Source organism: Ips typographus, linkage group LG5 (genome assembly GCF_016097725.1).
Source record: "Ips typographus isolate SLU linkage group LG5, UJ_Ityp_2.0, whole genome shotgun sequence".
In the NCBI taxonomy this organism is placed as follows: domain Eukaryota; kingdom Metazoa; phylum Arthropoda; class Insecta; order Coleoptera; family Curculionidae; genus Ips; species Ips typographus.
This window is the reverse complement of record NC_138426.1, coordinates 14,017,853-14,452,831: the sequence shown is the minus strand read 5'-3', so window position 1 is coordinate 14,452,831 and position 434,979 is coordinate 14,017,853. Positions and strand designations below refer to the sequence as shown.

The 434,979-nt window shown below is 37.6% G+C and overlaps 77 protein-coding genes, 6 long non-coding RNA genes and 1 pseudogene across 141 annotated transcripts; 45 read left to right on the top strand and 39 right to left on the bottom strand.

Moving 5' to 3' along the window:
* Positions 1 to 9,123: 9,123 nt before the first annotated feature.
* LOC145730045 (large subunit ribosomal RNA) lies at positions 9,124 to 10,327 on the top strand (annotated as a pseudogene).
* A 13,010-nt stretch (positions 10,328 to 23,337) lies between these two features.
* Positions 23,338 to 24,261, bottom strand: LOC145729907 (uncharacterized). The gene is made up of 3 exons (XR_014178479.1): positions 23,823 to 24,261; positions 23,549 to 23,733; positions 23,338 to 23,486 (listed from the first exon to the last, which is right to left on the bottom strand). It is a non-coding gene; the product is annotated as an uncharacterized LOC145729907 (long non-coding RNA).
* Positions 24,262 to 25,061: 800 nt separating this feature from the next.
* LOC145729908 (uncharacterized) lies at positions 25,062 to 26,397 on the top strand. The gene is made up of 3 exons (XR_014178480.1): positions 25,062 to 25,186; positions 25,239 to 25,391; positions 26,024 to 26,397. It is a non-coding gene; the product is annotated as an uncharacterized LOC145729908 (long non-coding RNA).
* A 568-nt stretch (positions 26,398 to 26,965) lies between these two features.
* LOC145729893 (terminal nucleotidyltransferase 4B-like) lies at positions 26,966 to 38,860 on the bottom strand. 2 transcript variants are annotated; one of them, XM_081980845.1, is made up of 8 exons: positions 38,715 to 38,860; positions 38,277 to 38,658; positions 36,189 to 36,382; positions 35,006 to 35,145; positions 34,755 to 34,949; positions 32,635 to 32,778; positions 32,447 to 32,557; positions 26,966 to 32,014 (listed from the first exon to the last, which is right to left on the bottom strand). In XM_081980845.1, the coding sequence occupies exons 2-8, from the start codon at positions 38,612 to 38,614 to the stop codon at positions 31,445 to 31,447; spliced, it is 1,692 nt and encodes a 563-aa protein (XP_081836971.1). In that variant the 5' UTR covers positions 38,615 to 38,658; positions 38,715 to 38,860; the 3' UTR covers positions 26,966 to 31,444. The 2 variants fall into 2 exon arrangements, with proteins under 2 accessions (XP_081836971.1, XP_081836972.1); XM_081980846.1 differs by lacking the exons at positions 38,277 to 38,658; positions 38,715 to 38,860 and adding an exon at positions 36,989 to 37,167.
* Positions 38,861 to 39,171: 311 nt separating this feature from the next.
* Positions 39,172 to 40,374, top strand: l(1)G0004 (RNA-binding protein pno1). Of its 2 annotated transcripts, XM_081980861.1 has the most exons (2): positions 39,172 to 39,548; positions 39,610 to 40,374. In XM_081980861.1, exon 2 carries the CDS (start codon positions 39,639 to 39,641, stop codon positions 40,293 to 40,295), a length of 657 nt encoding a protein of 218 aa, XP_081836987.1. In that variant the 5' UTR covers positions 39,172 to 39,548; positions 39,610 to 39,638; the 3' UTR covers positions 40,296 to 40,374. The 2 variants fall into 2 exon arrangements, with proteins under 2 accessions (XP_081836987.1, XP_081836986.1); XM_081980860.1 differs by having other exon boundaries at positions 39,180 to 40,374.
* Positions 40,310 to 41,076, bottom strand: Vti1b (Vesicle transport through interaction with t-SNAREs 1b). The gene has a single exon (XM_081980863.1). The coding sequence runs from the start codon at positions 40,790 to 40,792 to the stop codon at positions 40,463 to 40,465; it is 330 nt and encodes a 109-aa protein (XP_081836989.1). The 5' UTR covers positions 40,793 to 41,076; the 3' UTR covers positions 40,310 to 40,462.
* A 241-nt stretch (positions 41,077 to 41,317) lies between these two features.
* On the top strand, positions 41,318 to 46,179 carry LOC145729896 (cytokine-like nuclear factor N-PAC). Its single transcript, XM_081980851.1, has 7 exons — positions 41,318 to 41,458; positions 42,340 to 42,497; positions 42,580 to 43,133; positions 43,189 to 43,314; positions 44,370 to 44,573; positions 45,045 to 45,152; positions 45,206 to 46,179. Exons 2-7 carry the CDS (start codon positions 42,455 to 42,457, stop codon positions 45,608 to 45,610), a joined length of 1,440 nt encoding a protein of 479 aa, XP_081836977.1. The 5' UTR covers positions 41,318 to 41,458; positions 42,340 to 42,454; the 3' UTR covers positions 45,611 to 46,179.
* A 358-nt stretch (positions 46,180 to 46,537) lies between these two features.
* On the bottom strand, positions 46,538 to 48,887 carry Fntb (Farnesyl transferase beta subunit). 3 transcript variants are annotated; one of them, XM_081980852.1, is made up of 9 exons: positions 48,640 to 48,881; positions 48,435 to 48,578; positions 48,274 to 48,386; positions 48,087 to 48,212; positions 47,859 to 48,029; positions 47,674 to 47,803; positions 47,120 to 47,249; positions 46,851 to 47,059; positions 46,538 to 46,794 (listed from the first exon to the last, which is right to left on the bottom strand). In XM_081980852.1, the coding sequence occupies exons 1-9, from the start codon at positions 48,730 to 48,732 to the stop codon at positions 46,693 to 46,695; spliced, it is 1,218 nt and encodes a 405-aa protein (XP_081836978.1). In that variant the 5' UTR covers positions 48,733 to 48,881; the 3' UTR covers positions 46,538 to 46,692. The 3 variants fall into 3 exon arrangements, with proteins under 3 accessions (XP_081836978.1, XP_081836979.1, XP_081836980.1); XM_081980853.1 differs by lacking the exon at positions 48,435 to 48,578 and having other exon boundaries at positions 48,640 to 48,883; XM_081980854.1 differs by lacking the exon at positions 46,538 to 46,794 and having other exon boundaries at positions 47,112 to 47,249; positions 48,640 to 48,887.
* A 680-nt stretch (positions 48,888 to 49,567) lies between these two features.
* ergic53 (lectin, mannose binding protein ergic53) lies at positions 49,568 to 56,306 on the bottom strand. 3 transcript variants are annotated; one of them, XM_081980849.1, is made up of 9 exons: positions 55,926 to 56,306; positions 55,238 to 55,392; positions 54,659 to 54,831; positions 54,305 to 54,600; positions 54,141 to 54,241; positions 51,792 to 52,096; positions 51,027 to 51,183; positions 50,401 to 50,519; positions 49,568 to 50,361 (listed from the first exon to the last, which is right to left on the bottom strand). In XM_081980849.1, the coding sequence occupies exons 1-9, from the start codon at positions 56,089 to 56,091 to the stop codon at positions 50,343 to 50,345; spliced, it is 1,491 nt and encodes a 496-aa protein (XP_081836975.1). In that variant the 5' UTR covers positions 56,092 to 56,306; the 3' UTR covers positions 49,568 to 50,342. The 3 variants fall into 3 exon arrangements, with proteins under 3 accessions (XP_081836975.1, XP_081836974.1, XP_081836973.1); XM_081980848.1 differs by having other exon boundaries at positions 49,568 to 50,345; positions 55,926 to 56,304; XM_081980847.1 differs by having other exon boundaries at positions 49,568 to 50,345; positions 54,141 to 54,600.
* A 306-nt stretch (positions 56,307 to 56,612) lies between these two features.
* Positions 56,613 to 59,102, top strand: Non1 (nucleolar GTP-binding protein 1). The gene is made up of 5 exons (XM_081980840.1): positions 56,613 to 56,823; positions 56,883 to 58,101; positions 58,252 to 58,447; positions 58,507 to 58,816; positions 58,874 to 59,102. Exons 1-5 carry the CDS (start codon positions 56,776 to 56,778, stop codon positions 59,027 to 59,029), a joined length of 1,929 nt encoding a protein of 642 aa, XP_081836966.1. The 5' UTR covers positions 56,613 to 56,775; the 3' UTR covers positions 59,030 to 59,102.
* Positions 59,103 to 60,050: 948 nt separating this feature from the next.
* On the top strand, positions 60,051 to 62,321 carry Nup62 (nucleoporin 62). The gene is made up of 6 exons (XM_081980850.1): positions 60,051 to 60,273; positions 60,336 to 60,875; positions 61,019 to 61,223; positions 61,487 to 61,840; positions 61,901 to 62,012; positions 62,068 to 62,321. The coding sequence occupies exons 1-6, from the start codon at positions 60,189 to 60,191 to the stop codon at positions 62,227 to 62,229; spliced, it is 1,458 nt and encodes a 485-aa protein (XP_081836976.1). The 5' UTR covers positions 60,051 to 60,188; the 3' UTR covers positions 62,230 to 62,321.
* An 871-nt stretch (positions 62,322 to 63,192) lies between these two features.
* On the top strand, positions 63,193 to 64,967 carry LOC145729903 (cytochrome c oxidase subunit 4 isoform 1, mitochondrial-like). The gene is made up of 4 exons (XM_081980862.1): positions 63,193 to 63,351; positions 63,531 to 63,770; positions 63,830 to 64,022; positions 64,579 to 64,967. The coding sequence occupies exons 2-4, from the start codon at positions 63,540 to 63,542 to the stop codon at positions 64,713 to 64,715; spliced, it is 561 nt and encodes a 186-aa protein (XP_081836988.1). The 5' UTR covers positions 63,193 to 63,351; positions 63,531 to 63,539; the 3' UTR covers positions 64,716 to 64,967.
* A 698-nt stretch (positions 64,968 to 65,665) lies between these two features.
* Positions 65,666 to 67,871, top strand: Spec2 (CDC42 small effector protein Spec2). Of its 2 annotated transcripts, none has more exons than XM_081980865.1 (5): positions 65,666 to 65,870; positions 65,923 to 66,199; positions 66,253 to 66,345; positions 66,398 to 66,533; positions 66,607 to 67,871. In XM_081980865.1, the coding sequence occupies exons 3-5, from the start codon at positions 66,257 to 66,259 to the stop codon at positions 66,631 to 66,633; spliced, it is 252 nt and encodes an 83-aa protein (XP_081836991.1). In that variant the 5' UTR covers positions 65,666 to 65,870; positions 65,923 to 66,199; positions 66,253 to 66,256; the 3' UTR covers positions 66,634 to 67,871. The 2 variants fall into 2 exon arrangements, with proteins under 2 accessions (XP_081836991.1, XP_081836990.1); XM_081980864.1 differs by having other exon boundaries at positions 65,688 to 65,870; positions 65,923 to 66,194.
* Positions 67,872 to 68,077: 206 nt separating this feature from the next.
* LOC145729892 (BTB/POZ domain-containing protein 9-like) lies at positions 68,078 to 71,030 on the bottom strand. Its single transcript, XM_081980843.1, has 6 exons — positions 70,879 to 71,030; positions 70,258 to 70,821; positions 70,095 to 70,187; positions 69,262 to 69,938; positions 68,770 to 69,088; positions 68,078 to 68,721 (listed from the first exon to the last, which is right to left on the bottom strand). Exons 2-6 carry the CDS (start codon positions 70,819 to 70,821, stop codon positions 68,530 to 68,532), a joined length of 1,845 nt encoding a protein of 614 aa, XP_081836969.1. The 5' UTR covers positions 70,879 to 71,030; the 3' UTR covers positions 68,078 to 68,529.
* Positions 71,031 to 71,130: 100 nt separating this feature from the next.
* On the top strand, positions 71,131 to 81,571 carry LOC145729889 (unc-112-related protein-like). Of its 2 annotated transcripts, none has more exons than XM_081980838.1 (9): positions 71,131 to 71,456; positions 73,964 to 74,126; positions 74,203 to 74,408; positions 74,471 to 74,589; positions 74,659 to 74,870; positions 74,928 to 75,138; positions 78,819 to 79,027; positions 80,035 to 80,642; positions 80,757 to 81,571. In XM_081980838.1, exons 1-9 carry the CDS (start codon positions 71,315 to 71,317, stop codon positions 81,035 to 81,037), a joined length of 2,151 nt encoding a protein of 716 aa, XP_081836964.1. In that variant the 5' UTR covers positions 71,131 to 71,314; the 3' UTR covers positions 81,038 to 81,571. The 2 variants fall into 2 exon arrangements, with proteins under 2 accessions (XP_081836964.1, XP_081836965.1); XM_081980839.1 differs by lacking the exon at positions 71,131 to 71,456 and adding an exon at positions 72,062 to 72,104.
* On the bottom strand, positions 76,228 to 77,943 carry LOC145729899 (protein mono-ADP-ribosyltransferase PARP12-like). The gene is made up of 3 exons (XM_081980855.1): positions 77,678 to 77,943; positions 77,457 to 77,619; positions 76,228 to 77,402 (listed from the first exon to the last, which is right to left on the bottom strand). Exons 1-3 carry the CDS (start codon positions 77,685 to 77,687, stop codon positions 76,535 to 76,537), a joined length of 1,041 nt encoding a protein of 346 aa, XP_081836981.1. The 5' UTR covers positions 77,688 to 77,943; the 3' UTR covers positions 76,228 to 76,534.
* A 623-nt stretch (positions 81,572 to 82,194) lies between the features above and the next one.
* Positions 82,195 to 88,811, top strand: LOC145729884 (piwi-like protein Siwi). 2 transcript variants are annotated; one of them, XM_081980832.1, is made up of 10 exons: positions 82,195 to 82,358; positions 84,997 to 85,237; positions 85,291 to 85,360; positions 85,417 to 85,961; positions 86,017 to 86,118; positions 86,180 to 86,597; positions 86,653 to 86,820; positions 87,158 to 87,629; positions 87,687 to 88,346; positions 88,407 to 88,811. In XM_081980832.1, exons 2-10 carry the CDS (start codon positions 85,007 to 85,009, stop codon positions 88,447 to 88,449), a joined length of 2,709 nt encoding a protein of 902 aa, XP_081836958.1. In that variant the 5' UTR covers positions 82,195 to 82,358; positions 84,997 to 85,006; the 3' UTR covers positions 88,450 to 88,811. The 2 variants fall into 2 exon arrangements, with proteins under 2 accessions (XP_081836958.1, XP_081836959.1); XM_081980833.1 differs by lacking the exon at positions 82,195 to 82,358 and adding an exon at positions 84,405 to 84,809.
* On the bottom strand, positions 88,731 to 90,058 carry TfIIEbeta (transcription factor IIEbeta). The gene is made up of 5 exons (XM_081980856.1): positions 89,837 to 90,058; positions 89,676 to 89,783; positions 89,459 to 89,621; positions 89,204 to 89,404; positions 88,731 to 89,154 (listed from the first exon to the last, which is right to left on the bottom strand). Exons 1-5 carry the CDS (start codon positions 89,896 to 89,898, stop codon positions 88,807 to 88,809), a joined length of 882 nt encoding a protein of 293 aa, XP_081836982.1. The 5' UTR covers positions 89,899 to 90,058; the 3' UTR covers positions 88,731 to 88,806.
* A 1,419-nt stretch (positions 90,059 to 91,477) lies between these two features.
* LOC145729891 (uncharacterized) lies at positions 91,478 to 95,281 on the top strand. 2 transcript variants are annotated; one of them, XM_081980842.1, is made up of 11 exons: positions 91,478 to 91,668; positions 92,498 to 92,666; positions 92,828 to 92,978; positions 93,146 to 93,301; positions 93,357 to 93,556; positions 93,614 to 93,694; positions 93,744 to 93,871; positions 93,921 to 94,193; positions 94,252 to 94,679; positions 94,732 to 94,917; positions 94,972 to 95,281. In XM_081980842.1, exons 2-11 carry the CDS (start codon positions 92,517 to 92,519, stop codon positions 95,073 to 95,075), a joined length of 1,857 nt encoding a protein of 618 aa, XP_081836968.1. In that variant the 5' UTR covers positions 91,478 to 91,668; positions 92,498 to 92,516; the 3' UTR covers positions 95,076 to 95,281. The 2 variants fall into 2 exon arrangements, with proteins under 2 accessions (XP_081836968.1, XP_081836967.1); XM_081980841.1 differs by lacking the exon at positions 91,478 to 91,668 and adding an exon at positions 91,740 to 91,898.
* Positions 95,282 to 95,534: 253 nt separating this feature from the next.
* Positions 95,535 to 99,541, bottom strand: beta-Man (beta-mannosidase). Its single transcript, XM_081980834.1, has 11 exons — positions 99,362 to 99,541; positions 99,159 to 99,305; positions 98,950 to 99,098; positions 97,792 to 98,416; positions 97,511 to 97,684; positions 97,014 to 97,427; positions 96,679 to 96,956; positions 96,468 to 96,615; positions 96,193 to 96,410; positions 95,872 to 96,072; positions 95,535 to 95,814 (listed from the first exon to the last, which is right to left on the bottom strand). Exons 1-11 carry the CDS (start codon positions 99,474 to 99,476, stop codon positions 95,578 to 95,580), a joined length of 2,706 nt encoding a protein of 901 aa, XP_081836960.1. The 5' UTR covers positions 99,477 to 99,541; the 3' UTR covers positions 95,535 to 95,577.
* A 400-nt stretch (positions 99,542 to 99,941) lies between these two features.
* LOC145729888 (tyrosyl-DNA phosphodiesterase 1-like) lies at positions 99,942 to 104,078 on the top strand. The gene is made up of 9 exons (XM_081980837.1): positions 99,942 to 101,060; positions 101,116 to 101,218; positions 101,274 to 101,411; positions 101,464 to 101,559; positions 101,621 to 101,806; positions 102,440 to 102,835; positions 102,892 to 103,062; positions 103,116 to 103,354; positions 103,444 to 104,078. The coding sequence occupies exons 1-9, from the start codon at positions 100,559 to 100,561 to the stop codon at positions 104,013 to 104,015; spliced, it is 2,403 nt and encodes an 800-aa protein (XP_081836963.1). The 5' UTR covers positions 99,942 to 100,558; the 3' UTR covers positions 104,016 to 104,078.
* A 64-nt stretch (positions 104,079 to 104,142) lies between these two features.
* Positions 104,143 to 113,251, top strand: Rbcn-3B (WD repeat-containing protein Rbcn-3B). 5 transcript variants are annotated; one of them, XM_081980826.1, is made up of 23 exons: positions 104,143 to 104,265; positions 104,328 to 104,415; positions 104,468 to 104,629; positions 104,686 to 104,896; positions 105,117 to 105,489; positions 105,553 to 105,685; positions 106,055 to 106,084; positions 106,555 to 106,645; positions 106,698 to 106,843; positions 106,895 to 107,022; positions 107,072 to 107,212; positions 107,632 to 107,710; positions 107,770 to 107,911; positions 107,963 to 108,446; positions 108,612 to 108,794; positions 108,854 to 108,922; positions 109,035 to 109,130; positions 109,943 to 110,112; positions 110,167 to 110,339; positions 110,393 to 111,318; positions 111,372 to 111,498; positions 111,706 to 112,019; positions 112,118 to 113,251. In XM_081980826.1, the coding sequence occupies exons 3-23, from the start codon at positions 104,493 to 104,495 to the stop codon at positions 112,459 to 112,461; spliced, it is 4,497 nt and encodes a 1,498-aa protein (XP_081836952.1). In that variant the 5' UTR covers positions 104,143 to 104,265; positions 104,328 to 104,415; positions 104,468 to 104,492; the 3' UTR covers positions 112,462 to 113,251. The 5 variants fall into 5 exon arrangements, with proteins under 5 accessions (XP_081836952.1, XP_081836951.1, XP_081836953.1 ...); XM_081980825.1 differs by having other exon boundaries at positions 104,199 to 104,415; XM_081980827.1 differs by lacking the exon at positions 106,055 to 106,084 and having other exon boundaries at positions 104,199 to 104,415.
* LOC145729906 (uncharacterized) lies at positions 109,126 to 109,584 on the bottom strand. The gene is made up of 3 exons (XR_014178478.1): positions 109,446 to 109,584; positions 109,317 to 109,384; positions 109,126 to 109,265 (listed from the first exon to the last, which is right to left on the bottom strand). It is a non-coding gene; the product is annotated as an uncharacterized LOC145729906 (long non-coding RNA).
* A 184-nt stretch (positions 113,252 to 113,435) lies between the features above and the next one.
* Positions 113,436 to 118,568, bottom strand: PKD (serine/threonine-protein kinase D3). Its single transcript, XM_081980835.1, has 13 exons — positions 118,411 to 118,568; positions 118,044 to 118,198; positions 117,844 to 117,988; positions 117,467 to 117,795; positions 116,360 to 116,621; positions 116,107 to 116,305; positions 115,887 to 116,016; positions 115,498 to 115,831; positions 115,278 to 115,432; positions 114,986 to 115,216; positions 114,750 to 114,933; positions 114,330 to 114,690; positions 113,436 to 114,230 (listed from the first exon to the last, which is right to left on the bottom strand). Exons 2-13 carry the CDS (start codon positions 118,173 to 118,175, stop codon positions 114,212 to 114,214), a joined length of 2,481 nt encoding a protein of 826 aa, XP_081836961.1. The 5' UTR covers positions 118,176 to 118,198; positions 118,411 to 118,568; the 3' UTR covers positions 113,436 to 114,211.
* Positions 118,569 to 118,602: 34 nt separating this feature from the next.
* LRP1 (LDL receptor protein 1) lies at positions 118,603 to 140,112 on the top strand. Of its 3 annotated transcripts, XM_081980818.1 has the most exons (47): positions 118,615 to 118,733; positions 118,787 to 118,861; positions 119,480 to 119,666; positions 120,653 to 120,861; positions 121,055 to 121,472; positions 121,612 to 121,747; positions 121,803 to 122,491; positions 122,626 to 122,826; positions 122,883 to 123,010; positions 123,063 to 123,264; positions 123,322 to 123,543; positions 123,617 to 123,948; positions 123,998 to 124,399; positions 124,672 to 124,817; positions 124,873 to 125,247; positions 125,306 to 125,498; positions 125,553 to 125,990; positions 126,115 to 126,230; positions 126,281 to 126,430; positions 126,481 to 126,688; positions 126,745 to 127,231; positions 127,443 to 127,662; positions 127,719 to 128,074; positions 128,130 to 128,363; positions 128,430 to 128,842; positions 128,899 to 129,091; positions 129,181 to 129,432; positions 129,754 to 130,114; positions 130,168 to 130,458; positions 130,510 to 130,713; positions 130,845 to 131,412; positions 131,470 to 131,624; positions 131,681 to 131,999; positions 132,565 to 133,121; positions 133,182 to 133,442; positions 133,505 to 134,244; positions 134,299 to 134,968; positions 135,278 to 135,433; positions 135,489 to 135,782; positions 136,100 to 136,262; positions 136,319 to 136,680; positions 137,049 to 137,549; positions 137,610 to 137,829; positions 138,073 to 138,229; positions 138,285 to 138,972; positions 139,044 to 139,449; positions 139,508 to 140,112. In XM_081980818.1, the coding sequence occupies exons 3-47, from the start codon at positions 119,579 to 119,581 to the stop codon at positions 139,634 to 139,636; spliced, it is 14,010 nt and encodes a 4,669-aa protein (XP_081836944.1). In that variant the 5' UTR covers positions 118,615 to 118,733; positions 118,787 to 118,861; positions 119,480 to 119,578; the 3' UTR covers positions 139,637 to 140,112. The 3 variants fall into 3 exon arrangements, with proteins under 3 accessions (XP_081836945.1, XP_081836944.1, XP_081836946.1); XM_081980819.1 differs by lacking the exon at positions 118,787 to 118,861 and having other exon boundaries at positions 118,603 to 118,733; XM_081980820.1 differs by lacking the exons at positions 118,615 to 118,733; positions 118,787 to 118,861 and having other exon boundaries at positions 119,221 to 119,666; positions 124,001 to 124,399.
* Positions 140,105 to 144,078, bottom strand: LOC145729883 (VPS35 endosomal protein-sorting factor-like). 2 transcript variants are annotated; one of them, XM_081980830.1, is made up of 15 exons: positions 143,927 to 144,078; positions 143,789 to 143,870; positions 143,409 to 143,736; positions 143,017 to 143,347; positions 142,790 to 142,963; positions 142,442 to 142,613; positions 142,211 to 142,380; positions 141,868 to 142,150; positions 141,594 to 141,737; positions 141,357 to 141,538; positions 141,160 to 141,295; positions 140,914 to 141,106; positions 140,573 to 140,857; positions 140,354 to 140,524; positions 140,105 to 140,302 (listed from the first exon to the last, which is right to left on the bottom strand). In XM_081980830.1, exons 1-15 carry the CDS (start codon positions 143,947 to 143,949, stop codon positions 140,130 to 140,132), a joined length of 2,847 nt encoding a protein of 948 aa, XP_081836956.1. In that variant the 5' UTR covers positions 143,950 to 144,078; the 3' UTR covers positions 140,105 to 140,129. The 2 variants fall into 2 exon arrangements, with proteins under 2 accessions (XP_081836956.1, XP_081836957.1); XM_081980831.1 differs by having other exon boundaries at positions 143,796 to 143,870; positions 143,927 to 144,063.
* A 150-nt stretch (positions 144,079 to 144,228) lies between these two features.
* On the top strand, positions 144,229 to 156,012 carry LOC145729881 (uncharacterized). Of its 3 annotated transcripts, none has more exons than XM_081980822.1 (28): positions 144,229 to 144,744; positions 144,796 to 144,918; positions 144,973 to 145,274; positions 145,982 to 146,168; positions 146,227 to 146,547; positions 146,607 to 146,711; positions 146,768 to 146,944; positions 148,008 to 148,163; positions 148,217 to 148,362; positions 149,097 to 149,292; positions 149,398 to 149,471; positions 149,522 to 149,696; positions 149,816 to 150,000; positions 150,055 to 150,279; positions 150,330 to 150,582; positions 150,642 to 150,741; positions 151,046 to 151,223; positions 151,274 to 151,366; positions 151,422 to 151,509; positions 152,954 to 153,030; positions 153,081 to 153,215; positions 153,268 to 153,414; positions 153,471 to 153,598; positions 153,657 to 154,048; positions 154,104 to 154,318; positions 155,353 to 155,627; positions 155,684 to 155,819; positions 155,873 to 156,012. In XM_081980822.1, the coding sequence occupies exons 1-28, from the start codon at positions 144,582 to 144,584 to the stop codon at positions 155,948 to 155,950; spliced, it is 4,830 nt and encodes a 1,609-aa protein (XP_081836948.1). In that variant the 5' UTR covers positions 144,229 to 144,581; the 3' UTR covers positions 155,951 to 156,012. The 3 variants fall into 3 exon arrangements, with proteins under 3 accessions (XP_081836948.1, XP_081836947.1, XP_081836950.1); XM_081980821.1 differs by having other exon boundaries at positions 151,031 to 151,223; XM_081980824.1 differs by lacking the exon at positions 151,422 to 151,509 and having other exon boundaries at positions 151,031 to 151,223; positions 151,274 to 151,314; positions 152,949 to 153,030.
* A 203-nt stretch (positions 156,013 to 156,215) lies between these two features.
* On the top strand, positions 156,216 to 157,460 carry LOC145729901 (androgen-dependent TFPI-regulating protein-like). 2 transcript variants are annotated; one of them, XM_081980859.1, is made up of 5 exons: positions 156,216 to 156,345; positions 156,480 to 156,729; positions 156,785 to 156,946; positions 156,994 to 157,166; positions 157,223 to 157,460. In XM_081980859.1, the coding sequence occupies exons 2-5, from the start codon at positions 156,523 to 156,525 to the stop codon at positions 157,425 to 157,427; spliced, it is 747 nt and encodes a 248-aa protein (XP_081836985.1). In that variant the 5' UTR covers positions 156,216 to 156,345; positions 156,480 to 156,522; the 3' UTR covers positions 157,428 to 157,460. The 2 variants fall into 2 exon arrangements, with proteins under 2 accessions (XP_081836985.1, XP_081836984.1); XM_081980858.1 differs by having other exon boundaries at positions 156,220 to 156,345; positions 156,472 to 156,729.
* Positions 157,461 to 159,794: 2,334 nt separating this feature from the next.
* LOC145728980 (putative chitinase 2) lies at positions 159,795 to 163,544 on the top strand. Its single transcript, XM_081979564.1, has 6 exons — positions 159,795 to 159,952; positions 161,603 to 161,767; positions 161,817 to 162,012; positions 162,070 to 162,373; positions 162,430 to 162,633; positions 162,690 to 163,544. The coding sequence occupies exons 1-6, from the start codon at positions 159,817 to 159,819 to the stop codon at positions 163,092 to 163,094; spliced, it is 1,410 nt and encodes a 469-aa protein (XP_081835690.1). The 5' UTR covers positions 159,795 to 159,816; the 3' UTR covers positions 163,095 to 163,544.
* Positions 163,545 to 169,119: 5,575 nt separating this feature from the next.
* On the top strand, positions 169,120 to 171,720 carry PIG-G (phosphatidylinositol glycan anchor biosynthesis class G). Its single transcript, XM_081979549.1, has 3 exons — positions 169,120 to 169,941; positions 169,990 to 170,151; positions 170,207 to 171,720. Exons 1-3 carry the CDS (start codon positions 169,347 to 169,349, stop codon positions 171,697 to 171,699), a joined length of 2,250 nt encoding a protein of 749 aa, XP_081835675.1. The 5' UTR covers positions 169,120 to 169,346; the 3' UTR covers positions 171,700 to 171,720.
* Sf3b5 (splicing factor 3b subunit 5) lies at positions 171,709 to 172,020 on the bottom strand. The gene has a single exon (XM_081979594.1). The coding sequence runs from the start codon at positions 172,018 to 172,020 to the stop codon at positions 171,763 to 171,765; it is 258 nt and encodes an 85-aa protein (XP_081835720.1). The 3' UTR covers positions 171,709 to 171,762.
* A 227-nt stretch (positions 172,021 to 172,247) lies between these two features.
* Positions 172,248 to 174,052, top strand: LOC145728978 (dnaJ homolog subfamily C member 21). Its single transcript, XM_081979561.1, has one exon. It carries the CDS (start codon positions 172,340 to 172,342, stop codon positions 173,870 to 173,872), a length of 1,533 nt encoding a protein of 510 aa, XP_081835687.1. The 5' UTR covers positions 172,248 to 172,339; the 3' UTR covers positions 173,873 to 174,052.
* Positions 174,053 to 174,085: 33 nt separating this feature from the next.
* On the bottom strand, positions 174,086 to 176,545 carry LOC145728985 (LHFPL tetraspan subfamily member 2a protein). 4 transcript variants are annotated; one of them, XM_081979578.1, is made up of 7 exons: positions 176,395 to 176,545; positions 176,289 to 176,335; positions 175,962 to 176,236; positions 175,797 to 175,907; positions 175,638 to 175,736; positions 175,280 to 175,463; positions 174,086 to 174,266 (listed from the first exon to the last, which is right to left on the bottom strand). In XM_081979578.1, exons 2-6 carry the CDS (start codon positions 176,312 to 176,314, stop codon positions 175,306 to 175,308), a joined length of 669 nt encoding a protein of 222 aa, XP_081835704.1. In that variant the 5' UTR covers positions 176,315 to 176,335; positions 176,395 to 176,545; the 3' UTR covers positions 174,086 to 174,266; positions 175,280 to 175,305. The 4 variants fall into 4 exon arrangements, with proteins under 4 accessions (XP_081835704.1, XP_081835705.1, XP_081835706.1 ...); XM_081979579.1 differs by having other exon boundaries at positions 174,086 to 174,263; XM_081979580.1 differs by lacking the exon at positions 175,797 to 175,907.
* LOC145728986 (methyltransferase-like 26) lies at positions 174,218 to 175,259 on the top strand. Its single transcript, XM_081979582.1, has 3 exons — positions 174,218 to 174,463; positions 174,730 to 174,885; positions 175,010 to 175,259. The coding sequence occupies exons 1-3, from the start codon at positions 174,218 to 174,220 to the stop codon at positions 175,241 to 175,243; spliced, it is 636 nt and encodes a 211-aa protein (XP_081835708.1). The 3' UTR covers positions 175,244 to 175,259.
* Positions 176,546 to 176,576: 31 nt separating the features above from the next.
* LOC145728987 (putative gamma-glutamylcyclotransferase CG2811) lies at positions 176,577 to 177,440 on the top strand. 2 transcript variants are annotated; one of them, XM_081979583.1, is made up of 3 exons: positions 176,577 to 176,919; positions 177,047 to 177,296; positions 177,354 to 177,440. In XM_081979583.1, the coding sequence occupies exons 1-3, from the start codon at positions 176,577 to 176,579 to the stop codon at positions 177,391 to 177,393; spliced, it is 633 nt and encodes a 210-aa protein (XP_081835709.1). In that variant the 3' UTR covers positions 177,394 to 177,440. The 2 variants fall into 2 exon arrangements, with proteins under 2 accessions (XP_081835709.1, XP_081835710.1); XM_081979584.1 differs by having other exon boundaries at positions 176,739 to 176,919; positions 177,047 to 177,400.
* On the bottom strand, positions 177,395 to 180,963 carry LOC145728975 (uncharacterized). The gene is made up of 3 exons (XM_081979557.1): positions 179,200 to 180,963; positions 177,866 to 179,144; positions 177,395 to 177,561 (listed from the first exon to the last, which is right to left on the bottom strand). The coding sequence occupies exons 1-2, from the start codon at positions 180,844 to 180,846 to the stop codon at positions 179,076 to 179,078; spliced, it is 1,716 nt and encodes a 571-aa protein (XP_081835683.1). The 5' UTR covers positions 180,847 to 180,963; the 3' UTR covers positions 177,395 to 177,561; positions 177,866 to 179,075.
* A 140-nt stretch (positions 180,964 to 181,103) lies between these two features.
* Positions 181,104 to 182,653, top strand: Fen1 (Flap structure-specific endonuclease 1). The gene is made up of 5 exons (XM_081979567.1): positions 181,104 to 181,302; positions 181,357 to 181,601; positions 181,653 to 181,991; positions 182,044 to 182,262; positions 182,317 to 182,653. The coding sequence occupies exons 1-5, from the start codon at positions 181,221 to 181,223 to the stop codon at positions 182,566 to 182,568; spliced, it is 1,137 nt and encodes a 378-aa protein (XP_081835693.1). The 5' UTR covers positions 181,104 to 181,220; the 3' UTR covers positions 182,569 to 182,653.
* A 28-nt stretch (positions 182,654 to 182,681) lies between these two features.
* LOC145728981 (zinc finger MYND domain-containing protein 10-like) lies at positions 182,682 to 184,422 on the top strand. The gene is made up of 6 exons (XM_081979566.1): positions 182,682 to 182,911; positions 182,966 to 183,255; positions 183,311 to 183,675; positions 183,727 to 183,876; positions 183,956 to 184,146; positions 184,197 to 184,422. Exons 1-6 carry the CDS (start codon positions 182,826 to 182,828, stop codon positions 184,378 to 184,380), a joined length of 1,266 nt encoding a protein of 421 aa, XP_081835692.1. The 5' UTR covers positions 182,682 to 182,825; the 3' UTR covers positions 184,381 to 184,422.
* LOC145728972 (DNA helicase MCM8-like) lies at positions 184,367 to 187,394 on the bottom strand. Its single transcript, XM_081979550.1, has 8 exons — positions 186,938 to 187,394; positions 186,539 to 186,880; positions 186,245 to 186,486; positions 185,937 to 186,185; positions 185,654 to 185,870; positions 185,117 to 185,600; positions 184,674 to 185,055; positions 184,367 to 184,616 (listed from the first exon to the last, which is right to left on the bottom strand). Exons 1-8 carry the CDS (start codon positions 186,984 to 186,986, stop codon positions 184,413 to 184,415), a joined length of 2,169 nt encoding a protein of 722 aa, XP_081835676.1. The 5' UTR covers positions 186,987 to 187,394; the 3' UTR covers positions 184,367 to 184,412.
* Positions 187,395 to 187,416: 22 nt separating this feature from the next.
* Positions 187,417 to 193,758, top strand: Cul1 (cullin 1). The gene is made up of 14 exons (XM_081979548.1): positions 187,417 to 187,786; positions 187,959 to 188,125; positions 189,020 to 189,284; positions 189,376 to 189,771; positions 190,403 to 190,696; positions 190,755 to 191,018; positions 191,859 to 191,915; positions 191,976 to 192,168; positions 192,226 to 192,305; positions 192,365 to 192,483; positions 192,610 to 192,730; positions 192,796 to 192,896; positions 192,961 to 193,180; positions 193,248 to 193,758. The coding sequence occupies exons 2-14, from the start codon at positions 187,989 to 187,991 to the stop codon at positions 193,326 to 193,328; spliced, it is 2,328 nt and encodes a 775-aa protein (XP_081835674.1). The 5' UTR covers positions 187,417 to 187,786; positions 187,959 to 187,988; the 3' UTR covers positions 193,329 to 193,758.
* Positions 193,759 to 193,797: 39 nt separating this feature from the next.
* LOC145728974 (carboxylesterase 1E) lies at positions 193,798 to 196,725 on the bottom strand. Its single transcript, XM_081979556.1, has 7 exons — positions 196,359 to 196,725; positions 196,084 to 196,302; positions 195,604 to 196,026; positions 195,330 to 195,552; positions 194,633 to 194,905; positions 194,427 to 194,579; positions 193,798 to 194,377 (listed from the first exon to the last, which is right to left on the bottom strand). The coding sequence occupies exons 1-7, from the start codon at positions 196,617 to 196,619 to the stop codon at positions 193,884 to 193,886; spliced, it is 2,046 nt and encodes a 681-aa protein (XP_081835682.1). The 5' UTR covers positions 196,620 to 196,725; the 3' UTR covers positions 193,798 to 193,883.
* A 414-nt stretch (positions 196,726 to 197,139) lies between these two features.
* Positions 197,140 to 199,391, bottom strand: CSN1b (COP9 signalosome subunit 1b). 2 transcript variants are annotated; one of them, XM_081979562.1, is made up of 5 exons: positions 199,232 to 199,391; positions 198,562 to 198,801; positions 198,112 to 198,511; positions 197,485 to 198,056; positions 197,140 to 197,433 (listed from the first exon to the last, which is right to left on the bottom strand). In XM_081979562.1, exons 1-5 carry the CDS (start codon positions 199,295 to 199,297, stop codon positions 197,218 to 197,220), a joined length of 1,494 nt encoding a protein of 497 aa, XP_081835688.1. In that variant the 5' UTR covers positions 199,298 to 199,391; the 3' UTR covers positions 197,140 to 197,217. The 2 variants fall into 2 exon arrangements, with proteins under 2 accessions (XP_081835688.1, XP_081835689.1); XM_081979563.1 differs by lacking the exon at positions 199,232 to 199,391 and adding an exon at positions 198,895 to 199,053.
* Positions 199,392 to 199,519: 128 nt separating this feature from the next.
* On the top strand, positions 199,520 to 202,307 carry LOC145728976 (potassium/sodium hyperpolarization-activated cyclic nucleotide-gated channel 4-like). Of its 3 annotated transcripts, none has more exons than XM_081979559.1 (9): positions 199,520 to 199,958; positions 200,021 to 200,259; positions 200,316 to 200,546; positions 200,623 to 200,764; positions 200,849 to 201,012; positions 201,120 to 201,295; positions 201,360 to 201,565; positions 201,622 to 201,831; positions 201,881 to 202,307. In XM_081979559.1, the coding sequence occupies exons 1-9, from the start codon at positions 199,920 to 199,922 to the stop codon at positions 202,136 to 202,138; spliced, it is 1,665 nt and encodes a 554-aa protein (XP_081835685.1). In that variant the 5' UTR covers positions 199,520 to 199,919; the 3' UTR covers positions 202,139 to 202,307. The 3 variants fall into 3 exon arrangements, with proteins under 3 accessions (XP_081835685.1, XP_081835686.1, XP_081835684.1); XM_081979560.1 differs by having other exon boundaries at positions 200,596 to 200,764; positions 201,204 to 201,295; XM_081979558.1 differs by having other exon boundaries at positions 200,596 to 200,764.
* Positions 202,296 to 203,780, bottom strand: LOC145728990 (BAG family molecular chaperone regulator 2). Its single transcript, XM_081979586.1, has 3 exons — positions 203,542 to 203,780; positions 203,233 to 203,451; positions 202,296 to 203,175 (listed from the first exon to the last, which is right to left on the bottom strand). The coding sequence occupies exons 1-3, from the start codon at positions 203,573 to 203,575 to the stop codon at positions 202,826 to 202,828; spliced, it is 603 nt and encodes a 200-aa protein (XP_081835712.1). The 5' UTR covers positions 203,576 to 203,780; the 3' UTR covers positions 202,296 to 202,825.
* A 312-nt stretch (positions 203,781 to 204,092) lies between these two features.
* Positions 204,093 to 213,560, top strand: LOC145728965 (transcriptional regulator ATRX homolog). Its single transcript, XM_081979543.1, has 15 exons — positions 204,093 to 204,211; positions 204,370 to 205,857; positions 205,908 to 206,464; positions 206,522 to 206,665; positions 206,793 to 206,877; positions 206,933 to 207,025; positions 207,082 to 207,468; positions 209,620 to 210,011; positions 210,068 to 210,260; positions 210,310 to 210,474; positions 211,547 to 212,145; positions 212,210 to 212,381; positions 212,436 to 212,557; positions 212,611 to 212,852; positions 212,904 to 213,560. The coding sequence occupies exons 2-15, from the start codon at positions 204,385 to 204,387 to the stop codon at positions 213,278 to 213,280; spliced, it is 5,001 nt and encodes a 1,666-aa protein (XP_081835669.1). The 5' UTR covers positions 204,093 to 204,211; positions 204,370 to 204,384; the 3' UTR covers positions 213,281 to 213,560.
* A 28-nt stretch (positions 213,561 to 213,588) lies between these two features.
* On the top strand, positions 213,589 to 214,158 carry LOC145728995 (V-type proton ATPase subunit G-like). The gene is made up of 3 exons (XM_081979593.1): positions 213,589 to 213,714; positions 213,763 to 213,962; positions 214,011 to 214,158. The coding sequence occupies exons 1-3, from the start codon at positions 213,636 to 213,638 to the stop codon at positions 214,098 to 214,100; spliced, it is 369 nt and encodes a 122-aa protein (XP_081835719.1). The 5' UTR covers positions 213,589 to 213,635; the 3' UTR covers positions 214,101 to 214,158.
* On the bottom strand, positions 214,106 to 224,788 carry Polr2H (DNA-directed RNA polymerases I, II, and III subunit Rpb8). Its single transcript, XM_081979589.1, has 4 exons — positions 224,620 to 224,788; positions 219,031 to 219,114; positions 216,665 to 216,848; positions 214,106 to 214,303 (listed from the first exon to the last, which is right to left on the bottom strand). The coding sequence occupies exons 1-4, from the start codon at positions 224,690 to 224,692 to the stop codon at positions 214,186 to 214,188; spliced, it is 459 nt and encodes a 152-aa protein (XP_081835715.1). The 5' UTR covers positions 224,693 to 224,788; the 3' UTR covers positions 214,106 to 214,185.
* A 150-nt stretch (positions 224,789 to 224,938) lies between these two features.
* On the top strand, positions 224,939 to 237,307 carry LOC145728967 (tyrosine-protein kinase hopscotch-like). The gene is made up of 15 exons (XM_081979546.1): positions 224,939 to 225,690; positions 225,799 to 225,973; positions 226,063 to 226,316; positions 226,593 to 226,873; positions 226,931 to 227,059; positions 232,854 to 232,978; positions 233,027 to 233,242; positions 233,298 to 233,422; positions 233,479 to 233,623; positions 235,523 to 235,739; positions 235,794 to 236,093; positions 236,145 to 236,278; positions 236,332 to 236,499; positions 236,573 to 236,925; positions 236,977 to 237,307. Exons 1-15 carry the CDS (start codon positions 225,134 to 225,136, stop codon positions 237,110 to 237,112), a joined length of 3,315 nt encoding a protein of 1,104 aa, XP_081835672.1. The 5' UTR covers positions 224,939 to 225,133; the 3' UTR covers positions 237,113 to 237,307.
* Positions 227,176 to 232,749, bottom strand: LOC145728966 (uncharacterized). 2 transcript variants are annotated; one of them, XM_081979545.1, is made up of 17 exons: positions 232,462 to 232,749; positions 232,259 to 232,405; positions 231,921 to 232,211; positions 231,679 to 231,853; positions 230,765 to 231,087; positions 230,470 to 230,714; positions 230,213 to 230,422; positions 230,034 to 230,157; positions 229,847 to 229,979; positions 229,561 to 229,796; positions 229,350 to 229,520; positions 229,178 to 229,297; positions 228,987 to 229,126; positions 228,737 to 228,935; positions 228,443 to 228,657; positions 228,222 to 228,394; positions 227,176 to 228,169 (listed from the first exon to the last, which is right to left on the bottom strand). In XM_081979545.1, the coding sequence occupies exons 1-17, from the start codon at positions 232,715 to 232,717 to the stop codon at positions 227,326 to 227,328; spliced, it is 4,002 nt and encodes a 1,333-aa protein (XP_081835671.1). In that variant the 5' UTR covers positions 232,718 to 232,749; the 3' UTR covers positions 227,176 to 227,325. The 2 variants fall into 2 exon arrangements, with proteins under 2 accessions (XP_081835671.1, XP_081835670.1); XM_081979544.1 differs by having other exon boundaries at positions 228,443 to 228,681; positions 232,462 to 232,747.
* An 896-nt stretch (positions 237,308 to 238,203) lies between the features above and the next one.
* On the top strand, positions 238,204 to 239,792 carry LOC145728984 (uncharacterized). Of its 8 annotated transcripts, none has more exons than XM_081979577.1 (7): positions 238,204 to 238,378; positions 238,472 to 238,561; positions 238,629 to 238,734; positions 238,792 to 239,022; positions 239,080 to 239,236; positions 239,294 to 239,549; positions 239,603 to 239,792. In XM_081979577.1, exons 3-7 carry the CDS (start codon positions 238,718 to 238,720, stop codon positions 239,659 to 239,661), a joined length of 720 nt encoding a protein of 239 aa, XP_081835703.1. In that variant the 5' UTR covers positions 238,204 to 238,378; positions 238,472 to 238,561; positions 238,629 to 238,717; the 3' UTR covers positions 239,662 to 239,792. The 8 variants fall into 8 exon arrangements, with proteins under 8 accessions (XP_081835703.1, XP_081835702.1, XP_081835701.1 ...); XM_081979576.1 differs by having other exon boundaries at positions 238,623 to 238,734; XM_081979575.1 differs by having other exon boundaries at positions 238,204 to 238,399.
* Positions 239,793 to 241,384, bottom strand: LOC145728994 (V-type proton ATPase subunit G-like). Its single transcript, XM_081979592.1, has 3 exons — positions 241,217 to 241,384; positions 240,510 to 240,709; positions 239,793 to 240,388 (listed from the first exon to the last, which is right to left on the bottom strand). Exons 1-3 carry the CDS (start codon positions 241,299 to 241,301, stop codon positions 240,299 to 240,301), a joined length of 375 nt encoding a protein of 124 aa, XP_081835718.1. The 5' UTR covers positions 241,302 to 241,384; the 3' UTR covers positions 239,793 to 240,298.
* A 267-nt stretch (positions 241,385 to 241,651) lies between these two features.
* LOC145728968 (tyrosine-protein kinase hopscotch-like) lies at positions 241,652 to 247,777 on the bottom strand. Its single transcript, XM_081979547.1, has 15 exons — positions 247,019 to 247,777; positions 246,782 to 246,956; positions 246,469 to 246,722; positions 246,005 to 246,285; positions 245,815 to 245,949; positions 245,623 to 245,747; positions 245,357 to 245,572; positions 245,175 to 245,299; positions 244,975 to 245,119; positions 244,731 to 244,914; positions 244,454 to 244,678; positions 242,773 to 242,864; positions 242,551 to 242,718; positions 242,151 to 242,497; positions 241,652 to 242,088 (listed from the first exon to the last, which is right to left on the bottom strand). Exons 1-15 carry the CDS (start codon positions 247,585 to 247,587, stop codon positions 241,953 to 241,955), a joined length of 3,177 nt encoding a protein of 1,058 aa, XP_081835673.1. The 5' UTR covers positions 247,588 to 247,777; the 3' UTR covers positions 241,652 to 241,952.
* Positions 247,778 to 247,862: 85 nt separating this feature from the next.
* Positions 247,863 to 248,569, top strand: LOC145728993 (protein FAM136A-like). Its single transcript, XM_081979591.1, has 2 exons — positions 247,863 to 248,058; positions 248,118 to 248,569. The coding sequence occupies exons 1-2, from the start codon at positions 247,972 to 247,974 to the stop codon at positions 248,454 to 248,456; spliced, it is 426 nt and encodes a 141-aa protein (XP_081835717.1). The 5' UTR covers positions 247,863 to 247,971; the 3' UTR covers positions 248,457 to 248,569.
* On the bottom strand, positions 248,540 to 249,262 carry LOC145728989 (26S proteasome non-ATPase regulatory subunit 9). The gene is made up of 2 exons (XM_081979585.1): positions 249,126 to 249,262; positions 248,540 to 249,071 (listed from the first exon to the last, which is right to left on the bottom strand). The coding sequence occupies exons 1-2, from the start codon at positions 249,237 to 249,239 to the stop codon at positions 248,562 to 248,564; spliced, it is 624 nt and encodes a 207-aa protein (XP_081835711.1). The 5' UTR covers positions 249,240 to 249,262; the 3' UTR covers positions 248,540 to 248,561.
* Positions 249,263 to 249,291: 29 nt separating this feature from the next.
* On the top strand, positions 249,292 to 250,034 carry LOC145728992 (iron-sulfur cluster assembly 2 homolog, mitochondrial). The gene is made up of 2 exons (XM_081979590.1): positions 249,292 to 249,690; positions 249,748 to 250,034. The coding sequence occupies exons 1-2, from the start codon at positions 249,428 to 249,430 to the stop codon at positions 249,923 to 249,925; spliced, it is 441 nt and encodes a 146-aa protein (XP_081835716.1). The 5' UTR covers positions 249,292 to 249,427; the 3' UTR covers positions 249,926 to 250,034.
* Positions 249,957 to 251,506, bottom strand: LOC145728983 (uncharacterized). The gene is made up of 6 exons (XM_081979568.1): positions 251,297 to 251,506; positions 251,096 to 251,242; positions 250,885 to 251,046; positions 250,613 to 250,834; positions 250,370 to 250,557; positions 249,957 to 250,317 (listed from the first exon to the last, which is right to left on the bottom strand). Exons 1-6 carry the CDS (start codon positions 251,357 to 251,359, stop codon positions 250,113 to 250,115), a joined length of 987 nt encoding a protein of 328 aa, XP_081835694.1. The 5' UTR covers positions 251,360 to 251,506; the 3' UTR covers positions 249,957 to 250,112.
* Positions 251,507 to 251,598: 92 nt separating this feature from the next.
* Positions 251,599 to 255,366, top strand: Epp (Ecdysteroid phosphate phosphatase). 4 transcript variants are annotated; one of them, XM_081979553.1, is made up of 11 exons: positions 251,599 to 251,841; positions 251,898 to 252,334; positions 252,392 to 252,487; positions 252,732 to 252,910; positions 253,142 to 253,296; positions 253,702 to 253,814; positions 253,866 to 254,023; positions 254,067 to 254,226; positions 254,599 to 254,770; positions 254,822 to 255,039; positions 255,095 to 255,366. In XM_081979553.1, exons 1-11 carry the CDS (start codon positions 251,735 to 251,737, stop codon positions 255,346 to 255,348), a joined length of 2,049 nt encoding a protein of 682 aa, XP_081835679.1. In that variant the 5' UTR covers positions 251,599 to 251,734; the 3' UTR covers positions 255,349 to 255,366. The 4 variants fall into 4 exon arrangements, with proteins under 4 accessions (XP_081835679.1, XP_081835677.1, XP_081835681.1 ...); XM_081979551.1 differs by having other exon boundaries at positions 253,142 to 253,316; positions 253,677 to 253,814; XM_081979555.1 differs by lacking the exon at positions 252,392 to 252,487.
* Positions 255,367 to 256,694: 1,328 nt separating this feature from the next.
* LOC145729600 (F-box/LRR-repeat protein 2) lies at positions 256,695 to 260,799 on the bottom strand. The gene is made up of 8 exons (XM_081980428.1): positions 260,367 to 260,799; positions 259,213 to 259,326; positions 258,858 to 259,046; positions 258,339 to 258,803; positions 258,085 to 258,273; positions 257,933 to 258,034; positions 257,667 to 257,879; positions 256,695 to 257,613 (listed from the first exon to the last, which is right to left on the bottom strand). Exons 2-8 carry the CDS (start codon positions 259,246 to 259,248, stop codon positions 257,506 to 257,508), a joined length of 1,302 nt encoding a protein of 433 aa, XP_081836554.1. The 5' UTR covers positions 259,249 to 259,326; positions 260,367 to 260,799; the 3' UTR covers positions 256,695 to 257,505.
* A 425-nt stretch (positions 260,800 to 261,224) lies between these two features.
* LOC145729602 (uncharacterized) lies at positions 261,225 to 262,821 on the bottom strand. The gene is made up of 3 exons (XM_081980431.1): positions 262,200 to 262,821; positions 262,025 to 262,147; positions 261,225 to 261,961 (listed from the first exon to the last, which is right to left on the bottom strand). Exons 1-3 carry the CDS (start codon positions 262,676 to 262,678, stop codon positions 261,409 to 261,411), a joined length of 1,155 nt encoding a protein of 384 aa, XP_081836557.1. The 5' UTR covers positions 262,679 to 262,821; the 3' UTR covers positions 261,225 to 261,408.
* A 300-nt stretch (positions 262,822 to 263,121) lies between these two features.
* Positions 263,122 to 265,163, bottom strand: yip2 (yippee interacting protein 2). The gene is made up of 8 exons (XM_081980430.1): positions 264,883 to 265,163; positions 264,663 to 264,829; positions 264,472 to 264,603; positions 264,152 to 264,416; positions 263,918 to 264,093; positions 263,665 to 263,865; positions 263,456 to 263,610; positions 263,122 to 263,398 (listed from the first exon to the last, which is right to left on the bottom strand). The coding sequence occupies exons 1-8, from the start codon at positions 264,902 to 264,904 to the stop codon at positions 263,317 to 263,319; spliced, it is 1,200 nt and encodes a 399-aa protein (XP_081836556.1). The 5' UTR covers positions 264,905 to 265,163; the 3' UTR covers positions 263,122 to 263,316.
* A 626-nt stretch (positions 265,164 to 265,789) lies between these two features.
* On the top strand, positions 265,790 to 274,602 carry LOC145729591 (superkiller complex protein 3). 2 transcript variants are annotated; one of them, XM_081980413.1, is made up of 21 exons: positions 265,790 to 266,024; positions 266,516 to 266,748; positions 266,808 to 266,997; positions 267,050 to 267,395; positions 267,447 to 267,682; positions 267,735 to 268,013; positions 268,067 to 268,243; positions 268,297 to 268,457; positions 268,511 to 268,646; positions 268,697 to 268,881; positions 268,937 to 269,119; positions 269,170 to 269,384; positions 269,440 to 269,627; positions 269,678 to 269,891; positions 271,521 to 271,778; positions 272,429 to 272,582; positions 272,631 to 272,829; positions 272,880 to 273,213; positions 273,873 to 274,035; positions 274,091 to 274,148; positions 274,303 to 274,602. In XM_081980413.1, the coding sequence occupies exons 1-19, from the start codon at positions 265,944 to 265,946 to the stop codon at positions 273,899 to 273,901; spliced, it is 3,798 nt and encodes a 1,265-aa protein (XP_081836539.1). In that variant the 5' UTR covers positions 265,790 to 265,943; the 3' UTR covers positions 273,902 to 274,035; positions 274,091 to 274,148; positions 274,303 to 274,602. The 2 variants fall into 2 exon arrangements, with proteins under 2 accessions (XP_081836539.1, XP_081836538.1); XM_081980412.1 differs by lacking the exons at positions 273,873 to 274,035; positions 274,091 to 274,148; positions 274,303 to 274,602 and having other exon boundaries at positions 272,880 to 273,310.
* LOC145729605 (uncharacterized) lies at positions 269,952 to 271,434 on the bottom strand. Its single transcript, XM_081980434.1, has 6 exons — positions 271,103 to 271,434; positions 270,770 to 270,907; positions 270,573 to 270,719; positions 270,352 to 270,508; positions 270,168 to 270,299; positions 269,952 to 270,114 (listed from the first exon to the last, which is right to left on the bottom strand). The coding sequence occupies exons 1-6, from the start codon at positions 271,218 to 271,220 to the stop codon at positions 270,027 to 270,029; spliced, it is 780 nt and encodes a 259-aa protein (XP_081836560.1). The 5' UTR covers positions 271,221 to 271,434; the 3' UTR covers positions 269,952 to 270,026.
* LOC145729609 (pregnancy zone protein-like) lies at positions 274,171 to 282,353 on the bottom strand. The gene is given in 32 exon segments (XM_081980443.1): positions 274,171 to 274,442; positions 274,600 to 274,648; positions 274,699 to 274,827; positions 274,882 to 274,959; positions 275,010 to 275,111; positions 275,163 to 275,219; positions 275,274 to 275,504; positions 275,555 to 275,792; positions 275,845 to 276,057; positions 276,110 to 276,267; positions 276,338 to 276,605; positions 276,656 to 276,888; positions 276,946 to 277,096; positions 277,153 to 277,351; positions 277,404 to 277,606; positions 277,660 to 277,882; positions 277,941 to 278,046; positions 278,101 to 278,127; positions 278,177 to 278,234; positions 278,291 to 278,328; positions 278,331 to 278,399; positions 278,450 to 278,509; positions 278,512 to 278,683; positions 279,598 to 279,864; positions 279,914 to 280,108; positions 280,161 to 280,412; positions 280,475 to 280,636; positions 280,719 to 280,952; positions 281,003 to 281,119; positions 281,495 to 281,742; positions 281,794 to 281,978; positions 282,136 to 282,353. Coding segments are annotated over 32 exon segments (4,863 nt in total). The 5' UTR covers positions 282,216 to 282,353; the 3' UTR covers positions 274,171 to 274,381.
* Positions 282,354 to 282,478: 125 nt separating this feature from the next.
* On the bottom strand, positions 282,479 to 286,140 carry PIG-O (phosphatidylinositol glycan anchor biosynthesis class O). The gene is made up of 6 exons (XM_081980414.1): positions 285,463 to 286,140; positions 285,126 to 285,406; positions 285,001 to 285,071; positions 283,256 to 284,941; positions 282,809 to 283,203; positions 282,479 to 282,757 (listed from the first exon to the last, which is right to left on the bottom strand). The coding sequence occupies exons 1-6, from the start codon at positions 285,985 to 285,987 to the stop codon at positions 282,563 to 282,565; spliced, it is 3,153 nt and encodes a 1,050-aa protein (XP_081836540.1). The 5' UTR covers positions 285,988 to 286,140; the 3' UTR covers positions 282,479 to 282,562.
* A 135-nt stretch (positions 286,141 to 286,275) lies between these two features.
* Eps-15 (Epidermal growth factor receptor pathway substrate 15) lies at positions 286,276 to 297,214 on the top strand. Of its 6 annotated transcripts, XM_081980415.1 has the most exons (19): positions 286,276 to 286,390; positions 287,014 to 287,058; positions 287,126 to 287,359; positions 287,887 to 288,057; positions 288,113 to 288,223; positions 288,319 to 288,495; positions 288,554 to 288,747; positions 288,799 to 288,964; positions 290,968 to 291,120; positions 291,185 to 291,274; positions 291,410 to 291,472; positions 291,655 to 291,852; positions 291,910 to 292,092; positions 292,152 to 292,215; positions 292,320 to 292,393; positions 292,441 to 292,536; positions 294,276 to 294,554; positions 294,844 to 294,948; positions 295,199 to 297,214. In XM_081980415.1, the coding sequence occupies exons 1-19, from the start codon at positions 286,364 to 286,366 to the stop codon at positions 295,631 to 295,633; spliced, it is 2,865 nt and encodes a 954-aa protein (XP_081836541.1). In that variant the 5' UTR covers positions 286,276 to 286,363; the 3' UTR covers positions 295,634 to 297,214. The 6 variants fall into 6 exon arrangements, with proteins under 6 accessions (XP_081836541.1, XP_081836545.1, XP_081836543.1 ...); XM_081980419.1 differs by lacking the exon at positions 288,319 to 288,495; XM_081980417.1 differs by lacking the exon at positions 291,410 to 291,472.
* On the bottom strand, positions 286,399 to 289,799 carry LOC145729606 (uncharacterized). Of its 2 annotated transcripts, XM_081980436.1 has the most exons (4): positions 289,460 to 289,799; positions 289,249 to 289,404; positions 289,105 to 289,197; positions 286,399 to 286,568 (listed from the first exon to the last, which is right to left on the bottom strand). In XM_081980436.1, the coding sequence occupies exons 1-4, from the start codon at positions 289,657 to 289,659 to the stop codon at positions 286,502 to 286,504; spliced, it is 516 nt and encodes a 171-aa protein (XP_081836562.1). In that variant the 5' UTR covers positions 289,660 to 289,799; the 3' UTR covers positions 286,399 to 286,501. The 2 variants fall into 2 exon arrangements, with proteins under 2 accessions (XP_081836562.1, XP_081836561.1); XM_081980435.1 differs by lacking the exon at positions 286,399 to 286,568 and having other exon boundaries at positions 288,960 to 289,197.
* LOC145729604 (uncharacterized) lies at positions 289,674 to 290,943 on the bottom strand. Its single transcript, XM_081980433.1, has 4 exons — positions 290,650 to 290,943; positions 290,408 to 290,594; positions 290,097 to 290,358; positions 289,674 to 290,044 (listed from the first exon to the last, which is right to left on the bottom strand). The coding sequence occupies exons 1-4, from the start codon at positions 290,780 to 290,782 to the stop codon at positions 289,811 to 289,813; spliced, it is 816 nt and encodes a 271-aa protein (XP_081836559.1). The 5' UTR covers positions 290,783 to 290,943; the 3' UTR covers positions 289,674 to 289,810.
* A 387-nt stretch (positions 297,215 to 297,601) lies between the features above and the next one.
* LOC145729598 (O-acyltransferase like protein-like) lies at positions 297,602 to 300,481 on the top strand. Its single transcript, XM_081980426.1, has 12 exons — positions 297,602 to 297,956; positions 298,017 to 298,174; positions 298,228 to 298,466; positions 298,519 to 298,689; positions 298,837 to 298,924; positions 298,980 to 299,146; positions 299,199 to 299,364; positions 299,413 to 299,606; positions 299,658 to 299,811; positions 299,860 to 300,031; positions 300,083 to 300,225; positions 300,284 to 300,481. Exons 1-12 carry the CDS (start codon positions 297,905 to 297,907, stop codon positions 300,398 to 300,400), a joined length of 1,821 nt encoding a protein of 606 aa, XP_081836552.1. The 5' UTR covers positions 297,602 to 297,904; the 3' UTR covers positions 300,401 to 300,481.
* A 1,146-nt stretch (positions 300,482 to 301,627) lies between these two features.
* Positions 301,628 to 303,427, top strand: LOC145729599 (cytochrome P450 6a2-like). The gene is made up of 3 exons (XM_081980427.1): positions 301,628 to 302,720; positions 302,772 to 303,002; positions 303,060 to 303,427. The coding sequence occupies exons 1-3, from the start codon at positions 301,721 to 301,723 to the stop codon at positions 303,224 to 303,226; spliced, it is 1,398 nt and encodes a 465-aa protein (XP_081836553.1). The 5' UTR covers positions 301,628 to 301,720; the 3' UTR covers positions 303,227 to 303,427.
* A 1,287-nt stretch (positions 303,428 to 304,714) lies between these two features.
* LOC145729596 (O-acyltransferase like protein-like) lies at positions 304,715 to 312,532 on the top strand. The gene is made up of 12 exons (XM_081980425.1): positions 304,715 to 304,868; positions 305,285 to 305,436; positions 305,495 to 305,733; positions 308,402 to 308,614; positions 308,670 to 308,757; positions 308,815 to 308,981; positions 309,039 to 309,207; positions 309,261 to 309,454; positions 309,507 to 309,663; positions 311,870 to 312,062; positions 312,122 to 312,264; positions 312,320 to 312,532. Exons 1-12 carry the CDS (start codon positions 304,796 to 304,798, stop codon positions 312,464 to 312,466), a joined length of 1,935 nt encoding a protein of 644 aa, XP_081836551.1. The 5' UTR covers positions 304,715 to 304,795; the 3' UTR covers positions 312,467 to 312,532.
* Positions 306,212 to 308,160, bottom strand: LOC145729607 (uncharacterized). 5 transcript variants are annotated; one of them, XM_081980439.1, is made up of 7 exons: positions 307,788 to 308,160; positions 307,553 to 307,733; positions 307,344 to 307,491; positions 307,199 to 307,292; positions 306,728 to 307,147; positions 306,516 to 306,669; positions 306,212 to 306,462 (listed from the first exon to the last, which is right to left on the bottom strand). In XM_081980439.1, the coding sequence occupies exons 1-3, from the start codon at positions 307,884 to 307,886 to the stop codon at positions 307,373 to 307,375; spliced, it is 399 nt and encodes a 132-aa protein (XP_081836565.1). In that variant the 5' UTR covers positions 307,887 to 308,160; the 3' UTR covers positions 306,212 to 306,462; positions 306,516 to 306,669; positions 306,728 to 307,147; positions 307,199 to 307,292; positions 307,344 to 307,372. The 5 variants fall into 5 exon arrangements, with proteins under 5 accessions (XP_081836565.1, XP_081836568.1, XP_081836566.1 ...); XM_081980442.1 differs by having other exon boundaries at positions 306,516 to 306,558; positions 307,053 to 307,147; XM_081980440.1 differs by having other exon boundaries at positions 306,728 to 307,087.
* Positions 312,533 to 312,628: 96 nt separating the features above from the next.
* On the top strand, positions 312,629 to 317,117 carry LOC145729595 (nose resistant to fluoxetine protein 6-like). Of its 3 annotated transcripts, none has more exons than XM_081980424.1 (12): positions 312,629 to 312,918; positions 313,308 to 313,468; positions 313,523 to 313,752; positions 313,807 to 313,913; positions 314,438 to 314,631; positions 314,685 to 314,857; positions 314,910 to 315,078; positions 316,001 to 316,194; positions 316,248 to 316,395; positions 316,445 to 316,634; positions 316,691 to 316,833; positions 316,889 to 317,117. In XM_081980424.1, the coding sequence occupies exons 1-12, from the start codon at positions 312,849 to 312,851 to the stop codon at positions 317,000 to 317,002; spliced, it is 1,893 nt and encodes a 630-aa protein (XP_081836550.1). In that variant the 5' UTR covers positions 312,629 to 312,848; the 3' UTR covers positions 317,003 to 317,117. The 3 variants fall into 3 exon arrangements, with proteins under 3 accessions (XP_081836550.1, XP_081836548.1, XP_081836549.1); XM_081980422.1 differs by having other exon boundaries at positions 312,646 to 312,918; positions 316,881 to 317,117; XM_081980423.1 differs by having other exon boundaries at positions 312,648 to 312,918; positions 313,320 to 313,468; positions 316,881 to 317,117.
* A 1,041-nt stretch (positions 317,118 to 318,158) lies between these two features.
* On the top strand, positions 318,159 to 322,659 carry Tmhs (Tetraspan membrane protein in hair cell stereocilia). Its single transcript, XM_081980432.1, has 4 exons — positions 318,159 to 318,576; positions 321,731 to 321,897; positions 321,949 to 322,194; positions 322,248 to 322,659. The coding sequence occupies exons 1-4, from the start codon at positions 318,341 to 318,343 to the stop codon at positions 322,445 to 322,447; spliced, it is 849 nt and encodes a 282-aa protein (XP_081836558.1). The 5' UTR covers positions 318,159 to 318,340; the 3' UTR covers positions 322,448 to 322,659.
* A 2,021-nt stretch (positions 322,660 to 324,680) lies between these two features.
* On the bottom strand, positions 324,681 to 327,448 carry LOC145729178 (nose resistant to fluoxetine protein 6-like). Of its 3 annotated transcripts, none has more exons than XM_081979840.1 (12): positions 327,080 to 327,415; positions 326,889 to 327,013; positions 326,600 to 326,835; positions 326,473 to 326,549; positions 326,224 to 326,417; positions 325,994 to 326,166; positions 325,768 to 325,939; positions 325,518 to 325,711; positions 325,319 to 325,463; positions 325,092 to 325,260; positions 324,897 to 325,039; positions 324,681 to 324,843 (listed from the first exon to the last, which is right to left on the bottom strand). In XM_081979840.1, the coding sequence occupies exons 1-12, from the start codon at positions 327,156 to 327,158 to the stop codon at positions 324,691 to 324,693; spliced, it is 1,860 nt and encodes a 619-aa protein (XP_081835966.1). In that variant the 5' UTR covers positions 327,159 to 327,415; the 3' UTR covers positions 324,681 to 324,690. The 3 variants fall into 3 exon arrangements, with proteins under 3 accessions (XP_081835966.1, XP_081835965.1, XP_081835967.1); XM_081979839.1 differs by having other exon boundaries at positions 326,889 to 327,028; positions 327,080 to 327,405; XM_081979841.1 differs by lacking the exons at positions 324,681 to 324,843; positions 324,897 to 325,039 and having other exon boundaries at positions 325,129 to 325,266; positions 326,889 to 327,028; positions 327,080 to 327,448.
* Positions 327,449 to 327,760: 312 nt separating this feature from the next.
* Fem-1 (protein fem-1 homolog B) lies at positions 327,761 to 333,763 on the top strand. 2 transcript variants are annotated; one of them, XM_081979835.1, is made up of 9 exons: positions 327,761 to 328,024; positions 328,708 to 328,891; positions 329,118 to 329,329; positions 329,384 to 329,724; positions 329,780 to 330,016; positions 330,074 to 330,332; positions 332,168 to 332,385; positions 332,438 to 332,661; positions 332,716 to 333,763. In XM_081979835.1, exons 1-9 carry the CDS (start codon positions 327,899 to 327,901, stop codon positions 332,901 to 332,903), a joined length of 1,989 nt encoding a protein of 662 aa, XP_081835961.1. In that variant the 5' UTR covers positions 327,761 to 327,898; the 3' UTR covers positions 332,904 to 333,763. The 2 variants fall into 2 exon arrangements, with proteins under 2 accessions (XP_081835961.1, XP_081835962.1); XM_081979836.1 differs by having other exon boundaries at positions 327,762 to 328,024; positions 330,074 to 330,302.
* Positions 333,764 to 333,920: 157 nt separating this feature from the next.
* peng (Pumilio and CPL domain-containing protein penguin) lies at positions 333,921 to 336,348 on the top strand. Its single transcript, XM_081979838.1, has 6 exons — positions 333,921 to 334,667; positions 334,719 to 335,258; positions 335,318 to 335,494; positions 335,549 to 335,780; positions 335,843 to 336,060; positions 336,112 to 336,348. Exons 1-6 carry the CDS (start codon positions 334,104 to 334,106, stop codon positions 336,283 to 336,285), a joined length of 1,905 nt encoding a protein of 634 aa, XP_081835964.1. The 5' UTR covers positions 333,921 to 334,103; the 3' UTR covers positions 336,286 to 336,348.
* LOC145729183 (18 kDa learning-associated protein of slug) lies at positions 336,326 to 336,883 on the bottom strand. Its single transcript, XM_081979846.1, has one exon. It carries the CDS (start codon positions 336,743 to 336,745, stop codon positions 336,344 to 336,346), a length of 402 nt encoding a protein of 133 aa, XP_081835972.1. The 5' UTR covers positions 336,746 to 336,883; the 3' UTR covers positions 336,326 to 336,343.
* A 311-nt stretch (positions 336,884 to 337,194) lies between these two features.
* On the top strand, positions 337,195 to 339,423 carry LOC145729180 (inward rectifier potassium channel irk-1-like). Its single transcript, XM_081979844.1, has 5 exons — positions 337,195 to 337,521; positions 337,711 to 337,997; positions 338,050 to 338,303; positions 338,352 to 338,608; positions 338,668 to 339,423. Exons 1-5 carry the CDS (start codon positions 337,418 to 337,420, stop codon positions 338,957 to 338,959), a joined length of 1,194 nt encoding a protein of 397 aa, XP_081835970.1. The 5' UTR covers positions 337,195 to 337,417; the 3' UTR covers positions 338,960 to 339,423.
* Positions 339,424 to 345,136: 5,713 nt separating this feature from the next.
* Positions 345,137 to 348,879, bottom strand: LOC145729186 (uncharacterized). Of its 2 annotated transcripts, XR_014178293.1 has the most exons (4): positions 348,333 to 348,879; positions 345,964 to 347,325; positions 345,391 to 345,916; positions 345,137 to 345,327 (listed from the first exon to the last, which is right to left on the bottom strand). It is a non-coding gene; the product is annotated as an uncharacterized LOC145729186 (long non-coding RNA). The 2 variants fall into 2 exon arrangements; XR_014178292.1 differs by having other exon boundaries at positions 345,391 to 347,325.
* A 7,837-nt stretch (positions 348,880 to 356,716) lies between these two features.
* LOC145729187 (uncharacterized) lies at positions 356,717 to 359,194 on the top strand. Its single transcript, XR_014178294.1, has 3 exons — positions 356,717 to 358,683; positions 358,756 to 358,901; positions 358,965 to 359,194. It is a non-coding gene; the product is annotated as an uncharacterized LOC145729187 (long non-coding RNA).
* A 21,316-nt stretch (positions 359,195 to 380,510) lies between these two features.
* On the top strand, positions 380,511 to 412,763 carry blo (bloated). Of its 3 annotated transcripts, none has more exons than XM_081979822.1 (14): positions 380,511 to 380,685; positions 402,052 to 402,228; positions 403,315 to 403,772; positions 404,262 to 404,682; positions 404,987 to 405,223; positions 406,217 to 406,817; positions 406,876 to 407,351; positions 407,403 to 407,668; positions 407,716 to 407,820; positions 410,735 to 410,872; positions 410,922 to 411,211; positions 411,271 to 411,467; positions 411,523 to 411,906; positions 411,964 to 412,763. In XM_081979822.1, the coding sequence occupies exons 1-14, from the start codon at positions 380,586 to 380,588 to the stop codon at positions 412,176 to 412,178; spliced, it is 4,065 nt and encodes a 1,354-aa protein (XP_081835948.1). In that variant the 5' UTR covers positions 380,511 to 380,585; the 3' UTR covers positions 412,179 to 412,763. The 3 variants fall into 3 exon arrangements, with proteins under 3 accessions (XP_081835948.1, XP_081835949.1, XP_081835950.1); XM_081979823.1 differs by lacking the exon at positions 380,511 to 380,685 and adding an exon at positions 384,073 to 384,303; XM_081979824.1 differs by lacking the exon at positions 380,511 to 380,685 and adding an exon at positions 395,189 to 395,343.
* A 1,445-nt stretch (positions 412,764 to 414,208) lies between these two features.
* spd-2 (centrosome assembly protein spindle defective 2) lies at positions 414,209 to 420,350 on the bottom strand. 2 transcript variants are annotated; one of them, XM_081979830.1, is made up of 6 exons: positions 420,198 to 420,350; positions 419,537 to 420,082; positions 418,968 to 419,483; positions 415,850 to 416,081; positions 415,470 to 415,798; positions 414,209 to 415,415 (listed from the first exon to the last, which is right to left on the bottom strand). In XM_081979830.1, the coding sequence occupies exons 2-6, from the start codon at positions 420,075 to 420,077 to the stop codon at positions 414,493 to 414,495; spliced, it is 2,541 nt and encodes an 846-aa protein (XP_081835956.1). In that variant the 5' UTR covers positions 420,078 to 420,082; positions 420,198 to 420,350; the 3' UTR covers positions 414,209 to 414,492. The 2 variants fall into 2 exon arrangements, with proteins under 2 accessions (XP_081835956.1, XP_081835957.1); XM_081979831.1 differs by having other exon boundaries at positions 419,537 to 420,098; positions 420,198 to 420,297.
* A 232-nt stretch (positions 420,351 to 420,582) lies between these two features.
* LOC145729170 (presequence protease, mitochondrial) lies at positions 420,583 to 426,114 on the top strand. Its single transcript, XM_081979826.1, has 4 exons — positions 420,583 to 420,746; positions 421,644 to 423,746; positions 423,806 to 424,048; positions 425,318 to 426,114. Exons 2-4 carry the CDS (start codon positions 421,654 to 421,656, stop codon positions 426,060 to 426,062), a joined length of 3,081 nt encoding a protein of 1,026 aa, XP_081835952.1. The 5' UTR covers positions 420,583 to 420,746; positions 421,644 to 421,653; the 3' UTR covers positions 426,063 to 426,114.
* A 3,584-nt stretch (positions 426,115 to 429,698) lies between these two features.
* LOC145729189 (uncharacterized) lies at positions 429,699 to 431,093 on the bottom strand. The gene is made up of 2 exons (XR_014178296.1): positions 430,562 to 431,093; positions 429,699 to 430,502 (listed from the first exon to the last, which is right to left on the bottom strand). It is a non-coding gene; the product is annotated as an uncharacterized LOC145729189 (long non-coding RNA).
* Positions 431,094 to 434,979: the final 3,886 nt, after the last annotated feature.

Below are 434,979 nucleotides of genomic sequence, written 5' to 3'. Positions count from 1 at the left end.
ACACGTCCGCCGGCTTTTACAGTCGGGAGCGCCTAGCCTACCGATCACTCTCTCAATAAGGCGCGCGATAGCAGTACCGTGCCTCCGGGCGGTGTTCCGTTACAGTCAAGGACACATAGAGATGTAACAGAAGCTAAAATGTAATAGAAGCTGAAACATAACCGGTGATGAAAAAATTGAATTTTAGCAATACGTATGTAGGAAAGAAAACAAAAAACAACTCATAACATATTTTCTTTTTAAATTAATTTGTGGTTCTGATAAGAACCGTTTTGGTAAAAAATAAAATAAAATTACTTATAAGGTAACTGGAAAATCGCTGCTTGTAAGATCCCCTACTAACCTACGTACCAGAGCAATTTTTCTTTCTGCACTTTCTCGGTGCAAATCCATTTGGGGCACACTCGAAGCATAAGATTCTTCGGCATCTTGTGCTTCATTGTGTAAGAGACGCAGCCGATCCAGTAACTCCTGACAGCGACGTAATTTTTTTATACCTCGTCCATTATGTTGCAATCTAGCTCTTGATCTTGTTTGATCTATTTCTTCGTCGTCCGAACTTGAATTGGCAAACTCTACATCGACCGACTCATACCGCTCCCTCAGGGCTTCTTTCCCGGTCTTCTTGTCCAATGACATAACAGGAATGTTCAACGAACTTTTCGACAAAGATGCGCCGATATCTTCATCATCGGATAACGACACACACAAAAGAGAATCATCAGATTTAACCAGACAGATTTAACAGATTAACCTAACCTCCCGTTACCGAGATATTGAATTTCAAAAAGTACCTAAAAAACCTCTCTAATACCCCCCCAGTCTTTCAATTTTTTTGAAAAGTGAAAAATTTTAAAGTGCTTTTTTTGTGCTTATTTCACCTAATTTAATGTTCTTTTGTATAAATATGCCCTTTGCTGTGCATTGGAACCCTTATGGAACAAAAAAAAAAATTGAAAATTTTGACAAAAAATGGCATTTTTCGAATTTCTGAAAGGTTCAAAGTGGTTATTTCCCTTAATTTGAGGTAAGGGCACGTATATTGTTATCGTGTCCAATCTCCAAAAAAGCAGATAAGTAACGGATCGTAAAAAAAGGTAAGGGCACGTATATTGTTATCGTGTCCAATCTCCAAAAAAGCAGATAAGTAACGTATCGTCAAAAGGTAAGGGCACGTATATTGTTATCACGTCCAATCTCCAAAAAAGCAGATAAGTAATGGATCGTAAAAAGGTAAGGGCACGTATATTGTTATCGCGTCCAATCTCCAAAAAAGCAGATAAGTAACGGATCGTAAAAAAAGGTAAGGGCACGTATATTGTTATCGTGTCCAATCTCCAAAAAAGCAGATAAGTAACGTATCGTCAAAAGGTAAGGGCACGTATATTGTTATCACGTCCAATCTCCAAAAAAGCAGATAAGTAATGGATCGTAAAAAGGTAAGGGCACGTATATTGTTATCGCGTCCAATCTCCAAAAGAGCTGATAAGTAACGGATCGTAAAAAGGTGAGGGCACGTATATTGTTATCGTGTCCAATCCTCAAAAAAGCAAATAAGAAACGGATCGTAAAAAGGTAAGGGCACGTATATTGTTATCGTGTCCAATCTCCAAAAAAGCAGATAAGGATAGAATCGTAAAAAGGTAAAGGGCACGTATATTGTTATCACGTCCAATTACCACATAAACAGATAAGAAACGGATCGTAAAAAGGTGTGATACCGCGTCTCCGGCCGATAAAAAAACGAAGGGTTACGGAACGGAGAAGTGCACACGGAAGTGATACCGCGTCTCCGGCCGGTAATCAGTCGCCAAACTTTTACTAAAGGCAATTGTGATGGTAAACGGCGGGACTAGCTAACGTATAAAAATCTAACGTATTAATCTTTCGCTTTTTCAAACTTGTGGTTCTGAAAAGAACCGTTTGTTATATGAGTCGTAGGCTCCAGTAGCCGATATGTACCTGATAACATAGTATGTACGACGAGATCTGCGAAACGTATCGGACGTAGCAGTAATTTTGGCATTAGTGAGCTTTCGCACCAAAGTAGCATGCCACCTTTTTGGAATACTCATTCAATAACATAAAAAACCACTAGAAAATTTTGTACAGTCAGGGCGAAAAGCGGTATGAAGGTTTGAATAACTGTCAGGAACACAGTTTGAAAGGACAGTCAGCGAGAAAGTCCAAATTATCACCGCTACACGCAAAATGCCGTGTATGGTTCATTTTTTTTTTCCGTGGCGCTTACGTCATCAAGTGTTAGGTTGGGCCTTTCTCCAAATTGCTTTTACAATTTGGCAAACAACAAGTGTGACGGCATATTGTAGAGGCAATAGAATTTAAGTTAAAAAACCAACAACAAATTATAGAACAATGAAGGAACAATAACAATAGTGATAACACAATAAAATGAACACAAACTACACTTTCACTAGAACAACAAACATATAAACAACAATATATAATAGCAAACAAAAATTACTTTGGCAAGTAATCCCAAGTCTTGACTTTAAACTTTAAAAATTAATTTAATCATCCAAAAACTCAATTTCCACAATACAAACAAATGCAAACTGTCAATCCCATATTTCGGCCATATTGGAATTTTTGGCATGCACCTTCTTGGCTTTCTTGTACAGAGGGCGGTGCTTGACCCCGAATTAGTCGAAAACGAGTATCATCAACCCTAACCTATTTCAATCCAAAATGGCTGCCATTTTGATTTTTTCCTTAAAATGTAATTTCCGGCGTAGGTTTGATCGAATTTTTGGACGTGAACGAGGAAAACGATCGTTTCATCATTCAATTTTTTTGAAAAATTTTAAAGTGCTTTTTTTTGTGCTTATTTCACCTAATTTAAAGTTCTTTTGTATAAATATGCCCTTTGCTGTGCATTGGAACCCTTATGGAACAAAAAAAAAATTGAAAATTTTGACAAAAAATGGCATTTTTCGAATTTCTGAAAGGTTCAAAGTGGTTATTTCCCTTAATTTGAGGTAAGGGCACGTATATTGTTATCGTGTCCAATCTCCAAAAAAGCAGATAAGTAACGGATCGTAAAAAAAGGTAAGGGCACGTATATTGTTATCGTGTCCAATCTCCAAAAAAGCAGATAAGTAACGTATCGTCAAAAGGTAAGGGCACGTATATTGTTATCACGTCCAATCTCCAAAAAAGCAGATAAGTAATGGATCGTAAAAAGGTAAGGGCACGTATATTGTTATCGCGTCCAATCTCCAAAAAAGCAGATAAGTAACGGATCGTAAAAAAAGGTAAGGGCACGTATATTGTTATCGTGTCCAATCTCCAAAAAAGCAGATAAGTAACGTATCGTCAAAAGGTAAGGGCACGTATATTGTTATCACGTCCAATCTCCAAAAAAGCAGATAAGTAATGGATCGTAAAAAGGTAAGGGCACGTATATTGTTATCGCGTCCAATCTCCAAAAGAGCTGATAAGTAACGGATCGTAAAAAGGTGAGGGCACGTATATTGTTATCGTGTCCAATCCTCAAAAAAGCAAATAAGAAACGGATCGTAAAAAGGTAAGGGCACGTATATTGTTATCGTGTCCAATCTCCAAAAAAGCAGATAAGGATAGAATCGTAAAAAGGTAAAGGGCACGTATATTGTTATCACGTCCAATTACCACATAAACAGATAAGAAACGGATCGTAAAAAGGTGTGATACCGCGTCTCCGGCCGATAAAAAAACGAAGGGTTACGGAACGGAGAAGTGCACACGGAAGTGATACCGCGTCTCCGGCCGGTAATCAGTCGCCAAACTTTTACTAAAGGCAATTGTGATGGTAAACGGCGGGACTAGCTAACGTATAAAAATCTAACGTATTAATCTTTCGCTTTTTCAAACTTGTGGTTCTGAAAAGAACCGTTTGTTATATGAGTCGTAGGCTCCAGTAGCCGATATGTACCTGATAACATAGTATGTACGACGAGATCTGCGAAACGTATCGGACGTAGCAGTAATTTTGGCATTAGTGAGCTTTCGCACCAAAGTAGCATGCCACCTTTTTGGAATACTCATTCAATAACATAAAAAACCACTAGAAAATTTTGTACAGTCAGGGCGAAAAGCGGTATGAAGGTTTGAATAACTGTCAGGAACACAGTTTGAAAGGACAGTCAGCGAGAAAGTCCAAATTATCACCGCTACACGCAAAATGCCGTGTATGGTTCATTTTTTTTTTCCGTGGCGCTTACGTCATCAAGTGTTAGGTTGGGCCTTTCTCCAAATTGCTTTTACAATTTGGCAAACAACAAGTGTGACGGCATATTGTAGAGGCAATAGAATTTAAGTTAAAAAACCAACAACAAATTATAGAACAATGAAGGAACAATAACAATAGTGATAACACAATAAAATGAACACAAACTACACTTTCACTAGAACAACAAACATATAAACAACAATATATAATAGCAAACAAAAATTACTTTGGCAAGTAATCCCAAGTCTTGACTTTAAACTTTAAAAATTAATTTAATCATCCAAAAACTCAATTTCCACAATACAAACAAATGCAAACTGTCAATCCCATATTTCGGCCATATTGGAATTTTTGGCATGCACCTTCTTGGCTTTCTTGTACAGAGGGCGGTGCTTGACCCCGAATTAGTCGAAAACGAGTATCATCAACCCTAACCTATTTCAATCCAAAATGGCTGCCATTTTGATTTTTTCCTTAAAATGTAATTTCCGGCGTAGGTTTGATCGAATTTTTGGACGTGAACGAGGAAAACGATCGTTTCATCATTCAATTTTTTTGAAAAATTTTAAAGTGCTTTTTTTTGTGCTTATTTCACCTAATTTAAAGTTCTTTTTTATGAATATGCCCTTTGCTGTGCTTTAGAACCCTTGCAAGCAGCATGCTTTCTGCTCCCAGGTGGCATGCTACTTTGGTGCGAAAGCTCACTAATGCCAAAATTAGGCATTTTTTCACTTAAATAATTTTTTATTTGATAAAAACGGTACCATATTTTAATAAAACAATTTTATTGCGTAAAATTCTCAATACAGTCAAAAGCTTAACTATTTTATATACAAACTTTTTACGATACGTTACTTATCTGCTTTTTTGGAGATTGGACGTGATAACAATATACGTGCCCTTACCTTTTTACGATACGTTACTTATCTGCTTTTTTGGAGATTGGACACGATAACAATATACGTGCCCTTACCTTTTTACGTTCCGTTACTTATCTGCTTTTTTGGAGATAGGACAACTTTTAATATTTTGCATAGTTTTATTTTTTTGTTTTTTTTTATATTATTGTTTTTTTTTTCTTTTTTTTTTTTTTTTTTATTTTGGAATAATTTTATGATTAACTTTATATTTATTAATTAACTTTATGGAATTGCATTGAAAGCAATTTGTGCATATAAACGTCGTCAAAAAATATATACAAAAACGAATTTCTGTAATTAATCATGTGATGGTTCTGAAAAGAACCTTTGTTCAACGTCGTCGTCGTCATCAGCAGTATAAAGTTGAGCTGAAACTAACAAAAAAATGTCACTTTGACCTGTCCTTGCCTAAAAGAAAGGGTTACAGGTTACAGTTTTTTTTATTTTCAGAGGTTTTTTGGGGAGAAAATCTAAATTTTAGTGTTACTTTTTATACCTGAAACGTGATGAGAAAATTAAAGACAAACGAATTTCTGTAATTAATCATGTGATGGTTCTGAAAAGAACCTTTGTTCATTGTCGTCATCGTCGTCATCGTCGTCATCGTCGCTGTCGTCATCGTCGTCGACATCATAAAGTTGACCTGAAAGTAACAAAAAAATGTCAATAGTACTTTTAAAAATGTAAGAAAAACAATTTGAGCTGTCCTTGGCTTCGATCAATGTTGTTGCATGCAAAAAATATGCGCAAACAACACATTAATCTACTAAGCCCTTCCACCCACGTCAAGGTCACACAGCTCCATGGAAGGGTACCGTTTAGATTAGAAACAGGTAAAAAAAAAATTATTCACCTAAAACTTATCTATTTGTTGTTACCCCAGTGTAATTGTCATACTCGTACATAAGTACTTCAATTACACTAAAGTATTTGTCACAACATAAAGCATTTAAAGTTGTAAAAATTGAATGAATGAAATGAAAATTTGGGTACGTTGTTAGTTAAACTTTAAACACTTTATGTCGAAATGTGTGTTTTTGTTGTGTGTGTGTGTTAGTATTTAAAGTGATTACACTTAAATGTCCAGATTCAAGTGTTCCACTTTAAACACTTGTGTCGTTGGTGTAATTTTAGTTTTTTTGTTTTTTAATTTTTTTTGGGTTTTTGTTTATATACATTTTTTTGGGCAAATATACAATATGTATAGTTATATCGAAATGTCATATTATCGAACAAATTTCTAAGTAAACTTTACATTCTGTATATTAATTTTTTTTGGGGTTTTTTTTTATTACTAATCTATTAAACTATATCTACAACAGAGACCAGAGGGGAACTTAAAAACTATGCGCACCTAAAACTAACAATATTTTTTTTGGGTCAATTTTAAACACCTACAGACTGTACGTGCGACATCATCTGAAAAACGTACCCAATTTCATATTGACCACACCAATCTGTAAACATTTAAAAATTTGTTTTTAAATTTTTTTGGTAAATATAAAACATTTAAAATTGCCTAGCAAGAACAAATTCGTCTACACTTTTCAATCAATTTAAAATACTTTATATTAATTTTTTTTTATTTTTTTCCCTTCTTTGAAGGGGGCTGTCCATATCGGGTTATAGCTTCAATCGCTTTGCGCTGACGAATTCTCGCCTCGATTTCCGCTATTTGTCTTGCTTCATCCCTCTGATCCTCTGTCAGTTGGTCGTTAATCTTGTTCGAGGTGCCAGGCATATCAGCGACGGATTTGCGCATTTTCAACTCCACATCGGTGAGATCTGGACAAATGGGGTTGAAAATTTGCTCTTTTGCAATTTGCACCAGGTGCGCCTCGCTCACTTCTCCTCCGTCACTGTCCTCGATTTTTTCTGGCGTCACAGTCGGTTTCGGCCCATCTTTTTCGACCCATTGCTCCTCTGCTACTGATGATGATGGTGGATGTCGTGGTATAGCAGAGGACAATGATCGTGGCCCAGGTTGTGGCAAACCTCTTGGCGGCCGAATCTGCACGTCTGACAAAATTCGAATCTTCAACGACGATGATGATTTTTGCGTGCCGGCCTGTGATGATTGCGATGCTGGTGGTGCCAAGTAGGTTTTTTGTTCGTTTTTTCCTTTTTTTTCGTGGGCGCGCTCTAGGTGGTAGGGCGATGGGTGGTGGCATCAGCAGAGCGTCTCGGTCGTATGTGGTCGATTGTTGATCTCCAATCCGCCTGGTCCCATCAACACGTAATACCGCCGTGTCCAATGAGGGCAACAATAATTGTGGCAGCGACAATAATCGTGGTGGTCCACCATTATTACCGCCATCACCATCAATCACATTGCCACCATCAACGACTACAGCATTGACGTTTTGATGGGCCCGTTTCCGTATATTATATACGACTACAGGCGGATCCGGTCTTACCGTAAACACTTCGCGGTGTACCACATTCCGCGTTGTGAGCACAGTAGTAGGAAATGTAAAACGACCTTGCATCGGGTGTGGACCCACGAAAATTCGAACTTGTGCAGGATCGCCTACTCGCGACATGGCGACATATAACTGGCCGTGAGCAAAGCAGGGACTGGTGAGCGCAATCCCTACCCGCTTAAAAGTTTGTCCTTGCGACTTGTTGATAGTCATAGCAAATGCAAGGCGTACCGGGAATTGAGTTCGCTCTATGGGCGAAATCAATTCTGGAACGGTACTGCGCAATACCATACGTGGTAGCCAAACTATTTTCCCCTTAGACGGTCCAGTCAACGTTTCCAGTTCGAGTAATTGATCCTGCATTCTTCTTACCAACAACCTGCATCCGTTACACTGTCCATTACCCAGATCGATGTTGCGCAACAACATCACTACGGCTCCAACTTTTAACCGCAAATCGTGCGGCGGCAAATTGGACGTATTGATGCCATTGAGAACATCAACGGGCACGTACAGGTCATTGGGTTCTTCGTCGTCATTGTTTGTGGTGGTGGTGGGAGCTGCTGCTCCTCCGGGTACAATATTGGCGACGACATCTTCTGGGGCTGGTGGAATGGCTTGTACCACAGGTGGTGGTGGTGGTGGTGGTGTTCGCACAATCCCATCGTCGTCCATACAGATGTTGAGCATTAGTTGTTCGATTGCATCGTCGCCAATATCGTTATTGTCACGATCGGGGGGTGGTGGCATTCCAGTATTGGCTTGTGCTGCTGCTGGTTGTTGCGGCTGCTGCTGTTGCTCCTGTTGATGTCTTCCTCGTTGACGGGGCTCTGGCCGACTATCGCTCAGTTGTTCGTCAATGGAGAAGAAGGAGCAGACCTCACCGGGAAGCAATTCCAACACTTTGTCGTTAATTTCGCCAACTTCCGCGTTGGTCGGACATAAAATGACGCGTTCGTGTATAGTATCCCGTATTCAATAGTAGTAACAATATACGTACCCTTACCTTATTACGATCCGTTACTTATCTGCTTTTTTGGAGATTGGACACGATAACAATATACGTGCCCTTACCTTTTTACGATCCGTTACTTATCGGTTTTTTGGTAATTGGACGCGATAACAATATACGTGCCCTTACCTTTTTACGATCCGTTACTTATCTGCTTTTTTGGAGATTGGACACGATAACAATATACGTGCCCTTACCTTTTTACGATACGTTACTTATCTGCTTTTTTGGAGATTGGACGTGATAACAATATACGTGCCCTTACCTTTTTACGATACGTTACTTATCTGCTTTTTTGGAGATTGGACACGATAACAATATACGTGCCCTTACCTTTTTACGTTCCGTTACTTATCTGCTTTTTTGGAGATAGGACAACTTTTAATATTTTGCATAGTTTTATTTTTTTGTTTTTTTTTATATTATTGTGTTTTTTTTCTTTTTTTTTTTTTTTTTATTTTGGAATAATTTTATGATTAACTTTATATTTATTAATTAACTTTATGGAATTGCATTGAAAGCAATTTGTGCATATAAACCAAGAGCGTACACGCTGGGACCCGAAAGATGGTGAACTATGCCTGGTCAGGACGAAGTCAGGGGAAACCCTGATGGAGGTCCGTAGCGATTCTGACGTGCAAATCGATCGTCGGAACTGGGTATAGGGGCGAAAGACTAATCGAACCATCTAGTAGCTGGTTCCCTCCGAAGTTTCCCTCAGGATAGCTGGCGCTCGTCGCGCACGAGTCTCATCCGGTAAAGCGAATGATTAGAGGCATTGGGGTCGAAACGACCTCAACCTATTCTCAAACTTTAAATGGGTGAGATCTCCGGCTTGCTCGAATTGATGAAGCCGCGAGACACGGATCAGAGTGCCAAGTGGGCCATTTTTGGTAAGCAGAACTGGCGCTGTGGGATGAACCAAACGTCGAGTTAAAGCGCCTAAATCGACGCTTATGGGATACCATGAAAGGCGTTGGTAACTTAAGACAGCAGGACGGTGGCCATGGAAGTCGGAATCCGCCAAGGAGTGTGTAACAACTCACCTGCCGAAGTTACTAGCCCTGAAAATGGATGGCGCTGAAGCGTCGTGCTTATACTCGACCGTCAGCGGCATGTGCGATCGTCATTGACGATCATGAAGCCCTGACGAGTAGGAGGGTCGCGGCGGTGTGCGCAGAAGGGCTGGCCGTGAGGCCGTCTGGAGCCGCCGTCGGTGCAGATCTTGGTGGTAGTAGCAAATACTCCAGCGAGGCCCTGGAGGACTGACGTGGAGAAGGGTTTCGTGTGAACAGCCGTTGCACACGAGTCAGTCGATCCTAAGCCCTAGGCGAAAGCCGATGTTGATGCGGTGTAGTCGTTTTACGAAGAGTCTGTGTGCTTATCGCATATACGTGCTCACACCCATCGGGCGAAAGGGAATCCGGTTCCTATTCCGGAACCTGGCAGCGGAACCGTCAAAAAGTCGGGCCCTCGCAAGAGAGTTCGTCGGGGTAACCCAAAAGGACCCGGAGACGCCGTCGGGAGATCCGGGAAGAGTTTTCTTTTCTGCATGAGCGTTCGAGTTCCATGGAATCCTCTAGCAGGGAGATATGGTTTGGAACGCGAAGAGCACCGCAGTTGCCGCGGTGTCCGGATCTTCCCCTCGGACCTTGAAAATCCGGGAGAGGGCCACGTGGAGGCGTCGCGCCAGTTCGTACCCATATCCGCAGCAGGTCTCCAAGGTGAAGAGCCTCTAGTCGATAGAATAATGTAGGTAAGGGAAGTCGGCAAATTGGATCCGTAACTTCGGGATAAGGATTGGCTCTGAGGATCGGGGCGTGTCGGGCTTGGCGAGGAAGCAGGAACTATACCGAATAAAGAACGGACGTATCGGCAAAAGACGCATTCCGCAAGTCTCATTGTGGATACAAGTGTTTCCTGCTGGGGTGCCGGCAGGAGACCGGGTATCTGCGCTTTGCGCTAAATTGTGGAGCGACTGACGTCTAGTTGGCATCCCAACAGTGAGACGGAGTGAGTCAGATATGTCCGTTTAGGAATGGGTTTGCAGTAGTGTTCAATAAAGAACGGACGTATCGGCAAAAGACGCATTCCGCAAGTCTCATTGTGGATACAAGTGTTTCCTGCTGGGGTGCCGGCAGGAGACCGGGTATCTGCGCTTTGCGCTAAATTGTGGAGCGACTGACGTCTAGTTGGCATCCCAACAGTGAGACGGAGTGAGTCAGATATGTCCGTTTAGGAATGGGTTTGCAGTAGTGTTCAATAAAGAACGGACGTATCGGCAAAAGACGCATTCCGCAAGTCTCATTGTGGATACAAGTGTTTCCTGCTGGGGTGCCGGCAGGAGACCGGGTATCTGCGCTTTGCGCTAAATTGTGGAGCGACTGACGTCTAGTTGGAATCCCAACAGTGAGACGGAGTGAGTCAGATATGTCCGTTTAGGAATGGGTTTGCAGTTGTGTTCAATAAAGAACGGACGTATCGACAAAAGACACATTCCGCAAGTCTCATTGTGGATACAAGTGTTTCCTGCTGGGGTGGCGGCAGGAGACCGGGTATCTGCGCCTTGCGCTAAATTGTGGAGCGACTGACGTCTAGTTGGAATCCCAACAGTGAGACGGAGTGAGTCAGATATGTCCGTTTAGGAATGGGTTTGCAGTAGTGTTCAATAAAGAACGGACGTATCGGCAAAAGACGCATTCCGCAAGTCTCATTGTGGATACAAGTGTTTCCTGCTGGGGTGCCGGCAGGAGACCGGGTATCTGCGCTTTGCGCTAAATTGTGGAGCGACTGACGTCTAGTTGGAATCCCAACAGTGAGACGGAGTGAGTCAGATATGTCCGTTTAGGAATGGGTTTGCAGTTGTGTTCAATAAAGAACGGACGTATCGACAAAAGACACATTCCGCAAGTCTCATTGTGGATACAAGTGTTTCCTGCTGGGGTGGCGGCAGGAGACCGGGTATCTGCGCCTTGCGCTAAATTGTGGAGCGACTGACGTCTAGTTGGAATCCCAACAGTGAGACGGAGTGAGTCAGATATGTCCGTTTAGGAATGGGTTTGCAGTTGTGTTCAATAAAGAACGGACGTATCGACAAAAGACACATTCCGCAAGTCTCATTGTGGATACAAGTGTTTCCTGCTGGGGTGGCGGCAGGAGACCGGGTATCTGCGCTTTGCGCTAAATTGTGGAGCGACTGACGTCTAGTTGGAATCCCAACAGTGAGACGGAGTGAGTCAGATATGTCCGTTTAGGAATGGGTTTGCAGTTGTGTTCAATAAAGAACGGACGTATCGACAAAAGACACATTCCGCAAGTCTCATTGAGTATGAGTCTGTTGACGTGGAAATGTTACATACAATATGCTACGAATACAGTCGGTTTTAACTGTAGGGCGCTTATCGCTACGTTATATACGTTCCGAAATGAAAAGCGAACAGCAGTGGTTTAGAAAACGGTGTTTTGATACACAAAGGTCGATGATTTGGTGATATCACGTTCCCAAAGGCAATAGTAAATAGGCAAAAGATGGTAGTACCTTGTATATACGCACATATATGTTGAGTGGTGAAGTATGGTAGTGCAAAAATTGATAGGATGGTAGTGCATATATTAACAAAATGTTGGTGCGGGAACTGACCGATCAAATGAACAACTGATACACGTATCATGAGTAAAGCCGTTTTCTAAACCATGGAAGCGAATGAGTCTAGGCAGTTCGTTCAAGTTGCAAGTGTTGTAATAACATCGCTAACTGAGAAAGGACGAATTGGTAGGCACAAATCATTCGAACACTTTCCAGTCTAGTTCACCATATTTCTTGAAGTTTGGTTTATGGTGACAGGCAGTAATTACAGCAAGATCGCGGACACGGTTAACGTTCATTCGTTACGGTCCAAATGCGGTCGCAAAATGAAGCACTGATGTCTTACTTTCTGGCATAGTGCAGTTAAATTGCGATAACTCTCTGGGTTCCGAGCGATAAAAACATGTATCTTACGATTCCCGTGTCGATTTTTATCGAAGGGTCGTAAGAGTGCAGATGATAACAACGAGTGAATCTAATTCGTACGCCCTCTGAGCAAATATATACAGAGGTATGTAAAAGTTTGTTGGTTAACATGTTACGGATGGATAGAAAACACTTGTTGGAGTCGTTCTGTATTTGTATGTGACCTAACTACGTGGAGAGACATTTAGGCGAACTGTAGCTTGGTTATGTTGCAAATATTAGGAATGTTGCAGAACAGTCTATGCTTGGTAGTGGTCGTAACAAACGGGCTTTCAATGCTGTCAGTTATGTGATACGGTGTTTGGTCCATTTGTAAGATTTCCGCAAATTTAATAAAGTCGAAGTTGAAGGGGGCTGCCTTGGTGTTAGGGCGAATGACTAGGAAGCGAAACAGATGGATACTATTTGTAAGGTAATACACATTCTTCGGCATCTTGTGCTTCATTGTGTAAGAGACGCAGCCGATCCAGTAACTCCTGACAGCGACGTAATTTTTTTATACCTCGTCCATTATGTTGCAATCTAGCTTGATCTATTTCTTCGTCGTCCGAACTTGAATTGGCAAACTCTACATCGACCGACTCATACCGCTCCCTCAGGGCTTCTTTCCCGGTATTCTTGTCCAATGACATAACAGGAATGTTCAACGTTCTTTTGTATAAATACCAGGTGTCCAAGAGCACCCTGGACATAGGAGATTAACATGGGAAAACGGTTTTGACTTTTTTGCGCCTGTACGGCTGATTTGATTGAAAAATCGTATTAATGAAAGTTGTAGTACCTATCACGGACTAGTTTTCTGTATTTTTTTCGGATCTCTAACTTGAGCCCTTTCGTCGTAAAACACGAACAAAAATGCGAAAATTTAAACTTTTTACCGGCACTGTATAAGCGGTTGCCGAGCAACCGTACCCGCAACAATGACCTGTTTACCCGTTGCCCGACAACCGCCTATACAGTGCAGGCCAAAAGTTTAAATTTTCTCATTTTTGTTCGTGTTTTACGACGAAAGGGCTCAAGTTAGAGATCTGAAAAAAATACAGAAAACTAGTCCGTGATAGGTACTACAACTTTCATTAATACAATTTTCCAATCAAATCAACCGTACAGGCGCAAAAAAATCAAAACCGTTTTCCCATGTTAATCTCCTATGTCCAGGGTGCTCTTGGACACCTGGTATATCCTTTGCTGTGCATTAGAACCCTTATGGAGCAAAATAAAAATTTGCCAAAATTGCACTTTTGACAAAAATTGAATTTTCAGACTTTTTGAAAAATCGTAGCTCTTTTATTTAAATTCGCAGAAAATTCGTTCCAACGCCATTCGAAAAAGCATAAAAAATACTACAAAATGGGTTAAAAATGGCCTCTGTAGCTCCTCCCGTTACCGAGATATTGAATTTCAAAAAGTACCTAAAAAACCTCTCTAATACCCCCCCATTCTTTCAATTTTTTTGAAAAGTGAAAAATTTTAAAGTGCTTTTTTTGTGCTTATTTCACCTAATTTAAGGTCGTTTGGTATAAATATGCCCTTTGCTGATTCGATTGATTGCACCGTTTGGCCGCTAGAAGGCGTCAAAGTTCCTTCACCATAAAATCACATATTTTTTGACACACGTCGCTTTGACCCTGAATTACTCCCTTATTTGACAAGTTACGTCAAAATGTCATAGAAAACAAAAGATAGAGCAGATTTCAAGCTTCCCAAAAATATACCTACCGATCACTCTCTCAATAAGGCGCGCGATAGCAGTACCGTGCCTCCGGGCGGTGTTCCGTTAAGGTCAAACACGTCCGCCGGCTTTTACAGTCTGGAGCGCCTAACCTACCGATCACTCTCTCAATAAGGCGCGCGATAGCAGTACCGTGCCTCCGGGCGGTGTTCCGTTAAGGTCAAACACGTCCGCCGGCTTTTACAGTCGGGAGCGCCTAACCTACCGATCACTCTCTCAATAAGGCGCGCGATAGCAGTACCGTGCCTCCGGGCGGTGTTCCGTTAAGGTCAAACACGTCCGCCGGCTTTTACAGTCGGGAGCGCCTAACCTACCGATCACTCTCTCAATAAGGCGCGCGATAGCAGTACCGTGCCTCCGGGCGGTGTTCTGTTAAGGTCAAACACGTCCGCCGGCTTTTACAGTCGGGAGCGCCTAACCTACCGATCACTCTCTCAATAAGGCGCGCGATAGCAGTACCGTGCCTCCGGGCGGTGTTCTGTTAAGGTCAAGGACACATAGAGATGTAACAGAAGCTAAAATGTAATAGAAGCTGAAACATAACCGGTGATGAAAAAATTGAATTTTAGCAATACGTATGTAGGAAAGAAAACAAAAAACAACTCATAACATATTTTCTTTTTTAAATTAATTTGTGGTTCTGTTAAGAACCGTTTTGGTAAAAAATAAAATAAAATTACTTATAAGGTAACTGGAAAATCGCTGCTTGTAAGATCCCCTACTAACCTACGTACCAGAGCAATTTTTCTTTCGGCACTTTCTCGGTGCAAATCCATTTGGGGCACACTCGAAGCATAAGATTCTTCGGCATCTTGTGCTTCATTGTGTAAGAGACGCAGCCGATCCAGTAACTCCTGACAGCGACGTAATTTTTTTATACCTCGTCCATTATGTTGCAATCTAGCTTGATCTATTTCTTCGTCGTCCGAACTTGAATTGGCAAACTCTACATCGACCGACTCATACCGCTCCCTCAGGGCTTCTTTCCCGGTCTTCTTGTCCAATGACATAACAGGAATGTTCAACGAACTTTTCGACAAAGATGCGCCGATATCTTCATCATCGGATAACGACACACACAAAAGAGAATCATCAGATTTAACCAGACAGATTTAACAGATTAACCTAACCTAACCTAACCTCCCGTTACCGAGATATTGAATTTCAAAAAGTACCTAAAAAACCTCTCTAATACCCCCCCATTCTTTCAATTTTTTTGAAAAGTGAAAAATTTTAAAGTGCTTTTTTTGTGCTTATTTCACCTAATTTAATGTTCTTTTGTATAAATATGCCCTTTGCTGTGCATTGGAACCCTTATAGAGCAAAATAAAAATTTGCCAAAATTGCACTTTTGACAAAAATTGAATTTTCAGACTTTTTGAAAAATCGTAGCTCTTTTATTTAAATTCGCAGAAAATTCGTTCCAACGCCATTCGAAAAAGCATAAAAAATACTACAAAATGGGTTAAAAATGGCCTCTGTAGCTCCTCCCGTTACCGAGATATTGAATTTCAAAAAGTACCTAAAAAACCTCTCTAATACCCCCCCATTCTTTCAATTTTTTTGAAAAGTGAAAAATTTTAAAGTGCTTTTTTTGTGCTTATTTCACCTAATTTAAGGTCGTTTGGTATAAATATGCCCTTTGCTGATTCGATTGATTGCACCGTTTGGCCGCTAGAAGGCGTCAAAGTTCCTTCACCATAAAATCACATATTTTTTGACACACGTCGCTTTGACCCTGAATTACTCCCTTATTTGACAAGTTACGTCAAAATGTCATAGAAAACAAAAGATAGAGCAGATTTCAAGCTTCCCAAAAATATCCCCCCATGATTCGATTGATTGCACCGTTTGGCCGCTAGAGGGCGTCAAAGTTCCTTCACCATAAAATAACATATTTTGTGACACTCGTCGCTTTGACCCTGAATTACTCCCTTATTTGACAAGTTACGTCAAAATGTCATAGAAAACAAAAGATAGAGCGGATTTCAAGCTTCCCAAAAATATCCCCCCATGATTCGATTGATTACACCGTTTGGCCGCTAGAGGGCGTCAAAGTTCCTTCACCATAAAATCACATATTTTTTGACACACGTCGCTTTGACCCTGAATTACTCCCTTATTTGACAATTTACGTCAAAATGTCATAGAAAACAAAAGATAGAGCAGATTTCAAACTTTCTAAAAATGTCCCCCCATCAGCTGATTGATAACACCGTTTGGGCGCTAGAGGGCGTCAAAGTTGCTTTACCATAAAATCACTAATTTTTAGACACCCGCTGCTTTCACCCTAGTTTACTCCCTTATTTGACAAGTTACGTCAAAATGTCATAGAAAACAAAAGATAGAGCAGATTTCAAGGTTTCCAAAAATATCCCCACATGAGTTGATTGGTCATACCGTTTGGCCGCTAGAGGGCGTCAAAGTTGCTTCACCATAAAATCACTAATTTTTAGACACCCGCTGCTTTCACCCTAGTTCACTCCCTTATTTGACAAGTTACGTCAAAATGTCATAGAAAACAAAAGATAGAGCAGATTTCAAGCTTTCCAAAAATATCCCCACATGAGTTGATTGGTCATACCGTTTGGCCGCTAGAGGGCTTCAAAGTTCCTTCACCATAAAATCACATATTTTTTGACACACGTCGCTTTGACCCTGAATTACTCCCTTATTTGACAAGTTACGTCAAAATGTCATAGAAAACAAAAGATAGAGCAGATTTCAAGCTTCCCAAAAATATCCCCCCATGATTCGATTGATTGCACCGTTTGGCCGCTAGAGGGCGTCAAAGTTCCTTCACCATAAAATAACATATTTTGTGACACTCGTCATATTTTATGATATTGTTACGATTTTCCCGTGGGTTCACACAAAGTCAATTTAACTCAACGATTAATAAATTTATTACACTTCAAAACACTCCGTACAATAATTAACACAGCTACTAAAAACACTACTACAATTCCACAATTATTCCACTATTTAAACTTAACCGCGTTCCCAAATTCACTACTACTGCGGTCGAGACCGCGTCTTTTATATTCGCAAACCACGTTCTAGAATGACCGCGATACGCTTCGCGGGTTGCCTTGAGCATTCAAGAATATTCCAGGTAGCGCTTCCTAACTGTGGCCTACTTTAATACGCGCCCGGCCAGATATTACGGCGCATCGGTTTCATCCCGAAGCGAGCGCTTGTTAAGAAGTATCGAGCATAGTAGGCCCAGACCGTAACACTGCCCCCCTCTTAAAGCTGATCGTCCCGATCCGCTTCATCTAATCCGTGGTATTTCTTGAGTCTGTCCAGATGGACAATTTTTATCTTGCCTTTGGGGCTGCGTTGGACTCTGTACACGACGTCGTTTAACCTTTTTACCACATTGTAAGGTCCCTCCCAAACAGGTGTTAGTTTCGGTGATTTGCCTTTCTTCCTCTGAGGGTTAAACAACCAAACTTTATCATCCTTCTGGAACCCTCCCGAATTGGCCCTCAGATCATAACGAGCTTTCATCTTGTCGCTAGTTAGATTCAAACTTTCCCTGACCAGATCATGGATGTTCAGTAATCTGTTTTGCAACTCGTCAACGTAGTTCTCAATGTTCGTGCTTTGGCCTGTTGGAGATCCGAACACCACATCACATGGAAGTCGAAGTTCTCGACCAAACAGAACTTTAGATGGTGACTGTCCCGTTGAGTTGTGGACTGCTGCTCTATAAGCCATCAAGAAGAGCGGAATATGCTGGTCCCAATCTTTCTGATGCTGATCAACAACCTTTGAGAGATGTTGCTCTATGGTCTTATTAAATCTCTCGACCATTCCATCCGACTGAGGATGAAGCGGCGTTGTTCGGGTCTTCCTAATGCCTAGCAGGTCACAGAGCCTCTGAAAGAGCTTGGACTCAAAGTTTCGTCCCTGATCAGAGTGTAACTCCAACGGCACACCAAATCTACTGAAGACATTTTCGACGAGAATATCAGCGACTGTGCTGGCTTCTTGATTTGGAATCGCAAACACCTCAGGCCATTTGCTAAAGTAATCCATGGCAACAAGAATGTACTTGTTGCCTCTGTTGGTCTCAGGAAAAGGCCCAGCAACGTCTATGGCTAAACGTTCGAACGGCAATCCTACGTTGTACTGCTTCATAGGTCCCCGGGATCTCGTCTGTGGTCCGTGGCTAGCTGCACAAATGGAACATTGTCGACACCATGATTTCACGTCTTGGCAGTAGTTCACCCAGTAAAAGCGTTGCCGGATTTTGTCCAAAGTCTTATTTACTCCCAAATGAGCACCAGTCTTTCCATTGTGCATTTCCTCCAATACGTGGTCGACCCTTCCTCTGGGAACTACCAGCTGCTTCCTTATCTCTTTTCCATCGGCACTCTCCCAAGCTCTTTTTAGCAAGCCGCCTTCAACCACAAGCGAGTCCCACTGAGCCCAAAGTGCTTTGAAAGTCAGGCCTTTGCTAGAGATTTCTTGCCATGTTGGTCTTGGCTCGCTTTGTTCTTTTCTCAACAACAATGGGCCTATGTCGCTGTCTTCTAGTTGATCCTTCCTAATCTCATCGGTACTCCATTCATCTTCAGTCTTCAGCTGAACCATTCTGATGGACACAACTCCTTCACGTTGTTCCGCTTTCTGGCAATGTTTACAATCTTCGGCGCAAGGTCTTCTTGATAGAGCATCTGCGTTATTATGCAGCTTTCCGGGTCGATGCTTGATGTTGAAATTATACTGCTGGAGTTTTTCAAGCCATCTTGCTACTTGTCCTTCCGGTTGTTTCATTCCGAGGAGCCACTTGAGTGCCGCATGGTCAGTCCTTATCAAAAATTCCTGTCCGTACAAGTACTTGTGAAAGTGATCGACTGATTTTACTATTGCCAGTAGCTCTTTTCTCGTTACACAGTAGTTCCGTTCTGCTTTGGTAAGTTTCCTACTGAAGTATTCTATGACATGTTCTTCTCCGTTTTGGACTTGAGACAATACAGCTCCAATACCAGAATTACTGGCATCTGTGTCTAAAATGAACTTTCCTTTTGGTTGTGGATAACTGAGGATGGGACTGGAGCAAAGTGATGCCTTTAATCTTCTGAACGCCTGATCACATTGGGTATTCCAACAGTAGGGTGTTTTGTCCTCAGTAAGTTGATGTAGCGGAGCTGCGATGTTGGCAAATCCTTCCACAAACCGTCTGTAGTAGGTGGCAAGTCCTAGAAAGCTTCTGAGTTCGTGTTTATCCTTTGGTACTGGCCATTCTCTAATTGCTTGGATCTTCTTGTCGTCCGTCTGGATTCCGTCGACCGTCACCACATGCCCAAGGAATTCGACTTGCTTTTGGAAGAACCAACACTTTTTGGCGTTCAATCGAAGATGGGCACCACCTATTCTAGCAAATACTTCTTGCAAGTTGTCCAGATGTTCTTCAAAAGTTTTTCCCATCACCATGATATCGTCCAGATAAACCAAGCAAGTCTTCCAGTTAAGGCCACGAAGCACAATTTCCATTAGTCTTTCAAACGTAGCAGGAGCATTACAAAGTCCGAAGGGCATCACATTGAATTGGTACAGCCCATTTCCAGCAGAAAAAGCAGTCTTCTCCTTATCTTGCTCCTCAATGCCAACTTGCCAGTACCCACTCTTCAAATCTAAAGTAGAAAACCAACAGGATCCTGCCAAAGTCGTCAGTGTGTCGTCGATACGGGGAAGTGGATAGCTGTCCTTTTTGGTCACGTCATTCAGTTTTCGGTAATCTACACAAAATCTGCTTGATCCATCTTTCTTAGTGACCAGAACAACAGGTGATGACCAAGGGCTGCAGGATTCTTCTATAACTCCGTCGTCAAGCATCCTGTCCACTAATTCCTGCACTTCCTGTTGTTTGGCTATTGGTAGTCTCCTAGGTGGTTGTCGAATCGGTTGTGCATTGCCGGTGTTAATTCGGTGTTTTACAATGGTAGTTTTTCCCATATTGTTCGGTGTTCCAAATATGCTACCATGGTCCAAAATCAGTTTCCGAGCCTTCTTCAGTTGTGGTGTTGACAGATGTTTCCAGGTCTTTTCAAGTTCATTTAAGAGCTTGTTTTCCCTCAACTGCTCCTCCTGTTCTGGTAACCCATCGCAATTGGTTATTTTGACTACAGGCTCGAATACCGCAATAATTTCGCCTTTGTTGATTTTTACGTCGTCTGAAAAAATGTTTGCAACTCTTATTGGGACTTCACTTCCTCCATTTACAAGTGATTTCCCAATGAGGCATCTTCCTGGTCGGTCCGGGTTTCGTACAAGTCCAACACAGCTCCCAGAATTCTGCTCCAATTGTCCAATAATTATTTGCTCGGAATTGCCGCTTATTTTTACTGTCTGAGATGCCAAAACATTAATGGGTGACTCACAGCGGTGACTGGTTGACAGGATGAACTCTTCACTTCCAAACCTTAGGATATTTTGCTCGGGATCAAAAGAAAATCCATGTTGACGAATCAGGTCCATTCCCAGAATAAATTCATCTTCAATATCCGCTACTAACACAGTGTGGGAAAACGTAATCCTTCCAAGGCAAATCTTGACTGTTATTTCTCCTAAAACTTTAGCCGATTCTCAGTCTTGCCTTTAATTGTGTTTGGTACACTCCTTTCCTATGCTGATCCCCATAACGTCGTTCTAATGCAGCTACTAATGCGTCATAGTTGCTTTGTTGGGCGATAGGCAGAGTCTGTAACAGCTCCAATGCAGGTCCTCGTAATGCCACCACCAGTGCTACAGCCTTTTCCTCGTTACTCCATCTATTTGCATTTGCAGCGGCCTCAAATTGGAGTTGGTACGTTGCCCATGAAGTTTGACCGTCGTATGTGGGAGGCTTGATCTTGTTGAGCCCGTTTCCGGTGATCACTGTAGAGCTGGCTCCTCTGCTGTCAATTTTCTGCTCTAAGTCACGTAACTTTATCTCGACATCATTCTGGATTTTATTAATGTCCTCCCGAACATCGTTCTGAATTTTATTCATGTCCTCCCGAACATCGTCTAATTTTACCTGAACGTCATACTCCATCTTTTTGAGACTATGGGATACATACTCTTGGATTTCTGTTTTGGTCCCCGCTAGACCGTTCAATATTTCTATGTTACGTTTTTCTTGCCGCTCTCTATCTTCTTCTTTGTCTTTTTGTCGAATCCTTTCTTGTTCTTCCTTCTCTTGTTGTCGAATCCTTTCTTGTTCTTGTCGAATCCTTTCTTGTTCTTCCTTGTCTTGTTGTCGAATCCTTTCTTGTTCTTCCTTCTCTTGTTGTCGAATCCTTTCTTGTTCTTCCTTGTCTTGTTGTCGAATTCTTTCTTGTTCTTCCTTGTCTTGTTGTCGATTTTGTTTAAGCATTTCCATCATAGCTGCAAGTTGGGCCTCCATGTTTGCACTTTGACGTCTTGTTATTGGCATAAAATAAATTTAACACACCACTGTTTCGAAAATCTCTAGTCCGGTTCTGAACACTGTTTTTAACCCGAAGTTTAGTTCCAACTCACGTCGCACTAAAGTCCGATCCCACTTCTGACACCAATTGTTACGATTTTCCCGTGGGTTCACACAAAGTCAATTTAACTCAACAATTAATAACTTTATTAACACTTCAAAACACTCCGTACAATAATTAACTCGGCTATTAAAAACACTACTACAATTCCACAACTATTTCACTATTTAAACTTTACCGCGTTCTCAAATTCACTACTCCCGCGGTTTACACCGCGTCTTTTATATTCGCAAACCACGTTCTAGAATGACCGCGAAACGCTTCGCGATTTGCGTCGAATTTTAACGATTGTTCCAGGTCCGGCGCTTCCTAACTGTGGCCTACTTTAATACGCGCCCGGCCAGATATTACGGCGCATCGGTTTCATCCCGAAGCGAGCGCTTGTTAAGAAGTATCGAGCATAGTAGGCCCAGACCGTAACAATATAATAAATAGTGTTGTTTGAATTTGAATTGATTGTCACCTTTAATGAGATAAGTGATCTTAAAAATAGTCCTAGTAATTTCAATGTAAGGATCTTTAAATCGATGAGGGAGACAATTGTTTATCCGCTAACTAAGTTATTGAACCATTGTGTTAATGAGGGGGTTTTTCCTGCCTCTGTGGATGATGTATTGTTGGTAAGATCTTTGAATGTGCTTTAAAAAACCAGATTAGTAGTTTCTTGGAGAACTGTGGCTTTAGAAATAATATGTCAACTAGCACAGCAATAGGTCAGCTGCATGCATACAGGATTGCTTTGAGGCACAGGCAACTTTTTTCGATTTGACTAAAGCATTTGACTGTGTGTCCCATGATACGGAAGTTTTCGAGATCCTATCATCTTGGCCCTAGCAGCATTGCGTTGCTCACGTCTCTTTTGGTGACTGTGTCTTGTAGGATCTCTCCCTGTGGTGCATGGGGTCCGGTTCTCTTTTTACTTGACATAGGTAACTGTCTAACTAACACCAGTTCAACTGTACTACTGTTTGCTCAAAAGACCTTGAACAGCTAATCGTTTGAGCATCAATGCAGCTAAGACACAGACTCTGGTCTTTGGTCTTAGACCAACCACTGTGAATACGTTTCCCGACCCTGGACTCAAAACTGACCTGGAGGTGGCCAGTAAACTAAGTAGGAGCATATAGCTCTTCCAGACGAGTCGTCATTAACAGCCCAATCCATAAAATTTGCAAGAAACGAAAGGCAGGCAATGTGTGTCCAATCCTGGAGACTTGAGGAAGTTCTTGCAGTTTGGTGATGATGTAGCAGTGTTTTAACTTACAACAGAATTGTTGCTGTTTTAACAACTTGCTTTTGTGATTTAAATTGCTTATTTATTTTCTTTTGTAAATTTACTCAGCAGCATTAAATACATATCAGTTTCGTTTTGTTGTGTGATTTATTTAACATGTTCAGTTCAATTTATTGTACCAAAGAGCAGGTAGGTAAATTATCTATATTTATGAAGAAAACTAGGTAGACTTTTGATAAAAAATAAAATCTTAAAGATTTTATTTGTATATTTCATAATGAATACAATTAAAATAGTAATTTAACCTACTATCTGATGTAAAATACTGTATTTAACAGTAGCACCATCTGTTTCTAGCCTTATAGGTAGTCGGAGAAGTATAGGCAAGGGGGGCTAATTCTGTAAAATAATGGCATTTGATCAAAGTTACATATTAAGTAACATAGTTAGGTATGTCCTACCTATATCTTTCTAATGTTACCTGAAATATGTGAAATATTTCAACACTCTGCATATGGATTTTGACAACACCATTATAACCATTGCTTCAAACACCTTTTGTTCAGTCACCAGGAGTCTTTTACAGCAGCAGTTGATAATGGGACCCTTTCAAAGCATGATAAGCAAACTCCAGAAAGGTACCTACCTGAAACATAAGCTATTTAGTATTAGAAGCTCATTAAAAGGTACCTCTCCCCCAAGGGGCCTTCCTTTTTATAATATTAGGTAAATCACCTTGTCAGCATCCATGTTTCTTTGATTGAGAAGCAACCACTGGCTTGAATAAACTTGGTTCTTGGGACTAAGTAAATAAGTACCTATATGCATGGGCTGTTTCATTGTGTTTTTTATTAGAAAAGGCATCCTTTTCTGTTTTCCTTCAGAATGTTTCACTGGGCCCCTTGATAGTTGTAAAGTGTAGGTGGGTGGCATTTTCAAAACTCTCTTCCCGAAACATACACACACACACACACACACATTATCTAGGTATCTAGTATCGCAGTAGTTACATCGAAATACTTTACGTTAAAATATTGTAAAATTTACATCAAAAATAAAACATTTCGCTTTGTTTACTATTAATTTGCCAACAATGGCGGCCGATGACGTCAAAATTCTATCGCGCTCGGAACGCACGTAATAGACAAGAAAGGCAAATGATGACGTAACCGCGACGGGAAAAAAATGGACCATACGTCTAAATATCATAGAAAACAAAAAATATCCCCACATGAGTTGATTGATAACACCGTTTGGCCGATCTCGAACTAAGTGACAGCTACTGTCATTTTGACAGCTGGAATGGATTCCCCGTCCCCAAATTAGTCGAAAATGAGTACCATCAACCCTAGTGAAATCGGACTGGTTTTGACGTTATTGGCTGTCAAAGTGACAGATTAACAATAATGCATCTCAAGCGTTTTTTATCAAAACAAAACGAGTGAAGGGTGGTTTTTGACTAATTTTGGGGCGCCCAATCCATTGGTGAAATCACTTTTTTGATATCTCTACAAATCGCCAGTGTCTCGAATTGAGTGACAGTTACTGTCATTTTGACAGCTGGAATGGATTCCCCGTCCCCAAATTAGTCGAAAATGAGTACCATTAAGCCTAGTGAAATCGGACTGGTTTTGACGTTATTAGCTGTCAAAGTGACCGGAACAAAACGTGTGTGAAGTTTGTTCTCCTCGCGCCAGAATACAAAATTAAAAATAGGCGAGCGTCTTTGAAAACGGAGGCGCGTGGCCAGAATGCGATGATGGACGGAAGGACACGATGGTTACCTGGCGCGCGCGCTGACAGTAATAACCAAGATTAGAGCCAGCGAACGACAATTTGCGACGTTGCCAAGTCTCATCATATCACCCATGTTTTGAAGCAGTCTATGTTATGTTTTGAAATGTGATTAATAAAAATAAGTAGTTTTCACCAATATCATCGAATAATCTAATATAGAAGTGTGCAGCTATAAAAGGAATATGTTGATTTAAAATGGTACGAGCGGGTATGGCAACGCCGCGCTAATTAGTAATTTCTTGTCTTGTTTACGTTTTGTGGTGGATTGCGAAAGATGCGAGAGAGAAAAATATGGTGTTTGAGTGTGTAACTAAGCCGATTTCGTCCAGACTTATCATTTTCTGTAAATTTTAGATTTCCTGCAAATCCAGAAATTGGAAAGCTCTGGTTGGCACTTTTGGGTCTTGATGAAAATCCTGTAATAGGGAAAAGACTTTTACTATCGTAGTGATAATGCCCAAATGATCCAAAACCCTTGAATCCATTTTTATTTCAAGACAAATCCAAGTAATTTTTATTAATACGTTTTGCACATTGTGACAGTTCTACAATAATGGCCGCATTTATAAGTACAAATCTATTAGCTATTGAAAAATCGGATTTTGAATTTCATGGGCAAAATGACTTTTAAGTAATGTTTTTTTGAATCAGTAATCAATTTTCCATTCATCAGAAAATAGTTGCAGTGTTATAGGATTGTAGAACTAGGAGTAGACACTCTGGATTGTTGCCAAATTCTGGCATCATGAGCACTACCAGGGAATCGAGCATTTACATTCAAAATCTTCAATTGGTCATCACATACCTTTAATAACAGAGAAACAATGTTCTTACTTGTCAGTGTCTTTACAAGTTTTTTTAGCTTAAAAGTTGACTAAGAAGTGTCAGTTTAAATTAAAGGAATGTAAATAAATATTTAGGTAATAAAAAACTATGGCCGCATTCATTTTCAAGCACAATGGAGCGAGCACAGCGTTTTTGACGTCACAATGACGTAATTTGAGGGAATGGTTAAATTATGCTGTTGCTAAGTTACGTCATCGTGACGTCAAAAACGCGCTGCTCGCTCCATGGAGCTTGAAAACGAATGCGGCCTATGTATTATCAGCTGAACATTGATTGAGTGGTACATTTTTCAGTTTACAAACACATGTTCTTCTTCCATAGAAGGCCTAATAATAGCAACATGGGTGCAGTCTATATACATCCTATTATTCCAGGAAATCCATATAGCTGAGAAAATCTAAGTAAGATAAAACATAAGTCAAATATAATTTAAAGGTAATGCTAAATTTACATCTAAATCACCATAAAACAAAAGTTTCATTTATTCTAAGTTAATTTGTTAAGTTCAATCTAACACTGATAGATGAATTTAATTATTGTGAATTGATGAACATCCACCATAAAAAAATTAAGTTGAAAAAAAGTGAATATAATTAATTTAGAAATAAAAACCAAGTTTTAACAAATTATAAATATGGGTAATTGCTACATTATATTAATTATTCAACTTGCCTTTCTTTTATTGCATCCAATTCCTGTACATTTTTAGGAAAATGTACCCATCTATTAAAAACAGGTGGTTGGTTCAGTGCTGCTGACACTTCAAACATAGCTTGACTCACACAGAACTTGAACAATGAAGGATGCTTTCAAATAAAACTCACATACCGGCGCATGTAACAAGTATACTAGAAAGTACTTGTACTAACTATTGAGTATAGTGTTGGAGTAAAATCGTCCCACTTCAAAGTGTTCAACCACTGTTGAGTTAGATCCGGTTTTTCATAAAGTAAAAAACTGACACGCTTGGGCTTTTTCCTGAATTGCTGTTACAATATGACTTGAAAAACTTATGAACGGCAGCAAACAAAAATAACTTATGCAAATAACTTAAAGTTTTGATTTTAAACCGTAAAAATTCATCAGATCCTCAAAAAACTCAATTTCCACAATACGAACAAACGCAAATAACTGTCACCATTATTTCCGCCATATTGGAATTTTTGACAAACACCTTCTAGGCTTTCTAGTATAGTAGGCGGTGCTTAAAGGAAAAGAACAAACGTAATACTTAGTTGGCGCTGAAAACAATTGTATTTATTTTTTTTAAGACAAAATATTTGCAGAAAGTGAAAATCTGCGCGCCGTTTTTCGTATCATATTTTTTTTATAATTTTTTATTTTTTTGGTAGTTTGTACTTACAACTCAATTTAGGTCTATTACGCGGCGATATCTACTAAAATTGTGAAAATTTTATCCTTTCTTTACAAGATGTATAAACGGACAAAAAACCTAAATACTACATTAAATTTATACGGATGTATACAATAGGGCATTACAATATGCTAAATGTAGAGATATTAGACAGGCAGTTGCCGCAAACAATTTCCCTGACCCGTATAATATAATAACTATAATTAGCGATCGCCCAATTAATTATTTGTTAAAAATATTTACATAGAAACGCATTGAAAAATACTACAAATAAGTTATTTATCTGAGTGCGTTCAACAAAAAAAGATATAAAGAAAACTTAACCTGAAATTCCGAATTTAAGCCACATTTAAAAGTACTTAAAACAAATAGCTCTCTAGTCGTTTAGATTGACTAAAATAATACACAAAAAAACACAGCAGTCAATGTGAAAAGTTGCTTAGTACTACTCCTATTATAATTAATTATTATATCCGTTGCCGAACATGTATCACATTTTTTTACGACGGACCAGATTCCATTCAATGTTTTGAGTAAAGTTTAGGAATTGCTAGAACGGAAACGATCCGCGCCCTTATTTTAATATGCTCCCTTACATCCTAATTAAAAATATTTACAGTTAAATACGGTAACAATCGCAAAATAGACGGAATCGTTCGTCCATTTTAATTTGCCAATATTAAGTAGGTAAGTGGTTTTATTGTGTATTGCTACACAAATATTTAAATAGATATTCTTACAAATAATAATTAAAAATTTATATTGTTGCATGTATAGGGTGTCTGAATAAGTGGTCCGCGAGGCCGTTGCAAGGAATCTATTAATCATAGAATTAGGACAAATTCGAAGCAACTTATTGACCATTGACCATGTTTTAGTTTCGACTTTGGCAAGTATCGGGTTTCCTGGTTATGAGGTTGAGTTAATTAGATGAAGAAGATGCCACTTTTGTGGCACTCCAATTGAGGCAAATATCAATTTAATTTGGTCAAAAGTGTTACGGCCGTCAGAAGATGTTTTTTGTAATGGGCATTTACTGCTATTTTTGAAGAATAGCTGATAGTAATTAATCCACACTTACGCATAATAGACAAAAAAATTTTCATACAAATCAAAACAAAATTTTGGGCAGCCTGTAAAACCGGGAATGCTATATAAAATGTCGCAAAAATAAAGTTTCTATGATTTTTTTCAATATTTCCGCCACTTTATTTGGAGAGGTAAAGAAAAAAGTTTAATAGCAAAGTGGTTTGTAAAAAACTGAAAAAAAAAGGTTTGTTTCATTTTTGCTATACCTCTCCATTTAAAACTTCAGTTAACAAACATATCTACATAATTTTAGAAGTAGACGAACCTAGCGGCGGCTTTACGAAGCTAAAATACGATTTTTTTTCTCCAAGTCCATGGAATAATAGTTTTCGACGAACAGTCGAGTTCGCGGCTTATTGAGACACCCAGAATAAACCTAATTCCCCTGTATATACTATAACTTGGCAAATTAGACAAACCCGCAATATTCTATGATGCAATAATTCAAGTATAGGGTTGGTCCGTATGTTTAGACCGCTTGTGACGAGTTTATTTTTGTAGAAAATGAGATAAGAAAAAACTGTTAATACAAAAATTGTAGGACTTTTCCCAAATCACCAGAAAATGATTGTATTGGTTAAAATAATAGACCATAGCAAAGGTGAAAAAAATATATAGTTGAATTTTTAATGCAACACCCTGTGTGACCTTTAGTTTAGGCGTTTTTGAATTATTGGCATTTAAAGATTGTGATTTTATTGATTTTAAAATCACAGTTGCCTTAAATAGTAAGGAACCGAACGTCACGATAACACGTAATTTGACAGTTGCGTCAATATAATGTGTTATTAAGTTGCGTCATTTTGACGTCAAATTTTCTCTGCTCTCTGGATGGAGCATCAACTCGAGTAGTAGGTTCAGGCCGGGTTTACTCGGCTTCTTAGTTGTGGTCGTAATAAAAAAACCTATTTTTTTTCCGTAAGAACACATAGTAAACAAGTTAGTCCAGGTTATTTGTTTACTATGTGTTATTATGGACAAAAAAAAATAAGTATATGATTACGACTATAAGTTGGGTAAACCCGGCCTTAGTCTCTTTGATTATTCATGATTTTACAATACAATAAAATTATAATTAATCTTTAAATCCAATAATTCGAAAACGACTAAACCAAATGTCAACTTATTAAATATTTTTGGAATCAGACAAAAATAGTCTATCAACTCATCAGAACCTATACAGGGTGTTCCATTAAAACTTCATTAACTTTGTATTTTTTTGAACCTTTACCATGAACTTTTATTTTATTCAATAACATTCTTGGGTGATGTAGAAGAAGCCCTAAGACTTTTGTATTAACAATACACCTGTCTAAATATACGAACCAACCCTATACAGCGTGTTACATATTCGATGGTTTGATGGGACATCTCCAAAACTAGTAAAGATAAAACGATGCAGTTTTTGAGGACATGTGCTTGATTTTTGTGAAACAAATGATGATGCAGTCACACCTTCCACAGCTGCCCTCGTTTCTGAGCTGCAGGGTGATTTTGATAAATATGTTCCTTTAGAACCTCCCTCGCAGTTTCTTTATTATACAAATAATTTTCCATAGAAAATTTAACGTACAATCCAAATATCTAATCACTTTTTTTCTGACGCCCTCAATATAATTTTGCAGATTTGAAATAAGCAAAAAATTATCTTTTCAAAAATAATATGTACCGGGTGACCCAATAAGACTGTTCCTCGACCATATCTCGGGAACCGTTCGTAGTATGATTTTGGGGTAAATTTTTTTTAAGTAAATCGGCCATGAAGAATCGCTGGAAAATATTTTCAAGTTCTAAAAATAACCACCAGAGGCCGTAACTGCCAGCTTAAATTTTTAAATGGCATTTTCTATAAATTTTGCAAAACAAACTAGAATTTTTTCGTAGAACACAAATTTCTGTTATTTCAAAAACAAAGATGGCGTGGGGTGTTCAATTGTTTTTGCAATAACCTGCTTTAACTTCTTAACGGTTTGACCAATTTCAACAAGTTTGGTATTGTTGAAAAGAGCATTTCTTGGGCAATAAGAATCAACCAAAATATAGTTAATTTAGTTGAATCTTTCTGCGCCAGGGGGCTAGTTTTGACACCATGACTCAAATTCCAAAAAAAAACAAATGGTATGATATGACTTTTTCTTTATGAGAATGTAGCCAAATAACATTCTAATAGGCCAGTGAAAACCGTTTTTAAAATTCTCGTTCCTAACCTGAAATATTGAGAAACTGAGATTATGAGATATGGTCGAGGAACAGTCTTATTGGGTCACCCGGTACACTAAAGAGATAAATCAAAGATTAACGTAAAAATCGCTAATTTTTATCTGCATGCGACTAAGTTATCAATCAAACAGCATGGCGACTGAACAAATAAATGACGTTTTATGCAATATGCTTATCTGTCAAAAAAGTAAAATCGTGTTTAAATATTTTGGTACTTTTTCTGGCTATCATTATTTGGGTGATACAAAGAAAAAAACTTAAAATTATAGTAATTAGTGTCTAGTTTTAAAAATATGTCTCCTAAAAAAATGAGTTTTAAACAATAATAATTTCCCTAAATGTGTTTTGTTTTATTAGCTAATCTTTTCTTTTTTAATGTATTATTAAACTAGTAATAACTAAAATGTTTTATATATTACATAACTGGTTATAAGTTATAAGACTTTTTGTAGAACTTTTAAAATTAATTGAAATCATCTAAACCATTGATTCCCGGCTTTTTAGAATTTAAATATCGTAGAAATCGTTAATAAAAATTAACGATTTCTGCGTTGTTATACTATTTAACTGTACAGTGATATACATTTTTAAAAAAATAATTTTTTGCATATTTCAATTCTCACAAATATATATGGTGTTCCATTTAAAAAAAGTATATAGTATGGTTCATATCTTAAAAACGGGGTGGCCCAGAAAAAAAACTGATTAGATATTTGGATTCTGGAAAGCCATTTGTAACTTTTCTGCGTCGCTACTAATACGATGGGAATTCCAAACTGACATGTTTTCAAAATGAACTCAGCAGCTTAGAAACGGAGGCAGCTGTGGAAGGTACGACTGCTTCATCACTCCTTTCACAATAACCGAGAACAGGTTGGCGAAAACTGCATCGCTCTATCTTTGCTAGTTTTGGAGAAGCCCGTAAAACCATCGAATTTGAGACACCCTATACATACCTATATACATACATACATACATACATACAGACAAGGGTTACATACAATTGATAGGTCAAAATAGGCGCTTAGTGTTATTGTGACCGTTCTTGATGCTTTTTTCTTTTCGTCAACGACGATGTAGGATTTGCCGCTCGGCCGGCCGTTCCGTAACTCTGATGATGATGGTTGTTACTGTTCACGTTGTTATTATGATGAGCAACAAGTTGCGAGGTGGGCGCGTTGTCGTTGCGCCGATTGCCACGCCATCCTTTGCGATTGTGGTTGGCTGTGACCGAGAAGCCGTAATGATGCTGCCGTCCAGGAACGTAACTGGTGGTGGTGACGTTGGGCGAATGATCGCGTGAAGGTCGATCAGACCCCTCCGAACTGGCGCCGCTCTCTTCCGCGCTACTGGTACTGCCCGTGCTCGACGATCGCGGTGATTTCATCGTCGACGCGTTTTGCACTACGAGAGGTGAAACTGGCAACGTCGTCAAAGCGAGACGACATCCTTCTTCGATGCGCCGACGGTGCTGCACCACCTTATCGCTCACACGCACAATACGTCCTAGTATGCTTTGACGTAAACAATCGTTGAGCGGTGACAGTGGATGTACTACGTTGGTCAATATTGAATAGGCAAATTCGAAAGCTTTTTTAACCTGGAACACAAGGCAAGGGCAATATTAATTAATAATCGTCCCTTCAAGGACTCCTCAGAAAAGGAATCCTTGAGACTACCTTGGAATTTTTATATAATAGTGCATTTCTTATGGAAGTAATGGACAAGGAGAGAATTTGCTTTGGCATAGCATAAACAAACGAAAGAAGAAATACTGAGATTAGATCAAAACTAATCAATTGAACATTTCATATTTTCGGTACATGTTGGAGCCTGTAACAAACCGTCACCATCAGCTGTTTTATAGTAGACATAAGACAAAATTAGAATAATCGCTTGTTTGCTCATTTTCAGAGCTTTTTGACCTTTATTGTCTTTCGTTTGTAGTTGATTGTTTTAGTCGCAAGATGCAGTTTAAAATTGGGTTGACCTACGTAAACAACAAGTCAACGGTTTTCTTCGAGTCACTTACAAGTAAAATCCCGTAACTACTTCGACCGATATCGTTCGAAGGCTGCAGCGGATCCTCGATGCACAACATACTGGGTCGATGTCCGTCCACCATATCTTTTTGCATTTCTTCCTAAATAATAAATTACTATTATTAATTTCTTCCTAAAATAATAAATCGTACAATATAATCTCAAAATTCCTACTAACCTTATTGATGTATTTACCGCCGTCCCTTATCCGAATTCCGGTGTTAATAAAATTGAATTTCCGTCCGTACAATTCAAAAAACTCGATGAGTAAAACGCCTAAATTGGCGTTACTCTGTCTCACACCATCCTGTCTAGGATGTAGCTGCAACAATACGAATACAATTTTGAAGTAATAAAACTGATATTACTTTACTACTGGCGTTTCAAGTTAAAATCGCAGCGCCATTTCAAACTAAAATCGGGAAACCCGGGTTTATAACCTAACATTTTTTGTTTATATTGATCTGTAGTTGCGGCATTGTTTGCGGTAACTAGCCTAACCTAATCAAAATCCAAGGACGGTAAACAGTAAAGGATTGCTCGATTGGCCGATTTTGTTTCCCGGCGGCGAATGGATCCTGACGTCACAGTAAAGTCTCGGGCTCGTAGTGATGGGTAAATAACCGGTAAAGTAAACATTTTACATTATCAGGAAAATTTGACCGATAAATTACTGGTAAATTACAAACAATGTGTTTCTGGCAGGTAAAACTTTGACACCGCTTTTCTCCCTGACTGTACCAAATTTTGTAGTATTTTTTTTACGTTATTGAATAGGAAATTTAATGAGGATTCCAAAAATGTAGTTAAAACAGTCATTGTCTCACTCTAAGTGGGTTTTACAAGCGATTTTGTTCGTGACTGTTCATTCAAACGGTGTTACTAGCAGTTCAAGCTTTGATACCCATTTTTCCCGACGGTATTAAATTGTGTAATGTTGTTTTATGTTATCAGATAGGAAATTTAATGGGGATTTCAAACATTTGCTTAAAACAGTCATATTCTTACTTCAAGTGGGTGTTATGGACGATTTTGTCCCTGACTTTTCGTTCAAATTGTGTCCCTGGCATTTTATATTTTGACACCACTTTTCTCCCTAACTTTACTTGATTTTATAGTGATTTTTTACGTCATTAAACAGAAAATTTAAAGAGAATTAGAAAAATGTGCTTAAAAATATGATTCGGTCACTCCAAGTGGGTTTTACAGGCAATTTAGTCCTTTAAACCGTGTTCAAAATTTAGATCACAATTTTACTAACTTACCAAACCAGTTTTTCCTGAATAACTCGCAAACGGTGACTGTTAAAAATAATATATATAATAATAATAATAAAAATTGCAGGAGACCAAAAACGTTCACATTTTTTGAGATAGAATTTTTTGCTCAACACTACTGATGGAAAGAGCAGCTCAAGACGGCGAATTTAAGCGATACAACTTCCCTGAACTCCCAAAAAATAACCGAGTTACAGGCTGTTAAAATTTTAAACCAGAATTTCAACTGTTTGAAAATTGGTTGCACCAAACCAGTTTTCCCTAAATAACTCGAAAAATTTGAAAAAAAGCAGAAATTTTCGTAAAGAACTGCTAAACTCATCCCTTGAGTTTCACAGTCCGTCAGTACCACTACTATAAAGGGGGTGCATGAAAAGTACAGTGATTCAGATTTATGACTTTTCAAATTAATGACAGTCGCAGGACAGGAAAATGATATTTTTTAAGCAAATTTCAATTAGACCCATAAATTTACTGGTAAAATTGGCAAATTTTCCTGTCACATTGAATTTTACTTTACCTTACCGGTAAATAACCGATCATGATAAATTTACGCCCATCACTACAATACGCGCTAAATATGATCGACTACAATCGGTTAACAATCGCGCAAACGCGTAAAAATCGTCACCTTCCAGAGCCGATACGGGCAATATTGCGCTTATGGGATTAAGCAATCCTTTACTGTTTACCGTACTTGATCAAAATCAACATAAATAAATGACAGATAAGACTGACTGACTAAGTTTGAAACTTTTTCCGAAATTGACCACCAGAGGTCGTATTTCTTATCTTGAAACGACAATAAGGCTTTTCACAAAATAACTGTCAGTCTCTTTCTGTCAAATAACGTAATATTGTAGACACTGTATCCAAAATGGATTTATAATAGTGTCTATAATAATCAGTAGGTTATGTTGGTGATATAGCATGCATCTGTGTAAAATGCATTATTATAATTCCCTACTTCCAAGATTCCTTTGGACACACACATGATATTATAGTAGTAATTATTTTATACCTGCAAAAAACTAATACACATCAATATCAAGCTGTAACTGCTAATGCCACCAGTAAAAACTTCATTCAAGTCCCTCTCTAAAAGAAACTGCTTCAAGACGTAAACCAACTTTGGCAACACCGGAAACTGTTCGATGTACGTTTTTATCAATTCGGCACTCTTCACACCATTCGACATGTTGAATGATATGTCCACCTGCATCAACATTAATTTCACCATTGACTTGGGTTTATGTCTGTGTGACTACTTACTTTGATTTCAGTCTTTTTATCCACCAGTTTTACTATGGGTACCGACGCTTTGTCCAACACTTTTATACTATCTTCCTGGGCTACCCCCCGCTCTAGAAACTCCTGTTCCAACGTACGTAAGGGTAGATTGGTCCATTTACCTGTGTAACAAAGTACATTTTGTACATAGTTAAATTTAAGAAGAACTTTATCAAAGGGTGTTTTGTAAGAAAACAGAAAAATATATAACTTCCATATGAAAGCAAATGGCAGTGAGAATATAATGGTTGTCACTCCTTTTTTATTACTTGTACGGAGTGACCCAATAAGACTGTTCCTCGGCCATATCCCGGGAACCATTCTTCCTATGACTTTGGAGTAAAAAAGTTCATTAGGTTAAGCGGCCATGAAGAATCGCTGGAAAATATTTTTCTAAATATTTTCCAGCAATTCTTCATGGAAATAAGTTCTAAAAATTACCACCAAAGAGTGTAATCATAATTATTTATCTTAACTTTTAAAATTACATTTTCTATAAATTTACAATAATAAATTACTTTTTTTCACATTTTTAAAAAGGGATCCAGTGTTCAATGATTTACAGTTTCATTACCCAAAAAATGAAACATTTTGAAAGATACCAAATTTGTTAAAATCAGTGAAACCATTAGAAGTTAAAGCAGGTTATTGAAAAAACAATTAAACACCCCCCACTATCTTTCTTTCTGAAATAACTGATTTTTGTTTTTCTTGAAAATTACAGATTAACTGGTTTTCTTTTAAAATGTAAAAAAAATTATTTATTATGCAAAATAAAAAATACAATTTTCACAGCTCCCTGCTGGTCATTTTTAGAACTTGAAAATATTTTCCAGCGACTATGCATGACCGATTTACCCAATAATTTTTTCAAGTCATAAATCAAACCGTTTACTTGAGATATGGCCTTGCCTAGACAAAATAATGTGCGTTTCAACATATATTGGCGTTTTGTTTTTTCTTTTTAAATAACAATAATGAAGTGGTTTTGTTTAAATATAAATACTTAAATATCAACAATAGGTATCTGGTTCAACAAAAATCAAACTTTTTAAATCACACTGAAAAGATTTGCTCAACATTGAGACCCAAATACCTATACTTATGAAAGAAAATCTAAATAATGTCGTCACTACCCTTTGCTTTGGAATAAAGACTACCATACCTATGACTACCAAATCTATATCACTAGTTGGTAAATAAAGTCCAGTTCGGTAGGAGCCAAATACTTCAACTTGAGCCTCTGGCCATTTTGATTTAATGATTTCCTCAATTCGAGCCACAACTTCAGCTCGTACTTTGTGCTCTGCTTCCGTCGGACTCATATAATGGTAGAAGTGGTCGATTTCTTCGTGGAGTCTACAAGATAATTGTTCAAACTCTAAGCAGATTGAAAATAATATAGAAGTAGGTAATTTTTAAAGTAAAGTGGCCAATTTGACATAAAATATGTTTCAAAATCAAGGTACATCTTGATGTCAATGGCCGCATTAATAAGACCACATCGATTGGCAATTTTCTTCTGAATGCACTGAAATAAATCGATTACTAATCAAAAAAGCATTAATTAAACATCATTTTACCCCACGAATTAAAAATCCGATGTAACAATTGGTAATCGATTTGTTCTTATGAATGCGGCTATTAAAAGAGTTCTAGAATGCGAGAGTTTTGCATTTAAGCTTTGTTTGGTGGGTTGCCATGTTAATTTTGGGAAATGTAGCCTGTTTTTTAATTTATACACAATTTGGAAACTCAATTTCCTAAAAATAGATAATTTTGCATCCCCTTTGAGAAAACATAGAGCTACAGAATGACTATCTCAGTTTATGGCCCTAACATTTAAAAAATAATAATAATATTAATAAATAATAAAATATATATTACTTTGTGCTGTATAAAATATTTCTGGTTACAGAGCTTTTTAGAGAAATGAGAGACAAAAGTATAAAATTGTATACCTACTTTAGGCACTTCTTATATAATAAAAGTTCAGGTAAAGTATCTACATCAGCTTCAACAAAGTCTAGAACATGGTTTCCCATAGTCAACACTCACATAAGCTGCACCGAATAAAGGAAATAATAATACTAAACTGTTTTCATACACTGTGTGCAGTTTTGGAACCCATAAGAAAAGTATGTAGTTTTACTTATCACATTCTTAACTTACAAAAAATTGTAGTTAGATACCTCCTACAGGGCAAAATACCAATATGTAGGTACATAAACCCAACCAAACAAGTAGACAGAATACAGTAAAAACTTAATTAAGGTAACTCCTTACTTTACTGGGTTGGCTTTGATTGATTTTGAGTTTACTACATTTCTAACTGTTAAAGTTTCTTACATTATAATCTTGAACATGAAGTACAATTATTAATAGGTACCTAATTAGTACCACATACTAATGGGGGTATAGAAATGTTCATCATCAAGTCTAATTAGTGATTGCCAAACAGGACTTAATAAGTCCATATCATGGACAAAAAGTAAAAACAGCATTTGCTTATACCTATGTTCTTAAAAAAAGTATAATAAAAAAATGCAAATGCTTCAAATTTAAAATTGGTCAATGATAAGATAGTGGCAGTGATATTTTACAATACAACAATCAACAAATGTAACCATTTTGTCAAAATGAAACAATAAAAGTTTAAAAAAATGTTTTACATATTAAATTTCATCCAATTATTCAAGGCTTAACAAAGATTTAAACAATTTGTATTAACTAAAGATTTTAAAAAATTAAATCACTCACAAACATCAATGTCACATCTAGGGCTTGTGGGCCTTTAGAAAATTGAAAATGTTTCTAAAATGTTCTTTTCCTGAATATAAAATGAAAATGGTTTAAGTCACTTGTTGCATAAATAACTACTATTCAAATTCCAAACTTGATTTTGGGTAGACCTAAAAACAGAATTGATATCAAAATCAAAAAGAAAAATATCTATGTGGCCCTACTAGGGGGTGGTTTCCCTGGTGGTTTCACAACAAGTTCAAAGTTGAGATGAAATAATAACCTTTTGACAGCCAATTTTTGTTTCAACCCTCATTTCCATTTTAAATTTTTTTATATTATATTTTTTTTAAATGGCAACACTGCGTTTATGACAGCCACCAGCCAATGCTGATAAGTGATGATATTTCAGCCCTGGAGAGGGAGGAGCGAACCAAAAATGCACATATTGGTTAAAGGCAAACACGTTTTTCGTCTCCCCGTAAAAAGTGGAAGAAAAACCAATGCTTACCCGATAATTCCTCTGGCGTAGGGATGTCGTTCTTGACGCCAGGGACAACCCCCGAAATCAGTAACAAATTTTCTATGGGAGGGCCGTTGACTGGGCCGATTGTCGATGATTTGAATGCGCTGTTTGGCCCGGGCTCGTGCAAAATTACCACTTTTATCCGTTTTACCGCTGTCGCCGCCGATTACTGATTTGAAGCCGTTGGTCATATTGTCAGCGTCGTTGTCGCTATCCTTCAGGTTCATACCCTCGATCTCCTGTTGAGTTTGCCACACTCGCATCCACAGAACTTTGGCTGGTCCTTCTTGTTCCGGCATCAACCAAGAGAAATAGGAATCCATTAACCAAGCAGCAGTCACGTCACGACGCGACGGTCTATCATTCCCTAACCATCCGCCGTTTGCGTTTGCCCTTTACAAACTGCGATAAATTCAGACACACCTTACAAATTATCCCACGACTCTTTTTGAGGTCGATGAGAAACCTCACAGCTTTTCCAGGATTTTCTGGGGCCAGATAATCACACAATCCAAAAACTGGAAAATTAGAAATTTAATTTGACTTTGACAAGACAAGAAGCAGGAAAATTGACGTTGACAGACGACACACTGACAACCGTTTCTGAAGTGGCGCTGTTGCGAGTTGAATTTTTCCGACGCAAAAGTTCCATGGAACATAATACGTCAGTTACATTGTGACGTCATATGTTTAATTTTAATCACACAAGCAGATTGATCCTTTTCCGTCGACGTCAATAATTACATAATTATTTTTCATTATAACAATAAACAAAATAACAACCATTATTGTTTTTACCGACCTAGCCCTACTAGCTAATTCACCTATAAACTGAAAACTAAAGCAAAAAACCAATCTGAGATGACGGCTTTGAATAAACACAGCTTTTGAGCTGTGTTTCGCTTTCGTCAAACCGGGTGGAAAAATGTGACAACATGACGTCAGCGTTTGTTGGTGTATTCTATTCTATTCTATCAGCTTAAAAATAAAACTCGTGAAAAAATGCCTTTATCACGCAGTGTTGCCAGCGCTCAGCCGCCACCGCTTAGGTCGATTTGTTTGAATCGTTTGATTCGTTTGTGAGAATGTGAGGTTATGACGTTACATGTGTGCAATGTGCATGGACTGTTATGGTGTGAGCATTGAGCAGTCAGTTGTGAGATTTGAAATTTAAGGAGAATTTAGTTTAATTCGGGCTTTTCACTGTAAAATAGCTAAGTAATTATTTAGTAGTGCTAATACAAACAATAGTTGTGGGTAAGCATAAAGTTAAAAAGAAATATGTCTGATCTCAACATTGACCTGAGTGCATTCCAAGTGAGTAAATCTAATAAAAGGAGAAACAGGATGGACGTAGAAGATCAAATGGAAGTAGATCCTGCTACTGGTATACAAGGAAGAAGTCAAAATCAGCCATTAAAACCAAAAAGGTCAAAAACCAACACTGTATCTGAAACCAGCAGTGATATGCGCAAAATTCAAGTTCCAGCACATAGATACAGTCCACTAAAAGACAACTGGCTGAAAATCTTTACCCCTATTGTTGAACACCTCCAACTGCAAGTCAGGTTCAATTTGAAGACTAGAAATGTAGAAATTAAAACCTGTGAAGGTACTAAAGATATTGCTAACTTACAAAAAGCTGCAGACTTTGTTAAAGCCTTCATATATGGATTTGAAGTTGAAGATGCTCTGGCGTTATTGCGTTTGGATGATTTGTTTGTGGAAACATTTGAAGTGAAGGATGTAAAAACATTGAAAGGGGATCATCAATCAAGGGCTGTTGGTAGATTAGCTGGTAAGGGAGGCCGTACAAAGTTTACCATAGAGAATGCTACCAAAACTAGGATTGTTTTGGCTGATACTAAAATCCATATACTGGGAAGTTTTCAGAACATCCAGTTAGCCAGACGTGCAGTATGTAATCTGATTTTAGGATCTCCACCTTCAAAAGTGTATGGACAACTTAGAAGTGTTGCATCTCGTGTCTCAGAAAGAATGTAATTAAACCCTGTTACTATCTTCTAATTTTTATTTATTAACACATTATAATATTGAAATAAAAATGTTCACATAAAAAAAAGTCAGGTATCTTAGTTGTTATTATCCACTTACACATTTTTGTAAAAAAATATGTTATATAGGTATTATGTATGGTCCTTAGAACAATATTACTTTTTTTTAATAAATCTAAGGTATATCACCACTCCCAAAATGACAATTTCCAACAAAATAATCAAAACAAGTATAATCTTATTAAATAATAAGTTGTGTCCCATTTTCCTAATTAAACTTTTAGCGCTGTCCAATTGAGTGTTGGCATCATTTAAGCGGTCTCTAGTTCTTAGTAATGCTTCTCTTTGTTCTCCCAGTTCAGATATAACTTCAGTCCCAATGTTTTCTGTCTCAATTGCAATTTGATGAGATCGTGCTATACTTTCTGCGGTTCTTTCTAATGTTTGGGTACCTTCTAGAACGAGCTGTCGATTATAGTCATCCATTATGTATATGAGCAAATTATTAAAATTATAACAAACAAAAATATGGGCTTAACATAACCTGAAACGTGGTAAACATTTCAAAACGGAATAACACTAGAGAGAGATTTCTAAGGTCTGCTATGGTGATGGTTTATGGTCAAAAAAGTAAATCCGGCAATACCGTTACCGCCTTCACTAGTACAATCGGAATCTGCCAAACTAGTGTCGGGTCCCTCATTTATCAATTGTTTTCATTACTGGGCCGCATTCGTTTTCAAGCTCAATGGTGCGAGCATATCGTTATTGACGTAATTTGACAGTTGATTATATTATGGTTTTGCAAAATTACGTCATCGTGACGTCAAAAACGCGCTGGTCGCTCTATGGAGCTTGAAAATGAATGCGGTCACTGTTGTCAGTTGTCAGCTAGTGGTTAATGTCAATGTCAAGATTGTCAAGTTAATCCGCTAACGCTAGCCGCCATTCGCGGTTTCTGATCCAAATTTTGCCCAAGCCCAAACTCATTCAATGGTAAAAAAAAAGAACCAGGAAGGCAAAAACACGATCGAAACTAACCCCTGTTTTGAGGAACAGGAATTGAGCTATCGCTGCTTCAGTAAATACAATTACGACAAAGAAAAGTGCACTTTACAAATTGAAAATTACAAAGCCTGCAAGAATTTCTGGGTAAGTGTGAATAGTACATGAGCATTGCTAACCACTTTGTTTTGGTCTGCTTGCCTAATTTGTTGTTAATTTCATATATGTTAAATTGTGCCCTTTGATATCATTCAACTGGGTTTTTTGTTGTGTGTATGTGTAAAATGTTATGTAATTTTTTGTAAATTTAAGTTTAGATATTTTAATATAGTGAGGTTATGTGATAATGTGATTTATGTTTATTTGGAAGTTTGGCTGGTTTGGTGTGGAGTGTGGTGATGGTTTTGGTTGATTTGATGGGGATGATTTTATTCTTGATTGTTACTTAAAAGTTGTCATGTTAATTGCAACTGTAGGACTGCTGATTCTAACTTTGGTTGTTTAAAAATAATATTTTTTTTAATTTAGTAGGTAATAATTTGATCAGTTTCAGTTTATCACTTTATGTAAAAAAATTAGATTTTATTTCCAAGTTGATTTAGTTCTGTATGGACCCAGTCTTGTATTGTATTGTATTTATTATAATTATAAATATTAAATTTCCTTCTAATTATTATCAATTATTCAAGACTCAGCAAGGATCAGAACAGTTGTTTATTCTCTAGAGGTTTACAAAAAATGTCATTCAAATCACTCTAAATGACATTCTCTTATTTACAGATGTAAACAAACAAACATTAGTGTCACATCCAGGGAACTGTAATTTTAGTTTTTTTTAATATAAGAAGTCAAAATGTAATAAAATAATGTATAAAACAGGTGACTTAAACCAGTTTACTGGCTAGGCTGGTGGACCTCTAATTGTTCTTTTTGTGAATAAAAAATGGTTTAAGTCCCTTGCTGTATAAATAACTATTATTGGTGTTATATCAAAAATAAAAAGTAAAAATTGACTTGATTATTTGCAGGGTGAAATTCGTGCTTATAGACGTCGTCAAGGTCAGTACCCGTTACTGCCTCCATTAGAAGAACGCCAACGCATCAAACAGGAATATCTAGCATCAAAACGATAACCCTAAAACAATGTCATTCAAAGAAAATGACTTTGTTTGGGCTAAAATGGCAGGTTTGTTTTTATTTAATTGATACATACAGTATTATTAATTAGAGAGTTTAAGTATATTATGTATAGTAAAATGTTTGTTTAGGCTACAGTCATTGGCCAGCAATAGTGATGACCCCTGATCCAGAAGCCCCACCAAAAACTGTTAAAGACATGCAATGGATCTATTTCCTAGGCACACACAATTATGCCTGGATAGAAGATAAAAACATCAAACCTTATGAGGAGTTTAAAGACAAGTACAAGAAGAAAAGTACTGAGGCAGCAATGGATGAAATGGATGAAATAATCAATAGCTTGGCCAATGATCCAGACTATAAAATACCATTTGCCAAATATATATCAAAAAGACCCAGTCCTAAAAAAGTGGCAAGGAAAAGTAGCTCTGGTAATAAAGAGGATAAAAAGAGATCATTTCCACTAAAAGAGAAAAACATCGCAGTGCCAAAAAAGAAGGCCAGAACTTCCAGTATTCATGATAAGGATCAAGAGCACGTCCTGGAATTGTCACAAGATCTTTTAATGGAAAACTCAACTAGTGCTGAAAAAGATATCACTCTTAATACTGTTAATTTGGGTACATCTCAAAAGTTTTTTGGCTTTTTAGCTGGAAATGTGTATTCTGAAGGCCTTATTAAGGTGAGTACATTATATCTTGCTGTAAAATTTTTATTAATCTTTAAACTGGTATTAGAATTTAATTATATCTGGGCATCGACTGTATATATGGAGTAGAAGTTCCCAATTGTGCGCTTCCTTGCAAGCTTTTGCTGATTCGCAACAGAGTTTTTTCAAAGTGTGCACTTCACCTAGACAAGTGGTAAGTCAATAAATCATAAAACTATACAAATCTCCGTTTTCTATATTTGAGAATGTTTTAGCAAGTGTAAAATAGTTATTTACATTACTAGTGTGGTATGAGCATTTTTATTGTCATGAGTAAAGAGAACCCAAGGTAATTTTCTCCATCAAGAATTTACGCAATACGGAAAATTTGCGCTTCCACTCCTGGTTATAAAAATGCTCATACCAAACTAGTAATGTAAATAACTATTACCGCACTAGAGCGGAAAAGTGCTACTTCCGCCATGAAAAATCGTGCGGCAAAGTACACTTTTCCGCATGAATTTAATTTTATTTCAATTTCTTTTTTTCGCTATTAAACGGAACCAAGCATCTAAAAATAAGATATGAAAAGCATTATATCTGTTTTTAAGTCGTCTACGAGATTTGCTATACAGTGTGTCCCAAATTGCTTCTACATGTATTGAGTCGGTTAAATGGGAAAAGTTTTAGAGAATTTTATGTGAAACTTATTTCCGGTTTCCAAATTTAATTATCTTTCTCCGTTTTCCGGAAAATTGGGTAAACGTCAGAGGCTGCATTTTAACCACTCTTTAACAAAGCCAAAGAGAGTTTTGAAACTTAGACATTATTAAGGCACTTTTTTACACGTAGAACACGACGACGTAATTAGAAAAAATAATTTTGTAAATTCTTATGGCCGCCTTCAAGATGGCGTCCTCCATATCTCGGAAAGCAATAACGATAGATTTTTTCTAATTACGTCAACGTGTTCTACGTAAAAAAGTGCCTTAATAATGTCTTTAGTTTCAAAACTCTCTTTGGCTTTGTTAAAGAGTGTTTAAAATGCAGCCTCTGACGTTTTCCCAATTTTCCGGAAAACGGAGAAAGATTTAATTTAATTTGGAAACGCGGAAATAAGTTTCACATAAAATTCTCTAAAACTTTCCCCATTGTAGCTCTTACGGTTACAGAGATCCCGATACATGTAGAACCAATTTGAGACACACTGTAGTAACATCATAAATTTCCCACCTTGGACGTGAATTGAACAGTCATTATAATTTTAAGGTGAGAAATGCAAATATAACATTCAGTTGCCTTTCCGATCCGGATCAAGCCAAAACTGAAATCAGTCAGTTGGGAGTGGCGGACGATAAGGATGACCTTCTAAAAGGCAAAGGTTTCGTGGAAATGACCAGCATTGATCCGGAAACGTCGAAAGACTTCAACGAACTGATTTCGAGAAAAGGCGGAATATACTTGGAAGCTATGGTCAGTTGTCAGTACTACGAAATACAGCGATCACTATACGAAAAAATACTCGTCGGATATTTAAAAAAATTTGCAAACGTGATTTCACTAAAATATTTTCTACGATCATGGGGCTTCGAATTAACTGTTATGATTCAGAAGATAGTGGTCCATAGCAATTGAACCACACTAGATGTGTATATTATTTTATATTTTGATTCTACAGAGAACTTTGGTGGACAGGGTCCTATACCTATCTCTGGTTTGGTTTCAATAATTTTTGAATTTTTTAAATAAAAAAATTCGTATGCTAAAATCGTACGTTTGATAATTATTGTAAATGGCTAGATTGGATTGTCGATATCACGTTGCCAAGTTTTCAAAACGGTACTTCATAATATGAATACTTTTTCGCATATTGATTGATGTTTTTGGTCGTGGAATACTCTGTATACTTTGGTTTAACTTTCCTGATTTCACGACAAATTGCAGCTTCAAGCTAACACTCAAGAAGCCAACAGAGGTGAGGTAATCGTGCTAGCTGCGGGGCCTCAGTCCCTGTTTGTTGATTGTCAGTCTTGCTTTAAGGCTATGGGCAAGGTAAGTCTGAATTTGTGCTTAGAGTGTTATTGGTTAATTAACTTGTATTTCAGGCGTCTTTCCTCTTGGGAAAAATTGGATCGGCCACCAAAATCCACATGATTTTTCAAATGATGCGCGGCATTTTTCTCGCTTCGTTAGTCGAAGGTTTCGTGATGGCGGATAGGTGCAGTATCAAACTAGACGCGTTTAACAACATTTTCAAAATGACGCACATGGCCAGCGAATATTTACGCAACAAATCGGACGCTATTGCCAATAAACATTTTGGCACTTCGAAGGAAACGGAAGAACCGATCGAACAGTTGCAACGCGATGTCGCTTTGGGCTTGGAAATGTCGAACAAATTCCGACAACCGATGCCTTTGGCGTCCAACGCGAATGAAATATTGAAAAATGCCCGTCGTTTGGGTTGCGACACACAAGATTCAGCCTGCATTTATCGTACTAGATTTTAAGTTAATTCATTTTTTCAGATTTTTTTTTTATTCCGTCATTTTGACGGTTACTCTGAGTTTTAGTTCAAGAACGTGAATAGTTTGGTTTCATCCTTTTTTTCATATATATATATATATATATATATATACCAAGTGTCCAAGAGCACCCTGGACATAGGAGATTAACATGGGCAAACGGTTTTGATTTTTTTGCGCCTGTACGGTTGATTTGATTGAAAAATCGAATTAATGAAAGTTGTAGTACCTAATCACGGACTAGTTTTCTGTTTTTTTTTCAGATCTCTAAGTTGAGCCCTTTCGTCGTAAAACACAAACAAAAATGAGAAAATTGTTTGTGTTTTACGACGAAAGGGCTCAAGTTAGAGATCAGAAAACTAGTCCGTGATTAGGTATTACAACTTTCATTAATACGATTTTTCAACCAAATCAACCGTACAGGCGCAAAAAAATCAAAACCGTTTTCCCATGTTAATCTTGTATGTCCAGGGTGCTCTTGGACACCTGCTATAATTGTAACGCTTCAAATACTTGGCTTTTGAAGGTGTTAAAATAAAACTTTTGACTATTAAGGTGGTATTTTTTGCCTTTACATTTCAGCGTTTTTTTTTATAACTGACCCCTGTATGTTCTAAAAGTTTTTCTACTCCTGATTGGTTAATTCTTTAACAATTTTAAGGACGGATAAGTAGGCAATTTTGAGTAGATTTATTATAAACCTGGCTTGTTAAAAAAGCGTTAAGTTTTAAACCCTTTATCGGCGTTGTATCGTTAATTACTACTTCTTCAAACTTGGCCAGCTTTCAGTATAAATGCTAGCGCGCTCTTTTCATCATATTTTAAGGCGCCCTTGTTGTGGTAGTGGATGCTTGCCTTTGACTGACGGCCGAGAATGCCTAATTTATAGTAAATACCATTAAGTACAACAAATAAAACAAACGACTTTATTAAGCCATATTAAAATAACCAACAGGTAACTTAAAACCTACAAATACGAGAAAAAGAAAGAGTATCCTAAAAGTGTCGCAAACACTCCAGCCTTATCAAAGACGCGTATTTTAGCCAACTTGGCGGTAGATGTAGCGTCATGTGCATGAGGTGCCATTTTTCGAAGGCAAACTATGAAAGTACATCAACGCTTTTCTTACTAAATCCGGACGAATATTGTATAGTGGATGAGTACAGGCCTAAAATAGAATACGTTCCATTACAAGATAACTTTTTGGTAAAATTTTCTATTAACCAGTTCATTTTTGTAGTTGCCCAAAATAAGCTTTTTATTCGAAAAGTGTTGAGCCAAAGATAATCCGCTTAAAGAGTAACAAGTGTGATAGGCATCTCTTGGTTTGCCAGGTTTATCGACTAAGCCTCCTTGGCTGTTTTGACAACAAATCAAAATGTATTCTTGCAAGGCCCTCTCATCAAACAAATGATCTTTTGGAGTAAATCCTTCTGAAAATTCACTCTATCATTAATTAAATTACAAATAACCCACTATCCCTACAAAAACACCTTTAGCTAGTACAGTGTAAATGAGGGGAAATGCTCCCCCTTGCCAAAACGAATAACAACTGTCCACCAGTTTATTAGTTCGACCCTGGAACCCCCCTTCCAACTTCATTTGTTTCAGGACCAGCCACCTCTAAAATATCACATACAAAAAAATTATTTTTAACCTTGAGTGTTAGATCACCTATATGGATAAATCAAAGTAAGCTGGGATGGCATAACAGCAAAAACAAATTGTCCAGATGCAAAATAAAAATTGAAAAAAATATAAAAATTTGAGGTTTATTTTTGATTAAATAAACACTCCTTAAGTGCAAAATTGTTGAATAACAACCATCAGTTGGACTAAAAAGCAACATTCGACAACTGGATAATATGGTTGTGTTATAAAATTCTCTCAAACTTTCCTCATTTAACTGATATTGTATCTTTAAAGATAAATAACATCCTCATACATACATCATCATCAATCTGGTCTACCCTGTACAAATATGAATACTGTCAATTTGTCTGTGATAGTAGGTAGGTATTATGATTTAAGACTATACTTAACTTACCAGAAGAGCCTCAGTATCACATAAATGACTTTTATTTAAAATAACCAAAGCCGCCAGGCCACAGAAAGCATAACCTCCATGGGCTTCCAACCCTGGGCAGCCTGCAAATCCTCCCTCATAGGTTTGACAACTAAAGTTGTATTTAGTGGAAACTGTCAAAGTTAAGATTAACCAAATCATCTAACCTAACAATCCATTCAGCAGTGTTGTCAGTCAAATCTTTAGTTAAAATATCTGTCATGCTGGCCACTGATAAGGCACAATAAGCCCCACGAATATCAACTTCACCACCGGCATGCATGCAAAATGAACCATCTGGTTGTTTAACACTCTTCAGAAATTCATACAGCCGCTTCCTACAATGCCCTGAACTTGAGAATCCAAAACTTGCAACCAATAAAATAATAACTGACCTATCTATGACTTTATAGGCTTCCTCAGTGCCTAAAATTACTAGGGCATTTACTGCTGCATATGTGGGGGCTAAATGAGGAAATTGACCAGGGCCCCCACCAAAGCCTCCCACAGGGCTCTGACATCTGTTGCCAAATCACAGAAAGCAGTTTTATGCCAACTTTTATATGATCTTGTCTTACTTACTTGGCTAGAAACTGAGCAATTTTACTTTTGTAACCATCATCAAGCCTGACCCCCAACAAAGCTAAAGGATGCAGAATCCAGTAACAAATCCATGGTCTACTTGCATCTAAACTCTGAAATTTTAATATTAATTACCTGCAAGAGTTGAAAACAAAGTTTACCTCATAGCTTGATGATAAGTACACTAAAGAATCAGACAAGAACTTCTTATGTTGTTCTCTAAACAGTTCCGGCACTGATTTTTTCAATCTTAAGTTTATATTAATATCTTCATACTTCTTCAATACACTTTTCTCTACAGCTATCTGGAAAACACCTCTTCTCTAAGTATCTAATTGATGATTGGTACTAATCTAGATTACCTACTTGTTCTTGGGTGGTTTTAGTCGAATCCGCGTCTACAGGCGTCGCTTGGCGTTTAATCGAATCGAGAATTCGCAATTTTAAATTGGTTTCCATTATTTTTGACCCTTTTTTTTGCTTTAAATAGTTTTCCTTATCAAAATCAATGATTTTTTTTGTTCTTAACTTCTAACTTAAAAACTTAACCATACTTTTCATTTTCAGAAAATTCAAAAGTTTTGACTTGATGGTGTGACGTTTTACTGACAACTGACATTTGCTTTGTGTGTGTGTGTGTTGGGGTTACGATGGCCACTCGTCAGTGAGACGTTCAGACCGTTCAGCCAGATTAATAACGCGATTACGCGATACACGATTACTAAAGATCCGCGGAAGAGGCACTTGCGTGCGTCTGAGAAACTCTCATCTCTCCCGCTTGCATAAATAAGACTAAAAATCGCCTTAAGGGCACGATCCGAGTGAAAGATATAGTCATTCCTCGTGGAAACTATAACCGTCACTGTCACATCCACGTGATCTTGACCTAGGTTTTCACCCTTTCCGCCTCTTGGAAGTGCACCGCACAAGACAATTCCCCGTAGACCTTTAGGAATCGACGTTTCCACTTACGAGGCCCCACATTTCCACTCGACCGGCTGCGGAATTTGGTCGTCAACTTCAAATTTCTCTGAACACCGTTTCAAGAAACGTGGTTTCTTAGCGACAAAAAATGGCCCCCACGAAACAGACGTGCGATACGTTTCAAGTTAAAAATCGAAGTCCGACATTTGCTTTAAAGTAATTGTTCGCAGCGTTGCCAAAACTCCCGATTTATTAGTAGATCATGGTAGTTCTATCTTCTCCACTCAATTACATTGAGAAACATTTAGTTTAATGTGGAAAAAAAATGATTTTTAACTTAAAAACTATTTGTTTATTTCAAAACAGGCAATAAAAATAAAAAATAAATTTATTTCATAACCAAAAAAATTTCAATATATTTACAGAAATGCTAAATTTGGCCCTTATAGCACTAAATTGTCTGAGTCGTACGTATCATTCCATATTTTCGAATTCGTACACTCAGAATGTCACAGTAGTGTCAAATGACTTCTACTATTGTGAACATAATTCTTTTTACGATTTTGCTAATTTTTGTTTTAACTTGAACATCCTGTATCTGCCATTATTACATAACATTCTTTTAACACATGTAGCTTAAAATAAAACAGTTTATTATTAAAACTCAAAGATAGGTACCAAACTGCAAGGTAATAGGTATCATTTTACTTTGAGTTTTGCTATTACGAGTATTAAGGTATAAAAAGTTCAATCATAGTAACGAATAAAAAAAGTCTTATTTTAAAACAGTTACATTGATTTTTAGTATAATTACTGTCATTATATGAACTTATTGTATACATTACACCATCTCTCTTTGCTTAAGTTACAGGGTCAAACACACATGTTACTTATTGGTTCCCCAGAACTTGTCATAGGACACTTTGCTTGAATCACTCTATATAATTTACAAGTTTTAAGCAAGACTATGAGCACAACTTTTTTAAATACCATACCGTACTAGCTAATATTAACCCCATTTTTTACAAGTCTACAGAAAATGTCTTTTATTGTATGCCTATATGGATATAATTTCACTCTTCCAAAAGTTCCTTAAGCTCGTTATCATGCACTAATAGAACTTTTTTGCTTGACTGTCTTTGTTATCACTGAAAGCATGGCAAACTAAAAAAATTAAAACTTTCAAATGATTAATAAACTTACCGATAAATATTGTAGCCGAGAATTATTAGCAATTGAACCGTCACAATTACCAAAACACTTGTTACCGACACGCAATTCGCTTTAGGACAATTGCCCTGCTGCACAATTTGACTGGCCACCTAAGAAGAAACAAATATTCAATTTTTTATAAGTATAATAAATCAATCCTATTCTACACGGAGTACCGTTTTAAAAGTAAAAGCTAAATAAGTCGACTACAATGTTGGGTCGTTTTAACGGAAAAGTCCGCAATGAAAAAGAAGAAGCTAATATTACAGTCCCGCTGCTATACCGTGTTGGTATCTATATCTCAGACTAAAACTGCTGCTTTTAAAGTACTTCTGTAGAGCTTTAAAACTTCTGAGACTAAGTTGTAGCTTGTAGCAACAATCGCTTTACTTTCAGCCGAAACCCAAAACGAAAAAGAAAATAAAATCAAGTGGAAGCTATCATTTTTGTGATAATAGTCGTCTCTCAATGCTGGGTTACTTCTAGTACTAATATTAATACTATTACTAAATGGGGAATTTAAAGTAACATAGCCATATCAACACTTCCAGGGCACAATACATTTTGAGTGAATTGACACTTGATTTACAAAGTCAAACATAAATAAAATAACTGACCTGAGATACTCCAGACTTGATTTGATTGAGACCGTCGCGCATTTCGTTGACCAACGATTGAGTATCGTAGCCGACCGATTGAACTTGAGCGGTTGGCGCCCTGGCTTGATTATTGATCACAGTGTCGACTCTCTGTTTCACGTCCAATACAAACTGCCTACCAAAAAATAAATAAACAAAATCAACAACAACAAACACTGTTAACACAATAATGGAGTTTTTCCAAGCGTCATCTTATCGCTAGGGCAGTACCATAATACCATACCGACAAGGCTGAGTTAGGAGCCCCCCCAAACAATATTAAAAAATGTGATACTATGCAAGGTGTTCCATTTAAAATAAGCAAGTTGGTCCAACCTTCCAGAAACACTTCAAGATACTTAAACTTTAATCTTCTAAAAGTAAACCCATCACAAAGAATAAAAATGTATATAAAACATAAATAAAATATTTTAAATATTGTACGAGTTTAATGATATATTTTTCCTTAAATTTCTTCAAATTAGTTTTATTAATTCACATACATATTTTACAAAACATTCAGAAGACAAACGATACAGAACTCTAAGAAGGTTACTTTAAAATTCAACTGACTTCAGGCTACCTCACACCCTATATATTAATTTGGATCTTTTGCATTTAATTAGCTGCAGTAGTGTTGCCAAATGTGCTGCTTTACTCAGCTTTGAAGCTAATTGTAATCTGACAAGTCATAAAATAAGCAACTGTTACAAAACAAAAGCGCTCTCTCATTGCTCAACTCACCTGACTTCACTAACAATACTCTGCACTTGGTTCTGATGATTAAAGATGGCATCCACTTCGTGTCGTCGAATGGTATCGCCATTAGCCGGAGGAGGTTGTTGACCCGCTTGAGGTGGTACGTTTGCCGCCACGGCGCCCGCCTGGCGTGTTATCAAACTCAACGTTTGTTCCTGTTTTCCTACCATTTCGTCCAATTTTCTGTTTAGTTCTTTTATCACCTCATATATTTGGTTTTGGCCTTGAAAGATCTGCCGCAATTCTCGCTGACTGTCGGTCTCAAACCAGTCTTCTGGTTCTGCAGCTTTCTACAACAAAACGTCACTCTGATGAACTGAACCATAGACTAAATAATAAGTATACAGGTGTGGTAAATCCAAAAGCGACCATAGGAAAACCGTGTAACGGACAGAGAAACGTAGGTAATTGCATGCGCGGGAGGAAGACAGAAAACGAAAAAAATATCAAGTAGGCCATATTTTTAGCGCGCTGTTGCCAAACGCCGTAAGTATTCAATACCTTCGACAAACTCGACACGTTTTTTGTTTCTAGGCAAAAAATAACAGATTTTGTGTGTGTTTTCTTTAATTATATTGTTTCACTTCGGTGTATTTTTAATTTACATTAAGAAAGAGTCACGTGACCTTTAAAAATATATTTTATTTTTGAAAATCGTTACGTGCACCGCCCTCTGTACAAGAAAGCCAAGAAGGTGCATGCCAAAAATTCCAATATGGCCGAAATATGGGATTGACAGTTTGCATTTGTTTGTATTGTGGAAATTGAGTTTTTGGATGATTAAATTAATTTTTAAGGTTTAAAGTCAAGACTTGGGATTACTTGCCAAAGTAATTTTTGTTTGCTATTATATATTGTTGTTTATATGTTTATTGTTCTAGTGAAAGTGTAGTTTGTGTTCATTTTATTGTGTTATCACTATTGTTATTGTTCCTTCATTGTTCTATAATTTGTGGTTGGTTTTTTAACTTATAAATTCTATTGCCTCTACAATATGCCGTCCACTGATTGTTTGCCAAATTTCTAAAAGCAATTTGGTGAAAGGCCAAAAGTGTCAGTCTTTTACTTTCCAAAAGACCCTGCTCGAACCCAACAGTGGTTGAAAGCTTTGAACTGGAATGATTTTACTCCAACACAATACTCAGTGGTAAGTACAATATGCTTTCTCATTCAGTAAACTTATTGCCTCTTACATACATTGGTATGTGAGTTAAATTTTGAGGCCGCCTGCATTTTGAGAGCAACAAAGGTTTACTCTAAAGAAACAGGACAGCTTTTAGAAGTTTCATTGGCACATTTACATTTTAAAAGAAAGGTCTTGGTAATAATATAAAACCCATTTACCAGTTTTGCTTACCTAGATTCAAGGATTTCCAAATTTTCTTTGATTGAGCAGTTTTTACATTAGTTTGTTGTACTTTCCAAGACAAAGGGTTCTAACCAAACTTGCTTTGGCTGGACTTTATTGGATATAAAAAGCTATATCTATACATATCTGGATCAGGAATGAAGCGTTCTTTGATTTTTCACTCACAACTTCTAATCAACTACACGAAAAAATAAAAAAAAACATATTTTCTACTGCATCTCCATAGGTTTGTGTACAAAAAAAATCCGATAACGCCGCCATTAAAAGTAACATTCTAGGCTTTCTTGTAAAGAAGGCGGTGTTACGTGACCATTTGCACAATATAAGGAGTCAGGTGACTCTTCAAATAATACTTTGACATCTAAAACAGTCACGTGACCTTTAGGATTTCGTTTTGACATTAAAATAATTTAAATTTGTCACGTGGCCATTTGCACTGTAAACGGGTCACGTGTCTTTAAAAATATCAGTTTAAACTGAAAAAACGATTATGTGATCCTTCAAATGACATTTAAAACTGTCATGTGACATTATAAATTCCATTTTTAATCTTAAAAGAGTGACGTGACCTTCAGGATCTGTCTTGACGTTAAAAAAGTCACGCGATTTGAAAAAAAATAGTCAAAAATTACATTTTAATGTTACAAATAGATACGTGATTTAGACCCAGTTGTACAGCAGTAGTTCAACATTTGAACCTGGTTCAAGTTAGGTTAGGTTAGGTCAGGTCACAAACGTCACTTTGACAGCAATGCATTTCATATGGCAAAGTTCCATACCTTATCCGTACCATACCATATCTTTTGGTTTCAAGAAACTTTAGTTCAATCTAATTACTAGAAATAATGCAATACATTATACAAACTTTAGCACAACAGGTAGGATTAACAATTCTTGTGAAATATTTTAACATTACTACTCAAATGTATCAGAATTAAAAGTGAAACAGGTTAATTAAAACTTACATCATCGGGATGTTCTTTCCGATAATCATCTTTTTGCTGTTCCAGTTTTCTCTGATAGTCTAAATACTCTTGCTGCAGTTTCTGCTGGTCTTCTGTGAGAGCTAAAAACACAAATATTACAAAGCTATTCAAATTTACAAATTTTAGAGAATGAGTAAAATCACCTTGAGGATCAGGAGCGGTAGCACCGGGATCCGCAAAGCTGCTGGTTAAAAAGTGAATTACGTCGTGATCATCGGCTAAACCACCTGTAGCTGCGGACACTCCGAAATAACCATTTTTAGGTAAAACTACATTCTCCGCTCGGAAACACAACTCAAAGTCTTGCTCGTTACTGCTCATGCCATTGTGGTACATTAACGTTAAAATATTGTTGTGATAAGTGACTTTTGCCCGTGTAGGGAATGGTTTGTTCCTGAAGTCACGCAGACATCCTGCCAATTGTTGAGTTGTACCATCGCTACAAGGGTCAATGATTAAAGTACCCAATTCAAATGAACAATGGGAAATAAACCAACTTGTGATGATCAAACAGTTTGTTGCCATCGTTCAATACTGCGTAAATGTAGGGATTGTTGTGTTTGTTGTCATTATCAAAAGAATCAAAAAATATTCCCAATCCATTCCATTTATCTGAAGACCCAAACACATCACCATCATAGGCACCTTTGTTTTGGGTATACCAGAAAGCCTATAAACCCAAAAACCAATTAGAACACATCTATTCAGGTTCAGGCAGAATTTTCACTTTTACTAGTTCATATACAGGGTGTTTTAGGTGTTTTGGTCAGGACTTTATGAGAATAAATAATATTGAGTTACTAGATATCCTCATAAGTATTAATAAATCCTGAGAAAACAAATATGCATCAGTAAAAACAAGAATAAGCATCATCCTGAAGAGAGACAATTTGAGGGCTCAGAGTTAAAGTTTTTTGCCCATGGCCCATTTAGTTCTAGTAGTCTTACATGTATTTACCTAGAAAACCCACTTGTGATTTTGTATTATAAAATCAGTGATTTAGTGACCCATTAAGGTGGAAGATCACTTTTGTGAAAATTTGGTTATGTTCTTGTCTATACAAAAAATAACTCACCAAACCATCAGCCCCAATTCTACCTCTACCGCTCACTCGAAAGGCTATATCAACCTCCCAAAACTCAAAACTGAGGGGATTTTTGGTCCATATGGCCCCCTTTTGGCTTTTTAAAGATGGTGCCAATCGAACATTCTCTGAACTGGCTATAGCATCTGGAATAATCAAATTAATACAATTGAATAAAAAGCTAGTGTTGCTTCATACAACCTTCTAGTGATATAGGTATTCTGTATAGTATGTAAAGGTAAAATGTATATAGCTATACCTTTAAGCATTGATAGGCTGAAAAAGTCAAGTGGTTTTTGGCCAGTTTATTGTAAATATTCTGTATGTGGTGATGCCGTATTGGTATTCCTAACAAACAATTTCGGTTAAAAGCGACAGTAGATGAGTGTGAGCTAATTCCATTCATATAATTAAAGAAATTGTATTTTTCATCAAAAGCGCTTTTCCTTTTGAATAAAAAACGAAAAACCCAAATTTTAGGTTATATACGTGTCAAATTTCAGATCCTATCATCGACTATCAAACAGTAAGGTGTCTACTCAATTGACGTGCTTCAGACAGAGACGGAAAAAACATTATCGCATTTATCCAATTATATTTTTCGTCATGACGTGTACAGAAAATCTGTTACTTACAATTTACAATACGACAAACTACTGCTAGACTGCTATATACTTACTTCCTCCGTATTCCCAAAACGGTACAGAACCGTCCTTTTGCGCTAAATAGGGTGGTTTGAATGAATATTTGTACTCAAATTTTTTATGCACATAATATCCAATAACCCAGTTGGTTAAAAACGCTAAAACACAAATAGAAAATTTGGAAATTAGGCCGGACTTCATATTTATTTGGCAAAATACGGTCAAAATATAAGAATTTACGAACAACTAGAAGCAAGCAAGACGGCTTTTGCCCGTTGCCGACGCCGACCGGAATCACCAGAAGAACCGCAAAGAAATATATCTAGCCAGTAGCCACTCAACTACTCAGCTAAAATTTTTAAAGTTTACCATAACCACCACGGAATACTGAATCAGACCAATCAGTAATCAGACTGAATGAATACCGAAATAAGACAAGATCAGACAATTCCGACATCCGACATGTCACATCAGATGACATTGGACGGACCAATCAATGTCCTCATTCGTTTTGACGATCCATGAAGCGAGTGAGCAGCGAATTTTGACGTCACGATGGCGTAATGTGACAGTTGATTGAATCATGCTTTTGTTAAATTACGTCATCGTGATGTCAAATTCGTTCTGTTCGTTTCTTGGGGCGTCAAAACGAATGCGGCCAGTGGCTGTCAAGAGTGTCAAATCACTTTGGTTACTATAGCTACTTCTCTTCCTTCTATATTTTTTTATTCAGAGGGGTTGAGGTTAAGACAGATTGTGCCTTTATACCACGTTATTATATTCACATAATAGTTTTGATGTTTTTTTCCACCTTGGGTTTTTGCAAAGTTATAAACTAACGCCGTTTATCTGCTCGAATTTATCGCTGGTCGACAAACCGAAAAGATGTCGTCGTACAATTTTAAGAAAATTGCGGTGGTGCCTACTTCCAAGGTAAGATTTCAGCTCTTTTAGTCGTCTTAATTCTCAGTTTTAATTTTTTATACTCTCAGGACTTTATCGATATAATTCTATCGAAAACTCAACGGAAAACACCCACGGTAATCCACAAGCAATATAAAATAACCAGAATTCGGGCTTTTTATATGCGCAAAGTGAAGTTTGCCCAACAAAGTTTTCATGACCGATTAACTCAAATTTTAACTGAATTTCCCAAACTGGACGACGTCCACCCTTTTTATGCTGATTTGATGAATGTCTTGTATGATAAAGATCACTATAAGTTAGCATTAGGCCAACTAAATACTGCCCGTCATTTGATTGATAATGTAGCCAAGGATTATGTGAGGCTTCTCAAGTATGGGGACTCTCTTTATCGTTGCAAACAGCTGAAAAGAGCGGCTTTAGGTCGGATGGCCACTATCATGAAGCGTCAGGGCTCTAATTTAACTTATTTAGAGCAAGTTAGACAACACTTAGCTCGATTACCTTCTATAGACCCATATACTCGCACAATATTAATATGCGGTTTTCCCAATGTAGGAAAATCATCCTTTATCAATAAAATCACTAGAGCTGATGTAGAAGTTCAGCCTTATGCATTCACAACAAAAAGTTTGTATGTTGGCCATACAGATTACAAATACTTGAGATGGCAGGTGATTGACACTCCTGGAATATTGGATCATTCCTTGGAAGAACGCAATGTGATTGAAATGCAAGCTGTAACAGCATTGGCCCATTTACGCTCTTGTGTTCTATACTTTATGGACTTGTCTGAACAGTGTGGACACACTTTAGAGGAGCAAGTTCATTTGTTTGAATCAATAAGACCACTTTTTGCCAATAAACCTCTCATTATAGTAGCTAACAAAATTGACATAGTCAAGCTGGATGATTTGAGTGATCAGCGTCGTCAAGTTTTGAAAGATATTGAACAGGATTCTGAGTTGAATATTATGGAAATGTCTACTGTAACAGATGAAGGAGTTATGGAAGTTAAAATTGAGGCTTGTGAAAAACTGTTGAGTTTCAGAGTTGAACAAAAAATGAGGACCAAAAAAGTGGATGGGGTATTGAACAGATTGCATGTTGCTATTCCTAAGCCTAGAGACGACAAGGAAAGACCACCCTGTATTCCGGAAAATGTTTTAATTAAAAAACTGAGTGAAGCTGAGAGAAAAAAACGAAAATTGGCTCGAGATTTGGAACTGGAAGCTGGTGACGATTACATTGTTGATTTGGCTAAAGAATACACTGATATAGCTGAAGGTAGGTTGTTTTTCTTCTATGATTAATATGGTAATGACTTATAACATAATTCACTTTAAATCGCCATTTAAAAAGAAAAAAATCCTTGGAAATGGTACATCTTGTATACAATTGAGGTAAACTTTAATTTTAATTTTTTGCAACATCTAGAGGAGAGACACGACATTATACCAGAAATTTGGGAAGGGCACAACATTGCCGATTATATTGATCCGGAAATTTTCGATAAATTAGCGGAACTTGAAAAAGAGGAAGAGATTAGGGAGCAGACTGGCATGTACGTGGTGCCGAAAATCGAATTGGATGATACAATGCAGGAAATAAAAAAATTGGCGTTACAGATCAGGTTAGAAGTGACTGTCGAATTTTTCTAAGGTATTAACATTGTCGTTTTCTGCGGGTTAGACACAAAAAAGCCATACTTAAAGATGAGGCCAGGATTAACAAACAGAGTAGAAAACCGGTAATGCCGCGTACCGCAGGTGCAAAAGTGCGCGAACGCTCCGTCAGCAAGTTGCGTAAAAGTATGGAGAATTTGGGTGTTAGCATGGCCGGTACTAGTTCGGCCAACTTTACAAAAACGAAACAACGAGTTCGTTCAGTCGGTCCTGTTGCTAAACGAGCTCGAATGGACGTTGACCAGCCTGAGCAGTCGACCAAATCGCGCGGACTTACTGCACCACCTAGAAGCGAGCAAGGAGTCAAAGACGTAGCGGTAAGTACGTTTACTTAGTATACTTGTCATTTAAACTATTTTTTTTTACTCTTTTAGATGAGGAAAAAACTGGCTAAAATCGCTCACAGAGCCATCAGTAAAAAGGTGGCACGGATGGGTCTCAAAGGCGAAGCCGATCGGTTTATTGGTACGAAAATGCCGAAACATTTGTTTGCCGGTAAACGAGGTACCGGTAAAACTGACAGAAGATAAGCCAAAATTACATTTTATTTGGATATTGCATTGTTATTAAAAGCTAAATAAAATGATATGTCTTTACGTTCCAGAGTGTGTTTGTTGTACCAAAAGCAAAGTAGGTATTGGCATTTCAAGATAAGAGATACTCCCTCTGGTGATCAGTTTTGTAAACGGTTTCGGGCATTCCAGCTGTCATTTCTCCGTTTGTTTACATTGATTTTGGTTAGGAATTTAGCACTGGTTTCATAAATATGAAGTGATAGTGTCATATTATTTAAAATGTTAGGTTAGGAACGGGTTGGCCGATTTTAGTCAACTGGCGCTGCAATCTTAACTTGAAACGCCATCGCCAATACTACATAGAACAAGTAAAATCAAACAATTCGGTATGACAATAGACACGCCTTTTGTGATAGGCGGTCAAACAAAAATGTTGTTCCTATACTTCTTAGTATCGCGGTATTATTAACTTGCATTTACATTTGGACCCTTTGTATAATTATCGCAGGGGTAGAATTGCGAGTTATTGGTTATTGATTTTGAGTACTCATAAAGACCAATTCAACGATTTACAGAAAAACTACTTTTCAGTAGGTCTAAATCAGTATTTTTGCAATATTCCAGACTTTTGGACACCCTGTATATGTATATGGCTCAGTATCACCATTGTTGTATATATCAGTATCAAAAGACGTATTTTGGCGTGAGAGTTTACAGTGTCTAGGTATCTCAGTTTAACTCATTCTGACAAAACAACATGGCCTATGTAACTACAGCTTAAAACTCAGTTTATTCTCAGATTAAACACTTTCACCAAAACCCTATGTACCAAAAACAAAATACTTCTAAACTCATAGCAGAGACGTGGTAACGTTAAACTTAAAGGAGTGGTTGCTAAACGTACATCGTAGAAAACATCTCGCGTTTTAGACAACACGCAATACATACATGTCACACAACTTGCTCCCAACACATAAAGAATAAGGGTCCTAGTTTGGTTGGAGGTTAAGTTGGTTTTGATTGTTTTGATTTGACTTTTGTTGTCTGTCTTTCTAGGGGAGAGGAGTGTTTATGGTGCAGAGGGCTCGTTTTGTGTTTTTGCCCTTAGCTACAGCTACAGTTTAAACTTTTTGCAAAAAACAGCATATTTTACCTCTGATCACTCACGCTTACAATGTCATTTTCCTTTGGTATGGGGAGCAACGCTCAAAAAACTACAGGTACTGCAAGTATTCCAACAATGGGAGCCCCTACATCAAGTAAGTTCTTCAGCAAAAAAGTTGTGCTAATAAATAATATGCCGCTTTTGATACTATTTAAGCTTCAGCTCCAGTTGGCAGTCTCCAATACCATCTAACACAGCCAGCAGGTTCAGGTGACAAAGCAACAAGCTCTCTATTTGGTTCTGCAGCCAAACCACTTGGAACTCCAGCTACCACAGGATTTAGCCTTGGGCAACCTGCAAACAAGTCTACAGCACCCACATTGAGTTTTGGAACCCCAGCTGCATCACAATCATCTGGTGGAGGTCTAAGTTTTGGAACTCCAGCTTCTTCACAACCAACAACTGGAAGCTTAGGTTTTGGAGTGCCTGCTGCTTCCCAGCCTTTAACTGGAGGCCTATCTTTTGGGACCCCCTCTTCCCAGGCTTTAATTGGTGGAGGTTTAAATTTTGCAACTCCCACTACTTCTCAGCCATCAACTGGAGCTCTAACTTTTGGAACGCCAGCTATGTTACAGCCGTCAACAGGAGGTCTAAGTTTTGGCACCCCTGCTGTTTCACAACCATCAGCAGGAGGATTGAATTTTGGAACTCCTGCTGCTAAACAGCTGTCCTCAGGTGGTTTTGGTTTAGGATCAAGTAAGTACATCAATTGTACTCTATCAAAGTATCTAAAAAAGCATATTTTCATCAAAATATTAACCTGAATTTCATCTTGTTTTGTCAGAATGAGTTAAAAGTAAAAAATTAGAATAACTAGATATTTTAAAATGTTTTGTTAGGTTTAACTGGCTCAGAAACATCCACTGCAGCTTCCACTACTGCGCCAACTTTATCCTTTGGTTTTGGCCCTACTGCAGCACTGTCAGTTGCGCCTACAAGCAGTAGCGCCCCTAAATTGACTTTGGGTAGTTCTACAAGCAATTCAGCTACCACTACAGCATCTTCAGGGTTTTCATTTGGGGGAACTGCTACCACTTCAACTGGGTAAGTGCAACCATAGACTTAATAATAAGTAGAAAGAGTGTTTTAGTAAAGATTTTTGTGTATTTATCAAAATAGTTCTGAGTTAGACTGGCTGGGTTTACCTAAGTTCTTAGTCATAGTTGTAATCATAAATTAATTTTTGTCCATAACAACCTATAGTAAACAAGTACACTGTGTTGTTATAAAGAATGACATGACTAAGAAGTTGGGTTCCTCCAGCTTTACATTTTCCAATAATGCTAAGAAAACAAAGAAATGTATAGTGTTTCAACTCTGACAACTTCAACCACTGCATCATCACTATCAAATGTGCCATCTATAACTTTTGCTCAACTTGAAGACTTCATTAATAAATGGACTATAGACTTGGAAGAACAAGGCAAATTCTTTGTAAATCAGGCAAAACAGTTGAATGCTTGGGATTCTTTATTAATATCCAATGGAGAGAAAATTCTAAACTTAAATGGAAGCATTGAACGGGTCAAGCAGCAACAATCTCAACTGGACCAGGAGTTGGACTTTATTTTAGCTCAGCAAAAAGAGTTGGAGGAGTTGATTGTACCATTGGAGAAGGAATTAGTGGATATTCCTGTGACTGATATTGACCGAAATCAAATGTGAGGATTTTCATTATATTCAAATTGTGAGCAGATGCATGAACTGAAGTTGTGTTTTAGGTACCAATTTGCAGAAATAATTGACTCCCAATTGAAACAAATATCTGATGATTTGAAGGAAATTATTGAAAATATCAATGAGTCTAATAAAGATGAGGAGGCTTCCAATCCGGTTAGTTTTTTAAACTAACTCTACCATTTTTTAGTTGAAAATTGATGCTTTTCAGATAACACAGATAAGCAAAATTCTAAATGCCCACATGGATTCCTTACAATGGATAGACCGCAATACAGCCCAAATCAGTCGCAGACTTGAAGAAATTAGCAAAATTGAAGAGTCAAATAAAATTAATTTGAGCTTAAACAATTCTTTAACATCTATGTTTTAGTTCCTGTTCCATATTTATATTGAAACGTTTTGTCGTTTACAACTCGTATTAGTGTCAGTTAATAAATATTTGAAAATAAAAGCTGAGAGTTATTGAGTTATATTTTTAATTTTGGGTAGTTCCATCATACTTTGTATGATCGTATTAAAGTCAGTACAACACAGTTTACATCAACACCACAACTTTCAATCAAAGATTGAATTATTCTTGACCAGTGGATTTGTGAATAGTAATTCTGAATCTAGTCACGCAAGTCACCATGGATATTTCATTTGGAACAACTGCTGGGGGAATGGGAGGTAGGCGTAGATGTTAGATGTGAAACTATAATTTACTTAGTTTGTACCACTCAACTAGGTATTTACCATTCAAAATTAGAAAAAATCATGTATAAAACCCGTTTAGAAAATGTCTAATTGTGTAACTCATTCAAATTGCAGAAATTCGATTTGCTCCTCCTGCAAACATTCATTCGTTACACAAAATCGCACTTTTTGGCAAATTGCCTCATAAAGGGAGCAGAAGCCAACCTCCCCTCTGTTAGTTGGGGGGTTGATGATGATAGATGTTTAAAAAAAATTTAAATCACTCTGACGCCGCATTCGTTTTCGAGCTCCATGGAGCGAGCAGCGCGTTTTTGACGTCACGATGACGTAATTTAGCAAAAGCATAATTTAACCAACTGTCAAATTACGTCATTGTGACGTCAAAAACGCTCTGCTCGCTCCATGGAGCTTGAAAACGAATGCTTTATGACATTCGCCTATTTAGATGTAAACAAACAAACATCAATGTCACATCTACGGGGCGCAGTGCAAATTTAATAAAACTGTTTTTTTTTTATATAAACAGTCGAAATTTAATAAAATATTGTATAAAACAAAAACACGTGACTTAAACTGGTTTATTCACTCAAAGAACTTAGACCACTCGCTGATGCATTGCTTATTGTTTGAACTTGAAATTTCTCAGAACTACTAATTTTTTGAGGACAAATTTACAAAACTGGCAATACTGTATTCGTTTCAACCCAAGCAAGCGCATTCACCCACCACCTACCACCACTACCGACAGAACTTCCAAGTTCCAATAATTCGTCGCCATTTTTGTGGTTTCGTAAAGGTAAGTGAAATAAAAGCCCTTATTTTCACACAATTTTAGAACCGTGCATTTAACGCTTTTAATGTCCCTCAAACTTGGTTTTAGCTATACTATATAAATATGTATTTATTAGAGAACCATTCTAGGAAGAAGTGATTACGTAACCTAACCTAACCCAAGTTTTTGTTATCTTTGGATAGAAATTCACCATGGCCAATACGCTGTTAGCGCTGACCACCAAACAGTTAATCAAAAAAGCCCTGGTCAAGCCTGTCTTCATTCAGACTGCCGCAGCCAGTGACGGGGGCTCCTACGTTCGGAATTTGATTGGTAAAAGGGAAGTTGTAGGGTTTGGTTTCAATGGTGAACCCACCTATGTAGACCGAGTGGATTTCCCTTTGCCAGCTATCAGATGGAAGGAACCCACCGCTGATATTCAGGTATTTAAACCACCACTAATTTATCAAGTTAGCTTTTCTTGATCAGGTGAGTATTGTAGGCTTTGAGGGAAAAAGAAAAGGGTGACTGGAAACAACTGTCCATTGAGGAGAAAAAAGCTTTGTACAGGGCTTCATTCAGACAGACTTTTGCCGAATTTAAAGCGCCCAATGGTGAATGGAAGGGCACCATTGGAATAACTTTAGTGTTTATTTCTGTGGCTTTGTGGTGCTTTTATGGTTTGAAACTCTTTGGTAAGTATTTTGGAATATCAAGTTGACTAGGTTTTGATAGGGTCTGACTGCTGGCAAAAGTCAAAAAAGAAATGTATAGACTATAGAATTGCTTATCAGAATTGGCCTTTCAAGTTAAGATCCCCACCAGTGAACTAAAATCAGGCAACCCCTTCCTAATTTCCTAACCTAACATTATAAATAATATGACACTGTCACTGTCAAAATTAATGTAAACAAAGGAAGAAATGACAGCTTGAATGCCCCAAGCTGTTTTCAAAACTGATCACCAGAGGGCATATCTCTTACCTTGAAAACGCCAATAGAAAAGTCATTTTTAGGCCCAGTTTATTTTTTTAACTATTAATTTAACTTGAAGCTGTGGATGAACTGAACACATCTTTCTGGTTTTCTGATGATAACCTGTTGAGTGCAAAACCAGTGAATGGCCATACCGTTTCAATGACATTTGATAGAGCAGGATACATTTACATTAGTTTTTTACTTAACATGCCATGCCATGGAAAACACCAAACACAGTTTTTGGTTCAAATGAAATTTGAAATATTTTTTTCAGTTTATCCTACACTTCCGGAATCATTCCAACCGGAAAACCGTGCAGCCCAATTGCGCCGTATTATCGACTTGCAAGTCAATCCTATAGAAGGTATTTCTTCACAATGGGACTATGAGAAGGATGACTGGAAAAAGTAAACTACTCCTCACCCCAATACTAATTTCGTGTCCATTTTCTTAGTGGCTACAATTGAGTTTACATAGTGATTCAGGCTAAGATTAAACTCCAACTGTGGAGACAAAACATAAATGTAATAAAATGATTTTTATTATTTTGTTAAATGTATTTTTTTTTGTTTTAGTATTGTTAGAAATCTGGGGAAGAGTATCATGTTATTTACAAAGTCATAATGACAGTATTTAAGTACTTATAATAAATACCTAATTCTACTAGTGTTTTTTTAATGTGGGCTTAAAAAAATCAAGACATGACTAAAGTGGGAAAGAAAGGGTCAAAGTTAAAAAGGTGGCGCTTTAGTAGGCAGAGGCTTTTTGAATAACAAATATTGAAAAAGTAACATTTGTACAATAAAACTATTTTTCTACTCCTACATGGATATTATTGGTTAATTCCTTAGCAGTTTAGAGTTTTAAGAACGGATAAGTAGGCAATTACAACCGGTTGAACGAATATAGAATCCTAGACTTTCCGCAACTGTGCGATATGAAATATACCAATCACAGGCAATTTTCAGCGTGCGATATTAAATAGACCAATTACAGCTAATCTTGAACGTAAACAAAATAATACTTCTGATTGTCATCCTCACTGACAGTTGGCATCAAAACATTGCATTTTGGCTTATGTTTGGAGACAATGAAAAAGCCGTTCAAGTTTCAGTTAGTGATCAATTAAAGAATAAAAACTTCTACTTTATTTTATGATAAAGCAAATGATACAAAAGTGCGTGAAAAGTGATAATGTAAACACGGAAACGTTTCAAACATTGAGTGTTTATTTGTGTGAAATTAATTCCCTCGCGTAAAAAACAAAAAGTAATAAGTAGTACAAGTACAAGTACAGACATCTGTCATCATTCTACTTACAGTATGACCTGTGAGTATGACAACATTGACAACTGACAAAGGAAGTGTAGAAAATGGAAATTTTTTCTTGTACAGAGTACAGACAGCTGACAGATGTGTATTGTGTAGTGTGTACCGTGTACCTGAGTCAGAGACAAGCCTGAGTCTGCCTGAGTACCTGTACTGTACTGTCTGTCTACTGCGTTTTTAAGTACTGAGTACTATATCTATACCCTATTTTCTGTGAGCCACAAGATCAGGAAGGAGGTTGTACTTTGGATTTTGTTTTTACTTTTTTTAAGGTGATTTTTCATTTAAGTTTGAAACTGTCTTCTGTATTTGGTAAAAACTAAAGTGTTGCTTATGGACTGGTCCTTATCAGGAACAGGAACCCTGACATGACAGTGGTTTTCTGATTGTTTATTTTGTGACGGTACCTCAAGCCCAAAACACCGCCTTGAATATTAAATTACAATCTGAAGAAAACACCAGCATTTCCTTATTTGTAAGAAGACGGAAACAGGAATTGATGAGGGTGCTTTAAAACATTGAAGTCACAACGACTCTAAAGATACAGCAGAGAATCAGGCGGTAATGTATTTTTAGTAGCTGCTTTGTGTGAAACAGTTTTTGGGAAACTTCTTTGCAGAGTGATGGCAGCCACTACAGTAAATGAACTCTGGGTGTCTTGGTTTAGTTGTTGTGTTGCACAACCTCCCAAACGTAGACACAGAATTGATAGGTAACCTACAAGGATAGTCTTAAAAAATAACCCTAATAAGCTATGCTTGTAGATCAATGATTGGTAACCCTACCAACTTTGTCCACACAGCCCATATTGGCAGTAGGGATGTGGAGTTGCCTAGTGAACAACAAATGGCCTTACAGAACCAAATGAGGAGCAAAGGAGGATATGAACCTTCTTATAAGGTTAGTCACAGTTTAGTGTAGTGTGCAGTGACTCACACTGATTTAAATATGTGTTGCTGTGCCTGTTTTTCAGGAACCACAATGGTTACACTATGACTAAAAACAGCAAAAAGTTGTGTTTGGGTGTTGTTTTCTTATGAAGTTATTACAATGTATTATTCCTGGCTGCTATGAAAAATGCATTTTTGCAGAATGAGCATATTATGATTCCTATTAGTTTACCTTTTATTTTGTTGTTGTACTGGCTGTAAAATAGTCTGTAATATTCAAATTCATTCATTTACAATCTTTACACTATAAAATGAAATGCATGGTAATGTCAATTTATCTGGTTGTCAATTTGGCTTATTAGCTTTTTCCTTGTAATGAGATACTTGTGAGTGTAACTTGTGACACACCATTATGAGTCATATTGATTCCAAAAACCAAATGGCTGGCGTAGACAGAAACGTCAATTTGACAACTGTATAAACTGATTTTTATTAAACTTTGGATATTTCTTTTTTCTTTAACATCATTTCACTTGTTTTTTTTTGTATCCAAAGTGTTCGGACCATATATTTTTCTAAGCCTGTCACATTACTATTAAAATAAACTCTCTATATTGTTAATAGAGAAAGCTTGACAGTGGTGGATTAAGGAGGAGTACCCTCCCTGTTATACCAAATTTAATCTAATTTTATTTATTAGGTACATATTGAATACTTTAAGACCTTATTAGTGTTACATAATGTTGTTATTTTTGCAATTCTTTTGAGTAATCGAAGTAAGTAACTTTTAGCTGGAATCAAAAGCCTAAAATGCATTCTTATACAGAATACTTCCATTTAATCCACCACTGAAATGCAAGGGAATAAGAAACATGTTTTCGAATAAGTTTTTGCTTTATGTCTAGTGAGGGCAGTTGTTGCTAAATTTAGCTTTGTTTTTAGCTCTTGGTTATTTATTTTGCTGATGGTGATATACAGATATATTGTTTATTTTAATGTTTATATAATGGATTACGATTTAATTTTATATATAAACTATGGACTTGATCTACTACATTGTTATTGGACAATTTGTAGATAAATTGTTGCAATAATGAGGTGAATAAGTGCAATTTCGAAGACTTTTACTTAATTATGACCATGTAAAGTTATTACACTATTTTTTATAATTCTATAAAAACGTACCTACTCAGGTTTACATGTGTCATACACTGGTCAACTACTACTGTCTGCTCTGTTGTTGTCATACACTTGTATATATGTATACATAGCTACTATTTGGCGTCCCACCAATGTACTTATATTATAATACTCTATAAATTTGAAAATATATTGACAATGGTTAGCATTTGAATTTTAAATAATATTCTATCATTCCTTCACATTTGTGACAGCTGGTTTTACTCTTTGTTGTGTATAGATCAGTCAGAAGGTTGAACGTGATTTCATGATGACGTAATTTGATATAACCATATTTTGACCGACCAACTGTCAAATTACCTCATATGGAAGCCTGAAGGCGAATGCGGCCGCTAAATTTAATAACAAACATAATTTTATTTTCAACAAGTGTATTGCAAAAAAAAACAGAGTATTAAGCCTAGTTTTATTCGACTCACCAACTTATGTAATAAAGTATAACAATTTGCCTATATAAATATAATGAAATTGGTATACACTTAAATAATATAAAATGCCTAAGATTTTCACAAAAAGACAGATTTCATTATAAACCTAAGGTATGAAAAGTTCAAAGTGTGTATATAGGCTTTAACGGTAAAAAGAGTGAACAAAAATATTGAAAACTTCTATAACCAACACTTTGGCAAAGTGGCTGTAACATAAAATGTAACCATTTTATTATGTCCCATCTATGTTGAGAGTATTGGTTTGCAATAATTTTCCCTTCTTATCAATGGTTTCCTTTGCATAATTTTTAAAATGCCAAACTGTGTGTATATTTATGGATATATCAAGGAAGTGATATTAACTATCTCTTTCACCTACTATGATCGTGCAAATTGCACCATTTCAACCACTTCTTCCGCTTCTGTTGCCGTTTCTGCTTGTTCCTCAACATTTGCAACGTTCCCGCTATCACTGGCGTTTTTAGCTCCACCCGTTACTGTAATCGAAGCCGATTGGTTGCTGTTCGAATCATCACTTGCAGGACATTCAAAATGCACGCAATGGAATACCTACCAAGATAATTAAGAAAACGTCGCATTATAAAAAAGGTTACTTACCTCATTGGCAGTATTGTGAGTTCCAACTATACGAATAAAAACGACCGGTCTGGGCGGGAACCTAATAACCTGCCACGATTTGCAACTTTCTCTCGTATTATCAACGACCATTTCCCATTCCCAAATATTGACTGACGACTCGATGTAATAGCTGTAGCTTCGATCGTCGCAATCCCACAACAACAAACGCAAACTGGATATGACGTAGGGCTGGCTCAGTTGCACTAAAATGGCGCCCGAACCCAACTGATGACAGGTGTAACCCGAATCCCAGTCGTATTGTTTGGTGTCGCCGTTTAAGAGGGCGTTTCGTGCTCGGCTAAAACCCATATGATTGACACTTGACAGAATGCAATACATATTTGTAATTACAGGAAGGACAGTTATGTATTTTTATTTTATTGTCAAAGCCAATAGAAAACCTCATAAACTATCACTTGACCTGGTTTGTGACCACGCTACTATATTGGTAATAGGATATGTAACACTCACCTAACTCCTTCAATAACCACCGCGTTTTTATCCAGAGTGGCCACGTTATAGTCGGGACAAATGATGTCGCCCACCATTTTGGGTAATTTCTCCTTGTACATGCACTCCAAAGTAACCACATGGAACACCTTGTTAACTGTGTTCTGGGTACCAACTATGCGTATGAACTGAACGACTCGCGTCGGAAAGTACAAGTGCTGCCACGAACGACAACACGCCTGACTATAATCAACCACGCGCACCCAGTCCTTTTTCTCCATGGAAACTTCGATAAAGTAGGAGTAGGAACGAATGTCGCGGTCCCACAACAACAACCTGATGTGATTGACGATACAGGGTGCTCCCAGCTGAATAATGATGCCTTGATCAGTAGGGCCATTAATCGCGTGTCTTGTATAGCCCTTGTCCATATCATAACCGTAATCATTGCCATCCAGTAAGTACTCGGCCAAATCACCTTCAATAACGCGTGCCCCACGTCTGGAACTGGCCACGTTCTCGTTGATCAGCAATTGACCGCGATGGGGCAGGCTGGTTACGCAACAATTGGTGCGGTCCGCGATCGCATCCAAAAGAGCGTCCGGTTTCACTAAACCTGCTGGTCGTACAACCGAAAGCAATTCAGCAACGCTCATCAACGGAAGCCGTACGCAACGAATCACTTTGTCGTTGACATCCTGATGAACAATTAGAAAGGATTTACTATCAAGTTATATCTCAGAGTATTAAAAAAATATAAAAAAAAACATATTCTTTTTTCCAGTATTTTGCAGCATGGTAGATTTACAATATGGCAGCACAATATGCTAATTGACTAAAAAAAAGATACCAACCTCATTAGATTTGCACCACATGCACACACCCCGGAATATTTGAACTTCAGGAGCAAAAAATGAGTCTCTTTGCAGTAGTTCAATTAGAGAATCCTAGAAAAACCACAAAATACTCACTTTTTTATCTTCTTATAGAAATGTGTCTACTGTACAATGAACATACCTGAGATAACATAGCAAAACTCTCCTCATTCAGAATTTCCACAGCATGCTCATCCAGAAATGAGTGGCACACACTAACCAGCTTATCCAGCCTATACAAATGGGCTGTGTCCAAAATGGCACACACGTTCTTTAATGCCAACATTTGCTTCAGAATATCTGAAATTGCCATCTCCAAGTCCTCAAACCCATACTGATGGGCCAAACCCAGTGTGTCCAAGATCAATTCCTCTTTCAAAGTCATCATAAACATGTGCCCTGTATAAATGTATTTGAGAAGGATTTTAAAAGGTTTTGCTGGTGCATCTGGCAGACTAATTTCAGTCTGGTTGGATTCCCTCAAGCCGCCGTAGAGCAAGGCACGAAAGTAGTCACTGCGAGCGGCCAAAAGGATGCGATGGGCAGGCAGGCGTTCTCTCTCTACCACCAGGGTCACATCCGAGTACTCTGGATTTAGATATAAAGAGGAAAGGTTGTCTGAGAGTTGATGAAGGTGCTCAATGTCCCCTAAACGGGTTACCCCCTTAGAGGGGCTGGCTTTTAAATACTGCCGGCTGCTACTCATCTACAAAACGTTTCTTGTAGGTAGAGTGACCTTATACTCTTATAAATAGATACTTACACTACTAACACTTCCAAGTTCCAAGTAGTAAAACTTTGAAACATACACACTTTTCTCAAAATATACTTAACCCTGTTTACAAAACATTACATTTAAGTATTGACACTATTGACAATTTGACGGTTAGGACGACGTTGTCAAATGCCACAGTCACAGAACTTGACACTCTTGACAGTGCGCAAGTTTGAAGACTTTAAGTTAGCGAAGAGAGCAAGGGCGTGCGCGATATCAAAAAGTCTGAAAATCTAGTAGGACATGTAACAAATGAAAATCGAATGGTGATCGAAAACGAGAAACGACAAGCCAGAATTTTAGAACGACTGGACTGGAGTTTGGGTATGGTGGTGTCAGTGGATATTGGATTTTAGTGTCAAGTAAATTCCTTTACGTGTGATGTTAAAGCCCCGAGTGCAGTGTTGTATTAAGTTAAATTAACATGATCGCGAACGGGCACGTAGTAGGCGACGGCTCCTGGGATTTGAGGGTGTTTGTGACGGATTTACAGGCCGAAAGACAAATTCGAGTCAAGGGCGATGTGCACATTGGTGGCGTTATGCTTAGGCTGGTCGAAGACTTGGGTGAGTTGATTTTGTGCCCCCCTGCTAATTGTGTTTTCTCAATCTATTTCCAATTGTAGGAGGGAATTTCTAAACTTCAATTATTAAATAAACAATCCTGAAACACGCGTTTCCTAATTTGAAATCGCCTGGTTTCGTCACCGTTTAAAAATAAACAGCAGGCTGGGCTTTAAAATTTGTTTTAAAATACAATTTATCACTATGGTCATTGGAATGGGTCAATTACTTTGAACACCAAGACAACTTGACTAAAATAACTTTCACTTGCAAACTTATTGAATTCAATTATTATTTACATTTACTGACGACTTGTTTGGTTTCAATCATTTGAATTAAATAAGAACTGGAACCAAACCATCCTGTAGGGTTATGTGGTTTATATGTTTTTAACTTATGTTTACGGCAATTTTCCTGAAAGAAAGACCTGCCTATAGTATTGAATGTTCTGGCTGCCAAATCCTGGGAAGCACACACTAAATAGGGATCCTGATACAGGAATTTTGACTCATTGTGGGCTTAGGAGATCTTTCCAGTTTGACATTTAATTCAGTGGTTTCAATAATGATATTAATGGTAATCCTAACTTTATGGTGAGTGGGACTCCAACTCATGACTACTCCATGACTGACTGGGCATTTAACCCACCAGGTCAGTGTAAAGCTAATTATGTTTTAGTGTTCGAAAAAGCATAAAAAATACTACAAAATGAGTTAAAAATGGCCTCTCTAGCTCCTCATGTTCCCGAGATATTGAATTTCAAAAAGTACCTAAAAAACCTCTCTAGTCTCGAAAGGGTCACATGTTAAAATGTACTGACCACATTGAACACTGATCCAGGCATAAATTAGTAAATTACACAGTAGATTTTTTTGTGGGATTATAAAAAGCAATTAAACCACAAGAAAGTGATAAAACTGTGATAAAACTTATTTTGCATTTGGAATCTCAGACCTCTAACATTATACACAGGAAGGACAGAGAGAATAGGTTTTTACCAGAATTCTGTTGAAATGTTTTTTTTCTTTCTATAATAATTTGAAGGGTGCTAAACTGTTTGACATAGCTACTAACTTTTTTTTATCATTTGATATTTGATTTATGTAAAACTAAGATTAAATTGTCTGAGAACCAACCTAAACTAAATAAACTAGATAATCCAGGTGCTTTTAATTTTAGACCCCAGACTTAAAACTAAAAATAACCAACAACATGGTTTTGCTTACTTGATTATCCTTTATGTTTGAAATATCATACCTACAGGGTGATTTAATGTTATGTGGACATGTCTTTTTCAATCTTGTATTGAAGTAGTGTGGTTCAAATCGACAGCATAAGCAGGATAACAGACACTCGGAAAAATTACAATAATTTATACCATTTTGTTCACAGATTATTCATGTTGTGCAAGTTTAAATTATAAATTAACATTGAGTGGTCACCATGTTGACAGGTGGTAAAACGGAAAAGACAGTCGATGCAAATAATAGTCAACCTGCATCCGTTCTGATCAACAGTGTTGCTTAAATGTAGTTGGCCAATCCTACACTTTTTGCCTACGCAGTTCTCGTTTCAGTTCGACAATCTGCGATCAGGGTAAAAGTATAATAAAAACAAATTTTCCTTTGCAAACAAACTGCAATAACTAGTTTTTCATGTATCATAGTCGGCAAGTTAAGATCCATGGAGCAACAATTACTTATTAGCTTACTATCCTAACGTAAAACGTCATCATCAAACATCTGGTCTGTAAATATGTTGTTATAGGCTATTTCAAAACTGTGTTCATCTAGAGTCTAGACAAATACGTATCTCTCTCTTTCCGGCCATTGAAACAATATTAAGTAGAAAAAGTTTTCCAAACCTTCTAGATTTACAGTTTGATAGATGTGACTTGACTTGTCATATCTGATTGTCATGTGACCGGTGTGTAATATGGTATAAACAGAACTTCATGTTGAATTGGGTCAAGTAGGTCAAGATAGGAGCATATTTCTGGTCAGTTTATGGCTGCAATTTGACCATGCTAAACTAATTAAAAACCGACTGCTGTATAGTGTGGTATTTAGTTTTTTTCCCTCAAGATCTTCCTTCAGTCTGTCTTTATAAAGTTTTTCTCTTTAAAATCGAGTTGAAAATTTTGGATTTGAAAGTGGCATTGTACAAACCCACACCGAGGACAATATTGGTGTTTATCGTTCAGGCAAAGTCGCTATAAAAGGCGTGCACCTACGATTTCACTCACTTATTTATGTGGGGGATATGCGTTTTCTTATTATTCTTTGACCTTTGGTTTGTAGATTTACAGGAATCATATTATATCTCCTAAAAACAGTCAAAGAGACATATTTTGAATAAAATATCAAGAAGAAATTACAGTTTTTGTATTGTGTAGCAAAGCAGCAGTAAGCAAACACTAAATTGACATTGCTGTCTAAAATAACAGTGTTAGGCTAACGCCTATTTTTTGGTACAAAATACTCATCAAAATGCCGTTTGTTTGGTTACAGAAATTTCCATGGACTGGTCAGACCACGCTCTGTGGTGGCCTAAACAAAACAAATGGCTGACCAGGACTCGGTCGACGTTGGACCAGTGTGGAGTGCACGCTGACGCTCTACTATTTTTCACTCCTATGCATAAGATCCTTAAAGTGCAATTACCTGATCTTAGGTAAGTAAACAAATTTAAGAGATACGATGTCGTAATTTGACAGTAGGACTTACCGCTCATGTCACTGTTTTGACAGGTACATTGAAATGCTAGTTGACTTTTCCATTAACACGTTTTCGGCGGTGGTGCACGTGTGCAAACAGTTGGGAATCCGACATCCGGAAGAGTTATCATTCTGTAAACCATTGGAACCGAACCATCTTAAGTACAACTACAAGGACATGCCGAAAAAGAAATCGGAGCAAAACGGGCATTTACCCCCCGACACCAACACTTTTATCGGTTAGTATCTTCAAATTAAATCAAAATGGCGTTGACTGATTGTTTTTGGTGTAATTTTGTAGCTAATAGCAGTCCGGCGGGTAGCACTGGTAGTTTAGACAATTCACAGTTTTTATGCGCTCCTGTAACGCCGTCTCGGGCACCACCGTCATCCACTCCAGTTGGTACGCCTGGATACAACGTAAGTATTCTCTTCTGACATTCTCTATTTGTCTCTCAAATTATTGTTAAAAAACAAATTTCATTGTAGACGGGCACGTGGAAGAAAAACGGCTACGGGTCCGATTTGAACGGCTCAGCCAACTATTCTCCTAACGTAACTGCCAACAGTCTCAGTTTGGAACAGTTAAACGGCTCTTTAGACAGCAGTTTGGCTTCTAGTCCACCCGCGCCTTCTCCAGAAGCCAAACGTCACCTCGTTCGACCGAAATCGCTGATCGAAAAAGCCAGAATGAACGTCGGGTGAGTCGATTCATCAGTTTTCAATAATTTCAGTACAGATAATCATGCAAATTTTAGATGGTTGGACTCGTCATTGTCCATAATGGAACAGGGAGTACGGGAACACCACACGTTGTGCCTTAAATTCAAGTTTTACGTGTTCTACGATTTGAACCCCAAATATGACGCTGTCCGTATCAATCAAATCTACGAGCAGGCCAAGTGGCAACTTTTGAATGAGGAAATCGACTGTACTGAAGAGGAAATGTTAATGTTTGCCGCTTTGCAGGTACGTTTTTAGTGAAAAAACATATTATAAAATGATATAGATTGCGACTAACCTGAATTTACTAAAGGAAATTTAAAGGACTTAGTTTACAAACTGTAAACTTATAAGATAGATGGTTTAATGTTCTGAATTAGTAATAGAAAAACAAGTGTTCACTATGGCTGTGTACGAAGGCGTAGAAGGGCCACAGACGTTATTTTTCTTAAATTTTTACTTCAAACTCGGAATTTAGTTGCAATGTTGTCAAACTGACAAATTCTACTAATTAAGATCAAAGAGTGTTTGCAATGTTGCCAAACTGACTAATTTTACTAATTTGGTTTGAAGAGTGTTTCCAATCTGTCCAAACTGACAAGTTCAACTAATTTTTTTGAAGTGTGTTTGGTTGCAATGTTGCCTAACTGACAAAATTTGGTAATTTGGTTCAAAAGTATCCTTGCAATGTTATCAAACTAACAACAACAATTGTTGGAATGTCGTCAAAGTTAACAAATTTTACTAATTTGCTTCGATGAATGTTTGCAATGTTGCCAAACTGAAAATTTTTGTCTAATTTGGTTTGAAGAGCTTTTGCAATGTGACAATGTAAATTCTGAGTTCGAAGTCGGAATTTAACTAAATTAACCTTAAATTAACGGACCAAACAGTGGCCGCATTCGTTTTCAGGCTCCATGGAGCGAGCAGAGCTTTTTAGACGTCACAATGACGTAGTTTGACAATTGGTCAATTTATGGTTTTGCCAAATTACGTCATCGTGACGTCAAAAACGCTTTGCTCGCTCCATGGAGCTTGAAAACGAATTCGGCCAGTATCGTAATTTGTCAACTGGTAACTAAAACTACTCAAATTGCGTTCAATACCGATCTAAAACGCATTTGTTTTTATTATCCTAATTTACAGATAATATTTCTATGATTAATACAACACACAACAAAGTTGTATCGTATACTATAAGATATGTTTGGTATGTGGTGGCAGTCAAAATGCAATGTTGCAAAGTGAATAATATTTCACAGACAATATACATACATACCTATATCCTCAGAGCAGAATTGTCAAATAAACTAGTGGACAATTCAAACATTGTGGTTTAATTGTATATTAATTTATTTATTATTAATTAATATACGGATTTATTATAAACTGAGAAATACTTGAATGAGTACAGCTTAACCTAATTGTTATAACATAATAAAAAGTAGAAATAATAGTACAAAAAGATCGTATTCGTGATGTGTAGTAAGACGTCCGCAGAGTGTGAAGAAAGTAAAATGGGAGGACGTAACAATGTAATAGAAAGTTTTGAATGTGACAAAGAAAAATCTAACTTTACATTCAAGACACCTTTCTATTACATCATTATTACGTCGTTTGACTCTCAACTAATAATACTGACTTAATAAATTTTTTTACGATAACGAATCACGTAGGCGGGATAAAAACTGGAATCGTCATACTTAACGTACACGCGGCTTTGTGGGTCAGTAGTAGTGTCAAAGGGTGGTTTCGGTATATAAATACGATGGTACTCGTTTTCTTTGAGCGCATACTCGTAGTTGACGAGAACTTTGACCGCAAACATAACCCTATTTTGTTCGTACTCGTAGTAGCCGTTTTCAGTGCCGTAGTATGATGCGTAGAAAGGCTTTGTCGAGAACGACACACCCCGTCCATACTTGTCATTAACCACCATACGCCAGTCGAAATTGTTCGTGGAGATTGAGTCGACGTTCTGCAGCATCGTTCCGTGGAAAAGTAATTTTTCTCTGTAGAGCGGATTAAGCAGTTTTCGGGTTTGGTAGTGCAACAATTGAAAAGGGTTGACGACCTGTTCGATTGACGTCATTTCGTAGCTCAACATGGTACGTTCGAAGAGGGCCTTAATTTCGAGGACATCATTATATGTTATGTGATCATAATGGCTGTCACGAGTGTTAGGTGCTTTTGTTATGTAGCCAAAACTGTTGAAGTCTAGCAACTCGCTGGGATTCAAGAGGTCGTTCAATGAGTTCAGTAATGTATAGTTGCGTTGGATTCGCTGTAAAGGTAGTATCTCTGTCGATTGTCTCTTCGTTGGCTGCTTTTTTTTCTCAGTGGCAATGATGGTTTTCAAGTTGGTACTGGCTTGAGGAAATGGCATTACTGGACCCCACGCTGACTTAGCCGGAAAGAGAGTCTGTTGCCAGTTATCGTCTAAGTGGGTGTGGCTAAGTTTAAACTCAATTTCATTGTCTTTAGAAATCAAGCAGGGTGTTGAGCCACGCCTTTTGTACATGCAAAAATGTTTAGGTCTAGCAAACGATTTTTTGCGGACTCACCTGCAATAAGTTTTGGCTGGCTCGTTTTTTTCTACAACTTCAAGAACTTTTCCCTTTTTAGTTACCACAGTACCTACAACGTTCACGGTAAGCGTCGTTCTAGTCCTAGTGGAAGCTTGGGATTTCGAACGGTTTCTTCTGGATTTACTTTGTTGCTGTTTACCTGTCAAAACAAATCACGTTTCGATTGCGTTGAGCGTAAAAACACCAAAACAAAACACCTTTATCCATTTTAGAATCAGTTGCTCGCTGCACAAGTACCGAATAACAATAGGCTATGAAATAACACGTATATCAGTTGATTACTATTGTGACTAGTCAGCTCATTGGAAATAAAAAAAAAGTATAAATAAAGTCTGTCTGTGGGATTCCCCGACACTAAACGTTTATTGGCGTAGTTAAGATCGCAGCGCCATTTGAACTAAAATCGGGCAACCCGTTCCTAACCTAACATTATAAATAATATGACACTGTCATTTCATATTTATGAAACTGTGATTTTCATAACTAATCACCAGAGGGAGTATCTCTTATCTTGAAACGCCAATAGCTAGCGCAATCTTTTTTTAGGTTATAAACGAACGACGGTTTTTTTTATCGCATTTGTTTAGGCATAGACTATAAAACTAGGATATAGATTCGAAGTGCCAAACCATAGACTAAATGATTGATAAGCATAGACAAACAGTGGCAATGGAACTGAAAATTAATGTAAGTAAGCAGCGTGAGATGGCACCACTAAATGCATATTCGCGTAATTTTAAAGCCAGACGCAGCAATTCCGATCTTTTAACTGTTGGAAAACATCAGTCTTAATGCGGCGTTGTCTAGTTGACAAATCACATTTTTTGTTTTGTTTCTAGGCAAAAAAATAACAGATTTTGTGTGTATTTCACTTCGTTGTATTTTTAGTTTAGTTATTTGTTATTAGTTTATTTTTAATATTCATCAAAAGGGTTATTTTAGACTTATTACATTATGAATTTCATGTTTAATCTTAAAACAGTCACGTGACACTTTATCAATTGTGAAGAGTTTTAATCTGTGTTTTTAAAACGCGTTGTGGTGGTTACAATGGCTGTAATGCTTGTATCGCACTGTTGTGGTGTCGGAGGTCAACAATTGGCAACATCGCGACGAACAATTCTAATGATGCCATATAAAATAGTGTAAATAAAGGACTCGGACTCTACTGTGTGTTTAGGGTTTACAGAGAGATATTTGCGGATATAATCGGTTTTAGTTTTTAACAGGACTGAGAACATTTTTTTATTTTTTATGAAATATTTTTAAATAAATCAATCAGAGAATAGATTGTTTGGTCTTTTTGGGTAGAATTCAAAGTTTTTATGTTTGTTGCAGTTGCAAGTAAACTTGCAAGCCAACCAACCGCAACCGTATACGTCATCGTTGGATGGTTCTAACGGAGCTACCCCCACGTCTCCCGTAGATGACGACATCGATGCAGCCCTCAACAATTTGCAAACCACTCTTGAAGGATCCACCATCAACAGCTACTCAAGCGACATCACCTCGGTGCCCGAACTGAAAGATCAACTTAGATTTTTAAAGTAAGTTTCCGATTGGTATTCTTACTTTAAATTTTACTTTTTTTTTACAAATACATAGGTATGCACCGCCCTCTATACTAGAAAGCCTAAAATGTCACTTTTAATAGCGGCGTTAGCGGTTTTCGTTTTATACACAAACGTATGAAGATGTAGTAGTAAGAAATATGTTTTTTTTATTATTTCGTGTAGTTGATTGCAAGTTGTTGGTGAAAAATCAAAGAAAGGTTCATTCTTGATCCAGATATGTATAGATAGAGCTTTTTATACACAATCAAGTCCAGCCAAAACAAATTGGTTAGAACATTTGTCCCCTGGAAAGTACAACACACAGCAAACTAGTTTAAACACTGTTCAATACAAGAAAATCTGTACATTTTTGAAACTAGGTAAGCAAAACTGATAAATGGTTCTTATGTCATTACCAAGAACATTCATTCAAAATTATTTTTGTTGCTCTGACAATGAAGGATGCTTTAAAATAAAACTCACATACCTGCGCATGAAACAAGTACCTAATAAGTCTTCTGTACTAGAAAGCACTTGTACCTTCCGTTGTGCATAGTGTTGGAGTAAAATCATCCCACTTCAAAGTGTTCAACCACGGTTGAGTTAGATCTGGATTTTGTAAAGTAAAAAACTGACACGGTTGGGCTTTTTCCTGAATTGCTGTTACAATGTGGCTTGCAATTGGCTGGTAAAAATAACTTACGCAAATAACCTCATGATTTAATTTTAAACCGTAAAAATTCATCTAATCCTCAAAAAACTCAATTTCCACAATACGAACTGTCACCACTATTCCCGCCATATTGGAATTTTTAACAAGCACCTTCTAGGCTTTCTAGTATAGTAGGCGGGGAGATATGTCATTTTGCCAAAGAAGATGTGACGTCATTACATGACCACTTGATCAGAAATAGTTTTGTATAAATAAATTTTGTGTTTTTTAAACCTGTTTAATAATACATTTTTTTCCTAATTTTTGTCTATTCACCTTTGTTGAACAGACCGAAACGTTTTACCCTGAAGGCCTACAAGAAATACTGGTTCACGTGTCGCGACCTCCATTTGTACATGTACAAAACACGTGAAGACATGGTGCATCACGCCAACTGTGTGATGAAAGTGAGCTTGAAGGGGTGCGAGGTCACGCCCGACGTCAATTTGAGCCAACACAAGTACGTCATTAAACTGGAAGTAGCCGGAACGGAAGGAATGAGCGAAATGTACATTCGGTGCGATGACGAGACTCAATATTCGCGTTGGATGGCATGTTGTCGATTGGCGGCCAAAGGACGATCGCTGGCCGACAGTTCTTACGAAACGGAAAAACAAACGATTTTGGACTTTTTAAATTTGCAACGGCGCGCTGAAGAGCCGGCCATCAATCCCAGCTCGTTGGACATTCAAGTCGAAGATTTCATTTCGTCCAAATACTTAAAAAAATCCAGAGGCAAGCTAACGCAGCGCATCTTGGAAGCACACACCAACGTTAAAGACCTGTCACTGATCGATGCCAAGATGAACTACATTAAGGCATGGCAACTATTGCCCGATTATGGCATCACGTTGTTTGTTATCAAGTTTACAGACAGCAAAAAGGACGAATTACTAGGTAAGTTTCGCAACCATTTATGGCAAAAGCAATAAGACAACATTTTACTTAGCTTTGCAGTAAAAATTGCCAGTTACATAACTAAATACTATTTATTTTTATATTATTTTCTAGGGGTGGCTTATAATAGAATCATGAAAATGGACATTAATACGGGCGATCATCAAAAAACGTGGCGTTTTAATACGATGAAAGCGTGGAACATTAACTGGGAAAGTAAACACATGATGGTGCAAACTGAAGATGGCAATATTGTTTTCAGTTGTCTGTCAGCTGACTGTAAAGTGGTGCACGAGTTTATTGGAGGTTATATCTTTTTATCGACCAGATCTAAAGACGCTAGCCAGACTTTAAATGAGGAACTGTTTCATAAATTGACTGGAGGATGGTCGTAGGGTGTTCGCATGTCATCAATTTGGCCTTTTAGACTAACTTACGTAGCTGAGCTTCCGCCCACCTGTTTGGTGTGTTAATAATTATTGTTTTTAAATAATAACGTTATTGTAACTGTTTTTGTCGATGAATGATTAACGCACAAATACTGATGCATGTAGGTACTTTGTTTTTAAAATAACGAGCTTTATTTGCACGTTAATTTTGTTTCCGACTAATCAAGGTACATTTGTAATTTGTTTACAACCTTTTTTCTATTAATTTGGCAATAAAGCATGAAAATACTGCGCCATGTGATTTATGAAAGCATATAAGTTTCCCAATCTGTGTTGTAGCCATGGTCCGTTTGAATTTAAATTTTCCACACCTTATATTTATCCACTTGGTAACAATCACCAAAATGACCTTTATTTTCATTTAATATAGAATATACATATACCTATATATACATAAACATATTTTATATAGAATGATTTTATGCTACTTAAATATTATTGTATAGAAAAGTTTACTATTAATAAAGTATGTTATTAACAGGTTTTTTGCTTCATTTGACCTAACTAGGGTAAAGTAACATTCACATAACATGCAGTGTATTTGTCCTGTTAATGGCAAGTGCACTGCAAGAAGTAGACAAATGACATCATTCACAATAAACTTAAACCTAAAATTAAAAAATTGGAATCAGGTTAGGATTTCGAAAACACAGGACATAAACATTATACTTTGATTATACTAATAATAGTAACCATCCCCTAGACTTCGAGTATTTGTTTCAAAAAATATAATTAGGTACAAACTTAACAGACATTCATAAACAAATACAAAAATGCATTCTTTCAAATTTTCGAATTTTGAACAGTTAATTGACAACAAAAATACGCATGTGTCAAACGTCTGAAATGGCTCTCATTGGTTGCTTGTATTAAGGTGCTAAAACTTAAGAGTAAAAGCTACAAGCTAGATAGGTTTTGCACTACTATTAATGGTACAATGTTCGTCGTTCGAAATACTCCTTTAAATAAAGCCATTGTACCCTATAAAACTTTAAAACCGCCTTTAGGCAGGAATTTACTGAAACTTTAATTCAATTGGCATCGCCGCATTCTGTCGTGCTTCAAAGTGACACTGTGACCTGTGACAGTACTGACAGTTTTCATTTGACATTTCTGACGTAAAGTACCAGCAACAGGTACCTGCGTATCTGTGACACAATATACATGGACAGTACCTGTAACTGGAACAAACTGCACGCCACGCCATTTCGTGTTGTGTGTTGATTTGGTGCAATAAAGCTCGAGAAGGATTTTGGCCTTTTGTTTGGTAAGTTAAGCCTTATTTTTATTACTGTATATTTCATCTAGGCCACCCTGCGCTTTCTTTCTTCAGTTGTTTTTTCGATTTGACTCAATAAGGTCGAGTTTCTGAACAGCTAAGGAATGGAGAAGTGGTTCCTTCAGCTTTAAAACACGGGGTTCTAGTCAAGGCAGCTTTATAATGTGTGTAGTTAGCATATGTGACCTGGTTTTTACCTAGGACATTAAACGATTTTTGGGGCAGAGCTCAAGATGAAACAAAGAGATCACCTCTTGTTTGTTTGTCAGTGCCATGCCAAACATTTTTAGATTTATATTCTTATCTGTGATTAATCTTATTGACATGGTACCTGGACTCCCGTAGCACCCAAGCCTAACATTTTAGGTAGACAAGTAGTTTTGGGGGTTCAGGTCAATGTTTTTTATTTTTAATTTGTACTATTACATATAGAATGTCATAATATTATGACACCTACCTGCCAGAATTTTATAACAACAATGGCCGTATTTTTTTTAAGTCTGATAATAAAAGTGGGCTTTGAATAGCCTTGCATGTTGCTACTCTGGTATGACAGCAAACATTAATTTACATATGTTTTAAAATAAGTAGCATGCTTTCTGGTTCCAGACAGCATGTCGCACGTGGCATGCTACTTTGGTGTGAAAGCCCACTATAATAATTTTTCTCATTTTTGCATAACTTTCTATGTGCAACTTTGCCTCCCATGGGAAAAGCCTATTTTCAGTAGTGGTAATGAAATAAATAATACTATTTCACCAATTCTTAGAGTGGAGCTTTGAGATTCTTAATTTTTGTAACATTGCTGACTCTAATTGTTGAATCAGCAAACAATATCAAGTTACATTACTGTTTAAATTTTATCATGCAATGATATGCAAATTTGTTGCATGATAAAGTTTAGACTGTATAAATTTTAGTTGATAGAGTTTGTGTTGTGTACAATGTACAATACAATGTAGTGTTAAAGAAGTATTAAATAAGTTGTCAACAGGCAAGTGTAATATGGCAGTAGTCCCAGTTGTTATCTAGAGCCTTAAATATTATCAGAGGTTACTCCAAGCCTAAACTTAAGGGCCTCTAGTTTAGTAGGATGCCTTGAAAATGGTTTTGATTCCTAATGGGGCTGACATAACTCGACACACTCTGTTTTGACAGCATAACAGTTCAGTGAAGATATTGGCCGCATTAGTTTTCGAGCTCCATGGAGCGAGCAGAGCGTTTTTGACGTCACAATGACGTAATATGACAGTTTCAAATTATGGTTTTGCTAAATTAGGTCATCGTGACGTCAGAAACGCTCTGAACGCTCCATGTAGCTTGAAAACGAATGCGGCCATTGTATTGAACCTTATAATTTTCCTAAGTGTTATATTTTGCGTCGAAATAGACCAACTACCTATTGGCGTTTCAAGTTAAGATCGCAGCGCCAGTTGAACTAAAATCGGGCAACAAGTTCCTAACCTAACATTATAAATAATGTGACACTGTCACTTTCATATTTATGAAACTCGTGCTAAATTCCTAACGAAAATCAATGTAAACAAAGGGAGAAATGACAGCTAAAATGCCCAAACTGTTTTCAAAACTGATTACCAGAGCGAGTATCTCTTATCTTGAAACGCCAATAACTACATTAAATAAATTGAATATGCTATTCAATTCATCCAAGTAAATCTCAATAAAATCGTTGATGTAAACAACGCGGATTAACTCATTCGGATTGACTAGTCAATCCTCCTAAAAAATAACAGAATTAAAATGCTCTATAGTGTCCCATTGAAACGATGACATCCATGCCATATGGATTCGCCATAAGACCCAATAGGTTGTCATTTTTTATTTGAAGTGTGTCAAAATTTAAATAACCAAACTTTTTCAGTGTTGTTTTTGTTAATAGGAAACAGATTTGAAGCTTTGTTGATTTGCTGACAAGGTAGGTTTTCTATAGGTAAAATACATAGATTTCTGTAACATGGTTGACACTGCTGATAGATAATAATTAGGAATATGTTGGCGTAATTCTTTCTGCTTGAATAGTAATATTTTTTCGAGTCTTAAGCTGGATTCATAGTTCTAATTCCGCAAGAAGTAAGCGGCATGCAGCAAGCAGTAGTAGTAAGAAGTAGCCTTCCATAAATGTTTCAATTCATAGTTCGACGCTTTGACATTAGTAAACTGACAGACTACAGATTATTTGACAGTTTATTTTTTTGTTTACAATATAAATTTGGTTAGAATTTTTTATTCCTATTCTATTCCTTGAATGTTTGCTGAATTTTACGGAAAATCGATTTTGTCGATGACTATTCTATCATAGTAGCTGCAAGTAATTCAAGTGAAAACCAGAAAAGATCGGATACTTGACAAATTACAATTCGAAAACCCACGAATGGGTGAAATAGGCAGCCGACGATGCACGAAGCAGTAAGAAGCAAGGTAAGAAATAAGAAATGAAAATGATTCATTTCTTGGTGCTTATTGCTTGCGGTTCATGCGGCTTGCGCTTATTTGTCAAACTATGAATGAAAGTGTGCTACAAGTATATTGTTTATTTTTAATTCGGTTTACTGCTTACTTCTTGCGGATTTCAAACTATGAACATACCTATGCCATTGCTCAACAGAAATTAAAAAATGGCTGATCGTGGAAGAGGACGAGCATCCCGAGGAAGAGCTCGGGGCTCTAGCGCACAAGGTGGGGCGCCGCAACCACGTCCCGGTCCGCCGACAGGGCAAGCCCAGCAAGAACCGCAGGGTGGTAGGCCTGGGCCGCTTCAACCTCCGGGTGGTGTATGGGCTGGCAGAGCCACTGCCGTTCTCCAAGCGGCTCCGCCCAGTAGAGCACCCGCTCCTGAAGTTGTTCAGGTGAGTTGCGTCAATATTTGTTTGTTTGTGTTTATAAATTGAGTTCATGACAGTCGGTGGGACGGGGTAGCCGACCGAGGCCTGGAGAGGAGAGATCTGGAGTCACTGCAGAGCCCCAGCAAGGTCAGTTGACTATATAAAGTGTGGTCTGTTATTTAATTGATATAATACTGTTTCAGTGATTCAGGGTCAGGGTGATGGCCATCGTGATAAGGCCGGGAATGGGCATCGGGGAGGTCCTAGCGGAGCAGGAGTACGTGGACGAACTAATCGAAACGAAATTATAAATACACGTCCAGCTCACGTGGTCACCAAAAAGGGGACCGATGGAGTGCCCATTCGCCTCAAGGCAAACTACTTTCAGTTATTGTCTGCCACACAATGGGGACTCAACCAGTATAGAGTCGATTTTAGTGTAGATTTAGACGACACTAAAACTAGAAAAAGGCTTGTGGGTATTGGAATTCGTCAGTTTAACTTAACCGGCTATTTATTTGATGGTACCGTGCTGTATACTCCAAATCGACTTCATCCGGATCCTTGCGAATTTGTGGTACAGAACGAGACTACTGGGGAGAATGTTACCGTTAACATTCGTATGGTGGGAGAAGTGACTGCTGGCGATTATCACTACCTACAACTCTTCAACATTATCATTAAAAAGTGCTTCACATACATGAACTTTCAACTTATAGGACGTAACTACTTTGACCCTAAAATGAAGGTAGTTAGAACAATTTGAGGTTTGTTTGAAGATGAAAACATGTAATTGGTTTCAGATTGAGATACCCGAACATAATATTGAAATAATGCCTGGTGTATTGACCTCAATGAGGCAATTTGAGTCTAACATTATGTTAGTAGCTGATCTTTCATTTAAGGTGAGTCTAAAATAATTATTAGTGTTTTTTATGTTGTAATTCGTCTTTTATAATTTTATAGATGTTGAGGATTGACAGTGTTTACGACATACTGATGGAATGCGCTAACTCTAGAAATCCACGTCAGGAATTCCAGCAACGCGTCATTGGTTCTATTGTGATGACATCATACAATAACAAAACGTATCGCGTAGATGACGTCGATTTTACTCAAAAGCCGGACTCGAGCTTCACGCGTCGTGACGGTACCGAAGTGACTTATCGACGGTATTTTGAGGAACGCTACCACTTAAAAGTTACGCGGCCCGATCAGCCTCTCCTCGTTTCGCGCACTAAACCACGCGAAATTAGAGCGGGCATGCCCGAGATTGTCGTATTGGTACCTGAGCTGTGCATCATGACCGGTTTGACGGACCGACAAAGAGAGAATTTCCAATTAATGAAAGCTCTAGCCGAACATACCCGAATCAGTGCGGGAGGTAAGTTAAGGCATTAAATGCAAAATTGGGATGACTTTTGATGGTTTTGTGGTAGAACGGATACACAAATTGATGCAGTTTGCTAAAAGGTTACATGCTTGTCCTGAAGCAATTGAAGAAGTGCGTAGATGGGACCTGCAACTCGCCACCAATCTTGTGGAATTTTCTGGACGGGTTCTACCTCCAGAAAACTTGTATTTACGCCTTAACCAAGTAATAAATGGTAAGTAGTATAGTAGGCAGCACTATGGTCTGTTTATGAACTTTTTGGATCTAGTCTATTCATGGAATTATGACATTTTAGCTTTTAGCCGCCTCGCTAACTAATAATAAAAACCCTTTTTTTAAGGACGAATTAAATGTTGAAATTAGCAATCATTTCCCTTTACGTTTGCACATCTCTAATTAAGTTTAGAAGTAAAACTTACATAGGCTCCATTCGTTTTCACGCTCCATGGAACGAGCAGAGCGTTTTTGACGTCACGATAACGTAATTTGGCAAAATCATAATTTTACCAATTGTCTAATTACGTCATTACTAAAGGAATTTTGTATTGTAGGTGGTGAAGAAGCAGATTGGACGCGCAACTTGCGTGTCGCGCCCATGTTCAACACCGTCCACGTAGAAAAGTTAGCCGTGATCGTACCTAATCGGTTTGCTCAAAGCGCACGTGACTTTTCCGGCATGCTGACCAAAGTGGGTCGAGGAATGTCGATGACTATCAACTCGCGCGTTTTTGAGATCCCCGACGATAGAACGCAAACCTATCTTTCCCAGCTTGAACAGGTGATTACGAATATGTCGCCCAGCATGGTAATGGTGGTTTTACCTAACAATTCGGGCGACCGTTACAACACTGTCAAGAAAAAGTGTTACATTGACCGCGCCATGCCTTGTCAAGTTATGGTTGGCCGAAACTTGTCCTCAAAAGGTGCCATGTCCATTGCCACTAAAGTGGCTATTCAAATGAATTGCAAGATGGGTGGAGCTCCGTGGGGTACCAGCTTACCGAGAAATACAATGGTATGCGGGTAAGTCTAAACCCATTGTTGTTTTGACTAGTTAGTGAATGTCACTATAAAATTCAGATATGACGTGTGCCGTGACACTGCCAATAAAAGTAAAAGCTTTGCTGGTATGGTAGCCTCAATGGATGCCGCTTGCACCCGTTACTATAGCATGGCGGTAGAGCACGAACAAGAACAGGAGCTCAGCACCAACATAGCCGCGTTTATGATTATGGCCTGTCAAAAATACAAACAACTTAATAACACTCTACCAGAACGGATAATCGTGTACCGGGACGGAGTTGGGGACGGTCAAATACCGTACGTGCGTGAGCATGAAGTGGACCTTATCAAAGAGAAGCTTAAAAAGGAACTGTACAATGCTCCCATCAAAATGGCATTTATTATCGTGTCCAAACGAATAAATACAAAAATATTCCGATCGCAACCCAATCAGAGCAACGATTTTAATCCTCCACCTGGCACTGTAGTAGACGATGTTATCACTTGGCCAGAACGGTACGATTTTTATATCGTATCGCAATGCGTGCGACAGGGCACCGTGAGCCCCACCAGCTACAACGTAATAGAAGACACTTTGGGTATTGACGCCAACAAAATACAACGATTTACGTATAAGATGTGTCATATGTACTTCAACTGGTCGGGTACGGTGAGAGTACCGGCGCCTTGCCAGTACGCTCACAAGCTTGCCTTTTTGACGGCACAGTCCCTGCACAGGTATGTTATGTTCTTTTGACGGTTAAAGATTGCTTTCTATTTTACTATTTTCTGTTGCAGGCCTGCCAACCCGCAGATGGCCCACTCATTGTATTATTTGTAAACCGCCCAAAGAAACCAGAGTCAATATTTTTATTTTCAAGAATTAAGGCTCAAAGTGAATAAAACTGCCATAAACCTACAAAACCAACCGACCCAGGGCAATTTGTGTGTTTTCCATGTTTATGTTTAAATCCCTATGATTTGAATCTCGTTCCAAGAAGACTGACGGTACGTCTGAACTGGACTCAGTGGTTTATCATTCTATATGAATAAGTTATTTACTTGTATTCTGGAAAGTTTTATATTAGATACTTAATTTTTTTTAAATGTTAAATAAAATAGTTTTAAGTTGGGCTATTTTTAAATTGTATTTTCAATATTGAACGCAACTTTATTGATTTTTAAAACATATATACAACTAAACGTTATTTTTTTGTGTGAGAGTATTATCCTCGTAAGTTTCCAACACGTCGGCTAAATGTTCGTTGTCTCTCGGTTTTTTGAATGTTTTCTTTCTTTGTCCGGCCTTTTTCCGTTTAATAGCCACTGGTTTTTTAGGACCGTGATCCTGCATTGATCTAATCCCTTGCTTGTCCAGGTACTCCTCTATTTTTTGATCATCCATTGCGTCGACAGCGACAGATCGCCATAACTTCTGAAACTCTTCATCAATTGGTAGTTGAGCTGTTCTGTCGTTGTAAAAGAGTATTTTCTTTTTGTCAATTGGTTTGGTGATGAAAATCAAGTCATTTTGGTTGCTTAAAATCTGTCAAAACTTGATATTATTTCGCTATTTCTGGCTGATTTCGACATACCTTTAAGGCTTTCTCACAGTGTGGTAGGGACTCTTGCACCTCCTCCAGCAAAATTCCCCCTAAACCCTTCAGATCTTGCTGCTTCAGAAGCTTTAATAAACTTTTACGATCTTTTAGTTTGTAGGTTGGTTTAAACAAATACTTTCCGTCTGGTGTGACCTCAATTTTTGGATTGTTTCCCAACGCTTCAGTTTGTAACCACTGTGGGACAAAAATGACTTAATCTAAAACAAGTATTGTTTAAGCCAGACTTACCTGTTTCACTTTGCTACCCACATCCAATTGGTTGGTTTCATCTAAAATCTCTTCCAATGTTAAAGCATAAGTTTCACCTTCTTGATGGCGCTGTTTCATGTGTTTGACTATTTTTGCCAACACTCCGAATCGGTATTGTGAACTACCGCTAGCCGTTTTATAACTAAAAATCAAAGAAATTGGCACTAATCACTTTAGGATTGTGATTCAGACAAACCTGTTAATATCCAACTTAGGTCCACTGCTGTTGGCATTACTGGACTTGGACTTTTTCCTATCATCTTTAGGAGGCTCCGGTTTCGGTTCGACCTTTTTCTTTTCGACTCTAAAGTGTTATAATTGTCTGAAAAATGGAAATAACATGATCGGTTTACTTACGTGGGAGTGCTTAAGGCCTTTTTCTTAAATAGCTGACGTTCTTTTAATAGAGCAGGATCCATTTTAGTAGTGTTCTAAAGTCGTTAATGCTTTACACCATAATCAAAAAACATTTCAAGTAAAAACTGATTAATATTTTTATTAAAACTTTAAACTTTCTTTAATCTTTAAAATAAAAATCTAAATGTAAACAAACAACCACAATCACCATAGAGTATAAATACCTGTCTTGACAGCCTGTCACTGTCAGTAGTGTCAATGTGCCAAACTCCCAATAACATTTTTCAATGTGCAAGAAAAGAACAGACGTAGTTATTTTATTTGTCAAATTACTGTCATAAGTCAAACAAAGGCGTGGGTTGGTTAATGTTTCCGTTGTTCCCAGGTTTTCCCTAATTTTTGACTGGACGCCTAGAAATGTTTACTATTTCAAGCAATTTTTACCGTTTTTTTAACAACCGAGAGTATAAGTGTAAAACAACACGCTTTGTTTTGTTTCCAACCTTTGAAATGTCAATATGCAATATGCATCAGCATGTAAAAGTAAGGCCCGGATTACCCAACTTTATAGTCATAGTCGTAATATAGGTACCTAGTCATAATTATAAACTTAATTTGTTTTCATAACAACACATAGTATATTATAGTTCTATTAGTAAGGGCCGGTACTTTCACCTCTGAATACATTTATTTTTAGGATAATTTCTATAGAAATGACGGAATTGACCAATAGCAGCGTCTGATTTCACGGTTTTCATAGATAGGTATAATCCTTAGAATAAAGTTATTCTGAACTGAAAGTACTGGGCCTAAACAAAATCGTCCTGGTTACTTGTTTACTACGTGTTGTAATGAACAAAAATTAAGTTTATGATTACGACTATAACTAAGAAGTTGGGTAACCCCGGCATAAGGTTTTAATTTATTTATGTTTTAAAAACTGCTAAAAAGCCGTTTTTGGTTATTTGATGCTTTTAGGTTCAAGTTGTTATTTGGACCACTCATATTCATAAGAGGACCTGATAAAAAGAACTAAAATAATTCCCTGTTGTAAGTTTTCTTGAACATGTACGTTTTTACTTTTTACTGACCATTTCAATGATCTCCAGTATTACCACATACATTACTTAATGGCCGCATTCGTTTTCAAGCTCCGTGGAGCGAGCAGCGCGTTTTTGACGTCACGATGACGAAATTTAGCAAAAGCATAATTTAACCAACTGTCAAATTACGTCATTGTGACGTCATATTCCCTGATAAAACTGAACTAAACCTGCAAGTTTTTGATAAGTGGCATTATCTGGCAACGGTGCAAATAATAGTGAAAACGTCTAGTATTTTCTATACCAGAAACACAATATTAAAAATTAAAACTTAAATAGGGGTGGCGAGCGTTACATAACCGAAGGGCCTCGAACTCGACAAGTTCCGTTAACCTTCATTACAAAAGTGAAATTTGTTTGGCGTTGCAGTTTCCTAGCCAACGAGGTACGACCTTTAGACTAATTTAAACTCTATTTTCCACTGTTTTAATTATCAAAAGAATCGAAATCGTTCTAAGAATGTATACAGCATACAGCCAGCCTATGGCCATGGGTTGAACTGGCTACACTGTTTGCTACTAAATGGTCAAATGGTCGAGTCGGACCTGAATCAACGTCGTCACGAGGACGATCGTCCTCGAATAGTTTATTCCGCGTCCGTGGCAACGCAGTTTAATGAGTTTTTGCTTCGGTTTAGTTGCAGATAACAACAATAATACATTAGTATTATGTGGTAGTATGCGTTGCACAGTAGAATGGAAAAATAAAAGCATTAGGAATACTCAACAGGTGAGTGTATTCTAGCTGATTGTGTGTAGTAGATCGATGCTTTTGTTTACACATCGATAAAATTTAAGCAATCTATTTGTGTAGTCGATAAGATAAAAACGCACACCTTATTTAAAACTGTAGAAATGAAATCATTTAATTAGCGTTACTCGGTTCAGTTATTTTCATTAGCAGTTTACATTAAGCGTGCTTCAATGAGGTGATATACTTAGAAAAATAATTCTAAACAGGTAAATAATCAAATTTTTCTTTTTACTTCCGAATGCAAAGCGGTCACAATGGGTTTATTCAGAAAGCAGGGTGGTCACATGTCACAGAGGTTACACCCACTCAGCCATTTTGAACTAATAATAAGTATAATGCCACCACCAACCCCGGCGCAACGGATATGTCGCTTTTTCTCTGCCAATCAGAATAATGACTAACTCTGATACAGCATATCAGAAGAAGCCAAACACGCTGGGTGTTGTATACTAGGATAACTCAAAATAAATCATTTTTGAAATTACAACAAAAAATACATAGTTGCCAGGTTGTAAAACATAATTTTTTGATTCCGTCACACCGTTTGCTAATTACTTTACTTCGTTCTGTCAAGGTCGACAGAGTATAGTACATGGTTCAAAAGTTAGGTACCTATACAGAAAATGTAAAACTTTACTACTTACTTTTAATCGGGGTGTGTGGCCTGTAAGATTTGGAGAACCTCTGAAATTCTGAAACCGTATTATTTGAACCTAAAATTGTCTTATTTTAAAAGAGATTAATAAAAACCCTAACATTCAAGTTCTAAATATATTATAATTATATATTTTCTATGTATTTCAAGTTAAAAAAAACGCACCGCAATGGAGGTGCAAACAGAAGGTGAAGAACGTGACGCACAACCCAGAGATTTGGTAATAGACAATGTGTTGAGCACCCAGCCCGAATTGGGGCCCATCATACCTGACGGAGGCTACGGTTGGATCGTTTTCATTGTCACTTTGTTCTTTCAGGTGAGTTTACCATTTTCGTAGATTATGGTTTCAAACCTATGCTAATGCTGCCTAGTGCTAATTCCAGTAGAGCCAAGACCCTACTTTAAAATGAAACTCCTACTTGAATACCTACATTTTTCTAATAAATAAACAATTTACTCAATAAAAAAACATTTCAGCTTCTCATTCCGAGCCTGCTGGTCTCGTTCGGGGTATTTCTGGCATTTTCCCGCATCAAAACCGATTTTTTAGAGAGTCACGACCCCAAACTCTGGGGCCACCAGCTACTTTACGTTCCTTTGTTTTTCGTCGCTTCCTGGACTTTTGTAGGTGGGTTTCTCAGCACCGTCGTCATATCATTTTGATGGTTTAGGGAGCAGTAAAGTCTAAACCTTATAATATTCTTAGTCTAAATTTGACTTACGTATACTTAACACTATCAAAATGACATGCATACAACCAAAGTGCTATTACGAACAATGCTGCAAAAATTACAGATCCAACTAGCAGAAAATTAATAACGCAAAGTAGGTGGCCGAAACTGTTTGCAGTAGCGGGAATCTGTTTGACATGCGCCGGATTGCTGTTTCTTTGGATGGGAATGACAGGACAAGATGGCCCCTGGCGATTCATTTTGTCAGGCATAACTACTGGTTAGTATAAAGGTCATCTCGGTTAACTAATGGTGGTTTGGAACTTATCTGACAGGAATCGGTGCCTCAATCCAAATCGCCCAGTGTGAAATCCTATTGGCGCAGTACTTTAAGGCAAAACTGCCTGCCATTATTCACTTAAGCCACGCTGTCGCGGCGTTAGGTTTTATCTTAGCACCAGTGGTGTTAGGACGTCACCTTTTGGTCAACACTGAGACTCAAGTCCTGCTATGGTACCAGGCTATCATACTACAAGTACGTGGTATTGGTCTCCCATAGAGTGTTATTCTAACATAATGAAATGGTTTGTAGGGATTGGTATTAAACTTGTTTCTGCGCAAACCCATGTACTTAAAGTCAAAAAGTACTAACCGCTACGACTACGTAGCTACTGTAAGTTGGCAAAACTGCAACGACCAGCATTACCGGTGTGTTCTTACAGGACGCCCTGGAGGACGAAGAAGACATTTTTTCTAAAAACTCAAGAGAATTACAAATTAAAGTGCAGTCTGGCCACAATGTCAAAATTGAGACGCATCCGTTACCGCAAGCCGAATCGTCTAGCGACAGGTACATTTTGAAATATACAAATCTCTGACGTTTGATCATTTCTCTCTAGAATAGAGACGCCAACCAGCAGCCATCACAACGAGAGCAACAGGGACGAGGATTTATCCAAAGATTGGGTCACTTTTGAAGACGAAGACAAGGAATACAAAAAAGTGGACCAATGGGAGACGTTTTCAGAAGAGGAAATTCCACAATCCACCAAAAAGTGGGAGACCTTTGAGGACGAGCCTCAAAATCGCAACTCAAAGAATTTGCAGTTGGAAATGTCATTTGGAAAAGATCAAGACGCGGTGGACAAGCCTACGACCGCAGCAATCAGCGGGTATCAGTTCTTGAAACTTTTTTTGAAGCTCCACACTCAACTAATCGTTATTTTAAAGGGTGCCAATACCTTTGTTCAGTGATACACCAGTGAACAATAACACGAGTTACTCCTACGACGCTTTTGATGACCCTCCAGAAAGTTTACACTCCTCAGTGTTTGCACCGTCCAACGTCAATCAGACAGCGCGAGCACCATTGGTAATGCGTGACACCATGGAGTTGCTACGCACCCCCACCTTTTACAAATCCCTGCTGACCGTGATGACCACGAAATGGTCGTTGTTCACATTTTTTGCACTTTTCCCTAGTTTTCTAATGCAAGAAGTCAATTCCGTTAATTTGACGCAAATGTGCACTTTAATGGGAATCATGTCGTTAACCACGCTTTTGTTCGCTGGCGCCGCTTACTGGATTAACGTCGAGAAAAGATGGCGGGCCAAAATGGTGTGGTTCTTGAGTTGGTTTGGTGCCCTTGGGTATTTCAGTAAGTGCCTTTTACAATGTGTGTGCGATCGAGGGACTAAACCTGGCAACAGTGATTTCAGATTACTTCACCGAAGGGTTGATACTGTTCGGCGCTGTAATGATTGCGTTGAGTATTGCGGTCTTGCAACATGTCGGCGCCCCCCTCCTCGGTTTAACTATCAAAGGGGAACCTACCAAAGAGTACAATCTAATTAGCATCCTTACAGGACTTACATTCCTCTTTTTTGTACCCATTAGTATGTATTTTGTGTACGATTTCAGAACAAGATTGACAACGTTTCTTTTGACAGATGCAAGCTTTAAGCACGTGTTCCGTATGATGGCGCTGTTAAACTTATTGACGGGCGGTGTGTGGTTGAGTAACTACATCTACAAAAGAATGCGTGTCCGATGATATTGATCTATATGTGTCAATGTCACAAGTTATTCCATTTATGGGGTCATTAATAATTATTAATGTCCGTAAAATCAATTTGGAAATTATGACGTATATACCATCTCGGACCTCATAAAAATATAGTATTATACTTTTTTTATTATCAATTAATGACCTAGTTGTCAAATATTATGTTTGATATAAAATATATTTATAACTGAGAGTATTAGTTTATGAATTATTATTAAAAAGATAAAATGCGACATCAATCGTAGAAGCATCATCGAAACGAAGCTTTCAATATTGTTTCAAACATTATGCCACAAAAATCAAGAAGGAAATACCAAGAAACACCAGACCTACAAACAAATAGTTCATCGATTAATTATTATGACACTGAAAATAGTGCGAAATTATAATATTACACAGGGTGATTGATGGTCGTTGGTATAAACTGTTGTAAATAAAAGCTTTAAATCAACCAAAACAATACATTTTATTTAAGTAGGCGAATGATTGTCTAAACCCACTTGGTGTCCTTCAAATGAGTGACGCTCAAGTTGGTCACGATTTCATCGAGAGTGACGTCTGAATCGCCGTAGAACGTCACCGTTTTGGTGGGTTCGACCTGGAGGAAACCGTTATCGGAGAAGTGGCCAGCTACCTGGTGTGACTCAAGCCAAACGAAGAGCGCGATATTGTCAGTTGTCACTGTGACGTCGAACGTGTTCTTACCCGACTCTCTGACCTCAGTAATCTAAAATCAAAGTTGTCTTTAATGGCGCCAAAGTCATTGTGCGTTTGAAGAACTAACCTGAACGTTGGAGTTACCTAAGCTGGAATCCTTCAATTTACCAGGGAACGCATAATTCTCGGGCGTGATGATAACGCTGTCGCTAATGCTCGCGTTTTTCTGGGCGACAAAATAGAAAAAGCAGCTAGTTTTGTCGCATCCATTTTCTGCCAGCACCGTTTCAGTTTCAATAGTTTCGATCAGCTGAGAAGACGCACTCGCCTGTCAAAAATGTCTCAGTTACGGTCAGTTTTAGTTGAGGGTCAATCAGAATTAACATTTAACTAACAGGTATGACATTGAACCTAATTTGCGTTCTTAAACTGCTTCAAAGCAACGTACCACGTCTACTTGCAAACGAGTCTCACTTATGGGCTTAAAGTCAGGGCTGTCATACTTGTAGATGCGCACCAACACGCTGACGTCATCGATGTTTGACAGCTGATCGTTGACCGTGTACAGTTGTAAATCGCCGGCGGTATTGAAATGGCCCGTCACAATGACGTTGGCGAAAAAGTTACGAGCGAAGTAGTGAAGCATTTTCCAGCGACCGGTAAAGTCTAAAATGTAATATAAAATAAAATATTAAATCTAAAATCCGATCAAAAAAAAATCACCAATGCTGGACCAAGTAGGAGCCACCCATACGTCATTCAGTTGCCAGTAGAGAGCGCCCATGGTGTAACCCTTGTTGTCATCTGTCAAATAACTACGGTAGCGACGATAGTGCTCCGATTCCACTTTGATAGATTGAGCAACGTAAACCTGTAAACAACGAGCCATATTGAAGTTTTTGATATGTCACTTTAAACTACGGGCAAAACTGACTTGGGACAGATAGATAACGGCACTGGTGTAAGCTTCACTGTCGCTACTTGGCAAGTTTAGATTTTCGAGAATGAGCAGAGCCATTGCGGCATTTCCTTCGGGATGATGCTGCCGCCAGTCCATAAATTTCCCGGACAGGTCCAAATCGTTGGTGTCATTGGTAGCCGTTAGCCAAGCATCCTCGACTGGCATTGACTGATACCCGTATTCAGAACAGAACCTTGGAATCGGATATGTGTTGGAGTCCCACGGGTCCAAAATGTAGTTGTAGTAGTGTACTGCAAAACTAATTGGTGCAAAAACCGTAGAGGACGCTCCAGTAAACGTTCACTCACCGTCACCCCATAGAGCGTTGCTTGGACTAGACTTGACCCAACCTTCTTCTTCGGTCAATTTGCCATTGGTCGGACTCGAACTGACAAATACCGCCTGATCGGCCGTGATTCTGTTAAGTTCGGTACGTACGGTGTCAATGTAGAGGGCAACGTAGTCTTGTTGGTAGGTGTCAAACAGATCAGCCGTGCCATACCAGTTGTCGGCCAAAACGCCTTCGTTTTCATTATTTCCCGAGAACACCACAATGCTGGGATGGTAGTAAAGACGTTTCACGTTTTGAACCACCTCGGTACGCACGTTACTCAAATAAGTTTCAGTTGCGGGGTACAAGGAACACGCAAACATAAAGTCTTGCCAAATCATCAAACCTAGTTCATCGGCCACCTCGTAGAAATAATCAGATTCGTACACTCCTAGAATAACAAACTGTTACTTGTCAAATTAACATCATAATAATATGTACAGTACAGAGCTGTCTTAATCTGAAAATACTCACCACCTCCCCATACTCGGAGCATGTTCATGTTGACTTCCACGGCACTTTCGAGCAAGTAACGAATCTTTTGACGGTCCTGCCCGCGTTCCGGCAAAATGTCGATGGGAATCTCGTTCGAGCCTTTGGCAAAGATCGGAACATCGTTCACTTTGAAATAGTAAGTGGCACCTTCCTCTATTAAAAAAAAAAAAAAACTGTATAAGACTTTTTAACAAACTATGACCCGGCATGTTTATTGAAAAACTGTAAAATTTTGTCGTCATACTAAAAAAGTCACTTACCTAAAGGATCCTGAACTAACTCGACGAATCGCACTCCAATCTTGACTTTCTTACTGATTGTCGAATGGTCAACTGCGCTGGTAAACTCCACCACTAATTCGTATAATGGCTGAGATCCATACCCGTTAGGCCACCACAAATCTACCGAAGTCCTGTCAACGCTCAAAGTGACAGACTGGACTAGTTCGTTGTTGTCGTCGATTCTGGCGTCCACCTCAAAACTTTTTGACACTTGTTCGCCGTCATTGACGTAGATCGTGGCGGTTAGCGTGCCCGTAAGAACGCCGGCCTTGTTGGTTTCAAAGTATGTGTCCACGATCACATCGTACGTTTCGTCATTGTTTGGGGAGTATTCTACGCGCGGCACCACATATTCGATGGCGGCCTCGTCAAATGCTTGCAAGTAAACGGGTTTCCATATGCCCATCGAAGGAAACGACGGACCCCAGTCCCATGAAAAGGACGCCTGCATTTTTCTGAGCATGTTAATGTGGCATTGACCGTGATACGCGTCAGGAGGGCATTCCCACGGGATTCGATACTTTTTCAATTGTTCCGTGTTTAGATTCAGCCCCACTTCGGGAGCATTTCTGAACAGTAACCGTACAGTGTTGTTGCCTTCCGCCTGAAATACATTCCCTTATTTATAATGACTGACAATTTTTGTGAGGGCTGTTCACAGATGACAATAAATGATAGATGCTTGGTCACAGGAACTTACCATACCTCCAGTCCTTGATTGGTTATGATGATAAGTTGACTGGTAATAGGAGGTGACATTTTGTTGAGATGATTATTACTATATGGGGCGTTCTCTACCAGAATATGTTCTGACATTTTGGAGAGTCAATATAGCTAAATCAAAAATATCAACAGTTAGAACAACAGAAATGGAACTGACTAATGTCAAGTTTAGGCAACCTAATTTTTTTGTTGGATTGGATTGATAGTGATGTTGACATGGCCAGCATATTCTGTTGTATATGCATATTCATTTAAGTAGAAAATCAATAAGTTAACACCTCCACAAATCTGTACTAGAAAAAAATATTTTAATGGAATATTATAACCCAAAAAAATTCTATTAATAGTGGAGAGGTAATATGATTAATGCCACTTGATGATAAGGTAATTAAACATTTCTTAAACATCACTTACTTTAAGAATGTCCTTCACATCATAGATATAACGAACAAACATATTCTCAGTGGCTCCTATAATTACATCATTGAGTACAACATCAGCAAAAGTGTCGACGCCATCAAAAACCAAGTTGACGTGCTCAAAGTCTAATAGAGTAGGGTCAACTAGAATTTTAAGTCAATTAGTGTGATCAGGGTTCAGTTTAGACATATCCCTAAACTTACCAGTAAAATTTAGAGCATAAGTCCAGTTGATGGTTCCCACCCATACTGTGTCATTATCATTGTAAAAAGTGAAAATATCGTCAATTATATTAGTGTTCATCAAGTCACTGTACACTCCTCCAGGTACAGTAGTAGGGAATTCATAGTCTGAAAACCTCACTTAGTCACTAGTGTCTTCCAAAAATGAATTTGGAGCTACTTACAGTAATCAGTTTCTCTACCCACCCAAGTGCCATCCAGGCTTTGGGTCACACTGGATTTGGCCTGACTCAAGCCCAAGCACAAAGCTAGAACAGCCAAGAAAGTGTTGGTCTCCATATTCTGGTATCCAACTGACTGACTTAATTGGCTGGATTAATACATTGAATTTAAGAAAATTCAAATGCTCTTTAATGCTTGCTGTCACAATTAAATTATCTTAATACTTGATTTGATTAGATTTTGAGTGGTTCTTTGTCCCTATGAAAAAATATTGTTCTAGGGCTTTCACGTGACCTCAGCATGCTTGACACCACAATTTATAGATAAATAAGCAATAAACAAAACCCTTCATCACTATGTAAGAGTATAAGCAAACAAACTTTGATGTTAATAGCTTCTTATCTAATTAAATACCATAAATGTATCTTTCCTGAATTTCTATTTTAGGTTCTACATTATTGACTTAAGTGAGGACACACCATTAAAAGCCACCACTGCCACCAGACCTGATCAAGTAGCTTAAAAGGATGTAGACATCACTATAATTTCATATCTAAAAGTTCAGTTAATTCAAATTGCCACTGTTACAATCCTACGATTAATACCTAGAATTAATCAGAACAACAGCAAACTAAGAATTAGCAACAAATTAAGACACTCACGAATTCACTCAAAGTTTGTTTGGATTAAAGATTTTTCCTGTTTACAGTGTTTATTTACTTATCATATTAACCACTAACCAGGAACCAACCGGCAACCGATAGCAACCGGCTTTATTTGAGGTTGTGATTTACCTGGTTTTACCAGCCAGAGGGTTTACCAACTTTACTTTGACGATGTAGAACATATTAATTGACGAACCTTTTCCTTTTATGAAAGCATAAAGGAATAATTTACGTATTTGCGTCGTGTGTTGTTTTGCGCTTTGCAGTTGATGTTGAGAAATTGAGGTGTTATGCCAGTAGCCACGTGGCAACACTGCATTAAGGAAGTCCTGACATGACAAATTGACAAAGTGAGGTTATATTTGTGGGAAGTTGAATCAGGCGTATTCAGCTATGGTATACCCTGTGGGTATACCCTTTTATTTGTTAACTTTTGTATTGCTTGCTTACTAATCTTACTATACACGTTTACTTCTGAAAAAGTGTATAGCGTGTCCTGTCGTATAAAAAAGTGAATTCAGAGTGTGGTTAACCATGGAGTCCAACCCAAAATCTTTTCTTCCAGAAATTAATAATCTAGACCTGTCAGAGGCTCTGGTGGTACCCTATCATCCTGACGATCCCAAGTTTAGCAAGATAACTGCACAGCTGGAAGCTCCCAATCAAATAATGCAGTTGTACTTGTTGAAAAAACCAACCACTGTGGAATGTAATGGTCCCAAAGTGGAGCCCAATGACCATATGGAACATAAAGAAATTGATGAGTCTGAACAGCCTGAATTGCCCCCTCCTCAAGGCGTTGTGGTGGCCGAGGGGTTTGATGGCAGCCGGATAGCAGTAGCACTGTGGTTTGATGACTACTTTAGATTAGCCAGCACTGAGTTGTGGGATAACCCAAAATTTGCTGCAGTAGCTGACCCTGAATGTGTTCCTATGGATGTTAAATTAAAAAATGCTGCTCCTTACAACGTGTTTTTCAACAGCCTAAAGTTTAGTTCTAGAACTCACAAAGAATTAAACTCAATAAAGTTTACTGGTAAGAAGTAGCAAAGTTTTTTTGATTTTTTTAAAAAGTAATATTTATTTGGTAGATCTGCTCTGTCCAAGCTTGGGAAGATTGAAGGCCACTTTGCATGTAACCTATATGGTTAAAATTTGGTGGCTGTTATCAAACTATGCTGAGATGAAATTACAGTAAGACATATTTAATAGGTAGTTGACTAATGCACAACTAATATGATTGTGTCAGTAAACTGCCAATGACAATATTGCATGGCTACTGGGAGTTTGCCTGGCCTAAATCTGAAACAATGTTTGAGCTGTTTCCAAATATTGACTATCACTACATTGAAATCTACAAAAATGGACCCCTGGGACACCATCACAGGTGAGATCTATTTATATGCCCATCTATCAGGTTGACCCCACTTTAACTCCAGCAAACTGAGTATCTATATGTATGATGATGACTCATTGCGCGTTGTAGCAGGCACAGCCAATTTGTTTGGAGCTGACTGGGAATTGTACAACAACCAGTAAGTTTCCCCTAGACATCAATTACAGATTGTGATGAGATGAGATTGATGCCATTGGTAGGTTGTGGGTCAGTCCAAAGTGTCCAAAACTGCCATCAGGCAGCTGCCAGACTGATGGAGAGTCTCCCACTGGATTTAAGACTACTCTTCTTAAATATTTAAACAATTGCAAGGATGACAACCAGGAAATTCCCACATTGCAAGGTTGGATTGATGCTGTAGCTGGTACTGATTTCAGTGAGGTCAAGTTAGTATCTTTCACTTTGCAAAAGCTATTTTTTTGGTAGACTCATTTTCTAAAATCATTTATAAAATAATAAATATTATTTAATGTGCCAACACTGGTTCTCTGATCTTGTGCTATTGTCAGTTGTCAAACTGATGAGGGAATTTGGTTTTGAGTGTGACATTTTGCATTTTATGGCGGATTGCATCGATGGTCCGGCATCCTAGTGTCTGGTTAAGCTATGTTGTGATTTGACTGCGATAACTTAGCCTAGGTAGCACTTAAAGAGCTCTAAAAATATGAAATAATAATAAGGAAATAAATCATACAATAGTTATTTGCGCAACTAGGGAGGAAAGAATTCAAGGGTGCAAAAAGTAGTTTACTCCGGAGTTGCGCATCTAATTTTTTTTGACGACCAATGTTATGTTTTATGAAAAAAAGCAGCATACAACATAAATACTTGGCTGAAAGAAAGGTGTGGTTACTAAAAATATGTTTGTCAATTTGTCAAAAAGTAGCAAACTGTCTTTAGAAAGTGTGACTTTTACTGGTTGGGAGGAAAATACTATCAGTCTCTCTGGTGGCACTTTCACTCCCTTGGTAGTGAAAGTGACACTTTCATCTGTCAAATTATCCTGCATTTATGTATAGGGTGATGCTTCTTTACAATACACCTGGCGAACATTACCCACGATCGAACGGATGCATGTTGCACTACATCGGTGAAATGTTAACACAACACTGCACCATTGCCGGTCCTAAGGTGGAGCACAACAGCTGGAGAATCGTCGCTCAAACCTCGTCCATTGGTTTGGTGGGAGAAACACGGGAACAATGGCTCACCACTCAATTTCTCCGCACGTTAGCCAGTAACACAGAATCTCCCTACTATCCGACCATTCGGACGCCAACGCCGGTTAAATTCAGTTTGGTTTATCCCACAATTAACAACTGTCTGCAGGGCTATTTAGGACACCGCAGTGCCATTTGTGGCAAATATGACAGGGGTCTGAGGCAGTTGCAGTACTGGTTGCTTAGTTCTATGTGGTTTGTTTATTTTATTTTTCTTGTGTTGTTTTTTTTTTGTGAGCGTCTAACCACAGTCGGTGGAAAGCGGACGGAACTAATCGTACCAAGGCCATGCCGCATTCCAAGTGCTACTTTCGTCTTTCACCCTGTTGGCAAAAGATGGCGTTCTACTTTATGACCAGCGCCAACTTGTCCCGGTCGGGTTGGGGCAAACCACCGAACCGTAACGGCACAGTTTATGTCAGGTATTGATCATCCCCGGTTGTTGCTATATCTGAATCCACTAGGAAAATTGCAGGTCTTACGAAATAGGTCTGTTATTCTTACCTAAGTTTTTTGGAGAAGACTACTTTGAAACCACCAAGGTGTTTGTAAACCGGAAGAACCTCAGACCTTTTCCTTTGACCGTTGATTTGCCATTGACGCCCTATACTTCAGAAGACGAACCGTATTGTTGGGAGGACATGTTAATTCACCTAGGGATGCCCATTGAGGCGCCTCAAGAACCTTACGTTATGAGGAAACCACGAGTTAGAGGTAAGAAAATAGGTTTCTTTAATGCAAAAAAAAATAGAACTATTTTGACCATTTAGCTGGAACTATACAACGATTTGTATTTTTTGCAGGTCGATTTGGGTGCCTGACTAAAAAAACAAACGCCGCTTATAAATTGAGCAAACCCGTTCCCATATCCAGACGAGGACGAGTGCCAATTCCGTATAGGCCAGCGCCCAGAGGCAGACCGATGAGGGGCGGTCAACGAGGAGCCATCAGCCGGAGCACGTCATTAGGAAGTTTGGCGTGGGACGTCACCCGCACCAATTCCAGGGGCAATTTCGTCAACGAAATGCTTTACAGAAGCGGCTCAAATAGCAGTTTGCCGAGCGAAACTTTGTACAGGAGTGAGTCAAAAGAGAGTTTGCGAAGCGCGAGTCCTGTGACAGCTGGTAGTTCAAGAGGACGCGGAAGAGGTGCAATTCCTGGTGGGTCATGGCAACGTGGAACAAATAGGGGTGGTAATCGCGCGCGAAGTGGAAGACGCGGTAGAGGATGGAGCCAAGGGCGTGACACTCCGCCCATTGTTGAGAGCTCTAAAGAGGGTGATTTCTCCAGTGCTGCTCGGTACATATCTACCAGTAGAGAGACGCCCAAGTTTGAACCAAAATCAACTACTAATATATTTTTTCCTAAGTTTTAAATTGTTACAGTAAACTGTAATTATCTATTTAAGGTTATTTTAATAAAAATTTTTCAAGTGTTATTTGTAGTTGGGAGGTCCGATACTTCTGCGGTTAGTCTGTTAGTCAGCAGCACAAAATCACACCATTATCTATCTATTTTGACTGTATAATTCAGCTGGGAAGTAACAAATATGTCAAAAGTCAGTTATGTGTCAGTTGAAACAGAAAACAGCTGACTCCCTGTAATCTAATTCTAATAGGAAAATGGTAAAAGAATAATAAATTAAATGATCTTTAATCATTACTTTTAATGTAAATACATTATATAGTGTTTGTGTTATAACACCTGAGAGTTGTAGAATAAAAGTGGAACAGTCTTACCAAATCATGCCCAAAGATTACATCTAATAGTCAAGGGTAAGTTGTTTACCCAAGTTTGCTATGCTACAGTTGCTACTTTATTTGATAGCCTAGTAAAAAAACACTACATCAACATGCCTGGTACAAGTCTAGTGGTTCCAGTCGTGTTGTGGGGTAAACATGCCCCCACCCACTGTATTTCGTGCATCTATCTGTCCAAAGACCAAAAAACTTTAGCTACAGGCTGCTACGATGGACAGATATGTTTGTGGTACCATATCCATTGATTTTCTTACCTACTAAAACTATACTAGTTGAAATATGCAGGCAAGCAGATCCTGACACTTTGGAAATGACCCCCAGATGCCTTCTAGTTGGTCACACCGCCCCTGTACTGTGCATTTCCAAAGCTTCAATAATGCAGGACAACAATTACATTGTGTCTAGTTCAGAGGCTGGTGAAATGTGCACATGGGACATTACTGATGGTAAATGCAGAGAAGCAGTCAAATTACCCCAAGTTCATACAAATATGCAGGTTTGTGTTAATATGTAGGTGTATGTATGTATGTACTTAAATAATACAAAAGTAAAAATTTTATGTAACTACTAGTTGTACAAAAAGACAAACCTCAACTCAAGAACAGTATTGTTTGTTATAGGTAGTCTGTATCAAGTTATCTCCTTGAAAAATGACAATTGTGTTATCTTGTATATGTAGAATAATAAAATATAACAATTAGTTTGTCTTTACATAGGCCTATCACATGTCAAATTGTGAAGACGTTCGGCTGTTTTGTAATGGGTACTATCCCGAAATTCTTGTGATGGACCCATTCAGCCTGGAGATTCTGTTCACTTTGTCTTCCAAACAGAATCCGGACTGGATTAGTGCGTTGCACGTGTTACGTCCAGCAAAACGCAAAGACGACGTGGTGCTGGCCCTAACTACGACTGGGATGGTGAAAGTGTGGACCCTTTTGGGACACGAGAACAAACACTCGGAGCCGATTTACGAAAACGAAAGCAAACAGATTAGAACGCTGAACGCGGTCTGTTTGCAGTGTTGCGCATATAACCAGCGCACCGTTCTGGTGGTGTGCACGAAGTACTGGCAGATCTATGATGCCGGTTTGTTTTTGATGATGTCAGATGATTGCTCAATTTCAAAGGGTGTTTTTTTTCTTTTTATAGGGGATTTCAGTGTTTTGTGCTCTCACTTGACTCCAAGGGGGGAGCGCTGGATGTCGGGGGACTTTTTGGCCGTTGATCGGATTATTGTTTGGTCCGATGCTGGGAAAGGGTACATGTATAAGTTGCCGGCCAAGTAAGATTTGTTTATTTTTTTTTCTGGTTCTGGGATTATTGAAAAAGGTATGAAAGGCGGATTAATGATAGGGTAATTTTATGTTTAAATTTCAAAATCACTGATTGATTTTTAAATATGGGTTTATGTTTATTCCGCCTTAACATATCCTGGGTTTAGGCTCATACTGTATTAACTAATAAACCACTAATTAAGCGTTTCTTTTAGCCATTGAGTAAACTAATAAATCTCGCAAACTCATATCGTTTTCAGCTAGCTGATTGTTTTAATTATTTTTAAAAGCACCAGTTTGGCAGGCATAACTTTATTAACTATTTTATGTTTTTTTTTTGTTCTTTTTTTCTCATCTGCGTGGACTGACGAGTGAAGAAAGCTGCGCGGAAAGAATGTTAACAATAGGTTAGACTCACCTCTGATCATATCGTCTTTTCTATTCTCTGCTGTGTTGCTGTCTTTTTCTGATTTTATTGCTAGCTTCAACCAAACACCCTTGTAAAGCTTTTTTTTATTAGTTCTAAATTGCTTGTAAAGCTTTTTTTTATTAGTTCTAAAATGCTTGTTGAGACGCTATGTGCATTTGGTTTGTCTGAACTACTCGTAATCATGTGTTATTGGCCACATTCATAAGAACAAATCGATTAGCAATTGAAAAATTGGATTTTCAATTCGATGGGCAAAATGACGTTTAAGTAATGTTTTTTCGATCAATAATCGATAGAAAAGTGTCTAGCAATTGCTAATCGATGTGTTCTTATGAATGCGGCTATTGATAATTACCAATGAAAAATAAGAGGTTTGAGGGTGATTTACACCCTGAAACGTCTGTTTAGTTCGGACATTAATGACAGCTTTTTTGTGTCAAACTGTAGCAGCACCGCCGACCATAAGGATTTCCACACCAAAAGCATTGAAACTGACTCGCCCTTCTTATATTGTTTGCTCAGCCAACCCGATGGCAAGGTAACCGATCTTTCGTACTACTTACAACTTTTGTGACATTGTCTGTAATCAGCCCCTGTCCTGTCCTCCTGCCATGAGTTTGGTGACCACCTACAAGAACGGACAAGCGAAACGGTACTTGTTACGGGGAGATTCTGAGGGCTCAGTCCTACTTTGGAACATTCCAGACATTTCTGTGGCCCAATTGGAAGCGATAAGGTTTGTTCACAAACAAAAAATAGTCTGCTGCTATTACTAAAGAACTGACAGAACGCAAGCTCCTACACAACCTGTCACGGCCTCTGCCACCTTGACCACAAGTTTGACCAAAGCTTGGGGCTCGGTTCGGCCGGATCCTGTCGGCATTTTAGATCAAGTTGAGAGGCAAGAGGAGCAATGTAAGTAGTCAGGGCTGGTGGTTTTAGTGTTGATTTTTTTTTTATTTAGCCATTAAATTGACTGCCAGCATTTATTTGCCGCTACAGAGTAGGTTGGTAGTCGGGCGTGAGGACGGTACCATCATTATCGTGCCTGCCACGCAAACTGTCATGCTACAGTTACTACACGGCACTCATCAACAGTATAATAGTAAGTAAAGGCGTATTTTTAAAAAGTCGTTAAACTGACGTCGTGACGCTTCAATATACAGGTGTGGTAAATACAAAAGCGACCATAGGAAAACCGTATAACGGACAGAGAAACGTAGGTGATTGCATGCGCGGGAGAAAGACAGAAAACGAAAAAAATATCAAGTAGGCCATATTTTTAGCGCGCTGTTGCCAAACGCCGTAAGTAAGTTTGTCGAGGGTATTGAATACTTACGGCGTTTGGCAACAGCGCGCTAAAAATATGGCCTACTTGATATTTTTTTCGTTTTCTGTCTTTCTCCCGCGCATGCAATCACCTACGTTTCTCTGTCCGTTATACGGTTTTCCTATGGTCGCTTTTGGATTTACCACACCTGTATGTTTTTCTATCAATTTAGTATCTAAAGTGACTTTTTACAGACTGGCCGCCGCATCAAATTTTATCGGGACATCACGGCCGTGTCAATTGTTTATTACACCCGCATCGGGAGCATCCCAGGTGACTTTTGACACTTTTTCATATGCCACTGTTATTGTGACCAATTATCTCTTTATTAGGTACGATCGAAACTTTTTAGTGTCGGGAGGCGTGGACTTTGCGGTCTGCTTATGGGATTTGGTCACTGGCTCGTTGATTCATCGATTTTGCGTGCACGCCGGTGAAATCACACAACTGTTGGTCCCACCTGAGAATTGCAGCGTAAGCTCCGTCAAGCCTTTGCTCAATCTGCACCTGACTAAACTTATTTAGGCGAGAATTCAAAAATGCATTTGCTCGGTGGCTTCTGATCATTCGGTGACGTTGCTCAGCTTGGCGGAACGGAAATGCGTCTGCCTCGCTTCTAGACACTTGTTTCCGGTCACAACCATAAAATGGCGGCCGAAAGATGATTTTATGATCATCGGGTGTTCAGACGGCACCGTGTACGTTTGGCAAATGGAAACGGGGCATCTCGATCGGGTGCTCCAAGGTATCGCGGCTGAGGAAGTGTTGTACGCGTGCGAGGAAAATGACGAGAACAGTTCGAGCTCGGAAATGGGACTCGCCAATCCTGCGGTGCACTTCTTTAGGGGTCTACGTCATCGTAACTTGTCGGCGATCAGACACGCTACTCAACGTGGCTTACACCAATTACAGCAGCTACACGCTCATACCGAAGTTGGTGATCCGCATGCACGGAGAGCCCACGGACAGACCTCGTTGGGAGTTCAAGGGTTCCGGACTAATCCCAAAGGTAAGATTTTTGCAAATAATTTTTATTTATTTTAACACAATTACAACATAGTGAAATAGCTTAACTTTTATGTTGATGAAACACTTTATAAACATGAAAAACAACAATCTTTAAAAGTTGGACTTTACCGCAACAAAACTTGCAGTGTTCGGTTTTTTGTTACAGATCCAGAAAGTCACATCCTTTTTTTCGACATTGAGGCCTTGATAATCGAGCTATTAAGTGAGGAGTACTCCATGATGTCTCCGGGGAGTTTGGAAGCGGCCGGTCTGATCTCTCAGGCGGAATATTTAAAAGTGGCGGCCCTCACGCAAAGCGCTAGCCCTGACGCGCACAAAAAAATTGCCGGTAAGTGTTTTCCCAACTGTTCTTTACTTTACTTTGTAATCAATTTTATTGCGTACAAGACTTTTTCGGTAAAGTCAAAGACAAAGCTGAAAACATGGAGCGGATCATTAAAGAAAAGGACAAACACGGTAAACGCCAACGTTAATGTTTATTCTTTTTTATTGTAACATTAACTGTTTTCTGTTATTACTTTTACTGCTGCGTACGGTGGTTTTTGCTTGTGTTTTGACACGTCCAAAGGCATTTTGGCAAAAATGAAAGAGGGCGCTGAAAGTGTGCAAACCAAAATACAAGCAAAAGCCGAATCGATGTTGAAGGGCGCTGACTTGAACAAAGGTAAGCGTTTACCCGAATGGATTAGGTAGGACCGGTGCATAACTGTATACGATGGTGCCAGCCCTCCAAATAGCTCTTAGAAACCTATACAGCATTCCCCCCGCCACCATAGTGTTGTTAATCAGAACCTCAGTCCTAAAATGAAAATTTGCCACTCACACATTGTTTGATTTTGTTTTTGTATACCTTTGGGGTGTTTCGTAATGATTTGCAGCATGTAGTGGCAACCCTGTGACGTCCAACACTAACACCACCTGAAACAGTCACATGACAGTTAAAGTGCTATAATACTATTCCAGCTTTGAAATGCCCAACCGCGATATAGCAGTAGTACGTGACCAAGAACGGCCGCGATGTTAGCAAAGCCATTTTGTGCAATGATCTAGTAGCCTTCAGTCGAGGTCAATAACGCGTACGGTCTTCACTCCTACCATTTTCCGCTATGCAATTTAACTGTGACTCTGCTGGTTTATAATCTATTAAAAAACTACCATTATACTATATCGAACTGGAATTTAGTCGTAAATGAAATGGCATGGTTCAAGTGAAGAATAAAAAACCAACAAAATAATATGTTGCTCTTTACTTTTTTGAGTACCGATTAATGTTTGAGGTCAAAAGTACTATTTTTAAATTATTTTACTAGTCGAATGTACGAGTTTGCATTAAAAGGCGAAAAAGTCGTCATACTTCGACAACATTAGGACACTTTTCTAGATTTTTTTAAACATTAACATTCCCCACTTGTATTGCTTTTAGTTTAAAACTTTTTATTTGTTAAAACCTATTTTTAATTTTTTTTATTGGTCAAGAGCACGCTGATGCAACAAAAGACAAACTGAGACCTGGTGGTCTCGGCACGTTGGACACGTCACATGCTATGGAAATTGCACAGCTGTTGTTGTCTTTATTGCACTCGTGGGGATTGGACGACGACTTGGATCGTGTATGCCAGGTGAAACTGGGGCTGCTCCGGCCTATGGTAAGCGTGCTTATAACTCTTGAAAAAAAATATGTAGAACTGACAAATTGATAGGTGCCTTTGTCGTTTGGCGTCTTATCCAAAGCCAATCACATGTCCTTGTTTTTACCCACTTGGCACAACACAATTCTATTGGAGGACTCTGACCAGCAGCACCAGGACTTGGAGATTAGTTTGCCTGCAGATTTAGTGCGGCGCGAGAAACTTACACGTATTTTTACCAACAGGTTGGTTCTTAAACATTCAATTTTATGTTAGGCTTTAAAGTGTGTGATTTAAGGACTCACTGGGAGCTGAGTACAACTTTGACAAGTAATCATTTACTGGCTATAATAGCATTGAGCCACACCCTCATGAGCATGAGCAATGCAACGTTTGTGCCTGAGCAGGAGCGCAACAGAAAGTTGCATCGTCAATCAACACGCGTGAGCTGGAGCAAAACAGACGAAGAACAAGAGGAGATGTACACTCAACAGCAGGCGCAAATTAAACAAGGCTGGTCGCTATTGGCAACGTTACATTGCGTTCTTCTGCCGGATAAGGTGGTCGAGCACGGTGCCAAACAGTTTAAACGGCCCCAGGTCGAAATGATGGCCAAAAGGTGGCAGCACCATTGCGTTGAGGTGCGTGAAGCTGCTCAAACGCTTCTCCTGGCCGAGCTATCACGTATGGGGCCCAAAGGCCGGAAACAGTTAGTAGATGCCTGGGCCCAGTATCTTCCCCTTTATCCTCAAACTGAGACCATTAATCAGCAAGCGGTGTCTCCTCCTACAGCCAATCAGAATCATCACCATCACCATCACGCTCCGAACACCCCCGATCCAGTTGACGAGGAGTTCGAAGAGGAGGAGGAGGAGCAGGTGCGTAAACCTTCAAGTCTGACGGAAGTGAAGCGGAAACAATCGACCGCAGTCATTTTATTGGGGGTAATTGGGGCTGAGTTCGGCCAGGACATTACTGACGGAAACGTCAAGAAGGCCAAGACCAACGAGGACGTACGAAGGAAAAATTCAGTGGTAGAAGGTTTCGGGTCTGGTAACAATAACTTGGCGCGACTTACTGCGATGGCGTTGTCTCATTTGTTGTTGGCCCCGCCCTCGCCCCGTCTTCCTGCCCACATTCCTTTGCGCAGAGCCGCCATCGATTTGATTGGTCGCGGATTTACTGTATGGGAACCTTTTCTGGATATTAGTAAAGTATTGATAGGTATTGGATTGACGTGTTAACGTCATCTTGGATGCTAATTGACATATTATTAGGATTGTTGGAGCTTTGTTCCGAAGCAGATAAATTGGTTCCTAGTATGACATACGGGCTGCCGCTCACACCTCAAGCGGATTCGTGTCGTACGGCAAGACACGCTCTCACCCTCATAGCAACGGCTAGGTTAGTATCGACCCTTTGGCCACATTCGTTTTCACGCTCCATGGAGCTTTTTTGACGTCACAATGACGTAATTTGACAATTGAGCAAATTATGGTTTTGCCAAATTACGTCATTGTGACGTCAAAAACGCTCTGCTCGCTCCAATGTAGCTTGAAAACGAATCCGGCCTTTAACTGATATGTGCAAGCGATTACAAAATACTTACAGACCGGCTGCTTTCATCACGACAATGGCTAAAGAGGTAGCCAGGTACAACGCAATGCAACAGAATGCTCAGACGTTGAATATCAACATGAACAACAACGTGCTGAACAAGGCCAAACCGGAAATTTTGCGCGGTGTTGAGTTGCTGATTGAGAAAATGCAAACTGAGATGAGCGATTTGCTCGTGCAGTTGATGGATATTATCTTGCACTGTCTGGATCCTAACCAGTTGAAAAATCGCGGTTTGCAAGAGGTGTTCCCAGCTGTGTGCAAGTTTAATCAAGTGTCACATTGTTCAGCAACCAGACGGATTGCAGGTATATTGACTATAGTAATCACGAAATTTTGATGTTAATTTCAGCCAGTATCAATTTAACACAATACTGTCGAGTTCTCAGTCTCGTCGTCTTTTCAGTGGGAGCAAACAATGGCACACTGACAATTTACGAGCTGCGCCAGAGTAAAAATACAACGATCCAGGCTCACTCAGGGCCAGTGACGGCGTGCGCGTTTAGTCCAGACGGCAAGTTTCTGGTCAGTTACGCGTGTTCCGAGAACAAACTGAGTTTCTGGCAGACCAGTACCGGCATGTTTGGTCTGGGACAAGCGCAAACCAAAAACGTCAAGTCGTATAGCACGGCACCGATTGCGGACGTAGCGCGTCTGAACCCAATGCGGCTCGCCCGCTTGATTTGGATCAACAATCGTACCGTCACCCTGATGCTGGCAGACGGATCAGAAACGCGATTCAATGTTTAATGTAATCAAAATGTAATCCAATTATACGTTGAGTATTTGTAGTTCTATGCTAAATGATAAAGTCAGTATTGAATTGTTAATATTTCAAAGGAAGATGAACTGACATTAAAAGTTTCAGCTAAGCTTTCACTTATATTCTTAAGAAAAACATTTAAATATGTATACCCACTAAAAGTAATTAATGAAATACTTCTCTCCCTTATGTTACGTTGAGAGATACATTTTAATTTTAAAACCTCCCTGTACATAACTGTTGCAACGGTAATATTATCTGAAATTAAGTAAAATATTTATTTCTTGTTTTTGTTGTGATAGTCTATACCAGAGGTTCCCAAACTTTTTTCTCATAGATAACTTAAAACATAAAATTTACTAGTTTTGGTGGATCCCCTTAAGCTACATTTATACCATATTCCCAATAAGACTAAACTAAAAATGTGAAGATTAGAATTAACTATGGAATTTTTGTGTTGGGGCTGAGATCCAACCACAAATTAACAGTTTTCGAAAAAATTGATTGATTAATGGTTAATTAAGTAATTGATTGTTCTCTGAACGGATGTCAAAAAAGTAAAGTAGGTCAATCAAAAAAGTGATTCCATCCAACTTTACTTTTTTGACTTCTTCTCACAGCACAAGAAAACAACATTTACTTAGTGGACGCGATTGTTTAAATGCGGTACATAAAATTATGGATCTACTATAGATATACTGTAGACGCTAGTATAATCCCATATATTTTGATTTTAGTTGTTGATCAAACTGTAAAATAAACAAATATATACTTAAATTACTTGAAATTTTAGTTCAAATCCATTTGGTTCCTCCAACAGGTATAGAAATATCAAAGTTACCCATATGAAGTCATAACCTGTGGACACCATGTCTCAGTACTGCCAAGGATGTGCTGATCACTCAACTGTTTATCTAATTATTTTCATGTTGTCAAAGGTTTCATCAATAAATTTAACCCATTAACATTGTGTATATTTATTTACCTATTATCATTATGTACATCTCTATTAATAAAATATAGAATATTATTAATTCCCTGTACGAAGGATACACACAATTGAACAATAATTTAAGACTAAAAGGGAGATTCGCGTTACATCAATTATTCGAGAAAGACAACAAACCAGACTGCACTACCACCTACACGATTTAAACCCGGCAGTTTAAGCCGTCTACTTTTGGAGTTTCGTCGGAAGAGTATTAACTACGTTTAGGCCTTATTGATGTTTTTAAAACTATGGCAACGGCCATTTTTATCAACATACTTATATTACTCTTATAGATATACATAAACACAACCATTATATAGAGAAAGAGAGAGATAAATATTTAAGACTTAAGGCAATTAGTTAAAGAGTGTATTTTAGAATGTGTTACGCTTCCGAAGGCGGTCCTTAAACCCTTAACCTGTTAACGCACGTCATCTACCGACAATAATGAGTATTACAACTGTTTAAAAATAAAAAAACATATAAAAATAATTTTTTTTAAAACAATGTAAAAGTGTAAATATAAATAAAAATAAATTAGAGTCTTTAAAGCATTACAAAATAAGTACCCAACCATCCATCGCTAAATCACCTCTATTGCTTGTTTCGATGTACCATATAAAAACAGCATAATCAATAATGTCATTTATGACAGGGATTTTTGTTCGAAACATTTTTGGCCATCATCAGGAGGACTTGACGCCGATTAGACATCGCTTCACGTTGTGCAGCCAACTTTTGTCCCGTCATTGTTCCGAACGGTACCTGCAATCAATCATTGTACTACCAACAAATCATATCGTTTTGACAGTCTAATTGATTGATTTGAATTAATTAAACTATTATGCATCATGAGACACTTACTTTTCCCAGCGAGCATCGTCCGATTCGTGCGTCAAATAACGCTGATTGATTTGATTTTCCAAAGAGCGTAAATCGCACCAGGTCTGGTAGTCTTGCAGCCAAATGTGTTGCAGTGACTTATCGACCGTGTAACGTTTCCGTTGTTTGACCTGAAGCAAATTATTGATCAAATCAATGGCGTCTGACGAGATTTCTTTCCAAGGATTCGGGGGATACATGAAGGCGGCATTCTGGATTTGATCGTTAATGTCCTCGTCTTCATTGAAAGGAAAAGTGCCGCTCAGACTGACGTACACGATCACTCCAACGCTCCACATGTCTAGTGACCGGTTATAGCCTTTGTTCCGCAACACTTCCGGTGCTGTCCATGTTTAATCGTTTTATTGTTTATTTCTAGAGTCTTTCTATACAAGTGATTACCTAAGTAAGCAGGCGTCCCGACTACGGACCTCCTAAAGGATTTCTCCCCTATTATCCTGGCAAAACCAAAATCGCACAATTTCACCTGCGGAAACTCTGAATCGGAGTTCAGTAACACGTTCTCTGGCTTCAAATCGCAATGAACAATGTTCTTACTATGTAAATGCTTTAAGGCGATTAAAATCTACAATACTCAAAGTAGTGTCAACTCAACAGTAAATACAACAACTACTGACCTGAGTGATGAGGAATTTAGTGACTCGTTCCGTTAATCTACCGTTTTCATGCGACAAAATCATTTCGAGCATGTCGCCCTTTAGTTTCTCCATAACTACGAAAATCCGCTCGGGAGTTTCAAACATCCGTTCCAAGTTGACTACGCCCGAATGTGAAAGGTTTTGTAAGATGGCCACTTCGTTTTTCAGTTGCGCCTCTTGCTTAGTAGGAAATCTCAGCTTGTCAATTACCTAGAAATATAGTTTCTTTAATAATGAATTAGTCAAAACACATTTCTAATGGAATTTGCACCTTGATGGCAACAGCTCTCCCCGATCTACGATGTACACCACCATAAACAATCCCAAACTGTCCGGAACCCAAAACTTCGTCTGGATAAATTTGATATATCTGACTCATGTCAGTTACCTGCTCCTCACTTTCGTCCCCAGCCACTTCATCTGTCTCTACATCCACCACACAAGGAATTAAATTACAAAAAAAAAAACACAAAAACTGTTGAGATAATTACGATTTGAAATGTTGGAATTGGCGGTAACTGGCAACATCGCCTGCCTGATGGTGGTCTCCCAGCTTTTGGCCAGGTAAGCACCAATACCGCTGTCCGGTGGAGGTAAGTTTACATTGTTGCCGTCTTGCAGATCGTAGAGCGGATCCTGTCCAACGAAATAGTCAACATTTGCCGTGCGAATTTCGAAACAGTGCATCACATCGCCCTGTTTAGTTCGCGCCGTGTCTATCGCTAAAATTTCGGCCAGCGGAATATCTTTGTAGTATTTTGAAGTGTTGTCGCTTTGAAATAGAACCAGAGACTTAGTATCCAGTCTCCAAAAGTGCCTCCGAACCTTCAAAATGATGAATTAGCCGTGTTTTCGAGTCAACATATTCGTTCAGACTTACGGTACGGTCTTTATTGGTGAAATGCACCAACCAACCTTCTTTGATCACTTTGGAACCACGCCGTTTGGTGTGTTTGACTGACTGCACTATACGCTGAAGTGGAATGTTGGCACTGGGTGAGGATGAGGAACTGAAATGATTTATTAGACTACAACTGACACACAGTTCAAACTCAAATTTACATAGATTTGACAACGTAGCTACAATAGGATATACCTACCTGGAAGGTGAGTAGTCATTGTCATCGTCATGTACCGGAATTACCTCAATGTATTTGTTATTATTATTAGTAGCGTTATTTTCCTGATGGTTGTGGTTGTTATAGCAACCGGACTTGTCCAAATCGCTGAGTTCGTCGTCGACCAGGGCCAAATTAGTTTGACTGTCGCTGCCCGAGCTTTCCGCGTAGTCAAATTGACCTAGACAAACACTAGTTGTCACATAATTTAACAATTATATGTCATTTTTGTCACCTGAAGGATCACGCACCACTTCGCCAGTACAATCTTTGGGCACTTTGTCCATGCACTTTTTGTGCACATTGTAGTTACAGTCTTTGCACTGCAAACCCTGCTTGAACAAGCCCTTGAGCAGCTTCTTGCAGTGTTGACACACCGTCGGCCTAGTGTACGAATGGACTACAAAGGTGTGAGGAATGCGCACTGTTCGACAGGGCTCTCGGTCCAACCAATTGAACCGCGCTCCGAGTGAGGGAGACCGATTGTGAATGCCTTGCTGGGAATTTACAAATTGAGCGTTTTTATTCAATTAGAATCGGTCTATTTGTGGATGCTCCCCTATTGACCAGAACAACTTGTTCTTTTGATGTCATTTACAGTAGTTAAATTAGTTTAGAGGAGAATTTATCCGGCAGGTTCAATAATTTATTAGACAAGTATGACGCGCCTTTACTTCCTGAGAAATAGAAAGAGGAGACATATATCAGGTATCACAATATATGTCTGTTTAATTTTTCAACCTAATCTGGGGAAGTAACTATTCATTTTCAACAAACAACAACTTTATTACTGAACTTATTTTTTTTCAACGAGTGATAGTAGAGCAACTCACTCAACTGCTGCTAAATAAGTGTCACTTCTGACCTCTAACAAAACCTAATTTGAGGAGAATGAAATTGAAAACACATTTTCAACACTTACAGGCCCAATTTACTGATTAACACCATTGCAATAAAAATGTCTAATAATACCCCTTCAATGCACCTTTGCTGATAATATAAGTTGTGTGGCAACACTGCTATTAAACCACTTTATCCACCCTAACCAATGCTGCCAAGCCAGTTGAGAATACATTGTTTAATCACCCTCAAGTCCACCTCAGTTTAATAGAGAAATTTTGATGTTTCTATTTGTAACGAAAAAAGGAAAAAAAAAAAAAAAACTTCAATGTAATGTATACATAGACGTGCATATATTGCAAAATTCCTACAGATAAAAATATCAAAAAACCTCCACCAAATAAAACTGTGTAAACCGGGACGGACTAAGTATTATTATTATCACAATTGAGTTGCTTTATTCATCCAGCTTTACCCCCGTAAAAAAATTAGCGAGCCTTACCAAGCCGCTGTCTTCCGTTTGCGTAGAATTCCCTGACGCCAGTGAGGTATTACTGCCTCCTGAAGGACTTCTCGGTACTTGCAAATTAGTGGAACGTCGCCTTTCCGATTTGTTAGTTGCGTCATAGAGCATGAAGGAGCAGTTGTTTGGCACTTTAACCACGCATCGTTTGTGATAGTTTTGACCGCAACCGTCACATTTCAAGCCTTGTCGCACCAGTCCAAACAGCATTTCACCACAAAAGTCGCAAAAAGTCGGCGTTTTGTAGCTGTGCACTGACAGAGCGTGGGGCCTCACTACTGCCACATCTTGATGTTGTACTGTTGGTACTGTCATTTTATTAGTAAACACTCTGTATAAGGCATAACTTTAAGTACCTTTTGCAGTCAGTACTATTTCAATCAGAGTCTCATCCACTATATCAGAAGCTGAGTTTATGAACTGCAGAATGTTGCTAGAGTTGTACTCATGCTTGAACAACAACAGTCTGTCTTCAATCTGGTTGATACCATGGTCAGGAACCTACTCCCATAACAATGTTACAGCCACAAATACAAAAATTATTAAAGTGACAAACCTTGGAGTTGAGAAAATCACAAGCCAAATTCTTAATGGTTTTCAGGTTTAGTGTGGATTGGGGCACTGTTATCGCGTCTCGAACGAAACCAAATTGAAACATGAACGTCACCTCAGGTCCTGAATCATCCATGGTTGGTCCCTTTTTTCAGTCAACTAAAAATACAGGTTTCCATATCAATAACAATAACACAGGTACATTATTGATAAGACAATCAGTGTGTACTGATTGAGAAAGCTTATCTAGCCCGCCGAAAAATCCCAGATCAATTCAGTATGGTGATTAAACTTGGGTACCGTTACTTGAACCGCAAATGGTCCACTTTCAAATTCAAAAAAGTAGGATGGGGGGAGAAGAGGGTACTTACCGCATACGTGCCTCACAACTGGGACGCTTTGCATCGAAAAATAGGATTATCTTTATGGGTTTTACATAAAAAACAAGAACAACTTAATTTTTATTCACCCAAAACTGTTGTATGTTGTATTGACTATTGACCACATTTGACAAGGTCTAAATAAATTAATTGACAATAGTGTCATTTTGACAGTCGACGTTTGAAAGTGGTTGAAGCTCGGGCTGGGTCTTATGGAGAGAGTGGTTTTTCTGAGAATGTTTTTATTTTTTATTTATAGGAGTCTGTAGGAGTGTTAAATTAAGGAGGTTTATTTGTCTAGTTTAGAGTTTACAGTATGTATCAACATTTTATTTACTTATAAATTTAATAATTTGAAATTTAACAGTCAAAACAAGTTCAAGAAACAGACAATGTTGCCACAGTTTTTGGTGTTAATACGGTAACACGAAAGCGAAAGATCGTAAGTGCAAAAAAAAGAACTTTTTTGGTGGGGGTTGCATACAACATTTTTTTATAAAATCGACTTGTTTGATGACAAAAGCACAGCAAATATTACATATTGCAAAAAAGTAGAACTTTTTGCACTAAAAATCATTCAAAAAGTGTAATTTTTTGCACGGTTTTATAAAAAAAGTTTTCTGACCAGAAGCATTGCACTACTTTATTTTTTTTTTTAAGTTTTACCTTTTATCTTTTTAATTTTGAAATACAAATTGATTAAACGATTAAACAAAGCAATAGTAGGCAACATCGCAGACGAACAAATGGCTCAGCATCCATTCTTCAGTATTTAGCGCCTCCCATGTTTTGTGTCTCTGTTTGTTACCCTGTGGTTTACTTTAATCAGAAAAAGATAAAACACGCTACAGTATGCGGGACTTAGTTCGAGCGTCACCATTCGGTTTCGGTCTTCTCCCTCCGCCATTAAGTAACTAGACAAGACAAGGATAATAATACACAACAAGGGTCTTGCGGTCTTGTCGCGCTATTAACGTTTATTGTTTTCCTGCCAATTTTATTAAATTAATGTTATATTCAGTGGGCTAGACCGAGTTTAATTAATAGACAACTTGATTAGTTGCAGTTTACCCGGGGTGCGTTCCAACAACTTTCAGAAACACTGTCGAATCGTGAAGCACAATGTACGGTCGAGGATAGCCAAGGGGGTTGAAACAGTATGAGGGCGAAAGTCTTTTTGGTGTTGCTCTTTGAGCTGGGCCGCCTGGTTAAGACCCACGAATCTGCCCCCGAGTCATCATCAACAGGTAAACGACGTTTTTTGCATTTAAAACCGGAGTTCAATGAGGAAGGTTAATGGTCCTTGGTCAAGGCAACTGCTAATTTTTTGTTGTTTTGTTGCAATTTGCATGGCGGCTTGTTTACGTCATACCCCCTTTTTCCTTGTGTGGAGAAGGATGCAAGAACTTCTTGCAAGTTTTTTTGTGGTTTTTAATTTTAAACTCCTGTTTTTTAAAGGCTTTCCCAGTTATAGGCTGTTTACGATGTTTTTGGATATACCCTATCCATGAAATATTCTCCTTTGTAATGAAATGGCACTGAGGCCCAGTTGTAACAAAATTATCATTATTTTTTGGCTGATGTATAACAGTCACAGCCAACAGTTTTAAGAACAAATTTAGTCTTAGTTTACCCAAGTTGTTTGTCCTAGTTCTAATCATAGGCCGAGCTTTTTTGACGTCACCATGACGTAATTTGACAGTTGCTCAAATTATAGTTTTGCTAAATTACGTCATGGTGACGTCAAAAAAGCTCTGCTCGCTCCATGGAGCGTGAAAAGGAATGCGGCCATTAACTCAGTTTGACTCCTATGTCAGTTGTCATAAAATTTTGTATTCGTACATCCTAACTATCCTTAATATTCCCTTATTCCTTGCTAGATCAAGCAAACTTTAATTTTAATGACTGTCATATAACACTCTTTTGTGTACGATTAGCACCGTCACATGGGCCGCATTTGTTTTCAAGCTCAATAGAGCGATCAGAGCGTTTTGACGTCACAATGACGTAATTTGACAGTTGGTTAAATTATGCTTTTGCTAACTTACGTCATCGTGACGTCAAAAACGCACTGCTCGCTCTATGGACCTTGAAAACGAATGCGGCCATGATAATTGTTAGATTATCCTCTGAGTGGTGAAAACAGGTATAACCCAACTTAGTTAATGAAATTATCAGGGGGTCTGGGACAAAATGTTTGCTCTAGATTTTAAGGTCTCCTAATTAATTATAGGTATTTGCGCCCAAAATGAATTTCAATGCGCATCAGGTCAGTGCATTCCACTGGCCTGGCACTGCAACTCAAACCCGGACTGCGAGGACAATTCGGACGAATTGGACGACTGTTCTGGAGTTCAGTGCAAGCCTGAACAATTTCGATGTGCCATCACTGCAAAATGTCTACCCAATGGGTGGGTTTGTGATGGAGAACATGACTGTGGCGTAAGTTTTATTTGTGGTAATGGTAAATCCACTTGTGCAGAATTTACGAAAATCAAAGCAGTGTTTGCAGTTTGTGATAGCTGCTTTTAATTTAACAATCGCAAACTCGCCAAGAGTGCTGCGATTTACACAAATGTTGCACATGTGGACCAATGAACCAACTAGTAACCATAACTTTTTGACATTTAAATAGACACATCCGATTTTGGGTCCGGATCTAAGCGACGAAGATCCGAAGCACTGCAAACCGACAAAATGTCCTTGGAACAAGTGGGCGTGTCCCGATGCGCAAGTCTGCGCCCCACTGGACAAGTTTTGCGACGGACAGCTAGGAGATTGTCCTGGAAACAGTGACGAATGGGACTTTTGTCGAAATACGTCACTGAGTTGCGACCGGATGCAGTGCACGTACCGGTGCAAACCAACGCCTGAGGGCCCCAAATGTTACTGTGCGCCTGGTCAGCGTCCGGATGGTGTCAAATGCGTCGACGCTGACGAATGTCAGTTTGATGACAGTTGCGCACAGCTTTGCACCAACGCGATTGGTTCGTTTAAGTGCTCCTGCGTGTCTGGCTATCATCAGAACGGCACTGACTGTATTGCTGTTAATGGTGAGTAGTTTCATACGTTGTGAGAATAGTTTTTATAAAATGTAATATATAGATCTAAAATATTTGAAATTATCCATAGTAGATCAATTCTCGATAAAGATATGGCCACATAATTTATTAACTAATGTTTGATTTCTAGTACCGGAAACTGAGCCGCCCTCGTTGATTTTCTCCACGCAAACTGAGATCAGACGGGTGATGCTGGATGGTAAATCCTGGCCCGGTAATTCCACTTTAAGACTCCTAAACAGCAACGCTCTGGAGTTTATTCACAGGTTTGGTGTTTACAAGTATTTTGTTAGAATTGCGTTACAATTTCATTTCAAATAGGAATCATCAAGTATGCTACGTGCACCACAATGTGAGTCGCGCCTCTTTGGTTTGTTCAGACATCAACGATCTACAGCATCGTTGGATCTTAACGATGAAATCCCCATTGGTGCAAGTGGAAGCCATTCAACAGATTGCATTTGATTGGGTGGCGGAAAATTGGTACTTTTTAGAGGATCAGAAGGACGCGATCGTAGTCTGCAATAAAGGACTAGTGTGGTGTAATCTGTTGGTCGAAAAGAGTCTGACTTTTCCCCGATCTATAGCACTCGACCCTACTAGTGGGTTTGCTTTCTTCACCAAGTGGGGAAGATCGAATCCGATGCTCGAACGTTGCAATCTGGACGGAAGTGGACGAAAGTCGGTGGTCGACGTGAAAATTGTGTACCCGTATGGCGTCAGCGTGGACTTTCCCACGAAAACGGTCTACTGGTTGGATACTTATTTGGACTACGTAGAAAAGGTGGATTACGATGGGCAGAACCGTAGATCGGTAGCGAGGGGCGCTCACGTACGCAACGCGTACGGCATTAGCGTGTTCGAAAGCCGCATATTTGTGTCGTCGTGGTACAACAACAGTATCCTTGAGTTTGACAAGTTTGGTCATTCAGCTGAGGTGCGCAACGTAGTGGTGAATATCACAAGACCGTTTAATGTACACGTGTTTCACAGACAACGTCAACCGGATGGTAAGTACTCAATGACAGCAAATTTCATGTTTTAAATTAAGTTTTTGTCATTGTCAAGACAAGAATACGAAACAAAACTTGTAGTTTGTATTTATACTATTAGTTCAGTAATTTGTAACAAAATTTTTATATAGTGGCGCATCCATGTAAAACGAGCACATGTGACCACTTGTGCATTCCAACCTGGTCCACAACGGGAGTAGCTATGAAAAAGTGTATTTGCGCCTCCGGCTACGTCCTCTTTGGAGACAAATGCATCATCAAAACGCCTGACATGTTTTTAATGACGGCCCATTTACAACCGACCGGTATTCGCGGAATAGACTTAACCACAGGTTCATACTTGCTGTGTATTAGTAATCGTTCCGACTACAATGAATGTGTATTCTAGGCCGTGACGTAATGGTTCCCATGCTTAATGTCGGCAAGCCTGAAGCCGTCGAATTTGATGCCGCAACCAAGAGCGTGATTTACGTAGACGCTGAGCAGAGTTTATTAAATATGGCAGTCATAGACTCTGTAAGAATTTTGTGTGATTTTATACAGTTTAGGAATTGTTTATTTTTGTCAGATTAATAGCACCAAAGTCTTACTACGCGATGTGGAAAGTTTTTGTTTATGCCTGGACTGGACCACTGGAAACTTGTACCTTAACAATATGAAAAAGGGCTGGATTGGTGTGGTTCAGTTGGCCAACTCCACTCATTTTAAGACCCTATTTTGGGACGTGTTTAGAACCGAACAGTCCTATATGGCCTTGGACCCTGTTCGAGGTATTAACACTATTAACTAACTCTATTTTTTAGGCTAAAATTTATTTTGGGGTTAAGGTTTGTTGTTTTGGACCGATTGGGTGGCCGGACCGAGAAAAGGCAATATCAATGTAGCGTACATGGACGGCACTGAGCGGAGGTCCTTTCTGGATGAGGACGTGCACCAACCATCGGGATTGGCCGTGGACATAAAGCTCGGCAAACTTTATTGGACCGATCGAGCTTTACAGCGATTGGAAAGCATCAACATTGACGGAACAGGACGAAAAATCGAATTAGGTAACGAAATAATTCAATAATAATCATTGTTTGCTTTATTATGTGTTTTAATTGATATTTCTACTTTTTTTAGATAGAGGTTTAGGTCAACCAGTCAAGCTGGTACTGGGTCCTGATAAGACTTTCTACTTCCTCGATAAGTCCGGGGAAGTATTCAGTTATAAACCGGAAACGGGACGGAAAAGCGTCTACTACAGCGGTTCCAGTCAGCAGGATATCACTATCTTTGACACCAACAGAGTGAGTCATGTAATTCTGCCCGAGTGCACCCGTTGTCCAGGCCTGTGTCTGCGCACAGCAAACGGCAACTTGACGTGCGTTTGTCGGGATGGATACACCTTGTCTGAAGACAAATTCAGTTGCCTAAAAATTGTCAACTACACCAAACCATCAGCGTGTGCAAAGGTTCGATTTCTTGTTATTTGATTGGTTTAGTGCTTAAACGTCAATCAAGCAGGATATGTTCGAGTGCCACAAAACTTCCAAATGCATTCCAAAGTCGTACCTATGTGACGGCCTGGCCAATTGCGAAGATGGTTCAGATGAGAGCAACGCCGTTGGTGGACCCTGCGCGGACGTTAAATGCGGCGAGCACCAGTTTAAGTGTGACAATGTCACTTGTATAGCACGACACTGGGTTTGTGACGGCGGGAAAGATTGTCAGGACGGCAGTGATGAAGACGTGGCTGTATGCGTCAAAACCTGTCCAGTGAATCAGTTCAGGTGCAAACAGACTAATCGGTGCATTCCGTCGGTATGGCGGTGTGACAGCGTCCCCGATTGTGGTCCAAATGACTACAGTGACGAAGTGGATTGTAAAGTTAACTCTTGCGACATTAACGAATTTACCTGCAAAGTTAGTATCAAAATTTAAATCGCTATTAGGTCACAATAATGTATATTTAAGATTGTGGTAGTTATTTTTTTTAAGAAGATAAGAAATAATAATCATAAGTTTTAGAGCTTTTTGACGTCTAGGAAGCAGTCTAGGTTAAATTCCTTTAGTTACATTTGTATGTATATTATAACTTTTTTACAGTGTAGTAGAAAATATCTAATCTACTTCTTCTACAGTACCCAGTACAACTTTTCTAGATGACGTTTACATTTTCGCTTGTTTTATTTCAGGATGGACAATGTATATCTGCGCACTTTTACTGTGACTCGATCGCAGATTGCACTGACGGCTCGGATGAAGTCGGCTGCGTTCATTGCGATGCGGAAAAAGAAATCGTTTGTAAAGCGAGGGCCGAATGCATCCCATCCAGTTTGAGGTAGTTTCTCCTTAACTGGAATTATTTTCAGCGTTGGATTTACTTTTTTTTGTAGGTGTGACGGTAAAATCGACTGTCCCGATGGCACGGACGAACGCGATTGTGGTCAAAAAAAGGTCTGTGAACCGAACGAGTTTGCGTGCAACAACTTTGAGTGTCTCCCGAAAATGTTCAAGTGCGACTCGGACCTGGATTGCATTGATGGGTCGGACGAAGTTGCTTGTGTGCCTTCCAAAATGCACAACTCGACCGAATCGAAGGCAAAAGTAGAATGTGTTATGGGCCACGGCTATTTCTGTGACAATGGCACTAAATGCGTCTTGCCCGCGCAGTTGTGCGATGGAAAACGTGACTGTCTCGACGGTTCTGATGAAGAGGGGACACATTGTCAAACATCGACCGGTTTAATCGAATGTGAATATCCACAAATGTAAGTTTAGTCGTATTGTAGAAAATTTTATTATTTCTGAATGACAAATAAATGGCAGGTCATGTGACAACAACACGAAATGCTTAGAAGTAGAACAGTTGTGCGACAATAAACAGGATTGCGTGGACGGGAGCGACGAGGGCATGCGTTGTGACGACAAAATGTGTGACCACAGCTACATCTGCTCTCACGACTGTCACAACTCACCTGATGGTGTTGTGTGCACTTGTCCGCCTCATTTACACTTGCAGGTTTGAGTTATCAGCTTTAATCCCTATAACTTTTCTCACCTTGTCACTGTGTAGGCTGACCGGACTCATTGTCTAGAAACGCATCCGTGTGAAGCTTGGGGCGTTTGTTCGCAGAAATGCGTGCCGCGTGGATCACGATACAAGTGCGCGTGCGCTGACGGCTATCTTCTTCAGGACGACGGTTTCACGTGCAAAAGTTCGGAACCGGGCAGACCTGTTGTCGCTTTTTCCAATCGACACGAGCTGCGCGGTGTTGACTTGAACACTTTTGCGCAGAAGTCCTTCATTTCCAGCTTGAAGAACACAATTACGCTAGACTTTTACCACACGAACGGCACTGACGTTATTTTCTGGACGGACGTGATTGATGACAAAATTTATAGGGGAACGGTCAGCGGTGGCGCGTTGGGTAACATTGAAGTGGTGGTTAGCACGGGCCTGTCGACTGCTGAAGGTTTGGCAGTTGACTGGATTGGGGAGAACCTTTATTGGGTGAGTGGATACTGTATACTGCCAAACAGACAACAAAAACAAACAATTCAATGTGGTCACTTCAGAGTTGTTAAGATTAGGTACATTTTAATGGTTACATCAAAAACACCTTTTGTTGCGTTAGGTGGAGAGCAACTTGGATCAAATAGAAGTTGCCAAGTTGAATGGCAGTTTCCGACGTACTTTAGTTGCCGGTGATATGGAAAGTCCTCGCGCTATTGCTCTAGACCCCCGTGAAGGGTAATTTATTTGTTTTCCTAAGGGTGAAATTTACGTTCAATATTTTCTAGCTATTTATTTTGGACTGATTGGGACAACTCTGCCCCACGCATCGAGCGTTGCTCTCTAGCCGGTTTAGATCGGCAAGTGGTCGTTCGCGTTGACCAGTTTATTGGAGGCGGCTGGCCTAACGGACTCACATTAGACTACACCATGAGACGGTAATGACATTCATTAAAGTGTTGGCAAGTTTTGCATTTGAGTTTCGTAGTATTTATTGGGCGGACGCACGGTCCGACTCCATTCACACTTGCGACTACGACGGTAATCAGCATCACGAGGTGATCAGCAATCAGGAGTTTCTCTCTCATCCGTTCGCGATGTCGCTCTTTGAAAATTATGTTTACTGGACGGATTGGCGTACCAACAGTGTAGTGCGTGCAAACAAATGGACCGGTGGTGACCTTATGGTGATTCAGGTTGGTTTAATGCAATTGCTCACCAGTTTATTATTTTATGACAACCGATATTTCAGAGGACGTTAACGCAACCGTTTGACGTCAAAATCATGCATCCGAGTAGACAGCCCCGCGGCAAAAACCCATGCGGCACTAACAACGGCGGCTGTTCCCATCTTTGTCTGATTCACGTGAACGACACCTACAGATGCGATTGTCCACACATATCTCGACTGAGTTCAGACGAGAAAACATGCGTCAACAACGAGCGTGTGCTGTTGATTGCGCGGATGAACGAAATCCGCGGCGTCGACATTGACAAGCCATACTATCATACTATTCCGACGGTCAGTACACCGCAAGTGTTGAAACCCGCGCAGTTGGAGTTTTACGCGCAGAACAAAACGATTTATTGGGTAGATGCGCAGTCTAATGAACTGAAACGTTCCAATCTTACTCAAGGCCCGGTGGAAACTTTGATGGACACGGGACTGACTCAAGTAACCGGTTTGGCTCTTGATTGGTCATCAAGGTTGTTGTTTGTAGCTACAACTAATGGAATCCGTAAGTTTTTGTTGCGATCAAACTTGTTAAAAATATAGTCAGAAAATATCAATTCAATTCAAGTAATAAATCTTTTAGGGTCATATTAATAATCATTCCTTAAGGGTTCCTTGACACTTAAGGTAGCCATAATACTTGTTATTATTACTCCTTGAGGCTACCTTAAGTTTCAAGGAATTGTTATTAATATATAAGACGATTCTATTTACAGTCGTATCAAATCTAAACGGGGAATACGTCACCACACTTCTGAGAGGCGAAACCATTTTGTCGATAACGGTTAATCCACCAAATGAACTTTACTGGATTACGGGAGATAACGCGACTAGGGCGCACATAGAGCTCAGCCGGCCCGACTACCCAGGTCAAAAGTTAATCCACGATTTACCTTTTAATTCGACGGGTTTAGTTTTTGACAAGGAACGGAAAAGGTTGTACTCATGCCTGTGTTTACTTTTAAATTTTTAATGCTATTTTATCGATGCAGACTGTACTGGGTGAGTGACTCTAATGAAATAATGTTCTGCACTTTATCCGACTTGCGAGTGTCTAAACTGCCGTTGCCCGGCAATGCTACGCCCACTTCAATAGCCATCTACAACAAAGAGTTGTACTATTCTGACGATTCCGATCAATCAATTTATGTGACGGACGCGTTAAATGGTGCAAACGCCTCTCTTAAAGCGCTCAGAAATAATACTAGTGGCGTGGTGAGTCTGCGTATCTACGACGCCAAAGATCAGGTCATCAATCCGAATGATGTGTGCGTCGTAGACAATGGAGACTGTCAACACTTGTGCGTGCCTTATTTTGATCCCAAAGACATTTGTCGTTGCGCAATCGGTTATTATTGTTGCAATTTATTGAGTTACACTGTTTGACGGTTGTTGCTGTTTAGGGTACACCAAAGATCCGACGAATCCGAAACGATGCTTGGCTATTCCTGAATTCATCTTTTTCTCCCTGAATTGGGAGCTGCAAGGACGTCCTCTAAACGGTTCCAAGAGCGTTAAAGTGTTGGGACCCATATCAAGGGTTGCCAGCGCCACTTACATCGACTTTTTGGCGACCAAAGAATGGTTGTTTTGGGCCGACACCGAACACGGACAAGTCACCCGGATGAAGAGAGACGGTAAAATAATTTTGCGTATTTATTAGGATCAAATAATGGATGCTCTTTCATTGAATGTTTAAACAGGGACGGAAAGAGCGTTAGTTTTAGATCAAAACGAGGTGGTTGACAACGTACCAGTAGATTGGTTGAGTTGTATGGCCATCGATTGGGCGGCCGAGAACATATTTTGGTGCGATTCAAAAAGGGGAACGATTAGCGTAGCTCGTTTGGATGGCACCAACGAGCATGTACTGATATCGAATGACACTTTGAAAGCAAACGCGCTTGCCTTGGACCCGCTAGGGGGCGTGATGGTTTTTACAGACCAGTACCGGCTTGAAATTGCTACCATGGACGGTGGTAATCGTAAAGTTTTGCTGAACAAATCGAAAAAGTTTGGGGACGTTGCGCTTGATCCTCGTGGACAGTGGGTGTATTTTTGTGATCCAGCCGCGTCTACCATCGAACGGATCAAGTATGACGGCACAAATCATTCGGTAAGCGCTTCCGCTTGATTGTCGAATTTCTTGGATAACAAAAAAAAAAATTGTAGGTTGTTTTGACTAATAGCACTTTGAAGAAACCTGCTAGTTTGACGTTTTTCGGAGACACGTTGTATTGGTTAGATGCAGCCAAAGGCACGCTCCAAATGGTTCCGGTTTCAAATTGGTCAAATGTGGTCGTCCTTGACGACGAACTTTCAGACTCCTTACCCGACATACAAATTTACTCGGCGAAGAAACAAAGTGAGTGACGTAAAATATTTTATTAGGTTATGTTAATTGGAACGGATTAATTTATGGATGTTTAGTAAACGAAACTTTTATTTACACAGGTGGTAAAAACGCCTGCTCGAACAACAACGGCGGTTGCGAACAATTGTGCCTGTTCAATGGGACGCATGGTGTCTGCGTGTGTTCGCACGGCGCCCTGGCGTCTAATGGCAAAAGCTGCAAACCCCTAGAGAGTTTCGTAATGTTCTCGCGCGTTGTCAGCATTGACTCCGTGCACATGATGGGAGACAAGAACTTGATGAACTCGCCCTATCCCAGCATAAAAAATTCCACTTACCTGAAAAATGCCATTGGTAAGTCTTCTTTTAATTACTCTATTAGATAAAATTAATACTTGACAGCAGTTAATTTACCATCACTTGACAATGATTGTCTATTGAACACAGTACATACAAATAGGATAATGCTATTTTGTTACTGCAACTGTAACATATTGTATAGTTTGTTAAACATGAACTCAAATCTCCTAGTTATTAAAATTCATCAAATATCTTTTGGACCTAAAACAAGTCTTAACTACAATGAAAATACCTTAATAATTAATTATTAAAGTTGACTTATTACTTACTCTTAATTAATTAAATTTCGAATTGTTTTTTGAACCATTTTTTTAGGTCTGAGCTTCAGTTACAAAGATCAACGTCTCTTTTACTCGGACATTCAACGTGGATCGATCAACGCAGTCTTCTTCAATGGCACCGATCACAGAACAATTGTGGACAGACAGGGATCAGTTGAGGGTCTGGCCTATGAGCAGCTCGGTCACGCTCTCTACTGGACGTGCAACAACGACGCTACAATCAATCGTGTTAACCTGACCGAGTCTATGACGAACGCCTCGGCGGTGGAGACAGTAGTGCGCTTACGAGGACAAGACAAACCTCGGGGGATCGCGGTGGATTCGTGCGGACAGCGAGTATATTGGACGAATTGGAATGCACATCAACCCAGCGTGGAACGGGTTTTCTTTAGCGGGTAAGTTCAGCTTCAGGTGTTTATAGTTTTTTTTTACAAAAATTACTATTAAGGTATGATCGTGAAGCTATCATTACCACTGACATTCGGATGCCTAATGACGTGGCGTTGGATCATAAGGCTCAGAAGCTCTACTGGGGTGATGCACGTTTGGATAAAATTGAACGTTGCGAGTACGACGGTACGAGGCGGGTAGTTTTGGCAAAGTTACTACCACAACACCCGTTTGCCCTAGCAATTTATGGTGATTTTGTTTACTGGACCGACTGGATTTTGCACGAAGTGTTGCGTGCCGACAAATTTACCGGACAATATGTGGTGTCTCTGCGGAAAGACGTAGCTAGGTCAGTGGCTGATCTCTAAATTTCGGTTTACTCGATGATGGGGATTTTTAGACCAATGGGAATCGTGGCAGTAGCCAATGACACGGAAGATTGTTTTTCCAATCCTTGTCTGATCAATAATGGCGGCTGTGAGGAGTATTGCCAGCTGAACACGAGCGGTCACGTTGAGTGCGCATGTTACAAAGGACGAACGCTGAGTGGAGACGGACGTTGTTTTAGTGTCAGTGCCACAGAGTGTACTAACACCGAAGACAGGTAAGTGGTATTTTATGTGCACAAAAACAAAATGGATAGTAACTATATAAGCTTCTAGAATTATTTTTGGGTTATTGTTAACACTTTATATAGTAGTTCAAGTATACCATCGCTTCATAATGTGGTTGTAGTTTTCGTTGTTCGGATGGCGGTTGCGTTCCGTTCCACCTAACCTGTGATGGCCTGATGCACTGCGCAGATGGTTCGGACGAAGAGGCAGGCTACTGTAGCTTCCGAACTTGTCCGTTGCGTTGGTTCAAGTGTTTGAACAAGAAATGCGTGCCTCAGAATGCCACTTGTGATGGTGTTGATGATTGTGGCGACTCGACCGACGAGTTAAACTGTACTTGTTCGGAGGATCGATTTTTCCGATGCAAGAACGGTGAATGCGTGATGAAATTTTTGCGATGTGATTCCGATCCGGATTGCGCGGATAGTTCGGACGAAATGGATTGCAAGCCGACAGACTGTGTCGCGGTTCACAACGCTGACTTTCGCAAATGCAACTTTACTACTAATTGTATCCATACAGCTTGGATTTGTGATGGCGAGAATGACTGTTGGGACAATTCCGACGAGGTTGGATGCGACAATGTTACTATGGATAAGACATGCGATCCGTTGACTCAATGGCGTTGTAACGCAGATCAACGCTGTATTAAAGCAAGTCAAAGATGTGACGGAATCAAAGATTGCTCGGTAAGTAACTGTAGACATAGTCGATTAAAGATCAGAGATGATTTTGACAAAAAATAGGATGGTGCCGATGAAATAACGTGCACACACAAGTGCACCGCAGACCAGTTTCGGTGCGTTAGCGACAACGTTTGCATCCCAAAGTCGTGGTACTGTAACGAGGTCAAAGATTGTGCGGATGAAAGTGACGAGTTTGATTGTCGGCATTTATGCGGGTCAGTTGCATTATTAATTGTGGTAAACACAATCAGTTATAAATATTTTGTCTTAGAGCTGGCAAATTTCAATGCACCAACGGCGACTGCATTCCGAAATCGTGGCAATGCGATGGCACTCCCGACTGTGCTGATCTTTCCGACGAAACTGAGCACTGCAATCGCACTGAGTGCACGAAACAAGAGTTTCGGTGCACGGCCACTGGACGCTGTATACCGCGCAGCTGGCTATGCGACGGTGAGGATGACTGTCGTAACGGACAGGACGAAGGATCGGAAGCGGGCTGTAGTGGTGAAATTGCTTGTGACGAACATCAATTTCGGTGTGCACAAGGTCAATGTGTTCACAAGACGTTTTATTGTGATGGTGAACGGGTGAGTAGTCAAATGCCTTACCTCTTAAAATTGTGTGGCTTGTTTAAAAACAGTTCTAGAACCGTAGAACGTATTTTAGTGTGAATAGTTCAAATTGCCTATTCCCCAAATTTAAAAAATTTGTTTTTATCATTTGATATTGAAAGTCTGTGCAAAAATTTGGTTGGTATTTGAAAAATAGCGTCGTACAACCAAGGATAAAACTTGCTCACGTTTTTACGAAAATTTACGTTTTCTGGTTGCTTTTAGCAATTGGCAAATTGATTGTAGGCAATAGGTGTTTTACAACATTGCCATGAACATTCTATTCAATTTTCAATATGTTCATATAGTTATGCTTTAAGAAGGTAGCAATGCACAAAGTCACAACAGAATAAACTATTACTTGATCCTTCCTTACACTTACAAACTTGTTCATTGGTCAATAGTACGCCATACAGGCGGGTTTTTACTCTTTTTTCGGATTTAAAGTGAGTATTTTCTAAAATAAAAAACGGTTTTATATTTTTTTGGTTGTTATTCGTAAATATGAAATAAAAAAAATCATAGGAGACCCCCATTATAGGATTGTCGTGACGGTAGTGACGAACCGACTAACTGCAACCACACGTGTTCCCCCATCGAATTCCAGTGCCTTAATCGTCGTAAATGCGTGCTCCAACTGCACAAATGCGACGGTAAAGATGACTGTGGCGACAACAGCGACGAATACAACTGCCAAACGGCTGACTATTGCGACACTGAAGCAGGTTGGTTCCGATGCAAGAACGGTGTCTGCGTAAACAGCTCGTTGGTATGCAACGGCGAAAATGATTGCGGTGATTTCTCGGACGAGACCAGCTGTTTTGTGAACGAATGCTTGGCTCGTCCCTCACCTTGTCCGCAAGTATGCATCGATAAACCGGTTGGATACGAGTGTGCTTGTCGGCCCGGTTTCGTTCTGTCACCAACTAATCACCAACAGTGTCGCGATGTTGACGAATGCTTGGAAAGACCTTGCAGTCAACTATGTAAAAACACGTACGGCTCGTATCGTTGCTACTGTCACGCCGACTACGTGGCTGCAGGGACGTCATGCAAGGCCGTAACGTCAGTCAAACCTACACTGTTGCTGGCAAATAGGTAAGCGGTTTGTTAACAAAACTGTATCCATTTTGTCATTCGTGTTGTTTGTCATTTAAGGTATTATATTCGAGAAGTTGATTTGGACGGGCATTCGAGTTTGTTGGCGCACAATCTGACCAACGCAGTAGCGCTGGACTTTCACTGGGCCGATCAATGTATTTACTGGTCGGACGTGACGCAGCTGGGCAGCACTATAAAGCGTTTGTGCGACTATAGGAGAAACGATACCGTGGCCGAAACATTGCACTCGTCTACTTTGCAAAATCCAGATGGTTTGGCAGTTGACTGGATAGGTCGCAACTTGTACTGGTGTGACAAGTAAGTTTACTCTATTCAGAGAGTTTTTTGTTATTACGCCAATTTCTTATTGTACATTTTAGGGGTACGGATACTATTGAAGTGTCAACACTGAACGGAAAATACCGCAGGATTCTACACTCTAAAGATTTGGAAGAACCCAGGGCAATTGCCTTGGATCCGATCAATCGTCACATGTATTGGACTGACTGGGGTACCAGAGTGCACATTGGTAAATCAGGCATGGATGGTTCCAACCCTCGTGTCATCGTTAACAAAAACTTGGGTTGGCCCAACGCCCTCACCATTTCCTACGAAACGGGAGAGATTTTCTGGTCAGATGCTCGCGAAGACTACATCGCCACCGCTGACTTTGACGGTAACAATGTCCGACTCGTAACCAGTCGTGACAAAAACCCCGACCTTCATTTGCATCACGTGTTCTCCATCGACATCTGGGAGGATTACGTCTACTGGACCGATTGGGAGATCAAGTCGATCGAGCGATGCAACAAACGAACTGGTGACAATTGCTCCACGGTGGCAACAATGGTGCATCGACCGATGGACGTGCGTGTTGTACATCCATTTAGACAGCCTCAAGTGAGTCGCAACCCTTGCGATCAGGCCAACTGTTCGGCGTTGTGCTTGTTGACGCCTAAACCACCTTTCTATGTTTGCCAATGTCCTGAAAATTTCGTCATTGGTGAGGATGGACGTACCTGTAAAGCTAATTGCACTTCATCTCATTTCGAATGCAAATCTACTTTCAAGTGTATTCCATTTTGGTGGAAGTGTGATACACAGGATGATTGCGGTGATGGTAAGTTGTTAAATATTCTTTTCTATTGTATTTTAAGTGCCTGTCATTTATTAGGCAGCGATGAACCTGAAGATTGTCCAGAATTTAAGTGTTTACCCGGTCAATATCAATGCCAAAACGGGCAGTGCATTAATCCGGGCGATTTGTGCAATGGCGTTGACAATTGCGGTGACCATTCGGACGAAAAGGACTGCGATCAGTACACCTGCCTAAACACCCAATTTCGATGCGAAGGTAATGGAACCACACCTCCTCGTTGCATTCCAATAAGTTCGCGATGCAACAAAGTGCCCAACTGTCCCTTGGGTGACGATGAGCTGAACTGTCCGCCGGTCACTTGTCCGGCCGGGCAGTTCAAGTGCAACAACGACAAATGCATTCCGGCGGTGTGGGTGTGCGATAAGGACCACGACTGCGCGGACGGTTCGGATGAGATGCAGGAATGTAGTGCGCGCACTTGCGGTCCCGATTTGTTTCGATGTAATTCGGGACGGTGTATCCCGATGGCATGGAAGTGCGACGGCGACGTTGACTGTGCCGATAAGGAAGACGAACCGCTCACTTGCAGTTCGGTTGAATTTCACACATGCGATCCTACTTATTTCCGGTGCAATAACAATAAATGCATTCCCGGTAGATGGCATTGCGACTACGACAATGATTGTGGCGACCACTCTGATGAGGTTAATTGTGCACCTCGGAATTGTTCCGAGTCTGAGTTTAGGTAAGTTTTTTTTGACAACAAAACGTGTTTTGTCAACTTTTTAGTAGCAAGCACAATATAAAAATCGATGTGCTTGAAACAATTTTTACTCCATCTACCCATTCTGAAATTAGAAATTATGAGATTTTTGTGGTTTATATACAAATTTGTACTAACGGCTGTATTCACTGGAAGTCTTGAATTTTGAAGGTTTAAGCTCAGACTGTGATTTGCTTTGTAGTGCCAACTATAGAACATTCACATCCTAAACTTGAACGTTAAAAATTACTGGCGGTGGACCCATCAGTATCTATAAAAATAATTATTTAGGTGCGGTAGTGGAAAGTGCATTAGGGGCAGCATGAAATGCGACGGAGAGTACCAGTGCGATGATAAGTCAGACGAGGCGGACTGTGGTCTCCAAATATGCAAACAGAACGAATTTCAATGCGTGGATTCGAAAATTTGCATTTTTAAGGAATGGCGGTTAGTTTGTACAATTTTGAAATACAGTGGTTAGTCAATACACTACGTTCTTCAGGTGCGATGGAGAAATTGACTGTTCGGATGGTTCAGACGAAATAAAGTGCGCAAACGTATCAGTTTGTCCGATGGACGGGTACCGATGCGCAAACGGGTTCTGCGTCAATTCCGACTGGCGCTGCGACGGTCAAGACGACTGCGGGGATGCGTCCGACGAACTGAACTGTACTGCTCACGTGTGTCCTGCCTATCGGTTACGTTGCAACGACACGTGTGTACCTATCAGCGCCCTATGTGACGGTGTCAAACATTGCTCTGACGGCACTGACGAAAACAAACGTACGTGCGCACGGTAAGTTATCAAAGTGACTTACTTACCTAAACAAAAGCAAAGCAAACTCATCTGACCTTATAAGTTTAAATGCATGTCGTAGCCGTCTGATTAGTAATAATGTCACGTAAGTTTCAAACTTATTTAGTTGTAGTACTTTTCCTTTTAATTGAGTTTGTGAACAATGAAAACAATCAGATCTTCCGATAAAACAATTTATTGAATCGATATTCTTTTGTAAAAGATATCTATTGGTTTAGAAACCGGGCATAAGAATTAATGTAAAGTCATTATCACACTCTTGTGACATAATTTAGCAATTGTATACTTAAAACTAGGCACGCTGTCTGTCCTTACGGTCAATACAGATGTACAAATGGACGTTGCATAAGCGCATCGGAGCGTTGTGACAGATCGAACGATTGCGGAGACAACAGCGACGAGAACGATTGCGAAACGGACGCCTGCAAATGGAACACGTGCTCGCAGCTGTGTATCGAGGTGCGCTCGCTTATTCCATTCACCATGCGGTTACATCTCTAAAAACTGAGTTTTAGGCTAGAGTGAACGAAACTCATTGCAAATGCGCCGAAGGTTACAGATTGATCGGACGAGACGGTCAATGTCAAGCGGAAGGCGAGCTGGCCGAACTGGTGCTCGCTTCTGAAGCAGAGCTGCGGCTCATTTCGCCCTACAAACGCGGCTACGTGAGCAAAATGAAGAGAACAGAGGCTATCGCTCCCGGTTACAAAGTCGACTCTCTCGATATACTCTATGGCAGTAAACATGCCGAAGCATACTGGATCGGACATCAAAATAAGCGGTTACAGGCAACTGTTATCCAGATTGATGACGGCAAACGACCAAATAGAGACGCGGAAATTGCGAGGACTGTCCTGTCAAATTTACAAGATCCCAGGTAATGCTTTTGATATTCTTAAGCAGTGTGTGCAAAATACATGACTTTTGTTTTTTGTATCTTTAAACATAAGGTTTTCTTAAGCAGCAATATTTTAACCTTTTCATCTACTTTGGAAAATAACCTTAGTATTTTTATATAGGTTTATGGGTGAGAATAATTATTGGAAATCGCTGTTCTTCATAAAACTTCAAACGTAACATGTGACAATCAGCAAGTGGCAGATTTACACTGAAGTTTTGTCAAAGACATGGTTTACAATAATTCTCACTTTTTATTCTTATTTTTTTATGATTACTTAAGTAGAATTTTGCACATAATATAAAACACATTATCATAAAACACCATATTTGTTTTTTTTTACGTAGGGAATTGGCATTGGATTGGGTGGCTAGAAGGGTGTACGTCACCGTCTCGTCCCGTATTTTAGTGGCAGATCTGCGCGGTGAGTTCAATTACACGGTGGTAGACGGCAACTTAGAAAACCCGCGCGACATTGTGGTGGCGCCTATTGACGGTTTGATGTTCTGGGTGGATTGGGGGGCCGACTCGCGTATCGAAAGGGCCGACATGGACGGCTACCATCGTACCGTGCTGGTTCACAATTTACTGTGGCCTACAAGTTTGGCGATTGACTATCCGGCCAAACGATTGTACTGGGCGGACCCGAAAAGCGCCCGCATCGAATCCATTCGATTCGACGGTAAAGGTCGACATCTCGTGAGGCAATTCAATGATTCCATGAGGCCGTTCAAGCTCGAAGTGTTCGAAGATGACGTGTTTGTGGCCACGTACAGAAAACACGACGTGTTCAGAATGAATAAGTTCGGTAAAGGGGAAGTGACGTTTTTGGCGCACAATTTGGCTAGGTGAGTTACCGTCATGTCTAATTTTACAATTACGTTATTTGTTTTGGTTCGTTGCTGCAGGATATCGGACATGGTCATTTTGCAAGAAAACAAAAGATTGAAGACAAACAATTCTTGCATGGATTATTGTAGCGCTAACGAGTTTTGTTTGCTTACGCCAAAAGGGGCGCGCTGCGTCTGTGCCAATGGTTACGTCACTGGCAATAACAATGTCACTTGTCAACCAATCATCCCTCCTAGTCCGACATGTTCTTTAAACTGCAATTTAGGTGAATGCAAGGTTAGTTCACTAGCTACAAAATGTACCATAGTAATTCTTCTAAAAAGGTAGACATACAGGATAATTGAGAGGTGTAACACTTGAATAATCTTTGGGTCACTCACCAAATAATATTAATACATATTTAAGACAGTGTCACACCCCTCGAGGATAATTTAACCATGATTTTTAAAATCCCTGTTTGCTGATTGAACAGTTGGATACCTACTCCTAAAAAAAGCATTGACAAATGCAATTTTTCAGATGGAGACTGGAAAAGATCCATATTGCGAATGTCCACCTTTGTATGCTGGCGACAGGTGTCAGCACTACAGATGCTCGCAACATTGCAAAAACGGCGGTCGTTGTGTTATCGACCTCTTGTGGAACTCGAATATTAGCACAGCTGAGGGTGCTATAAGTAAGTTGCTACTGTGTTTCCATCGTAACAGTAATTATTATGATTTAAATTGCAGGTAACAACAAGGCGCCATTAGCATGTCTGTGTGCGCCACCGTGGTTCGGAAAACGGTGCGAAAAACAATTACCGGTGTGTGACAATTTTTGCGAGAATGGAGGCGTCTGTCAGCTGATCCTAAACCTGCCGCATTGCGAGTGTCGGGACGGTTATCTAGGCTACAGATGCCAACACTGCACGAACTTTGATTGCGGAAATGGGGGACGTTGCGTCGTCAAAAATGGCGTGCGCTCCTGCAACTGCTTGGCCGGTTACAGTGGAGCGCACTGTGAAGTGTCCCAGTGTGGTGTGCATGGTAAAGTAAAGACCGATTTGAACACCGGCAAAATCCGATGCGACTGTTTTTCGGGTTATTCGGGCGACCGCTGTAACGTTAATATGTGTGAAGGGCTCTGTCACAATGGTGGCACTTGTTTACGGACGACGTTAAAGTGCACGTGCCCGCCAGGTTTCACTGGAACGCGATGCGAAACGCCCGAATGTAATGACACGTGTTGCTGTCAAAATGGAGGCCAATGTGTTAGAACCAACAATAACTCTTTTTGTAAATGTGTGGACGGTTGGATTGGACAAAATTGTGAAATTGCCGCGACTAATGGCCGCGTTGATCGGTGCCGTGACTTTTGCAAAAATGGCGGAGTTTGTCAATTGTTGTATGTAACTGACTTTCCCCAACCCCAATGCAGGTAAGTTGTCTTAACCTCCATTTCATAATTTTTTTTTTGTTTGTTCGGTAATCTCAATCGTTATTTTTTAGATGTCTGGAAGGTTGGACCGGGACGCAATGCGAAAAACCATCATCAACTGAAACGGAACAGTGCCACAAATACTGCCACAATGGAGGCCGATGCTATTTCGATTCAAACAAAGAAATGTGTGCGTGTACGCCCGATTACCAAGGCGACACCTGTACAGAGCTACGCGATCCACAAGTGATAGTAGGACCGCAAGCAGGCGCCAAGGAAGGAGGCCGTAGTATTTGGATACCGATTGCTTGGGCCTTGGCCGTCATTCTGATCGTTTTGGCAATCGGATTGATTGCGTTCGAATACGTTTTTCGTCGACGGACTGTGTTTTCGCACGAACGACTGCAAGAGAACGACTTTAACAACCCAATATACCAAGACCGGGATGCCGAACCTTTTGCCCTAGATGCTGACAAGGTAACCAACTAAACGTTCCACTTTATATTATTACAATTGTTACTGTTTTTCGTGTTAGTCTGGCAATTTTGCCAATCCAGTATACGAGTCCATGTACAACGGCGCGGGCGGCGCCCGTGAAGAGAAAGCAGTGTTGCTTGAATGCTCTGCTGATGATACGCCTACGCCCCCTACCGAGGAGCTTTAAAGTTATTTGCTGCCAAAACGACTTGAAACGTGCCATGCTCAGTTTAATTTAACTGTCTTTCAAAACCTCTGTACATATTTCGATTGGTGTTTTTAGATTTAAGTGTCCCAGGCGGTGTTGCTTCTTACTATTTACAATGTAAACCGGATACGTCCATTTTTGTATATAGATGATAAATGTGATTTTATTAACATGTGACAGCTTTAATAATGACAGCTATATTAAAACATTTGTTAGTTATCTATGACCAACACAGAGATGAGTATCATTCTATAACTCAAAACTTTGAGTTGCATAATGAGAAATTTTACATCATTACTAGTAGAGGCGGGCAATCCGACTACGCACCAAAATTACGTTAAAAGTGGTGGTCTTAGATAAAACAAATAATTGTACAATCCAGGCTCTCTATTTTTCCTTGCATGTTTAAGACTGTTCTTTTTATTTAACTTACAAATAAAATAAATCTCAATTAACCAGAGTGTTTATTATATTAAAGTGACAGTTGGTCTAACAGCACCTTTAAATGGACGTTGCCAGTTCGAGTAGAATGGTAGATTAGATAATCTTTGATGCTGGCCATAAGCTTTAAATCAGCATAGTTGTGCTTCAGAGACAAATTCCACAAGTTGATGGCAAGGGTGCTCATTTGATTGGCCTTTAAATCTTCAAAAGAAAAAGTTACACTAAATTAAATTAAAAAAAATAGATGCTTACCTGCTCTGGTGGCCACGCGAAAAAATAAAGCCGAAGCTAACTGCGCCTGTTTGTGACACGGACCGAGTTCTTTAAGCAGGCTTAACACTTCTCCCACCACGATCGCCGTCATACTGTCAATCTCCTGCACAAATCTTGGATCGGCACCCCACAAAGCATCGTTAGACTCAACTAACAAAGTAGTAGATAAATTACCCTTTGTAAAACCAATCCACTAACCTTGGTCCACTCGATAAGGGTACGAATCCTGTGCCATAACGGCAAACAGGTCAACGACGTCGACGTAAATGAAACCCAAAGTGCACTTTGCGCGGTTCCACTCTACAGTGCGCAGTACGTTTAACAAACCGCGAACCAGGCTGAGTACGCCTCTTTCAGGGTTGTCGGGAACCACTAGAAGCGTTGACAATAGCTGGCGCACAAACGATATTAAGAAAGTTTCAGTATCGCACCCAGGCTCTAATTCTGCTATGACGGACAGAACCGCTTTGAAACAAGCGTCAGCTGTAAAAAATCTACAATAAAAAATCAAATTGACTTAGAAACATATAAAAACCTACCTTGTCCTAGACACTGATTGAACAACGCAACCTGACCACTCAACAAATAAAGCTGTAACCGAACTTTTGGTGACTCAATTGACGGAATAGTAATGAAACTGTAAGCGGAGCAGGCACGCACAAAGTCGGCGGTTTTACGCGTGTGCGTCCCCTTCACAGCTTCTCTGGTACTAACAGCCAATCGGTTAACGCACTGCATTCACACTGTATAACTATCGACTTCAAATTTGAATGTTTAGTGCTTACTTGTACTAATTGACTGAGAACCACGTCCAGATTTGCAAATGCTCCTCGGGCATCAACGTACCACTGCAACTGTTGCTCAAAGTCCCGGCCAAAGTCCACACAACGCACCACGTTGCACAAAATATCTCCAATTTGTCTGTGCGGAAAAGGCATTCTATTCAAGAGAGAGAGAGTGAAACTCAAATCTTAAGCCTCACCTTGTTTCATCTTCAGGCGTGAGGGCGCTAACCGAGTCGTGCAACACTCCTCCCAAAAACATGAGGGCGTTACTAATTACTGGATCACCAGTCGGTTGGGTCTTGGAGGACAACACTAATTTACACACTTCTACTTTAAGGGCCTCTTCATGAAACAGATCAATGACTGGGAGGAAGTTTTCCTGCACCAATTAAAATCCATTCTACACTCGAACGGTAGTTAAATAATTACGTTACCATGGCTAGTAAAGCCTCAAAGTCACTCGAGTGGTCTACGATTTTACGGATAATCAGTTTTAGCTCATTTTGGCAGTTTTCGTACGTTCTATTGGGCAGCATACGTTCGATTAAGTCGCCCAACACTGTATTGATTTCTCGAGTCTACCAATACAGTACCACCAAAAAAAAAAACCCAAATTAATAATACAATTGTAACAAAATTTCTCTAGTTCTAGTACGGGATCTTGGTGATGAACAATTTTGAATTTTCCACATCTGCAAATAAACTTACCGTAAAATGTTGAGCAATGAACTGAATCCAGGCTTCCATACAACCGACATACTCGTACGGGTCCGTCAACCGAGCCACGCTGCTCCACATGGCGTTCAGTACAGGTTTGCGTTGTTCAGATGGCGGTGCGCACACGGTCGCGCATAATCCCAGAGTACGGAGTAACGCGTGCAACGGGATTCCATCGTCCGTGCACTGTCCGATCATTGAAATGAATTGTAACGTGCGTTCGGCCACAAAAGTCGGCTTGAAGCTCGACATTATAGTGTTGAGAATCAATGAACTAAACAAAAAATAAAAATTACAGCTTGCCTACTTGGTACTACCTAAATTTGATTAAAACCTGTTGCTGTAGTCTTTGCATTTGGACAGGAGCTCTCCCAGGACACTTTCGGGAGAGTGAGTCACCACGTTTTCCATAATAAAATCCAAAGCAGGGGTATACAAAGTCATGTAGGTGGAGAGAGTAATTCTTTGACGATGAAGGTCGGCTTTAACGCCTCGACTAAACAACTATATCACGCGGAAACCAAATAAAAACTGGATTATACACGGTGACTAACATAACACTTACATGTTGATAAGTTTCCAGAAAGCATTCAAAATTCCTCAACAAAAATTTGGCGTCCACCGGCGATACGCTCAAACCTACGCGACACAAGTAGCATCGGGCGTAGACTGCTACCAGAGGATTTCCAATACCCTGGATCATTTCTGTTAGTCTGGATAATGCCTCATGACATTCACTGAAGATGACTTTAATTGTTATTTTTGATACAAAACACATTAACAATTGTGAACTGTCATTATAAAAATAATCGATCAGGATTAAAGGACAAATTATGGTTTTGTCAAATTAAGTCATGGTGAGGATCGTTATCTGCATGGAGGGGAAAAACAAATGCGGCAAACGTTAACTTACTTGGCGGAAACAAACCGGTATGATTTCAACAGAGCCATTTCGACATAGAGTCGCGGCACCAACTCCCTGATGGATGCAATTTTAAAGAACCAATTCAGGCATGTTTCTTTTGCGGAATCGGGCACCATATCTGGCGTAAAATTCTCCGGTAGAGTCGTGGCCACTTTGCTCCCACTACGGTTGGCACACTCAATGCTTTGAGAGCTTATTGGTTATCGGTAACTTACCGAAAATACACAGCTTTGGTGCGTAACCTGTCATACACCAGACGCCCAAAACAATCCAAAATGTCAGTGATCAGAACAAATTTGCTTGGATAAAAGGGTAAAACGTCAGTGTCTGCCAACATTTTCGCGCACTGGATGGCAATTTTAAGGGCTTTAACTCTTTGTTCTTGGTTCCAAGAAGTTTCCAACTCTCTGTTCAGTTCTTCAATCTTGAAAATGTATTCTGACTGTGACAGGTCCAATTTTCTGTGAAGGCCTTCTTCAAAACTGTCCAGCTGCTCCAGCCGGTGCTGTACCTTGTCAACTGCCACACTTTGAGCTTTCATTACCACTAATTTATTTAAAGGAGTTACTTGACTGAACTTTTACACATTATCTCGGATATTACCCACCTTTTTCCCCCTCAGAAAGAAAACTGGTGACCATACACAGTTTTTCTGATGTGGTGTACTTTTGAAGAATTGCTGCTTTACGTGATGACCAAGTGGTTGAAACAGTTGGTCTCTTAACAACATCCCTGTGATCTAACTTTACATATGTTTCTGTAGCCAGTCGGGACAAAGGATCCATTTCTTCAAACAACGCTAGTTCGGTTAACGGGTCCAAGCGTTTTAAGGCTTGCGCTAGAGGCTGGGAAATGCTGGCGGATGCTAAAACTGGAGTGGTGTTTCCAGTACTGGGGGTGGAACCAAAAATTTGCCGTGGAGTCCTTTCTGTAACCTTCACAAGCATTTTTAACTGCCAGAACCCTTTACAAACAATGTTAACGCACTACTAACGCTTTTAAGGGGTGTTCCGTTACAGTTTCGCGAAAAGAAGGCCATACTTTGATGTTTTTGCTGGATAGTGTTTTCCTATAGACAAAAAACAGTAAATAAATTAGACAGTTGAGGTACGAGAGGGTACTTGCCATGTCGATGGACTAGACGACATTTTGTATGTAAGACTTCACAGTCCAAAGAATACTTTTATTTACAAGTCGGTCAATAGGAAAAATCAAAACAAACACTTTAACCTAACCTAATTTAAAAGCAGCTAATGACAAGCAACAGTTTTGACGTAGACGCTGTTTTGATTTTTGATAATGTGATGAACCGTGAGAACTGAGATTTGAAAAGGATCGCATTGGAGTCGACACTCCATGGACAGGGAAAAACGATGGAAAGGGTAGCGCAGTTTTCTACAATACTAAAACTGCTAACGCCGCCATTAAAGATCACATTTCATAAAGCAATTCAAAAATGCCCTTTCTAAAACAAAGTATAGGCAAAACTGTCGCTTAATAATATTGTGATAATATTGATCTAAAACTGCAATTTAATATTCTGTTACACGGGTTTCTGACTCATCCGATTTTTTTACCATACTGATTAGTGGATAAAACTACCCCAAGACCGGATATTCAACCAAAAAATATGTATTCAACAAAGCAATCAGTTGACAACACTAACCATATGTATCTATAAAACCGCTACAAGAATAATTAAAAGTCCATATATATAACTAAAGTAGATTAGCTAAAATTAATAATAAGGTGGTGTTTCTTCGTTCAATTACATACAGATATGCTAGTTTTTATATTATTTTGGCTGATTTTTTCTAGATATTCGGTTATAGGACAAAAGGTTTTGATTACCGTATTGGAGAATGGCTGTTTTACCAACTCATCGTCTGCGATTGCACTGATTTACAATATTACCAACTGGAAAAAACCAAGCCCACAAAATGGTAAAAGTGTAATTTAACAAAAAGCTTGTTACGTTAAGACTTATTTTTCAGGTTATCGAAACTATCCACAAAACAATGTTAATTTTAAGAATAAGGACCAGGCATGGATTATCAGAAACTCCTTAAATTCTAATGGACCTATTGACGACTTGATAACAGACAAACGGTGGGAAGGTAGGCCGCCGGATATACTTAAATGTCAGTCAGTTTAATTTCAGCACCTTATAGATTTCGAAACGCATTTTACTCAACATCAAGACCACTTCGGACAATTATTGCACTTCCATGTACTTGCAGAATTGAATAGTAGGGATTTTCAGATTCCGTTCTCAATCTTTGCTGAACAGGAGGCCCACGTGTTTCTTTGTGAAACGCGTGAAGTTTCAAACTCTCGCTGTTACTGGTTTATGTTGGACGCATATGCGGGAACTAGGAGTGGATTCAAGGAATGCAATAAGAAAGAAATTAGTTCAATACACCTAAGTCCAATTAGTACTGGAGGTTGTAGCATTTTACGAATAACTTATGAAGTACGTTCACAATGGCCACATTTGTTTTTATGGTCCAGGGCACTAATGGGCGCGATGCACGTTATCAGTGAGTTTGACGTTTTGAAAATGCATTCGTATTGCTTAGGGATTAGTTGCGACCTGTAGCGCTCTCTTTCTAACACGCGCTTATTAACTGAACGCAATTCTGACACAAACGTGACCTCGATCTTGACGTTTAACGAGTTGTGTGCGTTGTTGCCAGATTGCTAGTTGACCGTTTCCTGTTTTTGTTTTTGTTGTTGATGACTTGACTAAAAACTGCTTACAGAGAGAGACAAAAAAAAACTCCATATTGACTAATATTGTTATTCAAAATTCTCTGTTAAAAAACTGCGTCTGTCAACTTCTATATAAGAAGTAAATAAAAACAAAATTTATGTAAAGTTCGTGTTTTAAGGAAAAAACTAAACATCTGGCAACGAGACGCGTTAAACGTCAATGACGTGCATCGGCCGATATATTGCCTTCTACTATACAATCAAATTTGCCATGCACGCTCAATCGAACGTATTGAACGACTTTTGTCAGCTGTCAGAATTAAGGCCTAGCAGCGGCATTTATAAAAACAAATAGACTAGTAATCATTTTTTAGACTTTAGAACATTCAAAAATTAGATAAACCACTGAAGTACATAATTACTAAACAAAGCTGCAGCTTACTAAATACGCACAATAATTTTTTTTAGGAAAAAAAGCTTCTAGAGTATAGGAAATGGAGCCACTACAAAATCATCAAGTCGAAATCAAAAATTTGCCTCCTCGACAAAAATGGCGACAAAGTGTTTCAAATAAACCGAACCAAGCTGTCTTTCCAACCGAGATTTGTTCTCGTGCACACTAAACGAGTGAACGGTCTATGGAAAGTACACAACTGTAAGCACTTTTTATAGTTTACATCGACAAAATGTCTAAAATAATTTTTTTAATTCAGTCGACTATTTGTATACTACACAGAGCGGCAAGAGCACTACCACATTCAGCACACCGAAATCACGTTTCGGGTGCTTATCAATGATGGTCGCGTTGTGCGTCAGTTGTCAAGTGAAACTAGAGATGAGTGACTATGAATCAGGCATACTTTTTAAAAGCGATACAATTCGTAGCAACTCTACCGACAACAAGTGGTTTCATTATAAAACTTGCTTTGACATTCCCTATAACAAAGTAGATTTGACATTTAACCGTCTAAATTACGAAAGAATTGAGGGATATTGGGCCTTAAACCAGATTGAGATACTGGACCAAGACAAAGGTAAAAAACAATAAAATCGAAAGTAAATTAGTTGAAATTATATGAGTTTTTTATTGTAGACTTGCGATTTGCGAAGCCGAAGCTAGAGTACTGGACAGACGAATGTCAGATTATGTCATCAAATGAATTAGTAACTCTACACAACCCGAATACAGTTGTTCTTGGTGACGTCAACCATAAAACGTTGGTTATAACGGCTTGCATAAACGTTAAATTACAGAAAATTGGAATAAATGCGCAGAAAACGAGTTGGGTGAGGAATGCGTGCCCTGTCGGGAGTTTAATGGAAACTACTGCCAAAAACCGACCAAGTACTGTCAATTGGTGAAGCTAGTGAACGGAACGATTACGAACAAATGTTATTGTCCGCCTGGATACGAAGGAGAATCCTGCGAAAGTATACTCTAGAATGTAGGACCGCATTGGTTTTCACACTCCGTGGAGCGTGAAAACGAATGCCGCCTCGACCGACCGAAATTTGACAGGTGCTCTACTAAAGTGAATAATACGATCATGTGATAAATGTCAAGCGTTGCATTGCTTCCCCTAACAAAACGCACTAAACCACCGCCCTCTATACTAGAAAGCCTAAAATGTCACTTACACAAACGTATGAAGATGTAGTAAGAAATATGTTTTTTTTTTATTATTTTGTGTAGTTGATTGCAAGTTGTTAGTGAAAAATCAAAGAAAGGTTCATTCCTGATCCAGATATGTAAGATATGTACAGATACAGCTTTTTTATACACAATCAAGTCCAGCCTAAACAAATTGGTTAGAACATTTGTCTTGGAAAGTACAACACACAGCAAACTAGTTTAAACACTGTTCAATGTAAGAAAATCTGTAAATCCTTGAAACTAGGTAAGAAAACTGGTAAATGGTCCTTATGTTATTACCAAGAACATTCATTCAAAATTTTTGTTGCTCACACAATGAGGGATGGTTTAAAATGTATCTCACATACCTGTGCATGTAACGAGTACCTAATAAGTTTACTGTACTAGAAAGCACTTGTACTTACCATTGAGTATAGTTTTGGAGTAAAAACATTCCACTTCACCACTGTTGAGTAAGATCCGGTTTTTTGTAAACTTATGAATGGCAGCAAACAAAAATAACTTACGCAAATAACCTCAAGTCCTGATTTTAAACCGTAAAAATGCATCTAATCCTCAAAAAACTCAATTTCCACAATACAAACAAACGCAAACTGTCACCACTATTTGCGCCATATTGGAATTTTTGACAAGCACCTTCTAGGCTTTCTAGTATAGTAGGCGGTGACTAAACTGCTACTTTAAATTGACATTTGATTTGATTTCTGAAATGCATTACAATTGACAATCATTGAAATTATAATAGTCACGTGCTCAGTGTCAAGTTTCGGTTCCTTCGCACGACACACTTTCGATAATTTATCATAATGACAGAGTTAAATTTCAATTTTTGTTATTTAGCGCGTTGTTCTAATGAATGTGGCTACGGGCACGGTTGCCGAAGCTGTTGCGACGGCTGCACTAATGGATGTTCTAACGATCCGGTGTCAGGCAAATGCAACAGTGCTGCCGGTGATAAGTGTAATAACAATCGTTTTGGAGAAAAATGTGATAAAAGTAAGTACAGTCTGCGAATCGGTTGAACAAACCTGTAAAAAAAAACATTTTAGTACTCGGTTATTATTGGTTCACAAAACCGCCAATATTGCAACCCGGTCGTACCAGTTGTAACGTAACCATGACTTTATCAGAAGGATCTGGCAACTTCGCTGATATGAAAATTTTCGTCGTTCAATACCGAAAAAAGTTGTTGCAGGTAAGCTTTTTAAACAAAACCTACTTTTAAGGACAGAAGCCTTTAAAACTAACCACAATGAAATTATCAAAAAATAAGTAATAAAGTTTTGCCTATTGACATATTAAAAGAATGGATCGGCCATTTTGAGTAACGAATATTGACGCCACCGTAAGATGGAGTTAGTACAGGCAACACACAAGTGTCCTGTCATTTGCCTACATAATTTCTATAACTACTTACTGCCTGCGTATTTTTGTGTTTTGAGTCCTGTCACAGACCTTTTTCGATTTCTAGACCTTGAGGCATTGTGTGACGTATTCGGACTGTTTACCACGCGATGACTGTACAGAAAATGTCAGTGACGGTCACGTGCCTGACTCATATAAATCTCTTCGCTTTACAAACCCGCACATTCTCAATTTAAGTCCAACAAACCCAGTTGACTAGATAAAAAATTCGGTTTGCCTGTTTTCAACCTCTCTCTCTTTCGGATCTCTTTGGCCGCATTCGTTTTCAAGCTCCATAGAGCGAGCAGAGCGTTTTTGACGTCATGATGACGTAATTTGGCAAAACCATAATTCGATCAATTGTCAAAGTACGTCATTGCGACGTCAAAAAAGCTTTATGTAGCGTAAAAACAAAAGCGGCCAATATGTCTTTGGTTGATGGTACATTTCTCCATTCTTTAAAATGTCAATGGTTTTCACACACACACAGACAGTTTACAAACCTTATGTACCTACGCATTTTAGAATTGGATTGCCCGCTCGGTTCCCTTTAAAATACCCACAACGGTCACTCTAACAGACCTTGATCGGAATACAGCCTACCAAATTCGAGTTTTAGGGTTAGAATTCGAGACGGATTTGGAGTACATAGAAATGGTAATGAAAACTCCTTACGTGAGGGCCAAATTGCAAGAGTACAATTTTATCACCACGTGCAAAGGTATTAAGCAAAGCAATTCCACATTGCAAAAAATGTTTTGCAAATCCCAGCTTTAGAGCGCCATCTGTAACGCTTCTGTTAACTGTAATATTTTTGTTGAAATAGACTTGAACGAGAGCGATTTGGTGGTCAAGGCGTCATCTCATTCGGCTACTATAGAAGTCAGTGATACGAGCGGAGTAAGTTAATGCCAATTTATCTAAATGTATGGCTAAATGTTAAGTTTAAGGTCGATTCTGAATATTGCACCTTGCAAGACTACGAAATTAGCTCCAACGGACTGAACCTGAAGCAAAATTATGGATATTGGCTGTTACAAAACCTTAAACCGCATACGCAGTATAAACTGACTTTACAGCGAAGTAACCACAAAATTTTATTGGATGTTTACACAACAGAAGATAGTAAGTGCACATAATATGCGTGACATAGACTTAAGAGGCGGTGGTTATAATCATTAATAAGTTGGCAACATTGTTTAAACATTATTAATTTTCACTACAAAGTTATTAACTTTGAACAGAACCGCAAAAACCCTACGACCTTAAGAGTAAATGGACTTTGGACAACCAGTTAACTCTGACTTGGCATCATCCAAAGGAAACAAACGGAATTCTACTGCAATTTATAATTCGCATCAACAATAAATGGATTTATGACGTCCTCCTCCATGGAAACGAGGACTACCAAACTTTCTACACCAAAGTGGTAAATTTGAAACGTCAAACCTTCTAAATGTCTATTGATTATTAAAGTAAATAGATTAATGATGAGCAACTGGAGTTGGCAAGCTGTTTGAAGGTGGCGGTAACCGCCAAAAACTCACACAGCGAATCCGAGTCTGCAGTGTTGTTGATTGACAGTCCTCCACCGATCCCTCGGGATGATGTTATCGTTACGACAGAGGGCGGTACCTTTGTGGCAGTATGGAAAAAAGAGATGTGGTCTGAGGATACTTTCAATCGCTATGTTTACGTTTTCACTACGGTAAAGTAACAACCACCTAATGACAACAAAATATTCATGATTACATACAGATATGCGCGGACTGCGACATTGATCTAACGACGCTGTTCGAATCCAACCAAATCATCCAATCAGTCTTAGATTCAGAACAAAACATACCGAATTGGAACCTCCTTTACAAGTCTAAAGTCGACCAAAATACGAAAAACCTGCAAACCGAACTAGCCCCCAGCACCGTTAAAGTGAGTTTCGTCTGGTTTAATCAGTACAAGAACCACACGCGCTACAAGCACTTTATACACTCTTATTGGCACAGTAGTGACAGTAAGTGTTATTGCCGAACAGCAATATTTTCCATATAACTGTTTTTTTTTTAATTATAGCAGAAATCAAAAATGTCTCTTCCGCCCTCACATGGTACGTGGGAGCTTTTGTACTGTTAGCGATGCTTCTTGTCATTTTAGGCTTTTGGTCTGCCAGCAGGTATAGCCCGGACGTTTTTTAAGTAAAAACACGTGACCAATTCTTTTCAAATGTCAGATTATCGCTGCTATATATAAATAGAACAAGGATAGACATAATTGTAGTGAGTATTGTCAAAAAAAACAGTACAAGAAAAGTGTTAATTAATACGCATATGTGGCAATGTCGCAGCTGTCACTGAATCGGCTACGTGTTTTCACTCATAAAACGTCCCGCGGTACAAATCTGGTTTATATCCCTAAGATACGGTGTGAATAAAGCTCACAAAAGATTTGTAAAAATGCAACAGAAAGAAAAACGGCAGGAGAAGCATGACAAAAGATATAATGGACTGGATGACACATCTTCGCAACGTTGGCAGCCAGCGTATTGGCAATGCCGTTAGAGTGTTAAGCTCAGAGGATGGATCGACTCGTGAAGACACCGACACTCTAAATATACCTTTAACGCCAGAACATGCAAGATCATTTTCGGAAATGGCGGTACGTATCTTTATACAAATGTGTCGAAAATAAAAATCAATTGGTTTTAGTTGAGGACGGGCCACACCCAAATGGTCAAGATTCAAGAATTCAACGATTATGTCAAATGTTCAATCGGGGAGGAGCTGCAACGACAATTTGAGGTAAGACAAAACGACAGACAAAAAACTTTTTTTCACCACTAGTTAATTCTTATAGACGTTCCCGTATGGCCTCAACCACTCTAGTCGCTACGGTTTGTTGCCACAAAACAAGAAGAAAAACCGTTATTCGGATATTGTGGCTTGTAAGTGTATGCGTTTTGTTTAACGTATCATGGAAGTAAATCTGGGGCCACTACTCTTTGTAATTTACATGAACGATCTGAATTCTATAGCAAAAGAAAATGAAAAAATCGTCAACTTTGCAGATGACACAAAATTACTTGTAGGTCAAGAGGAAATCAGCACTTTAAATCAGTCTGGAAAAGATCTGTTTATTGGGACCTCTGAGTGGTTTAAAAAAAATAAATTAGCTTTAAATATGGAAAAAACAAGTGTGATTATTTTTTCAACAAAACAAGGTACATTTGAGAAACCTAATGAAATACACCTTCTCACTGACAGGAGCCAATTACTAGCCAAGAACACAATATGTTTGGGAGTGCAGATTGATGAATTTCTAGATTGGTCTGATCACATAAATGTTCTGCTAGGCAGGTTAAACTCAATTTGCTATGGAATTCGAATTGTCTCCGGGTATCTGAACCTGGCGGCCCTTAAAATATTGTACTTTGCCAACTTTGAATCCATTATGAAGTATACAATTATGTTTTGGGGTAGAAATACTTCAATACAGGGCAATTAGATGAATGTTCAAAATGAAATACAAAGATTCATGTAGATCCATCTTTAAAAAAAAATAAAATAATGACAGTTTATGCAATTTATATATATGAGTGTCTCATCTTTCTTAAAAAGAACCAAAACCTATTTAACATCAAAGTCAATCATACATACAACACAAGACAAAAAGATGTAAACTGTCCAAAACATAGATTAACACTCACTGAGAAGAATGCAAAATATAGGTATGTGTATTCGCCTATTTAACAACCTACCAGACAGGCTGAAAACATTGACGGAGAAAAGTTTCAAAAAAGAAGTAAAAAATTTACTAATTGAATTAGAACCCTACACTATAGAGGATTATTTTGTTAAATAAATATTGCTTATTCTCTGAAATCTGTATTTAGGGAAAAATCGCAGAAAATTTATACAGGTGTGGTAAATCCAAAACCGACCATAGGAAAACCGCGTAACGGACAGAGAAACGTACATTATTGCATACGCGGGACTAAGACAGAAAACGAAAAAAATATCAAGTAGGCCATATTTTCAGCGCGCTGTTGCCAAACGCCAAGTATCACTCAAATACCGTCGACAAAATAACTTGGCGTTTGGCAACAGCGCGCTGAAAATATGGCCTACTTGATATTTTTTTCGTTTTCTGTCTTAGTCCCGCGCATGCAATAATGTACGTTTCTCTGTCCGTTACGCGGTTTTCCTATGGTCGCTTTTGGATTTACCACACCTGTATAAGTATCTTTAAGTACTACATAGTTCATAGTTTACCATGACGCTATTTCCTTTGTATTAGTTGATAATGTACATTGTACTCTATCCTAATCACAATTCGAAATAAAGACTGTTGTTATTATTATTATTATTATTAAATCGAATGATTTACAGATGATCACAGCAGGGTGATTTTGAAGAAAATTCCAGGAGACAATTATTCAGATTATATCAACGCCACATACATTGACGTAAGTGACTGTTGAAAAATGCCAAAGTTGGTTAAAAACGGATTTTAAAGGGGTACGCACAACCAAGAGCCTACATAGCCACCCAGGGCCCTAGTTCAAACACAGTAATGGATTTCTGGAGGATGGTGTGGCAGGAGGGCGCCACCCATATCGTTTCGTTAGCCAACTTGATAGAAGATAATAAGGTTGTTGTCAAATGTCATGTCAGTATTCCGTGAATTTATTAAGAATTTCCAGGAAAAGTTTACGCAATACTGGCCTGATCTAGACAAGGACGCAGTCTATGGGCCCTTTAGAGTAACACTGAAGAAATCGGAAGTACACTCAAATTATGTATCCAGGGTTTTTCACTTAGCTCATATTAATTCCGAAGAAATTCGACAAGTAAGTGGCTCTTTGGCAAACTTGGGTCTTAATCTCCACTGTCAATTTAATATCAGATATACCAATACCATTACACAGCGTGGCCCGATTATGGAGTGCCTGCCAATCCCCAAACGCTACTCCCACTGATGAAGCATCTGTTAAAGATGCATTCTCAAGACTTTCCTCTGATCGTCCACTGCAGGTTGGGGCAGACCTATCAAATGTCTTCAATCAATGAGAGTATAATGGCCTTGTTACAGCGCAGGTGTGGGACGCACTGGTACCGTGATCCTTTGTGACATTTGTTTGCGCATGGCGGCACACGAGGGGTACGTGGACGTCTACGCCGTTCTTGATTACTTGCGCAGTCGCCGTTGCAACATGGTGCACAATGTGGAGCAATACCGTCTCGCTCACTTGATCATCCTTAATTGTTTGGCAAACGATCAAATGCCTACCGTCGTGCCAGTCAGTCGCAACTTTAAAAGAGATCTTAAACAACTACTGCCTGGAATAGATGCTGAGTGGGATTACATCAATAAATGTGAATGGCAAGACGACGCCATGGTAGAGGCAAGATTTCTCAAAGGAATGGACGCGGACAATATAACACGAACAGATGGAAAAGACCGTTTCTCGCACATCAAGCCTGGTTTGTATGCTACCTTTTGAAGCTTGAACATGATTACTGAACTGACGTTTTTAAGAACTGTCAGTGAGGGTGTTTTTGGAGCCTATCGCTTCAACGGGTTACAAGTCGGGGTATATCAATGCCGTGCGAGTGGACGGATTTTGCACTCCCAAACGATTTATTACGACGCAGTACCCGCTACCAAACACGGTGGACGACTTATGGCGACTGGTGACCGAAAAGAGAATATCGCTACTCGTTTGTTTGAACGAAATTCCGCTAAACGACCCGGTTAGTTTTATCTACAGTGTAAGCGCGTATTTTTAAAGTCAACATTAAGTTGTGATGAATGACGTCAGAGAATGGTTTTGTTGAAGTAGTGTTGAGATTGTGTTGGAACTGTTAAGCTGGTTGGCAACATTTTTCTTGTTGACTTAAAAAAACGGGATTTTGTGATCGATGACACCACTGACAGAACTGACATTTAAAGAACCTTTGCTGAGTATTTTAGGCCTTTTCTATTTTCCTTAATCAACAAACACAACAAACAATAACAAATGCCGGAAAGGCTAATACATAACCTCAAAAATGCTTACATTGTCATTGGTCAAAATTGACTTCCAACATGAAATCAACAAATCCATCAGCTCTGAGGCTTGGTGGAAAGTTGAGGCTATGTTGTTTTCATCACAGATTTATGTTGACTTAAAAGACAGTGACAGTTGGATCCACCATTAATTCATCAGCACTTTAAGAACACTTTTTATAAAATTGTGGTGCTTGTGTTGGCAACAACACCTAAACTGTTGACTTTAAAAATACGCGTTGTTATACAGGTGTGGTAAATCTAAAACCGTGTAACGGACAGAGAAACGTAGATAATTGCATGCGCGGGACAAAGACAGAAAACGAAAAAAATATCAAGTAGGCCATATTTTCAGTGCGCTGTTGCCAAAATCCAATACCGTCGACAAAATTAATTTTTTTTGTTACTCTAATTGGAATTTTATTAAGTTTATTATTCAACAATAAAGTAGTGTGTTATGTTAGTGTACATTTGAGTAATCCCTGACACAACTCGCTTCAGAATAATCAAAGAACAAAATTAATTTTGTCGGCGGTATTGGATTTTGGCAACAGCGCACTGAAAATATGGCCTACTTGATATTTTTTTCGTTTTCTGTCTTTGTCCCGCGCATGCAATAATGTACGTTTCTCTGTTCGTTACACGGTCTCCTATGGTCGCTTTTGGATTTACCACACCTGTAGACACTTAAAATGTCTGCTAAGTTTGGTTTTGACAAACACCTCGTTGATTTGTTCAGTCATGCCTCGTTTTCTGGCCGTCGGCCAAAAACGTCACACTGAAACCAACCGAAACGATAAAAGTGACCCATCTGCTCACCGAGATCTTCTCCTGGTACACTAAAATCCAGTTGGAGCTGCGCGAATTCAACCGGGAACCTAGAATACTAACTTTACTGCAATTCCACGGTTGGACGTATCCGGCAACCACCACCGACTACGTTCTTTTTACAAATTTCATACGTGACACCAAATCCGTTTGCGACCAGTCCGATAAAACCCTAGTGACTTGCTAGTACGTCACAAAAAATACATTTTTGAATATAGTTTTATAGCGGTCTACAATTACAGTGATGGCGCCACCGCTTCAGGGGTGTTTATCGCCCTACGGAATATCATCGAGAAAATCGAGCAGGACCTAGAACTAGACGTTTGTCAGGTCGTTAGAACTATCAGGACTAGCAGAAAGCAGTTTATTAATTCCAAAGTAGGCTGTACTAATAAAAATTAAAAAAAAAACTGTAATTAACTTCGTTTCAGGAACAACTGAGTTTTCTATACAAAGTTGCCATACTGTATATCCAACAAGAATTCCTCAACACCTCCAACGGGCCATAATCGAATGTGCTATTAAATGTAACAAGTAATCAATAGGCCAATCAACACATGTTAATGTATGGTTTGTTGCATAACTGTAGTACACAAATTAATTAAATAGTCAAGAAAATTTGTACCATTCAAGGAAACAAAAAGTGAACCACCTTTTGTTGAAATTTGCTGTCTCTTAAGCTCCCGATTACAAGTAATAAAGGGTGTAATTAAGTAAATTTCTAGGTACAGAAAGTTTCAATAAGATCTCAGACTAAACAAAAGTGTATGCATCGTTTTACGGTTTTTTTAATATCATACATAACGCGATAACCTCCTCTCAACCCGGATTTGATCATTTGGAAGAATTTAGTTTTCAATTTGGCGGCATCTTAATCAAACCTCGTATGATATCCTAAAGCAAGGTAAGTACCGGAATAATTTATTTGGTTTATCCATCAAATTATTAAACAGTTTAATGGCTGGTTCAAGTTATTAAAAAGTGATCGATTGCTAGAAATTCAAATTCCTATAATACTCCACTGCTCTAGTTTTCTAGGGTTTTAAACTAAAACAGTATATACCTACTGCACCAAGTGAAAATGATTGAAAAAGCATTAGGCCAAACTTTACCAGGCGCTGGACTGGGGGGCGTAACGCATGTTTTTGCCCTCCTCCATCATTTAGGAGTGTTGGTGTACGCGCAGACAGTTCATAAAAAGGTGGAGAGTGTGCCAAAGCATGCCTTCGATCAACAGGTAGCCAATATAGTCGAATTTGCGCCAGTTTTCTTCACTAACTGGAATATGGTAAGATTCTCTTCTGCTCTCTCCTCCAGCACCACGTGTACTTAATCACTTTCAGGCCATCCAAACAGTGTACTTTGCCGTAGCTTTGGCTCATGACGTCACTGGCCACAAAACCATGGACCAGCTCAAAGGTTTGTTATTCGTTGGTTTGATGTTCCCTTGCACGGTGTTCGTATCGAGCATGTTCTGGGGGATTTACTCTATCAACCGAGAGTTGGTAAGTGGCTGCACACAATCAAGTTCGCTGGGTAAAATTGTGCGTAGGTGTTTCCCCAAGCTTTCGACGAGTACATCCCAAACTGGTTGAACCACTGCATCCATACTAATGTGTTGGTCTTTCTATTGCTGGAAGTGCTCTTGTCCAACCAGCATCAACTGCCTAAATTCGAGCGAGCGCTGGTTGCGCTCACCCTCTTGACGGCCGTCTATGACGTTGTGTCAGTTCACAGTCACGCAGTTGTCACTTTCAGTCACGTGACTTTTTCGGTTGCAGGTTCTTCGTGACGTATTATGTTTACGGTCGCTTCATTTACCCGCTGTTTCACGTACTTAATTGGTCGGAACGGATTATATTTGTTATCGCCACCTATTTGGTCACGGTACTGGTGCTGAAATTGGGTTTGGTTATAGAGAAGTACAAGTTGAGTGTCAGTAATAAGAGGGCGCCAGTCAAATCACGAAGAGTGGCCATCGATTAAGTTTTCTGTTTTTCAATAAATTTTTATGTAAAACCACTTTTTTCCTAGAAAACGTTTTCCCAATTTTTGTCTTACCCCATTTGAATTAGGTTAAATAGATCATAACTGATATAGCACCAAAAGCGTGTTTAAAACTAGCTTAAGAACAGCAGTCAGCTAGACAGTGTCACAGTTAAATGGCCATGGTGCAATAGGCCATGAGGAAGAGACGTCGCACTCATAAATTTGATATGTACTTTATTAAATTAGTAGGCCTATCCCACAATTTTTTTTTATTTCATAACTACAAAGACGGATTAAAAATATTATACCCGTATTTTTTTGTTTTCAAAAATATTAAGTCTAAATAGAAAAAAAATGATGATAAAAACTACATTAATCTCATGTTTAAAACGCCCGCCGCCGGTGACGTACTACACTATCAACCAATCAGCGACAAGAAGTGAAACAGATGGCGTGCAACATCCAATAAAATCGCCCAGAATTACGTACGTCACATGCGCGCCAAAACAGGTCTTTTAAATTTAATGGACAAATTCAAACTAATGTAGGAACATTTACGACCATAATTTTTTCTTTAAGAATATGAAAAATTAGTTTTTTGATCCTATTCTTTCGATTCCAATCATTAAAACAAAAATTTATGATATGTGGGATAGGCCCATTGTACAAAAGTGGTTTAAACGTCACTTTGACAGCAATGCACTGCATTGCAACTATCATTCGCAGTTCAACTGACCCCGCTTTTAAACTGTCATTGTACAGGGTGCTGCATTTTCGATGGTTTTACGGGATACAGAGAAAACGGTAATAGATAGAAAAAAAGTAGCATACGTGTTCTGATCCCTTTTTCTGCTCTCTTTTCTCTCTTTGAAACAAACTTATTTTGTTTCAAAGATACGGGGGATTTTCGAAAATTGGTCATTTTTGAACCTCTTCTGTATTTCAGTTTCTCTTAAAGTTATCAAAAAAGGAAGAACGGTTCCCGGTAGTAGTTTTTATGTAGAATCCAATGGCGTAGTCAGTTTTTTTCTATTCCGTTTAGTTTCTGACATATGACATTAAGTTACATTTTTTTAAATGGAACATCCTATATATTTTTACGTCATTTAATTCTGTTGATTTTTACCTTTTCAACGGTGTATTACAACATATGAGTTTGTAGAGGTTAATCCTGTTATTTTAAAAAAAGACCTTTGCTAAGCTAAAAAAGGCCAATATCTAAAATACCAAACAAAATCGGAAATAAAATAAACTAACAATAAATCTTATTAAAAATCTAAGTTACAAAGAGTTCTACCGACACTTTAATAAGAAAAGTCGCCATTTCTATTTTCTACTATTTTTAAGGTAAAAGTTGAAAAAACTGTTTATAAACGACATGTAACATGTTAGAACATAGCCAAATTTTGCTTCGACTGTGGGTATTTTTATACATATTATTTAGCACTTTTTTGTTAAGGAAACGCTTTTTTTCTAATTACCAAGATTAACGTTTACAAACTTATACAGGTGTGGTAAATCCAAAACCGACCATAGGAAAACCGCGTAACGGACAGAGAAACGTACATTATTGCATGCGCGGGACTAAGACAGAAAACGAAAAAAATATCAAGTAGGCCATATTTTCAGCGCGTTGTTGCCAAACGCCAAGTATCACTCAAATACCGTCGACAAAACAACTTGGCGTTTGACAACAGCGCGCTGAAAATATGGCCTACTTGATATTTTTTTCGTTTTCTGTCTTAGTCCCGCGCATGCAATAATGTACGTTTCTCTGTCCGTTACGCGGTTTTCCTATGGTCGGTTTTGGATTTACCACACCTGTATGTTTTAATACACCGAAACCGGAAACCGTCTTTCCTTTTTTGATAACTTTAATAGCAAATGAAATACAGAGGAGGTTCCAAAATGACCACAAAAATCAATATAAATTCAAGGACCGTACAAACGTAAAAGCGGTTCTAAGAATGTAATTTTTGGATTTCATGGGTGATCGGGCCCTCTTCAAACTGTACCAATAAATTACTAAATTACGGCCGCCTAATTGGTTCTGGTCGGGGGTTTTTGGACTCTTAGAGACAACATCATCATCGATGCCGATGACATAACCGTAACGGTTGCGCGATCGATTTCGACACAACCCCCTTTGCCGCGACTCTTCTCTGTTATCTAAAAATTTCGCTGATGGGTTGTTTGTTTACCACCCCACTAAAGTGGTTCAGTTGGGTTTGTACCGCACCTATTCTTATACTTATTAAAGGTTGTTAAGAAGACAAAGTGAAAGGCGTAAGAACCCGTTTAGCCACCACTTGGTCGAGTCGGTCTCGCTTTCACTTTACCCAGAAAACGATGAAGCGAACAAAGACAGAAACTTGCGACGATTCGCATGACGATTCAGTACGAAATTTGCGCTCGCCGACTAACAATGTCGCAAACGTGTATACTAGGCTTAAGCGGTCCCGTTATAAGGGGTGTCGCGATCGTCTTTTGTTTATTACTTCAAGTCCGCGCCCTAAACACAGGTAGGGTTTATTTTAATCTGTAGTAGTAATGTGCGTGTGCGTAAAGGGACGCCATATTGTTTCCTTTGTGAATGTGTCCAACAATGGGGCTTAATTATGTTGCGACCAGCGTGACAACCGCGCTGATTAAAGTGTTACTTAAGTCCAGCAAACCTCAATTTACATAATATGAGTTAAAGGCGCCATTTTGTGCTTCCTGTCAAAACAGAAAACACACTCCATCTCTAGTTTGCCAATTTACCTTGACAAATGTCACGTGACAACACTATAGAATTAATGTAATCATATGTGTGATAACAACTGTCAAAACTTGATTCGGCTTGTTATTTAGCCTCCATAAAATTTCGACGTTTTTCGTAAAGAGAAACTTTTCTCACATTCCACAACCATTTCCCAAAGTTGAATACTTTATAAGAAGAGTCTTCCAATAATATGAAGTGACGTTTTTGAGAATTAAATTCCTAAGAAATTTTGTTCTAATTGATAATTTTAAAGTTGTTATAACTGTAACTGTGTGTTGGCACTCACATTTCATCGTTGATAAAAACGTATGCATCACAGATCATTAATATAAATTGAACAAACCGAATGACAGTGACAGCTGACCAGCCAATATAGGGAACCGAAATGCCGTCACCCCGTGTGGAACCGACCGTATAATCGGGTTACGCCGAAGAGGAAATTCCTCGTTATTAGCCGTTTTTTTATCTCGATGAGAACCGATTTGTCGAAGCGGATCGATATTTCTAATTGTTTAGTTTATTGCCTCACCAATATTAACTACTTCAGGGCTTTCACTTTGTTTCTCAAAGTCAAAAAAATAATCCGGTTAAGGTCAGTGACAGTTCGCAAGGAGGGTGGGTTCCGTTTTTAGTTTTCTTTTTCTGAAATTTACCAGAGGCGATTTCAGAAATTTATTGTATCTAGTTCTTCTTATCAATTCCAACTTTCAACACTCTAACAAGTACACATTTAAAATGTATTAGCCCGAGAATGTTTCAGAAAACTCTATGCCACTATTTATTGGCGTTTCAAGATAAGAGATACTCCCTCTGGTGATCAGTTATTATGGTAAATCCAAAACCGACCATAGGAAAACCGCGTAACGGACAGAGAAACGTACATTATTGCATGCGCGGGACTAAGACAGAAAACGAAAAAAATATCAAGTAGGCCATATTTTCAGCGCGCTGTTGCCAAACGCCAAGTATCACTCAAATACCGTCGACAAAATAACTTGGCGTTTGGCAACAGCGCGCTGAAAATATGGCCTACTTGATATTTTTTTCGTTTTCTGTCTTAGTCCCGCGCATGCAATAATGTACGTTCCTCTGTCAGTTACACGGTTTTCCTATGGTCGGTTTTGGATTTACCACACCTGTATATTATTTATAATGTTAGGTTAGGAACGTGTTGCCCGATTTTAGTTCAAATGGTGCTGCGATCTTAACTTGAAACGCCAATAGAGAGAACAAAAAAATTCTTTGTTAACTCTTAGTAGTTCTTAATTGTCGTGTGATTGGAGGTTTAACCGTAGTAAATAAAAGGTGAAAGCAACTCTGATTGGGTTTTAATGGGGTTTTTGTCGACTTTTAAGTAATGAACGTTCTGGAAAAACCTCTAGAGTATTAACAAAAGTTTTCAAATCAGGTCCGAATCACGGCAAAGTGGTGGTATGCTATATCGGAACATGGGCGGTGTACAGGCCCGGTCGCGGAGCATTTACCATCGAAAACCTAGATCCGTCCCTGTGCACCCACGTGATTTATTCCTTTGCCGGTCTTAATCCGACTGAAGACGCCATCAAATCTTTGGGTAAGTTTGGACTCTTTTATGGGAAAAATCACGCTAATTCTGGATCCAGATCCTTGGCAAGACTTGACGGAAAACTACGGTAAGGGCGGTTACCAGCGCATCACTACTTTAAAATTGCGCTACCCTCACTTAAAAGTCTCTCTGGCCATTGGAGGATGGAATGAAGGGTCTCTCAACTACTCAAAAATGTCGGCGGACCCCGTCAAACGTAGTCGGTTTGTTTCGAACGCTGTAGACTTTATCAGGTATAAAAAACACCATCACACAAAATACAATTCTAAACCGCAAACATTTCTAAACAGGAAATACAACTTTGACGGTTTAGATTTGGACTGGGAATTCCCAGGTAAACGTGGAGGAGCCCCGGATGACAAACAAAACTTTCTTCTGCTGGTAAAAGAGCTTAAGGCCGCTTTCAGGAAACACAACCTCGTGTTAACTGCTGCTTTTGGGGCTGGCAAAGACACCATTGATATCGCCTATGACGTGGAAGGCCTTGGCGTCTACCTGGATTTCATCCACGTGATGTGCTACGACTATCACGGTGCTTGGGACCAGAAAACTGGAGCTAACGCTCCCTTGCGTAGCTCGGATGTACTGAATGTGGTACGTTAGTTTTGCCCCAGCATGTATAGTTTCACAAATCATAAAAATATCTGCAGGAGTACACAATTAGCTACATGATTAAACTGGGGGCTCCCCCTAACAAACTAGTGCTCGGAGTGCCCCTTTACGGACGTACCTTCATGCTACCAGAACCGTTCGAAGCGGGTTCGGCCCGCAAACCGAAACTGGGGATGGTGTCAACCAGCGTTGGGTTCCAAGGCCCCCTAACCAGAGAAAGCGGTTTCATGGGCTACAATGAGGTGCAACCTTTATACAGCATCCCTAAATTTTGCATTAACAACTTTTCTAACGGCAGATTTGCTTGGAAGTGAAAAACAAAACAGCTCCATGGAAAAAGTTCTGGGACAGCGAGAGCCGCACACCTTTTGCCGTTAGGGGCGCCCAGTTAATCACCTACGACGATGAGCGGTCCGTGTATGAAAAAGTCAAGTTCGCCATGGAGAAGAATCTGGCGGGTATCATGGTGTGGTCGGTGGACACGGACGATTTCCAAGGGGACTGCGCCATGACCGAGGACAACGCCCCCTTAACTTTTCCTTTGATGCGCGCTATCAACAAGAGTATCGTTCAGGCCCTGGAGGAAATCCAGAACAGTATTAGCAACGACAAAATGGGTCTGAGAGGTGGCGCTCCCTCTAAAACAGCCCTCACTTTTAATGTGATGTTAGGTATATTGATGTGTTTGGGTTACTTGTTTTAGGTTAGAATTTCGGTTTAAGTTGTAGTTCCTAAATAGTACATACAGGTGTGGTAAATCCAAAACCGACCATAGGAAAACCGTGTAACTGACAGAGAAACGTAGATAATTGCATGCGTGGGACAAAGACAGAAAACGAAAAAAATACCAAGTAGGCCATATTTTCAGTACGCTGTTGCCAAAATCCAATACCAATCCAATACATTTTGTCGACGGTATTGGATTTTGGCAACACCGTACTGAAAATATGGCCTACTTGGTATTTTTTTCGTTTTCTGTCTTTGTCCCACGCCTGCAATTATCTACGTTTCTCTGTCAGTTACATTATTTTCCTATGGTCGATTTTGGATTTACCACACCTGTATACATACAACACAACTCCAAGTACATTTCCAGATTTTGTTAATAAGAACTTTTAGAGAAAAATTATTTATTAAAAATAGAAAAACTTAATATAGTTGTTTTCAAACCACACCTACTTGTCACATAATAGATGAGATGACTGATGACAGAAGAGCATCGCGTCGTCTCATCGTAATTAACACAGCCATCCAGTAGTAAAGGGTTCTTCGCAGCTCACAACCATGAATTCACTTTCACCCATGTCACCCTCTAACCTAATTTATGGTACATCGCAGGCAATTAGAGCTCGAATCAGATGAGAAAAGGCCACCGCATCATCAATGACGCAGTTTTTAAAACTATTTCTTTCTCCTTCTACAGTTGCCGTCGCATTAGATATAATCAGAGGCGTCCTATTAAAATATTCCCGAAAATATATTGTTAAGCGGTCAAAAAGCCACTTGGCAACGTAGTACGGTTTTTACTTGGACACAATTAAAACAGATGCGGCAGCGGCCAGGGACATTTGGACTTTTTTATATGCTTTTACTAGCCGGCACTCTAAACGGTGTTGCCAAGTTTAAAAAAATGTAGTGGCGGACAGGGAGACTTAGGGGGTTAGGTTAGGTTCCGTTTTAGTCTGGTGTTTTGGTTGTATTGTTGATGGTCGCAGTTGAAGTTCACATAGTGTTATGAATAAAAAACGCTATTTTGTCAAAATGTCTTTCAAAAAGGTTGGAAAGAAAGGTGTTATCATATACAGCCAAGGCCGTGAAATCGTCAGTAACGTCTTACAATTTATGAAGAAAGAAGCAGAAGGAGTTTCCATTCCTTTGAAAAACTTGTTGTCTTTTATTTTCTTTATTAAAAACGACGAAAATGTTTCATTTTACTGATAAAATAATAGCACGCCACTGACTGGCTGCAACAACTTGGAAAGTAACGAGAGCAGCAATATTTAAAGCGAGACGTACAAAGATCGTGACATCATCGTTTGATGACGCCTGTGGCCTTTTCTTAGCTGATTCGAGCTCTACAATTGTTACGTCATCCTATTTTGGTTTGATTTTCAGCATAGTGTGGCGACACTGTCAGCAGTGTCAGCCGGCAAGAAGCAAAAAGAAGAATAGGACGCAAGGACCTGACTTCAGGGCGATGACGAGACACTTTAACTCAGGATTACAACACAAGATGGACGATTCTTGCTCAATGCTTACGTTTTTCGATCTCAATCATTTTCTAGTTAGTTCCTACAAAAATCTGTTATATTTGATTCTACATTGAATTCGAAGGGATTCAATAAAGTGGAGTGTTAAGTTGGTGAAGATTATTATTTTCCTTCTCCTTCTATGACACCCTTCATTGGTGACCCCGACACAAAAGAATCTACAAGCCAGAGTCAGACTTACTTTTTGGACGTTCTAGAACGCTGAACCATTCGAAAACTCACAACTCTCGCACCACAATGGCTACGGAACAACAAGGTACTTCATCATCTCTATCACCTTCAGTTGCAGCACCAGCTCCTACCCACATGGTAGAGAGAGTATCCTTAAAAGTACCACCTTTTTGGCCAAACGAACCGGCACTATGGTTTGCTCAGTTAGACAGTCAGTTTGCTATTAGTGGTATTGTGAATGACAACACCAAATATAATATTGTTGTGGCTAACCTAGACTTTAACCAAGTCCAACTCGTGCGTGACTTAATAGCACAACCTCCTACTGCCAATCAATATGGAACTATTAAGCAGGAACTCATACAGAGACTATCCGCTTCTCAACACCAAAAAATCCACCAGCTTCTTCAACAGGAAGAAATGGGTGATCGAAAGCCATCCGAGTACCTCAGGAAGCTGCAGAGTTTAGCACCAACTTCCCTTCCAGAGGACTTTCTCAGAACATTATGGACTGGAAGACTTCCCCAGCAGATTCAGACAATTCTAACCACTCAGGAAGGTATGTCACTAGACAACTTAGCCAAATTAGCTGACAAAATTCATGAGGTATGTACACCATCTTTAGCTTGTACAGTTTCTAGTGTAGATTCTGATATACACAAACAATTGGCTGAAATTGTTAAGCGTCTGGACAGATTGGAGACCAAAAGTTGTTGTCATAGACAACCACGCTCCAGATCTAGGACATCAGAGAGAACGACAACCAACAGGGCCTCGAACCAAAGTACTCTTTGCTATTATCATTCCAGATTCGGTGATAAAGCAAAAAAATGTAATAGCCCATGTTCTTTCACTATCTCGGAAAACTCAAGGGGGGAGAACCAGTAGCGGCGGGTTTTCTACCCTCCTCAAACCCGCGCCGCTTATTTGTGACTGACAATTCATCAAAAATTCGTTTTTTAGTGGACACCGGCGCCGAGGTTTCCATTTTTCCATACACTTTGCTTAAAGAAAGGCGTCCTCGCTCCAATTACCAGCTTTTGGCAGCCAACAACTCAGAAATTTCGACCTACGGACAGCGTACTTTCACCTTGGACTTTGGACTTCGCAGAAGCTTTCGTTGGACATTTCTTGTGGCCGATGTTTCACATCCAATTTTGGGAATCGACTTTTTATCTTTTTACAACATTATTGTAGATAGCAGAAAGCTCGCAATCTTTGACAGGACAACTGGCCTATCAACCATTGGAAATAATGCCAATTCTTACGGTCCTTTCATTCAAACTATGATTGTCCTTACAGAGTACCACAAACTTCTCAAAAATTTTCCATCACTTACCCAGCCACGCAACCAACACTCCAAAGCCAAACACAACACTGTTCATACCATTATAACTACCCCTGGCCCACCTGCATCAGCTCGCCCTAGACGTTTGGCACCTGACAGACTTGTCATCGCCAAAGAGGAGTTTCAATCCATGTTGGAACAAGGAATCATCCGCCCATCAAAAAGTAGCTGGTCCTCACCTTTGCATCTTGTTCCCAAAAAGGACACTTCTTGGAGACCGTGTGGAGACTATCGAGCTCTTAATGCTCGTACCGTTCACGATTCTTATCCGATCCCCAACATCAAGGACTTTACTCATGGATTGGCCAACAAGAAACTATTTTCCACCCTGGATTTGGTTCGCGCTTACAATCAAATACCGATTGCTGCTGATGATATACATAAGACTGCAGTGACAACACCGTTTGGTCTGTACGAATTTGTGTACATGTCCTTCGGGCTCAGAAACGCTGCTCAAACATTTCAGAGGTTTATGGATGAAATTTTCCGTGACTTGGATTTCTGTTTTGTCTACATTGACGACATCCTTGTTGCCTCTGAGTCAGCCGATCAACATTTAGAACATTTACGTATGGTATTCGAACGTTTATGCCAATATGGAATTTTAATAAATTCGTCAAAATGTGTTTTTGGCCAAAATAAAGTTCTTTTCTTAGGTCATGAAGTTTCGGCAGAGGGCATCAAACCAACAGACGAGAAGTTTTCTGCTATACGGAATTTTACCAAGCCCAACAACACTCAGCAACTTCGACGGTTTCTTGGGATGTTAAATTTCTACCGTTCATTCATTCCCAAGGCTGCTGAGCTTCAAGCACCATTACATGACTTACTTAAAGGTAAGCAGAAAAAACAGCAACCAATAACTTGGACTGATGTTGCAGTGAAGGCATTTGAGAGCTGTAAGGAAATCCTCGCTGAAGCCACCTTTTTGTCACATCCCTTACCTTCTGCTCAACTCATTCTGTCTACAGATGCGTCGGATTTTGCTGTAGGAGCCTCCTTACAACAAAAGAACAATGATCAACTTCAACCATTGGCTTTTTTCTCTCAGAAGTTAAATACTGCTCAGGCTAAGTATAGTGCTTATGACAGAGAACTGTTCGCCATTTATGCTGCTATTAAACACTTTCGATTCATGTTAGAAGGCCGCAGATTTACTGTTTTTACTGACCACAAACCAATCACTTTTGCTTTCTATCAAAAAAGTGACAAGTGCACTCCTAGACAGTTTCGATATTTAGATTTCATTGCACAATTTACCACTGACATTCGCCATGTTCAAGGTTCAGACAACATAGTAGCAGACTACCTTTCCAGACCTGAAATCTCGAGTATTGAAGATATTCAGATTAATTACCAAGCAATAGCTGCAGATCAGACTGACGACGCAGAACTAAACCAGCTGCTTACTGACTCCAGTTTAAATCTTCAACAGATTCAAATCCCAGGCACTGATGTTCAACTTTACTGTGATGTTTTTGAAAATAAATTTCGTCCTTATATCCCAGAAAAACATCGACTTAGTATTTTCAGAAAGCTTCATGGAATTTCTCACCCCGGTGTTAAGGCAACCATCAAGCTTCTGACCAGTCGTTTCGTATGGAGAAACATCAAGAAAGAAGTAGCCCTTTGGAGTAGGCAATGCCTCAACTGTCAACGCTCCAAAATCAACCGACATACTAAGACAGCTCACCAGAAAATTTCTATGCCTGACTACAGATTTGACCATGTCCACATCGACATAGTTGGACCATTGCCATCGTCCAGTGATTTTCGTTATGTGTTAACAATGATGGATCGTTTCACTAGATGGCCCGAAGCAGTTCCAATTAAAGACATGTCAGCAACCACCATTGCATCCACCTTTATTTCTACTTGGATATCGCGTTTTGGTGTACCCAGCAAGATTACTTCGGATAGAGGGAGACAATTTGAATCAAGCTTGTTCAAAGAACTTTCCAGATTCTTGGGTATTCTGCACATCAAAACAACATCATATCATCCTCAAGCAAATGGTTTTATTGAACGTTTTCATAGGACCCTTAAAGCAAGCCTCATTGCAGCCAAGTCGGATCGTTGGACTGAAGTTTTACCAATAACCTTATTGGGTCTTCGAAACATTTTCAAAGAGGACATTGATTGTTCACCAGCTGAGCTTGTTTATGGAACCACTCTTAAACTACCAGGAGAATTTCTAAATTCATCCACTGAACCAGCCAACGAAAATGAGTTGGTCAGCAAACTCAGAGCAACAATGTTAGAACTTCAACCTAGACCAGCATCTGATCATAGCAAGATTAAAACTTTTATCTCCAAGGACCTTTCAAGTTGTTCCCATGTTTTTGTGCGAAATAATGCAGTAAAACCACCTTTGACAGCGCCTTACTCTGGACCCCATCGTGTTATCTCCAGAAGTGACAAGTTCTTCAAGATTGACCTTGGCAATCGTAGTGACAACATCACAATAGACCGCCTAAAGCCCGCCTATCTGCCAGATGATTTCCAGATCCAGTCCGAACATTCGTATGCGCGCCTTGAAGAAGTTCGAAAATCTCCCGCAACGTTGCCAGCTAAGACAAGGAAAACAGTTCGTTTCGCGACTTTGTCGCTGGACGGGGGGTACTGTGGCGACACTGTCAGCAGTGTCAGCCGGCAAGAAGCAAAAAGAAGAATAGGACGCAAGGACCTGACTTCAGGGCGATGACGAGACACTTTAACTCAGGATTACAACACAAGATGGACGATTCTTGCTCAATGCTTACGTTTTTCGATCTCAATCATTTTCTAGTTAGTTCCTACAAAAATCTGTTATATTTGATTCTACATTGAATTCGAAGGGATTCAATAAAGTGGAGTGTTAAGTTGGTGAAGATTATTATTTTCCTTCTCCTTCTATGACACCCTTCAATAGCATCAAAATACCAAAATGACAGCTGATATTTGCTTGAATTTTGAACCTAACCTATCTTTTTGCAACAATGCAATCAAAACATAGTTTTAAAGCTTAAAGTAACCCTAACTAAATTTTTAGTAAAAACAATAAACCGCTAATAAAAGCTACTTACACAATTTTAAATTAAAACTGAGCAAACACTAAAATGACGACCACTTGACACCCTAACCTAACCTCAATAAACAATGGTATGAGTGGAGCTAAGCCCCAAGAATGTACTACCTAAATTTTCTTTTGCTTTGCGCTCTTGTTTGCTTCCTCTATGGCTTTTTTCCTCTCTCTCTTACCCCCACGGCATTTCCAAACCACCCTCCCAACCGCATAGGAAATCTAACCACAACCCCTGAACACCTGTACAAACCTCACTTTAACAAAACCATCCTGATAGTGATTGACGCCCTTCGTTGGGACTTTGTGACACCCCAGTTGATGCCCTTGACCACCAACTTAATGACCCAGAAAGGGTGCTTGAGCAAAGTGCTGGTGGAAAGTCCCACAGTAACTTTGCCAAGAATCAAAGCCATGACCACAGGTAGCGTGCCCCAATATGTGGACGTGGTGCGGAATTTGGCGGCGTCGGAAGTTTTGCAAGACTCCTGGCTGCACAGTGCCAAAAAACGGGGATTGAAATTGGTATTTTATGGGGATAACACATGGGAGAAACTTTTTCCTGGTTTATTTGTGCGCTCTGAAGGGACTACGTCGTTTTTTGTGTGGGATTTTAATGAAGTTGACTATAATGTTACTCGTAATGTTGATATGGAGTTGAAGGAATTTGATTGGGACATTATGGTGTTGCACTATTTAGGTGAGTTCAGTTTTACTAAATTGACTGGTTTAATATTGGATGTTTCAGGTTTGGATCATATAGGGCATGTTTTGGGACCTTTTTCTGATAAAATGCCCCTCAAACTACAGGAAATGGACCAAGTTGTTCACAAAATAGTCACAGAAACCAGCTCAAAGTTTGATGTTTTAGTTTTAGTAACTGGTGACCATGGTATGAGAGATGCAGGGGGTAACAAACCAAATCACAATAATGTGGTTGCATCTTGGTATATGGCATTTTTTAGGGCATGGGGGAACCTCACAGGCTGAGGTACAAGTACCTCTAGTAGCACTAGGGCTGGACTGTGACAACTCAACTTTTCTACAAACTGACATTCCTGTAAATCTTGCAGTGTTATTAGGGCTTAACATTCCTTCAAGTAGTATAGGAAATCTGCAACCAGCTTTACTTAAATCTTTAAACATGAGTGAGTACCTGTATGCTTTGAGGTACAACACTGAAACATTAATTAAGAAAAGTGACTTGAAAGAATGTGCAAATGATTTTGAGCAAGCAACTGTTCTACATCTAGAATACTTGTTAAGTGGAGCTGGGGCTACTGAAGTAATGCAGCTGTATAAAAACTGTTCCCAACTAATAACCACACATTTGTATGAGAGCACAACTAAGCAAAATATACCCTTGATGGTAATTTCTCTATTCTTCATGGGTTTCACCGTGTTTACCTTGGGTTTAACAGTTTGTCAGGAATTTGTGTACATCTTTAATGCTTCTACAATATTTGTGCTGATATCAAGTTTAATACAGCCCCTTACTTTTCTCTCTACAAGTTTCATTGAGGAGGAACACTACTTCTGGATGTACACCTGCATAACTTTAATAACAATTAAAGCTTTAGAGGGTCACCAAAGGCAAAATTACAAATCTGTGATATGGTTTAACTACCCAGTTAACTTAAACTTGGTTAGTAACCTATTAATTATGTGTGTTATGAGGTTTTCCATTGATTTAAACTCTACGGTGGAGAACTCAGTCCAGAATGACAATAATTGGGCTCACATATTGTCTTCTGATGACATGTACATTAAAGTTTTTTTTATTTTGGGGCTTTTAGCCACCTTCTTTACCTTGAACTCCTCAAATCTATTAACTCCCATCACCTTAATTCTAATATTAGTCCTCAAGTCCTTGCCATATCATAGTGCTGTGGTAGGTAAACTTCTATGGATTCTTATTGGTGCCCAATTATTTTTTAGCTCCCAGACAGCTTGGGTGCTTTCTAGTGTGCTTTTGATAAAGCCCCACAATGTTGTTTTAGTTCCTTTTGGACTGCATGTTGCATGTTCACTTCTGCCAAGTTTTAAAAGTGGATTTGGCAAGGCTACAGTTAGCCACATGATCTCTCTTGCCTTTTACTTCATGCAGGGACATAGGAATTCCCTAGCTAGTGTAGATGTTTCAATTGGTTATACAGGGTTAAATAGTTATCAGCCAGTCATTGTCATAGCTCAAGTATTAATGCATACTTACACTTTCCCAGTATTATTTCATTTCATTGCTTTAAAGGGTCAGAAAGATGTAACAGTTAGACACTATTGGCTTACTTTACTGGGTTTACGAGCCTGGACACTTTTGCTCACTTGTATAGTTACAGTGCTCTTTAAGTATCATTTGTTTGTGTGGTCAGTGTTTGCTCCCAAACTTTTAATTGAAACTGTTCACACATTTGTTTTATTTACTGAAATCACCTTATGGTTTCTTACTAGTTACAGATAATAAATACTATTTTTCGTTGAACCAGGAAATGTTTTATTCACTTAACTATAAAGCTATATTATTTTAATCTTCTGGCTTATCTGGAGGTGGTCCACAGGGCTGCAGCATCTTTTCCATTAGATTGAAGCGCACCCGCGCTTTGGCCTCATTTTCGGCAATGGCAAAATAGCTGAGCAGGTCCGGGTGCCCCAAATAGCTGCAATAGCTATCCCGGTGCTGATTTACCAACCATTCGAATTTGGTGGTGTCAGCGTGTCCCGTTCCAATATATTTTGATTGTAAATGTTCCAGTTGACTATGGATGTTATATCTGTCACCCATTTCAAATAATTTGGGCAAAAAACGTCGATTAGGATAGTTTAAAGGGTTTCAATTAATAACAAATGCTATACCGTCATTCAAAACAAACTTAGAAGTGAAGTGAGGTTAGGTTAGGTGTTCTATTACGCAAAATGCCTATAGAAGTCTGGCAACAGTGCCAACCTAGACCGTCATATGTCAACAGAGTCTCATCATCTGTCAACCTAAAAAATCATCCAGGTAAGTGAACAAAATATTTTTGTCGGAGTTTTGGCTTTGGTTGGTGTGATTTTGGAGTCTAATTTGAGAATTCGGCTCTGGTCATCCTTGAATCACTCCAATGAAGTGCCACTATGACGTGTTGGAAGTGCCAAAGGACGCGGCCGACTCCGAAATCAAGTCCGCGTACCGTAAACTGGCGCTGAAATGGCACCCGGACAAGAACCTGGACAATCCAATTTTTGCCAAGGAACAGTTCCAGATCGTGCAGCAGGCCTACGAAGTGTTGAGCGATCGTCAGGAACGCGCTTGGTACGATGCCCATCGCGCACGTATCTTGCAAGCTTCCGGTAGCGAGGACCCGGACAAAACCTTGGACGTGTTTCCATATTTTACCACAACTTGTTTTAAGGGGTACACAGACGACCCTGACGGGTTCTACTCAGTGTACCGCAAGGTGTTCGAACAAATCGCCCAGGAAGATATCAAATACATGGATGAGAAGGAGGAATTTGATGAAATTCCAAGTTTTGGACGTTCAGACAGTGATTCTGCTACTGTTAAAGCCTTCTATGATCATTGGATGAGTTACTGCACAAAAAAAAGTTACGTTTGGTTGGACCCCTATGACATACAAGAAGGACGGGGGGATCGACGTTTACTAAAAATCATTGAGAAGGAAAACAAAAAAGTGAGACAGAAAGCGAGAAAGGAGCGCAATGAGGAAGTTAGGAACCTGGTAGCCTTTGTTCGAAAACGTGACAGGCGAGTGCAAGCTTTAAGAAAAGAGCAGGAGGCTAAAACTTTACAGAACAGGAAAAAACAGGAGGAGTTAAGTAAACTCAAAAGGTTAGAACGTCAAAAGTTGCATACTAGTCAAACACAAGCTGATTGGTTAAAATTTGATAATGTCAAATCTGAACTAGAAGATATTGAAAGGCAACTAGCTGAAGAGTTTGGAGAGTCCAGCTCCAATTCAGAAGAAGAGGACCTAAACAACCTGTACTGTGTGGCTTGTAATAAAATTTTTAAAACACCCAAAGCTTTTGAGAACCATGAATTGAGCAAGAAACACCGGGAAAATGTAGAAAAGCTGAGGGTCACAATGATGGAAGAGGAGAACTCCAATTTGACTGATGATGAGCTGGATGACTGTGATAACAGTGAGAATGGGGAAGATTTAGAAAACTGTAAAAGTGAGGAGTCTGATGATGAAAGTATAGAACAGGAAATACCAGAGTTGGAAAGCCTTAATGAAAAGAAGAAAAAGTCAAAGAAAAGAACTGTTTTAACCACTTTGAATAGTGAGGACAGTGATGATGCAGAAGTAATCACAAAGGAGGAAGTTGACAGCACTTTTATGGAGACAAGTAGTCTTGCTAGTAGTAAAGCCCCTAAAAAGCACAGGCGCTCCAAAGCTGCATCCAAAAACACTGAACAAATGGCAGAATGTAAAAAACCTGTAAAGAAGAAGGGTCAGAAACAGAGTGACAAGGATGAAGGAGCTTTAGAAGACATAGACATTAGTCATTGTTGTATTACATGCAAAAATACATTCACTTCAAAAAACAAATTGTTTGAACATTTGAAAAAGAGTAACCATGGAGTGTACCTGCCTAAAACTAAACCAGGCAAGAGGAATGTCAAAAACTAGATAAAACTTTAGAATTTGACTAAACACCAGAATTAAATTGGCTAAAAATTGTACTAAACTTGAGACACTTTAAATATGGCAATGTTTTATTCTCTATAGGTATGAAAGACATTGACATATTATAGTTACACTTGTATAGAGCTGACTGTACATAGTTTGTAATATAATTTGTTATAGAAATTGTTTAGTGTTTTCTTTGGGGCAATAACACCATTCTTAATCGCTACAAACCCTATATTATTAATTCAAATTGCATATAAAAGTATAAAAATATTTTTAAAAAAGACACACAAACAATAATAATCTCAATACATTTTTTTGGTTTTGTAGAATTAAAGCTAAAGCATGGGGGATGTGATACGCAAGATCCACAGGACTATTAACTATCCGGCTGCTGAAAGAAACAAAACCTATATTTTAGAAACTTTACTCAAATACATAACTCCCAGCAAGCCTGCAAAAATGCTGGAAGTAGCTTCTGGCACTGGGCAACATGCCAAGCACTTTGCCCAACACCTTCCAGGGGTTACTGTGCAACCCAGTGAAGTGGATGAAAGTTTGTTTGACAGCATTAAGGGGTACGCCCAGCAAGTGAGTGTCACTACGTTTTTAATTGAAATGATCATTTTCACTTGTCTTGGGCCGCATTCGTTTTCAAGCTCAATGGAGCGAGCACAGCGTTTTTGACGTCACAATGACGTAATTTGACAGTTGGTTAAATTATGCTTTTGCTAAATTACGTCATCATGACGTGAAAAACGCGCTGCTCCCTGCATGGGGCTTGAAAACGAATGCGGCCTTGACTTATTCCGGAGAGTAGTCACCCAATGTTATAATAAAAACAGCTGTTGATTTAGGTTGATCAAGGTAATATGAGAGAGCCTATAAAAATTGATGTGGAACAAGGACCTTGGAATGTTCCAGACAGTTACTATGACTACATATTGAATGTGAACATGTTTCATGTGTCATCCTATTCTTGTTGTGTCAGCTTTTTCAAGTTTGCAAGTCAGGTAAAATCGTATATCATATTGTCTTTCATTACTTCATTATTAATGAGGACATTGTCAACATATTTAAAGTTTGGGAGGATTCTTTTAATATTATAAGTTTAATACCTACACACTACAATTTCAGGTGTTAAAACCTGGAGGGTTGATTTTTACTTATGGTCCCTACGCTCACAATGGGGTGATAGAGCCCCAATCAAATGTAAACTTCGATAGGAACCTGCGAAGTCAGAACCCTAAATACGGCCTGCGCGATATTAAAGATTTGAGCCAAACAGCGTTAAATTATGGTATGTCACTGCGCCACATCCACGACTTGCCAGCCAACAATAAATGTTTAGTATGGGAGAAAAACCAATAAACGGACGATTAAAGTATGCAAAGGCTTATTACTGACCTGGTGCTCCTATAAGGGGCCACCATCTAAGTGAGACAAATTAGCGTCTGTCCCTCGTAGATCTTGTCCTGGACTTTGTCACTGCTCGTCGATTTTTCGGCGGGCACGGACAGACACGCGCACACAAACGTTAACAATGTGCCTCCGATAGCGGAATAAGCTCCCGCTCCCAAAAAACATTTGCCTAAAACACCCCAAAAACTGTGACAAACAACCCGCCATTACACTACTCTATTTTTGAAATTCAATCTGACAGTTGACAGTCAAGTTTCTCTTCAACTTGGTTAGATGGCAGTGTGATAGACAAGTCACCTGACCATAATCAAATTTAAATAATTATTATCAAAATTAGGGCTACCTAGATAAAAAGGGGATGAGTCGCGGCCACACAATGTATGCACTCTGTCGATGCCCCAAGCCATAGGATGTAACATGGTTCCTAAAATAAAGCAAATACCTAAAACAGAACCGATATTAACACCCCATTTATACAAGTAGCAAAACCCATTAAATTTACCAGCAATACACTGCGCGGCCCCTGACAAGGTAAAAATACTTTTTTTGCACACGCTTTGGACGCAACAACTCAACAAACCCGCACACACCGTTAATGACATGACAACAAGCCCTGGAAGCCAATGTTGATAAAACATTTTCTTATTTACCTTGTCGCTGTACTTACCCATAGCCAGAAAAACAGTGGCAGTCTTCCATACAGTGGGGTACACGTCAGAGTCTCCTCGAAGTCCCTCCACTGACATTAAAGTGCAGGCAGGATGAGTGCTGGTGATAGGTCTGCCACATCGAGCATACACCCCTAAGCTTGGTGTAAAAGTTATGGTGATATTGTGATCAAAGGTGGCTGTTTGTGGGAATGCAGTAATCCAGTTGGGGCTCAACAGTGCACTTAGCATGGTTAGAGTGCACAGTAAGCTTAGGAGCATCCATGTTAAGCTTCTGGGTGTGTTTTGGGTGGTTATTTTGAGTGAATTTTGTATTTTATCCTTACCTGGCTGTTACTATTAAGAATTGCATTTTGCATTGGAGTGGGAAGAGCTGTAATCAAAACAGCTGACTGATAAGTGATTTATCGTTTTACAGAGGTTAAAGCTTACATTATGTAATGACTAAGGGCCGCTATTGAGGCTGGTGAGTACTTGCAAGCTCTTAAAACATTGACCCGAAAAACACACAAATACGATTCCTTGTGATTTTGTTTATATTCGCGGAAGGATGTGGGAGTGTTTCAAATTACGTCGAGTGGGCCGTGGCCCCGCATTTTAATCAGCTGTTTTCAATGTCAACAAACTGTGCCCTGTTTGTGTATTTATATAGGGGCGTCATGGCAACCGCGCAGAACCGTACTTTTATCACTTTTATTTACTGTCTTTTTGTTTTTTATTTAATTTGTCTTATGTCCACACTTACAGTTCAAAGTGAGGTTAATGTGACTGAAAAAATGAACGACGTGTACAAAGTGTTCGTGTACGGAACGCTGAAACGAGGAGAACCAAACCACCATTGGTTCTCCAACGTACCGGGGGGGAAGTCCCGGTTTCTTTACCAGGCGCGGACTACAGAGAAATACCCTCTGATTATTGCTACTGACTACAATATCCCCTTCCTCCTCTACGCTCCAGGTTTGTATTTTTTTATTATTTCGTCAGTGGTAACTTGACATTTATTAAATTATGCTTCTGTCAAATTACGTCATCATGACCTTACTAGCTGTGGAGTGTGAACATCATATTTTGACATTTAAAATAGGTAGGGGACATCAAGTGAAAGGGGAGGTGTACGAAGTAGACAAGAAGGTCTTGGAGAACTTAGACATTCTGGAGGAACACCCCAATTACTACGTGAGGGAGCAGTACGAAGTAGAACGGTTAGACGATCCGTCCAAAGTAGAGTCAGTTTGGATTTACATGATTAAAACGTTCAAAAAAACGTTGCTGGACTGCCCTTTTCTGGACAGTTACAGTAGTCAGGGTCCCCACGGATTGGTATACGTCGGCAGGTACTTGCGAAATGACACTTATGACTACAAAAAGGAGATTTTATGCTGATTTTACAGTGAGGAGTCCACGTTGGATGACTTGAATAAATCACCATAAGTGCTACTACAGGATTTTTATTTATGTAAATAAATCAATTACTTTTACTTTCGGTTACCACCAGCCTGTCTGGAGTGGTCGTACTCGGCATTGTTGGGGTTCAACTGGTTAGCATGATTATTCCTGTCTGACGGGGTTGACGGGTTCCCCGAGTAAGACTTGTTATCTCTAAAAGAGAAAGACAGGTGTATTCGTTTTCAAGCGCAATGGAGCGAGCAGGGCGTTATTGACGTCACAATGACGTAATTTGACAGTTGGTTAAATTAAGCTTTTGCTAAATTACGTCATCGTGACGTCAAAAACGCGCTGCTCGCTCCATGGAGCTTGAAATGCGACCTTTATAAACATCAGATTGATGTAGACTTCGAATCTAATAAACATAGGACAGTTGGTTAGGGAATCATCCTGCTGATGAATATAGCAGTCAGTTGATGTTGACCTTTTCTGGAGAATTAATTTAAAAAGTATTTACCAGTCGTTAGGGCGTCCACTCTCCCCTCGGCTTTGGTGAAAAGCATTATTATTGGGATTTAACTGATTGGCATGGTTGTCCCGGCCTGCTCGTTGATTTCCAGACATTGTTCAAGTCTCGTCTGATGGTTGATTTTTAATGTTAACACGTTCAAATTGAAGCACACTACATTTAATACTTTGCCGCACAAGCGCTTTTATACAATTATTTATCTAATTAGTAAATAGTAAATAAGGCAGAAATGTCTTTGCGGATAATTGATGGAATGTGGCTGGATTAGGATAGACAGCCCTCTCATAAATCTCTCTAATTCAACAAGTTTCGTTTTAGTAAATACCAATCATAAGACTACGCCCAATAACACACAAAAACCCTCTTATTGATTACCGGGAATTCAACTTATCTAAATAATAATTTCGGAGAATAAACTATCAAAGTGTATTAACTTAAGCCAAACACCGTAAATAACAATTTATAATGTCGCAACAATAAATCCTAAAGTAAACATCTGAATTGCACGGCTCCACCTATTCGGTATGAAATGGGATATGGGTGAACCACCGAACTCACACATAACAACTCTTGTACTTTACCCTAAACTCGAAAAGTAATGACGAAACCTCAGTCACTGATTGGAACAGTGCGAGACTGTGTGGAGTTGACCATCATTAGTGCGATATGGACAACAGGGCCAATCAGAAAAACCCCAACCATCAACCAAGCAAAGGAGGCGCCGCTGACGCCTCCAAAAACAAAAGCCGAGAAATGTCTAAGGCCGAGCAGGATTTTCGGTCGCAACAGAAAAACCCCAACAACGACCAGTACTACAAGGGCAGAAACAAATAGTTTCGCAAACATTTTTTCAGCAAAGAGGTAAGTTGGGTACTTGAAACTGTAGGTACATTTTAAAGTTTTTTTTCTTTGTTTGCACAGGGTATAACAACACAAATGCCACAGAGATTGCTTATTTATTATTTTAGTATAAGTAATTAAACTGATTTTCAAAAAATAAAATTTGTTACAAATTTTAGGAACAAAAATAAAAAATTGTTCTAGGTTTTACATTATTCCACCCAGAACTCAAAAGAAACAAAAAAATCAATAGTCACATGACACAATTATCTTCAGGATTTTGTCAACCGACCCCATTTTTTGGGGCTTCAATTAAAAAGTACTTTTACCTTAACCTAACTACTTTACTAATTTTTTCTCAACTGACTTTGGCCTGGCCTGCAGCCTGCAACTCTTCCACATTGTTGGGATCATAGTGGGGACAACCCTGATAACAAATACAAATACAGTTGAGTTAAAATTGTTACTAGCAATTAATTTACCCGGTGGATGGCGCTGTAATGATTCCGCATCGCCGGTATTGAACGTTGGATAAAATCACACTTTGGACACTTAAGCTTGTTTCTGTTTTTTGCTATTCTAATAAAAGCATGCCTCCACATGTGTTCGTCGACGGTGGTTTGACTATCCAGTCGTTTCCGGCATATTTTACAACAAAATCTTGCCGACGCTGCTTGGGCAAGTTGGCTATTATGATGAGTGTTTCGCCAATGATCTTTCAGATCAGCTAGGACAGAAGCGGAAAATGTACAGTGAAAATTAGGACAGTCAAATTCAAGTTTTTGTGGGGAATTTCGACATTTGACAGATTGGTGTATGGTCAGTTTGACTTTGCTAGAGGTACGGTATTTACACAAAGGGCAGGTATACACAGTTACGTGCACTTTCTGGTGGACCTCAAATTGATCTTGAAAATCACTTTCATAGGGGCAAATATCACACTGGAATTGAGCTTTCCTACTTTGACTAGTTAATTGTGTTCTTTCAGTTGTTTCAACTAATTCTTCAGGGTATTCTACTTTAATGTCTGCCTGCTCTAGTAGAATATTGTTGGTTGATGGTTCAATAAATAATGGCTTGGGTTCATCTAGTTTGATAGTTTGCTGCTTTGTGATGTCAATGCAGATACTTTGAGAATTTTGTTTCTCAAAAACTGAGTTTCCTGGGTCAATTTGCAACCTAGGCTCAATGTATGGACTCTGAGGTTTGGGCTCACTTAGATTGCTCATTTCATGCTCTGTGAAGTCAATTTGAGCCTCTGAGTCGCTGCAGTTACTTTGTGGATATTCAACTGAGTATCCTAAGTCAATTTGCAACCTAGGTTCACTGTATGGACTATCAGGCCTGCAAACTTCATCAGCTATTGGTTTAACCACTTCAGGCAAAGTATCAACCTCAGATTTCTTTCTATTTTTTCTAAAACATTTTTGGTGGATATTCAGCAAGTGACTCTTCAGGTTGCGTTCAGTACTAGTTGCAAAGTCACAATATAAACAAGTAATCATCAAATGACTAATTAAAGGTTTGTGCCTTTTGACTTGATGATTTTTCAGCTTAATTTTACTCTTTGTGATGTAATGGCACCAGTCACAGGCAAACACAGTTCGATGCACTTTTAAGTGCACCTCAAAGTTTTCCCTAATATCAGTCTCATAGGGACAAGTCTCACATTGAAATTCTGCCTTGTAGCTCTGACTAGTTAACTGATCTAAATCTTGTTCATTTAAAGACATGTGAACATCATGTTCACTGATGTCAATTTGTAATTCTGATTCACTGCAACTACTCCTTGGACTTTGAGCTGTTTCAGAGACAATTGTAAACTCTTCCTCAATGTTTTGAACTTCAGCACACTCATCTTCTGTCAAATCAATCTCCAAAACAGACTTTTTACTTTGAATTGAACTAATATGAGGCTGAGAATCAGCTGGCCCTCCCATAAATTCCAACATGCTTTCCTTTTGTTCTTTAGATGGTGGCGCATTGGGTTGCATCTGCGATCCTCCTTCCAGGATTTCTCCCAGTTCCTCTATAGTTATATATTCGGGCAGGAGATCTTCGGGGGGCGGGTCCACCGGCCGGCTACAATGCGTCATCTTTTGGAAATTTACAGTGTTTATGAAAACCATGTTGGGTAAAATAAAAAAATTTTAGTTTTTAGTTCTGTTTTGGTAAACATTTTTTAAGGTAAACAAACTCTGCTTATTCGGAGTAGCCATCTTCTGCTTTCCTTCAAACGATTCATTTATAATTGAATGACATACTGATCTCCATAATTTTGACAGTTACCACGTGAATTTCTTAATTATTCATTAAGAAAAGTCACGTGATTACTATTTTTGCATCCTAAAATAACATAACCTCAATATAATGTCATTGTCATGTGATGTAGTTGTATTTGGTTAGGTTATTGGCGGGAATTTTTCGTTTACCACTATAACAAAATAAATTCACTTTAGGCCATAAAAGGCCCCTCGAATCAGTCTCGAAGCTTATTCAAATAATGGGTATTCTAAATTTGGCTAAATTTTTGGCTGATGTGGCACCCCACTGCATTAAAGAAACCGAGATTAAAACCTACTTCGGTAAGTTGAACACCATTGTTTCTTCTGCATACCCCTAAATATCTATTGGTTAAGGTCGAAAAGTGGCGATAGACGCGTCCATGTCCCTATACCAGTTTTTAATCGCTGTGCGATCAGACGGGGCTCAATTGACCACAGCAGATGGGGAGACTACATCCCACTTGGTCGGCACCTTTTATCGGACAATACGATTGTTGGAGCATGGTATCAAGCCAGTTTATGTATTTGATGGCAAGCCCCCTGAGATGAAAGGCGGGGAGTTGAATAAAAGAATGGAGAAAAGGGCTGAGGCTCAAAAGGTATTTAGACATACTTAGAGGTTTTTTTTGAATACTCTAAGTAGATTTTAGGCTTTAGATAAAGCCATGGAGGCAGGTGATCAAGCTGAAGTGGACAAATTCAACAGGAGGCTAGTTAAAGTAACAAAACAGCATTCTGATGAGGCTAAAGAGTTGCTGAAACTGATGGGGGTACCCTACATAGAGGCTCCTTGTGAGGCTGAAGCTCAATGCGCCACCATGGTGAAAGCTGGCAAAATATTTGCTACTGCAACTGAGGATATGGATGCTCTAACTTTTGGTTCTGATATAGTTTTAAGGCATTTGACTTTCAGTGAAGCCCGTAAAATGCCCATACAAGAAATCCACTTAAAATTGGTGTTGGAGGCTTTGAATCTCACTCAAGAAGAGGTAGTTCTTTGTTATTTCTTACTCTAAAAGGTTGCAAACAACACATTTTCAGTTTATTGACTTTTGTATTTTAATGGGGTGTGACTACACTGATAGCATCAGAGGTATTGGACCAAAAAAGGCTATAGAACTGATAAAAAAACATAGAAATATTGAAACTATCTTGAGCAATATTGATCAGTCCAAGTATCCCCCGCCAGAAAACTGGAATTACAAAGGGGCTAGGGATTTGTTTGTCAGTCCAGAGGTTGCAGACCCTGAAGGCATTGAGGTAAACTTGTCTTACCCAGTCACGTGACCTGAACACTTAATAGCGGAATTTCAGTTGAAATGGACTGAGCCAGACGAAGAGGGCGTGGTCAAATTTTTGTGCGGACACAGGCAGTTTAGTGAAGACCGAGTCCGGAACGGAATTAAAAAATTGCAGAAAGCCCGGGGTACTAGCACCCAAGCTCGATTGGACGGATTTTTCACAGTGTTGGGCACCACGCCCGCCAAACGTAAAGCTGAAGATAAAAAGAAGAATACTCCGAATAAAAGGGGCAAATCGGGTGCCGGTAGAGGCCGCCCAAAGTAATATTTGTCTCTCTATTTTTCTAATCGATTTAATGTCTCAAATATACTCTAAATACTGTAAGCTAAATATAAATTGGTTAAGTTGGCGTTGGTATTTTACTGTTTTAAGCTAAGTTATATGATTTGTGATTGGTCAATAAAACTATTTTTAGAATGGTCTAGAAAAAGACAAACTATGGGCAAACAAATTTGAGAACGTCACTATGACAACTCGGCCGTCATTTAATCGATAAAACTGAAAAACTCTCCACAATCATTATGGAAAGTGTTCTAATGCCGAATGAAATCGAGTTATTTGTAGATACTATGGTGCCTCAAACAGTGACTAATATTGGGACCTCTCAGTAAGTACCACTTTTACTCCCAGAGACCACATATTATTCTATCAACTCTCCCAGATGGTTGGAGTGGCACCACAGACTCCAAAAACTGAATCAACAAGCTGCAGTTGAGGCGGCTTCCCTAAAAGAAGAGCACGTTAAAGAGACTTTAGTTTCATTTGGAAAAGCTGCAGTTTTAGTCCATGAAGCTATTTTAATTAACATTTGGAAGCACAAAATTCTCCCTAAACTTCTCAAACTTGAACCCAATCCAGATTGTACTTTTATTGCTTACTCCATTCTTTACCATGAAGGAGTGAGTGTGTCTTTGTTGGAACTGGTTATGTTTCACTCAAGTTGCTGCGAAGGTACTCTACTATTACAGACACTGATAAGTAGGACTACTACATGATATCACTTTAGCTCTTGGAGAAGCTTCAATAGATCTGCTAGATTACGCTAGTGGGATGATTTCGCAGCTTTTAAGCCTGCAACACCAGAAAAAACCTCCAAACTATAAAGAAACCCCTGAACAAGAATTGGCTAGGCAACGTGACACGCTATCTTTTGAAGTTGGTGTGCGGTGTCTCACCATACTCAGATATTTAGTGGAAAATATGCAGGGACTCCCCATATCAGTGTGCTCGCGCTTGTACACCACATACGATATCCCAGTGCTTCTGACTGAAATTTTAGGGGCAAAACCATGGGTTAAGAACAGTAAACTGTACATGGCAGGAAAGTGGAAGGAATGGGACCAGGAGCAACTGGGACAAGCGGAGGCTCAGGTTTGTGCCCCCAAGAACCCTAATGTCAATTACAAAATGCTTTTTAAGTAGGTGTGGTTGAGTTTGCGTTACCTTCTGCTTGACCCCGATTGTCCGAAGTATTATCCCATAACTGAGAATCGCAGGAACCAACTGGTACGTCTACTGCCTTTGATTAGTCCCACTCTTTTGGACCAGTTAGCGCCTTTGATTGAACTTAAGGTAAGTGAAATGATACTACAGGCGGTTTTGTTTCCAACCCCAGTGACAAGCAGTTTTCATCAGAGTACACAATTTTTAGCACTGGCTGTGCAAAATGTCATGCATCCGGGAGTATGCAACCTGTTCGAAACCGTTTCTCCTGGAAGCCGTGCTGGAAATCAAAGAAGCGATAATGCAACAGTGTCAGGGAAAATGGAAGAAAATCGCCGAGAAACAGCTGAACGAAGTGTTTGCTCAAGACAGGAACACTCTTAAAGAGGCTGCCGTGAAGTAAAAGTTAGTACCAGTTAAAAGCGGTTAAGTTAAATGTCATTTCACAGGCTGAACGAGGCTTACAACACTGACTTGTTGGAGAGGTTCGACAACGAAACGCAACACGAAAAATGCGCGCAATGCGGCAACAGCGCTATACAACGGTGTTCGCAATGTAAAGGGGTGTGGTATTGCTCCAGAGCGTGTCAAGTGAACAATTGGCCACAACACAAACCGCTTTGCCAGAATTAATTATTTTGAATTTAAACCAAGTAAAAAAAATGTTATAAGTAAGCAGAGTTTAACTGATACATTTCCCGTCCCTTGCTTAGAAGGAAACCTTGTAAATTAAGAGATTGTAGAGTCGAGCCAAACTTCTTTTTTGGTATACCAACAGCTTCACTAGCCTGCTTGATTTCCTTAATTGAGAACAATGACTTGGATTCTTCTTCTGATAGTCTTTGTAGATTGTCTAAGAGCTTCATAACCTGCAAAAAGCAGACCTTTCAGGTTTCAGGAAATAGGTATGTATAATCCCAACAGACTTGATTTTTGTAGCTCATTCCAGATCCCATGGGTGATCTGGTTGTATCCAGACCCCCAGCCTCGTCGCTGAACACATCAATAAGACTGTGCCTCATGATCTCCACCACATCTTTGGCATCATCTTCTGTGGCTTCTTCACGTAGTTCCACTTTGGCTCTAGCCTCCGTCAGGCGAATTAGAGAGTGTAGCTGTCTAGCAGTGACGGGGGTGTGGTCTCCACTAGCAAATTGTTTTCTTAGTTCCACATAAAAATGCGTTAGCACTGTTTTAGCGTCCTGAGAGAGGTGGGGATTGACATATTTCTGCGCGTACGCTATGTATTTGCGCATAGTTTCGTGAGGAAGAGGATTGATTGGTCGTCCATCCGGTTGGAGACGTTGTCTGTGCAACCGTGATTATAGTTAAAGGGTGTGACAGTACTGACATAATGGGAAAGTCTTACTTTAAACTCGAAACTCCATTGGCTTCACAAGTAAAGTCTTTGGGTGTGTGTTTACGTTTTGTGGAGGTGTGGGCAGTCAAGATGTGCCGAGACAAGCGTTTGTCTAAGACCTCATCGGGACGATCTACCAGCACGAAAATCAAGTCAAAACGTGACAACATTGGACTACCAATTTTCAAATTTTCAGCCACGGTTTTTCCTTTATCATAGTGGCCTCTAGCGGGGTTGGCCGCAACTAAAATAGTGGGCCTGGTAGGGAGAGTGCAGACCACTCCCGCTTTGGCAATACTGATGCTCTGCTGTTCCATCGCTTCCAGTAGGCAATCTTGTTGCGTAGGCATTTTGTCAAATTCGTCAATGCAACAGCACCCTTGATCTGCTAGCATTAGAGCACCCGCTTCCAGGGCATACTCCCCACTCCCTTCCCTAGTCATTGTCACTGTAAGCCCTGAGGCGGTGCTTCCACTACCACAGATGTAAACCCCTGAATGTTGTTATAAATTAATTACTAGTCAGAGTTGTAAACAGATAACTCACCCCTGGGAGATACATTGGCACAACTTTTAAGCATTTGGCTTTTACCAAGTCCTGGATCCCCTACCATTAAAATATGTGACTCTGACCTTGCACCAAGTGACTTGCAGCCTTTAAACAGTCCTAGTAGTAAACCAGCTTTAACTATTTCATGTCCATAGATTGACGGACACAATGAGTACACTAGATAGCGGAATAATTGTGGCTCAGCATGGATTTTCTGTTTCCAACCACACATTATAAGTATTTAGCTCTTTTGCATAGCTACAAAAATATAAAAAACAACCTTGATGGTCTTGTAATCTTCTTGAGTAAATGAAATCCTCTCAGAACCTTTACTTCCATGATTATTCACAGCCACCGCCTCTAAATACAGTGTAAACACTGTGTTCTGTTTGTTTTTTCCTTTATTATCATTAGGGTTGTTGGCCTTAACCACCCCAGAGATAATTACCTCATCCCCAGGCTGACAGGATTTTACCAAGTCTTCAGTTAGCTCACATTCCAAAGTTTGAGGTACTTTTGCCATGTCGCACTTTAAACATCAAACAAAATACCAATAATCCGTTCAATCAAACTCAACTAAGTTCTTACATCAACTTCTTGCAAAACCACACTTTGACAATTAATAGTACTGGTCTGTGGTGAATTGTAGGCTACCTCAAAATGACCTTTTGCCGTACAGTGAGAGCAGGTGGTTAAGGGGGTGTAACACCCTCTAATTTGCTTGACAACATTGGTACTATCACAGGAAGGACAGTAGAACCCCATGTAGTCACTAATAACTTTAACTGGGCTTACTTTGATCACAGAACCCCTCAGGGACACAAGTTTACCTGTAGGGTTTCATCATTAACACCCACCATTCAAAATACTTAAAACACTCACCTAGACAGCCTACATTAACGTCTCTAAGCCCAAGCAAAGGTTTGTGGTTGGAAATTCGAGCTCTAATTTTTGAAGTTTGTTTATGGGGTGTATCTAAGACACTCAGGCACTGGTGTAACGCCAAACTAAAGCATTTTAACGTAAACTCAGTGCTGGTGCTGAGGTCTTCTTCAAATTGAGGCCATTTGTCGAGAAAGTGCTGGTCTCCTACCAAAATCTCCAAATCCACAATGAAAAAACGGTCTTTGTCGATCTGAGTTAGTGAGTAGAAAGCCTCGTTATTGCGGACGTGAGTTTGGAACGTGCATACATTTAATGCGATTGTTGCTAGGTCCTCAGGGCCTAAACTCATAAATCCACTAAGTTGTGCAACATTTAACCATGCACAAAAGAACTTACAAGGATTGTGAAAGTACAAGCTCACTTCAGGTTCGTTAGTAGGTGCCATTTATTGAGTGAAAACCTGAGAACCACTATAAACTCAATTTGAATAGGAAATAAACAATATTTCTTAAAACGCGGCAATTAGTTTTGAATTTTTACATCTTATAACCGACGTCACAAATTCTGTTCCTGTTCATGTTGATGGGATGTGTCTGCAAACCCGCCGTAAAATTCTAAATATCTGTATTTTTTTCAAATTTTGGTATTGTAGACATTCTAATTACACAGGTAAGGTCATGTAACGTAAACTTGATTTTGGAAGGATGCAGTTAAAAAAAACTGGAAACAGAAAATAAAGTACGGATTATTAATGCGCAAAATTAAAGAGTAGTAGCCCAGGTTGTAGTCGAACCCAATATTAAAGTTTTCTGACACCCATAACGACATAACAAATTTGTCAAAATTGTCAAACCCAGGCAGAAAATTGGCCGACCATAATTTTCTGTATTGTGTTGTTTGTGTAACGTGTGTGCGTTATAAAAATTTACGTGCAATCGCCCTTAAAAAACACCAAATTACAAGAACTCCTTTAAGAGGGAAATAAATCAGATCGAAACGTCTTCTGGATGACGAGACGAATTACACAGCGTGCGCGAAGACAAACGTCATTCCTGTTTGACGGATCTGTCAATTTTCGCGATTCCCAAAATAGAGAAACAAAATAAAATCCGTTTCGTTTTTCCTCTTGGTTTTTTGCAAATTTCGAGTTGCTCGCCTCTTCCCCCTTCACGAACCTGCCGTTTGTAAATACCCGCTTGTAAAATCGTTGTTATGTTATTATAGACAAGAAATACAAAAAGACTGGTAAGTAGGGCGGCGCTGGCGCTTAAAAGAAAGTTGCCCCCTCCCGGAAAACAAAAGAATAATTATGTTGTTCTTTTCCGGCCATTAACCCCCCCCTCTGTCCGTATTAAAACTACCCCCTCGTTTGGGGTACCAATATGCACTGACCTCTCCTCTCTTTGTATACTTGCAGATCCACAAACAAAGACACCAAAAAGGGGCAATGTCAAATAAGAACTCAATCAATTCTATGAACAACACTGCTGGAATTAAAACGGTGATTGACTTGGACCAAATATGGGGTGACTTAAACTGTGGTATTAAGCAGGTCTACAACAGGGAAAGCATGCCCAAAAAACGGTAAGTTGTTGGTTACAAGCCAGTTGTTATTTTGGAAGGTTTGGAGTTTATTAGTTCAAAACCTATGAAGACCATATTCAGTTATAGTAACAGTCAAGAATGATTTAGTTAAAAATGATGTAACTTTGTTGTACATAATGTTAGAAGAAAGAAGTATTTTTACATTTAAAATACATGCTTAAAAGTTGATCATTCACCCTTCTTCTTATGAAGAAAGCCATGGAAAAAGTGTTGAAGGGGAAGTGTAAGAGCCACCAAGTGATACAAAATGGCAGTTTTTGGTTTTGACTTTAATTAACAGGCTACTGTTATAACTCATACTAACACTGACAGTCACCTTTACTGCTGTCAAATCTTATTTTTTATTTTAAATCTGACAACTTGTTGATGCTAGACAGTGTCAGATAATTATTATTATGAGACAGTGACAAAGGATGCATTTTAGTGTTAGTGTTTACTAGAGCCTTGACATGGAGTATGTTAGTTTGAAACACTTTGATCAAAATAGGCCTAAAGTATTCAACAAAGTTAATGTCCATTTGTTTTCTTGTGGTTAAATCTGACATGTACCACCTATCCTTTAAATGTATAGGAAACAAGTATTCCATGTCTACAGTTTTCCAAGTATTACCTAGAAGCTTGGAGAATAGCCTAAGTTTGACACAGGTCAAATGGACAATGGATTATTGTCAGAGACTTTGAATTTTCGACCTGTTTACAGTTTCTATCCCATATGTCAGTCACAATGTTTTTTTGACAGAAATGAAAAGTAGTAAAAATAGCTTCCATTCAATTACCAATTTGATCTGTGCAAATAGCCAACTGGCCATTTTTCTTGCCTTAAATTACAAATGACATTTTTGCTTTATGTCATTTGATTTTGTTGGATTGCAGCTATATGGAACTGTACACTCATGTCTACAATTATTGCACGTCGGTGCACCAGCAGAATGGTCGGACCGGTTCAAATTCGTCAAAAAACAAAAAAAGTCAAGTGGGCGGAGGCGCCCAGTTGGTCGGTATGGAACTCTACAAACGTCTGAAGGAGTTTTTAAAAAACTACCTAATTCGACTGCTGGAAGATGGCATTCATCGAATGGACGAAGACGTTTTAAAGTTTTACACCGTTCGGTGGGAAGACTATCAATTTTGCAGCAAGGTCAGTTCTTGTAAACACTGTAAACCTGGTTTACACTGTAACAAACGTTTAGGTATGGCAACATAACGGATTCCTTCTCACTATGTTTCAGGTTCTTGACGGCGTCTGTGCATATCTGAATCGGCACTGGGTGAAACGAGAATGCGAGGAGGGACGTAAACACGTTTACGAGATTTACCAGTTGGCGTTGGTAACTTGGCGGGACAATTTGTTTAAGCAATTAAACAAGGCAGTCACCAACGCTGTGCTCAAATTGATCGAGAAAGAGCGAAATGGTGAAACTATCAATACTCGACTGGTGTCTGGCGTGATCAGCTGCTATGTGGAACTGGGGCTCAATGAGGAGGAGCCAGGGGCAAAGGGACCTAATCTAAGTGTTTACAAAGAGAGTTTTGAGAACGTTTTCCTCGAGGACACTGAAAGATTCTATACTCGAGAAAGTACGGCATTTTTGGCTGAAAATCCTGTGACTGAGTACATGAAAAGGGTAAGTTGTAAGGAGTTGATGTTGCAAGGATGCTCATTAATTTTATGAATATAGTGAGAGAAGCATATACAGGTGTGCTAAATCCAAAAGCTACCATAGGAAAACCGTGTAACGGACAGAGAAACGTAGGTAATTGCATGCGCGGGAGAAAGACAGAAAACGAAAAAAATATCAAGTAGGCCATATTTTTAGCGCACTGTTGCCAAACGCCGTAAGTATTGAATAGCCTCGACAAACTTACCTACGGCGTTTGGCAACAGCGCGCTAAAAATATGGCCTACTTGATATTTTTTTCGTTTTCTGTCTTTCTCCCGCGCATGCAATTACCTACGTTTCGCTGTCCGTTACACGGTTTTCCTATGGTCGCTTTTGGATTTACCACACCTGTATACTTTGAAAATGAGGAATGGTATTTATTAAAACGCACAAAAAGTCTGAAATTAATAATGATTCTTAGTGACACCACCTTTGACATTTAAGTCAAATAAAACTGACGTTAGTGGTCTGATTGTAGTGGCAATGTTGACACAATACGTTACTGGTTGAGTTCCGCTTACTTTAATAACAGTTTCCCCTCTATTAGTGCAATTGAGGGATTTGAAATGTGTTGGCAGATTAAAATGTTTTTCAGGCAGAACAGCGATTGGTGGAGGAGATGCGTCGGGTGCACATGTACTTGCACGAGACGACCAGCGAACGACTGGCCAAAACATGTGAACGCGTGCTCATTCAAAAGCACCTGGAACTGCTCCACTCAGAGTTCAAACAACTGTTGGATGCCGATAAGGATGACGATCTTGGACGGATGTACAGCTTGGTGGCGCGTATTCCGGACGGCCTCGGCGAGCTGCGTGGGCTGCTCGAACAGCACATTGCAGCTCAAGGACTGGCCGCAATCGAAAAATGCGGCGAGGCTGCTCACAATGTACGTTTTTCTCCAGCTCTAGCGCTCCGAATCGTGTATTAATTGACTTGTGCGACAGGATCCTAAGATCTACGTCAACACGATTCTGGAAGTACACCGTAAATACAACGCCCTGGTGCTGGTCGCGTTTGGCAACGACAGCGGTTTCGTGGCAGCGTTGGACAAAGCCTGTGGCCGTTTCATCAACGCGAACGCGGTCACGAAATCCGCTAATTCTTCGAGCAGATCTCCCGAATTGTTAGCAAAGTACTGCGATCTGTTATTGAAAAAGAGCAACAAAAACGCGGAAGAAGCTGAACTGGAGGATACACTTAATCAAGTTGTAAGTGTCAAGTCTAAGTATTGGCAACAGCTCCTCTCCACGAATTTTGAGCTAATTTATTTGTTTGTCATATACAGGGTGATCCAAATTTATTGTAGGATACTTAAAGGGTGACAACTACGTAAAAAATAAACACCAAAGTGTCATATAAACTGTAATTGAGAACCTCTAGCGAGCCCTAAACATGTGCCCCAAAAAAAGTTTTTTTTTAATTTCAATTCCAAAACAAAATTAGCTCATATGAAATTTGTTTGTTTGCCATTTCAAAGTGGTGGCTTTTTAAAATAATCTGGACAGATACAAATTCTTTTCAGCGTACAAAAATGACGGTATCTGAAAAACTATGCAAAATGAAAATAAACTTTTTTTAGGAAAAAGTCTGAGCTATCACATGTCCTAAAATTACAACTTAAAAAAATCTGAAGCTTTTTGAACGGGTCCCGTGGACAGATTCCAGATAATTTTAAAAAACCGAAAAAAATCCCAATTGACCACTTACAAATATTATTTAACTAACTTGGGATCATTTTAGGGTTTGCTAGCTTTGTTAGGGATCACCGTTCGACTACAGTTTATATGACATTTTAGAGTTTTTTTATGTACTTCCACCCTTGAATTGTCCTACAATCAATTTGGACCATCCTGTAGATTAGGTTCGTTTTGTAATTAAATATAAATACCTAGTCTGTGTATACTGTCCTAATGCAACCAAAAACCTGACTTGTATTTGTCTTGGTCTTTAGTAACAAACTTAATCATAAATCAGTATTTTATAATATGGAATTTATAATCACCTTGTACATTAGAATCTAATCTAACATTTGCTATAAATACCAACAGATGGTGGTCTTCAAATACATCGAAGACAAGGACGTTTTTCAAAAGTTTTATAGTAAGGTGAGTGACTGTGATTCAGTATCGCTAGTCAGTAATGTTTAACAGTGTCATCTACCGCAGATGCTGGCGAAACGGCTTGTGCAACACATGTCAGCCAGCGACGACGCTGAGGCGTCGATGATCTCCAAGTTGAAGCAGGCGTGCGGCTTCGAATACACGTCCAAGTTGCAACGCATGTTTCAAGATATTGGCGTCTCGAAAGACCTGAACGAACAGTTTAGGAATCACATGGCTAATTCGAATGAGTCTCTAGGTAAGCCAGTCGTTAACATGCTCTTACCTCACTGGACTCATTGGTTTCGTTGTGCAGGTATTGATTTTAGTATTCAAGTGTTGTCCTCTGGTTCCTGGCCGTTTCAGCAGTCTTTCACATTTAGCTTGCCTTCCGAAGTGAGTTTGCTTTGTGTTAGGGTCTCGAAATAGCTACTGTTTGACCGTTTTTGTTACAGTTGGAACGTAGCGTAAGTAGGTTTACTAATTTCTATGCCAGTCAGCATTCAGGCCGGAAACTGAACTGGCTATACAACATGTCCAAAGGCGAACTGAACACTAATTGCTTTAAAAACAGGTGAGTTCCATTTATTTTGCAAGCAAATTGTCTATCATGTGATGTTAATAATTCTATACTATCTACTAATACTAACTTCCTATACTATCTGTGAGTTCATTTACAAGACTAGTACAATTTTGTTAGGTATACGCTACAGGCTAGCACCTTCCAAATGGCTGTGCTGCTGCAGTTCAACGTGGCTGACACGTGGACTGTAGCTCAACTAGAAGAAAACACCCAAATCAAACAGGACTTCTTGATTCAAGTGTGTTATTTTTTTGCATTGAGTAGTGCGTTTGTTTAAATAAATACTTTTTGCCTTATGTCCAGGTTATCCAGATCCTGCTCAAAGCCAAACTACTCAGCTGTGACGATGACGAAAACGACGTCGGCGCCAACTCAACCGTGTCTTTGAATTTGGGTTTCAAAAAGTATAGCCTTGTCTAAATGTCTAAATGGGCCGTGTTTGTGCTAAATAATTGTTTGGTGTTGCAGTAAAAAACTTAGGGTAAACATCAACATCCCAATGAAAACGGAACTGAAAATGGAGCAGGAAACGACGCACAAGCACATCGAGGAAGACCGAAAGCTGCTGATCCAGGCGGCCATAGTTAGAATTATGAAAATGCGAAAGGTGCACCAGCACCAGCAGTTGGTCGCGGAGGTGCTTAATCAGTTATCGTCGCGGTTCAAACCGCGTGTACAAACCATCAAGGTGAGAGTGTTACGACTGTTGACCTTTTTATTGGGCGTTACTGACAGTTGCGCTTGTGATTTGACAGAAATGCATAGATATTTTGATCGAAAAGGAGTACTTGGAGAGGACGGAGGGACAGAAGGACGAATACAAGTACTTGGCATGATGGGACAAAAAAACCTGACCGTTATTTATTCGTTCTTTTTTTCTGGGACTTGTGCGTAAGATTTTCGTTTTTACTATCCCCCTTTCCTTTACCTCATCATTCCTCACCCATTTTTCTTTGATACTTTTTTTACTGAAAATTCAAAAAAGCTATAGCGTGATTTTTTCGGGCGGGAAATTTAAAAACCATTTCGGGCGATTTGCAGCTTTTTTTTTTGTAATTCAAATTTTTGATTTCTCACTTGAAAAAATCAAACGTTGTTGCTCTACCCCCTTTCCTGGCAGCGCGTTGACATGAGTGAACTGTTATTGTGTTTTTTTTTTGTGCAAAGGACAGTGATACACACGTGAATGTATAATTGTACATATTTTAGGATTGTATTGAATTTAAATAATTGAAAAGAATGCTATTTAATAAACGATTACTTTAACGTGCGATGTTTGATTAGTCTTCCAAGTAAACACAAATCTATTTGCAATTTTGCTAGCAGCATTATTTATTATTTATGAAAATTACGATTACATAGTTAATAAAACGTTCCTAGAGGATAATCAACTAACCTAGAATTCCACCGATCTTCTTTGACGCACCCTGTTGTCGGCTACTCAGCAACCCCAAACCGGTGTTTCGAGTATTTGACGCTGACGCGTGCATCCCTCCAATCAAATCATCCAAATTTTTTACAGGACTGAGAGTGGGAACGCCGGAGGCTTGGAGCGCGTTTAAGAACTGACAGTATCCGCTTTTTAGACGTTCCCCAATGTGTGTCCACAGCGCCATCTCGCAAAATTTAAACTTGCTTTGAACCACCGGTTTCGGTTTGACTTGGACGAAATTGTTATCGCCCGCGTTAAAGGACGGCACTTTTTGGTTATCTACTCGGATTTCGCCGTGTCGAGCAAAATCCGCGATCATTTTCGTGAAAACTGACCGCACTTTCAGGTCATCCTCGCTGGGAGTTTTAACCGGGAGAGGGTTTCCTTCCATGTCTTGAGCATCGAACAGATAAGCCAGTTCGTCACCGTGACCGACCAAATTTCCGGACTCATCTAATTGAAAGTTTGACACTAATACTACACCAGATGGTTCTCAACTTACCGGAAGTTGTAGAATTTCCCACGAGTGGCAAACCCTGCAAAAAGCTGTGTCCTCGATTCATGTTGCCCACGTGTTCGAAACTATACAAATAAGTGGGCGCTCCTTTCCACAAATGGGCGGTCACGAAAGCAGGTACGTTGAAAAGCGCATCAGCTACATGTCACTGAATGTGAAGTGTGAAATAAGCAACAAAAACAGTATAGTACCCGTGATGTCAGCGATTTTATTCAAATTTTCAGAAGCGTCCGCTTTCTTAGTTTTGACGTACGCGTCAAAATTTAATGGCAGCACTCCCTGATGACTCAAATCCCCAATATTGGATAAGAGGGCGCTGGTGGCGTTCTCCAGTCTGCCAATGCTGCTAAGTCGACCGCTGAGTCTGGATATCACTGGACTGTTGTGTAGACGTTCCACTAGGACTTTATTGAGAAAGTTTGGCACTGTGGCCAATTGATGAAGAATCTCTGGCTTGTAGTGACCTGTGAACGCAAGACTTTAATGTCTATGAAGAGTTTTATGACTAGTACAGTATGACTAATGTCAAAGTTAGTCAGACGTCATTATAATAAGTATAGTGTATACAGGTGTGGTAAATCCAAAACCGACGATAGGAAAACCGCGTAACGGACAGAGAAACGTACATTATTGCATGCGCGGGACTAAGACAGAAAACGAAAAAAATATCAAGTAGGCCATATTTTCAGCGCGCTGTTGCCAAACGCCAAGTATCACTCAAACACCGTCGACAAAATAACTTGGCGTTTGGCAACAGCGCGCTGAAAATATGGCCTACTTGTTGATTTTTCGTTTTCTATCTTTGTCCCACGCATGCAATTATCTACGTTTCTCTGTCAGTTACACGGTTTTCCTATGGTCGGTTTTGGATTTACCACACCTGTATACCTTTGACAGCCCTACGAGTTTCATCCTTAGTGACCCCGGTCAATAAAGGTATTTTAGCGTTTTCCTGCTTGTATACGGACTCAACAGGGTCATCTTCTATAAGTCCGGGTAAGGACCGACCGTCATTAAGTCCCTCCGCTACAGGTGCAGCCGCTAGTCGTCCATTCAAGCCCGAAACAAACCCTCTTGATTGCAATTGTTGGAACTCGATGTGTGAATCCCCCTGTTATATCTTATTACTACACAATACTGAATCGGATTTATTTAATATTACTTTGATAATAGACTCGGCCGGGACTTTTTGTAAACATTTTACCATGGTAACGACATCCTTAGTGGGACAACCATTTTGTTGTGCTATTTGAACTGCGGTGTTTGAAGGGGTATTATCGATGGCCCACCGTGACACTGCAGTCCCGGACATGGCCACGACAGCATTAGGAACGCCTCTGGCAATTTTGGTAAGACTTAGTAAGAGAGCACTGCTAGCTCCAGTGTCGTGTCCCATCACTACAATCCTATGGGGATTACCCCCGAAAAATCCGATATAGTTCCGCACCCACTGTACGGCCAAAGCCATGTCCCATAAGGCAGCGTTGCCTGGTAAGTGTTTGTCGCCTGAACTTAGAAATCCTAACGAACCTAAACGGTATTGGATTGTCACTACTAGAAGGCGTTGTCCCACTAAATGTCTAACCTAGATTGATCTTATTGTAATATTACTTGGAATAAAAGTGTTCGACATGAATATTACCCCGTATTGTGAAGCTGAACCGTAGCGGAAGCCCCCACCGTGAATCCAGATAATCACGGGCAAACCTTCAGTTCCGGTGGGCAAGTCGGGGGTGAAAACGTTCAAGGCCAAACAGTCCTCGCTGCCTAAAACGTAATTGCGCCCTGGCACAGGCTGAATACAAGGAGGTGCAAAAGTGGTAGCCTTAACTTCACCTTCTAAAAACTTCTCTTTGGGACGCTTTGACAAAGAGTCTAAACTAAACTATTCCAAAATTTCCAAAAAAAAAAACTTACCAGAAACCTGTCAATTCCGATCGGCGGTTGAGCGTACTTGATTCCCTTGAAAACGTAATGAGGAAACTCTCGAAGTCCTTGAACTCGGGCTGAACGCCCGTTAAAACGCACATAAACCACCGGATCGTCGAACGGGGGGTAATTGGGAGCTACGCCCCCCACAACTCTGCGCACTCTGTGATGTTCGGTATTATTTGGCGAACAGGACAATTCAAATGTTGCTGCCAAAATTGGCAGAAACATTATTATTGTTAAGTACATTTTGACGTTCGCTGTGTAAATGGCGAGTCGAGTGGGCCTTGACTTTCAAGCCGACGATAAACCACAGGATGTCCACTGATGAGTTTTTATCAAAGACGCCTACTCTGATATGAATATTAGTACGCGGTTAGCAAGTCAAGTAAAAAGAGTTCTTAATCAATAAATCATTAAAAAACACTATTTTGTTGCTTGCTGCCATAATAGAATGTTTTTTTTATAAGGAGTGTTGTTATGGTGGTAGTTGGCTTTGGTTCTCTCGTTCCAGCATTAACGTAGGGCCGTTGCTAAGTTCGTATATGGTTTGAATTGACAGCTGTCATATAATAATTGTTTGCAAGGTTATCTAAGACATACGCTTTTTGTGACAATTGCCATCCATAGACGACTTGACCATAACAATTATTGAACACCCGTTACATTGATATACGTAATTTTCGGGGACAAAAGAAATAGTAATGCAAGAAAAATTACGATATAACAAAGGAGTTACATAAACAAAATTGACAATAATTGAAATGTGTAGTTTTAAAATAATCGTTTAATAATCAGAAAACAAAATCACGCAAGGGCGTCATATAAGACGGTATGTATATGAGTTTCAAGAGCGAGAACTGGCGTGACCGCTTGAAACTGGTTGCATTTGTGGCTGAGCCGTTTCGCCTTGTTCTCTCGGGGGACTCTGTACTTGCAGGCGGCTGCGCAGAACTGCGGCCCTAAGAACTAGCATCCTGGCTCTTCTAAACTGCTCCTTGCCTACTGCTAACCCTCTTTCAAAGGTGGCACCTCGCTGATCCGCGTCTCGAGCAAACAGAACCTATTTTCACTTTAACAACTACCATAAAACAAAGCTAAAATTAAAACTTACTTTATTGTGTGAGTCAATTCGAGCCTGAATTTGTCCATCCAGTATCAATCTCATCAGTTCGTCTTCCAGGGCTGGTACGGTCCTGCCAAACGCCTGCGCCATTCTCCGCAAATCGGCGGACATGTACGGACTGAAATACTGCACCAGAGCTCTGCTGCGTATCTGAGCGTAGAGCGAAGGAACATGAGGTGCCAAATACACGTCCAGCAACAAAGCGTCTTTCATGTCGTCCAATAACTTCAAACAATCCGCGTAACGCGACTCGTAGAATTTTAAAATCGCATCACGAAGGCCCGGCTCCAGTTCCAGAAACGGTTTGAAACTACCGTTATTTACTACGTGTTTCTGCAACTCGGGACGATCAAAGGTGGCTAGGGCGCATAAACCACCATAGGTGGCAACGTTGCTTCCTGACAACAGTTCAGGAAAGTCACAGTGATCTAGATTTGCTTGCAGAAAATGTTTGGCTGCTTGTTTGTACTTGCGCGTTGCCAGTTCCGCTAAACCTGCAGCGCAACGCAACTTTGTAAATATCACAGGGTTGGCTTCTTTGGCCTGAGACTCTGTAAACTCTATAACACCCCATTTAGCCATATAAAAACATACACAATAACACTGTGAACTAACCAGGGGTTCCCTCAGCTTTAGCGACATAACTTAAAACATGTGACCAGTTTTGTAGGTACACAGATACTTTAATAACATTCAAACACATGTTTACCACATGTTTGCCACTGGTGCAATAGTCTCTAGCCCTTGAGTAGCATTTTAAGGCATTAGACAGATCCCCACAATCCAAATAGTGATCCCCCAAGTCATCGTGACCCCGTCGGATGCTTTCTTTAATTGAGTTGCTCTTATAATTCTTCAAGTCATTGTCAAGCTTTTCCAATTTTAGAGCAGCTTTTTTCAATCGTGTTTCAATCCACATATTGTCAATACTGGGGATATCCTGGGAAGCCGACGGAGCAGCAACATCCGGCACATTCATGCTGCTGGTAAGATCAGCCAGTCTTTGATGCAACACCTGTACTACATTATCAAAAATCTGAATTTAATCCCCCAAACCTGACCTACCTGATACAGATTCACATTGTAGGTGGTCATAACGTAGGAAATAGCCAGTTTTAAGGCTTCAAGCCTCAGAGAGGGACAATGGTCCACAATGAAAATTAGGCGGTGGATTTTGGCCAAACCAGTGTAACTCATAGCATAGGCCTCTAGGTCTATGGTGGGATTCTCCACAATGAAAAAAGTTTCTTCGTTATTGTCATTGTCTTCTGGTGGGGCGTCCACTTGCATAGGTTCAATTAAGTTCTATAAATTCACACAAATGAGAGTGTGGCAGTGCCCCAACAAAAAGTAAGGTTATATAATTATAATTTTTATAAAAGGATTTGACGGTCTCACCTGGGCCATTGCCATGAACTGTAAGGGCATACCCTAATTAACAAACCAATAAAAATGTTTTACCAGGTTTTACCTACTCTTTTTTTAAACTTGTTTTGTTTATTTATATTTAATGACTGTCTACCAACTGTCAGAGACAAATCATAGAATTGTCTATGGCATGTCAGTAATGTCAACGTTGGTGGTGTTTGCATGATTGCATATTTGCGAGGAGAAAAAGTGAGAGAAGAGAAAATTAAATTATTATTCAGTTAGTTTTTAAGGAAAAAAAAACAATGTGTACCTTTTTTGGCAGTTTCCACTAAACCCATTACTAAAACTATAAAAATCTACTTACAAGATGATTGCCATTTCCTGCAATTTCTGGACTACCTACAACTAAAAACACAGGTTCGAAATCCATGGCAAGCTGCTTTTACCAAGTTTTAGCTGCTCAAGTAACGAACAATTGAAGAATGATCGAAGTATTCTACTCATTTGTTTACTGTATTTGGTGAAAATGCCAAAAATTTGCTAAAAAAAACGCAATACAGAAAACCGCCATACGGCGACGTTGCCACAGTTTACTAAAAGTTCTTTGACCTCAGCTGTTTCTATAATTTTGAATTAATTTTTCTTAGGCAGAGTAATGGAGGTTTAAATAATGTATAAAACTTATGTAAAAATAGACTAAAAGCAGTTATTAATCTATAATGTGCTAAGTGATTTATTGTTATTTTATTCGTGTTTTTTTTAACTTTCGGTTGTATACTAATTTAAATACTCGTACAAGTTTGAAAATACTTTACCTATAAAATCTGTAATAAAAAAGTGATTTTAGATAATCGAAAAATTTAAATCAGGAACTTATGGACTATACAGGTAGTGGCAACGCTGGACGTTTTTGACAGTAGACAGCAAGCCGGCGCCGCCATATTGGCAGGATGACAAAATTTAAAATGTCCACCGGCCAGCGTTTAGAAATGTCAGTTACCGTTAGTTTAGTGCCGTTTTAAAGTGGTTCTAGTTTTTTTTTAAAGGTCAGGATGTCGATGGAGGGTCAAACTCCTATTACCAAGAGTCCCGTAAGTAACTCATTGCGTTATTTTGAGTAAGAGTTGTTGTACTATATATAATATTATTGTAGTTTACGCACTACGGACACGATTGCACACTTGAGGATTTACCGGACGAATTCGAATACGCTGGTATTCCCAATAGAGGTCTGGTGAACAAGTTTCGACGTTGGTTGATACGGATTTGCGTGGTGTCGGAGACGAGCAAAATGTACACACACCATTTAAGAAGTTTCGGGGCTATAGTGAAGGAACGTAAACGACAAGTGCTCAACTATGGTTTTAGAATACATCCTTTCAGTAGGGCTCAGTATGAGTACCTAAAACCACTTTAATCCCTATAAAACCAACTGTTTGAAATTTCAGCCTAATTTGGTCTTTTATCATGATTATTGCTATTCTGACTGAAATATTCTGTTTGGCTTTTGATTTTCTGCTCTACGACATGAAGCACTCATTCATTTTCTCTATCGAATGGGTGGTATTAGGCCTTGTTACCGACATCATCTTCATAGTCAACGTGTTTCTGAGCTTTTTCACCGGTTACTATGATGAACCCAAACAGGAGGTGGTGTTGGGCTCGAAGCAAATCGCCTTGTAAGTTTTCCACACGGCAAGTGCAAATAACATCTTTGGTGGCTTTCAGACAATATATGAAGACCTTCTTTATTAGTGATCTGCTTGCTTGTTGTCCACGCAATCTTTTGTTTTGGATTACGATGCCAGTGCCCTTCCAAATAGCGTTGCACGTATTGTACTGCTTCAAGTACTTGCTGATTATTCGGTTTCATAAACATTTTAAGTACTGTACAGAGGTAAGTTGCATATAAATATCCGCTATAGTTTTATATAAATAAGGCAATGGGTAACTTCGATTAGAATCTGTATCTGTATTGCAGATTTTGAATATAAACTATTACACCTATATGATCACCTTAGTGGTAGTGTTCACTTTGTTGTATTGGCACGTAATTTGCTGTATGTTGAAGTTTATGAGACAACGCGTAGGATCACCAAAAAACCGAATATTTCAAAGGGCACGCACCATGTCGAGTGTGATCCAGTAAGTCCTCCGATATTAAAATTCATGAAAATAACGGGTGATCAATAATTGTTATGATCAGGTCGCCTACTTGTTGGTTTGCGATTTTATTAAGGATTTTTTTCCAGCGCAGAATCCACTAGTTATCATCCAGTACTGAACACCATAGTAGGGGCATTTTACAGGGGCTCCTTGATTATTTATAATTCTAGTTATGGTAAAGTGTTGCCCGCTACTGAAGCTGAAATTTTATTGGTGTGGATGGGCTGGTACGCGTCCAGCCTATTTTCTATCTATATTCTAGGTACGGTCCCCGTTTTATATACCACTCGTCAAAGGTGTTAAAAAAAGGTCTCTAATATAAACAGCAATAATCATGGAAATCATGAAGGGCAAAACGTCAGCGGCCCACAAGTACGTAGAAATGGAACGTCAACTGAAAGACTATATGCGTCACAAGCAACTTCCGATGCACATGCGCAGCCGTATTCTGATTTATTACGAGTTTCGCTTTCAAAAAAGCTACTTCCGGGAGAATGAAATACTGGACACTATTTCGGAACAACTGAGACAAGTCAGCCATTGTGTTCTCTCTAAACAAGGCCTTTTCATTAGTCGGCCTTTTTACAGGAAATCAACATGCACGCATGTCGTAAACTGGTGGAGAACGTCATATTTTTCCGCAACCTACCAATCAACTTGTTAGTGCGGATTATTGCTTGTTTACGGATCGAGGTGTATTTGGTGAATGACATCATCATCAGAGCTAACACCCCCGGCACCAGTATGTACTTTATTTCCACTGGAACGGTTGCCGTCTACACTAAATCCGGCAAGGAGGTGAGCCCTACCAACTGCTATTTTGGATGTGATATTTACTGAATGACAGATATGTCATCTGGAGGACGGCTCACACTTTGGAGAAATCGCTTTAATCATTAAAGGGACACTAAGAACTGCATCAGTGATCGCTGTTGAAGTGTCTGAAATCTACCGGCTAGACCAGAAAGATTTTGTCAAGGCAATTAGCCCTTATCCGGACCTTTTGGCCAACATTCAGCATATCGCCGCCGAACGAATGGAGGTCGCTTCCATGCTCGACGATTACAATAAGAAGGAACAAACCACGTCGGCGTCTAGACGATAATCCAGTTATATTTTTTTGAACTGTATTGCAGCATTCTCGCCTAGATTAATAGCACTAGAGTTAAGTGAAAAGTTTTAATTTACTAATTGGTTTAGAACGTCATCCTAACAACTGTCAAAGTAGCTACACCACAGCACGTGAAATCAAATAAAACCAACATAATTAACGAGTTTTATTAACTTTAATTTAAAAAAAAATGGAGCTTACAAACTAGCAGTAATTTGAAAAGCTTTAAAGTGGGATTATCACTTTAAGTAAACATGCATACAGCCCTAAGGTGAAAATGTTATTCAAGTGCAGTAGGTATACAGGACAAATTAAAGCTGGTGATGTATTTAGAACCACTATTTTGGTTTCCATTTCACCTCTTAACCACTTGACTGTAATCATTTTAATGGTTTAAGTCTAATTTAAGTTTATACTGTGAATGTTTAAATATCATACCCCACAGTAAATATCAGTCTTAACTTAAACAATCAAAATGACTTTTGAGGCATAAAACTGATAAAATTATGAAAACAGCCACATATCTACTTCCTGAAATCCTTTTTTAAATAGCAATAAAAAAAACCACAGTTTTTTGTTATGATCCTATAGACTTACTAATTGTAACAGTAATAACATGGCCGATGCGGACATAAACCCCAAATAGCACCTATACAGCATTCTTGCCTCACCAATCACTCCTTAATCATACATTTGCACCTTCAAACGTTCAAAGTAATTCAACAACCCTTGCAAACGTTTCTTGACGCGTTTTTGGTCGTCCAAGGCACAGCCCAATAAAGCAGACTCAAAATGCTTGTCCATCACGCCATCTACCATGATGGAGGAGCAGGCGTTGACGTAAGAAATGCAACGCTGTCTTGCTGCTTCATGGTCGTTCTTTATGTCCATCACCAGGCCGTCAATCAGCCGATTAATTTGAGACAAGGCATCTTCTTGCATCTGGTCACGTTGTGTCAATACTCTCACCTCTACAGTTTGGCATCGGCTCATTATGCGGTCAGCATACCGATTGACATCGTCTGCATCGTCTTTAGAACACAAAAACCATTCAGAACTACCTTTCTATTTGGTTAAAAAAAACTTACTGTCATCCAATTGGTTCATCAAATCCGCATGTCGAATTGAATCCAGAGTGGTTAGCAGCTGATCGCGATCTTCCTCAAGTTGTGTTGCTTCCTTTCTCAACTTTTCCACATGGCCCTCCAACAAATCTAGGATTTCAATAATTCTCTCCTTGGGACGTTTGTTGTCCAGGCTAGTGTTTTCATCCACCTTGGGCAAAAGGACCAGTGTCGTTGCTAAAGCTGCAAGTTTCAACTCTCGTAAGACCCACTGAGAGGAAATTTAAAAAAAAGAAAATGGGACTAAAAAAACTGATTGGACACTGGACCAACCTGAGGAACTGGATACAGCTTGATCTACATCCATTGTTGTTGTTTTGGCAAATTAGCTCCAGTCCCGTTGATCCTCTGAATGGAATCGTAATTATCGGAACCACTCAACTAGAAATTTAAATGAAACGAAAAGGGGCAGAATAGAATGATTCTAGAATCCGGGAATAAACGATTAGTTTTGGATTTCGCTTCCAGAACGACCGGAAACTGAGTGAACTGACACAGTGACAGCCAAATGACACTGACGTGATCCTGCAAGTCCTGTCCTGCAACGTATGTACCGTTGCCAGCGCTGCCAAGTCGTTTATTTTAATAAAACTACAGGAATGACGTCGTCTGTCGCCTTGTGTTATGACTGCCATGTCCATGTTTTTTGCCCCTACCACAGAGTAAATAGCTGCATTCAAACTTCTCAAACTATACTAACTACAGTTTAAATTAAATACTAAGAATACAGTATAAAGTTAATACCTGAATGAGGATTCAAGTAAGTAAGACTCAGCAACACTGGCAACGCCACGTAGAATTTTTGACAGTTACCGTAATGTCAATTGTTTTTCTATTTGTGACAGTACTGACAGCGTCTGTTTTTAGTGACAAAATGCCGTCCTGCTTGGATTAGAGAAACTTTCTATTAAATTTACCCGTTTTTAACTTCTTAATTTAAAAGGTAAGTGGTTTTTGTCCCTTTCGTTTTAAACCCTTTGTGTGGACACAAACATTGTGAAATTGCGCGGTAATATTCACAGCTTCGGCGAAAAAGATGAAAGGCGGGAAACTTAGTGGGACCATTGTTTTTGTGTTTATTCATAGTTTTCCTATTTACAGTTAAGTACTAACATCATGTCGGACGAAACGGAGTTGGAGACGATACTACAGAATCTACAAACCGGTTTGGAGTGTCTAAACAAGTGCGGGAACGTGGACAGTTTGCTGTGCAAACTGGAAAGTCAGGGCAACAGAAAGGTGTTGAAAAAAGTGAAGAATCTCACTCTGGATGTGCATAAGAAGATCAATAGTATTAAGGAGAGTGTGTCCAAAAGGTATAAGAAAGTACAGGAACACAACTCTGACTCAAGTAGTGACAAAGATGCTCATAGTGATAACAACTTAAACACTGAAGTGATTCACACTAAATATAAAAAAAAATCAAAAAATTCTTCTCACCCTAGTAAAAAAAGTAATAATAAAGAAGTTGTAAAAACAAGTGAAACTGTGAATTGTGATAATAATAATTCAGTTGGGTTGGACAGTCCAAGTAGTGACAATGAAACCTTAGCCAGTCTTGTTAATGACAATTCAAAATCAACAAACAAAGATGAGGATGATAATGATATGACAGCTGTAAACACACAACAGTTGAAAGTGCCCAAAATCAAGTTGGTGGATATTAACAAACTCCTGGCACTCAATGCAACTCCCCTAGAGATGACAACTTCTACACCAAACAAAACAAAAAAAACTGTAAGTTTCGACAGTTCTGTTATAATACAGAGTAGTTCAGATGAAGAATCTCCAAAGAAATACACAAGAAAAAGCAGAAAATTTGAAGAGGAGTGCAAAGAGAACAGGAGAACCAGAAGAAGGGTCAGTAAAGTTTCTGAGGAAGATGACAGTGATTCTGATTTTGAACCAATCAAGAGGTCAAGTATTAGACAGGCCAAGTTGAAAGAGAATTTTGCTAAGCTTGTTAAGAAAAGAAACTCTAAAAGGCCAAAAAAGGAATTGTTGGAAGAAAGTAGTCTGTCTGAAGGATCATCTGATGAATCAGAGAAGGCTATAAATACTAGAAAAAGATGTCTGAAAGAGAAAAAAGACATACCAGAACCCATTGAATTGGATACAAGGTTAGATGACTCCAAGTTAAAGTCACAAGTTTTTATTCGGTTACCTAAGTTTGCTTGTGAACAACTACAAAGCTTGTATGAGCACAAAAAGGAGGTGCTTGAAATTAAAAAACTGGCTAAACTACCCCCAATGGGTCCTAAAAGTGAATCCACCCAGGTGAAGAAAATCACCCTAACTGTGAAACTGAATAAACCCAAAGAAGTGGAAGCAAAATGTGACAGTGAGAGTGATATTGGCAGTGAATCAAGATCATCATCACCATCATCCACCAAGAACCAGGATGATGTGATATCCAATAATGTCCAAGAGATGGCAGCTAAAAGTGACAGTGCCAGTGACTCTCCAAATACCCAAGATGACATGAATGACACTAATGACAGAGATGAAGTGGAAAGTGTTGGTGATATGCCTGTTTTAAGTCCACCAATTGGGGATGGAGATTTATTAGAGTTGGCAGACAGTTGTTTGGTAAGTGCTTGAATTTTTAATGATTAATTTTTACAAGTTGAATATTATAGGACCAAATTGTTGACTCTGATAAAGAGACAGGAGTAGCTGAGTCCTATAAGGAAACTGAACCTGAACAAGTAGAAGAAAGTAGGAACAAACCTCCAGAATCAATTGCAGACCAGGAATCTGCAACAGTTGAGGTTGAGGCTGCTGACACTCAAATAAAAACATCAGAAACTGACTCTCAAAAAGCTAAAAGTTCAGAAGCAGTGGTATTGGATAGCAACAGCGAGTCTGATGAGACTGAAATAAAAACATCAGAAAATGACTCTCAAAAAGCTAAAACTTCAGAAGAAGTGGTATTGGCCAGCAACAGTGAGTCTGATGAGACTGAAATAAAAACATCAGAAAATGACTCTCAAAAAGCTAAAAGTTCAGAAGCAGTTGTATTGGATAGCAACAGTGAGTCTGAGGAGACTGAAATAAAAACATCAGAAAATGAGTGTCAAAAAGCTAAAAGTCCAGAACCAGTGGTATTGGACAGCAACAGTGAGTCTGATGATGAGGACCAGACGTTTTCCCAATTTTCGGCCAAAAATTCAGCAGAAAAGGAAGAATTGGTCAAGTAAGTTTGAACGTCAAAAATTAGGTCACAGTAGTGACAAGTGATGTTTGTTTTCAGGGAGGCTAAAAGGAAAGCTAGCAAACGGAAAAACATTATTACTGATTCAGAGGATGATGCATCTGGAAAATCTGACCAAGAGGCAAAAAGTGACAAGGATGGTGAAGTTTCAGATAGTCAATCCAACAAGAAGGAAGAAGCAAGGTAAAATGTATAATAAAGAGTGTTTATCACATAAATAGTTCTGTTATTTAGAAATTATGTGATATTGTTTTGAATCTGCCAAGACAAGGAAGTTTTTTATCTCATAATGTAATTTTGTGATTAATAGCTCACCGGCCAGAAAAAGAATTAAACGAGTTCGGGATTCAAGCAGCGACGACGAGGACAAGTCCACCAGAAAGCATTTGAGACGGGTACAATTTTTGTGGTCTCGTAGATGTTTTGTTTGATTTTTTCTCCTTTTGGCAGATGATCGATAAGGATTCACTCTCTGAAACCACGAAAAAGGCGGAACAAGAGGAGAAGGAACGCAAGGAGCGCATCGCGGAAAAACAAAAAAAGGTTTAACCATTTTTGGATAGTTCTGCTTGTTGCTTAACTTTTCTGTTCGCTGACAGTACAACGAAATATTTGAACTCAAATCGGACGCCACTGTCGATAAAGTAGTGCTGGACTTTGACGAGCAAAACAACGAGCCACTGCTGAGCATCCACAAGAAGTTGGCCAGACAGCTAAAACCTCATCAGATTCAGGGGGTGAAATTCATGTGGGACGCCTCGTTCGAGTCGTTGAAAAGGGCCAAACAAGGCAAAGGATCTGGCTGCATTCTGGCCCATTGTATGGGTCTGGGTAAGACTTTGCAGGTGATCGCTTTGGTTCACACGCTAATTACCAATTCGGAGAAAACCAACGTGCACAAAGTGATGGTGGTGTGTCCCGTGAACACGGTACTAAACTGGAAGAGCGAGTTTAAGAAGTGGATTCCGAAATCTTCCGATTTAGATGTGAGTGCAGTTAGTATAGCGTTGCCGACTTGCGTTGTATTTGATAATATTGTTTGGTTTGATAAAATCAAACACAGATGGCGGTGTTTAGCCTCATATCATTGTTAATTTATTAAAACCAACGTTTCGGCAGTCACTGCATGCCTTTTTCAAGGTTATACAGGGTAATTCAAATTCGACCCTCACCATTGGGATCTCGGAAACTATAAGAGATACGAGAAAGTTTAAATTGGGGCAAAGTTGCGCAATGTAAAGCTCAACCAAATGCAGTTTTAAAAATTTCGATTTTCCGAGTACTTCCGAATTTATCCGAAAAAAACTGAAAATTTGATTTTTTGTTTTTATTTATTTCTAATCTTATTTGAAGAGATATTCCAAAACTAAAAGCACCTTTTCATTGCCACTTTTTCTCAGCTATTCGATGATGGATTCAAATTTGCCACACGACGTTTCGTTTTTTGGCAGCCATCATCAACTTTCTTTTTTCTTATGGGCGCCATATTGGATTTTTAGCCCACCAAATAGTACGTTTTATTCTGATTTTAGTGATGTATAATAACTTATGATTTGCTTCATAAATAACAAAATAATTCAATAAAAATTATTTTTACTTTAGTTATTGGCTTTGAGTTAATGGGCCGTTTTATAAAATGTCATTATTTGACAGTACTTGTCAAACACGATAATTCGGACGATCATTAGAGCTTTTAGAGATTTTACCTTAGTTAGCTTTGAGTTAATGAGACGTTTTATGAAGATTACTTGGTAGTACTTGTCACACGCAATTGGCCTGAACATACTTAGTCACAAAGGTGTACACGTGACTTAAACCGGTTTATTCACTCGAACAGCTTAGGCCACTCGCTACGCTTGTGGACCTAGTTGTTCTTTTCGTGAATAAAAAATGGTTTAAGTCACTTGCTGTATGAATAACTATTAAATCACTCTGAATGACATTCGCCTATTTACAGATGTAAACAAACAAACATCAATGTTACATCTACGGGGCGCGGTGCAAATTTAATAGAACTGTAATTTTAGTTTTTTTTTTAATATAAAAAGTCGAAATTTAATAAAATACTGTATAAGACACGTGACTTAAACCGGTTTATTCACTCGAATAAATATGAATGAATAAAAAATGGTTTGTCACTTACTGTATAAATAACTATAAACTTGCACTTAACATTATAAAAAATTGAAATTTGGCAAAAAATTAAGTTCCTAAAATGATGATCTTTCTCTTGGAAACATAAATAAGCCTTTTAAGTTAGAGATAATGCTAACAAATCTCTTTTTCTGATTAACCTAAATAGTTCAGCAATGCTTGTATAATAATAACATTTTCTGCGGGGATTTCTTTTCTAGATACATTTTTAACTATGATTGACGCTCTAATGATCGTCCGAACTATCGTGTTTGACAAGTACTGTCAAATAATGACACTTTTTAAAACGGCCCATTAACTCAAAGCCAATAACTAAAGTAAAAATAGTTTTTATTGAATTATTTTGTTATTTATGAAGCAAATCATAAGTTATTATACATCACTAAAATCAGAATAAAACGTACTATTTGGTGGGCTAAAAATCCAATATGGCGCCCATAAGAAAAAAGAAAGTTGATGATGACTGACAGAAAACGAAACGTCGTGTGGCAAATTTGAATCCATCATCGAATAGCTAAGAAAAAGTGGCAATGAAAAGATGCTTTTAGTTTTGGGATATCTCTTCAAATAAGGTTAGAAATAAATAAAAACAAAAAATCAAATTTTCAGTTTTTTTCGGATATCTTCGGAAGTACTCGGAAAATCAAAATTTTTCAAACAGCATTTGGTTGAGCTTTAAATTGCGCAACTTTGCCCCAATTTAAACTTTCTCGTATCTCTTATGGTTTCTGAGATCCCAATGGTGCGGGTCGAATTTGAATTACCCTGTATACAACTGTAAAAAAGGAGAACAAGTTTGGCGTTAAAACTTCTATCCGCATAAACTTAAAAACAAAACTGTACCAGTCAGTCAAGTTAATTTTAAAATATACACCAAAACACTATAATTTGCTTAAAAAGGGTAACAGTACTTAGTTTAGTAACAATGAAAGACACTTTAAAACAGTACACATCACGAATATCAAAATGTTGATAATATTTAGGTGTACGAGTTGGTCACTAGTAAAACTACTATGGTCCACCACGAACGTAACTACGTGGTCAAGTCTTGGCATGAGGATGGTGGCGTTCTGATCATCGGTTACAACATGTTTAGGAATTTAAGTAATCCGGACAACAAGGCAATTCCGAAAAAGTTGCGCGCGTCGTTTCACGCTGGTTTAGTGGATCCGGGTCCAGATTTGGTGGTGTGCGACGAAGGACACTTGCTCAAAAACGAGAAAACCAACTTAAGCATTGCGATGAATCGGATCAAAACGATGAGACGTATCGTATTGACTGGTACTCCTCTGCAAAACAATTTGCGCGAATACTGGTGCATGGTGCAGTTTATCAAACCCAACTTACTTGGCAGTTACAAAGAGTATTTGAACAGGTAAACAGACAAGAAAAGTGTCAAGATTTTTTATTTTTAATTAAAAATTTTAATAGATTTGTGAATCCAATTACGAACGGTCAATACACTGACTCGACACCGCGCGATATAGAAGTGATGCGTAGACGTTCACACGTTCTGCACAAACTCCTGGACGGTGTGGTACAGCGACAAGACTATGCCGTGCTCGAGCCGTATTTGCCGCCAAAACACGAGTACGTGATCTTTATTAAACCTAGCGAGCTTCAGGTGGGCATAACACCTCTAGAACCTTCCCAGATTTATTGTTTGGTTGTAGTGCAAGCTGTACAAACACTACATGGAACATTTGGCACGCAGGAGCGCAAGCGGTTCTAATCGAACCTCGTTTCTGTTTACTGACTTTCAGGAGTTGCAACGGATCTGTACGCATCCAAGAGTGTTGCTCGATAAAAGCCTAAAGGATAACAATGTTATTAAAGAGGTGGGTGTCACAATAAGTCTGTTTCTTGAAAACTAATTCTGTACTGCCGGCGTAGAAAAGCTACATTATGTTACTAGTACAAAAATGGATTTTCATTATTGTCCTAGGAGGTAAAAAAGTAATGTCCACAACTTGATTCAGACTAAACTGTTGCATTTAGAAAAAAGCAGATGAAATTAATGCACTTACACTTACTTTGATTGGCACTACAATACAACCTTTCCATGTTCTTTCTTGCTCAGAAATACAGTTTTCCTGAAGGTTTTAGAGCTAAATTTTTGATCAAAATTAACGTAAACAAACGGACATAAAATGACACATGGCACGGCTAACACGATAACAGGAAGCCATTTTCAAAGTCGTCTAACAGAGGGCGTATCATGGCTGTCTAGCGCCATCTATCGCTTTCAATCGTGATTACCGAATTTACTGTTTTTTTTACTGATGATTTAAACATCTCACTTTTAATTCTTTTTTAAAAAACATGAAATATAACCACCATGAATCCTGGTATGTAGGCTTGTTTTTTACCGAAAATGTTCCTTAAAAATGTTTGTATTTTCGTTCAATATTTTCAAAAACAAAAAAGTGCTGATGAGTTTTTAAAATGGCCGAAGTTTGAAAAATGCCTTCTAGCTCCGCGGGTTGACAAAAAGAGTTTTACCATTAAAATCTTTTTCCAAAAATCGAGCTCTAGACATGTATGCTACTTTTATCCTAACTGATCGAGAAATGGGGTTTTCCGATCAAAACATTCCAAACTCATACACCGTGTATACATGTTGCTTGAAAAAAAAAAAATAGTATATTATGCTACACGGACGTAGAATGCGATTATTGTGCTTCGTTCAGTTGTCGACCTAGAGAGGCCTCTGGCACTTTTTAGAAGGTTCTCAATAGCATTTAGAGGTCTGTGGACTTTTCAAAATGGTTCCAAGGACAAGACCTTGAGAAATCAGGAGAAGATCGAAGTTAAGATATCATCAGATGTCATTAAGAGCTTTTAGTGACAAATTTCATCCAACATATATTTCATGAAGTTTTCTAACACTATTTATATTGTAAATTTTAGAAAGAAGAGGATACAGACTCGGAGGGTTCCTTAAAAGATTTCATAGACGACAGCGACGAAGAGAGTAGCGCCGAAACGTCAAAAAGTGAAAATTCTAGTTCCGATGACGATTCTGATGGCTGCAAGCTGGAGAAAAAGCAAAAAAAGGCTGACAAATCAAAGCACCCGGCCAGACGAACGCGACTCACGCGCGCCCAAGCCGCACAGCGTGGCGAAAATGGCGATGACTTTTCTGACGTAGAAGAGGTGGTGACACCGGGAGAAAAGTACTGGTGGGAGGAATACGTCACACGGGAGGAGCTGGACAACGTCAATCTGGGCTCTAAGGTGTTCCTTTTGTTTCAAATATTGAAAGAATGCGAAGAAATGGGCGACAAAGTACTGGTGTTTTCCCAGTCACTGTACACGCTCAATTGTATCGAATATTTTTTGGCTCGGATCGACGAGGCCACTCAAAGGGGCGAGAGCGATAAAGTGGGTGGCCATACAGGCAGTTGGTCGCTCGGCCTTGACTATTTCCGTTTGGACGGGTCGTCTAGCTGTGATAATCGCGCCAATTGGTGTGACGAATTTAACGATCCTAGCAATATTCGGGCCAGGCGAGTGTTTTGAGTGGAAATTTGCTTAAATTCAGTTTACTAAATCACAACTATTTTTTTGTAGATTATTTTTGATATCAACGAAGGCGGGTGGTTTGGGTATCAATTTGGTGGCCGCTAATCGCGTCATCATTTTTGACGTGTCGTGGAATCCCTCGCATGACATCCAAAGCATTTACAGAGTGTATCGATTCGGCCAGAGAAAACCGTCATACATTTATCGTTTCGTCACTTACGTTAGTACCATTTAGTAACAATTTTATCGGAGTCTGATAAAAAAAAATTAACAGGGTACCATGGAAATGAAAATCTACGAACGCCAGGTCACCAAACAGGCCATATCTAAGCGCGTTATCGACGAGCAGCAAATCGATCGTCACTACAGCCAAAACGACATCCAGGAACTATACAAGTAACTGTTTACGGCGTAAAACTTGAAGGTTGTTTCAAACTTGGTTTACACAGGACCGATTTGGAGCCGACAGATCGGCCAGTTCCTCTTGTGCCAAAAGACGTGCTTTTGGGTGAGATGGTGCAAAAGCACGAATCGATTATTTTCAAATACCACGAACATCAGTCGCTGTTGGAAAACAAGCAGGACGAAGAACTCAACGAGGAGGAGCGCAAAGCCGCCTGGGAGGAGTTTGAAAACGAGAAAGTACTTCGGAAAACGACCGTTAATTTTACTGGCGTTGCCAACTTGAACGGTAAGTGTTTTCACTAAACTGTGTATTTATAATATTTAATATTTTTGGTAGCATTGTACAACAATACAATGAACATTTCGCCTAATTCAATCCACGCGGCGTTGGCCAACATCGTACGTCGAGACAACCCCGGCTGGTCAGAAGTTCAGATCAAAGGCGTGATTCCGGCGCTAATAGCACAACTTCAAATCCAAATGTCCGAAAACGATTTCAGCATGTACTACCGCGTTCAAAACGAGATCCGTATGATGCAGATGTTGCAACAGCAACGGCTCGTCAACCAGACGATGCTCCTCAAACAACAACAAGCCAATCAGCGACTCGGCAACATGAACATCACGGCTGAAGAGTTACGACGATTGCAGACGCGACAAGCGCCCTCTGTCACCACTCCCGTAGTTCAGGAAATTATCGATTTGGACGACTAAATAACCACCAGTGTTTACTTTATAAAGTGCGTCTATCAGTTTATTCATTGCTTATTGAATCAAGACGGTTTACGTACCGATTATAACTACGTTATTTATAATTTAAATTGTACATAACTATAGTGGAACAAGAAAAAATCTTTTTTCATTACTAGGTTGAAGTTACACGAGTATATACTTTGTCGTCTCCTTTCCATTCATAATAATACTAATTTTAGCGATCACATTAGTTTCCTGACTGTACCGAGTCGGTAAGATTAAATGTTGTTTACAAGAGCCACACCGGTAGTTTAATTATTTTCCTCTGACGCTGTTTAGTGGACAGCTGTCAATCAGTATCATTTATAAGTGATCGATGCAGAACAATCAGGGCATTCAACAGTTGTTAGCGGCTGAAAAAAGGGCCGCAGAGAAAGTATCTGAGGCCCGGAAACGTAAGTAAGCAAACGAGAGTATTCTGCCTCTATGAGAAAATTTATTAGGCAAAATCAAACGGCTGCGACAAGCTAAAGAGGAGGCAGAAGAAGAAATAGAAACGTATAGGTTAAGCAGAGAAATGTCCTATCAAGACTTTCTAAGCAAAAACATGGATACCAAAGAGGACGTAGTGGCTCAAATAGAAAAAGACACCAACGTTTACTTGGATCAACTGGAAAAAACAGTTCAGGAACACAAAGAGAAGGTGAATGTTTCAAACACCCAAATTACTTTAATGTCACGCGTATTGTAGGTGATCATAGAATTGATCGATCTGGTTACTGATGTTACACCGAAAATCCACCCCAATTTTTTCGTCCTGAAATCCTTCAACAAAATTTAAACAAATTGTTTGCAATATAAAAATTTATTAATAATAATAAAATACAAATAGAACACAACTTGGGTGGCGTTGGAATGCGAACCGTCTACATGAAAATTTTCTTCATCAACAAGTACATGTGCTGGTCCACTTCGAAACTGTGCAGATTATTGGCGTCACCTTGAAGACGCATCAGAAGTCCTCCGAACGACACATAAGCGGCACTGTCAACAATATAGAAATTAACCTTTCAAACCAGACAACTGTCTAATATACTAATATTGACGAACAAGAAGTGGGGGTGCGTCTCGTAGTCAGACCGACCCACACAACGGTAGTATGGATAGTGGTCGTGGTTGATGGAACGTCACAACCAGCTAACCACACTGCCACCGTGTATATCGATTTCATCTCCGAGTTGGACAGTCGATAAACAGATGTCATAAAATGACAGTGCGTAGTCCCTTTTCCGCTTTGTTAATTTTTTTCTTAGTTAGTCACGATCGACTAATGAATTTTAATGAAAACAGTGTTACATTACTACCAGATTTCGTGTCACATTTGACAATTGGTGAAATTATGGATTTGTCAAATTACGTCACATCGTGAAAACAAATGCGGCCTATGTCTGTGTGGCTTGCTTCGATACTTTAAGCAGATATGAAAAAATGCCATGAACATTATCATCTGTCCGACAAATCTCAATGGCCAAAATTACAGTTTAAAGATTACCACAGTCATCAATTAGATTTCTGTACTGCATTTTTGTGAATTAACTGTTAGTTTAATCTAACAGGGTGCGTATTCTTGAAACGAGGGAGGGGAATTATCAAGACCTGTAAAATGTGACAGGAACCCGGTATTGTCAGCTTCTTCTGTCACATTCTATCCGTAACACTTTTCCTGAGATTTCCGGTCCCTGCTTTCAAGAATTAGGCCCCATTTGACAGTCGCCATTCCTCTGTTAATAAATGAATAACACCAAAACAGCTTAAAACTCGTTTTATTTACTAGCTTAAAAACTAAACAACACACTGTAACATAACTTAAGTATATCGAAGAGAGTGAGAGAGAGAGTATGCACGACAGGCTGTCGTACCAGATAGTGCATTTACAGAGCTGCTCAACTATGTGCAAAGGCACCTCTGGCACGTAGCCGGAGGCGCTCCACCTAGCGGCCGACCTGAGAATCTAGCAGAGAGCCGGGAGTACATAACCTAGAATCAACGTGTTTGTGAGGTTAGGTTAAAGGGCTAAGGGGTTAGGAATAAGGTAAACGGGGGGTGAACCTGATCGCTTAGTTGGATTAGTCGTCGGCACTATGGCAAAAATTGGGTTCTTTCCATCCAATTACGTAAGACACGACAGTTTTGAGGCGCTTCTAATTAGGTGTCAGCGTGTTTTTCTGCGGTCAACTAAAAATACGACAGTTTGGTCTCATTCCAAACGCCTGACCGAAGGAATGCGACGTTTTATTACAAAACATCCCGGTTGGGTAGTTTTTTTTTTACGTAATCACTACTTTTTGTTTCAAGAAAAAAACCTTAAGAGAAACACTTTTTTTCAGAATCACCAACACTTTTTCTACTTTTCCTCTAAACGATACGAACAAACGGAACGCGCTCCGAAACGTTAATGACAGAACAGCTGAGGTCCGCCGCCCCACGGACCCTCACTGCGACTATAATTATAAATATCGCGGTTGGCTGTGCGACGACGTTATTGCAGGATGCTCCGCGGCCTGCTGTTATGCAAAACGAGCGACGGTGCCAACTATTACGACCACGTTGTCAAATTTCTTTTCTCAATTGAAGCCAGCTGGACGTCCAGATCTAGATCCTTTCCTGGATTTCTGATAAGATTGGAACGTGGCAACGTCGCAACAATGCACTTTTCTATATGTGTTGCGAGTGTGTTATATATATGGGAGCGCGCGCGTTGTCGGTATTATTAGAAAATTACTTGGAACCATCACCGTCTTATGTAATCCAAAAGTGTCGCCAACACCTTGACCCGTCGAGGTCGAATGTGCCTACCGCAGTTGTCAGTAAATTTCACAACCGAGTAAAAGCCTACTATGGTATTTTTTATCAATGATTTTAGTTACTAAAATATTGCTTTCTGTATAAAAAGGTGAAGGTGCTAATTTCAAAACAAATGTTATAATAATTTTGGGAGTAAAGTTGGATATTGATCACATTAAATTAGAACTCGGAAAAATCCCGTCTAAATGATGGGGGAGAGGAGAAAAGGTGACTAATTTGGCAAGTCTGGTGTGCCAAAACAAAGTTCAAAATACAAACAGCTGTTGCAAGTTGGCCCTCTAGCCCGACGTTATTTTTAATTACAGCTACGCAAACCTCCAGGTGGCAGCTAGATGTCGCTTCCTACACTCCTCTCTCTCTCTCTCTCTCTTGATAACAATCTTACCTCAGTAGACATAATAGCGGCAGTGAAAAGAAGAGACTGAGATACCACCAGCTGTGTTCACGGTGCTCTAAAATCAGTAAACACAGGGTGGTCCCCAATCTCGTCCAATCCAGTGACGTCACATCGCCAGGACAAAAACAAAACGTGCTACTTACAGTCGACTGGACGGTTCCAGAGACGCTTCGTCCCCCTCGATTCGGTACACTTTGCCGGACATGACGTACTCGAAACTGTCCGCTCTGGAACCTTCACTGTCCAGACCCTGCGGGTTCCAATCGCCACCATCCGGGTACCCGTCTTCTCTCAAGGTCGTCGCCAACACCAACCGGAACTTATCACCTGTCAAACACAAATATTTATTAAATCCTATTATAACTTATAAAAGTAACCAACAAAAGTTTTTAAACGTTTAAGACATGGCAACAATGTTCGAACACTAGAGTAGCACCATCTCTGTGCTAAAGCAGTAAATACACCTAGAAACTATTAATAGTGTTTGATTACCAAATGACAAATCCACATATGCACCGACCTTTGTTTCTCGAGGTGTGAAGGACATTTGGATAAAACAGCGCCATCTATGCACGTAACTCCAAAAGTGAGTTCTAAACTTAGGACACAACAAACGTTAGGGCACCTAAACGCCACCTAGCATCCTAAATTAGAAGTGATCCGACGTTAACCCATGAAGTATTCAAGTCAACGTAGTGATTTCGGGGCGCATTCACCATATCGTCCAAGTCACAATTTTAAATTAAAAAAAATGATAATGCTGAATCGAGCCAGTTCGGAAACAAAACATACACACGATACTGTGACGTCACGCCGCCTATTTCTGATTGTCAAGTTCAAGGTCACCAAACACTAGCCAGTTAAATAAACAGCAATAACCAGAATAATGATGATGATGGTAAATTCGAGATCGCTGCTTAACCGCGTGGGTGTAAACACGATCAATTTAGAGGACCGACTACGTTTACATCTGTACGTGTTCAGTTTTTAGTTGAGCAGAAATAATGGGCACATCCGCCATGTTGGCAACAAACAAACGGCCCGCACAGCTGAGCGCCGCCAACTGGGAGATTATGCTGCGAAACTGAGGAGCAGCGCAGGCGCGGGTTGCCGCCCCCGACCTAGGCCAAAGGCCCCCGGCAAAATTTATGGTCCACGGAGCAAAGGTCAAGAAGGGGGCGGCGTATCTATACAAAGGTACGCAATTTTTGAGTTTCTATTACATTCACCTGACTGAAGTTTGGACGACGAGGAGACCAACCCACTCTCAACTAATACCAAGCTAAGCCTAGATGGCCTAGAAAAACAAAAACAAAAGATATGAAGAGAACACAAGTGCAAACCGCACCCCTTTCAGACTCTGATTGGTCCGGCACTATTAAACTCAAAGCGACCGCCTGACCAATAGCGCGTAAACGACCGCCATTTTTTCCTGTACCCTAGTTCTCTTGTATAGAAATGGTAGAAATCTATCGATACAAATAACGACTTTTATTTTGATATAACTACGCTATGGCAGGTGTTATACCTTTCATACTTAACAGGGTGATTCAAAAATATATGGGCAAACGTTTAAAAGCAATAATAAACGTTAAGCAAGCCAAAAAAAAAGAAGTTTTCGACTTGTCAACAATGTGACAGCGACGTATAACAAACCCACTGTTGCCAAATTATCCCACCTAGACTAGATCAGAGAATAGCTATTTGACAAGAAGGGACAGATGTTTTAAAACAATTATTTTATGTGGTCTAAGATATGGCAACGTTCTTCAACAACCTGAATGATCAACCAGTGAAACTCCTGATATTCAATGATTATCAGTCGATTGTCTCTCTCTAATTCGCTTTCTCTTTTCAACTGTCACTTCTTGTTAAATAACGGGTGTTCCATAATTGTTAGGGTCAGGTCGCCTATGGACGGCAATTGTCACAAAAGCGTATGTCTTAGATAACGTTGCAAACAATTATTATATGACAGCTGTCATTTCAAAGCATATATGAACTTATCAACGGCCCTACGTTCATGCTAGAACCACAGCCAACTACGACCATAACAAACTGAACACCCGTTAGCTATTCTTTGACTAGATTATGTTAAATAAAGCGATACAACCGTACAACGAGCTCATCTCTACACCGGCGGCTGCTGTTAGGCGTTTTTCCGTAGGCAGCAACGTCGCCTTTTTAACCCCACTCCCCACGATCAAACAAAACGGCAACGTCGTCCGCGTGTTGCCATGCCGTTCGTCCTTGACATCAACCGCGCGCGTTCGCGACATAATCAGGAAAATTGAACAGACACACGCGGAGACCAAACGACGAGGGGGACGAGAGGAGAAATTAAAGAGATGAACGCGCCACTGTGTGTGTGTGAATGTGACGTATCGAACGGTCGAAGGGCGCAAGCGTCCAAGTTCAATGCCAAGGCCGCATTGCGGGGGCTTTCGCGCGGCAGCTAAGGCCAGGCGTTACATTCAGAAGCGCGCCACACTTCGGATTGGATACTGACCTAACTCCATCGGATACAGCCACGAGTTGATGTCCAGGATAAGGTCCATTTTGAACGATTCAGATTCGCAATGGAGTCGGCTCACTGCAAAAAAAAAAATCAAATTAAACCAAACACGCACGCTCTCCTTTGATAATAATGGATACCACGATTGCTTTGTGTGAGTTTACCGTGACGGCCTTGAATCGGCTTAAATATGGCCCGAAATTATTTTGTTAATAATAAAAGGCAACAGCCGATGAATTTTCTGCACTACCAAACTTAAACGCCTTAAATATACATAATTTATAATAATAATAATAATAATAGTGCGTTACTGTATGATTTCTGTCAATTTTGACAGTTTGTATAAAAAAGCAATGTTGCCAGTAAGTTAATTTGACTGATAATCAAAAGTCACTAAAATATATAATAGCTACTAAACGTCACTGTCAACCTGTTGTTTTCCTGAAACTTGAAATCAGAATCAAATAGTGTATCAAATTTAGAAGTGTATAGACACCGCCCTCTATACTAGAAAGCCTAAAATGTCATTTTTATTGGCGGCGTTAGCGCCTTTCGTTTTATACACAAACGTATGCAGAAGTAGTAAGAAATATGTTTTTTTTTTAAATTATTTCGTGTAGTTGATTGCAAGTTATGAGTGAAAAATCAAAGAAAGGTTCATTCCTGAACCAGATATGTATAGGTAAAGCTTTTTATACAAGTGTGGTAAATCCAAAACCGACCATAGGAAAACCGCGTAATGGACAGAGAAACGTACATTATTGCATGCGCCGGACTAAGACAGAAAACGAAAAAAATATCAAGTAGGCCATATTTTCAGCGCGCTGTTGCCAAACGCCAAGTATCACTCAAATACCGTCGACAAAATAACTTGGCGTTTGGCAACAGCGCGCTGAAAATATGGCCTACTTGATATTTTTTTCGTTTTCTGTCTTAGTCCCGCGCATGCAATAATGTACGTTTCTCTGTCCGTTACGCGGTTTTCCTATGGTCGGTTTTGGATTTACCACACCTGTATACAATCAAGCCTAAACAAATTGGTTAGAACATTTGTCCTGGAAAGTACACCACAAACTAGTTTAAACACTGTTCAATGTAAGAAAATCTGTAAATCCTTGAAACTAGGTAAGCAAAACTGGTAAATGGTTCTTATGTTATTACCAATGAACCTCACATACTAGAAAACACTTGTACCTACCATTAAGTATAGTGTTGGAGTAAAATCATCCCACTTGAAAGTGATCAACCACTGTTGAGTTAAATCCGGTTTTTTGTAAAGACACGGTTGAGCTTTTTCCTGAATTGCTGATGAACGGCAGCAAACAAAAATAACTTACACAAATAACCTCAACTCTTGATTTTAAACCGTAAAAATTCATCTAATCCTCAAAAAATTCAATTTCCACAATACAAACAAACGCAAACTGTCATCACTATTTCCGCCATATTGGAATTTTTGACAAGCACCTTTCTAGTATAGTAGGCGGTGGTATAGAACATTTATTGCACTTTTTGCAATCAAGTTAACTGGGCTTGTCCGACATAAACGTTGAGGGTGCGCGACGAGCATCAGTTAAGCATGTGACAGGCGCTGTCATTTGTGTGCAGCCATCACGTGGAAACACATCTGTTACAAAATTTTTCTCTATCTTTGTCTGGTACATTGATTTGTATTGGTGTGTCTATGACTATTGTTACAGTTTATTATAAACGTTGTCAAACTTCGCATTTTCCTGTACTATGAAGAATCTTACCGAAGATCAGGAATCCTTCAAAGCGGGTCCCAGAAACCTAATAATAAAGCGGAGACGACGATGCGAGCCCGAAAAAGCCAAAACCGGGTGACCTTGATGTTGTATTAAGTAACCGATTCGCCTTTATTTTGCGACCCATCAGGCCGGATTTCGGCGGTACCATTATGCAACCTGTTCAACAGATTCTGATTTTCGTTGATTTTTACTGTCAAACCGCTTGACAGATTATAACCTCACTTAATGTATGCAGGAACGTAATTATCTTCGAGCGCCAAAAGTGAAACACGTGGCAAAGGACTGCCCACGTGCCCGGTTTGCCAGCTTCGGAAACAGCTGCAGTCGCGAGCCCGGGCGCACTTTCCTTCCCTTCACCCCGCCAATCAAACACTTCCATTCACTCACCCCGATCTATGGTGCAACCAACTTTTAGTAAACTCCCTCTCAAAGAAAATTACTGGCTACAAACTTATTCAGGCAGTAACTACATGTTTCTGAGTTTAGTTAGATTGTTGTTCCTACAACCACCAGCCTGATGAGAGTACAAAAATTTGTTGTACCATTAAACTTTATGTCGTGGAAAATTGAAGGAATTCATTTAACTCAATACTCTAAATAGTAAATACTGAAAGAAAAATAAAACTTTTATGGTACAACAAACATTTATTCACTTACAGAAGTGACAGATGATTTTTTGGGTGGGTAAACACTTTTAACCCTGTGATACATCAAAACTCCTCCCTCTCCCTTAATTTGTGATTCTAGAAACTAGAAACTCTAGTTGCACTACCAAGGTAATAGAGCACTAGTTTAACGATGTGGAGCAACTAACTCACTATGATTTACGGCAATATTTTATAAGATTTTTTGTTTAATTCAAGTTTTGTTGCACTATAAATTTCGAACTTCTCTATATGGATTAAAACTCAAGTAGGCTCAAATCTGAACATCCAGTGGGTCATAAAGCAATAATGCGTTTTGTGGAGCTGTGTGCATTAGAAATCAGGTGTGTTGCTACACTATTGAAGCAAATTAACGATCAGGATTAGAGGGACGTCATTTGTTTTGGTTTTTTCCGTATGTAGAGTAGCGCGATAACGGCGCCATTTACGTGAGGCGGCGTTTCCATGCACTTAGATAAGCGAGTAAATAAATAAATAATATTATTGTTGTTGCTATTACATAAATATACGGATGTGCATGTTCTGGTTATTGGGATTTTGGTACCATGGCCGCCTATTCTAAACGTCGACGGGTTCAGGTTCCGCGCAAAACCGCAAACGTTTGTTTTGATCGACGGTCCACGGGACACGTCATTAAATTTGCCCGGTCGCCATTTTTAATCCATGACCAAATTTTTTCTAAAAAAAAAAAATAGTCAAAACCGCTTCACCCTCTCCCCCCCCACCACGCAAACTGGAAAGCTTATATGACACGAAAATGGAAAAATCCTCATGACGTCACCAGGGGGGTACTGAAGCCCCCCCCCAAACCCCCGAAAATGGGAGAAATAAAACTGAAACTGTACAAAAATCGAGGCGCGCGTGTAAACAATTGAAAACACAACTCACCTTGACAAGATCAAGTTCAAAGCTGGCTACCAGCTGATTTTCGCATTTTTTCCGGCCGCCTGCCATCGCCGTACCGTCACCTGGAAAGGGCTGGCGTGGGTACTCCCCTAGCAGACAACAAAACGACCGGGCACCGTCGGCGGTACCCATCTTACGAAAACGTCACCCCGAAAACAAAACACTGCCGAACTTGGACCCAAAACAAATGAAAGGACGGCGTCGATCGACGACGATGGGCAGGTTGGCGGTCGCCCGTAGGGGGGAAAGCAGTGGCTGAGGAGGAGGGGGGAAGAAGAGGGGAAATTCGGAATGCGCAATTTCCACGAGGCATGGGCGCGCCGAAATCCATAGATTTCGGTCGAATGTCGATGATGTTGCGCAATATTTCGTCGCCGGGTCACGATCATTCCAAAGAACGAGTTGGAGGAAATGGAGAATGGCCTTTGATTGTGGTTGGGGGAGAGTATTGGAAAACTGAACAAATCCTAATCAAATATTTCCGTTCTGATTTGTTTCAGGCGTCAATTAGACTCTGTTTACAATGAGACTTGTTCGCCATTTTGCCAACAAAAAACAACTTAATTTGAGGTTACGATTACTATCAAACAGTTAAGTACTTAGGACCCTACACATGTTAAAGTGTATAAACTCAGCTTGTGGAATTATAAACCCATTGAAAAAAACTTTGAAACCCGGCTTCCTAACTTTAAAAGACCTCAAATTCATTAAGTCTAATGAACCACCTGGTGCTCAAGGTTTTATCCCCAGAAAGCCGTAAAGATGGTCTTTGTACATAAATAGTTAAACGAAACATTCGAAATTACAATGGAAAACCAGTTTCCTAAAACAAGCCAATTCGTCATCGGTCAACGGTACGCGGATTTCCCCCTTCCCCACCACACCTTTTTATAACTTTACCACCAATCAGAACTAAGTATGGAACATTTGAGAACCAAACAATCAGAAACAATGTACGCGAATATTCAGCCTGCTGCCATGACATAACGAGCTTAAGACCGGGACCTTGAATTGGGGATTTGGGTCGTTCACACTAGGCCAACCTTTAGAAATAACATTATGTATTACCAAATTATGTCTTAATAATACCAACCACTGAGAGAAGGATTTCCGGTTGGCCGTAGGGCGACCTAGACTTGAATTCACTTGATTTTAACAGGAAAATAATTTATTATAGAAATACTCCCCTCCTGACCTAGACCCGTTAACCTTGACCGTCAGGGGGCGCTAGCGATATGAGCTTCATCGATCCTAGCAAGAACTGGTAACTAACCACCCCTTTTTTGCCACCAACCCCTCTAAGCAAGGGGTGGGCGTAACGCAGTCAGATTAATTTTATCAGCATCCAAGGAAATATTGATTGAGACGGTAATTTGCATAATCCAGGTCCTGGAAAGTTGGAGGCTTGGAAACATCCAGCAAAGTCCAGAAAAAGCGATTGCAGAGAACGTAGGAAGGTCGCGGTCGAATTTCAAGTTTAAGGTCGACAGGCCACTCCCTTTATGCTTGCGTCACGTCAAACAGGGCGAAAAGGGCACGTGGAGGACTGGGTTAGGAGAGAGGGGGGGGGGGGGGGGAAGGACCAAGTAAACGTTGGGGAACGTCGCTATCAGCACGATGCAAAAGTGTATCTGCTCTATCGATTCTATAATGCCCCCACATCTCTAAAACTAATACATATTATACAGGTGCAGAACGTTTAAAATTATGATCACCTTATCAGGAACTTAAATTGCCTGACATGTCTTGGAGACAGACTTGAAAGATTTTTGGGAGGGCAACAGTTAAATAAGCCTTCCTAAACCTGCTACAAACCTTTAGACTAACTTTATGGAAAGATAAGATAATAGTTAGATATTGCTACTGTTAAAGACTGTGGTTAGTTACATATCCAAGTATGCAGATGGTGTAATTAAGGCTTTTCAGTTAACAAGTTGAATTCGACCGTATGCCTTTACACTGGCAAACCTCTAAATCAGCTCCCCAACAGGACTGCCGCAGACACGACGCATAAAAATGGTTTACACAGTTATACAACACCGAATCATGCTACTATATAACTGTAGTCTAAACTTCTGACAATAAAGGGGCACAGCCCGACATGAGAAGGGGGACACCCTGCCCCAAAAAAGACGGAAATTAAATGCGACGCAATAGCAAACCGCCCCAAAACAAAACAACATAACCTCACAAAGCAAAACTACGTCGCCGATCGCCGAGTCAAACAATTTTTGGTTACTTACCACGATCGAATTTCTTGCCCTCAGGGTCAATATCTTTCACGTTAAAGATATCCTCGAAGAGTACCCCTGCCATCGTTTGGAAACGTTATAAAACCCGGGAAAACTGGATTACTGGATACACCACCGGCAAAGCGGGCAAAGCTCGCATGGACACGATAGGACAGCAGTCAGCACGTTTTGACAGCTGACTTTGGCAACTGTGCAACTGACGAAGTTTTGCTCTACTCTTCTTTTTCTATCAAGTTAAAAAGAGAAAGAAATATTTCACTGCATCTGTGAAGAAGGGTTTTTGACTTTTGACAGTTGACATGATGAGAACATTTCTTGTTTATTTCTCAAACTTGGACAATAACAAAAATTCTTGTTGTGTAATTTATCTAGCTGGTGAATGTTGCATATAATATGATTTATCCTAGTTGGTTTGATTCTTAATAACTACTAAGTATTGATAGTTTAGCCTTTTTTAACGCTATAATGTGCTACTGACTTGTTGGAGGTGGAATACAAAGAAATCATGGAAGAAGCCACTATCACTATAAATCTAGCCCTGGAGGATGACAAATCCCTCCGGTTACCTCACTTGCATAATATCATCGCGGAAGACTTATGTATATCAGTGTGCAAGCAATTAAAAATCGGGCCAGTGGTTAGGCATTTGTTTGCATTTCGTCTGACTGGCACCTCCATATATCTAGAACCAAGTACAAAATTGCATCAAAAACACTTCAATCTGGACTTTCGGTTACGCTTCAAGCCCGTTAAAATCTCGAAATTAAAAACGGTTGACCCTAAGGCCTATCACTACTACTACCACCAAGTGCGCCAAGACATAATTGAAAGCAAAATTCCTGATGAGTTTTATGAAAAATATAAAAATGAAGTGCTTGGGCTCAGCGTCACTGACATGTTTAGGGTGATATTGGAAAAGAACTTGAGTCCTGATATGATACAGAAAGACTACAAAAAGTATGTTCCAAAGAAGTTGTTGAAAAACCATAGGTTTTTTGTTAGAAAACCTATTCAGAAGTGTTTACAGCAATTGGATCAGCGGCGCACCTCACTTAGTTCTAAGTAAGTACTTTAGGGTACAACCTGTATAGGTGTGAAAAATTAAGATTTTAAATTCTCAATGATATGTCTAATGCTCAGTTTAGTGATTATTGTTATTATTTGATACAGCTACTTGATCACCCAATATCTAACTGAACTGGATAATATAGGCTTTGAATATCCAATTGAAACCTACAAAGCCTTCACTGTTGTTAAAGACAGTCCAGCACCTGTAACAGTCAAAGTGTTACCTCCACATTTTACAGATTCAGGTATTCAGTACTGTATGGAGTCCAAGGGGCAGGTTAGTTGTTGTATTTACAAAAGTTTAAAGATTGTGCATTACACCACTGTGATCTTGTGTAGGAATTTGATGTTAGTAACTATTTTTAGGTGCCAAAATGGGTTGTGTTATGTACTATTGAGGAATTGGGGGTCATATCAATGAGGAAAGATGAAGAAATTGAAATAAGTCGACTTAATGGAGTCCCCTTTAGTTTGAAATTTCATTCTGTGGACTCTATGTGGTCTTTTATCAGTTTATTGGATGGTTACTACAGATTGGCCTATAAGTGGACATTTAATCTGTGTGAGGCATCGCCCCAATTGAAACACCTACACCAAATAAAGTGTCATGGACCTGTTGGGTAAATATGTTATCATTTTATTGGATTGTTTGTTTTGTTTTATTATCTTCCCTTTAAGTTACATAATTATTGTACTTAATACTACATACAATGAAGTGGCCTCTAAAAAGAAACTACAAAGCTCACACAACACATTTAGGGTTTGACACAGACCCTATATTTACAATAAATATAATTACCAGTTTAGAAGTTCTTCTTGTAAATGAAGTGTCAATCATGATTATAGACTGATTTTGTTTTTTATGAAACCAAATACAGCATATTTTATTTTGGTAGGGGTGAATTTTCCTATGCCAAACTAGAGGCAAAAACTAACAACAGATTGGGTTGTTATATTTTACGAGAAAGTGAAACGAGCTACACGACCTACTACATTGACGTGTGCCTTAAAGATGGTCATAAACCCAGCACCTTCAAGCTGGAACAACTAGAGAAGGACCAATTTATATTCGACGACGATCCGAAACTGTACAAAAGCGTACAAGAAGTTGTACAGGCGTACAACAGCCCCGAGGGCACTATTTACCTGCGAGAATGTATTCCACCTTCCGAATACGGTAGGCAGAGCTACTTTTTGTTGTTGTCGAAGGCTGTAGGCTCATTTTAACTTGCAGATATCTCACCGTTGTTGTTGTGTCGTAAGGATGACGGTAATGTTCTAACCAATAGCGCGGTATCACCTGAATTGGCTGCCAGTCGCAACTGCTTCAGTGTCAACCCAAAGGACTTGCAGATATTTTCAGGTTAGTCTTTGTTTCTGTAGTGTAGTTTATAATTTAAGTTTTTTAAAAATTATTATTTGCATACTCTGGTGATGTTTGCAATTTGCGTTAGTACATGTGGAAAAATAACCCTAAAGTGCGGAAAAAAGTGTAATTCGAAAGAGAATCAACAATACTGTAACTATTAGACTATGAAGGCTTTCACGGCTGGTTAAAACTGAAATGGAATTTCTTCCTAGAGAATTAGAAGTCCGGATAACTTTTGTATTTCAATACTGTAACTTGAATCATTGGAAACGCCTATTTCTTTCTCTCCTGGCGTCCAAATGACAAAACTTGAAATAGGCGAAAACAAAAGCCACTACGCTTAATAACACCACAGCAACAATCAACACCAAAACTGCCAATACAATGCTTTCGTTCGGAAGCCGTCCAAAAATGGGGGCGGTTAATTTATCTTCCATTATATGGGTGAAGAAATTGGGCGGTTTCTTCACAAGGATTTTAAGCGAGGTTGTTATCCATCTTAGCCCCAAATCGTGTTGTTCCACCACGCATTGCCACTCCCCCGACTCAGACCGGTTCAAAGATGTCAGCATCAGAGCGTCCACGGCGGCCAACGAGGTTAAACCGCGATCCACGTAGGTCACGTTGTCTCTCGTCACTTTCAGACTGAGATCGGCATAAACATAGCCCAGGATTACCGCGTGACACTGCAATGTGTAAGACCATGTGGCTCTGGTGTTTACATCGTAGGTTTTGGCTCGAACTGCCAATGTCAGCACTTTCAAAATGACGCGCTGACCCTGCGGACGATAAATCATTGACACGTACACCCCCGCGTCTTGCGGTTTGACATTTGCGATTGACAGATCGTCTCCTTGAAATATCACTCTGTTCGGAGTGAGTTTAACCCAGACTCCGTTCAAGGTCCACTCAAAGTAAGCTTCGGGGGATTGCTTCTTCACTGTTTTGAGCATGTCCTTGTCGTTTTCCAGCAAAATTGGTCTGTCCTCGTCCAGTAGGTAGGTGTACGCCTTCTGTCGGAGGTTCTCCCGAATTTTTGCGAGGATATCAGGGCTGATGTCTCCGCAAGGAAAGTCATTGCAAACCCCTGTAGCCGTAGGGTTTCTATAAAAAGACCTGTAAGCTGTAAGAATAGTTGTTATAAAATAATCCTAACCCTTCACACAGCCTGCCTAGAAAATTGGGATGTGGGTTTGAACAAGTACGAGTGCGATAACCTTCTCCTCCACCGCATGTTACGGTACACGTCCACGGGCTCCATGGCGACCAACCCCCATCAATAGCAGGACCGTCTAGATCCAGTGGTTGACAGTTGGCACTCCACGTCACCTTAAAAATGTCAAAGTCAACCATAGCTGACAAAGTTTTTATACTTACCCAACCACTGGCAGCTGCCACCGAAAACCAATAAATTAGAATCGGCCTGCTAGATTCGCGGTAACTCAACACGAGACGTTCGTCCAAAGTGACGTCAAACGTTGTTTCGGTCCAAGACAGATGGAGACGTGTCCAATTGAGTGTCGACATTGGCCGTGTCACGTGCTCTTCAACCAATGACGTAATTTGGGGTGTAGTCGTCCTGGGAGGCGTGTCTACAAGATACAGTCCCACCAATTCTACCAACAAAGATTATAAAGTTTTCCTTTTTTAAACTCATGTGTGTGTAATTACCTTTCTCAGTATCCACTTTGATTTGGTATGAATTGAGATTGTTGGTGACCCACATCAAGGACACCCAAGTTTGTCCCACGCCCCTAATTGTCAACGTCAAATTGCGATGGACCAAGCCCTCTTGCTGAGAATACCACCCGATTGGTAGGAACTTGAGAAAATTGTTGTCTGTCGTGTTTTCCGTTTGACATTCGCCCTCCTGCAATATTCTCTAATAAAAGACTAACTGACTTTTAATAGGTGGAGAAACCTCAAAAAACAGTCCGATGGGCATAGAGTCAAATAGGGAAGTGTATGACAAGAAAATTGGCTCAAAAGCCTGAGACATATCACTCTGCACCCACTCAAATAATGGCGAAGGGACTCCTTTAAAGCCAAACATGAGTTGTCCTAAAAAAAAAAGTTTTACATTGATTGCTTTTACCGTATTTGGAGGTCAACCTTTGCGTAGCTGCAACCAGAAATCGGTCCAGACCCCAGCCGAAATCAGATGGGGAAACGTTTTGGATTCGATTAGAACGCTATTAAAGTAAAGCTCAATTTTCTCATTCATCGCCGCACCTAGAACACGGCTCTGTCAATTGACCTGTCAATTTTGAAGTTTGAACAGCACCAATCACTAGAGCCAATTCACCAGCACCCTCTCTCGGGAATATGGTGAACACCATCCCTGACAGCAAGTCAGGGTTCCACTCTTTTAAAGAAAACTTCAAACCACCGTGTAAACCTTCCTCCTTCCATTGGGGAAGGATGTAAATCTTCCTACCCTTTTTATTGGTAGAAACTAGGACATTATTTAGTGTTCTTTTAACGGAAATAGTTACCGATAATGGTAAACTCTTCGGGTCGATCGCAATCGCGGACCGCGCAAACATCTTGCACCACTTTAGGATCTTTGGTGTAGCACCAACTGCCCGACACGTCCCTGTTCGGGTTTCTGCAGTAGTTTAAGGCTTTTTTGGCGTCCATTTCCGCAAAATATGACCCGTTAAAGGTGTACATACAATTTTGATGCGTGGATGTGGTGGTGACATCCCACTGATCGCATTCTCGTCCTGACCTGACAAAATGGAAACGTAGGTAAAAAATGTAAAACAAAATACACTCCACCTGGTGCTGGTCAGTTGACCGATAAAATCGTTACCGGTACCCGCCATTTTGCACAATTCAGACTTGCATTTTCTCAGGTGACAGTAACGCTTTTCTGGTTTTCTGTCTGCTGTCAAAACGTAACAGTAAGTACCTGAAAAAGCTGTGTAAGTGGCGCTTTTTTTGAAGATGACACGTTTATTATTACCTTGTCCAGTCGTTTGTGGGTCTCTACAGTAATTTTTGGCTTGTAGTCGTCTCGTTTCGTTCCCAAACTGCTCGTCTTTGGCACTTAACCATGGAAGACAGGGTTGGCCTTGACTGGTGACGTCCTGCGTTTCTATTGTTCGTATTTAAATTTTAAACAGTTTTTCAACGTTAACTAACTTGGGTCCCGATGTAATTTGGTTCGTTGGGGTTGATTGCACACTCTGGCAACAGTGCAGCAGGTGGTTGGGCGTACTCTGGTGGCTGACAGTAGAAGCTCCAATGAGCCACAGCGTTTTCCGAACTGACACTGAACCAACGGAACAGTCGGAACGCTTCGTGGGTGGTGTCCAAAAGGGAATGCATTCCAATGGCTTTTTTCATGTAGACCTTTAAAACCATATTAGATATTGCTAGTTAAAAGTGAAGTTAGCAACCTGTAGGCTGTTAGCAAAGAAGGAAATAGAGAACTCGCTCCATTTCCAATAGTCGATAATATCTGCCAGTTGTAGTTCTGTCAACACCACCATTTTAGCACTTCTGTACTCCTTGAGAATGATTTTGGTGTAGCCTTCTGCACCAGCCAACGTCACTTTAAGTTGAGGGTAGTCCACCGTCGGACATGGTGTTATTAAAATGGCGGCCGAATGAAACGCGCGCACGTGCACGTGCAAGTCAAGTCCTTCAAATTTATCATTCGCCTGTTTCTATGCTGATCTGACAATATCATACCTATATCCTTTTGTCTTAGCGGCCAGAACTGTTGAAATTGCCCGCCAGAGGTCGTGTGCACGTCACACTCGTCATCGTCCAGACAAAAGGGCATATTCCAAATGACATCACTGCCCTGTACCGAGTAGAAATTGAACCGATTGGGGTTTAATTCGAGAAGTGTGTTTTTGGTTCGCATTTCCGCTAAGAAAATGGGTTTGACAGCGCCTTCTAAGGCTAAAGTGATAAAACCGCGGTCCCAGTTTAACGTGAAGGTGGTAAAATTGGTTGAGAGTAGGATGCCAGGCGTTGGTTCGTATTCTGGCCGGTCCTTGTTGCCAAATCTACTTTAGTATTTTTGTTTAGACCAGTCACAATCAGTAGTGGCTTAACAGTTGACAGGTTGTGATTAATAGCTGATTTGCCACTTTGCACCAAGATTTGAATCGCATGCAGAATATCACAGTCAAAACAAAGCTGACCTTAAACCGAACTTATACAGGTGTGGTAAAACCGACCATAGGAAAATCGTGTAACTGACAGAGAAACGTAGATAATTGCATACGTGGGACAAAGACAGTAAACGAAAAAAATACCAAGTAGGCCATATTTTCAGTACGCTGTTGCCAAGTATCCAATATCGTGGACAAAATTAATTTTATTGTTGGATTATTCCTAATTTTTTCCATTCATTTGGATAATCTGTATACGATCAGCGAGCTGTATTTAGTCCGATTTCTGTCATTAACAGTTTGAATGAAATTACTTATAACGATACTGAATATATTACGATATTGGATACTTGGCGTTTGGCAACAGCGCGCTTAAAATACGGCCTACTTGATATACAGTTAAAAGTTGCTTGTCAACTGTCAAGCGTCACATAAATGAATGTGTGTTACTGGAATGGAGTTGTAATGTGCTATTTGAGTGACCTTAAAGCTGATTGTTTGTTCGATATGAAAATTTCAATTCCAACTCCGTATTTGTCAATTTCTGGGCCGGTTAAAGGTAGAGCAAGAACGGATAGTACCAAACGGGCACTGGCGTTGCTGGTACTGTCCGAGTTCCACAATTTGAGACCAAATTTCATTTCGGTAAGGACGCTTCCTAAAAAAAAATATGATATATCCACAGATTGGTGGATTTATGTTTCCAAAATTTAGCTGAATCAAACCGTTGAAATCCGTGTAGTGAGTGTACGTGTTCAAGTTTTTGGCAAACACTGAACACTCAGGATCGTAGCAAAACGGGATGTCGCAGTACTCGCGTTCCATGTAACCCTGTTCGTCGTTTTCCACGAAACACCACGGTCCTCCCGGATCTCCATCGGGGTTTCTGCAATACTTTTTCGCTTCGTTCAAGTCGTTTTCGGGGAATCGTTCCTTAGGAAATTTCTCGTATTTCGTAAAATTTCCCTCTTGGAAGACCTTTTTGCGTTCCTTGTTCCATTTCAGGCATTTACGGTCTAGAATTGGCCTGTTCGATTGTGTTTGTGTAAAAGTTCAAACTAACCTGAAGCCGCTTTATTGTGGGACCCTCCATATTCCATGCCGGGACCAGTTAATCGACACTCTGAGAAGGAACAAAGGGGCAAAGCGCAACTTTCGTCAATCAAATCGTCGTTCATAGTGTAGCACCACGGTCCTGTGGATTTCCCGTCTGAAAAGTTAACTAAATAATAGCAACGGTACATACAAAGTACCTTCTGGTCTCACCAGGGTTCCTGCAAAAGTTTTTCGAAGCTGTCCTGGACCCCAAAGGAAATCGATCGTCTGTCAGGCCCTGGTGAACTTTGTGGGGTTGATCGCTAGACCAACTTTGACATCGGACGTTCGATTCGGTTTTGGCCACGCTACCGCGATATTCGAGTCCAAAGTGGCTCACTTTACACTGAGACAGATCGGTTAAATTGCCGGGGGGCATTTCCCCCAAGACTGATACGGCCAGCGTTATTGGTAAAAGAATTATCATCTTCAAGGAACTGTCAGTTAATAGTTTGTTTGTTTCGAATGGCAGTTGTCACGTGACTGTATTATTTGTTATCATTTTATAACGTAAACATGTTTTACCAAGGGCATGGGTTGCTAAATTGTTTTGCTTTTTGCAGATCACAAGAAGGAAGGTTTTCGCAAAATGACGGTGGTGTTTAAAGGAACGTGGCAGGTGACGCGAGAAAAAAAAATTCCGGTGGCTTTGAAATTTCTCCATCCTAACCAAGAGAAGCATTTAATGGTGCGTTTCCCTTCTTCTCACCTTTTTCGTTTACTAAAAAGCTTTTAGAGTTTCATGGATTCGATGAATCAATGGTCTTTTCTACGGTCGTCGGCCGTGACACGATTTTTCGATTTTTCCTTTGCCGGCAACGACGTCTTCGTGGTGATGGAACATTTCACACTGGGGCCACTCGATCACTACTTGAGAACCAGTCGGGGCATTGTCAAGCCGGTGGATTTGATTGAGGCAACAGCCAATTTAGCGTCAGCTCTGTGGCACTTGGTTAGTAATTGATTTTTTAATCTCTCTCTGGAACTGATGGTTTCGTTAATGTTAGCAAGAGAACAACATAGTCCACGGCATGATCCGCTGCAGGAAACTGATGGTGAGCAGTCACGACGAAAACGCCTTCACCGTGAAGTTGAGCGATAACGGGGTATTCACTGGCTACCAACCATCAGAGTAAGTTTTATAGTAAGTTTATGGTGGCCAGTTAATCATTTGATAGGGTTTTTTAGTGTTCATTGGATACCGGTGGAATGCTACAACAATTTGAATAAATTGTCAACGGCAGGGGACGTTTGGGCGTGGGCCACCACTGTTTATGAGATATTCACCTATGGTGAACCGTTGCCGGAGATGAATTACAATCAGGCTGTTATGGTAAGTTTGTTAAAACTGTTCGGACATTTTTCAGTCTTTATGACGTCAATTCTGACAATTTCAAGATGAAAACAGTCTCTGTGACGTCGTTTGACTACTTTAAGACACCAAAAATGAATAAAAAGTCAATTTTGACAACTCTAACACAGAAAAACATTTTTTACTGTATTGGACATTTTTCGGACAATTTTCACTCCTTATGACGTAATTTCTAGATACAAACAGTCTCTGTGACGTCATTTGACTATTTCAAGACACCAGAAATACTTTAAACGTAAATTTTGACAACTCTAGACAGAAAGTAATTTTTTACTGTATTTGACACTTTTTGGTCAGTTTTCAATCTTTATGGCGTCATTTCTGATAAATTCTAGTCAGAAGCGGTCACTGTGACGTCATTTGACTAATTCAAGACACTAAAAAGGCTTCAAACGTCAATTTTGACAGTTTTAACACCGAAAAACAATGATTGACTGTATTTGACACTTTTCGGACATTTTCAGTCCTTATGACATTAATTCTGACAATTTTTAGGCGAAAACAATCTTTGTGACGTCATTTGACTACTTTAAGACCCAGAAATGCTTAAAAAGTCAATTTTGACAACTCAAACACAGAAAAACAGTTATTGACTGTGTTTGACACTTTTCGAATAATTTTCAGTCCTCATGACGTCATTTCTGACAAATTCTTGATGAAAACAGTCTCTGTGACGTCGTTTGACTACTTAAAGACAGCAGAAATGCCTTAAAAGTCAATTTTGACAACCCTAAAACAGAAAAACTGTGATTGACTGTATTTGATGATTTTTGGACATTTTTCAGTCTTTATGACGTCAATTCTGACAATTTCAAGATGAAAACAGTCTCTGTGACGTCATTTGACTACTTTATGACACCAGAAATGCCTAAAAAGTAAATTTTGACAACTCTAACACAGAAAAACATTTTTTACTGTATTGGACACTTTTCGGACAATTTTCAGTTCTTATGACGTAATTTCTGACAAATTCTTGATGAAAACAGTCTCTGTGACGTCGTTTGACTACTTAAAGTCAGCAGAAATGCCTAAAAAGTCAATTTTGACAACCCTAAAACAGAAAAACTGTGATTGACTGTATTTGACGATTTTCGGACATTTTTCAGTATTTATGACGTCAATTCTGACAATTTCTAGATGAAAACAGTCTCTGTGACGTCATTTGACTACTTTAAGACACCAGAAATGCCTAAAAAGTAAATTTTGACAACTCTAACACAGAAAAACATTTTTTACTGTATTGGACACTTTTCGGACAATTTTCAGTCCTTATGACGTCATTTCTGACAAATTCTTGATGAAAACAGTCTCTGTGACGTCGTTTGACTACTTAAAGACAGCAGAAATGCCTAAAAAGTCAATTTTGACAACCCTAAAACAGAAAAACTGTGATTGACTGTATTTGACGATTTTCGGACATTTTTCAGTATTTATGACGTCAATTCTGACAATTTCTAGAGAAAACAGTCTCTGTGACGTCGTTTGACTACTTTAAGACACCAGAAATGCCTAAAAAGTAAATTTTGACAACTCTAACACAGAAAAACATTTTTTACTGTATTGGACACTTTTCGGACAATTTTCAGTTCTTATGACGTCATTTCTGACAAATTCTTGATGAAAACAGTCTCTGTGACGTCGTTTGACTACTTTAAGACACCAGAAATGCCTAAAAAGTCAATTTTGACAACTCTAACACAGAAAAATATTTTTTACTGTATTGGACACTTTTCGGACAATTTTCAGTCCTTATGACGTCATTTCTGACAAATTCTTGATGAAAACAGTCTCTGTGACGTCGTTTGACTACTTGTCAACTGCTTCTTACCATATTTTAGACAAAGTTGATTCTAATTTTAGGTGTACTTAAGCGGTAAACGTTTGCCTCAACCACGCGACTGCCCTCATGAAATTTACAGTGTGATGATGGAATGTTGGCAAGCGGACTCTCGAAATCGCATTCAGCCTCAAGCTATTACTAAAGATATCAACCAGTTAATGTACCAAGTGTACAATTCTCGTAAAAAACACGTGTACGACACTGTTATGCCAAGACGCCATCTGGATTCTGATAGTGGTACTAGACAGGTTCGTAAAGACAGTGGGCTGAGTTGTACATGATTGGTTACAGACATTTGGCAACAACGTTCCCTGAATTCACCCAGCAGTTCGACAGCAAGCACGCGTCGTCCTGAGAGTAGCATGTCCGGCGATTGGTTGCTCGATCCTAGTCAACTGTCGGACAGCACGCAAAATCTGAGCAGATCCACCGATTGGTCGCATTTTTTCATATCCACCAGCACTTTATCAACATCGAACGGGTCCTCGGAACTCGTTCATTCGATGGAGAATATTTTGGAGCTAGACCACAGCCACAACGTCATTCTCAAAGGACGAATCGGTCAAGGTTACTATGGGGATGTGTTTAAAGGTGAGTACAAGTTCCTCTGAAGATTACGTGAGACTATTTGACGATTTCAAGGTACGTTGGAGAGTAACACAGACAGCGGCAACGAACCAATTACGGTAGCCGTTAAAAAACTGAAATCTTTTGACGGTATCGACATTCCTGACAGTAACGTATTGGACTTTTATCGGGAAATTAATATTATGAAGGTACGAACCGGTCAGCTGGTAGATGTCCGTTTTTGACAGTGTTTCGTTCACAGAGTTTGGATCATCCCAACATTGTGCGAATTTTGGGGATCCTACACGATCCGGATCTGCAACTGGTGATGGAGTACGTGCCGCACGGTTCCCTTCAAAGTTACTTGAAAATTAATCGAGATTCCTTAGGACCGAAAAAGTTGCTCATATTTGCCGCAGATATCGCCACCGTAAGTAAACAATAATTGATATGATCTGTGACAGCTGTCAGGATTATTGAATTTGTTGCAAAATGACGTTTAGGGCATGGATTACTTGGGTAGTCAGAATATCGTTCATCGGGATTTGGCCGCGCGCAACATTCTCGTTATGGACGAGGATCACGTGAAAATTTCCGATTTCGGATTGGCGCAAAAGACCAAGAACGACTACTACATGATACACAGTTTTAATCGAGATTTGCCGATCAAGTGGTACGCGCCCGAAAGTTTGACCAATGGCAGATTCTCTAGCAAGTCAGACGTTTGGTCATATGGCGTCACTCTGTTAGAAATGTTCACCTACGGCGAAGACCCGCCCATGTTGGGTAACGTCGATCAAATGCCTGAAGGGCAGGACCAGTTAGTGTTAATTGAGGCTCTGCGCAAAGGGGAGAGGTCAGTTTAAGTCAGCTCAAACAGTTTAATGGCTAATCGTGTAAATTGCAGATATGCATGCCCGGAACGCTGTCCTCAAATTGTCTACGCCAGCTTGATGCGTCCCTGTTGGGAAGAGGATCCTCACAAAAGGCCCAGTTTCAAGCAGTTGGCTGCGGAAGCATCCATTTTGGTTGATCGAGTTTAGACTGTGATTTATTAGTTTTAAATGTAAGGCTGTTTGGAGACTGAATATTTTATTGAAATTTGTATGTTTGTATACATAGATTACCCCCTGTGCTGCTTTTTAAAGTAAATAGCATTTATCTATTGTTCAATTTAGTAATTAATGTTTGAAAAAATAAAATATTTACTTAGAAAGAGATAACAACCTTTAAAACAACAGGAACATGGGCACAGTCCACGTTATGGGCACAGTAACTTTTAAAATGATGCTAGAGGCCTCTGGCAATTTAAAACAGTTCTGGGAAAGTTTAAGACAGTTATGAAACTTTTCAGAAAGTTGTAAATAGCATTTAGAGGTCTTTGGCATATTCAAAACGGTCTTAGAGGCCTCTGACAATTTAAAACAAGTCTGGGAAGGTTTAAGACACTTGTAAAAGCTTCTGGCACTTTAAAGCTACGAAGTAACGTCTAAATATCATAGAAAACAAAAGATAGAGCAAAAATATCTGAGTTGATTGATAACACCGTTTGGCCGATCTCGAACTAAGTGACAGCTACTGTCATTTTGGCAGCTGAAATGGATTCCCCGTCCCCAAACTAGTCGAAAATGAGTACCATCAACCCTAGTGAAATCAGATTGGTTTTGACGTTATTAGCTGTCAAAGTGACAGATTAACAATAATGCATCTCAAGCGTTTTTTATCAAAACAAAACGAGTGAAGGGTGGTTTTTGACTAATTTTGGGGCGCCCAATCCATTGGTGAAATCACTTTTTCGATATCTCCACCAATAACCCGGAAATCGCCAGTGTCTCGAATTGAGTGACAGTTACTGTCATTTTGACAGCTGTAATGGATTCCCCGTCCCCAAATTAGTCGAAAATGAGTACCATTAAGTCTAGTGAAATCGGACTGGTTTTGACGTTATTAGCTGTCAAAGTGACCGGAACAAAACGAGTGAAGTTACGCCAGGATACAAAATTAAAAATAAGCGAACGTCTTGGAAAACGGAGGCGTGGCCAGAATGCGATGATGGACGGAAGGACACGATGGTTTCCGGATTCCCAAGGTTGCCTGGCGCGCGCGCTGAGAGTAATACAATGGTAATAACGATCATCATACCACCCATGTCTTCTACTTAGAAACGAAATGATTGAATTTATAGTTGTGAGGAAAGCAGGAAAGTGAACATTATTTGAGCATTGATTAGTTTTTTTGAGATTTTGACAGTATACGCATGCCTCAAAACCACCTGATTGTAGACGGCACTCCGCCATTGTTGTTTATATGTAAGAAGCTAAAATACTAGGGTAGTATTATTATCAGTGTTTGCCCTTATCATGAATAAAACAGTGCTTTTAAATATCCTGGAACGGTTTTAGGTTATCTTTACGTTTTAAAAACGTGGAAATTGAGCAAGATAGAAATATAGGATATAGAAGGAAATGCCCTTAAAAATGTAAAACAAGAAGGTATGTAGCCTGTGGTTTTTTGGTACTGCAGAGTTGCCAATAGGAAAGTATTCGTGCAAAGTTACAGCACTAGACTCAGTCAAAACCGAACAACCCTAACCAGCTCCCATTGATCAATGCAGTTCTTGTGACTTAAGTCACTGTACAACAAAAAAGATGAACAAACTATTCAAGTGTGTTTCAGAAATTTGTATATTAATGCGTATCTAAGGCTAATAAATGGATTTCAGGTGTGATCAATGCGCTTACAAGTGCAACTATCGCGAGAACTTGGCCAGGCATAAAAAAACCCATTTAAGTGCAGAGGAACGGCAGTCCTTTGTTTGTCACATCTGTAATTTTGAGACTTTTTATCGTAAAAGTTACCAGGTGCACATGAAAATGATTCATTCATCAATTGACAATCAGGATGACTGTCAACAGTTCAAGTGCTACCACTGCCTCTTTGAGACTCGATATCGGTGAGTTTGCCGTTATATAGTGCAAACTGGGAAGTTTTAGGCTGATGGTTTGTGCAGGGTGAACATAGTCAGACATTTGAAAACACATGGAAAAGGTTTGGCAACAGTGTACAAGTGTGAGGATTGTACATTCCAGACTATACACAAGACTAATTTTAACACTCACGTTTTGAGGCATAAAAATCCGGAAAAGATCAAAATGTTTGAGTGTCAAGTGAGTTTGTTAGCTTTTTCCAGTTGAACTTCTTGTTGTCACTAAATTTCTAAACAGCATTGTCCGCACAGAACTCCTTACAAAGCGAGCTTGCGTGCTCACCTCAAACTGCACATGCCTAAAGAGGGCGTCGAAACTTATGCATGTAAGGAGTGTGACTTTGTCACTCTGTACGAACGTAGCTATAAGCTGCACATGCTCAATATACACAACTCCGATCATCCGGCGATCGAGTACTACCGTTGCACTTTTTGCAATTTTAAAACTCGTTACCGAGAAAACTGCAGAAGGCACGAAAAGGGCCACGCAAAAGGTGCTTAAATGGCAATTTTTTAAAATAACTCTTTATCATGGTTTTATTTGCAGCCAAACAAAACTCAGTTTTATCACGGTGCAACCAGGGAGGTTTGAAAAACACCTCTTAGCTGATCACAAGGATTTGTCAAATTGACGTCCCAATCATTCCATTAGTTACCTGTATGATCTCTTTAATAGTTTTATTATTTATGTAAGTATATCCTAATTAATTTTTAATGATAATAGTAGTAAACACAAATGCAACATTTCTTTTTATTTTTGACAACCTTTATAATTTTTACAGTGGGGTTCGACACTTGCAGAGTTGCCACATATTTTTTGTTGAAGTTTTTGACATACAGGTGTGGTAAATTCAAAAGCGACCATAGGAAAACCGTGTAACGGACAGAGAAACGTAGGTAATTGCATGCGCGGGAGAAAGACATCAGTAAACGAAAAAATATCAAGTAGGCCATATTTTCAGTACGCTGTTGCCACAAATTACAACAAAATTAATTTTGTCGACGGTATTGGATTTTGGCAACAGCGTACTGAAAATCTGGCCTACTTGGTATTTTTTTCGTTTACTGTCTTTGTCCCACGCATGCAATTATCTACGTTTCTCTGTCAGTTACACGGTTTTCCTATGGTCGGTTTTGGATTTACCACACCTGTATATCACTCCTGTCGAATAGAAACTAAAAAGGCATATTAATAGTAATAGTAAATTACTGTGATTGAGGAAGGGATATATGGGTTATTTAATTAGATTTTATTAAAAGTGCGCATGATGAAAAAGTTGGGATGAGCGTCTGGCGTAATATCGACGCACAAACTGATCAATTCGTCGATAACCTGTAACAACATCAATACCGTCAAGTTAACGGTTAAATTATTCAATTTGTAGTGGAAAACCACTTATAGCCCACCCATTGACATTTATGAAAGCATATAGTTGGCAACAACTGTGAATTACCTTTTCCTTATTCTCTTCCAAGACTTTTTCCATGTTATTCAACAACAATTCGGTATCTTTGTCAATTTTAGCAGCCACATCTTCCTTGGATCCCATATGTTTCGCTTCGTACTCGCGAAATTGACGTTCGCGCTCCCTGCGGTACGCCTCAATGTCAGTTTGCGCCTCGTCTCTTGCTTGTTTCATTCGCTTCACTTTGCCTATACGTCATAATAATCGTACAGTTCTGTTATTGAGGTAATGTCACGTGATATTGAAATCTGATTGTTGCAGTGAAACCTAAGCTCCTTATTCTAGGCTAAACTGTAACAGCTATTTCATATGCAAAATGTTACTGTCAAATTTAAACTAGCATTGTTAGTTTTTTCGTGTTATTAATTTCCTGCTAAACTGATCTAGCTTTATACCAATTAGCGTGGGAAGAGCGCATCTTTTGTAAACGGTTTTAATCATAAAAGCTCGTTTGAAATTAATTAATTGAATGTTTGGCACTAATATTAATAGCAGTAATATTTTCCTAGTCCGAAAAATTGAGGCAAAAAACAAAAATGCACGTTTTTGTGACCAACATCTGCACATTTCCCGTTCTGAAACTGTCACAAAAAAACCAAAATAAACACCGTCCGCACCGCGAGAACGTTTTATTTATAAACCACTCGAAACCGGAAAAACAAAGTTATTACTTAATTTTTGAGGTCATTACTCACGTTTTCGAGCTTCGGCCACCTTTTCTGCCGCCCTTTTTTCGGCGGCCAGCAATTGTTGAATGCCCTGCGTCTGGTGACTGGCCATTGTGCCCTCTAAACTGACCGAGAGGAAGACGGCAATTTAAACGACCACTCGCTTTTAAATTACTAAATCGTTTTGGATCAACAGGAGAGTGGGAAAACGCTCTATAGCATATTATTGCAAGGTGCGCCAGTCAGACTATTTTAAAATTGCGCCGGTATAAACGAGTTATTAACATTGCAGTTACATGGAGTAAATTAAATGAAATATACGTCAAACGCCCTTTTGAAAATGCTAGTAAGGTCGTACAACACTGTCACTTAATAAAATTTAAAAAAAAAAACAAGAAATTAGTCTAATGTACTGTTAGTTATTAACGACACTAAATCTTACCTAAATTGGTGAGGCTACGGTTCTTCATTTTAAAAAACTGTATATTGCAATCAACGATTACACAAAAAAATGGCACCAAACGCCACTGAATTATACAAACAGTCATAAAAATACAATATATTTTACAACTAAAACAGTCTTTGATAAAATTTACACTTGGGTCGCGTTTGTTTTCACGCTCCCTGGAAGGAGGAGAGCGAACGTGACGTCACTATGACGCAATTTAGCAAAAACCATAATTTGACCAACTATCAAATTACGTCATTGTGACGTCACATTGCGGCCTTGACTTCCTTCAGGTACTCTTAAAAATATCACAGCTTAAAATCTTTCCGTCAAGTTACGCGCCTCCAAAGCTAACTGAGTGAAAGTGGGTCGAACGTCTGGATTCTCCTCCCAACATGGTCGCATCAAGCTGGCGTAGACAATTTGAGGACACCAATTGGGCAATGCGTACCTACGGTTGCCGTTAACAACGTGTTAGCCACGTGACATGACTGTCAAATGCGTTTTACTAACCTCACTCCCTGACGCAGCGCCGCCATCAGTACCAGCTGATCGTGGCCTTCGGGCATATGATACGAATGGCCCAACATGGGCGGGTCTTGGCCGTAACTGAATATTTCCCATAAAGTGACGCCATAAGCCCACACATCCGATTGAGTCGTAAAATTGCCATTGGTCAGTATTTCGGGCGCGAACCATTTCATTGGTAGGTTTCGATTGTGACTGTTGATCAAGTCGGCTTGGGTCAGACGCGCCAAACCGAAATCTGACACTTTCACGTGATCGTCGTCCATTACGAGAACGTTGCGCGCGGCTAGTTCTTGATGCACGACGTTTCGATTGCTTAAATATTCCATTCCCTTTAAATCAAAATTAATAAAATCTTAATTTCAACTTGTGCTAAACATCTTACGTTGGCAACGTCGGTGGCATATTTGAGCAACTTTTTCGGTCCCAGACTGTCTCGATTAATCCTCAAGTAACATTGAAGTGAACCGTGAGACGCGTACTCCATCACCAACTGTACGTCAGTTTGGCGCAGCACAGCCAAAATTCGTACAATGTTCGGATGTTTCAAGTTCTGTCAAAGACTCGTATGTTAAACTGAGCTAAGCTATCTCTGATAATCTTTTACCTTCATAGCGTTCATTTCTCGAAAGTTACAATCAAAAACGTTCAATTTCTTTACGGCCACCGTTACGCAGTCCTCGTTACCATCCACAATACCTTCAAAATTGTCAACTGTGCTAATCACTCAAAATAAACTACTGTTCTCGCGGTCTGAGTTTACCCGTGCGTCACAAAGGCTACGTCATTTATAATCATATGAATCAAATTGAGTTTTCGTCAACAAAGTGTCTAAAGCTTCGTCACGTTTAAAATTTTGCGTGTATTGTCAGTCAGAAAGTAGAGATCTTTGGCTGCAAATTTGCACTAAAAGAACCTTATACCAAAGCAAATCAAAAATATCTTGACCGAAAACATTTTTTATTTATGAGAAGTCTCCGTTTGGATCATAGAATTCCGTCTAAATTTGAAACCTAATTTATTTACCAAATTTCACATAGATGTATCACCAATATGTAGTATTTCTTTAACTTTAAGCTCTTGATTTAGGTTCTGGATGGTTACATGTTTCTCTAAAATAAATACAACAAATTAAAAATTCAATCAGACATTCTGAGTGATGCTGTAGTATCTCATATCTCATTTTCAAGTTGCAATCCACTTATTTTATTTTAAACCCGCTGGAAACATTTTAGACGCTTATTTTATTTTTTCTATGACTTTATTATTAATATGTTTGAAGAAATTTTTATGAAAAATCTATAATGCAACCCAAAAATCTCAGTCTCTGGAAACAATGAATTGTTAATAGATGTTTCTTACAAAATTAGATATATTTTACTATTATTAACATACTATCGTTGTACATATCATATAATGTATTTCGAACATCCATTTTAATGCTTTCAGATAAATCAGTGGTCTTGACCCGTCGATAACGTCTCGATTTAGGTTTTCTAGTTGAGGAAATCATAAGATTACTTGCTTGCTTTTCCCGAATCGAATAAACAGTTTTGCGGGAAATTTTCAAAGCAGCTGCAACCTTCTAGTATCAAAAAATACATCAGTAAGAATATGTAAAGTCTTAAAATTTCTTATTTTCTTCCTGAACAGATGATAAAGCTTCTAAAGGTCCTCCATTAGTTTTTTCCAATTCAAAATATTCACAAAGGTTAAGAATTAACTGCTGGGCTTGTCTGTAGAGAATTTTTCCAGGCATTTTCTTAAAAAAATACTGTAATAGTAAGTAATTCCGAATTTACGAAAAACCAAATGGCTAAATAAAAACCATAATAGACACTCCCACTTTTTGTTCAAAACAGGTTAGTAATTGTGCCAATTTTGGTTAGATCGTGACAGCCAACATAAAAAAAATAAAAATATTAATAATAATATTATGAAAGTACTTACAGAATGTTAAAAGCGTAGAAACAATAGCTCTTAAAAGAACTGTGGTGGTGTGGTAAATAGAAAACTTTATAAATGATAACAACACAAAGAAACGGAAAAGAATTAATAGTAAACAAATCAAATAAATTTCGATGGTTTTCAAACTGACAATGACTGAAATAGAAACGCTAATCAGTAAATGTTTTTTTTTTGGAAGACATTCACTTAAATATTTACCCTTTCTGAAAGTGAACAATAGACAAGGATGAAGTCAATAATGTATGTCTACTTCTAAATCACAGGGGGATGACGCACGGGTAAACTCAGACCGTGAGAACAGTATCCAACCAGTCACATACCTTTAAACACGTCACCGTAGAAGCCTTGACCTACACGTTCTTTCAAAATGACGTGCACGCGATCAAGTTCAAACACGTTGACAATGTGACGAAGACTAGAGGTCGCAGAGAGGGCGGACGCAAAAAAGTTGTATTGGCTTACATCCTGCATACTCTCAGACAGTTGACGGATCTCGCACGTTCTACCAGCAGCCTTGAACTCATCCAAGACTTGTTGCCAGGTTTCTAAACAAAAACGTCAGTACCAATGCCAAACTTGTCTTAAAACTGCAAATACCTGCGTCTATGTCGTGTTTTTTACGAAACGTCAACACGTGACGCATGAACTGGTTCACGTCTCTGCTGAGCGCTTGCGCCTGTTTACGGTAACGCACGTCCCCCTGCCAACATTCAAGCATCAACTGGTAGAGAGGGTCTGGACAGGACTGCGGTTGAGATAGTCGATTACCGTTTAAATATTGCTGAAACCAAAAAAGTCCAGATTACAAACAAAATTAATGAATAAAACGTAGTTTACTCACCTTTACAGTTTGATTGAATTCAGTCTGAGGAAAGGGTTCACCAAAGCTGAATATCTCGTAAACAGATGTGGCCCACGCCCAAACATCACCTGCCGTTGATATTTTGTCCAAATTGTTGTAACACTCCACCGGAATCCAATGAACGCTGTAACACAATTCAAGCAATTAAAATGGCGGAAACAATAACCCAAAAGCTTTACTCTGATTGGTCGTAACCGGTGAAAATCCCTTTGTCACTCAACTTGACAATGAAGCCCTTGTCATCGTGTCTGTGTACCATCACTTTCCTGCACCGAATCATGCCGTGAACTATATCGTTCTCTTTCTATATTTCACAGGGCTAATTAAATAATATCCAAGTAGTGAAAAAGAGAAATATTACCAGATACCATAGCGCTGATGCCAAGTTGGCCGCCGCTTCCATCAAATCCATCATTTTCATATCGTTTTTCTTGTCGCGCAGATACTGGTCCAGCGGACCAAGTTTAAAGTACTCCATCACCAGAAACACATCCTTGCTCGAGATAACCATACCATAAAACCGAGTAATAGAGGAGGATCGCAAAAACCGCCACTGTCCAATCAAATTTAGGAAATCCTGCAATAAAACTAGAATAGAGGGGAAGAAGATTAACAGCAGGAACAAACCTTTAAGTGATGCTTCTGATTGTCCTGAAGAAATTTCAAAGCCACTTCGATTTTTTTGCCAGGAGCCAATTTGCGCATACCTTTATACACCACCGTTTGTTTACGGCAACCTTCTTTTTTATGGCCTGAAACAAACAATAAATTCAAAGGACTGTCAGTAAAGCACTATTGGACAACATTAGTTAAACTTACCTATAAAAACCTGCAAGTCTTTCTGATTGATACTAAAGCGTAAATCTATGGCAGGTAACTGGGGCACATCAGCAACATCCGTCAGAAGAACTTTTCTGACGCCATCACGACGACACAACAACAAAGGAGAGACATCTACAAGACAATATCAACACTACTCCCAATCACAAATAATTAACTGGAAGCTTACCATACTCAGAAGGAGGAACGCACTCGCGCAGGTATACTGAACTATCAGGGCTGTTGTAGCTTTGCAGAGCTTCTTGAATGCTCTTGTACAGTTTAAGATCGTCCTCGAATAAAAATGAATTGCCCTTGACCTGTTCCAGCTTGAAGGTGCTGGGTTTCAGGCCCTCTTTGAGGCACACATCAATGTAGTAGGTTGTGTAGCTTGTCTCACTCTCACGCAATATAAAACAACCCAGTTTGTTGTTGGTTTCTCTCTCCAGTTTAGCATAGGAGAATTCACCTCTGTCAACATTAATCATTACCAGTTGAATTGCTATAGGGTTGGAAATTGAGGGTGCTAGCCATACCTCTAGTTAAGCCTTAGATATTTAAATCCCATAACAAGCACTCAACATTTTAGATTTAGAAAAATTAATAGTAAAACAGCCAAATTAGAGATATAGCTAATCAGACAAAAATACATACCCAACAGGCCCATGACACATCAAGTCAGTCAGTTCCTTTAACTTTGGAGTAGTCTGACACAAGTTAAAGCTCCATTTACATGACAGCCTGTAGTAGCCATCCACTAAACTGACAAAAGACCACATAGACTTGATTGAGTCAAATTTCAAACTAAATGGATTGCCATTAAGCTGGCTTATCTCAATTTCGCCATTATTTGACACTGACATATGGCCCAAATCTTGTATTGAACACAATGACGTCCATTCTTTCAACTATAAACACACACAGACCAATCAGGCTTAAATTTAAGGTCAAGGCTTGAAATGACTACCTGCAATTTGGATTCTGGACAGTACTGGACTCCCGAGTCTTCAAAATGTGGTGGAAGTACTTTGACTATTACTCTGGCTAGATTGTCTTCAATCATTGTTAAGACTTTGTAGGTTTCAATGAGGTATTCGGGAGCCAAAGTCTCTAGTTCAGTCAAATATTGAGTAATGAGGTACCTTTAGAACATCATGTGTGATTTTATTAGATTTGAGTATAAAAAAACATTATAGAAACTTACTCTGCACTGACAGACTTTTTTTGCATGCTAGTTTGTATCTCCAACTGCTCTAAAGACTTATGTATAGGTTGTTTCACAAAAAACCTATGCATTTTCAACACTTTTTGGGGTACAAACTTTTTGTAGTCTCTCTCAATCACCTCCCTACTAATATTCTTCTCCAACATCACCCTGAACATGTCCGTAACAGTGAGCCCAAGTACCTCACTCTTGTGTTTCTCATAGATTTGATCAGACACTTTGCTCTCAATTATATCCAAGCGTACCTGTTGGAAATAGTATTGATAGGCTTTGGGATCCACAGTTCTCAGTCTGGACACTTGAAACGGTTTGAATCGTAACCGGAAGTCTAAATTACAGCTTTCAGACTTCAATTCTGTGCTTGGGTCCAGGAATACGGAAGTCCCAGTCACTCTCAAAGCAAATAAGTGCCTGGCCACAGGGCCAATTTTCAGGTGTTTGCACACAGCTATACACACATGTTCAGCGGTAATAACGTTCTGGTAAAGCATCCGAAACTGTTTTTCATCCTCCAGGGTCAGGTTTATAGTTACTGTAAATTCCCCCATGCTTCTTGGATAGAAGTAGTTGAAACACTATACAACAAAGAGCCGATAATTTTCTTAAAATTCCGACAAAGTCTAGCAAACATATAACCATATAAATTTGAGGTCACATTTTAGTAAAAAATGTAAAATAAACTAGTAAACATGATGAAATGATAAACAAGAAAACAAGTCCTATTCAATAATTCAATTCTTGAATATTGACAGACAAAACTCAGACGGTTGTCAATGTCAACTATCACTTTACTGTCAACTTCACGGTACTCCCGGCATTTGATTTTTGTAGGTTATATAAATTTTCCTAACCTCATCCTCATAGTGGAGATTGTGCATTTGTACTATATTCTACAAATTTCTAATTGATTAAATTAAAACTTAAAATAAAAAATGGTGGAACAACAACGGCAAAGAATTGAACAGGAAATGACTAAAATGATCAACGAGTTGGATTTGCAGTACTTACGAAAAATGCAGGTAACCTTTTAGATTAAAGAGCCCTGGTTTCCTAGTTGACATGCACTTGAATTGTTTAGGCGGAAATGCACAAGTGTGCAGCAGCGTGCTGCGAAAACCGCGATTCCTCGCTGGAAAAGGTGCAAAGGTGTGTAGAAAACTGTTCTGTGTCGCTGAACTGGGCTCAAAACTATGTCCAAAAAGAACTAGAATCACTACAGAATAAGTTGCAACGTTGCGTTATGGACTGTAATGACAATATTAGGGTTCAAATGGGGCCCAATCCTACAGAGAATGAAGTGGAGAAGTTTACAAATATATTTGAAAAGTGTGCAACCAAATGTGTGGACTCCCAAGTCAGTTACATGCCCTCATTATTGAAAAAAATGAAAAATGACTTGGCCAGTGCAAAGCATTAGTGTTTTCTCAGTTATTTAGTGTGTAGTAGCATCTTTGTAAGAGACTTCCACCAGGGTTAAAACTGACTGTTGTAAAGACTCTATTAGAAAATTATATTTTTATTATTACATAACTACAATATTACAACCTAACAACCCTTTCCCAGACCATTTTCTTGGTATTAACTGAACAGTAACAAACTGATTGCGACGTTTCAACTTTACATTAACTTGTGTACCCTCAGAGTGTTGCACTACAGTAGCTATGTCAGAAATTGCTCTAAAGTTGGTTGAATTGACTGATCCAAATTCAACCACCTCATCTCCAACTTGAAAACCAGCATAGCTGGCAGGTGATCCTTCACTAACTATTGTAACTCTAGCAAATGGTTGCTGGTGTGTTACAATTTCCAATCTGGAACTTTCCATATTGACTGGTTGAGTATCCATGCCATAATCAGAACCAGCAGCAGAGTAGTAGCCTTGCAGGCCTTGTTCAATGCGCTTCATTAAAGCCTTATGATCATTCTGGAGGCAGATGATTTGGTGTCGTGCATGCCTTACTTGGTAGGTGTCAATAGAGCTTATGGGAAATCCTTCTGAATCTACTAGAGGTTCGGACATCCCTACACCATTCTGTTTCAAGCATATTTTAGTGTTAGAAAAGTGAAAAACTGGACAAATCTTTACCTGAGTGAGAATTCCAGTCAGTTCTCGAATTTCAGACTCAATTTTGTCCTTCTGTTTCATCAGACCCAATACTTCGGCCCTAATAACACCTTGATTTTGGGCGTCGATTTCCATTTTCTCTTTTTTTACTCTATAGTTTTTCCTTTGTTAAAAAGATTTAAATTTACAAGAAAAACTCGCTAAAGTGAGGTTAGATGTTGAATGACAGTGACAAAACTGATACAAGGTAACCTAACCTTAAAAAATTGTCAATAACGACCAAACAACACATCAAAAATTCTTAGTGTTTTGTAGAAAAAATAATGTTTGCGGCGCGTCCACTATTTCAGCGCTTAACTAGATTATCAAGGATCGAGCCTCAAATGCGACACGTTACTGACAAAGCCGTAAAACCGCTGCAGAATGTAAAATCCGAACTGATTCTGACTGATAGATGCACGGAAAGACTGAAGAAAATCACGGAAAACTCTCCGGACAGTTTCTTAAGGATTGGTGTGGAGGGTGGCGGATGTTCCGGCTTTCAATATCTTTTCGATTTGGATACCAAACTGAATGAGGATGACAAGTAAGAGCTCTTGGTAGTTCTGATTAGTAATGCAATAACTGAATTAACTTTTTAAAGGGTGTTTGAAAAAAATGGGGCGCGGGTGGTTATCGACAGCACCTCACTTGAATACATCAAAGGATCAACCATAGACTACCAAGAGGAGTTGATTAGGTCTTCCTTTAAAGTTGTTAGTAACCCTTTGGCTGAGCAGGGATGTTCTTGTGGAGCTTCATTTGCTGTGCGTCTGGATTAAGTAGAATTTCAAAATGGAAAAAGAACACCTCTTAGGACTGATTAATTGTATATATTTATAAATTACATAATTTATATTATTTGGTTAATACAAATTGTCTTATCACATATTTTCTGTGTCCCCATACATTAGTATGATACATATGTTTATCAGGGAATGTTATATTATAGGTAGTAGTGCAGTAAAATCATTTTTTTGTAATTGAAGCTATGCGGTGTTTAAGCAGCTGGATTTCATCACACTGCTGGGTAATTTTCTCATTCTGAGCAGCCAGATGTTCTGTCATGGCATCCAGTTGGCTTTGGTAGTTGCTATTAGTGCTGGCCAGCTCTTCCTGGCTCTTATCCAGCTTCTGCTGAGTCTCCAGGAGTGTAGTAGTCAAATTCTCTAACCTAACCTCAAACATTACATTTTTTTAAACTACCCTTGTAAAAGAACACTGACCTGCATTTTAGGGCTTGATTCTCAGCAGAAAGAGATCGAGTCTCTGACAGGGCTAAAGTTTTAGACTTTAACATGTCACTCAGTTGAGTCTCATAGTATGTAGTGAGTTGTTCATTTGTTGTGGGTTTGCTTCTTAAAAGGTCACACTGAGTTTTGAGTTTTTCAGCTTCAGATTTCCAGTAAAGCACCTTAAAATTTCCTACTCAACAATCAATTTAAGTTGTAAAGGCTCAGTTGGTATACCTGTTCATTGTGTTTTAGTAAAGTGGAGTCTTTCTGTTCTTGTTGTTGTAAGAGCTGCTTCAGTCTCCCACTCAAAACCTCATTTTCTTGCTGTAATTTTTCAATGCTGACTTGACCCACTTGGGAGCGGCTACCCAACTCTTTTTCCAAATTGGTAATTTTCTCCTCCAGCCACTCAATTCTGTCTCTATAACTTTGGATTTCCAAGTCTTTATCTGAAATCTAAGCCCCACTTTCATACTCATCAAAGGAGTTTAACCATGTGAAATTACACTACTAAGAAGCTGGGCATTTTCCAGAATTTTCTTTTGTAACTCCTCATCCAGTACTTCACTAGATATGCTGTCATTTGCAGTTGCTTTTAACTTTCCACCCTTTTTACTGTGACTCGTCACTTGCAGGTCTTGTTGCAGCACCGATATTCGTTTAGTCAACTAAACAAACCTTATCCCACATCTGAATTGATGGTAAAATTAAACAAACCTGCTCATTTCTAAAAATCAAACTTTCCATTTCCTGGTCATGTTTCCTTAATGTTTGCTCTTGGTTCCTGATAACCTGGTTCAGCTCAGTGGTTTTGGCTTGCTCGTCCAGGACAGCCTTTTTTAGTACCCCAGCCTGGGATCTGACCTGAAAATACTTATTAGAGCACACTTTGGTTTTACTTTTACTAGGGATGATTACTTTTGAATATTCAGCGGCTAATTTCTGGTATTTGACTTCCAGTTCGGTGGCAGGTTTCTCCATTTTAATTCAATTAGAAGAAACGTACTCACTATAGGGAAACTATACAATTTGCCCTTATTTAAAAAGGCATCAAAACATTTTATATTTTAATTGTATTTGGTAAAGTATGGTTAAGGTTAAAATACGTTTGACTTTTGGGTTCACGTGACATCTTCTATACAACACAATAATGGGGCACATGACTTTTTAAATCACACGTGTCATAGTCATATGTCCAAATTTTATTGTTTACTGTTTACAGTGGTTGTTTACCGTTAATAGATCAAAGGTCAATGAAAAGACTTGCCCTAAACAATACAAAATAACTGAAAATAACAAGTTTTTTGTAATGTAAACAAAGCGATTTTATTTCTGTAACATTTGATCTCGGTCAAAATGGCTTCGTTGCCGCCCCGTCGTAATCCAACCCCAACCAAAATCTCCAAGCAGAATCTCACCCCTTTACAAATATTACTACAAATGGGTTTTCCGAAACACAGAGCGTAAGTTTACCCCACAACGGCCTGTACCGCCTCTAAAAAGTGTTTCGTTTTTATAGTGAAAAAGCACTGGCGGCAACTGGTAATCGAGGTGTCCAATTGGCTTCTGACTGGCTTCTGGCCCATGTAAATGACCCCCTAATAGATGACAACTCGCCACGCGAGTACATTCTGTACGTGTGCCCTACGGGACCTTTCTTAGAACAGCTGCAGCAGTTCAGCGCAAAATCGTTGAATTTGTGTGGATGGAATGGGGCCCACAACTTTACCCCCCATATTACTTTGGTGTCGTTTTTTAAAGCACCGGATGCGGACGCTCCCCATTTGGCGCAGAGCCTCAAAACGGTCATGGATCGGCAAGGCGCCGTCTTGAACGAAACACTCAAACTGGAAACCTACACCAGTCCAAATTTTATGGGTTTTTTTGTCACAGAAGGCCACGCTGACTATTTGAAACGTATTGCTTTGCAGTATGTGAAAGAAGTGTCAAATGCAAGTAAGTAGGTAGTTGGAAGGTGGTGGGGGGTTCGGTTGATTTAAGGGTGGCTTACAGTTATAAGTGATACTTATGAACAGTTTGACGCTTTGACTGCCTGTTTTCCATGGTGTACTACCACAACGGCAAGGTGCATCCCCAGGGGGAGCCGATGTAAGCCTTACATGTTGTTTAACACGCTTTTGTATCTGTGTTCAATGTAAAATGGTTGCATGTCATTGATAAAAGCTTCAACTGTCAAATTACGTCATTGTGTGTTTAGGTAATTAGGTCAAATTTGCTCTGTAACTTCCATGGAGCCATAAAAGTTATTGTCATGTTGTTTGCTATGGCATGCCAACCCTTATGTGCCTTTTTCCCACATTATCAAACTTTAAAATTGACATTTTAATTGCAGCAATCAGTTTAGAACCGCACGTAAAATCCTTGCATTTGACTTTGGCCTACCAGTTTCCCAATTCGCAGTTTCAAACTCTCAAAGGACTGGTAGAGGAATTGGATCCATCGACGCCCAGCAACTGGGAGTTGAGGTTGTATTCTCGGGATCCCCGAGTCAATGGCAAGCAAGTCCACAAGGTAGAATTTGTTTATTTAACAAGTCACTTATTACTGACGGTTGCGTAAATCGTCTTGAAAATTATCATTTTCTTCTTTGGCTATCAGATGTTGCCAGATTTAGATGATCGGTGTGTCAAATTGGTTACTTGTAACAGATACAAAGCTCAGACGATGACGTAACTGTTTTTTGCCATAGTTTGTACCATAAATATTTTCCTAAAGAATTTGCGAGTTTAATTTGGAGGTTAGGTGGTCCACCCGTACACGCCCACTGAGTGCGACGAACTCGAGTTGCGCACAGGTGACTACATTTACATCAGCAATGATGCGCTTGGTGCTTCCCAGGATGGGTGGGTAGAGGGAATTTCATGGCTCACTGGATTAACGGGATTACTGCCTGAGAGGTTAGGAGGCTTTTGCAAAAGTGATTTTTTTAATCCTCGGAATTTGATTGGCTGCTGGTACAATGAAGGAAATAATCAGACTTATTGATGGTCATGTGACCAAATGTACGTGTAGCTTTCAAAGTTATACTTCATCTTTGTCTACATCATTGATTTGCAATAGATCTCTGTTTTATCATTCAATTTGAAAATTTCCATACCTCCCTACAGAAAATGATGATGATCTTTATTGAAGTTAAATCTTTTGAGAAGTATTATTTGCAAGTCACACTGGCTTAAAATCGACACAATCATTCAATTAAACATTATTGTCTGAAACGCTTAAATGGTTTATTTTCAAGTTCAGTAACCGCCAGCGACATTGAACTTGCTTTTATCAGTAGATAACGCTCTGAAAAAATTTAGTTACACCGAAAGGACGACGGAATCCGACGCCTGGACGTTGCACAAAAAAATCTCCATCAACAGCGTCACCCCCGACCAGAATTCGAAACAAAGTGACATGAATTCCGCTTCAGGTACGACCCTGTCAAATTAGTAGTTTTTCTTTGTAATTCAGTGTAATTCAGGTGATTCCGACTACGTCTACGGTCAACATTCGGTATTAAATAATGAGGAAGTGAAGCTGCCACCGCCTCCGGATGTGCCGGTAGACGTGGCGTCCGATCCGATCAAGGAAAACTTCTACGAAAACCTGATCGATATACGGAAAAAGGAGGGCAAAGAGGTGAGTTGGAGGGTGTTGCGTTGAGCTTGGAATGTGGTTTCAGTCTCCTTTGGAGGGTAACACGACGAGGAGGGTGTTTATAATGCGTCACGGAGAGAGGATCGACTTTGCTTTCGGCAGTTGGGTGCCTTACTGTTACGACGAAACTGGCAAATACGTTCGAAAGGACTTGAATATGCCGAAAAGCTTACCAGAACGAAAAGGTATACAGGTGTGGTAAATCCAAAACCGACCATAGGAAAACCGTGTAACTGACAGAGAAACGTAGATAATTGCATGCGTGGGACAAAGACAGTAAACGAAAAAAATACCAAGTAGGCCATATTTTCAGCACGCTGTTGCCAAACGCCAAGTTATTTTGTCGACAGTATTTGAGTGATACTTGGCGTTTGGCAACAGCGCGCTGAAAATATGGCCTACTTGGTATTTTTTTCGTTTACTGTCTTTGTCCCACGCATGCAAATACCTACGTTTCTCTGTCCGTTACACGGTTTTCCTATGGTCGGTTTTGGATTTACCACACCTGTATAAGAATTTATATGCCTGCTTGGAGATTACTATCGATGATTCATCAGGTGAAGCGTCGGCTTATTTGAAAGACTCTCCCCTAACCAACATTGGCCTCTTCGAGGCTAAATTGGTGGGGGAGTCCTTAAGAGACAACAATGTGAACATTGAGCACGTTTACTGCTCTCCTTCATTTCGTTGCATTCAAACGTGCGATTCCGTGTTAAGAGGTTTAAACAAGTGAGTACACGCGCCAACCAGTTTTACAGTTTTAAAAAGTAAGTTATATAGGAGGGAGGAGTTGCCAATCAAAGTGGAGCCAGGTCTGTTCGAATGGATGGCCTGGTACCCGGCCGAGTACATCCCCGAGTGGATGACCGCGCAAGAACTCACTCAAGCAGGCTACAACATTGACGCAGGCTATGTCCCTCTAGTGTCCGAAAAGGAACTAAAAGAAAGCAGAGAGAACTGCGAACAGTTTTATTTACGTAGTGCCTTTGTTACACGCAGTAATACCTTTCACGCTCTCATATAGGATGGATTGTAATGCTTCCACACTTGCAGGTTCATTGTCAGCCCATCCGAAGGGCGACATTCTTCTGGTGGGGCACACGGCCACCTTGGAGACTTGCTCCAGGGAATTGATAGGAAAAATGGCGCGGTCGGGTAGCGAACTGGTCAAACTTATTCAGAAAATTCCGTACTGTTCACTGATTGAAGTTAGAGGCGGCGGTGACAGTTGGCAGATTGTGGAGCCGCCATGTTTACCGCTCACCCATTCCACCAATCAGCGTTTTGATTGGAAAGTTTTACTTTAGTAAATACACTAAAAAATATCCTTTCGTTTTTCTCTAATCCTTCCGTATCTAGAAAACGGGTAATTGGTTGAGTTGATAGTCTGCACTATAAAGTTTTGCCTATTTTTAATGGACGATAACGAATGCAAAATCGTTCATTAATGAGTCCCATTAATGCATGATTTTTCAATTGTTTTACCATAGGCAATCAAATACGCTCATAGTATGGTTCCATCCTTCTTTATTTGTATTAATCAGAGAGAAATAGACACAGATTATTTAGTTGACATCCACCATTACCGACAGAACTAACTGTCATTGTCAAGGGTGCCTATGATTTCGGTTTGCCTTGTTGCTAGGGATGCACGATTCATTAAAAAGTATCGATATGCAGTATCGATTCGAATCGAAGAGAAGAGTATCGATATATTAAAAATCAGTATAAGAAAAGATCGATTTCCAAAATATCGATACTTTTCGATTCGTGATATCTCGTATCTCGTCTTTTCCATTTACCGCGGTTTGCACCGTCGTACTTGAAGCCAAGCTTAAGTTATTCTTAAGTGACATTTTTTTATCTGTATTGTCAGTCAAAACCCTTGAGTTCGACGGTGTAAATAGGAGTAAATAAAATAGCACAAGCTTACACCAGATATTTTTTTTTGGTAAAATGTAACACAACAAAATAAAAAAACTCTAAACAAACTAACACTTATTCTCATTTCAAATTGCACTTTGTTGTTGTCTGTTTTTAACTTTTATTTTTAAGTAATTATTGTGTTTCAAAGGTTTTGACAAACTCACTTTAAAACAAAGAATCAACATATAACCACATACATTACTATTCAGTCGTCGAACAGAGACAGGCACCTGAATATAGTGAAAACTGAAAATACTATGAAAAAAGCGGGAAACCAAATTGTCACGTCCGCATTGATCTGTAAAAGTGGCGAAGTCTGAAATTAATAAATATTGCCGGATCGTATGGTATCGATACGCGACAACTTGTGTCGATACATGAAGTATATCGCTTTCAAAATATCGATTTAAAATATCGAGTATCGGAAACCAAAGTATCGATACCTTGGAACATCGGATCGTATCGTGCATCCCTACTTGTTGCGTATACAACTGACTACCTACCGTCGACAGAAAAATTTTGTAACCAACTCTTATATTAATTAGCGATTAATAATCTCAATTTTATTACCATTTCGACTATTAATCGCTTTCGTTAATACACTCGTCGGTTAAATAACTATTATTGCAAGCAAAAACACAATTAAAATTTGATGTTACGTGACGTTGCGCTGTCAAAACTAATAATGATTGACGGATGTAAAAAGGACAAAAACTGCAAGACAATCTAAAAAGAAACTTAAAATTTATTATGAAAATATAAAATAACCTAAAAAAGTGACTACAAAAATATATGCACGTATATATAGGGTGTGTTACACTGTTAATTTAAATACACGGTAGTTATAACAATTTGCTGTGGACGCGTTACGTGTGTAGATTAAACTGACCAATCAAAACCCCCCAAAAAATAATCAAAACTGAAACGGACACAAACTGAACGTTTTTTCTATACTCGCACTAAAACCTTAACTACTCGCTTCTCTTATCCGAAATATACACGGTGATCTCCGATTATAATAAACAACTCTCCGTAATCTTTGACTTTCGTATCACAGGCAATTTGAGACGTACTCCAATATGTAACTAACTTAAAAGGTAGGCTATACTAGGTCTATTACACAAGGTAACCAAACAAAAAGGTTGTTTTTTTTAGCGATTGACAGACGTCAATTTCAATAACAACTTGACACATATAGCCTACAGAAGTATATAAATATACGTATATATCACAACTAGATGAATATAAGAGTAAATATTATGCTTACTATATAATAGCAACTGGTACATAACAAAAAAGTGTGTAACTTACAGAACCGATATAGCCTATATGTAATATATAATCGCAATTATATAATGGTAGTGTCTAACGCTGTAAATTATAGCATGACAAGTGTCACTTGTCAAAATGTTGTCCCTTTCCTGGTCTGGCCCCCTTCACTAGAAACTAATCCAAACACCCTTTTTGGCGCGCTTGCTTAATCCAATGCTTTAATTTTAAGTAGGGGACGGTGGGGAGCCTCGGGACGGACACTGTCCTCAGAGAATTACGCAGCAGCGACAGTAACGCTGACGGCTCGCACCACCTGTTGGTGGGGGCGTGACTGGCGCAAAGTAGGCGTGCACTTTAATGTTGGGCAAATGGTTCTGCAATTTTTGATCAATTGAAGAAGCGTAAACGCTTCCTCCGTCCAGCTTACCCTTAAACGTTTAATGCCCACGCGGGTAATCAGCTGACAATCATACAGCTCGACCCTTTGCAGGTTATGGCAGGAGGTGAGGTGCTCTAAAGAAGCGTCCGTGATCAGTGGACAATTGTCCAATTCTAAAACTGTCAAATTTTCGGCAGCGCATGGTGACATTGACAGGTGACGGATACCCTCATCTGTGATCAACTCGCAATGCGACAGAGTCTAAAAACAGTTAAACAGTGCGCTCTCTACCTAATGCTAACTAGGAAACTTACGAGGCACTCAATTCTGGGACATCCCATCGCTAAGTGAATCAAAGTGGCGTCCGTTATCAACACGCATTCTTCTAAATCCATTTTTTCCAAGTAGCGGCAACCCTGCAAAGCACTCAATGTAGTCTTGCCAGTAGCCAAAACGAAAAACCCACCCTGGCTAAAGCTTGAAATCCGGCGTCCGTAAATTGTGTACACCCTGCCACGTTCAACGTGGACAGCATTGAGGAGTGTTGCGCCAGCGCAATTAAGGACGCGTCCGTCAACGCGGGACAGCACGCCACTGACAAGTAGTGCAGCTTTGGACATTTTTCGGCCAACGCTCGCACCGCCCTGTCTGTTATCTGATTGATATGATTTAGTTAATCAAAAATCTGACCCTCTAATGTGACATATTAAAAGCACTCACCAAACAATTCATTAAATTGACTACTTCTAAATTATTGCAGTACTCAGCCAAACAAACAACGGCCCTACAGGTTATATGCGGTTTACAGCCGCGACTAAAGAACACTTGTAGTTTTGGACAGCCTCTGGCAAGTGCCTCGACTCCATTGTCCGTAATATTGGCGCACCAGCTGATAATAACTTCCGTCAAGTTTGGACAACCATCACTGAGCGATTTGAGCGCGTGATCCGTAATCAGCATGCAACTGTCCAAATTGATGCGTTGCAGTTTAGAACAGTGTCGGGCGAGGGCGCTGCACGTCGCGTCCGTAATCTTTTTGCACCCGTTCAGGTTCAGTTCCTCGATGTTGGGACAGTGTTGCGCCAGCGTTTTCATCGAACCGTCGCCGATCGACTGGCAACCGCGCAGACAAAGCACGCGTAGAAAACCGCCGCATCTGCGCGAGATATTTTCGATAATCGGTCCCTGAAATGGTTCAGTTAAATGCCGATACAAGGTCAAATTATTGCAAAAGGGCACCTCGACGTCCTTCTGGAAATTGAACAAGTCGATTTTCTGCCAATTGGAACCGTCCAAGGCCAGTACGTTCCATGCTTTTGACACCTGCGCGCAACGGCATAGCGATACAATGTCCAAGAACGAGAAAATCCTCAGGATTAGCTCTTTGGGCAGCTTTTTGTTAATCAACGCCTCCTCGTCTTGGTTAAACTAAAACCCAAATGTCACTGTCAATATTGTCAATTGTCATTGACAGTGTAAACATAAACTATAGAAACTTTTGTTATAGGTGTGTGAACTTACCCTATGAGAATGGCTTAATAATAATATTAATATAAAAAGTGTAAATTAAGCAAATAATATAATATATACACACCTGAAATTTGACTCCCAAATTCTCGGCAACAGCCATGCCAGCGCTAGTGTCGTATAACAGGCCAAAACCTACTGAGTTAACCAATTCTAGAAGGTGTTAACTTTCTGACTGCAGCTGAAAAGAAACATAATAGTTACACCTATCAACTGAACCTGTTAAAACACATTTAGGTTCCCTTCCACAAATTTGATATCAGGATAACGTAATTTGACAAACCTATAAATTGACTGCCTGTCAAATTCGCGTTACAAACTGTCACAAAAATGACAGAACAGTTTGTGATTGGTCAAAAAATACTTGCTTGCTTTAGTAAAGTGGACCACAATTTATTTAGCTCTTAGGTCCTTACCCATTCACACACAAAATAGCAAATACTAAAGAACTTGATAAATACACTAACTATTTTAGTACAATACACAAGAAAACAAAAATTAGGGTCTTGTGAACAATAACTAACCACGAATTTACTACGACGAGATGCTTTGTCCGCTGTTGCCATCTAAGTGATCAGTCACTTGGTTAGCATAGGTTCACCTAAGCATTTTTTTTTTAATATTTAAAAAATAACCATTACAGCATAACCATGTTTTTGATTACTCTATGTGATCGGCCACTAGGTTAGCATAGGTTCACATATTCTCATATTCATTCTTTTTTCAAAACACTTCTACAATTTTTAAGAATGATGTAATATTTGATTTCAGACTACGCGTGCGATTTGGCAACAGCGCAGACGAACTTTCCAAATCAGCTGATCAAATTCCACAAAATGCTTGTAAAATCATCGATTTTTTGAACGATTTTGTGACAAAAATTGTGGATCGTTCGCATTTTTTCTTTTTTATCTGTACTATATAGGACGTAACCTAACCCAAAAAAAAAAATTGACTCAAAATTCGTGGTTAGCTATTCTTCACAAGACCCCAAAAATTATCAATTTGAAAACAACTAAAAATATTCAGTATATGATAGTCTTTTGGTCAAGTGTACTTCAGTTATTCACATAGTTTGAAAATATTGCCTGAGGTCTAATTAAAACTATACTATAAATAGCACTAGATGATGGTTTTATGTAAGTGAATTTAGGCTGGCTAAGCCAGCCCTTGGGGTTCAAATTAGGCATGGACCATAAATGACTGGCAAAGGACATGTACCTGGGGTCAATAAGCCTCCAAACAAAGGCCTTGCCGTCGCCCGCACTGGGTTGAAGGCTGTAACAGCCCGTTTAACTTTGGTGACGAGTCAATAAACCCACCAAACTACGCACTTTGTTATTTATTATTATCATTATCGAGGAGAATCGCACCGCATCCAAACAAATCAGCTGTTCTCTAGACGCAACAACGGCCAGGGCGTAAAGCAAGCAGTGACTGTCTGGAACAATGGCGTTGACACGAGTTAATGAACGCGACTAAAGACTACAGCAACCTTTTCCCGTCAAGATCAGAACTTTTCAAAAAAAAGAGTATCCATCGTCAGGATATGATTTGGAGGAACGTAATCACTCAGTTCCGTCCTTCATACGCAAAAACCACGAACTCAGCCAGCCTGACTGACGGTGAACGGCCTTGGAACTGCCACTGGAGACCAGCCAATGGCGTCGTCTCTCTTTTGTTTATCCATGCGTCGATTGGTTGGCGCACATCAACCATAAAGACCAACGTTGCCACGTCTCGTTCCTTTTCCCATTCCACAACCGCACCACTTTTTGTTTTTAACTACCTTCCTTTTTTTATAATACCTTTAAAAAAAGTGCAAATTTACGAAAGTACGAGACGGTAAATGAATAAAAAAAAAGGTGAAACTGAAACATTTGTGTGGTTTGAAAAGTGTACCCTCTCCCCTGCCCCTTTCTACCCTGTAAAGTCGGGTCGGGACTGTAATATAGTTTTTATTTTTTCTCTGGCGAGACGTTATTTCCTGACCGTCGACCTCCACAAAGGTGGATGAGCGCGACGTTGCCATCATTCCATCGTCTGTCATATACCTCCAAACCAATTAAAAAAAAAAGCTTTACAAAAGAAAGCAATGTGGTCTATTGTTTTGCTAAAACCTGACATTTTTTTCTAAATTACTTTCTATAAACCATTTCAGAACACAGAGAACAGTGATACGTAATAAATAACGAAAAAAAAAAAAAAGAAAAAGAGTTTGAAATGAAAACAATACAAAAGCACTTGAATTCTTACACACTACCTACTTTTGATTCATAAAATCATAATATTTCTCCAACTCAGTCGTATTTACAGTAACTTGAATATGTTTGGCAGCAGTTATCAAATCTTCAACATTTATTGGTCGAGCCCTAATTGAGCAGGGGGGCAAGTTACATAGATGGGAAAATATCGTTTCCGTACTGCTGGGCATAGACATTTGTTCCCCGAAGTAATACAAATCAGGTTCGAAAAATCCATCGGCCGTTTTTTTCCATAATGTAGTGTCTTGTAGCTCGGTTAATGGTATAATTAGCGCGTTCTGTACTAAAGCGGATATATCCGATCCGGAGTATCCTTCTGATATGTCAATTAATCTTTTCAACTGATCTGGGCTGTTGATTTCTATGTTTTCAGCCAATAATTGAAAAAGCTCAACGCGTTCTTTAGCATTGGGTAGAGGGACGTAGATTTTCTTTTGGAACCTTCGTAGGATAGCCGGGTCTAGGTCCCAAGGACAATTGGTTGCCCCGATGATAATAACATTGGCCTGTAAATCGGTTTTGGATAATTCACACATCAATTCCGTTTTGACTCTGTAAAAAATGATTAGTATATTGATTAAGCTGTATATTCAATCATCAAAAGAAAGTGAATACCTTCTAGTGTGATCATTTTCATTATAAGTTCTTTTTCTACACAAACCATCCAGTTCATCCATAAACAAAATTTTAAACTCGTCTTTGCTGATGCGTAAGTGATGAAACATCGATTTTATGTTCCTACATAGTTCATTGGTAAAAATCTTAATAATCTCTAATAACAAGTACTCACTGTTCGGTTTGGCCTACATAAGGTCCAAGCAAGTTTCCAGCCGAGATATTATAAAAAGCCGCTCCAGATTCAGCAACCAATCCATGAACCAACCTAGTTTTACCCGTTCCGGGTGGTCCATACAACAAAACACTGTTGCAGGACATTTTATTTCTAAACAATTGTGGATGAAGTCTGCGAAGCACCACCAAAGCGTAGAGTTCTTTTTTAATGGACCCCAAACCAGCTACTTCCGTCAAACCGTTTACGGTTGGGACCTCAACGCCCCATAAATCATTTTTGGTCGCGTTTTTGCTGTCGGGCTTTGAACTTTTTAATAATGTTAGGGTATCGCTGGCCATTTTCACTAAATCTTTTAATTTTTCCGTCACTTTTATAACCGAATTAAAAATGTAGTCGAATGCGTTTATCAGGCGAAGATATAATTGCTCGCTTTCTCCGTACGTTGAACTAATATCCAACGGGAAAGTATCTTCCATATTACCATCAGTTTTTTCTAATAATTACGCGAGAATTAGAAAATATTAAAGCGCGACAATAAATTTAAATTGAATTTTTAAAACCGTTCATATTTAACTACTGCCAACTGCCTTGTGATTTGACATTTTGATAGTAAAAATTGGAAATGTCAACTGACAGTTGACGTTACCTAGGCTGAGCAAACCATATGACTACCTTTCAAACTGAGTATAGACGTGTCACGTGGCTCTTAACTAAAAATTCTGTTTGTAAAGTTCTAGATAAAATAGTTATTTTTGTCTTTCCCAGGGGTTTTTTTTTTAATTTAAGGCCATGGGCGTAAAATAGCACTTGGGGGCGTAAAAGTACACTTTTACGACCGGAAGTACAAAAAATTGTTTTTTACTTTCTAGGTCTGCTTTGGCCGCATTAGTTAAAAACACAAAAATGTACTCTCACCAAATGAAATCATTTACACATTTTAATTAGAAATTTTGCACTTACAACTTACTAATATAGTTTCATAACATTTCACAATATCAAAAGGCACTGTCGGTATAAAAATATTTTAAAACATTATTGACTAATAAACAGTCTTAATTAGGTCTTAATCTATACAGTGACAATATTCTTGGAATACACAATAAATAAAACTTAATTATAAAGATTCAATTAGAATTGCAATGCCTTGTCCTCCACCAATGCAGGCAGAACCAATTCCTAATTTGGCATTCCTTCTCCTTGAGAAATTGTTATGAAATTAGTTGAATATTGGAAATTGAACTGGTTTTACTCACTTTAATTCATGTACTAGATGACTGATAATACGACTCCCAGAAGCGGCTAAAGGATGTCCTAAAGCGATAGCACCTCCATTTACATTCAGTTTGTTAAGGTCCAATCCTAAATCTTTAGCGCAAGCTAAAGTTTGAGCCCCAAATGCTTCATTGATCTATAATAACAAATTGTAACTTCTGTTTAAATTTGAATGACTTAAACTTCAAACCTCAACTAGATCAATGTCATTCAAAGTTTTCCCTGTGGCTTTTAAGATAGCTTTGATTGCAGGAGCAGGTCCTAAACCCATAATGGAAGGATCCACTCCCACAATAGAATAGGCCACAATTCGAGCCAATGGTTTCAAGTTATTTTTAGAAATAGCTTGTTCACTTGCTACAACAACAGATCCGGCACCATCACAAATACCCTACAATTGCCATTCTAACTTTATTTTGTCAGAAAGATGATCAATGACGTACAGAAGCAGAACCTGCGGTTACCAGGCCATCCTTTTTGAAAATTGTGGGTAATTTTTTCAGACCCTCTAAAGTAGTTTGAGGTTTCGGATGCTCATCTACTGTAATATCAACTAGCTCTTTCCTAACTTTTACTGGGACAGGTACTAATTCTTCCTTGAATCTACCAGCATCTTGAGCTGTAACATTTTTATTCACCTTCACAATTCCTAACAACAGAAATAATCCAATACACACCTGCTTTCCACAGTTGTTGTGACCTCAAAGCAAACTGATCCACTTCGTCTTTAGTTAATTTATATTGAGCTCCCAGTTTTTCTGCAGTAAGTCCCATTGGCAGGTTACAGTAAGTGTCTGTAAGTCCCACCCATAGAGAGTCTTCCAGGGCAGGGCTTTGCCCCAAAGGTAAGCCCCATCTTAATCCCCTCAGGACATGAGGGTATGCAGACATGTTTTCAACCCCACCAGTCAAAGAAATTTCTGCAAACCCTGTTTCTATATCCTAAAATAACAGCCTAAGCATCAAGTTTTACAGTGTTAATTGTGACACAACTTACTTGAACACCATTGACTATAGATTGGAACCCTGAACCACATAATCTGTTTACAGCAAATGCAGGTTTATCTATTGGTACTCCAGCTTTAAGGGCAACATGACGAGCAAGAAAGCCTCCATCAGGTGCTGAATTCTGTCACAAAACCTCACAATTACAATGTTCTTACATTGCAATAAGAATAAATCACTCACTGATCCAACAACTCCCACAATTACAGAATCAACAGCTTCAGGTTTCACATTGGCCGATGCAAGTGCCGCCTTTGCAGCTATAGTTTGGAGGTCTGTGATTGAGACATCCTTTAATTTTCCCCCATAAGTTCCGAATACTGTTCTTTTGGCTCCCACAATGAATGAATCTGCAATCAAAGTTTTATTACAATGAATTTTTCCAATGGAGAATGTACTTTACTTTTAACTAGAGCTGCTGCCATGATTTTTTTCTGCAAAAACAACTGTTTTCACCAATTTATATAGCCAGACTGAGATATCTTCACCTGTACTTGTTTACTGCATATATTATAAAAGAACAAAGTCCAAAAAATAAATCTGATCAAAGTACAAACAAATAACAAGCCCAAAGATGTACTTTGACCCTTGAAGAAAAAATAACGTACAGATTATTGTTTTTGATCAGATAAAGTCGGTTGTTTTGTTATCACTCTGTTTTGATGAATTAATGCAGGTCATGTAATGTTTCAATGTATAAAATAAATTAAAAATCAACAAAATAAAAAAACAATAATCTAAAAACCTAACCTCTATTGCTCTGTCAATAACGCCCAATGAATAAAAAAAATATAGCAGGAAGGAGCAATAGCAAACAAAGGGGGTGACAGAAACAAGGGGGAGAGGGGGAGTAATATGGCGGCCGTCAACTTTCGTTTGGCACTATAAAACACTATTATTATTGTCCACTGTACAACTTAATTTAAATTTGCAAAACTCAACTGTTAAAGAACCACAAACAAACAAAACAAATTAACACTAAATACAAACAACAAATTTTTGCGGGTTTGAAACTCCAAACTGACAATGACTGTGCGTCAATTCAACTGCGCAGTAGGCGAATGCGCAATCAACTTCCGTCCCCCTCGCTTAATGCACAAACGGGTTATAATTTGTATTATTGTTACCTCCTGATACTTGTTCTTTTTCCTCATTGATAACGCCCCTTTGACCTCGATTTTATGACAAATCTGATATCTTTCACGTGACTGCCTTCAAAGAATTAATACAATGGCACGTGATAAATTAAACCTTAGTCTGGATTTTCTAGAGAAGAAAACAAAACATTTTAATGGAAACGTAACCTCAATTTAAATATGTCAGTGATCTTATGTGTGTTTTATGTTTTTATTTAAAAAAGTATTTATTATAAGATTTGAATTAAATAACGTACAAATTGTATATTAAAAATAAATTAATGATATTTTTTGCTTGAATTGAACAACAATTGAAAGAAAATCTAATATGGATACAAAAGCCTTGCTAAAGGATGCAAAAACTGCCATAAAAAATAAGGATTTCCAGAAAGCTTTGAGGATTTCAAAGGTATTTATCTTTATTAATATTATTAATCTCCTAAAAATACGAGGAAGTTTTCAAAACAGTTCATTTATTGATTAACTGACTATCACTATGTAACTTCTCTCTGTGACTTATACATGTACTAATACAACTTTTCAGAAATAATAACAAAATATACAATCATGTTAAGTTTATATGCATGTTGCATTTGAAAATCATGGCCTTAATTGTGGGTTAAACCAAGCAGGTGGTTATATCAGAAAGATTATTTCTAGGCATGAGTAAATAAAATTATTGTGTTACTGATCAAATAGTTTAAGATGTTAATGACATTATAAGAAAAATTAACTAGTTTAAAGAATATTATAGCAATAAACTAATAATTAACTCACATTGGCAAATAACTAAAACCTGATTATACACATAATACATTTTAAACAAATTATATTACATACACTGACCTGCTTTAAATTCTAAAAACTTTATTTTATATTTAGAGTTCATTTATTTTACAGACAATTATTAAAGAAGATCCAAGCAACTACATGGCTCTAGTCTTCTTAGGATTAGCATTGCAAGAAGTTGGACCAGTTGACCAAGCCCCCAAAGCTTTCCAAAAAGCCATCAACTTGAATCCATCCAATGCCTTAGCCTATCAGGGACTTATCAGTTACTATGAGAAATTAAACAAAAATGATCTCAAACCTGAACTGCTCAAGGCATATACCTCTTATCTTTCGTTCGAAGTGTGAGTTTTAATGGGATTTTTTTTAATTATAATTACAATGGTTAACTCTTTTATAATAGGGCTGAAGCAAAACTGTATCATTATTCTAAAAAACTTTCCTTATTAGCTCCTTTTGAGGATGGTTTGTCAATATGTCAAGTTTTCTTAGAAGTCAGTAGGAAATGTAGTTTTGAGGGTAAAGTTGAAATTTTAAAACTACTCACAGACCAGTTAGAATCTCTGCCTGAAGCAGAGAAATCTTTAACTCTGGTAAAGTTTTCACTAAACTTTATTAGGTGATAATAAGTTTCCTGAATTTCAGTATGAAGAATGTCTCAATGAATTGTCAAATATGTCATCCCTCTCAGAAAGTTTTTACTCTAACTATCTGACTTTATTAAACAAGGCAGGGGAGTCAGTTAAGGTGTTAGAACATTCAGAAAAAATGTTTCAATTATTTCCGTCAAGTGTTACAGCGCTTAGCTGGATATGTAAAATGTTTAATCAGCTTTATATAGAAGGCTCTGAACCGCATTGTATTTGTATAAATGAATATGTGGAAACATTATTGAGAATTGATCAGAAAAACGCGATGGGACTGTTCACTCAAGGCTTGTTGTGGTATATAAATTGCAATTTTACTGGAGCTAGGGAAAACTTAATTGAAGGTAATAGAAATTTCAATTGGTTGATTTAGTCTACATTATGTTATTTTGTAGTTACTTCTCAAAGACCTGGATTAGTTTATGCTTGGGTTTTATTGACTGACGTTTCAATTAGACTGAATTTAAGTCACGAAGCTTTGATTACCTGTAATAAAGCAGTGAAGTTATTGAAATCGTTGAGTAATTCTGCTAGAATCAAGGACAAAGTAGACTTTCAACAATTTCAACTGTTGTCTCTATCAAAAGATGAAGGTGACTGGAAGAAGTGCTTGGATATTTTTAAAGAAAAGGTTTATAGGACACCAAATCTTCTTAGTCAAATTATCAAAAGCTTTTTTCTAGGAGTTTGATAAAGCAAAATCATTACCTATAGTAATAAAAGCATGCATACAAATGGAGCAGTTTACACTAGCAGAAAAATACATCTCTGACTTAAAATCTCTAGATAGAAACACAGCCTTGCTTTGTAATTTAATTTTGTTAAGGAAAAAGGGCCGTCTTGCTGACGCAGAAATACTAATAGCAGAATCGCCTTGTAATTTTTGCCAGTGGTGGCTTGAAGTGGGTCAGGTTTACTGGGATTTAGGAGATTATACCAAGTCTTTAGAGCCATTTTTAAAGGTCCGTTACCTTAATGTACTTTGGTCGGAGTGGGTTTTAAGCGAGTTTTACAGGCGGCAAAATGTGATCCAAATAGTTATGCACCTTTTATTCATTTGGGACATTACTACAGTAAAACAAATCAATTGGATAAGGCCAGGCGTTGTTTTGAAAAAGCCTTCAAACTGAATTGCTATTCATCAGAGGCAGGTTGTGAGTTGAGCAAGATTTATAGAAAATTAAAAAACTGGGTAAGTGTTAAGAATTTACTTTGAACATTTTATAACCATCATTCACTGATTAGGACGCCAATTTATCGCTACTGATCAACCTGACTCAGGGTACAGTAAATGATACTAATATATGGGCGTGGCTTCAGTTAGGCTTGACCTATCTAGAACAGAACAACCCTTCTAGCGCTGTAGCTTATCTAAGAACTGTAATTAGAGTTCAACCAGACAATGTGTAAGGTTGTTTTGATTTAACAGCATTCGAGTTTCTAACTAACTGCTCTTCAGGCACTGTTGGGAATCTTTAGCCGATGCTTATTTCTCAAAAGGCGCCTTTACTTCGGCTTTAAAATGCTACCAAAAGGTTTTGGAGTTGTCTCAATCTTCGTTGTATTCAGCTCTACAAGTGGCATATATTAAAAAGGTACAGTGTTTTTTAAAAGTGTGGGTAACTTTTTATTTGATTTTATATAGATTTTGGGAGAGTTTGCGGATGCCCAAACTGACTTTGAAAATATTCTCGCTGATAACAGTAATTATGTGCCGGCTTTAAAGGGTTTAAGCGAGACTTGCCTGTCTAGAGCTAGAGAGTGTTATAACGACCAGAGACTTGGTACTGCAAGGGATTACGTGCAGAATTCGGTTAACAAAGCTACTCTGTATGTGGCTTTTTTTAACGTGTTTGTTTTTGTTTTATTAATGACTTGATTACAGGGCTGTTTTACAGAGAAGCGAATTGACGTGTCTGTGGAAGCTATTAGCAGACTGCGTTCATTTTGTTGCTAAACTGCCCGAAAAGTTCTCATTTTTAAAAGTGTCTCAGTCTTTTATTAGTACTGGCAGTTCAGACCAGACTGTTATGCTAGAGCAAACTGAACTGTTTGACTTAGCTGTCAAGTAAGTGGTTTTAGTATTCACTGGACATTGTTTGAAGAAAATATTTTCAGGTTTTACTGTAAAGCAGTTAATTTAGACAAAGATAATCCGTATTTATGGCACGATCTTTCAAATTGTTACTTAAACTACGGCTTAACTTGTAAACAGTCTGAGAAAAGGAGTAAATTATTTGACAACGCTTGGTGTAGCTCGCGACATTGCACAACATTAAACCCGCAATATTGGTTGCACTGGAATTTGGTTGGCGTCATTGCCATGCTGAAAGGTTTGATTTATACGTCACAGCCTAGCAAATTTTAATGCTGTATTATGTATAACAGATTTTCCCAATTACGCTAGGGCGCAACACAGTTTTATCAAAGCTATTATTGCTGAAGGTAATAGCGCAGTGGCCTGGACAAATTTAGGAATTTTATATTTACTAATGGACGATGTAAAGTTGGCTAATAAAGCTTTTGGAGAAGGACAACGCTCCGATCCTAATTACGTTAATAGTTGGTTAGGACAGGTGAGATTGTCCTCCTGTTTTAGTATAGAGCATAAATTTGAGTTTTTAAGGCGTTAATTGCTGAAAAACTGGGACATTACGAAACAATGGACCTCTTCAGACACAGCACCCAATTAGGCCAACACCAACAAGGTAGTCTGGGTTACGCCCATTGGGTGTGCCATATGCTTCTCAACAGTGATGCGCACGACAAAATTGTCGAATACAACATTTACAATATGCACGCTCTTCCTGTGGCTTCAGATGCAATCACGTGGTACAACGGTAAGTTGTTTTGCTGTTTAAACCAGTTTATTATCTGACAATGACTAAAAGATCTCTGGATCAACTGAATTTAGTTTAATAAATAATACTATTTACACTAAACCAATAAATAAATAAACAATCTAATACAAAATCTCAGCTAGTGCATTGGGGATACAAAGCATCACAATCCTCCTCCGAAGCCACGTCAGAATGTGGCATTAATTTTTGATAAGATGCATCTCTAGAAAAAATCGTGTTTACCATACATTTTTTTTCTAATAAACATCACTTTACCTTAGTATGTTAAATCCTGTCTGGAGAATTACGCTTCCGCGTGCATTAACGTCGGCTTTGCATACAAATTTCTTTTTGCAGTTCTCATCTTTGACTCCCATCTCATTTAAGGCCATTTCGGTGATGTTTAACCTGGAATTGATGGTTTTGTTACACTATGCAATTTACTAGGTGGTTTACTGACTGTCGCAACCGGTTTGATACTGTAATCAGTCCATGGTATATTTTACCACTGAAACTATCGTCTCCATTTCGGCCGGTGCCTGGATATGAACCTGGTGCTGTTCCGTAGCGTTCGTGGTGGTCGTACATTTCAGGAGGTGGTTGATCTCCTGGGTATTCTACAATTAACACAATTTTAAACCATTAACTACCAAAAAAAAAAAAAAATGTTTTCAATCTAACCGGATGGATAACCACTTCCGGAACTCGGATAAGACTTTGCACCATACGCTGACGAATCACTAGCCCAAGGTTCCCCCCCGAATTCATGGTGTTCATGCGGATTTACGTACACAATTTTCTCCTCGTGGTGGTGGTGGTCGTCTTTCTCTTTAAAAGTTTCAATTAATTCACTGAGTCTCTAATTGATGCGAACTTACTTTTCATGTATTCAGTCAACTTGATGATCGCTATAACTTTACCAGCTACCATACTGATGGTAAATATTGTTCCCAAGAAGAAGAGGATTTTCAGTTTGATGGCTAAGAAAGTCAAGTAGTACAGGTAGTGAAAGTGATCTGAAAGAAGTTACCAAAATGTTTACTGATGACGTTATAGAGAAAGTTGTTTAAAGTTACTAATTTGAAAGGAAGTAATGTTTTTCTTTTTTGTTTTTATTTTCTGTACTAGAATTGTTTCTTATTAATGACTACATGTCAACGTTTTTAATAAAAGTGTACCAATCAAAGCAAAGTGTGTACAACATTACTTACGCATTCCATAATGATGATGATGGTGTTTCTTTTTCTCATAATATCCACCCACATTATGCTGGCCGTAGCAAGTGGCGAAAAAAGTCACCAACACTAAAACCGTTTTCAACTTGAACATATTTCACGATTGAACGAGCTCACTCACGATATTGCCTGCACTGACTCTTCCTTCGTTGGGAAAAGATATTTTATACATCTGAAGACTTGCTATTTACCCATGAATTTAACATGCTTCACTTTTATTTTTGACACCCGCTAGTTAATTGGGCCTATGAAAACAAGAGCGTTCTACTTTTTGAGTAGACAGTGAAATTTGCCTCTACATAGTTCAATCAAAGGGTGAAATAAAACGAAAGTGCTGTTTATTAGATTAATTTATCAGGCAAACTGAATTTTTGCATATTTTCCGTTTTTTTAGAAAAGAATCCTGAAAACGGTTGCGCTTGGAACATGTTAGGGATTTTAACCGAACGTTTGGGTTTGTTGGAAACTTCCAAGAACGCTTTTAAACACGCGCTAGTTTTGACGGATCGAAAGCATAAAGATGCAGCTCGTGTCAATTATGGCAGATTGCTGTACAGGACTGGAAAATATGAAGATGCTATTCACATGTTTAGTGCTGTTGAAGAAGCTACGTTTAGTAGCGGAGGTGGATTGGCATTGGCTCTATTCAGAAGTAAGTATATTGGTATAAGTTATGAAAAATGATGTGTGGTAATATGGGATAAATCTACTTGAGCAGAATTTGTATAAAATTAGCATCAGTCATTGCAAGTGACATGTCTACCAAATACTAGTAACAGTTGGTTTCGTTTATAAAGGAAACGTATCCGGCTTAGGTTTTGGTTTAGTAGACCATACTAGAAAAGGTTAATTATCTTTACTATTCTCATGTATTAATAATAATTAAAAATAAAATTTCTGTTAAGATGTATAGTATAAACTTTTACACTACAATCGTTAACAATTACTATAATTCCATAAACAAACAACATTTCTACGCCTAACACCGCAAATAATTGTGTTTACTTTGAAATTAAACGTGAATAAATTAATACATCTACACGAAACTTCTATCAATAGATGACTCCCGCAGTTTACTTGGTAAACTTGTACATTACTTTTTAAAAATGATAATCCAACTATTTACCACTTCAATTTGGAGCTTTGCCTAGATTAACGTTGTTTGATTAGTCAATTGTCACCAACTGTTTGATTTAGAGGTGAAATCGAATTCAATACTCCCGCTATGGCAATATTTCAAATTTCTCATTTTTTACCGTCTCATTTTGTCGTCAAATGATTGACGTACGTTCTTATCGTTAGATGGCCAATATCAAGAATCTTACCAAGCCTACGACCAAGCCCTACATTGGCTAACTGACGAGCAGGCTAAACAGTCTGACCTTTTAGTAGCCTTGGCCAGTATGGCCTACAAATTTCAAGGAGCTCAAAGTGCCCAAACGTTGCTTACTCAAAGGTAAAAATAAGTAAAGTAAAACACTATGTATGCTCATGGTTATTTTAGTGTTAACTTGGATTCGGCTTCTCCATGGAGTTTATACGCTACGTTTACACTATTTTTGCTTGGTGGAGACTTGAAAATGATCAAGCTAATTTTGCAAAAATTGAAAAGTTTTGAATTGGATATTAGTAAAAAGACTGGGGATCATTCGGAGTTTATTTATCATTATTGTGTGCTTTTGTCATGCCTTTATGTGTCAACGGTAAGTTTCTATTTTTTGAATGATTAAATGTTTAAAAAAATACTTTTCAGAACGATAAAAGATCAGCAATCACCAGTATAAGTAAACTAATTCACAAATACCCAAATTATGCCACCACATGGTTAACCCTGGCTCAGTTACTGTTAAGACTGGAAAACGATAAACGTAGGCTGAATTCAGGAGCTAAATGTGCCAATGCCGCCTTGAAACTCGGACAAAAATCTAAAATGGACGTGTCAGAGGCTTTGTGTGTTGCAGCTTTATCCTTCCAAAGAGCTGGAGATCTTAAAAAAGCAAAAATATTCGCTCAGAAAGCCGTACATTACAGTCCCCAACTAGCTAACGGATGGGTAGTGTTAATGCCAGTATTGTCACAAGATTCGGGTAAATTTTCCGAAAAATTACTACGGTATATAACGCAAATTGAACATCGAGATAGTGTTTTAAACTGGTGTAAGCGTATTAAATGTAACGAATGATATTACAGTCTTTTTTATTCAGTATTTACACACAACCTCTCAGATGGTATACAGACCATAGGAAAATCGTGTAACGGACAGAGAAACATAGATGATTGCATGCGCGGGACAAAAACAGAAAACTAAAAAAATATCAAGTAGGCCGTATTTTAAGCGCGCTGTTGCCAAACAAGTATCCAATATCGTAATATATTCAGTATCGTTATAAATAATTTCATTCAAACTGTTAATGACAGAAATCGGACTAAATACAGCTCGCTGTATGTTATCAGATTATCCAAATGAATGGAAAAAATTAAGAATAATCCAACAATAAAATTAATTTTGTCCACGATATTGGATACTTGGCGTTTGACAACAGCGCGCTTAAAATACGGCCTACTTGATATTTTTTTAGTTTTCTGTCTTTGTCCCGCGCATGCAATCATCTATGTTTCTCTGTCCGTTACACGGTTTTCCTATGGTTGGTTTTGGATTTACCACACCTGTATGTTTATTCTTATGCAAGTGCTAAATCGCGTAACGCGATAGTCTCATAATTAGTAACGTAATGCCAATTTTTAGCATTTCTATCGTCACGTTTCCCAAAATAATTTCCGATATTTTACAAACTGGTTCATTAGAGTGGTTAAACCCACACCAAAACATGTTTATCCGCTGTGTTTTTGTGCTTTTGTTTTTACTTGGGTTGACGTTTTGTCAGGATTGCACCCCTTACGGCCAGAACGTAAGTTGATACTAGTTAGACGGATATTTGAATTGTTTTTCATCAATATTTGTAGTGTTATGATGATCAATCGTGTTGTGGAGGATGCTGTTTAGGTGGAAAGTGTCTAGATGGTAAGTAAAACATGTTTAGATATTTGAATTTAACACTTTAATATAAATTAACATTTATCATGATTTTAAAACGTGAGTTTTTTGCTGTCAAACCAGCAGTATGCTTCTTGTCCTTTACCTACCACTAATTGATAAAATAACATTTTTTTTTTAGTATATTTGGACTGCAAAAAACCAGGCAAAGACCCTTGCATCAACAGATACTGTCCAGAGGGCCAGATTTGCGTCACTTCCTATCGATGTGTAGGCTGTCCCGTTTTCGCGGAATGCACTACCAAGGCAGTACCTGACGAGCTGAAGCACAACAGAACATTAACCCATCACCATCGGCTCGACCACACGAATTCTGCTTCAATTCAAAGTAAAACTCACACTGGACTAGTAGTTTTAATTTGGGGTTTTATTAGTTTAATTTTCTTGTAAGATATGTTATATAATAAACAGTAATTACCTGCTAGTGTTATTTCCTGGAGTGAATGCATAGAAGGGGATGTTAATGCCTGAAAAATGGCTTTTAAATCCACTGAATTTAGGTACAGTTTGCACTTACAAACTGGGGCTTCCATATCTACGTCAATGTCCACAAAATCTTGGTTTATGCTAGTGTCCCGCTTGTATTTCACCCAAATCACGCTTTTTTTGGTTCGTTTACTACCGGGGGGGAAAGTCACAGCTCTACCTGAAAATTATACAGGGGTTTCAAATTGTCAATCAACATCAATCAAGCAGTTACATGTTAAGTCACTTTTTGTTGTAGTAATGTTGCCTAAATCCCGTTTTGTTCGTGTTGTGTTCACTGGATAATAAACACCTAAAAACTCTAATTAAACCAGTTGTTCTAACACATACACAGCAACTTACATAAGGGTATTTCATCAGTAAAGTCACTTTGATTGATGCTTTTTGAATCTCTCCTAAAAACTGCACTATGCCTGTCTGTCTGGTTGATACCCAAGTAAACACCTGCAATTTAGTCTATAAAACTTTTGGATTGAACCACCCTGAAATACATACACTTTGAGTGGTTTTGAGATTGATCCAGTCGTAGCAAAGCTCCCACCTTAGCCCCCCCTAAAAATTCCAAATGTTGTGGCTTTTAAATATTTTTTTTAAGGGTCAACAAACCGTTGTCCTGCAGTCCTTCTATACTGTCCACACTGCAGTTGTTCACGACTTTATAAAACTGCAGTAAGCTTTGTTCAGGCTTGTAGTAATCGTACAGTTTGACAACACTGTCCTTCCGGTTTTGCACTGCCAAGTTTTCGTGAATAAAAAAGGAAAAACATACCTGGTTTCTTCCTAAACTGGTGAAGTAAATGTTGATCTGATCTTCGGTTTCTTCAAATCTTTTAATATCTGCAATGGTTGTGTTTTTTAATTGAATTAATGAAACAAGTCAAATTTACTGTTATTTTTCTTCCGTTCTAAAAGTTCATACAAAGAACCGCGATCAGCTTGGAATCCGGAAGGTAAAACCAACTCCATCACGGCCATGCTGGACACTTGTTCCGGCCCTTCATAAGCCACACACGGAGAAATGCTTTTAATGGAACACTGGTCTACGTTGGAAACCGGCGAGACTTCGAGAGCCAGTTTAAATGACTCACTTTCAGCAATTACGGTGGTGTGGTAGCTCAAAGTCAACTACAGTACGTTTCTTTTCAGCCAAAGAAGGTAAATTAAGGTGTTTTTTTACTTGGGTTAAAACGCAGCCAATTCCTTCTAAACTAACAGAGACTGTACCGTCCAAGTTGGACAAGGAGACTTCTTTAGATTTTAGTCGGTCTTCTCGTTTAATAGCGAAAATGTGACTTTCAGTTGTGGTGTCCAATTTAATGTTAAGGGCCAAGTTGTCGCTGTGAATGTGGTTGGCGTATTTGGTAAGTGCGTCCAATGCTACTATAGTGTCCTGAGGTGAAAATGAGTTTGCACTGTCAGAATATTCTTTCTGATCATCTCACCTGAGTAGACTTAAATCCTCCAGTAGAACTCATTTTGGACACCAACCATTGAACTATCGAGTGAGCGTAAGCCATATTTTCGGCCGTTTTCTGTTCCATCAAAGCCAACAAGACGTAACTGGTTATTTCAATATCAGACGCCAGGGAATCATTATTACCTAAAAACCCCAAAACAACCCTCTGTTACGCGCAACAAATAGCCTTTCCTGTTCTGTTTTTCTTGCTTACCTTTTGCAGTCCACCACATCAAACCGTCTTCTCTGTTAACCACCGCAAAAGCTTTTTCCAGAAATCTTCTAGCTTCACTGATCCACTTTACTTTGAATAGGGCGTAACTGCTGATTGCTATCGAATATTTATCGGGATTGACCTGGCCTCTGATGCAGTATTTAGCGTTGGTTTGTACAGAGTCTGGAACGTCAACTTTGCCATCGAATAGACTGAGAATTACGTAGGCTGTTAGCCCTGCTGTGCTGTTTTCCATGTTGGTACCACCCTAGAGTCATCAAAGAGCTGTTATCCAATAAAATTGATGGTTCTTCTTACCATATCTTGAAAAACATGATACATGGTATCAAAACATCCATTTTCCAGCTGGTGCTCAAATATCCACTTAACAGCCCGGTCTATGACGCGCTGATCCACATAAATCAATCCTTTGGCCTCCTGCAGGATTCTCACAACGAAAGTGGTCAAAAACATCGATCCCGCAGGATCATGGTATCCGAACGCTGAGAATGACCCGTCAGGGTGGATATAGTTTAGGATTCTTTGATAACCTGGCGATGTGAGTTTTATTATCACGTTTTGCTCCAAAAAGGTGGAAAATCACATACCCAACTTCAGATTACGGGTAATACGTTGTTTTGTCACAGACGTGAGGCCTTGAGTGGCGTTTAAATAACGCAAAATGTAAATGTTTGGAGCCATTGAGGCCATTATTTGTTCCCCACATCCCGTAGGGATAGTCAGTAGCTGATGCAAATTCTAAAATGGTTTACACCCCGGAATTGTGTATTTTTGTCTTAATGCCTTTTTTTTACCTCAACACTATGTCCTAAAATATCCCCATTGACACTAATAAGTCCACGAATAGTGCCTTCAACCACATCATTAGGAACCTGAAGACTCCAGCTTACGTTACTATCAAAGCGTGTCTTATTAGCGCATAACAACACTGATTTGCTGTTAGCTATGTAATACCCTTCAGGTTCTACTTTAAAGCTTTTAAATACTAAATCACTGCACAAATAAACGTTAATTTAAAAAGTTAAGTAAGTTTTGCTTTAAATACCGTTTTGAAGGTACAGTTGTTGGTCCGCAAGCAAGTTGATACTGAGAGTCACTTTCTACAAGAACTGTGATATTCGCAGCACCAATTTCAGTACCGGTTATTGGGTAATTAAGAGTTTGAGTATTGTTTGCTGCCAAGCAGTACGAGTTGGATAACTCGTGAGTTTTTTGCAAGTTTTCAGATAATTTAACCGAGATTTTGATCTGAAAATTGAACCTGAAAACACCCTAACCTTCCACTAAGTAAGATTACATACAGGGAAGGAGTAGTTAACGTAATTTGATACGTGGAGCAGTAAGTTGAAGTTCTCCCCTTTTCTGATCGAGTAAGGGGCCAAAATTTCAACAAAAAACGACTGGAATACTGTTAGTTCTATGTCTTTGGTAAAACCGATTCCTTCACTTTCAGAGACGCAAAACACGGTGGTCAACCAATTAGTGATCGAGTGCGGAACTGTACGTTGTAGTTGAACAGAATCACTATAAATTCCCAACAAAACTAAGATATGTTAAGAGTAAGTAAGTGGGAGAGACTTACCTAATGGGAACTAATTCCCACAACCAGTTTTCAGGGAAATAAGAACGAATACCAAGTTGGGTGTTATCGTCGTTATTGGTAGCATGTGGATCAGTTAAGAATTGAACTAAAATAAGGTAATCATAAGAAAGTTGATTATTTTAGAGCTCAGTTATCCCACCTTGATAGGACTCGTTAACCAGAGGACCTAAAAAGTACAACTTGAGTCACGCAGAATAATTAACCATCATACATACCACTGTAACAAGGTTTTGTAATTACTTGTAGGTTTGTTATGGTGATGATACCAAAGTTCTGCAAGAAAAATGAATACAAATTTCAGTTGTTTATTAATTCTCTGGAATACTTACCGAAAAAACGTCATAAGCATCGTAATCTTCAGAAAAGAGTACACGTGTCGTTTTCTGCGCCTCAAATTAAACACCAATCCAGTTTCATGACCCTCATTTTTGGACTGACCTAGAAAACTAAGAATTCTTCTACAACTTAGCAAACTAGAAGAATTCAACCTTTTTTAGGCACGGAAACGCAACTATTCCGTCCGGAACGTGCGCTTTCCTTTTCAGGAGAAATGCGTTTAACACTTTCCCCAGGGACAACGTTTGCTGATTGTTATTTCCTGACATAAACTTTACAGCTTTATCGGTAGCTGACACAGCGCACATGCTAGGTCCGTTTGATTTTAAACTCAACGTGGCAGTGCTACCAGCCAGGATTTGATGGTTGGTCCACTCTGATGTAACCTGATGATGAGAATAGATAGAAAATAGGTTTGTATACTGCCTTGAAAATAAAGATTTTTTTTATTTTTGATATTTTTTTATTTAATTTATAGAAAAGATACATTTTTGTAGGGATGTCAAGTGTTTACCATTATAGTTAGTTTTAGTAGGATTGTATGTAGTTATTAAGAAAATTAACAGTATTACTTGATGAACTTCAAAGGAGGTGAAAAAGGTGGTACGTGGAGGTAGAAGGTGGGAAAAAAGGTTTTTTTTTTGTTTTTGGTTGTTGATTGTCAAGAAGAGAGACTTTTAATGAGAGCTGGAAAGTCAGTTTCTAAAAAATTCGAGCAAAAATCAGACTATTGAAGATCAGGGGATCTTAGAAAACTGTTTCCTTCCGGAACGGAAGTTACTGAGTGTAATACCGAGTGCTACCAGCAATTGTACCGTCTAGTCCACGTTATGACATGGAGCAGATTGTGATAGAGGACGTATTCCAGAAGTGGTTAAATCGAGGAGGCAGTTAAAAATCCACCTCAACGGAAAAGAAGAAGATTGGTCAACTGACGGTTTATTTTGGAGAATTTGGACTCTTGACGAAGAGTATTAGTTGTAAGTAGTTTGTAATTTTCTGTATTAAAGATATTTGTAGTTTCAATGATATATTTAGAAGCAGGATTTTTAGGTATAAAGTAAGTTAGATAGGTTTAGTTATTACCTTAAAATAACTTGGCATCCCTATAATAGAATTTTTATTCAAGCTTATTTATTTAAATTTTCTTTATTTACTAGAATATTAGAATGAATAGTCAGGGTGAATCTGATGCCAGTTATGACGATATTATCATGCAACTAGGAGGTGAGGGAGAGTTGAGTAAATCTCATCTTCAGGATGATAATAATCATGACAAGTTGAAAAATACAAAAATTACCTGAAAAGTGCAGGGTTCGACTACTTCAACTATAGTGCCTGCCACAGTTTCACCATTTAACGTAATGTAATAAACCAGCACTTGAATATTGGTGACAAATTTGGTGGTTAAGTTAACAGTCAGGTTAAAATGGTCTGTACGTTGATCGGTTTTCACGAATTTGTGTTTTGGACCTAGAAAATCGCTCTCATTCAGTTCTAGGGATTTCCGTTTTGCCACCGTATGCTCATAGACACCCATATTGAGAATTTGTTTAGGGGATTTCATCTAAAATTCAGATGGTCAAAACTTTATTACCTCACTGTTATTTCCTTACCGAGTAGAAGAATTTCACTTTTTGTGCTTCAGAAAATCGCTCGGTAGAGTACACAACTTTGTACTGGTGCAGGGAGTTGCAAGTTTGATTTGCTTGGCTACTGTCTTTGCGTATTTCCACAAAACTTGAACTAGGAGTAAACAACCGTACCAGTAGAAGCTCATCAACGATTAGAGAGTTGTTTAGTGATTTTGCCTGTAACATTGCACTGCTCACTTAATTAATTAAAGCAATTATAAAGACATACATGAAGATGTACATGTAAGACGTTGCTTTTGAAAGGCCACAACTGAAAGTCCACTACTCCTTCTTTAGACACTGGATACTGATTGCACGGTTCATTATTGAAGTAATTCCAACTTTTTTTAATGGCTATTGTATAGCATATTTCCAACACCTCATGCTCCACTTGTTTAACAGAATTTATCAGTTTCACTTGCCCTTTGTATGGTAAACCTGGAGTAAACATGGTATCTCCTACAAATTTAATGTTATAACCCTGAAAACCCACAAGAGTGGTTACATCAGTTGCTCAATAATTATATTGCTTGTTGTATGTACTTTGTAAACTATTTTGCTTTTTCCAGTAGCCATGTCCATTTTATTGGTTCCGTATTCAGTGATTGTGGCTGTAACGTGTATGTAACTTTTTGTATGTTCGATTGGAGTGTCCAAACCCAGCTCGGTTCTGTCAATTTTAAAGTCTGAGCAACCATTTACCATCTATAAACTTACAGAATATAGTTCACTCAATCATCACAAACTACCCAATGTGCTGACATTTTGCATCAGAATACTCACTCACCTCATTGAGTTTGTTAAAAGCTTCAAAACGTCCAAAATTGTGCGATACTTTTATAAAAGCTATTCCAGGTACTGGTCGGTTGTAAGAATATCGTCCGCACACTGACACTGTAACTGAATCAGCTTGATAGTGTATGAGTTTAGGGAATTTCAGATCTATTTTGAATCGAGGTAAAGTGTACTTGGTAATTTCAAAGATTCTGGTTTGGTTTTCGACCTGGACTGTCCATTTACCCTGTAAAAAAACCGGTGTAAACAGAGCAATTTGGGTGATTGGTCACTTACTAGCAAAGCGTCTTGGGGAGTCTGGTAGTTCAAATTGAGCAGACCATGATTAAGCTTCAGATCTTCCCACACCATTACGGTTATTCCCATGGGATTTTTAATGTGAATATCTGTGACCTGTTGTTAAAGTCCTTTGGTTTGTACAGTCTGTATATAGATGTGGTAAATCCAAAACCGACCATAGAAAAACCGCGTAACGGACAGAGAAACGTACATTATTGCATGCGCGGGACTAAGACAGAAAACGAAATAAATATCAAGTAGGCCATATTTTCAGCGCGCTGTTGCCAAACGCCAAGTATCACTCAAATACCGTCGACAAAATAACTTGGCGTTTGGCAACAGCACGCTGAAAATATGGCCTACTTGATATTTTTTTCGTTTTCTGTCTTAGTCACGCGCATGCAATAATGTACGTTTCTCTGTCCGTTACGCGGTTTTCCTATGGTCGGTTTTGGATTTACCACACCTGTATTCGTGTGGTGTACTTACCTGTCTAGAAACAGGCAAAAGATCAGAATCTAGCTGCAAGACAAAAAATTTCACTGTGTCTCCAGGCTTGTAAATGTTTCGATCCGTTTCAATCAATACCCGATTCGATTCGGACGGGTACAGCAAAATTGGATCTTGATTGTGAGCGGTGTAAACGTGACCGTTGATTTGCACTTGAGCTTTAACGCTCACAAACTGAGGATCGCCAACTTTTTTCACCGGTACTTTAATCTTAAAGCATGTTGAGTCTAGAAGGTTTTACGTGTATTACCCTTGACATCCTCTAGAAGGAGTTGTACCTGAATCAATAGTGTTTATGGTTCGATAATGTTTCTCTTTGAACTTTATGTCGATCAGGATTTTTGCGGGTGCAAGTGCTTCGTGCAAAGAAACGCACACCGTTTCATTCCTGCCCGAAACCATAGTTTTTGGTAAGGTGAGAAGGAATCCTGGTTGTTTCTTGTAAGCCTGATGAGTTTCATTGCTGAAATCATGTTTACGAAGAAAATTTCAGGAGATTACAAAATCCGTAAATGGTTCATGAACAAGCTAATATACACAACCGACCAGAAAACACACTATTTGTCTTGCGTTTTAATTACTTCAATTAATTTACAGCACTATCATAAATAAACACGTACCTTGGGTAATATAAAATATTTTTGGAAACACAAAATTGCACGGATAAGAGCAACAACACACTTTTCAACATCTCGACCATGTATGAATATTAATTAAAACCTGATCGGTCGCTTTCTGTGTGTAAATATTCCATATGCTTGCACACACATCTTTAGTATTGAACTCTTGACATGGCATTATCAAATGTCTCCTTGAAAACGTTTGTTTTATTGCGCTCTTTTGTTATACTCACTGCTTATACCCATCAGAATTAAAAAAATTCCAGATTACAGTGTTGTTTTTGTCTTCATTAATTGACAAATCGATTGAAGGAGTGGTGAATGAAGTAGTAATAAAACGCACTTTGATCTATAGAAACGTATTAATCTCTGGGTGTAAAACTTAAATTAACAGTCTTGATAACACAAAAACTTGACTTACACAGGACTAATCTAGTTTGTTAAGTTTCTCAATAAATTGACTAACCTGAGAGTTGACCCTAAGAAATATTAAATATCCAATCAATACTGAACCTAAAGTGACAAACAATGCCACACCCTCGAAGATGAATTTGGGAGCAAAAACGTTCCACACCATGAGGTGTCTACAGTGTATGGTTGCCGCCATCATGCTAGCAAACACCTGCAATTCTACCCTTAAGGACACCCTTCTTTAAAAATATAACAAACTTACTTTAATTGTATGTCCAGCAATGTACTTGCAACTAAGGGCAAAGAGAGCAGCTATTGACAGTCTATCCTTTTCGTACAACAGCAATTCGCCTTTATGTGAATTGTTGTAAAACTCCTTTTGTTTGCCACAAACTGAAGGTGACATAACCAGAAGGGTAAAGGGGGTGATTAGTAGGAGGGGTAAGAGGACTCCGGATAAGATGTAGGTACCGAAAGTGTTTACGATAACTAAGGTGGCGCGAACGTAGTTGTGGGAAAAATAATGGGCAGTTCCTACAAAAGCGGATTCCCACGCTATGTTTGAGAAAGCTGGTTGATGGCCTGTAGCATAAAAGAAATATTGAGGGAGTAACATCCAACCCAAGACAGTCAGTGTTGGTACGTTTAGAAGGTCATCTGCAAGTTTAAACTGTTGTTAGTCAATCAATTTGATGCAAAAACAGCTTACCAATTGAATTCGCCATTCGAATCCGTAACATCGAAGTTACCACCAGGAAAAACGCCCCTACAGCAAAATTTATAACCAAAGCTAAAGAAAAGAAATCCCCCAACACTAGGCAAATCACCAAACCCAAATACGTTCCCAATAGCAAGAAAACTGAACTGTACGCAGTTCCCAAACCGCAAACAATCGGCATATTACCATCATTCTCATCATCATCTTTTTTTAAACTGCTTTTTACCAAATTGAAAATAGCCGATATGGATAAGTGCTGACCGTTTCTTAAAATCACACTAACGCAAATCGGTTGTGCCAGCAACCACGATATTGCAATACCAGACAATACGTAAACGGCCAAAGCCAGGTAACTGCTCGTTTTGGATATTGAGTGATTACTGCCTGCCAGACGTTGCAAAACCCAAAATCCAGCCACAAAAACTATAATAACAGACGGTAACAACTTGCTACAAGTTTCAGTGAGTGAGTATCCGCTCAGGTTTCCACATTTACGCAACCACGTTTTAACGCTAATAATTAAAAGTGACAAAGACACTACAGTTAACGCCCACTGGACTTTGGAGGCTTTAACCTTTAAAAAACTGCCCAGTTCGTGTCTTGGGGCTTTGAAGCACCACTCCTGCTCCGGTCGACACCTCCAAAACTGCACCGAACTCCGCAAAAGTGCTAAAACTACAAAACCAGTCAAGAGTATTTTAATTATAGTAGAGGTGGCGAATAAATCACTTTTACGATCGTGATTTGGATTTTTATGGTAGGACAAAATACCCAAAAGGCTCACTAATATTAAAGTGACCAACAAAAATAGTGAAACCGCAGATTCTTCGTTGATATAACTGTTGGAAAATACTAGGCAAGTACTGAAAACTAGCACAAATCTACACAAAAAACTAACCACTCCACAGGACTTATTTCTGGAATGCCAATTGAAGCTTATGACACCCCAATTTTGTAAAATTGGAAGTAAAAACATCACTTGCGATAAAGTGTTAGTAATAAAAGTACTGCTACCGGAGAAACTCTCAATAAAGTTGCTAAAATCTAGAACTGCCACTCCTAATGCGGTAACACATAAAGCAATAACGCACGCGACTACAAAAGACCCTTCCATCGCCAACGGTAGATGTTTTAAAGGAATTCCATCAGCAATTATAAACATGAAAAATAAGGTTAAAAAGAGAAACGTCAGACCGTTACTTATAGAGAAAGCGTCGAATTGTATCCAAACCTCTTCACAAAGCATCCGAACATTAATCAAAAACTCAGCTGATTTTTTATAAAACTGCTCAAACTCACACTCGGACTTTAGAGAGCTCAATTCAGCACGCAAATTTTCGTACTGTTGATAATATAATTTCAGATAATCTTCATCAAAAATTTTAGACTTTTCTGAGTAGGTTTTGATGTAAGTGATCACTTGTTGGACATTGCCCCACAGCCAAAACAATGGCAAACGCCACACATTAGGAACAGTTTGTATTGAAGGAAGAGCATTTGGGATTAAGATGCCTAAATTTTGAAAAGGTATTGGTATGCCTAGTATTGCACAAAGTGTTGGAACAAGATCAATTTGTTTTACACTTGTTTTCTGTTGGTCTGTAGTTAAAAGGGGTTGTTTAGCGTAGACAAACATGGCAGATTGAACTTCATCTGAACTGTCACCACCATGATCACCTAGAAAAAAGTTTAGTCATTTGTTTATCATTAGAATGTAACAAAAGTTTTAGGCTCACCAGTTATTGTCATTCCATGATCACCAATAACAAACAGAATGGTTTTCTTATCCATCACTTCTGCAATATCTCTGAAAGAATAGTATTTAAGTATGTTTTCTTTTTTTTGTACTTACACAACTTACTCAATCACAGTATTTATTTCAGAGAGCTTCCTAGTCATCTCTGGATGGTTTGGACCATATCTATGTCCACAATGGTCCACACCCAAAAAATGCCCAATCAACATATTCCAATCTGTATTATTTAACTCTGGAAACAATTTCACCTTAACCCCATTATCCACAGTATCCAAATCCCAAACGTCAAATGAAGGATATGGATAATTTCTTATAAATCTATTGGGGTACAAGGAAGTCCAGGTATCATCTCCCATAAAAACCATTTGTTGCCCTTGTTTTACCATCTGAAAAGGTACAAAATACTAAATTCTGAACACTATCACAATAAAAGAAAAGTCACCTGATCGATTATATTATCCTCATCAATTTCAGATGTAGCAAAATTTGAGCCTGCATCAATAAATGTGGGAAGACTGCCAGTGGTTAAAGCTTTCAGCCTTTGCATGGTTGTAGTAGGAGGGTCAGCAATAAATTTATAGAGTCTAGATGAGTTTGGATGGTTGTCTAGTATAGTCTTTATGGCTGGTAATTTGTTCTCATATGGAAGTGGATCAAGGTTTTTCTCATCAAAAACTGTGAAGTCATAGCGTAAAGCGTCTACTATCATCAATATCACTTTGAAATTAGTTTTCAAACATTGCTCATGAGCTTTATCAAATGATATTCCATTAAAGATATTATTATCCAAGTTGCAAGTGTCCTGTTCATCTGAGAGGCATGGAATTTCATTCAAGTATGAACAAGTGGAGTTCTCAGTTTGCACTTGTCTGGTTAGCAGGAATCCCTTGGTGAATAGCAGGATTGAAGTCACAATCAAGTATATAAACCACAACAAGGTCAGGAAGTATTTGAGTTTTCGCTGCATTTTCGCAACAACTGCACTTTTAGTACATAATGAATTTAGACCCACCTGGTGGGGTGTCTAGGATTTATGTACAGCGGCACTGTTTAACTAAAATCTAGCTATGTGATTTTAAGTGGCCAAAAATAACTAGAAATTAGTCACCTAAACTAAAAAAAGGCTAGGCCATTATTTTAAGGTTAGATTAATTTTAGTTGTCAAAATTCTTCCTCTTTTCTTTACATTTTTTCTTACGGTTTGATTAGAAAAGAAGAAGCCAGTGGTTTGACATTTGACCTAAATATCGTCAAGACTTATCGATTCGCGTTTTAATTGGTCGAGCCGGAAAGTTGCGAATACGCATCGACCAATAAAACGATTTATTAAAGTGATTGAAAAGATGGCTGCGTTACCATCTCCAACACAGGTAGGTTAAAGATATTTCATAAATTATTATTTATCTTCAAGGGTTAAAGGTTTTCTTTTATGCACGTACGCTAGCCTATAGTCCCTTTATGTATTGCCCTTAAAGTCCAGGTCATTTATTCCGAATTAAGTTGTAAAAATTCAATAACATCCCTTGACGTTTCGGTGGGCGGTCAGACCTTTAAAAAAAGACCTTTATCAATAAAATTTGAATTCATATCCATATTAAATTTCATATTTATAATCGTTCAACGGAAGTAAACACTGTAAGCTGTATTTTGAGGTGATGCAAACATAAATTCCACATAGATTTGTTGTCAGGGGAGTTCAAGAAAACAATACATCATTTGCCCCCTTTTGCACTTTACAACCCACTCTATAATTATTTGTAATAGTTGTTGATAGTGCTTGACTTTTACCTGTTTAGATCATCAATTGAGCCAATTATGTAGTCTTTAAATTAGTCTACCATATCTGAAAAGTTTGCATAAAGTCAAGCTTACATAAAAACATTTAAAGGAATCCTACTCATTTATGCAAGTTGACTACAAAACTTTTGATTACATGCAGCTATTGTTTTAATATTTGTTTAGGTCTTTTACATGTAAAACTATTTTATTTTAGGTGGCAGGAAGCCACAGTATTATTTATGAAGCCTGTTATAATTTGGTAAGTACAAAAGGATTTCAATATATTGAGTTTAAAAGATATTAATTATTTATTTGTTCCTCTCTAGGTTGATCCCAATGGAACTGGTTTAATTGGTGGTTTGGAAGCTGCCAGATTTCTAAAAAGATCTGGACTGAGTGATGTGGTCCTGTCCCGTATTTGGGATTTGTCAGACCCAGGGGGTAGAGGAAGCCTAGATAAAGCTGGCATGTTTGTGGCATTGAAGCTAGTGGCTCTTGTACAGAATGGGAGAGATTTGAATTTAAAACATATTAATGATGATGTGCCTCCACCAAAAATGGTATGTATGGGTGATTTAAGGTTGTTTGTTCATAAATATTATATTTGGATAGTGTTCAGTGTTAAGGGGTTGTCCTTGATAGTGGATTTAGCTGCCATTTGTTCTGATGTAAAATAATTTTTAAATTGCGTCAATTTTTATTATTTGTGTACTTTTACTAATCCAGCTTTATTATGTGTGATGAGTATTTCATGCAACTAACCATCATGTACAGTTCTAGTTATAAAACTTATTATACATATTATAATAATTATTCACTCTTGTAGTCTTGTAATTATACTACTTATAATCTCAAAGTTGTATGTGTTAATTCTTTGCTTTAATATTATCTTATGTTTTTTCCTTAAAAAATTGACTTTCCTGCATGCAGCAATAACAAAACAAAAATATTTTAGAGAGGGTTAACAGGTTCTAAAAATTCAACATTTCTAGTTACTTAATGTCAACCACTACTTTCCCAATTAGCCACAATTACATGACGAAATGACATATAACGTATTTTTTGACGTAAATTGGTTTGTTTACAGGGTGATATTCCTTTACCTAAAACAAAGCCACCACCACCTATTTCAACCCCTTTGATAACATCACTTCCACCCTCTGCAGTAGACTGGACTATAAAACCTTCTGAAAGGGAAAAATATGATAAACTATTTGATTCCCTTCAGCCCTTAAACGGTTTAATTCCCGGCAATAAGGTGGGTTTTGGTCGACCGCTCCTTTTGCCAGCCTAGTAAAACTGTAAATTTGTAGGTGAAAAACGTTTTAATGGAGTCTAAACTTCCTTTTGACACATTGGGTAAAATTTGGGACCTGGCAGATCAAGATAAAGATGGTATGCTCAACAGGCACGAGTTTGTTGTGGTAATTATCAAGTTTAAATTGTGGTGTCCATGTTGTAACTAATTTAAAAGTGATTGTGCCAAACTGAGGCTTGTATGGTGTAAATACACTTTTAGGCTATGCATTTAGTATATAAGGCTCTTGAAAAATATGCCATTCCTAACACGTTACCCCCTGAACTGGCGCCCCCACTAAAACGTAAGGACTCCACCCCACTAACTGCTTCCAACTTGATTAATCGTCCTTTAGATGGTGTTAAGGCCGACATTATACCGTCTTTAGTACAGCCTGCAGTAAGTTGGCTTGGTGACAGTTTGTAAATTAATTATATTACGCATTTTAAACTTTTAGATCTCTCCAGCTATTAAACCCGTACAGACAGTACAGCCCAGTATACCTTGGGTGGTCACCCCGGAAGATAAAGCCAAATCGGACACGTTGTTTATTAAAAGTGACGTGGATAAAGACGGTTTTGTGTCCGGTGGTGAAATTAAGGATGTGTTCTTGAGGAGTGGGGTTCCACAACAGGTTTTAGCGCATATTTGGTAGGATTTTGCGTTCACTTTGAGTTAGTTAAATCAGTGGAGGAATTTTAGGGCTCTGTGTGACATTAAGCAAACTGGAAAATTAAACAATGAACAGTTTGCCTTGGCCATGTGGTTAGTGGCACGGTGCCTGAAAGGAGTGGATCCTCCACCGACTTTAACATCTGAAATGATTCCTCCTAGTTTTAGAACGATGAAGCCAGTGGACGGCCTTGTGGTAAGCGTTTTTTTTTTACTAAGAACTACAAAAAACAACAGTTAAGCAGGAAACACTAAATAGAACCGGTTTTGGTTAAGTCCCTATTAGCAATTATTTTCAAGAAAACGTACAAAAACGTCCCCAAAATTATTACCAACCCAAAAAGCATAATGCTGTGATTGAAATTCAATTCAAATTTCTTCTCCACCACCAGTCTTATAGTTCCAGCCAGTTCTTTTAATTGCCAGCAGCTAAAAGCACTCAGACTTAGTTAATGATTTGTATTTGTCATGTAAGCTAACCTATAAACGTTTGAATCCGAAATTTTGGCTTGGTTGATGTGAATTCGGTCGGTGATGCTGATGTAAATGCGGCCCAGGGAATCGGCCGCAATTTTTTCCGCCACCAAATTTTTCTCACCGATCTGCCACTGAATTGGGACGTCACTGTTGATATTGCTGGATTTTTATTTAGTTTTTTTAAATAAAACGAGGTATTAATTGTGTTTGGTACCCTGGACACTCCAACACTATGTTCGTTCCTTTGGCCTCGTATTGTAGCCGCCTTTCTACTGGAGGTTCAATAGGCGGTAGCTTTTGGTTCAGAGAGTAAATACCTTCTGAGTTGTCCGCACGTTCGATCACTTTGCCGTTTTTATCACGGACTTCGAAAACTTGATTTACTGGACATTTAATGTTACAAAATCCTGTCATAATTTCGTTTTTTTCGGTGCTTCACTTGAGGTAGTTCCTTTACTGCTATTGGCAAGATGTGACTCTGACATGGAATACCAAATTTGAATATTTTAAAAATGTCTGTGACTTTGTTTTCCGAACGTTTTGTACGGTTTACAGACTGGTCACTCTAGGAGTTTTTAAGTTTTACAAATTGTCGTGAGTACATTTTTTCCAAACATACAGTGCGAGTTTGTTGTTCCTTAAAGTAAACAGTGCAGTAACCCAATTTGTGTTTTCTCCCAACATTGTCGCACTTGCTACAAGCAGACCATTCACCCCATTCAGTGTCTAGTATCAAACCGAACTCGATATCTTCAGGTTCTTTAGTGTATGGACCTTTGGGTGCTGATGGGCTGTGTACCTAAAAAAACTACTTTCATAAAAGATCATACATCTTGTATATTTTGATCTACTTGGTGCATCAAATCTTCTGATATATTAACCACAGTCAGGAAGTAAGGGGCCACTACAGCTTGACCCAATTTACAACTATACTGTCCTGTATGTTCAGTGTTTAAATTGAATATTTGCAATGACCGGTCCTCTGGAGACAGTAAGATATGTTCACTGTATTCTACTGGGGACAGTAAATCGGCTTTTTCTGCAGCCCATTCCCAAGTAACTGAATCCATGCTTCCTCTCTCAAGGGGACTTAAACATATCTTGCATTCCATTCTGTGGGGTTTTAAAGTCAATTTTGGAATTCTAAAAGTGCGGTGCTTACATGACAAACGAAGTTTCAAATCCCAGTATAGCTTCGGGAGTAACTGTTCTTTGGGTGTTTAGATTATCGGCCTGAGATTTCAGACATTGATAGTAGTCATTCCATTTCGCTCTGTTTTCTTCCCGGTACTTGTTGTTTGAGCCCGGATATTCGCTTTGCTCATAGCCCCATAAGTTCAGGGTCACTCCTAGTTGAAATCCCAGTTAAGTTGGTTTGTTTTAAGTGTTTTATAGTTGTCAAACCTTTTTTTACTTTATTTTTGAACGCGTCTTTGGCTTTTTTCTTCAGCTTGTCTATGGAGCTGCTGAAAAAACCAGCGGTCACCATACGCACTACCAAAAGTAGTAAAATTAGACTCTGAACTGCTGTATTCATTTATAAATAGTTGTTTTGCTGTAAGAGGTAACAAATTGATACAATGTCATTGTCATTGAAGTGGTTTTATGGTTAGTACCCAGCAGCTTGCTCAAATGCTGCAAACTGTGTCTAAACTGAAAGGGACATTTTTCTTAAATACTTTCTATGATTTTTATCCAAAAAAATAAAAAACTTTCTTCCAGGAAAACAATAACACTAGATATTCAAATCCCGAACTTGACATGATCAGTAAAGACATCGAAGAACTATGTAAAGAAAGGTTAGCCTTGGAGACTGACATTGCACAAAAAGAGGCCGATATTAAAATTAAAACTGGCGAAATTAAAAACTTGCAGGTAATCAGGAGTTTTCTCATTTTTTTGCTAAACCGATAAAAGCATAACCACTTTCTGTTTATAGAGCGAACTGGACACGTTAGCCGCCACTCTGAAACAACTGGAAAACCAAAAAGGCGAAGCGCAAAAAAGACTCAACGACCTAAAGTTGCAGGTAACCTTAACTAATAAAACGTTTGTTGGCTTTCTATGAAATTGCTTTGCACTAAATCGCGTCTTCTGCTTGGTTGATCTGGGTTAACTTATTAGTTTGATTTAGTGGTTTTTTTGTTGTTTTTTTTCTTGGTAGCAAGCCAATGTAGACTTAGAACAGGCCGCAATTGATGCTGAACTAGTTAGCGCTAACGAGAAGGTATGTGTGCACCATGTTTTCTTATGCTTCTTTTTAGCCTTGGTATTTAAGATTTTTTGGCTTTAATATTAATTGATACTACCAGTAATGTGTATATATTTGTTGGTGGTGGTTTTTAAATTACGCAATATGCAAAGTAAAAGTTTATCTGTTATTTTTTTTCTGAATAATTGATATCTTAGGTGGATAAACTACGAGTACAGGCCAACGAACAAGCTGAATTAGTAGCCGCGCAAGAGTCAGAACTAAAAAGCAAAAAAGAGCAGCTGGATGGCCTCAGGCAGGAGGAGCAGCGACTCGAGGAGCAAAAAGCGGAAAGTTTGCAGAAACTCGAGTCGATCACCTCAAATTTGCAGGACACTCAGCTGAACATTAGTCAGGTGGGATAATCATGAAATATGCGTCATCAAAGTGACTGGTTCGTTTTTTTTTTAAAGATGAAAGCCTTGACCACCCAGTTACAAGAACAAACACGACAAATCAACGATGCTATTAGCTATTGCGAAGCGGCTATTCAATCTGGCGATGCCAGTCAGGTGCCGGACACCGCTTTACGGATTACAGCAGATTTTAGGGATTCTGAATATACTAGATTTGGACTAACGAACGGTGAAAAACAGGTAGACTTTATTCTCATATTTCGCATTAAGTAGATCCAACAACCAACATTTGTTTATAGAATGATCCATTCAGCCGACAAAATGGTTCTAATGCCGGCTTTGAAGACGACCCTTTTCAAAACCGTAAGTTTATTTACTATCAATATTCTTTATTCAAATTATGCACCAATTGAAGAACGTACTTAACTAAAGTAAAATCACAATTTTATTAATTGTCCAACTTACAGAAGACGCGTTCAAAAGTCAAGTTACTGTACCAGCGAACGATCCATTTAATTCAGCGTTTTCAAAACAGCCTAACGTAAGTTAATACATTAAATCGGAATTGCACTTACAGGAATTTTTCAGGGTGGTTTCAACGATGACCCTTTTGGCGCACCTTTCAGCAACAAACCAGATCCGTTTAGTAATTTTGATAATACGAACAGCACTGGACAAGCCGAAGTAAGTTTTATATTCGGCGGTAATATCCCTAGTGCATTTAATTTTTCCGGAAAAATTCGGAAAAACGAGTAGAAACGAGTATTCCAATTTTTCCACAGGAAAAATTAGATGCACGAGGGATATTTGGTAAGATTATTTCCTGAGTTAAATAAACATTTTATTTTAATTAAAACAATAAGAACAATAATTAATAAGAACAATAACTTTCAAGCTAGAAAGGGTAACACTATTCTTTATGTTGCTGTGAGGAGTGTGACATTTTTTCGAATTTTTTTCCGGAAAAACTGCTGACAGCTAAGTTGACAGTTGTTAAGTGATTTTTCCACTTAAAATTTACATTTGTTATACTAATTCTTGATAGCGATTGGTCAAAATTGATAGGAAGGAAAAATCAATACAATAACAAGGCTTAAAATTATTAATTGTGAATACAGAGGCCATTTTCAAGGCTTCCCTGTCAAAAGAAGTCAGCCTATACAGGTATGGTAAATCCAAAACCGACCATAGGAAAACCGTGTAATTGACGGAGAAACGTAGATAATTGCATGCGTGGGACAAAGACAGAAAACGAAAAAAATACCAAGTAGGCCATATTTTCAGCGCGCTGTTGCCAAACGCCAAGTATCACTCAAATACCCAAATTTATTTTGTCGACGGTGCTGGATTTTGGCAACAGTGTACTGAAAATATGGCCTACTTGGTATTTTTTTCGTTTTCTGTCTTTGTCCCACGCATGCATTTATCTACGTTTCTCTGTCAGTTACACGGTTTTCCTATGGTCGGTTTTGGATTTACCACACCTGTATAATTCAGGAAATATTAAGCTTAAACAAATCTTTATATTTTAACTTAAGAAGTTTTAAAAACATGGTACACTCTGTTCAGTGACTTCTGACTGTTGCGTCATACCTTTTATCTAATTTCATTAGACAAAGATGAGCTGCCAGAGACCTCTAGGTGCTATTGACAATTTTCTAAAGAGTGCCTCTACAAGTGTCTTAAACATTCCCAGAGTTGTTTTAAATTCTCAGAGTCTTTTAGAGCCGTTTTGAATGTGTCAAAGGCCTCTAAATGCTACTGAGAACTTTCTGAAAAGTTCCAGAGCCCTCTACTTACTGTCTTAAATTTTCCCAGAACAGTTATAAATTGCCAAAGGTCTCTAGAATCATTTTGAAAGTTCCGTAAACTTCTATATGCTATTGAGAACCATCTAAAGAGTACCAGACGCCTCTACAAGTGTGTTAAACCTTCCCAGAGTTCTTTTAAATTCTCAGACTTCTTTAGGGCCGTTTTGAATGTATCAAAGGCCTCTAAATGCTACTGAGAACTTTCGGACAAGTTCCAGAACTGTTGTAAACTGCCAGAGGCCTCTAGGACCATTTTGATAGTTCCATAGACTTCTAAATGCTATTGAGAACCATCTAAAAGTACTAAGGTCTTCTACAAGTGTCTTACACTTTCCAAGTTTGTGTTAAATTGCCAAAATCTTCTAGATCCACTCAGAAAGTGCCAGTGGCCTCTAAATGCTAGTAATGCTACTGACAATCTTCTGCCTTCTGACAAAAGTGTCAGAGGCTTTTAATTTTGCACAATTTACAATTGCCAGAGGCAATTACGACTGAAAACCTTCTAAAAGTCAATCAATATCGAATTCCGAGTTACGTTTTTTGTTGAGAAGTCACTGAACAGACTATAGTAAGTTTAGATATTCTGAAACTAATATTACTAACATAACTTAGGCTGATAAAGATCCGTTCGGTTGCGATCCGTTCGCAGTCTTGCACGCTCCAACTAGAGACAGTATCGGCGGCAGTTCAGGACCGCCGCCACGACCTTCCAGCCCCAGTCCCGCTTTACCTCCCAAGAAAAGTAAACAGCCGCCTCCGAGACCGGCACCACCCCGGCCCGCCCAACCGCCAGCCGTTAAAAAACAGACGGACGCTTTTGGCAACGATCCGTTCGACGGTGGTTTCGGAGGAGCCGGTGGATTTGCTGATTTTTCGAATTTCGAATCTAAGGTAAGTTAGATATTAGCTACATTCAAATAGCATTAAAAATAAGAAGAATGTTTGTTACAAATCAATACTTTTGTGAATATTGAAGAAGTGATAGAAATCTGTGACGTTTCAACAGATTGATCATTTGCAAAGTTTTTCTCCGTCTTTGTCGAGAGCATTGATTTACAATGGTTCTCTCATCTTAGTTTTCATTTCATCAAATTATAAATTGTCTTATTACAGGGTAGAATTTTTGATGTAGTATGATAACATCCAAAGTTAAATTTGTACTTTTATTTTGCTTTTTTAGTGTTTGCACTACAGTCAACTCCGTAATGTTGCACTTCCATCAGTGTCGCTATTTCCTAACTCCCGTCCTCAAAACTATCCATTTTCAGTTCAAGGAGAATACTGGGTGAGTTAGTATTGTTTGGTCAACATCCCTTTTTCCAATCCCTCTACACTTGAAGTTTTTTTTTGCATTGGCGTAGTTCACTGCCCGATTGTTCTGCATGCAGCCGCAATTTATTTTTTATTTATTTTTTTTTTAGTTTTGTTGTAGATTATTAACGAAAATTTGAAATCTTGCAGACATCGGGTTTCTGGACTAACACCTATTTTTTCCAACTTTTCAGCCTCAATAATTTTAACCGTATCGTCTTTAGTTATCCGGCAGCACTTCCACGTCCTCCCGGACCGCCCAACGTAAAGATCTTGATTTTTCCGACGATCCTTTCAAAGACTACCGATACGAGGATCCGCATAATATCACTTTTGACGACGATCTCGATAGCTTTGCCAAAACGCCGGCACAACCAAGTTCTACGGATCCGTTCGGCAAATTTGATCCGTTTGGATTGGAGGGCCGACAATCCGTACCGTTGAGTTCCGCTTTCGGATCATTTAGCGTTAAAAATGAACAGAGTGGTCGAATTTCCGCGCCTCTGGTCTCGAATTTACCGAGCGAGGACTCGCAATTGGCTTGGGCCGCCAGGGAAAGTCTAAAAGTGGAGGAGGAGCGGAAAAAGTTACAGGAAAAAGAGGACGCGGAACTCGCGATGGCATTGAAACTGAGCAAATTAGAAACGACGAAACGTTAAAGTTATTGGTTCGGATTTCTTGTTATTTTTTTTTGTAGTAACTAACAATATCTGTTCTTTACCAAATAATAGGTTTAATTTTATTTTTGTTTTTAGTTTGACTTGATGGCTTTAAAGAAGTTTTAGCACCATAAATTCAGCAAGGTTATACAGGTGTGGTAAATCCAAAACCGACCATAGGAAAACCGTGTAACTGACAGAGAAACGTAGATAAAAAAATATCAAGTAGGCCATATTTTTAGCGCGCTGTTGCCAAACGCCGTAAGTAAGTTTGTCGAGGGTATTGAATACCTACGGCGTTTGGCAACAGCGCGCTAAAAATATGGCCTACTTGATATTTTTTTCGATTTCTGTCTTAGTCCCGCGCATGCAATAATGTACGTTTCTCTGTCCGTTACGCGGTTTTCCTATGGTCGGTTTTGGATATACCACACCTGTATATAATATGGATCGAATTAGTGTTAGTTGTTTTCTTGATGGGACGCAAACAAAGTCGTTATAATATTATTACTTGTTAACTTTTCACTGACTGCTATAGACAGTTCGAGAATAGGTCTGTTTGCAGAGGCAATCCCTGACTGGTTTCCAACTCAGAAACAGTAAAAGTTTCATTGGTTGAGTTCTCACGTGACTATGACGTTTTCTAACTTGTGGCCAATGGACGTAGAGAATTCCCTCTGCGAACAGACCTCACACAATTACAGCAACTATTTATTTAACTTCTAGTGTATTTTTGTTGTAGCTGTGTCTAAATCTTTATCTTTGACATCCGTACAGAACGGGTTAATTGGAAACCAATTTCTAAAGGTTTTAAACTTTTTTATGGCTGTAATACTAATTAGGCACAGTATCACTTTTTTGTGACTTTTGATGGCAAAGTTGACGTAAGATTAGTGAAGAAGACGTGTAAAACTTTAAACTCTAAGTAACTTTACACAACTTTGCTTGTCAATTAAAAAAATTGTAGTAACAGTTAGATTTACACAAATCTGAAGTTTAAAAATTAACTGGATTCCAAGACTTTGAAAAAATGTAACAAATATCGCCATTCAATCCCATCAAATGAGATTGTACGCCTATCAGACGTGACCAAAACGGTTTGATACTCTAGTCAAGAGCAATTAAATAAGTGCATAGTTAGGTCAAGTTAGATTATTGTGAATTAATAATATAAAGCGTGAATCACCCACTTGATATGCGGCGTTTCCATATTAGGTTATTTTAGGGGTATCTTTCAGTAATACATGCATATAGCTAAATTAAAAGCTTTACAACAAGATAATCGGCAATGTTGTTCGGTATTACACATTCAAAACAATTTTGGTGTTATTTTTACTGTGAATAATTACTCTGAGCGAAATACTCTTTTTAATTCAACATTCTGTGTAGGACTTGATCTATTCCTTGTTAAGTTGTCGTAGAAAACATGTTATGTATATATTGTTATTTAAACTAGATTTTAACTTTTCAGTATTTCCATTTTCTGTACGCAACTTATATGATTTATCTACATTCAAAATAAGTTGTACGTTTGTGATTTGTAGATATTTTATTTTCGTATAATATAAATGTGATTTTTGATTTTTCTTATTTTTTTTTCTTTCCAGTTTTTTCTCGTCTTTTGCGTGTCTGTATATAGGTGTAAGGAGTCGATAGGACTTGTTTATTATATAGGCTTGTAAAACGAACATTTACACACCTGATTATGTCAGCACGTGACAATATCCTCTTAAATGTAAGCGTAAATATTCGTAGCTTTATTAAATTGTATAAAGCCGTTTCTTGTTAAAAAAAAAAGTGAAATGATTGTTAATTTTTGTGCCTCCTGAAATTATCCTGTGAATAAGTGTGTCTAGTCTAACGATTGATTATCAGCACTTAATAAATAATTTAAACAGCAACAAGACATTTTTGTCGTAACTCGAGTTCCCAAACTTTTTTTTTCTCATAGATCACTTTATACATTTTGCCGGTTTTGGTGGATCCTTTGAAGCTACATTTATACGATTATTTCCAAAGTGTGAATACAAATTTCATGTGTTCAATTTTAAAAGTACAAGAAATTCCTTGAAACATCATTACATAATTAATTAAAATGAATACGATAATTATATTGTTATCAAGGTAAAGAGCAGTCATTTATCCTTTAGTTTTTTAACAGCTAATTCCTATTTTGGCATTGGTCATTTAATAACAATAAGTGACATTTTATTTGGTCGTAAAATGAATTATTTTATATAAATAGGGTTTTAACGATAAAGATACGTAACTATGTGGCCGCATTTGTTGTGTACGTGCATATGGTTTGCACAAGTTGTATCAGGTGAGTGATTTGAAATAAAAAGCTGTTAAAATGATCTAATCTTCTTAAATCACCACTTAGTTTCAGAAACACAATACTCCACCATTCCGGAGATATTTCATTATGACAATTTCGATAGATGTATGATGCTGGATGATGATGCTTTGTACTGTTCTGTGACTTACGAACTTGAGTCGTTAAATAATGAAACCTTATCAGAAACTTGGTTAACCATACAGGTATCTTTGCGACAATTTCTGAAAGTACTGTGTATGTAATAGGTTTTATCCAGGGTTTGAGTGTTCGAAATGAAAACTACAATTACTCTAAAATTAGGCATTGGATTTGTGTTAGAACTAGCTGTTCTAAGATAACCAACTTGAATGTGACTGATTTGGAGCTAAAAAGTCAACTGGGACAGTGTTTAGATGAGAAATTTGCGCAGTTTGGACTAAAAGGAGTTGTCAGTAAGTTGGTGCGTGTGATACCCAAATCCAAGCGACCCTTTGATCTGTTGGACAAATTAGTTGGGTTTGTTTTTTTTTTACTCAAAAACGGAATTGGGTTTTACTGATATTTTTAGGGTCTTATTTGTGAGCTATGTAATGGTGGTATTTTACGCAACAGCCACCCGGAAATCAAGTTATAGTTCAAGAAGCTTGAATTATTTGGCTCTCAGTGAAAGCTGGACTACTCTAAAAACTGTCAAAAGCACACCTGAAATGGAGAAGTTAAGGTGTCTTCAGGGATTAAGGTTTTACACAATAAAGAACTACTAGACCGAAAATCAAACAAAATTAGTGCAGAAAAGCTAAACTAGAAACTACTTATTGCTGTCTTTTTACGCCAATTTTGTTTGAATTTCTATTCACATACAGTTTTATTAACGCTATAATTTCAGAGTTTACAATTCGGTGTTTGTAGTGCTAATTCATACTACTATAGGTTTCCTAGGTTTACCAGTTGCAAATCTTCAAATTGTTGAAACTGTTTGTTGCTATTCCGCCTTCCAATTTACACTTATTTTAACTGATGTATTTTCAGCTCAAAGACAAGTTTTTTACTACCATTTTTGCCAACGGAAACTTTGTTGTGCTGCCCTTTTTCTTTATTTCCTCGTTTCTAGTTTCTAACAGTGTTTTCAGTTCTACTAGAGGAAAGATTTTCAGTTTTCAAGATATAATTACCACAATAAGAAAAAGAGTTTTAAGGTAACTTTTTTCAAATTATCGAGATATTGTTTTGTATCTTTTGATGCTTTAGGTTGACACCCAGTTTACTTGTCGTAATTATGTTCCATGCTACTTTTTTACGTCACTTAGATGAAGGGCCTAACTGGCTTGTGGTTGTTAACGAATTTAGGTCTTGCAGAACAAATTGGTGGACTAACGTTCTTTACATTAACAACTGGATCAATCCCACAAATATGGTAAAATACGTCATTTAAAAGTATTTCAATTTATTAAGCTTTTAATAGTGTTTGCCAGTTACATGGACTTTGGGTTTTGACGTGCAGTACCACGTTGTTTCGTTGCTTTTAATTTGGCTGGTGAAAAAATTTGAGAATTTGGCCTACTGGATATTTGGTTGCGCTTTACTTGTTAATGTTGCAGTTGTCTTTACCCTAAATTACCACCACAATTTTCCTGCTCTGTTAATAACCACGCCGGAGTAAGTTTGGTGAAAGTGAAACACGAAAATAAACTTAAATACAATTTTTAGAAGCCTCTACGAAGGGGCATTTTTGCGTGGATTTCAGTTCCATTATCAGTATGCCAGTTTTTTTGGAAATTTTTCAGCTCCTTTAGTTGCACTGGCATTTGGTTACTATTTCAGTATTCATAAGAATGATGAAAAGTTGCTTTTTACCACTCGGGTAACATTACATAATGATTTAAATGACTGTAAATTTATGATAATTTAGGTAGGGAAGATTTTCTGGTGGAGCTTGTCTTGGGGTCTGATAATTTTCCTTGTAATCATTATCAAAATAATTGATAACATTCTTTGGCACTCGTTGTACGTTGCTTTATCCAGGCCTTTACTGGGTTTTGCTGTTGGAATTATGATTTATGGGATATCTGAAGGAGTTGAAGGTTTGAATAACTTTTCAGGAAACTGGAACAATTTTTTAACAAACTTTCTAGGTTTATCAAAGAAAATACTGGAATGGTCTCCCACTTACATACTTGGAAAACTCACCTTCAGTCTCTACCTAGTTCATATCAGTCTGATTTTTTGGCGGGTAGGAATGACGCGGTATCCTTCCTACGTTTCTGATGGTCAAATAGTAAGTTTTCTATGAAAATTGTTGATATTTGCTAATTTAGTGGTTTTTTTTTTTTAAGTTTTTTACTTTTATGGGGGATTTGTCTACCTCTTTTATTGCAGCCATGCTGTTGACTTTATTCGTTGAAATTCCGTTTGATAAATTGACCAGAAGTCCTAAAGACAAGGAAAGCTGACAAATAAGCGAAAAAGTGAATCATTCAAAACAGAATTGACCAAGAAAGATGTTTGTTAAATAAAGTTGTTTTCAAGTATAATTTAGAATTGATTGGAATTATTATTTTAAAACAAAAAAATTGCTATTTAGTGAATATAACATACAGGTGTGGTAAACCGACCATAGGAAAACCGCGTAACGGACAGAGAAACGTACATTATTGCATGCGCGGGACTAAAACAGAAAACGAAACAAATATCAAGTAGGCCATATTTTTAGCGCGCTGTTGCCAAACGCCAAGTATCACTCAAATACCGTCGACAAAATAACTTGGCGTTTGGCAACAGTGCGCTGAAAATATGGCCTACTTGATATTTTTTTCGTTTTCTGTTTTAGTCCCGCGCATGCAATAATGTACGTTTCTCTGTCCGTTATGCGGTTTTCCTATGGTCGGTTTTGGATTTATAGTTGGATTTTTACCTTTTGAGAATGACGTCATCTTTTTACATCTTTGTTAATCGCATATTAAATACACAATTTTAGCAAAAAAGGCACGTTGTTAATTTTGTCGTCCTGTCAAATTAAAAACGTTGACATTTACTGTCACTTTGATTTAAACGAGTATCAAAGGTATAAAAATGCTGCGCTACAATGAGAAGGCCCAAATGCTAATTCTAAATGTGCTGCTTTTTTTCAAGTACGAAAAGAAACAGTTTCCAGATGTCAACTGAAACTCTCTAAAACTGGTTAAAATTTGTGATCTAATTCCAGACATGCGTGTTTTTTCACCTGCTTGACGTCATTCTCAAAGGGTAAAATTTTGACTATACCACACCTGTATAACATAAGTTATAGTTAGTTATAATGGTAATCATTACCATTTTCAGATCTGTATAATAGGACATTCTTTGTTACGGTCAAAAAACAGAGTAAAACGCTTCTCCCATTTAACCAAATCATCAGTATCTCTAACCGTTTTCAAGATCTTTATAGTGGCTTTGCTTATCCTGAATCCACTGTATTCTCTCTCTCTTTTCTGCTTTGCAGCTTGTAATACAAGCTTTTATTATATTTCTTATCTGTTCCATTCAAACAAAAATCAAAGCTCCCTAATCTTTTGTACATATAATTTAACACCTAATTTGAACGCTATATAACTGTAAACATTAGATAAAAACCGATTTAGCTGGCGTTGCAACACATTTATAACCCATATACAGCAATAATAATTCTCAAAACCGTTGGTATAAGTGAAATGTGCGCACGCCATTCACTGTTAAGCCACAACACGTGAACCATCAGCTGTTTAGTAGCAGTTAAGTGTGTTAAATTAGCTGTGATGGGTTCCGATGTTTGTTTTAATGAAAAACTCACTTTCTTACATTATTTAAACGAACATTATTTGATTTATACGATTACCATTTTAACTTTCGCCAGTTTGTACGGTTTAGTGTGGCTTTTGGGGAAATACACCCACTTTGAGAAGCTTAAACCCAGACTGACTAAGGCGTCTCTTCCCAGGTTTCCTTACGGGAATTTCAAGGAGATCATCAAACACAACACTTCGTTGCACGTGTTGTTGTGGAAGTATTACAACCGGTTTAAGAAGAAGAATTGTAAATATGGTGGAATATTTGTTTTTATGAAACCCGCTGTAGTGGTAGTCGATCAGTCAGTTTCAGCTGATCATGACCAGTTTGAGAGTGTGATTCCTCAAAAATCCATTCTAAAATATAATAATTTGGAAGTTATACTGCACCCAGAAGTCCTTGGAGATTTTGTAAAAAAATTCAACTACTCAGTGAGACAAGCGTTACCTGTAACCCTCCTCAACGAAGATGATGTTTCATCCACTTTTAGAAACTTCCTTCTAGAAGCCTGCTGCGCAGGTTTTGGCTTCAGACCCTTTGAAATGATTGAAGAAATCAACCAGTTATTAAAAACCAGATATGAAGCTTCTCTGAAATTCTACCTGTCACTTTGCCTACCATTTGTAGGCACTAAACTTAATAACCAACACCTGCAAGACATTTTCATGGAAATTGTGGAATTTCGCAAGAAAAACGAATCAGACGACAACGACCTTATTGAATCATTCACCTCATTATACAACCACACTGACTACAGTATTGCAGATATTGCTAATGAGCTGTTTGGCTGTTTTGCGGACACTCTCACTTTTAGTTATTCAGTGTTAATGTTTTGTCTGTACGAGTTGGCTGGCAGTACTGAAATCCAGGAGGAATTAAAAGGGGAAATCCGGAGATTTAACAAGAAAAACCGGCAAGTGACCTACGAAAATCTGGAAGAACTGTTTTACCTTGATGCTGTAGTAAAAGGTTGCAGAAGGAGTTTGGTTTCTTAATTGCAGTTTAAACTTTGAATTTTAGAGACTTTGCGGAAATATCCTCCAGTTGCTACAGTTATTACCAAAAGTGAGAACCCTTTTGAATGGTACCAAGTCAAAAAAGGGGTCTTTTTCCACTCCTCCCTAGCAGTGCAAAGGGACCAGGATTTCTACCCCAATCCTGAACAGTTTGATCCTGATAGGTTTGTTCAAACCCGCGAAGCACAAAAGGAGATTTTCAGACCTTTTGGCATCGGACCTGCAGCTGACCTACGTAATTTCAATTCAAATCTCCTAAAACTCTTGAATAATGGTGCTAATTTTATTACAGGCTCCAAACTGGTGATTATTCAAGTAAAACTGATCCTATGCAGCATGTTTTCCTGCCTGGAGGTAAGGATGAAGGATGGGGCTTCCAAATCGTTCAAATTCAATCCTAAAGTATGGTACTTAACTCCCAGCGAAGATTTTCAAATTGAATTTGTTAGAATAACTTAATTTTTTATCAGGATCAACCTTGTAAGGTTTATAATAAGTTTGTGAATCACGAAGTGACATAATATTATTATATATTTTTCAAATCAGGTAGTCTATGTAAGCATTCTGTATATTACGTTATTACTGTTGTTTAGTAATTTCAAACAATTGCCTCATATATGATTGTATTAGACAGTATTAAAATGTGAATAACCAATCAAACACTTCAGTCAGTATTCCCGAGGTTACGGTCCTGAAATTTGCTGAGTAATCAGTAAATTGACATTAAAATCCAGAGACGTACTGTATTTTTCTCTTACACAAACCTTAGTTTACTGAAACTATAACCATTACCAACAAAGATAAAAGAATGCCAGTTACAATGAAATGAAACACAATTTCAGTCAGTATTTTTGAAATCTGAAGATTACGGTCCTGAAATTTGCTGAATAACCAGTAAATTGACATTAAAATCCAGAGACGTACTGTATTTTTCTCTTACACAAACCTTAGTTTACTGAAACTGTAACCATTACCAACAAAGATAAAAGAATGCCAGTTACAATGAAATGAAACACAATTTCAGTCAGTATTTTGGGAATTTGGGAATTACGGCCCTGAAATTTGCTGTGTAGGCAGTAAATTATCCTTAAAATCCAGGGACGTGTTGCACTTTTTCCATAAACAATCTTTACTTCACTCAAACTGTGTAAAAATACCATAAAAAAAGGATTGTCAGTTAAAATGCAATGAAACACAATTTCAGCCAGTATTTTCGAAATCTGAAGATTACGGTCCTGAAATTTGCTGAGTAACCAGTAAATTGACATTAAAATCCAGAGACGTACTGTATTTTTCTCTTAAACAAACCTTAGTTTACTGAAACTGTAACCATTACCAAAAAAGATAAAAGAATGCCAGTTACAATGAAATGAAACACAATTTCAGTCAGTATTTTGGGAATTTGGGAATTACGGCCCTGAAATTTGCTGTGTGGACAGTAAATTATCCTTAAAATCCAGGGACGTGTTGCACTTTTTCCATAAACAACCTTTACTTTACTCAAACTGTGTAAAAATACCATAAAAAAAGGATTGTCAGTTAAAATGCAATGAAACACAATTTCAGTCAGTATTTTCAGATTACGGTCCTGAAATTTGCTGAGTTACCAGTAATTTGACATTAAAATCCAAGGACGTGTTGCACTTTTCCCATAAACAACCTTTAATTCATTCAAACTGTGATAAATACCATAAAAAAAAAGGATTGACAGCTCAAAATCAATTAATATTGGAAGAATAATTTCTGAAAAAGTGGCACAGAGGTCAACATTTCAATTTTATTGACAAGGTACTTTTACACGAAATTAACTTATATGCCCAAATTAAGCAATATACTTAATTGAAACCGTGACATCAAACCAATAATTAAATACATATCTTTTTAATTAGTTTGTAACAACTTAAATCGTTTTGCATTGTTAATAGCATTAATTAAAAAAAAATGGCGATAAATTAACTACTTTTGGCCAAAAATAGCATTCAAACAAGTGTCAGAGTTGTGTGAGCTCTTGAGCTGGTCGATCAGAAAATGTTTCAAAAATTTCTAAGTATTTTCATTGTGTGGTCAATTGGCAATCATGGAGTTTACACTGAAATTACTGGTAAGAATACAGACAGAGAAAATATATGAAATTATGTGTTAAGATTCAAATTGAGTATTTTTACGGTTTGCTTGAATTTTTTTTTGTGTAAAATATAATGTAACTATTAAAGTCTTACATTTCAATATTAAATCGGCAGTATTTTTATAAAAGGCTTAAATACAATGTTGAAATGAGCCTGGCACGATCCACCGTGACGTAATTAGAGACATCTTCAATTCCGTAATGGAAGGCTAAAGTCAGTACATTGTTGCCAAAGTTATTGTTAATTTGAGTATGTTCTGTTGGAATACGAACGATTGTAGGCTAGAATCACGTGATGTTGAATTTCATAATTTTTGTAAGTTATCAACTGGTCAGCTTCTAAAGACTTTGCTTGGGATAACTAATTAGAACTTTTTCGATCATACTTGTAGAACAACAATACGCCAAAATTCCTGAAGTCTTCCACTACGACAATTACGACCAATGTATGATGCTAAAAGACGATGCATTTTTCTGTTCTTTGACCTACGAACTGGAACCCATTGATAAAGAGCAACCTTCAGGAACCTGGAGCATAATTAAGGTAAAATTGCTGATTTCACGTGGCCCATAAAATTGCTAATTACAGCTTATTGTTTCAGAATTTAAGTGACGTAGAAACCAACTACAGGCACGATCACATACGACATTGGATTTGCGTGCCAACTACTTGTTCTGACGTAAAACCCGTGGTAGAAACTGATCCTAATCTGAAAAAAAAGTTAACAGAATGTTATGACAGGAAGTTTGAGCAGTATGGAGTTAAAGGAACTATCACAAGGTTGTCTTGTGAAACTGCCAAATCTAAGTATCCAGTTGACACTCTGGATGTTTGCGCTGCGTAAGTTATTTTGTTCTTATGGTCGAGGGCCCTAATGAGAGTGATGCACGTCATTGACGTTTAACGCGCGTAACGGACAAAGAAACGTACATTATTGCATGCGCGTGACTAAGACAGAAAACGAAAAAAATATCAAGTAGGCCATATTTTCAGCGCGCTGTTGTTAAACGCCAAGTATCACTCAAATACCGTCGACAAAATAACTTGGCGTTTGGCAACAGCGCGCTGAAAATATGGCCTACTTGATATTTTTTTTGTTTTTTTTCTTAGTCCCGCGCATGCAATTATCTACGTTTCTCTGTCCGTTACGCGGTTTTCCTATGGTCGGTTTTGGATTTACCACATCTGTATAGAAGTTGAGGCAGTTTTTTAACAGATAATTTTGAATAACATTATTAGTCAATATTCAGGTTTATTTCCTAATCCTTTTGAAAATTGCTAAAACTATCTTGTGCTTCTAAAAGCAAAATCAAAAAAATTATTTAAATTTAATATTTTAATTAAAAGTTATTATCTTAGAACTAACAATTATTATACTACTTATAATTAGTTTAAAAATCTGCATAATTGCAAATAAGTAATAATTACATAAATATTGTAACTTAAATGTGCAATATAGTAATAGCACAGTATAGCCTAGAGCAATGTTAACAAGCAGATCTAATATCTAATTATTTTATCACGGTTGTTAAAGCTTCCTTCCACATATTAAGAGCGTTATCAATAGATCTGAAACATCATAGCTGCTAAAATTAGTCATAGAGACTTTAGACAAATTTTACCTGCCATCCCTGCCAATATGCATATTATAGTAGTTTTTGGACACTTATCAGTTCAATTGCATTGAAAATGCAGTGATATGGGGGTAAACGAAAAATCGTATGGCCATGTTGCTCTGCTATCTGGTCAATAAGGTATAGCTTCTAAGGTTTGTTCCTATAAATACTTAATTTAAGCAACTGAACAGGTGAATGAATGGTTATCAACATCTCACTGCTTTACCAGTCCTAATAATTCATTTTTAAAGGCATCTGGGTTAAAGTTGACGTTCCTTAACCATTCCTGAATACTTTTAGAATTTTTTTGATTAATTGATTGTGGTAGGGTGCATTATCCAAAACAATAGCGGAAGGCTGGGTTAAACTTGGCATCAATCGTTCGTAAAACCATTTTAGAAAATTTTCCTGGTTCATCTCACCATGATAATCCCCAGACTGGCTCTTTGAAGCAAATATGAGCTCAGCACCCGGAATAAATCCATTTTCATTACTCGCATGAAGAATAATGAATCTAAATGTTCCAGTAGCATTAGTTTCAACATCTAATACATAAATCGTAATTTCCAGATGGGATTCTGACAAAAAGCATCAAGATTAGTATCATGCAAAATTAAAAACAAAAAGATAAGCATTTTCTAAAAAAATATAGTTAAATTTTGACTTAAAGAGTTTTGCTTGTAGCTAACCTTTTGCCATCTACCCTGGTGCTTTTCACACTATGTTTGCTTTCATCCTGCCAGGAATGGCCTGGGGTCCCATTTTGGAATATCCATGTCTCATCTGTAAAAACAAATTGATAGAGATTTTGTTGCTTTATTTCTACATACCTGCCTAAGAATTGAATTCTTTTAAAAGCTATATCAGGAAGTTCCATTAATCCTCTTCAGGTGAAGCACTTTACACAATGATTTTAATCCACCAACAAAAATTTCTTTACTCCTTAACTTTTCATAAATACTTTCCCTGGTTATGTGTTCTTCTAAAAAAAAGTGTTACCAAAACATTAATGAACAGGACATAAAATAAACAAAACAACTTACTTTGTTCATACATCTCATATATGGAGTTGCGAATAGCTGCAACATCAATATTGGCAATGTCCTTAATAGACTTTGGCCTACCTGGACTTTTCTTTGGTGAACTTAACGGAATGCCTTGCTTGACTTTCTGTGATATAGCACTTACTGTAGAAACACCAAGCCCAAGTGCTTCAGCTACACGCTAAAAATACTGTTGATAAACAAAAATACTCTATTGCAATAATTTTAGTTTTACTTCTCTCACAGCAGCCAAAGGGAGTTCACGTTCACAAAATGATAATAAAGCAGCGACAAGCTGCTGGCTTTGTTTATTTAAAGCCATGTTTATTAACATACAACACTCACTCTTAAACACCAAAATAATAGGTAATATTAATATGTCCTACACAGACACACCAAAACGAACTAAATAACTATTAACTACTGCAATAAATAATGCCAATTAACCGTAAAAACACTTGAATAATATGAGATATATCCACAAAATTCTCAAGTTGTTAAAATTAGTTGTCTCTCTGTGCAGTTTTTAGTCAAGTCATCAACAACAAAAACAAAAACAGCAAACGGTCAAGCAATCTGGCAACAACGCACAAAAATCGTTAAACGCCGAGATCGGGAAGGTCAGGTTTGTATCAAACTTGCGTTCATTTAATAAGCGCGTGTTAGAAAGAGAGCGCTACAGGTCGCACCTAATCGCTAAGAAATACGAATGCATTTTCAAAAGGTCTCCCATCCAGTGCCCTCGACCATATGTGAGGCAGTGGAATGCGATTTTTGCAGCATCGCAAATACTGCACAAGTGGACTCGTTAATCGAACAAAGTGGGAACTAAATTGTTTTTGTTTATAGGTTGTTGTTTATAAGTTATTTAACCTTCATTTTCTACTCCACCATAGTGGAGGGTATCGCAAGATACAAGCCACCGGAAGAATACGCTAAATTGTCGCAAACAAAATGCGGAAAATTGGTTTTGGCTGGTTCCATAACCAGAAACTGGATCCGATTAAAAACTATTAACAGTACTAAAGAAATAGAAAAACTACGTCACATTCAGGGAGTTAGGTTTGTACCCTAATTGTCTTTCCATCAGTCAATATTTGTACGTGTGTAATTCAAGGGTATACAATACTACTCTAGTGGTGCTGTCGCATACTATTTTGGGATTTCTCTCAGTTCCAGTAGCGAATACCAGATACCCTGAACTGGTAAGTACCATTTTTTTTTTAAATCAAACTTACAAGATGATAGATTTGCGATTATAGATGCACCAGAAAGTTGCATCACTTTTTCTGGCCAGTGGTCCTTTATGCGTTGCCACCTTTTTCTTAATTTCATCTTTCCTACTTTCAAACGGAATTTTTGATCACATGAAAGGGAAGAAAATGGATCTTAAAACTGTAATCTTCATTCTAGCTAATAGGCTGTTTAGGTAAGTCTGTACAGAAAATTGTGACTTGTAAAGTTAGTGATTTTGGTACCTAAATAGATTGACACCTACAGTATTTGCCACTGTACTATTCCATGCTACCATCCTACGTCATTTAGGTTTTGGCCCTAATTGGGACGGGATGATTGGTAACGAGTACAAAAGGTGTAGGCAACAGGGTTGGTCAAACATTTTGTACATCAACAATTGGTATCAACCAAATAATATGGTAGCTATAACGCTTTCCATTCAATTATTTGAGTTTACAATTTTCTGTTATAGTGTTTGGCAGTTACGTGGTATTTAGCTTTGGACACCCAGTATTTCATCATATCCCTATTACTAATTTGGTTGGTAAAGTCGTACGAGAAACACGCCTACAAAATTTTTGGCATCACAATTTTGATTAATGTAATAGGAACTTTTATGCAGAATTACTACTACGATTTCACTGCTTTGGTAATGCCAGCGGCAGAGTAAGTTTCAAGTTTTTTTCGTCCGCCCTGTATTTATCCCAATTTTAATTAGGAGGTACTACGAGCTTAGGCATATTACTGAAGGTTTCCAATTCCACTATCAATTGTGTAGCTTTATTGGAAACTTGGCTGCACCCGTTGTAGGACTTACTTATGGGTACTACTTTCATAAACACAAAAATGATGAAGTACCCTTATTTAATACCAAGGTTAGTATTCAGTCAGAAATGAGATTTAGCGAATTTTTACGTAACTGTTTTTGATTAGTGTCTCCATGTCTTTACAGTGTTGCCAGCTCAAAATGCGAGTTTACCACAGTTGAAACTATATTTTTTATGGTCACGTGACTGTTTTTAACTGTAGTGTCACTTAGACTGTACGGTGTTGCCAGCTTAAAAATTACCATTTTTTATTTTTCAACTTTTTGTCTTCATAACTGTTTAAATAGGATTTTGAAGATTTTGGTAATTCAGACTACTATTTTATCGTCACGTGACTGTTTTTGTCTAGAGTCACTTGGGTAGTACGGTGTTGCCAGCTCAAAAATTGCATTTCCAAAATCACGTGACGGGTATTTTACTATTAAAATGTTTACCACTGTCTAAATTTCATTTAGCAAATTTTCACAGCTCAAATTAGCTTTTTTATAATTACATGACTGTTTTTGACTAGTGACACTGTGTTTTTACAATGCCAGTTCAAAAATTGCATTTTTAGTCACGTGACGTATATTTTAACTGTTTCAGCTTTTACCATTGTCTAAATAAGATTTAGCAAATTTTGACAGTTGAAACTACATTTTTATGGTCACGTGACTGTTTTTTACAAGAGCTACTTTGCCTATACAATTTTGTCAGCTCAAAAATTGCATTTTTTAGTCACGTGACGTATATTTTAACTGTTTCAGCTTTTACCATTGTCTAAATGAGATTTAGGAAATTTTTACAGTTGAAACTACTTTTTATAGGTCACGTGACTGTTTTTGACAAGTGCCACTGTATCTTTACAATGTTGCCAGTTTAAAAATTTCAATTTTAATCAGGTGACGTATATTTTAACTATTCCAGCTTTTACCATTGTCTAAATGAAATTTAGCGAATTTTTACAGTTGAAACTACATTTTTATGGTCACGTGACTGTTTTTTTATAAAAGCCACTGTATCTTTACAATGTTGCCAGTTCAAAAATGTAAATTTTAGTCACGTGACGTATATTTTAACTATTTCAGCTGTTACCATGGTCTAAATGAGATTTAACGAATTTTTCCAGTTGAAACAACATTTTTATGGTCACGTGACTGTTTTTTACTGTAGTATCACTTTGATTGTACGGTGTTGTCAAAAATTACAATTTTTTTGGTCAAGTGACTTGTGTTTTACAATTTTTCCTTCCATAACTGTTTAAATAGGACTTTTGTAAATCAGTTTACCTTTTATGGTCACGTGACTGTTTTTGACTAGTGTCACTTGGCTAGTACAGTGTTGCCAGATCGAAAACCGAATTGTCAGAGTCACGTGACTGTTAAATATTTTGTCACTGTCCAAATTTCATTTAGCAAATTTTCACAGCGTAAATTATCTTTTTTATGGTCACCTGACTGTCTTTGAAGGATACTCAAAATAGTCAATTTTGTCGAGATTTGGTTGGTTTGTTAATTGATTCTTCAGATGATGAGAATTTGGATTTACTTTGCCTTTATATTTAATAATAAAAAACCGAACGTCATGGTGACGTAGTTTGACAGGTGGTTAATATATTGTTTTGTTAAATTACGTCATCGTGACGTCAAATTTACTTGGCATGCTGGATGAAGCATCAACTCAATGACGTGCAAATTGCGAACGAGAGAGAAAAGTATTGAAAATCAATGCTCTACAGGGTGACATGTGTCAGTGTACCAAAACGGATGTGTGACGTCATTCAACAGTTGGTCACGTGACCACTTCGTGAAAAGTGATTCAAATGTGACAACTGGAGCATTGGTTTGCAATAGTTCGCTCTGTTTTTATCATGGATTTTCTATACATATGACATGACACATGTTACCTATATCAATTCATACAGGTGTGGTAAATTCAAAACCGACCATAGGAAAACCGCGTAACGGACAGAGAAACGTACATTATTGCATGCGCGGGACTAAGACAGAAAACGAAAAAAATATCAAGTAGGCCATATTTTCAGCGCGCTGTTGCCAAACGCCAAGTTATTTTGTCGACGGTATTTGAGTGATACTTGGCGTTTGGCAACAGCGCGCTGAAAATATGGCCTACTTGATATTTTTTTCGTTTTCTGTCTTAGTCCCGCGCATGCAATAATGTACGTTTCTTTGTCCGTTACGCGGTTTTCTTATGGTCGGTTTTGGATTTACCACACCTGTATGTATAAACTGATTGAAAATGTGTTATTTAATAGTTTCGTGTGATTATGTGGTGGATCCTAACATGGGGACTTGGACTAACATTGGTTCTAGTACCAGGAGCAATTATTTTGAACGAAAACACTGAACACCACATCATGTGGGCTTCACTTTATGTGGCTCTATCCAGACCAGTATTTGCTTTTGTAATCGGTACTGGGACTTATGGAATGACTGAAGGGCTTGGATGTAAGTATATAGAACCAAACCAAGTGATTTTTGTGACAGTTTTGTTGTAATTCTCTTAGGGCTGGCTAAACGAACACTGGAATGGGGACCAACATATGTTTTGGGACGACTCAGTTTCAGCGCTTATTTGATCCACATGTCTCTAATTTTAATGAGGCCTGCTCTAGCTAGATTCCCACCGTATATATCAGACTATCAAATCGTAAGAGATTAATGTTATTTGAAAATACTTAATTCTATATAAATTATTATTACAGTTGTGGGGCTTATTGGGAGATTTAGGGATAACCTATGTTGCCGCACTTCTCCTAGCTTTAACGCTCGAACTGCCTTTGTCCGAAATGCAAAAGATGGTGTTTGGAGGAGGGAAAGATCTCAAGAAGGAGGATCAAAAAGACGAATGATCCCTTATAGAGGCCTGAAAATTTGTTGTTTTTTTTTTAATAAATAAAATTTTGTGTATTTATTAATTTGATTTTTTGACCAAACATTGACTAATTTACTGATAAAATCTTTGTAATAAAACGCTTTCTGCGTGCAAATTTTAAACAAAACAACCATTAAATTCAGCTTGTAAATGGCAGAAAAAGCCTGCAGAATGTCACTTTTAAATATGCGGTCATCCACATATAGCCCCAGTTTGCAAGAGGTCAATTGTTCTGCATTTGTAAACGAAATAGCTGAAGAATTGCGAAAACGACATTATCAAACCATACGTGGATGTTTGCTTGCGGTCTTTGAATTTAGTTGTTGACGAACAGGGCAACGAAATGACTTGAGTCCATTATGAAAACGTCAGAGTGGATTTTGGTAATTTTTGTGATAAGTGGTCATTTAAGCAGTGGAGAAATTGCTGGTAAGTTCATATACAGGTGTGGTAAATCCAAAACCGACCATAGGAAAACCGTGTAACTGACAGAGAAACGTAGATAATTGCATGCGCGGGACAAACACAGAAAACGAAAAAAATATCAAGTAGGCCATATTTTCAGCGCGCTGTTGCCAAAATCCACCCCGTCGACATAAATTAATTTTGTCGTTATTTTTGTTTGTCGACGGGGTGGATTTTGGCAACAGCGCGCTGAAAATATGGCCTACTTGATATTTTTTTCGTTTTCTGTGTTTGTCCCGCGCATGCAATTATCTCAATTATCTACGTTTCTCTGTCAGTTACACGGTTTTCCTATGGTCGGTTTTGGATTTACCACACCTGTATTTCAATTTGATTAATATAAATCTAAGTAGTTTTATTTTTAGAGTCAGAATATGCTTTGATGCCTGAGCTGTTCTATTTGGACAATTTTGATCAGTGTCTTTTGCATGAAAATAAGACTTTATATTGCACTTTTACATTTACACTAAAACCGTTAGGAAATACCACTAATAATGTCTGGAACATAATTAAGGTCGGTTAATTTTTTCCTTCAAATTACACGTTAAAATTAAAAAAAATAATTTAGAATGTGAGCTCAAATCCACAAAACTACAGGCACGACAAGCTAAGGCATGGAATTTGCGTACCACAAACCTGCGCCCCTTATTACGGTCAAAATAGCACTGTTAAGGAGTCAATCAAAAAATGTTACAACGAAAAATATAGGGAAAAAGGCTTGAAAGGGAGTATTTCTACCTTAAACTGTCAAACAAATGGATCCGATTACTTAATTGATGCTTATGACATTGCATATGCGTTAGTAAGATAACTTTACTAGTTGTTTTAATTAGTAGCACGTTTAATTTCTAGAACTATTATGTCCATATACATTTTGTTTGTTTTAATTGCCTCGTTTTACGAAAGATGGTCAGTGAATGACAACCAGATGACCTCGTACAAGAAAAATGCCACGACAGGTTAGTATTTAACTGTTTACTACTTTACAAGTCATTTTAATTAAATCAAATTGTTGTAAGTAATGCAAAAGTTAAATTTTACTTAAAATGACAAATATTTCAGAAACAAATGAAGATAGTATATGATATTATACATGAAATGTGTCAAAATGAGTTATATTTAAACATTTTTTGAATGACTAATTTTAAAGTATTTTTTTGCACTGATTTCACTTAATTTAAGGTCCTTTGGTATAAATATGCCTTTTGCTGTGCATTGGAACCCTCCTGGAGTAAAATAAAAAATTGCCAAAATTGCACTTTTTGCAAAAATGGTATTTTTTCAATTTTTGAATGATTGTAACTTTTTTATTTGAACTCCTATAGATTTCGCTTAAACGTCATTAGAAAGAGGGTAAAAAATACTATAAAATGAGCCAAAACTGGCCTCTCCAGCTCTTCACGTTACCGAGATATTGAAGATATAGCCAACCAATTAACCACTTAGTTATTTAATTTCCTTATGTAAGATAAATGAATTTTAGGTGTTAAATTTATTGCTGCATTTTCTATACCGAAAAACTGGCACAGACTGAGATCAACCAATGACAATGCGGATCATCGTAAACTAAAATCAATCCAGGGTATCAGGTTTTATAACATGATCTGCGTTATTATGTCTCATACTGTTATGGCCATTTTGGGCGGCCCTGTGTCAAATCCACGATACACTGAAAACGTGAGTCAACCCATCAATACTAGCCATATGAACATGATTTAGTTCAATTCCAGAGTACCAAACTGGTCCTCAACATGTTTATCGCAAATGGTTGGTATGTGGTCCAGACTTTTTTCCTTATATCAGGCTGGTTGCTTTCCTATCATTTTTTTGACATGGCCGATGGCGATTCGAAGAAAATCCAACTAATTCACGTTCTTTTTGCTGTGGTTAACAGATACGTTAGGTAAAAGTGTGTAGAGGGATGGGAGGTGGTACTATAGAGCTAAATTTTCCAGGTTGGTACCAGTTTTGGCGGTTATTATTGGGTTTGAAAGTACGTGGTTTGTGCACATTTCCAAAGGACCGTACTGGGACTTTTTCGTTGGGGAGGAGTATAGGAATTGTCGCTCAAATTGGTGGACGAATATTTTGTTTATTAACAATTACGTGGCTAGTGACAATATGGTATTTATTTACATAAACACAGCAAAAAAATAGTTTTTTTTTCAAGCGGTCTAAAATAAGTGTGTACCTGTACTGCCGGCGTAGAAAGGCTATTTCATATCCTAGGAAGTAGAAAAATAATGTCCAGAACTTGGTCCAGGCTAAAAGCGTTGCATTTAGAAAAAAGCAGATAAAATTAATGCAACACTTACTTTGCTTTGATTGGCTTGGCTCTGCAATACAATCCTTTCATGTTCTTATTCTGAAATACAGTTTTCCTGAAGGTGTCAGGGCTAAATTTGTGATCAAGTTCAAAATCAACTAATACCATAACAACACGAAGCTATTTCCAAAGTTGTCTAACAGAGGGCGTATCAAGGCTGTCTAGCGTCATCTGTCGATTACGGTTACGCGCTCCGAATTTACACGGAACGCAGTTCTTGAAAATAGGCTTTCAAAAATGTTATCGGCCATTTGCTCTGGTTTTCTGACTTCAAATCTCCGTTGTTCTATGAGAATGATATTTTTTCAGTAACCGTGTATATTTACCAGTCCGAATTAATCGGTTAACCTGGCTAGGAAACGATACACATCCTATGTTTACTTTATTACGCTTTCACTGTGTCATCTGTCAAAAATCGTGATGTCCATGGCACACTAATTCAAAATTATTACTAATTGCGTTGTTGTATTGTCAAATAAAGTTTCAGTGAAGTGAAGCCGTAAAGCGACCTAAATCGCCGAAATGAGTGATAGTGATAAAATAAGTTGTACACCACCTCCTTTAGCAGCAATAGCGTCAAATACGCTAAATAATTTGATTCCTGGTAGGTCCCGCGTGCCGCTTGAAAAAAAAATAATATACGTTACACGGACGTAGAAATATCGCCTCTTTCTACGCCTAATAACATAATATACTATTATATATTGTAATAAATTGTAGTGTCTTCATCAAACTTGGTACATTGCAGCCGACATGCAACTGTTCCTCTTTAGTATTGTGGTACTGTACGTTATCACTAAGTTTCCATCAAAATTGAAACACATTTTTGGATTCTTGTTGGTAATTGGATTTATTCTTCCTGGAGTTCTTGCTTACGTTTTTAAGTACGATATAATAGTCAGGCAATATCCGGAGTAAGTGATTTTATAACTGCTTTTATGTAAACTAATTTAGAACAAGCTTCTAGAGCAGTTTACAAACTCAACTTACTGAAACTTGAGGTTTGGAAGGCGTTGTACAGTTCCGGACACTCAAACCTGTTTGGTTTTACCACTGGCATGGTTTTTGGGTATCTGTTCTACAAATACCGCCGTACCACCCTAACTATACGGATGGTAAGTAAGGGCAGTACCACAAAACCAAAAATTGTTACAACTTTTTTAGGTCCATAAAGTTTTGTGGTGGTTTTTAACATTTGGAATGTGTATATCTGTGGTGTTGATAGCAGCAATGTTTTATGATCCAAAATTTGAGGTTACACCATTAAAAAGTGCTTTATACTGGGCGTGTGGTAAAAACCTTTTTGCCCTCGGGATTGGCCTAGGAATATTTGGATTTACTCAAAAAATTGGCTGTGCGTTTTCTAAACCTTTTTATTCCATTTTTGGTTATTTTTTGATTTTTTTTTAGGGTTTGCTCGCTGGGTTTTGGAATGGCAGCCGGTACAAGTACTGGGCCGTCTAACTTACAGTACCTACATAGTTCACACCTTATTCATAAGAGGAAAAGCTGGATATCGAAGATATCCTTCTTCAGCCAATGACAGTATGATTGTAAGTTTGAACCGTTAGCAATAAATAGTGTACTAATTAGGTTTAAGTTTTTAAGCGTTCTGGGAGATGTTGCCATATCCTATTTAGCAGGAACAGTACTGTGTCTTTTAGTCGAAATGCCAGTGTCAGCACTACAGAAGATGTTAGGTGTGGGTGCAAGGAAGCATAACAGATCGTCAATGGGGAAAAAATCATCAGAAAAGTCTTTAGAAACTCTGGATCTTGAAAACGGACCCAATGATTCCTGAAAAGTTGTTGAGAATGAGATTTTATAAGAAAGTGAATTTGGTTTTTACTTACCAACCCTCTACAGGTGTGGTAAATCCAAAACCGACCATAGGAAAACCGTGTAACTGACAGAGAAACGTAGATAATTGCATGCGTGGGACAAAGACAGTAAACGAAAAAAATACCAAGTAGGCCATATTTTTAGTACGCTGTTGCCAAAATCCAATACCGTCGACAAAATTGGTGCTGGATTTTGGCAACAGCGCGCTGAAAATATGGCCTACTTGATATTTTTTTCGTTTACTGTCTTTGTCCCGCGCATGCAATTATCTACGTTTCTCTGTCAGTTACACGGTTTTCCTATGGTCGGTTTTGGATTTATCACACCTGTATAAATCCTAGTTTTTTATACAGGGTGTCTCAGAGAAAAATAATTTAAACGCAGAACTATGAGAGTTAAGGGTAATTGAATTGGTTTAGAATGTCACACCCTTAAAAAAACAGCAAAAAACGTAGACAATGTAAGGTTTTAGTGATTTTTCAATATTTCCAGATACAAATAGCCACTAAAATCCTGTCAAAATTCTCATCAAGATCTCAAAAAGTTAGATAAGAACACTCAGGCCGTTTTGCTCTATCTCATTCTGATTAGGAGTTATGACACTTGAAAATCTGAAAGTGTCATTTTTTCAAACGCCAATATCTCGAAAACCGTTGTGGATAAAATATAGGTTATGATACATGAAAAATACAATAGTATACAGGGTGCTCCAATTAAAATAAGCAAGTTGAAAAAAGATAGCATTCATCAAATTTCTTTTAATTCCAATTACTTTAAGGAACGGTTTGAGTGGCTAACCCTGTATAATAATAAATAATATCTTATAAAAATTAAATTAGTTAAAAATGGCCTGTCTATCTCTTCATACTACCGAGATACTAAAATTAAAGAAAGTCTTAAATACATTTTTTCGAAATGGTTTATTTTCAACACAACTGTTTATTGTTGCCATATAACTTGGTTATGCAACCAGATATACTTTAGGCACCGTCGTCTTCACGTAACCCGCACTTCAAACAGGTAGGCTGGTAGATAGAAAGGTGAATCTATGGGTATTATGGTGGGAGTTCATTATTCTCTTAAGTTAAATTTAAGTATGCTACGTTCACACGAATTTTAACAGCGCAGCTGTTCAACCTTAGCCCGAAACAATGTCGATACTACTGTAGAAGTGTAGAACGAGTTTTCCTTAATTAAAATCGAACCGGATCTACCATCATGGGTTCCAAAATCGAATACGTCGACTCGTCCCAAATCTACGCGACCAACTACGTACGAAACTCTAAAGCGATCGGTGTTTTGTGGGCCATTTTCACGATTTGCTACGCGATCATCATTGTGGTGTCCTTTATCACTCCGGAATGGATCGGGAACGTGAACGGGGAAAATCCGGGAAAGTTTGGACTTTGGACGGTGTGTCATGCCGAGGAAACTGGGGAAATTTGCAGAGGAAGGTTAGTGTGTTATTTACTCCACCTATATGGTTTGGGAATGAGGAAGCAAGATATAGAGGACACACTTTCACAGTCTGTTGGTAATTAATTCAGTGCAACTGAGATTGTAACCTAAATACTGCAACCATTATACTGTAATTAGTTATTAACTAGAACAGGTATAATTTACTTACAAATTGGTTAAATTTCTGGAAGATTGAGTATTTACATCAATTATTGCCAAAAAATACTAAATACATACAATAATAGTAGGCTCAGAAAATCGTTCCAGAACAGAATTTGGTGAGCTGATTATAATACTATGTAAATATAGTAATCACTAAAAAGGCAAGTGAAATTTAAAAAATAGGTGTAAATGTATGTTTACAACTGCCTTATAATAGGTCTGTTCGCAGAACGAATCTCCAACAAATAATCAGAGTAATATGTCCAGCTATTACCCTTAAAATGTCAATGTCACGTGAGAATTCAATCAATAGAAGCCAACAATTTTCCGATTTTCAGTTGGAAACCAGTTTGAAATTTCCTTTACGAACAGACCTAATTTCTCTGCAACTAATCCCGAAGTAAACGCACCTATTGGTGTAAAGGTAATAACAAGTCCTGTATAGTAAAATTTATAAAAGACTACGTTTACACAGTTCAACTGACTTCAACTTGTTGTAGGTACAAACAAAACTGGAAAACCAACAAAATTGGACACTTTTTGTGAGTTTGCAGCGTTGTTGCTAGGTTTGAAGCCTTGTGAAGCTGTAATTTGCACTCCAATATAGACTTTTTATATATCGTTGAAAAGAGGATGAAAAATGCTACAAAATGTCGGTTGAACGAATTTTCTAACTTTTTGAGTTTTTGAGATATTTTAATTCCAAAATTTGGGTCACTTTTTGCGAGTTTGCAGCGTTGTTGCTAGGTTTGAAGCCTTGTGAAGCTGTAATTTGGCCTCCAATCTAGATTTTTTCTATATTATTAGAAAGAGGATGAAAAATGTTACAAAATGTTGGTTGAGCGAATTTTCTAACTTTTTCAGTTTTTGAGAAATTTCAATTCGAAAATTGTGTCACTTTTGTGAGTTTGCAGCGTTGTTGCCAAGTTTAAACCCTTCTGACGCCGTAGTTTGCCATCCAATCCAGATTTTCTATATATCATTGGTAAGAGAATGAAAAATGCTACAAAATGATGGTTGAACAATTTTTCTAACTTTCTTAATTTTTGAGATATTCTAATTCAAAAATTGAATCACTTTTTGTGCGTTTGCAGCGATGTTGCCAGGTTTGAAGCCTTGTGACGCTGTAATTTGCTCTCCAATCTAAATTTTCTATATATCGTTGAAAAGATGATACACCCTGTATCTTCGTTATTGTTCATATTTCAAAAAAGCGTTAAACGAAAAAAAACCCTTTTTTTTGAAGCCCTATTCGCAGGTGAAAGGAAATCCCCAACTTTGGAATCACCCTGTATAAACTACTTTATTTCAATTTATCACAGGTCACATTCGTCGACCTCATTCGTTTTCAAGCGCCATGGAGCGAGCAGCGCGTTTTTGACGTCACGATGACGTAATTTAGCAAAAGCATAATTTAACCAACTGTCAAATTACGTCATTGTGACGTCAAAAACGCTCTGCTCGCTTCATAGAGCTTGAAAACGAATGCGGCCATGATGGGTTCAATCACCGCTTACTATACTAGAAGGTGCTTGTCAAAAATTCCAATATGGCGGAAATAATGGTGACAGTGTGCGTTTGTTTGTATTGTGGAAATTGAGTTTTTTGAGGATTAGATGCATTTTGACGGTTTAAAATCAAAATTTGAGGTTATTTGGGTAAGTTATTTTTGTTTGCCAAGTTTTTCAAGCTGCATTGTAACAGCAACTCAGGAAAAAGCCCAACCGTGTCAGTTTTTTTGACTGAGAGGTAATAAAGGAAGTTCAATAATTGTTATGGTCGTAGTTGGCTGTGGTTCTCTCGTTTTAGCATGAACGTAGGTCCGTTGATAAGTTCGTATATGGTTTGAAATGACAGCTGTCATATAATAATTGTTTGCAACGTTATCTAAGACATACGCTTTTTGTGACAATTGCCATCCATAGGCGACCTGACTATAACAATTATTGAACACCCGTTATTGGGTAATATTTTCCCACAGTTTTAATCAAAAATGCACCAAATTTAACATTTTCTAATCAATTGTACCGTGAAACTTCGTTATTGCTTAAAAAGCCTGAATTAAACCAATATAATTATGATAATCAAACACCAATTTGGTTATGTAAACACGAAGACAATTTCTCGTTATTATTAATTTAAATGCGATTAAATTGGAAATCTGCCATTTGTCACAACTGCATGGAATAATGACGATTCACTTTGGTGATTTTTTTTTTCTAATTAGTTGCGCAAAAAAGGGTTAACGATCCTCATTGTTTTTGTTTGCGTTAATTATATTACGGCGACTGAATCAGTTTTCTTGTTATGATTATGTAGTAATTGGTGCAAGTTGATTGCACACTTCCATAGCATTGCATTGCCACTAAAAAAGTGTAATTTTACACTCACTTTTCATTTTAAACGTTTGTTTATTCAATAACGGCTTTTATAGTGCACAAGCTGGGCATTATTAAAGAATCACTTTTATTGCAACAATTAATAGTGAAAGTACCGCACGCACTTATTTTTAGTTGGTTCTATGATTAGGGTTTTCAGTTTTATCAAGATAATTACTAAAATTGCGATGATGGCTCAATAATTAATAATGTCAAACTATGACACAAATTTAACATTAATTGATGTTAATGTTAAATAGATTTTTCTGCAATTTTATTATGGATTTTTTTGTGTTTTGGTTTTCTTATTAATCATTATATTGTTGCTTTCTTGAAATTGGCCAAATATTTGTTTCAGCTTTACAAATTCTATTTTTCCATTACTTGTGCTAAACATTTTTTGAGTAACTTTGCCTTGCAAAATACTAAATAACTATGAAGCTACACAAGTGCATCTCATTAATATTTCATTATTGTGTTACCATGAATGTCGATTATTGCTTACAAACAGGGTGCGCCTTAATTATTTACGAGAAAGTAGTCCGAAAAGTACATTGCTGAAATAGCCAGATATTTCTGTGAAATATAATAAAACAATTAATTTTCACAGGTTGGATGACGTTGTTCAAATGCAAAATCGAGCCTTCCAAGGGGCCACAGCCCTAGTCGGCCTTGCAGTAGTTACCTCGATATTAGCCATCGGGGCCATGTTGTTTTTCTTCTTTTGCCATTCCACCACCGTTTTTCACGTCTCTGGTTGGATGCAACTTATTTCAGGTAAGCGATTTTTAAACTGCTTTGTCACATAATAATTGTTGAAATGTATAGGTACTGCAATGATAGCAGGATGCGCCCTTTACCCTTACGGATGGTCTGAAGATAACGTCCAAAGGGTGTGCGGTAGCACAGCTAACCAGTACCAATTTGGTGATTGTACTATACGGTGGGCCTATATTTTAGCAGCTATTGGCTGTTTAGACGCCATTGTTTTGGCAACTCTAGCCTTTATCCTGGCAACTAGACATGTGACTCTACAGGCGGAGCCCAATTATGCTCCAGCTAGTTTATTCAAAGGTTCAATGAAACTATTCAGTTCATGCAAATCGTTAAATAAAATCCCCTTTCAGGTGAAATGAATAGTGCTTATGTGAGTGATTCTGCTAGTATAGCGGGTTCAAGAAAATCATTGAACATGCACCCAGTGTTAATGATGCCTCCAGGACAGGATGATACCTATTCACAATTTTCTCAAAGGACTGTACCCAGATCAATTCATTCAGGACACTACTCCCATCCACATTCCTTGCATAGGAATTTCCAGCTTTAATATTATTGAGTATTATAATTAATTAGGTATTTTTCAATTAAGTATATGGACAATAACTTGCAAGAGTCTGTGACTAGCTTTAATTTGTACTGTCCAGGAAACAAACTTTGTTAGAAAAATACAATTTTACCTAAAATACCAGCATTTACCAGTATTTTTAGATGTTGCAGAACATATTTATGAGTAAAAATAAATTTGTATATTTTGAAAAATTGTTTGATTGTGTAATATGTGTGTAATTGGTCAAAAAAGCAGCTTTTTCTTGACCAATCACAAACTATGAACACTGCACTGTCATTTACGCAAATACTGATCCAGAGAGAGAGAGAGATCATTTCGATTTACCATAAAGTAGTGATGGGTAAGTTACTTTGAAACCACTTTTCTCCCTGACTGTACAGAATTTTATAGTGTTTTTTCAGGTTATTGGAGAGGAAATTTAATGAGGATTCCAAAAATGTTCTTAAAACAGTCATTTTCTCATTCCAAGTGGGTTTGACAGGCGATTTTGTTACTGACTGACCTTTCAAACTGTCTTTATGGCAGTTGAAATTTCGCCACCAATTTTCTCCCTGACTGTACCGGTTTTGTAGCGTTTTTTTCAAGTTATTGGAGAGAAAATTTGATGAGGATTCCAAAAATGTGCTTAAAACTGTAATTTTCTTACTGCAAGTGGGTTTAACAGGCCATTTTGTTCCTGACTGACCTTTCAAACTGTCTTTATGGCAGTTGAAACTTCGCCTCCACTTTTCTCCCTGACTGTATCGGTTTTGTAGCGTTTTTTCAGGTTATAAGAGAGGAAATTTAATTAGGATTCCAAAAATATGCTTAAAACAGTCATTTTCTCACTCCAAGTGGGTTTAACAGGTGATTTTGTTAATGACTGACCTTTCAAACTGTCTTTATGGCAGTTGAAACTTTGACACCGCTTTTCTCCCTGACTGTACCGAATTTTGTAGTGTTTTCTCAGATTTTTGGAGAGAAAATTTGCTGAGGATTTCAAAAATGTGCTTAAAACTGTAATTTTCTTACTGCAAGTGGGTTTAACAGGCGATTTTGTTCCTGACTGACCTTTCAAACTGACTTTATAGCAGCTGAAATTTTGACTCGTTTTTCTCCCTGACTGTACCGAATTTTGTAGCGTTTTTTCAGGTTATAAGAGAGGAAATTTAATTAGGATTCCAAAAATATGCTTAAAACAGTCATTTTCTCACTCCAAGTGGGTTTAACAGGTGATTTTGTTAATGACTGACCTTTCAAACTGTCTTTATGGCAGTTGAAACTTTGACACCGCTTTTCTCCCTGACTGTACCGAATTTTGTAGTGTTTTCTCAGATTATTGGAGAGAAAATTTGCTGAGGATTTCAAAAATGTGCTTAAAACTGTAATTTTCTTACTGCAAGTGGGTTTAACAGGCGATTTTGTTCCTGACTGACCTTTCAAACTGACTTTATAGCAGCTGAAATTTTGACTCGTTTTTCTCCCTGACTGTACCGAATTTTGTAGTGTTTTTTCAGGTTATTTGAGAGGAAATTTAATGAGGATTTCAAAAATGTGCTTAAAACAGTCATTTTCTCACTCCAAGTGGGTTTAACAGGCGATTTTGTTACTGACTGACCCTTCAAACTGTCTTTTTGGCAGTTAAAACTTCGACACCACTTTTCTCCCTGACTGTACCGAATTTTGTAGTGTATTTTCAAGTTATTGGAGAGGAAATTTAATGAGGATTTCAAAAATGTGCTTAAAACAGTCATTTTCTCACTCCAAGTAGGTTTAACAGGCCATTTTGTTCCTGACTGACTTTTCAAACTGTCTTTATGGCAGTTGAAACTTCGCCTCCACTTTTCTCCCTGACTGTACCGAATTTTGTAGCATTTTTTCAGGTTATTGGAAAGGAAATTTGATGAGGATTTCAAAAATGTGCTTAAAACAGTCATTTTTTTACTGCAAGTGGGTTTAACAGGCCATTTTATTCCTGACTGTCTTTGTTCAAATGTGTTTGAACAACTGATTTAAATATTTGTTGCACTAAAGAAACTGTCAGTCATCTGTCAACAGCTTGACGTTTGCCTAATTGCCGAATCAATGAAATGACAACGCTATTTTGGATGGTTCACATAAACTAATAGTGCTGTCCAGTTTCCAATAAGTACACTGTTTCAATGATAATAGAACATAAAATACACCATAGACTTGAATGCTTTAAATTCAACAGGAAAAAAACACAAAGTAGTTCTATAAAATCATGTATTTGGTTTGGAATATGGTTTAGTGTTTAATTGTCTAATTTGCGGTATATAAGTTTTTTGTAGTTGAAGAGCGGGCATTTCAACCAAAATGTGCATCAAAAATCCACACGATATAGAAAGAATTGCGTCCTGCAAGAATGACGTCACCTAAAAACCATTAAAATTACAATTTTGTTAAGGTTCTAGCGATTTAGAGGTACCAGTACAAAGTCCGAAACGAATAGCGGTTTTGTAGTTGCCGCAGTCCGGTAAAAAACAAGCCCAAACTGAACTACGTAAGTACTGTAAGTGAAATTTCCCATGAATAGTATCGGTTTAAGTTCGCAGATTCGTTTAATCATCCCTAGACATTTTTTTGTTAGTGTTTTACTTATCTTTTTTTTTTAAATTAATACCATTTTTTTGCTGAGACATTGCCACAATTCCAGCTCCAATTCCCAAAGCGTAGCAGGGCTTTACCAATCCAGAGAGTAAAATACTGACAAATCTGGAATGATCTTGAGATGCGATACTAATCATAGTGAATGGAAGGACTGTAAACAGGAACATCCACTTAAAATTAAGCTAAAACTTGACATTTTTGTACAATAATTATTATTAACAAATTATTGGGTTGAATTACGTGCTTCCTGAATTTTCTGTGCTTATCCAAGTAAAAGTAAAAGCATCCCAAAGCCAAACCGACCATGTAAGAAGCCATGTTAGTTTGGGTTGACGTGTAAATTGCGTTGAATTTGAACGACCTAAAGTTGTCTTTTTTGGAGTTCCTGTCCAAATCAATTACATTTACTCGCTGTTGTATTGTGAATTAATACACTCACTCAGGTGTAACCCGGTATATTATATCCAAACCATATTTGTAGCATGTTAAAGTGGGAATTAAAATTCCTATTAAAATTGCTGAAGTCACTACAAGTTTTCGCTTTTGAGGGAATTTCCAGATTACCAAAAGCACCACTAACGAAACTAAATAGAGTTGAGTGTCAGCTGCCAAGTACCAAGTGATAAAATAGCACTGAAATTATTAATACTTTAATCAAGTACTGACCTGATGTATTACTTACTACAAACCATTTCGTTTTCATCGTAGTGGTTATTGATAAAAAGAAAGTTGGTCCACCAGTTTTGTTGACACCTTAACATTTCCTTATCCGTGTAAACATCCTTTAGAGGTCCTTCAAACCAGCCCATAATCCATTTGGTGTTCACTAAACAAATCATCACAAAAACAGGAGGTAAAATTCTGCAATGTGTTTGTTTTTAGTTGTTAACTCGTTGCTTTTGGAATTAAATTAACCTTAGGTAGCGATTTAGAAATGTGTAAAACACGTATCTAAGCTTGGATCCTCGGTAGGTTTCCATTGATTGGGATACGTGGTAAGCTAGCAGAAAGGCGGAAATTAGGAAAAAAGTTTGAACTAAAAACACAGACAACGTGACCAAAGACAGTCTAACTGGATTGCGATAAACCTAGATTAGTAAAGGATTTAATTTAAATCAATACAACTTTAAGAGAGGATTTAGTACCAGCTCAAAATACTCAGTATTGGCAACATATCCTCCAATGTAGCTACATAAAGTGTGACAGAAAATCACTAAAAGCATATTGTAAAACCGTATCCCTTGTATGAATTTCAGTTTTTGAAAGTCTGGACGATCGTTTAAGGAACAAAGCTTCCTCCAGTTGGTCACGAGTGACAGGGCTTTCACTATAATGTGTGCTAGAACAAAAATACTTACATTTACAAAATAAACGTAAAAGCTGAAAAAAAAAACCTTGCTCTGGATGAGGATTTACGTAGCTTTTATAGGTGGCGAAAGCTGTCAGGATTAAGTAAAGCACCACTGTAATTCTAGAAAATTTGATTATCTGGTGAAGCTTTCTGGTAAGTAAAAAACTTACAAAACTACTATATCAAACACTCTGACAGGAATGTGTGAGGGTATATCGGAGCATATTAATTCAGTTATTTGAAATTTCAATCCTAAATGATGGTAATTTGATTTGTAGCATTCCTCCAACCTGGTAGCTAAATTAATAGTGTTGTTTTGTACTATTTTTTGCGGGCAAAAGTCCTCTACACATATGGCATGGAATAATTCGTTGTGATTGTAGAATTTCGGATGGTTAATAGTATCCTGCAAATAAGTTTTTCCGGTTACATTACAGAAAAAGTAAAAAAACTACAAACCTGAATTAGTTTCCAGTGTAAGCTTTGAGAAACAGGCCTTTGAATAACCACCGAAACTTTGCAGTACAATTTATCGTCACCTCTGCACGCATTTTCATCATCAATTCGGAAAATAGGAGGCAGATCTTTAAAGATCGGATCTAATATTGACACATATTAACTTGCTGCTAATTTATATGGTAAAAACTTACCCTCAACATTGATGTCACCACTAGCAACCTGCTTGAAAAATACGATAAACACCGCACTTAATACCAATAAAGTATTCATATTTCTCAGGGTACTAAATTTGTATTACCGTAACTTTTTGTGTTAAATATGCAATGTTGCAATTTTTATTAAGTAAATAGTGTAAGATGGCATTTTTTACGTCCTCATTTATTTGTGCTTGACACTAAAATTGTTCACATTATGAGTAGTGTGGAAAGACTAGAACAGTACGTCAGTTGATAGTTTTAAACAATAATCAAATTTGTAACGATTATTACAATGACGATTCAATACATATACGGACTCCTAATTTTTTTAATTAATTTTTTTATTGCATTATTTGTGTGTGACGTGTGTTTCCTGTAATCCAAATAATACGTATTGTTAGTTTTAAAATAATAATGAAGGACAAAGTTGGTTTGAAACAATTTGTGTGTCCAATATGTGAGATATTCGATTAATTAAATAATTGTATAAGTAACAAATTTAATGAAAAACCATAGAATGGATAAAAAGTTAGATCTCAACTTAGTTATAATATTATTTATAATTAATGCTTTTTAACTAATTAATTTAAAAAAAAACTGTGACAGGTCATGTCGTGGATATAACAGAATTCCGTGACTTTAAGTACAAAACGTACGGGACCGTAGTCACTCCCCTCGATCAGCTGTTGTTACGTCAAAGATTTCCTGCCTCTCATGCAAATTCTATTTTCAATTTTCCAGAGTTCGGTTTTCCCAAACAGTTGGAAATAGCACCTTGTTATGAAAAGTACGCAGTAATAATAAGTGATAAAAATGACGGAAGAACGTGATCGGTTAAAATATAAACTGTACAATGCGGCTTCTAGCGGCATGCCCCTATCCTTGTACACAGCCTTAGCGGAAATGGACCCCAATGAGGCAAATCAATTATTAAACGAGGTAAACAGTAAACACAGGATTTTTTTTTAGGTTTTTTTTCGTACACCGCTCAAATCCGTCTTTGTTCCAAAAGACGGCGGTTTTCTCTGTTGTCTTTGTTTAAAAAAAGAAACGACGCACTTGGAGGTGTCATTGCCGTTTTTCAAATTGTCTGGAACCTTGAATATTTTTCTGTTATGATTATTTAAAATACTTTCCCATTTGTTCATACGTCAACAGTAATTTATAGTGCAAATTTTGAGTTAAAGATTTATTCTGGGACAAAATTGCATTTATAATTGCAATCTATATTGATTTAAAGTCACTTGAAAAAGTAGGGATTTTCAACCAAATTTTAAAATTTATTAGGTTTAAATTTCAACTAACATTGGCTCTAATTCAGTCTTTTGTCTATCAGTGTAAACAAAATGTGACATTTAAATATGAATAATATCAAATATTTTAAGATTTTATAGGACTGGGGTAAAGGGAGGGCTTAATTATAGAAGTCAGCTTGATTAGGCAACATCACATTACTAATAAATGACAGATGACAGATGCCCAAATAGTTTCAAGATGACATTTTAGTAAATTTTTGACATTGACAATTTAGTTTAAAATTTCTGTTGGAAACTATTAAAGTAATAAACTATAATTAAATAATTTCGTCCTACTATCAGTTTTTAGTGATATTTTTTTTACAGAATGTAACAGATGAGGATGGTCAAGAGTGCAATCCACTTGTGGCAGCTGCCAGATTCGGTCATCATATGATAATTAAAATACTATTAACCAAATTCAAGCCGGATTTGGAACAAGAAGGAGTGGTAAAGTTTGACGGATATGTAATCGAAGGAGCGACAGCTTTATGGTGTGCAGCATGTGCAGGTAAAACTTATAATTGTACCCCAAAAGTTTTTCCCTCCCCTAGTCTGACTCGGAATCAAATGTGGCGTCACAATGACGTAATTTGACAGTTGGTCAAAGTATGGTTTTGCCAAATTACGTCATCGTAACGTCACGTTCTCCATGCCGGCTTTAGTAGAATAAATGTGACTAAAAAAACATTTATGTGGGTTTGATTTGTTTTTTTTTGACAATTATCTTTATTTAGGCCACTTGAATATTGTAAAAGAATTGGTTAAAGCGGGTGCGGACGTTAATCACCCTACAAAAACTAATTCCACCCCTTTACGAGCAGCATGCTTTGACGGACGGCTCGATATAGTAACATACCTCACTCAACATAAAGCTGACATTCACATTGCTAATAAGTACAACAACACTTGCCTAATGATAGCAGCATACAAAGGCCATATTGATATTGTAAGTGGCTTTGTGAGGGTTTTAATCAATCTTACCTAGTTAAATTCGTCGTAGGTTAGTTTTCTCTTAGAGAACGGTGCTAATCCGAACGAAAGAGCTCTCTGCGGAGCTACTGCTCTACATTTTTCTGCCGAATGCGGCCACGTAGACGTAGTAAAAGAGTTGTTAGACTATGGTGCTATTTGTTATGCTAATTACACTGGAATGACTCCTATTAAATCGGCAGCGGAACGAACGCGTCATAAAGTAGTCGAATATTTAGTGGAGAGGCCCGAAATTAGCAAGGAAGAGCAAATTGAGGCCCTAGAGCTACTCGGAGCTTCCTACGCTAACGATAAGGAGAATTACGATATTGTGAAAGCTTACAAATATCTGCATAGATCCATGGCTTTAAGGTATGAAGCTTTAAAAACTTGGGACTCAACAATGCAATTTGTTTAATTATTGTAGGTATAGCGATCCAGACAATCCAATTAAAAAGAAACTAATAACCCCAATACCGGCCTACGAAAACTGGGTAGAATCACAAACTTTAGCAGAATTAGAGGCAATCCAAGCTAACAACAACAGTTTACACATGGAATCGCTGACTATCAGGGAACGCATTTTAGGAGACCTCAATCCCGAACTGCCTCATCCTATTATTTATAGAGGCGCCGTGTTTGCGGACAATGCGCGATTTGATCGGTAAAAATCCTTAACACTCAACAGTGTGGCTCACTGTACCGTTTGTGGGTGTTTCAGATGTCTCGTACTGTGGCTGCACGCCCTTAAACTACGTCAGAAAAACCAAATTTCAGTGGTCAAAGATCTGTTGCGATTCGCGCAAGTTTTTTCTCAAATGTTGCACGTGGGCGTTGAGGTGACCTACGAGCAAGTGATCGAGGTTCTATCCGCCGCCATCGTGGAACTGGAGAGGAATAAGGAGAAATTGGCTCAGCCTGGACCAAAAGACGAGCCAGAAACCGTAATGGTAATTTGCTGTTTTATGTACAAAATCTTGGTTAGTACTCGAGTGGTAGATAGTCGATAATGACGTGGTTTTGTCAAATAATTAATGCAGTGTACGAGTTAACTAGCATGCGCCGATATGTATCCCAAAAAAATTCGAAATTATTAACGTTACGAATCTCAATAACTTGTGTCAACGTAAATGCTTTTGTTGCCAACAGATGTCATTGATGTGTTTATACAAAATTATAGAGGTCTCTGGCAGTTTTACAAAATTCCTATTCAGAATAAATAAATAGTAAGATTAAAAAATGTAGTACAGGGTGTCTCAAAACTTTTTTTTGTGGTTTAATTTATCTATTTTCTGTTCAGTGACTTCAAACAACAGGAAGATCAAATAAAAATGTGTGTTTGATAACGTCATACTACCAGCTGTTGTCAGTTTGACAGTTCAATTAATGCCCGGGGTATTTTGACGTTTTTATCAGTTTCATAAGTAAACAGCTCAGGTCGTCTTAAATAGAGTAGTTCTGCGTCAAAAATGCTGTTCAGGTTTAGTGAAAAAGAACAAATTTTTATAGACTATTTTTAGTAAAAAGTGGCTTGAAGAACCTGCTTAATTTGAAATGGCAGAATCCGCTAGGGCCATTTTGAAAGTGCCATAGATTTCTAAATGCTACTGAAAACCTTGTAAAAAGTACTAGAGCCCTCTACAAGTGTCTTAAACTTTCCCAGAACTGTTTTAAATTGCCAGAGGCCTCTAGGATCATTTTGAAAGGTCCATAGACGTCTAAATGTAGTGAAAACCTTCTTAAAAGTGTCAGAGCTCTTTACAAGTGTCTTAAACTGTCCCAGAACTGTTTTAAATTGCCAGAAGCCTCTAGGACCATTTTGAAAGGTCCATAGACGTCTAAATGTAGTGAAAACCTTCTTAAAAGTGTCAGAGCTCTTTACAAGTGTCTTAAACTGTCCCAGAACTGTTTTAAATTGCCAGAAGCCTCTAGGACCATTTTGAAAGTTCCATAGACCTCTAAATGTTACTGAAAACCTTCTTAAAAGTGTCAGAGGCCTCCACAAGTGTCTTAAACCTTCATAAAATTATTTTAAATTGCCAGAGGCCTCTAGGACCATTTTGAAAGTTCCATAGACCTCTAAATGTTACTGAAAACCTTCTGAAAAGTGTCAGAGCCCTTTACAAGTGTCTTAAACAGTCCCAGAATTGTTCTAAATTGCCAGAGGCCTCTAGGACCATTTTGAAAGTTCCATAGACCTCTAAATGTTACTGTAAAACCTTCTTAAAAGTGTCAGAGGCCTCTACAAGTGTCTTAAACCTTCTTAAAATTATTTTAAATTGCCAGAGGCCTTTAGAACCATTTTGAAAGTTCCATAGACCTCAAAATGTTACTGAAAACCTTCTTAAAAGTGCCAAGGGCCTCTAGGACCATTTTCAAAGTTGCATAAATTTCTTAATGTTACTGGCAACCTTCTAAAAATTGCCAAAGTCCCCTACAAGTGTCCTAAACCTTGTAAGAATTGTTTAATTGTTAGTATCTAAACATTGATTTGGTTGGTCATATACTTTATAGTTTATTGTAGCTCCTGCCTTAAGCTTTATAACCTAAAACTATAGTCATTTTGACAATCGATCAATATCACATTCAATCACCGACATACGTTTTTGGCACACTGAACAAATTATAATGAAAGCTTGTGCCAGGCAAAACAATTTTGTTGCACCTGTTATATGTATAAAATTCTCTCTAAAACTAATCATTCAATCTACTTATGTCTTAGTTTTTGCTTCGTAACAATTTGACTTTGGAGTGTTTTACTCGACTAATTGTATGTGCAATACTGACATGTTAACGATTTTGATAATGTCAATAGGACGAGATTGAAAGCAACCTAACTACGACCCTGTACTTGCTTACTATTTTAACAAAACTAATGAAGACATGCAATGAAGAAGAAAAGTTTAACGTCCAAAGAATGGTTTTTGCGCTGAATCGACTACAGCTCACCTTAAGAAACGGACAAACTTTGCTGCATTTGGCATGTAACGCCGAAACTCCTGTGGACGACTTTCACACCAACGACGTTTGCAAGTAAGTTACCGGTGAGTTAAGGTAAAGTTGGTCCTGAAAATGTTTATTGTAGATTTCCTTGTGCCGAAACTACGAAACTGTTGATCCGATGCGGAGCTAACGTAAACGCTATGGATAACGACCGTAACACGCCGTTGCATGTGATCGTTAACTATCACAAAGCCATTTCCGATTTCCTAACTTTACACTCGATTATAACGGATCTCACTGAGAATGGAGCGCACACTGACATAGTCAACAATAAAGGAGAAACTCCTCTCGAAGCTTCCTCAACAGGTAAGTCAACTTAACACCAAACAATCAAATTTTTAATCTGAAACTAATGATTAGGTGTGGCTGAAATAATCTTAAAGACTCAAATAAAAATCAGTCTCAAATGTATAGCGGCCAATGCCGTGAAAATCAACAATATTCCGTACAGAGGCCTGGTGCCGTCCGGTCTGGAAGACTTCATTGAACTTCACGGCAAAGGTATCGAAAGATGGGAGAAATACAAAAAGGATCTCGATGCCTTATGATTGCAGTTTAACTTGGACGTGGTGGAGTTGCTGATGCGACGTTTTAATAATTTTTGAACGATTTACAGATTTTATTATTAACTTTTTTTTTGTATGAAACTCGGGTTTATTGCAATTTTAGTTAAGTTTAAATGCTGATTTTGGCGCTAGTCACTGCTCGATACGGTCCATTTTAATTTGCTCAAAACGAGTTCAAAAGCTTGGAACGCAAGTACCTGGATCTATTTTCTTTAAGTGTATTGTGATACTTTTACGTTTTACATGTTCCTATCTTAATTTAAAAAAGATCAAGTGATAGCTCAACTTAAGTTTGTGAAAGATCTTGATTTGAGTCGGAACTGTATAGTTATTGTAAATAATCGTCGACAAAATATTGTAAAGAAACTTTAATTTCATCTCTCGCTGTTTCTATACATTTATACAACGTATTCTAGTCCAACTTTTAATATTATTTATTTATATGATTGAGAACTTGGCTGTTTACGCTTATAGCTTGTAAACAAGTTGTCCCAAAAACAAAGAGTGGTCTAGAGACAACAGAGAACAAGGCTAAAAAAACAGAGTCAAAGCACTGGGTCCCCTTTCGTTTTGACGCTCTGATGACAGTTGGTCAAATTATATTTGTTCTGGCCGCTTAACAGAGCGACAAAACGAAGGCGCCACAGGTTCTTTATTATTGTTTTTCTGTGTTCAATCTGCTAATGTGTAAGAGCGTAGGCCTAATTTTTAAATTTCTAACGATTCAGATAATGTATGTTGTGCGATTTACTCTTTGAGACTGTATTTAATAAGGTCATCTAATAATTATTGTATATCGCAATGTTGTACAGTAAATGTAAATAAACATGTAACAAAATGAATACTTGAGTTTCAGATTATAATTAATATTAATATCAAAAAGGTAAATTCAAAATTGGCGCATTCGCATGATATGCAAAGTATGCAACTCTGCATGCTTTTATTTAGAAGAAGTAAAGAACCTAACCTTCTTTACTCCTACCTATCCTAACCCTAACCTAAAAAAAAAACAGTTTGTAGTGTAGGATACACGTTTGGTTTCAGTTTTCAATTATTGACTATTTATTTAAAACTACTATTTTTAGCTTTAATTTGATTCTGTCTAGAACCTTGCCTACTACATTTGTAATTTTTGAGCACACTTTGTCACAGTTGTAGTTCTAAAATAATATCAAGCTTTCAATGGCCAACAAAGTAAAATCTAAAAACCCCCAAAATCCTACAACAGGTAAAGATTTAACAAAACCAGCTAAAAGAAAGAGAGAAACAGAAAATACCGAGGAGTCAAATCCTCAGAAATCCAGAAAAGCCAAACCAGACCTAAAAACTAATGGAGGCCCAAAGTTTATGAAGTCAGACAAAAAACCAGATCCCACCAAGCCAAAAAGTGCAAAGCCTAAATCACTCACCGTAGGAAAGTTTGCAAAAAAAGGAAATCCTGGCATAAAGGCCATAGAGAAAATTGAGGATTGGAATAAATTTAAAAAGGAAAAGAAAGAACTGAGGATTAATCGTATAAAAAGAAGAACAAAGGACAATTTCGATCGCATTCAGGAGGCCAAAAAAATGGGTGAGAAACTTAGATTGAAATTGCTGAATGATGAAGAGAGGACCAAAGTTATTAATCAACTACACGGTTTGCTAAAAGGCTCTTATGACAAGTTTGTGGTTGCACATGACACTGCTAGAATTGTTCAGTGGCTTCTGAAATACTCAAGCAAAATTGTTGTCCATCAAATATCCCAGGTGAGTAAACCATTTATCTGTAATATTGATATTTAATAACTTAAATTGTAGGAACTAATCCCAGTGGTGATAACAATGTTACAATCAAAATATGGCACTTACTGTGTGAAACGTCTGTTAAAATATGGTGAGGATGACATCAGGTCTGCAGTAATAGATCAGTTTAAAGGACATGCAGTAAAACTAGTTAGTCACACTGTAAGTGCACCAGTTATTGAATTTGCCTTTTCCACTTATGCCAAACCAGAACAGAAACAATTGCTAGTGCAAGAGTTTTATGGAGACTTGTTCAAAAATTCTAAAGATCCTACAGTGAAACACATCAAAGATGCTTATAAAGACAATGAAAGCATGAAAGCAGCTACTTTGGGTGCATGCAAATCAAACATTAAAAAAGTCATTGCTAAGGGACTGTTAGATTCTGGTTTGGTACAAACTGTGTTGAGTCAATATTTAGAAGAATGCTCTGAAAGTGACAAAGCTGAATTAATAAGTGATTTGGCCCCCCACATTGTGGTTATAAGCAACAGTAGAGATGGTAGTAAAGCTGCAATGCAGTGCATTTGGCATGGAACTGCCAAAGATAAGAAGGTTGTCCCTCAAAATAAATGAATGACCTTTAAATTTGATTTAATTTGTTACTTTTAAAGGTTATAATGAAGTCACTAAAGGAGAATTTGATTGAGTTGTCTAAGCATGAGTTTGGGCATCACACTGTTATATGCTTGCTGGATTCTGTTGATGATACTGTATTATTGCATAAGGTTATTTTGGTAGAATTGTTGAAAAATGCTAAAGATTTAGCTGTTGATGAGTATGGACGTAAGGTAAGTGTTTAAAAACCAATAAAAATAATCTCTAAACCTCAATAACATTTACAGGTATTATTGTGGTTGGTTGCCTCAGCAGATTCTACAGTTTACCATCCACAATTCATTCAACAATTAACATCAGGCCGCGAGGCCTCTAACAGCAAAAAACCTGCTGAAACTAGAAGGGCTGAAATCCTCCAATATGCCATTAACACTCTGCTCAATTTAATTATTGAAGATTGCCAGTTTTGGCTGTCAAATGGTTCATTGGCCATTGAAATGCTTGCAATTGTGAAAGCTGGTAATTTACAACAATATAGAATTTCTGCTGTACAAGCCTTTATTAATAAATGTAATTTACAGGTTCTGGTAATGTTTTAAAAGAGGTCTTAGTGAGGGTGGCTGAGTGTATAACTGAAGAGGACTGGACAATTACAGAAGGAGAAAATGAAATATATGGTATGGAGCATGCAGGTCTTCATACAGTTTTAAAGAAGCTAGTTCAACATGATAAAGTGGCATTTGAGCAACACAAACCGACTTTTAGTTCTGTTATAGTGGAACATCTGGATAGTGACCTGGTAATAATTTTGAAACTTATCAAGGTAATAGCTAATTATATTTAATTTTAGTTGGAAAAATGGTTGAAAATCAACCGTGGTTGTTTCCTGTTGGTGGCAGTTTGGGAGAACTGTGGGGACACAAAAATTCAAAAAACCTTGAAAGAAAAACTGAAGCCCTACAATAAGTTGTTGACCTCCCAATCAACTACAGGAGCAAAAATATTAATAAAGAAACTTTGTTAATAACCTAAGTTATTTATAAAAGGATATTAAAACCAGGAACCTAATAAAATCAACTTTATTAAACTTTTGTACTTTGTCTACTCTTAGTTACTCTACCCCCTTTCTTATTCCCCTTTTTCTTCTTATTTTTCTTGGTACTTTTAATTTTGCGCGGGTGCAGCCAGACTGGAAAGGCCCCATTCTTGTCTCGTAGCGTCTTTGGGTTAAATTCTTTCTTGATCTCATCAATGTCCATTGAACTGGTTTGTTCTTGTTCTGTCGAGGCTGACTCCACATTAATAACCGATTCCGGGACCTTGTTACCTTCCTTCTGCTCCTGTTCCACATCTCGGATGATATTTTTGGCCAGGGGATCGTTGGCCAATACTTTTTTGAGACGGTCCAGTTCTTTCTCACCGTAACGGATGCGTTTTACTGCTCTGCACTTTCTCTTCCATTTGCTGCGGATACTTTTTGCCATCTCTGGTTTAATTTAAATAAAGCAATGGATTGTATAGTGTTTTCTACTAACTGAACGTAGTAATAATAAGAAAGAGTCTAAAAGGTAGCACTTAAAGGAAACATAATGATACAACACGCATTTTGAAATGAAAGTGAGGTTAGGTTAGGTCTTCTTTTGTAAGTTATATCTTCTTTTCTGTTGGTTGATATTCATATACTTTTTTGCACTTATGTCATACTAGGTATGGTATGGTATAAGAAGTACAAAGTGTGTTGTACTTGGTATTAAAATTAAACTATTATTTATGAATTAATTACTTACCAATCTTACCATAAACGCACGTGTCAACAAAGTGCATAAACATACATGTATAATCTACTTTTAAATCCTCAAGGCGCCAATAATTGCGGCTGGAAACATTGTTATTTCCTACACTTCCTTCTTTTTGATGTGTATTTAGAGCTGTTTATAGTCTGGTAATAATGCTACAAGATTTAACATGCTAAGTTTAACGTTGATAAAGTAAACGTTCAATAAACCGAGTGTTTTTCCATTAACAACGCCGTTACCTGAAATCCCAAAATCAACTTTCAAAGTCCTTATCATTTTTATACAAATATCTTCTGTATAATTTTGTATTGTGTTCAAAAAGTGTATTGTACTTCTACTAGACTCCAGAAACAAAAAATAATGACGACCGACCAAGATACTTTACTACAATTTTTTGATTCATCAGAAACTAGTAAGAAAATTGATTTTCCAGTTATTCTACGAACCAAAGATAGCACCAGATGGTAAGCATTTTTTTGTATCTTTATTAGCATGTATACAGGGTGTTCCATACATAATATACATTGATTGGATGTTCAAAAATATAGCAGATTCAAGCAAAGTTAGAATTTGAATGTAACACTTTTGGTGCAAATATATCATATGTTTTCAACATATTTTCCACTATTGATTGTTATTTTGATTATTTTCAGTAATAATAAAAATTACACCTTGAGACGCAATACACCACTTACCCTATCGCAATCCCGGAAATCCGGTGGCAGATTGGTAAGCAAACGTGGCAGGGTGAGGGTGTATTTCAAGAAAATACCCCAAAAATCCCTTCAGTACGCCAAAGACTTGTGGAATACCTTGGTGGATATGCAATGGCGATGGTTAAGTCTCACCGTATCTTTGATCAACGTGTTAGCTTACCTTAGTTGTGGAGCTCTGTTTTACCTTGATGCTTGGATTAGTGGAGATTTTGAAAGAAAAGATGGTAAGTACAGTGAAATGTTAAAACTTATATGCTACTGAGCAATTTTTGGTAGAAACTAGTAGACCATGCGTAAAAGGCATCCAAAACATGTGGAATTTCTTTATGTTGGGTATTGAAACCATCACAACCACCGGTTATGGTTACGTTCATCCCACTGAAGAGTGCAGTCTGTATTTCGTGGTATTAACCTACAGTACTGTCATCAATATTCTCATAGATGGGGCTTTTATATCGGTGGTTTACGCCAAAATGAACCGGCCTAAAGAGCGACGGTTGCACGAACATATGTTTACGAAAAAAGCGGTGGTAAGTACCATACTGAAAGTGATCAAACGCAACCAAATTGTGGTTCAGATCTCTTTAAGGAATGGTAAAATGTCTTTAGTGACACGAATTAACGACAGAGATGGAAAACATAAAGTAAACACTAACGTTCGCATGTTCCTAATCAAAGACCAAGTAAATGATGATGGTACAATCACTGTTAACTACATCACAGAGCTGGAAATTCTACCATTTGGAATGTTGTTCTGGCCAGTAGAGTTGATACACGAAATTGGCCCTAAAAGTCCATTTTGGACCATATCACCCGACGAACTGATGACGGAAAAGTATTTACAATTTCTCTTCTGCTTCTAACAATCTCAATCAGTTAGATTCATACTTTTAGACTGGAAGTTGTGGTGGTGGTGTCGGGAAGCTCCCTAAAAACTGGCAAATCCACGACAAGCCAAACGTCTTTTCTCAACAAAGAAATTATGTGGGGATACCAGTTTGAACAGTGTTTGGAATACAATTTCGACAAGAGAGAATACACAGTTAACAAGAAACTATTCCACCAAACTGTTCCACAAGAAGTGCCGTTATGCAGTGCGGAGATGTTGAGCCATTTGCAGGCACAAATGAATAGTTATGCTCAATCGGGAAAGATGGAATGCACTAACAGCAATGCGATCACGTAATTTTTGTAAAAATGCGAGTTTGTGTTACTAGTAAATTTGAGATTTGCTGTGCAATGATAGGTAGAGATAGACAAAGATGAATGAAGACCAAATAGTGTGCATAATAGTGCAGTATTTGCGTAAATCAAGTTGGAAGCTGTTTTTTTTTTTGATCAATCACAAAATCTCCCAACTGTACTCAGGATTTACGCAAATACTGCACTGTATGTTAGAGTAATACTAGTACTGTGGGCATTTGTATTCTTTAAGGAGTACAAAAGACTCCTTAAAGAATTTCTATGTTTTGCTAATATGACGTACTAAGCAGAATTTCAAAATCTGTTATAAAGTAACTACTTCTTTGATATTACCGGATGTATTGAAAGTATAATTTTTCTGTTACTGTTCGACATAATTTATACTGCAACATCCTGTTCAAACCGTAAGTGTCTTAAGTACTTAAATAATAACGATATTCACATTCGTTTATTGCTGTTTATTGACAACATTGATTAATGATTGTTTGATTTTGGGCAATTTTGCGGTCTTCAACGTTCTGAACAGGTGTTGATCAAATCTGCTTAGATAGTGATCAACCGGCGAAAAAAGCGGCGTCAGCATACCAAAAAAGCGGTAGATCATTGATTTAAGAACCGATCGAAGAATAAGGCATAACAACAATCAACTTCTGAAAGTTAAGTAGGACGCGGCCGTCACTGCCGCCTTTGCACTTAGCCGTTTCCACTAGATCAGTCTTCTTCCGATCGTCACCTGCAGAGTTTCTAAGTTGAGCAGGAGACGAAATCGACGGTTTTCAGTGGATCGTGGTTCCGATCGGTGCAGGATAATATGCGGGCTTGAGTTGTCGCGATTTCGCTTTTATTGCCTCTTTATGTTGTAAACGCCGTATATATTTACATACGTATGCGATATTTGTGTGCCCGGTAAGTTTTATTCTGAAATTTGTTGCTTTTACTGCCGTAAAATTCGCTCAGAATGTGCACGGAATTTGCGACGTTATTGTCACAACGAATCTTCTCCTTTCCATCTTTTGTAGACTGTGATTGACATATCGTTCACTTTTGTGTCTTGTTCAAAGGATTGCATAAGTTTAATACAAGTACTAAGTAGTTTTGTAACCACTCGTTGATTTTTATTTTTTGATTTCTAATTGAGTGGTTAGTAGAATGTCAAACTTGTTATTTTTATGGTAAGTCTACATGTGCAGTATTTGTGTAAATCACAGCATTTGTGATTGGTCAAAAAAAAACTAGCAAGCTGAAAGTTGCTTTTTTGGCCAATCACAACCTACTCACTGTGTGCTAAGATTTTTGGGCAAATGCTACAAGTTTCCGGACAAATTGAAAGACTAAAAATTGACTTCAGAGGCTTGGAAATTTACTTTGTAACCAGTTTTCAGACACATTGAAAGACTAGTATTGAAAATTGACTTGTAGACATAAAAAAATACTTTTTCTTTAGTCTTTACTACAAAGTCGCACATCTAAACTTTGAAAATTGACTTGGACATCAAAAAGTGACTCCAGAAGCTTAAAATTTGAATTTAAAGGAAGTTTTCATAATTTGAAGAGAAATTTCAATATTTTAGCATTGAAAATAGTCTTACATACAGTATATTAGCATTAGGTTCATGAAAATTGACTTGGTTAGATTAACTTTTCTAGTTATTGTGACTTTGCGACTATTTTTAGTGCTTTAAAACTGCTTTCTGCTTGGATAATAGAGTTTCAAGACTGTCCACCAAGTTGCATAGCAGACTTTAAAAGCAATTTTTACATTTTCCTTAGACTTAAAAATGTCATTTCAAAATTACTAAACTTACTAGTTTTTAATGCTTTAAGGCTGTTTTCAGCCTGAAGCAAAATAGATTTGCCAAACTAGTAAAATTTGAATTTACATTGCTTAATCATGCAAAACGAATTCGTTTTTACTACTCAGAATTCTTAAAACTCTGAAGATTCTAAATTAAGGAATTTACCAGGTTAGTTAACCGTTTTTGATAGTGCAAAGTCTTTATGTTAATTTTGTCGGTGAAAATGTCCTCCTAAATTATAAAAATATGCTTAAACCTTTTATAGACACTTTTTGACACTGCACGTAAAATTTTAATAACCGAAATCTACAGGGTGTTTGTAAAGCCTAAATTTGACCTGTAAACATGTGCAGGATGTTCTCTCTCATTTATGGTCACCCTGGTCCCGAAATAACTTCCAAGCGAATTAAAAATTACCATGTAGTCGCTAATTAAAACTTAAATAAATACGCACACATAACAAGCTGCATTAACTTAACACATTTTTGCGCTTTGCTGGTTTTACCGTTTTTCCGATGTAAGTGACCACAAACATGTTCGTGGGACGAATGTTTGGTGTGCAGTATATTATAAGCAAAACAACGTTAAAAATAGTTAATGTTTCAATTACGTTACTCTAGAATGACGTGTGTTTTGACACCATAGCAAACAATGTAACCAATTTTTGTTATTTTTAATTTGAAAACATTTAAGTGAACAGTAGTGGGTAAAGTATACAGGTGTGGTAAATCCAAAACCGACCATAGGAAAACCGTGCAACTGACAGAGAAACGTACATTATTGCATGCGCGGGACTAAGACAGAAAACGAAAAAAATATCAAGTAGGCCATATTTTCAGCGCGCTGTTGCCAAACGCCAAGTATCACTCAAATACCGTCGACAAAATAACTTGGCGTTTGGCAACAGCGCGCTGAAAATATGGCCTACTTGATATTTTTTTCGTTTTCTGTCTTAGTCCCGTGCATGCAACAATGTACGTTTCTCTGTCCGTTACGCAGTTTTCCTATGGTCGGTTTTGGATTTACCACACCTGTATATAGAAAAATGCAGAAAATATGAACCATTATCAAATTTACAAACATCAATTAATGTTTCAGAGTAGATCAACATGGATTAGCAATACTTTTAAAAGAATTCTATTGACAAACTTATGGTTAACGGTGCGGAAAATGGTACGGTATTTTTATTATATGATCATGTCATTCAAAGCCTTGACTGACCTAAATCACTGATTGCTGAGCGATGATACAAAAAAGTTACGTTTATAATTGCGACCTAAATTCCATATACAAAACGCACTGTAGACTGTAGCTATGTTGATTATAATGATTATTTCATTCTTATACTAATTTTTTAGTTTGTTTAAGTTGTGTAAATGTGTAACTTAACTATCTCGGACCTTTTGATAGTTTGTGATGAGCAAGCTGAAAGCTGTTTCTACTAAACTTAAACTGTGCTTAAACTTAGGTTTAGTGCTGCACATTGTAGACTTAGCATGACTGTATCAAACCAATTAAGTTACCCACAAACTGAAAGTGCATTTGTTATCCAAATTGAGTTTGGGATGCAACATTTATTTGTCTACTACCAAGTCAAATTGGATTAATAATATGAATCTATAATGCAGTTTTACGCTTATCTAAACCTTTTCGTACACCATTGAATACATAGTTGATATTGCAAATTTCAGGTTTTCACCGCAAAACAAAAATTCTTCGAGTGTTACAATTTACTAGCGTTCAATGGCACAATAGGAGAGCGAAATTTAAAGCCGCATTGTTTTTTGCCACTTAGACCACAATAGATATTGAATTCAGCTACCGTACTCGAAAAATATTCGAACTGACCTTTAAACAATAGTAAATTACATAATTCCTAAAGCACATACCTTTGTTTACCTAACTTTGGCGTGGAGGTCAAGACGTTTACCTTTCGGTTCTGAACCCCAATGCAAACTTTTTACGTCCCACAAAATGACAATAAAAAAGTTATTATGATACGATTTGATGAGATACAACATATGATTTGAATTAGAATGAAGCTGTGAAAGAGGCGTTTTAATATCCGCGACGGTGGTCCAGGGTCAATGGAATCTATCAATGCACATCAGATTCTTTGAATGGACATCCAATAAAATAAATTAAACTTATTAATTACAACAATATGCTAATTTAGCGCAGCAACCTTGATACGGCAAGAAGTTAGCCAATTTACTATCTGTATTAGTACAGACAGACATCAAATAATATTGCCGGTTAAATAATAATGGCTACACCCAATTTAGGAAGAGGTTGGTTTCGTTTGATGGCGTTTATTTGTTACTAATGAAAGAACATCTGTCCTACTATTGTGTAACTTTTTTGTTATACCGAGTGTTTAAAAAATGTAGAAATCTTTTGGTTTGTCAACATTTTGTATAGTATTACGGGTCAATTTTTTTGGAGTTTCCAATAAAATTAAATACCTACAGCTGATTGAAACTTTTGGAAGGGCAACCACGACCATTAAAACACACTTTCCTATGAATTTGGCAAGCATTTTATGAAATATCAACTGAAAGTCTTACTAAGGTAAAACTCTATGTATTCAAGTTTCAATCAGCTGTTTTTGACATTTCATTGGAGTGCCTAATAATAAGGAGAGAGAATTAACCATTAAAAATCAATGCTCTTGACAAGGATCGAAACAACTTGTTGGTCACGTGACTACTTTAAGAAAAACTCTGATTTATATCATGTGATCAACTCTTAAATGACGTCACATTAGCTTCGGTAGATATCGTCACGATTTTATCATCTTTGTCAGGAGCATTGATTGCCAAATTGAGTTTTTGTATAATTTTTAAATTTTCATACCTGCATACATCTAACTGATAAACTTACTGAGGAAGAGGATATTCAAAATTACGTATCTCCTCAAATACTAATTAATAATCAACGCCTTAGACAATCATCGATCTTCTTCCGTATTCGGGTGGTGTTGCTCATATAGGCAAATCAGCCCGTCATTAATAATTAAGCGTAGTTTTCTTGCAATTTCCGTAACCACCACGCACTTTTCCAACCATTTTCCACCAATTTTCTATGCGTAAAAAGTCAGTGTCACTTACGCTTTAACTATCCGCCGCGGCCATTTTGATTTACTACCTATGGCGTCTACGTCAGTACGTCAGCTGACCAATGGCGTTTGTGCACGGCCACCTTGATTGCTATTGACTTATCGGAAATCTGTCAGTGTGTTGTTTTCTCTCTTGCACGGTGGAATTTGGGAATCCGGAAACCATCGTGTCCTTCCGTCCATCATCGCATTCTGGCCACGCCTCCGTTTTCCAAGAGGCTCGCTTATTTTTAATTTTGTATCCTGGCGCGAGAAGAACAAACTTCACTCGTTTTGTTCCGGACACTTTGACAGCTAATAACGTCAAAACCAGTCCGATTTCACTAGACTTAATGGTACTCATTTTCGACTAATTTGGGGACGGGGAATCCATTCCAGCTGTCAAAATGACAGTAACTGTCACTCAATTCGAGACACTGGCGATTTCCGGGTTATTTGTGGAGATATCAAAAAAGTGATTTCACCAATGGATTGGGCGCTCTAAAATTAGTCAAAAACCACCCTTCACTCGTTTTGTTTCGATAAAAAACGTTTGAGATGCATTATTGTTAATCTGTCACTTTGACAGCTAATAACGTCAAAACCAGTCCGATTTCACTAGGGTTACTCATTTTCGGATCGGCCAAACGGTGGTTGTGTGGTTGTTGTTCCCAAGCCAAAGTTTGATTGGAACTTTCCGCCTTTGTTTACCACCAAATGTTGCAAGTTTTCCAGTTTGGTGAAGAAAAATCTTAAATTCTACGAAGGTCTCGCAATAACAACACTAATTAATAAACTTAAACAACCCTAAATTAAGTTTTTATTTCTTCTGTTTGTAGTTTTTGGTGTTTTTCAACTTTTTAAAATTCCTAACCTCAAAATGTTTAGCCGACTGTCAGTTGGGACTATGCTCTATGTTGCCACATCTTCCACGAGCAGATGTGAACCTGGTGTATTGTTGGTTGCAGTAATAAACGGACCGATGAATTATACAGATTTCAAAAAAAAAGCATTTATTGCATGCAAAACATGTGAGATTCTTAGAATGTTTTTTTTTCAAAACAATATAGTTTTCTCATTTTTATTTATAATTGCTTAATGAAAGATATTGTGAGGTTTAAAGGAGGAATTTGTCAATACGGCAACGTCCAAACAGGTGATTAAAAAGATGGATAGCCTAGCTTGTAATAAATGACGTGCGTAAATTTCAATATGGCGGAGCACTTGATGACGTAACCGCCAGGGGAAAAAAAATGAACCATATTAGTTAATTTCTAAAAGTTTATTATTTTATAAGTAACTATTAAGGATTTATGCATATCGTTACATTATATCGGCATTTAGTTAACACCTCTGCGATCAGAGTGGTCGCCTTGGGCACCGACTCATTTACGATTTAGAAAGGCGGATAATTTCAAACTGTACGTCGTCATAAACCGAGTAACGAATAACCTTTTCCTGTTGGAAGAAATAAATTTCATCATCACTACTAGAGTAGTTAAATTTTTTAATTCAATTTACCTGCAAATAATTTTCCGCCCTCTCCAATACCGCCGCAACAGACTCGTTAAGTTAGTGCAGGTACAAATCCTTCGTTCTTTTCACTTTCAACCGGGCAAAAATAATCACTAATTACCCGGTATCGAGATTGGAGTTCTCAGTAACCTGCATCTGCAAAGAATCTGGTTCATTATACGTAATTAAATTGATTTTAATAAGACACTTTTATTACACGACCGGCAGCAATAATCGAGCATAATTACGATAATAGTTACAAAACAGCGGTCTCTTGTGCTTATCTGCCATATTTAGAAGTCGGCCGAATAAAGGCCTTCTTCAACTTTCACAAATTCATTCACGTCGACCCCAAGTCGCGTTCTAAGGTCGTAAGTGTGTGTGTGTGCAAACGGGCGCTTCAATCTTTCGAAGGCACCTGCTGTTTGCTTTATTGCCACTCTAATTATGTGACTTTGTGGATGATTTCTGACCAGTTTTTGTATGAGTAGCAGAACTCTCAGTTTTTGGCTTTTTCAATGGTGGGTAGATACTGATAAATTGAGTCCTTAGGAGATTGTCATTAATAATTAAGCGTACCTTTCTTGTAATTTCCGTAACCACCACGCACTTTTCCAACCATTTTCCACCAATTTTCTGTACGTAAAAAGTCCGTGTCACTCACGCTTTAACTATCCCCGCCGCGGCCATTTTGATTTACTACCGATGGCGTCTACGTCAGCTGACCAATGGCGTTTGTGCACGGCCACCTTGATTGCTATTGACTTATTGGAAACTGACAGATTGTATTGTTTACGTTATGATTCAAAAGTCACGTGACCTCTATCTGATTTTATAATCATGATGTCATGTGATTTTTAGATCAGAAATCAGTTTTTATTACAAGTTTTTTTTTTTCTAATATACTTGATGATATTACCTGAAATTAAATGACACTTTACTTCCTTCCTCTACAACCATCATCAATTATTATTCTTATTGACGCCATTTTTTCAGATTACATGGATGTAACACAATGTTATAATACAGTCTTGCAATTTTGCGAAAGTAATACAGAATATTTTATTACAAAAAGCGTCTTGAAAATAATCTCTCCAGGTCACATGACATTGGTTCACGTGATATTATTGCCATTTACAACAGAATGACCATGTGACGCACTGTCAAATGATGATACAGAGCCTGTTGACTCTATTAAATACAGTTTTTAACTTGTAAATTGTCTGAGACGTCGAATTTAAGCTGTCAAAGTTTAAAATGAAAAATATTGAGTTTTGAAATTATTAAAACAGTCACGTGACCTCAAGTGATGCAGTTTTGAACTTGAAAAGGTTTCAGAACGGCAAATTTAAGATGTCAAAATTCATGTGACCCTAAAAAAAAGAATTTGCATCTGTCAAAGTTCAAATGTTAACAAGATTACAAATAAAAACAATTGATGTTAAAAAATAATTATCAAAATAGTAGTAGAGAGAATTGAGGACGTCATTTGACAGAACGTCACATGTTCTCTGGTTGAAAAATCTCAATAATGTCACGTGGAGACGTTGATTTGTTACTTTTAAAACCAAACACACTCCTACATTTGATACATATCAGTTATCACGAATTCGTAAAAAGCCAATTTAGAGATGTTCCTACAAGAAAATTAAACTTATTGTAGGAAAACAGCCACGTACATTGTTAAATTAACCCAACTAGGAATGGTGCAATATTTCCTGAGATTCTATCAGTTCATGAACGAAACCGTTCCTATTCACCATCCTGTTATCTGCGGTGGCAGTAGGGACGTGCAGGCACTCAGCATCGTTTCCTTCGTCGACAGTTCATCGCAGGTGCATCAAAACATTTCTACGGGAATCTTTGACGTCATATACGTGAGAATCTATTAAGAATTTTCCTTCCAATAGAAAACTGTATCTGTGGCAAATATACCAGCCGCTGAAAGTAAAACGTAACATATACGAGACGTACTTGGTTAGGCGACATTGAAACGCCGTATAAGGAAATGCATGAGTATGGCCTTATGTATGAAAAAATGAGAACACATGATCGTTTCGTCTGTCATACTGTTACTAGAGGTTAAGTTTTATTTTGCTAAAAAATTACTCAAAAGGAGCTGTACCTGATTTTTCTCAAGTTACACTTATTAGTGCGTGAAATGCAAATCAGACGTTGCTAGCGTAATTGCTTTGTCTGTACACCACAACTAGTACATAAAATCTACCAATAATCAACAATTAGTGAGCTTTCGTGTAATTGCATTGCGAAGGCTTCGTGGGCATTAGCAATAAACGTAAAAATGAATGGATTATACTGAAGCTGAATGCAGTTTCGAATTGAAGACGGAAAACATGGAAATATCCGCGTGCACACCCACGGTTTTTGTGTGCCAATAAAATTACGCTAATTTCTGGTTTGGCTTTCGAGAATTAAGTAGATTCGAATGAGTCATATAATCCTCTTAAATTTACCAAAACGAGGGATAAATTTCTGTTATGGTACAAAACTTGTTTTGTTACTAATACGAGATGAATCATTCAGGTTGTTGCAACAATCTTTTCTAACAATCAAATTACTGTTCACCAATTAAACAAGACAATGAAAGTGCAAATTCGACTCCTCTTGTAATATAAGTATTATTAGACAATAATGCACCTCTCAATTTGGGTGAAATTATGTGATTACGGTATGACAACACCTACTTGTCAAGAAAATTATGTTGGCATCACTATTTATTGATTTTACTGTTAAAAAAGTGGGTGTAGTTGTAGGAAATTTGCGAAAAACGGAATTTTATGACAGTTACCATAGTTGTAATGTGGGTCAAATTGCCTTTAAAGGTGGAATCTTAAAAATTATTTCGCATATTTATGACAGGACGATTTAACATTAACAATGTGTTGAAAATGTCATCAAACAAGTCAATAAAAATACATTTTTCTCACCTAATTGACTGTTGATGTCTCTCGACTAGAGTAGTGTTCGTAGTTTGTGATTGGTCAAGAAAAAGCAGCAAGCTGGAAGCTGCTAATCTGAAAAAATGGCGTCAATAAGAATAATAATTGATGATGGTTGTAGAGGAAGGAAGTAAAGTGTCATTTAATTTTAGGTAATATCATCATCAAATATATTAGAAAAAAAAATAAAAACGAATTTTGAAAATTTCGATTTTGGTCGGATATATCCGAGTCGTATTCTTTCGATCCATGATTTCTGATCTAAAAATCACATGACATCATGATTATAAAATGAGATAGAGGTCACGTGACTTTTGAATCATAACGTAAACAATACAATCTGTCAGTTTCCAATAAGTCAATAGCAATCAAGGTGGCCGTGCACAAACGCCATTGGTCAGCTGACGTAGACGCCATCGGTAGTAAATCAAAATGGCCGCGGCGGATAGTTAAAGCGTGAGTGACACGGACTTTTTACGTACAGAAAATTGGTGGAAAATGGTTGGAAAAGTGCGTGGTGGTTACGGAAATTACAAGAAAGGTACGCTTAATTATTAATGACGAATTTTGACATTATTATGACATATACAATAGGTAAAAACTCGACATTCTTAAAAGCGTATTTTTACTTTACAGGTTATTATGACCATGATTTGACCATTCTGGCCAAAACTCATGTTGGTGCATTCATCTCCTAATGACTCAATTTATCAGTATCTACCCACCATTAAATGAAAAAGCCAAAAACTGAGAGTTCTGTTAGTTATACAAAAACAATGTGCTTTTTTTGACCAATCACAAACTTTTTCTCTAACGGTTCAAATTGCAGTTTGAATTTTGCATTTTGTTTTCAACAAACTGGTTGACACTTTACGGCTTTGCTCTGCCACACTTTGGTGCTTGTTCTTATAGACATCGGTCCTTTTGGACATTTAAAAGAATATTTTTCAAAATTTGTGTCAAACACACTTCAATCAAACTAATGGGACATCATCAAGCGCCATCATACATGAAACAAGATGATTTTGCAAGACAAAATAACTGGTCGTTTATATCTGTATGCCTGATGGTTTTTATAACACCTTTACCGGTCGTAGAGGAGTACTGCCTACGTTGGTCCCACTGACGTCAGGTACTGCTTTTAGAAGCGACCGGTAGGCGCGCTAACCAACTTTGGCATATTATCTCTCGAGAGAACAGTTAGATCAGAACCATTGGAACATTTATTCAACGCCTCTGTCTGGGGCAAACCAAAAATTTAATTGGTCAAATACACGTCTAACTGTACATTGACTAGGACAGACAAACGCGTATTTTTGGTATTGCATGCATGAGAACGTCCGTAATGGACGGGAACGTCAATAATGCAATCGAAGAGATAATGCATCGGCGTCTTCCGGACTTATACAGTCTCGAGATTATGTGATCTACAATTGTGTATTTGTAGTAAGAATGGCAAGCAGTTTTGTAATAAAACCGCATGATTGTCTTAGATTCTACTTCTCTACCAGTTGAAGTTAACTCCAAACTTGAGGATACTCATCAGAAGACAAAAACAATCTTTTTATTTAAAGTGAAAAAAAAATTTGACATTGCTTTTCTCGCTGACTATACCAAATTTTCTAATGTTTTTTTAAGTTATCGGATAGGAAATTTGATGAGGATTTCAAAAATGTACTTAAAACAATCATTTTCTTACTCCAAATGGGTTTTACAGGCGATTTTGTCGCTGACTGTTCTTATAAACTGTGTTTCTGACAGTTCAAATTTTGACACCACTTTTCTCCCTGACTGTACCAAATTTTGTAATCTTTTTGTAGGTTATCGGATAGGAAGTTTGATGAAAATTTCAAAAATGTGCTTAAAACAATCATTTTCTTACTCCAAATGGGTTTTACAGGCGATTTTGTCCCTGACCATTCAAATTTTGACACCACTTTTCTCGCTGACTGTATCAAATTTTGTAATGTTTTTTTAGGTTATCGGATAAGAAATTTGATGAGGATTTCAAAAATGTGCTTAAAACAATCATTTTCTCAACACATTCCTTGAAGTTTTACAGTCTGTCAGTGCGGCTACCATACAGAGGGTGCATGAAAATTGTAGTGGTTCAACAAAATTTCAATTAGATCCCTAAATTTATTGGCCAAATTGAAATTTACTGGTTAAGTCGGTAAATTTTCCAAATTTTTTAACTGAAAGTTTTGTTTCTTTTTAGATTATTTTTAAAATCAATTTAATTTGATTTTGATTTTAAACTTTTATGCAATTTATCGATTATGATGCTATTAGCTACATTTGCTTTAATCTTTTTATTTCTGGTGGTTATTTTTGCGTTCCCCGATTGTCATATTTTATGATGGAATCACCAACAACGTTATTTTAAGATGAGTCGTAACGGAAACCGATTTCCGGAGGTTAATTCGTTTTTAGTTAGTTTCGTGGATCGTTTTCGACGATTTCGATTTTAAGCCAGCCTTGACTTTAGGGAATTTTTTCCATTAGCGGAAGACGCAATTGCGCGGTAAAACACACCGTGTCGAAAGTTAATCGGCGAAGAGCGAACCCGATATTTTCAATTAATTACGTTTCTAACGAGAAAAACGGCCAAGAATAGAGCCAAAAAAGACAATTAACCATCTGATCGTCTATCAGTCTAGGGTTATCGGTCCGTAAACTGAGGATTACGCGGAAAAAGAACCGCGCATGGCGGGCGATATCTATTAACTTTCGATCGATCGGCGGAATTTTATTGGAAATGCGATCGTTGGACGGTGACTAGACTGATTTGCAGACGTCAGATGCAATTTGTGATAGCAAAAACTATATTCCCACAGTCGGTAAAGAAGGAACGATGAATGAGCAAATTCACGGGTGACGAGCTATCTACTCATCAATGTTTGACCGTAGATTGCAAACAGCTTCCTAGCTTTTGTTGTTCACCCTTTTTGATTCACATCTATTTTCTTTTCTTTTGTTGGACTTTCTCAATCGTAATATGTACTCAAAAACTCAAAAACGTGAAAAGCTACAGAAGTTCTCATAGCCATTTTGTAATGTTTTTTGATGATGACTAACTGACAAATTCTCTCGATGTTCAACATAAATTTCAAACTGTTATCGTCAGTCCACATGCGGAAATCCCAATACAGTGGACTTATCCAAACGTTGACAGCTTGCATTTTATAGAATAACTGCAATTTTCAATAAGCCGAAGATCAATCGACCGTCAACATATCGAAACGATTTCTATCGATTCTACGAAATTTGGGGCTGCACACTAAACTGCAAACGTTTTAACCGTGAAATGGACGGCTCATTTGCAACTTTTCATTGTTGCCAAAATGACCGAATCAAAACCAATTAACAGTGAAATTTTGCCTTTTTTTATCTGCTGGTTAAAAGCACCGCTTAGGATTCCCTGTTAAGCACGGTTTTAGCAAATCCGTAGCCAATGGCCTGTTTAATTGCCTAAAGGCGGAAAAAACACGGTCTTGACATTGACTTCTTCAGTTTGATGGTCAATATGGCCGCGGCTTAATTGCAAGGAAGATTTCGGTCATAAATCAGTCGAAATGTTGAAGGTGAAAAAAAATTTTTTTTTACTATTTCCTGCTTTATTACCGGATGTTTATTAACAAATTTGGTTTGATTATTTGCAGGTTTTAACTTGAAACGGACTGGAAGTTAGTGATCTTCAAAAGTGTTGGTGTGCATGCGTGAGGCCTAAACTAGGTACTGAAGGTGAGTTAGTTATCAGAGCAAATTGGAAAAATGTATTTCCTGATGAACATTGGAAATGCCATATAGTGTTGAGGAGAAGGTTTAAGTAAGTGGCAACGTTGCTTGTCAACTGTCACTTTTATGTCAGTAGTTTCATTATCGTCATTTGACATTGGTCACAGGGTTTCAATCAGACCAATGTGAGATGTCGTCATCAATATGGCCGATTCTCACTTAATCTGAAAATCACTCGGTGCACCGCCGTCTGTACAAGAAAGTCTAGAATGTCACTTTTAATGGCGGCGTTAGCGGTTTTCGTTTTGTACACAAACCTATGCAGATGCAGTAGAAAATATGTTGTTTTTTTATTTTTTCGTGTAGTTGATTAGAAGTTGTGAGTGAAAAATCAAAGAACGTTTCATTCCTGATCCAGATATGTATAGATATGGCTTTTTATACCCAATAAAGTCCAGCCAAAGCAAGTTTGGTTAGAACCCTTTGTCCTGGAAAGTCCAACAAACTAATGTGAAAACTGCTCAATCAAAAAAAATTTGGAAAGATAGGTAAGCAAAACTGGTAAATGGGTTTTATATTATTACCAAGACCTTTCTTTTAAAATGTAAATGGAACTTCTAAAAGCTGTCCTGTTTCTTCAGAGTAAACCTTTGTTGCTCTCAAAATGCCTCAAAATATAACTCACATATCTATGTATGTGAGAGGCAATAAGTTTACTGAATGAGAAAGCATATTGTACTTACCACTGAGTATTGTGTTGGAGTAAAATCATTCCAGTTCAAAGCTTTCAACCACTGTTGGGTTCGAGCAGGGTTTTTTGGAAAGTAAAAGACTGACACTTTTGGGCCTTTCACCAAATTGCTTTTACAATTTGGCAAACAACAAGTGGACGGCATATTGTAGAGGCAATAGAATTTAAGTTAAAAAACCAACAACAAATTATAAAACAATGAAGGAATAATAACAATAGTGATAACACAATAAAATGAACACAAACTACACTTTCACTAGAACAATAAACATACCTATAAACAACAATATATAATAGCAAACAAAAATTACTTTGGCAAGTCTTGACTTTAAACCTTAAAAATTAATTTAATCATCGAAAAACTCAATTTCCACAATACAAACAAATGCAAACTGTCAACCACTATTTCAGCCATATTGGAATTTTTGGCATGCGCCTTCTTGGCTTTCTTGTACAGAGGGCGGTGCTCGGTGACGTGACGTGAAAGCTTAAAAACTATACATATAGGAATGATAAACAGAGAGAACTATTGTAATGTAAGTGACATGTGTCAGTGTGTAAAAACGGATGTGACGTCATTTGACAATTGGTCATAAGGTTTCGATCAGACAGCTTGATAAAGTGATGGACATGACCAACTTTTGTTTCAAATATTGGGAACTTGTAAAATATCAAGATACAACTCTCGAACAAAGATACAGAAAAGGAAACATTTTGATAGAGACGAGTTTTGTAGTAATCGAGACTACTCAAGCAGCACCGGATCCAAAACGCCTTTTTGTTTTTTCCCAAACGAGTGGTTAACCACGTCGCCGAAGAATCTGTGCACAACAAAATAGTGGGTAACCGAGTATGATGGCTAATTTCCACCGATTTTATAGTTTTAAACGCTAACGGCGTGGATTCTGAATTGCGCCCTGTGGCTTGATATAATAGGCTAATTCCACTTCCTTCTTCCTAAAACGTCCTGAACGGGGTTATTAGAACGGTAAATTAAATTTCCGCGATCTATTGCCTTTTATTAACCGGATCACATTATAATAAAAGTGGCATTAAACGAGCCTAAGGGAAAACTTTGATTTTCAATTTTCTTTGTAACAATCATGAAATGAATCAATTTTGTGAGTAATCAAAAGAAATTGATCTAGAATGTTTTGATTGATTTTACTGCTGAATGTATATTATGTTATTTATAAAACTGGTTAAAAGCCGCAAGGATACAATATATCTGGCTTTTCTGAGTAATTTTATTCGAATTGAATAAATATCTAGCCGGTGCACGTGCACGATATTTCCTTATAATTAAACTCGACCAGGCATTGCTCAATAATGAGACGACTGCATGTTCGAGAAATCAACACAGTCCGGTTATGTCGTTCTAGCGTTTTATCTTGTTTGATATACCAAATTGCTGGGAACAGAAAATCCTGTTTGATTCGCATTTTTTAAGTCAGTTTTTTTGCTCGGCTTTTGAAATTCACTCACGTCTAGTTCCATAAGTTTTCATTGATATTTCGCGGTTGCCAGTTTGAGCGTTCCAGACTCCCGGTGATTTAAAAAGTTTTGGTATTTTTAAAAAACTGATTTTGTTTTTTGCTACCCATAGATGAAGTAATCGCCCCAGTATTGCTCCGTATCAGTGCAAGAAAGTTGTTTTGTCTATCAATACCTTTTTTACGAAAGCATTTGGCAACATGGCATCAGTGTTAGCAAAGGACAGAAACATGAATTGACAATTGACATTGACAGTGCTTCAGTTGTTACCGATTTGACATGACTCACCAGAGTGAGGTTAAGCCGGTAAAAAGCAAAATATAAACAAGAACAGAGCGGTAAAATTAAATCAGTGTGGATTTTACTTTATTTGAACTGTGCAGGTTGGTGTTGGTAGTGATTCTGGACTGTGTGTGTGTTATTTTCTTGATGGTGGGCAAAGTAAGGTAAGCAGCAACCAATCTTCTGTATGTCACATGAAACATCTATTAGTCCCAAAATCAGCCGCTGTTTGCCTTCACTGTACTGTTCAGGCGTTAACAAAAAATATGAAAAACACAAATACAACACCCAAAAGGGTCTGGTGAACCATAGCTAACTACGAATTTTAACACAAGACACAAACGAGAGATGCTTTGTCCGCTGTTGCCAACTTTCTTATTGGAACTTGAAACTGAAAGTAGGTTTTCACTTTATTTACAAGAAACATTGAAATTTTCATTACAAACTAGAACTTTAGCTCCTAGTGTTTAATGTTTAGTAAAAACATTTGAAATTGAAATTTTAAGAACAGGACAGCATTTGTTTGAGTATTATATCTAAGAATCTAAGTGATCAGTCACTTGATTAGCATAGATTCACATATTCTCATATTTATTCTTTTTTCGAAACACTTCTACAATTTTTAAGAATGATGTAATGATTTCAGACTACGCATGCGATTTGGCAACAGGGCAGACAAACTTTCCAAATCAGCTGATTCGCATTTTTTCTTTTTTACCTGTACTTTATAGGACGTAACCTAACCGAAAAAAAAAATTGACTCAAAATTCGTGTTTAGCTATTGTTCACAAGACCCCACACAAAATAATAACCTAATCGATAAATTTAAGTTGAAACGGGAAAAGTTTGAAGAAACTGTCAACAAACGCCAAAATTATGAATTTTTAAATGGCGTTGCGGACAGCGCCAACACCGAATTTTCCCGAGTTTTAACGATTAGTTACAGAACATACGTTAATGACGTCAAAATCATTTCGTCTCGATCAGTTTACAGCGAATAGACAAGGAACGACAATTATTACGTCACTGTCGCTAGCCCTGTGGGACTTTAGAAACCACACTTATTTGGTACACCATATACGAAAAAGGTCCATTTGTCTTTTGCTTACAGGAAACTGAGCGAAACAAAATATGTGTGGACGTATGTCTTATATGATTTTTACCAAATGTCAAAGTGTCAACTGTCATTCACTAAATCCTAATGTCGTAGCAGGTGGCAGGTTGCCATATTTACTTTAAAATACAGTGTATGTAACCTAAATAGATTCACTGGAAAATACCTGGCAAATTACTCCAAGCGCAATTAAAGAAAACATTTTTTTAATGGGTCTGTGCAACCATTTACCGTTAATAAATAATTGTGAAAGCAAAACAACGTTTGTGTGTCTGGCTTTTAATTACGCCAAAAGACTTTGTCGTTTTGTTACCGTTTTGCTATTAAAAGCCAAGCACGACCGCTCGCTTAAATCGACAGAACCAAATGGGTGCTGCAGTTATTAGGGCGATTCAGAAAATCTCCATATTTTGATAAGCAATTTAGATAAGTGAGTGCGACCTAAAACGAGTGCGAAGCACCCAAATAATAATTAGACAATAAAATCAAAACGAGAGTGATTTTAATAATTTTCAACTAAACCAAGTGAATCACCATAATTTAGCCATTCAAGATGGCTACTTTTAAATATACCGTGAAATTGCAAATATAGTCTGTTAGTCAGCGAAAAAAAATTGTAATTTTTATATTATAATATTTATTAATTAATGTGTTTAGATAAAAGAAAGATGAAATTACAATCTACATTTTGACGTTTGAACGAACCTACTAGCTGTCATAGGGACCAAATTAGAAGCTGTCAATGACATTTTCAAATCTTGAAAGAAAATTGTATTAAAAGAAAGCCAAAATTACGAGCTATATTTTGACGTTTGTACAAACTTGTCAAATAAGGACACTTAAAAAAAAAAACAGAAGAAAAGTGACAGTTTTGCAACTTTTTGACTGGGAAAATGTGGCAACATTTAGTTAATATAAAAGTGATGGGAAAGAACACACAGCCTTCTCCACAAAAAATTCATTCAAACCCCTAAAATGTTAGAGGGGTCGCGTTATTTTGATGGCGGGGGGGATGGAGCAGAAAATAGTTGCAATGAATAACGTAGGCGGCATAGCGAAAGCACCCGGCAACACCGCCCGCATTTGTGACAGATGACAAAACGACAGTTCCTAATGTCAAAAGCGTCAACAGTGTAAACTACCGTAGATCAAGGAGGCGATCAAGAGATGTAAACAAACATCAGTGAGGTTAAGGTTATAAGCTGGTTAAACACATTGTAAAAACTGTAAAAAAGGCAAAATCGGGGAAAAACTTGAACACCAAATAATGCGTGCAGACCTGGGAGAGGAAGCAAGTGAACAGATGTCCAGAGTAGGTCAAGAAGAGGCTCGAGTGTCAACACAATGTCCAAAAGATTTCATGAGTGAAAGAAAAAAAACTGGGTTTAAGAAGGGGGCTATTAGAAGTTCAAAGATTTGAAGAATGGAGCCGAGGTGTGGTTCAGCTGGTCATTGAGGCAGGTATGTCCACCACTCTGAGAGGCCTTGTTTTTTCTTTTCACAAAAATGTAAAGCTGGTTGTAACAGAGATGTCTAGCAAAATGAGACTTGATGGAGTTTGCATCAAAGTTGGGGTTGTTGGAAAATTTATCTGCCTTTGGCCGATATAGAGTGCATTGCAGTTGGGGGTGCAGCAGGAGAGTTCATAAACTCCAGATCTGTGAAGTGTGGGTGTTGTGTCTTTGGAGTTGCAAAGGAATTGGTGTGAAGTGTGTAGGACTTTGAAACAAATTGTGATGTTGAGAGGCTTAAATGTGTTTCTTAATTGTAGGGAAACAGGGCCTAGGAAAGGGATAGAATAGTAATTTGATAGTTTAGGTTCATCGGTTGTAAGTAGATTTTTGTTAATGAACTTGTTAAAATGATTGTAATAAATCTTGTTGAACAGAAAATCAGGAAAGTCGTTAGGTCCCTCAGGTTGAAGGGATGGTTGGAATTGTAGGGGATTAAGCAGTCTCAGTTAGTAGCTTTTGGCGCTATTTTTTCAGTAATTCAAAAAGTAAGGAAAAAATCACACTAAAACACACAAACCAGCTTCAAGACAACTGACCTAACCTAAACGAACAAACTTTACAGGTCATGACCAACATAAGGGTATTTTGTCGTGGGAACCAATTGATGTAACGAGAGTGTTGTAAATGTAGGACGTCATCTTTCATAGTTTAGCGCAAATTTGGTGAAATTCTCATAATCATGATCAATAATAAGGAATTATTAATGGTCATGTTTTAGAAAGTAGCTATGCACTTGCATTTTTGTCTAGTAATTGGTTATGTAAGCGTAAGGTAATGTATTCAGTACCGCTTTCAAGAATCGAGGTGCTCAGCACTAAAAATACCAACAGAAAAATGAATTTTTAGTTAAAAGATTGGAATTTTTATTACGGTATACCAAGAAACCTCGACCATTACGGGACCTTGACTCTTGCAAATCTCTTCAAAATTTCAAACACGTTTGTTTTCAGTTTCACGTGTTATGGCAGGCAGTCGATAAGAACAGCGACATGGAAACATGCATATAAGTACCACCCAAAATATTTATTATTCTAATGTACAGGTTGATCGAAAAATGTCAAATATGATAGTTATAGTCCATCGACCCTGAAGGTTTTGCAGAATTTACTTTTTAATATACCTGACTATTATTTGCAATATTTTCCATATTTTGTTTCAGAAGGGAGGACATATTGTAGAACATCTGTTCAATTAAATCAGATAGTAATATACCCTTTCTAGTGAATAGTGGAGAGCAACCCTGTATACTAATTCACATTCACTGCCATCAATCAATGTTATGATAATCTGAGTGGAAAAGTGTATGTATGATTTGGTGTAGCGATTCAATGTTAATGCCACCTGGACTTACAAATCTAATACCGTGAACTTTCTTCAAACCAAAACACCCACGGAAATCTGGACTGGAGGCAGAAATTTTAATTAGAAAGTGTTTTGCACGCAAAAGTGGGTATTTTATAGGTGCACGTCACGGTTACCTTATATGCTATCTTGTTCTTGATTTGTCATCGCAAATAGCGTAAAATATTACACATCCGGGTGTTACTGAGGAATCGTAGAAAACCTGAAGGCAAGGATCAACGTCCGATTAGAATAAAATATTCATTAAAGTAAACTGGGCGGTAGAGGATTTGCCAGCGTGTTCCACTACACATACCATGAATGTAATTTTCAGAGAAATCAATATTCTTTTTCAATTGTAATTGTTGGTTTCTATTGCATTTTAGATCATGAATCGACCTCCGTGGTAGCATAAAGGCGAACCACACCGTACGTCAGAAAATATCAAGATCGCCGGCCAGAGGATTATTAGCTCCGGAAAAAATGTCTAACACGATCATTGAACTTGATATTACTTTTCCAATACAACCCGACCGGCAACCTACAATATCTCCATCGATAAAATATATATTGTTCTCATCTCCGTGGTAATAAATATACTATGACTAGCAGTTTAGACAGCTCTTTTAATCTATGTGTTATTGGCGAACCGCTCCACTTTCATTCTAATCTATCCTGAGATAAAATTGGTCTACTGCTTACAATGGTAATTGCATAGTGGATATAATACCGTTCGTTTTCATAAGATTTAATGGACGTTGGGTACTTTGTACCTCCAAGATGAAGCAATTTCTGCAATAGTGGAAGACAACGACCATTAGAAACACTAAAACACTTTCCATGTAGACTTCAATCTACGGACTTGGTACACCAAATAATTATTGTTCAATTTCTTAGACTATAGGTAGTGTAAAACTAAACATCAGTCCAAATTTGTATTGAATAGTCTAAAAACTTGTTATTTACTACTAGGAATAGTCTGTTAATTCGTTTTTTCAGATTCATGGTCGATTGTCTGAAGCTGAATTTGAAAAACTAAGAATTGTTCAAAAATCAACACAAAAATTTTATTTTTTTCCAAACTCTCTGTGTCTGGACTGAAACAAGTTTAAAATTCAATTAAACACTGCAAACAATCCAAATTAATTCATTTCTAAAAATTAGTTCTCAACTTCTCAATATTTTACTTTCAATTCTCAACAGTCTGAAACTTTTACTACTAAAAATAGTCTTAAACTCGATGTTTTTGTCTTAAAGCACAAAAAGCAGTCTGAATTTTTTAGAAATGCCACAATTTTTTTCCCCATGAGTGTAGAAGTCAATTTAATAGTGAAGAAGCTTGACATGACATTTTCAAGACTATGGACAGTGTACAAACTGGCTTTCAAGCCTGAAAAGTCAAAAACTTTGTAAATATAGTCTTGAAACTCGATTTTTCAGGCTGAAAACAGTCTTAAAGCACTAAAAACTGTCTAGATTTTTAAAAAATGCTTGAATTTTTAGCCCTGAGGTGTCTAGAAGTCAATTTACATTTTAAAGCTTTGTAAAAATTGTTTTTTAAATCTGCTATGTCAAAAACTTGGTTATTATAGTATTGAGACTCGATTTTCCAAACTGAAAGCAATTTTAAGCAGCAGTATCCTAAAAAAATGAAAAGCAAAGTAATAGGAACTTGAAAAGTTAGTTTTTAAGCAAATTTTCATAAACCTACTTCAAATGCAAATTTTAAGCTTCTGATGTCACTTTTAATTGGTTCAACGTCACTTTTTGGTGTCCAAGCCAATTTTCAAGGTTTAAATGCGTGAATTTGTAGTCATAAATTCGAGAAAAAGTAGCTTTTCATGTCTACAGGTCAATTTTTAATACTAAAGTCTTTCAATTTATCTGAAAACTGGTTATAAAGACAATTTTTAAGCCTCTGAAGTAAATTTTTACCGTTTCAAAGTTAATTTAGTGGTTTCTAAGTCAAATTTCAAGACTAAAGTGTTTCAATTTGTAGGAAAACTATAAAAACTGGCTACAAAGACATATTTTAAGCTTCTTAAGTCAATTTTTCGTTTCCAAGACAATTTTTAAGTTAGGTTGAGTTGGTTTTGGGTCTTTATAACTCAATTATCTCCTGAACATGAAAACTATCTTCCTGTATCTACATTACTGGAGAATTTAACTATTTTTTGATGGGGTATCTAATGATGAATTATTTAAAACTGTACCACCCTGTAGATATTAGATTTTTCTTCTTATTAACAAATTAAGAGAGATTGCTTAATAATCTTGAGATTGAGAAGATTTAAATATAATTCTTTCAGGTGAAAAAAACTACTTCTTACTAGCCACACAAAAATAGGTGATAGAGACAGTCAGGTGGAGTAACACAATTGAAACACTTGCACCTGCACGACCTTAATTAAAAACAATCATCATCTCATTATAATCTTATTAGATCGCGTGTATTTTTATTTGTTGCAATAAAAATCCCAGCTTCTTGCACCGCTAAGGTCAAACGGATTCAAAACCCAACCAACAGAACGAATTGCTGATGTACGTTTTTGTTTCAGGTAAGAAGGACAAGTGGTCATCTGCATCCATCATCATTCATCATCACGGAATCGTAACTGGTGAGGACATTTCGGATATACAGAATGTATCGCTTTAGGGAGAGATTGATAAAGACAACCTTAAAAGCTTTGAAGGTTCCGTGTGGTTCGGTCGCAGGTACCACCTTGAGAACCGCAAAAAAAAAAACGCTGTACAAGTATGGACAACGAATTTAATGTTCAGCACTTTATATAGAAAGGAGGTCGAGGATATTGCACTCTTATATCAGTCACCTGCGGTTGTTGATTTTGAACGAATACTTGAATTTCAAATTACACGGCGGCCCAACTTAAATGTGGATAAAACTGTCATTTTCTCATTCCAAGTGAGTTTAACAGACGATTTTGTCGCTGACTGTGTTTTCAAACTTTGGCAGCACTTTTCTCCCTGACTGTACCGAATTTAGTGATATTTTTTTAGGCTATTGGATAGGAAATTTAATAAGGATTCCAAAAATGTGCTTAAAACTGTCATTTTCACACCACAAATGGGTTTTACAGGCGATTTTGTCCTTGACTGTCCTTTCAAACTATGTTTCTGTTAGTTCAAACTTTGACTCTGTTTTTCTTTCTGACTGTACTCAATTTGGTAGTGTTTTTTTAGGTTAGTAGATAGGAAATTTAATGAGGATTCTAAAAATGTGCTTAAAACTGTCATTTTCTCACTCCAAGTGAGTTTAACAGACGATTTTGTCGCTGACTGTGTTTTCAAACTTTGGCAGCACTTTTCTCCCTGACTGTACAGAATTTAGTGATATTTTTTTAGGCTATTGGATAGGAAATTTAATAAGGATTCTAAAAATGTGCTTAAAACTGTCATTTTCACACTACAAGTGGGTTTTACAGGTGATTTTGTCCTTGACTGTCCTTTCAAACTGTGTTTCTAGCAGTTAAAATTTTGACACTGTTTTTCTAACTGACTATACTCGATTTTTTAGTGTTTTTTTAGACTATTGGATAGGAAATTTAATGAGGATTCTAAAAATGTGCTTAAAACTGTCATTTTCTCACTCCAAGTGAGTTTAACAGACGATTTTGTCGCTGACTGTGTTTTCAAACTTTGGCAGCACTTTTCTCCCTGACTGTACCGAATTTAGTGATATTTTTTTAGGCTATTGGATAGGAAATTTAATAAGGATTCCAAAAATGTGCTTAAAACTGTCATTTTCACACTACAAGTGGGTTTTACAGGTGATTTTGTCCTTGACTGTCCTTTCAAACTGTGTTTCTAGCAGTTCAAATTTTGACACTGTTTTTCTAACTGACTATACTCGATTTTTTAGTGTTTTTTTAGACTATTGGATAGGAAATTTAATGAGGATTCTAAAAATGTGCTTAAAACTGTCATTTTCACACCACAAATGGGTTTTACAGGCGATTTTGTCCTTGACTGTCCTTTCAAACTGTGTTTCTAACAATTCAAATTTTGACACCATTTTTCACCATGACTGTACCGATATGTTTTTTGTTTTTTTTGGCTATTGAATAGGAAATTTAATGAGGATTCCAAAAATGTACTTAAATCAAACATTTTCTGACTAGAAGTGGGTTTTACCAGCGATTTTGTCCCTGACTGTCCTTCCGAATTGTGTTTCTTTTAGTTCAAAATTTGACACTGCTTTTCTCCCAGACTGTACCACATTTTATACGGTTTTTCCAAGTAACTGAATAGGAAATTTAACGAGGATTCCAAAAATGTGCTTAAAACTGTCATTTTCTCATTCCAAGTGGGTTTTACAGGCGATTTTGTCTCTGACTGTCCTTTCAAACTGTGTTTTTAGCAGTTCAAATTTTGACACTGTTTTTCTAACTGACTATACTCGATTTTTTAGTGTTTTTTTAGACTATTGGATAGGAAATTTAATAAGGATTCTAAAAATGTGCTTAAAACTGTCATTTTCACACCACAAATGGGTTTTACAGGCGATTTTGTCCTTGACTGTCCTTTCAAACTGTGTTTCTAACAATTCAAACTTTGACACCATTTTTCACCATGACTGTACCGATATGTTTTTTGTTTTTTTTGGCTATTGAATAGGAAATTTAATGAGGATTCCAAAAATGTACTTAAATCAAACATTTTCTGACTAGAAGTGGGTTTTACCAGCGATTTTGTCCCTGACTGTCCTTCCGAATTGTGTTTCTTTTAGTTCAAAATTTGACACTGCTTTTCTCCCAGACTGTACCACATTTTATACGGTTTTTCCAAGTAACTGAATAGGAAATTTAACGAGGATTCCAAAAATGTGCTTAAAACTGTCATTTTCTCATTCCAAGTGGGTTTTACAGGCGATTTTGTCTCTGACTGTCCTTTCAAACTGTGTTTCTGGCAGTTCAAACTTTGACACTGTTTTTCTAACTGACTGTACTCGATTTTTTAGTGTTTTTTTAGGTTAGTAGATAGGAAACTTAATGAGGATTCTAAAAATGTGGATAAAACTGTCATTTTCTCACTCCAAGTGAGTTTAACAGACGATTTTGTCGTTGACTGTCTTTTCAAACTGTGTTTCTGCCAGTTCAAACTTTGGCAGCACTTTTCTCCCTGATTGTACCGAATTTAGTGATATTTTTTTAGGCTATTGGATAGGAAATTTAATGAGGATCCCAAAAATGTGCTTAAAACTGTAATTTTCACACCACAAATGGGTTTTACAGGCGATTTTGTCCTTGACTGTCCTTTCAAACTGTGTTTCTGTTAGTTCAAACTTTGACACTGTTTTTCTCTCTGACTGTACTCAATTTCGTAGTGTTTTTTAGGTTAGTAGATAGGAAATTTAATGAGGATTCCAAAAATGTGCTTAAAACTGTCATTTTCACACCACAAATGGGTTTTACAGGCGACGTTTGTTGACGTTTACCCCAAAACGTCTTGAACAAAAGGACACCTTTAAAACTTCTAGAAAGGTTGCATAAGTCAGTAAATTAAAAGGAAATAGTTTAAAACAAGTTAGCTTTGAAGGTTATAGATAATGTATTTAATTCTTTGAGAGTGAAAAATGTCTGAAACAAGTTTAGAACTTACCGAATGGTAGTAAACCTGACTAAACCAGGAGTAACATTAAAACAGTCAAAACAGTGACAACAGCAGACATAAGTGTAAAACATTCTAAATTAGTCTTGAACAAAAAAAGTCACTAAATCAGTTTAAAATGTGCTAAACCATACTTAGTATTACGTCATTTCACTTTAATTTTTGCTTATAAATTCATATTTGTATAACTAAATAGAATAAACCAATCACAAACGTGTTTACCATGTTTAGGCAGCCCACCTTGAATGCAGATTGGGTTTCACTGCTGCTTTATCTACACCAGACATCTTCATATAAACTTAATTGAGTATGACAGTTGACAAACACGTGATATTAAAAAAATTGCACCGACAAAATTATGCTTCGGATACGGTTTAGTGGTCAGAAAATTGGAAATATCGACCACCTGAATAACTGAATATTGATCGAACAGTTGCAACGATATTATCTCGCGCAAATTGCGCACTGTTGTTTAGAATGTTGACCGCAGAAATATCAAATCTCTATCGAAAAAATGGAATATAGCGGAACTGAAAATTGGCCGGCTGTCTAGTATTTTCCCAAGCAAATTAATGTAAGTCTACGCATAAACCAGACTTAAATAGCGCGAATATCAATGCATAATATCCTCACAACAGCAGGCTTAGCAAAGACGTAAATTACATCTGGTAGACCGCTTCGTAGTCTCGATAATTATCGTACTTTTCGATTTCCGCTTGTACTCCAAATCACAAAAAAAACTGACTTGAACACGAAACGATTTTTCTCTAAGGAATGCCTCGTTTTTTGAGATGCTGAGTGGCGCATTTGGAAACAATAGTTGTTGTGACACGATGGGAAAAAGACCAGCATCTATAAAGAGAAAGTTATTAGCGGACCGATCTTGTAAGGTTTATTTACAGAAAGGTTGTTCACCGGTCAATTTATTAGGCACACGTTTATATAATGGTCAGATTAACGTGATAATGATGGTATAATTTATATTCTAATTCAGGCGATTACAATTTGTATTTTCATGTAAGTTTCTTTCAAGAGTACAGATAGTTTTTGATTGAATTGAATTTAGTACAGTGTCAGTAGTTAAACAAACCAAAAATGTGAAACTATACATTAATAATAAATTTAATTTATTTATTTTTGTTCAAAATAGGCATTCTTAGAATCTCTATTTGATTTTTTTGAGGTCTGGTGCATGCTGCAGGTTTAATACAAAATCAGTGTAATTGTTAAATATTTTCAAAGTGACAATGTCAAGACTACAGATAATTTTTGATGTCACTCAATATTTGAAATGCTACAAACTATTAGGTCGAAATTGGCATAAAACTAACAGTCATACCAACCGAATTTACCATAAATGTTGATATTTATAACATGCTGAAATAGACTTAAGTGCCAATTTTTTTATGGTTTCTCAGCCCTCCAGAACCTGTCCTTTGGTCATTTCTACCAGGAAAATAATAAGGCTATGATAACATTAGGATAAAGTAGATACCATTTGCCAAATAACCAGCAACAATTCAGTAGAATAGAATTATGCTACTGAAAACAAAAGTCTACAGTAGAATATCATAAAATCATAGGATTGTTGGTATTCTGTGATTGGTCAAAGAAAAGCAGCAAGCTGGAAGCTACTTTTTTTGACCAATCACAAACTAACCACCGTGTTTTGATAGGAAACTTCCATTTTCCGGATAGATCAGAAAAAACTAGTATACATGTCTAGAGGTCGATTTTTGAGAAAATATGAATGGCAAAAATCGTATTTCGATATCGTTTTTCAAGTTTTGGCCATTTTGAAAACTCCTCACAACTATACTAGTTTTTTCCTATCTAGCCGGGAAATGGGGGTTTCCTGTCAAAATATATGTTATTTGAATAGGAAATTTAATGAAGATTCCAAAAATGTACTTAAAACAGTCATTTTCTCACTCCAAGTGGGTTTTACAGGCGATTTTGTCTCTGACTATCCTTTCAAACTGTGTTTTTGGCAGTTCAAACTTTGACACCGCTTTTCTCCCTGACTGTACCAAATTTTGTAGTATTTTTTTTATGTTATTGAATAGGAAATTTAATGAGGATTCCAAAAATGTACTTAAAACAGTCATTTTCTTACTCCAAGTTGGTTTTACAGGCGATTTTGTCTCTGACTATCCTTTCAAACTGTGTATTTGACAGTTCAAACTTTGACACCGCTTTTCTCCTTGACTGTACCAAATTTTGTAGTATTTTTTTTATGTTATTGAATAGGAAATTTAATGAGGATTCCAAAAATTTGCTTAAAACAGTCATTTTCTGACTCCAAGTGGGTATTACAGGCGATTTTGTCCCTGACTATCCTTTCAAACTGTGTTTTTGGCAGTTCAAACTTTGACACCGCTTTTCTCCCTGACTGTACCAAATTTTGTAGTATTTTTTTTATGTTATTGAATAGGAAATTTAATGAGGATTCCAAAAATGTACTTAAAACAGTCATTTTCTTACTCCAAGTTGGTTTTACAGGCGATTTTGTCTCTGACTGTTCTTTCAAACTGTGTTTCTTTTAGTTCAAAATTTGACACTGCTTTTCTCTCAGACTGTACCACATTTTATACGGTTTTTCCAAGTAACTGAATAGGAAATTTAACGAGGATTTCAAAAATGTGCTTAAAACCGTCATTTTCTCACTCTAAGTGGGTTTTACAAGCGATTTTGTCCGTGACTGAAGAAGCTCAAGACGGCTAATTTAAGCGATACAACTTCACTGAACTCCCAAAAAATAACCGAATTACAGGCTGTTCAAATTTTAAACTAGAATTTCAACTGATTTGAAAATTTGTTGCACCAAACCACTTTTTCCTAAATAACTCGAAAAATTTGAAAGAAAGCAGAAATTTTCATAAAGAACATATTAACACTAGGAATAACACATTATAACACTACTATACAGGGGTGCATGAAAAGTATAGTGATACAGATTTATGACTTTTCAAATTAATGACAGTCAGGACAGGAAAATGATACTTTTCAAGCAAATTTCAATTAAACCCATACATTTTCTGGTAAGTGCCTGCACACTGGGTAGTTTGTGGTTGGTTAAGAAAAAGCAGAAATCCGCTTTTTTGACCAATCACAAACTTTTTGAGATTTACACGAATACTGCACATGTGGACCCCAAAATGTTGAACGTTTTAACAGAAAACAGTCACGTGACTGAAAATCACTTTTAAATGGTTGTTGTAATTCACAACTGAATCGTTCAGAGTTTAGATAATTTTTGGTTGTCTAACCGCCATTTGCACCGTCGTACTTTAAGCATAGATAAAGTGTGGTTTAGAGTGTGACTTTTTTCACTTGTACTGTTACAGTCTGACCCACACGACGATGAAAACGACGGTGCAAACGGTGGTAAGTGACTTTGAAGAGCAAAAATGCCTCTTCCAGATTCTTATTAAGTCACCTTGCTGGCTTCCTGAAGTAGACCAATAATTTTAGGAAAAACCCTGTTACAGTAAGCGTTTCAAATCACTGACATCCGGTATGGACAAACGTTTCGAACAAAACCATTTACTATAACCACCTATAACCGAGTAACGTTGACAATGTAAAGGTAAAGCCAGCTTTGAAAAAAAAAACACAAGAAATTCTTTCGAAGGTCGGTTTTTGTTTAATTATTCGGTTCCATGCAAGCCAGTTTAAATATTAACTATAAAGTGGTATTTACTCATTACACAACACTAATTCATTGAGAAGTAAGGTTAAGGAAAACAGTACCAGTTTACAGTTCACTTCCTTGCCAGGTTTTATCTCCACCTGGGGGACTAGCAGGAATCAAGCGGTCATAAAGTGCATCTCCCTAATGGTGCGGCTCTCTTAACCAGATAAAAATGACCGCAGTGAATTTATACCTGGAATTAAAACTGTTAGTTACTGCTCGAAATCCGATATCTGTAAGCTTTCAGCACTTTATTAGGGCTTTGGTACATATAATATTGACAGGCAATTTACGATTAGAGCGCAACAAAGTATACAAAGTGAGTACCACTCCCTACAGCCAGTTCGGATGCAGTGTGTATATAAAACGATGTCTCCTCGTTTAGATTGACGTTGGAGAGTAATATGTGAATTGGATGCGTTTTAATAGTCTAAATAGTCTTTTATTTTGTTTAATCTTCAGTGAATTTTGAATGGAAATACTGATTTACTCGAGGGGTAAACCGCTGAGGCATTATGGTGTACAAACTTTAGGAATTAACGGGACTTACCGGAAGTACACTGGTATTTTGAAACCTATTAATAGAATTGGGAACGACTAAATTATATTAAAAGAAAAAAATTCATAAAATAATTTCTACTATTCAAATTTAAACGTAAATAAAGTTTGGTAATTTCACTGAATTCCGTAGGAATACAAGGAATGAAATTTTAAAAATTTTTAGCGACAAAACATTACCCCTAACCCATCAACTTTGAGACCCTCTAGCGGCCAAACCGTCTAACCTATCCATTCAAATTGGGAGACTGTTAGAAAGCTCATTTTATTGGCTATCCACTGACGTATAAAACACTCTAAAAATGGTGTAAATAAACGAGTTATTGAAGATTGAACAAAAGAATGCACGAAAAAAGTCATAAGAAAATAGTCGACTTTGACGCTCTCTAGCGGCCAAACGGTCCAACCTATCAATACGCGTTGGAAACTTTTTAGAAAGGTCATTCCATTGGCTCTCTATTGACGTATAAAACTCTAGTAAAAATAGTGCAATTAAGCGGGTTTTTGCATATTAAACAAAAGGATACACCAAAAGAATTGGTCAAAGTTGACGCCCTCTAGTGGCTAAACGGTACCACTAACCAACCGACTTTTCTACGTCAATATAAAGCTCATTTCATTAGCTGTCCATCGACATATAAAAGTATATACAAAGTGTTACAAATAGGTGTGTTATTTACGGTTTACAGACAGGGTGTCCCAGAAACACTTTTTGACTGGTTAAGGGCTAATTTGACCATTAAGGAACCATTTTACATCAGCTACTAGGTCTACTACGATGTAATGCATAGAAATTTCTTGAAAAACCGATTTTGCCAATGACAATTTTCGTAAGGGACAAATTTGCCTGAAACACCACCACTATTCCAATGGGTTTTGCTTTATGTTGGCCAATTAGTGCAAGCGAAAATCGACTTTAATGATTTTATATCTACAGTTTTGCTACGGCTCTAAATTTGACACGCAGTGTGCCATGTTTGTGCCTAATATCAGGGCCGTACCTGACCGATTTAAAAAAATCCCTCAAAGAAGTTAGAGTGATTACTGTCAAGAAAAACGTTTAGTTAGTTTTGGAGTCCTCTGGCGGCCAAACGAAACACCCTATCAACACAAACGGCCATATTTTTGGAAATCCCATTATATTTTCTATCCATTGACATACAGGTGTGGTAAATCCAAAAGCGACCATAGGAAAACCGTGTAACGGACAGAGAAACGTACATTATTGCATGCGCGGGACAAAGACAGAAAACCACCCCCAATCGTACAAACAATAATGTATCTCAAGCGTTTTTTATCAAAACAAAACAAGTGAAGGGTGGTTTTTGACTAATTTTGGGGCGCCCAATCCATTGGTGAAATCACTTTTTTGATATCTCCACAAATAACCCGGAAATCGCCAGTGTCTCGAATTGAGTGACAGTTACTGTCATTTTGACAGCTGGAATGGATTCCCCGTCCCCAAATTAGTCGAAAATGAGTACCATTAAGTCTAGTGAAATCGGACAGGTTTTGACGTTATTAGCTGTCAAAGTGTCCGGAACAAAACGAGTGAAGTTTGTTCTCCTCGCGCCAGGATACAAAATTCAAAATAAGCGAGCGTCTTGGAAAACGGAGGCGTGGCCAGAATGCGATGATGGACGGAAGGACACGATGGTTTCCGGATTCTCAAATTCCACCGTGCAAGCGGGAAAACAACACACTGACAAATTTCCGATAAGTCAATAGCAATCAAGGTGGCCGTGCATAAACGCCATTGGTCAGCTGACGTACTGACGTAGCCGCCATAGGTAGTAAATCAAAATGGCCGCGGCGGATAGTTAAAGCGTGAGTGACGCTGACTTTTTACGTATAGAAAATTGGTGGAAAATGGTTGGAAAAGTGCGTGGTGGTTACGGAAATTACAAGAAAACTACGCTTAATTATTAATGACGGGTTGAAGCTGATTTTTTTTAGATCTCCAGTCGTGGTAATTCAGGAAATTAGTGGTTATTGTTAGGTTAGGTTAGGAGTTATTAGAAATTAGTGTACAAAATTGTACTCAGCGATTTACCCCTCGGATTTACTGGATTCAGTAGTGTTGTCTAGTTGCAAGACCAGTTCGCACAATACGAGAATAATTAAAAGGGATTACATTGATTAAAAAGATTCTTTTGCAGAACCGCAGCTCATAAACAAAAACGAGCAATTGTTGCAAATAACTGGGAAAGAATGCGAGACCTACTTATCTGAAATTGTCTTACAACGACCGGTGGATGCCTTTAGCCGAGAGTGATTTTCAATTATAGGTGAACACTGTGTCTTCTCCGAGACAGGAATTTGCAAAGTATGCACACGATCTTGTTACTGATGTAGCGCTGGTTATCTATTTCAAGGTTAATATTATATACCGAGTTATTTATTTTCATTTACATAGTGAGGCCACGCCGATATGGCCGTATAACTTACGCTTAATCGCTGCCCCGGGGTTTGTTGTTTTAGTCGTCTTTTCTATAATTGTTATGCGGATGCGTTAGTGTTCAGAATTTTCCCTAGCCGGACACTGACAGCTCATGAATTTATCTTTAATTGAGCGTTATGGCCGGCATGAGCTGTAATAAAGGTTTCACGTCAGGGGACAACTGTGATAGCTTAATTACTGGTAAAATAAATATTTTACTTTACCAGGAAATTTTGACCAGTAAATTACAAATATTTTGACACTGCCTTTTTCTCCGACTGTACTAAATTTTGTACGGTTTTTTCTAGTTATTTACTAGGAAATTCTGTGAGGTTTCCAAAAATGTGCTTTAAACGGTCATTTTCTCATTCCAAGAGGTTTTTACAGACGGTTTTGTTCTTTCAAACTGTGTTTCTAGCAGTTCAAACTTTGACACCGCTTTTCTCTCTGACTGTACCAAATTTTTTGGTGTCTTTTCAGGTTAATTGAATAGGAAATTTAATAAACTTTCCAAAAATGTGCTTAAAACCGTCATTTTTTCACTCCAAGAGGTTCTTACAGGCGGTTTTGTCCTTAACTGTTCTTTCAAACTGTTTTTCTGTCAGTTCAAACTTTGACACCGCTTTTCTCTCTGACTGTAGCAAATTTTGTAGTGTTTTTTTTAGTTATTCAATAGAAAATTTAATGGGGATTTCAAAAATCTGCTTAAAACGGTCATTTTTTCACTCCACGAGGTTTTTACAGGCGATTTTGTCCTTGACTGTTCTTTCAAACTGTTTTTCTGTCAGTTCAAACTTTGACACCAATTTTCTTGTTGACTGTACCAAATTTTGAAGTGTTTTTTGAGGTTATTGGATAGGAAATTTTGTGAGGATTCTAAAAATGTGCTTAAAACTGTCATTGTTTCACTCCAAATGGGTTTGACAAGCAATTTTGTTCCTGACTGTGCCCAAAAGTTGAAAAATCATGGTTTAGAAAAGTTTCCTTGAAGTATTCGATACAAAACGTGTTTCTCAGATTTATGACAATTATTTTGACAGTGGTCACGTGACTGCCTAGCTAAATTGTTCTCCAAAAACCATGTGACATTTGTCACTAATGTCAAAACTATCCAATGTTGCTTAGAATTTGCCAGAATTACAGTTTAACACAGTTTTTGAAATAAGACGTTTGTCTGAGTTTTATGACAGTTATTTTGAAAATTGTCAGTAAATTAAAAATTGTTTAAATAATCATATTTTCAGATTTACGTCATTTTTCTCATCTCAAAAACATATTATTTGTCATAAAGAAAAGTGACAAAAAACCGAAAATGCATTTTTTTTAGAAGAAGCTATACTTAATTTCTTTAATTTTAATTTACTGGTAAAATTGGTAAATCTTCCTGTTACACTGAATTTTACTTTTCCAAGAAAGGACATTTTGAAAGAAGACTGAATGACTGATTACTAAAGCTAACATACTTTGAAAACATAATTTAGTGTATAAGCGTGAAAAAAGAAGAAGGGAAAAATTATGCTGGCTTATTGCCTGATTACAAAAACATATTTAAAAAAATAATTTAGTTCTACATGTGTCAAAAAAGAATATTTTGATATGATTGAGCTGGCTAATTCCCCACACTTTTTAAAAGAAGACTGATTACAAAAGCAAACAAATGATAAAGAAGAGTTTATTTGTATAAGAGTTAAAAAAAAGAGGGAAGGAAAAATGGTTTAATTTAAAGTGTGTGTAGTTAGAGTAAAACTATACTTCTTCACACCCTAATTACGACAGTAATAAGCGTGCAATTATGTTCTTATACTTAATTGTTATCAAGACCTATTAAATGAAAGTAAAGAGTTAGTAAACGTACAGTTTAGTCCCCTTAAGAAAATGTGACGAAACCGTATGTAAAACTGGTATTACCAATTTTGATTTGTCACTTAGCTTAGACGGAATGCGATTGGCTACCATAAACGACTGGCAACTTGCAACACGAAAATTCTGAATTTGTTTTGATTACACATACAGTGCGGTATGAATCTAGGTTGTGCGTTTTCCAGTTAACGAACACGAGAATGGTCATCTTAAAAGTTATTTCGTATGATTTTTAGTGATATTATTGCCGTTTTGCGTGCATTACCATCGCGTTTGTAAATTGCTTAACTCGGGCAATAAATTTTAGCATTTCTCTAGCGGAAAAAAAGTTAATGTACGACAACTACCTGCTAGCTGAACGTGATTAAAAAGCTCACGCGGCGAAAATTCCATGGAAAGACCACTCTCTTGCGGCTTTGCCTCGTTATTATAACAATTTTATACTACTTTGGCGCTTTAAGCAACGGTTAGAGGAGGTTTTTAGGTAGCACGTTGTTATTACTTCGATCGTGTGTTGCGCGTTTTAATCTGCTTAATGATAATACGAGAATTTAAATAGGGCCTCCGTCTCACAATGTTGATAGTTAATTCATATATTAAGTTTTCAGCTACCGCCGAGAATATCTTTACAGAAGAATAGATTGCTTCTTTAAACTGTTTAAGTGCCTAAAACAAAAGATTGAACCTTGCGAAAGAAGATTTAAATCATTTGTTTGTCTAATTAATCGCAATCTGTTACTGATAATCAAAGTTGAAACAAGTACTTATACAGGGTGGTGCAAAATGTGCTTAAAACTGTCATTTTCTCACTCCATGTGAGTTTATCAGACGATTTTGTCGCTGACTGTGTTTTCAAACTTTGGCAGCACTTTCCTCCCTGACTGTACCGAATTTAGTGAAATTTTGTTAGGCTATTGGATAGGAAATTTAATAAGGATTCCAAAAATGTGCTTAAAACTGTAATTTTCACATTACAAGTGGGTTTTACAGGCGATTTTGTCCTTGACTGTCCTTTCAAACTGTGTTTCTGTTAGTTCAAACTTTGACACTGTTTTTCTCTCTGACTATACTCGATTTTTTAGTGTTTTTTTAGACTATTGGATAGGAAATTTAACGAGTTTGCTTTTTTTGAGGCAAAAGTGCCAAAATGGCACTTTTTGCAAAAATGACATTTTTTCAATTTTTGAATGAGTGTAACTTTTTTATTTGAACTCTTATAAATTTCACTCAAATTCCATTAGAAAGAGGATACAAAATACTACAAAATGAGCCAAAACTGGCCTCTCTAGCTCTTCACGTTACCGAGATATTGAATTTCAAAAAGTAGTAAAAAAATCACTCAAATACCCCCCCATTCTTTCGATTTTTTTGAAAAATAAAAAATTTAAAGTGCATTTTTTGTACTTATTTCACCTAATATAAGGTCCTTTGGCATAAATATGATTTTTGCTGTGCATTGGAACCCTCATGGAGCAAAATAAAAAATTGCCAAAATGGCACTTTTTGCAAAAATGACATTTTTTCAATTTTTGAATGATTGTAACTTTTTTATTTGAACTCTTATAAATTTCACTCAAATTCCATTAGAAAGAGGATACAAAATACTACAAAATGAGCCAAAACTGGCCTCTCTAGCTCTTCACGTTACCGAGATATTGAATTTCAAAAAGTAGTAAAAAAATCACTCAAATACCCCCCCATTCTTTCGATTTTTTTGAAAAATAAAAAATTTAAAGTGCATTTTTTGTACTTATTTCACCTAATTTACGGTCCTTTGGGATAAATATGCCCTTTGCTGTGCATTGGAACCCTCATGGAGCAAAATAAAAAATTGCCAAAATGGCACTTTTTGCAAAAATGACATTTTTTCAATTTTTGAATGAGTGTAACTTTTTTATTTGAACTCTTATAAATTTCACTCAAACGCCATTAGAAAGAGGATACAAAATACTACAAAATGAGCCAAAACTGGCCTCTCTAGCTCTTCACGTTACCGAGATATTGAATTTCAAAAAGTAGTAAAAAAAACACTCAAATACCCCCCCATTCTTTCGATTTTTTTGAAAAATAAAAAATTTAAAGTGCATTTTTTGTACTTATTTCACCTAATTTAAGGCCCTTTGGGATAAATATGCCCTTTGCTGTGCATTGGAACCCTCATGGAGCAAAATAAAAAATTGCCAAAATGGCACTTTTTGCAAAAATGACATTTTTTCAATTTTTGAATGATTGTAACTTTTTTATTTGAACTCTTATAAATTTCACTCAAACGCCATTAGAAAGAGGATACAAAATACTACAAAATGAGCCAAAACTGGCCTCTCTAGCTCTTCACGTTACCGAGATATTGAATTTTTGTTTTTTTTTTTTTTTTTTTTTTTTTTGTTTATTGTCAATTTAATGAGGATTACAAAAATGTGCTTAAGAACGTTTCAGGTTAGAGAGCTGAATTTTTACTACAAATGCACCACCTCGATGGGATGCAAGTTTTACCTTCTATACTTTTTTGGTACCATGCACCGTTTGACGTTGAAAAATTATAAACTAGAATTGTCAAGAATTTTCAAAGGTGATACCTTCTGATTTTTTCAGATTTTTTTTTATTTTCAAAATTGACCTTAACTGTTTAAATACTTTCAGGTTAATAGTACAAAAATGACGTAAAGTGTCACTTGTCAAAATGTCATTTTGCGAAGGTGCCACGCCCTAAAATTGACATAATTTCAAGGTCATCTCCGAAACGGTGCCAGTTAGAGCAAAATGGACTTCAGATTTGTGTTCCCCAGGTTCAAATTAGTTAAAAAAATTACTTTGATTAAGGAAAATCATCACGTGACGTGGAGCGGGCACGGCTGTTGCCCCGTTTGGCCGCTAGAAGGCGTCAAAGTTGACTCTTTTTTTTTACAATTTTTGCTCGATATCTCAGGAACCTTTCAGGTTAGAGGTCTAAAGTTTTTACCACATGAATGCACTCGATGGACTGCAATTTTTACCATCTATACACTTTTTTGGTACCACGCACCGTTTGATTTTGAAAAATTAAAAACTAGAATTGTCAAGAAATTTCAAGTGAACATTTTTTATTTTCAAGTTAATAGTACAAAAATGAAAAAAACAAATTATTTTTGAATTTTCAGATTTTTCAATTTTTTCGGAAAATTTTCTGGACAAATTTCCGTAAATTTAATTTTCCGGACAATTTACATCTCTGCTTTAGAAAGTTGTGTAAATCATACCGCCAACTGACCAATTCAATCACTATTGCCAACCTAATTCACATTCACTCTTCCTACTTTTTACTAAGACTATAGAACTAAACTATAGTTTCTCTTTAGTAAGTTTTCCAAGAAAACGTTAACGTTAACGAATACGTTATTAGGATACCAAAATTCAAGCAAATCTAATTTCAACGTCAAATGGTGTAATTAGATCTAAAATGGTTCGCGTGCTGAATGCGAATCGTTTTAACCATTGTTTCCTTCGAGCACAAGCCGATATTTATGTGTAACGTTTAAGTGATCGTGAAAACGAGTTACTTAAAATGCAGAGCCGCGTAATTAAAAATTAATGACCTTTATTATGGTTTAAAGCATCTGCACGAGTGGGCATTAGCACATTGTTTTCAACTAGCCAGAGCCACGGTTTCCGTATCAAGAATAACGGACAACGTGGAATCTTTATGTGGGAGTCCTACCGAACGTTGCGCCAATTTATCAAATAATATTAGAAAGGAGCCCCACCCACGATCGGGTACTGGCACCAAATAACCTGAAAAAGGCAACCATTCCAAAAAATTAGCCTTCAGGTATCATCGTTTAAACACCTTTTATCGATAATTTCGCTCATCGATAGATAGTAATCGCGAAAACGTCGCATTTAGAAGATACGGCGGCTAGAATTAATAAACCTGCTAAGTTGTGATTGTTACTTATTACTACTTGTCCTAAGATTTTACTTTAGGCGAAGATCAAACTGCCGATAAAGGCCGATGATAAATAAATCGATCGGGCGTTCATTAAAAGGGAGATTACTTGCATTCTCGGTCTGGGGATTCTTCAGATTGGAATTGTGTGAGGATTTGACTCGATGTTGCTGATTATTTTACTTAAAAATTACAAGAAATTTACGTCGAACCAAAAGTAACAAAAAATATGCATAATAGAACAACATCGGAATCGATCTTTGCTTGTTTTGAGACGAAAGAATACAATGTGGTCCCAACAGACGTAAAATGGCTCAAAAGTAAAATTTGGTTCTGCACTGATATTTTGTATCTGTTACGTAGTTTCTAACTTCTTATGTTTATAGCGTGAAATTTCTTAACCGATTAAGACTATTTTTAGTGTTGTCTCATTTACATTTACTTGCCTCAAGCTGTTCAGAATATTGATTTTTAAACTTCTGATTGATGAAATTAGAACCAGCCATTATTACCATACATTAACCCTAGAGCGAAAGCTCGTTAGGCAGATGAGCATTGGAAAAATTGCTTCGCCACCGGTTTTTATCACAATTGTGCGAATTCCTACGTTGAAAACCAAATAAATCACCATTAAAATTAACGCAACTCGTTTACGATTCAAGCCTCGAGCCGACAAAAGATAAATTTCCAACCGTGACATGATTTTTTGCCTTCGCTATTTAAAAAAAACCCAAAGTGAAAAATATGTTACTAAAATGGTCCATTTAACCAATCCACTTTAAGAACCTGCAAATTGACCCTGGTTGATCTAACGGTTGTATTTATTCGCACAGAAGATTGTAATGTGGCCAGTTGAACCATTAATCAATTAAATAGTTGAATATGAATAATACCTTTGGGAGTGCTTTCATACTTTGTTAATGATCAGTCACGTTTATGGGTTAGCTTTTTCTGCATATGGAATAAGTTGTTTGCACATGGACAGTCACATGTAAAGCAAACAAGTTATCAATTCTTTAATTAAAAAGAAAAAAAACAAAAAATTTTGTGTGCTTATTTCATCTAATTTAAGGCATAAATATGTCCTTTGGTACAAAATTGCACTTTTTATAAAAACTTACATTTTCCCAATTTTGATTGATTGTAACTTTTTTATTTGAACTCCTATAAATTTCACTGAAACGTCATTAAAAAAAGGATACAAAATACTACAAAAGGAGCCAAAACTGGCCTCTCTAGCTCTTCATGTTACCGAGATATTTAATTTCAAAAAGTAGTAAAAAAAGACAGCTAATACCCCCCCATTCTTTCAATTTTTTTGAAAAATGAAAATTTTAAAGTGCTTTTTTTGTACTTATTTCACCTAATTTAAGGTCCTTTGGGATAAATATGCCCTTTGCTGTGCATTAGAACACTCCTAGGGCAAAATAAAAAATTGCCGAAATTGCACTTTTTGCAAAAGTGACATTTTTTCAATTTTTGAATGATTGTAACTTTTTCAATTAAACTTCTATAGATTTCACTGAATCGCTATTAGAAAGAGGATAACAAATACTACAAAATGCTCCAAAACTCGCCCCTCTAACTCTTCACGTTACCGAGATATTTAATTTCAAAAAGTAGTAAAAAAAGACAGCTAATACCCCCCCATTCTTTAAATTTTTTTGAAAAATTAAAATTTTAAAGTGCTTTTTTTGTACTTATTTCACTTAATTGAAGATCCTTTGGTATAAATATGCCCTTTGCTGTGCATTAGAACACTCCTAGGGCAAAATAAAAAATTGCCGAAATTGCACTTTTTGCAAAAGTGACATTTTTTCAATTTTTGAATAATTGTAACTTTTTTATTTGAACTCCTATAAATTTCACTGAAACGCCATTAAAAAAAGGATAAAAAATACTACAAAAGGAGCCAAAACTGGCCTCTCTAACTCTTCACGTTACCGAGATATTTAATTTCAAAAAGTAGTAAAAAAAGACAGCTAATACCCCCCCATTCTTTAAATTTTTTTGAAAAATTAAAATTTTAAAGTGCTTTTTTTGTACTTATTTCACTTAATTGAAGATCCTTTGGTATAAATATGCCCTTTGCTGTGCATTAGAACACTCCTAGGGCAAAATAAAAAATTGCCAAAATTGCACTTTTTGCAAAAGTGACATTTTTTCAATTTTTGAATGATTGTAACTTTTTCAATTAAACTTCTATAGATTTCACTGAAACGCTATTAGAAAGAGGATAACAAATACTACAAAATGCCCCAAAACTCGCCTTTCTAACTCCTCACGTTACCGAGAGATTGAATCTTAAAAAGTACTTAAAAAAGACCTCTAATACCCCCCCATTCTTTCAATTTTTTTGAAAAATGAAAAATTATAAAATGCCTTTTTTGTGCTTATTTCACCTAATTTAAGGTTTTTAGTTATAAATATGCCCTTTGCTGTGCATTGGAACCCTTATGGAGCAAAAAAAAAAATTGAAAATTTTGACAAAAAATTGCATTTTTCGAAATTTTAAAAGGTTCAGAGTGGTTATTTCACCTAATTTGAGGTCCTTTAGTATAAATATACCTTTTGCTGTGCATTGTAACCCTTATGGAGCAAATTAAAAATTTGCCAAAAATGCACTTTTTACCAAAACTGTCATTTTTTGTATTTTTGAAAGGTTGTAACTTTTTTATTTAAACTCCTATCAATTACGCTAACCGGCCATTAGAAAGAGCATAGGCGATTTTCAACAAATGGTCACGTGACCACTTTATTAGTTATCAATTGTCAAGTGACGTCACATCCGTTTAGGCACACTGACACATGACACTTTCAAGGTTTATCTCTAGATTTGTCTAAAGTCAATAATATAATGCCTATATAAAGTTTTGAAATTTTTATGTTTGTAAAAATCAACTTACATACAAATTGTTTAACAATAATTCAAATTGTTATTTTCTCCGGAAAATAACTTATTTGCTCTCTATCGCACAAACAAGAGGAAATGTCGAGTATTTCCTGATAAAGAAATCGGAATCTGTAACTCGCTTATCCAATCGAGTTTGAAAACATCAAGTGCAATGCAAGAAATTGGTTCCGTCATTAATAAACACCGTGAAAGTTTGCTTATCAGGTTTTGCATTTTTATGTGAACACTCTGTATGATCTAACTTGCGTTACTTTCAATTTTGGAAACCAGTTTCCAGTCGTTGTACAGTCGACCCAGTTATTAAACCGTGTTATATAACATCCACGATACTGTATGTCTTGTGTGTACCCAATTCAATTTCGTATGTAAATTTAAATAACCAATAATTGCTATAGTTGAGTATGTCAGTTGCATAATTTGTATAGTTTAACACTGATTTAAGGTTTAAAACAGAATATTAATAAAGATTGTAGACCACTAAATTAATGGCACATTAACATGCAGAGACCAGTTTTTTTAGGGATTTTCTCTCACACCAAAAAAGGTTTGTTGTGATAAACCAGATCGCTCTTCAAATTGAAAAAAGTCTATTACAAAAAACTCGTAGGCCGTCTGCCCACTATTATTTACCTTATTCAAATTAGGACTAATTTATTCGATTCACTTAAGTAAGTCATTTTGTACCTGCAACCAAACAGGTTGCCTAAAATTAACCCATTCAACAAGACATTCGTATTGTTGCTTCATTGTGTTTTTGCAATGACATTTTTGTGAAATTCATTGAACTTGTTTGAGGTGACAAACCTTAAGTTAATATTCACATCAGTCACATCATTTTTCATCAGAATCATGGTCATCACTAAACCTGAGCTAACAAAATGTGCGATAAAGTAATGGTATAGTTTGACCCTTTCAGAACAACAACGACAAGAAGAAGGTGTTGACGTAAGACCGGATACTTAACTGACCCCCTTATGTTAAGGGACACGAAATGCCCAGTGCAGAGGTCACTAGGTCTGACTCGAACAGGTCAGACGCTTCCCAAAGACCTCGAGTGTCCTTTAATCGGGACGTCCACGTCAAACGTATCGGTAGGAGTTTTCTACTTTTGTTGTCTCTAACGTTTCTAACGACCCTAATGCGTCAGTCTAGAGTTTCACAGGAATTCCAGGCTGGCTTTTTAGATAAAACCACATTAATACCTACTAAATATATTAACCCAACAAAATCAAGCAGTTAGAAGGTTTTAGCTATCATACACTTTATACAGGGTGTCCCACGACGAAAGACATCGATTCATATTGGAAAAAGTATAAATAGGAGAGTTTTGAAAATTAGGCTGTATACTAAAATATTTTCAAGATGATTGCACTTCCGTTTATACCGGAAGTCGATCACAACTTTCTTATTTTAAATAGAACACCCTATATATTATTACATATTTGGATTCCTCACAAAATTCTGACCAACTTATGTGTGCCAGAAGCCTCTAGCAGCCATTTTGTATTGCCAGAGGCCTCTGAAACCTTCTTAAGCTTACTAAAACTGTTTTTAACGTGCTAGAGGCCTCTGGCAGCCATTTTGTATTGCCAGAGGGCTCTGAAACCTTCTTAAGCTTACTAAAACTGTTTTTAACGTGCCAGAGTCCTCTGGCAGCCATTTTGTATTGCCAGAGGCCTCTGAAACCTTCTTAAGCTTACTAAAACTGTTTTTAACGTGCCAGAGGCCTCTGGCAGCCATTTTGTATTGCCAGAGGCCTCTGAAACCTTCTTAAGCTTACTATGAATTGTTTTTAACGTGCCAGAAGCCTCTGGCAGCCATTTTGTATTGCCAGACGCCTCTGAAACCTTCTTAAGCTTACTATGAATTGTTTTTAACGTGCCAGAGGCCTCTGGCAGCCATTTTGTATTGCCAGACGCCTCTGAAACCTGCTTAAGCTTACTAAAACTGTTTTTAACGTGCCAGAGGCCTCTGGCAGCCATTTTGTATTGCCAGAGGGCTCTGAAACCTTCTTAAGCTTACTAAAACTGTTTTTAACGTGCCAGAGTCCTCTGGCAGCCATTTTGTATTGCCAGAGGCCTCTGAAACCTTCTTAAGCTTACTAAAACTGTTTTTAACGTGCCAGAGGCCTCTGGCAGCCATTTTGTATTGCCAGAGGCCTCTGAAACCTGCTTAAGCTTACTATGAATTGTTTTTAACGTGCCAGAAGCCTCTGGCAGCCATTTTGTATTGCCAGACGCCTCTGAAACCTTCTTAAGCTTACTATGAATTGTTTTTAACGTGCCAGAGGCCTCTGGCAGCCATTTTGTATTGCCAGACGCCTCTGAAACCTGCTTAAGCTTACTAAAACTGTTTTTAACGTGCCAGAGGCCTCTGAATCCTTCTTAAGCTTACTAAAACTGTTTTTAACAAGCCAGAGGCCTCTGGCAGCCATTTTGTATTGCCAGAGGCCTCTGAAACCTTCTTAAGCTTACTATGAATTGTTTTTAACGTGCCAGAGGCCTCTGGCAGCCATTTCGTATTGCCAGAGGCCTCTGAAACTTTCTTAAGCTTACGATGAATTGTTTTTAACGTGCCAGAAGCCTCTAGCAGCCATTTTGTATTGCCAGAGGCCTCTGAACCTTTTCTCTGAAATGCTCTATGCCTATCTCTAGCCGTTTTCGAAATATTTGATGTTTTTCCAAAAAAGTGACAGTTGCAACGCTCAACATATTTTTGTACTCTGTCAAAACCGTAATTAATTTTGTAATGAACCTTTGGATTATTGTAAATAAAGGATCGTTTTATTAAACTGAGGGTGCGTAATGACTCATTTGTATACAGGGTCGTCAAAAAAAAATCATAAACTTGCCACTAAAAAAACTGAAAAATTTCAAGTTTTTTAAATAGAAACCCACATTTTTTTAAGACGGAATCATTTTGAGCATTAAAAATTACTATACGTTTCCATTTACTTGCCTATACCTAAATCCAACACATTTCGTTTTATTTGAGAATAAACTATTTATACTTTTTCCAATATCAATCGATGTCTTTCGTCGTGGGACACCCTGTATAAGTGACCACCTTAATAGGCTATAACAAAATTGCGTAGCTACAGCAGCATCTTTAAGATTTTTTTAAATTAACAGTAGACCTAATCAGCATTAAATGTCTCATAATGATAGAGTGTTTGATATTTTTATCCTCGCTTTATAGGTGGACGATCGTTTAGTGGGTTATTCTATACAAAACATTGTCAGTCATGGTGCTCCAATCTTTGCTTCAAACAAATAAGGTTGAGATTTGCTTCTAACCTAATATCGTATTAACGGAATTTACCCTTCTTAATAAAGGTTATTGCAAGCAAAAATAAACCATACTGACTTCAATTGTAATATGTGACACTGTTGACAGACAACAACAGTGTTGGTAGCCAAAATACAGTGTAATTCAAATTCGACCCTCACCTTTGTGATCTCGGAAACTGTAAGAAACACGAAAAAATTTAGTTCTTTTTTTGTACTTAATTTAAAGTCGTTTAGAATAAATATGCCCTTTGCTGTGCATTGGAATCTAAAAATTTGCCAAAATTGCACTTTTTACAAAAACTGACATTTTTCCAATTTTTATTTGAACTCCTATAGATTTCAATTAAACCTCATTAGAAAAAGGATACAAAATACTACAAAATGAACAAAAACTAGTCTCTCTAGCTCTTCATGTTAACGAGAAATTGTATTTCAAAAAGTAGTAAAAAATCACCCCTAATACAACCCCATTCTTTCAATTTTCTTGAAAAATGAAAAAATTTAAAGTGCTTTTTTTGTACTTATTTCACTTAAATTAAAGTCCTTTGGTATAAACATACCCTTTGTTGGGCATTGGAACCCTTCTGGAACAAATTAAAAATTTGCCAAAATTGCACTTTTTACAAACTAATAAATTTAAATGTTGCAGCTTAAGTTTAGGTTAACAAAGCAAAAAAAATGGTAAATTTTCTGGTAGTTTCGGGTGTATTTTCAAAATATTTTTCCAATCAAACGTTTTTTTCACAAATTCCGCAAAGATTGGCATAAAATAGATGCGATTAGGTCTCTCCCATAGTCATCGTCGTTGCCCTGTACAGTGGACGAGAAACTATCCGAGACTTCCAATAATTGCCAGGCTATATTTATTAAAAAAAAAAACTCCGCGAGTATGTATACCCTTAATTACAATTTCTTCGCCGTATACATCGAAGGCCGGGGAAAATAAAGCAAAAATAGAAAATAGTGTAGTAGCCTCGCTGGAAAGAATGGTCCACTGTAATTGCTAATATTCATTAATAAATTGCTTGCAATTGTGAGAGCTGCAGCTCGAAATGCCTCTATAAATAAATGAAAGGAGACAGACCTCTCCGTGGATGTAAAATGAAGTTGATAATAACCTTCAACTTAGATTGTAGACATAAAATTCATTTCAGGTTTTCAATGGTCAAATATTTCAGTCGGAATATAGACGTGAACGAATAAACAGCTCGAGTGCGTTTTGTTAGATAATTTCCTACGTAATTGCCTTTCGCTTTTTGCATCCATTGATCCGTTGTTTGCTGTGTCGATTGTCTTGTGCCTAGTGCTAGTGGATTAACGTACTTTTCAATTGACAGAAACCTCTGTAAGTGATGTTGTTTCTTGTAGTTTGTCTTCTAAGTTTCCTCTTTGGACTAACTTTTCTTACCAGACTTAAAGGTATCTAATAATTAATTTACTAACTTTCTAAGTTCCTTTTAAAGTAGACCCAATAAGGAAGTTGTATCTTGAATACCATTTCACAGTTCAAGAAGAGATAACCTATCTTGGTGTAGTTACGAAATAATTGCATGATAACTTTTGCCTTCCTGACAGTGTTTTGAACTGAGTTTAATTGACCCTGAGATGATATACAATTTGAAAATATATTTTCATTATTACACAAAAATAAACCTTTTAAGAAATATCCACAATGCACGAATTTAAAAAAAAACGTGACTTTAATAGCTTTATTGTTTAATCTTTGGCTTAAAGCAAAAGTAGGTTATACGACACTTGGTTTATTGAGATGTATAAAAGTCGTAAAATCAAATGGATTTTACCATATGTTCGAATTTTTTAACCTTAAAGCTATAACTTTTAGTAGTTTAAAACACTTTTAAAAAACTTATTAAACAAAGTGACAATAAAAAATAGAAGAGGGAACACACTGTTTATGAAACAGTATCCGAGATATCAACAGTCAATTAAGACAGAAACTTGTTATGCACGACTATGTTTTATTAATTTTAAATTTTGTGGTTTTTGATCAAAAATAGCTTGAACGTAGCCTGGTTGCTCAAAATGCATTATTTAAAATAAAACAGAAAATTTTTACAAACAATTCAGTTCATACCTTCTGTAAAGGTTAATTGTGTCTTTAAAAAAACTGTTTAAAGATGTAGAATACCTATATTGTTAACAGCTTAATTAATGAGGTACTTTTATGAGAAAAGTGTCCTAAAACTATATTTACACTTTTAGTTATACGGGGTGTCCCTGAAAATTTTTTACAACGCTCTGCCGCATTTAGGCGATTTAGCCATATTTGCCTTAATCCAAAATATGGTGATTACAGAGCTACAGGGCGGCAAAGTATTAAAATTTTCAATCGTAGTTTTTGTACCAAACCATTTAAAATTATTCAAGCAATTTTTTTAATTCCTTTGTTTTTTTCTCGGTAACGGTAAATCACTTTTGAGTATAAAGGCGTATTTGCCTGTTATTTTTGCTTAGAAAAGGTATACCTCAGTCATTTCGCTATTGGCAACCGTTTTTGAGAAAAACTACTAAATGTACGTTAATTTCAGACTAAAACAGTCTCCAGAAGTAGCTGTTGAATTAAGGCAAATATGGCTAAATTGCTTTATTTTGACCCCAGCTAACAGCACACATATTGGATTTAACATACAAAAATTCGCTCCACAAAACTGTAAAACTATAAAATATTAATTGTCATATCAATTTTAAATTGAAATTTAATATAAGTTTTTATTAGTTCATTGCAGTTATATTTAGAAAAAAATTGTTTTCTGCGGTTGATCCCATTGATAATCACTAGATTTCACACTTTCACATTGAAAGCTTTTTGGCAATTTAAAAAGTGTAATTTTCTTTAGTTATTATTAATAAAATAAATGCTTGTATAAAGTAAACTATTATCGAAATTTATTTACTATATTGTCTACTTTTTGTAATGTTAAGAGGAACTTACAAACTCATTAGACAAAGTACAAATTTCTGTTTATTCATTATAACCAACTTAATTGCCTGGAACTGATATAATTTCAATATTATCGCTTTTTTTTTAAACTAACTTATAGTAATTTAATATTTTTTGTTGAACAAGTTGTGGTTGTTCAGCAGATTTTTTTATATTGTTAATTAAACGTATTTCACACTTTCTTTCAATTCGGTGCTTTTTGACTTAAAACATAAACTATAAGTATTAAAGAGTAATTAAAATTTAACTTCAAAAAATACTTATTTCTTCCAACATATTTTCCTTATAATTGTTTGAGATATCAACAGTCCAACCAGTAAAAACTTTCGATTTAACGTTATTTGCTTAAGATATTTTTGCAGAGGTAATGTCACGCTTTAATTGCAACTTAATTAAGTAATTAGCGTGTTTTAGGCCAAGGTTGCCCACAAAATTGTCAAGTAAAAAACCATTGTAACTAAATAACGCCATTTATTTTCGTGCGAGTGTTTGCAGGTTATAAATCGTCAATAAAAATCCCGTTTCTTTTCATTTCGTTTACATTTCCTACATCGTTATGATTTGTTTCTAGTTTTGATCAAAAGTCACGTTCCACAGGTGTAGATGCAGGTAGTCCATATGTCGGCATGTCTTTTAATGAACGGTTTACTGTTAGGAACTGGACATATAAAAGAACAAAAATAAAATTTATTATCAAATCTTTGGGTCTTTAACCTGTTAGGTATTTTACACACTAATACAATTCTCTTCCGGTTGTCTAGTGTATTTTTTCCTGATTTGTCAAGGTACAGTATCTATTATTGTTACTTAAAACTAGTAATTAAACCATTACTGATAAACGTTTTTTTTTTTACTTAAAAACAATCATACATTCTCGAGGTTTTTGTTGTAACAAAAAGTTTAGGTATGTCAAACTTTCTCTAACGCGTTGTTAATGGAATCTTTGAATCATCCTCTTTCTCAGCCTGTAAACTCATAGACTTGACCTTTGTAATGCATGACACTTATTTATTGCTGTGGCATGGCTTCGATCAATTTATCAATCGATTTTTTGCTTAAATTGTTTATAGTAATATTGAAAATTGATTTTGACACTGACATATGCATGTTAATACAGTGAAGTCAAGTGTAAAGTAATCAAAAAATTAAAAAGTTGCTCTATTGACATTTTACGTAAAAATTTGTTGTGTAAATCAAATTAACCTTAATAATTGAGATTCTATAATTTTTCAGTTTATGTCTAGCATAACTGTACTAATTCCAATAAAAACACAGAAAAGAGGAAGAATAAAAAAGTAATAAAATTACAGTCAATAAGAAGAACGTGGCGGTTGGAATCCCAGAGACATCAACAGTCAAATAGCAGAGAAACTCGATCCAGTGAGAAAATGTAATTTTCCACTTTTATTACTAATTATAAAACTATTTCCATGTTTTTGTTGAATTAATTTCTCTGGAAGGGCCACTATTTTGAATTTTCTGTCAAAATATTGACTTGCATCTCATTTTAAAGAAAATTTCACGTAGTTTCAAGAAATAACAGACAAAATGGCGTCGCAGGCCGCTATTTTGAATTTTCTGTCAAAATATTGACTTGCATCTCATTTTAAAGGAAATTTCACATAGTTTCAAGAAATAACAGACAAAATGGCGTTCTAGGCATCCATTTTCCAATAAAAACACAGAAACAAAAGAGGAAGAATAAAAAAGTAATAAAATTACAGTCAATAAGAAGAACGTGGCTGTTGGACTCCCAGAGACATCAACAGTCAAATAGCAGAGAAACTCCATCCAGTGAGAAAACGTAATTTTCCACTTTTATGACTAATTATAAAACTATTTCCATGTTTTTGTTGAATTAATTTCTCTGGAAACTATATTCTCGTGGAAACAGGTTGTTAGAAAATTGCTGGTCTCGGTAATGGTAATAGATCCACCTAACCTTCGACGTAAATTACAGACGTAAAGCTGATTTCAGCCACTCAATGGTCAAATATTTTAGTCGGAATATAAACGCGAACGAATCAACATCTTAGGCGCGTTTCGTTAGATAATTTCATAGACAATTAACGTGCCTGAAACCCGGTCTAAAACGGTCTCGATTCTGGACGAGTTCAAATCGATTTGTGCAGTGGATAAATCTCGTTAACGAACCCGTAAGTGGAGCTTTTTTCCCCCCTTTCGGTCTGCCAGACGACTTTTTTTTTCGAGAAAACGTTAAATGTAACCAATTAATATCGTTATGGGTTTGAATTGCGGCTTCTTTCATGAAAAGCGTATCAGGAATATTGAATGAAGGCTGCTTTTTTCGCTCAAAACTTATCATTAAGTGATATAATAACATAGCCATGGGAAGCTATTTGTTAATAGATGTATGTTGAAGCACGATAATTACTATATTTGCTGTTTTCAAGTCTTTATCGATGCCGGTTTGATTTTTGTGATTCTTTGATGGCATTCTCGTCAAATGCAATGGGAACGGCTTGATAGGAAATTGATTATAGAATATTCTGAAGTTTAAAAATGTGTAAACTTTTAGGTGTTAATAAATTTTCTGCTAGTCTAAGGTTAAACACACACGTTATTAATATGCTTAGCACGTTTGGCATTGTGTATTCGCCTTTAGGTGAGTTTGCTCTGTCAATATTCCTCGCATAAACTGATTTCTTTGTTTCTGTATACTACATTAAGTTTTATTGCTATAAAGTGTGTTGACCCTGTGAAATTCTACATGTGCAGCAGTTGCCTACATCACAGAACATGGTTGGTACTTTGTGAACTAAATTACTCCCTTATTTGACAAGTTACGTCAAAATGTCATTAGAAAACAAAAGATAGAGCAGATTTCAAGCTTTCTAAAAATATCCCCCCATGAGTTGATTGATAACACCGTTTGGCCGCTAGAGAGCATCAAATATCCTTTACCATAATATCACATATTGTATTGTAAATATTTTTGAGTCAGATTTCATGTATCTCTTAATCCGGCTGAATTTCTGGCAAATAAATGGTTATGATGTTAAATTTTAGGTCTAACTCTGTTGGTTTTTGAAATATCAAAAAACCGACTGCACCAGCGGCTTTTCCGGGAAATTTTAACATAAAATGCAGGGTTGGGTAAAAATTGTTTTTTTCTAAAAAAAACAAAAAACTTGTTTTTTAACCAAAAAAACATGTTTTTTGTTTTAAAACAGTCTTTTCTTGCGTGTGAAATAAAACATTGTTTTAAAATCAAAAAAGTGTTTTAAAACAATATTTATCTTGCTATCTAATACAGTATACAGGCAACCTTGACCATGTTTCGTAAAATAATAAATAATAATGTATTTAATTTAAATTAATAAAGAGAAAGAAGAATTTTAATTAAAATAATAATGTACGTAAAAGTTTTCATAGCTTTTAGCTTGGGAACGTGGGCACTACCTTACTAGTATAGTATACTACTAGTAATGCTGAAGATTAGCTTTTATGTTTTTTTTTCAGGTCTTGACTTTTAACTTTTATAACTTATTACCCATGTGACATGTTAAGTTCAGATTTTTTTACAGTTTACACTTTACAGGTGTTATACCTCTGTTCCTATGTAAACTATATTTTCAATAAAGTTTTGTAGAGCTGGTAGCTGCCTAGTGCATAAATATTCCTTTTAAAAAAGTAGCATTAAAATGTATGTTTCAAATTGATTTTTTTTTTAGTTTTGGTTCTTTCATACTGAAAAAAATTTAAAAAAAACCAAGAAAAACTCTAATTTAAAAATTACAATACAGCAGACCACAGGCTCAAAGAATTGAAAACACTAAATAAATTAAATATAGGCACATAATAATCAGCTTTTAATTAGTTGAAAAAAAAACAGTGTTTTAAACATAAGTTTTAAAACACTGATTTAAACACCACCTGTTTTATTTGCAGTGTTTTAAACGTGTTTTAAACAACTGTGTTAAAACAGTTGTTTTAAAACAACACAACCCTGATAAAATGACACCGAGACGTCAACTGTAACTTGACAAATAAAAAAGTTGTATTTTTTGACGGTACCAGGCCGCCATTTTGAATTTTCTGTCAAAATATTGACTTGCACCTCATTTTAAAGGAAATTTCACGTAGTTTTAAGAAATGGCCGACAAAATGGCGTCGCAGGCCGCCATTTTGAATTTTCTGTCAAAATATTGACTTGCACCTCATTTTAAAGGAAATATTGCGTAGTTTCATGAAATTACAGACAAAATGGCGTCGCAGGCCGCCATTTTGAATTTTCTGTCAAAATATTGACTTGCATCTCATTTTAAAGGAAATTTCACGTAGTTTCAAGAAATGCCAGACAAAATGGCGTCATAGGCCGCCATTTTGAATTTCCTGCCAAAATATTGACTTGCACCTCATTTTAAAGGAAATTTCACGTAGTTTCAAGAAATGACAGATAAAATGGCGTCGCAGGCCGTCATTTTGAATTTTTTGCCAAAATATTGACTTGCACCTCATTGTAAAGAAAATTTCACGTAGTTTCAAGAAATGACAGACAAAATGGCGTTGCAGGCCGCCATTTTGAATTTTCTGTCAAAATATTGACTTGCACCTCATTTTAAAGGAAATTTCACGTAGTTTTAAGAAATGGCCGACAAAATGGCGTCGCAGGCCGCCATTTTGAATTTTCTGTCAAAATATTGACTTGCACCTCATTTTAAAGGAAATATTGCGTAGTTTCAAGAAATTACAGACAAAATGGCGTCGCAGGCCGCCATTTTGAATTTTCTGTCAAAATATTGACTTGCATCTCATTTTAAAGGAAATTTCACGTAGTTTCAAGAAATGACAGACAAAATGGCGTCGTAGGCCGCCATTTTGAATTTCCTGCCAAAATATTGACTTGCACCTCATTGTAAAGAAAATTTCACGTAGTTTCAAGAAATGACAGACAAAATGGCGTTGCAGGCCGCCATTTCCTTTACTGTTTACCGTTCTTGCATTGCAACTTCCAGAGACATCAACAGTCAAGTAGCAGAGAAACCCCATCTAGTATGAAAATGTTATTTTGTATTTAAAAGCGTTTAAAATAATAACTTGCTTCTAATTAAGTAACAGAAACCGAATTTTTCCAATTTTTGAGGCTTTTTTGTACTTATTTCATCTAATATAAGATACTTACTGCTGTACATTGCAACCCCTCTGGAGCAAAATGAAAAATTCCACTTTTTCACAAAAAGTAGCATTTTTGTGCTTATATCATCTAATATTAGGTCTTTTTAACTTTTCAAACACTCTGCATAAACTGTACAAAAGTTTTGTTAGTTACTATACTAAACTGGTTTGTGGTGGTAATTCCTCGAAGCTAGTCTGACGACATTCTATAATATTTTGCCAAAATTAATAAATATTCATGTTTCAAAACCGCTTAATATCAATAAATCCCCTTTTTTTAGCTCGCCTTGATATTTGGCGTTATATTTCACAATTTCGGTCCAAACTCGTTAAGCCGCAATAATTAAAAAAAAAATAGCTACACAAACCAGTTTTCTGGTCGCCCTACAACAGCTTTCGCGTGTCCAAACCAAAAAATTGCGTTGAAATAATTAAGGCGCCTTTCCATCACGCACAATTACGATTCACTCAACAACAAAGCGTTTCGAACCGCAAAAAAACCATCCTCGAGAATGTTTTTCTCTCGGGCGTTTGTAAATAATAACAATATTTTAAATGGAAGTGCCGTGGGCTCGGAAGGTCGTTATGAAATGTAATACGTGGTGATGTGCGAAATATTATGCAAATTACACATTAGGAATAATTCAATTCGTTAGCGGCATGCAAATGGCAATAATTGAGTCATTATTTCTGGTAGGTTAATAGTTCAGTCCAATTTACCATTCACGGTATACAATGTAAGAAACCAAACCAAAAACAGCTAGAAGAATGACATTTTTCTTTAAGGTTAGTTTTTAGTTTTTTTTTTTTCATATTTTGTACTGCAAATAAAAACGCTAATAATTTAAATACTAGCTGCTGACATGATATTCGTAATTAGACGGTTTTTGTTTATATAACATTGGATTTTTTTTAAATGCAAACAAGGACGTTTCAAATGCTACTTAATTATTATTGTTTCTTTCGTAGTCAATTTAACCTAGACAATAGCAATAATAGTATTGCTTATACTTGGCGTGTAATTAGTTGTTTAGGCAAATTGTTTTTTCTGCTTCTACAGAAATATTTGCATTTATTTTGATAAAATGTTACTCTTGCCAGGGCAAGTATTAAAAATTATGTCTCTTTTTTGCTGGCCATCGCTACTTTACTTAAAGCAAAGTTTGTTTCATGGTAATTTCAAAATCAAAGTTTTTACTAGTCAACGTAGCCTTCTTTTGCAAGTATTTTGCAGATATGCATATTTTTTCTTAATAACATTTTAATATAGATACAAGTTGTTGATACGCCCTCTTGTGGACATTTCCTGAAACTGAAAATATTTTCTAGAGATTTTTTTAGACTCATTTTTAAAATAATCAACCGTTTAGTCACAAAAGCAGACTCTTATTTGGACACCCTGTACAAGTGGTTTGATGAAGCTAAGTTTGACCGTAATGACTGTTGATTTTGTGTCCTAAAAGTTTTGGCTTCTATAATACAGGGTGGGGCAGTTTTAGATGTCAATAATTTACCACTTGATAGCCCATCAAAAAAGATACAGTCCTCTAAATTTCATTCTGAATTGTCTGAAACTGCATTTCAAGAACTAAAAACAGTCCGGAAATCAAGACAAAGATTGTTACGCATAATTATCATTTTTTACTACTAAAAATAGTGTAAAAGTACTTTTGAGGCTAGAAATTACTTTACTAAGACTAAAAAAAGGCCAAAACTGTATTTTCAGGACTTTAATTAGAGGACAACTCAATTTTTTTAACAGTCACCGTTTTCGAGTAATTCAGAAAAAACTGGTTTGTTAAGTTAGTAAAATTGTGATCTAAATTTTGAACACGGTTTAAAGGACTAAATTGCGTGTAAAACCCACTTGGAGTGACCGAATCATATTTTTAAGCACATTTTCCTAATTCTCATTAAATTTTCTATCTAATGACATAAAAAATCACTACAAAATTTGGTACAGTCGGGGGAAAAATGGGTGTCAAAGTTTGAACTGCTAGTAACACCGTTTGAATAAACAGTCACGGACAAAATCGCTTGTAAAACCCACTTAGAGTGAGAAAATGACTGTTTTAAGTACATTTTTGGAATCCTCATTAAATTTCCTATTCAATAACATAAAAAAAATACTACAAAATTGGGTACAGTCAGGGAGAAAAGCGGTGTCAACGTTTTAACTGACATAAACACAGTGTGAAGGGACAGTCAGAGACAAAATTGCCTGTAAAACCTACTTGGAGTGAGAAAATGACTGTTTTAAGTACATTTTTGGAATCCTCATTAAATTTCCTATTCAATAACATAAAAAAATACTACAAAATTTGGTACAGTCAGGGAGAAAAGCGGTGTCCAAGTTTGAACTGCCAAAAACACAGTTTGAAAGGATAGTCAGAGACAAAATCGCCTGTAAAACCCACTTGGAGTAAGAAAATGACTGTTTTAAGCAAATTTTTGAAATCCTCATTGAACTTCCTATCTGATAACATAAAACAACCCTACAAAATTTAATACAGTCGGGGGAAAAATGGGCTTTTACTTTCCACCCAGGTGCTTATTTCACTTAATTTAAGTTTTTTTTGTACAAATATGCCCTTTGCTGTGCATTGGAATCCTTATAGAGCAAAATAAAAATTTGCCAAAATTGCACTTTTGACAAAAATTGAATTTTTTGACTTTTTGAAAAATCGTAGCTCTTTTATTTAGATTCGCAGGAAATTTGTTCCTATGCCATTCGAAAAAGCATAAAAAATACTACAAAATGAGTTAAAAATGGCCTCTCTAGCTCCTCATGTTCCCGAGATATTGAATTTCAAAAAGTACCTAAAAAACCTCTCTAGTACCCCCCCATTCTTTCAATTTTTTTGAAAAGTGAAAAATTTTAAAATCCTTTTTTTGTGTTTATTTTAGTTAATTTAAGGTTTTTAGTTATAAATGTGCCCTTTACTGTGCATTGGAACCCTTATGGAGCAAAAAAAAAAATTGAAAATTTTGACAAAAAATGGCATTTTTCGAATTTTTTAAAGGTTCAAAGTGGTTATTTCCCTTAATTTGAGGTCCTTTGGTATAAATATATCCGTTGGTGTGCATTAGAACCCTTATGGAGCAAAATAAAAATTTGCCAAAATTGCACTTTTGACAAAAATTGAATTTTTTGACTTTTTGAAAAATCGTAGCTCTTTTATTTAGATTCGCAGGAAATTCGTTCCTATGCCATTCGAAAAAGCATAAAAAATACTACAAAATGAGTTAAAAATGGCCTCTCTAGCTCCTCATGTTCCCGAGATATTGAATTTCAAAAAGTACCTAAAAAACCTTTCTAGTCTCGGAAGTTTGTCTTCAAATTATGAGAACTTATTTCAAATGTAAATTTTAAGCTTGTGATGTCACTTTTTACTGGTTCAGTCACTTTTTAGTGTCCAACTCAATTTTTAAAGTTTAAATGTGTGAATTTGTAGTCAAAACTTCTAGAAAAAGTTGTTTTTCATGTCAACTTTCAATACTAAAGCCTTTCAATTTGTCCGGAAACTATGAAACTAGTTACAAAGACAACTTTTGAGCATTTCAAGTCAATTTTCATTGTTTCAAAGTCAATTTATTGGTTTCTAAGTCCATTTTCAACACTAAAGTTTTCCAATTTGGGCGGAAGCTTAAAGAAAATTGTCATTTTTGTCATCCAAATTGCTCCAACGGTCTGAGAGTTATAACAAAAAAACCGATTTTTTAACTGAAATTTGAAGAAGTGTATTTTCCTTAAGAAATTTTTCAGGAAAATGACGTAATACATACATATCAGATATTTTTTGGTGGGCTATCAAGTGGTAAACTATTGACATTTAAAACTAGACCATCCTGTATAATATAGTTTTAATTTCCAATAATTAATTAAGCATCATTAGGCTATTTAGGGCGATTATTATTCCCAAAAAAAACGATATTTTGATTAAAAAACAAATAAAATGCCGCCTGGCCGGTCTTTTATAGAAATTCCGAGTAGGCGAAGTCGATTATTTATATTATTTAAATGTCAGCCGGGTCTCGGGCGTATATTTTACTCCCTATAAACACCTACAGTTCGTAATAACGTCTGAATAACCTGCTCGAACCAACAGACAAGGACGATTCCGACTTCTCTTTTTCCTCGCCTCCCTGTGTGATGACGACAAATGCAAATTTCGAAAAAGAAAAATATAATCGCGATATTCTCGGTCTACCAGTCGGTCCGCGCTACTAAAATATTTCCAATGTTGACTTTAATGAAGTAAGACGGTTTCGATTATTTTCTGCTCGAATCCGATTACGCGCTGGTGTCGATTTTAGCATAGTTGGTGCCGATCTTTGTTATGGATTAAATGTTAAAAGTGAGTGTAAGTACTTTGTATGATTAATAGCAAACAAGGAAAACAAACAATCAATTATTATATTAGAAGGTGCCAGGTTGCCGCCTTACTTGACTGTTGATATCTCAGACGTATTAACAGTCAAGGTTGCTTATTGTGGAACATTTTCTATCAATTATGTATAAATCCCCGTTCAGTCTGAGATTAGTCGAAAAAAAAGCAACTTTTGACCAATCACAAACTACAATAGCTATTTATGTAACCAGTTACGAAAAGTAAAACGTTTTGTCACTCTAATCAGTTTTGAAAAGTGTCACTTTATATGCCAAAATTAGAAAAACAGTATTATGGCCATTACAGTGTTTTTCTGCCAAAAAAGTATTGCAGCCAAACCGGATTAAAACGAAATCAGACTTGAAATACGTGTTAATTACTTGTTTCCCACTCAGTGTAATTAAATTCGCATTTATGATACGTGATCCACATCACCGTCTCATAATGCAGACATATATGGAATTTGTAATACGAAGCCAAGTATTTAATTCAGAAAAGCTGATGATGGCTCAATAAATACACTTATTCAGGTATTGACAAATACAATAAACCAGCCAATGTTATTGATTTTGATGCTATTAAATTTACACAGTAAGCTAGGTTGCCGCCTTGCTTGCATATTGTTATCTAAGAGATATTAATAATGTTAAAGGTTATAAGGTGTGATGTTAGGTCACATGTATTTGCGCAAATTACAGCACGTCATGGTTTGTGATTGGTCAAAAAAAGCAGAAAATTGCATTGTGCTTTTTTGACCAATCATAGACTTTGAGTTATAAAAATTACAAAACAAGCAGCTATGGTTCATTTTTTTTCCCGTGGCGGTTACGTCATAAAGTGCTCCGCCATATTGAAATTTACGCACGTCGTTTATTACAAGCTAGGCTATCCATCTTTTTAATCACCTGTTTGGACGTTGCCGTATTGACAAATTCCTCCTTTAAACCTCGCAATATGTATCTTTCATTAAGCAATTATAAATGAAAATGAGAAAACTATACAGGTGTGGTAAATCCAAAAGCGACTATAGGAAAACCGTGTAACGGACAGAGAAACGTAGATAATTGCATGCGCGGGAGAAAAACAGAAAACGAAAAAAATATCAAGTAGGCCATATTTTCAGCGCGCTGTTGCCAAACGCCGTAAGTAAGTTTGTCGAGGGTATTGAATACTTACGGCGTTTGGCAACAGCGCACTAAAAATATGGTCTACTTGATATTTTTTTCGTTTTCTGTCTTTTTCCCGCGCATGCAATTACCTACGTTTCTCTGTCCGTAACACGGTTTTCCTATGGTCGCTTTTGGATTTACCACACCTGTATTGTTTTGAAAAAAAACATTCTAAAAATCTCACATGTTTTGCATGCAATAAATGCTTTTTTTTTTCGAGATCTGTATAATTTATCCGTCCGTTTATTACTGCAACCAACAATACGCCAGGTTCACATCTGCTTGTGGAAGATGTGGCAACATAGAGCATAACACACTCCCAACTGACAGTCGGCTAAACTTTTTGAGGTTAGGAATTTTAAAAAGTTGAAAAACATCAAAAACTACAGAAGAAATAAAAACTTAATTTAGGGTTGTTTAAGTTTGCGTTTGTAATAAAGTGGTCTAAATTCAATCAATAACCCTGTACAAATACAGTTTTTTAGATCTTAGAATATAAATAATTCATTGAATTGAATCAATTCTAATTTTTTACAAAAATGATTTTCTACAGCAGTTCTAAAATAACACTTTTCCACAGTCGACCTAAACAATTTGACTTCATTTTCAAACATGTATTTATTTGAATAAAGACTGTAAATTTGGTATTATTAAACTTAAACACTAAGTTTCTAGTCATAGACCTAGAAGCACTGCTAAGAAAACAACTCTCAAGAAAACTCCATAAATAGTAAAACAAAAGTAAAAGCCACCGTAAATTATTCCTGACCGTAATTTCAATTTGCAACGAAAGTTGACCGATAACAATCTGAATACTATTTCATAGTGAGCAAAATTCATAAATGGGCATTGCTTGGGTAGAAGTTATCTCGAATCTACAAATTTATAACACAGTCCCATGCAGATCCGCTCCTGTGGCTGCAGCTTGAATTAAAACAATAAATAATTTAGAATACACGCCCGTGGGTTTAATAATTTAACGAAAACAATTTACTAGTGACCCGAAGTTAACTTACACTCGCACAGGAGAAAATCATCAATCATTTTACCAGAAAAAATTCGATCTTTCCATATGTGCTGGTCACGATCAGATTGGAATTTGATGGGAAAAATTACGAAGGTTATTTAAAATTTCACTCTGTTACATGAGTGATTGCGTCATGATTTCCAAACCAAACAAGTGCAAAGACATACAGGTGACAGTAATAACACCAAGCATTTATTAGCAGAAAGGTTCATTTCGAACAGTTTAAAATTACAAGGTTGCTTTGCGTAAACCATAATAGAATGTGAACGCTACTTAAGTACTGAATCTCGATACAGATACAGGGTGTGGTCATTACCGTTGATGACCTTAAACTATTACAACTAAATCATCACTGTTTCAACCGAATTTCGCTTACATAACCACACGTGCCAGTTAATTACCCATTTATTGCAAACTGGCCCTACTGAGGCAATCACTTTCTCTTTCTTAAGCCTCGAGCAAGTGGTTCCATTCTGCCATTCAGTAGATTTAAAGAGGCGAAAATATGATCACGATCTGTGCTAATTCCTGCTTTGCAGACTCATCTTCATATCTTCTCGTTAAATATCACTCGCTAATAGACTTCACTTCTATTCCGGGTTAGTTATCCTTCAGTGCCTGGCCTTTGTCAATGTATTTCGAGTTTAATTACCTGCTTTGCATTTAATCTGACAAGGTTTTTTTTCCATTATTACTTAATCAATCTGCATTTACTTATGTCTTAGTTATGTCGGAATTCAGAATAAATGATGGCAAGCCAACAAGTATGATCAGTCTCATTTTAACTTTGACAAAACGAGACAGGGGTTACTTCAGACCAATCCAAGTTTTAAACAGTACTTGGGAAAATCACAGAGGCGCCATTTTTGATTTAACTAATTTGACAGCTGTCAATTCATATTAGACAAGAATGTTTAACACTGAAAAGTCACGTGATTAGCTGACAAACCACACGATTGGGCCATGCATCGGTTTGACAGTCGAATACTACATAAATCAAATATACTTCAAAATCATCGGATTCTGTTTACTATTTTATTTTTCAATATTTATTTATTTGGTTTTTTCCAAAAACGATTTTCTGCATTCAATAGGAACCATTTACTATTTGTCCACTAAAAATCGGAGTAAATCAAAATTTGAAAATTGAATAGGGCTGAAAGTCAATGAAAAGTCAATGAAACTCTTTTCATTATAAAACGTGCCAAGTTTTAAGTTTTGTCTTAAGTTAAATTCTTGTTTTTAATCGCCAAATTTAATTTTATAAATCACGTGACTACTGCTAATAGTGAAATCAGCAATTTAAACGGACCATTTTTAACAAAAAAATGTTATCTTGCATGTCACGTGACTAATGTGCGTTTCAATCATCAAAACCACGTGGAAAAGCCACGTGATCGTTTTTAAACTTACATTGACATACACATAATCACGTGACAATTTTTAAGGACACAATGTAATGCTAAAAGTCACGTGACTGTTTTTAACAATAAAATGACATTCCTAAGGTTACATGATTGTTTTTCAGGTTTAAATGGAATTTAAAAGATTACGTCACCGTTTTCAAGTTTAAACTGATATTATAAAGGTCACGTGACTGTTTTTATGCATCAAATACAAATTTCACAGATCACGTAGGATAAGTATTAATTTTTAAAGTCATAATGGATATGTGTGGGTCACGCGGTCACGTGACTGTTTTTAATGACAAAATGATAATTAAAAGGTCACGTGGTAATTTTTAAAACTAAAACTGCCAATTATAAGGTCACGTGACTGTTGTGAATAAGACATTGGACGCCTTACTGTTACGTTACCGTTTTCCAGGTTAAAATTAAATTTTGACCAATTAAAAATTGAAAGCCACAATGACATTTTTGCAAAAGGTGCTTTAAGTTAAAGTTTTATAAAAATGTATGTAGTCATTTTAAAAAATTAAATAAATTCATATTGATTTCAAACTTTAACATTCTGTATTTTCATAAAAAACCATCTTTGGATCATGGTTTATATAGCAAACTAGAGTTAATTTTAGACGTTTAATTGAACCTTAAAATCTGACTCATTTATCGTGAAACACCCTGTATATCAAATTTGTATTACTTCGACAGACACAATAGTTAATAAAAATATTGGCAGTCCTTCAGCTTTTTTTTTAGAGTATTACATTGCACACACAATTTTGACGGTCTTAAAGCACCTCGTTAAATATCTGGACTAGATCTTATCGGTCAAGACAATAGAAGTTTGGCACACCCAAAAAAATAAAAAAAAACCGTCGAGAGCAGAACCGTATTACGAAATGCATTGGAAAGTCTGTATAGGTACTCGTAAAGCGTGGAAAACGTACTACAGGTTTGCGATATTGCTTCAATTCCTACGCGTTTTGCTCTAAAATTCCAATGTAAATTTTCCGGTAAGTATGACATATCACGTACACTTTACGATTTATGCGATTCGAGAAATCGGCAGAATTAATATTAATATGCGGATTATGCAGTTTTTCACCGAATTCCGGTCGTGGTCGTTGCTCAATCAATCAAATACTTCTTTGGATTCTTCGTGCATACGTTTTTGCTGGTGCATACGACTAGATAATGTAGGTTTCTTACTGTAGTTCGTTCATTTCAAGTATTTGTAAAAATGAATAAAAAATTATAATTGTACTTCCACTTTCTTGTGATAACATATTGTAAAAGTGTTCAACCATTAATAGTAAAACCCACCAGATACCTAAAACGGTTCTTATTAATAATATTTGTGGTATTTAAAAGCAATTAAGTAATTACACTTTATAGTCAATAAATCCTTAATAAGGACTTTGCTGTAGGTGTATGTAAACAATATTCTTGTATTCATTCGACAAAACATGTGAGATTCTTAGAATGTTTTTTTTCAAAACAATATAGTTTTCTCATTTTCATTTATAATTGCTTAATGAAAGATACATATTGTGAGGTTTAAAGGAGGAAGTTGTCAATACGGCAACGTCCAAACAGGTGATTAAAAAGATGGATATCCTAGCTAAAATTAAATCTCAATATAGGAGATGTATGAACAAAGTAAGTGGTTTTATTTATTTTATATCCTGTTCATTAATATTTTTTGTAGAAGAACTCATAATCATGGAAAATATTTATCAAAAGTTAAAAAATAAACAAGTCTTTGTTGGTGGATGATTGTGTAAAGTGCTTCAAAAAGTTGTCAAAATATGTATGTAATTATTATTAATTAGTTATTTGCAATCACACAGATTTTTAAACTAATTACATACATAGTATAATAAACTATTAGTTTTCTAAGGTCGTAACTTTTTAATACACACACAAATTGAAATAACTACTTTGATTTTGCTGCTTTTAGAGGCACAACATATAGTTTTAGCAATTTTCAAAAGAATTAGGGAATAAACCTCCATGTTGACTGATATTGTTATGTAAATAAAAAACTGTGTCAACTTGTATATAAAAAATAAATAAATACAAAATTGATGTAAAGTTCAGGTTTTAATGATAAAAAAATATCTGGAAACGTGGTGCCTATTCTAAATATGTTTATTATGTTCTCTGACATCTTCTGGACAAAAATCAATTGAATCATTTAGTCTACTTTACATTTTTGTTGTAAACATTAAATCCATCACTAAGCAAATATCAATAGTATTAAATAATTCTCACAGTACAACACGAATTGTGTATACCATACCTCAATCAGTAAAGTTCAACCTTACAATTATCGGAAGCAACCAACTGAAAAATTAGCAGTCTCTCTATCGGACATTTGGTTAATTAGCAATTTTGTAATTTAAATTTTATTATTACTACCTGCGGTATAATTAACTGCAGTAAGCATTGTTGTTTAGCAAAGCGTGGAGTTATACTAAATTTTTTGGGCAATTTCTTCGGTGAACCTTTTTGGATGCTGTGGCAGATGGTAAACATAAAACTGGTCGTTTATTGTTCAAGTTTGTGTGTCCTTGGTCATTGCCAAAAAGTTCGTAAAAAGCCAATTGCCTTTGAACCCACCTAAACCGCAGCAGCAGCAAAATGCGACGTACTTTGTCGCCAGAATACCTGTGTACGAAAAACCCACTTGGTCGTGGTTTTGTGACTTTACGTGGGTCGTAAATAATGCGAAGGCCATGGTCAAGGTGAATGGTGATGTTAGACACCATATTAGCGATGACAAGTCCGCCAATCATCAATTTCATGTCTCTCTATTAACATATGGCCGAGTATCAAAACAACGGCTTTATGTAAGCAAACCGTAGGCAAATCGAGTGGACTCTTAATCAATATTCGAGATTATTAGTTAAGATCAGTTCCTTCACAAAAAAATCAATGAAACAAACGTTTCAGGTAGTTGGGTGGGTTTAATCGTAGGACATCTACCAAATTTTGCAACGCAAATTAATTCTTATGTAATGTTATTTGTTTTGGTCATCATCGCAGTATTTAACTTTGTTGTTTTTGATTTCAGTGCCCAGGGAAGCCTCCAGAGTCACTGGAGCTGTTACCGGGATCAATGGGGATACTGTTCTCACCTCTCCAGTAAGGAGGGAACGTGTAAAACGTTCCAAGAAGGAATTAGCAGAGGAAGCTGCCCAAGTTATTAGACAGGCTGATAAAATAGGATGTATTGCCAGTAATGATAAAGGTATTCCAAATTGTGGTCACTTTTTTTTAACTGTGAGTGAAGTTTAATAGTATATTATTCAACGAGCTTTTTATGATAACCATTAATCCCTAAGGGGGATGTTTACATCACGAGCCGCAGGCGAGGGACGCAAATCTCCCGTGGGATTAATGGCCATAAAAAACGAGGATAATACTATACTTTGTCCACGACCACTGTCCATTACCACTAATGCCAAGTGCAGGCAAATTAGAAGTTGATACTCTTTTATGTAGATAATAAATAATATAGGTAATCTCTCAAATCCGCCATAACAACTGAAATGTCAAACTCGATACGATTAGGATCGCGTTTAGAATGGCCGTCGGTGTACAAGTCGTGACAAAATTTGGGAAAAAATGGATCACGTGAACAATTTATTTACATAACTATATGGTGGCATGTGACAAAGGCCACGGTGCGCACACCAGCCCTATTTCTGAACGCACCCCCAGCGTTGCCGCCTACGACCACAAGGGCACTGACGTTGTCAATGTCAACTTAAAAAACCACAGAACTAAGGACGGTCATACACCAAAAATATTTCAAATATAAATTATGGAATTAACCTAATGATTTGGCAAACTCCTGTACTGTGTTATTGCGGTGGGTTTGTTAAGAAAATGGTATTCTGAATTAGCAGTAATTGCAAAGACATAAGTGGATGTCTACATGCAAGAAATACCGCATATCCCATGTTTTATGCTTGGTGTGCAACCACCTTTAGGTCGAGAGGGAATAATGATCATTATTCCTCTTCATTAATCACTCTGACGCTATATGACCTTCATTTAGCTTCTGTCAACACGCTGAATATTAGTACATTATTGGTTGGTCGTGGACAAAGATACTTTTTCTAATTAATGAAAGGCCATTAAACATCACTTTGTTAATGGTGTACCAAATTGCACCCTATAGGCTCCAAAATGCCTTATTACAAAAGATGATTTGCAATAAATGATGATAAAGTGATGGTAGTTAAAACCAAAGTTAATAATCTTGTAACTCTATGATTAGCTAATGACAATCTGTCTTGTAAACTTACAATGAGTTTTTATTCTATTTTAGGTGCCATTCCAGACAAATTTTACACGCTTCCTAGTAGAAAGAAGAACAAAGAAAACCACATCGACTACCCTTCAAGCTCGTTGGACAGACGATCTCTAAAAAGGCGCGGATCTTCGGACTTGCAACCCCCGAAAAAACCACCGCGCACTTTTGCCTCCACACCAAACTCGCTGAACCACCCGCCGAAATCCTCCATCTTCGATATATTCCACAAGAGTGCCAAACCGAAAAAATCTAATCTCAGAAGAAGCGTAAGCGACGCTACGTCTTTACGATCCAAAGCTTTCGGACCGGTCGAAAACAACCCAGTTGCGAGCAGGAAGCCTGAGAGTGATGTCGAAGAACAAGTGAGGAAGATCAACACTAAGAAACAGTTGTCGCCTATTATCGAAGTTACGCAACGTGAGGATTATTTTGCTCCGAGCGATTCAACACCCAGTGGAAATCAATTACCTAAGGTAAGTCCAAGAGTAAAGCAAAAGAAGATTTTTGTCAAATTTTAGAGAAAGCCTAAAAGAACTCAGATTACATAGTTTTAATGATGTACTATATTGATATTTTGAAGTAACTACCAATTTGACCAGTAAATTACAAATAGTGTGTTTCTGGCAATTCAAATTTTTACACCGCTTTTCTCCCTAAATGTAGCAAATTTTAGTAGTCAATCAGATAGGAAATTTAATGAGGATTCCAAAAATGTGCTTAAAACAATAATTTTCTTACTCCAAATGGGTTTTACAGGCGATTTTGTCCCTGACTGTCCTATAAACCGTGTTAAAATTTCAGACCACAATTTCACCTGATTAAATATTTGTTGCACCAAAACAGTTTACCTAAATAATTCCAAAACAAAAACTCCTTGACCCAACACAGTAAGTTTGCAGAATTACCCATTTAGTAATTTATAATTACTGATTTCTTATGCTCAAATAAATGTTTTATTACAGACTTCGACACCGTTAAAATCAGAAGAAAGTATCACTGAACAACTGAAAAACTACATAGACGAAGTCGACGAAGTACTTTACAAAGAAACTGGTATCCGGATCACCACCCCCTCTCCTACCAAACAACCCATAATTATTGACGTTGACAAAGCTGAGAACATTTCCAGTAATAAAAAGCACAAATTGAACTTTGGATTGGGAAAAAAACTCAAGTCCTTGACTCAGAAAAGACAGAAAACTGAAAGCGATAAGGACAACCGCAAGAATGGTGTGGTCAGTAATAAAAGGGATGTTCCGGATTTAGTGGTGTCGGAAGAGACTCCTGACATTGAGTTTGAAGAAGAAAATCAACTTTCTAATCAGTCCCCAGTCATGATACATAGCAGTCAGCAACCTGCGGAAAAACCTCCATTAACCAAAGGTATGCTTTTTCATTTAACACTTCTTGGAAATGTTTTCATTAAAAACAACTAACTAGTCTTTGGAAAAAAGTCGTTTTTAATGATTTCTTCAAACTGGTAAATTGATCTAATTGAATTCAACTAACAAATTGAAGAAGTGTGCAGAATATGAAATGAATCTTCAACATTCTTTAAATTCTACCTCTTGCCAATTAGAAACCTCGATAAAGGTTTGGTTATTTTTTTTTAACTTTTAAAGGAAGAAGTCAACGTGGCATGATTTATTTATGTTTTAATTACTCAGAGTCAAACTTGTATTTGCAGGCAAAACTGTAAACACAATGGTAAAGAGACTGAGCACCGATTCTTGCTCTTCTCCACCTCCAAGTAGGACCAACGTCCTTATAATGCCAAACATATCGGTGCAACACAACAATAATCAACCCTTCTCATACACAAGAGGCATCAGTCCTGATAAGTATCGGTCCAACGAGGACATACCACGTGACTTTTCCAAACCAGTAATTTATGCCCAAGTGGTATGTGGAGCCAAAGGAAGATGTAAGTGTTAAATAATATGCTTATTACTCACTAGTTTCGAAAAGATAATAACACCCATTATCTATCCCGTGAGTCATTACTCACGGCTACTAGGGACTCACAGTTCAGACACCACCGATATGGCAAAAATCAAAGTAAAATGGAGTGACGTAACAGAAACGTTGACGTTAAAAGAAACGTAAATGTTTTGACTGTAACGTTTGTGAACATTTGCTTCCTGTAGTGACGTAGAAGTTTTGTCTTGTCTTTGAAGTAGAGTCTTTTGTTTTTAAACCTGAAAACTGTCAAAATCAATTCCATAGAGGTAAAAAACAAGGAAACATAGATGAAATGTAACAAAATTGTTGGTGGTATGTTTTTGACTTAATTTCAGTCTAATTTTAAATATGACAACAATACCAAACGTATTTCATAGCTTTGTGAGTAGAATTTGGACAGTTACAATTCTGTCCTAAACCTGGAAATTGTAAAATTCAATATCATTGAGATACAAAACAACGATTAATTTACATTGATTGTCACGTTAACAGCATATGATATTACAGACCGCATTTGTTTTCAATTTAAAGTTAATTTGGCAAAACCATAATTTGACCAACTGTCAAATTACGTCACACTTGTTCTACTCGTTCCATGGAACGTAAATTTGTGTGTAACAGTCTTGGAGCCTAATTCTTGAAAGGAGGGAACGGAATTCTCAAGTGAAGTGTTGATAGAATGTGACAGAAGAAGTTGACAATAACGGTTTCCTGTCACATTCTACAGGTCTTTCTTTTGATAACTTCCTTCCCTCGTTTCAAGAATACGCACCTTGGTGTGTTGTTTTCTTTCGTTGTGAATACTTTTACCACAGTCGTAGAAAAAGTGTAATATTCTACACGAACCACACTCGCTTTTGGCTCGTATTGCAAGCTTTATCTTCGTGAGTAATAGTTCGTGAATAATATACTATTAAAAACTACATTCACTAATAATTCTTCACATTATTTACAGCCACCGAAAAACAAACAGTTCACACATCTTACAATGGCAGAAGACATCCGCACTCTGACTCTGATGAAGGCTTAGGAGGTGAAGACAGTTTTAACCGGAAATACGAAGCTGAGAAGCCTTTCACCCATTTTGGTGATAGCGAGCCCTTCGAAAGTTACCAAAGCGAAACCGAAAAACAATTGATTGACGAAATCGACAAATACAAAGCGGAAAGCCCCATTTTGCCTAAATACCGTAATCCAAGTCACGTGAACGGGTACACGTCTAGTTATAATGGAATCATGGAACGAGGACGCGGTGACGGGATGGATGCAAGACGTAGGGAGAGTTTGACCGAACCCGATAACTTGTTACCTTTGGAAAATGGGTTTAATGGAAGAACCGACTTGTCAGCTAGAAGGGACCTGCTAGAATCACGGCTAAACAAGAGAATAAACGATAAAGGAACTCCATCACCGGAATTCTATCCCAGCAGACCGCCAAGAAAGAATGTGTATGTGAGTGAAAAAACCTCCAAGTACTTCAGAAGCGGTTCGACTAGTCCTGTAGGATTTAAGGAAAAGTACATCTCGGAAACTAAAAAGGATTCTTTTGGTGAAAGGTCAGCAATAATCAAATTCAAATCTAAAAACTGAAATGTTTTAACTTTTTTTGTGTAGTCATTTCGAATCTCGGACCAAAAAGACTTTTGGTGAAGCCCCAATAAATTACAAATACAACGGTTCTGACGTGGAACCCAAAAGCATGGAATACCAACCAAGCGATTACCGTTCGTCGCCAGAAAACCAACGCATGGAGTCTAGTCATCGCAGTCGTTACACCAACGAAACCAACCAGCTGAACAAAGACAAAACCATTTACAGATCGACTCCGGAGATTCACCACAGAACCAATGAACCATTCGGAACGTCATCATACAATTCCTTACCTAGGGAAGATCATTTCGAAAGTGGTACCGCTCAAAGGTTTAGGTCGGAACGGTTTCTTAATCGGGAAGAAAGCGACAGAAGAACAGATAGACTGGTGGACTCGGGGATTGAAAACGACTTTAGACGGGACAGTAGTGAAAACTATCAATCATCTTCAAGGCCAGTGAGAATAAGGAGAGATTTGTATAACGAAAGCGAGGATGAAGGTTGGTTGGCACTATTTCTACTTTAAAGTTTGCATTTTAAAGTGTTTTCAGGATTTGCAAGTTCATTGCTGATCGCCAACGAGAAGCAACAACACAATTCAGAAAATCAATTTCGAAAGTCTAGGAAAGACTACGATTCCGACATTAATTCACGCGATGAGTTCTACAGGCACAACCGAAGTAAATACGTACCTAGAGAAAGAAGTATCGATGATGGGTCACATTTCGATCCTCGTCTAGACAAGGATGTTGATCGACCTGGAAGGGTTTCGGAAAAGAAACCTCCAAAGCCTGAAAAGAAAAGTGGACTAGAAAAGGTATACTAACTTATCTACTTGAACAGCACTTGAATATCTTGTTACAGGTAAAATCCCTCTTCACAAGAGACAAGAAGAAGGACAAAACCAGCACATTGGAGAAGACAAAATCGAAGCCTTTGTCCGCGAAACAACAAGCGCAAAACGGCCAGGTAAAGATTATTGTTACATTTCTATCAAGAATGGAAAAAATAAAGTCCAATACGGATCGGCGACTTAAGGAATGAGAAAAAAATGGAAATTCCTACGCTGCGCATTGCACCGCCACGGCATTGTTCTGAGCCGATTAAGTGCCCATCTTTAAACAATGTTATCTAATTACAATCGGCTCGAAAACCTTGAAATACAGCCTAGATACTCGTATTAAAAATACTTTTATAAGTAAATTGTTTTACGTATCAGGAAAATTCAAATATTCTCGCAGGCGTTAAGAATATTGACCACAAGTTTGTTTAACAACGGAAAACAATTATAGATTACAACAATAGGAAACCTTTATCACTAGAAAGTGATCAATCAAGCCAATTAAACCAAACACAAATCAATCAAAAAGTCGTAAAACCCTCTGGTTGCCCACCTATACAAACCCATCTACCTTACATATTTTATGTAAATACCACCATCAGACACAATCCGAAAATCCACTTACCAGACCCTCATTTTCTAAGCCATTAAGCCGACCGGCATTTCGGATGTTCCATTTTTTTTTTTCGCAAATAATAGGGTTTCGGTTATTAGTGGTTTCGTCCTGCCGATAAGATTTATATCTACGTTTGACCCATCGTGTATTAAGCATTGCCGAAATTGGTTTTTTGTTTGTGCTCCTCAGTTTTTTTCAGTTTGTTCAGCATTTCTTTTCAACGTCTTGTCGAGAGAACCTTTACCCAAACGAAAGAAGTTTTTAAAATTAAACAAATATAATTTCTTAAAAACCTCCTGAAGTTAGTGTATTATGATCGTGACAATTTGAATTCGCAGCAGGCAACACTGTAACGTTAATTTTTATTGAAACACATTAAAATCACAATTTTTAAATGCTAATAACTCGAAAACGGTTATAGTAAATACTTTTTTTTTGGGATCAGAAGAAAAACATCTATCTATATATAAAAGTCGCAACAAGCTGTTTAAATACAGGGTGGTCCAGTTTTAATGGGCCTATCCCACATATCATAAATTTTTGTTTTAATGACTGGAATCGAAAGAATAGGATCAAAAAACTAATTTTTCATATTCTTGAAGAAAAAATTATGGTCGTAAATGTTCCTACATTAGTTTGAATTTGTCCATTAAATTTAAAAGATCTGTTTTGGCGCGCATGTGACGTACGCAATTCTGGGCGATTTTATTGGCTGTTGCACGCCATCTGTTTCACTTCTTGTCGCTGATTGGTTGATAGTGTAGTACGTCACCGGCGGCGGGCGTTTTAAACATGAGATTAATGTAGTTTTTATCATCATTTTTTTTCTATTTAGACTTAATATTTTTAAAAAACAAAAAAATACGGGTATAATATTTTCAATCCGTCTTTGTAGTTATGAAATAAAAAAAAATTGGAAAACCAGTGGATAGCCAATCAAAAAATAAATTGACATGCATTATGTCAATTTCCTGAAGAAACGCTTCCTATGGAAGACACAGGCCTTCAAATTTGTTTAAATGCGTCGATATAGGGGGATAATTTTTATTTTCTACGCTCACTGGATATTATTTAAAATTGACAAAAATGTCTACTTGGGTTATTGTATTTTTTACTTTAAAATGGTTCAAAAGGATTCAAATCTGGTCATCTGTGAGGTTTACGAGTTAACTTTTGACACTGAAAATAGTCAAAAATCAGGATTTTTTTTTATTGAATTAAACACTGGTAACAGTCCGAATTTTTGGACTAATTTAATTCTAAAAATTAGTGTTTAAGACTAATAACGTAGCATTTAATGCCAAAATTGTTTACTTTTATCAATGAAGAGTCTGAAACATAACTTGAAGGTAACCCTAAAACTCGATTTTCCTAGGTGAAAGCAGTTTTAAAGCCCTAAAAATAGTCCAGAAAATCAAAAGCAAACTAAACAAACCTGAAAAGTTAGTCTTCAAGTCAATTTTTATGAATCTAATGTCAATATCCTGTACTTAAGACTATTTTCAAGACTAAAATATTGAAATGTATTTTCAATCTATGAAAACTTACTTCAAATGGAAATTTTAAGCTTTTGATGTCACTTTTCATTGGTTTAGAGTTACTTTTTGGTGTCCAAGTCCATTTTCAAGGTTGAAATGTGTGAATTTGTAGTAAAAAATTGTAGATAAAGTAGTTTTTCATGACTACAACCTAATTTTCACTTATCTGAAAACTATAATGACTACAAAGATAGTTTTTAAGCCTTTTAAGTCAATTTTCACAGTTTCCAAGTCAATTGCCAAGGCTAAAATCTTACAATTTGTGAAAACTGGTCAAAACACAATTATTCTCGTTTCTAAGTCAATTTTCAAAACAATGTCAATTTACAAAGACATTTTTTAAGCTTCTTAAGTAAATTTTTACTGTTTTCAAGACAATTTTTAAGTTAAGTTGGGTTGATTTTGGGTCTTTAAACGTAATAACTCAATTATCTCGTAAACGAAGCTTCAAATCAGAATTTTTTAAGAGGTACTTATTTTGTCAAATTGGACAAGTAAAGTAAAAAAAACTGAAATTTTTGAAAAATATCCAGTGACGTAAAGAATCAGGCAGAAAAATTAAAACCATCTTCCTGTAACTACGCTACTGGAGAATTTTGGCAAACGTCATTCATAATACGTATTAATTTCATAAGTGCTTGTTCTAAATTTATTCTAAAATTGCTACAACAGTCTGACAGTTATGACAAAAAACCGAATTTTTAAATTTTTGAAGGACTGTATTTTTCTTAGGAAGCATTTTTCAGGAAAATCACATAATGCATGTCAACTTACTTTTTACTGGGCTATGGAATGGTGAATTATTGACATTTAAAACTGGACCACCCTGTATACTCACCAATCCTGTACATGACTTGTTAATTAAGAAAAAATTTCCTAAAATTCTAGAGTCCTTCAGATTATCGAAACAGACGACGTCTCTCTACCCCTAGTCCATCTCGAGACATACCAAAGAAGTCCGAATCTGCACCAGGCAGTTGGTTCAAATCATTGGACAGGCTGACTAAAAGAAAATCTGACAATAAGGTACTTAATGTAATACTTTTAAAGCACTCTCACACTTAATTACTATTAGCGCCACAAGGATGGAAATCTCACCAGTACAGAGGACGAAACGGTAACAACGAGATCGAAACTGTCCTCATCTGTCAGTAATCTCCGGTTTTTCGGAGACACTGACCAGGAATCTAATGGGGACAGCGTTCGAGGAGTAACAACATTAAGGAAACGACCAGGTCTCAGAAGTCAGTCCACCAGAGACTTGCATGATATTTCTGAGGAAAGAAGGAAATCGACCAGTCAGAGTGGAGGAAGACGATCAGACAATCTGCACAAATCCTTTACTAATATTTCAGAATCTGAAAGGTCTCAAAAGTCCCACAAAATCTATATCAACACTCTAAGTCACTGATTTTTTACTTTAGGGACCTCAAAGGGAGCAGAAATAACCTGAAACCGCCTATGTCCCCCACAACCCGGTACAACCAAGAAGTGAAACATAGAGATGACCGCAGACGACGTACTAGTAAAAAGCCGGATATTAGTTCTGTTGAAAGTTCAACAGAAGGTGATAGCAGCCAACAGTCTCAAAGAAGTATCGTCTACTTACATGCAGCCACTGGTAATTATTCATACCGTTTTTTAAAAAGATCAGCCTCAAATTAAAATAATTTCAGTTGGAGACATCCCAGGTCCAGAATACTTACGAACCAGTTCCAGAGCTGTATCAAGAGAAGATTTAACGTCAAACGGGTCCAGTTTCATACAGCCTCAAGTAAAAACGCTAAGCAGGTCTTTTTCGGTATTGGCTCCGTGGAAACCTCGTCATCAAAGGGAAGCCCTGGATATCGATTACACTCAATACAATAAAAGTACCAAAAACGGAAAATACGAACAGCGACCATCCAGAAACTCGTCTAGTCGCAATGACAACTCAACTTTGAAGCGCAAAGCTCAAGAAAGCAGAAGAAACAATTACCAACCGTCTCTAAATCGAAAATCTAGAAGCAAAGAGAACTTGTCTGGAAGTAAACATCAGTCTAAAGAAGAAATGAGTCGAGGTAAAATGTTTTAGTTTTTGGGTAAATTTGTTAGTTAATTTTCTGAACCTTTCATAGGAAGTACGTCCACTTTGTACAAGAAAAAGGACAAACTACCCAGAGAAAATTCGCGATACATAAAAGAAAAAGAAGACAGAAGGATGACGACTAAAAGTCATTCTGTTGAATCGATAGCTAGAAAATCTCGGAATGACCGGGACGTTTCCAGGTCCGTATCTATGCCTAGAGACACTGAAAAAACTGCAGGTTGGTTCAGGAAATCCAAAAAGTAACCACACCAACTAAATATACGTTAGCTGTGATAATTGTATGCGCCATCACGTAGTATATCACTTGTTCCAGTGTCTCTCATTGCTTTACACACCAGTGCCATTGCAATATAATAACGCCCTAATTGGTTATCTCCTTATCACTTTCTATTATCTAATATAATGTGCCTTATACTTTTTAGAATCGCTTAGAATATCAATTGTATTTCTTTTTCGTTACGTTTTAAAGTGCCCTAGTGAAAAGGAAATAGAATTACATCTTTTTTTTAGGAATAACCTAACAAATATACTTAATAGGTATAGCACTCATCTTATCCAATTACGTTGGAACATTTAATAATGAACTCTAATCCACGGTGCTATGTTGTAATAATAGTTCGATATGTAGACTTGTATATAACAGCGTAGGTATATCGAGAACAACTCGGTTCATTAAATAATGAAAACTGACCAATTTTATGTTACCCAATTCTACCTGCATTATGTAGTAAAATTGTAATAAGGTTTTTTTTTTACGTTGTTAAATACCTTCTGTCTAAACATTTTTCCTCTTGTAATTATGACTTAATAAAAATAAATAACTAATAATCATTTGTTTTATTTTGTGTCACTGAAATAATACCTGTAATTTATGCAATCCATTTAAACTATTTTGGATTTGCACCTGCACCTTATGAATATACTAAAATGAATTCAGTTAATCTGCCTCTGTCACGACCTAACATTTTGGTGCAGAGGGAAAGCTTGTTGGTCATCAACTTCATCAGATGTTTCAACGTTTACAAGAATGGGGTTTTCTTCTCAACCTACGAAAATGCAAGTTTTACACTCCATCTGTAAAGTACCTTGGAGTCATCGTCACAGCCAATGGTATCAGTGCTGACTCTGTGTGAAGGTATCGAGAATTTACGTCGTCCAGCAAATAAAAAGAAAGTGCGATCCCTCGTAGGACTGGTCAGTTATTATCGCAAGTTTGTAAATCAGTTACATCGCATCAAAGGTCCTCTTGAAGAACTTACGTTATGCAGATGGAACAGAGAAAGCAGTATTCCATATGAGCAAGGTCCTCTCAAAATCACAGCAGAACTATACAATCAAATTGAAAAAGAAGCTTTTTCCGTTGTCTCTGCAGTCGAGTGATTTCACAAAATTGTTTGGGGACGTCACTTTATTCTTCAAACAGATCACCGACCCTTGGTTGCCCTGTTCAATACATCGAACACCAAAGGACTTAGTGAACGTACTGCAGCAAGACTGAAACGATGGGCATTACGTCTCATTGGATACGACTTCAACATTGAGCTGTGAGCTTGGCTCTATCCCGCCTTATAAATGAGACCCGTCAAGATGCTTTTGATGCAAAAGTCGAACAATTTATCGTCTCTATTCAAACTGTTGGCCAGGAAATCATCGATATTACTAAGGAAGCACTTGGCTCTAGTAAAGCACTTGGAACTCTAAGAAATGAAATCAATTCAGATCGAGTTTCCATCAGTAAACTTAAAACCTGTATACAAAGGAACATGTTCAACAAGTCTGATGAGGACTTAGTTCCTTTTGCTTCTCGGTTTAACTAGATGAGCGTGGTTGATGACATCATTCTATTCGGTGACCGAGACGCGTAAATATGGTACCATATACGGAGCATCATCGGTATCTGCACTGCTGAAGTTGGAGTACTCATCGTAGACAATTCAATCAGATCTGGAAACGCAGCATGGATACCACTTCTAGATACAATATGAATTTTGACTTTCTAATTCCATCTCCATCTGATTTAACTCCAGTCATGGAGCACAACCAAAGTAACATCAATGATCATCAGATAATTCCGGAGCAGCTTCCAGAATCTACTAGATTCTTCAAGCACCACTAACCAGGAGCAGTACACCAATCGGAATCAACCAAAACGTTCTTGTAAGAGGCCAGTGGACTACCGAACTCTTGCGGGATGTCGGGACTCCTAGCTGTTCATCATCAAACATTTCGAAGATACAGTCCATTAAAAATTTAATAAAAATGAAACTAAAGTATGACAAAATTAACATTAAGTATATTTCAAAATAAAAGCAAGAATCAAATGAAATCGACAATTAAGTACATCTTAGGTCAAGCACACCATCAATATCATGGGTTTAATCCGCCCGTTTGTAAATCATAAATGTAAAAACAAATAGTGCGCTGCACTTAAAAACTAAATTAAAGTAAAAACCTGACATCATGTAAGTAAATAAGGAAACAATAGTAATAACAACAAAGAGATCTTATATGACAATCTCAAAAGAAAATCACATTTTAAAACAGTTTAAAAGTTGTTCTAGTCTAAAAAACGGTTTTGACGAGACTTGACATTTAATACTTTCACTTCCGCTTCGAAAAAGTCATTTTCCACGTATACGGTTATTTTAAAATGCGACTCGGACGGACTTTTCGGCAGTTTAATTTTAAATTCGGCGGTTTCACCCGGACATATTTCTCCTAACATCGGACTCACGTTCAAACCAACTGGCGGACTGATAACCACTTCAAAATGTAGTTTTTTTGTCGATTCGGAAATTAAAAACAAACTGTCCTCAGGCTTTGCGGGCGGAAACAGAACTATAGAGGGCGGTTCAAGTCGGCAAGAATTGTTCATTATAGTTTCATCAATTAGTCTAGTGTTTTCAGAGCATAAGGACTGGTATACAATTGAATCTTCTGGACATTCAGGAACTAAAGTTTGGTTGGGATCTTGTTCGATTGTTACGACCATTTCTTCCTTGTTGAAGGATTCCAATAAGTCAGCAATTGCAGAAGGAGCTTCTTTAAATTTCCCTAAATCACCGGGTAAAACTTCACCCAGAACTCTGGCTGCTAAAACTTTAGTCAGGTCATCAACTGCCAGATCTTTTTCTAGGGATTTCCTGTAAAGTCGTTTTAACCTAGCCCGGTTAGCTTCAGCTCCGGTCACAATTTCGAGTTTTCCAATATCCATAACTTGTAGATTGGAGTTTTGTTTCAAATATCTACAATCTCTGGCTGTAGGAATGTAGGTAACTGTCACAATTTTCTCTTCGTTTGGTAACAATACAAATATACCGGGCTCCACTCTTAAATTAGTGAAAGTGGATAGTTGCAGTAACTGTTTGGTGGCTACTTTTAGGTAGGCAAAGGACGGAAGATTGCCCGTATTTTTTATAGTGAATCTTTGTTCCATTAAGACTCTGTTATCCATTCGGCCTAAAGATAACCAATATTTACCTGAAAAATTTAAAAAAATTACTAATAAAACATTAATTGCAGTAAAACACTCACCTGTGTTATCTCTGATTGCATTCTGATACTCATTACTAGTATAACCGCCATAGCCCCACAACCTGACACACTGTTTCTTTGTTTGTTTTAAATTACCATCCAAAGGCGTGAAAACCAACTCGTCAACGGCAGCTCCGATTTTCGTAGGAATAAACGATACAATCAAAACCCTGGACTCGTGTCCGTGTAAGACCAATTTACACGCATTCAATATATCCGAATCCATTCTATTGTCTTTCCTAATCTTGAATTCGTACGAGGACAGGGAGCATAGCAGTCGAAGAGTTTTTTCAGTCTTGTTCCTCAACATAAACTGTTTGGTTACGCATCTAAAACACCAAAGTTGTTTTGCGGCTTTAAAGCCGGTTTACTAAAACTACCTGTCAACTTTAACACAGCCCCAAATCAGTTCACTAACAGTGGCTTCAATGGGCAGTTTTCCATTGGGGAGACTAGTCATAGCACTTGAGCTTCTTGAAGATTGTGCCGATGTTAGTAAAGGTCTGTTATCTGCTAAAGGAGACTCAAGTTGGAAACGTTGAGGTTCATTTACACTAACATTTTTGCTTTGTACTGCAGGTTTTTGATTTTCCTTGTCTTCCTTAGCTGCAACTGAAATGTTATTTGTAGGGTCCGGATTAAAAAGCATTAGAGTCGTGAAAAAAAGCAAAATTATTTTCTTCAAAAAAGCACAAAACTCTTTCAGAAATGCAAAATTTTCTTCAGTTTAACTTCTAGAAATGTTTTGAAGATTTTAAATTGCTTTAGAACCATACGGAAGATTTTAGACTGTTTTGAAAACTTTCGAAAGTTTTTTGAACTACTTGAGAGCATTTGGACTGTTTAAACAGCATATTGAAGGTTCTGGAGTGCTTTAGAGTCATTTGGAATCTCTTACACGGTTCACAACAATTTTTGGAAGCTTCTAAACTACTTTAATATCTTCTGGGAGCTCCTAGACTAGTTGAAAAGCATTTGGAATCTTTTAGACTGTTCTAAATGACTTTGAAAGCTTCTAGACTGTTTTGAAAGACTTCCGACTGCTTTAGAAGCATTTTGGAGTTTCTGTAGTGTTTTGAAATCTTTTTAGACTACTTTTGGAGCATTGAAGGTTCTGGACTGCTTTTAAGACATGTGAATTTGAAGTTTTCAAAGCTTTGAAACTGCTTTAGAAGCATACAAAAGCTGTTAGACTGCCTTGAAATTTTTTGAGAGCTTCTAGACTAGTTGAAGATTATTTGGAAGCCTTTAGCGTGTTTTAAAAGCTTCTAGACTGCTTTGGAAGGCTTTAGACATATTTTGGAGTTTCTGTAGTGTTTTAAAACCTTTTTAGACTACTTTTGGAGGATTTGGAAGGTGTTTGGGCAGTTTGAAGAGCCTTGAAAGTTCTGGACTGCCTTTAAGACATTTGAAACCTTGTAGACGTGAAAAAAAGCAAAGATATTTTCTTCAAAAAAGCACAAAACTCTTTCAGAGATGCAAAAATGTTTTCAGTGTAACTTCTAAAAATGTTTTAAAGATTTTAAATTGCTTTAGAAGCATACGGAAGATTTTAGACTGTTTTGAAAACTTTCGAAAGTTTTTTGAACTACTTGAGAAAATTTGGAAAATTTTTGGACTGTTTAAACAGCATATTGAAGGTTCTGGAATGCTTTAGAGGCATTTGGAATCTCTTACACGGTTCACAAAATTTTTTGGAAGCTTCTAAACTACTTTAATATCTTCTGGGAGCTCCTAGACTAGTTGAAAAGCATTTGGAATCTTTTAGACTGTTCTAAATGATTTTGAAAGCTTCTAGACAGTTTTGAAAGACTTTTGACTGCTTTAGAAGCATTTTGGAGTTTCTGTAGTGTTTTGAAATCTTTTTAGACTACTTTAGGAGCATTGAAGGTTCTGGACTGCTTTTAAGACATGTGAATTTGAAGTTTTCAAAGCTTTGAAACTGCTTTAGAAGCATACAAAAGCTGTTAGACTGCCTTGAAATTTTTTAAGAACTTCTAGACTAGTTGAAGATTATTTGGAAGCCTTTAGCGTGTTTTAAAAGCTTTTGGAAGCTTCAAGACTGTTTTGGAAGGCTTTAGACATATTTTGGAGTTTCTGTAGTCTTTTAAAACCTTTTTAGACTACTTTTGGAGGATTTGGAAGGTGTTTGGGCAGTTTAAAGAGCCTTGGATGTTCTGGACTGCTTTTAAGACATGTGAATTTGAACTTTTGGAAGCTTTGAAACTGCTCTAGAAACATACGGAAGCTTTTAGACTGCCTTGAAATTTTTTGAGAGCTTCTAGACTAGTTGAAGATTAATTAGAAGCTTTTAGAGTGTTCTAAAAGCTTTTGGAAGCTTCTAAGACTATTTTGGAAGGCTTTAGACTGCTTGAGAAGCATTTTGGAGTTTCTGTAGTGTTTTAAAACCTTTTAAGACTACTTTAAGAGCATTTGAAACCTTGTAGACAGCTTTAGAAACTTTTGGAAGCTGCTAAACTGCTTTAGAAGTATACGGAAGCTTTTAAGAGCTTCTAAATAAATTGAAAAGGATTTGGAAGCTTCTAGACTGTTTTGGAAGGTTTTAGCCTGCTTGAGAAGCATTTTGGAGTTTCTTTAGTGTTTTAAAATCTTTTTAGACTACTTTAGGAGCATTGAAGGTTCTGAACTGCTTTTAAGACATGTGAATTTGAACTTTTCAAAGGTTTGAAACTGCTTTAGAAGCATACAAAAGCTTTTAGAATGCCTTGAAATTTTTTGAGAGCTTCTAGACTAGTTGAAGATTATTTGGAAGCCTTTAGCGTGTTTTAAAAGCTTCTAGACTGTTTTGGAAGGCTTTAGACATATTTTGGAGTTTCTGTAGTGTTTTAAAACCTTTTTAGACTACTTTTGGAGGATTTGGAAGGTGTTTGGGCAGTTTAAAGAGCCTTGAAGGTTCTGGACTGCCTTTAAGACATTTGAAACCTTGTAGACGGTTTTAGAAACTTTTGGAAGCTTTTGAGAGCTGCTGTTGTTGTAGGTATTCCAAAAGTTACACACAGGTAAGTTTACAAAAACATACATCTTCGCAATTACAATACAGATTAATTGTTTCTGTTACCCTCCCCATCCCATGACTACCCAAACTGTTGTTCTAAAGTAAGGAGACAATAGTAAACCAATTATTAGAAAGTTTAGAGAATTAATTAGAAAACTCTGGCACTTCCAAAAAGATTCTAGAAGGCATCTGACAATTTAAAACAATTTTTGGTAGGATTAAGACCTAGAGGCCTCTGGCGAGTTTTTGATAAGGTGGTCAGTAGCAATTCAAATGATTCAAAATGGTCTTAAAGGCCTCTGATAATTTAAAACAAGTCTGGGAAGGTTTAAGAAACTTCTGGCACTTTTAAAAAGGTTGTCTTTAGTATTTAGTCAAAATGGCCCTAGAAGTTTCTGATAATTCAAATCAATTCTTGGTTTAAACTTTAAACACTACAGTAACCCTAGTAAACAAACCTACTAATACTAAAAATCACTTACACATGACAGCTTCATTATCAGAAAATGATGTGGTATAAGATGCATTTTGACTAACTGGCAGACTGAAAATATCGCTTGATTCCCTTTGTGGTTTGTCTGCATTTAGTTGATTTTGCATACTGCACAAGTAGTCCAACACATTTGTAGTACTTTTCTCCGATATAAGTTGCTGTATAGCACTTATACTGAAACTCTGGCCTTGTAACATTGGTTTTTCACCCTTCGCAGCTGGTACTTTGTCCACATTGGAGGCTGTTGTAATATCAATTAAGGGTATTGCCTCAGATTTGGTAGGACTTGGTGCTCTAAGTAAATCTGCTAAATTATCGGATTTTTGCTGAAAAAATGCTCCTATGGACACAGAAGGCAAGTCTCTAGTGTCAGAGAATGAGGTTGAAGCCTGTGGAGCTGGGAGATCATGTTTACGCCTCCAAGACTGTTCATCTTTTAATAGTCTTGATTCAGCTTTATCAGCAGGTAGAAATAGAGAATCACTGACATCTATCATTTTACTAGCTGTAATAAATAACACAGTTTAACTTAACACCTAAATAGCAGAAAATATTTACCCTGGGCTATCTGCTTAAATTCCTCAACTGCATTGTGAGCACTTATATCAGAATCATTCAGCATATCCTTAATTTTAGAGAAAATTGACTCCCTTGGTTTATTCAGGATAAAATCGCTTTTTTCCAAAGATGAATTGCGAGGTGTTGATGTATTTTTAGGGGTTTGCATTAAATCACTTTCATTCACTGTACTCTCACTAGGCAGATTAATATGTGATTTACTACTTGTAAGACCCAAATCTGGATGAAGCAACTTAGATGGAATGGCACCTTTTGTGGCACCTATTTGTGATACTCTATCCAGTGTTTCATTTGCTAGTTGCCTTTGTTGTTTTAGCAAATCTTCAACACTACTGCTTTTCATGCTAACTTCTGCAATGTTGGATAAGTCTACATTGTTTAGAGACAAAATTCCCAAGGAACTTTCTAAAGACATTTCAGAGAGTTTCTGATTTTTGCTCCGTTCTACCGTGGAAGTGGCTATCCGTGGGGGGCCGTTAGACTTGGGAGTCAAAAGCCCACTATTTTGGATACTATTCATTTTCACTACAAACAAAAAAACCTTCTAAGTGGTGTAAGAACAAAGCAAATTTTTCAGGATTAAGGTTCTAGTTTAAGCTTATTAACGGCCAACACAGGGAAGAAGCAGTGGAAATATTACCTTTAGGAGTAATTTAGCAAAGTTTTTAAAATTTTATTTCCTATTTTAAACCTTTTTAAACGCGAGTCAAATTAACGAAATAACCGACATTTAAAATTCTTTCAAACAAAAAACACATCTGTCAAATGTCACAACAGCTGAGCTACATGTACAACGTTGCATCCACTGTATGCAATTTCTTTCAAAATTTCAACAACACAACACAAAAAAGCATCTAAAAACTGAATTAATAGAAATTCAATTAATCATGTAGGTACAAACTTTTGAATTCTGCCCAGTATTCAATTATTTATAGTAAGTTTAATGAAAACACTGTTAAATGGCAACGCTGTATTTTTTATACAGGTGAATCGATCACGAGAATAAAGGAAGAATATCAATCAACTCAACTTAACCTCAAATAAAAAAAACATTTTGATCTTTGATGTAAAATCTGATGGGGTCACAATTTTGACGGAATTTTCAAAAACCTTTGCCTTTGAAAGTTAAGAAACCAGCATTTAAGCTGAAGAAGGGACTGAACAACATTATAAGACTATACAACGCAAGGTACGTGCATTTCAATTTACTCAAATTTGTGATATAAGATACTGCATTTTTTCCAAAAGTTTTTGGTTTATTTTTATGATTTTACTCTAAATACCGTTTGCATGTTAAATATTTTAGAGTTAAGAAGGTTAAATAAGATGTAGCTTGTCTTTGAAAGTATGTTTATTTAGTTGAAACTCAGTCGTAATGTTGCACAATTTTGGGGTGCTTGTTTATCAATATAAACTGGAGAGACCCTGTAGTTTTGGTAACTGCTTGTTAAGTTTCACCCAATGATTCTTCACAATTTTTGAATAAAAATTTTTTTTTGTTATTTTTGGCTCAAGTATAAAAAAGCGTACATCAGGATTAATTGCTACAAAAAATCATACTAGTTACTTATTAACTAATTATGATCTGCTATTTAAGGAAGAGGTTTGTGTAACACAATTGTCTTACAGAAAAAATCTACCTTAAACTTTTGTATGTTGCATTTAATAAGGAGAGAGGGTTTGAACATTTCTGTGGATACCATCAAAAACACTAAAATCTAATATTACAGACTTCTTGATGACTCAAAACCATTAGAATGGTTTCAATATTCTTTATGTTTTTTGGTGCTGATTTTAAAGAACAATTTAATTGACTTCAAAAAAATAGTGCCTATGTGATTAAGTGTATTGTAGAATTGTGCTTTTTTAGCCTTGGGTAAGTATAGTTCCTGTGTCATTGATACAATTGTAAAGAATAAATTAATTTGAACATGAACATATTTCATTTTTAGGCACAGGACACCTATAACTTACTTAAGGCTAAGGTCATTAACTTTGAAGGTAAATAAGTTTTTTAAATTGTAATAATTCCACAAACCCTCACCTAATCCGCCAAGGTTTGTCTAAAAAATATAATTATTTTTAGGTTTATTACCATGTGGAGAAAAAATACAGCTTTAGCAAAGATTACTCCCATTCTTAAAAATGCCACGCGACGTTACGCGCAAGTAGCTGAAACCAAAACCTTAGACTACCAAGCAGACATCCACAATCTGACACCTAACGAAAAAGTGCACGGTTTTGTCGTCAAACATGTAAAAGATATCCCAGAGTTTCGCATCAGAGCCATTTACCTAATTCACGAAAAAACTAAAGCAGAATACTTGCATTTATATCGGGATGACAGTAATAATTTGTTCTCCCTTAATTTCCGGACAACACCCAAAGACAGTACCGGATCCCCGCATATTTTAGAGCATACAGTACTTTGTGGTTCAAAAATATTTCCAGTCCGCGACCCATTCTTTAAGATGCTTAATAGATCATTGGCAACTTTTATGAATGCCATGACAGGATCAGATTATACTTTATATCCTTTCAGTACCCAGAACTATTCTGACTTTAGGAATTTACAACGCATTTATTTAGACGCCGTGTTTAACCCTATTTTAAGTGAGCCTGACTTTATGCAAGAGGGTTGGCGATTAGAAAATCGGGAAGTTAACGATTCGAAATCAGATCTAATGATTAAAGGCGTTGTTTACAATGAGATGAAAGGAGTTTTTTCTGAAAATGAGAATATTTTTTGTCAAAAATTACAAAGTTCTATTCTTCCAGATCACACTTATGGTGTGGTATCTGGGGGTGATCCTATGGTAATTCCAAATCTCACTTGGAATGGTTTAGTACAGTTTCATAAAGAACACTATCATCCTAGCAACTGTCGCTGTTTTTCCTATGGAAACTTCCCACTGTTGCCTTCTTTAGAGTACATTAATGATGTGTACTTTCAAAACTATGCCTACTCTCAACCGACCAACACTGTGGTTCCAAAACAGAAACGTTGGACTGAACCCAGAAGAGAGCACATAACCTCAAGATTTGACCCTATGGGAGAACCTTTTGAGAAACAGAACGCCATAGCAATTTCTTTACTAGCATCGGACTGTACTAACGCTTATGAGACTTTTCTAATGCAGTTCCTCACTGAATTACTGGTTAAAGGACCCAATTCGGCGTTTTACAAGTCTCTAATCGAACCGAACTTCTCTAGTGGGTTTACTCCTTCCACTGGATTGGACACTCAACCTAGAGACACTGTTTTTACGGTTAGTTTGAAAGGCATCAAAACTGAAGACTTCCAGAAAGTTGAAGATATTTTTAATAAAACCATTGATGACGTTATCAGTAAGGGATTTGCTCCGGATCACATTGAATCCGTGCTGCATAGTTTTGAATTGTCTTTAAAGCACGAATCTAAAAACTTTGGTTTAAACCTGTTATTTGGGTTGACTGCAATGTGGAATCACACTTCTAACATTTTACCTGCTTTGGAAGTGAATAGTTTGATTGAAAGGTTGCGCACTGAATTGAAAAACAATCCAAAGTATCTTCAAGAGGTGGTGAAAACCTACTTCAAAGACAATAATCACAAACTGATACTCACCATGTCACCAGACAAAGACTACGATTCTAAGTTAGTGAAGGCTGAGGCTGATTTAATTAAAAAGAAAATTAAAAATTTAAGTGACAAAGATAAAGAAGCCATATTTGAGAAAGGGTTGCTGCTGCAAAAGTTGCAGGAAAGCCCTCAAAACACAAACTTACTGCCAACACTGTTAATGAACGACATCAGTTCAAGCATAGAAAAAGTCAACAAAGTCAATGTTAGTATCGATCACGTGAGCACTCAAATTAATAAAGTCAACGCGAACGGTTTAGTTTACTTCAAAGCCATCCTAAACACCAGCGATTTGTCGCAAGAACAGCAAATGTTACTTCCTCTGTTTTGTTACGTTTTCAATAAAATGGGAACGGACAAATTGAACTACAAAGAGTTTGACAGTTTGGTCAATCGGAAAACTGCCGGCCTCAACTTTAACGTCCATATAGCGGACAGTTTGTATCACTTGCACACCTACGAGCCTGGAGTTTTGTTGTCCAGTCGCTGTTTGGAAAAGAATGTGGACAGTATGTGGGATTTGTGGATTCAGTTGTTCAATTTGACTAAATTAGAAGATGTAGAAAGGTTTGTGGAGTTTTTTTTAGGTTTCAGAATTTTTAAACTGGACACATGTTTATTGTTAGATTTAAAATGCTTGCTCAGCTATACATGGCGAACTTAACCCATGGAATAGCCGATTCTGGTCATATTTACGCAATGCAAACCGCCTCCAGCCTAGTATCAGGCTCCGCCTATCAAGTCGAGCTTCTATCAGGCTTACAGCATATTTCTTACATGAAAAGACTGATACACACTTCCAACTACAAAGCCATGCTAGAAGAAATCTTGGAGATCGGCAAAGTGTTATTCGACAAAACCAAAATGAGGTTAGTAGTTAGTTAGTTAGTTAGTATGCTTTATTTCATAATTACATTGAGTTACACAAAGATGTATAAAACAAAAATAAAATGAAATGACGTCACAAAAACATTACCCACACAAAAAAGAACTACCCCAATCTTATGTGCCTAACTAAAATAATCCTGAAGACTATATGGTTCGAGATCTATAAGAAACATTTTTAATTTTCTTTTAAACATTTTTTCTACAGTAATCTTCTTAATATCAACATTTAATTTATTATAATATTTGATGCCCATATAATCTACACCTTTTTCAAACAATGCTAGCCTATGTTTCGGATAAGGAATGTCACTTGTGCGAGTAGGATAATTGTGATTGACATTTGATATAAATTCAGCTTGGTTTTTAAAAACGAACATAACTATTTCATATATGTATAAAGCGTAAACAGTAAGCAGTCTTTTAGACTTAAATACTCCTCGGCAAGATTGTAATGGTGACATTTTATAAATTATTCTTAATATTCGCTTTTGAGTAACGAAAATGTTTTGAGCTTTAAAGTTTATTCCCCAAAAAATAATACCATATTTCATTGCTCCTTCGAAATTCGCAAAGTAGAGTGTTCTCTTGGCTGCGTCATCCAGATATTTAGAGACTACACGAATACAGTAGCAAACTTTATTAAGTTTATTATTAAGATATTCAATATGATGAGACCAGTCTAAAAATTCATCAATATAAATTCCCAGAAACTTGGTTTTGTCAGATATCTCAAACTGACTGTCACAAACAAGAATAGACTCAGGCTTAGTGATTCTATTTAATTTAGTTCTAAATAGCATACTGCTGGTTTTAGATTTGTTTAAAAGTTATTTATTTATTTCAAACCAAGAACTTGCTAACAAGAATAGCTCATTTGCATTCAGTTCACCCATATCTGATCCCCCAACCAGTAAGTTTGTGTCGTCAGCATATTCAGTTAAAGAATATTTTGGATGAACTACTTGATAGTTTAGATCGTTTAGATACACTATAAATAAAAGAGGGCCCAGTATACTTCCCTGTGGAACGCCGACTGTACTTTGCGATATTTCTGATTTATAATTTATTCCGTTTTCGTTCAAAACTACCCTCTGTGTTCTTCCGTTTAAGTAAGATTTAAACAAATCAAGAGCGGTCCCTCTAATCCCGTAAAGCCATAATTTTTTGAATAGAATGTCCCTATTCAAATTAGTAGTAGTAGTTATCTCATCAATGATTGTGTGTTAATTGTTTTTTTTTTTTTGTTACAGGGTGGCATTAAATATTTCCCCAGACAACCATTCTTTGGTTTTGCGTTCGTATGAGAATTTCATTAACAATCTTCCAGGAAATAGTAAATTACTTGGTCAAGAAATTCGAGATAACGCGTATGTGGTGGGAAAAGTATGGTCCCCGTCTGATTCAGTCAACTGCCAGCATCACATTCTAAACATCCCGGTTAATTACTGCAGTAAGGCTGTTCTAACCACTTCTTACACGAAAAACGAGCACGCGTCCTTAAGGGTTCTGGCCAAGTTACTTTCAGCTAAATATCTCCATCCGGAACTAAGAGAAAAGCGAGGAGCTTACGGAGCTGGAGCTCGAATATCCCCCGATGGGGTGTTATCATTCTTCAGTTACAGAGACCCGAAAACCGTCGACACTTTGGACGTTTTTGACAACTCCTACGATTGGGTGAAAAAACATTTAAAAGACTTGACGGACCAGGACTTGGTCGAAGCCAAACTAGGAGTTTTCCAAGCTGTGGACGCTCCGGTTCCACCCAGCTCAAAAGGCTGCGAAGATTTTTTGAGGAAATTGACGCCGGACACTTTACAAAGACATCGGGCGGAGATAATGGCTGTTAGCAAGAAGAACATAGAGGATGTTACTGAAACGTATTTAGGAGATGGAAACGTGCTAAAGACTGGAAAAGTGATTTTGGGGCCCAAGAACGAGGAAGTGGATATGGCGACGAGGAAGAACGAGATGTGGACTGTCGTAGATAATGCTTAGGGTAGTGAAATGGAATGTTTATGAGATATTTATTAAATAGTTTTGTTTTTTATTGTGCATTTGAATTAATTGGCTTTTAAATCCGTGATGATTTGTAATTACTGAGGTTAACTCTGGCCGAAAAGGACCAGAAGTCCCTACTGACCGAAAAAAGTGTCAAATATTTGATATTGCGCAAAATATTAATTAAAACTGTTTACAATCATTAATTAAGGTAAACCTTTTTGGCCTGGTTAAAACCTACATATTTATTATGTGTGATACTTTATGTAGGTTTTTTTGCAGTTAAATATTCCTCAACAAAATTGACTAATTATTAAAAATTAAAACAAATGTCTATGGGTGACGTGGGCAAGGAACGACAATACTTAATTAAAGCCTTAACATTTTTAAAACATTATCAGTGGCTGTTTAAGCACAAAAACACAGATATTTTTACGGAGGAAGTGCTTACAAATTTATCGAAGGAATGGCGTGATTATTGTAGTCAGTTAACAGTTACGGAACTTCATAATTTCGTTACTGGAACAGTGGTCAAGGTACGTATTTACAGCAATTCAAACTGCTTGTATAACATGCGTGAACATTTCAGGAACCTATACCTTCAGACCTCAAAGACTTGATCGACGATGTTAAATGTTTGAGTGTAAACGATGAAGCTACAATTTTAAATAATGCAGTGGATGTGGGCAATAGTGTGGTGGGTTTGAGTAGGAAAAAGTCACACGAAATCGCCTTACTGGCACCCATAATTCATGAAATCTGCCAAAGAAATGGTTGCGATGTGTTAGTCGATGTTGGTTCTGGTGTGGTAAGTTAGATTGCCAAACTGTATAATTAAGTTGATTTTTTAGTAAATACCAAAGGTGTAAACCAAGTCAACGGCCATTAGTTTGGTAATTAATCTAATATTTTAGTTTCAGTGCTGTTGATTGGTTTAGTTTTCTGTTAAATGTAAATTAATAATGAAGTTCAGTGACTTTAGCCTGTTGCGTCACAATCACCAGAAAAAAACGTATGTCCGCGATTAAAAATGTGCATTTAGCATTAGGTTAGAGGTTTATGGACTTTCAAAATTGTTCTAGAGGCCTCTGGCCATTTATTACAATCTTAGGAAGGTTTAAAATACTCGTAGAACCCTCTGGCACTTTTAAGAAGATTCTCCTTATTATTTAGAGGTCTCTGACACTTTCAAAATGGTTTTAGAGGCTTTTGGCAATTTAAAACAATCTTAGGAGGGTTTAAAATACTTGTAGAACCCTCTGACACTCTCAAAATGGTTCTAGAGGCGTCTGTCAATTTAAAACAATCTTAGGAAGGTTTAAAACACTTATAGAACTCTCTGACACTCTCAAAATGGTTCTAAAGGCCTCTGGTAATTTAAAACAGTTATGGGAAGGTTTAAAACACTTGTAGAACCATCTGAAACTTTTAAAAAGATTCTCATTATTATTTAGAGGTCTCTGACACTTTCAAAATAGTTTTAGAGGCCTTTGGCAATTTAAAACAATCTTAGGAAGGTTTAAAATACTTGTAGAACCCTCTGACACTCTCAAAATGGTTTTAGAGGCTTTTGGCAATTTAAAACAATCTTAGGAAGGTTTAAAATATTTGTAGAACCCTCTGACACTCTCAAAATGGTTCTAGAGGCCTCTGATAATTTAAAACAGTTATGGGAACGTTTAAAACACTTGTAGAACCATCTGAAACTTTTAAAAAGTTTCTCCTTATCATTTAGAGGTCTCTGACACTTTCAAAATGGTTTTAGAGGCTTTTGGCAATTTAAAACAATCTTAGGAAGGTTTAAAATACTTGTAGAACCCTCTGACACTCTCAAAATGGTTCTAGAGGCCTCTGACAATTTAAAACAATCTTAGGAAGGTTTAAAATACTAATAGAAACCGTCTGACACTTTCAAAATGGTTCTAGAGGCCTCTGATAATTTAAAACAGTTATGGGAAGGTTTAAAACACTTGTAGAACCATCTGAAACTTTTAAAAAGATTCTCATTATCATTTAGAGGTCTCTGACACTTTCAAAATGGTTTTAGAGGCCTCTGACAATTTAAAACAATCTTAGGAAGGTTTAAAATACTTGTAGAACCATCTGACACTCTCAAAATGGTTCTAGAGGCCTCTGACAATTTAAAACAATCTTAGGAAGGTTTAAAATACTTGTAGAACCATCTGACTCTTTCAAAATGGTTCTAGAGGCCTCTGGCAATTTAAAACAGTTATGGGAAGGTTTAAAACACTTGTAGAACCATCTGAAACTTTTAAAAAGATTCTCATTATCATTTAGAGGTCTCTGACACTGTCAAAATCGTTTTAAAGGACTTTGGCAATTTAAAACAATCTTAGGAAGGTTTAAAACACTTATAGAACTCTCTGACACTCTTAAAATGGTTCTAGAGGCCTCTGACAATTTAAAACAATCTTAGAAAGGTTTAAAACACTTGTAGAACCTCCTGACACTTTCAAAATGGTTCTTGAGGTTTCTGGCAATTTAAAAAAATCGAAAGAAGTTTAAAACACTCAATTGTAAAACCTCTTCTGGCAGTTTTAAGAACTGACAATAACTGGTACTATTATAAAACGCATATTCGATCTTTGTAAGAATAAGGGATGTGACGCAGCATTATCTACATCGTGACGTAGATATCTTTTTGAAATATTTTACCTATTCCCTCTTATGTACTTTGGCTAACTCTTCAACTGACTTATTTACTGAAGTTTACCTTTGTAGGGTCATTTGTCCCATCTGCTCTGCACCAAATACGGTTATCCAGTACTTGCCCTAGAAGCTTCCAGAACTCTCGTTGAAACAGCTGTTAAACTGCAACAAAAACACCACCCTCAATGCATTAACAAAGTGGTTTTTACAGAAGTGTTTGTCAGCGCCACCTCATCTGAGATTATACATCAGCACATAAGGAAACATTTTCCAAATGCCAGAAAAATAGGGTTGGTAGGACTACACGCTTGCGCAGATTTAAGCGTGGAAGTCCTGAAATTGTACAGCAACCTACCCAATGTAACCTGTTTAGTTATAATGCCCTGTTGTTACCATCGAATGAGTTTGGTTGATTCAGAGGAACAGCGGTTTCACAGTTTTCCTGCTAGTCAACTAGGGTTGGATTTGTTTCAAAAGTACGAAACAGGAGGATTTTTAAATCAGCAGTTTTTGAGGCTTGCCTGTCAACAAAGTTTGTCGTCTTTTGTGAGAATGAATGAGGAGGAGCATCGAATGCATGCTCAACATTGTGTGCATAGGGCTATATTGGAGTTAGTTGCTAAGTTAGGTAAGACAGTTACTATTTAGCCAACATAATAAGGTTTTTTAAGACCTCCTGTATAGCAAATTAGATCACAGTTTCGCTGATCAATTCATAGGTTATATCCCGAGACGTTCAAGTTTTATCGGGTAAACTGTGCATAGGTGATTTTTTGCAAAGTTTTGCTTGGAAAATGATTGAGACGATTAATAAATAATTCGACGATTTTTTCCAAAGAATTATTTAGTTGAAACCATTTGCCTAAAAGAAAAATTTTGCAAAAAACCTACCAATGCACATTTTACGTGATAAAACGTGAACGCCGAAAGGTATATGTCAAGATTATTTCCTGAAAACACACATTTTTCAACGTTTGCTTTATTAACAAAAGAACACCTACATCGAGTACTTAAAACAACACAAAACTACTAATTAAACTAAACATCACAAACGTAATAATAATATTAATGTTGATTTTTTTTACATTAACATTTAAGCAGGCCTAAAGTTTGAACAATTAGTAAAGAAATTGCAATTTTGATAAATTACAGAGTATGTAGAGTCTTTACTTTCTTGCTTCACTTCACGTGGTGGTAGATTTTCATTGCTTAAGGTGGTTGCAGCTGCTGAATTTGAAGTTATAGTTGTTGTGGCTGAGGGAGCTAGAGTACTACTGCTGGCAAGAATCTGTTCAGAATGAATGTTTCTCATTTTCTCGATAATATTTAAATGATGGTCGGGATTTAGCTGCAAATATGGTTTTATAGAACTTGCATTAGAGTGACCCGTTATCTTTATTAATTCTTGTTCTTCAACACCGTGGAAAGAAAGTTGCTCGATTAGAGTGATTTGATATTTTTATTCTTTTTGTGTCTAAACCAACTTTTTTGGCTGCATTTTTTGTCCACTTTGAAATTTTATTTCTACCTAAAGGACTATTTTTGTACCATGGTTTGTTGCTGTTCTTGGTCCAAAATCGGTTGCAACTTAGAAATAATCTATTTGTAGTTATAGCGCTTGTTCTCTTAGCGATTAGTTTATTAAAAAGTCTGACAGGGCAGATGTTTTTATTTATAACCTATTTTGCACCAACCATTTACTTTCGGCCAGTTTTTTAGCTCCACCTTGATTTGTTTTCGAAAAAACTGGATTGTATTCAATTCTTCCTAAGAGCCAAAAAATACTTTACAGTTAGCTTATTATTGTATTGATTTAAATTCTTTACCTGTTGCAATGCCTTTGTTGTCCAATTCAGTTTGAAAATAGTCAACTAAGCAATTAACAGCTTCTCCGCCTCGCCATGACAGTTCTACAGCAGCAATTTGATGAGAACTTCTTTTGTGTGTGGATCTTTTTGTAATAATTTTCGCTTTGTATCTCGAGCATTTCTTGCTTGTCGAAACATTACGTCTTTAAAGGGATCAAATACTATGTTATAATTGTCAAAATAAAGCTGTTGTAACTGCTTGGCCGTTATATTCCACATTGTTTTGATAACTCCTTCTTTATAATCGTTTGCAAGGTTTTCAACTGAAGTTGTTTCATTTAAAACATACCCTTTTTCTTCATAAAAAGGCACTAAACTGATTCCAAATGGATATATGTGTCCTCTTTGTAGTCTTGGGAGTACAGTTTTCAATTTCTTGATCAATTTCCACAATATTAGAATTTCCAAAGCGTGACATTTTAAATCGCGGAATTTTTCACAAACTGTTTTGAATGTTTGTATTACAAACAGCGGCGTTACTATGGAGACCACCCCGGCCTACTACAGATTTTCGTTCAGCCATGTATATTTTTGTTTACATTTCAAATTGACAATCATACGTCAAAATATTTTAATTTATGTAATTATTTAATGAAAACCACGTTACAGTGATGTATTAATTGTTAATATTGAAGAAGATAACTTAAATTTTATTAGTGGCTAAATCCCGTTTCGTTTAATATCAAATTTTCTTCAAAAAACGTATTCGAAAAAGGTTTTTTAAAGGAAATTTTAGCAGCCAGGGATTTAATCAGTATAAAACGGTTTCCATTGGTGGAACTAGAACGGTTCTCGGAATTTTATTGGCTGCTGGTACAATGAAGGAAATAATCATAAATAGTATATTTTTTATGTTAAATATCAAAATTTCAGCTTGATGGTTACCCTTTTAGTGTGGTTGCTTGTTTTTGTTTCATTAAGAGCTGTTGTTTTCCCAATAAACATGCTTTTTGTTTGGCTACTTTAATAATAATGTGGTTGAGCGTTTACATTAGAAACTTTTTTGTCTGATTATTGATTAAAACTTTTCATTTTTAGTATTACATTAATAATTACCTAGGCAAAATGGGTTAGTGAGTTTAAGCTTTATTAGCCATTTCAAAAAGTCTTAAAATTCTCGAGAAATTTACGTTGCCTTAATATAAATTTTTAATAGATTTTTAAAGTTTTCACCAACTGTTATAATAATTATTAATGTAACTTTATAGTTTAATTTCCTAGGTGGTAAAAAAGTTGAGTCACAACACGAGCAAATGTTTACACATTTTTTTTCTCTTTATATTTCAGATCTGAAAATCATATTTTTGTTGAAGTCACGTAGAAATAAGGCAAACACCGGACTAGTCCGGGTTTGACGTGAAAATAAAATTTGATTTACGTTACGTGCTTGCGAAAATGTACAAAAACACTTAGTAAAGATTCTTTATTTACGATTACGTTATTTCCGATCGATAATTAGCTTGAAAATGGCCCATCTCTCGCTTGTCACGTAGACACCCTAAAAATACCTCAATTTATTTCGGTTATACAACCTGTTGCCCTTTTTTTCCCTCGCCCAAAAAATCTCCCTACGTCAATCGACTCCAATCAGTGTAGATCTAATTTATTCTTGATTCCAGAAAATTGCCGGGTGCGTAGACTGAAACGTAAATCGGGCAAATCTGATGCATCGGACAGCGACGCGGGTTTCGTAGTCTATTTGAATAATTTACCCCAAACGCATAAACTGGTGGGAGGAAAACGGATTAGCGTAACGGACGCCAGTTTTTTGTCCCTTATGCGTGAAAAATGGAACGAACGCAAAAATGATTGTTGGCTGGTCGAGGTCCTGATGGGGCTTCAAGCCGCCATTCAAGCGGTCTGCGAAAATGTGATTTTGCTTGATAGAGTTGCATTTTTGAAGGAGAAAGGGCTTCATTGTTGTATGAGGAAAATAACGAATGATGCTGTCTCTCCGAGATGTTGGGCGTTGATTTCTGAGGGAAATATCCCGGCATCTGTGCGTTAACTTAGACTAAATAAAGAAATGTTTATTGAATGTTGTTTTCATCTTCTTCCTACACTTATTATACAGGGTGGTCCAGTTTTAAATGTGAATAATTCACCAATCCATAGCCTATTAAAAAATAAGTTGACATGCATTATGTCATTTTCCTGAAGAACGCTTCCTAAGGAAGACACAAACCTAGAATGTTATACAGGTGTGGTAAATCCAAAAGCGACCATAGGAAAACCGTGTAACGGACAGAGAAACATAGGTAATTGCATGCGCGGGAGAAAGACAGGAAACGAAAAAAATATCAAGTAGGCCATATTTTTAGCGCGCTGTTGCCAAACGCCGTAAGTATTCAATACCCTCGACAAACTTACTTACGGCGTTTGGCAACAGCGCGCTAAAAATATGGCCTACTTGATATTTTTTTCGTTTCCTGTCTTTCTCCCGCGCATGCAATTACCTACGTTTCTCTGTCCGTTACACGGTTCTCCTATGGTCGGTTTTGGATTAGCTTGTCTGTGATGTTATTCAAAATTGACAAAAATGTCTAATTGGGTTTTTGTGTGTTTTACTTTAAAATGGTTCAAAAGTATTCAAATCTGGTCATCTGTGAAGTTTACGAGTTAATTTTTGACACTGAATATTAGTCAATAGTCAAAAAACAGGATTTTTGGATTAATGTTTACTGGCGTTCAATTTTTTTGACTATAGGTAGTGTAAAACTGATCATTCAATTCAAACTTTTTTTTTTATTTAATTAAACATTTTGAACTAATTTAATTCTAAAAATTAGCGTTTAAGACTAATATCGTAGAATTTTTAATGACAAATTTGTTTACTTTCATCAATGAAGAGTCTGAAACTTTACTTTTACTATAAAAATAGTTTAAAATTTGATTTTTCACTCTTAAATCACAGTGAAGCGTTTAGAAGTCAATTTAATACTGACAAAGGGTGAAATGGCATGTTTAAGCTTATGGAAAATGTTAAAATAATTTTTTTAAGTCGGTTATGTCAAAAACTTGGTGAAGATAACCCTAATAGGTACTTGATTTTCCAAGCTGAAAGCAGTTTTAAAGCCCTAAAAATAGTCCAGAATTCTAAGAAAATAAAAAGCAAAGTAAGAAAACATGAAAAGTTAGTCTTCAAGTCAATTTTCATGAATCTAATGTCAATATCCTGTATTTAAGACTATTTTCAAGACTAAAATATTGAAATGTATTTTCAAATTATGAAAACTTGCTTTAAGTGCAAATTTTAAGCTTTTTATGTCACTTTTCATTGGTACAGAGTCACTTTTTGGTGTCCAAGTCAATTTTCAAGGTTGAATTTGTAGTCAAAAATTCTAGATAAAGTAGTTTTTCATGGCTACAAGTCAATTTTCCTTACTAAAGTTTTTCAACTTATCTGAAAACTATAACGACTGACTACAAAGACAGTTTTTAAGCCTCTAAAATCAATTTTCACAGTTTCCAAGTCAATTATCAAGGCTAAAGTCTTTCAATTTGTCTGAAAACTGTGAAAACTGGTTACAAAGACAATTTTTAAGCCTCTCAAGTCAATTTTCACCGTTTCAAAGTAAATTTACTGATTTCTAAGTCAATTTTCAAAACTAAAGTCTTTCAATTTGTCTGAAAACTATCTACAAAGACATTTTTTAAGCTTCTTAAGTGAATTTTCACTGTTTTCAAGAAAACTTTTAACTTGGGTTGGGTTTGTTTTGAACGTAATAACTCAATTATCTCGTAAACAAAGTTTCAAATCAGAATTTTATAAGAGATACTTATTTTGTCAAATTGAACAAGTAAAGTAAAAAAATATTTTTGAAAAATATACAGTGACGTAGAGAATAAAGCAGAAAAATGGAAACCATCTTTCTGTATTTACATCACTGGACAGTTTCGACAAACGTCATTAACATCACATAATGAGTATTAATTGCACATACAGGTGTGGTAAATGTAAATCCAAAACCGACCATAAGAAAACCGTGTAACGGACAGAGAAACGTAGGTAATTGCATTCGCGGGACAAAGACAGAAAACGACAAAAATATCAAGTAGGCCATATTTTCAGCGCGCTGTTGCCAAACGCCAATACCGTCAACAAAATTAATTTTGATACTTGGCGTTTGGCAACAGCGCGCTGAAAATATGGCCTACTTGATATTTTTTTCGTTTTCTGTCTTAGTCCCGCGCATGCAATAATGCATGTTTCTCTGTCCGTTACACGGTTTTCCTATGGTCGGTTTTGGATTTACCACACCTGTATATTTGTTCTAAATTTGATTAAAATATTGCTCCAGTGGTCTGACAGTTATGACAAGAAACCGATTTTTTAAACTAAACTTTTATGGACTGTATTTTTTCCTTGGGAAGCA

Bases quoted from the DNA above. Each gene is read 5' to 3' on its own strand.
- beta-Man (XM_081980834.1), bottom strand. From the start codon at position 99,476: ATGGAGACCAACACTTTCTTGGCTGTTCTAGCTTTGTGCTTGGGCTTG. The intron at 98,417-98,949 runs GTAAGTGATGTT...AATGTATTTCAG, and splicing joins ATGTGAAGGACATTCTTAAA to GCGGAAGGCAACAACACTGT. The intron at 95,815-95,871 runs GTTAGTTCTTCA...CTTTGATTTTAG, and splicing joins TAGGTAACTCCAACGTTCAG to ATTACTGAGGTCAGAGAGTC.
- LOC145729595 (XM_081980422.1), top strand. From the start codon at position 312,849: ATGAAAACGTCAGAGTGGATTTTGGTAATTTTTGTGATAAGTGGTCAT. The intron at 312,919-313,307 runs GTAAGTTCATAT...AAATCTAAGTAG, and splicing joins AAGCAGTGGAGAAATTGCTG to TTTTATTTTTAGAGTCAGAA. The intron at 316,195-316,247 runs GTAAGTGATTTT...ACAAGCTTCTAG, and splicing joins ATAGTCAGGCAATATCCGGA to AGCAGTTTACAAACTCAACT.
- LOC145729178 (XM_081979839.1), bottom strand. From the start codon at position 327,158: ATGAATACTTTATTGGTATTAAGTGCGGTGTTTATCGTATTTTTCAAG. The intron at 326,836-326,888 runs GTTTGTAGTTTT...ACTTATTTGCAG, and splicing joins TACACTGGAAACTAATTCAG to GATACTATTAACCATCCGAA. The intron at 324,844-324,896 runs GTACCTCTAAAT...AATGGTTTTTAG, and splicing joins TCGTTTCGGACTTTGTACTG to GTGACGTCATTCTTGCAGGA.
- LOC145728992 (XM_081979590.1), top strand. From the start codon at position 249,428: ATGTTTGCGGCGCGTCCACTATTTCAGCGCTTAACTAGATTATCAAGG. The intron at 249,691-249,747 runs GTAAGAGCTCTT...AACTTTTTAAAG, and splicing joins AAACTGAATGAGGATGACAA to GGTGTTTGAAAAAAATGGGG.
- LOC145729901 (XM_081980859.1), top strand. From the start codon at position 156,523: ATGATTGAAAAAGCATTAGGCCAAACTTTACCAGGCGCTGGACTGGGG. The intron at 156,730-156,784 runs GTAAGATTCTCT...AATCACTTTCAG, and splicing joins TCTTCACTAACTGGAATATG to GCCATCCAAACAGTGTACTT. The intron at 157,167-157,222 runs GTCAGTTCACAG...TTTCGGTTGCAG, and splicing joins ACGGCCGTCTATGACGTTGT to GTTCTTCGTGACGTATTATG.
- LOC145729889 (XM_081980838.1), top strand. From the start codon at position 71,315: ATGATCGCGAACGGGCACGTAGTAGGCGACGGCTCCTGGGATTTGAGG. The intron at 74,590-74,658 runs GTAAGTATTCTC...ATTTCATTGTAG, and splicing joins TTGGTACGCCTGGATACAAC to ACGGGCACGTGGAAGAAAAA. The intron at 80,643-80,756 runs GTAAGTTTCGCA...ATTATTTTCTAG, and splicing joins CAAAAAGGACGAATTACTAG to GGGTGGCTTATAATAGAATC.
- PIG-G (XM_081979549.1), top strand. From the start codon at position 169,347: ATGTACTACCTAAATTTTCTTTTGCTTTGCGCTCTTGTTTGCTTCCTC. The intron at 169,942-169,989 runs GTGAGTTCAGTT...TGGATGTTTCAG, and splicing joins TATGGTGTTGCACTATTTAG to GTTTGGATCATATAGGGCAT. The intron at 170,152-170,206 runs GTAACAAACCAA...GGCATTTTTTAG, and splicing joins TGGTATGAGAGATGCAGGGG to GGCATGGGGGAACCTCACAG.
- LOC145728995 (XM_081979593.1), top strand. From the start codon at position 213,636: ATGCAGAACAATCAGGGCATTCAACAGTTGTTAGCGGCTGAAAAAAGG. The intron at 213,715-213,762 runs GTAAGTAAGCAA...AAAATTTATTAG, and splicing joins AGTATCTGAGGCCCGGAAAC to GCAAAATCAAACGGCTGCGA. The intron at 213,963-214,010 runs GTGAATGTTTCA...CGCGTATTGTAG, and splicing joins TTCAGGAACACAAAGAGAAG to GTGATCATAGAATTGATCGA.
- LOC145729591 (XM_081980412.1), top strand. From the start codon at position 265,944: ATGGATACAAAAGCCTTGCTAAAGGATGCAAAAACTGCCATAAAAAAT. The intron at 266,749-266,807 runs GTGAGTTTTAAT...CTTTTATAATAG, and splicing joins TCTTATCTTTCGTTCGAAGT to GGCTGAAGCAAAACTGTATC. The intron at 268,458-268,510 runs GTAAGGTTGTTT...ACTGCTCTTCAG, and splicing joins AGAGTTCAACCAGACAATGT to GCACTGTTGGGAATCTTTAG.
- Spec2 (XM_081980865.1), top strand. From the start codon at position 66,257: ATGGCAGCCACTACAGTAAATGAACTCTGGGTGTCTTGGTTTAGTTGT. The intron at 66,346-66,397 runs GTAACCTACAAG...CTATGCTTGTAG, and splicing joins CGTAGACACAGAATTGATAG to ATCAATGATTGGTAACCCTA. The intron at 66,534-66,606 runs GTTAGTCACAGT...CCTGTTTTTCAG, and splicing joins GATATGAACCTTCTTATAAG to GAACCACAATGGTTACACTA.
- LOC145729180 (XM_081979844.1), top strand. From the start codon at position 337,418: ATGACGACCGACCAAGATACTTTACTACAATTTTTTGATTCATCAGAA. The intron at 338,304-338,351 runs GTAAGTACCATA...ATTGTGGTTCAG, and splicing joins TGTTTACGAAAAAAGCGGTG to ATCTCTTTAAGGAATGGTAA. The intron at 338,609-338,667 runs GTATTTACAATT...TCATACTTTTAG, and splicing joins GACGAACTGATGACGGAAAA to ACTGGAAGTTGTGGTGGTGG.
- LOC145728990 (XM_081979586.1), bottom strand. From the start codon at position 203,575: ATGGATGTAGATCAAGCTGTATCCAGTTCCTCAG. The intron at 203,452-203,541 runs GTTGGTCCAGTG...TGAAACTTGCAG, and splicing joins AGCTGTATCCAGTTCCTCAG to CTTTAGCAACGACACTGGTC. The intron at 203,176-203,232 runs GTAAGTTTTTTT...TGTGTTCTAAAG, and splicing joins GATGAACCAATTGGATGACA to ACGATGCAGACGATGTCAAT.
- Fntb (XM_081980852.1), bottom strand. From the start codon at position 48,732: ATGGAAACCAATTTAAAATTGCGAATTCTCGATTCGATTAAACGCCAA. The intron at 47,250-47,673 runs GTAAGTTAAGTA...GTGATATTTTAG, and splicing joins GTGATACTGAGGCTCTTCTG to AGGTGGCTGGTCCTGAAACA. The intron at 46,795-46,850 runs GTTAATAGAAAA...ATTCTATTTTAG, and splicing joins GCAACTACAAAAATGAACTG to GCCTGTACTCATCCACTATA.
- yip2 (XM_081980430.1), bottom strand. From the start codon at position 264,904: ATGGCAGCAGCTCTAGTTAAAA. The intron at 264,417-264,471 runs GTAAGTTGTGTC...CTGTTATTTTAG, and splicing joins CTATAGTCAATGGTGTTCAA to GATATAGAAACAGGGTTTGC. The intron at 263,611-263,664 runs GTTTGAAGTTTA...TTGTTATTATAG, and splicing joins ATGACATTGATCTAGTTGAG to ATCAATGAAGCATTTGGGGC.
- LOC145728976 (XM_081979558.1), top strand. From the start codon at position 199,920: ATGTCGATGGAGGGTCAAACTCCTATTACCAAGAGTCCC. The intron at 201,013-201,119 runs GTAAGTCCTCCG...ATTTTTTTCCAG, and splicing joins ACCATGTCGAGTGTGATCCA to CGCAGAATCCACTAGTTATC. The intron at 201,832-201,880 runs GTGAGCCCTACC...ACTGAATGACAG, and splicing joins ACACTAAATCCGGCAAGGAG to ATATGTCATCTGGAGGACGG.
- LOC145729892 (XM_081980843.1), bottom strand. From the start codon at position 70,821: ATGAGTAGCAGCCGGCAGTATTTAAAAGCCAGCCCCTCTAAGGGGGTA. The intron at 69,089-69,261 runs GTGAGTGTTACA...TATGGGTTTTAG, and splicing joins GTGGTTATTGAAGGAGTTAG to CCGAGCACGAAACGCCCTCT. The intron at 68,722-68,769 runs GTAAGTAACCTT...TTATCTTGGTAG, and splicing joins CTCACAATACTGCCAATGAG to GTATTCCATTGCGTGCATTT.
- Sf3b5 (XM_081979594.1), bottom strand. From the start codon at position 172,020: ATGGGTGACAGATATAACATCCATAGTCAACTGGAACATTTACAATCA.
- PIG-O (XM_081980414.1), bottom strand. From the start codon at position 285,987: ATGCAGCGAAAACTCAAATACTTCCTGACCTTGTTGTGGTTTATATAC. The intron at 284,942-285,000 runs GTGAGCCTAAAA...ACTTTTTTCTAG, and splicing joins TCATGGAATGACAATAACTG to GTGATCATGGTGGTGACAGT. The intron at 282,758-282,808 runs GTAAGTTTGTTA...GTAGAATTGCAG, and splicing joins TTGCTGGACATACAATTAAA to GTGTTTGCTAGCATGATGGC.
- LOC145728967 (XM_081979546.1), top strand. From the start codon at position 225,134: ATGGAAGAAGCCACTATCACTATAAATCTAGCCCTGGAGGATGACAAA. The intron at 225,974-226,062 runs GTTAGTTGTTGT...AACTATTTTTAG, and splicing joins GTATGGAGTCCAAGGGGCAG to GTGCCAAAATGGGTTGTGTT. The intron at 236,500-236,572 runs GTAAGTAAACAA...AATGACGTTTAG, and splicing joins TTGCCGCAGATATCGCCACC to GGCATGGATTACTTGGGTAG.
- LOC145729600 (XM_081980428.1), bottom strand. From the start codon at position 259,248: ATGGCTGTTGCCGAGAATTTGGGAGTCAAATTTCAG. The intron at 258,804-258,857 runs GTGCCCTTTTGC...GAACCATTTCAG, and splicing joins ATTTCCAGAAGGACGTCGAG to GGACCGATTATCGAAAATAT. The intron at 258,274-258,338 runs GTGAGTGCTTTT...CATATCAATCAG, and splicing joins TCAATTTAATGAATTGTTTG to ATAACAGACAGGGCGGTGCG.
- Epp (XM_081979551.1), top strand. From the start codon at position 251,735: ATGGCTTCGTTGCCGCCCCGTCGTAATCCAACCCCAACCAAAATCTCC. The intron at 251,842-251,897 runs GTAAGTTTACCC...TCGTTTTTATAG, and splicing joins GGTTTTCCGAAACACAGAGC to TGAAAAAGCACTGGCGGCAA. The intron at 253,815-253,865 runs GTACGACCCTGT...AGTGTAATTCAG, and splicing joins TGACATGAATTCCGCTTCAG to GTGATTCCGACTACGTCTAC.
- Non1 (XM_081980840.1), top strand. From the start codon at position 56,776: ATGTCGTCGTACAATTTTAAGAAAATTGCGGTGGTGCCTACTTCCAAG. The intron at 58,448-58,506 runs GTTAGAAGTGAC...TCTGCGGGTTAG, and splicing joins AAATTGGCGTTACAGATCAG to ACACAAAAAAGCCATACTTA. The intron at 58,817-58,873 runs GTAAGTACGTTT...TTACTCTTTTAG, and splicing joins AAGGAGTCAAAGACGTAGCG to ATGAGGAAAAAACTGGCTAA.
- LOC145728994 (XM_081979592.1), bottom strand. From the start codon at position 241,301: ATGGCCAGTCACCAGACGCAGGGCATTCAACAATTGCTGGCCGCCGAA. The intron at 240,710-241,216 runs GTGAGTAATGAC...TATGACGTATAG, and splicing joins GGTGGCCGAAGCTCGAAAAC to GCAAAGTGAAGCGAATGAAA. The intron at 240,389-240,509 runs GTAATTCACAGT...ATGTTGTTACAG, and splicing joins TGGAAGAGAATAAGGAAAAG to GTTATCGACGAATTGATCAG.
- LOC145728993 (XM_081979591.1), top strand. From the start codon at position 247,972: ATGGTGGAACAACAACGGCAAAGAATTGAACAGGAAATGACTAAAATG. The intron at 248,059-248,117 runs GTAACCTTTTAG...TGAATTGTTTAG, and splicing joins AGTACTTACGAAAAATGCAG to GCGGAAATGCACAAGTGTGC.
- LOC145728975 (XM_081979557.1), bottom strand. From the start codon at position 180,846: ATGGTTTTCATAAACACTGTAAATTTCCAAAAGATGACGCATTGTAGC. The intron at 179,145-179,199 runs GTAAATTAATTG...ATTTGTTATCAG, and splicing joins ATTACAGCGCCATCCACCGG to GGTTGTCCCCACTATGATCC.
- LOC145729891 (XM_081980842.1), top strand. From the start codon at position 92,517: ATGGAGGTGCAAACAGAAGGTGAAGAACGTGACGCACAACCCAGAGAT. The intron at 92,979-93,145 runs GTGGGTTTCTCA...CAAAAATTACAG, and splicing joins CGCTTCCTGGACTTTTGTAG to ATCCAACTAGCAGAAAATTA. The intron at 94,680-94,731 runs GTAAGTGCCTTT...ACCTGGCAACAG, and splicing joins TGGTGCCCTTGGGTATTTCA to TGATTTCAGATTACTTCACC.
- LOC145728972 (XM_081979550.1), bottom strand. From the start codon at position 186,986: ATGGCACCTACTAACGAACCTGAAGTGAGCTTGTACTTTCACAATCCT. The intron at 186,186-186,244 runs GTAAGAACTTAG...TGATGTTTAAAG, and splicing joins TGGTTTTGCAAGAAGTTGAT to TGCGACATGGCAAAAGTACC. The intron at 184,617-184,673 runs GTCTGTTGGGAT...TGCTTTTTGCAG, and splicing joins GAATGAGCTACAAAAATCAA to GTTATGAAGCTCTTAGACAA.
- Cul1 (XM_081979548.1), top strand. From the start codon at position 187,989: ATGTCAAATAAGAACTCAATCAATTCTATGAACAACACTGCTGGAATT. The intron at 190,697-190,754 runs GTACGTTTTTCT...CTTGTGCGACAG, and splicing joins GCGGCGAGGCTGCTCACAAT to GATCCTAAGATCTACGTCAA. The intron at 192,731-192,795 runs GTGTGTTATTTT...CCTTATGTCCAG, and splicing joins AACAGGACTTCTTGATTCAA to GTTATCCAGATCCTGCTCAA.
- LOC145728968 (XM_081979547.1), bottom strand. From the start codon at position 247,587: ATGGGGGAATTTACAGTAACTATAAACCTGACCCTGGAGGATGAAAAA. The intron at 245,573-245,622 runs GTTTGTTCCTGC...GTTTTATTGCAG, and splicing joins ATCAGAAGCATCACTTAAAG to GATTTCCTAAATTTGATTGG. The intron at 242,498-242,550 runs GTAAGATGTTTA...TTTGATTTAAAG, and splicing joins ATGCCACCGACGTTGCCAAC to GGAATGGAATATTTAAGCAA.
- LOC145729602 (XM_081980431.1), bottom strand. From the start codon at position 262,678: ATGGAAGATACTTTCCCGTTGGATATTAGTTCAACGTACGGAGAAAGC. The intron at 262,148-262,199 runs GTGAGTACTTGT...TGAACTATGTAG, and splicing joins TATGTAGGCCAAACCGAACA to GAACATAAAATCGATGTTTC. The intron at 261,962-262,024 runs GTATTCACTTTC...CATTTTTTACAG, and splicing joins GAAAATGATCACACTAGAAG to AGTCAAAACGGAATTGATGT.
- LOC145728989 (XM_081979585.1), bottom strand. From the start codon at position 249,239: ATGGAAATCGACGCCCAAAATCAAGGTGTTATTAGGGCCGAAGTATTG. The intron at 249,072-249,125 runs GTAAAGATTTGT...TGCTTGAAACAG, and splicing joins TGACTGGAATTCTCACTCAG to AATGGTGTAGGGATGTCCGA.
- LOC145728984 (XM_081979577.1), top strand. The intron at 239,237-239,293 runs GTGAGTTTGTTA...ATTTCTAAACAG, and splicing joins TCAAAATGTTTGAGTGTCAA to CATTGTCCGCACAGAACTCC. The intron at 239,550-239,602 runs GTGCTTAAATGG...TTTTATTTGCAG, and splicing joins CGAAAAGGGCCACGCAAAAG to CCAAACAAAACTCAGTTTTA.
- LOC145728980 (XM_081979564.1), top strand. From the start codon at position 159,817: ATGACGATTCAGTACGAAATTTGCGCTCGCCGACTAACAATGTCGCAA. The intron at 162,374-162,429 runs GTACGTTAGTTT...AAATATCTGCAG, and splicing joins GCTCGGATGTACTGAATGTG to GAGTACACAATTAGCTACAT. The intron at 162,634-162,689 runs GTGCAACCTTTA...TTCTAACGGCAG, and splicing joins GTTTCATGGGCTACAATGAG to ATTTGCTTGGAAGTGAAAAA.
- spd-2 (XM_081979830.1), bottom strand. From the start codon at position 420,077: ATGAATAGTATCCAAAATAGTGGGCTTTTGACTCCCAAGTCTAACGGC. The intron at 419,484-419,536 runs GTAAATATTTTC...TATTTATTACAG, and splicing joins ATTTAAGCAGATAGCCCAGG to CTAGTAAAATGATAGATGTC. The intron at 415,416-415,469 runs GTGAGTGTTTTA...TAAATTTTTCAG, and splicing joins TGCAATCAGAGATAACACAG to GTAAATATTGGTTATCTTTA.
- LOC145728981 (XM_081979566.1), top strand. From the start codon at position 182,826: ATGGAAAGTGTTCTAATGCCGAATGAAATCGAGTTATTTGTAGATACT. The intron at 183,676-183,726 runs GTTTGTGCCCCC...CTTTTTAAGTAG, and splicing joins TGGGACAAGCGGAGGCTCAG to GTGTGGTTGAGTTTGCGTTA. The intron at 183,877-183,955 runs GTAAGTGAAATG...CACAATTTTTAG, and splicing joins CGCCTTTGATTGAACTTAAG to CACTGGCTGTGCAAAATGTC.
- Vti1b (XM_081980863.1), bottom strand. From the start codon at position 40,792: ATGGATGACTATAATCGACAGCTCGTTCTAGAAGGTACCCAAACATTA.
- ergic53 (XM_081980847.1), bottom strand. From the start codon at position 56,091: ATGAAGTCCGGCCTAATTTCCAAATTTTCTATTTGTGTTTTAGCGTTT. The intron at 52,097-54,140 runs GTAAGTTTTAAT...GTTTTGTTGTAG, and splicing joins GGAAAGAACATCCCGATGAT to AAAGCTGCAGAACCAGAAGA. The intron at 51,184-51,791 runs GTGAGTTGAGCA...ATTTTTTGGTAG, and splicing joins AGTATTGTTAGTGAAGTCAG to GCAGTTTGTATTGGACGTGA.
- LOC145728985 (XM_081979578.1), bottom strand. From the start codon at position 176,314: ATGCAATTCTTAATAGTAACAGCCAG. The intron at 175,908-175,961 runs GTAAGTACAGCG...ATTGGCTTCCAG, and splicing joins CACTGTTTTTCTGGCTATGG to GGCTTGTTGTCATGTCATTA. The intron at 175,737-175,796 runs GTAAATTTAATG...GTTCTGTTTTAG, and splicing joins GGCCGCGCAGTGTATTGCTG to GTATTTGCTTTATTTTAGGA.
- LOC145729183 (XM_081979846.1), bottom strand. From the start codon at position 336,745: ATGGCAAAAAGTATCCGCAGCAAATGGAAGAGAAAGTGCAGAGCAGTA.
- Tmhs (XM_081980432.1), top strand. From the start codon at position 318,341: ATGGGTTCCAAAATCGAATACGTCGACTCGTCCCAAATCTACGCGACC. The intron at 321,898-321,948 runs GTAAGCGATTTT...TGAAATGTATAG, and splicing joins TTGGATGCAACTTATTTCAG to GTACTGCAATGATAGCAGGA. The intron at 322,195-322,247 runs GTTCAATGAAAC...ATCCCCTTTCAG, and splicing joins TCCAGCTAGTTTATTCAAAG to GTGAAATGAATAGTGCTTAT.
- LOC145729896 (XM_081980851.1), top strand. From the start codon at position 42,455: ATGTCATTCAAAGAAAATGACTTTGTTTGGGCTAAAATGGCAG. The intron at 43,315-44,369 runs GTAAGTCAATAA...TATAATTTTAAG, and splicing joins GCACTTCACCTAGACAAGTG to GTGAGAAATGCAAATATAAC. The intron at 44,574-45,044 runs GTCAGTTGTCAG...GACAAATTGCAG, and splicing joins GAATATACTTGGAAGCTATG to CTTCAAGCTAACACTCAAGA.
- Eps-15 (XM_081980415.1), top strand. From the start codon at position 286,364: ATGGCTGCGTTACCATCTCCAACACAG. The intron at 288,748-288,798 runs GTAGGATTTTGC...GAGGAATTTTAG, and splicing joins CAGGTTTTAGCGCATATTTG to GGCTCTGTGTGACATTAAGC. The intron at 291,853-291,909 runs GTGGGATAATCA...TTTTTTTTAAAG, and splicing joins CTCAGCTGAACATTAGTCAG to ATGAAAGCCTTGACCACCCA.
- LOC145729605 (XM_081980434.1), bottom strand. From the start codon at position 271,220: ATGTTCAAGTTGAAAACGGTTTTAGTGTTGGTGACTTTTTTCGCCACT. The intron at 270,300-270,351 runs GTCAGTAAACCA...CATCAATTCCAG, and splicing joins GTATCAAACCGGTTGCGACA to GTTAAACATCACCGAAATGG. The intron at 270,115-270,167 runs GTAAAGTGATGT...GATTTTTTCTAG, and splicing joins ACAGGATTTAACATACTAAG to AGATGCATCTTATCAAAAAT.
- LOC145729899 (XM_081980855.1), bottom strand. The intron at 77,403-77,456 runs GTGAGTCCGCAA...CATGTACAAAAG, and splicing joins CCAGCCAAAACTTATTGCAG to GCGTGGCTCAACACCCTGCT.
- LOC145728965 (XM_081979543.1), top strand. From the start codon at position 204,385: ATGTCGGACGAAACGGAGTTGGAGACGATACTACAGAATCTACAAACC. The intron at 206,666-206,792 runs GTAAAATGTATA...TGTGATTAATAG, and splicing joins AACAAGAAGGAAGAAGCAAG to CTCACCGGCCAGAAAAAGAA. The intron at 212,558-212,610 runs GTAACTGTTTAC...TGGTTTACACAG, and splicing joins GACATCCAGGAACTATACAA to GACCGATTTGGAGCCGACAG.
- LOC145729170 (XM_081979826.1), top strand. From the start codon at position 421,654: ATGTGGAGAAAAAATACAGCTTTAGCAAAGATTACTCCCATTCTTAAA. The intron at 423,747-423,805 runs GTTTGTGGAGTT...GTTTATTGTTAG, and splicing joins AAATTAGAAGATGTAGAAAG to ATTTAAAATGCTTGCTCAGC. The intron at 424,049-425,317 runs GTTAGTAGTTAG...TTTTTGTTACAG, and splicing joins TTCGACAAAACCAAAATGAG to GGTGGCATTAAATATTTCCC.
- Fem-1 (XM_081979835.1), top strand. From the start codon at position 327,899: ATGACGGAAGAACGTGATCGGTTAAAATATAAACTGTACAATGCGGCT. The intron at 329,725-329,779 runs GTATGAAGCTTT...TAATTATTGTAG, and splicing joins CATAGATCCATGGCTTTAAG to GTATAGCGATCCAGACAATC. The intron at 330,017-330,073 runs GTAAAAATCCTT...TGGGTGTTTCAG, and splicing joins GACAATGCGCGATTTGATCG to ATGTCTCGTACTGTGGCTGC.
- LOC145728974 (XM_081979556.1), bottom strand. From the start codon at position 196,619: ATGTACTTAACAATAATAATGTTTCTGCCAATTTTGGCAGCAACATTT. The intron at 196,027-196,083 runs GTAATATTCATG...AGATCAATCTAG, and splicing joins GTTCAGCTTCACAATACGGG to GTTAGACATTTAGTGGGACA. The intron at 195,553-195,603 runs GTAATATTAAAT...AAGATATAACAG, and splicing joins CGGCCGAGTCTATTATCAAA to GGGGATTCACACATCGAGTT.
- TfIIEbeta (XM_081980856.1), bottom strand. From the start codon at position 89,898: ATGGATCCTGCTCTATTAAAAGAACGTCAGCTATTTAAGAAAAAGGCC. The intron at 89,622-89,675 runs GTTTGTCTGAAT...TTTGATTTTTAG, and splicing joins CCTAAGTTGGATATTAACAG to TTATAAAACGGCTAGCGGTA. The intron at 89,155-89,203 runs GTATGTCGAAAT...AAGTTTTGACAG, and splicing joins ACTGTGAGAAAGCCTTAAAG to ATTTTAAGCAACCAAAATGA.
- LOC145728983 (XM_081979568.1), bottom strand. From the start codon at position 251,359: ATGGAGAAACCTGCCACCGAACTGGAAGTCAAATACCAGAAATTAGCC. The intron at 251,243-251,296 runs GTAATCATCCCT...AAGTATTTTCAG, and splicing joins TAGCCGCTGAATATTCAAAA to GTCAGATCCCAGGCTGGGGT. The intron at 251,047-251,095 runs GTTTGTTTAATT...AGGTTTGTTTAG, and splicing joins TGATTTTTAGAAATGAGCAG to TTGACTAAACGAATATCGGT.
- LOC145729883 (XM_081980830.1), bottom strand. From the start codon at position 143,949: ATGTCGTCTAGTCCATCGACATG. The intron at 143,348-143,408 runs GTGGGTAATATC...TAAATAAATTAG, and splicing joins TCTTTCTGAGGGGGAAAAAG to TGGTAATGAAAGCTCAAAGT. The intron at 141,107-141,159 runs GTAAGCACTAAA...GTGTGAATGCAG, and splicing joins TTCTCAGTCAATTAGTACAA to TGCGTTAACCGATTGGCTGT.
- LOC145728978 (XM_081979561.1), top strand. From the start codon at position 172,340: ATGAAGTGCCACTATGACGTGTTGGAAGTGCCAAAGGACGCGGCCGAC.
- LOC145729607 (XM_081980439.1), bottom strand. From the start codon at position 307,886: ATGTTAATAAACATGGCTTTAAATAAACAAAGCCAGCAGCTTGTCGCT. The intron at 307,734-307,787 runs GTAAAACTAAAA...CAGTATTTTTAG, and splicing joins CTTTGGCTGCTGTGAGAGAA to CGTGTAGCTGAAGCACTTGG. The intron at 307,492-307,552 runs GTAAGTTGTTTT...ACTTTTTTTTAG, and splicing joins ATATGAGATGTATGAACAAA to AAGAACACATAACCAGGGAA.
- peng (XM_081979838.1), top strand. From the start codon at position 334,104: ATGGCCAACAAAGTAAAATCTAAAAACCCCCAAAATCCTACAACAGGT. The intron at 335,781-335,842 runs GTAATTTACAAC...TGTAATTTACAG, and splicing joins GCTTGCAATTGTGAAAGCTG to GTTCTGGTAATGTTTTAAAA. The intron at 336,061-336,111 runs GTAATAATTTTG...ATTTAATTTTAG, and splicing joins AACATCTGGATAGTGACCTG to TTGGAAAAATGGTTGAAAAT.
- LRP1 (XM_081980819.1), top strand. From the start codon at position 119,579: ATGAGGGCGAAAGTCTTTTTGGTGTTGCTCTTTGAGCTGGGCCGCCTG. The intron at 123,265-123,321 runs GTATTAACACTA...TTTGGGGTTAAG, and splicing joins GGCCTTGGACCCTGTTCGAG to GTTTGTTGTTTTGGACCGAT. The intron at 130,714-130,844 runs GTAAGTGGTATT...ATGTGGTTGTAG, and splicing joins TGTACTAACACCGAAGACAG to TTTTCGTTGTTCGGATGGCG.
- Fen1 (XM_081979567.1), top strand. From the start codon at position 181,221: ATGGGTATTCTAAATTTGGCTAAATTTTTGGCTGATGTGGCACCCCAC. The intron at 181,602-181,652 runs GTATTTAGACAT...AGTAGATTTTAG, and splicing joins AAAGGGCTGAGGCTCAAAAG to GCTTTAGATAAAGCCATGGA. The intron at 181,992-182,043 runs GTAGTTCTTTGT...ACACATTTTCAG, and splicing joins TGAATCTCACTCAAGAAGAG to TTTATTGACTTTTGTATTTT.
- LOC145729596 (XM_081980425.1), top strand. From the start codon at position 304,796: ATGTTTCAAAAATTTCTAAGTATTTTCATTGTGTGGTCAATTGGCAAT. The intron at 308,982-309,038 runs GTAAGTCTGTAC...GTACCTAAATAG, and splicing joins CTAGCTAATAGGCTGTTTAG to ATTGACACCTACAGTATTTG. The intron at 309,664-311,869 runs GTTAGTATTCAG...GTTATTTAATAG, and splicing joins TACCCTTATTTAATACCAAG to TTTCGTGTGATTATGTGGTG.
- LOC145729893 (XM_081980845.1), bottom strand. From the start codon at position 38,614: ATGGATTCCTATTTCTCTTGGTTGATGCCGGAACAAGAAGGACCAGCC. The intron at 36,383-38,276 runs GTAAGCATTGGT...ATTATCTTGTAG, and splicing joins TACGCCAGAGGAATTATCGG to ACTCCACGAAGAAATCGACC. The intron at 35,146-36,188 runs GTATGGTAGTCT...TTTGTTACACAG, and splicing joins TATAGATTTGGTAGTCATAG to GTAAATGGACCAATCTACCC.
- LOC145729888 (XM_081980837.1), top strand. From the start codon at position 100,559: ATGGAGTCCAACCCAAAATCTTTTCTTCCAGAAATTAATAATCTAGAC. The intron at 103,063-103,115 runs GTATTGATCATC...GGAAAATTGCAG, and splicing joins AACGGCACAGTTTATGTCAG to GTCTTACGAAATAGGTCTGT. The intron at 103,355-103,443 runs GTAAGAAAATAG...TATTTTTTGCAG, and splicing joins GAGGAAACCACGAGTTAGAG to GTCGATTTGGGTGCCTGACT.
- LOC145729903 (XM_081980862.1), top strand. From the start codon at position 63,540: ATGGCCAATACGCTGTTAGCGCTGACCACCAAACAGTTAATCAAAAAA. The intron at 63,771-63,829 runs GTATTTAAACCA...TGAGTATTGTAG, and splicing joins AACCCACCGCTGATATTCAG to GCTTTGAGGGAAAAAGAAAA. The intron at 64,023-64,578 runs GTAAGTATTTTG...TATTTTTTTCAG, and splicing joins TTATGGTTTGAAACTCTTTG to TTTATCCTACACTTCCGGAA.
- LOC145728966 (XM_081979544.1), bottom strand. From the start codon at position 232,717: ATGATAATTCTTTTACCAATAACGCTGGCCGTATCAGTCTTGGGGGAA. The intron at 232,406-232,461 runs GTGAGACCAGAA...TTAACTTTTCAG, and splicing joins AAACTTTTGCAGGAACCCTG to ACGGGAAATCCACAGGACCG. The intron at 230,715-230,764 runs GTATGATATTGT...ATAAATTTGAAG, and splicing joins GCTAAGACAAAAGGATATAG to GACTTGACTTGCACGTGCAC.
- LOC145728987 (XM_081979583.1), top strand. From the start codon at position 176,577: ATGTCAACAAACTGTGCCCTGTTTGTGTATTTATATAGGGGCGTCATG. The intron at 176,920-177,046 runs GTTTGTATTTTT...CATTTAAAATAG, and splicing joins CTTCCTCCTCTACGCTCCAG to GTAGGGGACATCAAGTGAAA. The intron at 177,297-177,353 runs GTACTTGCGAAA...CTGATTTTACAG, and splicing joins GGATTGGTATACGTCGGCAG to TGAGGAGTCCACGTTGGATG.
- LOC145729599 (XM_081980427.1), top strand. From the start codon at position 301,721: ATGGGTTCCGATGTTTGTTTTAATGAAAAACTCACTTTCTTACATTAT. The intron at 302,721-302,771 runs GTTGCAGAAGGA...TTTGAATTTTAG, and splicing joins CCTTGATGCTGTAGTAAAAG to AGACTTTGCGGAAATATCCT. The intron at 303,003-303,059 runs GTAATTTCAATT...ATTTTATTACAG, and splicing joins CGGACCTGCAGCTGACCTAC to GCTCCAAACTGGTGATTATT.
- Rbcn-3B (XM_081980826.1), top strand. From the start codon at position 104,493: ATGCCTGGTACAAGTCTAGTGGTTCCAGTCGTGTTGTGGGGTAAACAT. The intron at 106,646-106,697 runs GTAACCGATCTT...GTCTGTAATCAG, and splicing joins TCAGCCAACCCGATGGCAAG to CCCCTGTCCTGTCCTCCTGC. The intron at 108,795-108,853 runs GTAAGTGTTTTC...ATTGCGTACAAG, and splicing joins CGCGCACAAAAAAATTGCCG to ACTTTTTCGGTAAAGTCAAA.
- LOC145729606 (XM_081980435.1), bottom strand. From the start codon at position 289,659: ATGACAGGATTTTGTAACATTAAATGTCCAGTAAATCAAGTTTTCGAA. The intron at 289,405-289,459 runs GTACCAAACACA...ATAAAAATCCAG, and splicing joins ATAGTGTTGGAGTGTCCAGG to CAATATCAACAGTGACGTCC. The intron at 289,198-289,248 runs GTTAGCTTACAT...GAGTGCTTTTAG, and splicing joins TCGGATTCAAACGTTTATAG to CTGCTGGCAATTAAAAGAAC.
- LOC145729598 (XM_081980426.1), top strand. From the start codon at position 297,905: ATGTGGCCGCATTTGTTGTGTACGTGCATATGGTTTGCACAAGTTGTA. The intron at 298,690-298,836 runs GTTTTACACAAT...CTATAATTTCAG, and splicing joins AGGTGTCTTCAGGGATTAAG to AGTTTACAATTCGGTGTTTG. The intron at 299,147-299,198 runs GTAACTTTTTTC...TTGATGCTTTAG, and splicing joins ATAAGAAAAAGAGTTTTAAG to GTTGACACCCAGTTTACTTG.
- CSN1b (XM_081979562.1), bottom strand. From the start codon at position 199,297: ATGGATTTCGAACCTGTGTTTTTAGTTGTAGGTAGTCCAGAAATTGCA. The intron at 198,802-199,231 runs GTAAGTAGATTT...GTGAATTTATAG, and splicing joins CAGGAAATGGCAATCATCTT to AACTTAATTGAACCTATGCA. The intron at 198,512-198,561 runs GTAGGTCAGGTT...AATGTAGTACAG, and splicing joins ACAATGTGAATCTGTATCAG to GTGTTGCATCAAAGACTGGC.
- LOC145729604 (XM_081980433.1), bottom strand. From the start codon at position 290,782: ATGAATACAGCAGTTCAGAGTCTAATTTTACTACTTTTGGTAGTGCGT. The intron at 290,595-290,649 runs GTTTGACAACTA...GATTTCAACTAG, and splicing joins CAAAAATAAAGTAAAAAAAG to GAGTGACCCTGAACTTATGG. The intron at 290,045-290,096 runs GTAGATCAAAAT...TAGTTTTTTTAG, and splicing joins CAGAAGATTTGATGCACCAA to GTACACAGCCCATCAGCACC.
- LOC145728986 (XM_081979582.1), top strand. From the start codon at position 174,218: ATGGGGGATGTGATACGCAAGATCCACAGGACTATTAACTATCCGGCT. The intron at 174,464-174,729 runs GTGAGTGTCACT...CTGTTGATTTAG, and splicing joins TTAAGGGGTACGCCCAGCAA to GTTGATCAAGGTAATATGAG. The intron at 174,886-175,009 runs GTAAAATCGTAT...CTACAATTTCAG, and splicing joins TTTTCAAGTTTGCAAGTCAG to GTGTTAAAACCTGGAGGGTT.
- PKD (XM_081980835.1), bottom strand. From the start codon at position 118,175: ATGGATGATTCAGGACCTGAGGTGACGTTCATGTTTCAATTTGGTTTC. The intron at 117,989-118,043 runs GTTTGTCACTTT...TTATGGGAGTAG, and splicing joins GTGATTTTCTCAACTCCAAG to GTTCCTGACCATGGTATCAA. The intron at 115,433-115,497 runs GTAATTATCTCA...TGGTGGATGTAG, and splicing joins CAATTCCAACATTTCAAATC to AGACAGATGAAGTGGCTGGG.
- Polr2H (XM_081979589.1), bottom strand. From the start codon at position 224,692: ATGGCAGGGGTACTCTTCGAGGATATCTTTAACGTGAAAGATATTGAC. The intron at 219,115-224,619 runs GTAAGTAACCAA...TTTTTTTTGCAG, and splicing joins GGGCAAGAAATTCGATCGTG to TGAGCCGACTCCATTGCGAA. The intron at 216,849-219,030 runs GTCAGTATCCAA...TGTGTTTGACAG, and splicing joins GCTGTATCCGATGGAGTTAG to GTGATAAGTTCCGGTTGGTG.
- Nup62 (XM_081980850.1), top strand. From the start codon at position 60,189: ATGTCATTTTCCTTTGGTATGGGGAGCAACGCTCAAAAAACTACAGGT. The intron at 60,274-60,335 runs GTAAGTTCTTCA...ATACTATTTAAG, and splicing joins AATGGGAGCCCCTACATCAA to CTTCAGCTCCAGTTGGCAGT. The intron at 61,841-61,900 runs GTGAGGATTTTC...GTTGTGTTTTAG, and splicing joins GATATTGACCGAAATCAAAT to GTACCAATTTGCAGAAATAA.
- LOC145729881 (XM_081980821.1), top strand. From the start codon at position 144,582: ATGCTAGTTTTTATATTATTTTGGCTGATTTTTTCTAGATATTCGGTT. The intron at 145,275-145,981 runs GTACGTTCACAA...AATTTTTTTTAG, and splicing joins TTTTACGAATAACTTATGAA to GAAAAAAAGCTTCTAGAGTA. The intron at 151,510-152,953 runs GTAAGTGTATGC...AATGATTTACAG, and splicing joins TTATTCGGATATTGTGGCTT to ATGATCACAGCAGGGTGATT.
- LOC145729884 (XM_081980832.1), top strand. From the start codon at position 85,007: ATGGCTGATCGTGGAAGAGGACGAGCATCCCGAGGAAGAGCTCGGGGC. The intron at 86,119-86,179 runs GTGAGTCTAAAA...ATAATTTTATAG, and splicing joins TAGCTGATCTTTCATTTAAG to ATGTTGAGGATTGACAGTGT. The intron at 86,598-86,652 runs GTAAGTTAAGGC...GTTTTGTGGTAG, and splicing joins TACCCGAATCAGTGCGGGAG to AACGGATACACAAATTGATG.
- blo (XM_081979822.1), top strand. From the start codon at position 380,586: ATGCCCAGTGCAGAGGTCACTAGGTCTGACTCGAACAGGTCAGACGCT. The intron at 405,224-406,216 runs GTAAGTGTTAAA...CATTATTTACAG, and splicing joins ATGTGGAGCCAAAGGAAGAT to CCACCGAAAAACAAACAGTT. The intron at 411,907-411,963 runs GTAAAATGTTTT...AACCTTTCATAG, and splicing joins TAAAGAAGAAATGAGTCGAG to GAAGTACGTCCACTTTGTAC.